Source organism: Homo sapiens, chromosome 5 (assembly GCF_000001405.40).
Source record: "Homo sapiens chromosome 5, GRCh38.p14 Primary Assembly".
Taxonomy (NCBI): Eukaryota; Metazoa; Chordata; class Mammalia; order Primates; family Hominidae; genus Homo; species Homo sapiens.
Window position 1 is genome coordinate 157,126,915 of NC_000005.10, and position 560,798 is coordinate 157,687,712.

At 43.3% G+C, this 560,798-nt stretch overlaps 9 protein-coding genes, 3 long non-coding RNA genes and 2 pseudogenes across 31 annotated transcripts, besides 54 other annotated features; 8 read left to right on the top strand and 6 right to left on the bottom strand.

Annotated features, from left to right (window-relative positions):
* Window positions 1-10,509: 10,509 nt before the first annotated feature.
* MED7 (mediator complex subunit 7) lies at window positions 10,510-15,951 on the bottom strand. 2 transcript variants are annotated; one of them, NM_004270.5, is made up of 2 exons: window positions 15,906-15,951; window positions 10,510-12,534 (listed from the first exon to the last, which is right to left on the bottom strand). In NM_004270.5, the coding sequence occupies exon 2, from the start codon at window positions 12,515-12,517 to the stop codon at window positions 11,816-11,818; it is 702 nt and encodes a 233-aa protein (NP_004261.1). In that variant the 5' UTR covers window positions 12,518-12,534; window positions 15,906-15,951; the 3' UTR covers window positions 10,510-11,815. The 2 variants fall into 2 exon arrangements, with proteins under 2 accessions (NP_004261.1, NP_001094286.1); NM_001100816.1 differs by lacking the exon at window positions 15,906-15,951 and adding an exon at window positions 15,487-15,861 and having other exon boundaries at window positions 11,526-12,534.
* Window positions 15,619-15,668: an enhancer, noted in NCBI's record as "active region_23498". NCBI's record gives its function as "activates an Ori minimal core promoter by ATAC-STARR-seq in GM12878 lymphoblastoid cells {active_cell/tissue: GM12878}" and the evidence as "EXISTENCE:reporter gene assay evidence [ECO:0000049][PMID:35858748]".
* Window positions 16,479-16,578: an enhancer, noted in NCBI's record as "active region_23499". NCBI's record gives its function as "activates an Ori minimal core promoter by ATAC-STARR-seq in GM12878 lymphoblastoid cells {active_cell/tissue: GM12878}" and the evidence as "EXISTENCE:reporter gene assay evidence [ECO:0000049][PMID:35858748]".
* Window positions 34,932-39,350, bottom strand: GARIN3 (golgi associated RAB2 interactor family member 3). Its single transcript, NM_130899.3, has 2 exons — window positions 38,649-39,350; window positions 34,932-36,744 (listed from the first exon to the last, which is right to left on the bottom strand). The coding sequence occupies exons 1-2, from the start codon at window positions 39,252-39,254 to the stop codon at window positions 35,533-35,535; spliced, it is 1,818 nt and encodes a 605-aa protein (NP_570969.2). The 5' UTR covers window positions 39,255-39,350; the 3' UTR covers window positions 34,932-35,532.
* Window positions 45,333-45,442: an enhancer, noted in NCBI's record as "active region_23500". NCBI's record gives its function as "activates an Ori minimal core promoter by ATAC-STARR-seq in GM12878 lymphoblastoid cells {active_cell/tissue: GM12878}" and the evidence as "EXISTENCE:reporter gene assay evidence [ECO:0000049][PMID:35858748]".
* Window positions 45,483-45,762: an enhancer, noted in NCBI's record as "active region_23501". NCBI's record gives its function as "activates an Ori minimal core promoter by ATAC-STARR-seq in GM12878 lymphoblastoid cells {active_cell/tissue: GM12878}" and the evidence as "EXISTENCE:reporter gene assay evidence [ECO:0000049][PMID:35858748]".
* ITK (IL2 inducible T cell kinase) lies at window positions 53,926-128,271 on the top strand. Its single transcript, NM_005546.4, has 17 exons — window positions 53,926-54,201; window positions 81,975-82,079; window positions 84,373-84,454; window positions 87,277-87,405; window positions 90,953-90,993; window positions 95,949-96,100; window positions 101,382-101,447; window positions 105,426-105,480; window positions 111,195-111,277; window positions 113,148-113,281; window positions 114,732-114,806; window positions 116,709-116,880; window positions 117,348-117,564; window positions 118,812-118,876; window positions 118,967-119,085; window positions 121,936-122,093; window positions 125,693-128,271. The coding sequence occupies exons 1-17, from the start codon at window positions 54,064-54,066 to the stop codon at window positions 125,762-125,764; spliced, it is 1,863 nt and encodes a 620-aa protein (NP_005537.3). The 5' UTR covers window positions 53,926-54,063; the 3' UTR covers window positions 125,765-128,271.
* Window positions 62,326-62,415: a silencer, noted in NCBI's record as "silent region_16556". NCBI's record gives its function as "represses an Ori minimal core promoter by ATAC-STARR-seq in GM12878 lymphoblastoid cells {active_cell/tissue: GM12878}" and the evidence as "EXISTENCE:reporter gene assay evidence [ECO:0000049][PMID:35858748]".
* Window positions 89,752-89,811: an enhancer, noted in NCBI's record as "active region_23502". NCBI's record gives its function as "activates an Ori minimal core promoter by ATAC-STARR-seq in GM12878 lymphoblastoid cells {active_cell/tissue: GM12878}" and the evidence as "EXISTENCE:reporter gene assay evidence [ECO:0000049][PMID:35858748]".
* Window positions 89,852-89,931: an enhancer, noted in NCBI's record as "active region_23503". NCBI's record gives its function as "activates an Ori minimal core promoter by ATAC-STARR-seq in GM12878 lymphoblastoid cells {active_cell/tissue: GM12878}" and the evidence as "EXISTENCE:reporter gene assay evidence [ECO:0000049][PMID:35858748]".
* Window positions 92,952-93,001: an enhancer, noted in NCBI's record as "active region_23504". NCBI's record gives its function as "activates an Ori minimal core promoter by ATAC-STARR-seq in GM12878 lymphoblastoid cells {active_cell/tissue: GM12878}" and the evidence as "EXISTENCE:reporter gene assay evidence [ECO:0000049][PMID:35858748]".
* Window positions 95,764-95,823: an enhancer, noted in NCBI's record as "active region_23505". NCBI's record gives its function as "activates an Ori minimal core promoter by ATAC-STARR-seq in GM12878 lymphoblastoid cells {active_cell/tissue: GM12878}" and the evidence as "EXISTENCE:reporter gene assay evidence [ECO:0000049][PMID:35858748]".
* Window positions 126,072-126,131: an enhancer, noted in NCBI's record as "active region_23506". NCBI's record gives its function as "activates an Ori minimal core promoter by ATAC-STARR-seq in GM12878 lymphoblastoid cells {active_cell/tissue: GM12878}" and the evidence as "EXISTENCE:reporter gene assay evidence [ECO:0000049][PMID:35858748]".
* Window positions 126,522-126,571: an enhancer, noted in NCBI's record as "active region_23507". NCBI's record gives its function as "activates an Ori minimal core promoter by ATAC-STARR-seq in GM12878 lymphoblastoid cells {active_cell/tissue: GM12878}" and the evidence as "EXISTENCE:reporter gene assay evidence [ECO:0000049][PMID:35858748]".
* Window positions 139,116-139,635: a silencer, noted in NCBI's record as "silent region_16557". NCBI's record gives its function as "represses an Ori minimal core promoter by ATAC-STARR-seq in GM12878 lymphoblastoid cells {active_cell/tissue: GM12878}" and the evidence as "EXISTENCE:reporter gene assay evidence [ECO:0000049][PMID:35858748]".
* On the top strand, window positions 139,209-268,680 carry CYFIP2 (cytoplasmic FMR1 interacting protein 2). 8 transcript variants are annotated; one of them, NM_001291722.2, is made up of 32 exons: window positions 139,209-139,281; window positions 158,425-158,564; window positions 160,105-160,194; window positions 167,869-167,946; window positions 169,759-169,860; window positions 173,801-173,982; window positions 175,880-175,976; window positions 177,324-177,452; window positions 180,847-180,951; window positions 182,829-182,920; window positions 184,750-184,867; window positions 187,430-187,549; window positions 188,055-188,180; window positions 192,848-193,014; window positions 193,741-193,888; window positions 196,028-196,102; window positions 197,007-197,160; window positions 198,568-198,724; window positions 199,257-199,353; window positions 201,059-201,135; window positions 203,828-203,936; window positions 206,413-206,532; window positions 212,143-212,342; window positions 214,156-214,243; window positions 232,091-232,234; window positions 233,368-233,458; window positions 234,554-234,684; window positions 255,676-255,748; window positions 256,351-256,445; window positions 262,275-262,513; window positions 263,607-263,754; window positions 265,919-268,680. In NM_001291722.2, exons 2-32 carry the CDS (start codon window positions 158,448-158,450, stop codon window positions 266,084-266,086), a joined length of 3,837 nt encoding a protein of 1,278 aa, NP_001278651.1. In that variant the 5' UTR covers window positions 139,209-139,281; window positions 158,425-158,447; the 3' UTR covers window positions 266,087-268,680. The 8 variants fall into 8 exon arrangements, with proteins under 8 accessions (NP_001278651.1, XP_011532818.1, NP_001032410.1 ...); XM_047417100.1 differs by lacking the exons at window positions 139,209-139,281; window positions 196,028-196,102 and adding exons at window positions 139,867-140,032; window positions 142,514-142,669; XM_011534516.4 differs by lacking the exon at window positions 196,028-196,102 and having other exon boundaries at window positions 139,209-139,670.
* Window positions 140,316-140,425: an enhancer, noted in NCBI's record as "active region_23508". NCBI's record gives its function as "activates an Ori minimal core promoter by ATAC-STARR-seq in GM12878 lymphoblastoid cells {active_cell/tissue: GM12878}" and the evidence as "EXISTENCE:reporter gene assay evidence [ECO:0000049][PMID:35858748]".
* Window positions 144,849-145,038: an enhancer, noted in NCBI's record as "active region_23509". NCBI's record gives its function as "activates an Ori minimal core promoter by ATAC-STARR-seq in GM12878 lymphoblastoid cells {active_cell/tissue: GM12878}" and the evidence as "EXISTENCE:reporter gene assay evidence [ECO:0000049][PMID:35858748]".
* Window positions 145,289-145,498: an enhancer, noted in NCBI's record as "active region_23510". NCBI's record gives its function as "activates an Ori minimal core promoter by ATAC-STARR-seq in GM12878 lymphoblastoid cells {active_cell/tissue: GM12878}" and the evidence as "EXISTENCE:reporter gene assay evidence [ECO:0000049][PMID:35858748]".
* Window positions 146,565-146,704: an enhancer, noted in NCBI's record as "active region_23511". NCBI's record gives its function as "activates an Ori minimal core promoter by ATAC-STARR-seq in GM12878 lymphoblastoid cells {active_cell/tissue: GM12878}" and the evidence as "EXISTENCE:reporter gene assay evidence [ECO:0000049][PMID:35858748]".
* Window positions 159,725-160,225: an enhancer, noted in NCBI's record as "H3K4me1 hESC enhancer chr5:156713648-156714148 (GRCh37/hg19 assembly coordinates)". NCBI's record gives its function as "activates a minimal SCP1, AML or CMV promoter by ChIP-STARR-seq in primed H9 embryonic stem cells {active_cell/tissue: H9 hESC(primed)}" and the evidence as "EXISTENCE:reporter gene assay evidence [ECO:0000049][PMID:30033119]".
* Window positions 160,226-160,726: an enhancer, noted in NCBI's record as "H3K4me1 hESC enhancer chr5:156714149-156714649 (GRCh37/hg19 assembly coordinates)". NCBI's record gives its function as "activates a minimal SCP1, AML or CMV promoter by ChIP-STARR-seq in primed H9 embryonic stem cells {active_cell/tissue: H9 hESC(primed)}" and the evidence as "EXISTENCE:reporter gene assay evidence [ECO:0000049][PMID:30033119]".
* Window positions 164,749-164,798: a silencer, noted in NCBI's record as "silent region_16558". NCBI's record gives its function as "represses an Ori minimal core promoter by ATAC-STARR-seq in GM12878 lymphoblastoid cells {active_cell/tissue: GM12878}" and the evidence as "EXISTENCE:reporter gene assay evidence [ECO:0000049][PMID:35858748]".
* FNDC9 (fibronectin type III domain containing 9) lies at window positions 214,684-218,763 on the bottom strand. Its single transcript, NM_001001343.4, has 2 exons — window positions 218,627-218,763; window positions 214,684-216,629 (listed from the first exon to the last, which is right to left on the bottom strand). The coding sequence occupies exon 2, from the start codon at window positions 216,620-216,622 to the stop codon at window positions 215,948-215,950; it is 675 nt and encodes a 224-aa protein (NP_001001343.2). The 5' UTR covers window positions 216,623-216,629; window positions 218,627-218,763; the 3' UTR covers window positions 214,684-215,947.
* Window positions 235,282-235,492: a silencer, noted in NCBI's record as "fragment chr5:156789204-156789414 (GRCh37/hg19 assembly coordinates)". NCBI's record gives its function as "represses an EF-1alpha promoter that drives an FKBP-Casp9 reporter gene in an ReSE screen in HepG2 liver carcinoma cells and phorbol 12-myristate 13-acetate-treated (for megakaryocytic differentiation) K562 erythroleukemia cells {active_cell/tissue: HepG2 | K562(+PMA)}" and the evidence as "EXISTENCE:reporter gene assay evidence [ECO:0000049][PMID:32094911]".
* NIPAL4-DT (NIPAL4 divergent transcript) lies at window positions 235,701-333,186 on the bottom strand. 2 transcript variants are annotated; one of them, NR_136204.1, is made up of 4 exons: window positions 333,094-333,186; window positions 249,468-249,592; window positions 237,612-237,691; window positions 235,701-236,290 (listed from the first exon to the last, which is right to left on the bottom strand). It is a non-coding gene; the product is annotated as an NIPAL4 divergent transcript (long non-coding RNA). The 2 variants fall into 2 exon arrangements; NR_136205.1 differs by lacking the exon at window positions 249,468-249,592.
* Window positions 263,133-264,332: an enhancer, noted in NCBI's record as "P300/CBP strongly-dependent group 1 enhancer chr5:156817055-156818254 (GRCh37/hg19 assembly coordinates)". NCBI's record gives its function as "activates an origin of replication core promoter dependent on BRD2, BRD4, P300/CBP, MED14 and CDK7 cofactors, with strong dependence on P300/CBP, by STARR-seq in HCT116 cells {active_cell/tissue: HCT116}" and the evidence as "EXISTENCE:reporter gene assay evidence [ECO:0000049][PMID:35650434]".
* RPL26P18 (ribosomal protein L26 pseudogene 18) lies at window positions 295,490-296,010 on the top strand (annotated as a pseudogene).
* Window positions 333,193-333,352: a silencer, noted in NCBI's record as "silent region_16559". NCBI's record gives its function as "represses an Ori minimal core promoter by ATAC-STARR-seq in GM12878 lymphoblastoid cells {active_cell/tissue: GM12878}" and the evidence as "EXISTENCE:reporter gene assay evidence [ECO:0000049][PMID:35858748]".
* On the top strand, window positions 333,299-347,808 carry NIPAL4 (NIPA like domain containing 4). Of its 3 annotated transcripts, none has more exons than NM_001099287.2 (6): window positions 333,299-333,443; window positions 336,180-336,419; window positions 340,135-340,191; window positions 341,808-341,898; window positions 344,743-344,903; window positions 345,418-347,808. In NM_001099287.2, exons 1-6 carry the CDS (start codon window positions 333,407-333,409, stop codon window positions 346,044-346,046), a joined length of 1,215 nt encoding a protein of 404 aa, NP_001092757.2. In that variant the 5' UTR covers window positions 333,299-333,406; the 3' UTR covers window positions 346,047-347,808. The 3 variants fall into 3 exon arrangements, with proteins under 3 accessions (NP_001092757.2, NP_001165763.2, XP_011532854.1); XM_011534552.2 differs by lacking the exon at window positions 333,299-333,443 and adding an exon at window positions 333,586-333,665; NM_001172292.2 differs by lacking the exon at window positions 340,135-340,191.
* Window positions 350,390-448,861, bottom strand: ADAM19 (ADAM metallopeptidase domain 19). Of its 3 annotated transcripts, NM_033274.5 has the most exons (23): window positions 448,689-448,861; window positions 443,981-444,066; window positions 437,459-437,529; window positions 410,999-411,077; window positions 403,893-403,969; window positions 392,925-393,117; window positions 391,909-391,974; window positions 386,520-386,591; window positions 382,387-382,553; window positions 380,142-380,226; window positions 378,755-378,894; window positions 375,889-376,066; window positions 372,659-372,748; window positions 369,980-370,175; window positions 367,773-367,881; window positions 366,059-366,263; window positions 364,921-364,998; window positions 364,701-364,809; window positions 363,396-363,540; window positions 362,188-362,272; window positions 361,351-361,575; window positions 354,877-355,029; window positions 350,390-354,088 (listed from the first exon to the last, which is right to left on the bottom strand). In NM_033274.5, exons 1-23 carry the CDS (start codon window positions 448,780-448,782, stop codon window positions 354,035-354,037), a joined length of 2,757 nt encoding a protein of 918 aa, NP_150377.1. In that variant the 5' UTR covers window positions 448,783-448,861; the 3' UTR covers window positions 350,390-354,034. The 3 variants fall into 3 exon arrangements, with proteins under 3 accessions (NP_150377.1, XP_047273815.1, XP_047273814.1); XM_047417858.1 differs by lacking the exon at window positions 350,390-354,088 and having other exon boundaries at window positions 354,112-355,029; XM_047417859.1 differs by lacking the exons at window positions 386,520-386,591; window positions 391,909-391,974; window positions 392,925-393,117; ... (3 more) ...; window positions 443,981-444,066; window positions 448,689-448,861 and adding an exon at window positions 384,883-386,503.
* Window positions 352,013-352,523: an enhancer, noted in NCBI's record as "H3K27ac-H3K4me1 hESC enhancer chr5:156905935-156906445 (GRCh37/hg19 assembly coordinates)". NCBI's record gives its function as "activates a minimal SCP1, AML or CMV promoter by ChIP-STARR-seq in primed H9 embryonic stem cells {active_cell/tissue: H9 hESC(primed)}" and the evidence as "EXISTENCE:reporter gene assay evidence [ECO:0000049][PMID:30033119]".
* Window positions 359,547-360,047: an enhancer, noted in NCBI's record as "H3K4me1 hESC enhancer chr5:156913469-156913969 (GRCh37/hg19 assembly coordinates)". NCBI's record gives its function as "activates a minimal SCP1, AML or CMV promoter by ChIP-STARR-seq in primed H9 embryonic stem cells {active_cell/tissue: H9 hESC(primed)}" and the evidence as "EXISTENCE:reporter gene assay evidence [ECO:0000049][PMID:30033119]".
* Window positions 359,715-359,804: a silencer, noted in NCBI's record as "silent region_16560". NCBI's record gives its function as "represses an Ori minimal core promoter by ATAC-STARR-seq in GM12878 lymphoblastoid cells {active_cell/tissue: GM12878}" and the evidence as "EXISTENCE:reporter gene assay evidence [ECO:0000049][PMID:35858748]".
* Window positions 369,581-370,082: an enhancer, noted in NCBI's record as "H3K27ac hESC enhancer chr5:156923503-156924004 (GRCh37/hg19 assembly coordinates)". NCBI's record gives its function as "activates a minimal SCP1, AML or CMV promoter by ChIP-STARR-seq in naive H9 embryonic stem cells {active_cell/tissue: H9 hESC(naive)}" and the evidence as "EXISTENCE:reporter gene assay evidence [ECO:0000049][PMID:30033119]".
* Window positions 373,087-373,136: an enhancer, noted in NCBI's record as "active region_23512". NCBI's record gives its function as "activates an Ori minimal core promoter by ATAC-STARR-seq in GM12878 lymphoblastoid cells {active_cell/tissue: GM12878}" and the evidence as "EXISTENCE:reporter gene assay evidence [ECO:0000049][PMID:35858748]".
* Window positions 373,197-373,256: an enhancer, noted in NCBI's record as "active region_23513". NCBI's record gives its function as "activates an Ori minimal core promoter by ATAC-STARR-seq in GM12878 lymphoblastoid cells {active_cell/tissue: GM12878}" and the evidence as "EXISTENCE:reporter gene assay evidence [ECO:0000049][PMID:35858748]".
* Window positions 375,449-375,558: an enhancer, noted in NCBI's record as "active region_23514". NCBI's record gives its function as "activates an Ori minimal core promoter by ATAC-STARR-seq in GM12878 lymphoblastoid cells {active_cell/tissue: GM12878}" and the evidence as "EXISTENCE:reporter gene assay evidence [ECO:0000049][PMID:35858748]".
* Window positions 375,739-375,798: an enhancer, noted in NCBI's record as "active region_23515". NCBI's record gives its function as "activates an Ori minimal core promoter by ATAC-STARR-seq in GM12878 lymphoblastoid cells {active_cell/tissue: GM12878}" and the evidence as "EXISTENCE:reporter gene assay evidence [ECO:0000049][PMID:35858748]".
* Window positions 376,249-376,308: an enhancer, noted in NCBI's record as "active region_23516". NCBI's record gives its function as "activates an Ori minimal core promoter by ATAC-STARR-seq in GM12878 lymphoblastoid cells {active_cell/tissue: GM12878}" and the evidence as "EXISTENCE:reporter gene assay evidence [ECO:0000049][PMID:35858748]".
* Window positions 397,179-397,678: an enhancer, noted in NCBI's record as "H3K27ac hESC enhancer chr5:156951101-156951600 (GRCh37/hg19 assembly coordinates)". NCBI's record gives its function as "activates a minimal SCP1, AML or CMV promoter by ChIP-STARR-seq in primed H9 embryonic stem cells {active_cell/tissue: H9 hESC(primed)}" and the evidence as "EXISTENCE:reporter gene assay evidence [ECO:0000049][PMID:30033119]".
* Window positions 413,863-413,982: an enhancer, noted in NCBI's record as "active region_23517". NCBI's record gives its function as "activates an Ori minimal core promoter by ATAC-STARR-seq in GM12878 lymphoblastoid cells {active_cell/tissue: GM12878}" and the evidence as "EXISTENCE:reporter gene assay evidence [ECO:0000049][PMID:35858748]".
* Window positions 414,123-414,222: an enhancer, noted in NCBI's record as "active region_23518". NCBI's record gives its function as "activates an Ori minimal core promoter by ATAC-STARR-seq in GM12878 lymphoblastoid cells {active_cell/tissue: GM12878}" and the evidence as "EXISTENCE:reporter gene assay evidence [ECO:0000049][PMID:35858748]".
* Window positions 414,633-414,692: an enhancer, noted in NCBI's record as "active region_23519". NCBI's record gives its function as "activates an Ori minimal core promoter by ATAC-STARR-seq in GM12878 lymphoblastoid cells {active_cell/tissue: GM12878}" and the evidence as "EXISTENCE:reporter gene assay evidence [ECO:0000049][PMID:35858748]".
* Window positions 414,853-414,962: an enhancer, noted in NCBI's record as "active region_23520". NCBI's record gives its function as "activates an Ori minimal core promoter by ATAC-STARR-seq in GM12878 lymphoblastoid cells {active_cell/tissue: GM12878}" and the evidence as "EXISTENCE:reporter gene assay evidence [ECO:0000049][PMID:35858748]".
* Window positions 430,016-430,075: an enhancer, noted in NCBI's record as "active region_23521". NCBI's record gives its function as "activates an Ori minimal core promoter by ATAC-STARR-seq in GM12878 lymphoblastoid cells {active_cell/tissue: GM12878}" and the evidence as "EXISTENCE:reporter gene assay evidence [ECO:0000049][PMID:35858748]".
* Window positions 444,336-444,385: an enhancer, noted in NCBI's record as "active region_23522". NCBI's record gives its function as "activates an Ori minimal core promoter by ATAC-STARR-seq in GM12878 lymphoblastoid cells {active_cell/tissue: GM12878}" and the evidence as "EXISTENCE:reporter gene assay evidence [ECO:0000049][PMID:35858748]".
* Window positions 444,566-444,685: an enhancer, noted in NCBI's record as "active region_23523". NCBI's record gives its function as "activates an Ori minimal core promoter by ATAC-STARR-seq in GM12878 lymphoblastoid cells {active_cell/tissue: GM12878}" and the evidence as "EXISTENCE:reporter gene assay evidence [ECO:0000049][PMID:35858748]".
* Window positions 444,566-444,941: a biological region, named in NCBI's record as "Sharpr-MPRA regulatory region 5046".
* Window positions 444,647-444,941: a silencer, noted in NCBI's record as "tiled region #5046; K562 Repressive DNase matched - State 8:EnhW". NCBI's record gives its function as "represses a minimal TATA promoter and a strong SV40 promoter by Sharpr-MPRA in K562 cells {active_cell/tissue: K562}" and the evidence as "EXISTENCE:reporter gene assay evidence [ECO:0000049][PMID:27701403]".
* Window positions 447,557-448,086: an enhancer, noted in NCBI's record as "H3K27ac-H3K4me1 hESC enhancer chr5:157001479-157002008 (GRCh37/hg19 assembly coordinates)". NCBI's record gives its function as "activates a minimal SCP1, AML or CMV promoter by ChIP-STARR-seq in primed H9 embryonic stem cells {active_cell/tissue: H9 hESC(primed)}" and the evidence as "EXISTENCE:reporter gene assay evidence [ECO:0000049][PMID:30033119]".
* Window positions 448,065-449,696, top strand: LOC124901121 (uncharacterized). Of its 3 annotated transcripts, none has more exons than XR_007059018.1 (2): window positions 448,065-448,456; window positions 449,366-449,696. It is a non-coding gene; the product is annotated as an uncharacterized LOC124901121 (long non-coding RNA). The 3 variants fall into 3 exon arrangements; XR_007059017.1 differs by having other exon boundaries at window positions 449,369-449,696; XR_007059019.1 differs by lacking the exon at window positions 448,065-448,456 and adding an exon at window positions 448,823-449,042 and having other exon boundaries at window positions 449,369-449,696.
* Window positions 448,323-448,402: an enhancer, noted in NCBI's record as "active region_23524". NCBI's record gives its function as "activates an Ori minimal core promoter by ATAC-STARR-seq in GM12878 lymphoblastoid cells {active_cell/tissue: GM12878}" and the evidence as "EXISTENCE:reporter gene assay evidence [ECO:0000049][PMID:35858748]".
* Window positions 448,573-449,012: a silencer, noted in NCBI's record as "silent region_16561". NCBI's record gives its function as "represses an Ori minimal core promoter by ATAC-STARR-seq in GM12878 lymphoblastoid cells {active_cell/tissue: GM12878}" and the evidence as "EXISTENCE:reporter gene assay evidence [ECO:0000049][PMID:35858748]".
* Window positions 450,260-450,875: an enhancer, noted in NCBI's record as "H3K27ac-H3K4me1 hESC enhancer chr5:157004182-157004797 (GRCh37/hg19 assembly coordinates)". NCBI's record gives its function as "activates a minimal SCP1, AML or CMV promoter by ChIP-STARR-seq in naive H9 embryonic stem cells {active_cell/tissue: H9 hESC(naive)}" and the evidence as "EXISTENCE:reporter gene assay evidence [ECO:0000049][PMID:30033119]".
* Window positions 450,876-451,492: an enhancer, noted in NCBI's record as "NANOG-H3K27ac-H3K4me1 hESC enhancer chr5:157004798-157005414 (GRCh37/hg19 assembly coordinates)". NCBI's record gives its function as "activates a minimal SCP1, AML or CMV promoter by ChIP-STARR-seq in naive H9 embryonic stem cells {active_cell/tissue: H9 hESC(naive)}" and the evidence as "EXISTENCE:reporter gene assay evidence [ECO:0000049][PMID:30033119]".
* Window positions 451,493-452,107: an enhancer, noted in NCBI's record as "NANOG-H3K27ac-H3K4me1 hESC enhancer chr5:157005415-157006029 (GRCh37/hg19 assembly coordinates)". NCBI's record gives its function as "activates a minimal SCP1, AML or CMV promoter by ChIP-STARR-seq in naive H9 embryonic stem cells {active_cell/tissue: H9 hESC(naive)}" and the evidence as "EXISTENCE:reporter gene assay evidence [ECO:0000049][PMID:30033119]".
* Window positions 452,583-452,685, top strand: RNU6-390P (RNA, U6 small nuclear 390, pseudogene; annotated as a pseudogene).
* Window positions 467,489-467,588: a silencer, noted in NCBI's record as "silent region_16562". NCBI's record gives its function as "represses an Ori minimal core promoter by ATAC-STARR-seq in GM12878 lymphoblastoid cells {active_cell/tissue: GM12878}" and the evidence as "EXISTENCE:reporter gene assay evidence [ECO:0000049][PMID:35858748]".
* Window positions 475,539-475,698: an enhancer, noted in NCBI's record as "active region_23525". NCBI's record gives its function as "activates an Ori minimal core promoter by ATAC-STARR-seq in GM12878 lymphoblastoid cells {active_cell/tissue: GM12878}" and the evidence as "EXISTENCE:reporter gene assay evidence [ECO:0000049][PMID:35858748]".
* Window positions 484,703-484,782: an enhancer, noted in NCBI's record as "active region_23526". NCBI's record gives its function as "activates an Ori minimal core promoter by ATAC-STARR-seq in GM12878 lymphoblastoid cells {active_cell/tissue: GM12878}" and the evidence as "EXISTENCE:reporter gene assay evidence [ECO:0000049][PMID:35858748]".
* Window positions 484,963-485,022: an enhancer, noted in NCBI's record as "active region_23527". NCBI's record gives its function as "activates an Ori minimal core promoter by ATAC-STARR-seq in GM12878 lymphoblastoid cells {active_cell/tissue: GM12878}" and the evidence as "EXISTENCE:reporter gene assay evidence [ECO:0000049][PMID:35858748]".
* On the bottom strand, window positions 498,765-544,566 carry SOX30 (SRY-box transcription factor 30). 3 transcript variants are annotated; one of them, NM_001308165.2, is made up of 6 exons: window positions 544,416-544,566; window positions 540,884-540,938; window positions 521,743-521,982; window positions 519,723-519,902; window positions 511,316-511,808; window positions 498,765-499,807 (listed from the first exon to the last, which is right to left on the bottom strand). In NM_001308165.2, exons 2-6 carry the CDS (start codon window positions 540,933-540,935, stop codon window positions 499,426-499,428), a joined length of 1,347 nt encoding a protein of 448 aa, NP_001295094.1. In that variant the 5' UTR covers window positions 540,936-540,938; window positions 544,416-544,566; the 3' UTR covers window positions 498,765-499,425. The 3 variants fall into 3 exon arrangements, with proteins under 3 accessions (NP_001295094.1, NP_848511.1, NP_008948.1); NM_178424.2 differs by lacking the exons at window positions 540,884-540,938; window positions 544,416-544,566 and adding an exon at window positions 524,198-525,524; NM_007017.3 differs by lacking the exons at window positions 511,316-511,808; window positions 540,884-540,938; window positions 544,416-544,566 and adding an exon at window positions 524,198-525,524.
* On the top strand, window positions 524,892-535,123 carry LOC105377675 (uncharacterized). Of its 2 annotated transcripts, none has more exons than XR_941127.3 (3): window positions 524,892-525,418; window positions 530,937-531,097; window positions 531,615-535,123. It is a non-coding gene; the product is annotated as an uncharacterized LOC105377675 (long non-coding RNA). The 2 variants fall into 2 exon arrangements; XR_941128.4 differs by lacking the exon at window positions 524,892-525,418 and adding an exon at window positions 527,983-529,078 and having other exon boundaries at window positions 531,615-532,224.
* Window positions 525,167-525,461: an enhancer, noted in NCBI's record as "tiled region #8057; HepG2 Activating non-DNase unmatched - State 23:Low, and K562 Activating non-DNase unmatched - State 24:Quies". NCBI's record gives its function as "activates a minimal TATA promoter and a strong SV40 promoter by Sharpr-MPRA in HepG2 and K562 cells {active_cell/tissue: HepG2 | K562}" and the evidence as "EXISTENCE:reporter gene assay evidence [ECO:0000049][PMID:27701403]".
* On the top strand, window positions 544,027-553,244 carry C5orf52 (chromosome 5 open reading frame 52). Of its 2 annotated transcripts, XM_011534416.3 has the most exons (4): window positions 544,027-544,400; window positions 544,691-544,912; window positions 548,178-548,286; window positions 552,927-553,244. In XM_011534416.3, exons 2-4 carry the CDS (start codon window positions 544,701-544,703, stop codon window positions 553,083-553,085), a joined length of 480 nt encoding a protein of 159 aa, XP_011532718.1. In that variant the 5' UTR covers window positions 544,027-544,400; window positions 544,691-544,700; the 3' UTR covers window positions 553,086-553,244. The 2 variants fall into 2 exon arrangements, with proteins under 2 accessions (XP_011532718.1, NP_001138604.1); NM_001145132.2 differs by lacking the exon at window positions 544,027-544,400 and having other exon boundaries at window positions 544,619-544,912.
* Window positions 544,284-544,841: an enhancer, noted in NCBI's record as "H3K4me1 hESC enhancer chr5:157098206-157098763 (GRCh37/hg19 assembly coordinates)". NCBI's record gives its function as "activates a minimal SCP1, AML or CMV promoter by ChIP-STARR-seq in naive H9 embryonic stem cells {active_cell/tissue: H9 hESC(naive)}" and the evidence as "EXISTENCE:reporter gene assay evidence [ECO:0000049][PMID:30033119]".
* Window positions 544,307-544,416: an enhancer, noted in NCBI's record as "active region_23528". NCBI's record gives its function as "activates an Ori minimal core promoter by ATAC-STARR-seq in GM12878 lymphoblastoid cells {active_cell/tissue: GM12878}" and the evidence as "EXISTENCE:reporter gene assay evidence [ECO:0000049][PMID:35858748]".
* Window positions 553,245-560,798: the final 7,554 nt, after the last annotated feature.

Consider the following 560,798-nt stretch of genomic DNA (forward strand, 5'->3'; position numbering starts at 1 on the left):
CTGGTAAAATTCAACACACCCTCATAACAAAAACTCTAAATAATTAGGTATAGTAGAAAAGTACCAGGCTGGGCATGGTGGCTCATGCCTGTAATCTCAGCACTTTGGGAGGGTGGATCGTGTGAGTCCAGGAGTTTGAGACCAGCCTGGACAACATGGTGAAACCCCGTCTGTACAAAAAGTGTTCTAAAAGTTAGGTGAGCACGATGGCCCATGCCTGTAGTCCCACTACTCAGGAGGCTGAGGTGGTAGGATTACCTGAGCGTAGGAGTAGGAGGTTGTAGTGAGCCAAGATTGTGCCCTTGCACTCCAGCCTGGCCAACAGAGCAAGACCTTGTCTCAAAAGAAAAATAAATAAAAGTACTTCAACACAATAAAGGCTATACATGACAAACCCACAGCTAAGATCATACTGAATGGGGAAAAGCTGAAAGTTTTTCCTCTAATAATTGGAAAAAAACAAGGATGCCCTTTTACTCAACATAGTGCTAAACACATTCAGTAAAGTTGCAGGACACAAATCAACATACAAAAATCGGTCACATTTTTATATAAAAACAACAAACTCATCAAAAAAAAATTTTAAAGTCAATCCCACTTACAGTAGTTACAAAAACATACCTAGGAATAAATTTAACCAAGGATATGAAAGACCTCTACAAGGAAAACTACAAAACATTGATGAAAAAAAGTGAAAAGGATAAAATAAATGTAAAGGCATCCCATGCTAATGGATCAGAAGAATTTATATTGTTAAAATGATCATACTACCCAAAGCAACCTACAGATTTAATGCAATGCCTACCAAAATACCAATGACATTCTTCAGAGAAATTGTTTTTTTTTTTTTTTTTTTTTTTCTTGAGACGGAGTCTCGCTCTGTCGCCCAGGCTGGAGTGCAGTGACACGATCTTGGCCCACTGCAACCTCTGCCTCCCAGGTTCAGGCCATTCTCCTGCCTCAGCCTCCCAAGCAGCTGGGACTACAGGTGCGCACCACCACACCCAGCTAATTTTTTTGCATTTTCAGTGGAGACGGGGTTTCACCATGTCAGCCAGGATGGTGTCAATCTCCTGACCTTGTGATCCACCTGCCTCGGCCTCCCAAAGTGCTGGGATTACCGGCATGAGCCACCACGCCTGGCTGAGAAATTGTTTAAAAATCTTAAAATTTGCATAGAACCACAAAAGACCCTCTGAACAAAAAGAACAAAGCTGGGGGTATCACACTACCAGACTTCAAAACATATTACAAAGCGGTTGTAACCAAAACAGCATGATACTGTGTGTCAAAAACAGACACATAGACCAGTGGAAGATAATGGAGAACCCAGAAATAAATCCATGTATCCACAGCCAACTGATTTTTGACAATACTCATTGGGGAAAGGATAGTCTCTTCAATAAATGGTGCTGGGAAAACTGGATATCCATATGTAGAAGAATGAAACTAGACCCTCACCTATAACCCTATACAAAAATAAACTCAAAATAGATCAAAGACCTAGATATAAGACCCCAAACTATAAAACTACTAGAAGAAAACATAAGGGAATTGCTTCAAGGCGTTGGTCTGAGAAAATATTTTATGAATAAAACCTCAACCACACAGGCAACAAAAGCAAAAATAAACAAATGGGATTATATCAAACTAAAAAACTGTACATCAGGGCCAGGCATGGTGGCTCATGCCTGTAATCCCAGCAATTTGGGAGGCCAGGGGGCGTGGATCACCTGAGGTCAGGAGTTCGAGACAAGCCTGGCCAATATGGCAAAACCCTGTCTCTACTAAAAACACAAAAATTAGCCAGACATCATGGCATGAGCCTGTAATCCCAGCTACTCAGGAGGCTGAGGTGGGAGAATCACTTGAACCTGGGAGGCGGAGGTTGCAGTGAACCAAGATCGTGCCACTGCACTCCAGCCTGGGTGACAGAGTGAGACTCTGTCTCAAAAAACAAACAAACAAACAAAAACTGCGCATCAAAGGAAACAATCAAAAGAATGAAAAGACAACCTACAGAATGGGAGAAAGTGTTTGCAAGCTATTCATTCATCTAGTGGAGGATAAATGTCCAGAATACACAAGGAACTCAAACATCTCAATAGCAAAAAATAAACAATCTGATTTTACAATGAACAAATGATCTGTACAAACATTTCTCAAAAGAAAATACATAAAGATGGCCAACAAGTATATGAAAAAAATGCTCAACAACACTAATTATCAGAGAAATGCAGTCCAGGCTCAGTGGCTCATGCCTATAATCCCAGCACTTTGGGAGGCCAGTGCAGGTGGATCACTTGAGGTCAGGAATTTGAGACCAGCCTGACCAATATGGTGAAATCCCATCTCTACTAAAAATACAAAATTAATCAGGTGTGGTGGCACACATCTATAATCCCAGAGGCAGAGGTTGCAGTTAGCTGAGGTCACACCATTGCACTCCAGCCTAGGCAACAAGAGGGAAACTCCATCTCAAAAAAAAAAAAAAGAAAAAGAAATGCAAAGCAAAACTATAATGAGATATCATCTCACCTCAAGACAGCAATTACGAAAAAAAGAAAACATAAATGCTGGTGAGGAAGTAGAGGAAAAAAACTTTTTTTTTTGAGACGGAGTTTCGCTCTTGTTGCCCAGGCTGGAGTGCAATGTTGCAATCTCGGCTCACCTCAACCTCCACCTTCCAGGTTCAAGCGATTCTCCTGCCTCAGCCTCCCAAAGTGCTGAGATTACAGATATAAGCCACCACTCCTGGCTGAGTATCTCATTTTTAAGTTATTGTTTGTTGCTGGTATACCAGAATAAAATTGATTTTTGAATATTTTTTCCTCAGCAATCAGTAAACTCATTAATAAGTTATCTGTGGGTTACACTGAATTTTCTATGTTAACAACCATTTTCTGCAAATAACGACAGTTTTGTTCCTTCCTTTTCAATACTACTTTTTTTTTTCCTTACCATGCTGGTTAGGAAATCTAGTACGTATTTAATAGACATTTTGATAGCAGGCATCCTTGTTTTACTCCAGCTCTCAAAGGAAATTTACAGGTTTTCATCTTGAGTATAATACATGCTATAGGTTTTATGGAGCTACTATTTATTATATTAAGGAAGTCTTCTTCTATTCCTAATGTTCTAAAGGTTTTTTCTTTTTCATGGATAGACGCTAATTTATTTATTTATTTATTTATTTTTTGAGACAGAGTGTCACTCTGTCACCCAGGCTGGAGTACAGTGGCACGATCTTGGCTCACTGCAACCTCCGCTACCTGGGTTCATCCAATTCTCCTGCCTCAGCCTCTCAAGTAGGTGGGATTGATTACAGGTGTGGGCTACCACGCCCAGCTAATTTTTTTTGTATTTTTAGTAGAGACACGGTTTTGCCATGTTGGCCAGGCTGGTCTTGGTCTCCTGACCTCAAGCGATCCACCTGCCTCAGCCTCTCAAAATGCTGGGATTACAGGCATGAGCCACCACGCCTGGCCAATGCTAAATTTTATAACTGCCTTTTGCATATCTTTTGAGATGACCAAGTGATTTTTCTTCAATTTATATTGTTGTGACATATTATCTATTCTATATTCCTGAGATAAACACAGATTAACCATAATACATTACCTTTTATTTTTACATATTATTGGGTCCAATTTGCTAGTATTTTGTGCTAGCCTCATAAAAACAGTTGGGACATACTTCCTGTTTTTCTATTCTCTGAAAGAGTCTGTATAAGACTGAAATCATTATTTATTTATTTATTCATTTATTTTTGTATTTTTTTCTGGCAATGTTTGGCAGACTTGCCAGCAAAGCTATTTTTTGTTTGTTTGGTTTTGTGTTTTTGTTTGCTTATTTGCTTTTGCTAATCAGCTGACTTTAAGATTCACCAGTATAGCTATTTGAACTTTTAAGTTTTCTTTGTGAGAAGATTTTGACTATTGATCCATTTATTTTAATTGTTAGAGAATTATCCTGGTTTCCTATTCCTCAATCTGTATTGGTAATTTTCTAAGAATGTGTCCATTTTGTCTAAATTTTCTAACTTATTAAAAAATCCATATTTTACTTTTTTACTATAATAATGTCCCCCCTTTCATTTCTGCTATTATTTGTGCCTTCCTCTTTTTTTTTTTTTTTTTTTCGTTATCAGTCTCCCCTGCAAGTAGCAGTGACTCAGAGCCCCAGAATCAAGCACCACTTAAGCCTCCAGGGCACTCCTGCTGCCCTTTCAGATCAGATGCTTCTGCACAGATGTTTAGCGGGCCCTGAGTATGTCGCTTCGAGGCAAATGAGTTTCAGAAAGAATTAGGATGGGTCTCCACGGCACGTGTTACCTATGCAACAAACCTGCACGTTCTGCACATATACCCCAGAACTTAATATAATAAGTATAATAAAAAAAAACTAAAAGAATTAGGATGGGTCTTCTCTTTCATTCTCAGCGTTAGATGGTACCTACGCTATGCGGAGATGTGTATTATGTTTACCATTGTTAAGGAAATTGAGTTTTATGGAAGTTTTTTCTTTTTTGAGACGTAGTTTTTCTCCTGTTGTCCAGGCTGGAGTACAATGGTGCAATCTCAGCTCGCTGCAACCTCTGCCTCACGGGTTCAAGCAATTCTCCTGCCTCAGCCTCCCGAGTAGCTGGAATTACAGGCATGCGCCACCATGCCCGGTTAATTTTTTTTTTTTTTTTTTTTAGACGGAGTCTCGCTCTGTCGCCCAGGCTGGAGTGCAGTGGCACAATCTCGGCTCACTGCAAGCTCCGCCTCCCGGGTTCACGCCATTCACCTGCCTCAGCCTCCCGAGTAGCTGGGACTACAGGCGCCTGCCATCACGCCCAGCTAATTTTTTGTATTTTTAGTAGAGACGGGGTTTCACCGTATTAGCCAGGATGGACCCGGCTAATTTTGTATTTTTAGTAGAGACATGATTTCACCATGTTGGTCAGGCTGGTCTATGAACTCCTGACCCCAGGTGATCCGCCTGCCTCGGCCTCCCAAAGTGCTGGGATTACAGGCATGAGCCACGCCGCCCAGCAGGAAGTTAATATACGAAACCGAGATATACAGCTGATTAAACAGTAGAGCCCTAGGATTCTGGGGTGTTTTCCAACACCAACCATTTCTCTAATTCAACAGACAAAGTACGTATCTAATGATTCAATTTAATTCTGACACTAACTACCCAGAGTTAAGTTAGGGTAAGCAGTACCTCTGAGTTTCTTCATTTTAGTCTACTCTGCAACCAGCTACAGCTCTTAAATCTGAGGTAAGAGTGCCACTTACTGGTAGCCTCATCACAACGCAACTTGAAACCCGCTCACAAATTTAATTCTAAGTGCCAGTGGCATGCAAAAGAAAAAAGGCTCAGTACGGTATGCATATATTAAAACATTACATTGTACCTCACAAATAAATAATTTGTCAATTAAAAATAAAATAAAACTTAAGTGCTTTGTAGCCATTCTCCTATTTAATCCTTGGATTAATCCTATGAAGAAGCTTCTGTAATTTATATTTCTGTGATTTTTTATTAGTAGCTTTGTGAAAACACTCCAAAGTTTAGAATCCAATTACCTACATCATAGCCCACCAGCCAAATCCAGCCTGCTGTCTGATTTTGTACTCTCACATCTAAGAATAATTGTACATGCTAAATAGTTGGAAAAAATCAGAATAATTCACATATGAAAATTATTGAAATTCAAAATTCAATGTCCATATAGAAAGCTGTATTGGAACCGAGCTCTCTTGTTTATGCATTGTCTATGGCTGCTTTCGACCCACAGCAGTTGAGTAGCTGCAATGGAAACTGTACAGTCCTCAATGCCTAAAATATTTACTAATTGAATCTTTACAAAAGAGTTTGCCAATTCCTGACCTAGATTCCAACCTGAGCAAACCTAAACTCTAATCCTCAATTTTCATTACTCATAAAATGGGGATAATACCTACTAAGAGTTTTTAGGAAGATTAGAATTATAAGCACAGAATCTCCTTAAGATACTCATAGAAGTCTAAGCTAAGACATAAGCACCTTAATATGTTCAAAGGGAACTCATAGTTTCCATCTATAAATCTGTTCAGCCCAGTATCAAGTAGTATTTGCAAGCATGGATTTTAGGGTCAAAATATTGGCTCCACTCTTGGTTTCGCTACTTACTTACCTACGTGACTTAGTAACAACATGAGGGAATGGAGAGGCAATGAAGTATGAAGGTTGAGTGTTCAGGCTTGGAAAACTAGAATGCCTAGTTTCCATCCTGGCTTTGCCACCCACTAGTCAGTTAACCTTGGGTAAATTACATAACTTCTCTGAGCCTCCACTTCCACATCTGAAATATGAGTGTAAAAAGAATACTGATTTCATTCAGTAGTTGTAAGGCTAAAATGACTTTATTTATACAAAGAGATTAAAACATTGCCAGCAACTTACAGCCATAAATACCATCAGATTTAGAAGGTTCTTCACAGGATTGTTCTAAGGATTAAATAAGAGAACAGCTACAAAGCACTTAGCACCATTTGCAGTACTTAGAAATCTATCAGAGTACAGCTAGTACCCTTCCTACTGATTCTCTGTATTTTAGTAAAATCTGATGAGAAATCAATTGCAAACATAATTTCTCATCAGATTTCAGATAAAAACCCAATTCCTTCCCTTGGTTCTCTAAATCATGCACATCTGTCCTCCACCTGCTTCTGAAGCTCCAACCTCCTCCCTCACCATATTGCAGCCATAGTAGCCTTTCTCATCCAAATTATGCCAACTTTCTATCTCCTCATGAGATATTTGCACCTGCCGTTCCCAGTAACCTCAGGGCTCAGTGCATGAGTTGAAGCTGCCTTTCTTTATGTTTTTGAGACATGGTCTCACTCTGTCACTCAAGCTGGAGTGCAGTGGCATGACTGTGGCTCACTGCAGCCTTGACCTCCTGGACTCCAGTGTCCCTTCTACTTCAGCCTCTGGAATGGCTGGAACCCGTCATGTGCCATCACATCCAGCGAATTTTTAAATATTTTTGTAGAGATGGGGTCTCCCTATGTTGCCCAGGCTGGTCTCGAACTCGTGGACTCAAGTGATACTCCTGCCTCAGTTTCTCAGTGATGGGATCACAAGTGTGAGTCACCGTGCCTAGCAAAGTTGCCTTCTAAATTCCTTAACAAATGTGAGGTTAGGCATGGTGGCTCACACCTGTAATCCCAGCACTTCGGGAGGCTGGAGGATTACTTGAGCTCAGGAGTTTGAAACCAACCTGGGCAACATAGTGAGACCTCATCTCTACTTAAAAAGAAAAAAAAAGTTTTAGGCCGGGCATGGTGGCTCACGCCTGTAATCCCAGCACTTTGGGAGGCCAAGGCAGGTGGATCACGAGGTCAGGAGATCGAGGCCATCCTGGTCAACATGGTGAAACCTCTTCTCTACTAAAAATACAAAACTTAGCTGGGCATGGTGGTGCACGCCTGTAGTCCCAGCTACTCGGGAGGCTGAGGCAGGAGAATCACTTGAACCAGGGAGTTGCAGGTTGCAGTGAGCCAAGATTGCGCCACTGCACTCCAGCCTGGTGACAGAGTGAGACTCCATCTCAAAAAAAAAAAAAAAGTTTTAAAAGACAAAAAAAAATGTACACATTCCTTGAAAAGGGAAGATAATGTGGACAAGGTGCTTTGAACAGGCAATAGGAACATAACTGGAAGCAAGATTCTTCTGAAGGTGCTGTAATGGCTGAGTGGTTAAGACACAAACTTATCACCTTCAAAAATTAACTCGTCTTATTATCTTTCTTACATTTTCCTTCGCCCTTCCCACACATCCAACAGTTAAACTAGTATCAGGCAGAGTGCAGACCACAGTAAGTATTCATCAAATGAATATCATGAATAAATGAATAGCTGGGGAAAAACTACTCTCATAAAGGGAATACAAATTTGTACAATCCGTTTATGTTTGTTATTTATATTAAGTTCACATGTGCCTGATTTGTAGTAGATCTCTCGTTATCGTTAGCTCAGCACCGCTTCCTTCCTCTGAGAGACAGACTGACTCTTCCATAAATAGACATAGCGGGGACTGTGAAATTCTTATGGGATCCAAGTCCCAGTTGATTTGCCCAGTTGCAATCAAGTATACAACCCCTAATTCCTCATGTCTAGCTCGTTAATTAACCTCCCCTCATTTTTTTTAAGTTTGCATTTGAGAGGGAACTCCCAGACAGTGGTAAACATAGAAATACTTAACCCTTAGGAACTGTCAGCTGCCATGTTCTCCACCTACATCATTAAAGAAGTTCATCTGTAAAGAGAATGAAGCTAACAGGAAAGATGGTCTCCAGGGCTACTAACTTAAAACTTCATCCACTTTCTGACCTTCTCATGGTTTATATATTCAACTTATCCTTCAATCAACATATCCCATATCCTTTCTTTTTTTAATTAAATTGTAAGAGAGAGAAGGTCTCACTATGTTGCCCCCATTGGTCTCAAATTCCTGAGCTCAAGTGATCCTCTCACATCAACCTCCCAAAGCACTAGGATTATAAGTGTGAGCCACCGTACCCAGCCCATACCCCATATCCTTTATATAAATTCATCTTTTTGCTTAAATTAGTTCAAGTAGGGTTTTTGTCAGCAGTAACAGAGCACTGATTAATGCAACATTCTGTAACCACTGCACAAGAGAATCATCTTCTGATTTCTTAAAACCAATGCTAGTACCCCAGTCCAAAAAATGAAATCAGAATCTCCGCAGTGTGGGACCTGGGCATTAGTCATTTCAAAAGCTGCTTAAAAAGGTGATCCTTCCAGATATTTCACTTCAATGAATCAATCTTTCAAGAATATTCATTATAAGTAGGTGTGCAGAGATATATTTTAACACAAGATTAAAAAGACCTTATATAAGGCCACTAGAGCTTTTTTTTCATTCCACTCTAATAGCAAGAGTTCATATCAGAACACTTTAGGAATTTATGTCAGGTCCTAGTCACAGACCTGCAAGATCAGATCCTCCCCAATGGCATTTTTTTTTCTAATTTGTTGTAGAGACACGGTCTCACTATGTTGCCTAGGCTAGTCTCAAACTCCTGACCTAAAACCATCCTCCTACCTCAGCCTCCCAAAGTGCTGGGATTACAGGCATAAGCCACTGTGCCTGGCCCCCCAGTGGCATTTTAATCCCTCAACGCCCCTCCCCCCAACACACACACGTTCATATATAAGTAGTGTTGTGGCTCTTATGTGATTCTGTTTTTTACATGCAAAGATTTTCAAAGTGGCCAAAAACTGGTTTTGCACCTCAACCCAACACCTTCCTCAAGGTTCTCAGAGTCAAAGAAAGAGAATTTTCTTTGGAGAGTTGTTCAAGTGCTAAGCAATTTCCACCTTTCTCCCTCACAAGGTGATGCTCCCTACTTCAATTTAAGCTTGAGAGCCTGAACTATGTCCTCTGGAGTCTCTGAGGCCCAAAGGTCTATACCAAACACATTACGTACCAGAAAAAAACAAAAGTTGAGACTAGCCAACCAACTGCCTATCTGATAAAGAAGTGTCTACCTAGGGATAACTTACAGTCCCTGGATCTGTGAAAGCACAGCATGCACATTTCATAGAGAACTGACCTATAGTCATACATATATACATACATACACATATATATATATATTTTAGACAGAGTTTTGCTGTCACCCAGGCTGGAGTGCAGTGGCACGATCTCGGCTCACTGCAACCTCCACCCCTTGGGTTCAAGGAATTCTCGTGCCTCAGCCTCCCGAGTAGCTGGGATTACAGGCGCCTGCCACTATGCCCGGCTAATTTTTGTATTTTTAGTACAGACGGGGTTTTGCCATGTTGGCCAGGCTGGTATCAAACTCCTGACCTCAAGCAATCCACCCACCTCAGCCTCCCAAAGTGCTAGGATTACAGGCATGAGCCACTGCGCCAGGCCCCTTATAATCATTTTAATGTGAACTTTGCTAGCTCTAGGACCAATGAAAGTTTAAGTGAGCAAATCCCTATGCTAGAAACCAGGGGCTAAGGAAGAAATAAAAAAGTAGACATCTGGGGAAAGGCATTGCCTCTCAATGGTTCTTTTTTGTTTTTGAGATGGAGTTTCGCTCTTGTTGCCTAGGCTGGAGTGCAATGGTGCAATCTCAGCTCACCACAACCTCTGCCTCCCAGATTCAAGTGATTCTCCCTGCCTCAGCCTCCCGAGTAGCTGGGATTACAGGCATGCGCCACCAAGCCCAGCTAATTTTGTATTTTAGTAGAGATGGGATTTCCCCATGTTGGTCAGGCTGGTCTCGAACTCCTGACTTCAGGTGATCCACCAGCCTCAGCCTCCCGAAGTGCTGGGATTACAGGAGTGGGCCACTGCACCCAGCCTCAATGTTTCTTAATCTTGAGCATGTATCATAATCACATAGGCTTCTTAAAATACAGCTTGCTGGGACCTACACCCAGAAGTTTCTGGTTCAAAAGGTCTGGGATGGAGCCAGAGAACCCTCATTTATTTTTTATTTTTCTGAACCTACGGATTATACTAAAACTTTTATTTCTAGTAAGTCCCCAAGTGATACCAATGCTGCTGGTCCAGGACCACACACTTTAAGAACCACGGGCCTACATTAAGAAAACGGCAGGCAGAGATCCTCAGACACAAGGTCAACTCTCCACTAACACCTTGGTGGAAGAGCAGATGGACAGTCGGGGGAAGAAGAGAAGAAAGTGCTCATATAAAGTCCAATTAGCTAGGGGCAGAGTGGAGTTACTGAAAGGAAGACTTAGTCCTCACGGTCATTCAAAGAACCAGACTGACAATCTTTGCCATCTTCGGTGGCTTCCAAACTTATCCTGGATACGACCGTCCAACCAGCAGCTGGGAGAAGAGAATGGAGGATCATGCAAGAAATGTTTATGGGGCAAGCCTGGATTCCTATGCCCACATTTCACCGCCTACGACTTAGTCATATGTTCTCACAGAGATGCTGGGAGTAGGGAAATGTCCCTGGCTGGATTGCCACATCTTGACAACATATCTTCAAAGAGCAAGAATCTTTGGTAGACACCTAGCAGTCTCTGCCATCAAACCCCTTTCCCATTGTGGACTTAAACAAGTCTGAGCTTAGCTTTAAAGAAAATGTATAGCTAATGACACAGACATCTTAATTACTAAAATTAATGTCTGTAACTTAAAGTGACCAAAGGACTTATTACCTGAGTGACTGGAAAAAAAAACAACAATTTATGGGACTTCCCTGCAAGAGTCCATTCAGGATAGGGAGAAAAGACTGAGCTAGTGGGTTTACAGAAGCAGTCATGAGGAAAAAATGAAGTTTCTATTTTATAACTCTACTGGGCTCCTCTCTATCAACATGTTATGCTACTTTTTGGAGCTTAAGCAAAATTTTTAATGGAATAAGTCTAAAGATTTCATAGTTTTACATGTAGAGAGCTTAATATCCATTTATCTATCATTCTTAAAGCAAATGCTAAATCCCCTTTTCAAAGACGAAAACTTTGCTATTATTGAGGTTATCATCAAAGTTTTACTGCAACTCTAAAACATAGGAATGTCCCATACAACAGCAGCTAACACTTTGCTTTTTAAAGTGATTCTTCTTAGTGCAGGGACACTCATTTGTCTATGCTTGTTATACAGCGAAATTACTGCCTATGACATCTCATAATTGAAAAATTTGGAGTCAAGATTAAAGCTGTTTACATTTTTAGTGAAACTTCTCTTAAGACTGTCCAAAAGAAAATGAACTAATATATGATGCTATTATCAAAAGGAAAAAAAGAAAAAGAAACATCTTTCATGGTCTTTCATTCATCTCATCAATTAGGACACACAAGGCAGCATCTTTCTCTATAATCTGATCTCTCCTATGACCTGAATTTTCTCTTTGATGTTCATTCTGTCCAGTACAATTGTTGCTATCATCAGCATCCATTGGTTCAGTTTTTACTCTCATTCCTGCTTCTGAATGAGGCAAATCATCAGGCAAAGAAGCCAAGCAATTCTGAATCATTTCAATTACTCGTTCCAGGTGCTTTTGAAATCTCTCAGCTGTTTCAAGCCGTTGACGTTTCTGGACCTCCATCATGACTCTCAAGGTCTCTCTTGCTTGGTGGGGTCGGTATTCATTTATAAGATGATGCACGTGTACAAAAAGCAGCTTAAGATCTTCTAGTTTCTCTTCTCGTTTTATACTCCCAGGGCTCCTTATTAAAATATCTAAAAGGTCCAAGAAATTAATAAGGATAGACATATTAAGTTTTCTCAGTTCTTTCTTGTGATCAAACTGCATAGGATGAAGCCGTTCGATGCCCTGACTTTCCAAAGGGCGGATGATAAGATCATCACATTGGAACTGATTGCCAAACATCATGTAACTGTCTTTTATTGGAGGGGGAGGCTTGGGAGCTAAGCCTTCTTGAATATTTTCATCCGTATATTCCTTGATATATTGCATTGGAGGTGGTGGAAGTGCACTCACTTGCTGTGGTTCACCCATTGTGGACTATCAAGAACCTATGGACACAGACCAAAGATTTATTAGAGCCACAAGACAAACCTGTTACATTTCATAACTACAGATGGAATATTTTCTTCCTTTTCTTCCAGCAGTTTGGGGCCGAAGACAAGATGATCTCCTTGGTTTCTAAAACTAACATTTATGATAGGGAAAGTCTGCCATCTTTTCTAAGTAGGCATTATATTCTCAACCATTCACATATTTTCCATTCTCTCTCTAATAATTTCATCAGCATTAAAAAATATGTAGCATCCTCTCATCTCTAAAGAAAATCTTCTGGACTCCATGCCCCTCACCACTTATGCCCCATTTCTTTACTCTTCCATAACCAAACTACACAGGCTGTCTCCCAATCTCATATCACAATCACTTTTGTTTTATGTTATAGATTTATTTCCAATAGCAAACACTTACTTGTATCTCTCATAAACACTCTGACAAAATTAACATTGCTAAATCCTAAACACATTATTATCCAAAGTTCCTGAATGAAATGATGATTCAGTTCCATACCCTTTTTGTCACAGTATACTATGCAATTTTATATGGACACATTAACTTTTGTTTGTTTTTTGAGATGGAGTCTTGCTCTGATGTCCAGGCTAGAGTGCAGTGGTGCAATCTCAGATCTCAGCTCACTGCAACCTCCGCCTCCTGGGCTCAAGCAATTCTCCTGCCTCAGCCTCCTAAGTAGATGGGATTACAGGCGTGCACCATGTCTGGCTAATTTTTGTATTTTTAGTAGAGACGGGATTTTGCCATGTTGGCCAGGTTGGTCTCTTTACTCCCCATCTCAGGTGATCCGCCCACCTTGGCCTCCCAAAGTGCTGGGATTACAGGCGTGAGCCACCACGCCTGGCCTGTATGGACACATTAACTTCTCTACAACTATCACAGAAATGTCAAACCCCAGGTTCAAACCCAGTATCTATGGCCATAATAACCTCTACTTATTCTACCTTAAGCCTAGGTATACCATCCAATGAGAAGATCCTTAAGTGCTCCTTTAGATTGGTGTTATCAGAGTTTCAAGATATAACACACTCTAACATCGGGTGGGGCAAGTATCCTACTAGAAGCAATATTATACTTAGAATTCGTGAGGTACTGAGGGCAGCTGTGGCGCAGCCCTGAGTTTCCACTATGCCACAGTGGTGCATAGGATGATGCAGCCTCGCCCTCCTAGGCTCAAGCGATCCTCCCACCTCAACCTCCCAAGCAGCTGGGACTACAGGCATGTCACCAAGCCCGGCTAATTTTTGTATATTTTGTAGAGACAGAGTTTTGCCATGTTACTCAGGCTTGTTTCAAACTCCTGAGCTCAAGCAATCCTCCTGCCTTGGCCTCCCAAAGTGCTGGGATTACAGGCGTGAGCCACCACACCCAGACATTTTAAAACTTTTAACATAAATTCAGATTACAGAAAAAGTGCATGAATACACAAAAAACACTTCATATTCTTCACTCAGATTCTCCAAATGTTAACATTTTCCTTCATTTGCTTTATTGGTTTTTCATTCCTTTACCCCTGAATACTTCAGTGTGTTTTCTCGTGACAAGAATGTTTTCTTCTACCCAAAGCACAATTACCAAAATCAAAGAATTAACAGTGATCTGGTACTTCAAAATACATTTTTTTTTTCCCTGAGACAGTGTCTCGCTCTGTCACCCAGGTTGGAGTGCAGTGGCACGATCTCGGCTCACTGCAAGCTCGGACTCCCGGGTTCACGCCATTCTCCTGCCTCAGCCGCCTGAGTAGCTAGGACTACAGGCGCCCGCCACGACGCCCGGCTAATGTTTTCTATTTTCAGTAGAGACGAGATTTCATCGTGTTAGCCAGGATGGTCTCGATCTCCTGACCTCGTGTTCCACCTGCCTCGACCTCCCAAAGTTCTGGGATTACAGGCGTGAGCCACCGTGCCCGGCAGAAAATACAATTTTTGACAGCTCACGTTTCATCCCACTCAAACCTTTTTAGGTGAGGAGTGCTGCTCTGTACTTTCCTACACGATGTGCATTCCTGTATTGCGGCTGCCATTTTCCTAAGGCCAACTACATGACAGGTACCATTTTTTATGGCCTCTGTAACATAATCTTCATTAACAATTCTATGAATTAAGGTTTTTGGGGTTTTTGTTGTTAGTTTTGTTTTTTGAGACAAGGGCTCAATCTGTCTCCCAGGCTGGAGTGCAGTGGTACCATCAGGGCTCACTGCAACCTCTGCCTCCCGGGTTCAAGGGATTCTCCTGCCTGAGCCTCCTGAGTAGCTGGGGACTACAGGTGCGCACCACCACGCCCAGCTAATTTTTGTATTTCTCGGTAAAGACAGGTTTTCACCATGTTGGCCAGGCTGGTCTGGAACTCCTGACCTCAAGTGATCCGCCCACCTCGGCCTCCCAAAGTGCTGGGATTACAGGCGTGAGCCACCACACGGTCCCACGAATTAAGTTCTATTATCAATTTCATTTTAGAAGTGAGGATCCGAAGTCTCAATGAGGGGAAGTGTTGCCCCAGATCAAAAGGTTAATAAATGGCACAACAGGAATTCTTATCCCAGGTCCCTTTAGCTCCAAAGGGCAAGCTCTCTTATATCCCTAAGCCGAGAAGCATCTAACTGTACAATAAGGACTGGCATATCACAAAAATTATATTTCTTTCTCTACTGTCTCTCTAGATGGAACTTTTCAAAGGTGATGGAGGTCTTATTTTTAATAAAAGCAGAGCCAAGCATCAGAGCTGGTTCTTAACTCAAGATCCAACATCTAGTGTTTGTTCTACTGGGGGAGAAGGAGCTTCACCAGAAGACGACAGACATTCCAGGGTCCCAGCCCCAGAGATTTGATTCATTCTGTCTACTGTGAATGGGCCCTAGAATGTCGCTTTTAAAACCTCTCCAGATGGACCTGACGATTAGGCTTGGGATCTACCGCCCTCGCCTGCCCCCATACCTCAGCTGTTTCATAACTGCTCCCAGAAGAAGGAAGGGCAGGGAGGGCTACTCTCATGTTACAAAGAGCCGGAGAGGGCAAATGACTCGCCCAAGGCCACACAGCTTAGAAAAACAGCGGCGCGGGGACTAGACGCCAGGTCTCCCAACCTCCACTCCGGCTCGGCGTCCCAACACGGAGGAAGCCCCGAGACTGCCACGCTTAGAGCCCCCTCCTCCAGGCTGTCCACCCCGAGGCCTCCGCGCTCTCGGAGAGACCGCACTCTCGGAGAGACTCGGGAGAGAAAGACGAAAGACCGCCTTTGGAGGCCGAACTCAGCCATGCCTCCCCAGTTCCCAGCCCAGCACAGAGGAAGCTGCGGGGTCCGGAAGAAAAAAACGCACACAGGCGGCGGCCCCAAACCGTTGCCGCCCACTTACCTCAGCTCTGGCTTTACACTGGTAGCCGCCTTCCCCTCTGCAGCCGAAACCAACTTCCGGTCTCCTCCGGGAAGAAGCCACCGACTCTGTCCTTGATTGGCTGTAAGAGCTGTCCTTTAACGAAATTCTAGCTCCGCCTCAGACCGATCCCTCGCTGTTGCGCCTACGTATGTTTGACTCCTCCCATCCACCCGTTACTGACTTTTAAAAGTCGTAGCTGAGGGTTCCGTTTCTTCGTTTCTTTTTGAATTAAGGCATAAAATTGAACAAGACACCTTATTGCTTTATTTTTTATAGACCCCTTATTGACCAGAAACAATCTTATGTTTTAATGTTTAACATGCTCTTGTAAGACTTAACGTGAATTTAGAAATTTATGACACGAAAATAACCTCCAAAAGAAACGCTTGCTATTGCGCCTGCGTATATTCCACCCCCTTCCCCATTACCACTCTTTTACTGACTTAGTCGCTGCTGGTAGTTCCATTCCTTTTGTCCTTTTTTAATTTAACGCATACAATTAAGACGTCTTACATACAAATTCGAAAATATAGACATGCAGGGTTTTTTTGTTGTTTTTTTCTTTGAGACGGAGTCTTTCTCTTTCGCCCAGGCTGGACTGCAGTGGCGCGATTTCGGCTCGCTGCAACTTCAGTCTCCGGGATTCAAGCGATTCTCGTGCCTCAGCCTCCCGAATAGTTGGGGTTTCACCTATTTTTTTTTCTTTTTTTTGTATTTTTGGTAGAGACAGGGTTTCACCGTGTTGGCGAGGCTCATCTCGAGCTCTTGATATGAAGTGATCCGCCCGCCTCGGCCACCCAAAGTGCTGGGATTGTAGGCGTGAACCACCACTTCCGGACTCCCCCATTTTAAATCCCTCGCACGTATCAATTTATTTCCTGAAGAAATCCATCTACGTTGAGCATAACCCAATCCAGCTTTTCTCCTCACCGCTGACCCCAATGTATCCTGCACCAGTGACTTCCAATGGTCGTTCCCAGTCCTCATTTTACTCCATCTGTCAGCAGCATTTGGCACATTTGATTAATGGATTGCCCCAGGACTCAGTTCTCCAACCACTTCTCAGTCAGATATCAGCTGGATGATTACATGCAGGCCCTGGAACACCGTTTCCTCTGCACTTCAGACCCTCATATCCAGTGGTGACAGACATCTTTCCCCAGTTGCACTTTACTCAATTGCAAATGTTCAATCGAAGGAATCACCTTTTTCTCCTTTCTCACATACCCCACCGAAACTACCATACCAGCCTTTTGCATTAGATCTATTTAAAAATAAGTAAATAAAGTTCCAAATATGACTGACCACCGTTCCCACTGCTATGGTCCTATGCCATGCCACCATTATCTCTCACCTGGACTTCTTTGATTTTTTGTCCTCCCTTAGTCTATTTACCACACCTTCTTAAAATATAAGACCGGTCTTATCACTCCTCTATTCAAAATCCTCCAAGGCTTTCTATGACTTTTAGAATAAAATCTGACATCCTTCCCCTGGCCTATATCACAGGCCCTACAAAATTGCCAAGTACATCCCGGCCTTGGGGCCAATGCATTTGCCTGGAACTCTTTGCACAGATATTGACACGTCTCATTTCCTTCTTTCCTTTTTTTTTTTTTTTTTTTTTTTTTTTTTTTTGAGACGAAGTCTTGCTCTGTCACCCAGGCTGGAGTGCAGTGGCCCAATCTCGGCTCACTGCAAGCTCCACCTCCCAGGTTCACGCCATTCTCCTGCCTCAGCCTCCCCAGCAGCTGGGACTAGAGGCACACGCCATCACGCCCAGCTAATTTTTTTGTATTTTTAGTAGAGACGGGGTTTCACCGTGTTAGCCAGGATGGTCTGAATCTCCTGACCTCGTGATCCGCCCGCCTCGGCCTCCCAAAGTGCTGGGATTATAGGCGTGAGCCACCGCGCCCGGCTTCATTTCCTCAATTCATTCAGGTTTCTGGTCAAATGTGACTTCAAAGAGTTCTTCTGGGGTTACACTACTCTATGCAAAATAGCGCATCCCTAATCTTTCTCTTGGGAGATGCCCCTGAAACCCTTACTATGTATTATCTTTTTTTCATAGAACCTCTCATCATCTGAAATCATCTTACATAGTATATTTATGTATTTTATTGCCTTTCTTATCCATCAAAAATATCAGGTTTATGAGCATGGGACCTTTGTTTCATTTACTGCTGTTGTGTTTGAACCTACATACAACGGTGCCTGAAATTGGCAAATACTCAATAAGTGTTTATTGAATAAGAAACAAAATGAATACAATCATCACTTTCAAATAAATTCATAGCGTGGCTTTGGTGGTTATACCACAGTCTCTTTAGCCAGATCCTCATTGTGTTAAATTATTTTTCTCCAAATTTGATCCAGTGTAACTACACAGGATGATGAGATCCCAGTACATATATGTTTGTGCATGTGTCCAATTTTGTTCTTTGAAATAAATTTCTAGAAATAGAATTACTGGGCCCAAAGGGGCAGTGTCTTAACAGTTAGTAGCAGAATCAAGGCTAGAATCTTGGACTCTTGACTATCAATCTAGTGTTCTTTCCAATAAACTTCAAATGAATAATGGATATGAAGTCCATATCATGAGAAGGGCTAGTGACAATATGATGTGTGTTAAACATTTAATTATATGACTATATTGGCAAAATCTCAATGGAAAGCTTATTACTTAAAGATGCCTACTACAGCTTAACAAGGAATATGCTCGTTGAATAAATCTGTATATTGTGTGTCTGTTGTGCCGGCACTGGTCTAGAAGGCTAAAAAGACAGACAAAAGCCAGTGGGGCCTTTGAAAAAAGTGTTCTTTCTAGAAGGTGTTCTAGAGAGACACAGACAAGAAGTATACAAACAAGTAAAAACTTCGAATAGTGGTAAGGGCTATGGGGGAAAGTATAATACAGATTAATGTGATAGTGACGTGGGTTGGGGAATAGCTACTTTACACAGGGTGGTCAGGGTAGCCTCTCACAGAAGGTTAACTTTGGAAACAAAATATGAAGGAGTGAATTCTGCAGAGATCTGGGAGACAGCAAATGCAAAGAGCGTGGGGCTGCCATGATCTTTCTGAATTAGAGAGAGGAAGGCAGCCTGTGTGCTCCATAGCTAGTGAGCAAAGAAAGAAAGAGCAGGGGAGATGAAATGGGCAAAGACACACGGTAACCGACTTCTTGCCTCCCTTAGGATCTTGGCACATTATAAAAAACATCGCTGTCATTTGAACCTAAATTACAAGCAGAAATTTTTAGTTTCCACCCTATTGATTTTTTAAAATGTAGATTTATTGAGGGATACTTTACATAGAATAAAATTAACTCTAGGTGAATAGTTATAAGAGTTTTGATAAATACATACTGACATAAAACCACTACCACCCGGATTAAGATGTAGAATATTTCATCACCCCAAACAACTTTTTTTTATTTCAATTCCTTCCCTTTATCCCCATCCTCTAGTAACCACTGATCTGATCCCTGTTCATATAGTTTTACCTTTTGCAGAATGTCATATAAATGAAATTAGAAAGTATGTAGTTTTTGGTGTCTGGTTCCTTTCACTTAGCATAATACTTTTGAAGTCCATCAATGTTGTTCAATGTATAATACTTTGTTCCTTTTTACAGATAAGGAATATTCCATTGTATGAATATACTGTAATTCATGTATCCATTCACTGGTTAATAGACATTTGGGTTATTTCAGTTTGAGGTGATTCTTAACAAAGATACTATAAACATTCCCATGCAAGTCAATTGTATGGACATATGTTTTCATTTCTTTTGGATAACAACATAGTGACAAAATTGCTGGACATTATAATAATTATATGTTTAACTATATGAGAAACTACCAAGCAGTTTTCTAAAGAGGCTGCTTATTTTTCATTTCTCAGCAATCTATCGGAGGTATAGTTGCCCTCAATCTGCAAATTGGTGTTATCCTTTTAATTTTTACTTTTTGCTATTCTAATATCTGTATAATGATTTTAATTTGCATTTCCTTAGTATTGGGTATCTTTCATGTGTTTACTGGCCATGTATATCTTTTCTTTGGCGAACTGTCTGTTCAAAATTTTTGCCCATTTTTTAAATTGGCATGTTTTCTTACTATTGAATTGTAAGGGTGCACACACACAAATACACACAAGATATAAGTCCTTGATAAGATATGTCTTTTACAAATATTTTCTCCTAGTCTGTGGTTAATCATTTCATTTTTTAAGTGTCTTTCAGCAAGCAGAGTTTTTTTATTTTGATGATGACAAGTTTATCAATTATTTTATTTTATGGCTCATACTTTTTGTGTCCTTTCCAAGAATCTTTGCCTAACTCAAAGTCAAAGATTTTTCCTCTGTTTTCTTCTACAAGTTTTCTAATTTTAAGTTTTACGTTTAGGTCTATGATCCTTTTGGGGTTAATTTTTGTATTTGATGCCCAGTAAGGGTCAAAACTCCTTTTATTTGTTTATTTATGCTTATAGAAGTCGAATTGTTACAGCAACTTGTTGATTTTGTTGGCCTTACTACCTCTGTCATTGGTAGGCAGGTTTATAGATAGTAATCCCTGAGCGTCTGTTAGTCAGTTACATTGTATCTTTGGCTTGCTGATCAGCCCGGCAGAATCATTGGAAGATAGCAAGTAAAAATTTTTATCTCCAAGCTGGGCATGGTGGCATGCACCTGGGGTCCCAGTTACTTGGGAGGCTGAGGTAGGAGGATTGCTTGAGCTGATATAGCGCCACTGTACTCCAACCTGAGCAACAGAGTGAAACTCTGCCAAAAAAAAAAACGGAAAAAAAAAGGCTGGGCATGGTGGCTCACGCCTGTAATCCCAACACTTTGGGAGGCCGAGGCAGGCACATCACCTGAGGTCAGGAATTCGACACCAGCCTGACCAACATGGAGAAACCTCTACTAAAAATACAAAATTAGCCAGGCATGGTGGCACACGCCTGTAATCCCAGCTACTCAGGAGACTGAGGCAGGAGAATCACTTGAACCCGGGAGGCAAAGTTTGCAGTGAGCCAAGATCGCACAATTGTCCTCCAGCCTGGGCAACAAGAGTGAAACTCCGTCTCAAAAAAAAAAAAAAAAGAAAAGAAAAGAAAAGAAAAATTTCATCTCCAGTCCCTGTTTCTTCCTGATTTTTATAAGCTCATATACTGTATATGGTTTTAACGATGCACTTTTTTTTTTTTTCTTTCTGGAGACAAGCTCTTACTGTGTCACCCAGGCTGCAGTGCAATGGTGTGATCTCGGCTCACTGCAGCCTCTGCCTCTCAGGTTCAAGTGATTCTCCTGCCTCAGCCTCCTGAGTAGCTGGGACTATAGATGCACACCATCACGCCCAGCTAATTTTTTTACTTTTATAGAAACGGGGTTTCACCATGTTGTCCAGGCTGGTCTTGAACTCCTCACTTCAGGTGATCCACCTGTAGCAGGAAGAGCCGCAGACAAAACTCCTCAGACACCGGATTAAAGAAGGAAGAGGTTATTTATTCAGCCAGGAGCGTCGGCAGACTTGTGTCTTAGGAGCCAAGCTCCCCGAAAAAGAAATTCTCGGCCTTTTTAAAGACTTACAACTTTAAGGGGTCCATGTGAAAGAGTCGTAATACATCAAGCAAGCGTGGGAAACGTGACTGGGGGCTACATGCATCAGCTAACAGAACAAAAAGTTTTACAATGCTTTTTTCATGCAGTGTCTGGAATTTACAGATAACACAAGTAGTTTAGGTCAGGGGTTGATGTTATTGTTACTTTTTTTAACTCCTAGGGCTGGGTGGTGTTGCCAAGGTTGTCTGGCTATTTATCTTACTTTTGTTTTTTTCCAACTTTTTGCTTTTTCTCTCTTTCCTCCTGTCTTGTGAACTAGGCAAGGTGAGGGGAGGAAGGCAGCAGGAGTAGTAGTGGTCTCCTGCCTTATACCCACCTTGACCTCCCGAAGTGTTGGGATTACAGGCATGAGCCACCGTCCCCGGCCTTAATGATGCACTTTGGATGAGAGTCATTGCTAATGTATTTTTTTTCTGCAGTCTGCAGTATAGTTTCAATTCCTAATCACTATTTTTTTGTTGTTGTTACTTCATGGCTGCTAATGACCTTATCACTAAAACGTCAACAATCCAGATCTGTGTGCAGCACATGGGTGGGGAGAGTGCTTGTGGTTTGCTTTGCCTACAGCATTTTTTCTTACCAGCAGGGGGAGCAGCAACCTTGGCATTTGGAAATAATCCCCAGCTTAAACTTTTCTATGGGAAAGATTTGTGTCTTGCATATTGGGTCCTCCTGAGTTGTTACTTGCAGGCTGAAGAACCTAAAATGAATTTGTAATCCTACAAAAAGGCAGGTAAGCCCTTTTGAATTTGTTGTAGCTGTTACTATTAAAATCTACATTTACCTTATGTGGAATTTCACCAGAGGAAAAAAATAGCCATGCCATCATCATACCTGTTCTTTGAATTATCACAAAATATACCCATTACGGCCGGGCACGGTGGCTCACGCTTGTAATCCCAGCAGTTTGGGAGGCTGAGGTAAGTGGATCACCTAAGATCAGGAGTTGGAGACCAGCCTGGCCAACATGGCGAAACCCTGTCTCTACTAAAAGTACAAAAATTAGCCAGGCGTGGCTGTGTGTGCCTGTAATCCCAGCTACTCGGGAGCCCGAGGCAGGAGAATCGCTTGAACCCAGGAGGCAGAAGTTGCAGTGAGCTGAGATTGCAGCATTGCACTCCAGCCTGGGCAACAGAGCAAGACTCCGTCTCAACAACAACAAAAAATAACTGTTTTATTGATTTATTGATTGATTGATTTTCTATACACTCCCTAAAGGATCTGGGCTCTGTCCGATCCATTTAAGTTCCCGCTTTAAGATCCATCTCAAAGATGGTCTTCTCCAAAAGGTTTCTCTCAGTTCACCCAAATAAAAATTACCTCTCACCAACTCAAAGCCTCTTTCCTTTACTTCTTACAGCACTCCTCTAGCTGAAGTTGTAATTATGCGCCTGTTTTATTTCTATGGCTGTAGCTAAGTTCCTGACTTATCTGGGCATCCCCTTAACAATCCCTGGAATTACCTCACACATGGCCAATGTTGAATATATTTTTGTTCAAAGACAGATTTGAGCAAAAGCAAAAGAAAGAAGAAAAAAAATCTCCTGAATGGTGTGTGTACAAATGTGAACTACCTGCTTTCAGTGTAGCTTCATATCAGGATCAAGACTAAGTGGAGGTGTGTAAGGAACACGCCTCATGCACAAAATTAAGGAGGAGCAAACTCAGTAATCAAGATAAATAATATCGGCTGGGCGCGGTGGCTTACGCCTGTAATCCCAGCCCTTTGGGAGGCTCACGCAGGAGAATTGCTTGAACCTGGGAGGCGGGGGTTGCGGTGAACTGAGATCGCACCATTGCACTCCAGCCTGGGCAACAAGAGCAAAACTCCGTCTCAAAAAAAAAAAAAAGATAAATAATATCTTAACACAATATTTTAAATTAAAAAATTAAGGGAAAAACTCATGATCTACAAAATATTACAATTTCTTTTCAGCTCTCGCAACTTCCACCTCCTTGGTTCAAGTGATTCTCCTGCTTCAGCCTCTCGAGTAGCTAGAATTACAGGCATGCGCCACCATTCCCGACTAATTTTGTATTTTTAGTAGAGACGGGGTTTCTCCATGTTGGTCAGGCTGGTCTCGAACTCCCAACCTCAGGTGATCCGCCTGCCTCGGCCTCCCAAAGTGCTGGGATTACAAGTATGAGCCACCACTCCCAGCCAAAATATTACAGTTTAAATAAAGACAGGATTAGTAGTTCACATACCACCATTTAGAGAAGAGAGGTTTTTCATGAAACTGTAAAAGGCCAGAATTATTTTCCCGAGGGTATGGGTGGTAGTGCCCTCTTAGACAGGATTTTAAAGTTTAATGATGCATTTATTCACCCCCAATATATATATTATATATCATATATATTTTAATATAGATTTGTAATGTATATTAAAATATACATTACAAAAATACAATATATTTATATATTATATAAATTATATATTATGTATTATATATTTTATATTATATATAATGTATTTATATAATTATATATTCTGTATTTTTATATATTATATATCTTTGGCGAATGGATGTATTTATTAGGAAATAAATATTTTGAGAAAGGGTCTCACTCTGTCGCCCAGGCTGTAGTGCAGTGGCAGGATCTCAGCTCACTGCAACCTCTGCCTCCCAGGCTCAAGTGATTCTCCTACCTCAGCCTCCCGAGTAGCTGTGACTACTGGCATGTGCCAACACGCCCAGCTATTTGGATATTTCTTGTAGAGACAGGGTTTTGCCATGTTCCCCAGGGTGGCATTCACCCAATATTTATTGCTCACTTACTACATGCCAGCTACTTTCCTAGGTGCTGCAGTCACAGTGGCCCAAACCATGGCAAGTCCAGGTGCTACTTCCCTACAGTTATCTGGGAAAGTCTTTACCCACTTGATTCCACCCTGCTTCAGGTCCAAGATGAACTTCTCTTAGAACCTGGGCTTCTGACAGAGACAGATTTTATGAATTCTGACCCCTGTGGGTTTCTTTACCCCATTCAGTCTCCAGTCTATGTATTGCACAGAATTTGACTATCTTCCTTCTAGTCTCCTTTCCTTTGTCTCCTTATCATCTTCCACCACCTCTGACACCTGAGTCCCAGTTTGTCTTCCAACATGTGTTAACCTGAGAATCCCCCCAAATCAATCAGGGTAAAGCAGAATGGAAAAGAGTCTGGCCTGAGATTCCATAGACCTGATTTCAACCAGTCAGATAGGTAACCTCAAGCAAGACACATTATTCTCAGTAAAGTGAGAATCTCAGGTCAAACCAGTGGCCTCCAAGTCACGGAAATGCATTCCAGGTGTCCCCTGAGGCAAAGGGGAGCCAAGCTGGTGGGGCTTCAGGCTGCCCACTCTACCCCTACTTTCAGCCAGAGGACCCTCACCTTCATCTCTTTTGTTTACTAAGTTCCATTTATGATTTTATATTTTTAATTTTTTAAAAAGAACAATATGTGCAAAAGTTTGACAAACACTGAATCATATAATCTCCAAATTTCTTTGAGATTTGATATTGATTAGTACTGTTATTATCTCCCTATGTATTTATTGTTGATTACATACAAATTAGAGAAAGCAATCTCACAGATTTCAAAGCGCATTTGAAGAGTCATGTCTGATGAGGGAACAAAACTTTTCTTCCAAGGGGTTAAAAAGATGCCCTGTAATTCCACAACCAGTCTACCTTCTTCCCTTTTCCTATAATTAAAAACTTTTTTTTTTTTTTTGAAATGGAGTCTCGCTCTGTCACCCAGGCTGGAGAGCAATGGCACGATCTCAGCTTCTGGATTCAAGCAATTCTTCTGCCTCAGCTTCCCAAGTAGCTGGGATTACAGGTGCCTGCCACCACACCCAGCTAATTTTTGTATTTTTAGTAGAGATGGGATTTCACCATGTTGGCCAGGCTGGTCTCGAACTCCTGACCTCACATGATCCTCCCACCTTGGCCTCCCAAAGTACTGGGTTTATATGCATGAGCCACCATGCCCAGCCAATAAAAACATACTTATAATAGAGACGGGGTTTTATCACGTTGCCCAGGCTAGCCTTGAACTCCTGGACTCAAGGGATCTGCCCACCTCAGCCTTCCAAAGTGCTGGGATTACAGGCGTGAGCCACCGTGCCCAGCCAACCACTCTACTTTACTTTTTAAATAGACTATTCTTTAGAGCAGTTTTAGGTTAACAGCAAAGCTGAGTGGAAAGTATAAAGAGTTCCTATATACCCGCTCCCCCCACACACTCACAGCCTCCACTGTCATCGACATCCTGCACCAGAGTGGTTCATTTGATTTTGATGAGCTGACATTGACGCATCATTAGTACCTGAAGTCCATAGTTCACACTGGTCTTCACTCTTGGTGTTATACACTATGGGTTTGACAATATATGATGACACGTATTCACCATTATGGTACCATAGACAAAGTTTCACTGCCATAAAAATCCCTTGTGCTCTGGCATGTCCTCCCTCTCACCAAACCCCTGGATATCATTATCTTTTGTTTGTTTGGGAGTTTTTTGTTTGTTTTGTTTTATTTCATGTTTTAGATTCATAGTCTCACTCTGTTGCCCAGGCAGTGGCACAATCATAGTTCACTGTAGCCTCAAACTCCTGGGCTCAAGCATTCTCCTACCTCCTTCTCCTGGGTAACTGAGACTACAGGTGTGCACCGTCATTCGTGGGTAACTTTAAAATATTTATTATTATTTTTTGAGACAGGGTCTTACTATTTCACCCAGGCTGAAGTGCGGTGGTGTGATCATGCCTCACTGCAGCCCCAACATCTCAGGCTCTGATGATCCTCCCACCTCAGCTTCCTGAGTAGCTGGAAGTCAGGAGTTTGAGACCCACCTGGCCAATATGGTGAAACCCCCTGTCTCTACTAAAATTTAAAAAATTAGCTGTGCATGGTGGCACATGCCTGTAATCCCAGCTACTCGGGAGGCTGAGGCAGGAGAATCACTTGAACCCAAGAGGCGGAGGTTGCAGTGAGCTGAGATCACGCCACTACACTCCAGCCTGGGGAACACATTGAGACTCTGTCTCAAAAAAAAAAAAAAAAAAAAAAAAACTACCAGACTGTTTTCCTCATTGGCTTTCTTTACATGCCCACTAGAAATGTGTGGGTGGTATAGTTTCTCTGGTTTTACATCATAATTTGGTGTTGTTCCTTATTTATTATTTTTGTTTTAATCATTCTAATATGGTTATAGTATTATCTATATGTGTATAGTATTAAACCATTGTGGTTTTAATGTGCATTTCCCTAATGACTAATGATGCTGAATATTTTCTCATGGGCTTATGTACTATCTGTATATCCTCTGATAAAAATTTGATATCTTTTCCCCATTTTCTAATTGGACTGTTTGTTTTTTTTAATGTTGAATTTTGAGAGTTCCTTATATATTCTACATACTAGTCCTTTGTGGAATATAAAGTTTGCAAATATTTGCTCCAGTTTTTAGCTTGTTTTTATTCTTTTCCCCGGGTCATTCATAGAGTGAAAGTTTTTAATTTTGAAGGAGTCTAGTTTATCAATATTTCCCTTTACTAGTTATACTTTTGGTGTTGAGTTTAATAACTCTTTTCCTAGTCCTAGTTCCCAAAGATTATCCCCCATGTTTCTTTCCTAAAAGTTTTATAGTTTTCTGTTTTTTAAAGTAAGTCAGTGATCTATTTTGAGTTCATTTTTTTAAATAAGGTGTGAGCCTAGGCCAGGTGCAGTGGCTGACGCCTGCAATCCCAGCACTTTGGGAGGCTGAGATGGGCAGATCACCTGAGGTCAGGAGTTCGAGACCAGCCTGGCCCACATGGCAAAACCCCATCTCTACTAAAAATACAAAAATTGGCCAGGTGTGGTGGCGCATGCTTGTAGTCTCAGCTACTCAGAAGGCTTAGGTGGGAGGATTGCTTGAGCCTGAGAGATTGACGTTTATGTGAGCCAAGATTGTGCCACTGCACTCCAGCCTGGGTGACAGAGCAAGACCCTGTCTCAAACAAAAAAAAAAAAAAAAGAAAGAAATAAAAAGAAAAAAACCCCTTTGTCTTTTCTAGAAAGTGTATGCATACAGTGCTAGTTCCTTTACTTACCTGTATCCCACACGTTTTGATATGATTTCTATTTCTATTTTATTTCTGGAGTCTCACTCTGTTGCCCAGCCTGGAGTACAGCGGCATAATCATAGCTCATTGCTACTTTGAAATCCTAGGCTCAAGCAAACCTCTTGTCTCAACCTCCCAAAGTGCTGGAATTATAGACATGAGCCACTGTGCCCTGCCAATTCAATGTAATTTTTATTTCCCTTAAGACTACCATTTTGACCCTCTTTGACCTCTTAGATTCTAACAACACAGTTCTAAGTGGAGATTTTCCTGTTACCTTTCTGTTATTGATTTCTAGTTTGATTCCACTGTGGTCAGAAAACACATTATATTATTTCAATTCTTTTAAAGTTGTTGAAGTTTCTTTTATGGCCCAGGATGTTGTCCTGATCTTGGTATACGTTCTGTGGTATCTTGATGAGAATGTGTATTCTGCTGTTGTTGAATGGAGTGTTCTATTAATTTTGATTAAATCTTGTTAGTTGATAGTGTTACTGATGTCTTCTGTATACTTACCAATTCTCTGTTTAATTGTTCTTTAAATTTTTGAGAGAGGGGTGTGGAGGTCTCAAACTACAAATTTGGTTTTGTTTATTACTTTCGGTTCTACCAGTTCTTACTATACATATTTTGCAGCTCTTATAATTGGTTGAAACACTTTTAGAATTGCTATGTCTTCTTGTTCCCTTTAATATCCTTTTTGTCATTATGCCACTCTGTGGTAATTTTCTCTGCTCTTCAGTCTATCTTATATTAATATAGCTATTTCTGGTTCACTTTGATTAATGTTTTTGTAATGTATCTTTCTTCATTGTTTTACTTTCAAAATGCCTATGTCGTTATATTTGTAGGGAGCTTTTGTTGACAGCATGTAGTTAGGTCATGCTTTTTTGTTCACTCTGCCAATGTCTTTTAATTGGTGTATTTAGACCATTTACATTTAACGTGATTATTAATATGTCAGGGCTTATGTATGCCATTTTATTTTTCGCTTTATGTTCTCTGTGTTTTTGTTTCTATTTTATTTTCCTGCTTTCCTGTGGTTTACTTGAGCAGTTTTTGAAATTCTGTTCTGGTTTATCTATAGTGTTTTTGAGTATATCTTCTTTTTAGCTTTTTTAGTGATTGCTGTAGGTATTCTATTATGTATACATAACTTTTTTACAATCTATCGCGTCATTTTACTAGTTTGAGTGAAATATGGAAAACTTACCTCCCTTTCTATCCCTTTACTCTCCCACATTTATAATATAGTGGCCTTAGATACTTCCTTTACAAAATTTTAATCCCATCAGACAGCTTAAACTGTCAAACATAACTTAGAAAATGCAAGAGAAGAAAAATCTACTGTGTTTTCCCATATTTTTGCTTACCATGTTCTTTCTTCTTTATCTTCCACAATCTCTCCCTACTTTTTATAAATCATTTCCTTACTGTTTACAGAACTTCCTTTAGCCATTCTTGTAGGATAGGCGTACTGATGACAAATTTTGTTTTCCTTCAACTGATGATGTCTTGATTTTCCCATTATTCTTGAAGTATTAATTTGCTGGGATGGGATTCTGGGTTTTCAACTCTTTTCTTTCAGCACATGAAAAACAATGTGCCACTTACTTCTGTTTTCCATGGTTTCTGATAAGAAATCCACTGTCATTTGAGTTGTTTTCCCCTGTAGATATTACACCATTTTTCTGTAGCTACTTAAACAAAAAAAATTTTTTTTTTTTTTTTTTTTTTGCGACAGGGTGTTTCTCTGTTTCACAGGCTGGTGTGCAGTGGTACGATCACAGTTCATTGCAGCCTCAGCCTCCCAGGCTCAAGCAGTCCTCCCAACTCAGCCTCCTGCGTAGCTGGGACTACAAGTGTGAACCACCATGCCTAGCTAATTTAAAAAAAAAAAATTTAGAAACGGGTTCTCCCTATGTTGCCCAGGCTGTTCTCAAACTCCTGGGCTCAAGTGATCTTCCCACCTTGGCAACATTTTTTGTTTGTTTGTTTTCAGAATTTAATTGTGCTTTGTCTTAGCATGGATTTCTCTGAGTTCACCCTATTTGGTGTTATTTCACCTTCTTCAATCTGTAGATTTATGTCTTTTGCCAAATTTGACGGCTTTCAATCACTATTTCTTCAAACTTACCCCTTCTTCTCTCTTTCTAGGACTCCAGTGACACAACGTTAGATCTTTTGTTATAGTCCCACAAGGCCTTGAGGCTTTATTTTTCTTCTAATCACTATTTTCTATGTTGTTTAGATTGGGTAGTTTCTATTATCCTCTTTCAGTTCACTGATTTTTTTCTCTTCTCCTCCATTCTGCAGTTCAGCCCAACCACTGAGCTTTTTTCTTCAGCTATTATAGTTTTAGTTCTAAAATTTTCATTTGGTTCTTCTTTTTCATCTTCTTTTTCTTTGTTGAAGTTTTTTTATTCTTTGCTGAGGATTTCTATTTCTTTCATTTGTTCCAAGCACATTCCTAACTCCGTTTTCATGGACGCCTTAAAATTTTTATGATATTAACTTAACATCTCTGTCTTTTTGATATTGTCACCTATAGTTTGTCTCTTTTCATTCCATTTTGAATTTTCCTATTTCTTGGTGTGACTCGTGATTTTTGGTTTAAGTCTGGACATTTATTCATTGGGAGACTCTGAATCTTATTTAAATTTACTTTCAACAGGCTTCTTATGACTCTACTCCAGCAGGAGATGGGGAGGGGGTGTGCCACCTCGTTACTTCTATAGCAGTTCAGGTTCCCTACTTGGCCCCCAGGGTGGACTTACCATGACTACTGGGCAAGGGTGGGAGTTCCAACTCCCCATATGGACACCACTAGCACAGGGAAGAGGAGGGAAGGGCTTCATTACCAGCTATCAGGAGTGAAAGTCAAAGTCCAAGCTCCTTCCTTGGCATTCTCTGATACTACACACTTGGGGTATAGGAGGCCTCGTTATAGCCTCATGAGGATGTTAATCTCAACTCCAACTCAGCCTTTGCTGTCATGAGTGAGGGTGGGGCCACAGCTTTTTTTTTTTTTTTCTTTTCTGTGATGTTTGGCTGAAGTTTGTGTTTGTGTAAAAGTTTTCTGCTTTTCTTGGCTGCCCCTGTCCTGGCCCTTTATTTATTTATTTTATTTATTTATTTATTTATTTTTTCCTGATCATATTTTTTGTTGGGATTTTTTTGGTATAGGTGGTTCCAGCTTCTTCACCTCCAGGTTGTGGAATATATGAGGCAAAAATTAACCAAACAAACATAAAACCCAGGGAAATAACCAGCATGTTGTTCCTCAGTTCCTGAAGTTCCTAGCTTTCTTTCCACCTTTCAAGTCTTCTGCTGTTTGTTTTATATGTAATGTTCAAAATCTTTAGTTGTACTGATCAGGAGGAACAGAGAAAAACACGTCTACTCCAACTTTCTGGAAGCAGTAAGAAGTGAATTATCGAAGCAATCAATTAAATATTTGTTTCCTTTTTTATCTCTACATGTTTTGAATTTTCTAAAATAGACCAATTAATTTGGCAGTAAGCAAATATACCTAGTTTTAAAATTATTTAAATTCAAAATTGTATATGCTACGTTATATCCTTCCTGGCTATCATCAACACTTTTCATAAGGTTAGTGAAGTCTCAAGGAGGTGACCCCAGCGCATTACACTGACATAGTGTTGTAAGTTGTGTTCTTTGTGAAGCGGATTTTGAGACAGAGTTTTGTGGGAAGGATGTTTGTTAAGGAGTGCTCTTAGGACCAGCACCTGTGGAAGGGAAAAGGGTGGAAGTAGGAGTACACAGGGAAGGAAGGTGAATTTTGATGCAGGCTCCTCAGGAAGCTCTGGAACTAGAATAGCCCTTCAGACTTGGTCTGTATTGGGCTGACAGCCAGACTTTCATACTCTGCATCACTCAGTTCTTGATGTGGGCTCTGGAAAGAGCATCACATTGGGTGAAAGAAATCTCTGCAACTGGCACAATTTCCAAACTCACTGCCAGCTGAAACTTGTCTGCCGGCAGCATTCTCAGCAACTGAGGACACAAGTCCTTCATTGAAGGAGGGTCTTGATAGTGCATCACCACGTATACCCCACATGGATATTTCTTTTTTTTTTTTTTTCTTTGAGACAGAGTACCGCTCTGCCACCCAGGCTGGAGTGCAATGGCCGATCTTGGTCACTGCAACCTCCACCTCCCAGGTTCAAGAGATTCTACTGCCTCAGCCTCCTGAGTAGCTGGGATTACAGGCATGCACCACCTGCCTGGCTAATTTTTGTATTTTTAGTAGAGACAGTGTTTCACCATGTTGGCCAGGCTGGTCTCGAACTCCTTACCTCAGGTGATCCGCCAGCCTCAGCCTCCGAAAGTGCTGGGATTACAGCCATGAGCCACAGCACCCAGCCATCACATGGACATTTCTAATGGGAACATGTCTTTCAAAACATCTCCTGTAATCTCATTTTATAGATCCTGCAGCAAAAGACAGGAATTACATAAGGACACATATTAACAACTACCTTCCCAAATATTTTTTTCTCACAGCAACTACAGTGACCTTTACAAAATACAAATCTGATCAAGTCACTCCTCAACTTAAAATGTTTCAGTGGCTTCTCATTACTAAGGACAGAAGTCAAAGTAGCATATGCGAACCTCAAAGCCTTGCACAGTCTGTCCCCTGCTGCTCCCTCTAGCATCTCGCCTTCCGTTCTTGCCCTGCCAGCCATGATGGCATTTGACATTTTGAGGCACCTTGCTTCTTCTCACCATAGACCAGTTTCCTCTGCTTCAAAGACTCCACCCTAACATGACAACTGCATGAGTGATCTTATACTGCTTTTGGCAAAATATCGCTTTGTCATCTTTGTTCTTATGTGTGTAATGCCAGACTTTAAGTTTGGAACATTGGTTAGTAATCGACCATCCACTGTCTCATTGCACTTGCAGCAGCAGAATTGTTACCATGGTGACAAATATTGCCGTTAAAAATATTGGCTTTTATCTGATAGGGGTATTGACTTGATGCCCCAATTGATAACTCCCTCTGAGGAAGAGGCCTGTTGCTTTGAAATACATAGGTATTTATGCATCTATCTCTTGATGAAGTATCAAGATAGAAAAGGAAATGCAGAGAAAGTGCATGGCACAGCACGCTGTGGTGGGCAAGTCCCCATCTCTACTTTACTTAAATTGCATTTGGGTGGATAAACTATATTCATGCTGAAGAAGCCCTCAGACAGGGGAGGGTGTATAAAACAAGACTAGAAGAAAGACAAAAGATAAAGCCATAGTCTACACAATTATGAGATTAAACCGTTTGTAGCTAGGATAATTCAGACTCTGGCATAGCTGTAAACCTGGAACTCCAGACCAAAGGCTTTGAAAGGAGTTTCCTTTTATCTCTCTCCTCTACCCCACCTGCCAACCTTTCACATTCCCGGGTGGCTTTCCCAAAGGCCCTCTCAGACTTTAGAGTATGTGCCTCTCTCTCTTTCTCTCTCCTTCTACCTGTACCCACTGTTTCAAGAGTCAACTCCCAGAACATCTTAATCTCAGCCTCTATGGTATTTATCAAAAATCACAAGATGAGATTTTCCAGCCACCCACTAGAGCAACTGAGAAGGGATTCCCCTGATACTGACAAGCCACCGCTCCTCCCAGAATACGTCGCTTCTCACCTCCTCCATCTTGGCTACACATATTTGGTGTTCAGAAAAGGTCCCTAAGTTTTGCCGGAAACCCAACTTCTGTCCTCCAAGGTACTGCTGCTGCAGAGAATGAGCAAAGACTTGCAAGGCTGGGCAGGTGCTCCCCTCCTGGACTTACATGGCTCCCAGAATCATTTTTCTCAAATCCAAATTTTATTATTTGGTGTTAATAATTTAATGTTTTCCATGGACTCATTTTACAGGTTTTTTAAAAACGGAAAGACAATTTTTTTTTACAGTAAAGGTTTTTAAAATTTATAATCCCATTTCTAATGTAGTGTGATTTTTTTATTCTGGGAATTAACTTGCACACGAACACATAATTTACATCATGTTAGTACACAGCATTTTGGACTATTTTACTTCTTAATATATTTAAACATTTTTCCGTGTTTCTGAATACTTTTTATGTCACTTAGAATTTTTATTTCATGCTTATTGAAAGATCTTTCAGACTTAGATATTCTGTCATAAATCTGTCATGTGTATGTGTAAAAAGGAAAACATTGGTGAAATAAATTGATTAGGGCATTTCTAAGGCAGTGATAGTGACATGCAATTGACACCTTGCTGACAGATTTAAAAACAATCCTGATTTCAGAGATATTAAAATAAAGATACAGTAACAACACCCCATGAATACAACCTCTTCTTTAAGAAATAGAATAATCACTATTCTGTTGAAACTCCTTGTGTGTGCCCCTCAGATCAGACATCTCTCCCTTTATCCTATAGATAGTCACTATCCTTAATTTTGTGATTATCATTTCCTTGTTTTTCTCTATACTTTTAGCAAATATATATCCCATTGTTGAATCTTATTTTTGAGCTGTTCTACAAATTGAACTATATCATATATATTTTTGTGACTTGCTTTTAGTATCCCACATTATGTAAGATTTATCCATGCCAGCCACACATGGTGGCTCATGCCTGTGATCCCAGCACTTTGGGAGGCCGAGGAGGACGGATTGCTTGAGGTCAAGAATTCGAGACCAGCCTGGCCAACATGGCAAAACCTTGTCTCTAGTAAAAATACAAAAATTTAGCTGGGCATGGTGGTGCATGCCTGTAATCCCAGCTACTCCGGAGGTTGAGGCATGAGAATTACTGGAGCCTGGGCAGCCAAGGTTGCAGTGAGCCAAGATTATCCCACTGCACTCCAGCCTGGGCAACAAACTGAGACTCTGTCTCAAAAAAATAAAAAATAAACATTTATCAATGCTAACATGTATAGCTGCTATTCATTTTCACTATTGTAGATTATGCACTGTAGTCCATTCCACAATTTATTAACTCTCCTGTTTGATGAACATTTGGGCAATTTCCAGGGTTTTGCTATTACAACTTGTTTTACTGTAAACATTCTCCTAGTTGTCTACTGGTAAGCATATGTGAGAATTTCTCCACTGTCTACACCTTGGAGGAAGACTTGTTAAGATTAGATCAAGAGTCAGCACACATTTTCTTAAAGGCCCAGATAATATTTTAGATTCTGTGGGCCATATGGTCTCCATTGCCACTACTCAGAGCTGTCATTTTTAGCGTGAAAGCAGCCATAGGCAATATGCAAAGGAAAGTCTGTGACTATGTTCCAATAAAACTTTATTTACAAATCCAGGCAGCTGGTAAGATTTGGACCTCAGAACATGATTTGCCAATTCCTGATCTAGAAGAATAGATTTCCTATTCTAATTGCCTACAAATACTGCTGTATTGCTCCTTCCTACCCTGAATATCCCCTGAGGGGATGTGAATCCTGTCTCTGCATAGGCTAAGAACTGGACTGAATGTCCATGTTCAGGGGCATTCAGGGAAAAGAGGAGAATGGGCGAGGGGACATGGTGGTGGCCATGCATCCCAGCTCTTAGTCTGTGGCTTTGACAGTCTCGGGGAAGCAAAAGGGATTGAGGCAAAGCTGAACACTCACGTTGGCTCTGCTGGCCGTGGGCGGGTGGTGGAGCTCTACTTGCCTGGAGGCTGGGGTCTCCAGCTGTAGCATAGCCACCATCACAGAAGCCACTGTGAGGTCACCACCAGGCTATGGGCAGAAAAATTCAAGCAGGAGATTGTATTTCTTTTGGAGTTGTACGATTTCCTTTATTATTTGAACTGCAGTAAAGAAAGCTGGGATGGGCTCCTCTAGGGATACTTCCAGATCCCTGGGCGGTTGTAGCCCTGGCTCCTCTTTAAATGGATTTGGTTTCAAAGACGATCATCTCCGTCTTCTCGGATGTCATAGTGCCACTGATCATCTCCAGCTCCTGGCCACCCTGGGCTTTCTCCACTTTGGCCTCTATGTTTTGCTTCTCCACCATCTTAGCCACGATATCTACCTCTCTGTCATGTGATGTGACCCTTGTTTTTGAACCAGGAGTGGCCCTGAGGCTCCTTAAAAAAGAGCTGATCTTACTGGCTTTCTTTTGTAAAGCTCCTGTGCTAGATGCAGATTGGTTCTTCCCCAGTTCCTGAGTTGTTCTCGACTCCTTTTTGGTGGAGCTGTGGGTGGAGCTCTTGCGAGAGGAGCCATGTCGCTTGCCCCTTACGTTGCTGTACCCTTTTTCTTTTTTGTCATCTCTCGTGTTTTTATGGCCAGATGCGGACCGGTGGGAAGACGCTTTCTGATTCTTGTCCCCCGCTCTCCTGCGGTGACTTTCACCTGCCTTGCGGTGATGAGAACTTTTCCTACTGGGATGTCTGTCCTTCTTTTCTCTTCTTTCCTTGTTTTCATTCCAGACTTCAGCACTGGGCTGGGAAACTTTCTGGCTTCCATCTCGTTCACTCATGTAGCCTTCGCTTTGCAAGGTGGAGATGAGGGGTCCCACTGCTGGTCCTTCAGTTCTTTCTGCTGCACACTTGCTGGTCGTAATACTGCCTGCAAACGCCGCACTCAAGCTGCTGTCTTGGGAGAGACTGGCGGCCCCCGCCATCGAGGTGGAAGTACCTTCCAAGGAGGTGCTTGCAGCACCCACCAAGGCCAAGCTAATACCCTCTGAGGATATGTTGGCAGCACCTGCCATGGACTTGCTGGATTCATTTTCTCCTGGATTTTTGATAGCTGCTCCCGCCAGCGCTGTGGTCACTTGACCTGGGCCTGCAGATTTGGTTGTTGCTATGCTCATAGCACCTGTTGCAGGACTCATTGCTGCCCCTGCTATTGCCACATCTGTTCTAGGTCCTGTTGCTGTTCCTGCCACTGCCATGCCACCTGCTGTCCTTGCTGCTCCTCCTTCAGCAGCCCCTGGAGTGCTCGTGGATGGAGAAGCCGCACTAGCCGTTCCGTGGGAGGCATGTTGGATTCCCTCTCCCCCAGCATAAGCAGAAGAGGTGGCTGCAGATACATCACAAGGCTTGTAGAGCCCAGTCTCACTCTGATCCCCTTCTCTGTGGAGCTCTGCAGCCTATACCAAGGGGAAGAGAAACAGATGAGATTGAGATGACTGAAAGGGAGATCAGAACTTTCTACTCCTCTCTTATCCTGGAGTTAATTCAAGGGCTTATAATTAGAAGAACCTGGGTCGGGTGTGGTGGCTCACGCCTGTAATCCCAACACTTTGGGAGGCCAAGGAGGGCAGATCGCTTGAGGCCAGGAGTTCAAGACCAGCCTTGCCAACATAGCAAAACCCCGACTCTACTAAAAATACAAAAAATTAGCTGGACAGGATGGCGCATGCCTGTAATCCCAGCTACTCAGTAGGCTGAGGTAGGAGTATCGCTTGAACTCAGAAGGCAGAGGCTGCAGTGAGCCAAGACTGCGCCACTCCACTGCACTCCAGCCTAGGCAACAGAGTGAGACACTGTTTAAAAAAAAGAAAGAAAGAAAGAAAGAAAAAAGAAAAAAGGAAGGAGAAGGAGAACCTCTAAAATCATTAAGTCTAAGTCTTTTGTCTTTTTTTTTTTTTTTTTTTTTGAGACAGAGTCTTGCTCTGTCGCCCAGGCTAGAGTGCAGTGGCACGATCTTGGCTCACTGCAATCTCCGCCTCCCAGGTTCAAGGGATTCTCCTGCCTTAGCCTCTTGAATAGCTGGGACTACAGGCGCCCACCACCATACCTGGCTAATTTTTTTGTATATTTAGTAGAGATGAGGTTTCACCATGTTGGCCAGGCTGGTGTCGATCTCCTGACCTCTGGTGAGCCGCCTTCCTTGGCCTCTCAAAGTGCTGGGTTAACAAGCATGAGCCACCGCACCCGGCCTAAGCCTAAGTCTTGCTCTCATTTCTTGCCAAGTTCCATCTACAGCACCCCTTCAATGGTCACTCAGTTTTGGTTGAGCAATTCCAGTACCAGAGAAAGTACTGATACAATTCCTCATCCTTGGACATTGTATTTTACACACTTATTTTTACGTGCTCTGCAGGACAGATTTCCAGAAGTGGGATTGCACAGTCAAGGGATACACTCACTTTACATTTTGGTGACTACTACGATTGTGCACGTGCATACACACACACAGGGTGTGCTGATTGACACAGAAATCAGTGCCTGGTAGTCACAGGGAGACAGACTGTGACTCAAATCGAAGAAAGACTTCTTCATTGTTAAAAATATGGCACAGCACTTTAGTGGATGATAGTGAAACCTCATCTCCACTAAAAAAAAAAAAATTATAAAAATTAGTTGGACGTGGTGGCAGGTGCCTGTAATCCCAGCTACTCAGAGGCTGAGGCAGGAGAATCTCTTGAACCCAGGAGGCAGAGGTTGCATTGAGCCGAGATCGTGCCATTGCACTCCAGCCTGGGAGATAAGAGCGAAACTCTGTCTCAAAAAAAAATTGCACAAAAATCTGTACAGTCTCCAGTTGCACATTGGAGACTCAGAAGGGTTGGAGGGGGTGAGGGATGGGAAATTACTTAGTGGGTACAATGTATATTATTCAGATGATGGTTACACTAAAAGCCCAGACTTCACCAGTATGCAATATAGTCACACACACAAAGCTACACCTACACCCCTTAAATTTATACAAATAAAAGTTCCACAACAAATCAGACCACCTGGGTTGGGGTATTAAGTGTTCAAGAAAAGACTGACGATCAGGATGGTGTAGAAAGGATTTCAACCCTGGGTGTGAGACCAGAGTAGCTGATACCTAAGGTCTCTGAAATTCAGCCTTATGGGACACACAAGCCCTCCCACCTCCCAGTGTGGTAAGTCCCCTAGTAGTGGCTCATTTGGTCCTGAGCCCTTGCACATGCAATACTTTTTCCAGGTGGGCCTCAGAAGGCACCAAAGGCTTTGTAGGACTGGCTTTGAACTGCTCCCCCAAAGAACCTGCCCCATGTTCTCGAGCCTTTGAGAGGCTTACCACTAGGCTTTTGTTGTCTTCGGGTGGTGCGTCCCCAGATAGAAGTGTTGGGGTACTGCAGTAACTCTCTACTGGTGGCCTCAGGAGATAGACAAGTTTTTCCCAATAGCAAAAGAGATCTTCCCGTGTGTCAGAAGAGGGACACAACTGCAGATAAAAAGTACGGCCAGTGGCGAGTTTCAGGCGCAGCTGCTGTTTCTCATGATCGTGGATGGAGATCTTCACAAATTTCAAGGGAAGCAGTCTCGTGAGCTCTAGAGTCTTGACGGGCCTGCGACCTCTCCCCTTGGCAAACCGGCCCCATCTGACATGCTGTTCACAGATTTTAGTTGGTTGGGCCAGAACCATGACGTCAGGCAGTGGGAGGATGGGGCTGGTGCAGACGATGCCCACTGTCACCATTCGGACACGGTTGTGTACATCAATCACCTCTCCCTTTTTGTTTATCTGAATAAAATTACTCTCGAACATTGGTGCATACTTGAAAATGTTGTACTCTCCTCTGTTGTACAATTGTCGTTGCAGGTCCCCCATGGAGGTTTTGAACGCACTCATTGAAGAGTAGCTGTGGGCTGTGTAATAAGGTAAACAAGATTCATTGCTCATGGTTCTCTTCGTTTAAGACAGCTCCACCAGCCACAAATAGAGTCCCCGAGAGAGAGACGGAGAGAAGGTAACTGCCCATCTCCCTACAGGACTTCTGCCTAAATCTCCTGGCACCACCACATTTATCCCCTGCAGTCCTTTGTGACCTGTGCGCATCTCACACCCCTTTGTCCTAGCCTCCATGTAGCTATCCCCTCTGGTCAGTGTCACCAGCCTCCCCCACAAAACAAATCAATGCCTCCACAGGGGAGAGGCTGACCCTGCCTGGGGTGTAGGTGTGGGTAGGCTGGGTGTTCTTTTCAATCAAAATGCTGGGACACATAATTTATGAACCATTCTGCTTTTATAAATATCTGGGTTGTTTCCAGTTTTGCTGTTGTTACAGTTACCCCTTCAAGGATCATCTTCTTGCAAAAATTTTTTTGCTTGGGCTGAATTACTTCCTGGGGGTAAAATCCTGGGTGTGTATGGTGTGCTTGCTAAGGGCAGGGGTGCTGTCTAGATGCTGATCTCTGTGTCTCCAGTGTGTAGGTAGCACAGTGCCAGCAGGCACTCAGGGATAGGTGTTGAATGAATGGTCTGAAGGGACTCCTGCTCCCCATCAGAACTACAGAACCAGGGTTCCATCTGTGTGCTGATTTTCAGGATATGGAGGATTTTCTCACCTAGTCTCTCATTTGAAGCAGTTAATTTTTTTTTTTTAATGGAGTTTCACTCTTGTCACCCAGGCTGGAGTGCAGTGGTGCAATCTCTGCTCACTGCAACCTCTGCCATCCAGGTTTAAGTGATCCTCCTGCCTCACCCTCCCAAGTAGCTGGGATTACAGGTGCCCACCACCACACCCAGCCAATTTTTGTATTTTTAGTAGAGTCAAGGGTTTTTCACCATGTTAGCCAGGCTAGTCTCGAACTCCCGACCTCAGGTGATCCACCCTCCTCAGCCTCTCAAAGTGCTGGGATTACAGGTGTGAGCTACCCCACCCGGCCGGAAGCAGGTTTATTTTTTAAAACATCATTTTAAAGTGAGAAAACCAAGGCTCAGGATTGTCTTACTTGAGGTCAGAGTCCAAAGCTGGATTCTAGGTCAGAGCTTTTTCTCTTCCTCAAGCTGCATGGCTCACTGATAATCTCATTCTGCATCAGAGCTAGTGTCATTGGTAGTTAGTGATGTGTGTGGGGATTTACTGGGAACCACAGGAATTCTTGGAGGTCTTGAATCACCGTAGGATTTCCCACACTGATATGTCTGCTGCTTCAGTCTTGATGCCTGCTTGATAAACCACTGACGTTCCGTTTCTTTTTAAAGCTCTTCTGAGAAATGGTGGCAAAGACATCTTTCTGGAGTTTTTGTTTTGTTTTGTTTTACTTTGCTCAAGGTGAAGAATCCAAATTCCCCCTCCCCCAGCTAGAGAAATACTTCTGAAATAAACATACATTCCGCCAAACTCAATCATTACCATGTGGAGGTCTTGAAATAAACTTCAACCACAAAATGTTATTTTTGTATCCCCCAGTGCCAACTGCAGTGCCTGGCACATTGCAGCTTCGCAGTAAATATAAACTTGCTTGTGCCCATTGAGATTCATTCTTCCATTTATTTATTCAAAAAAGTTTAATGAGCAAGTATTTTGTTTGGGACCAGCTAGAAAGTGGAAATGCAAAGATAAAGTTTCCTATCTCTGAAAAGCTGAAATATTTTTTCTAAAGATATTGAATGACTTTTTGGGGAAAAAAAAGAAAAAACAAAGTGGCATATATTCTGTTATAAGGGAATCATAACTAAAAGTCAACACAATTATGTTAAAAAGTAAGAAGTTGGAGCTATATATAGATGTAGCCATATATTCTTCTCATATGTTCATTTCTGATGAATAATTAATAATGACAGAACTATAATTGTATGATTGAGAACCTGCTATAAGCCAGGCATGCTGTTGCCACCATACATTCTTCTAAACATTTTAATTCTGGCTGGGTGCGTTGGCTCACATCTGTAATCTCAGCACTTTCAGAGGCCAAGGCAGGAGGATCACTTGAGACCACGAGGGAGAGATCAATCTGGGTAAAACATCACAAGACCTTCAGCTCTACAAAAAATAAAAAATATTAGCTATACATGGTGGCATGTACTCAAGAGGCTGAGACCTGTCTCTAAAAAAATAAATAAATAAAAATTTTGATCCTTACAACAAGCCTAAAATGTATAGGTCTCTCCGCATTGCGCCCCCAGCCCTCTTTTTTTTGAGAGTCTCGCTGTGTAGCCCAGGCTGGAGTGCAGTGGCAGCATCTCAGCTCACTGCAGCCTCCACCTCCCAGGCTCAAGCGATACTCCCACCTCAGCCTTCCCAGTAGCTGGGACCAGAAGCACAGCACCACCACATGCCTGGCTTTTTTGTAGAGATAGGGTCTCACCATGTTGGCCAGGCTGGTTTTTTAACTTCTGGCCTCAAGTGATCTGCCTACCTCAGCATTCCAGAATGCTGGGATTACATGCGTAAGCCACCACACCAGGTCAGGTTTCTATTTTATAGAGGGAAAATGAAGGCTCAAAAAAATTACAGGCAGATTGGACACAGTGGCTCACTCCTCTAATTGCAGCATTTTGGGAGGCCAAGGTGGGAGGATTGCTTGAGCTCAGGCGCTCAAGACCAGCCTGGCCAACATGGCAAAATCCCATCTCTACTAAAAATACAACAAAAAAAATTAGCTGGACATGATGGCACATGCCTGTAGTCCCAGCTACTTGGGGGAGCTGAGGCAGGAGGATCGCTTGAGCCCCAGAGGTGGAGGCTGCAGTGAGCCAAAACTGCACCACTGCACTCCAGCCTAGGTGACAAAGTGAGACCCTGTCTCAAAAACAACAACAAAAAAAGAAGTTACAAGAAATTTCAGCAAGGTCACATAAGACCAAAAGCACACCGACATCCCAAAATATGGCAATGGTTAAACTATACTAGACTGACTAGACTGGTGACACTAATAGGACAGATAGAATACAAACATACAAATGCAAAGCAGCATAAATTTATCCATTCACTCCATTAATATAATTAATTGTTTACTTTGTGCCAGACCCTGTTTTAGGTGCAGGAATATAGCAATGGACAAAATAGACAAATGTTCTTGGTCTCATGGAGCTGGTATACAGACAGTAAACAAGTAATTTTTTTCCTGGTACCTGTGTGCTCAATGATAAACCAATAAATTGAATGGCATCTCCAATGCTGGTAAGTGCTGCAGAAAAGTAGGCAAGCAGGATGAGAGTGTGTGTAGGGGAGGGGAAGGTGGTGGTTAAAGAATGCTCAATGAGAAAGGTGTTGCTGTTGTTGTTTTTGTTGTTTAAGAGATGGGGTCTTGCTCTGTCATGTTGCGGGAAGTCAGGGACCCCGAACGGAGGGACCGGCTGAAGCCATGGCAGAAGAACATAAATTGTGATGATTTCATGGACATTTATTAGTTCCCCAAATTAATACTTTTATAATTTCTTATGCCTGTCTTTACTGCAGTCGCTGAACATAAATTGTGAAGATTTCATGGACACTTATCACTTCCCCAATCAATACCCTTGTGATTTCCTGTGCCTGTCTTTACTTTAATCTCTGAATCCCGTCATCTTTGTAAGCTGAGGAGGAGGTATGTTGCCTCAGGACCCTGTGATGATTGTGTTAACTGCACAAATTGTTTGTAGAGCATGTGTGTTTGAACAATACGAAATCTGGGCACCTTGAAAAAAGAACAGGATAACGGCAATGTTCAGGGAACAAGAGAGATAACCTTAAACTCTGACTGCCGGTGAGCCAGGCGGAACAGAGCCATATTTCTCTTCTTTCAAAAGCAAATGGGAGAAATAGGGCTGAATTCTTTTTCTCAGCAAGGAACATCCCTGAGAAAGAGAATGTGTCCCTGAGGGTAGGCCTCTGAAAGAGCCGCTTTGGGGGTGGCTGTCTTTTACAGTCGCAGCTGTAGGGATGAAATAAGCCCCAGTCTCCCGTAGCACCCCCAGGCTTATTGGGACGAGGAAATTCCTGCCTAATAAATTTTGGTCAGACCGGTTGTCTGCTCTCAAACCCTGTCTCCTGATAAGATGTTATCAATGACAATGCGTGCCCGAAACTTCATTAGCAATTTTAATTTCGCCCTGGTCCTGTGGTCCTGTGATCTCACCCTGCCTCCATTTACCTTGTGATATCTTATTACCTTGTGAAGCATGTGATCTCTATGACCCACACCCTATTCATACACTCCCTCCCCTTTTGAAAATCACTAATAAAAACTTGCTGGTTTTATGGCTCAGGGATGTCACGGAACCTGCCAACATGTGATGTCTCCCCCGGACACCCAGCTTTAAAATTTCTCTCTTTTGTACTCTGTCCCTTTATTTCTCAGACTGGCCAACACTTAGGGAAAATAGAAAAGAACCTATGTGACTATCGGGGGCAGGTTCCCCCAACACTGTCACCCAGGCTAGAGTGCAGTGATGTGGTCACAGCTCATTGCAGACTCAAAACTCTTGGGCTCAAGTGATCCTCCTGCCTCATCCTCCCAAGTGGCTGGAACTACAGGTGCACCACACCATACCCTGTTAGTTTTTAAATTTTTCTGCAGAGGCAGGGTCTTGCTATGTTGCCTAGGCTAGTCTCAACCTCCTGGCCTCAAGCGATCCTCCCACCTCAAATCTTCCAAAGCATTGGAATTACAGGAGTGAGCCACTGTGATTGGCCCAGAAGTGACCTTTGAGCAAAGACATAAAGGAGATCAGAGAAGAAGCCATGAAGATGTCTGGGGAAAGAGCTTCTCAGTCAGAGGAAGCAGCAAGGGCCAAGACCCTGATATGAGAGCATGCCTGGTATGTTTAAGGAGCTCCAAGCAAGCTACAGTGATGAAAGTAGAGTGAATTAGGAGGAGGGTCGTTGGAGATGAGGCTGAGAGGCAACTGGGGTGGTGGTGGATGAGCAGATCATGTTGGATAGACCTTGTAGCGCTCTGAGAGGTCTTTGGCTTTGCTCTGAATGGTGGATGATCCAAACCATAAATATAGAAGATGATTCTGGTCACCATATTAAAAAGAGATTGTAGAAGTGCAGGGAAGACAGTAGTAGAGACGGGGCAACTCCTGCAAGAGATGATTTGGGGTAAGACGTGTGTGATAGCAGTGAGAGTAATGAGAAGTGCTCAGCCACCATGCATACTTTGAGGCAACTATTAGGTATGCTGATTTGAACAATTTCCAATAAATATTAGCAAGTAAAAAAGCAAGTTGCTTGGCCTGAGATACTGGGCACACAAAAAAGTATGTCGCAAAATAGCATATGTGGTACATCATATGTTATTTAATGAGAAATTTAAAGTGTGCGTATGTGTGCGTATGAGTGTGTGTGTGTGTGTGTGTGTGTGTTTGAAAGGAACTGGTAGTAGGAGCTACCTTGGGTCAACTTGCTCTCTCAGGGAAGTAGCAAGATGGAGACTTCATTTCTAGGACATTCCCTTCACAGAGTAAGACTTTCATCAGTCATGGATAGCCTTCTTAGGGTGTTGAAAATGTTCTAAAAATTAAATTGAGAGGGCTGTACAACTCTGTGAATATATACCAAACATTACCAAACTATACACTTTCAATGGATGAATTTTATGGTCAATGAAACATATCTCAATAAAGTTATTGAAGATAATAGCAACACGTCAGTCTTGACTTATAGATCCAATCCCATTGTCTTCCATCATTCTCTTAGATAATTAAATAATCCCTGGGCAGGCATGTTAAACAAGGCTTTAATATGACATCAGAAGTACATATTGCCTGCTTTACTTGATTTTTATTTACAAGTTTTGGGTAATGTTTCTTGATGAGGAATGTGGTAGAGCATGGATAAGCTAGAATCCAAATTTTAGAGAGCTTACAATCAGTAGAACACACACTGAAAAAACAGAAGAAAACAGGAGGGCAAGTAAATACACAGTAGAGTGATAACAAATTGGTTGAATGAACGGTGACTCTAATACCCTTTACCATTATATTCAAAACCAACAATAATTGTTTCTTAAGAAGAAAAACAATCAAAATCACAATTCTAAGGATAGTTTTGCATACATTTTAAGTGAGCCTAAGGTTGAAGAGCTGTGAAGAGTGATAACACAAAACAGTATATACAAGGCACAGTATATGCAGACATACAAGATTATAGAAGGCTGAAGTCTAAACGTGCATTGTGGGAAGTGGTTTCAAGTCAATAACTTTTATTCTTCATCTATGATTTTGAAAAGCAAGGGAAGTAGACAGCTATATATAGCCTTTTCAATGAGTGTGCAGCCCAGGGGAGCATTGTGAGCTAGGCAGGATGTGAGGGTGGGGAGATTTCCATACCATACACAGCATGTACAGGCTGGGTAAATCCCCTGGCCTAAAATACAATCCACAGTGCTTTTATGTCAATGTTGCTCAGCAGAGGTGGCGTGGGCTGAGCTGCGGTCAGCCTGGGGCACCTAGGACTTCAGGAAGCCAACCTGATTTCTGCCTTATCTTCTGGCTCTGAAAAGACTACAGTCACCTAACTCTTCCCCTGAGGACCATATGCAAATCAGCCTGCCTCTCTGCCTTGGGTTGAAAAGGAAAATGAACTGGTATACATACAAAAAAGAAGTCAGACAGGGGATCAAAATAATTTTATTTCTCAACATGATGATCCAACTAGCACCGCCTGTCTTCCCCCTCCTATCTCTCATCCTGTCTTGCTTCTTTCCTGCTCCCTGCTCAGCATATTTGGCCCCACTACCAAGCGGAATCCTTCCCTGCTCACACAGGCTTAGGACAACTTCACTGTCTCCACTCCCTGTTTTGCTCTGTTTACAAATCATGAGATGTCCTGCCTCCGTTTACATATTATTTATTTAATGTTACATTGAAGAAACTTGCAGCTAAATTCACACACACAGACACACTCGCACCATAATAAAACACTTAACATTAAAAATAAAGATCAGGCTGGGCGCGGTCACTGACACCTGTAATCCCAGCACTTTGGGAGGCGGAGCCGGGTGGATCACTTGAGGCCAGGAGTTCGAGACCAACGAGGGCAACATGGTGAAACTCCATCTCTAATAAAAATACAAAAATTAGCTGGGTGTGGTGGTGCGCACCTGTAATCCCAGCTATCTGGGGGCCAAGGCACGATAATCACTTGAACCTGGGAGGCGGAGGTTGCAGTGAGCCGAGATCACGCCACTGCACTCCAGCCTGGGTGACAGATCGAGACTCTGTCTCAAAAAAAAAAGATCAGAAACTGTCTACAGGTAGAAGGAGGTAACTGATCCAGTAGCTGGGATAAAATGATTATTCTAAGTAAATATTAAATTTAACTCTGAAAAAATACTGGAAGAATGTAAAATAAATATTAACATTGATTATTTCTGAAGGATGAGATTAGATGTAATTTTTATTTATTTGCTGGTCTGCTCTTTCCACCAAGAATATATTTTACTTTTGTTACCAGAAATATATATTTCAAAAAATTAGCTCTAAGTTTACTAGCCATTTCAGTCATTATTGTCTTCTACGAATCAAACCAATGATTTTTGACAAATGACATATTTTTCTTTTATTTTAAATTGGAAAGTAAAAAATCCTTCCATTTTAACATCTTTTAAATTATGTAAATTAAAAAGCAAAACATTTCTTTACCTTTCCAGTTTTATATGCTGGAATTTTGATATACAAACTTCCTGCTATCACCATGTACATTTAAACATACATTAATATAAACACAAAATATACCTGGAAAAGGTATAGAACAATATGTATGGCTTGTATGTAAAAACAAAACATAAAAACATACAAGCCAAACATATTGTTCTGCACCTTTTCCATGTTAACAATATATCCTGAAGTTTTTTAGGTTGATACATTATGAATATACATTATTGGTTTCCATAACCTTGTAGTGTTCCATTGTAAGGATGCACCATAGATTATTTTACTTGTCTCTCATTGATGCACAGAGAAGTAGTTTCCATTACAAAAAAATACTGCAATAGCCAGGCGCGGTGGCTCACCCCTGTAATCCCAGCACTTCGGGAGGCCGAGGCAGGCGGATCACGAGGTCATGAGATCAAAACCATCCTGGCTAAAGCGGTGAAACCCCGTCTCTACTAAAAATACAAAAAATTAGCTGGGCATGATGGCACATGCCTGTAATCCCAGCTACTCAGGAGGCTGAGGCAGGAGAATCACTTGAATCTGGGAGGCGGAGGTTGCAGTGAGCCACGATCACACCACTGCACTCCAGCCTGGCGACAGAGCAAGACTCCGTCTCAAAAAAAGAAAAAAAAAAAACACTGCAATAAATATCTTGTACAGATACCTCTCTGTGCTCACGCTATTTTTCCCCCTTAGAATTGATAGCTCTAGCAAACGTAAGGTGTTGTTGTTGTTGTTGTTTTCAGAAGAAAGAAGTTATGTAGGTGCCAAAATATTCTGGATATGATTCTTAAATGGATATTAATAAACCTAATTAAGTTTGGATGGGAACCACAAGGAAATTAAAGGGCTTCAAAGCCACATCCAAAGAGGACAATTGAAGGATGTCTTTGGCCTGGACACAAGAGGGCCCTGGAGTTATCCAAAGGGCAAGTCCTCGGACTAGAGAAGGTTGGAGTTGTAGGACTTCAAAAGATAAAGCAACAAAGATGGGTTTTAGGTAACAGTAAGAGAGCAATCATTTATCTGATCCAGCAGCCATTCCCCTACCTCTAGTGGCAACACTCTAGTGTTCCTCAGAGAACCATCCCTCCCCCATCTGTGGATGGGTAGGTCCATGTGGCTGGGTAGGGCTGACTCCACCCCACTCCCAGATCCAGGAGTGTGTCCAGGCCTGGAAAGGGTCAAATGAATATTCCATTGTCTTGGCTCTAATGATTGAGGTACCTGCGAGCATATCATGTGAGCTAGGCCAATGACTCAAAATTCTGGGACTTTTACTAGAACTATAAGGAAAGAGATCTAGCTCCACTGGTAAGATGTTAGCCCAGCAGCCATTTTGCTGCCATGGAGGACAGCTTGCCCATGCATGAAACCAGCTCAGAACTAAAGAATGAAAACCAAAACCTCTGATGTCGTCGTTAAATACCAGCGGACCCAGCAGTGCCAGGTTGAATTGATTTTTCCTTTGTTATAGAAATTGGGTTAAATTAGGTTTTTTCCAACCCAGTTTCAGTTGCGGCCCCAAAGCCCTATATTAATGTGATAAAGGGAATGAAGTACCTCCATCCACACTTGACGCATTAAGAGGCAAAACAGATTCTGCCAGTAATAGCGTTCGCCCACCTTCAGCCTTTAGAAAACAAGGCATGAAAATGCAAGAGAGAGAATGTTGGGGGCTCTGTGTTTCCTCTCACCACTAGCCCACAGGGGAAGGTGGGTGGGTGCTTATCTACCAGAAGCCAACCAAAAGGGACTTTAAGAGACTCTTCAGGGAGCTTGGTGTGAGTCCCAGAGTTTTGCAGCTATAAGGACTAGTGTCTAAATCCCACTGGAGAAACATAATGGTGGAAGTTTGTGGAAGAGCTACTTATTCGGTGTCAGAGGGAAAGGGGGCTCTACTTGGGGCAAATGGTATATCCATCATTGGCTGGGACAGGAGGCCCGAGTCTTCCAGTAGAACCATGGGAGGGAATAAGTGGTATGTGGTTCTGTTTCTTTTTTCTTCATTTGAGACGGGGTCTCATTCTGTCCCCCAGGCTGGATTGCAGTGGCATGATTTCAGCTTACTGCAACCTCCACCTCCCAGGTTCAAGCAATTCTCCTGCCTCAGCCTCCCAAGTATCTGGGACTACAGGCGAATGCTACCACACCCAACTAATTTTTGTATTTTTAGTAGAGACAGGATTTCACCATGTTGGCCAGGCTGGTCTTGAACTCCTGACCTCAAGTGATCAGCCCACCTCAGCCTGCTAAAGTGCTGGGATTACAGGCATGAGCCACCTTGCCTGGCTCTTTTTTCTCTTTATTTAATAGAAATGAGATTTCCCTGTGTTGCCCAAGCTGGTCTTGAACTCCTGGGTTTAAGGGATCCTCCCACCTCAGTCTCCCAAAGTGCTGAGATTACCAGCGTGAGCCCCCATGCCCAGCCTCTGTGGTTCATTTTCAAGGAAATTTTACCCAAGAGGACAACCTATGTCCTGACAGGACAAATGAATCCCGACAGGAGCTGGAACAGCTAAAGCCCAAGGGCTGAGGGTTGGGCTCCTTGGCCAAGGAGAGTGGCAACTCCTACATCAGGGAAACAGTTGTCAGAACCTTCAGCTGGAAAATCTCTGAAAACAGCAAAGCACATGAAACATGCAAGAAAAAGCAGCAATTGTTCATCCACCACATCCCAAGGACATCATCCCCAGATTACTGCTGCAGCTTCATGAACGTTGCACCCTTTACCCCTCTTCCTCTTTTCCCTCCAGCCTGAGCTTCCGACTCAGGTGTGTCAGAAACCAGGCTTGTGTGTGGGAAAAGAGAGGTTAGGACATGGTGGAAAAGCCAACATGCTTCAAATCCTGAAGCAAACCCATGCAAAGTTACGGAAAAGCATCAACTTGAATACATGTTTGGAGTTTTGATTATTACCTTGAACTGAACTGGGCTTTCTTTTTCTTTTCTTTGTATTGTTGTTGTTGTTGTTGTTTTGAGACAGAGTTTTGCTCTTGTCACCCAGGCTGGAATGCAGTGGTTCAATCAGCTCACTGCAACCTCCGCCTCCTGGGTTTAAAGCTATTCTCCTGCCTCAGTATCCCAAGTAGCTGGGACTACAGCCACCTGCCACCATGCCCAGCTAATTTTTGTATTTTCAGTAGAGACGGGGTTTCACCATGTTGGCCAGGCTGGTCTCAAACTCCTGACCTCAGGTGATCCACCCGCCTCGGCCTCCCAAAGTGCTGAGATTACAGACGTGAGCCACCGCGCCCAGCCCCTTTTTCTTTGCTTAACTTTTTATTATGGAAATTTTCAAACGTGCATCGGTGCAAGGAGAGTAGAATAATGATGTACCCATTAGCCAGCTTTAGCAATTATCAAGTCATGGTCAAACAGTTTTCATCCCTTCCCCTACCAATTTCTCCCCCTCCACTGGATTATGATGAAGCAAATCATAAACATTTTATTGTTTTATCAATAATTCAGTGTATGTTTCTATACAAAATAAGGACTATTTTAACATGATAATAGTGCCATTATTACATCTTTTTTTTTTTTTTTTTTGAGATGGTGTCTTGCTCTGTTGCTCAGGCTGGAGTGCAGTGGTACCATCTCAGCTCACTGCAACCTCCGCCCTCCAGGTTCAAGCGATTCTCCTGCCTCAGTCTCCCAAGTAGCTGGAATTACAGGCACACAGCACGACACTCCACTGACTTTTGTATTTTTAGTAGAGACAGGATTTCACCATGTTGGCCAGGCTGGTCTCGAACTCCTGACCTCACGTGATCCGCCCACCTTAGCCTCCCAAAGTGCTGGGATTATAGGTGTGAGCCACCACACCCAGCCCATTATTACATCTTAAAAAATAACAAGTTTCTCAGTATTATCAAACATCTCTTTAACATTCAAATTTGTCTAATTGTCTCATAACGTCTTTATACAGTTGATTTGCTTAACTCTTAATCCAAAGTCCAAACATGCTCATATGTCTCTTAAAGTCTCTTTTAATCTAAGGGTTCCCCCTTTGATTTATTTGTTGTTTTGTTTTGCTTTTGTTTTTTGAGACAGAGTCTGGCTCTGTTACCCAGGCTGGAGTACAGTGCTGCAATCCCAGCTCACTGCAACCTCCACCCACTGGGCTCAAGTGATCCTCCCACTTCAGCCTCCCGAGTAGGCGGGACTACAGGTGTGTGCCACCATGCCTGGCTAATTTTTTGTAGAAAAAGGGTTTCACCATGTTGTTCAGGCTGGTCTTAAGCTCCTGGGCTCAAGCAATCCACCCCCTTGACCTCCCAAAGTGCTGGGCTTACAGGCATGAGCCACCGTGCCCTGCCCTCTATGACTTATTTGTTACTGATACTGAGTCATTTGTCCTTAGCATGTTTTGTATTCTGGACTCATCCAATTGCATCTCCACAGTGTCATTTGTCAGGTTCGTTTATCTCTTGTATTTCCTGTAAACTCGAATTTATATCTCGAAGTTTGATTAGATTTGTGTTTGATTTTGTTTTCTCTTGGCAAGACTCCCGAGTTGCCAGTTTTGTGTACTTCCTCTTGCTTCACCTCAGGAGACATACAATGTCTGGTTGTCCTTCTTTTAAGATTAATCAGTGTGTTACAGTGTTGTCAGCTTCATATGACAGTTATACATTTTCCTATTGGCTTTTTGCGTAATAATTTTAACAGCCATTGATGATCATTGCCTACATTTATTATTTCATTGGCATTGCAAAACGATAGTATTCTGTCACTCCTTCATTGATTAGTTTCTTGGAAAAAAAGAACTTCCTCATTAAATACTTGATCACTGAATTGAAAGATAATTCTTCAAGAAAAGCAAGCAATATGTTTTATTTTTTTCCTTTGTTTCCAGTTTTCAGAAAAACAAGTTGGTTCTTCAGCATCCTCCAAAAGTGATCAAAAGGTTGGGATGCTTTTTTCAATTCTCTTTTGAACTCATTGTTTTAACATTTTTGCTGTTCTTCAATTCATGGCAATTATTATTCCTTTTGATACTCAAATTGTTCCATCTTTGGCAAGTGGGAACTCCTTGAATTTGGCTCCTATGAAGTGAACTTTTTAAAACCAAAACAAACAAAGGGACTATTTGTTTTTGTTTATGTTTTCCTTAAAGTGAGAAAAAAATATTGAGCCTCCTAAGTTTGCATTTAAAAGTTGGCAAAGATGAGTCTCAGTTAGTGGGTTTGATGGCTCTATGAGAAAGAGAATAAAATTACTTACGATGACACTCCATGTAGACTGAGCAAACGAAAGACTCCTAAGTATTGCAACAGCTACTGATGATATTTTGTTTTCCCGGATGAGAACACTTTGTGAAGTCTATAACTCTTTTCATCTGAACCAAGCAGGTGTAAAATGTACTTTCCTCAGAGGAGTTTGTAGTCTAGTTTGAGAAGATAGCACTGTATTATCTAGGTTTGCTGGTAGTGACAGAAACCTCAAAATAACTGAGACTTAGAAAATAGATATTAAAAAATGTAATCCAGGGCTGGCATGGAAGATCCATGGTCACCAGGGTCCCAGGCTCTTTCTATCTTATACTCCATTGTCCTCAACATTCAATTTCCACCTCATGATACTAGATAGCTGCTTCAGCTCCAACTGTTACCTCAATATTCTAGTCACAAGGCAGGAGGAAAAGGGAAAGAAAAGGGGATGACAGATCCCACTAAGGAAATTTCCTAGAAGTTGTGCACACGACTTCTGCTACATTCAGTTGACCAGAAGACAGTCATACAACTACACCTAGCTACAAGGGAGGCTAAAATTTGTAGTCTTTATTCTTGCTGGCCAGATGCCCAGATAACTGTCAGGGATTCTGTTACTCTAGTAAGAAGGAGAGAGTAGCTATTTGGGAATAGTAGCAATCCCTACCTCAAGCCCATACTCAGAAAAAAAAAATACTATCTTGTTTGGGCAGTGTATTTCCACACATATGTCTTAAGAATCTCAGAATGGGGGAGGTAATTTAAAATATACCAGTACCGTACCCTCCTGGGTGTCTTGATTATGCTGGGGCATCCAGTATATGAAATAAAATTAGGCTGTTGTCTGGTAATTTACATTTAAAAATAAACATTGGAGAATTTCACTCCTATACAGCAATAATTATTATTTCATTTATTATTTATCCCTACCCACTACATGCAATATCTGCTTACACTAAAATCTCTTGATTATTAACATAGTAGAGGTAACTGTCACACATTATACTTCAACTATGTACTAACTCTAAGGTGACATGTATGACTAGCACCTACCATTCATAAGATGTATGGGATTCAGTCCTCCAAAGGACCCTCACAAGGAAGCTAAGGATCAGAGAAGTCATGGCTTGCTCAAAGAGAAACAGCATAGTAAGTGACAGAGCTGGGAATCCAACACAAGTTTGTCTGTTTTCAAAGCCCACATATACTTTGTTTATTATGCCATTCTGAAGGATTCACTTATTTTTCACTCTTCCACAAAACGTCAGGACAGAAAGGCAGTCATCTATATGTAGCATTGAGAAATTTCTATGGGCTTTAATTTAAATCTTAAAAACTAATAAACTTCAGCAACATATTTCTTCACTTTAATGTGTGAGGGTTTTGTGCTCATTACCTCTTTTAATTGTCCAACCCAATTTGGTGATGATCCATTCAACAAATTTTTCTTGAACATCTGTTTTATGTGTCAGGTACTGTGATGGTTGCTGAGTATATCATGGTAAGCAAAACCACACATTGTCCTTACTCCTTGTGCTACATGATTTAACTGCTGGATGGATTAAACCAGGAACTATAAAGATTAAACTGTAATCCTTACCACAATTTTGAGTTTACAGTTTTTCAAATATCATTTCAAGCCATTAGCAAAGGCTGTATGTATTTTTTACATATGCCTCCTCGTTTTGTGAATTTTGAAAGGATGTGGTTTCGGCCTTTGACATCAGAGGAGAAGCTCAGCTATGTTGGCTGAACGTTGATAGAAAGATAACGTTGAAGGCAAGTTGCCCTTGAGCAGCTCTCTGAAGATCAACTGCCTCCACATTGCATTCTTTGCCCCAAAACTCTTTCCTTTGGTTGTGCTAAGAGGTGATGCCCAAGGTGCACCACCTTTCAAGAACTGGATCATGAACAACTTTATCCTCCTGGAAGAACAGCTCATCAAGAAATCCCAACAAAAGAGAAGAACTTCTCCCTCGAACTTTAAAGTCCGCTTCTTTGTGTTAACCAAAGCCAGCCTGGCATACTTTGAAGATCGTCATGGGGTATGTGAGCAGTTTCATTTGTCTTTTTTCGCATAGCATTTTATGTTTGGACTGGGCTAATGCAAAAATATATACATAGCATAAAATAGAGCACAGGAAACACAAACATGCTTATTGTAACAACATAAAAAGTACAGTAAAAGTAATCAGAGGAGAATGCAGAGAGCAGTCAAGAGGTGAAATGGTGGTGCTAGGTGATTTCAGTTCTAAAAACTGTAAATTTAACATTCATCAGCTTTTTCCCCCTGCAAGGTTATGTTTGGTTTTTAAATTATGAATAACATTTTAGGTAGCAAGTATTATGATTCGATAAAACTTGAACTTTCTATGAAACATACTAAATTTAATGAAACATACTAAATTTAATGAAACATAGATTAATACAACACTAGCATTCAATGGGATGATCTACCCCAGCTTTCTTATTTTTTAGTGGAAGAAACTGGTGTTTAGAATGGTTAAGTTTTGGGTTCAGTGTTAACGTTTTCATGAATAACTCTGTTTGTCTCAATACTCGTCGCTAGCCTGATCTTGAAATAAGATTTCCCAGGCATTTAATTATCTAAAAGTTGTAAGGCACAATGGCAAACCTCTTCATCTCTTGATAGACTTCTTAGGACACCAGGGTTATTAAGAACAAAGTTTCTGCAGTGCAGACCAGCGGTTCTTACCCAGAAGGAGTATGGCTGCTTTGCTAGGTCAGTCTATCTCTTTATCTAAAAATAGTCTTGTGCTTCTTAACATCACTAATAACAAAAGCAACAGGAATAATCCTAATAATGTAGTTTGGTAGAAAAAGCATTGGACAAAGGGTCAGGAGACCAAACTCTACTTCTCAGTAGGTGATCCAGTCTGGGCAAATGTCTACCTCCTGTTTCAGGTTCTTTCTTCATAAAATGAAAAAACTGGAAATAACAACCTTCAAGATCCCTTTCTTCTTCAAAACTTCTTTGCTTTATGCAGTGGCTCTTGTTTAGCCCTATGCTGCAATTTTTCAAAGCATGTTTGATTTCTTACTGTATGGTTATATTATTTTTACATCATTAGTGGGGTAGGACAAGGATTATCACTTATATTTTACTGAAGGGAAAATAATATTAGGTGCCTGATGGTCACTTAGAAACAAAAGTGCTCCAGTTCTTTGTTGGAGTCTGACTTAGTAGGTGGTGGCATGAGTTTGGGATTCTTTGGTGTGCCAGGGTTTAAAGCACTTCATGAGATGGAGCTCCAGAGGAGGTCAGGCTGGGTATAGAGCCTATGGATGCCTCACTTTTTAAAGTTGCAGGTGTTGCATGTCTTTTGTGAATTAAAAAAATACAGAAAACAAAAAAGTTGCAGGCGAAATAGCTCTGCCTCTTTAGAAGTGAAAAGAATTGCTTGTCTTATTATCAGACTCTTACTGATAACAATTTACCAGTCAATCAGAAAACACATGGAATTACGTGCAAGTCCTCTTTGCTAGGTGGCCAGGAGCCCAGTTTGTGAACTTGGGGGATTTATCATGTAGAGCTAATAAATCGCATGGCATTACTCAATGCTTTTTTGTGAATGGAACATTTAAAGTTTTTGTTTCATATTGAAAGAACAGTCATGTACCTTTAAATATTTTTTTCAAAGTCCATTTTGCAGTTTTCACCAGTTCGTTTTTCTGATTCAACATAGTATCATCTCATTTAGTTAGTATTAATAATTCCTTAGCCCAACTGCTATTTGTGAACTGATTGTGAATTCAGCTCAATATTATTTGTAAGTAATCACAAAACCAGATGGCCTTAATTCAGAATATTATTGGTCATAATTTGCATGTAGACAAGGTTGTAAAATCACCCTACTTCTTTATCTGAGCATTATGGAAAATTTCAAGACAATTACTTCATTCTGGGGAGCCCTAGGCTACAGTTTCTAATTCTTCCATGTGAGATATAGAGAATACATGTCCAAACATCAAATTTCTTGTTTTCTAATGCCTTTTTTACTCTTATAAATAACATTTTAAAAGTATTTCTTTAATTATTTAATTATTATAGAAGTTTATTAATTAGAAATTTATCCAAGTTCCCTGAAAAAGGTAATATATGTGAATTATTATTGTTCATGTCTTAGGTATACTACATGGTTTCAGGCCACCAATTTGCACACAAGGCTGCATTAATATTACTCATAAGTAAATAACATTACACTTATGGGAAGAACATTTTCATTTTTAAATTAAAGGCTTCATTTTCAATCTGTAAAATGGGTGTGATAATAGTACCCATTTCATAGGAAGATGGCAAAGACTCAGAGGTATAATGTCTTTAGGCTGAACTTTTTGAAATTATTTGGCAGATCGAATATCAGATATTAGAAGTTTCAAACAATTCAACTTAATATATTAGGTACTTAGCATAGGCCCTGTCATCTGGTAAGCATCTAGTAAAAATTAACCATTATTTGTATCCCTTTCATGTCTCTACAGAAGCTAGCAGGCTGTCATAACAATTCATTTTCAAATTATGGGAGATATTCAAGGATTCTTCAAAGTCAAGCTAAGATCAGGGTCCTGGATTCCTTCTATTCTGTGGCTAAATATAAGTTTTGTGGGGTAGATATACATGCATTATGAGCTGTTTGGCCAGTTATTGCCCCTCTTAGGGTGTCGGGTGTCAGAGCTTCTTTTTCTCTTTTCTCATGTGTAAAATTATGATTCTTGCAGTTCTCATATTCTATGAATTTATAACACCATATGAAAAATAACCCTTCTACATACTCAAGAACATATTCTGTAATTCTAGAAATCAAGTATGTTTATTCTAACCTAAAAAATCATGCCTATTGTCATTATAATACTAATTGATTGAGGTTTTACTTTAACATGGTTTTAGTTCTGGTGTTCGATGCCTGTTTTTCCTGTTGAGATGTGCAAGTGTTTTCAGAGGGGCCAAGAAGCGCCTTCATCTTGCTGGAGCAGTGGGCCAGAAAGAAGCATAGATTTGGCAGGTGGTAGCTTGCAGACAGACATGATTTCAGAGGCTCTCCTGTGCCTGTCAATTTTTTTCCAAGTTGTCCCTGATGCCTGAAATTCTATGACAGAGGACAATGAGAGATAAGGGCACATGGATGTCCTGGTAAATGCTTAGGAATCCGAGTACAGGGCTTGTTGGAGAGCCCTGATTCATAGTGTTTGCCAATTCCTTTGGTGTAAATATTCCCATCATGGCCCATTTTAAACTACCAATGTGATGTCTGCTGGCTCACAGATTCCTGAAAACTTAACAATTAGCTACCTCGGGCCAGTACAAGCCGAGTCCAGCACACCGTCGGCAAGCCTAAGTACAAATGATCCTTGGAGAGGTAGCCACCAACTAAACAGCATACTTAGTTGCATGTGACTGATATCGGATCCTTTTCAGCGGTAAAGGGAAAATGGAGAGCCTCAGGCACTTTGAGTAAGCACAGGATGGAAGAGGCAGCCTAAATGGGAATAAAGCATCATAGATTGGTGTGGCTCACGTGGCCACTTTCTAGATGTGGGATCTCAGACCAGACACTTGACCTCTTTCTGCCTGTGTCCTATTTGTAAAGTAAGGACCCCAACACTACCTACTTCAAGTGATGTTGAGTATTTCATGAGAAAAGTATGTTATAAGCTTTTTACCAATTGCTACATGGTAAGGTGATTATTACTCACAATTTTGCCCAAGCACCACCTTGGTCTTCTGAAAGCCCCTCTGGAGAACTGGAAAGGTTCTCCTATTTTGATGACTCTTTGCCCCTTAGGGATCAAGTGTGCTGTGCTCCTTATGATGTGGGAGGCATTATCATTTACATGGAACAAGAGAAACAGTCAAGATCACCATTCCAGTAAGCATCTGGGTGAGGGTCTCCACTCCTCATGGCCTTTTCCCTTTAGCCTACAGTCTTATCTAGCAACAGAACCATCTCCTGCTTGCAGCAAGCATCCTTTCTAAATTAAAGATGGTAGGTGGGGAGATGGTCCCCTTTCCTTGCTTTTGAAAGCATTACTGCTAGTGATCACAAACACTGCTTCTGGAATCAGACAGATCTGGGTCAAAAACTAGCTCACATTTGATCTGTGTGATTTTGTATAAATTATATAATGCTGTGCAATTCTCTAAAAAGCTATCTTTTTTTTTTTTTTTAGACAGAGTCTTGCTGTGTCACCCAGGCTGGAGCACAGTGGTGCCACCTTGGTTCACTGCAACCTCTGCCTCCCAGGTTCAAGTGATTCCTCTGCCTCAGCCTCTTGAGTAGCTGGAACTACGGGTGCGCGCCATCATGCTTGGCTAATTTTTGTATTTTTTTTTAGTAGAGACGGGGTTTCACCATATTGGCCAGCTGGTCTCGAACTCCTGACCTCATGGTCTGCCCACCTCGGCCTCCCAAAGTGCTGGGATTACAGATGTGAGCCATCGCGCCTGGCCTATGTTTTTAAAATAATTAAGCAAGGCCAGACACAGAGACTCACGCCTGCAATCCCAACATTTTGGGAGGCCTAGGTGGGCGGATCACTTGAGCCCAGGAATTTGAAACCAGCCTGGGCAACATGGTGAGACTCCGTCTCCACAAAAAAAAAAAAAAAGCCAGATGTGGTGCTGCATGCCTGTAGTCCCAGTTACACAGGAGGGTGAGGTGGGAGGATCCCTTGAGCCCAGGAGGTTGAGACTGCAGTGAGCTGTGATCATGCCACTGTAATCCAGCCTGGGCAACAGGCTGAGACCTGGTCTCAAAAATAAAATAAAATAATTAAACATTCCTTCATGATCTTATTTCCTTTTAATAAGATGGAGGTCACCTTTATTCTCATAAGATAGTAACTAACATTTACTGAGCACTTACTACATGTCCAACACTGTGCAAAAATGTGAATTATTTCACCTAACCATTATAACCACTCTGTAAGTTAGGAACTGTTATTACCCCAATTTGTAGGTCAAGAAATTGAGACAAAGAGGGTTTAAACAACTTGCCTGATGTCCCACGTCTCTAGAGTCTACATTACTCTCTGATAAATAGTACTTATTACCATAGTTGTTACTCATAGGTAATCAGGGATTCCATTGGGTTATTACACAGTATGCAATACATTCTTGCTCTGAAGTCCCCAGTGTAAAGGACAGTCCTGAAAATTGGTACCCCCTGCCAAATGGGTCTTCTGCAATGAAATATTTTAGGACCTCTACGTTTTCCACAAATGCCCCAGGACAAATCCTTGTCTTTATTCACTTCAAGAAGCCCCGCTATGTGTCTTAAAAAAAAAAAAAAAGAGAGAGAGAGAGGCGGGCACGATGGCCCATGCCTGTAATTCCAGCACTTTGGGAGGCTGGGGCAGGTGGATCACCTGAGGGCAGGAGTTCACGAGCAGCCTGGCTAATATGGTAAAACCCCATTTCTACTAAAAACACAAAAAGTTAGCCAGGCATGGTGGCAGATGCCTGTAATCCCAGCTACTCGGGAGGCTGAAGCAGGAGAATTGCTTGAACCCAGGAGGCAGAGGTTGCAGAGAGCCAAGATTGTGCGATTGCACTCCAGCCTGGGCAACAAGAGTGAAACTCCGTCTCAAAAAAAGAGAGAGAGAGAGAGAGAGAGAGAGAGCCTTGGCAAGCTTTGCCTCCTAAAGTTCTCCTAGAATCTCCCCAGATTCCCACAGGATATCTCTCACCTGGGACTGTCAGCATATCTATCACCTGGGACTGCTACCACCTCTCATGTTGTCCCTGCACCCGCTTCACCCCTGCCTGCCACTTCATCCTCCACATGGCAACCAGCACCAGCTTTTCACATGTGACTGTAGTCAAGTCCTGATGACCTTCATCAGACGTTGATGTGTCCCTACAGCGGCTCTCCCCATTGCCCTAACGATGGACACCAGCAGAATCTAACACATGGTCTCGTCTGTCTCAGCTCATGTCTCACTTTCCCTCATCTCTGGAATCCAACCACACCAGGTTTTCTTCAACGTTAAAGCCTCCGTTTTAAGTGTCACTTACTTGGGAAAGCCTTCCTTGATGTCCCTAGACTAAGTCATGTCCTCCTGTCCTGTTCTACCACAGCACCAGGTGTCCTTTCTTCACAGCACATGCTGAAGTTGTAACTACTCATTTGTTAATGTGATGATGTATTAATGTAATTTCCCCACCTCACCCTCCATTGAACTATCAGCTTTATGAGAGCAGGCACCCAAGTTGATAAAGATGGCCTTGCCAGTGTCTACAAGAGTGTCTGGCACACACTATTCACTCATGCATCATTTGTGGAGGGAATAAAAGGAGAAAGGGAGAAAAGAAAGGAGGGAGTAAGGACATAAGGTATAGATTCAGCTGGAGAGGTTAGAGACACAAACGAAGCTCAAATAGAGAAGGTTCAATACCCAAATAATAGAGACCAAGGCAAGTGACATAGGACTTCAAAAGGGAGATTACTGGGTGTAGAAACAAGTAACAAAGACTCCCTGGAGGTAGTAGTGTGTGGCCTATCGTTGAACAAGGAAGAGGAAGATTCAGATATTCAGGTGGTTGGAATTTTAAGTGCTGGGTCAGAAAGGCACATGTAGGAACTAGCAGGAGGGCCGGGTCCCAGCCCTCAACTCTTTTTAGGAGAATTAAGCAACTCTTTTCTCCTTTTTCCTCTGCCTGTCTTACCCCTCCTTCCTTGCCTTTTACAGCTAAAGCCTCCGTAGATAATATTCTTTTTTTTTTTCTTGACCCAGAACCTTGCTCTGTTGCCCAGGCTGGGGTACAGTGGTGGGATCACAGCTCACTGTAGCCTCAGCTTCCCAGGCTCAAGTGATCCTTCTGCCTCAACCTCCTGAGTTTCTGGGACTAGAGGCATGCACCATCATCCTTGGCTATTTAAAAAAAAAATTTATAGAGACAGGGTCTCACTATATTGCCCAGGCTGTTCTCAAATTCCTGGGCTCAAGCAATCCTCCTGCCTCAGCCTCCAAAAGTGCTGGGATTACAGGCATGAGCCACCATGCCTCGCCATGCAGATAATATTCTTAAAACTACCCAGGCATTTTTACTTGTGACATTGAGCAGTCATGGGCTCTCTTCTCTTCATTCCCATGTCATTCAGTTGCCTTCCAGCTGGGCTTCTGCTGGCATTTGAAGTTTTTTACAGTCTGTTATCCACACAACACCTAGAATGAACCTTAAAATTTTAAATCAGATACTACTTTCTACCTTAAAACCCTCCATGGCTATTTAGGGTATTTAAATAAATTCTCAACTATGCCCTTCAAGACCCTTCATCCTGTGGTCCCAGCCTGCCTTCTTTATTTCACTTCACACCACACTCCCTTTATGTGCTTCTGTCACATCTGCCTTCTTCCTGAACCATAAGCACTCCAAGCTCAAGGTCTCAGCAGGGCCTTTGTACAGGGCCAGGACTAGGGTGAGACAAGTGAGACACACACATAAAATGGCACTCATTCTCAGGATGCAGGATCTTTGCATTAGCTGTTTCCACTGTCTCAAACACCCCAGATTTTTGCAGGAGGGTTTGTTTGTTTGCTTGTTTGTCTGAAACATGGTCTTGCTCTGTTACCCAGGCTAGAATGCAGTGGCGGAATCTTGGGTCACTGCAACCTCTGCCTTTCAGACTCAAGCGATCCTCTCGACTAGCTGGGACTACAGAAGTGCATCACCACGCCTGGCTAATTCTGTTGTTGATTTATTTCCCATCTCTTCAAAGCACATAGATACCTTAGTATCTGCATTTATTTGTTAGGTTTATGGATCTGCTTCCCTGTTTAATTTCTGTCTGTCCATCTAATGGAAGGGCAGTTCCATGAGAGCAGAGATCTTGACTGTCTTCTTCATCACAGTATCACCATCATCTAAAACAGTTCTGGGCACTGGTTAGTTGTAGTAGGTGATCAGTAAATATCCGGGGAATGAATGAAGGTCACATAACTCATGTTGCATTCAGAAAAGCATCTGAAAGCTAAAAATGTGGGCCTTGTCTAGCCACACAGAGACAAGAAAGGGCCCAAGCAAAGTACTTTGCAATTGAGACATGCACAGTTTGCATCTGTTTTAATGGAGTGTCATCATGAATTGATCTTTGCCTGTGTAATGTGAGGTTAATGTTTTATGGAGATAACCGTTGTATTGATATTTTCTTTTCTCACAATAAAATTAGATTTGATTCCTACTGTTCAGGGACTGGTACACCCATTCATCAGTTTCTGCAGTAGAAATAGCCCACAGAGAAATACTATAAACACGAGAGTTTAGATTCTGACTCAGTCTGAAAGAAAGCAGAAGAGCTCAGTTTCAGCCTGGGCACAGTGGCTTATGCCTGTAATCCTCGCACTTTGGGAGGCCAAGGCGGGCGGATTACCTGAACTCAGGAGTTTGAGACAAGCCTAGCCAACATGGCGAAACCCTATCTCTACTAAAAATACAAAAAATTAGTCAGGCGTGGTGGCATATGCCTGTAATCTCAGCTACTTGAAAGGCTGAAGCAGGAGAATTGCTTGAACCCAGGAGGCAGAGGTTGCAGTAGGCTGAGATCGCACCACTGCACTCCAGCCTGGGCGACACAGCAAGGTGCTGTCACAAAACAGAAAAAAAGGAAAAGAAGAAGAGCTCAGTTTCTTGAACTACAAGCTCCATGTAAAACAAGACATGTAAATATCAAACGTGGAAATCGTGTCTACAAAAAACTATTTTAAAGCTCTTCGCAAATGTTCATGGACCAAATAGTAAATCCTCATTCCACCCTCATTTTCTTAACGAACTAATAATACATTCCTCCCATTCATCAGTGAATTATGAGGCCTACTGGAAAAAGTAGACCTTCCAGGACATAATTTTCATCCAGAGGTCAGTTTGGGTTTGGCTTCATGACACTCAGAGGCCTCACTAAAAGTGATCCTAAGGAGAAAACAGGTCTGTAATGCCTTCCCATGCATATAAAAGTCCCCTTTTGGATCAACAGTCTTCTCAGTTCCTTGAAATTCAGTAAAAGTTTTCTGTATTTTAATAAAATAAGAGCTAGATACAGGTTCTTATGTCTTATGTTGCCATATAATTCCTATTAACCTAAAGTTATTTGTAAGTAGGCTTCTCATTATATTTTTCCTTTTCTGATATTTAAAAAGTCACAGAAATTATAACTGTTTGTTATAAAAATTCAACTATAGGGATTTTTCCCCCCAAACTTCATATATTTTGCCATATCTTTATTATGATTATTATTGGTTTGTTTGTTTTTATTGACTCTGTATCAAGGAAACGTTTCTGTGTTGGTACATTTCAATTTATTCATTTGTTCCGCAAACATTTTGTAAATAGCTGCTCTGTGCCAGGCACCACGCTAGATGTGAGGAACGCAGTGGTAAGTAATGGAGGCAGGTGTCTTAGGTTGGTGCACAAGTAACTGAGGTTTTTAATTGAGGTCAATTACTTGTGCACCACCCTAATAGCTTGCATTCTAGGGGATGGGACAGACAGCAAGCAAGTGTATAACTGCATAGGGCAGATAGAGAATGTGGTAGGTTCTATGGCAAGACCAGGCAGCCACTCTGGCTGAACTGGGAGGTGGGGTGGTCAGAGAAGGAATTTATAGCTAAACTGAAGTTTGAGGAAATAACTAGTTAAATGAAGAAATGGGAAAGAGCATTCTGGGCAGAGGGAACGGCAAGTACAAAGACCCTGAGGAAGGAAAAAGCTTGGCTTGCGTGAGGAACAGAGATTTGAACATGCAGAGTTCAAGAGAGGGGCACAAGACGAGGGGCAGAAGCCAAACTCTGCAGGCCCTTGTGGATCATGGCAAGGAGTTTGGATTTGATTCCAACTCCCATGAAAAGTTTCCAAGGTTGAAGCAGTGGGTGTGAGTCCCTCCATCTAGAAGTGAACTGACAGCTATGGGGTCAGCAGATTATACAATGGCCAAGAATAGAAGCCAGGAAGCTGGGTACAGTCTCCTGCAGTGGTCTCCTGGGCCATTGTGTAGTGTCCCATCCTACGAGTTGTTCTTCAGTTGTCTTATGTTTTTTTATTTATTTATTTATTTATTTTATTTTTTTATTTTTGAGACGGAGTCTCACTCTGTCACCCAGGCTGGAGTGCAGTGGCACAGTCTCGGCTCACTGCAACCTCCGCAGTGGTCTTATGTTTTAACTTTTTTGTGGCATCCTTCTTCCTGGGGGTACTTTGTCCAGAATCATCTCACTCCATGTTTTGATGGGAAAGTGCCTGGTGTATAACCTGCGTCAGGATCAACACTGAGCTCAGATAGACAGTAGCAGCAAAGACTGAAACCAAATTAGAATTGAGTTAAATCAGCTTTGATTAATCTCAAGACAGAGCAAGGAATATTCTGATCCTCATATTGTCAAAAAAAATTAATGAACCAAGTACATTCAGAATGTTTTCTATAATTTGGTCTGAAGACATCAATTTACTATCTGTGTCAGCACTGGTCTTTTCCCTCATGCAGATGTATCTTTTGCAGAGTTATAATCATAATGCATGACAATTTTATATTCTACTTTTCTATCTATTCTTTCATATAAATGTATTTCCATATATCTACAATGCCTCCAAAGTAATCATTTTTCATATATATGATTTTTTAATGGTTGAGTCAGTTCATTGCAAGAACATGCTTATCTATTTTATATACGTGGAGGAATAGGTGAACTTATCTGTTAGCTATGGTTCAACATTCAGGTTGTTTCCAGGTATAATGAAAACACCAAAAAAAAGCAGTATACATAATATAGGGCTGTCTCATTTTTAAAATCAGCTTCTTAGGATAGAGTGCCCCAAATAGGATAATTGTGTCACAGGATAAGAACATTTTCTGGTCTTGATCATTTATTGCTACATCATCTTCCAAAGAGATTGAAGAAGCAGTGTGTGGGCCACCAAAAGCGGCACCATGTTTGTTTTCAGAACCATTAGAGAAGATTATGTTTCTAAAAAGGAACTAATAGAAACAAAAGAATCTCACTGTTGTGATTTTCAAGTACTCCATTTTGAATGTTTTAGTGAGAGAGAGGGGAAAATACGTGATCTTTTATACATAGGTGAGATGGTTTGGTTTAAAGTCAGTGTCACATGTATGTAGATGAACCCACCACCTGCATAGTTGGATTTAAGGGGTGCCAAAAGGTCTCCTACTCTGCAAAACCTGAATGCCCGAACTGACTGTCACAGAGTAGGGGTGGTCTGAAAGGTTCCCATGAATGAGCTCTTTGGGTTAGGTCATGAAACACCTTATCAAGGAGCAAATGAAATACAAGAAGGTGTCACAGGAGCCACTTTTGACTGTTCCGTAGAAGTTAGTTTTAATTTTAGACAGGGCCTATGACACTGAAATTCTCAGGCTGTAATTCCAGAAAAGCGGATGAGGTGAGCAAGGAACAACAGGGCAGCCTAATAGAAAAGAGATTTGGACCCGGGTCACCGGGCTAATTCTTTACTCTCTCTGGGATTTAGCTTTCTTGTCCATAAAATCAAAGGATTCAGCTGATCAATGCTTTTTCAAAATTTAAAAAACATTTTAATATAAAATTATACAAGCCATCACCATCCCCACATATAAAACAGAGAGAAGTGGAAGTTCTCTGCTTGAAGCAGGGCAGGGAAACTGCCCAGAACCCTATGCCCCTTGGCCTGTCCCTTACTTTCAGGGATCAACAAGTTATCTTCCAACTCTGTGACCCTTCCCCCTGGGATGTAAATTGAATAGTAGAAATGAAAAGACAAAGCCAGTTTAGAAAGTCACCTTGAAACCTCATTGTCCTCATCTCTAACATTATAAAGTTGGACTGAATGATTTCTAAAGACTCTTCCAGTTCAAAAACATGGAAACTTGGCTCACATTTGTAATACCAACACTTTGAGAGGTTGGCATTACAGGATCTCTTGACGGCACGAGTTTGAGACCAGCCTGGGTAACATAGTGAGATCCCATCTCCACAAAAACAAAAAATAAAAAAATTAGCTGGGCATGGTTGTGCACACCTATAGTCCAGCTATTTGGGAAGCTGAGGGAAGAGGATTGCTTAAGCCCAGGAGTTTAAGGTTGCAGTGAGCTATGATTGCACCACTGCACTCCAGCCTGGGCTACAGAGCGAGACCCTATCTCTCTTTGTTTTTAAGTGGAAATTGTGTATCTCTGCCAATTATATCAGGAATTCACAAAAAGTGATGGAGATTAGCCAAACATGGAAATCTTTCCAGGAAGTAATACCTTTAGGGTGATTAATAACTGTGTGGCTCATGAGAAAGCATGTTGTCAAAATACAAGCATGACCCCAAGAACGCACCCTAAAAATGAAGTCAGACATTTCATGTGTAACCAATACAAAATCTGAAATAATAACAGCCAATATTTAATGAGTTCTCGCTGTGTTTCATAGCATCAAGGTTAAGTGTTTTATATGTCTTATATCATAAATATTCACAATAACCACATTCATTATGTTATCCTATTGTTATCCCCATGTCATTTATGAGAAGGCTGAGGTTTATAGAAACTAAGTATCTCTATCTAGGTTACACATATAGGACGAATATTAAAAGTTGGATTAAATGTTCTTCAATGGACATTTTCAGATCTAAGCTTGTTTGGGTCTGATAAGTCTTTTAATAGAAGCTGAAAAGGCAGAGTTGGGGCAAGGATTTGTTGGTGAGTTTCTAACATAATCCAATAGAGGTGTTGAGTCGGGACCAGCAGGCTTGCTCCAGATTGCCCAGCAGACTTACCCGAAAGACAGCAGAAACATCATCAACAGCAACAATTTTTTTTAAAAAACCACAATAGTTAGCATCACTACAAGAAGAGGACTGAACACTTTGTTAAGTATTTTCTCATTTCCTCCTTACAATTCTTTGAACAAGATAAAAGTAAAATTTTGTTTTGGTGAGGAAGCAATGGAGCTACGAGGACGGTAAGTAATTTACCCAAGGAAGCAAAGTGAAAAGTGTAAAGGCAACAGCATGCCTTAGGACATAAGGATTCCCTATACTTTGCTCCTACATACATTAGTGTGACCTGTCCTGATATCTCTGTGGTTACCCAAGTAGAATTACATTTTGCAAGAAGGTAATTCTACTTACCTTCACGACTGCGAGCATCTCAGCCAGTTTCTCGCTGCGAGTTTGTGAATTCGCCAGTCTTTGGTGACTTTGCAGAGTGTGTTTCCATTCACCTGAACTCTATGGGCTGACAAACATGAGTTCCTGGACTTGTAAACCTGAGGATCTGTTCCTGGGGTGGCCTCTGACAAGGAAAGATGCTGTATCCGCCTCAGCACTATTTAATTTTCCAGATTAACAACTAATAGCAGCATTAGCCACTTATTGAGCCTTTTCTGGGAATAACATTCTGGGAAAGCTATATCCAAAGTGGTAATACAAGGAGTACCAGGAGGAAAGTATTAGCCTAGCGAAGTGACCCAGAAAGGGAGTTTGAGGGAGCTAATACCAAACCTCACCCTTTTCCACAATCCATGCTGAGGCCATTTCCATGACAATGATCCAATTTGGTGTTTCCCAAAGTGGGGTACTATCAGGAGCACACAAGATGGCACATGGACAAATCTGGTTTTAACATGTCTTTAATAGTTATGTATCTACTATAATTTATGTTAGAAATAAGTGTTTTAAAATTTATGGTGGTAATTTAAAGTTTCCTCCTAGAATAAATTTGTTTATGTGGAAAAAATAAGTCAATTGAAAGAATACTATTGAGCAGACAATACTATTTGAGGGAACTAGGGTATGGTAGAAATTGCCAAGCTAAGTTGGAAACTGAAGCCTGGGAGCACTGAATCCTTGGGATAACAACATGAATCATAATTCATTATAATTTGCTTTTAAGTAGTTCCAAGAGTGAAATGTAATAACCTCCACTGGACATTTGGAGACGCAGAGGTGATCCACAGAGTCCAGGGCACTTGAAGATATTGGGTTGCTGCAAAAGTAATTGTGGTTTTTGCCATTAATAGATATAAGCACAGAGGAGCAGGGAAGATGGTCAAAAGAGATCCCAGGCCCCCACGTTCTGCCAGAGCACAGTGAGCAAATGAGCCTCCTGCCACAAACTGAACCCACATTTCTCTCAATCCAAGAAAAGGCTGTTCTAATTCCAAACAAGCTCATTGTAAACCTCAATAACATGAAGTTAGTATTGTTCACGTTGCTTTCCAACTGTGTTTCAGATTTATATAACTGGTTCCTAACACATAATTAACTGCTGTTGGAATGAATCTTTGTCCCCTTGCCTCCGTGCCTGCTGGACTTCATATCTGTGTATTAATAGTCACTTTTGTTTGGCGATCTTGTGAAAAATGCAGACTAATTTTTAATCCTTAAAGAGATAATACATTCACATAATTTTATTTTTATTTTTTCAGATAATGGCCTTTCGCCATGTGGCACATTTCAATAATTTTAAAAAAACAGTTGCAAAATGTTATGCAGTAACAAATCTCCCATCTTTGTCCCAAGTCACATTGCTGTCCTACATCACAGCAACCACGATAGTTAATTTCTTATAAGTTCTTCCAATAATACTTTATACATATACTTGTAATACTAATAAACATTCTTCTTTTCTTCCTTTTTAAATAGTAGTAACATACTCTGCACACACTTCTTAACTTTTCTTTTAGTTGGTTAACAATGTATCCTGGAGATTGATCCACACTGATACACAAAGATATTCTTCATTCTGTTTATGGTTGCATAATACTTCATTGTATGCATGAAAAATTTCTTTTAATGAAGGTTGGTCTGTTTCCAGTTTTTGTTATTATGCACAATGAGAAATGAACAGCCTTGTAGATGTGTCATTTTCCATAAATACTTTTATAACAGTGGTTCTCAACCAAAGGTGATTTTGCCCACCAGGGGACATTTGACAAAACCTGGGGAAATTTTTGGTTGTTATAAGTGGGGAGGAGGGTGCCACCAACATCTAGTGGGTAGAAGCTGAGGGTGCTGCTAAATATCCTACAATTCACAGGACAGACTCACAACAAAAAATTATTCAGCCCAAAATGTCAATAATGCTGAGGCTGAGAAGCTCCAGTCTGTAGAAAACATTTCTAGAAGTGGAATTGCTGAGTCAAAGGATATTTGCATCTGTTATTTTGTTGACTATGAGCAAATTACTCTCTACAGAAGTTGTACCAGTGAACATTCCCCAGGGCCACATGTGAGAAGCATGTTTTCTCAAAACCTCACAAACACCATTATCTTATGTTTTGATCTTTGCTAATCTGATAGGGGTTTAAAAAATAGTACTTAAGTATAATTTATTTGCATTTCTGTTGTTATAGTGACATTAAGCATCTTTCCATATGCTTAAATATATTCCTTTTGTTCATTTTCCTATAAGTTTATTAGTATTTTATTTAATTTGTAGGAGCTCTTTAACTACCAGCTAAACACTTTGGGCAGACTAGTTTTAACCTACATTTTCATTGTCAAGAGATTTTTATCCACCTGCCAATTTTTCTGGAAATCTTATTCCAAATCATTTCCATTAAAAGTTTTGTCATAGGGTTCACAATAATCACTTTCTGCTGCATACTTGGTTTTACTTGCTGTTCCTTCAATCAATTAACAGATATTAATTGAACATCGCCTCAGTGCAAGCAGTTATTTCCTGAAATGCAATGAAGTTTTTATGCACTTATGTATTTTGGCTACTGGTCCTTCAGTGCTTAAAAAGAAGACACAAAAAATACGTTCTTTCAAACTCATTTAACATTTCATATTTCTTATTCTGGGAGGAAGGTCTTTGAAGGAATATTCACAGCTCAGAGATACTGACAGAAACAATACAGAGGATGCCTTGAGAATCTACTTTATGCTTGGAAAATATCACTTAGTTCTTGCTCCTAATTTCCACATAAGTCCTTTTCTCTCTGCTCCCTTTTGTAAGAAAATCTAAACACACATGTTTTCAACATGCTAGGATCATGTTACCTTGATCTAGTAAGAATGGGGCTTGGACATTATTCCTGAGTTATCATTTCACTTATAAGATAAATATACCCATATAAAAGCACACTGAATTACTTTATTAGAATCTATGAAGAAAAAGGCTATCCCTCAAGAAGAACATGAGAGAGACTGTCATGTACTTGAACCCCCATGGATACAGATGAGCAGGTGGCAGGTGCTCTCTAGCTGCTGCTCACTGCTAATGGGGTTATGCGGTTACAAGGGCGTGCATCATTTCGCACACCCAGCATTTGATGCATACCCCTTATTCCTCTCCCATAATCATCTAAGTTGACACTATGATGTTTTTGAAACTTCTAACTGTATTAAAATATTATTTTCATTTCTCTGCTTTTCCTCCTGCTTCACACTCTCTGTAAAAACTTCAAATATCATAAGAATATATAACTTTGTGAAATTCTGCCACAGTGGAACCTACAACAAAGAACCAGTGTTAGCAGCTTGGAATGTTTTTCTTCTTGTATTATTTCTTTGGATATTGCATATACTAATACATAATCTCTTCTTCCAAAAATGGGATGATGCTCCATCTGTTGCTTTAAATCTGCTCTTTAACACTTGGTATATACTTTTGTCCCTCTGTATAGATGAACTTTATTATCTGTTAATGGTTACAGAGTAGTCATTATGTATGATGACGAATTTAACCATACACAGATGGATGTTTAACCATAACTAATTTAACCATTTGTCTATTGATGGATATTTAAGTTTTTCCAGTTTATTTTAGTGTAATAAATAATGCTTCTGTGAAAATCCTTTTTATTACATCTTTATATATTTTGAACAAATGTTTCCATAGAATAAATCAGATCAGGGAAATGTATTTATTCATTTTAGTTAACTGTTTTTAATATTATAAAAGAAATACACATTCATGGCAAAATATTCAAAGAGTACAGAAGGATACAAGGTAAAAAGAAAAGCTCCTTGGGAGGCCAAGGCGGGTGGATTGCTTGAGACCAGGAGTTCAAGGCCAATCTGGACAACAGAGCAAGACTCTATCTCTTAAGAAAAAAAAAAAAAGGAAAGAAAGAAAGCTCTCTTCACACTCCCTACTCCCAGCCCCCAGGACCACCCACACAGGTATCTGCTCTTCATAGTTTCTTATGAGAAAACACATTTTAATAGATGATCCTAAATTGCCCTCTGAAAACTGTATGTAAGAATAATTCTTTTTCTTTTCTTTTCTTTCCTTCTTTGTTCCTTTCCTTCTTTCCTTTTGAAAAGTCTCACTTTTTTCATTTGGGTGGCCAGGGTGTTACTATTTTCAAATGGCAGGTTTTAAAGGAAGTGAAATTGTTTTCCTCATAGCACATCCAGCCACATGGTAACCCACAGTGCGAAATGCTGAGGTGGAGAAAGCCAGCCAACGGTGGGCCAGTGATGAGTAAGAGGTCTTATGGAAAAGAAGAGAGAAACGAAGACAGGTGTGGGATGGATCAGTTTCCTGGCTTTAAGGTGGTCCAGGGAGCCTTGAAATTAATGGTCTTAGCTCCAGACTTTCCCAGAGCTTTAGAATAGAGGGAGGTTAGGTCTAGCTGAAGATGGGCTGGGGAGGGAGGAACTAGGAACAGCTCATTGCAAATTGCTCTGGTGTTTTACAAGATGCTAATTTTTCCATAGAGACAGTAATGAGCATATCTTTTTTGTTTTGTTTTATCTTGTTTTGTTTGAGACAGTGTCTCACTCTATCACCCAGAGTGCAGGGACATGATAATGACTCACTGCAACCTCAACCCCCCAGGCTCAACTGATCCTCCTGCCTCAGCCTCCGGAGTGGCTGGTACTACGGGCATGTGCCACCACACCTGGCTAACTTTTAAAATTTTTTTGTAGAGACAGGGCCTCACTATGTTACCCAGACTGTTGTTGAACTCCTGGCCTCAGGCGACCCTCCTTCTTTGGCCTCCCAAAGTGTTGGGATTATAGGCATGAGCCATTGCTACTAGCATTTGCTAGTAGGTTTATGTAATTTTAAAAAATTCTCTTAATTAACTTAATGATTCAGAGACTATTCTTATGTCGCTTTTGAAAAATGAGGCAACTGAGAGGTTGAGACACTTGCCTCAGGTTGCACAGCTGATAAGGAATGAGGTTAGGATGCAAACCTGAGTCTGCCCTACTTGAAAGCTCCAGTTCTCCCCTACTCTGCCTTACCAGAGGAGAAAGCTGAAAACTGCTATTTTTTTAGAAACGTGGAGATGTCCTTTTCCCATGGGTAGCAGACACATAACTTCTCATCGACACATTTGCTGGGCTAGTCCAGCAGCAAAAGAGCCAATGTTGTTGGAGCAAAGAGGAGTGGCTATTCTGAGGAACCAGGGAGTGTGTTCCACCTTTGCAATCCAGCATAAGCATTGCTCAGTCAAATGGGACAGAAACAAAGCTCTGCGAGTCCATGGCTTGGTGAAATGGGTCACACAATTGATTTTCCAGCACTGAGTTCAGGGAATGATAGTCTTCTGTGGAAAGTCCCAGCAAGTGCTAAGCCAGGAAGCATAGTAGTTAGGTTATCAGGCTCTGGAGTCATAGAGTGGAGCTTGTACGCTGCTCTTCTACGTATTAAGAGGGTTGGCCTCTGTGAACTTCAATTTTCTCATCTATAAAATGGGGAGATAATATGTTGTAGGATCGTGATGAAACAGGATGGAATGTTGAATGCCTGGAATATAGAAAATGTTCAAAAATAGTATCATTTTCATGTTTTTTCCTGCTTCTCTCTTTGAAACTTATAATCCAAGCTCTATTTCATAAAAATATTAACATAAAAAGCCGCCCTGCCCCCTCATCTATCTATCAAGCAATGCACATTTATGGGAAACCTGATGCTGACCCATTTGTAAACAACCTGTTTCTGGGTTGGGGTTTTGTACATAGCAGAGCAGCTCCTTCTCTGTGAGATCTATTGAAAGTCAGCCCTTAATACAAGGGTTTGTTAAAAAAGAGAAAAAGAAAAAGAAGGAAAGAAAGAGAGAAAGGAAAGAAGAAAGGAAAGGGGAAAAGAGAGAGAGAAATAGTAACATAAAAAGAAAAAAGATATAAAAGCTGATTGCACAAGCTTACCCTTGTGAAGATTTGTAAGCATCAGCATCTTGAATTGTGTCTGACACGTGTCAGATGCTTGGGATGAAACATCAGACTATGAGGATGGCATATCTTTGAACGTGGCCAAGAAAAGAGACAAGGGTAAGCAAGGTCCTGTGACTTTCGCCCCAAGTAATGCAGACAGAATAACAAGTAAGAATGAGAGCAGGTTGTACTTGGCCTCTCCCTTTCTCTGGTGGCTTTTGTGTGGTTTCCTTGGAAAGTTTTACCCTGGCATTTTTCAGAAATAGCACAGTTGTTTGGGATGATTATAGGCAATCACCCTTTCCCAGAGACTGAACTGTGTCGGGCTCATTGACCAGCCACCCCCCGGGGACCAACTAGGGAGGACATAGCTGGTCCTGCTGTTTACCAAGTATTGGATCTTGTGAGATGCCAGAAGAACCAACCTCAGGGTCTTTGGAAAGACTGACCAACCAGTCAGGATGGATTGTGGTGGTGGATCCCAAGCACTCATTTGGGAATGAGAGTGACGTTGACGGTGGAACATGAAATCCATCCCAACAGAAGAGCAAGCCTGAGAGCAAGCTCATCTGACAGCCTGTTAAGGCACAGGCACAAAGGAGGCCATGTGAGTTGGTAGGAGAACTCCTCCTTGGAAATCTTGGAGTCTCGCTGTCCACTAAGGTAACCACTAGCACCTGAAGTCTACTGGCATAGGGGTCTACTGAGCACCTGAAGTATGGCAAGTGCAAATTGAGATATGCACAAAATATACAATTTCAAAGACTTAAGTACAAAAAAAACTCATTAATTTTTGTGTGGATAACAATTTTTTTAATATACTACAACCAAGTAAGATTTTATTTTCACAAATGCAATGTTGGCTCACTATCCTAAAGTCAATTAAGATAATATACAATATTACTTGAATAAATGTCAAAAAAGAACATTTCAATAAACAAAGAAAAATATTTGACAAATCCAACACTCTTTGTGATAAAACCCCCAGTACACTAATAGAAAAAAAATTTTGAGTCTTGCAAAAAGTCATCTATGAAAACCTACAACTAACATTATACTTAATGGTGAAAGACTGAGTGCTTTATCTGTAAGTTTGGGAACAAGACATAAATTTCCACTTTTTTTTTTTTTTTTTTATGGAGTCTTGCTCTGTCACCCAGGCTGGAGTACAGTGGCATGATCTTGGCTCACTGCAACCTCCACCTCCTGGGTTCAAGGGATTCTCCTGCCTCAGCCTCCCGAGCAGCTGGGATTACAGATGCGTACCACCATGCCTGGCTAATTTTTGTATTTTCTTAGAGACAAAATTTTACCATGTTGGCTAGGCTGGTCTCAAACTCCTGACCTCAAGTAATCCACCTGCCTCAACCTCCCAAAGTGCTGGGATTACAGGCATGAGCCACTGTGCCTGGCCAATTTCCACTTTTAACACTCTATTCGACACTGTTCTGCAAGTACTAGCCAGATAAATTACACTATAAAGTGAAATGAAATTCTCCAGATTGAGAAAAAAAAGTAGAACTCTTTTTCATTGCACACCACATAATTTTCCACAAAAAAAAAAAAAAAAAAATTGTAAGGAACTTCCTAAAAACCCACTAGGACTATTAAACAAATTCATCCATGTCAAAAGATACAAGATCAACATACAAATTAATTTTTTTAACTTTTATTTTAGGTTCAGAGGTACATGTGCAGGTTTTCATATAGGTAAATTGCATGTTGCAGGGGTTTGGTGTACAGATTATTTCATCACCCAGGTAATAAGCATAGTACCCAGTAGGTAGATTTTCAATTCCCACCCTCCACCCTCGAGTAGGTGCCGGTATCTGTGGTGCCCTTCTTTATACCCATATGTGCTCACTTTTTAGCCCCCACTTACGAGAACATGCAGCATTTGGTTTTTAGTTCCTGTGTTAGTTCACTTGGGCTAATGGCCTCCAACTCTACCCATGTCGCTGCAAAGGACACAATCTCATACTTTTCTATGGCTGCATAATTCTCCATGGTGTATGTTTACCACATTTTCTTTTCTTTTCTTTTCTTTTTGAGACAGAGTCTTACTCTGTCACCCAGGCTGGAATGCAGTGGCACGATCTCAGCTCACTGAAACCTCTGCCTCCCGAGTTCAAGCAATTCTTGTGCCTCAGCCACCCAAGTGCCTGAGATTACAGGTGTGCACCATCATGCCCAGCTAATTTTTATATTTTTAGTAGAGATGGGGTTTCACCATGTTGCCCAGGCTAGTCTCGAACTCCTGGCCTCAAGTGATCTGCTGCCTTGGACTCCCAAAATGCTGGGATTACAGATGTGAGCCACCACGCCTGGCCTCACATTTTCTTTATTCATTCTTTTGTTAATGGGCATTTAGGTTAATTCTATATCTTTGCTATTGTGATTAGTGCTGTGATGAACATATGTGTATATGCGTCTTTATGGTAGAATAGTGTATATTCCTCTGGGTATATACCCAAGAATGGGATTGCTGGGTCAAATGGTAATTCTGTTTTAAGTTCTGTCAGAAATCACCTAACAATTTGAAATGATAATATTTTAGATATTGGGTTAAACAAAATTTATTGTTAAAATTATTACTTGTTATGTTTTGCATTTTTGAATGTGCCTACTGGAAAAACTTTTAAGTTACATATATGGCTCATGTTACATTTCTATTGGACACTATCACTTTAGAACTTCACATAGAATTTTTATCCCTGTTCACAATTCCAGTTAATATTTGCCTCCACTGTCTGCCCTCATCACAATGCTGCTAGGCTGTTAACAAGCCAGACTTACCCAGTATTTTTCTACCCCAGGATTTTGCCCTGGCTGCTTGCTCTACCTGGGATGCTCACTCCCCTAGACCTTCTCCCAGATGGCTCCTGTTCGACTTTTTGGTCTCTTCTTAGATGCCCTTTCTCTCTCCAGAGAGGTCTGCCTTGGCCACAGTTTGGTCACATCAACTGTTCTATTCTCTTTCCAGCACTTCTTTGTTTTGTCTGCCTTCCCAAGTATACTACGGGCTCTGTGAGAGTCTATCATGTTCATCAGTTCATTTCCTGAACTCAGAATAGCACCTCACTCATAGCTGGCCCTCCATAAATATTTCCTGAATGGCTAAATGTACTAGCCTTAAATCTGTTTAAGATTGTTTAAACTGTGTTCCAACCTGACACCCTTTGTTTTGAGCTAATTAAGCTCCACTGAGGGCCAGCCACTGCTGGGCACTGGGTATATGGGAAGATGCCCTGGTCTCTGACCTTAGGGAGCTCAGGACCTAGTAGGTTCCAAAGACAAAAATGTCAGCAAATGGAGTTGTCATATCACATGCCATGAGCCTGTTGTTTTTATTTCACTATGCATGCCCTAAAGAAAGAACCCAACAGAGGTCAAAACACAGCAACCTCAAGCTCGTGCACCCTGTTTACCAGTAGCTGCAGACAGTTCTTGAAAAGGCAGCTCCGCTGTGCTCTACTATTTGTGAAAAAACAGGTTAACCATTCCAAAGAACTGTGATTATGGGCAGGACCAGAGCTTGCATTTCTAACAGTAAATGAGAAGATAGTTTGAGCCCAAAGGGCACGTTTGCAGAGGCTTTTGCGGGAAGACAAACCTCCTAATTTAGCATTAGACTACAAAAGCAAGTTCTAGACTGATATGTAGAGCAAGACACTCATTTTCCTTTATATATACCCTATAAAAGTGCAGGGAAAAGACAAATATACTCCAAATGATTAACTTTGGCTACCTCAGGGTTATGGGGAAGGGTGGGATAATAACACACTATAAATATTTTCTTCACATGCCTCTGTAGTATTTTGTTTTGTTTGTTTGCTTGTTTGAAACGGTGTCCTGCTCTGTCACCCAGGCTGGGGTCGACGGCACCATCACTATCACAGCTCACTGCAGCCTGAAACATATGGGCCCAAGTGATTCTCCCACTTCACCCTCCCAAGTAGCTGGGACTACAGGTGCACACCATGAGGCTTGGCTAATTTATGTAATTTTTTGCATTGTCTCACTATGTTGCCCAGGCTGCTCTCGAATTCTTGGGCTCAAATGACCTCCTACCTCAGCCTCTCAAAGATCTGGGATTGGCTGGGCATGTTGGCTCATGCCTGTAATCCCAGCACTTTGGGAGGCTGAGGCGGGCAGATTGCCTGAGCTCAGGAGTTCCAAGCCACCCTGGGCAACATGGTGAAACCCCATCTCTACTAAAATACAAAAAAAATTGGGGACCAGCGCAGTGACTCACGCCTATAATCCCAGCACTTTGGGAGGTTGAGGTGGGTGGACCACAGGGTCAGGAGATGGAGACCATCCTGGCTATCACGGTGAAACCCCCTCTTTACTAAAAATACAAAAAATTAGCTGGGCGTGGTGGCACATGCCTGTAGTCCCAGCTACTCAGGAGGCTGAGGCAGGAGAATCGCTTGAACCCAGGAGGTGGAGGTTGCGGTGAGCCGAGATCACACCACTGCACTCCAGCCTGGGCGACAGAGCAAGACTCCATCTCAAAAAAACAAAAAAGAGAAAAAAAAAAGATCTGGGATTACAGGCATTAGCCACCATACTGAGCCTCTACAGTGTTTTCATTTGTCACAAAAAACATAAATAGATTTTGTACTTTCAATAATGGATAAAGTTGTTTTTACTTAAAAAACTAAAAACCAGACACCACAAAGCTTTCCTGTATTTGATAGGGTCTGCTTCTCGCATCTTGAATTTTTTTTATCTCAGTTCTGTTCCTCAGCTACTAAATCAAAGATCAGCTTCCGGGCTGAGGACCCAAAAACAGGAAGTAAAGACTGAATTCACTTTGGGAGAATTTGATGATGTAATGGGTCCCTGGATATCAACCAAGCACGCTCATATATCACAAATCTCTTGCGATAGTTAAGGCTTCCTTAACTTCTTTAATTGGGAAGATACCCTTTATTGAGGGCATCTGTTATAAGCCAGTTAATTTGTTGACATCATCCTATTTTATTCCCCAATCAACTCTCAAAAGGTAGGTATTATCCCCACTTATCAGATGTAAAAACCAGGGTTCTGGGAAGTTTAATGAATTGCCCAAAGTCACAGAGCTCTTATAGTAAGAGGCAGAGACCTACTTTAAACATAGCTTTCCCAAACGTGTGCTCATTTCACCATCATTTGCTACCTCCTTAAAAAAATAAGGTAGAATGGGGTTTGGGCCACAATCCTGAACACCATAATCCCAAATATTGAAATACAAAATGTAAAAATACCCAAAAATATAATTCTGGAAAAAATAATTTTAAAAACTTTTTTAAAAGACATTTGTTTACATTTTAAAGTGGATTTATTTGAGAAACATATGAAGACATGACGAAATGCTTCATAGGCCACCTTGTGCAATAAAATAGGCAATAATAATATACATATTTTTGCAAACATAAACACCCAAGTATACTAAGGACAGTCACATGGGTATAACAGTTATGAGCAGACAAACTATATTCCTAAAGAAATAGCTGGTATTCAAGGGGAACGCCTTCAGCTTTCGCCCATTCAGTATGATGTTGGCTGTAGTTTGTCATAGATGGCTCTTATTATTTTGACGTACGTTCCTTTAATATCTAGTTTATTGATAGTTTTTAACATGAAGCAATGTTGAATTTTATTGAAAGCCTTTTCTGCATCTATTGAGATAATCGTGATTTCTGCCTTTAGTTCTATTTACGTGATGAATTACATTTATTGATTTGCATATGTTGAACCAACCTTGCATTCCTAAAGCCTACTTGATCATGTAAAAAAGGATTAGCCTTTTTTTTTTTTTTTTTTTTGAGTCAGTATTGCTCTGTCACCTATGCTGGAGTGCAGTGTCATGATCTTGGCTCACTGCAACTTCTGTCCACCTCAGCCTCCCGAGAAGCTGGGACTACAGGTGTGCACCACCATATCCAGTTAATTTTTGTAATTTTTTGTAGAAACAGAGTTTCACCACGTTTCCCAGGCTGGTCTCGAACCCCTGGGCTCAAGTGATCCACCCTCCTCAGCCTCCCAAAGTGCTAGGATTACAGGCATGAGCCACCACGCCTGGCTGGATTAGCTTTTCGATGTGCTGCTGGATTTGGTTTGCAAGTATTTTCTTGAGAATTTTTGCTTCGATGTTCATCAATATTGGCCTGAAGTTTTCTTTTTTGTTGTATCTCTGCCAGGTTTTGGTATCAGGATGATGCTGGCCTCATAGAATAAGTTGTGGGGGAGACGCTCCTCCTCAATTTCTTGGAATGGTTTCAGTAGGAATTACATTGGCTCTTCTTTGTACATCTGGTAGAATTCGGCTGTGAATCCATCTGGTCCCAGGCTTTTTTTGGGTGGTAGGCTATTTATTACTGATTCAATTTGGGAGTTTGTTATGGATTTGTTCAGGGAATTAATTTCCTCCTGGTTCAGTCTTGGGAGGGTGTATGTTGTCCAGGAATGGATTCATTTTTCTAGGTTTTCTAATATGTGTGCATAGAGGTGTTCATAGTAGTCTCTGATTATTTGTATTTCTGTGGGGTTAGTGGTAACATCCTCTTTGTCATTTCTAGTTGTGTTTAATTGGATCTTCCTTCTTTTCTTCTTTATGAGTATAGCTAGTGGCCTATCTATCCTATTAATTTTTTCAAAAAACCAACCCTTGGATTCATTGATCTTTTGAATAATTTTTTGTGTCTCAATCTCCTTTGGTTCAGCTCTGATTTTGGTTATTTCTTTTCCTGTATCTTAATTACAGAGATTATGACACAAATGTATACATTTGTCAAAACTCACTGAAATGTACATTGGTAAATTTTATTATATGTAAATTATACTTTAATAAAGCTGATTTTTAAAACAAAAAAACTAATATGCAATATATTTCACCTTTAAATTTTTTTAAAAAAGAAACAGCTTATATAACCATGGTCATCTGAAATGCTATGATAGACAACCTAAGTCTTTTAATGAGATTAATCAAAAACAGCAGAAGAAAATTCTGTCCCAACTCTCAGAGACAGACTAATTTGCCTTCAGTATTTGTTCTCTTAGGGTCCCTGGCTGATTCAATGGTGTCCACCAACACTGAGGGCAGATCTCCCCCACCTCGCCCATTCTGATACACATACTAGTCTACTCTGGAAACACCCTCACAGACACACCCCAAAATAATGCTTTATCACGTATCTAGATACGTCTCTTTTTTTTTTTTTTTTTTTTTTTTTTTGAGTCTTGCTCTGTCGCCCAGGCTGGAGTGCAATGGTGCGGTCTCCACTCACTGCAAGCTCCGCCTCCCGGATTCACGCCATTCTCCTGCCTCAGCCTCCAGAGTAGCTGGGATTATAGGCGCCCGCCACCACACCTGGCTAATTTTTGTATTTTTAGTAGAGGTGGGGTTTCACCATGTTGGGCAGGCTGTCTCGAACTCCTGATCTCAGGTGATCTTCCCGTGTCGGCCTCCCAAAGGGCTAGGATTACAGGCGTGAGCCACCATGTCCAGCCTTAGATACTCCTTAATCCAGTCAATTTGACACCTAAAATTAAGTCTACAAGTCCATCCCTTGTCTATTTGGCACCCATACATATCTTAAACCACACGTAATTTCCAAATGAAGACAATAACAAAGTAATAGTTCTGCCTAACAAGATGCAACTAACATAATGAGGCTATCCTGTGTACAACAGAAAATTCACTAATCGTGATTTTTGAGATTTTAGATGTTAAGGACTTAGACTTCAGGGATTTTTATCATTCAGGATTTCAGCATTCAGGACTATGACATTCAGAATCGTGTCTTTTGGGATTGATTGGTAGTGGGTATAATGACGTATTTTGCAACTGGTTCCATAGCTGAATTCCATAGCTGAATTCTCAATGGCAGCTCAATTCTAGGTACCTGTGAGAGGCTTCTTCCATCCAGAAGCACTTTCCTAACTATCTTTCCTTGGAGCCTGATAGACCACCAATGGAATTTGTTCCATTGGCTAAAGCATCAAATCCCCTGAGATCCATTCTCCAAGCACAAGGATCCTTAGAAATAGGTAACATGTAACATCATTATAAATCACAAATACCATCATGTGAATTAGTTATCAGGGAAATACAGCTAGCAAGTTTCCAAGGAAATGAGACACAGGCCCAGTAGTATTTGATGGGGAGGTTGGGGAGGACATGGAGAAGGGATAGTTATAGATCAGAGTCAGGAATGTCCTTTGGGAGTGTCATTGTGGGACTGCGGATAATTAAAGGACATGGAGAAGCCAGAGGCAGAAAAAAAAAGGTGCCACTAAGGGTATGCACCACAATCCAGGTCGGGTCCGAGCTCAATTACTATGCTAATATGGTCATGGATAGACACAGAGAAGAGAAAATTGTCATATGTGTGTCCATGGATTTCTCTACGCATCTCAGCTACAAGTTCTGCCAATGCTGCCATTTGTCACAAGGGCAGTGGGGTACATGACCCCGTGTCTCACTGAGTGGAAACCTGTCACCAAGAAGAAGACTCTAAAGGCATGTGTCCCCAGGAGTCTGCTCAGAGTGTTTATCCCACACTTAGGGCCAGGAGGCAGTTTTGGATATTTGGTTTGGAGGGTTGGAATAGGTTTAAAAAGCCAATGGATCTTATCTAGCAGTAGATTTCTGGAGCAATCTGGACAAAAATATTGTCTTCTTTCTTACATGAATGGGATGTTCTTCTCTCCCCACAGAAGAAGCGCACGCTGAAGGGGTCCATTGAGCTCTCCCGAATCAAATGTGTTGAGATTGTGAAAAGTGACATCAGCATCCCATGCCACTATAAATACCCGTTTCAGGTAAGTCCATCAGGTGGGTAGTTCCCCATTCCCTGGACTGTGGTTAAAATCTTCAGTCACAGCCGGGTGCAGTGGTTCAAGCCTGTAATCCTAGCACTTTGGGAGGTTGAGGCAGGCAGATCACGAGGTCAGGAGTTCAAGACCAGCCTGGCCAACATGAAACCCCATCTCTACTAAAAATACAAAAAATTAGCTGGGCGTACTGGCGGGCGCCTGTTATCCCAGCTACTCGGGAGGCTGAGACAGGAGAATTGTTTGAACCCAGGAGGCAGAGTTTTCAGTGAGCCAAGATCGTGCCATTCACTCCAGCCCAGGCAACAGAGTGAGACTCCGTCAAAAAAAAAAAAAAAAAATCCTCAGTCACTGTGAGAGAGGGTGGACACGGATGACTCTCTGCCTCTCTGCTCCAAGGTTAGGACTTAGACAAATCCCATTAGGAAACGTATGTGTTCCTTCCATCAGTGACATTTATTTGTTAATTCTTTCACTTATTGAACAAAAATTAAGCACAAAATCTTGAAAAGGTGGTTATTCCTTATACCCCTTTCCCTCATGTCTTCTCTTCCTCAAGGAAAGTCCTAATTAGTGAAGGAAGAAATAAAGCTGCTATCAGCGGCCTGAAACCTAATGTGCTTTAAGTGCAGTTTACTCATGATTTGAGGCAACATATTGCAATTGCTGGGTATGAATTGCTTGGAGATTCTGAGGCAAAAAGATTCAGATTTTATAATCTGAGGACTATCTGGAATCGCACTGTCTAGTACAGTAGCCACTAGCCACACATGGATGTTCACATTTAAATGTATTAAACGATATTAAAAATTCAGCTTCTTAGTCACATTGGGCACATTTCACATGTTCAATAGCAGGACATGGCTGGCAGCTACTGTACTGAAACAGCACTGGTTATAGAATGTTCCTATCACTGCAGAAATTTTTTTTTTTTTTTTGAGACAGAGTCTCACTCTGTCACCCAGGCTGGAGTGCAGTGGCGCAATCCCGGCTCACTGCAACCTCCACCTCCCTGGTTCAAGTGATTCTCCTGCCTCAGCCTACTGAATAGCTGGGACTACGGGCGTGTGCCAACACTCCCGGCTAATTTTTGTATTTTTAGTAGAGATGGGGTTTCACCATGTTGGTCAGACTAGTCTCAAACTCCTGACCTCGTGATCGACCCGCCTCGGCCTCCCAAAGTTCTACTGAACAGAGCTGGTGGAGGGTATCTTTAAAGTCCTTGTATATGAATCTTGGCACTTCTGGCTTCAAAGGCATGGATATCTCCTTGCACATCCCAGGGTACCATTCCTGCTTGCCAACCTGAGGGATGAACATATTTTTAACATGGCATAGAAAAGAACTTTTTTTCTACTAGAAAAGTGACCCTCATGAGTTGGAATTTTGAGGACTGAAAATAAAAGGAATAGCATGTATTTTTCAGTTGTTCAAAATCTCAATGATAATGAGTGCCTAAAAGAGAGGTGAAATATAAAGAAGACTGCAGTTTAGTTAACAGTATTGTACCAATGACAATCTCTTGGTTTTTTTTTTTTTTAATTTTTTTTTATTATACTTTAAGTTTTAGGGTACATGTGCACATTGTGCAGGTTAGTTACATATGTATACATGTGCCGTGCTGGTGCGCTGCACCCACTAACTCGTCATCTAGCATTGGGTATATCTCCCAATGCTATCCCTCCCCCCTCCCCCCACCCCACCACAGTCCCCAGAGTGTGATATTCCCCTTCCTGTGTCCATGTGATCTCATTGTTCAATTCCCACCTATGAGTGAGTTTTGAAAGATGTGTTGTGGTTACGTAAGATGTCATCAGTGGAGAAAAGTAGGTGAAAAGTACACAGGAACTCTGTACTATTTCTGGAACTTCTTGTGAGTCTTAAACTATTTCAAAATAAGAAGTTTTCAAAACTCTCATTGCACATTTGTCATATAATATCTTTCTCTTCCATGTGCCAGAAATATTTTTTTAATCACTAAAAACTTAAGATGAGAAATAAATGTGGTTTCTAGTCAAGAGGAGAACTTTCTCCTGCTGTCTTAGTTTAGTGATTGCTCTCTTGGGGCATGGAATCTGAGACGAGCAGCTGAAACTGCTTACCCTGTGTTTTTGTAGCACCCAAACACCTGGATAAAAAGGATACTGGCCCCCTAATTACCCAAATGTTTGCCTATATGACGATAAACACCCGAGACCCCACTCTCGGCTCAGTAGGTCTGCTGTCAGTCAACTATCTCCATGCACGCTGCTCACCTTGAACTCTGTGTGTGTGTCTCCAGGTGGTGCATGACAACTACCTCCTATATGTGTTTGCTCCAGATCGTGAGAGCCGGCAGCGCTGGGTGCTGGCCCTTAAAGAAGGTAATTAAACTCCTTTGCCATTGAATCACTGACACTCTTGATCCTATAGTAGGGTTGGGTTCCACAATAGAATAGAGTGTGGTGTGAGAGCAGCTGATGGCTGATTTCTCTTTTGGGGTTGGTGGAAGTTCCCAAGTTTTCATCCTGGGCCCAGGAAGCAATAACTGGTATCATTCAGGGATTGACCAAATCCAGCCTGCTGTCTGTTCTTGTCAGGCTCTGAGCAATATTTGTATATAACTCATTTCAAATAGTTTAATAAGTACCTACATAAGATGCTTGATTTTGTCTCATGGTCAGTAAAACCTAAAATATTTACTGTCTGGCCTTTTAAGAACAAATTTGCCAACTCCTCGTATAGTATGAAGAAGCAGAGCATAGGCCCTCATGTGAGATGACCTGGGTTTAAATCCCAGTCTGTCACTTGCTATGTACACTTGGGCGAGTTCCTTAATTGCCTGTGCTTCAGTTTCCCATCTGTTTAAAAGGAAGAAAAGGAAGGGATAACAGCACCTGCCTTTGGAGCTGATGTGAGCAAAGTCCTAGAAACTAGGTTGGCCCATAGACAGCATGCAATAAATATCAGCTAGCTTTCAAGCTTTTCAGACCATTGGTAAGGGTATTTCTTAAGCCTTACCTTCCTGATGGCACAGTTAGAGGCAGCAGTGTTTAAGCACATGGGATGTGGAGCCAGGCATGAAGGTGAAAATCCCAGCTCTGCCAATGATTAGCATGTGACCCTGGGTAAGTTCCTTGACCTTCGTGTGTCTCTATAAATTTTGACTAAAAACAGTCATGGAGCTGTTGTGAGAATTGAATGATTGAGGACTTAGAAAAATACCCATCCCAAAGAAAGCCCTGGATCAATGTTACCATTATTGTTCTTTAGCCTGAAGCACTGGATGTGTCAGAAGATCTGGGTTCAAATACTAATCTGCCTCTACGAAGCTGTGAGGACCAAGGATAAGCAAACTATTTGTTATCTCTGGAGCTGCAATTCCTCTATCTGAAAAAAATGAGAATAGAAATACAAGTTGTATCTTATCCCGAGGTTGTTGTGAGCCTTAAATCGGTTATGAGCAGACAAGTGCTGGGTGAATGGGGAAGTGCTCTCCGTTCTTACAGTCTTGGGACATACAGCAAACACAAAAGTAAGAAGTAATCAAAATGGGCTGGGCGCAGTGGCTGACACTTGTAATCCCAGCACTTTGGGCAGCCAAGGTGGGAGGATCACTTGAGCTCAGGAGTTCAAGGCTACAGTGAGCCATGCTCATGCCACTGCACTTCAGCCTGAGCAACATAGTGAGATCTCATCTCTACTAAAAATAAAAACATTAGGCAGGCATGGTGGCACATGCCTGTGCTCCCAGCTACCCGGGAGGCTGAGGTGGGAGAATCACCTGAGCCTGGGAGGTCAAGGCTGCAGTGAGCCAAGTGAGCCGAGCCTGGGTCACAGAGCAAGACCCTGTTCTTACCCCACCAAAAAAAAAAGAAGAAAAAAAAGGAATCAAAAGGGCCCCAGCTATGGTCATTGGCCATTTGCCCTCTGTGAAGGGATTTTATACACAGGGTGTTAAAACTGGAAGGAATATTAGAGATTAGATATCTAGTTCTGTGGTTGGTTCATTTATTTATTTATTCATTGAGACAGTGTATTAGTCCATTTTCACACTGCTATAAAGATATGCCCGAGAGTGGGTAATGTATAATGAAAAGAGGTTTAATTGACTCACAGTTCTGTATGGCTGGGAGGCCTCAGGAAACTTACAATCATGGTGGAAGGTGAAGGGGAGGCAATCACCTTATTCACAAGGTGGCAGGACAGAGAATGACAGAAGGAGGAACTTGCCAAATACTTATAAAACCATCAGGTCTCATGAGAACTCACGTATTATCACAAGAACAGCATGGGGGAAAATATCCCCGTGATCCAATTACCACCACCTGGTCTCTCCCTCAACACGCAGGAATCATGGAGATTACAATTCAAGATGAGATTTGGGTGGGGACACAGAGCCAAACGATATCAGACAGGGTCTCACTCTGTTACCCAGGCTGGAGTGCAGTAGCACAAGCATGGCTCACTGCAGCCTCGACCTATTGGGCTCAAGTGATCCTCCCACTTCAGCCTCCTGAGTAGCTGGGACTACAGGTGCATGACACCATGCCCAGCTAACTTTTTTCTTTTTTTTTGGTAGAAAAGGGGTCTCGCTATGTTGCCTAGGCTAATCTAGAACTCCTGGACTCAAGTGATCCTCTTGCCTCGGCCTACGAAAGTACTGGGATTACAAGCATGAGCCACTACACCCAACTCTGTTCTGTGCCTTATGTATGTATTTGTTTCAGTAGCAGACCCCCCTTTTTTTTCCAACCAAAATCTTACTTCAAAGCCACAAACCTAGAAGGGAGAAAACCAAAGTGGCTGTGGTTAAAGGTAGGAGAGGTGGGGGGTGGTAATTCCACCTTCTCAACCTTCTCATTACCCTTAAGGCACCTTTGTAGAGCCCAGTGTTTAACAATCTCATTGCATAGTGGGGGAAACTGAGGCTCAGATAAGGGTTTGCCCAACTTAAGAACACATAACTAATGCAAGGCAGAGCCAGACGCAAGCCTAGATGTGCTGATGCCTAAATGTAACATGAACTACCCCAGTAAATAGCACAGTGCATTTATGCGCTCAGATCAACCCATGCTTCTGAGTGGTCTGGGCAATACTCATTCAGGCTCACTCAGCCAGGTCTAATCTCGAGGTGTTATAAAATTGGTAGCCCTTGATAGACTGACCTGGAAATAACTCTTCTGTTGGTGCCAACCTGTTTCAGAAACGAGGAATAATAACAGTTTGGTGCCTAAATATCATCCTAATTTCTGGATGGATGGGAAGTGGAGGTGCTGTTCTCAGCTGGAGAAGCTTGCAACAGGCTGTGCCCAATATGATCCAACCAAGAATGGTAAGAGACTGGGAATTCCCTCTAGTTTTTGTGAAATGACCATAAAAAAGTAAAAGCTTTTGGCCTTTAATCATTGAGGGTGTCAGGAACAGAATGCAAAATTCTACATTTTCAGAATTTTCCAAGAGGAATCATCTGTCTTTCCTACCAGCCTGTTGGTGCTTCCATCTCAAAGCTGATGTCTACAGCTCCTAACCACTTGAAGTGTGCTCTTTGGACCAGCAGCATCAACATCTCCTAGGAGTTAGTTAGAAATGCAAATGATCTGGCCCCACTCATGACCTACTAGATCAGAATTTTCATTTTAACAAGATCCCAGGAGACTTATGTGCACAGTACAGTTTGAGGAGCCCTGCTATAACCTGCATTTGAATGGCATGGTCTATTTAAATCTTAATTAAAGAGGCAGCCTTAAGAGATATAAAATATTTATGTCTTACAGTGACATCATGTCACACATAAATTTAATTACACAAATTCAACTCTATACCCTTAAAGGTGAGAGGAATTTTTTTTCTTTTACATTTTACTCTGTGATTTCTCCTTGCCTCCTCTTCAAACTTGCCCTTGACCTCCACAGTCTCAGAGAGGAGAAGGCCGCAGTCTAAATGCAAAGTGAAAACAAAAAAAGCTGTTTTTTTGCCTTTGACAGTAAAGGCTCAGGTCCAGGGGATTGGGCTGCAACTGGATTTTATTGATGACTTTGGAACCTTAACCTCCAGTCGAGTACAACTCCACTCGAATGCATTTCACATTTATTATGCTCTTGTTCCTCTCAACCATCTGGGGTACATGGCGTGATGTTAAGGGAATGGGCTGCCTTGAGCAATTCAGTATGCTCCGGGTCACACCGCTGGAAGTGCTCTGCAAATCCATTGTCGAATAGGAATAATGGCCCATGTGGATTGTTTTCCTTCCATTTTCCTCTCTTCTCAACCTCTTTTGCCATAGTTTCCCTTTCTCATTTATTCTTTTGTGCGCTAAAACTTAATACTGAAAATTGGCAACCCAAGGCGGATGTAACACATGGCTAGGTTTTCTGTGGCTTCCTGATTCATAGGCCCTCTCATTGCCACTTTAAAAACCACCACTTTTCACCCTGCACCTTGGGGAAAAAAGCTCTTAGACATAATCGATCCCTGGGCCCAGAAGAACAATACTTAACAAGTTTTAGAAATTGGTAACTATTCAAGTGATCCTACACATTAGTCCTGTTTACCATATTCATGCGGGCCAATATTTAATAAAAATGAAATGGAAAGTTTTCTCTGGATAGGATCCACCATAATAACAGAACGGCATGGGCTTACCTCTGTGAGTGAAAGCCCTTTCCAAAGTCAGTGATCTGGTCTCCAAATTTCTGCCAATGCCTTGCTGTGGGCCCTCAGATGAGTCACGTGGCCATCAAGGGCCCCAATGTCCTCATCTCAAAAATGGCAGGGAGTTCTGAGGGGCTTAGGATGAAATAATACCTAAGCCCTTTTCCAATTCTGAAATTCTTTGACTTGGTATTTCCATTTTGTAATTTTCACCATGCATGCTGCAGCTATTCCTCTTCGGGGCGCAAGTATTTCCCTCCTCCAAGTGATACACATGTGACTGAGGTGCTAGGGACATCTGAATGACTCACCAGAATGCCAGTGGGGGAGGACTGGTCATGCTGAGCTGTTCCCCATGTGAAACCAGGGCCTGAGCACTCTTGGGGTCCTGCTGTGGTTGTCATGCAGTCACTGTGCTAATGGTTTTGCTTTTGCATTGCAACCCATTGCCATATCCTCCTCTGAGCATCTCCTCACTCTACCCTCTTCTGATTTGGTTAAATAACTTCATGGATCTGAGTTTTGCACAGTTGAGAGCAGAGTTTTCAAGAAGCACACTGCACTGTGAACGCAGCTTATGGTCATCACCCTGGATGAAGGCTCACAGGATTCCTGGTACCGAGCACATTGGCAGTGCGGGTCTATGAGCACTGGGCTTTGGATAATCCCTCTGAGCCTCTAAGAGCATTTTCTCACCTGCAATATGGGGATAATGATAATAGATAGCTATGTGTAAGGCTGGGAGATTCAATGGTGTTGTGGAAAGCAGTACAGCTGCCAACATTTACAGAGTTCTTGATAAATGGTAATTGTGTCTACTTGTCTTCCTTATTGGTGGATGAAAGAATCTGAGGCTGAGATATAGCCTCAGAACTTGTATGGGTCTGGGAAGCAGCAGAAGTGGATGAGTAAAAACAGACCCAGCCACACCCAACCCATAGTAACACCCATTTCTGCAACCAGAACTGGCCCTGATCTCCCCACTGTGGGGAGGGAAAGGAAGGAAGGGAAAAGCAAGGCCAGAGGACGAAGAAAGAGAGACCAGTCATAGAATGTCCAGGGCTGGAAGTGGCCAAGGCTCACAGCTAGTATTGGTGAAGCCAGAGTTAGAACACCAGTCTCCCAGCTCCAAGTTGAGTTCTAAATAGGAACCATACTTCCTATTACAGGGGTTTTCCTTCTTCTGTGGTCATTGTATACCCAGGTCACTATCCCAGCCTACTCTTTCTTGGCAAGTCTGCACGGGACTGGGCTCCAGTGTCAATGTGTGACTCTCCTCTACCACATCCCTGATGTGAGCTGTCCAACTTCAAGTCAACCTCATACAGAAATGAGGAACTCATCGTCTACCTATGCAGCCCATTCTCTTCCCATCTCTCGTTATTAAGGACGTCTTTGTATTAGCCTGAAGTCTGTGCAGTGCCTCCCGTACCACAGAGAGCCCCAGACACAGCCACACACCTTTGATTCATTGAGTCCAGGAATGGCCTTTGCAGAGCTACAAAGGAGAAATAGTGAGAGATGCATATGAAGAGATGAGAGGAAGGAGAGAGAGAAAGAGAAAGAGAGAGGAGAAGAGAAGAGAAAGGAGGAAAGAGGGAAGAGAGAGGAGAGCTAAACAGACGGAGACATGGAAACAGAGATAAGCAGAAAGACAAAGACAGAGAGATGCTGGGGTTGGTATAGTTTGAAAGAGGCAGAAAGAACACATATTCAGATGCCTTAAGGCAACTAAAAGTGGATCCCAGCCCACTCAAAAAGCAGCACAATGACCTCCCACCTCAGCCACCCCCTCCTCAAGCCCACAACCATATCAGGAAGCTAGTGAGTCACTGTCCCCCTGAGTCACCAATTCCCACTCCTGAGCTTAGCAGGTGGCAGAGACATTCCCGGAAGTCTCTATGCCTACAGGGAAGGGTGCAAGTCTAACCCCACTGGCAGGCTTTTCCTGGGAATACAGAAAGAGAGGGCCCCCGAATATGGACTTCTGGAAGCTTCTGGTGTGTACTAGAAAAGGGAATCAGAAACCAGCAGGCCCAAGGAGATAAAAGACAGCTTCTGACAAGGCCAAGTCAGGTTTCACTGTGTCTTATTGCTCCTTCTGGCCCCCTTTCTTCTGTTGTTTTCCCTGGGCCCTTTTTCTCAGAAAAACCCCCTGGCTGCTCACTTCCGGTTGGGTCCATTAGTTTTCATGCTCATTTTTTCTTTTCCTGTTTTTCTCTTTTCAGCTTCAAAGAAGCCTCTTCCTCCTACTCCTGAAGACAACAGGGTGAGTGAGAGCGCTAGCTCCGGGTGCAGGTGGGCCCACAGGCTACCTGATTGGCATGTTCCTATTTGCATGTCCCCCTCTCCCCATAGTTTTCAAACCCTGGCTGCATGCAGCAGGCTGTCATGATTCAGCAGAACTCAACACATTGGGTATTTTTGGGCTTGAACTCTCTTGGGGGGTCTGTCCACTTAAAGGACCATTCAGCTGCTAAATCTCCATCTCACTTTATTTATTCAACAAATACTGATATCAAATTGGGTGGCCATTCACCTGACCACTTTGGAGTATAGTAGCAGCTCACTCTACATAAAAGTGTGTCTGGCATGGTGGCTCACGTCTGTAATCCCAGCACTTTGGGAGGCCAAAGTGGGAGGATCGCTTGAGCCCAGGAGTTCGAGACCAGCCTGGACAACAAAGTGAGACCCCCATCTCTAGAAAAAATTTTTAAAAATTAGCTGGTGTGGTGGTGCACACCTGTAGTCACAGCTACTTAGCAAGCTGAGGTGGGAGGATCACTTACTCCCAGGAGGTCGAGACTGCAGTGAGCCATGACTGTGTGCCACTGCACTTCAACCCGGGTGACAGAGCAAGACCCCGTCTCCAGAAAAAAAAAAAAAAAAACAAGGTGCACATCTACTCTTCGCAAGCATTTTGGAGACATACATTTGTTGATATTTTATATATTTCAAAGCACTTCCACCCCTTTATTATCTATTTTAAAACTTACTATCCGTTCTATCCACTTCAGAGGGTTTTAGTTTTATTCTCATTGTAAAGCTTGGGAAATCAAATCCCAAGACAGGTCTTGAGGCTTTTCCAAGGCCATTCAGCAACTTAGTAGGATGCAAGGTTTCTGGCGTGGTGGTCTTTAACTCGAGTGGTGGTTCTCAAAGTATAGTCCATGGACCAGAAGCATCTGCATCACCTGGGAGCATGTTAGAAATACAAATTCTTAGGCCCCACCCCCAGACCTGCTGTGTCCAAAACGCTGGGGGAGGGGCCCAGGAATCTGCATTTTAATAAGCCTCCTCACTGATCTATAATATACTGACTTACAAGTCTTAGATGGCATAGTACCTACTCTAGGGCAGCTTATTTTGTTAAGGAGATGAAAAAAAAAAGATGGGGGAAAGGATCATGACCTTTAGGTAGGGAATATGACCCTGACCTTATGATAATATTAACACCAATATCCACTTTTCTTTCTTTTTTTTTTTTTTTTGAGATAGAGTCTTGCTCTTGTCACCCAGGCTGGAGTGCAATGGCGTGATCTCGGCTCACTGCAACCTCCGCCTCCCAGGTTCAAGCGATTCTCCTGCCTCAGCCTCCTGAGTAGCTGGGATTACAGGCGCTCACCATCATGCCCGGCTAATTTTTGTATTTTTAATAGAGACCGACTTTTACCATGTTGGCCAGGCAGGTCTTGAACTCCTGTCCTCAGGCGATCAACCCACTTCAACCTCCCAAAGTGCTGGAATTACAGGCGTGAGCCACTGTGCCTGACCAATACCCACATTTGAGTACTCGCTCTTCATTCCAGAGCAAGTTCTTTAACAAGAGCTTTCAGATTCCATTTCCTCATGCTTCTTCCTGAAGAATGAGCTCTGCCTTTTTTCCCTTCAGCCAAAATGGTGACATTTCAAAACTGGCAGCGTCCCCATAAAGGAAGCTCTAAATCCTCAAAGCCCCAGCCTGGTGTTTAGATCTGTCATCAGCCTACTCCCTCACAACATGAGAGAAATGTACTGAAACTGTAGCAGAGAATGAGCTCTCTCTCCTTTTCTTTCACTGACCTTCTGCAGACTATTTCACCATCCCCTTTGAAGGCCTGGTTCGGAACCCTACTGCCCTCCCTTGCAGACGGTTCCCTCAACAGTCCCGCCTAAACCCACACCTCCCATCTTAAGTGAGGCTGCTCTTGTGTCTTTATTTTTGGTATCAATGAAGGTGAAAGCCAGAAAACACTGCTGGTCCTTCTCTCCCTACACTCTGCCATTTGGCTTTTCAGCCTTCTTGGAGGAGCATCGTGGATACTGTTTTGAGTGTTCTGACCACAAAGGTTTTGGAATCATTGTTCTAGTTTCAACCGCATGTCTAAATCCAATGCAACGGTTCTCTTGTCTGAGCCACTTGAAATCATTTCTCTCCTCACCTTCTTGTTCTGCTGCCTGAGTGGTAATGACATCTCGGGTTGTCATACAGAGAAACTGTTTTTAATCCAGTCTGAGCCAACAGGTCTCATGCTCTATGTGAGAAACACTGTGAGCAGGGCCAGTCCTCCGGGGACTGGCCAGTCCTCTGGGGGTTGGGGGATGGCTATTTTGGTTCAAGATGTAAAATATCCATGGTCAGAGTGAAGGACAATCCTAGGCCTCTTTTGCCTATGGATACAAACAAGGTCGTATATCACATTGAAGTACAAATTCCGATTCCTCTTGGCCCCCTGCATCCATGGGAACTCAAGTCTTCCTCTTACAGTCCCTCCCAGTCAACCCAGGGCTTGCTGAGGGGCCACTAGAATGTGTCTGCATGTGTCCTTTCTTGCTGGCTGCCTACTAAGGCACCCTATCCCTGCCACTGCTACCTGGGCTCTCTGTGAGGGCCCCTCAGCCCCGTGGAGCTCTTCCCACCTGGGGCCAGCAGAGGTCCTGGGGGGTCAGGTTGTGCTGAGGCCTGCAGCAGAGTGGTCAGGAGGCAGGATCCTCATTCCTTTCATGCCTCACCACATCATGGAGGCTCCCAAACAACCCTTCCTGAGCCCACAGACTCAGTTTCTCCAAATGCCATCCCTTGATTTTCTCACTCAAATCTAATGGTTCCCAACCTTATCAAACTCAATCCTGCCTTTTAATGACAGATATTTTGTAAGGTTCCTTTTGTTATCCTGAAAAGAAATTTATAACTAATATAACATATATATACACAATTTTTTAAAATTAAAGTACTTAATTAAAATTTTTTGTTGCTTTGAGACAGGGTGTCACTCTGTTGCCCAGGCTGGAATGCAGTGGTGCAATCATAGCTCACTGCACCATCTGTCTCTTGGGCTCAAGCCATCCTCCCTCCTCAGCCTCCGCAGTTGCTGGGACTACAGGCACTTGCCACCACACCTGGCTAACTTTTGTATTAAACATACTTTTTAAAAAGAATCAACAAATGTTCTAACTGTAATATTTAAAAAGGAAAGAAAAATAATATATATAACAAAATATGTGTTTCTATATAAATATTGGGACATGACTGCACTGGAAGACAGAATGAAATAGTCGAATTCTTGCACTGGCAGGTAGGATCCATTGGATTTGGCATCTCGAATGCAACTGATACAAAATGTGGTATTGGGACTCAACTACAGCATTACCACCAGTGATATAATTTTCCAAAATGATGAACAACTCTTAGTAAACTTCTGAACCAAAGCATAGTCTTCCCTCAAAGTACAAGGTAGTTGCATTCTTGGGAAATCCAGTACTTTGGATAGGGTACAGCTAGGATCTAGGCTCAGGATGTTCTTATATAATTACTGTATAAGCTGGTTTCTCACCACATGAATGTTTACCAGGATATTCGAAAGTTGTGGGGAATGTGGGACTCTACAGAGCATTTTGCATTAAAGGCCTATAGCATACCTCAAACTGTGATGTTCAAAATAACCCCCATATTCCAAGCTTGCATGATTATTAGAAAAAAAAATACATGTCCAGTGTGCCCCTACAGAAAGGTACTATCATAATTTGAGGGCCCTGCTCTGACCTTTCTCTTCACAGCTATTAACCAATGAGTTGACCTGCAGTGGGATGAATGCCATAGCTCTGTTTCTTCTTCAAACATCCTTGAACACTATTCCTCCCTCCATAAGCTCTTAGAGCAAAAGCCTCAGGCCATCCACTCTTGTCCATAGCACCCCATTTACACATCCTCACAAGCTCCACAAATATCTAGATTTCAAATTCCAATCTGCAGCCGGGCACAGTGGCTCATTCCTGTACTCCCAGCACTTTGGGAGGCCGAGGCAGGAGGGTCACTTGAGCCCAGGAGTTTGAGACCAGTCTGGGCAACATAGTGAGACCCTGTCTCTCTTAAAAAAAAAAATCCGATCTGGGCTCAGCTGAGATGACATACTACATCAAAATGACGAGACTCTTTTTTCAGCTCCAGTATTTTTATGCCACTAAATGCTTCAATGTACTCAGAGAACTTGTGACTTCCTAACACTAAACCACATTCTAGTGAGGAACTTAATATTTCCCTACATTTACTCTCACAAAGTCTGCTAACCCATAGCAGGCGTGCCCATCCTGAACTCTGGCGACTATGCGCTTTGTGGTCTTTTCTTCATGTCCTCAATATGGACATGAAGAAAGGGACTGAGGAACAGAGACATCAGCAATAGAGCCTACAGGAGAAGGAAGGGAGACAGGTGCTAGAGTAGAGAGAGTCTTAGGGCTAATTCAAGTGGTAGATTGGCCAGGTCCATTTCTCCATCTGGGCCTCAGTTTCCTCATCCTAAATGAAAAAGTGTATTAAGTGATCTGTTAGAGGAATTCCAGCTCCAATAACCTATGATTCCGTAGATCTAGATAAACCCACAAATCATATTAGTAAAGCACAAACTGAAAGATTTCATGTTGACTGCATCTCCTTTGCCAAGGGCATGATGCATCCAGCAGAGAGGCTGCTGCATATAACATAGTGCAGATAGAGAAACCAGCAGACTTTTGTGAAAATCACGTGGCTGCTTGGAATTCACTGTGGTCAGAATTTACCTCATAGAATGAGCAATGTGATGAATTCCAAGCACTGATGTCTTTGTGTCATGTTCAGCGCTGTAACTCTAACTCATAAAGAAAGTCTACCAGAGGAAGGCAGACTGTCTCCCCAGACACCCCGATGAAAGGAGGCATTTTACCTCCTTTTTTATGTCTTTGCTTGGTTTTGTTGTCTCTCTTCCCCAGCGACCACTTTGGGAACCTGAAGAAACTGTGGTCATTGCCTTATATGACTACCAAACCAATGATCCTCAGGAACTCGCACTGCGGCGCAACGAAGAGTACTGCCTGCTGGACAGTTCTGAGATTCACTGGTGGAGAGTCCAGGACAGGAATGGGTAAGTCATCTTTGTGGCTGCTGTCCCCGTGTTTGAGGTGTGGTGCGAACAAATAAAATACCAGGATGATTTGTCCTATCTCCCACAGTGTAACCACAGCACTGAGGTGGGAGAAGAGAGCAGAGGCAGAAGGAAGAGGGAGGAAGAGGAAGTAGTTGAGGCTCATTTTTCCTCTTCTCAGAAGTGGCTCTGAGGCAGTCACTTGCTATGCTTGTTCCCTGCACCCCATCTCAGGCACTCCAGACCCAAACTCATCTAAAAAACCCCCTGGATTTTTCCACTGACATCTACAATTTGGGAGCTTGGCAATTTGTTCTGCAAAGTGCTATTGTTCCTGAGTGTTAAGTGAGGCTGAAGGTACATCCCATTAGGAAGTGCTTATTTTTGGTGAAAAGAAAATGTGTGTATAGAGATGGTACAGATTGATAGTTATGTTAGGACGCATCAGAAAGAAGACACTAAAGATTTAGTTACAATCGCAGTCATTGAACTAGCCATCCACATGACTCAGGGAGAAAATAAGGTTGTACAAATACTACTTTCCCACTATGCAACTTTTGAATGAAAAAAATACCAAGCATGAGATTCACACTGCCTTTTAAGGTTTTTTTTTCCTCTTAATATATCCGATGTATTAACCCATGCTCTGGAATATTTTCCAGAATCTGAGTTCAATAGTTGCATCAATCCAGCCATAAATGTACTCTAAATTGCAAATTCCCTTGTTGAACACTTAGGTTATCTCCAATATTTTGCAAATATTAACAACACTGCAACGAACATCTTTGTATATTAATATTAGGGGTTTAAATGTTTTCAAGGTATGAGGTTATTATTAATTTTAAAGTATAAAAAAGAAAACTGTCCTTGCAACATATAGATCATTTATGTCAACATTTTACTTAACTAACAGTAGAGAGAAATATACATAAAAAATAAGCCACCCTCCATTTGCCCCCACATCAAGTCCAAAAGTAATCACTATTTGGCCGGGTGCACTGGCTCACGCCTGTAATCCCAGCAGTTTGGGAGGCCAAGGTGAGTGCATCACTTGAGGCCAGGAGTTTGAGACCAGCCTGGCCAACATGGTGAAACCCTGTCTCTACTAAAAATACAAAAATTAGCATGGTGTGGTGGCTCAAGCCTGTAATCCCAGCTACTCCACTGGCTGAAGCATGAAAATCACTTGAACCCAGGAGGGAGAGGTTGCAGTGAGCCAAGATGGTGCCACTTCACTCTAGCCTGAGCGACAGAGCAAGACTCTGTCTCAAAAAAAAAAAAAAAGTGATCACTATTAATACCTTCTTGTGTATCATAAATAAAAGTTATACCTGTGCAAATGCATCCTTTTTTCACTTGTACCAAGTGGATCCATTCTGTTCTGCATCTTGCTTTTAATTTTTAATGATATTAATACACATTGAAGATCTTTTCATACCAGCACATGCAAATCTACCTCATTTTTAAAATAGTTGCATGGGCCGGCCGCAGTGGCTCAGGCCTGTAATCCCAGCACTTTGATTGGGAGGCCAAGGTGGGCTGATCACCTGAGGTCAGGAGTTCAAGACCAACCTGGCCAACATGGTGAAACCCCATCTCTACTAAAAATACAAGAAATTAGCTGGGTGTGGTGGCAGGCGCCTGTGATTCCAGCTACTCGGGAGGCTGGGGCAGGAGAATCGCTTGAACCTGGGAGGTGGAGGTTGCAGTGGGCCAAGCTCACACCACTGCACTCCAGCCTGGGAGACAGAATGAGAATCCATCTCAAAAATAATCATAATAATAATAATTGCACAATCTTAGAATGTATGATTGTATTATTAGTATTTAAATAATCCTTTATGGTGAGACATTTAGTTGCCAGTTTATTTGTTTCCTCTGCTGTTTCAAACAAGGCTTTAATGAAGATCTTGTATTCATGTATCTTGGCCATCTTTGGAATACAAACATATATATATGATATATATTTATCACATTAGTTTTCCTTTTCTTTTTTTTGAGACAGGGTCTTGCTCTGTCACCCAGGTTGGAGCACAGTGGCACTCTCACAGTTCACTGCAGCCTTGACCTCTCAGGCTCAAGTGATCCTCCCATCTCAGACCCCTACAGAGCTGAGACTATAGGCACGCACCACCATGCCCAGATAATTTTTGAATTTTTTGTAGAAATGGGGTCTCATTATGTTGCCCGGGCTTGTCTCAAACTACTGTACTCGAGAAATTCTCCCGCTTTAGCCTCCCAAAGTAGTTGGGATTACAGGCATAAGCCACCATACCTGGCCTATATGTCACATTTCTAACTGTGCAACAGTTAAGTCAGAGTATGTGATATCTTAATTTTGCCACATAATTTCCTCACAAAGCTTGCCAAATTTACCTTCCTGCTAACAGAGTTATGGAAGTGCCAAGACTGGGTATCATTGAACTTTTAAAAAAAGTCAATCTGATGGGTTAAAAAAAAAAAAGAGGGGCACAAATATCTTTAAGGATAAGACTTTACCTTTTACATACACCAGAATTTACATTTTCAAGGTGCCTTCTCTTTAAGTAGGCTTATCAACCCCATTACAGGGGGAGGAAAGACAGAAGTGAGACAGGGTAAAACGTGATGAGATTCAGAACCATGGTTTGAGAGGCAGTGTGGTTTGCTAGCTAAGAACAGACCCCAACTCCCCTCGTCTGGAACCTCCCTTTCTAGTTGATTCATGAAGACAATTGAGCTAGTCACATCACCTTCTCTCTGTCCATTATAGACAGGCCCATATCCGAAATAGGTTCAAGACTGTCTACAGGGTCTACAAACACCGAAGGGACCTAGAAATTCATTAGTTCAATCAACTGACTTTACTTAGCACACCTAATGTACCAGGAAATTTGTTCTCCTAGGCCTTACTTCCCCAAATGAGAGTTAAACCCTTCATTTGGTGACCTGTGGAAAGGCTTAACTATGCACTTCAAAGGGCATCAAAGAGGACACCCCAGCAGCCAGTCAGCATTATGGGAATTTCCCCAGTTTGCTTTGTGATAGTGTGGTATAGTGGAAAGCACACAAGATGGGGAGACAGAGGACTTGGACTTTATCAGCTACTCTTGTCATATGAAGCTGAGGATTCACAGATGACCATGTCATATGTGTGACCATGTCATTCACAGATGACCAAGTCACTTTTCCTCTGTGAATCCATTTCGTGAACTGTAAAATGCAGCTGATAATGTCAGCTTTGTCTACGTCACAGTGTTGAGAAAATCAATGAGATAATGGAAGTGAAAGAGCTTTGGAAATTCTACATATCCACATACAACTATGAGAGTTACCATTTGTGTAGATGACCCAGCTTTGGGTGGCATATGCTATTCAAAAGCAAAATATTATTTGATGCATTAATATAATTGTAAAAGTATAGTATGGCAAAAGTAGACATAATTAAGGGAATTCCAAGAGTGATACAGAAGGAATGGCAAATTTCAGAATAAGCTGACTTTCTTCCGTTGGAATGGCTGCCTTGAGCACTGTATGAAGGATGATTCTGAGGGCAGATGTCCAATTCTCCAAAGAAAGTATGCCATGATTGATTAGCAATGTCTGCCAGAGGAGTAAAATATAAGATGATCATCCTGTATTTGGCACCTACAGTCTTGATTTCTTCACTCTTCACAACTCTGAACTGATTACACATTTCCCATAAACATAATCACTAGATTGAAAATTGGCCTTATTATAAGAAAATTAAAACATGTTATGGAATAAAGAGCAATAAACTATCAGGCATCTTTTTTTGTTTTGTTTTGTTTTTTTGTTTTTTTGAGACAGAGTCTTGCTCTGTCACCCAGGCCAGAGTGCAGTGGCACGATCTCAGCTCATGGCAACCTCCACACCACTGCCCCCACCCGCCACCACCCAGGTTAGGTGAGTCTCATGCCTCAATCTCCCAAGTAGCTGAGACTACAGGTGCATGCCACCACACCTGGCTAATTTTTATATATTTTCTAGAGACAGGGTTTCACCATGTTGCCCAGGTTTGTCTCAAACTCCTGAGCTCAAGTGATCCACCCACCTCAGCCTCCCAAAGTACTAGGATTACAGGTGTGAGCCACCACACCCAGCCTATCAGTCATCTTTTTACAGATTGACAGAGTATGGAGTATCTACTTAAACTAGATTTTAAGTATAATATAGTTTAAGCCCTTCATTTGACGGGTATAAAGTCAGAGGTCCAGAGAGTAGAAGGGATGCCGCTTTCACCCTGTGGTATTAAATGAGATAATGAATGTGAAAGTGCTTTGAAAACTACAAAGTTATACACAAATGTAAAGAAGTTTGATATTCTTATTTTGTTTATTATGTTTTTTGTTTATGCACAATTATTAATTCTTGCTCAAAAGTGACTCCTGATCCCCAAATCTAGCCTGGCTTTATCCTTTTTTTCTCGTGTTTATACCGTTCATATCTGAAGAAGCTCAATTAGGGAGGCCTTAAATTAAAAAGCTTACAATGCCAACTGGTAGTGTCTTTTAGAATCTGTGGTTGGAAAGTCATCTTTTATATTTTAATTATTTTGGTTTCCTGACTATAAAATGATAGTACTAAAGTGGAAAAAATGTTGATTATCACACAAAAATGTTTCCTTATAGAAAATAGACACTGAATATTAATCTTTTTTTCCAGTAGAGGAAATTTCACAATGAGGAGAACAGCAAACAGAGCTTTTTAAGTAAAATCGCCACTTCTTTTTTTATTATGTTTCATATTTCAGTAGTGAAATCAACCTGCCTTTAACAGACAAGTTGCTATTATTTTTTACCAATTCCTTTTTTTTTTTTTTTTTTTTTTTTTTGAGACAGAGTCTCGCTCTGTTGCCCAGGCTGGAGAGCAGTGGCACGATCTCGGCTCACTGCACCCTCCACCTCCTGGGTTCAAGCGATTCTTGTGCCTCAGCCTCCCGAGTAGCTGGGACTACAGGCATGTACCACCACACCCGGCTAATTTTTTTGTGTGTGTGTAGTTTTAGTAGAGACAGGGTTTCAGCATATTGGCCAGGCTGGTCTCAAACTCTTGACCTCGTGATCCACCTGCCTCGGCCTCCAAAAGTGCTGGGATTACAGGCATGAGCCACCGCCCCCGGCCTACCAATTCTTGTATTCTAAACTTTAAAATGTCTTATCGCAAATGCCAAATAATGTGATATTCCCCAATCTTTAAATGACTTTTAATGGATTAAACCTATAAAATGATATAAAACTTAGTTCTATGTAAGTCTAAACATTAATTTTCCTTTTAACAGGCATGAAGGATATGTACCAAGCAGTTATCTGGTGGAAAAATCTCCAAATAATCTGGAAACCTATGAGTAAGATATTTTATTTGTTTTTGGAAAATACAGTCCTAAGGAATCCTCCTTAAGTTAGGAATAAATTATTGGTTGACTGTAAAAATACCAGATGATCCCTACTGCAACAGCAATGTTCACACATACCATCCAGCTCTTGATACCTAAATAAGGCTTTCCACTAAAAAAACCAGGACTTTCTGGAGAAAAGGCTTGGGGTAGGGATAGAACAAAAAGGAACTTGGAACATCTTTTTGTGCCAGAAAGTAAAGAAGTACTTAAAAAGAAATTTTTCTTCTTTAATTTTTTTTTTTGAGACAGGGTCTCACTGTCACCCAGGCTGGAGTGCAATAGTGTGATCTCGGCTCATCGCAACCTCAACCTACTGGGCTCAAGCAATCCTCAGCCTCCCAAGTAGCTGGAACTACAGGCACATGCCACCATGTCCAGCTAATTTGTAAATTTTTTGTAGAGACAGGATCTCACTAGGTTGCCCAGGCTGGTCTTTAACTTCCGGGCTCTAGTGATCCTCCCATTATGGCCTCCCAAACTGCTGGGATCACAGGTATGAACCGCTGTGCCCAGACAAAAAGATGTGGGCGTGTCAGATGAGCACAGAAGTTGGCTCTAACAGGCTCCATTTGATGAAATCTGGGACAATTTGAGTATCAAAATAAATAATGACTATTAAAATAAGTAATAGACTACAAACCATTGAATAATATAAGAATCTGTAATAAATAGATAGACTGATAGATAAATAAAGAAGTAAATAAATAAAAAGGAAAGGGTTTTTTCTTATAGTAGAATGCCAACTAATGAATGATAAAGTTTAAAAATCATCATTTTGTAACCCAGAGTATCAACTGATTCAGGCAAGAATCCTCAATGAATGTCACCACTAGCAAGTTAAAGTTTGATGAGCTGTGGCATATTTACATAGTCTCAAAGTATCTCCTCACAAATCACTTGTAATTACAAAGTGGAGGTAACTAGCAGGCCCGTCTGAAACAGTCAATCCAAATGCACATAAATAATGGAGCAAAAAGGTATCTTGTGTCTCCTTATGTGATGCACTGAGAAGGGCACACATCACTTCTGTGATATTCCTGCTCAAAAAATGCACAACATAAATTTACTTATAAGGATATATTCATAAGGATATATTAGACAAATCCAAATTAGGGAATATTCTCTAAAATTAATGTCCTGGGCTCTTCAAAAAAAAATGTTAATATCAGGAAAGACACAACAGGCTGAGAAATTGGTCCACATTAAAAAAGACTAAAGAGGTCGGGCGCAGTGGCCCACACCTGTAGTCTCAACACTTTGGGAGGCTGAGGCAGGTGGATCACCTGAGATCAGGAGTTTGAGACCAGGCTGACCAACATGGTGAAACCACCGTCTCTACTAAAAATACAGAATTATCCGGGTGTGATGGCACACGCCTGTAGTCCCAGATACTTGGGAGGCTGAGGCAGGAGAATTGCTTGAACCCAGGAGGCAGAGGTTGCTGTGAGCCAAGATTGCACCATTGAACTCCAGCCTGGGCAACAAGAGCGAAACTCCATCTCAAAAAAAATAATAGTAATAGATTAAAGACACATGGTAACTAAATACAGTGGTGATCCTGGGCTGGATCTTGACCCATACAAAAAAATATTTTTTGTTATAATATACATTATTGGGACAACCGATACAATTTGAATAAGATCTGCAGTTAAGTAATAGTGTTATGTAGATCTTAAATCTCATGACTTCGGTAATTGTACTGTGGTTAGATAAGTGTATACTCTGTGTCTTAGGAAATAGACACAGAAGTACTTAGGAATAAAAGTCAATTCTCAAATAGTTCAGAAGAAAAGTCAATCTATGTCTATCTAAAGAGAATAGTAAAGCAAATGTATAAAATATCAGCAATTGGCTCATCTGGGTTATGTGTATATGATGGTTCTTTTACACTATTTTACAGCTTTTCTGTAAGTTTGAAATTATTTAAAAATTTTAAAAAATTAATTACTCACTAAATATAAGATACCAGGCCTAAAGAATAAAGCTAATGAGGACACCTATTAACGCATTAGGGTTCTTAATTCAAATGTGGTCGTGTTATTTGTTGCTGAAATTCTAGTAGATTCTTTAGTGAAGAACCGTCATTTTCTGGAGTCTCTCAACCTTGTTTGTTTTGATAAAGTATGTGTGAGTAGCCCTTCCCTCAGTGAACAGAAGGGTCATCAGTTCTAAGAATTTTTGAGCTGAAATAAAACATATAGGGTATATGCTTAAATAAAATAAAAAATCTTTATAGGCAATACCTTTGAAGAAAAAACAATAAGCATTTATTTCAAATGACCACTAGGCTATGTAGTTTTGTTTGTTCAACTTTGCTTTTAATCAGAATCTCTTTGTTTATGATCAAAGGAGCAAACTCAAAATTCCAACAGGATAAGCAATAGGAAATGGTGAGGTCTGGAGCAAATAAAAAAAGTCATTCACCCACCTAAAGGTATTTTAAGCCATTTTAAAAATAAAACACTATACCATGCAAACAAAACAATCTAGTTATACTGTGCACTTTCAGTTTGCATTCTCCAGATTATGAATCTCAGCTGGAAAATAACATGACTTACAAGCAAACATTCAGATATTTAGTATATAACTGGATATATGAAAGATTCCAGTATGATAACTTTTTATTCGTGAACTTAGTGTTGTCTAGTTTCAGGTGAGATCTGCCTAAGTACTTAAAAATGTACCACCTGGTAACATAGTCATGGGTTGGTAAATTGAATGGATTCAGGTCTCCTGCCTTGGTTTGCAGCCATGACCTTGGGCAAGTTACCTCACCCTATTTGAGTTCTGATCCCTTCTCCATAAAATGAATGCTCAGACAAGATGAAGGAAGGCAAATCATGACTCTCTTGCTGGCATTCCCTTCCCATGCACTGAACTCAGGCAGACATCACCCTTTGATAGTGAAGCTATTTACCCACCATGCTGGTGACAACCTTTTCAATGCACAGCTCTAGGCAGCCACTACTATCGCTGATGGCCTGTGTGTGAGATGAAGCCTATATTTTCCCAATCCTCGATTAGATAATCTCTAAGAGCCCATGTTGGTGTCATGTACTGTTCTGTCTTATAATGTTCAAAACCTCTAACGAATCCATGAATTCCTTTAGTCATGGCTACTCTCAAGTAGCCAAACAAGTTTGTTAAGTGGTATTCCTTCCCTACCCAGAACTTCTCTCCTCCTGCATTTATTAATTTTCAAAACTGATTATTAACCGATGATCAGTCTGCCTCCTCTTACCTAAAAAGCAGCCAGAGAGGTTAGGATGTGGCTAAATATTGTTAACAACATAAAAAAAAAACTTCATCCCTAAAAATCATTTATATTCTTCTTTACCATTTTATAGTTGTTTTTCACCAGACAACAAAATTATAAAAATAATGCAATTACTTGGCAGAATGTCTGGAAGAGCAGTCTTAAAGAGGAAAATACTACAGTTGTTTTAAAAGGATATTTGCTAAACTTTCAAACTGGTATTACAATTTTATAGCTGCACTAGCACCCTCCTCCTTATAACGAACTGTCTACTGACTTATGAAACGAAGAGGAAAATTAATGTTTTCTAAAACTTTATTTTAGAAAATTTCCAATGTATACAAAAGTAAAGATAATAATATAATGAATATCCATGTTCCCCAAACCTAGCATCAACAATGATCAGTATTTTGCCAATTCTGTTTCATATGTTTCTTTCCAATTAAACATTTTAATACCTGGAAATGAATCATGCATTTGCTTTTGAGTTTAAACGCACTGGTAGAAACATACGTGTGCAGACTTGTTAAATAAATAAAATACACTTAAAATTTTTTTAAAGCACTGGTAGAAATAGAAAATGACCATATGATTTTCTAGCATTGTCTTTTATAAGTAAATAATGAAACTTTAAAATATGTCATTGACATATGACTTTTCCTTGCTTTCAGGTGGTACAATAAGAGTATCAGCCGAGACAAAGCTGAAAAACTTCTTTTGGACACAGTAAGTCTCCTTAACCTGTCTTTTGACATAAAATAAAATGAATTAAGTGCACTGTCTCATGTCTGGAATCCCAGCGATTTGGCAGGCCAAGGTGGGAGGATCACTTGAGCCCAGGAGTTCAAGGTTACAGTGAGCTATCATTGTACCACTGCACTTCAGCCTGGGCAAGATCAAGACCCTGTCAAAAGAAGAAAGAGAGGAAGGGAGGGAGGGAGGGAGGGAAGAAAGGTAAAAATGAAAGAAAGAAAGAATTGTACTGTTTTTTCAGCTTTGCTGCGTTTTATGCCAATGCAGTGGGTTGACATGTTGGATTAACGATAGTTTTCATGTCTGGTGAAAATATTCTGGGAATTTACAGGACTAGCAAACCACAGGATAAGAAACCTGGGCTTGGCATTGACGTGGAGACATCATCACCGCTGCAGCAGTCTTTGTGAGTGGTGATGGCTGGCCATGGGGTGCCATCAGGGCTGGTCAGTCATGCCTTCTTCTCAGTGTGGGTCAGAGATGTCTGTGACTCTGATTCGGCCTGACTCAGCTGTGAGTCCAGAGGAAACATAGCACTTGTTTTAACTTACATTTCATCAACAGTTATCCTCTAAAGCCATGCAGTGTGCATAGCAGGACCGATTTTACTCAGGGATGTCAAGATTAAGGGCGAAAGGGAAGAGAAAAGTAGAAAAGATGGTATGGTGGGGCAGGTACTGGGCTCTAGTTCCTGTTATGTCACCAACTCATTGGGTGACTTTGGGGACCTCTCTTCTTCCTTCTGGGCCTCGGTTTCTCAGTGAGTAGAAGGGCAGAATTGGATTAAGTCAGGGATCACAGTTACCCAGCCCTCATCCTGCCACTTTCTGCTCCTTGTCCTGTGACCAACACAGCTGATCTCAGTCCATGGCATTGGGACTTTATTGGGAAACAAGACAAATGCAGAAAAAAGAGCAAGGGAATAATCTAAAATAAACTAAGGTAAACTCCAGAGGAGTTGGGAAAGATTCCATGAAGAAAAAGAAGTTGAGCTGAGTCCTTACTGAACTCTGGTCTCTCCTTGGCTCTACATCAACTCAGCACTTAATTATTTCCTGTGGGTTCCCCAAAAAAACACACATTAGAATTGCTGGGAAATGTTCAAAAATACAGATTCCCAGGTCCCACCCCAGATCCACAGAATCAGAGTCTCTAGTGTTAGTTCCCGGGAATCTGTACTTTCTCAAGTTAAATTTACAATGCAAATGTAGCCAACTCAAACCTGGCGCTGCCAGGCTGTGTTATTGGATAACAAAGTAGAACTTGATTAATATGAACTAATTGAGTGGAGTGCAAAATTAGCTAAAACTCTGAATTACACTGTGTTTAAACAAGTATAGTTTTGTTATATTAATCACACATCAGTTAATGACGTCTATGGAGCACTTCAAACAGCCCACATTAATGACTTCTAAAAGATGATTCCTGTATTACAGCAGTTCTTGTGAGGTGCTAAGTGCTAAGTACATTTTGCTTGCTCTGGCAGTTGAAACATTCCTCCTTACTGATACATATATATATATATATATATATATATATATATTTTTTTTTTTTTTTTTTTTTTTTTTTTTTTTTTTGAGACAGAGTCTCCCTCTGTCACCCAGGCTAGCATGTAGTGGCATGATCTCGGCTTACTGCAACCTCCGCTGCCTGGGTTCGAGTGATTCTCCTGCCTCAGCCTCCTAAGTAGCTGGGATTACAGGCATGTGCCATCACACCTAACTCATTTTTGTATTTTTACTAGAGACGGGGTGTCGCCCTGTTGGCCAGACTGGTCTCAAAACTCCTGACCTCAGGTGATCCGCCTGCCTTGGCCTCCCAGAGTGCTGGGATTACAGGCATGAGCCACCACGCCCAGCCTCCTTACTAATATTTTGAGCTACTTTACCAAATTCTCTTCTCCTCCTTAGGTAAATATGAGGGCAAACATCAATGGGTCCCTGTCAGACTCAGCCCAGATTCTGGATAGAATTGAATGACATTTTCTTGCTATTTTTCACTTTTTTTGTGTGCTGTTTTTGAAACAATAGCTGTATTATTTCTAGGTGTATTTAGAGTCTTTTTATCTAATAAGTATAGGACCTTTAAGAGATGAATTCCTGCATAGTATTCCATGGCGTATATGTGCCACATTTTCTTTGTCCAGTCTATCATTGATGGGAATTTGGGTTGGTAAAAGGATGAGTTCATGTCCTTTGCAGGGACATGGATAAAGCTGGAAAACATCATTCTCAGCAAACTAACACAGGAATAGAAAACCAAACACTGCATGTTCTCACTCATAAGTGGGAGATGAACAACAAGAACACATGGACACATCACACACCAGGAACATGGATACATCACACACCAGGGTCTGTCAGTGGGTGGGGGGCTAGGGGAGAGATAGGATTAGGAGAAATACCTAATGTAGATGACAGGTTTATGGGTGCAGCAAACCACCATGGCACATGTATACCCATGTAACAAACCTTCATGTTCTGCACATGTACCCCAGAACTTCAAGTATAATAATAATAAAAAAAGAGATGAATTGATTCATTACACCTTTTTATGAACTAAAACTCCTGGTGTACTGCCCCATACATATTTCGCCACTAGACTATAAACAATTTATCTTGTTCCTGCTGTACTTAGGCACCCAAAAGTGTATCTAGCACCTTGTAGTTGTTCAATAAATATTTGTTGAATGAATGAATGAATACACTGAAGGCTTAATAAATGTTTTTAAACTAACAACTCCACTTAAGGGGGACCTGGGTGATCATAAGCATCACTGCAGGAGCTTTTTAAAAATACAAATTCCTGGACTCCAGGCCTATCCAGTCAGAACCTCAAGAGGTGGCACCCAAGTTATTCTGGGACTTACCTACATTTGGGAGCCACTAAAAAGCATCTCCTAATGTGCCATATCAGTTCTTCCAATGTTGCCTCCTCCCAGAAGTCTCTCATGCCTTCCCTCGCCCTAGCTATGGAACGTGGTTTTTCTTGTCTTTGAACCTTTATGGGTCAAATGTTATTATCAGTATTATTACTTCTCCAGTGGCTCTGTTCTCACTCTGCCTCCAATCTCAGCAGTTTCTCTTCTGTCTTTACCCATCTAGGTAGATGGTAAATTCCTTGCAAGTGGGTAACTCTCTTAGAACACCTTACAACATCTCACACATAGGGTGACCTGAAGTTCAGACATTCTAAAGTGTCATTGAAGACTCAATGTTGACTTAATAATTGGTTTGTTTCAAGAGAAGAAAAGCACCACCTCCAGAATGAAAGATGGCTGTATTTCAGAGACACTCTTAAAGTATAATGCAGCATAACAAGACTATGAATTATCAGTCCATCTGTTCACAATAACTTACCCTGTGTGTTGAGATTATCTTCTGAAAGGTCACCTTCAAATTATATGAACAGAAAGAAAGAAAAATACTCCTAACACAACCAACATGTCTCAGATGGAGACTGACAATGGAATAATTACTTCCAATAAGTAGCAAACTTAGCATGTGATAATAATGGCCAATAATACTCTAATAGTTCTTGTCCTAGTATTGTATTCCAGGAGCAATTCTAGGCACATTACCTCAGTTCTCCCATCAACCTTCCAAAGGTCATTTTACAGATGAGGAAACTGAAGCTCATACAGTTACTCATCTTTATAAGTTCCTTTTAAGGCCAGGCACGGTGGCTCATGCTTGTAATCCCAGCACTTTGGGAGGCCGAGGCAGGCGGATCACTGGAGGTCAGGAGTTCAAGACCAGCCTGGACATCATAGTGAAACCTCATCTCTACTAAAAATACAAAAAATTAGCCAGGCGTGGTGGCGGGCACCTGTAATTCCAGCTACTTGGAAAGTTGAAGGAAGACAGTCACTTGAACCCAGGAAGTGGAGGTTACAGTGAGCTGAGATTGTGCAACTGCACTCCAGCCTGGGTGACAGAATGAGACTCCATCTTAAAAAAAAAAAAAAATCCTTTTAAACCCAGAGATTCTGGAATTCAAACAAATAGCATGGGCCACTGTCTGTGTGTGTACACAGATATGTGCCCACAGGCAAACCATCATTTTAGTTGTGGGATAGAAGGATTTGTGTTGTTGTAGTTTCTATATACTTTGTTCCTTATACTCCAAGTGTATGCCCTCCGCACAAGGATCTTGTCTAACTCTGACCTTTACTTAGGGCCCTCATTGTGACTAAGTTAAGTGAATCATAATATTTGGCTTAACAAATGTTACCAGTGCAAGTTTACAGCGGGGTAGGAACAGAGTGTTAGATAGGAAGTACTTAAAATAGACTTCAGATTTTTTAATTTCCACCAAGAATGAATAAAATGGTATGTCCATTTATTAGTGCTTATTTCATCAGTGCTGGCAAAACTGTCAGGGTGGCGAAAGTTACATTCTCAGGGCACTCCCTTCTTCCCACCTCTCTCATGAAACCAGGAGCTTAATGTTCTTTTTCCTTCCGCCCTGCAGCCAAATTCTCATTCTGGAAAGGGCCTAAGAAATATATTATCATTAAGAGAATCCTTATACACTGTTGGTAGGAATGTTCATTAGTTCAGCCCCTGTGGAAAGCAGTTTGGTGATTTCTCAAAAAACTAAAAATAAAATTATTATTCAACCCAGCAATCCTATTACAGGGTATATACCCAAAGGATAATAAATTATTCTACCTAAAAGACACCTGCACTATTCATAATAGCAAAGACATGGAATCAACCTAGGTGCCTATCAACAGTGGACTGGATAAAGAAAATTTGGCACATGTACACCATGGGGTAACATGCGCCCTGAAAAAGAACAAAATTGTGCATTCTGCAGCAACATAGATGCACCTGGAGGAATTATCCTAAGTGAATTAACACAAAAATGGAAAACCAAACACCACATGTTCTCACTTATAAGTGAGAGCTAAACAGACATCAAGATAGTAACAATAGACAGTGGGGACTCCAAAAGTTGGAAGGAATGGAGAGTGGCAAGGATAGAAAAACTACCTATTGGGTAATATGTTCACTATCTAGCAAATGGGTTCAATAGAAACCCAAATCTCAGCAACACGCAATATGTCCATGTAACAAACCTGCACACATACTCCCTGAATCTAAAAAATTTTTAAAAGTTATATATTCCCATTAAGACACTGATGAAGTTTTCAGGACAGTTTTGTGCCTTTGTAGGGAAATGGAGAAGCAGCTTCTAACATTCTTTGAAAGGAGGCATCCTGGAGTAGTAGACCAAGGCTGGGCTTTGCTCACATACCAGAGTTCAAATCCGAATTCTGTCACTTTCTAGTTGTGGGTCGTGGGAATGCCACTTAAGCTCTCTGGCACTCAGTGTCATTGGCGGTTAAGGATACCAATATCCAGATGGCAATATTGTGGTAAGAGTTGGAAAATATCTGTAAAGAGTCTGATACATGGGGAGCTCTAAAAGGGCAGAGCTTATGTCTCTGTCTCCATTCATGGTTCATGTCAGCATGAGAACAGTCTGGGATCCATGTAGGAGACCAAGAAATATCTACGGAAGGACAGGAGTAAATGAAACGGTAGCCATTCTTACTGAAATCTGCTCTATGCCAAGTGGGCCTACAGTATTTCCTCCTTCTGTGGGCAAGAAAGTGGAGCTGGAGGCATAAGCCTGGTTTCCTGAGATCACTAACTTTCCATTCTTTCTAACCATTCCAGGGCAAAGAAGGAGCCTTCATGGTAAGGGATTCCAGGACTGCAGGAACATACACCGTGTCTGTTTTCACCAAGGCTGTTGTAAGGTATGGAGCTAACTCTGCTCAGCAAAGTGGAGAGAAACACTTCTGAAGTGTGTGAGCACTGGGGAAAAGACAACAAAGTTAGACAGTGCAAGAGGTAGAGGCTCACTAGAAATGGTCTGTTTTCCCTCTTTACTCCGAGAAAACCAAAGCCATGGAGATCAAGGATAGAACTTAAGAGACTTAGAAAGTGACAGAGCTGGGAGTGGATGCCAGGTCCTCTTTCAATTAGCATCTCCAATTTTAGAGTTCTAAAGACATAAAATACTTGGCACTGTATTGGATGAGTATATAATTTAATACATAGAATAACAGAAGAGATATTTCTATCTGGAAGCAAAAATATATGAACTCCAGTTCTGGCTCTGCTCATAAAACTACCTACCATTAACTGAGTCTTTATTATGTGCCAGAAAATATGCAGACCATTTCCAATCCTAAGAAGCCCTGAAGGCAGGTATTACTATGCTCATTTCACACAGAAGAAACCGAGGTTCAGGAGCTGATGGTGCCTCCCTATGGCCGTGGGTCTGAAGGGGCCAAGCCACATCCAGGCTCCAGCCAACTGGACTGCAAGATCCTTCCTGCTTTTCTGCCCCTCTGTACCTGTTTCTTCTCTGTAAAACAATGCCTAAGAACCTATCTAGGTCTCAAATTCCCTTCTAATTAGAACATTTGTTAGAACTAAGCTGTTTGACAATGACCAAAGTGCAGTCAGAATTAAGAGAAGAGACAAATAATTTTTAAGGTGTCTTCGGAAAATTTTTTTGGAAGACTGAGGATGTGAGCAGGACGTGGAGCAAGGGCAGGTGGCAAAGAGGAAGGGCCCGATCCAGGGATAGGAGGGAACACAGTGTACATCACAGAGGGGCCGTGCCTCTACCATGGCTGGGAGACAGTAAGGAGGTGACCTGCAACCCCACAGGTATGACGGAGAAGGGATGAAACAAAGTCTGTGTCGAGGCTCCCCACAACTACCCCCAGCTTCAGGGATTCACTAGGAGGCCTTCCAGGACAAAGACTTATTGAGATTTAATACAGCAAAGTGATACAAAGCAAAATCAGCAACGGGAAAAGACACATGGGACAAAATCTAGAGGAAACAAAACACAAGCTTCCAAGAGTCCTCTCCCACTGGAGCCAAACAGGACGTGCTTAATTCCGCCAGCAACAAGTTGTAACCACACGTTAGCAGTCTACCAGGGGAGCTCATTAGAGACTCAGTACCCAAGGCTTTTATTGGAGGCTGTTTCCACAGACAGCCCCTGCCTAGCACATGCCAAAGTTCCAGATACCCAAAAGGAAAACAAGCGTTCACCATAAAACACATGTTTCTAGCAGACGGTTTAGGTACAGCTCGCCACCCTTATCAGTTAGGGAAAGAGCCCTCCCGAAATCCAAGTTCCCAAACACCAGCCAAGGGTTAACCATGCAAGCAGGTCTTTCTAAGGAGGGTAGTCAGGCCTGTTATGTTCATCCTCTGCAGCTTATTTGACTTATGAAGTCAAATAAGGGTGAAGGGGTCAGAGAGGCTTTCTCAATGTATGCTGACAATCAGTTAAATTCATAGAATAGGCAAGGCAAACACATAGCAAATATTTCCATTCCCTCATTTTGTGGCAATGGAAGAACCATCACCAATCCATCACAGCATTGCTGTCCACTGGGTCCAGACACAACCTCAGAGTCCTTTTTAACACAGTACTGCAGCACCCAGGCCCAATCTGTCAAGACAGACTTATAAGTTGAACAATATCTGCCACCTTGTGAGAGGTTATAAGACAAAGATAATAAGAACTTAATACTCGTAGACTTTTTTGTGTCTCAACATTGCTTCTTAATAATCATTACATTTGTGTTTCATTTGTTTAAGTGAGAACAATCCCTGTATAAAGCATTATCACATCAAGGAAACAAATGACAATCCTAAGCGATACTATGTGGCTGAAAAGTATGTGTTCGATTCCATCCCTCTTCTCATCAACTATCACCAACATAATGGAGGAGGTAAGCTCTAGAGCAGGGGTGGACCCGGGCCGCCCAGCAGGAGGTGAGCAGCAGGTGAGCAAGCATTACTGCCTGAGCTCTGCCTTCTGTCAGATCAGCGTCATTAGATTCTCATAAGAGTGCAAGCCCTATTGTGAACAGCACTTGTGGGATCTAGGTTGTGTGCTCCTTATAAGAATCAAATGCCTGATGATCTGAGATGGAACAGTTTCATCCTGAAAGCAACCCCCTGCCACATCCCTCCATGGATAAACTGTCTTCCACAAAGCCGATCCCTGGTGCCAAAAAGGTTGGGGACTGCTGCTCTAGAGGACAAAGCCAGAGGGCACCTGGGTTAGACTTTTTTGAATTGCTATCAAGGAATACCTGAGGCTGGGTAATTTATAAAGAAAAGAGGTTTAATTGGTCCATGGTTGTATAGGAAGCATGGTGCCGGCATCTTCTTGGCTTTTAGGGAGCCCTCAGGAAGCTTTCAGTCATGGCAGAAGGCAAAAGGGGAGCAGGAGTATCACATGGCAGGAGCAGGAGCGAGGAGGGAGAAGATGCCACAGACATTTAAACAACCAGGTCTTGCATGAACTCAGAGTGATAACTCATTTATTATCACAAGGACAGTGACAGCACCAAGGCATTTGTGATGGATCCCACCTAATGACCCAAACACCACCTCCCATCCCACCAGGCCCCACCTCCAACATAGGGCTTTTCTTTTCTTTTCTTTCTTTTCCTTTCTTTTCTTTTCTTTCTTTTTTTTTTTTTTGAGACAGAGTTTCGCTCTGTTGCCCAGGCTGGAGTGCAGTGGCTCAATCTTGGCTCACTGCAACCTCCACCTCCCAGGTTCAAGCAATTCTCCTGCCTCAGCCTCCTGATTAGCTGGGATTACAGGCATGTGCCACCACATCCCGCTAATTTTGGTATTTTTTGTAGAGACAGGGTTTCACCGCATTGGCCAGGCTGGTCTTGAACTCCTGACCTCAGGTAATCTGCCCGCCTCAGCCTCCCATACTGCTGGGATTACAGGTGTAAGCCACAGTGCCCAGCCAGGGATTACATTTCAACATGAGATTTGGAGGGGACAAACATCCAAACTATATCAGCACCCACACAGGAGACTTAATGAAAACTGGCAAAAGCTCGCCCTGGCTTCTTTTTGACTATAAATAATAAATAAATATACAAATAGAAAAATATGACAAATATTTAATTATATTATATATCTTCTATTAGCAAGCTATCTTGTGGAAATAATGGAATTTTACCACTTGCCCATCTGTGCTTATGATGTTTTCAAGGAGGATATGATATCAATAATTAGGCTTTGGGATTTGTTTTCCAGAATAAAATTAGCTTTTGCGTCTGATGATGATTATTATTTTTTTTAGTGATTTAAGTTAGATGGTTGCTAGAGCAAAGCCCTAACCACTGCTTCTTGGCTTTTCAATCAACCCAGGCCTGGTGACTCGACTCCGGTATCCAGTTTGTTTTGGGAGGCAGAAAGCCCCAGTTACAGCAGGGCTGAGATACGGTGAGCAGTACAATCAGGAATGTAAACTCATGTCCCTAAAGGTCTGGGGCAAATTCTGAATAAACTGGCCATGAGCCTACCTGTTCCTCAGACTACAAATCACCATTAAAACAAGTGTATTATATATCTAGAGATGATGGCACTAATGAATATTTACATTGTGTGTAAGAGAAGTACATATACAAGCACATTTCTCTAGGTCAAACCAGTGGCCATTGGTTTTAGTGAAGAGTTCATTAATGAAGTGTTTATTAAGCACCTACTTTGTACAGAGCACCCTACTAAATGCTATTAGAAAAATATTAGAAAACCATGCCTTAGCACTGTGTTTCCACCTATCTTCTAGAACTTTTATATCATCTAGTTGGTTGAGTAGCAGACTATTGCCAGAACTGCAAGTTGAGAGCATCTAGAAGTGTTTCTCTGCATAAGAGAGTGTTAAAATTCTTTGGAATACCTTTAGGCGTGGCATGATCTCCAGTGCCGCAGCCCCTACTATGTTTTCTTGCCCTACGGAATTGCTTCACTCACTTGGGATTACCTGCCTGGACTCTGAAGGCATTTGGCTTTGCATCCCTTGGTCCCAACTGTGTGCTGCCTGTGGAGAAGGCTGGTCTAATTTTCATTTCTTATCTCCTAGCTTGGTGGTTCTCAAATTTCAGTGTGCATCAAAGTCTTCTAGAATGCTTATTAAAAATGTTGACTCCTGGCTCCTATCCAAACACTCACCAAAACACAATCCTTGATAGGGTCCTGGAGTCTACTTTTTTTTCTGGCATGATCTCCCTCTGTCACCCAGGCTGGAGATGCAGTGGCGTAATCATGGCTCACTGCTGCCTTGACCTCCTGGGCTCAAGCGATCCTCCCACCTCAGCCTCCCAAGTAGCTACTATGCCTGGCTAATTTTTAAAAATTTTTTGTAGAGACAGGGTCTCACTATGTTGCCCTGGCTGGTCTTAAACTCCTGGGCTCAGGCAATCCTCCTGCCTCAGCCTCCCAAAGTGTTGGGATTACAGGCATGAGCCACTGTGCCCAGCTGAGTCTACATTTTAAACAAGCATGCTAGGTGATTTTGATACAAGTGGTCAGAGGGCAATACTTTGAGAACCACTGCCACGCATGGGCTTCTTTATCCCTAACCAGCACCGTGTCCGGCACACAGTAGGTGCTCAATACTGCCTGCTGTTGAGTCTCTGCCTCAAAGCAGTGGAAATCTGGCTGTTTAGGTACCAGACCAAGCACTGGGGAAAGAGTGCCTCTTTAGCCTCCTTATGAAAATAAGGGTATTCTAATAAATGTAGAATCTTGATGTGTCCGTGCTGGATGGGATTTCAGATATTACCTGGTCAGCCTACTCATTTTGTTGGTGAGGAAATTGAGCCTCGGAATCTCGTATTTGTTTGTTAAACATTTCTTGAGAGCCTCCCATGTGCCAGACACTGTGCTAGCTTGTGCCTCTGCACAAATTCTCTTTAAATCTTTCTCTTTAACTGCCCCTCTGCCCCAGTAAGGCCTAATAGGGTTATGTGTATATAGCAGGTGCTCTTAATAGATGAATGAATGAAAGAATGATCAGCTCAATGAAATTTACTTAGTGTGAAAAATGACATAGAAAAATGGGACATTGCAAGAACCCTTTCTTTAATATTTTGATTAATATGGTTTCTTTAATATCTTCATTAATGCCACTCTCCTTCTTTCCATGTTACCTTCCCACACATATTTTCATAGTTTTCTAGCATATCCTATGTTATTATGTGGGAAAAAGATAATTTATTTGCCATCTTTGAATTATATTAACAATAGGCTAAAATTCTAGTTAGGGCTTTATAGTCCCCTGGTATCCCAATACCTTATATCTACTGCTTGCTGACCCCAGAGAACTCTCTCTCTCTCTTCCAGGGAAATGGGTGATCGACCCCTCAGAGCTCACTTTTGTGCAAGAGATTGGCAGTGGGCAATTTGGGTTGGTGCATCTGGGCTACTGGCTCAACAAGGACAAGGTGGCTATCAAAACCATTCGGGAAGGGGCTATGTCAGAAGAGGACTTCATAGAGGAGGCTGAAGTAATGATGTGAGTGCTCAGAACAAGGATATGCAGAAACTCTGGGGGGAACATCGGTTCAGTGTTCTTGAAATGCCATTCAAACGCCAGGGGGTACTATCTCCCTGCGCAAACTCCCAGCAGTGGCTTCCTATTGCACAGAGAATACAATCAAACTCTTCACAGTGGTCTCCAAGGCCCACCATAATCTGATCATGCCCACCTCCCCCTTCTCAGCTCCTACCCATCTCTCCTCCAGTCCATGACATGCCAGCCACACTGGCCTCTGCTCATCTTCACACACACAGCTGACTCCTTGCCATTTTTCAGGTCTCAGCTCCAATGACATGTTTTTGTTTTGGGGAGGGAATGAATATTATTTTCATCCAAACCATAAATTAGACAAAATGACCATTGGCTATTTTGGTACCATAATATTTTCGGCATTTTTGGGAGACTGAGTTTAGGCCATCTCACCCCTTGTCTTTTTCCTCCAGGAAACTCTCTCATCCCAAACTGGTGCAGCTGTATGGGGTGTGCCTGGAGCAGGCCCCCATCTGCCTGGTGTTTGAGTTCATGGAGCACGGCTGCCTGTCAGATTATCTACGCACCCAGCGGGGACTTTTTGCTGCAGAGACCCTGCTGGGCATGTGTCTGGATGTGTGTGAGGGCATGGCCTACCTGGAAGAGGCATGTGTCATCCACAGAGACTTGGTATGAGCATGCAGGGTGAACACCCACAGGTCCAGGGTAAAGGGACAGTTCTCACTGAAATGACTGGGAACGCATTAATAAATAATACATTACAGATAATCTCCTTTCCTTTCTCAACTTCTCCCTTCCTTCACCTACTTTGGGTGGTCCTAGTGGAAAGGGCTTCATGAGGACTTACTTCTGGGCTCTGATCCCAGCCCAAACTCTTTCACCTCCTGCATTTCAGTTTATATTCTTCCAAAATGGAGATAACTGCCACTCCTTCTTAACCTCTCTGTGACTCAATTTCCTCCTGGTAAATTGAGGAAACTGAGTTTGTCTGAAGGTATTATTCAAGGGTCTACCAGAATCACACTGGGGAAGCCCTTAAGCTACTCTCAGAATCTCTGGTGGCTGGGACTCAGGAATATTCATTTTAACACATTCCCCGTATGATTTGTATGCACATTAAAATTTGAGATATGCAGCTGGGTGCGGTGGCTCATGCCTGTACTCCCAGCACTTTGGGAGGCCGAGGTGGGCGAATCACGAGGTCAGGAGTTCGAGACCACCCTGGCCAACATGGTGAAACCCCATCTCTACTGAAAATTCAAAAAATTAGCTGAGCTTACTGGCGGGCACCTGTAACCCTAGCTACTTGGGAGGCTGAGGCAGGAGAATCACTTGAACCCAGGAGGCAGAGGTTGCAGTGAGCTGAGATCAAGCCACTACACTCCAGCCTGGGTGACACAGTAAGACTCCATCTAAAAAAAAAAAAAAAAAAAAAATTGAGACACACTGGAGTGTTATCTCCAATGGCTTTTTCAATGCAACAGTCTATAATACTAATTAGGGGTCAGGTACTCTCCCTATTGAAGAACAGTTTTAAGAGGATTAACAACATCAAAACATTCTTAATTTAGTCAACTGGGAGATGCTTTCTTCCTGTTATCCCTGATGTTAACATTTCCTATCACATCAGGTTGCATTAGAGCCTATCTTTGGTTAGACAACACCAAGGATTTCTAATTAGAACTCAAGAATGAAGATAAACTTACTCATCTTGATAGTGGATCTTACACATTCAACTTTCCAGTTAACTTCCAGCGGCATTTGTGAGGCTTAATTAACATTTGTAAAGCTCCATGATGCCCTTGTATGACAGCACTGCAGTAAAGCAAAGGACTGTGATTATAGGAGACTCCTTAACTACTGATGACTCATCAACAGTTTTCCTCTCCGCCTTTGTTTGCCTGTCTCCTCTCCAGGCTGCCAGAAATTGTTTGGTGGGAGAAAACCAAGTCATCAAGGTGTCTGACTTTGGGATGACAAGGTAAAAGAGGGATGTGGTGCCGGTGAAGTCTCAGGAATGGGACTGAGGCCCCCGGAACATTCTGACCTTCTCCCTCCACTCTCTTCCCAGGTTCGTTCTGGATGATCAGTACACCAGTTCCACAGGCACCAAATTCCCGGTGAAGTGGGCATCCCCAGAGGTTTTCTCTTTCAGTCGCTATAGCAGCAAGTCCGATGTGTGGTCATTTGGTGAGTGTCATGCTGGGCCCCACTGCCCCATGATCTGGGCTTCAGGCCAGCTGTTTCCTTTATCAAATGCAGACAACCCTACCCACACTGAACCCTGTATCATATCATGAGGGTGTCCCACTGGAGGGTTGTGTAAGAAAGGCCCCGAAAACTATGAAAGGGCCTTCATCATTTTGTTTGTTTTTAGAGATACTGGACATGGTGGTGGGAGTTAATTAAAAGTGGAAACAAGAGTTCTGGTGCCAGCTGCTGTGAAGTCAAAAGCTGGAGAAGTCAGGAGATTCAAATATGAGCCCCTTGAAGGCAGGGACCATGTTTTGTCCAACACTACATTTCCATACTTATCTCTCAATAAGTATTAATATTTATTCATTCATTCAACAACAATTAACTGATCATCTATTCTATGCCAAGGGCTAATCTAGGTGCTGAGGATGCAGTGGTTCATAGAACAGAAAAGACTTCTGTTCTTTTGGAACTAAATTTGAGATGGGAGGGGAGACAGAAAATCACAAAAGATCATAATAACAGTCATAAACAATAATAATAATAAACAAGCTAAGGGATAGAAGATAAAGCCAGGCAATCATAAGTAGGTGCTATGAATAAAATAAAACAGTAATGGGGCAGAGTGACTAGGATAGAGAGAGGGTCTGCTTTGAATAGTGTGGTGTGGGAAGGCCTTTCTCAGAAGGTAATTCTTCAGCAGAGACTTGAATGATAGGAGGGAGCTGTCACCATTTGAAGAGCCAGGGAACAGTGTCCCTGACAGAGGGACCAGCAAGTGCAAAAACTTGGTGCATCCAAAGAACAAGGGGTACTGACTTATTGGGAGAACAACAGGCAATGAAGCTGGTAGGCCATCATAAGGAATTAGAATTTCTAAAAAGTGCAAATGGCCATGAAGGGATGAATGATGTTGGTATTGCAGGATGTGCCAAATGTTCTTGCTGGATTTGCCATGTCACCTGAAGTCATAGTTTGTGCATACTAAAGTGTGCAAAAAAATATACCAGACAACCTCTTTGATTTGGATTACAAGAATTATACTGTGGACAGAAACTACTTGAAGATTGATTTTTGCCATTCGGTATGAAGGAAGGGTTTGACAAGGGCTTACTAGTAGTAGAAACCAGGGGGGAGTTTGGCTAGGTAAATCTTTTAGGAGAAGAATGAGTGTTAAAAATCTTCTGCAGCATTTTAGTCTATCCATCTCTAGGAGCCAAGTGGTTTGTTCATTATGAGTCCTACCTATTTCTTAAAACAGTACCCTATTAACCAACCCTTGCAGCTACTTTGTTAACCAGGTTTAAGTTACAGAATGGACTTGAAAGAAATTGTACTAACAGCATTTTTGGATGACTCCCCTCTCCCCAGTGTGTATAACTAGGAAGGTTGGGGCTGATGTGCAGTCATCTCACTATGGGTGATGAAACTGATCACACTGCACCAAGCAAGCAAGGGCCCCACAATGAGACATTTGGAGCAATGGCCACTTTAGCACATTCACCTTCTGACTCTGAATGGGGTTTATTCAGCCAAAGGGTGTCAGCCTGGGAATTTCCTGGGGCATATTACCATTACAGGGTTGGGCTGAAATTAGTCCCTGTCTAGGATATATTATCTGAAGAGAGTCCAGAAATGAGGTTGATGGATGGATGCAGAATTGAGAGATCAATGGAAAAAAGTGTGAAAAAACTGGGGGTACCAGCCTAAGCAACAGAAACCTGGATGAGCTGAAAACTCCATGCCTGCATCAGCCCATTGGACTTTGTCCTACGTTTTAAGTTTCTTTGCCCTAATTAGCAGTGTGCTATTCAGAACAAGTCAACCTCTTTGTACTTTGCTCAATTTTTTTATCTATACATTTCTCATCTGTGTATTAAAGCAATCATTCTGAAACCATGTTTCAGCATCGGCACATTTTCAAAAAAATTTTCACTAAAAATTATGGTGTCTTGGGGTGATAAGCATTCTTATTTAGGGTCAGGTTCTGAATTTCCAACTCCTGAGGCACCTCTGAGTAACATCTAGAGATTCTGATCCACTGGGTTTGGGCTAGGGCCCAGGAATCTGCCATTTGAACAAGACTCTGAGATGATTTTTATTCAGGTGTTTTGGGGATCATGCTTTGGGAATGTCTACTCTAAGATTCTCTGGAACAACCTTTGAAAAGCTCTGAATTAGCTGATTTGCAAGCAGCCTTCTTGCTCTGACAACCTGTGAATATATCAGCACATGATAAAGACAAAGCTAGGTGTCACATTTCTACCAAGGGCAGAAGAGGAAAAGAAAGGGATTAAATCAGAGGTCAAAAATAGACAAGCAAAAGATGTGTTTTGCTTGGTCTACATGGCATTTTTTAAATTCAAGAAGTTCAACTCTTAATTTTTGACGTCTTTTTTAAAAAAATCAGAAAATGTGCCAATTCTGATCCCTCATTTTCATGTGCCATACTTTGGTTGGAGTCAAATCATAGCTGTCTCCTTAAGACAGAACTGTTTATCTCATTTTCCACAATCCTCCCCAATCCCAATAGTGTCACACCTCCTGCACTCCATTCATTTACATCCTGCATCTTGGCATTTGAGTCTACAACTCTTAGTTGTAGCATTTGAGTTTGGTACAACAAAGGGTCCATCTTGAAAATCCTTCTCCACTACAAAGGTTGGGAAATTTCAGTTCTTTAAAAATAGGACAGGCCTAATAAGCCTCAGGTAGACTTGATGCACTTCTGGAGGTAGCACATGAATCCTAATGCAAGGAGTCTGTAATTTCTAGAGGCAGGTTGGTTTGTTTGCTGTCTGTGGGCTTTGTCATTCACTGTGCTGTGCTCACCATTTCTTGTAGGTGTGCTGATGTGGGAAGTTTTCAGTGAAGGCAAAATCCCGTATGAAAACCGAAGCAACTCAGAGGTGGTGGAAGACATCAGTACCGGATTTCGGTTGTACAAGCCCCGGCTGGCCTCCACACACGTCTACCAGATTATGAATCACTGCTGGAAAGAGGTCAGTGGAGGAAGTGCTTCCCCATGCATTGTCGTATACAATTTGAGGACCTCCCTCCTTCCCTAGAGAAAGGAACCCTCTCAGAAGGATGAGGCAGGAGGGATAACTAATATAGATTAGCAACAACATGACTTTGAGGATCTGTTAACGGGATAGATCCCCCATCCCTAAAGGAGCTGAAGGCGACCTTAAATATTATTTGGTTTGCTACATAATGTCACAAGCTATAAGCATAGCTTCAGAGAGGAGGATGGGGTGTGGCCTATGCCAGCTTCCTTCTCGATTTTCTGAGAAGAGAAAAAAAGTCTGTAACATCATAAAACCATTAAAAGCACAGGAAGTTAGTTCTATAACTTGGGGAACAAAGTTCACTTGCACTATGAAAATATTAAAATGGCTTAATTTGAGTTCATTTTATTCATTCTGCATTTAAAATGGGGAGCCAATTCCTCTGTACCCGCCCAGGTGGCTCATTTACCCCAACCTTGGATTGCAGGCCATGGCTTGAGCCCCATCACTATGAGTCTTAGTCTTTGCTGTCTTTGCTGAGTTAGAAAATCATACATTTCAGCCAAAGTGGAAAGTTGCTGAAACAGAGAATTAATAAAAATTCTGATCATTGTACGACAACAAGGTGGAATACAAAAAATTTGGAACACTAGGATTTTGTCTCAGCTTTACCATTTATTTGCCATTAATCTTTGACAATTCTCTGAACTTCCTTTTTCTTACTGTTAAGAGAATTAAATAATGCTTGGTCTGTGAGTTCATAGAGCTTTTATAATCAGAAACAAAGAAACAATAGAGACATAAAGGAGGGCATAAAACAAATCTTATCCACTTCATAAGGATTAGCTACAATAATAATAATGATGGCTGACATTCAGTTGGCACTTTTTCCCTCTTTTAACCATCATTTATTGATTTTTTTAAATTAATAGTCTTTATTTTTTAACAAAGAGTACAGAGTTCTCATATGCCCACCTCACCTGAACAGTTTCCCTGTTCACTAACATTTGGCATGAGTGTGATACATTTGTTACAATTAGTGAACCTCTATTCATACATTAACTAAAGTTCATAGTTTACATTAAGGTTCAGTCTTTGTGCTGTAGAGTTCTGTAGGTTTTCACAAATTCATGTATCCATCATTATAGTATCAGACAGAATAGTTTTACTGCACTAAAAATCTCCTGTGCTTCACCCATTTATCCCTCTCCTCATCCCCAAACCACTGGCAACTACTGATCTTTTCACTGTCTTCATAGTTTTGCCTTTCTCAGAATGCCATATATTGGCATCATACAGCATGTAGGCTTTTCGGACTGGTTTCTTTCATTTAGTAATATGCTTTAAGGTCCCTCCATGTCTTTTCGTGGCTTAATAGCTCATTTCTTTTTGTTGCCAAATAATATTCCATTGTATGGATATATCATAGTTTATTTATTTACCTACCAAAGGAAATCTTGGTTGTTTTCAGTTTTTGTGTTTGTTTGTTTGGGTTTGTGGGGTTTTGTTTTTTTTTTTGAGATGGGGTCTTACTCTGTTACCCAGGCTGGAGTGCAGTGGTGCAATCTCAGCTCACTGCAACCTCTGCCTCCCAGTCTCAAGCGATCCTCCTACCTCAGCCTCCCAAGTAGCTGGGACCACAGACATGTGCCACTAGGCCCAGCTAATTTTTTGTATTTTTGGTAGAAACAGGGTTTTGCCATGCTGCCCAGGTGAGTTCAGGCAATCAATCCACCTCAGGCCTCCCGTAGTGCTGGGATTATAAGTGTGAGTGCTCAGGCAGACTGGTTTCCTTCACTTAGTAATATGCCTTTAAGGTCCCTCCATGTCTTTTTGGCTTGATAGCTCATTTCTTTTTATTGCTAAATAATATTCCATTGTATGGATATGCCACAGTTTGTTTATCTATTTACCTGCCAAAGGAAATCTTGCTTGCTTTCAGTTTTAAACAATTATGAATACAGCTGCTATAAATGTTTATGTGCAGATTTTTGTATATAAATTTTCAACTCAATTGGGTAAATGCCTAAGAGTATGCTTGCTGAATCATATGGTAAGACTATGTTTAACTTTTTAAGAAACTGCCAGAATGTCTTCCAAAGTAGCTGTATTATTTTACATTCCCACCAGCAATGAGAGTTCCTTATTAGCATTCATTGTTTTGGATTTCAGTGGTTCTAATAGATGTGTAGTCATATTACATTGTTGTTTTAACTTGCATTTTCCTAATGACATATGATGTTAAGAACATTTTCATATGCTTATTTGCCACCTGTATATCTTCTTGGTAATATCTATTCAGATCTTTTGCCCATTTCTCAATCAGGTTGTTTGTTTACTTATTGTTGAGTTTTAAGAGTTCTTTGTATATTTTGGATACAAGTCCTTTATCAGATATGTGTTTTGCAAAATTTTCTCCTAGTCTGTGGCATGTCTTCTCATTCTCTTGACAGTGTCTTTCACAGAGAAGACTTTTCAAATATTTTAACAAAGCTCAACATCAACTTATTTATTCATGAATTGTGCTTTTGATTTACATCTAAAAACTCATTGCCAAGCCCAATGTCACCCAAATTTTCTCCTATGTTACTTTTTATTTTATGGAAGTTTTATAATTTTGCATTTTACATTTAGGTCTATGATCCACTTTGAGTTAATTTTCCTGAAAGGTGTCAGGTCTGTGACTAGAGTCATTGTTTTACATATGGATGTCCAATTATTACAGCCCTGTTTGTTGAAAAGACTATACCCTTTCTCCTCTGTTCCTTTGTTAAATGTTAGTTTACTATATTTATATGGATCTATATCTGGGCTGATCCATTAATCTGTTTGTTTATTCTTTCACTAGCACCATCCTCTCCCATTACTGTAGCTTTAGAGTAAGTCCTAAAGTCAGGTAGGGTCAGTCTTCTAGCTTTGTTGTTCTTCTTCATTATTGTATTGGCTCTCTGGGTCTTTTGCCTCTCCGTATAAATGTTACAGTCAGTTTGTCAATATCTAAAAAAAATAACTTGCTGAATTTTTATTAGGATTATATTGAATCTATAAGTCAAGTTGGGAAGAACTAATATTTTAACACTATAGTGTCTTCCTGTCCATGAACATGGAATATCTGTCCATTTATTTAGATCTTCTTTGCTTTCTTTTATTAGAATTTTTAATTTTTTCTCATTTAGATCATGTAGATATTTTCTGAGATTTATACCCAGATATTTCATTTTTTGGTGTTCTTTAGCATTAATTTCTTGATATATTTTTATATGTGATTTATTGAATTCTCAAAACAATTTCATGAGGTAGATACTATTATTATCTCCATTTTACAAATGACAAAACTGAGGTTCAAAGAGGTTAAATAACCTGCTGAATGTCACACAGCTAATTAGTGGTAAAACTGAGATTAAACACTAGTCCCTTGGATTCCAGAATACCTGCTGTTAACAACTAGGACAATGTATATGGAATACAGTCAACATGGAAGCACATACAAAAATCCACAGGGGATGCTGCTATTAAATTCTGGTTTGTTTTGGATTTACCTATGACGCATAAGTACAAGGAACTTACAGAGTTCTTTTTTCCCTCTCCAGAGACCAGAAGATCGGCCAGCCTTCTCCAGACTGCTGCGTCAACTGGCTGAAATTGCAGAATCAGGACTTTAGTAGAGACTGAGTACCAGGCCACGGGCTGCAGATCCTGAATGGAGGAAGGATATGTCCTCATTCCATAGAGCATTAGAAGCTGCCACCAGCCCAGGACCCTCCAGAGGCAGCCTGGCCTGTGGCATCAGTCCCTGAGTCACCATGGAAGCAGCATCCTGACCACAGCTGGCAGTCAAGCCACAGCTGGAGGGTCAGCCACCAAGCTGGGAGCTGAGCCAGAACAGGAGTGATGTCTCTGCCCTTCCTCTAGCCTCTTGTCACATGTGGTGCACAAACCTCAACCTGACAGCTTTCAGACAGCATTCTTGCACTTCTTAGCAACAGAGAGAGACATGAGTAAGACCCAGATTGCTATTTTTATTGTTATTTTTAACATGAATCTAAAGTTTATGGTTCCAGGGACTTTTTATTTGACCCAACAACACAGTATCCCAGGATATGGAGGCAAGGGGAACAAAGAGCATGAGTCTTTTTCCAAGAAAACTGGTGAGTTAAGTAAGATTAGAGTGAGTGTGCTCTGTTGCTGTGATGCTGTCAGCCACAGCTTCCTGCCGTAGAGAATGATAGAGCAGCTGCTCACACAGGAGGCCGGATATTCTGAGAAGCAGCTTTATGAGGTTTTACAGAGTATGCTGCTACCTCTCTCCTTGAAGGGAGCATGGCGAGACCCATTGGATGGATTGGGGTGAACAGTTCAGGTCCCATGCTTGGAGCATTGGGTATCTGATGTCTGCACCAGAACAAGAGAACCTCTGACGGTGGAGAACCATGTGGTGCAAGAAGAGATCTTAGGTCTCTTCTTTTATACCAAGCTCATCTTTTATACCAAGCTGTGCAGGTGACTATGCCTCCTCTTCTGCACAGAATGCTTCCACCAGCATCCTGAGAAGAAATGATTACTTCTGAAAAACATCCTTTTTTCCAGCCTCTGGGAATCAGCCCCCCCTCTCTGCACTATCCGATCCTCATCAACAGAGGGCAGCATTGTGTTGGTCAATGTTCCCTTGGCGAGCAATTGAAACTTGTTTAGGCCCTAGGGTTGAGCAATTTTAAGGTTGAGACTCCAAGTCTCCTAAAATTCTAGGAGAGAAATAAAGAGTCTGTTTTTGCTCAAACCATCAGGATGGAAACAGTCAGGCACTGACTGGGGTGCTTCCAAGAGGCATGAGAGTGCCTACTCTGGCTTGAGCACTTCTATATGCAAGGTGAATATGTACTGAGCTAGGAGACTTCCCTGCAAAATCTCTGTTCACCCTGGGTTCACATCCCCATGAGGTAATATTATTATTCCCATTTTACAAATAATGTAACTGAGGCTTTAAAAAGCCAAGACATCTGCCCAAAGTGATGGAACTAGAAAGTCTAGAGCTGGTATTCTAGCCCAAATCTGTCTGACCGCAATACACAGATTCTTTATTCCTATTCGACACTGGCTTCTACTGAAAATGAAACGGATTGCAGAGGGAATAAATACAAAGATGGAAAGCCAGTAAAGAAGTCAGTATAGAACCACTAGCGAATAGTGTTGCTCTGGCACAGACCACTGTGGTTGATGGCATGGCCCTCCAACTTGGAATAGGATTTTCCTTTTCCTATTCTGTATCCTTACCTTGGTCATGTTAATGACTTTGGAGTTATTCAGTTAATGACCCTTTAATTCTCACAACCAACCAGTCATGTTGCTTGAAGCCATTTATAGACGAGCTTCAAAGCAACTTTAAAAGATTCTTCTGTAGAAGTATGAGTTCTTCCTTTAATTATCATTCCAACTTTCAGCTGTAGTCTTCTTGAACACTTCATGAGGAGGGACATTCCCTGATATAAGAGAGGATGGTGTTGCAATTGGCTCTTTCTAAATCATGTGACGTTTTGACTGGCTTGAGATTCAGATGCATAATTTTTAATTATAATTATTGTGAAGTGGAGAGCCTCAAGATAAAACTCTGTCATTCAGAAGATGATTTTACTCAGCTTATCCAAAATTATCTCTGTTTACTTTTTAGAATTTTGTACATTATCTTTTGGGATCCTTAATTAGAGATGATTTCTGGAACATTCAGTCTAGAAAGAAAACATTGGAATTGACTGATCTCTGTGGTTTGGTTTAGAAAATTCCCCTGTGCATGGTATTACCTTTTTCAAGCTCAGATTCATCTAATCCTCAACTGTACATGTGTACATTCTTCACCTCCTGGTGCCCTATCCCGCAAAATGGGCTTCCTGCCTGGTTTTTCTCTTCTCACATTTTTTAAATGGTCCCCTGTGTTTGTAGAGAACTCCCTTATACAGAGTTTTGGTTCTAGTTTTATTTCGTAGATTTTGCATTTTGTACCTTTTGAGACTATGTATTTATATTTGGATCAGATGCATATTTATTAATGTACAGTCACTGCTAGTGTTCAAAATAAAAATGTTACAAATACCTGTTATCCTTTGTAGAGCACACAGAGTTAAAAGTTGAATATAGCAATATTAAAGCTGCATTTTAATAAATATGGTGCATAGGGCCTCGGTTCCATATTTATTTAAATCGCAAACTCTCAGAACTTTTCCTTAAGTAAAAATGGTTACATTGTTTCATTTTCCACAGACAATTAAAGATTACATATCATTGAACAACATTCATTCAACAAGTAAATATCAAACGTTCCTATGGTTCATGCACACAGTTCAGTGTATGCATCCTCATGAAAACAAAGATGGAAAAGTCATAGTCTTTACTTCTAAAAAATTCCTAGTCTGATTGAAAAGGAAAACATATGAAGAAATAAAATTATAATAGAACAATTAGGGCAACAACAAAAAACTGTGGTCAAAGAAGAGAAGAGCCCAGAATAAGTGATGGAATCTATCAGGGAAAGGATGACATCAAGGGAAACTTCTTAGAGCCCTGCTACTCAAAGTGTGGTCCCTGGACCAGCAGCAATAGCATCACCATGTTGTGAAAAATTCAGATTCTCAGGCTTCTTCCTCACCTACCGAGCAAGAATTGTCATTTTAACAAGATCTGCAGGTAATCGTATACACATTAAAGTTTAAGAAGCACTGTCGCGAGGATATACTGTCTAAGCCAGTTTTGAAGATAAATTTATGAGTTATAAGGTAAGTAAGTGGGCAGAAGTAAGAGACATACTTTCCAGGTAGAGAGAGAACAGGAAGTATTGGGAAGCTATTGTCAGTTCACTATTGCTGGAGCATGCGCGCATGCGCGTGCGCGCTGTGTGTGTGTGTGTGTGTGTGTGTGTGTGTGTGTGTGTGTGTGTGTGTCTATTTTCTCAGCAAGGGTAAGGATGATAGAAGAGGTGGGTAAATTGAAACTGAATCTATAAATCTATGAAAGAACTATACTTTAAAAGACCAAGAAGTTGGAATTTCACCCTATAGGTAGAAAAGATGTCATTGCACAGGAAGAGAAGGTCAAATTTGCGATGTGTTTAAGAATATATTCTGGCAGCAGCATAGTGAATGGATTTGAGAAAGGCAAAGCCAATGGAAAAGAAACTAATTTGGAGATTATCTTTGCCTTGTTCACAGTACCATATTATTTTTCCTAATCATTCACTGTCATCTGTTGTGTGGGTGACATATGGAAATTGTAATTTGGAGTACGTCATTCACTTTAGATAGCAATAAAATAGCTTTCCTTCTTAAAACCCCAGTAATATAAAGGCTGGGTGGTTATAGTTTTGGTGTGCTGAGCACTCTGTGCCTTTCAGTCCACCAAATGCCCAGCTCCATTGCAGGAGCCAGGTCATGCGCCAGTCAACCACTGAGCATGGAAGAGAAAGCCCAAGGCTTCCATGCAGTCCTTCCTAGAACTCACCTCTGTGCTTGAATCCCACTGCCAAATCATCCACATGAGAAAGTCAAAAGCAGATTGGAGGAACAGATCTGCTTCTCAGAGGATTTTTCCTGCAGACCCTGCTCTTCTCAGAATCTCCCAACACCTAAGGCCACCCTTTTGAGGAAAAGACAGAAATACCTCATTCAGCAAGACAGGGAGTATGTGCATCATCAGGTGCAGAAAGAGCTGCAGATTCCCAATTAGAGGGCTTGGGAAGGTGGCCTGGTCAGGAACAGAGGGCTAGGGGTGGAAGCTGCATTTGAACAGTAAGCACATGGTTTTACTTTAGAATAGATATTAATTTGCGTGGGCTTTAATGGGGAAGGTGCTGAAATTTTGGTGCACTGAGGCTCACTTCCCAGAGCCACCCCTTGGTACCAGCACTAGGGGTGTGTGTATGGTTGTGTAAGAGTGTGTCTGCAATGACTTTGAGATTCTCCCCAAGGTACAATGTATAGTTGGCTTGTAGTATAACAGAGTCATACAGACAATGAGTGGTAGACGGAGTTTTAGAGTTCATTTACTTATTTCATAAATGGTTACCATTCATCTACTATGACTCTTTGTTAGGTACATGATCTAAAAAGATGACTAAGATATCTCATCAGTTAGGGACCAAGCACGTCACAATCAAATTAGTATAATTCGAGGAGAGCTTTTTGACAAAAGGACTATTTAAAACTGTGTGGTTCAGTTTAGGAGAACCTTAGAAAGTGGTACAGAGGAAAACCACAGCGGGGCACTCATGCTATGGTTTGAATGTTTGTGTTCCTCCAAAATTCCTATTGAAACGATCTCCAGTGCAATAGTATTAAGTGGTGGGGCCTTTAGGAGATGATCAGGCCGTGAGGGCTCTGCCCTTATGAATGAGATTACTGCCCTTATGAAAAGGTTTGAGGAGGTAGTCCCTTTTTGCCCTTTACCCTTCTGCCATATGAGAACACAGCAACAAGGTGTCATCTATGGAGCGGAGAGCAAACCCTGACCAGATACTGAATCTGCTGGCGCCATGGTCTTGAGCTTCCCAGTCCCCAGAACTGTGAGAAATAAATTTCTGTGGTTTATAAATTACCCAGTCTAAGGTATTTTGTTATAGCAGCTTGAGTAGCTTGAAACAAGTAGTTATCACCCCCTAGGCCTGAAGGGATAACAAGGGAGAGTGGTCATTTAAATATGGAAGGAGAATATTGGAGAGTGCTGCCTTAAAGGAGAAGACCTTTAGTAAGGGACAGAGGAAACCCAAGGCAACATCACAGGGAGGAAGCCAGGGGCATCAATACTCTGCCTCACTCTCCTTCCTTTCTCCCATCAACTGGGTCTTCTATTGGTCAAATCCCACTGAACGCAGAGGACAAGGGAGCCCTAGTAGGGTAGTCCATAGAGGTCAGTCTCCAGGACCAGAGTGCAGGGTGAGAGAGTGGAGTGGATCTGGGGAGACAAAGAGAAGATACCTAGTACAGACACCAATCCTTCCTATAAGAGGGCTCAGCCTAGTGAAAAAGCTCAACACATAAACCAATGCAATCGATTCTCATTGCTTGTAGATTCTGTATTGGTAAATTTGTCTACTGGATAAAATTTGTTTATAACCCTAAAATCAATCCTGGAGGCTTTTCCTGCAGTCATTCATGACATGCCAAAGTGTGGAGCAGTAAAAATTTTGCGTTGCTCCATATACACATTCCCAACTGAGGTCAAACAGAGTGGCGTTCAGCTCTCATGCTGCAAACAAGTGGCTTTTCTCAGTCTATTTAGTGACACATTTTCTGCATTTCTGTACTTTTTTTCTGGTGATTTTGCTGTTTAAAATGGCCCCCAGCCAGGCACAGTGGCTCACAACTATAATCCCAGCACTTTGAGGGGCTAAGGTGGGTGGATCACCTGAGGTCAGGAATTTGAGACCAGCCTGGCCAACATATAGTGAAACCCTGTCTCTACTTAAAAAATACAAAAATTAGTTGGGTGTAGTGGTGCATGCCTGTAGTCGCAGCTATTTGGGAAGCTGAGGCAGGAGAATCGCTTGACCCTGGGAGGCGGATGTTGCAGTGAGACAAGATCCCGCCACTGTGCTCCAGCCTGGGCGACAGGGCAAGACTTCATATAAATAAATAAATAAATAAATAAATAAATAAATAAATAAATAAAACGGCCCCCAAATGTAGTGCTGACATGCTGTCTAGTGTTCCTAACTGCAAGAAAGCTGTTAGTTCAATAAGTTTAATGAGGGATGAGTTATAGTACTGTTGACTGTGAGTTCAATGTTAATAAATCAATAATATATATAAATAAGGGTTTTTTTTAACAGAAACATGCATAAAACAAGGTTATGTATTGATTAGTTGACAAAAGCGTGGTGAGCAGGGGCTTGTAGGAACCTAACCCTTTATTTCCCCTAGAAGCAATGGTTCAGTATTTGTTAACTTAGTGTTCACAGCAACTTTATAGAACATAATTACTGAATAATAAGAACCAACTATAATTGCAAAGAGCTGTTGTAGGTTATGCGATGTAGCTATAGTCACAGCACAGCAAGAGCACAGAGAATTAAGTAAACACATCTAAGGGATCAGGAAGGGCCTCACAGGGGAAGTGAAGTTTGAGATGTGCATTGAAGGGTAAATAAGAGTTCCCAAAAAGGAGAGGGTCTAGAAGGACATTTCAGGTGGAGAAATCAGCAGGCATAAAAATGCATCTTATTCCAACTTCTTCTCCTGCATTATTTTCATGTTACGTCTAGGACCCTTGAGGCCCAAACCAAGTGCTGGCCACAATCACGAGAGACAACTGAAGGAGTCAAGCACAGTTGACCTTGAACAACATGGAGGTTAGCGATCTCAACCCCTTGCACTGTCGAAAATCCACGTATAATTTTTTAATGCTCCAAAAACTTAACTGCTAATAGCCTACTGTTGACTGTATGCCTTACTGATAATGCAAACTGTTGATTAACACAATTTTGCATCTTATATTTATTATATACTGTATTCTTATAACAAACAAAATAGCTACAGAAAAGAAAATGTTATTTAGAATATCAAATGGAAGAGAAAATATATTTAGTATTCATTAAATGGAGGTGGATCATCATAAAGGTCTTCATCCTCATCGTCTTCACATTGAAAAGGTTGAGGAGAAGGAGGAAAAGGAGAGTTGGTCTTGCTATCTCAAGGCTAATAGAAGCAGAAGAGGTGGAAGCGGAGGCAGGAGAGGCAGGTACACTCAATGTAACTTTACAGAAATACATCGTAATTTCTGTCTGAATTTTTGCCTTCTCATTTCTCTAAAAATGTTTCTGTATAATACAAATCCTTCTTTCACTATTTGCCTTAGTTTCAGTGCCCACATCATAGAAGGGTCATGTCATAAAAGAAGTCGAAAGTCATCTTGAGTAACCAAAACCCTTTGCCAGATTGTCTAACATCAATTTGTGTTCTGATATTGCCTCTTCTACATCTTCCTCATTGTCTGGCACTGGTTCAGTAGCACTCATCTCCATCAAGTTGTCATCTTCTGTTAATCCCTCTGGAGTGGCATCTATTAGCTCTTGATTTCTCCAAGATCCATATGTTGAGACGCTTCACACACACCCCTCACCCACCTTTTTGCCATATGCTCAATCTCTTTCATGATTTTCTTGATTGACTCTGCTGTAAATCCTGTGAAGTTATGCACAACATCTGAACACAGTTTTCTCCAGCAGAAACTTGTTGTTTTGAGATTGATGACTTTAATAGCTTTTCCTGTAACAATGTGGCATCTTCAACAGTGTAATCCTTCCAGACTTTCTTGATGTTCTATCAGGGTTCTCTTTCATAGCATTGACAATCTTTTCCAAAGAGTACCATATATAATGGGCATTAAAGGTCCTTATGACCCCCTTATCTAGAGGCTGGATTAGAGATGTGTTTGGGGGCAAGTAGACCACTTTGATGCCTTCAGTGTTGAACTCATGGGGTTCTAGATAACCGAGGGGCATCCTTCAATATCAAAAGAACCTTGAAAGGCAGACCTTTAGTGGCAAGGTACTTCCCGACTTCAGGGACAAAACATCAATGGAACTGATCCAGAAAGAGTTCTCGTTGTCCAGGCCTTCTTGTTGTACAACCAAAAGACTGGCAGCTGGTGTTTAACATTTTCCTTCAAGGCTTGGGGGTTTTCAGCTTTATAGGTAAGGGCAGTCCTGATGATAAGCTTAACTGCATTGCACAAAACAGCAGAGTTAGCCTATCCTTTCCTGTCTTAAATCCTGGTGCTCGCTTCTTTTCCTTACTAAGCAATGTTCTTTGTGGCTTTTTTTTCCCCCCAGAATAGGGTACTTTCATCCAAATTAAAAACCTGTTCAGGCAATTAGTTATCCTTTCTCCTCCATGATTTTGTTAATGGCATCTGATAACTTGTCTGCTATCTCTTGGTCAGCAGAAGCTGCTTCTCCTGTTATCGTGACATTTTTTAAGCCAAACCTCTTTCTAAAATTATCAAACCATCTTTGCTGGCATTAAATTCTTCAGCTTTAGATCCTTCACCTTTCTTTTGCTTTAAATTGTCATATAATGACTTCACTTTTTCCTGACTTATATTAGAGTCTATGGGTACGTCTTTCTTATAGCAATCTTTATAGCAACGCACCCACCTAAAACCTGCATTTTCAATATGAGCTAAAATGGTATTTAACAAAAAGTGCAAGGTTTTCATACCTGCTGGGAGCCGCAGCTACGGCTTCATGAATTTTCTTTCCTTCTTTCTCTCTTTCTCTTTCTTTCTTTCTTTTTACAGTGGTCCTTATGCTAAATTCATTCATCTTAAAATGATGGACAACTGCAGCTGCAGACCTCAATCTATGGTACATATCAAGAAAATTCAGCTTTTTTCTTGTAATGTTATGACTTTTCTCTGCTTTTTGGGAACACTTTCAGCATCACTAGTGTCACTTCATGTGGGTTCCATGGTGTTATTCAAGGTTTGCTGTATTACACTAAACATGATGAAAAATGTTTCATCATGAGAGATGAATTGCTCACTCAGAGATGATTAGCATCACACAGCACTTGAAGTGGATACTGGCAACACTTGAGTTCACCACAATAGCAACAAGAGATGGCCACAGGCCAGGCGTGGTGGCACACACCTGTAATCCTGGCACTTTGGGAGGCCGAGACGGGAGGATCACCTGAGATCAGGAGTTCGAGACCAGCCTGGCTAACATGGTGAAACTACATCTTTACTAAAAATACAAAAATTAGCCAGGTGTAGGGGCACATGCCCATAATCCCAGCTACTCGGGAGGCTGAGGCAGGAGAATCACTTGAACCTGGGAGGCGGAGGTTGCAGTGAGCCAAGATCATGCCACTGCACTCCAGCCTGGGCGACAGAGTGAGACTCTGTCTCAAAAAGAAAATCATAATAATAATCCCATTTTTGAGCATTTATTATGTACCAGACTCTGCTTAGTGTGTTACATTATCATTTCATATAACCTTCACAAGAATCTAAGGGATATACTTTTTTGTTTTGTTTTGTTTTGCTTTGTTTTGATACAGTGTTTTGCTCTGTTGCCCAGGCTGGAATGCAGCCGCACCATCTTTGCTCACTGCAACCTCCACCTCCTGGGCTCAAGCAATTCTCTTGCCTATAAAATGAGGCAATTTTGAGCAAGTGGTCAGGTTCTATCTACAGAATGGCCAATGTAAATTCTGTAACTGACCATCAAGTTTATCTTTTCCTGCCACCCACATAAATACTTAGAACCAAATGTGTTAGCAAGCTCATAGCAGGTAGAGCTGTGATTGATTTTTGTTTTGTTTACATTTTGGTCTTATGTACATTCGATTCTCCATCTCATCTCTCTACTCTTTTCCTTCTTTTTAAAAAATTTCTTGCTGATTTTTAATTTTTTAACATAATGTATTCCTGTAACTTACATTTAATATGTTTTTAGAATAAGGTAGCATATTAGTAAACAAATGGACTTAGCTTGGAAGAGGGAAAGTGAGGCTGTATGAGATTGTGGTAAAAAGCATGGGTTTGACTTCACTACCTTGGGCAAATTATTAAACCTTAATTGCCTCAATTATAAAAATGGGAAAAATGATTGTATTTTCCTTATAGAAAAATTACGAAAAATTAAATGAGGTAATGTACTTGGTAAATGTTAGCCATTATTATTATTATCATTATTTATGTTTTCCCTTCATGCCCATTCCAGATACTTCATTACTGGTGTCTATAAAGCAGGGTCTCCTGATAGTTTTAAAATACATATATATATATATATTTTTTTTTTTTTTGAGACAGAGTTTTGCTCTTGTTGCCCAGGCTGGAGTGCAACAGTGTGATCTCGGCTCACTACAACTTCCACCTCCCGGGTTCAAGCAATTCTGCCTCACCCTCCTGAGTAGCTGGGATTACAGGCGCTCGCCACCATGCCCAGCTAATTTTTTGTATTTTTAGTAGAAACTGGGTTTCACTATGTTGGCCAGGCTGGTCTCGAACTCCTGACCTCAGGCAATCCACCTGCCTCGGCCTCCCAAAGTGCTGGGATTATAACTTGAAGCTTTTCTAAAACACAAGGTAATGTTGCCACATGGACAACATGTGGGCCACAGCTTTGCAAGTACCAAAGCAATTCTTATTGATATCCTCTACCATTTCATTGCTGATGCACAGCTTGGGGTTGGATGTGAAGGAAATCTGAAGGCAGTAGACAGACAGCTATACATTTCAGTGGCAAAGTTTAAAAATGTCACCTATGGGTGTTCATTCCATCCATTTTTACTGAACTCCTGTTAAGTACCAGGCTCCAAGGATGCAATGGGAAAGCAAGACAGACATATCCCTGCTCCCTTAGATTTTATGGTCTCATGGTGGAATACAGGGAAGTGTGTTGACAATTATAATGCAGACTAATACGTGGGGTGATAGAGGGAGCCCAGGCAGCTAAGGACACATAGACAACTAATCTCAAGCTAACCCAGACATGTAGGAATCTTGGAGGAAGCGACATCTAGAGGAATACCAGGAAGATGAACAGAACTTCATCAGGTAAACTGGGAAAAAGTGTGGAATGTGGAGGGAGGGAATGGGGGGACAGAAACTGCCATTGAAGAAGCCTTGCATGTACGAATGTCGAGCACAACAGAGAACACAGCAAGTTTGAGGAACTAAAAGCTGTTCCTTTTAGCTGAAGCACAGCAAGCTTGTTCACATGGAGAGATAGCTGCCAGCTCTTAAAGACCCTCTCCGGCCACTGGAGAGTTTGGGCTTCATCGGGGGGCAGTGGGGAGCTAGGGAAGTGCCTTAAGCCTGGGAGGGACGTGCCCTTTAACTCATGTAATTTTCCACATTCAGAGGGAAGTTGGAGAGCATCCAACTTACTTCACTTAACAGGTGAGGAAACAGGGGTGAGGCTCCTTGCCTAAGATCATTCTTCTGTTAGTTGCAAAACTAGAACCAAAAGGCAAGCCTCTGGATTTCCAACACAGTGGCTTCAAAAGACCATACTGCTCTCCTTTATACACAAATAGAACTCAGAGGTCGGAGTTATTTTTGCCTAAGATCTAACCAAATATATATGTAATAGTCTTTTCTGTTTTTAGGCAACTTGTTCCTGAAGGTGAAAAGACAGGGAAGGAACAACAGGGAGAAATACGTCTTCCAAAAAACTATACCATCTGCAATAATATGCCCCTTAGAATGAAAATCTGATTTATTGGGATTCTCATTGTTAAGTATTTGTAATCACTGAACTTGAAATCCCAAGGATCACGGTGGAAAATGAAACATTTTTTAAAAAGGAAACCTCAGTTCTGTTTTTAAACCCATCCTCCACAAACACCCCCACAGCTTTTCACACTGAACCAGGGAAGAAATGTATGTGTGTGTATATATATATATATATAAGTCATTTTTTTCCGAAATAGCAATTTGAATTGGAATTAGCGATTTAAGATCAAACCACAAGGAATTATGGATTCTGAGCACGTGGGAAATAAGGTGAGATCAGTAAAGGAAAGCAAAGGCTTCCACAAGTCCTTTGCTGGAGCTTGAATAACGGGGCTCCTCCACAAATTGCCCTTATTAGGAACAGCTGAGTGATTAAGTATAAATTTGTGGGCCTTAGGAAACCACTCCTTATATCTACATACACTCCACAATGTCTCAAATGTTTTCAAATTATTTACCCTGTAAGGTATAAAGGGCAACTGTTATTCCCTGTGTTGCAGATACGGTGACCTCTGTGGAGCAGAGTGGTGAAGTGACCTGCTCAGGTGTCTCAAGGTTAGAATTTGGTGCAGCCTGACTTCAGCCTGGTCTGAAGGCCTACCAGGCTGGATTTCAATGAGAATTGTTTCTTTCTCTTTTTCTTTTCTCTCTTTCTTTCTCTTCTTTCTTTCCTTCTCTTCTTTCTCTCTCTTTCTTTTTCTTTCTTCCTTTCTCTCTCTCTCTCTCCCCCCGTCTCTCTCTTTCATTCTTTTTTTTTTTTTTTTGAGACAGAGTCTCACTCTGTCACCCAGTCTGGAGTGCGGCGGCAGGATCATAGCTCACTGTAGCCTCAATCTCCCAGGCTCAAGCAATCCTCCCACCTCAGCCTCCTGAGTAGCTGGGACAAAAGGTGGATGCCACCACACCCATCTATTTTTTTTTTTTTTTAATTTTTAGTAGAGATGAAGTTTCGTTGAGTTGCCCAGGATGGTCTCCAATTCCTGAGCTCAAGCAATCCTCTCTCCTCGGCCTCCCAAAGTTTTGGTATTACAGGTGTGAGCCACCGCTGGGCAGATAATTGCTTCTTTAAAGAGCCCGACACGGCAGATAAGCCTTGAAGAGAAAGGTACCTGTCCTCTCAGTGCTTCCTGCCACCTATTTGTCCGTTAGGCAATTCTTCCAGAATGAAGTTGAGGCAGGCCCCTGTAAAAGAGGTGGCAGCTTCAGGGACTCTTCTCCAGGGAACTGGAAGGGAGCGGAAGAACTTATTCTTAAGCGAAGGAGCCCTATCAGCGACCAAGCTCAATTGGTGGAAGGCCCCTTCCCCTAGCCCCAGTTGCATCTTCTGTCACTTCACCCTGCTCCTTCTCCTCAGAGCACTTTGGGCTGTAACTGGACGTTTGCTAGGTTAATTTACACCTGTTTCTCCTGGCAGGTGATAAAACTCCAAGGGGGCAGGACCCTGTCTTTTGTACACCAGTGCACACCCAAGTCCTGGCACGGTACTTGGAACAGGATAGGTAATCAATAAAGACTGGGTTGATAAAAGAGCACTTGGAAATCATGTGGGGCCAATAAGATCCGAACGCGGCCGAAGCTCTCGTCCTCGGGTTGCTGCAGGTGTGGTTCCCGGTGATGGAGGCCGTGGAAGAAGCCTTCCCTCCCTTTCCCGCCCCCAGGGCAGGAAGCCTGGGGGCTGAGCGGTCCTCCGAAACCGAGAGGCAGGTCCTGGGTGCGCCGGCGGTACAGCGGAGAGCGTGGAGAGACCCTCGCCGCAGCCATTTCCTGCCCTTTGTGTGACAGCCGCTGCGGCGAAGGGGCGGGCGCTGGGTGGGGGCGGAGCCGCGGCGGGCGGAGCAGCGGGGCCGGGGCGGGGCCGAGCGCGGCGCAGCGGAGCGGGGCAGAGCATCCTGCGCCCCGGCGCGGGGCCCTGCGGTAGCCTCAGGCCCCTCCCCTGGACCCGCCGCAGAGCCAGGTAAGCGGCCCTCGCAGGCCTCGGGCCGGGCACGGGGACTAGGATGCCGCCGGGGACGGGGATGAGGCCGTGAGGATGCGCGAAGGGCCGCCCCCTCTCCCGGCCCGCGGGGGGCGCTCGGCGCTGTGCCCGGGCTAGCCCGAGGCCCGGCCTCAGGCCCCACGCGGCCCCTTTCCCCCTCGGACCCACCGTGCGTCCCGCGGCACGGACCCTCTGCCCGGGAGGCGCGGGCACATCGCGGAGCTCCGGCGCGGCGGCGGGGGAGCCGCAGCAGCAGGTGCGCGGCCTGGGCCGGAGCCGCCAGCCCGGGAGGAGGCGGTGCTAATCTCAGGGACCGGAGACACCTGCAGCGGCCGCGAGCCCGGCAGCGGCGACATCCTCGAGTCCAGGTACTGCAGAGCGCTGGCCCCTGCCTCTGCCGCCGTGACCACCGTCACCTCCCCCAGGGCCAGCGAGAGCCGCCTGGGCCCGCCTGGCAGCCGCCTCGGGCACACAGAACGTGTGATGGGTGGGGCGAGGGGCGCAGCGTCGATGTTTGGGGGCGGAGGGCTTTGATGAGAGAGGAGCAGGTCTGACCCGCTTGGAAGCTTTCTGGCCTACACTAGCATCGCTCACCAAGCTGGCTGCGGGCACGGTGGAAGTGGGGGAAGGGGATGAGTGGGCTGACTCCTGGGGGAAAAGGTGGTTTTTTTCTTGAGCTCTGAAGAACCAGGAAGATGCTTGCCTGTCTGTTGTGGCGTCTACTTTTCAGGTCAGCCCTACCCCTCACCCCAAAGAACAGCCCACCTATGTGCAAAAGAAGAGGAGGAGGTGCTCTCTGCTTGGGGATGGGGGCAGGTAGCATGTTCCACATAAGTATGGCCCTCTATATCCAGAACCCGGCTGGAAAGGACACTGACAGCCCAGGTGCCTCCCCAGCACAGGGAATCTGATTTTGACCTTTGCTTGCCTACTTTCCCCAGCACAGTGGAAACACTCACCAGGGCTGATGAGCCATCAGCTGTCCTTCCAGCTAGGCCAAGAATGGGACAAGGATCTTTTTCTGCTAGTTCCTGGGTGCCTGTGCCCTCAGCATGGGCAGGGAGACGGAGGCAGGCCTGCTGGCAGGAGGGGCAAATCAGGAGACTGTCGGTTCCTGTGTTCCCATTTCCTGCCTCCTGTCTGTGTCCCAGTTAGGGCAGTGGGTCTCACCTTACTCTTGGATACAGGCTGTGCCAGCAACCTGGGTCCCTGAGATCTTAGAGGGCAAAAATCAGGTCCATATCTTTGGGCAGGCCTGTGAAGGCCTTGATGGTTGCTTTCTCCACCATTAGACCCTCTCTCTGTGGCCCTCCTGGTGGCCTCCCACCTCCACTTCCATACAGTGCCCTGCCCTTCCCCCAGTCTCCAGTGTCAGAAATGGTTTTCAAGAAAGGAGCCAATGATTGTGTTTATCTTGAAGAGCTAAATACAAAAGAAGTTCCCATTTGATGCAGAGCAGGTGCTTTACAAGTCATTTGACCGGAAAAGAAACAGAGGATGGAGGCATTTTAATGGGAAACAAAGCTTTAATGGGAAACACTGTAGAAATATTTGCTATCACTAATGGTAGAATTTCAAACAGTGGGCTGGAAGTGGAGGTGGGGAGCTGGGTAGTTCTTTTGGGAACGGGTCCCTGAAATGACAATATCTAGCAGCTGTCAGCTCTGTATTTGGCAAGGGCAGCTTTGGCCCTGCAGGCAGGAATGCTGTAAGAGTGTGTATGCATGCATGTGCATGCGTGCATGTTTGTTTGACTGGTCAGGTGTTACTGTCACCAGAAGGCATTTTTTGAGCACCCAGTGTCCACTTTCGGGATGAGAAACTTGTGTACACAGGGTTCCTCGTTGGCATTGGCTGCCCTTTGCCAAGGCAATTATTAGACCTCAAGAAGATAGTGTTGTTGCTTACAAAGTCAGTGCCTCTAGCTAGTTGTGCGCACTGAGCCTCTGGCTGGGGGCATTAGCTCTCTGCTCACTAAGCTTCTTTATTATATTTCCTGGCCAGTTCTGACCGGTTCTGTAGGCACCCAAGGCTGCCTTGTTCAGTCCCTGCTGGAAAATGAAAAAGGAAAAACTTGCTTTAGGCATTAGGCCAAGAGTCGGATGTACAACCCAGTGGGGTTGGAGAGTTTTACTCAAATCAGATGCTGGCCCAGAGAAGGAAGTAGACATGAATTCAAAAACCGGTAAAAGGCCCTGGTAGAACACTACATGACCCCTCTGATAAATCATGCCCTCTCTGATGTTCAGTGGCCTCTGCTGCTGTCATCAACCAGAAAGCTGAATGAGATGATGAATCGGCTACAAGCTAATTAACGGGAAAAGCGCTCCTGGAAAACAGTACGGGTCCCAGTCCCTACGTTTAAAGATTGGACTACACTCTCAACGCAGCTTCTTTGGACCACTGTTGGCCCCAGGGGTCCACCAAAAGCGTCACAAAATGGCCTTTTGTAGCCTCCATGTGGCCACCGTAACAATGAGTCTATTTCTTTACTGGCAAGTATTAATTATTCACTTGTAATTGACAAAGCCAGACATCAGTCACCTCACTGGAGTCTTTATGAAAGGCTTTTGGTCCTGTCATTCTGAGGAGCAAAGCCATGCCTAGGGTCCAGGGGATGGCCCCTGCATCAGTAGTGAGATGGTGGGAGAAGGGGGGCAGGCTGCTGCCTTCTTGGCAGTGAATGGAGGCAGGGGAGGAACTAGAATATCTTTGGATGCTCTTACTACCCAAGGGGTGCATGAAAGTGCCGAGCAGAATGCTTAGCACATAGTAAGTACTAGCATATTTATGTATTTATTGTTATAATGTATTAATTACATAATCATTAAGAATTTGGCTTATGTATGTAATCAACCCTTGGCTATTACCAGCCCCTCTCCCTCCAGAGCTTTCCTGAATTTTGCTTTTTTGAGGGAAGTTGGTCTCTGTGACCAGTAAACCCAGCCCCAAGTTTACCGGCCGAAGGAAGGGAAAGTTAAGAGTGATAGGGCATGAAGTGAAAGGCTTCAGGTGGGAAGTGCTCTTAAGTAGCACAAGAGAGGTGGGTGGAACCTGAGTAGGTAGGGAGAAGTGGGAGGGAACAAGCCAAGCAGAAGCCCAGGGCCATTCTCACATTTCAACACGTAGAGTTAAGGAAGGGCCTCTTCCTCTGTGAGAATTCAGCATTTTGCAACCATCCAAAAATGTTGAGGGCATGCTTTGCTTCCAGGGCAGACAGAGCAGCACAGTGAGCATGGGACACAGGATCCCTGACTTGCTGTGTGCCCTTAAACCAGCCACTACCTCTCTGACGTTCAAAATTGAGCAATGGAAGGCAGCCTGCCCAACTGTTACCTGCCTGTCATCATGAAAGCCTGCGGATGAGGTAATGTCTGTAAATCCCAGTCTGAGAAAAAAAAGCCGTGGAAATAGAGAAGGAGCCTCCTGAATGTGTGACTCTTTTGGGTAAATGCCCTCCATTCCTTAAGAAACAATTTATTAATTATATATTGTGTGTCACTTTAAGAAGATGGATCTGTGGCCTCTCTGTACTGTTGAGCCAATGGGAAGCTTAAAGGCACTTTGTGATTCACAGATTCTGTCAAGGCCCCTGGATGGCCTTGTCTGTACAAAGACACTTCAGAATTCAGTCAGTGGGTATGGGACGCCTCCCAGGATGCAAAGAGCTTAGATATTGGCTTTCTAGCCATGGGCATTATGCTAAGGGCTGTGTGTGATGTACCTCAAAAAATAGCCATTTAAGCCATACTTGGGCCCTGGCAACAGAGGGTGCAAATTCTTGAAAGAAATTGTTTTGAGAAGGCAGAGCTTGAGTTCAGGCAGAATTTCTTGCAGGGATCATTCTGGTTGCGTGGCATTTTGATAGACTTTGGGCAACTCAGATACAGGCAGTGAGAGAGGGAAGTAAATAGGACCTTCTTGCGAGATGCCTGAGAAAGACCCAGTGATGACTTCATCAGTAGACCTTTTGATTCTGTTTGCGTCATTATTTGGTCATTGTAGAGCAATGGTTCTTAGGCTTTAATCTCTAGGTAAAACAGAGGTGTGTTTAGTCTGTCCATGTTCTCTGTTTTCTAAGTAAGGCAGGAGGTGAGGTCCTCTGCAGGAAATAAAGGTGATGGACTGGTTAGGAAACTTCAGGAGACTTCAGGGTTTGGAACAGTTGCCTATGTGGGTGGAATAAGAAATAAACTGGGGAAGAATGAGAGAATTGTCTAACTTCACTGAAGGCCTGGCTGAGATCAAAGAGAATTTGCAGGGCTGACCCTCAGAGAAGACATGCAGTAACTCTTAAGGAATATCCGAGAACTATTTTTGATTTGTGCTTTTAAAATATGATGCTTTAAGATTTGTTTTGGCAAGATATGAATGGCAAGATAAGAATTCAGAACTAGAGGTCAGCCCCCTATCTCCAAGTCTGTTATACTTCCATATGGGAAAGAGAAATGAGGACCTGCTTCTTAGGGTTTGAAGTGGAAACTATACGACAGAAGGATTTTCTAAAGAACTCTCCTCAGATTCTTATATTGACAAGGCAGCCTTGGATATGGGACCTTAGAGAAGCATGATATTTTAACTTTCTTGTTAATTTTTTTAAACCAGAAGTTAAGAATTTTGGTCATTGGCTCATGCAGTCAACAAATCATTCATGAAGTATTAATTAAGCAAGTAATTCCTGGTGTGTGCCTATCTCTGTGCTGGTTGCTATGGGTCAAACTCAGATAAGATGACTATCCTTGGCATTCTTAGCAATCCAAAGAATTAGTGAAATATAAAGCAGTTTGTCGTGCAGTTAAAAACTGTGGACTCTAGACTGTGAGTGCTAAGGGAGTGAGAGAAATAAAGGTCATTAAGGGGCTTGGCTGGTCAGACCTTTGTGGAAAAGGCATGTCTTCGTGTGGGCCATGATAGATCGGTAAGATTTGAGAAGGGAAGAAGACAGTCCATAAGGGAGTGGAGACAGTTTGAGCAAAGGCACAAAGGAAGAGTATCCTTGGACAGGTTTATTATGCCCTGTATACCTTGGCCACAGAGAATGGTCTGCATGATCCTTAACACATGTCTTTAAGGAAGCCCTTTGGATGGAATGTCTCAACTGTAGTCATGGTCATTTGCTTTAGTGTTGGGAGGGTCCTGAGAGAGGCCCAAATCCAGTGATTCTTAACTGGTTGCTGTTGTGGTTTTTTTAGTACACAAAATGGACAATGTTGACATGCTGAACACATCAGCCCCCACAGCCAACCCCCCAACTCTGCTCCATTCCTGCCACTCAAGGGAAGAGATGAACATGCAAGCAATAATATCACACAGAGATCTTGAACCCTCGCCTCACATACAATAAAATGTACCTTGTTTGCAAACCTCAGTGCTTAAGCTATTATTAGCACAAGTTACCCGCAATAACCTTCACAAGGCAGGTTTGGACATCATGGTTGAGAGAGAACCAAGGCTAACCTCCACATTTTACAGACAGAGAAATTTGCCCTTTTAGAGTGAGTGAAAATGTGATTTGGGGGCCTTTGTCTTCATACTGAGCCATGTTCGAGTTGTGGTTTCACATCGATGGAGCTGAGTTCCACGTGCTCCGATCTGGTGGCCAGACCTGAAGCCCTCCTCTTTGTTTCCGTAGCAGATGCATGGCTTCCCTTGTGAGTTTTAGCAGGTGCATCTGAGAGGCAGCTCCTCTCCCCACATACGCGTCATGTTGGTGTTCCTCATATGACAGCCCCAGGGCCCCAGCAGGAGCAAATCAGCAAGCCACCTTGGTGGCATGACTTCCCCTCCTGAGAGCATGAGGCCGTTCCCCTGAGCTGCTGGTAGCCTGGTTTGGTGTCACCACAAAGGCCACCTCAACCTTAACAACACAGGAAGCAGCTGGGCAAAATGGCAAACGAAGGGGAAAGTCCTTTAGCCCCCACCAAGATCTTTTTCTCTGTCTACTCAGTCTACTCATAAACAACGAGGAGGATAGGCCTTCTCCAGTGGCCCAAGTCGAGGCTGACTTGATTTCTCGGCTCTGACTGCAGGTCCCCTGTGTGGAGAGAAGCTGTAGGTGATAGGGCCTCTGGTCCCGGAGGACAGGAGCAGGGGACTGAAACAACAAAGACCACCTTGCCAGTCAGTGCTGGGTACCGGCCAGGTGTCTGAACTGCTAACAAGGAGACTTTGGGTGGTTGTCTTCTAAAGCAAATTATTAAATTTTGATCAAAACGATATATACAAATGTTTTAAAAAATCAAATAGTATTGAAAGCCTTATAATGAAAAACAACCATCCAGCACCCACCCTCCCCTAGAGGCTGCCACTTTTAACTCACTGTTTCTTCTAGTAGCTGCCTCCAGATCTCTAAATGATATGCTTACACTGCTGTTTCTCGATTTATCTATTCTGCACGTTGTCTATTTACTTCCTGCTGTGATGGATGGAGATTTCACTTTCTTACACCATCTCCCTCCCTCCCCTGCCCCCGTCTCTCAAGATAGGAAGAGCTCTATTTTAACCTAAATCAGGTTTAAAGTGTCTACATTATTAATATATATAAATGATGATCACAGACAGCCAAGTAAAGTCCTTTGATTATATTTCCTTTCTTAGAGGGCTTTTCATTTCGCTGCAGAATTTTTGTTGCAATACTTGTCTTTTTATTTATCTATTTATTTATTTTGAGATGGAGTTTCACTCTTGTTCCCCAAGCTGGAGTGCAGTGGCGTGATCTCAGCTCACTGCAACCTCTGCCTCCCAGGTTCAAGCGATTCTCCTGCCTCAGCCTCCCGAGTAGCTGGGATTACAGGCGTGTGCTATGACACCTGGGTAATTTTTTAATTTTAGTGGAAATGGGGTTTCACCATGTTGGTCAGGCTGGTCTTGAACTCCTGATCTCAGGTGATCCACCTGCCTCGGCCTCCCAAAGTGCTGGGATTACAGGCACGAGCCACTGTGCCTGGCCCTGTCCTTTTCTTTTAAAGCTCTGTGTCATATGAGTTATTCTATTGCAGTCCCTTGTCTTCTCAGGAAGTGCAGTGTTAACCCTAGCTCCACCCCTAACTAGCCCAGTGACCTTGCACAAGTCCCTTCTCTTTTCTGAGCCTTGGTTTCCTCATCAGTAGAAAGAGAGCTAGGCTCCCTTCTTGTTCTCATTCTAAACCTCAGAACCTATCACCCCACCCACCTCACAGGCAGTAATATTATTACTCCTCAGTTAATATTATCTGAGAAGTCTTTACTCCAGGGTGGGGCAGCCCCAGGACCTGACAGATGGCAGAGAAACCAAAACAGGCAGGGGCAGGGGGAGGGAACAAACAAGCTAGCTGGGCCTGCCCTGTATGGTCTAGTTCACCCCTGCAGTTTAGGGGGCTGCTCTGTGGGGTGGTATGGTTGTATCTATTACTCTTTTCCTCCCCTGCTATCCCCGTTGGTTTTTGCTCTCCACAGCCTCTGCTTGTAGGGGCATCATTTACAGTCCCCAAACTCCCCAAGCTCCTACTCTACCCCCAGCTCTCTTTGTACCCCTTCTGCTTATGTTACACTCAAAGTTTCCCAAAAAGTAGTTATAAAAATACTAACTTTTGGTAGCAGCTTTATTGAAATATAGTTTGCATACTGTACAATTCACTCATTTAAAAAATATAGTTCAGGGCAGGCATGGTGGCTCATGTCTGTAACCCCAGCACTTTGGGAGGTCAAGGTGGGTGGATCACCTGAGGTCAGGAGTTTGAGACCAGCCTGGCCAACATGGCAAAACCCTGTCTCTACTGAAAATACAAAAATTAGCCAGGCATGGTGGCAGGTGCCTGTAATTCCAGCTACTCGGGAGGCTGAGGCAGGAGAATCGTTTGAACCCGGCAGAGGTTGCAGTGAGTGAGATCATGCCATTGCACTCCAGCCTGGGGAACAAGAGTGAAACTCTGTGTAAAAAAAAAAAAAAAAAAAACCGTTCAGTGGTTTTTAATATATTCACAGAGTTGTACAACCCATAATCGTAGTCAGTTTTAGAGCATTTTAGCACCCCAAAAAGAAATCTCATGGCCTTTAGCACCACCACCTATTTCCCCCAACCCCACCCCTTGGCAACCATAGATTTGCCTATTCTGGGCATGTTTAATAAATGGAACAATACAATACGGGGTCTTTAATGATTCGCTTCTTTCACTTAGCATAATATTGTCAAAGTTTATTCATGTTGTATCAATATCAGTACTTAATTACTTTTTATGGCTGAAAAATACTCCATGTGGCTATACAATTTTTTATTTATCAGTTGATGCATATGTTAGTTCTGCTTTTTAGCTATTACAAATAATGGTGCCATGAACATCCATGTACAAGTTTTTGTGTGGACCTGTATTTTCATTTCTCTTGGGTGTATGCCTAGGAGTAGAATTGCTGGGTCAAATGGTAACTGTGTGTTTAAAAATTTGAGGAAATACCAATCGATTTTCCAAAGTTGCGGCACCATCTTACATTCCCATTAGCAACGGTATTCTCAGTTTCTCCACATCCTTGCCAACACTTGTTATTGTCTGTCCTTTTCATTATAGCCATCCTAGTGGGTGTGAAGTGGTATCGATTTGCATTTCCCTAATAACTAAGGTTATTAATCTTTCTGTGTGCTTATTGGCTATGTGTATATCTTTGGAGAAAAATCTGTTCCTTGCCTATTTTTAAAATCAGGTTCTCTTTATTAATGAGTTTTAAGAATTCATTTTTTAAATTTATTTTTATTTAAAAAAATTTTTTTGTAGAAACAGGGTATCACTCTGTTGCCCAGGCTGGTCTTGAACTCCTGGCTTAAGCGATTCTCCCATCAACCTCCCAAAGTACTAGGATTACAGGCATGAGCCACTGTGCCCAGCCAAGAATTATTTACATATTTTATATACTTAGCAAATACATGATTTGCAAATATTTTCTTCTATTCTGTGGACTTACTTTCTTGATGGCGTCCTTTGAAGCACAATTTTTTTTATTTTGATGTTTAGTTTATTTTTTATTTTGTTGCTTGTGTTTTTGTTGTTATTACATAATTCAAGGTCACAAAGATGTACTCTTATGAGTTTTATAGTTTTAGCTCTTACATAGATCTTTGATCCATTTTGAGTTAATTTATTATATATTACATTATTTATACCTCACACCATAAAACAAATTTTGCATGTGGGTATCCAGTTGTCCTAGAATCATTTGTTGAAAAGAATATTCTTTCTACATCTCTTGTCAATTGACCATAAATGTGAGGATTTATTTCTGGATTCTCAGTTCAATTCCATTAATTTAATCATTGTTCATTGTCTTCATGGTAACACCACACAATTTTGATTACTGTAGTTTTGAGTATGTTTTGAAATCAGGAAGTGTGAGTCTTCCATTTTTGTTCAGTTCCTCCCACCCCCAAGATTGTCTTGATTATCCTGAGTGAGTCCCTTGAATTTCCATATGAATTTTAGGATCAGCTTGTCAATTTCTGCAAAGAAACCAGATGAGATTTTCATAGAGATTATGTTGAATCTGTAGGTTAGTTTGGGCAGTATTGCCGTGTTAACAATATTAAGCCTTCCAACCTATGGACATGGGATATCTTTTTATTTATTTAGGTCTTTAATATTTTCAACAAGGTTTTATTGCTTTCAGAGTGTATGTTTTGTACTTATTTTGTTAAGTTTATTTCTAAGTATTGTATTATTTTTGATGCTACTATAAATAGAACTGTTTTCTCCATTTTATTTTCATATTGTGCATTGCTGGTATATAGAGATACTACTGATTTTTATATGCTGATATTGTATCCTACAAACTTGCTGAACTTGTTTATGACTTTCAATAGTTTTTAGTGGATTTTTCTTGGATTTTCTATAACAAGACTATGTTATCTGCAAATAGGAATAGTTTTACTTTTTCCTTTCTAATCTAGATGTCTTTTATTTAATTTTCTTGCATAATTACCTTGGCTAGAACTGCCAGTACAATGTTGAATAGAAATGCTAAGAGCAGACTTATTTGTCTTGTTCTTGATCTTGGTGAGAAAGCATTAAGTCTGATATTAGCTAAGAGTTTTTTGTGGCCACTTATTGTCAAGTTGAGGATATTCTCTAATCCTAGTTTTTTGAGTGTTTTTATCATGAAGGCGTTGAGATTTTGTCAAATGCTTTTTCTGTGTGTATTGAGATGATATGGTTTCTGACCTTTATTGCTATAGCTTATTACGTTAATTGATATTCTGATGTTAATGTTAATCCAATCTTAACATTCCTGGGATAAATCTCACTTGTTCATGATGCATAATCTTTTTTATATGTTTCTGGATTCAGTTTTGCTGAGGCACTAACTTTTATCGAGCACTTTCTACCAGCCAAGCCATTTACATGGACTAACTCATTGAGTTTTCAAAGCCTAAGAGATAGGAACTATCATTATCCCTTATACCAAAATGAAGAGAGTGAGGCTCAGAAAGGTTATGTCACCTACTCAAGGTCACACAACTAGGTATTGGCAGAGGTAAGATTCTAACTCAAGCTATCCAGTTCACCTCCACACTAAAATGCCTCTCATATGGATATCAGTGGTGGACATGGGATGATTTTCAGATAATACCCAGACCTGTGTTTATGTTCATTACTATGTTTTTTATGGCTCCTCTGTTTATGGCATATAATATTAGTTTTCTCTCTGTGATTGTGATATAAAGCTTCCTTCTAAAATGAAAAGTGGCAAAAAAGAGAATCCCTAGAAAAAAATATTAAGTAAGAATTATCCTGGCAGTTTATGGATATGACTATGTATTCTATGCTGATTTAAATTATCTGTATGGGTTTTTTCTCTTTTTCTTTTTTTTTTTTGTGACAGAGTCTCGCTTCGTCACCCAGGCTGGAGTACAGTGGCTCAATCTCAGCTCACTGCAACCTCCACCTCCCAGGTTCAAGCAATTCTGCCTCACCCTCCCGAGTAGCTGGGACTACAGGTGCGCACCACTATGCCCAGCTAATTTTTGTATTTTTATTAGGGATGAGGTTTCACCATGTTGGCCAGGCTGGTCTCGAACTCCTGACCTCAGGAGATCCGCCCATCTTGGCCTCCCAAAGTGTTGGGGTTACAGGCATGAGCCACTGAGTCTGGCCTTATCTGTGTAGCCACCAAGTCCGGTCTTATCTGTGTAGCCACCGAGTCTGGCCTTATCTGTGTTATTAATAGTGAAGGAGAAGGAATGGAAAAACTAGAAGTAAGGACATGGCCAACTTCAGGTCGTCTCCTCTCTCCTATGTTGTCAGGAGATTGAGGTGTGTTCATGAATTCTTTCATTCAGTACTTCCCCAGTGCCTAATCTGTTTGCAGCACTCTGCTAAGGTCTCTGCATTTTCAGTGATAGGTAAGAAAATGGTCCCTGACCTTGAGGAGCTTTCACATGCATGGTTCTACTCCAGAGAGGGCATGTTATGTTTTATTTCATGGGCAAACTCAGATTGATTGCTGGTGGCTTCCTGGAGCTCAGTATTTCATGAGGATTCTGAAGCTGTCTGTGGACTTAGTGGAAAATAGAGTCATTACCAATTAGCAATGTCTGTCCTGGCATGGGAGGAAGAAGTAGCAGTATTTGGGTTTTATTCTGGGGCCAAGAAAACATCATAGAGTGCATTTACACAAACCTGGATGGCATAGCCTACTACACACCTAGGCTATATGGTATATAGCCTATTGCTCCTGGGCTGCAAACCTGTACGGCATGTTCTTGTACTGAATACTGTAGGCAATTGCAACACAGTGGGAAGTATTTGTGTATCTAAACATAGAAAAGGTACAGTAAAAATATGATATTATAATCTTATGGGAACACCATCATATATATGATCCACTGTTGACTGAAGCATCATTATGAGGCAAATGACTGTAAATTTTTTTAATAGGAACAACCTAAATCTCCCTTTTATTTATTTTTATATTTATATATCTATATAATATTTTCTTTGTAGTAATATATGTATACATATGTGTATATATATGTATATGTGTGTGCAGTATGTTTGTGTGTGTGTACGTATACTTATATAGCCTCTGGCTGGAGCGCCATACGGACATGGAAAATATTTCCTGGCCTCTTGATGTTCATGAAACACAAAGGTGACAATTACCTAATCTTTCTAGCTTGCCAGAGTTGTGTTCTTCTTGAGGAAGGAAAAAGCAGCCAAACTGGGAAAAAAATATGTTTGGCACCTTTCAAAAAGGTACAAAACCAGGTGTGGTCTAGAAGAAAAGGCATAGAATTGGGAGTCAAGGTATCCTGTTTCTACCCTACCTCTGCCACTAGCTGACCATGTGACCTTGAATAAAAGTGTTTACTTCTCCATAACACAGTGTCCTCAGAAACACAGCAAAAATTATACCTGCTGAATTGAATTTGCAGGATAGTTGTGATTGAGAAAATCAATGTGAAAGATCTATAGAACTGAGATATTAGTGTAATAATAATAAACCTTCCTTTTTTTGGTAGGAGAATTGTTGGAGTATTTAATTCATCCTCTCTATTGAAAACAGGCCACAGACTAGCGAATGTTAAACGAAAGTATGGGAGGCCATTGTTTAAGACTAAGCTCCTGTACTAGGCCCCTAAAAACCAGACCAAATCAAAATGGAGTCACTCATGCTAAATGCCACTCTCTACCTGAGTCAGCATAATAAGCAAATCCTCTCTGCCTTAATCCTTACAAAAAAGTAACCTGAAGTAACTTGATGTTAACTAATCATTTATTTTTCTATTGTTGTGTTTTCTTATTCCCACCTTACAAAACCCACAGTTTTGCTATTGCCCAGTGGGAGCTTTCATTCTATTGTATAGAAAGGAGGTGCTTCAATTCATAAATCACAAATTAAGGACAATTAATTCTATAAATTTATTGTAATTTTGTCTTTTGACATGTCTTTGCTGGCTACTGTGTTAAGTATTCTACATGCTGTAGTTATATAATCAAAATAAACATTGAGGACAGGCACTATTGTAAATTGTCACCCTTACAAGGTAAGGAAACTGAGGCTCGGAGAGGTTAAGGAACATGCTATTGTTTATATAGCTCATAAGTGGCAGATGACAGATTGAAACCCAGAACTCAAGCTTACCCACTACACTAGCCTAATATTTCACTTCAGTAAAAAGTCTTAATATTTCATTTCTTTCCAGAAAAATCAAACAGATAATGACAATGCAAGTATTTTGCTTACAGAGAAACAGGGTTTAAGCTGTAAATGTCAGAACCTGCATTTCCAAAGCCATGTTCTCCTGGCAGTCGCCCTGCATTTATGGGACCCACCCCCCTCTTGCTTGGGGTCTGTCAGTCATGTCTGCCTGGGGGGGCACCTAAAGCCCCCCCTTCTCAGAAGCAAATTGCTTGTGTGCCCAATGTTATTATTACTTTTGGTGAAACCAGGCCACCGACTGAGTTTGTTATGAAGACACTGCATTTAAACCCATCATGAATGCCCGCCACTGAGAATTTGCAGCTGTGTTTGGTAAATGATGCTCCCAGAACACTGTTAACTTTTAAATATTTTATTAATTTCTTTTTCAAAATGATGAAATGGTCACATGTTCGTAGACCGAATATAAAGAATCATTCTCACTTGGAAGATTGCGTAACAGGCAGGACACTTGGGCAGGAAAGAAGTACGTTCTTATTTTCATTTATACCTCTGTTCAAATTTCCAGAATATTTTTCCTTTCTGATTGATGTGGATTTGGCAGTGCCTACCAGCACTTGAGCTAAAAATGTCGGATTTCCTTCTCCCTTAGGCACTGAATGATCTACCAATGCTCATAGAAATCCACTACAGAAGTTGTATTTGCCAGGGGAGAAGAAAGATAGCATTAACATAAACAGACTCCTAATTTATTTGCTTTGTAGGTTGTTCACTTACTTATTGATTCTCTTCAAGGGATGTTCAGGGGTACTATTATGCTACAGAGGAGAACTTAATGGTTATTCTGGTAAATGAGTATTTTTGTGTGTGTGTGTGTGATGAAGTTTTGCCCTTGTTGCCCAGGCTGGAGTGCAATGGCATGATCTTGGCTCACTGCAACCTCTGCCTCCTGGGTTCAAGTGATTTTCCTGCCTCAGTCTCCTGAGTAGCTGGGATTACAGGCACCCACCACCACGCCTGGCTAATTTTTTTTTTTTTTTTGTATTTTTAGTAGAAATGGGATTTCTACTAAAGAAAAATTGACCAGGCTGGTCAGGCTGGTCTCGAACTCCTGACCTCAGGTGATCCACCCGTCTCAGCCTCCCAAAGTGCTGGGATTACAGGCGTGAGCCACCACACCCGTCTGTAAATGAGTATTTTTTAAGTTTGAGTAGCCCAGAAGAAACCTAGTTACAGGAGAAAAAAAGGGAAGTTGGATAAGAGCTGGGAGCTTATAAACTGATCTAGGGGATTTTATGAAAAATTTGAAACATATATAAAATTGGATGGAAAAATACAGTAATTTCTATGTATGTGTCACACACAATCTATAGTTACTAACTCACTGCGAATTTGTTTCATTTCTATTCACTCTTCCCCCATCTAGTATTATTTAGAAGCAAAACCCTGTGTCCTTTTATCTATATTTTAGTAGATCTTTCTGGAAGATATAGGTTCTTTTAAAACATAACCTTGATATTATCAAACCTAAATACAATATTTCCTTCATATTATCAAATATCCAGTCAGTACTAATTTTCTAATTTTCTCATAAAGTTATAATTTTATTTGTATGGTGGTTTGTTTGAAATAGGATCCAAATAAGGTCCACACATGATAGTGTGTTCAGTCTCTTCAAAATCTATAGACTTTCCTCCCATCTCTCTTTTCTATCTTTGCAATTTATTTGTTAGAGGTCCTGAGTCATTTGTCCAGCAGAATTTGTCATAGATTGCATTTTGCTGATTACATCACTGGGGTGTAGCATGTTTTTCTGCCCTCTTATATTTCCTGTGAGTTGGCGTCAAAGGCTTAATTAGATTCAGGTGTTTTGTTTTGGATCCAGCATTCTTGGTGCGTTTTTCCATCATTAAGCACATAATATCTGATTGTCTTTCATTTAGGGATGTTAACAGCTGATGATGATCCGTGCCTAGATCCATTTGTTTGTAGAGGTTGGAAAACAAGGATATTATCATTTTTCTGTTAAAAAGGAAAAAAATACTTTTATGGAAAGAAACATCCATCTCTTCTATAGTTCGGTTATCTAGTGGTATAGTTTAAGAAAGACAGGTTAAATGTTTGCTTTTATTTACCAATTCTCAACATAAAGGTTGGTTCACAGGCTCATCTAACAGTAACAAAGTAATAAAAACCAAGCTTTTATTAGATGTCTTTGTGATCCATCAGGGCTCTTCCAGCACATCACTCGATTTTAAAATCACTTGGAATAATAGTCCCTTTCTGTGGAGTTACTCCAATAGTACAACATATATATACATTCATTTGTTTCATTTTACTTTTCGATTTGGGGGCCACTTTTTATAAATTTAAATTTTATTTTATAAGTATGTAAAATGTTTTGACGTTTTCAAAGTCAAATCTACAAAATAAGGCATATTCAAAGGATTCTAGCCCCTATCTCTTAACTGTTTTCCCTTCTTTTCCTGTTTTCCATAGGTAACTAATTTTTAAAAGCATATGGCTTGCCTTTCCATTGTTTGTTTTTTAAGTAGAAGATGTGTGTGTAGACATCTGCAGCCCCCTCTCCTGGGTAAATGAGTGCATGCTCTCCATACCATGTCCTGGAGATCACCCGTAGTTGCATGTAGAGAGGGTCCTCACTCCATTTTCCTGCTGCTTCATATTTCCCTGTACAGTGGCACCATAGTTTATCCAGACAGTCCTCTGTTAATGGATGTATTAGGCCATTCTTGCACTGCTATAAAGAAATATCTGAGACTGGGTAATTTATAAAGAAAAGAGGTTTAATTGACCTCAAGGTTCCACAGGCTGTACAGGAAGCATGGTGCCAGCATCTGCTCAGCTTCTGGGGAGGCCACAGAAAGCTTTCAATCATGGCAGAAGGCAGAGGGGTAACAGTTATACCATATGGTGGAAGCAGGAGCAAGAGAGTGGGCAGTGTGGGGGAGGGAGGTGCCACACACTTTTAAAATGACCAGATCTCCTGTGAACTCAGAACTCACTCATCACCAAGGGGATGGCCCAAGCCATTCATGAGGGACCTGCCCACATGATCCAAACACCTCCCACCAGGCCCCACCTCCAACACTGGGGATTAGAATTCAACATGAGATTTGGGTGAGGGCAAGTATCCTAACTATGTCAATGGATGTTTGCTGTTTTCAGTTTTTGCTATCACAAGTAGTCCTGCTGTGAATGGCCTTGTGCATATATCTTTGTGTATTTTTGTCAATGCATCTTTGGGACAGATTCCTAGAAGTGGGATTGCTGGTCAAATGGTAAAATGCTTATGGAAGTTTGTTAGATATTGCCAGATTTCCTCCTACGGGAGTTGTGTCATTTTGCCATCCCTACTAACAATGTTTGGTAGATCCTGTTTCTCCATAGTCTTGCCAACAGCATGTGTAGTCAAACTTTTGGATTTGAGTCGATCTAATCAGTGAGAAATGGTGTATCTCCTTGTAAGTTTCATCTGGATTTTCCTTATTGAAAATGAGATAGGACACCTTTCAAATGCAGTCTTCCTGGTCCCCTGGTTGGAACCCAGGCATTGTGTTATTAAGAAGCTGTGCACATGATTTTTTGGCACAAGCAGGGCCAAGAACCATTAACACAGAGTGTTTGAAAACACCTAGCGTAGAGGTTGGTATGAAATAAACCTCCACTTATCGAGTGTAATCTCAAAATGTGAGCATGAGCCCTTGGAAGGAAGTATGTAGTAAGGAAGCTGACTTCAGACTATGGAGCTGGACAAACCTGGGTCAGACCTCCCTCCACCACTTGCCAGCACTTGATCCTATGAAATTAAATGCCGAGGTTCTGTTTGTTCATCTATAGACTGGGAATAATCATAGTACCTACCTTTATAGGGTGGATGCAAGATTGAAATAGTCAAGTACTTCGCATAGTGTCTGACACAGAGTAAGGGCTAAAGAAATGTTTCACTATTATTATAATTGGAATTAATGAAGAGAATTACTAGGGCTTTGGAGGTTGAAGATCATTATGCCCAGTAAAATCATTACTCCCTCCTGTAAAATGGACCTAGTAGTAGTGTAAGAAGGAAGACAGTCTTTTTTTTTTCTTTTCTTTCAATGGATCAGTGAAGTGGTTTTGCTGTAGAACTGAATGCCACACTTAGAATTGTGGGGGAGAGAAGAGGAAGAAGCTTAGGTGTGGAGAGGACCTGAAACCACCATAGGAGACCAGCCTTCTGCAGAGGGCAGATGAGGAAGTTACCTCTGGGCTCAGTGAGCCCTCACTGGATGCAGCATTTGCTGTTGTCATGGTACGTGATGGGAAGGTGTGTTTGAGAACTCAGTGAAATGTGAATCTAGTTAGCTGCACAGCAGCCAGTGAAGGCTCAGCCCCAGTCTGCCCTCCCAGCCTTGGGCCTAAGGCAGGTATTAGTCTCGGGGCAGCAGGACCTTAGGTATATTCTGCAGTTGTTTTAGTCCTTGGCAGCCCGTGGACCAAATTCTTGTGTTGATGGTCCTTTTCCCCCCTAATGTTAGACACTGTATTTCCTAACAAGCAAAGCAAACTCACTGACATTCACAGCAGAAATCCCAGCCCCAGGATCTCACAACTCCCTGGGATCGAAGGTGGTTAGGAAGGGATTCTCAGACAAGCACAGTGGCCCTTCTCTTTGTGTCCCTCTTAATCGTGTGTTTAGGGTTGGCTTTATTATTATTAATAATATTTTTCTGAAACTCAGCTTTTAGTGTTTTTGTTCACCTCTACTGTTAACGTTTTATTTTGCTTTGCTTTTTGCTTTATGTCTGCCTTTGTAACTCTCAATCCCTCTGTTCTCATTTCTCTGGGCTGATTTTTGTTCTCTTAAGGTTTTTGAGTGTAACATTAACTTCATTTAGTTCCACTTTTCTTTCAGCTAAATGTGTTGAAGACATGTATTAGTGCTTTCCATCTTTCATTTCTAAAGATCTTATCATTTCTATTTGAATTCCTCTTTAGTTATGAATGACCTTGAAGTATGTTTTATAAATTTTCAAAGGTATGGGATTTTATTGCTACAATTTGCATTATTGATTTCTAATTTCCTTGAATTATATTTAATAATAAGTGAATGTGACTTGTAGGCCATCATTTTTGAAGAAACTTGGGGGAACCTGATTTATAGCCTAAATCATGATTAGTTTTTAAGCAGTGTTTCACATATGTTTGGGGGGAAAAATGAGTATTCTGTTTGCTGGGTGCTGAGTTCTTAAAATAGGAATTAGCTCTAGTTGGGTAACTGTGCTGTTCAGATTCTCTTCAGCTTCTAATCCTGCCAAACATACTATCAAAGCAGCTGCGCTGTGCCAGGGTCTAAGACACAGAAATATCCATTTAGGGCTGATTTGTTTGATGTGGCTCACAAAACATACCCAGGTCAAGGAAGACAGTGGCTCCTCCATCTTTGCAAAGAAGGTTGATTTGCAGGAATTGAGTTATTTTAATCCCAGTTTAATTAGCCTAAAAACCCGGGCTCTGGTTTTCAGTTGATTATCTTGGCTGTCACGATCCTGGATAATTGTATTGCATGGTAATTTAAGAGTGGAACTCATAAATATCCTTATGAAGAACAAAAGGTGGAGAAACTAACCATGACCTATGTTCTCACATCCCACTTGAGGTCCCTCGCTTGTGGTCACGTGACTGTGTGGGCATCACATAATTTCTCTGAGCCTTGATTTTTCATCAGTTATATGGATAGGGTACCACCTTCCATGTTGATCACAGAGGGTGGTGGTGAGGCTCAACCAAGTGCACACAAAATACCTTGTTAGCCATAAAGAGATCCTGAGATGTAAAAGATACACATCGAGAGCACCTTGGGAAGAAGTGGTGAGTGGAAGTGGCCTCAATGCATTTTAACTCTCTTTATTCTCCCAAAGGATGCTGGTCATGGTGCGGTTAAGAGGAATTTTAGAGGCCCCTGAAATTCTCCACTGACCTTCTCTTCCTTCCCTTCAGTGCAGAATACAGAAACTGCAGCCATGACCACGCACGTCACCCTGGAAGATGCCCTGTCCAACGTGGACCTGCTTGAAGAGCTTCCCCTCCCCGACCAGCAGCCATGCATCGAGCCTCCACCTTCCTCCATCATGTACCAGGTAATGGAAATGGTAGATAGCACCAGGGGGCCCAGGAATTCTGGGGATCCCCTAAGAGAGTTTGCCCTAAGGCAGAGGGAAGGGGAGGTCTGCATCTAGAAGGTGAAAGGTTGTGAGCTGATGGAGTCCCTTGTGCGCTGGTAGAGCCGAGTATAAGGAACAGATTAGCTACTAAATGTGCCGCAGGACTGTTTCCCTCCCTCCCCCAGGGAAGTCTTGTTGATCTGCTTTGACCCCAAATACCTTCCAGGCTATTCTTGCTGCTGTACCAACCAAGGTTTTGGCAGCTCTGGCCTCATGAATTAAATATTGCAATTTAGAAACCCCAGAGCCTGCCTGGGTAATTACTTTTCCTTCATGCATGTGAGGAGGGCACTACAACACCTCATAGCAGCTCATGGCTCAGGGAAGCTGGTCACAGTTGTTTGCTTTTGCCTAAGAGAGCAAAGCTTGTGATAAACCACCATCAGATTGTTCCAAACTATGACCTATCAGGGCCGGGAGTCGGTATAGCCCCTTGTCTGGGTGTGCCAGGCCAGATGCCATGTTAAGAAAGGATATGCTAATTTGAAAGTCTTAGCTGTGTTTGACCTTTTGATAGTTCTCAGATTGCTACAGGAGACTAAATATAAATACATAATAAATTCTTAAATTTCATTCAGTAGATGTATGAAGTACATGCTTGAAGGTTCGGCCCATAAACTTCATTGATTCACATCTTCTAACCCAGATTAAAATTTTAATTATACAAATATCTTTTTTATTATAAGCAATACAGAAAAGTATACAAAAAAGTATACAAAAACATATAAATTTTTTCTATAACTATGCGGATATATACCTTTTTTACCAAATATACATATATATGTGTGTGTGTATATATATGCATATATATATACATATATTTTTTTTTTAACCAATAGAGAACCATACTATATTTATTGCTTTGTGAGTTGGCTTTTTAACTTAAAATTTATTATGGATATTTTTCCATGACAATACCACAATACTACCACATTAGGCTTAGCCACCTCATGGTACTTAAAAGTCCATTTATGGATATGCTATTTTATGTATATATATATATATATATATATATATTTAGCCTTTCACTGTTGATGGATATGTAGGTTGTTTACAGTTTGTTTTAATCACAAAAAACAGCCACAGTAATTATTCTTGTACCTATATATCCACACCCTTGGGTGAGTATTTCTGGAACTGCCGAATCAAAGCAATGCACATCTTAACTTTTAGCAGCTATTTGGGCTTGTGGAGTTTAAGCATCTGCTTCTGAAGCTCAGATGAGTGAACCTGATTACTGATGGGAAGCAGACGGCAGACCCTGTCATCACCAGCTCCTGCCCAGTGTGATTGAGAGTGGGACTTTGTGGGGAAGGGGCAAGATGAAAGGTGACGCAGCAGGAGGTTTCCACAGAGAGCTTGCGTTGTTTGTTGGCAGCAGTTTGCCCTCTGGACACCCAGCCAACTTGGAACTGTTTTCTAACAACCAAAATGTTCCTGTCCTCTAATTCCACAGGCTAACTTTGACACAAACTTTGAGGACAGGAATGCATTTGTCACGGGCATTGCAAGGTACATTGAGCAGGCTACAGTCCACTCCAGCATGGTAAGTCTCTGTGACCCACGTGTGCAGACATGCTCCCTGCTGGGCTGGCAGGGGCCGCGGGCAGCTTCTCACACCAGAGGCATGTGCTCAGCTACTCTAAGAACCCCCTGCCTCAGTCAGAATCATCTGCTTAAGCCCACTCTTACATTCTGCGCCATCCCCTGTCGGTGCCTAGAAACATACAGTTCCCCTTTATTGTCCAGCTTTGGGAATCCTACTCAACTGTTAGGGCCCAACTTAGTCTCCACTACTCACTTTCTTGAGCTCCTATAGCTTTTTGGGTTAACATGTGATTGGATCTTGCCTTGTTTATAGGTTAATGAATGTGTGGAATTTTGTCTCTTGAGCAGAGCAAAAGGTTCCTTGAAAAAGGGACATTGGCTTTGGTTTTGGAATAACAGTTACTCAAAAAAGCTGATGGCCTAAATCATTTGCAAATAGGGCCAGTTATTATTTTCTCTCTTAGAGTCTGATTCATCTGTGGAGGGCTCCTCCCCTTCTCTGTTGGGCTTCCATTGATTTTATTCTCATGCAGCACTGCAATTTAAAGAATTCCAAATTCCATGTTCATAGACCCTGCCTGTGGTTCCATAAACCCTGCCTGTGGCTCCATAGACCTTTGACACTATATGTCTTAGCTCGTTTTGTGATGCTATAACAAGGAAACTGCAGACTGGATAATTTATAATAAATAGAAGTTTAGGCTGAGTATGGTAGCTCATGCCCATAACCCCAGCACTTTGGGAGGCTGAGGTAGGAAGATCCCTTGAGCCCAGGAGTTCAAGACCAGCCTGGGCAACATGGCAAGACCCTGTCTCTACAAAAATTTTAAAAATTAGCCGGGTGAGGTGGCACACACCTATAGTCGCAGCTACGTGGGAGGCTCAGGTGGGAGGATTGCTTGAGCCCAGGAGGTTGAGGCTGCAGTGAGCCATGATCGTATCACTGCATTCCAGCCTGGGCAACAGAGCAAGACCCTATCTCAAAAAAATAAGAGTAGTGGCTTATTGGCTTATGATTATGGAGGCTGGAAAGTCCAAGATTGAGGGGGCAGTATCTGGTGAGAGCCTTCTTACTGTATCATATCATGGCAGAAGCCATGACATGGGTGGCAGAGAAAGGGAAGGGGTCCAAACTCATCCTTTATGAGGAACCCACCCCCATAATAACAGCATTAATTCTTTCATGGGGGTAGAGCCCTCATGACCTGATCACCTGTTAAAGATCCCACCTCTCAACACTGTTGCACTGGAGATTTAAGTTTCTAACACATGAACTTTGGGGAACACACTCCAACCACAGCACTGTATTGGTTATCTCCCGTAACCTTGTGTTGACAAACCCTGCTCATTCATTCAATAAGTATTGTGTGGCTGGTGCCCTCAGAGGACTGTGTAAATGCTGGAGAGGTATGCAAGGGCAGATAGGGGCCAGTCCTGATCCTCAGTGAGTCAAGTGGGAAATAGATAAGCTTACCATTTATCGAATGCTTTTTCTATACAGATATTTTAGATGCATTGTCTCATTTGCTCCTGACATCAACCCTGTGAGGTAGGTTCTATTATCATATCCATTTTGCCGATGGGGAAAACTGGAGCCCAAAAAAATTGCATAACTTACTCAGGGTCCTGCAGCTGACAAGTGACAGCTCTAGATCAAGGTCTGCCTGACTACAAAACCTTTGCTCCAGACTATGCCTTGCAGACAAACAAAAATACACGAAGTTAAGGGTAAATGTCATGGTAAAAGTTCAAAGTTCTGTGTTTTTGAAGGAACCTTGAGAGAGTCAGAGAAAGCTTGATGTAGGAAGTGGCTTTTGTGTGAGGCCTTGTAGGAGGATAATGATACCTTGTAGATACAGTATACTTTAAAATATATGTAAGGCATTTTCATATATTATATTATTGGAGCTTTATAACAGCCCTGTGACTTGCAAAGGGATCATTATATCCATTTTAGGGATGAGAAAACTGAGGCCTAGAAAAGTTAATAAGCAGGTTGCTCATGATCCCACAACCAGTAAATCACAGGACTGGACCTGAAATCCAGGACTGATTGCCAGTCCTGATCTCTTTCTCCTGTTCCGTGCTGTCTCACACAGTTAGAATTTTACCAGTCAGAGATGAGACGGGGAGAGCACACCATGTGGAAGAGCTGGTGTGAGCAAAGGCACAGGGCAAGGATTTTCGAGGAGTGACTGGTATGGACTGTAAAGTGCATATAGGGATATTGTTTACAGATTCCCTACAAATAAAGGGTCGGGGCATAGAGGGTGTATTCGTTGGCTTGGATACCTTAACAAAGTGCCACAGACTAAATGGCTTAAACAGCAAAAATGTATTTCCTCCCCGTTCCGGAGATTAGAAGTCCAAGATCAAGGTGTCTGTAGGTTCGGTTTTTCCTCAGACTTTTTTCCTTGGCTCCCAGATGGCTGTTTCTCTCTGCATCCTCACATGGTCTCTTCTCTGTGTGCACACATCTCTGGCACCTTCTTTCTGTGTGTCCAGATTTCCTCTTTTTATAAGGACACCAGTCAGATTAGATCAGGGCCCTCTCTAATGGCCTCATTTTAACTTAATTACCTCTTTAAAGGCCCCGTCTCCAAATACAGTCACATTCTGAGGTCCTGTGGGGTTAGGGCTTCAACCTATAAATTTGGGGGGCACACAATTCAGCCCATAACAGAAGGCTTTAGTTTATTTAATAAAAAATTAAAAACAATGGAAAAATCTTTATCCTTAAAAGAGATATGAACAGAACGCAGCTTGGGGGACAGATTCCATGTGTTAGTCATATGTAGAATGAGTTGCAAGTAGGAATGAGGCAAATAAATTAGTCAAGATAATTAAAGTTATCTACACTGCAGGCATTCAAGGCTGAATGAGGGTGATGGCACTGGGGTACAGCTAAGAGGATATGGATGTGAGGGACACTGGCTTAGCAGTCACCTGGGACTGCACTGACTGAGTTCCCAGGAAGACCAGGTCAAGACACCAACAGAGCAGTCGGAAGGAGGGGTTAGGTTGGAGAGTGATAGTGTTCATTTTCTGTTACTGCCCTAATAGAGTGTCACAAACTTAGTGGCTTAGAAGAACACTGATTTATTTGCTTATAGTTTTGTAGGTCAGAAGTCTGACGTGGGTCTTACTGAGTTAAAATCAGGGTGCCAGCAGGGCCGCATTCCTTCTGCAGGCTCCAGGAGAAAGTCTGTTCCCTTGCCTTTTCCAGCTTCTAGAGGTGTCTACATTCCTTGACTCGTGGCCCCCAGCCAGCAGTGACATCACTCTGATCTCTGCCTGCATCTTCAAATCTCCTTCTCTGACTCTTCTGCCTCCCTCTTTTGCTTATGAGTACCTTGTGTTTACACTGGGCTCCCCAGGATAATCCAGAACAACCACCACCACCCGCCTACCCCCATTGCAAGGCTCTTAATTGGTCACATCAGCAAATTGCCTCTTTCCATGTGAAGGAACATATTCACAGGCACCAGGGATTAGGATACAGACATCTTGGGGGGACCATTATTCTGCCTACACAGGGAGAGTGTTGATGTGGCTTAGGCATGAGTCATGAGTGGCATGCAATGCTGACATTCCTGGATAACACCAAAATCTCCCTTCAGTCAACAGTGTCTTCCTCGTGCCTTCCCCAGTCTTTCTAAGGTAGCTTATTAGCAGCAATGTGGGTGTATGAGATGCTCATCTTCTTGTATGTCTCCTGTCCCCACTTGGGCAAGGTGAATCTCTCAAAGGACAGGATAGCCAGAGAAAAGAGGAGGAGGGGAAGTACGTAAACCACATAACTGACCAACTATATGGAAGAGTTGAGGGTTCTTTGCTGGGGTGAGATGGGGGCTGAGTGATCACTGGATCTGTCACTACATAAAATTTGAGCTACACTCACATTGGGTTTAAGTCATGGACTTTCAGAATATTAGAAATGTAAAGGACCTTAGAGATCCTTAGTCCTGAAGCTGTCAATGTGGGCTGCACAAGAGAATCAACCTGGGGATTGTTTAAAAACACCAGTGCCCCACCCCATCCCCAGGGATAAATATTTAGTTAATCTGGGGCATGGCTTAGGCATCAAATTCCCCAGGTGACTCTAATATACAACAAGGGTTGAACACGAATGATTCAGGCCAACTCTTTACCTCCAAGTAAGGAAACTAAGACATTACAAGTTAAAAGGTGGGCCCAAGAAGAGTGAGGACCAGAACTCAAGTTTCCCAAGACCCCACCCAGGGCTCTTTCCACTGCACCATCCTAACCTCTACATTCTAGCATAATTGCATGACAGATCTGGCTGATGGCCAAACTGTCCGTAGGGCAGAGTTCACATTCTTCTTGTTCACTGCGCTGTTTGCAGCACAAAGCACAGAGCCTGGGACCCATGAGTGCCCAGTTAAACATTCACTGAATGCATGAGTCGGAATTAACACCCGTCGGCAGGCAGGTTGGTGCTACAAGTAGACACGTGTTCCTTACGTGACTGTCACTTCCCCTTTTGGACATGTGTTCTGAGGCAGATGACTGCGGGACCCACGGGCTTGATTGGTTCTCCCTGTTCTCAAGGACAACATGTTACTGATTTTTAAAGTTCTCTAAATTAATCATTGAAGTGTGACTTGTCAATGACATTTGCTGCTGAAAACAGAACTGTCATAAGTAAATTGATCTGCTGTTATACTAATAAGATATTATGAAATGGTGGTATGTGGATTTAAAAATAAAGTTCATTTTTTAATATAGATATAAACATTTATAAAAAGAGATGGCCTAGTAAAATTCTTTCTTTGGTGATTTTTTTTTCAAAGTGTATTTCCATTTGAAGTGTACAATTCAGTAGTTTTCAGCATATTCACAATGTTATACAGCCATGGCTACTACCTAACTTTCATCACCCCTAAAAGATGCCCTGGACCTGTTAGTAGTCAATCCCAATTCCTCTCACCCCACCACCTCCTGGAAGTCACTAGTATACTTTCTGTTTCTATGGATTTGCCTATTTTCATCTAAATAAATAATCCAATATGGACCTTTTGTGTCTGGCTTCTTTTACTTAACATAATGTTTTCTTTCTTTCTTTTTCTTTTTTCTTTTTTTATTTTTATTTTTTTATTTTTTTTGAGATGGAGTTTTGCTCTTATTGCCCAGGCTGGAGTGCAATGGCACAATCTTGGCTCACCGCAACTTCCACCTCCCGGGTTCAAGTGATTCTTCTGCCTCAGCCTCCTGAGTAGCTGGGATTATAGGCATGCACCACCATGCCCGGCTAACTTTGTATTTTTAGTAGAAACAGGGTTTCTCCATGTTCATCAGGCTGGCCTCGAACTCCCGACCTCAGGTGATCCACCTGCCTCGGCCTCCCAAAGTGCTGGGATTACAGACGTGAGCCACCGCGCCTGGCCAGCATAATGTTTTCAAAGTTCATCCATGTGGTAGCGTGTATTGGTAGTTCGTTACTTTGTATTGCCAAATAATTAATTGTATGGACATGCCACATATTATTTATCCATCCATCCATTGATGGACATTCGAGTTATTGGGCTATTTTGAATAATGCTGCTATGAACATTTGTGTTACATGCAAATCTTGAATCTACACATTTTTCTGTGTGGACATATGTTTTCAGTTCTCTTGGGTATACACATACCCAAGAATTACTGGGTCGAATGGTAACTCTGTGGTTAACGTGTTGTGACACTGCCAGATTATTTTTCTGACTCACTTCACAGATTACCAAGAGTATGTGTATGTGTTCCATTTAATTCTCATAAAATTCTATGAGATTATTATTATTATCATGATTTAACAGATGACTAAGTGGAGAATTTTAGGATAAGTGATTTACAATAGACTAAAGGGCTAATAAGTGATGAAGCTGGGATTTGAGCCCAGATATGTATGTATGTATGTATGTATGTATGTATGTATGTATGTATGTATGTATGTATGTGTGTTTGAGATGGAGTCTTGCTCTGTCGCCCAGGCTGGAATGCAATGGCGCAATCTAAGCTCATTGCAGCCTCTGCCCCCCGAGTTCATGCAATTCTCCTGCCTCAGCCTCCAGAGTAGCTGAGATTGCAGGCACCCGCCACCACACCTGGCTAATTTTTGTATTTTTAGTAGAGACGGGGTTTTGCCATTTTGGCCAGGCTCATCTTGAACTCCTGACCTCAGATGATCCACCGGCTTCAGCCTTTCAAAGTGCTAGGATTACAGGTGTGAACCACTGCGCCCAGCCTTGAGCCCAGGTATTCGGACCTTGAGTTTAGGTCTCTTTCCACAGCAGCAGTTCCTCAGTGAGATGAGTCATCACTGTATTTTTTCACGCTCGTTTTTCATGCTGTTGTTGGTTTTCCCATCTGCTCTGCTTATTATTAAAAATTGATATTAATCATTTTCCTGCTTATGAGATAGTACATGGGCTGTTATAAAAGTGTGAAAATTATAGTGCTATATGACTTTTTAAAAAGTGATGCAAAACAATCCAGCCTCACAGAGAGCTTGCTATCCATAGCTTGGTACATGTTGCACTGAAATTTTTTTTTCAATACGTAATAATGTAATCACCTGATGGGTTTTTCCTGTCCACTGCACAGACAAAACCAATTCACTGAGACAGTGGTATTGCAGTAAAGAAAGAGTTTAATCAATATGAGGCTGGCCACAAAGGAGACAGTTATTATGCAAATCAGTCTCCCCAAAGGCTTGGAGGTTAGACTTTTTCCAGGATAGTTTGGTGGGCATGGGGCTAGGGAATGGGTGCTGATTGATTGGGGATCCAGTCATGGAGTGTGGAAAACAGGCCTCATGTGCTGAGGCTGCATCTGGGTGGGGGCCATTGGACCAGTCGAGTCCCAAAAGTCCAGGTGGAGTCAGTCTGAAGAACTTCTCAAAAGACCAATCTTACATTCTACAATAGTGTTGGTATTTGTAAGAGCAATTGGGGAAGGCACCAATCTTGTGACCTCTGGCCACAAGACTCCTGAATAGTAAGGGATTATGGAAAGTATGCCTACATCTTCAGCAGAATTCACACACCTCTCATAATCCTAACCTTGTGGCCTTTCATTAGTTTTACAAAGGCAGTTTAGTTTTGGAAAGGGCTATTATCATCCTTGCTTTAAGGTTAAACTGTCAACGAAATTCCTCCCAAAGTTAGCCTACATCCAGGAATGACCAAGGACAGCTTGGAGGTTAGAAGCAAGATGGAGTCAACTATGTCAGATTTCTCTGTCGTAATCTTTGCAAAGGCAGTTTTGATAATATACTTTCATAACTATTTCTGTTTTGTTTTTTAACCTATCTGCTGTACATACTGTTTTGCTACTTGCTTATTTTCTTGCTAACATTATATCTGGGGGGCACATAGCTCTGCCCCATTCTTTCTAAGGTAGCCATCCATCTGTTTGGGAAAATGTGGCCTGAGGATGAGTTCTTCTCAAACTCATTGTGTATGTGAGTCATCTGGGAATTTTGTTGAAATGCACATTCTTATTGCATAGGCCCAGGGAGGGACCTGAGATTCTCCATTTCCAGTAAGGTCCCCAAGTGATGTCCATGCTGTGGGTCCATGGACCATACCATAACTAGTGAGGATCTGGGGGCTTTTGCAGCCTGGTGGCACCCGTCTTGTTCCTCCCTGCTGAGGCTGTTTTACCATTTCAGAATGAGATGCTGGAGGAAGGACATGAGTATGCGGTCATGCTGTACACCTGGCGCAGCTGTTCCCGGGCCATTCCCCAGGTGAGACTGTCCTTGTTGTGTGTCTCTTTCCCCTCCAGAGGGCATTACTAACCCCTACTTCATCCCCAAACCAGAGAGCTGAGCTTTTCTTTCCACGTGGTAGGGAGTAAAGCAGGTCCTCTTATCCAAGGAAGAACCTGGAAGACATTCAGAGAGCTTCCCATAAAAGTGATGACAGGGACGCATGTCGAGGGACTTAAAACACATTTGTTCAATATATTTTATTTCCAAAGCAGTATATGGTAACTACATGACACCAAAACCACTGCAGAGGGTATGAAGTAAAAAGAAAGATGTTCCCACTGCCTCACCCCAACCACCCAAACCCACATCCCGCCATGGGATGGCCATGTACACTTTGTGACATATTTGTCTGGATCTTTTTCCTGGCATGAATATTATTTTGTAAATTATTATTTACAAAAATGTATTATTTTGTGTTTATATTGTTCTGCCACTTGCTTTTTTCCCCACTTAATTCTTAATTACTGACTTTTGTCATGTTGACACACATACAGATATTTTTATTACCATCAGTGCCATCATCATGTAATTAACGGGTCCCATGGCAACAAAATCAGCAAGCCACAGGTGTGTAAACAGAAACTATTCCTCCCCCTTCCTTCTAATTCTAGGCCCCAGCAATAACTACTATTAACAATTTGGTTTGCATCCTTTCAGATTTTCTATGCCTGTCTTATATATGAGCACACATGCTGTTTTGTTTCACTTAATAAAAATGGGACCTGATTATTCTGTCACTTTTTTCACCTGTTTGTGGTGACTTTGTTTCCTGGTTACATAAAACTGTCTCATTCCTTCTAACAGCTCACAGTGATATTATGTGATTGTAGCATATTTTATCCACTTAATTGTTGACTGGTGGATATTTAGCATGATGCTGCCACTTTAAGACTTTCTAAGCAATAGTATGAAGAATGTCCCTGTGCTTACCTTGGCTCGCTCTTCAGATCCCATGTATCCATTAGCAGCCTTGGCGTGTGCGTTGTGAGGATGTCTGCCATCGGATTCTGATGTGCACACTGGTGAAAACTGCAGAGCAGGGGAAATGGGCCTGGGTAGGTCTAGGGGAGCTTTGTCCCAGGTGTATCCAGAACAATGGAAAGAATATTTCTCTCTGCTTAGAATCCAGCTGGACCCCGCTAGAGTGCGGACAGGGGAAAGACTGAAGGAGGGAGAGCTTGCAGATAAATGTGAACATGTCAGTAACTCATGGACAGGGCACAGAACTGAGAAAAAGGAAGGAGGGTTCTGTTCTTGGGACCAACTGGTTCCTTTCCTGCAGCCAATGTCTGCGGAGCACTTCTGCCCCCTGCCAGATTGGTGAAGCAGGGGCTACCCAAGTCTCCTCACTAGGATGAGCATATCAGTTATCATCCAAAATCAGGTGTATTTGAGAGTGAAAAAGGGCCCTATTAATAAGACAGCAGGGCCGTGCATGGTGGCTCATGCCTGTAATCCCAGCAATTTGGGAGGCTGAGGTGGGAGGATTGCTTGAGCCCAGGAGTTCAAGACTAGCCTGGGCAACATAGTGAGACACCATCCCTACACCAACTACAAAAATTAGCTGGATATAGTGTTGCATGCCTGAAGTCCCACCTACTTGGCAGGCTGAGTTGGGAGGATCACTTGAGCCTGGGAGGTTGAGGTTTCAGTGAGCCATGATCATGCCACTGCACTCTAGCCTGGACAACAGAGCAAGACCCTGTCTCAAAAACAAAACAAAACAAAAAACAGTAATAAGACAACAGGTGTAAACCAGGATGTGTGTGTCCCCATTATCCCCCACAGGTGAAATGCAACGAGCAGCCCAACCGAGTAGAGATCTATGAGAAGACAGTAGAGGTGCTGGAGCCGGAGGTCACCAAGCTCATGAAGTTCATGTATTTTCAGGTGAGTGGGGAGGGGCAGGTCTGCATCTGGAGAACTGAAAAGGCCCCTAGTTTTCTAACCACTGGGGTCTGCAGTTTTGTGCCATGTTATTTATTCACTAAGCAAATATTTTTTGACTGTGCCCTACACATCCCTGGGTGAGCAAGACGGATGAGTCTCCCCACCCTCGTGGAATTTTCATCCTAGTGAGTATGTGAGTGTGTTTTGTGTAGGAGGAGAGAAAGACAATAAGCAATACACATTAATATTCAGGGAATAATAAGTGCTGTGAGTAAAATAACATTTTGAAAAATTCTGGGTTATAGAGTGCCTGTGATGTGAGTGCTGCTTTAGGGACAGCCTCTCAGGAGGCGGCATTTGAGCTGAGACTCAGAGAGAGAGGCTGACGTGTGATGACCAGGAGGAAAGGTTTCAGGCAGAAGTTGCCACAGAGGCAAAAGCCTTGAGGCTGAGGCCGGAAGGAGCTTGCTGTGTTTAAGAAATAAAACGAAGTGCCTGGGTGTGAGGGAAATGGGAAGGTGGGGTGTGGATATGCAGCCTAGGTGGGGAGCATGGCCTTTGGAGGCAGAGAAGCCCAAGTCACATCCCTGGCCCTTTCACTCTCTAACTGTGTGTTTGTGAGTTATTTAATGTCTCTGACACCTTGGGATTTTTCACCTTGAAAATGACCGGCTTCACAGGTTTATGGTGAGAATAAATGAGGTCTGTTTGTAAAGAGCCAAGTAGGACCCTGGTCAGAGTAGGTTTCACAAATTGCAGCTACTGTTAGCATCATGGACCTGCCTTCGGGAGCCCAAAATCTTTTTGGGAAGGCAGGGCCAAGAGAGAAGAACTATCCAGAAACTGATTAACTGAGAAACTGAGAGTCTCCTGACAAGAGGTATTTACAGAAGGGAGGATCTGGAATAATTTAGAACTGTGCTGTCCAGTGCCATAGCCATTAGCCACATGTGGGTACTTACATTAATTAAAAAGTGACAACATGAAAAACATAAAGATTAAAAATAAAAATAAGTAAAAATAAAATTTTAAAATCAAAGCATGAGGTAGGTTGAAAAAAAATAAAACGAGACAACATGAAAAATTCAGTTCCTCAGTAATCCTAGGCACACTGCAAGTGCAGAGTGGCCACGTGTGATGGTGGCTGTCATATTGGACAGTGCAGATATGGACCATTTTCATCTCCCAGAGTTTAGTTGGACTTAGACTCTGGCAGGAGAAAGTGTGACTTAGTCTGGTCTTTGAAGGAAAGGACTGACTGGCTGGTTGGGCCTCTCAGGCCCGTGGAAGCAGAGTGGAGCTCAATCGGGGCCATCATTTCTCCTCCCCCTTCCTTCCCTGCTTTCCTTTTCTTCCTTCTCTTTCTTTCTTGCTCTTTCTGGGTTACTTCAGTAGCCTCTTTTTGTTGTTGCTGTTCCACTGCCTTTTAAAATTTTTGGTACCAGTTTTATAGAGATATACTTAACATATACCATATAATTTGCCCATTTAAAGTGGATAATTTAGCAGTTGTTAATATATTCACAGAGTTGTACATTCATCACGACAATCAGTTTTATTTATTTATTTATTTTTGAGACAGAGTCTCTCTCTGTCGCTCAGGCTGGAGTGCGGTGACACTATCTCGGCTCACTGCAACTTCAGCCTCCTAGGTTCAAGTGATTCTCCTGCCTCAGCCTCCCTCCCAAGTAGCCAGGACCACAGGTGTGTGCCACCACGACCAGCTACTTTTGTATTTTTTTTTTTTTTTTAGTAGATATGGGGTTTCTTCATGTTGGCCAGGCTGGTCTCGAACTCCTGGCCTCAAGTGATCCACCTGCCTTGGTCTCCCAAAGTTCTGGGATTACAGACATGAGCCACCACACCCGGCCCACAATCAATTTTAGAACATCTTCATTACCCCAAAAAGAAACCCCACGCCCTTTGGCCATCACCCCATAATACCTTCATCTCCCCAGTCTCAGCCCGAGGCAACCACTAAGCTACTTTATGCTGCCATGGATTTGCCTGTTCTGGACATTTCATATAAACTGAATCATATAACGTGGTCTTTTGTGTCCATCTGGCTCTCTTCAGTTAGCATTATGTTTTTAAAGCTCATCCATGTTACAGCGTGTATCAGAATTTCATTCCTTTTTAGGACTGAATACCATTCCATTGTATGGATATACCGTATTTTATTTATCCATTCATCAGTTGATGGACATTGGTTTATTTCCACTTTGGGGCTATTATGAACAAACATTGATCGTTCACGTACAAGTATTTGTGTGGACGTATGTTTTCATGTCTCTCAAGTAGAGACCTAGGAGTGGAATTGTTGGGTCAGATGGTAACCCCACCTTTAAGCTTTTAAATACCCTCTTAACTATTCTCTCACGTCTATCTTTGCACCCTAGAGCCAATGTGACTCTTTTAAAATATAATTCAGGCCATGTTATCTGGCCTCAGAACCTCCCATGTCTCCCCAGCTCAAGCATTGTCCAAGTCTGAGCCCTCACAAAGGCCTGCAAGAGACAGTGCCCTGACCCCATCTCTCTGCCTCCTTCCTGTACTCGCTCCGCTTCAGCCACCCTGGCTTCCTTCTCATCCCTGGAACACACCTCAGGGCCTTCACACTGACCATTGAGTTACCCCATAAGCCTCTTTTCCCTCCTCTTTCAGCTTCTTTTCCTGCAAGTCACTTCTTGAGGATTCCATCTCTGATCTTCCTCCTTAGAAGGACAACCCCTCTGAGCGCTTCTCCTCAAGCCTTCCTTCTTTATTTTTTTCCATAGCACATACCACATTCTAATAGATCTATGTATTGTTTTCTGTCTTCTCTCACTAGAATGTAAACTCCTAGGCCAGGCGTGGTGGTTCATGCCTGTAATCCCAGCACTTTGGGAGGCCAAGGCAGGCAGATCACTTGAGGTCAGGAGTTCGAGACCAGCCTGGCCAACATGGTGAAACCCAGTCTCTACTAAAAATACAAAAAATTAGCTGGGCATGGTGGTGCATGCCTGTAATCTCAGCTACCCAGGAGGCTTAGGCAGGAGAATCACTGGAACCTGAGAGGCGGAGGTTGCAGTGAGCCGACATTGTGCCACTGCATTCCAGCCTGGGTAACAGTGAAACTCCATCTCAAAACAAAACAAAACAAAACAAAAAACTAGAATGTAAATTCCTGAAGGCAGAATTTGCTTGCTTGTCTGTTTTTCTCTTTTGTTTCCTGCTCTACCCCGGGACCTAGAATGGTGCCTGGCACATAGTAGATGGCTATTAAATAGCTACTGGATGAATGAGCCTCTTTTCCTCTCTGCATGTCTCTCACTCTTGGTCTCTACCTTCTTATCGACTGGTACCTGACACTGTCCTAGGTGCTGGGAATGCCAAAATGAATAAGACGTAATGCTCAGCCAATGTATGTTGAATGAATGCATTGGTTTGAGTCACATAGAGGCAGGTTCCAGGCTCCCCTCAAGAAATCAGCTTCGGGCCAGGTATGGTGGCTCATGCCTGTAATCAGTCCCAGCACTTTGGGAGGCCGAGGCAGGTGGGTCACAAGGTCACGAGATTGAGACCAGCCTGACCAACATGGTGAAACCCCGTCTCTACTAAAAATAGAAAAATTAGCTGGGCATGGTGGCACACACCTGTAATCCCAGCTACTCGGGAGGCTGAGGCAGGAGAATTGCTTGAACCTGGGAAGTGGAGGTTGCAGTGAGCCGAGATCGCACCGCTGCACTCCAGCCTGGTGACGAAGCAAGACTCCGTCTCAAAAAAAAAAAAAAAAGAAAAAAAGAAATTAGCTTCGGATTTAAGGACTCCTCTGAGAAAAATTGCCTGGCAGATTTGCCTTTCTCGAGAGGGCTGGCTCTGAGGAGGGCCCTAGAGGAGCCTGGACCCTGCCCCCATAAGGGAGCACAGTGGACCTTACTCACTGCCCCTCTGCCCCCAGCGCAAGGCCATCGAGCGGTTCTGCAGCGAGGTGAAGCGGCTGTGCCATGCCGAGCGCAGGAAGGACTTTGTCTCTGAGGCCTACCTCCTGACCCTTGGCAAGTTCATCAACATGTTTGCTGTCCTGGATGAGCTAAAGAACATGAAGTGCAGCGTCAAGAATGACCACTCTGCCTACAAGAGGTCAGGGCAACCTCCCCCTCTCCCCTTTCCCCATCCAGGCCCCTCCTCCAGGGCTGCCTGTCAAGTGGAGGAAGAGAATGGAGCCCCTCTCACCTGCTTTTTCTTTGATACCAAACTAGCCATCCCCCAAACATAGTGAGGCTTGGCCTGTTTCAGTGTGGTTTGAGGAACAGGGCATAGAGCTGGGCCTTGGAAGAACTTGATCTTTGTAGAGTTTTATATCTCAAGATGGAATCAAACCCTCAGTTCCCCCATCTCTGGAGCAGCAGCATTTTATGTTGCCCCATGTAATATGGGACCAGTAAGATCATCACAAAATGGTTACATTAGTCATTTTCTGCAAGAATCATAAAGCCAATTCAAACAGTGTATGTAAAAGAAGGAAATGAATTGGCTCACAGAAAGTCCAGGTACACCTGCACACAGGCATTCAGATGACAATGTTAGCCTGAGTGCCTCCAGCTCTCAGGTCAACCTCCTCCTCTACATTGGCTTCATTCTCAGGTCTGTGGTGGCTTCCAGCAGCTTTCCTCAGGCCAGTGCAGCAATCCCAGCTTCTAAGGAAGGACAGGATGCTTCTCCTTCCAAATACTTTCATGGAAGTCCCAGGGAGGATTGCCTTTGATCAGCTTGAGTCATATGCTAAACCTTCTATCAGTCACTGGAGGTGTAGAGGTGGAGACACCCTGATGGGATGGTTGCTTGCCTTTGGAGTGCAGGGTCTCTGCCAGCTCTTAAGAAGAAGAAGGTTAGCCAGGAGAGGGTCTCACACCTATAATCCTAGCACTTTGGGAGGCCACAGCAGGCAGATGACTTAAGCCCAGGAGTTCAAGACCAGCCTGGAAACCATAATGAGACCCCGTCTCTTTTTTTAAATTAAAACAAAAAAGAGGACTGAAAGTGGGGGAGGAGTCATTCCAGAAACCAGTATACAGCCACCCAGAAGTCTCTTGAGAAGGATTTGCTGTGTCTCTGATAAAGAGAGACCCTCCTTGAATGACATCTTCCTGGGCTGCAAGGTAACTAGAGAAAACAGACTGATTCTCACAAGTTTACCCTCCTAAGTCAACTGTGAAATCTGGTGGTGTCCAGCAGGCTGGGCCCCATCTCAAGGCTGACTTAGAAGTGACAACTTTACAAAGTTTTTATGGGTAGCTTATTGCATAATATCTTCTATCAAATTTTCCCCACCTGTAGCCAGCCTGCTTCTGTCATGGCCACAAATGAGATCCTCTGCCGCCCAGCTAGGTCATGAGCAAGGTGGGGTGTCTTGTCTGTTTTCACAGTTCATGATGACACAGGTGGCACCATCCCCATGTTAGGCTGGGAAGTCAGGCAGCCACAGCTTTCTCCCATCAAGTCCTGCTTGTGTTCCCTGTGCCCGTCATCCCATCACCTGCGATTCTGTGAGGTTCCATAGCCTTCTGTTTTCCATACAATGCTTTGCTTTGGAAACGTTGAAGTTTTCCTGTAAATAACAGAATACACAACAGGTGCATTCTAGCATCCTACCTGCACTGCTTCTCCATAACTTACTATGCAGCCTCACTGGAGGTCACAGGAGGGTACAAGGATGATCATTTCACTCCTGTTTTACCACTCCCAGCTGGTTGATGGGATGCTAGTTCCCCTTAAACTTTCTGAGATTTCAGAGATTCTTAGTACATTCCTGCCTTTTAATTTAAGGGGCCCTTATTACAAGGGTGTAGACAGCCCCAAAGCAAATGACTTCAGAACACACTCTGTTTCGACATTAGTGTTGCCTGGGATATTCAGAGCTCATTAACTTCCAGGATGATGTCACTCTGTGTTAGGTGGGCATGCGAGCCCGTGAGGCATGGTTTAGGCCGTTGCACTTGGACAGTCCTCTCTGCAGCACCCACTATCTGCGTTTCAGGGCAGCACAGTTCCTGCGGAAGATGGCAGATCCCCAGTCTATCCAGGAGTCGCAGAACCTTTCCATGTTCCTGGCCAACCACAACAGGATCACCCAGGTGAGGGCAGACTCCTTGTTAGGCCTGGCCTGATGTCTCGGGGTTATAGGCAGGCGTGTAGAGGTTGGGTGGACCACGAGCCCAAGCAGACAAGCTCAGTCTGCAGCTTCCATCTCCACTGCCCTACTTGAGAGTGAAATGTAGCTGAGGACTTAAGTCTGTCCTCCCAACCCCAGGTGGCCGATTCACCCTCTCCAGTTGTCATGCTCGTGAAGCCCTCTCAGCCAGTGCTCTGACCCTGCATCAGGGTTGAGAACGTGGGGTCTGGAGTTAGGCAGCCTTGTTTTGTAATCCTAGACCACCACTGACCCACTCTGTCAGACTTGGGGCCAATCTAAGCCTCAGTTTCCTCATCCGTAAAATGGGTCTGTTATTTTGAGAATATTATGAGAACCCATCTCATAGGACTGTTGTGAGAAATAAATGATACCAGTATATGAAAAGTCCTTAGCATGCAGATCCTGACAGATGTTCAGGGCCTAGGAAGACATAGCTGTTATTGCTGCCGCTGCTTTGCCAGGGTACACCCCTCAGCTGCCATTTTCCCATTTTGCCCAACATAAGCAAGACAAGCATAACTGTCACTTCAGCCTAAACAGTCTCTAGCAAGAATATCTGCAGGACTCAGGCCAAAACTGAGGGGATCCTCCATCTTCCAAGGGTGTTCACATTCAAATCCATATCACGGAGGCCCTTGGGTTGACAGGGCCCTTGCCACTCTTTGTTAACTGCAGAAAGCTGTTCAGTAACTGAGGCCTCAGGTTTTCTTTCTCTTGCCTGTGGGAAGTACCAGCAGTGCCCTCCTCTGCATACCCTGCAGGGGCCTGGTTGGTCCCTTTGGAGAGAAAGGGCCTAGGGTGGGGACCTCAGACCCTTCTCTAATAGATGTTTTTCTACTGCTGTGTCCTGCCAAGAGGGAGACACCTGCCCCCCTCCCCACCGCCAGCTCTCCTCCCCTGGGTGGGGTTTTGCTGCCGTTGTCTGAGAAGACATCCTAGATAAGCCCACATCCTCCAAGCTGAGCTGAAATGACAAGAAGCCTATTGCTGTAAAACTGAGCTGCTTTTTAGCTCAGGCCAGGATAGCACTTTCTAACCATCAGAACTGCCTGGGAATAAAATAGGGGGTGAGTTCCTTGCCATGGGAGGTGTGCAGGAGTACTGTGGGGACATCAAGGAGAGGATTCAGGCATCAGGTGCCAGCTGGCATGCAGCCTCGCCTCCCTGGAGCTGTGATTCCTGGCCATCAGCGGGGACCACACCGGCCAGCTGTAGGGCTTCTGCAGGGGTGCAGGTGAGGGCACAGGATACATGCGCTGCCTAACCTGAGGGTGGCGCTGCTGTTCAGTGTCTCCACCAGCAACTTGAAGTGATCCCAGGCTATGAGGAGCTGCTGGCTGACATTGTCAACATCTGTGTGGATTACTACGAGAACAAGATGTACCTGACTCCCAGTGAGAAACATATGCTCCTCAAGGTAAAACTCCCCTGAGGCCGCACCCATGGAGCCTGGGCTTACCCTCTCACCTTCTTCTTATTAAAAATCCGTTTTAAAAAACAATGTTTCTTTTTTCTTAAACATTGATACAGATCTTACGGCACATAATGGTTTGTAACCTGTTCCTTTCCTGTAATATAATATACCGTAGTCACCTTTCCAGATGTCATTAAGGCTATTTCTACAATGTTATGTGTAATGACTGCCAAGTATTCTGTTGTATTGGAACATTGTCATGTAACATATCCCCTGTGGTTGGATATTTGTTTGCTAAACTTCATTGAACACCCTTGTAGCAGTTTTTGTGCACATCTTTTTGTCAAGGCAAACTTCCTAGAAGAGAAATTGCTGGCTCAAAGGGAAAAACAGAATAAATCTTTTTTTTTATTTCAATAGTTTTTGGGGAAGCAGGTGGCTTTTTGTTGCATGGAAAAGTTCTTTGCTGGTAATTTCTGAGATTTTGGTGCACCCGTTACCCAAGCAGTGTATGCTGTACTCAAAGTGTAGTCTCTCACCCACCTCCCTGCCTTTTCCCCAATTCTCCAAAGTCTATTATATCATTCTTATGCCTGGGCACCCTCGTAGCTTAGCTCCCACTTATAAATGAGAACATACAATATTTTGTTTTTCATTCCTGCTGTTACTTAGAATAATGGCCTCCAACTCCATCCAGGTTGCTGTGAATGCCATTATTTTGTTCCTTTTTATGGCTTAGTAGTATTTCATGATGTATATATATAACACATTTTCTTTATCTGCTTGTTGGTTGACGGGCATTTAGGTTGATTCCATATTTTTGCAATTGTGAATTGTGCTGCTATAAACATGTGTGCAAGTGTCTTTTTCATACAATAACTTCTCTTCCTCTGGGTAGACACCCGGTAGTAGGATTGCTGGATCAAATGGTAATTCTACTTTTAGTTCTTTAAAGAACCTCCATACTAGAAAACAAAATAAATCTTCAAGCTTTTGCTACATTTTGCCAAAGTGATCACAATTGTTTCATCAGTTCACACGTTTCATTCCAGAATTGTCATATGTATTGTTTTGGAAAATCTGGAATATACAGCAAAGCATAAAAAAATTTAAATCTCTCACAATCTCTTCACCAAGAGTTAACACTTTTAGCATTTTCTTTTCCAAGGTGGAGTCTCATTCTGTCTCCCAGGCTGGAGTGCAGTGGCACAATCATGGTTCACTGCAGCCTCTAACTCCCAGGCTCAAGCGATCCTCCCACCTCAGCTTCCTGAGTAGCTGGGACTACAGGCACATGCCACCACACTCAGCTATTTTTTTAAAAAATTTTTTGTAGAGTCAAGGTCTTCCTATGTTGACCAGGCTGGTCTTGAACTCCTGGGCTCAAGCAATCTGCCCGCCTCGGCCTCCAAAAGTGCTGGGATTACGTGCATGAGGCACTGCGCCTGGCCTACTTTCAGCATTTTTATGTACGTCCTTCTAAGTTTTTTTTCTATGCTTATATATTTTCAAAATTTGCAATCTGCATGACCATGTATCCATTTTATCTCATGTGACTAAATTTATTTGGCTATGTTATGCTGCTGTGAAATAATGTGATTTCCATAAGCCTTCCTTAGCCATTATTCCATTGTTAGCTTAGGTTGTCTCTAACTTATGCCCCACAGCTGTAGCACTGACATGAACAGCCTTCTCCCATTCTTTATACACGCTGCAGAGCCCCTTTTGATTCTGTCCCAGATCCTCACCTCTCAATGTTCTGGTGGTTTTTCCTTTCTTCTCCTTCAGTGTCTCTCCTGCTATTCTGAGAATCCCAGCCCTGTGTTGGTGCTCCTGTTTTACATGTCTTAGCACCTCAGTTAAGTTTGCAGGGCTGAGTGGCTTTGAGACTTGTTCACTCTGGCTTCGTCCCAACATCAGAAATCCGGAGAAGCCACTCACAGTTCACATATCCCTCTCACCACTGGTGCTTTGCCTGGGTGATTGCTGTAACTTTCCACAAGCTAAGTCACTACCTACCAGCCCACCAAGTAGTCTTAATGCGGCCTTCAAATTCTCCAGCCCCCCATACCCGGACTTCCCTGCCTTCTTCCCTCTCTGTTCCCCACCCTCTTCAATCTGGCCTTCACATGGTTTTGCCACATGGTTAGTTTGTGTTAGTGAACTCAGATGCCACCGTGGAGCACTGTCTGCTCTTATGCAGAAAACGATGAAGTTCATTCTGCAGAACAAAATATACCCACAGAGTGGCTCACACCTGTAATCCTAGCGCTTTGGGAGGCCAAGGCAGGGGGATCACTTGAGCCCAAGAGTTTGAGACCAGCCTGGGCAACACAGTGGAACACCATCTTGACAGACAAATACAAAAATTAGCCGGGGGTGGTGGCGTGCACCTGTAGTCACAGCTTCTTGGGAGGCTGAGGTGAGAGAATCGCTTGAGCCCAGGAGGTTGAGGCTGCAGTGAGCTGTGATCATACCACTGCACTCCAGCCCGGGTGGGGTGGGGTAGGGAACAGAGTGAGGCCATCTTAAAAAAAAAAAAAAAACCGGAAATGCACCCACAGAGGAAGCAACCTTAGCAGTACCCTGCTCCACCCTGTTCGTGTCAGATGAGAAATAGAGGAATGGAGAGAAGTGACTTTCTCATGGTCACACAGCTGCTCAGGCCCCCTTCTGCATACATGTTAAAAGGAGCAAAACAAGCCAGCATTCAGGAGACTATTAGAAGGGTTGGAATCAAGAATGTCAACCTACTCAGAGGGCAAATTCAGGAAGAGATTTTTTTTAAAAAATTAAAGTCACCAGCGGCTCCTTGGAAACATTTACATTGTCCTTTCTGTGGAGAAAGAGGTGGATACTTTCACATTCACTAACTGTTCAAGTATTCATCAGATGCCTGTATTGTGCCCCACCCTGGGATACAGCAAGGAGCTAGGAGTAGCCCTTTCTCTCAGAAAGATCTAAATGCGGAAATATTGTCAACAGATCCTGTTCAGCTCCTGTCTCTGCTGCTTCGCTGTGTGGCCTTGGCGAGCTGTCTAACCTCCCTGTGTCTCTGATTCCTCATCTATAGAATAAGGTTATTGCAGAGAACTTGACTCAAGAGAAAATCATGCTTATTAAAGCTCTGAGCACAGACTCTGGCCCATAGTAAGGGCTGAAGAAGTAGCTGCTGTAGTAATACACTAAATTTCTGGTTGAAATTAGACTTACATTTCCTGCCTTTATTTGAAGATGCATAGATTTTCATAATATAATGTGTGTCTCTACAGGGTGTGTGTGTGTGTGTGTGTATGTGTGTGTGTGTGTGTGACACATATACAGACCTACCTTTTTGTTTTTAAACTTTTCCAGCAGATGTGATTAGTTTCTATGCTCTGCCCTCTTCTCATTCTAGGTGATGGGCTTTGGCCTCTACCTAATGGATGGAAATGTCAGTAACATTTACAAACTGGATGCCAAGAAGAGAATTAATCTTAGCAAAATTGATAAATTCTTTAAGGTCAGCAACTGGGGCTGGGGCTGGGCAGAGGGCTGAGGTTACCAGCGCCAAGATGTCTTTGGGGGAAAGGGATGAAATGAGCCAGAAAACTGTCAGGTTTTTTTAATTGAGCTGTAGCTCCAAAGATCCCAAGAGTAGGAAGAGGAGGAGAATAGAATGGCAGGGCCTCCAGCTGCCATTGATGGAGGCATTTATGCCCTAGAAGGCTGCTGCATGAAAGCCACACATCGTTCCAAGTTGCAGGATTCAGCTGGGATTTGGCTAGGAGGAGGCCCTGTGATTCTTTTCTGAATGCTGCTTTTTTTTTTTTTTCCTGAAGTCCCTTGTCACTTAAAGAGGTACATCCCAGAAGACAGCACCTGCTCTAATTTCCAGTATAAATCAGAGCTCGCAGAAGTAGAATGATTAAAGACTGGATTTTAAATTGGTTCACATTTGCAAAATCACAGCCTCTCACCTGGTACACCAGGGACCACCTCAGCTTGCCCTTACCTCTGGATAGAATGCCTCAGCAACGTTCATCATATACTCACTGTGTTTCAGTGCCTCTGAGAGTTGATCTTTTGGCCACAGATCTTTAAAAATTTGCAGTTAAACTAAGCCTCTTAGAATTTTGCAAAGGAATCTTACACTTTGGAATTAACTTCCCATGTTCTCAGTTTATTCTAGCATTGGGCACTGCCGACATGGAGCAAGCCTGAGAGGTCAGTCATGGGAAAGCCCAGATTAATATTCACAGCAGAACTCAGTGGTGTGACATGGAGGGCATTAGATCGAGCCTGAGTCCCACTGACTCTTCAAGGTTAAGGAAAAGGAACATAAGTCACTAAGAGGAATCCTGTGCCTTGGCTTTGCTTGTTTTCAAGGGTGGAACTTTTACTTTTCTCTAGAGTTGCCCCAGATGAAAATAGGGCTCATTTTGGGAGACCCTTGCAAAATCTTCCCTAAGTCAGCATGAATGAGATGAGGGTAGAAGAGAAATACAACCTCTCCCTTGGCAGGCCTGGGTGTAAGTCTGGCTCTGCCACTTAATAGCTGGATGACGTTGGGAAAGTCACTAAATCACTGAAACTGAGTTCCAAGTCTGAAAAATATGAATACCAAGGGTATCGGCTCTGTAGCGTTCCCTGGAGGATTCAGTGGGGTTACATAGATGACTCAGAGCCCTGGGTTGTATAATCCTGGCTTCTTGACTTCTAGCTGGTCTGACTTTATGAAAAATCACTTAAGCTGTTTAAGCTTCAGTTCTTCTTCTCTGAAATGGGAATGATAATAGTGCAGACTTCACAGGGCTATTGTGTGGCTTGAGATACTGTTTTTAAAGTGCTTGGCATAGTACCTAGTGCATGAGAAGCACATAATAAATACCAGCCTCCCCGCCATTTGCCCTGGTTTTTGGTCGGGAGTTGTTTGCCCTCTGGTGTTAGGTATTATTACGGTTTTAATTGCTTTGAAAGTACAGACTTTCTCAGGAAGACCAACAGCGCTCAGACACCTGCTTCTAGCCTAGAAATCATAACAGCAAGGATGCTTTAAGCCAGGGAAGATTCGAGTGGAAAGGACCCTGCACTGGGCAGCCATCCATCCAGTCCTTGGCCTTCACACATGCTGTTGGCTAAGTGACCTTGGACAAGTCACTTTGCCTCTCTGGGCTCCGTTGCCTAGAACATAGAGTTGGTTGGAGGCAGGGGAGGACCTATACGCTGGCTAGGGCTCCGTTTGGCTTCAGAGTCACATGGTAGCGTCATCGGAAGCAGAAACTAGGGGTCGGCCCCCAGGCACACACAGAGGCCTGCCTCCCACAGTGGGGTGGCAGCGAAGGCAGCCACCCCAACCCCTCCTCAGCATCTCACGAGCTGTGTTTGCTTCCTTTGCAGCAGCTGCAGGTGGTGCCCCTTTTCGGCGACATGCAGATAGAGCTGGCCAGATACATTAAGACCAGTGCTCACTATGAAGAGAACAAGTCCAAGTGAGTGCCTGCCGTAATGTCTCTCGGCTCCCGCAAGGATGCCCAGCCCGGGCAGAGAGCCGAGGGGCCACTTCAGCCCCTCCTCCCTCCCCAGATCCCTGGGCAGGTGGATTCCATCAGAACACAGGTGCCGGCCGGAGGGGAGCCGCGAGGGTGCTCTGAGCCCTTTTGTATCCGCCCTCTGCTGCCAGCTTCAAAAGGGCTCAGAGCACAGCCACGCCCCTTGTCCAGCCCAGCAGTGACTCGCATGTCCTCTCAGCAGGACAGCAGGAGTCCACCTCGTTCCCTGAAGAGTGGCCAGCCCTCAGTGGTCCAGTGAGGAGAGGTGGCGTTGTTCCTCCTCACACTGATCCTCTCAGGTTAGGTGACCGTGCGCTAAGTCCATCGTGCAGTCGACGTGAATTGGGTGGGCAGCCTCACCTTCGGCCGCTTTATAAACCACAATTCTGGGTCATCTATGCAAAGGCCTGGGGTGTCAGTGCTTCACTGAAGTTGGGGGGCTCCAACCTCTGCTGCTCTTTTGGTCTCTGAGGCTGTTAGGGAGGTTCCTTCTGTGTGCTTCTCGCCCGAAGTTATGGCCTCTCCACACAGAGGGGAACCAGCCGTCCTTTAGTCAAGGGCGAGTGTGTTGGCATCTTAAGAAGATATGAATGGAGTGTCCTTGAACTGCATCCGCCTGGAGCCTCTGCGAACAAGTGTCCAAAGGAAAGCTCATGTAGTCGCTTCATCACCCTCTGGCTGCTAGCGCGTGACGGGGTTTTGCAGGAAAAGCAGGGAATGGAGAATGCTGAACTCATTCCTCACTTTTCCCTGCCTGACTTCTCGACCAGCTGAAGCTGGCTGGGAGCGGAGGCTAGGGAAGTGACTGGGGTTGGGTGTGAGGGGCCGTGTGCTCCCCTCTCCACAGGTAACTCTTTGAGTGATATTGAAGGGAGGCCTGAGGAAGGCTGTCACTGTTCTACCATTCTTGTGAGAACCATATCAGGGCTTCTTTTGAAATAGTAAATTCTCCCCAGAATCTTTCTTCTGCCTTGTCTGGTGCTCATGCTTCATCTGTCTGCTGGGTCACCAGCACCTGAGGGTAGAAGAGGGTGAAGGGAGTGGTCCTTTTTCTCTTGGGGATGGAGAGTGAAGATGTTCATTCATTCATTTCCTCTCTGACTTAGGATGGTTTTCCTAATGACATCTTTTCACAAGGCGTGGAAAAAAGGCGGAGGGAAGGAGGAAAGAGGGTGGAAAGAGAAGGAGAGAAGGGGGCGAGAGGTAGAGGGGGTGGGTGGAGGGAGGGGCCACCCCCACGTCTCAGAGTGGCCCTGGCTTCTCCCACCACAGTGTGCTTCCATGTTGCCAGGGCACTGTTGGAAAAGAGGCACAGTCACATTCATATTTCCGCAATCCCAGCCCAAAGGCCCCCCAAAGCCAGCTTCAACCGCAGAGTGTCTGTGCTGTCAGAGTGGGTAGGCTGGTTTTGGAGGTTGCCCACCTTGCTTTTTCTGTGCTCAGATTCCATCCCTTTGTAGTCCTAGAGAGGCTGTGTTCCCGCCCCTCTCATATTACTGGTAAGTATTATGGACCAGGTATCTGGAAAGGCCTACAGTTGGATCCTAGATGAGGCTGGCACCAAAGAGGAGGAGGAAGGACTGTTCCATTAGGCCTGAAGCTCCCACAGTGTTGGACTTAGCAGGCTTTCTTGCTGAGGCGGCTGGGATACCATTTGGTGTCACCCAGGGGAGTTGGCCACGTGGGCTGAGCACCAGGAGCAGCTAATGCCTGTTCCACCCAGGCGCCTGAGGCTGGGACCCTCTCCGACCCCATAATTTTCTACCCAGGTGGACGTGCACCCAGAGCAGCATCAGCCCCCAGTACAATATCTGCGAGCAGATGGTTCAGATCCGGGATGACCACATCCGCTTCATCTCCGAGCTCGCTCGCTACAGCAACAGTGAGGTGAGCATGCAGGCTGCTGGGGCACAGGCCCGTGGGCCCAGGGCCAGAAGGGGTAAGGAGCAGCCAGGAAAGAACATGGACCCACGGAACACTGGAGAGTAGAAGGGAGGGAGGCAGGAGGGTAAAGTGGCCAACAGCAGGGGTTTTGGAGCCAGGCAGACTGGGGTGAATTCTGGTGGTGCTGCTGCCCTTTGTAAGTTATTCAACATCTCTTTGCTTCAATTTCCTCATCTGTGAAATGAGGGTGATAACAGTATCTATCCTGAAAGGTTCATTGAGAGGATTAAAAGATATGGCAGATAATAAGGGCCTGGTGATGGTTAGTTCTGCCTGTACATGATAAGTGATGCAAACCATCTCCAACCTGGATGGCAAGAAAACAGAACACTCGTACTCATAACGCTACCTAAATGTTTTAAAACTAAACAGTAATAAATGATCATTGTAAAAAAAAATCAGTAATATACTTAAGGGCAGATAAAGGCCATAAAAATCTCCACTAATCCCAATAATTACATTTCATTTAATTTTTCCTTTTTTAAAAACTTTTTTTTTTTAATGGAGACATGATCAGCGCACAAACCTCAGGAAAAAAACCCAAATAAGCGAAAGGAGAGAAAATCACATAAAATCCTACCATCCCAGAACCAACTAAGACTGGTATTTGGATATATATATATCCTTCTGATACTCATCCCATACGTACCCTCCTAATAAATGAATATGCTGTTTGATAAACACTAATCCCCTGACTCAGATTCCTTTATTACATAGCACTCGTGGGTGACTGCGCACTGACCCACGTATGCTCACTGCTTCCACCATGTGGCTAACAGCCATGGTGACTGTACTTTCCAAACCCCAACTCAGGAGATGCCTTTGATCACAGAGCAACGTACCTGAAATGGGGACTGTCTGACAAATGCAAGGCCTCGTGGCCATTAGACCATGACTTGTGGTCATTAGACTTGTGGCCCACAGGGACCAAGGTCAAGCCCAGAACTTTAGCTTTCTAAATATATGTACCAATCCGTTGAACTGAAGTTACAGGAATAACTTATTTTGAGTGCTAGAGCTCTTTTAAAAATTTTTTTTAATATTTTATTTCTTTTTTAAAAATAGATCTCATTATGTTGCCCAGGCTGGTCTTGTACTCCTGGACTCAAGCAATTCTCCTGCCTCAGCCTCCCCAAGTGCTGGGATTACAGGCATCAGCCGCTGCACCCAGCCAGAACTCTTAATTCCTACTCTCATTTTGGTGTGGTCTAAGAATGAGTCTGGCCAAAGATATTTTTTAAAATTATATGCTCTATACATGTTGAGTCTCATTATTCACAGTAGTTCTGTAAAGTGGCCATGAACTCTGAAGTAGCAAATACTGAATCATTGCTCCAAGGAGAAATCAGAGTTACAGCCCTGTGAGCCTCTGGTCACAACATTTTCATCAACTGATCCATATATAACCTTGTTTTATATGTGCTTCTGTTTAAAGACACTTGATGTGATCTCTGTTGTTGATTCATTAACGCATGACCAACAGAACTATAACTCACACCTGAACAAAGCTTATCTAGAACACGTATTTTTTTTCCATAAGGCATGTTACAGCTTTCTTGCACAGAGGAACGCTATATAGCGCATTAGCCCTAAGCTTGGGGGCCATTTTAAATTGAACAATTAGAGTAAAAAGCACAAAAATATAGAAAACATGGCACTAAGTAGACTTCAAAAAAGACACTTGTTTACTGTATGAGAGCTGAAACAAGAAGGCAGAGTCACTTTGTCCGACTTCAGCTGGGAGTGGGTGTATGTCTGCAGATGACTGAGAAATCACCATGAGTGTTGATTTTGGGGTTACAAATAAATTTTAGCCAGTAAGGGAATTCACAAATACAGAATCCGCCAATAATGAGGACTGGCTGTATATGTATATATGTGTATGTACATATATACACACAGTATGTTTGTGCATACACACATATTCTGTATCATTGTGGAATATTATATAGATGTTTATCCACTGCCTTTCAATCAGTGATTCATGTCTAATGAGTTGTGAAATCAACTTAGTGTTTGTGATTAGCATTTTTATATAAATATAGACTAGAAAATCAGAAGGAATCCCATATATTAAGAGTAAGATTGCTTTGTAAAAAATATTGTTGAGGCTGGGTGTGGTGGCTCACGTCTGTAATCCCAGCACTTTGGGAGGTTGAGCCAGGAGGATTGCTTGAGCCCAGGAGACCAGCCTGGACAACACAGTGAGACCCTGTCTCTAAAAGAAGAATAAAAGAAAAACATATTGGTGCATACATAAATTTAATATCTCTATGTAGGTATATGTTCCTGAGTTACTATATCGTGTGCACTTCAGTAATTTATAAACCTTCAGTGATTTATAAACCATGTGGCCTTCAGCAAGGCACTTGTCTGAGCCTCAGTTTATCTGTCAAGGGGATGTAATAATAGCACTTCCCTGCAGTGTTCTTGGGGGAATCAATGAGATAACATATAAAAGTGTCAGGCACATAGACCATGAGTATGACACCTGATGCTCCCCAGGTGGTGACGGGCTCAGGGCTGGACAGCCAGAAGTCAGACGAGGAGTATCGCGAGCTCTTCGACCTAGCCCTGCGGGGTCTGCAGCTTCTATCCAAGTGGAGCGCCCACGTCATGGAGGTGGTAGGTGTCTCTGGGTAGAGGGCCTCACACTGACCTCTCTTTCCTTGGAATCTGCCTCCATCTCCCCCTAGCACTCTCTTTTTAACAGATTTACGGAGTTACAATTCACGTACCATACGATTTACCCATTTAAAGTATAAGTTCATTGGTTTTTAGTATATCCGCAGAGTTGTATAGCCACAGTCAAATTTAGAACATTTTCTTGACTTCAAAAAGAAACCCTGTGTTATCTCCCCTCCCATCTCCCTAGCCCTGAGCAATCTGCTTTCTACCTCTATAGGTTTCCCTATTCCGGATGTTTCACATAAATAGAATCATATGATATGTGGTCTTTTGTATCAGGCTTCTTTTCTTTTGCATACTTACAAGGTTTTTCATGTTGTAGCATGAATCAGTACTTTATTCCTTTTTTCCAGCTGAATAATATTCCATTGCATGGATCCACCACATTCTGTTTGTCCGTTCATCAGTTGATGGACGTTTGGTTTGTTCCCACTCTCCCCAGTACTCTTGGAAGCTGGTTCATCCCACAGACAAGTTCTGCAACAAGGACTGTCCTGGCACCGCGGAGGAATATGAGAGAGCCACACGCTACAATTACACCAGTGAGGAAAAATTTGCCTTCGTTGAGGTAGGTGCAGACTCCCTGCATCTCCCTCCCTCCCCAAGGCTGCAGCTCATGGTGGTTCCTGAGTAGTTCTGAGCAAGAAAACAGCATCGGTTGCCCTAATTTTCGTGCTCTTCCCTGTCCTACCATCTAAATTAATCCGTCAGAAGTTATTCTGCTACTCAGAATTGATTAGAAACTCATTCTGTTCTTAAAAATCCAAAGAAAAACATCCATTCCACTGGAAAAAAAAACGGGCACAAAGAAACCAACAGAAGAAACAAAAGAAAAACAAATGGCTACAAGAGGTATGAAAAATGCCCAAACTGGTCAGTGGTCAGAGAGCTACAGATTGGAATAAGATGGGATACAGTGTTTACCATCAGGATAGCAGAGATTTGACAGCTGGATGATGCCTGTTGCAGGTTAAAGTGCAGGAAATAGACATTCTCATGTCTTTAGTGGTCAGTCTACATTTTGTAGGCTTTCTATGAGAGCAATCTGATTATATGTACTCATGTTTTTAATGTGCATACCCTTTGGTGAAGTTCTTCTTCTGGGACTATATCCCAAGGAAATAAGCCAACTGTGCAGAGATATTTGTACATGGATATTTATCACAGTGTTGTTTATAATACCAAAATATATGAAACAACTTAAATGTTCTTCAATATGGAACCAGGTCAATAAGTTAAGATTCAGCTATATCATTGCATGCTATGCAGTCTCTAAAAAAGGTATACCATGGCTCACACCTGTAATCCTAGCACTTTGGGAGGCTGAAGGGGGTGGATCAGTTGAGGTCAGGAGTTCAAGACCAGCATGACCAACATGGTGAAACCCCATCTCTACTAAAAATACAAAAACAATTTAGCCAGGCATAGTGGTGTACACCTATAATCCCAGCTACTCAGGAGGCTGAGGCAGGAGAATCATTTGAACCCGGGAGGTGGAAATTGCATTGAGCCAAGATTGTGCCACTGCACTCCAGCCTGGGCGACAGAGTGAGACTCTGTCTTAAAAAAAATAAATAAATAAAAAGTAAAAAAATATACCTACATGGAAGGCTATGCTCAGCATATTGTTAAGTTAAAAAAGAAACAATTAAAGAACAGCATATCTGTAGTTTTCATGCAGACAGGGAAGATGCAAAAATATATCTAGAAATAAATATGCATATACACATAAATGTGGATATTTTTAAATATGTAAAGAAATATGTAATATGTCTAAATACGTATATCAACATATAAAAAATAAAAATCCAAATATAGACATTTAGACCAAAAACAGAACAGCATATAAAATGATTCCACTTATACCAAAATATAATATACTTTTATATATTTGTGCAAAACTGAAGGACATAAATATTTATGATGTATACCAAACCATGAACAGTAGTAATTTCTGGAAACAGGTCTGTCTGATTTATAACCTTTTGTATTGTGTTTTGTTTGATTACAAAATGATGTTTCTATTTGGGAGGAAAACTCCTTTACACTAGGTTGTGAGTGACAGCTATTTCTTTGAGGACCATTTGACACCTACAAGAGACGAATCTAGAAATCAGAGACCTGGATCCCAGCCCCGGGCCCTCTGGTCACTTCAGCTCTCAGAGCCTCAGATTCCTTATCTGTAAAATGGAGCTAATCAACCTTCCCCTGCCCCATCCCAGGGTTATTGTGGAGAATCAAACAATAATTGTCAAGTAAGATAATGGATGTAGATGAGCTCTGAAAACTTAAAGGGCCATACAAATGTAAGAGATTAGAGTCGTCATCTCTCCAAGCTTCACTTTAAAGGACTGAGGCTCGGTGGCATAATTTCATAATCACACTTGACATTGTCCTGAGTGGCTCCAGACCCCTTGGCACTTCTATTACTAATGGGCAACCTGGAAGAAAGTTTTGCAGTCATCACCAGAGGACAAAGTCATCCTCAAGCCTATTTAAAGTGAGACAGTCAGAGGGTAAATGCAACTTTATAAAACTATTTATGCACTTATTTCCTTAATAAAAGGGATGCGTATGCACTGTAAGTGATTCAGAAGATGCTCCCGCAACCCACTTCTACCTTCACCTTCCCACAACCTTATATCGTCATCCAAGCACAACCACCAAGAACATGTCACTCTATTTCCATCTAGTCATTACTTTGCTATACATTGGGAGGTTTTATCATTTTTATCTCATTAATAAAACATGTTTAAAAAAATTAAAAAGAAAAGTAGTTCAATGTGGCCTTTAATAATAAAACAAAGCAAAAGTAGTAACCTGCCTGTACCATGTTATTCCATTCTGAATCCCCAAATAGGAAACACCATTCAACTTGTTAAGCGATTCCTTGTGGTATTTATCTCCCTAGTTCTAACAGGCTTATGAGACTATTTCTTGGTTTTTCAGTTTATGACATTTTCTATTGATTTTCTACTTTGGGAAATGAGGATATAGCTCTCTCCTTCCTACCTCCCATCCCTGCAACACACCTGGTTTCCTTCCCCCATCTTCCCATCGTGGTAATTTTACACTTTTTGGTAAAAATCAATGGTTACCTTATTATTATTATAACCAAGTAACTGTTGTCCATCACTGAGCCACACGCTCTAATGTGAATCCATTTATTTTCTTGCACAACTTTTTGTTCTTCATAGAATTAGCAATACTGTATTTTTTATTTTGTTTTCTATGAGTCTATCAAAAAGGCAACCCCAAACCTACCAACAAAATGTAAAACTCCTTACAAAATAGTCCATCACAGTCATCATTTGATGAGTTTTGGTATTATTCTTTTTTTCTTGGAGGCATTCCTCCACAAGCTCTCTTCTTTCCAATCTGCATGGGTTTGTCTCTAGACCAGCCCCGCCACTGATCCAAGATTCTCCTCATTATTTATTATCTTGGGAATTCCCTTTACCTCTGTCCTGTCCTGTATCCCATTCATATATCTTCCTCTGTGAAGTATTGAGATCTTTTGCCCATTTTTAAAAAATCGGGTTTCTGTCTTCCTATTATGGAATTGTGAGAATTCATTCCATATTTTAGATCACAAGTCTTCAGTCAAATATATGTCGCAAATATTTTTTCTCATCAGTGACTTTGCCTTTTCATTTTTTAAGGGTGCCTTTTGAAGAGCAGCTGTTTTTAATTTTGATGAAGTCCAATTTGTCAGTTATTTGGTGGTTAGTGATTTGGGGGTTTCAGCTAAGAAATCTTTGCCTTGTCTAGAGTTGTAAAGATTTTTCCTTTAGATCCAACAGGCCTGCCCACTCCTCTGTATTTGGAGCCATTCTGAGACATCTTCATTATTTACTCCTTCCTTTTTCCTAATGTCTCCTAGTTATATCTGTAGCCAGGGGCCCAGATTCTGTTATGATCTAACAGTCCTCTAATGCTTCTCTCCCATTATTTCTCTGCACTAAAGCTCATCACCAACAAAATTGTTGTACTGTTGGTGCCAATGAAAACCATCACCTCCTGAGTTGTTTTCATACCAGTTCTATCTAAAAATGTTCTTTTTCTTCCTTTAAGTTTTAGAGAAAAAAACAGCCTTAGGGTCTGAGCTCATTCATTCATTTATTTGTTCCTTTTCAACAGAAAATGTGTCTGCCCACCATGGACCCAGACACTGGCAGTTGGGCGTGCACAGCATAGCTGGGCCCTGTCCTGTGTATTTCCAGTCTGGTGTAGAAGGTGGAACATGCCATTATGGGTGTGATCTGTGTGGCAGTTGTGAGGTGGACGATCTGCCACATGCCTTTCCCTCTGAATTCTGAATCAATTGAGAAATTAATATTAGAGGCCAATGGAGTCAAAGGCTCAGACTTACTGCTGGTAAAGCTAGACTAGAGAATGTGGTTTTCACCCAAGGCCACACCAGTGTTCCTATGCCTCCTACATCTCATTAAACTTGCCACTAGGTAATAGGCAAAGCAGCTGCATAGATACACGCCTCCCTTCCTCGGGATGGGCAGGGGATGGTTACTGCAAGAAGCAGCCAGAAACCTAGAAGGGAGGCCACATACTTGCAGGCAGGCAGGTCCCAAAAGAGCGAGCCAAGGTCAGGCCAGGCTCCTCTCATCACACGTGCCTGAATCCCCATCTCTCCAAACAGATAAGTGAGTTAGGGTAAGGAGAAGGGAAATAGGGGAGTAGAGGCATTCTCCCCCATGACTTCTGCAGGAGAAGTTTTGATTTTATAAACTCAAGCAGCAACTGGCCAAACGGTTTCAAAAACAAAGGTTGTAAAAATTCTTTAGAAAATTTTATGTTAAAAAAGTTCTATTTGATGTTGTCTGTGAGTGCCTGGTCTATGGAGAGGCCTTCAAAAGCCAAGGCACTTCTCAAAATGCTCAAATTGTGGCCCATGGGCCAGCTGCTATTTGTCAGCAGTGAACAACAAAATTGGGAGCTCATGCGAGGATGAAAATCAGTTGCATTGCGAAGAATGCTGTTAGTTGAGCTGACATTTGTGTTTTGTAGCAAGACTTTCTCAATGAATGAAGCCAAGTGCTGATATACGTACATTCTGGCACACATCTCTTACCTAGCCATGCGCTGGCACTTTGAGTAGCACTGGCCTCATGCCTCTGGACATCTCACTCCCCGCCTCCCCTGGCAGGGCGGTGATGGGTAGTAGACAGCTGGTGTGCTGGACATGGTGAACATGACCCTTGGCCTCTTCCTGCCCAGGTGATCGCCATGATCAAAGGCCTGCAGGTGCTCATGGGCAGGATGGAGAGCGTCTTCAACCAGGCCATCAGGAACACCATCTACGCGGCATTGCAGGACTTCGCCCAGGTGACGCTGCGTGAGCCCCTGCGGCAGGCGGTACGGAAGAAGAAGAATGTCCTCATCAGGTGGGTTTTCAGATGCCTTCAGGAGCATATCAGACATAAGCATGCCAGGTACCCATCAGAGAGGATGTCCTGGCTCAGCCACTGAACACACATGGGTCCTTCCAGCAAGCTCCAGAGGGCTCTTTAGGAGATTGGGCATTTGGGATGAATTAAGCCTTCATCTCTAGAAGTCCATATCCACTGCTATCTAGCTGTGTGAACTTGGTCAGGTTGCTGACCTTCTCCAAACCTCAGTTTTCCTCATTTGTAAAATGGGGATTATAATGCTACCTGCTGCCTGTTGGGATGATGAAATGAGATGGTCCATATATAGACCTAAGCACATGCAGCATGGAGTAAGTATGCAGCACATCTAAGCTATTATGAAAACTAAGCACACACAGATTTCATAAGACCGGTGAGACTCCCCTATAACCAGAAAGGAAATACAGACCTCTTGCCTCACACAAGTTCTGTCTCACTCGATGGGCTCAGAGCTGAGTTCTCAGACATCCCTTGGACATCAGAACCATGTAGGACACTTGTTTAAACACAGATTCCTGGACTGTACCTTAAATCTGTTAAACCAGAGTTTTGGAATTGGGGCAGAAATGAGCATGCTTTACAAGCACCCCAAGAATTCAAATGTGGGTGTTCCTGGGACACCACGGGCCCTAGAAACACAAGCTTGTAGTGACGTTTTCCCATGGTGAAACCTGGTCTAAGTCTTAGTTCTTCCTTCCCCAGCGTCCTACAGGCAATTCGAAAGACCATCTGTGACTGGGAGGGAGGGCGAGAGCCCCCTAATGACCCATGCTTGAGAGGGGAGAAGGACCCCAAAGGTGGATTTGATATCAAGGTGCCCCGGCGTGCTGTGGGGCCATCCAGCACACAGGTAAGCGGCTCCAGGCACAGGCCAGCTGCGTTGACTCAGAGGCCAGCCGGGCTATGGTAGATCATCATGGCTGGCCATGGGCAGTGGGACTGGGAGCCGTCGGTCAGGAGGGGCAGGGTTGAGTGGCTGCTCCGGTCTTATTCTGCCATCTTGTTTTGATATAGGAAGGAGGACCACTGGCTTAAGATTCAGGAGACCTGGATTCTAGTCCTAGATACCTGTGTGACCTCGGGCACTTTACAGATCTCTCTGTGCCTCAGTTGTTTAAACTGGCTAATGGGGATAATACCACCACATCCACCTTGCCTGGCTATCTTCTAGTCCTATGAAGTATAGATTCCAAAGTGGAGGAGGAGGTTAAAGTGGAATCTATCTGCATGCATCTATGCTGCCCCTCTTTAATAAGTCCTGGCCCTTTCCCCTAAAAGTTCTGCCTCTGACTTGCTGTGTGATCTTGGGCAAGCACCTTGAGCTTTCTGAGCTCTGATTATCTTCTCTGTAAAATGAAAACTTTGGATGAGATTGTGTTACTAACAAAATATTCCTTAGTTCCACATCCTTCCAAAAGTGCAAGTATTGAAAGCCCTTGTCCCCTTAGAGGAAGTCTAGTATTTGGAAACACTCAGAGTTGCCAGCCAGAGCTTCTGCACAAGAGGTCGCCCGTGGCTTATCCAGAGCAGTCATAACGTTACAGAAAAAAAAGTCAATAATCTGGGCATCTTCGTTAAATCCCTGCTACCTACTTAAGGATAGGTAGTTTCTGGTAATATTTTTGATGTACTGGAAAAAGCAGATGGTTCTCATTGCAAGTTTAAGGGTCTCACAGGCCTCACTTCCCATGACCTTTAAGCCTCTCTCTGTTCTCAGTCACCCAAGATGGACCATCTGAGGCCCACCCCCGACCCTTCTCCCTGTGTGTGCGTCTGTGTCTGTGCTGGGGGCTGGGGCAGGGGAGAGGTGGGTTCTCGGCAGGGTCATCTTAACTCCCCTTGGCTTCACAGCCCTCTGCTAGTTTGCACCAATCTCACCGGCTGGTTGTAGAACGCCCCAAGGAAGCGTCTGCAAACAGTTCTGTGTAATATCAAGGGTTGAGGTCCGGGAGACACTGAGCAGGGCTTTCAAGTGTTTCTGTAAATTTTAAGACATGAGTGAGCAAGAGACAGACAAGGCACAAAAGACACTGGAAAGGAGGAGGAGGGGACTTAACAGGCAGAGAGAAAAGGAGAGGAGAGGAAGGAGTATTTGTGTAGATAATGTGAGAGGGGTGGGTCACCAGCAGTAAATCCCGCCTCACCCCCAACCTCTACCAGGTCATGCTAGGTGGCACAGACATGTTGAATAGACTCGTAGACAACCAGAGCTGGGAGCGCTATTAGAGAAACCTAGGCCCTCCCCCTCTCTTGCGGATGGGGAAACTGAGGTCTAGAGAGGGGAAGTGACTTGTCCAAGTCACAAGGTGAGTCCCAGGTGGAGGTGGGACAAGAACCCAGGTCTCCTGACACCCACCCAGGGCTCTGGTACGGTCTTCAGGACACAGTAGACATGGGCATCTTGCATAGTTGGGATAGAGACTGTTTTGGTGAATTAAATGCTCTGTTAAGTAAAAGTACGTGGGAAAAAAGTTCACCTTCTTATGGGTGAAACCAGTTTTCAGAGAATTAGAGTTGGATATCAACTGGACAGCACCCACAACAGATTAGACTTGGATTCTTCCTTTGAGGACTTGAGAGGCCGTCATGAGAAGAGTGCTTCTCGGCTCCTAGGGATGGTGAGACAGGCCCTCCAACAGGGCTGCAGATGGGGGACTGTCTGAGGCACTGACGGCCACTGTGGCTGCTTTCCCACAAAGGAAGCCCTGTGGCAGGGATGGTGGGTCACACGTTTCTGTGGCTGCTCTACCCGCATCAGTGCCAGGCATGTGATGGGGGAGATCCCAGGGAAGCTCCAGAGGCAGCGAAGACGAACGCGGTTGCTGGGAGGTTGGAGTGTCTCAGAGGTGGCCCCCGGCAGTCGCGGCGGCTTTCCCACCGTATACAATACCTCTTGCTTTTCTCTCTCTCTCTCTCTTTCTCTCTCTCCCTCTTCCCTGTCTCTCCTGCCCTCCCATTCCCTCTTCCTTCTCTCCTATCTATGTCTTAGGCCTGCCAGTGGTCCCCGAGGGCTTTGTTTCACCCCACTGGTGGCACACAGGGCCGAAGAGGCTGCCGATCCCTGGTATCACACCGCCTGGCTGGGTTGGTTTGGGTACCCTTCTCGAGGAGGCAGCAGGAATGGACTAGCCTGGCTCCTCAAGGCCCCTTCCAGCCCTAAGATTCACAGACAAATGATGTGGAGAGATCTAGATTAGCAAAGAGAACCACCCCACCGCACTTGCATCCTTTGCACTTAAGGCACCCTGTAAGCGGGAGTTAATTGTCTAGTAGCCTCCTGTGTAAGTACCAATGTTAACCCGCCTTCCACCCTGAACTTCAGCAGGCTGTGCAGTGCAGCTGATGCCACCAAGGGGGCGCCATCGCTCAGCCATGGGGTCAAAACGCTGAGGGTCAGGAACAGGTGTGGGAGGGGGTTCGTTCTGATCTTATCCCATTTCTCAGTTCCTCAGAATGTTAGTGCTGAAAGGGACTGGTGTGAGAAGGCATCTGGTCCAACCCCCTCATGTTACATGAGACAACTGAGGCCCAGAGTGGGGGCTTTGTTGCCTAAGGTCACACAGCAAATCAGCAGCAGTGCCTGGCCTTGAACCCCGGTCTTTTGACTCCCAGTCCAGTGCTCCACCCATGGCATCTGTGGCCCTCTGGGAAAGCAGGGAGTGACTCCAGGGTGACACGTAATGAGGTTCTCCTCTGATATACACGCCCTTGGCCAAGCAGAGCAGGGAGCTACCTGGTGTGGCCAGGTCCACTGGCCCAGGGATGCCACGGGGCCCGGGTTGGCCATGAAGGTTTTCACAGTTCCACATTTATTTCTCAAACCTTAAACTGGTGCTTCCTTAGGACAGTGCTTTTTAAGAGCAGACATCTGCAGAAAAAAAAAAATACATAAATACAACATGAAGCAACCTTTTTCCCCGGGGTAGAGGGCCAGCTTCTGACCTTCTCATCTTGCTTTCTTTTTCAAGCTGTACATGGTGCGGACCATGCTTGAATCACTCATTGCAGACAAAAGCGGCTCCAAGAAGACCCTGAGGAGCAGCCTGGATGGACCCATTGTCCTCGCCATAGAGGACTTTCACAAACAGTCCTTCTTCTTCACACATCTGCTCAACATCAGTGGTGAGCTGCATCCCATCCCTGCTAAGGCATGGGAGGAGGGGATGAGGGCTCTCAGAGCCGCTAAGACCACCAAGCCAGGCATTGCAAAGGGACGTGACCGTTGACCCTAAGGGGCACATATCACCACCAAGGAAAAAACACATACACTTTCCAGTGGGCTTTTGGAGCTAGGAAAGGCCAGGTTCAACTCAGCTGTTCTGACTTAGCTAAATTTGTCCAGGAGATACTTGTGGCTAATTTGTCATAAAGTCCTTAGTAGAGCGGGATCAAAAACAAGAATACGTACATACAGACACACGGATGCTAGACTTTTGCTACTCAGCCGCAACCAAGCGCTAATTAGTACTTGCTGCTGCCAGCAGGGGAGGCTCTCGAGCTGCATCCCAGTCCTGTGTTCTTCACACTTCCTCTCCTTTTAGTAAGATGTATGTCCAGAGCAGAGGAAGAGTAGTATCTCAGGAACATGAGTCTTCATATGTCTGCTGGCATTGACAAGAGTGATTGTAACAAACAGTACAAACTTCTCCATTAGAGAGTAGCCCGGGAAGGGCCTTCAAGGTCTCTAAACTGTATGGGATCTGGCAATTATCACACGCGAGGAGTCAAGGAGCCACAATCCAGTTGAAAGTGGGCACTCGGGGGCCTGTCTTGACACTGTGTTTGTATAATGAACACACTTTTTTTTTTTTTTTTGAGACGGAGTCTTGCTCTGTTGCCCAGGTTGGAGTGCAGTGGCACTATCTCAGCTCACCGCAACCTCCGCTTCCCAGGTTCAGGCTGGAGTGCAGTCGTGTGATCTCAGCTCACCGCAACCTCTGCCACCCAGGTTCAAAGAATCCTTCTGCTTCAGCCTCCCGAGTAGCTGGGATTACAGACATGCACCACTGTGCCCGGCTAATTATTTATTTTTTTAATTTATTATTATTATTATTTTTTGGTATTTTTAGTAGAGACGGGGTTTCGCCATGTTGGCCAGGCTGGGCTCAAACTCCTGACCTCAAGTGATCTGCCTGCCTCAGCCTCCCAAAGTGCTGGTATTATAGGCATGAGCCTCTGCGCCCGGCCACGAGCGTACTTTTCATGCTTAGGTTGCAGGTTTTGTAGGAGAGTGATGGCTTTGTAGGAGAGGGATGGGAACTATAGGGGCATCTAAAGCTCTAAAACATCACTGCCTCCTCTTCTCCCCCACCAGCCCACAACCACTGCCTCTCAAGCTTAACAAATGCTTGAGAGGCAGTAGATGTTAGGCTTGCCTTTAAGTAAAAGAGAGCAGGATCTACTAATCAATATTAGTACCTGCTACATACCTAACACAGTGACAATAACAATGAAAATTAATAAAAACAATGAGAACTAAGGTCTTTTAGTTCTAAAAGTAACCAAAGGCTCGTTCCCTTATGCTTTCAGAAGCCCTGCAGCAGTGTTGTGACCTCTCCCAGCTCTGGTTCCGAGAATTCTTCCTGGAGTTAACCATGGGCCGACGAATCCAGTTCCCCATCGAGATGTCCATGCCCTGGATTCTAACGGACCATATCCTGGAAACCAAAGAACCTTCCATGATGGAGTAAGAGGCAGGATTGGGCCAGCAAGTGGCTCCTGGGGTACAAGTAGAGGGCAGTTTGCCAGGGAGATCCGTTCTTTCCAGAAGGAAGCACTGAGTTGACAAGAAATGAGGCCATATGTCCCACCACAGGGAGAGCTCAGCCAGACAGAATCATTTAATTCAGCCTTGCAGATAAATTCTGAAGTTTCCCAGCCCAACTGCCCTTCCTATGCCTTGTCAGCCTCATAACAGCTATGCTCAGAAAAGAATCATCTCAGGAGCAGGTAGCTTGTATTCTTAACTGCTACCTGATGTGTTTTAGTCCCAAATGAATTTTTACAAGTCTTGGTTTTATTTGCACCCTGGACTTTTTCTTTGGACTGACTGTAAAGTAAGTTGCTTCTAAGCGGTGGAGGCTCAAGGAACGTAAGAGAGGGATGAAAGATGGTCTTTTCCTGACTGTGAACTTGTTTCTATTTCCCAAGCAAGTATAAAGCTGTCTTCCTTAAGGGGGGTTATTAGCAAGCGGCTGGCTGTGTTTTTCCCTCTTCAGGTATGTCCTCTACCCTCTGGATCTGTACAACGACAGCGCCTACTATGCTCTGACCAAGTTTAAAAAGCAGTTCCTGTACGATGAGATAGAAGCTGAGGCAAGTGATGTGCTTCTCTTTTTGCTCCTTTAATCTTGTTCCAAATTCCGGACTTTTCCAGTCTTTTGCTATTAGCATGAAGTAGGAGTATCAGTGACTTGTTCTGGAGAGGAATCTCTGTAACCATGGCCATCAGAAGGCCTGTGTAACCTCTGAGGGCAGAAGTACAAACTGAGACACCCAGCTCAGGGCCTGCTGCCTTTCTCTTCCCACCCACAAACTCTGTGCTGCACCATGAAGGGCTTCATGTGCATGTGTATAAATACCCAAGCTCTGCCTGCCAACTCTGCTCAAAAACAGTGGCCCTTGGCTAGACCTAAACCCTAGGGTCACACACACCCATAGTGGAGTCCACCCTCAGAGGGGAAGCCAGGGAAGAGAGCACGTGGCCCTGGAAGAGGCTTGAGCCGCCTGTAGAAGGCTTCTCAGAACTGGTTCTAGAAGGGGAGAATGGGGCCTGAGTGCACACGCCCACCTTGACCTTATGGATTCTTTGCCTGGAGGGAGGTCCGCTGATGACCCTTGAAGCTCAAAGTGCAGGTCAGAGGCCTCGGTGACCTGGGTCTGAGGAAAGCACTAAACACAGCGCTGGGGTTTTGTGTTCTGCATACCACGTAGGGTGTGAGATGAAAGATCTGAAAGCTTTTTGAATCATTAACCTTATGGAGCCAAGAGTCTGGTGAAAAAAGGACCAAAGGTTAATCACATAAATATTAAACATGAAAGACTTAAAATATTAAATCTGACAGTAAATAGGATCTGTTTCCTTTGACTCTTACCTAGCTACTGCCTTTGCCCCATCTCATGGTCATGTCCTGCTCTTGCCATTTCTGAAATATTTGGTTTGATTCTTCATGTCTGTGTGAATTATCTTCCCACCTGAGCATCACAGTCTATCACTGATGATGAGACCCTGAAATGGCAAGACTTTATTCATTAAAAACCAAAGTTATGTAAGCAAAGTTTGAAGGAAGGCGCTTTTAAATGTGACTATCAACTTCATAAACAAATTTGTGGCCACATGTGGTGGCTCATGCCTGTAATCCTAGCACTTTGGGAGGCCAAGGTGGGTGGATCACCTGAGGTCAGAAGTTCGAGACCAACCTGGCCAACATGGTGAAACCCCGTCTCTACTAAAAATACAAAAATTAGCCAGGCATGGTGGTGGGTGCCTGTAATCCCAGCTACTTGGGAGGCTGAAGGATGAGAATCACTTGAACCCGGGAGGCGGAGGTTGCAGTGAGCCGAGATCACACCACTGCACTCCAGCCTAGGTGACAGAGCAAGACTCTGTCTCAAAAAAAAAAAAAATTGCAAATCAAAGAAAAATACAATGAAAATAACATCCATCTGAAGAGATGGATGGGGAGGCTGCCGAGTTAGCGGACGAATTTGAGCACTGATGGGTTCTGACAGTCTGTCTGTTGCATCCCTCCAGGCAGGCGGCCTCGAAACAGCTGAGGAGAGGGGCCGTGGGGAGATTGGGTCCTTTTTGAACTTTGACTTGTCTGTTCACTGACTGAGGACCCTGAGAGCAAGGGACCAAATCTCCCAAACTTAGCCACAGAATATTTTTCCCCTTCAAAGCGTCTTTCCCCAGAATGCACTCTGGGCAATCCTGCCTGACTGCTGTCTTTCAGTTGGCTCAGTTTCTGTCATAAAGCTGAACGGGCACCAGTGATGTTTCCTGCTTCCTCTCCACCAGGTGAACCTGTGTTTTGATCAGTTTGTCTACAAGCTGGCAGACCAGATCTTTGCTTACTACAAAGCCATGGCTGGCAGGTAGGAAAGCCCCAGAGCTGTGAGTAGCAATCTCTTAAGACTGCCACCTAGAAGACATGATTTTCTGTTGTGAAACCTCCCTTCTTCTTTAGCACCTTAGGAAAACAGAGCCATTCCACGGACCCGGACTGGGTGCTGAGATAGAGTGGAAAGGAAACTAGGCAGATAAAGGGCTAACCTCACACAGCCTGCAGTCCAGCAGGAAAGACAGACATCGACTAAAAGCCGATGAATGCACAGTGACAAGGAGGTTACATGCTGTCTGTGAGGGAAAAGCTCATGGGAATGTACGATGGTTAAACCTTTGGGGGCGGGGAACTAGAAAGGCCATCTTGCGGAAGTGGCATCTGAGTTCTTATCTGAAGTTGGTAGGAGTGAAGGAAGTAAAACGAGGTGAAGGATGGGGCAGGACGTTGCAGGCAAAAGGAACTGCTTGTGCAAGGACCCTGCGGTGGGAGTATGATGATAACAGCATGCCAACTTCACAGGGCTGTGGGAGGATTCCTGTGGATTAATACATGTCAGTGTCTCTTCACCACCACTAGAGGGGGCAAGCTGCATGCTAAGGCTGGGGAGTGGGCAGGGCCAGAGCACACCAGCTTTGTAGCTGTTTCTCCCGGGAGTGGAATGCCTCCGAATGGTTTCAAAAGTACAACCGTGACCCGATTCGATTTTTATTTACTTTTGAAAGTTTACTCTCTTAAAAATATAAATGTATGGAGAATGAATTGGAGAGGAATGGGTGTGTGCAAACCAGACAGGAGGCCAGTGAAGAAGTCTGGATCAGAGATGTATCAAGCTTTAGAGGCTCCTTGGTATTGCCAGTATATGTTGATTCAGACCCTCGTGAGTTCTTGGGTTTCAAGGACCTGTAACAGCATTGATCGAGGAAAACCTCAAATTTTATATATAGGTATTTCCTTTCTTATTGGAAATCCAAACATACCAACCAGTAATTTCAAGGATAGTTCCTTACTTTAATAATTTTTCTATGAAAAGGATTTGCTTCATTTTGCTTTTAACAGCCAAAGTAGCCCTGATATATTTCAAAGAGGAGTTGATGTGCAGCACACACAAGTGTCTGTTAACACAGGATGTGCATTAAATAACGCGACTCTTAAATGCTGTAAAGTATTGAAAGCATGCACGTAGGATTTCAAGGAAAGCAGAGAACACAGCCTTTCACAAAGTAGTCAATAGGCATCTGTGGATTGAATGGGATGTGGTTCTAACAGTGAGTTGAGTTTCTGGCTTCTGTAAGACAATTCTGATTCCAAATACACTGTTCCATCATCTATATAAACAGACTCAGGCGTGTCGAACCCTGGGTCTTCCTTCTTCAGACATATGGGCTTTTATCTACACCCTTCCCTGTAAGATCAGTGATTTTTTAAAGTGTGGGAAGTTGAGGAGGTTGAGAGATTCAGGGAAAGCCCAGGAAGAAAACCATGAGCTAGGTCAGTCCTGTTCATTCAAAATGCCATGTGGCCACAAATATGAGCCAGAGATGTTATTTTAAATTTTTTAGCAGACATATTTTAAAAAGGAAAAAGAAGCAGATGAAATTAATTTTAATAATATATTTTATTTAACCCCACATATCCAAAACATTATAATTTTGACATACACTCAATATAGACATTATTAGAGATTTTTCATTCTTTTCTTCTAAGTCCTCAAAATCCTGTTTACAGCCCATCTCAATTTGGACCAGCCACATCTCAAGTGTTCAGTAGGCACATGTGGCTGGTGGCTACTACTTTGGACAGTGTAAATATAGATGGTGTCTCTTTCTTGCGTAAAACCTTTTGGTGCCTTTTAGTTATGTCTAGAATACACCTAGCCACTTTACTATGGCCTGTGTGGCCCTACCTGGTTTGGCCCTGGTCTCATGTTATAAATTCATTTTGCACCATGCTCTCCAACCTGCACTATACTTTATCCACACTGGCCATCTTTCCTTTTCTTAAATGTAACCAAGCTTGTTGTGTAAATGATAGTGTTCCCTTAGATCTTTCCAATTTTATCATTCAGGTCTCTGTTTAGCAAAACTTCTTTAGAGAGACTTTGGACTTCCTAACTCCAAATGATCCCATTTTCTTATTTTCAAAGCACTTCTCCTCTGCAATCCATGCCTCAGTGTGAAAGATAGTAACACTCTCAGCTCATAGGGTTGTGGTGAGATTTAAAATGTGTGTGTGTGTGTGTGTGTGTGTGTGTGTGTGTGTGTGTGTGTTTGTGTTTAAAGTGCCTGGGAAATAATAAACACTATGCAACTGTTACCTATTATCTGAAATTATTCCATTCCTCTGTTTGTGTTTATATTATCAGTCTTTCCTCACTCGAATATAAACTCCATGAGGACAGGAACTTTGTATTCCCAGTACCCAGAATGTTTCCTGGGATACACCAAGCAGGCACTCAATTGCTTTTGCAGTAAATGAATAAAAGAGGAAAGTGGCTCAACTTCTGTGTTGCCCATCTTTAACTTAGAAACTCTGTTTCACATATTGAGCTTCTGTGACTGAAAAGAAATTTGACGTAACTTGTCTAGAGCAGAAAACAATTTTACTTAAGTTATATAAGATAGTGCTCTGTGGGTAGATCCTATGATCTGAAATAGATGTATCTGGGCAGTTGAGAGTCATTCACAATCTGTTTACTGGCCTTGTTTCACTTTTATTCCTTGCAGTGTCCTGTTGGATAAACGTTTTCGAGCTGAGTGTAAGAATTATGGCGTCATCATTCCGTATCCACCGTCCAATCGCTATGAAACACTGCTGAAGCAGAGACACGTCCAGGTATGGGGAGCAGAAGCCACCTTGGAGATGGAAGGGGCAGGAGAGAGCAGCTGCGAAGTTAGCATAGAGATCAGAAATCAGGCCTGGGTATTGTCTGCCCGGCATGTTGCCAGTGTGGATTTCCGAGCCTGGGTGTAGCACAGCCTCAGGATCTCATAAACAATAAAGAGGCATTGGGCTTCCTTTGGCTCAAGTTCTGGGCTTCTCCACCCATCTATAGCCAACCTCTGACAAGTTATGGCAACCAAAGCCTTTGTCTTCTCATCATAACCTGCAGCCCACTTTTTTCAGCTGGGACTGCCACTTAGAGATGGGTAAATCTGTCCCTGAACAGGGCCCAAGTGCCGGTCTAAGTGAGGAAGACTGTGGCGCCTTTGAAATGAAAGCATGTCAGGGCAAATCCACGGTAGAAATTGGGTTTTTTGTGTGCAGAGTTGGTTTCTATTAACATTTGACCCTATATGTAGAGGAGATGTTGCTGGGAACTGAGAAACATCCCCATTTAATAATATTAATGTGAGGCAGACAGACAGCATAAGAGATGCCCCAGCAGATGTCGAGCCCTCCTCCTACAGCCCTGCTGTTGGCCAAGCGGGTGGCAAAATGGCCTTTATGCTGTGACGTCTGTGTGCTTATTATGTGGTCCTGGTCTTTGTGAAAGGGCCAGGCTGAGGCTAAGATCATGCCAGAGGTGAAAAGGAAAGAATTCATCTCAGAAACCCTGGACATTCCCATTACTATGAGAAATCCAAGGGAGATGGAGAATCATTAAGAGGGGGGAAAAATAGAATTTGTACTTCTGTCAACAACAGGGGCTCAATGAGAGCTTTTCTTTCACCCTTTCAGAAGATTACTGCTATCGGTTACAATGCAGCCAGAATTAGCCACAGGATATTAAATACTGAGGGCTTTATGTGTGCATAAGATGGCTATAAGGGGCCCTGGTCAGTTGGTAGAAAATTGATGCCAAAAGAGAAGTTGAAAAATAAAATAGTTAAGAATAATCATTTGACACCTAGCAAAGTGCTGTGGACACAGCAGGTACTCAACAAATGTTCATTGCTATCTACATAGCAGCTGCAGTAATGCCCGCGTGTACCCCAGTGGAAAGTACCTTAAGTTATATTTTCCATTCTGTAATCAGACCTTCATCCTCTTGCTTTTAAATTTTCCCTCATGAAGGCACAATGTGGGCCCTTGCTGAGGCAGCTGCTGTGCCCTGGTGACTGAATTGAGTGCAAGAAAGATGGCAGAAAGAACCCCAGGGCTAAATTTGGGATGTCAGCAGAAACACTTATGGGAAGCCAGAGCCTACCCTGAACCTCTTCCCACAGCCTGAGTGAATCGTATTTTTCCTAAACTTCCTGTGTTTCAAGCCTACAGGGAAGTTGAAAGAATAATACGATAAACACTTATTTATCCCCTAGCCAGATTTGCAATTATTAATGTTTTACCATATTTAGTTCACATTCTTTCTCTCATGTATGTATTTTCTCTCTAGCACTTATACAGTGCGTATGTTTGTGTGTGGGGGATGAATATACATACTTTTGTTCTTAACTATTTGAGAGTTTAAGTTGCCAAATCATGACATTTCACCCCTGAATGCTTCAGCCTATATCTCCTAAGAACAAGGACGTTGTCTTATAAAAACAGAATAGAATGATGATACTCAGGAAATTTGACAATACTACTTTCTAAATACAGTTCCCATTCGTCCCAGTTATGTCCTTTGTAATTTTAATCCAGTTTCTTATCGGTGCATGCACGTAGTTGTCAGGTGTCAGCGCGAATCTTTATTTATTTTTTAAGAGACAGGGTCTCTTTCTGTCGCTCAGGCTGGAGTGCAGTGGCACAGTCATAGCTCACTGCAGCCACAAACTCTTGGGCTCAAGCTATCTTCCCACCTCCAGCCTCCCAAGTAGCTAGGACTACAGGCGTACACCACCACACCTGGCTAATTTTTTTTATTTTTTGTAGAGACAGATTCTTACTGTGTTGCCCATGCTGGTGTCAAACTCCTGGGTTCAAGCTATCCTCCTGTTGCAGGACTTTTTCTCAGTTCAGCTAAAGATGGGGTTCTTGTCTGTCCCATGACCATGAAAAATTAGGCTTGCAGACTGTTTAAAGGGTAGGTAAAGCAGGGTTTAATTGGGTGAAAAGGGAAAAAAAGGAGGGAAACAGGGACTCTCACAAGGCCAGAGTCCCTCAGCTAGAGAGCTTCCCGCCAGGCCGTTGGAATCCCAGGTTCCACACAAGAAGAGGAGGGGCCAGGCTCCTCCCTGCTGCAAACATCATAAACTTCCCGAGGCTCCACCTCAATGGACAGGCTGGTTGGAGTTTCTCCAGGAAACCCCTCCCACCTGGCAGTCTCACTCCCACCTTGGTCCCCCAAAGTGCTGGGATTACAGGCATGAGCCACTGCACCTGGCCAGTGTGAATTTTAAGTAACTTTTCTCTCTCTCTCTTCATCCAGCTGTTGGGTAGATCAATTGACTTGAACAGACTCATTACCCAGCGCATCTCTGCCGCCATGTATAAATCCTTGGACCAAGCTATCAGCCGCTTTGAGAGTGAGGACCTGACCTCCATTGTGGTAAGAGTCTGGGAGCGTGTGGGATTTCTGCTCTGTGATTTCTCAGACTAGAAGCCTAGATGGGGACTGTAGTTAGTCTAGTGCTGGGCCAGTTAAAGAGGGGCAGTGAGTCTCTTTCCCATCTGAATGGAGCTGGGAAAGAAAAACTTACACAGAATAAGAGTAATCTTACGTTCCTGATTGCCTTGGGAACGATAGCATGGAGGGGGTCTCCTTGAGATTTCTAGAGATGGCCAACCCTCAGACACAGCTGCATGTCCTTAGGATCCTGCAGGCTGAGCAAGTAGGTGAGGGGTCCTAAGAAGCTAGGGAAAATTGCACAAGAGGGTTGGCTTCACAGGTGTGCAGTAGTATAAGGCCCAGAAGGGCTTTGCAGCTGGTTTACCATTCTGCTTCACTATCTTGAAATTCTTAAACAAGGGGGCCCCACATTTTCATTAAACATTGCACCCTGCAGATTATGTAACTGGTTCTGATGCACAAGCCTGGAATAGGCCTACTCCTTTCTCCCAGAAAACAGCAATTAAAACGACTCTCTGCTAATTCTCTCTCTTCAAGAATTAGAGTAAACTTGACTGGTTGTTCTTTCAGTGAATCAAAGGAAGATTTCAGTGCCTTCAAAAGCGAATGAACAGAAGGAGTGGGAAATGGAAAATCACCGTTAGAACATAATAAAAATTGTAGGCAAGATCTGTCAATGGTTGCTAAAATAAGTGGGCAGAACTTTGAGAAAAATACTGCATGATTTCTCTTATATGAGGTTCCTACAGTAGGCAAATTCATGGAGACATAGGGTAGGTTGCCAGGGAAGAGGAAGATGGTGTTTGATGGATACAGAGTTTCAGTTGGAGAAGGTGAGTTTCACTTCTAGAAAAGGATGGTGCTGATAGTTGCACAACCATGTGAATGTACGTAATGCCGCAGTACACCTACAAATGGTTAAAATGTTCAATTTTATGTACATCTTACCACAATAACAAAATTTTTTTAACCAAAAAATCTTTGAGAAGAAATAGGATACTTGCATAGTCTCAAAGTATCTCCCCCAAGATGTTTATTAATTACAAAGGGAAGAATGACTCTACAATGGAGAAAATTAGCAGACACCATCTTAACCAAGTATCAAAGTTAATATTACCAGTAAGACATATTATTGTTATCAACATATATTCTTGCCAAAATGCACAATCTCAATCTAATTATGAGAAAATATCAGATGAACCCAAATCGAGTTCCATTTAAAAAAAAAAAAGTGAATGATACTTTTCAAAAGTGCGCAGGTCTTGAGAGACAGGAAAGACTGAAAACTGTTACAAATTAGGAAAGAATAAGGGAACCTGACAACTAAATGCAACATGGAATCCTAGATTGAATCTTAGAACAGAAAAAGGACTTTAGTGGGAAAACTGGTGAAACCTGAATAAAGCCTGTCATTCAGCTAATAGTGTTGTACCAAAGTTAATTTCCTTCATTTGATGATTGCACTATGGTTCCGCCAGATGTTAACAGTGGGGAAGCTGGGTAAAGGATATGCAGGGTATGCTGTTTTTACAACTTTTCTGTAAGTCTAACATTATTTTTAAATAAAGTTGGTTTTTATTTTAAGTGGACAAAGTATAAAAATAAAGTGACAGTGAACTGGGACTCTAACATCATACCTAGGGTCCCAGTCCTCTCCCTGCTACTTACTAGCTGTGTGATCTTGTGCAAGTTACTCAGCTTCTCCAAGCCTGTTTCCTTATCTATAGAAATGGAGGGAATATCAGAATCCACCTCTTAGGGTTACTATAAGGATAAAATGAGATACTACCTGTTTTTTTGTTTGTTTGTTTTTGTTTTGTTTTCTTTTGAGACGGAGTCTTGCTCTGTTGCCTAGGCTGTAGTGCAGTGGCGTGATCTCAGCTCACTGCAACCTCTGCCTCCAGGGTTCAAGCAATTCTCCTGCCTCAGCCTCCTGAGTAGCTGGGACTACAGGCATGTGCCACCAGGCCCACCTAATTTTTGTATTTTTAGTAGAGATGGGGTTTCACTATGTTGGCCAGGCTGGTCTCAAGCTCCTGACCTCGTGATCTGCCTGCCTTGGCCTCCCAAGAGTCTTTTGTATACATAGTTAGCACTTAATAAATAATAGCTTATGGAAAAAAGATGAGAGAAAAATAAATTTGGGGCTGCAATGCAGTGATTTTGGGTGATTTCTTAGGGCTTGACCTACCCACCCACCTAAGTCCTGGGTCACTTACTCCAGGAGACTGTAGTACAGCACACATTTTTCTGAGAAATCATTTGGTCACCTCTATTTTGAGAAACAGAGTTATTCTTTATGCCAAATGGTTAGCAGTGATTAGCTCCAAGTGGCGGGATTTTTTTTTCTTTTTTGTTTATCTGTATCTTCTAGTTTTCCAATAATGAGCATATCTTATGGGAAAAAAAAGATTTGGGATATGTGTGTCTCCATGGCCTCTTCCCACCTGTCCAAAAGCACTAAATGTTCTTTTAGCTGGGAACAAAATCAAAACAAGCAGTGAAAGCCCTTGCTTATCAGGCGAGGGCAGTGGCTCCCCAGAGAACACCAGTTCCTGGGAAGCCCATGAAGAGACCTCAGGGAAGCGCTCTCCGATGGGTCTGGATGGCCCCTGCTCGCCCTGGCTGAGAAGCTTCTACCTCCTCCAAGAAACAAAATGAGGAATGAGCTCCCCTCAGCCTTTCCCTCCACCTGAAAAACTCCATTCTGAGATGGGGAGGCAACTTGATTCTGAGTTGGGAGAGGTTGCAAAGATTTGGGGAGTTAGTCACCCTCATTTTACACAGCTGAGCAAACAGAGTCTCAGCAAGACCCGATGCTGAAGTTGAGAACGGGCAGCCCGCAGGCTGTGTTTTGTTTAGGCAGCATAGTACATTTGTAATTTTGAGCCAATGTTTAACATTTGGAAGAAATCAAATAAAACTGCAGAAGCTCTGGCAATGCCAGACCAGCATTCCCAGATGGTAACGATTGCCCATAAATGACTAGAAGTTCCTGTGAGATGGGCTACACTTTCTTCAGCTTGCCACAGCCTCAGTGGCAGGCTTCATTTATGTGTGTGACCTACGAGGCCTCACTGTACTGAGTTTGAGACCTTTGCTCTCTCACTTGCCTGAGGCCACAGAGCTGGTTGACAGTTGAATGTGGTTAACAATCAGGTCTTCTTTCGTTGATGAGCTCTTTCTCCCACTACTCTGAAGTTGCCCACTGGGGTGTTTTACTGCCCCAGTTCTGTTTCTCTGTGTTGCCCTTTAGTAAACCAGCCTTGCTGTGGAAAAGTGTCATCCTCTTAGGAGACCCCTAAACTGCCCACATGGCTTTTTAAGCCTTTTCCATGCTTTGGTGCGTTGAGCCCTGCATCCAGCTGGCACATGCCCTCTTCTGGTTTCAAGGCCAGAAGAACAAATCCGAAATGTGTTGCAGAAATATCGTCTGGGTTACATACTGTGCAGGGAGAAGTGGACCTGTGGTTGCAGCAGCCTCTGCCTCTCCTTCAGTTTCCCTTGTGAACACGGATGTATGTTGTGAGACTGCTGAAGTCACAGAACGATAACACAGAAATTGTTCCCCAGCTTCTCAGTTGTCTTCCCAGTAACAAGGCACCACAGTGTGCCAGGGGACTCAGTGATCTTAGAAATAAACTCAGCGCCACTTACTCCATGTATTTTTTATTTATTTAGTACCCATCCTAAGTGAATCAGAATAAAGACATATTCCAGCTAGCCAGGCCCCCAAGAGACAGAATCAGAAAGCTGATTCTGTATTTCCGCCCTTCATTTACTTCATGGTACACAATGACTGGAAACTTATTCCTCCGATGCTGTTCCAGAATTGAAATTCTGACCTTCTTTTGAAAAATTGCAGGATTTGCCATCACTAATCCCCCACTCCAACATGGCAGCGGTCAGACGGGGTATCAGAAGTAGCAGCTCCACCTTTACCTGGGCAGGGACATCCAATTTGCCATAGATGGACCCACTCCCCAAACTTTCTCTTCACCCCAGTTGATCTCACTTACCTGACCTGTCTGGTCTCTTTAGCCATGTGTGTTTGCAAGCCTTCAACCATTTCTGCACACTTCAACTTAGAGCCACAGAATCTGAGTTTCAGAGAGGCAGAGCTCCAAAAATTGGAAGCATAGCCTGGGATCTCCACCTGACCATGCTCTGGTCTCCATCTAGGGGTCTTTGTGGCTAATGAGAATGAAATTGAATCCTTGGCATGAGGCTGCCTCCTGTGGACATATTCCAGCCATTACAGCCGACCCTATGGTCATCCCACCCGGCCATGCTCTGATGAATTGGCCTTGCCGATGTTCTTTTAGCCTTTATGCTGTAAAGCCATCTTTGCCTTTCAAAGGACTTTCACAGCTCTTGCATCCTTGTTCCAGGGAACTGTGTCACAGGGACCAAGAACACATGATTTGGAATAAGGAGACTTGGATTCACATCCTAAGGCCTCTTATGGTGACCTTGGGCAAGTTACTTAACCTTCAGGGCCTCAATTTCCCCTCTCTGAATGAGGGACCATTGTACCGATCCTAAAAGATGGCTTAACCAAAACAGCACAGGAGTGGCCTAAGGTGCTTTCTGTCTCTACATAAGACTGTACTTTGATTCCTTTTGATAGCAGTGGCGGGGAAGTTGCAGGACAATGAGAGTCCAAAGCGTGTTGAAAGAGTTACACTCTTCTTTCATTTCCCAACAAATGCCATGTCCTGCTGTGTGCAGATACTCTGTCCCACTTTGCCTGAAGATGGGTTTCCTTCGTTCAGGGCCCACAGTGCACATAGATCCCGGTCATCATGAGCTGACTGCAGACTGCAGACTGCTTGCCCATGGCTTGTAGCCACGCCTTTGCCAACCCCATGTGATACCTCAAGGGGCCTACACTCCAAAGGATGAGGCATTCTGCTCCCACCTCTTTTTAAAACTTCTATAGCAGTTAGAGCATATAGTGGTTAAGAATGTGCACTTGGGAGCCCAGTTTCCTGGATTTGAAGTCAAGTTACTTAACTTCTCAAAGCCTCGGTTTCCATATGTATAAAATAAGAATGGCAGCAATACTGACCTCATAGGGTTTGATAAGCATTAAACAAGTTGACACATATAAAACTGGCACATACTAATTTGGTTGAACCAGGCAAAATTGCCAATATTTGGCCCTAAAAAACAAGTAACGTCATAGGGTTCAACCTAATAGTAAACCCTTAATTAGTGGTAGCTCTTAGTATTGCTTTTTTCTCACCAACATAGAAACTGGAAAGCAAGTAAGCTTGTTCTCTACCCAAAAGGGATTTGCACATGGTCTATGGTCTCCTTCCAGGGGGTAGGCGTGCAACCTCCCCTTCCCCTACCTTGCCCTTAACCTTCTGGGCCTCCATTTCTGTCAGCGTAGTCTGACAATCCTTCCACTTCTCAGAAGGGAACCTTGTCACCTGCTACTGTAAGGGTCCTAGTTCCCATGTAGATGGCCAGGAGGTTGTCTGAGCAGCTGTCACTTGCGTGAACAGAAGCAGTAAGATAAAACACACACATGTAATGCTTACAAGCAAGTCCTCAGCAGTTGTGGGCTCTCTCTCTGTACAGGAGCTGGAGTGGCTGCTGGAGATTAACCGGCTCACGCATCGGCTGCTCTGTAAGCATATGACGCTGGACAGCTTCGATGCCATGTTCCGAGAGGCCAATCACAATGTGTCCGCCCCCTATGGCCGTATCACCCTGCATGTCTTCTGGGAACTGAACTTTGACTTTCTCCCCAACTACTGCTACAATGGGTCCACTAACCGGTAAGGGAGTCCCTGTGCAGAGGGGGCCGGGTGGGGGTTGGGGGAGTGGCCAGCTGCCTCCTCCAAACTAGGCCCAGTACATGTGTGAGTGGTTCCTGCAACAGGTGTCTCTCAGAGCCCCTCCTGGGCACAGGCTTTGTGCTGTCTCACTTGCCTAAGGTCATAGAGCTGGTTGACAGTTGAATGTGGTTAACAATTAGGTCTTCTTTCATTGAAGAGCTCTTTCTACTGCTACTCTGAAGTTGCCCATTGGGGTGTTTTCCTGCTCCAGTAAAACATGGGGCATGCCATGGTGAGCAGATACCTTCCTGCCTCTTGAGTCTTCAGACTAGAGGAGGATGTGGGTGATCAATCACATGACAAATGTACCATTACAAACAGTGAATAAGGAGATGAAGGAAAGCCCACAGGGCCATGACAGTGGTAACAGTACCACCTATTCCAGTCCAAAAAGTCATGCAAACCTCAACGGAGGCTTCCTCTTTGAGGAAGTAATGCTGGAGTTAAGATGCAAAGGATGACTAGGAATAAATAAGGCAAAAAGGCAGGAGAAGAATATTCCAGACAAGTTTCTAAGGGTTTCTCCAAGAAGTTGATGAGGGTAAAACTAGTCGGGTGGGAAATGGTGCTGTGAAAGATAACACAGGAACAGATTGTGCAGTACTCTACAGGCCAGGGCAGGATCGTGCATTTTTATTAACCCTGAAAGAGTTTGAGGAAAGGAGATGACATGATCAGATTGTATGTTTGTAAGGATATCCACGTATCTGAAAGCATGCCTGCAAAACAGCATACATTTGCAGAGCACACATACGCATGACAAAGTGGAACTTGCCTCCTGCAAGGTGCACACGGCCCGGGGCCAGGCACTGAGGTAGAGACAAGACCTAATTTCTTTATCCCCACAAAGTTTCATAACCCAGTGGAAGAGTAAGGCATATATATTCACATACAAAATAAGTATGTAAGGATGCAAAAAAAATGTATTCATCTGCAGATCTTCTAGGTATCTCCAAGCCTTGGCTCAAGGCCAGTATTGAATGAGTGTGTGTTGAATGAATGAAAGGGTATGGGAGATATCCACAAATGCACCTGGATCCACACACTAAGTGAGATAGATTTCCAGTTCTATAAAGATTTAGGAGCTTTAACACTCTTGAGCAGGGAGCAGCAAACTGTGGCTCACAGGCCACATCTAGTTGCTGACTGTTTTTGTAAAGCCCATGAGCTGAGAATAGTATTCACACTTTTGGGTGGTTGAGGGGAAAAAATCCAAAGAAGAATAATATTTGGTGACAAGTGAAAATGATTTGTATTTGATAAAGTTTTATTGGAACTCGATCATGCTCATTTGTTTATTATTGTCTGTGGGTGCTTCCATGCTGCAACAGCAGAGTTGAGTACTTGCAACAGAGACCGTCTGGCTTCCAAAGCTAAAAATATTTGCTGCCTGGCTCTTTTGAGAAAGAGTTTGCTGAACTCTGCTCTTGAGAAACCAAACTGGAGGTAGAGGAGTGGAGCCCTAGAGAAAGTCCACTCTTAGTTTCTTGCCTAGTGTCATTCGGAGCAGCCACAAGCCCCTGGTTGAGCCCAGGAATCTAGACTGAATTTTTCCCATCTATAGAAAGGAGACGGCAGTTGAATGGGAAGATGTCAGAAGAGTTTAGTACCTTTATAGTCAACCACCTAACAAACAGTGCACTTGTACCAGTGCAAACCTTCACCTGGCCAGGAAGCACTCCTGTTATCTGTGTCCCATGGAGAATAATATTAGGACCATATTAACTCTTTCCCATCCCTATGCTTCTACTAGTTTTGTGCGGACTGCCATTCCTTTCACCCAAGAACCACAACGAGACAAACCTGCCAACGTCCAGCCTTATTACCTCTATGGATCCAAGGTAAGTAGTCCTGCCCTACCCTGCCTAGAAGAGGGTTGGTGAGAAAAAGCAAATAGAAAAGTGTCTCTTAATTAGAAGAGTAAGAAGGTGCAGAGATAAAGGCAGCAATGAGGTCAGGCACAGTGGCTCATACCTTTAATCCCAGCACTTCAGGAGACCGAGACCAGTGGATACTTCAGGCCAGGAATTTGAGAACAGCCTGGACAACATAGCGAGACCCTGTCTCTACCAAAAAAATAAAAAATAAAAAATTAGCTAGACATGGCGGCATGCACCAGTAGCTACTTGGAAGGCTAAGGCAGGGGGATCCTTTGAGCCCAGGAGTGTTATGCTGCAGTGAGCATGATTGTACCACTTCGCTCCAGCCTGGCTGACAGGGCGAGACTCTTATCTCTAAAGAGAAAGGAAAAAGGCAGCAATAAGATCCAGGCAGAAACAGCTGTGAGTATATGAATCTTTATTTGTTCACAAGTAGCAGGAATGGGGGCAAAAGTCTGGGTGCCGAGCAGGGAATGCATGAGGTAGGCAAGGGAATAGGGATGTGGGGCTTCTCGTCTTGGCTTCTCAGCTCCTGCTGTTTCTTAGTTGATTCACTGCAGTGTCGTCCTGTGATTCTGGGATTTTGTGCTCTATAGATATAAGAGGGTACTGGGAAGGTCTTGGATGATGCTTGGAGAGTACAGGCGTCTTCTCCAGAACAGCCTGCCTAGTCTGGTCAAGACAATTTTCTCAAATCAAGGGAAGCTGACTGACAGCATTTGAGGTGGTTCACAGACATGGCATTTAACTAACACTGACTCGCAAAGTAAAAACAGCACTTCCCTTTTCGATTCTCTTTCAAACCTTATGCTATATCAAGGAGAAAGACAAATATTGGTGCTAATATGTCTTTATTACCTCTCCAACACTGGATCTCCCTTTTTATCAAAGACAAGCAAGCAGGCATTAAGCTCAGAATCACTGGCAGGCAATAGAAGCTAAGTCAGATTATTTAATATTATCTTGTTTTCATGATGTTTATTCTTATGTCTCTTCCCTTCTGTTTGCAGCAGGAGGGTGCTGGTTTTTCACTTATGGAGTAATATAAGGCTGTCTTTGAAAATAAGTTTACGCTTAAAAAATGAGTCAATTTAAAGGAAAGTATTATTAATAATAGTGAAGATAATCCATGGTTTTAAAAAATAGAGAGCGGTGGTATGTGATTGCCTAAAAGTTGGAAAACACTCCAGAGCAAGGGTTCTCACAAATTATTTCCAAATAATCCCAAATTATTTCCAAATAATCCCCTCAAGGGCAGAGGAAACTGGACATCTACCTTTGCCCAAAAGTGTACCTCTGAGAGCCTACTTGTAACTCAAGTGTTTCCTTCAAGTGCTGTGTTTTATTTGTCATGCAAATTTTTGCTTTCTACTTTATAACATATCCATGTTTGTTTTAATGTTAAAACAATGCTTTCAATTCTTAACTGTGTCCTCCGAGTGGACGCTGCTGCTGAGATGCCTCGTTTGTGCCTTGGCATACCCTGGGGGATACATTTTCCAGCTTGAGAAGCTTTGTCATGGGGCATTCATCCAACCCAGGTGACCTACAATAGCAGTGACGTTTGATGGGAGAGAAATGGGTAGTCTATAGACACATTTGTACAAACGACCTACTGTGTGGAAAGCTTTAGGCTACATGATGCGGGCGCTCTCCTCCCCACTCTCATTCCCCACAATGAGGCAGTATAGCGGGTGGGTCACCACCCCCCCTCTGTAAGGCACCCGCATCAGGGGCATCCTGGTTGGCTTCGGGATCCAGTTCAGCTCCATCTCTGGAGTTCTTGCGTGGCATTTCCACCAGGGGGAGCCCCTGCAGGTCTTCCTCCCTCTGACCAAGATCCGGGGCCTCCTCTGGCCATCTCACCAACCCATTGGCCTCCTCCATGTGGCCAGCCCTGTAAGACCATCGCGGCTCATGGCAACGGACACACCAGAACTGGAGGCAGATGAAGGCCAAGACGGCTGTGAAGCAGGCCAGCAGAATGGCCATCAGCACCCAAAGGGAGATCTGGGGGTCTACCAGGGAGCTTCCAGGAGCCAGCGGACTCTTATCCAGGGTGTGGAACATGGTGCAGTAGTGCCTGTAAGGGAAGGCAGCCTTCTTACAGCTGATGCACAGGAAGTAGAGAGTGGAAGGGGCAAGATGTTCCAGCACCACGGAGCTGATCGTTCGAGGCACCTTCTCCTCGTGGTGGAAGCTGTAGCGAAGATAGCCAGAGAAGATGCTGTTCCAGTTGGGCCTGTACATAATATGGTAATAGTCCTCCAGGCAGGGCTCCGAGGACGACCAGGAGATGATGGCTCCTGTATAAGAAATGTTCCCCACCTCGATGTTCATCCCGATTCTGGAACCAGAATCAAAGTGAAGAGTGACATCCCCTGATTTAAGTATGTATTTATCATAATCATAGCCACCATTTATTGCACATTTGAGACGGGCACTCATGTTGCCCTCATCTTACAGACAAAGAAATGGAGGCCGAGAGGTTCTGTTATTTAGGCATAGCGAAAAAGTGGCAGGACAAAAGTTAAAACTGGGGCTGTCCCATGCCAAAGTTCAGGCCTAAGAACAGATGCACCCATGCAATCCCAGCCACATCCCACCCTAGCTGAGATCCTTCAGATAACAAAGGGGATTTTCTTAAGGGGATTGTTCTCATCCCCTTAAGAAAAAAGAAGAAAAGGTAAGGAGAAATCAGTAGAACCTCAGAGGCTCCACCTTTATTCTCAGGTCTGTGACCTCCCCTCAGGCAATTGATTCACCTCAATTTTCCTTCTTGACCTCCTGTTTCTGCTCCAAGTACTGTGAGCTCAGTGATCTAGAACATTCTGCCCACTGCTTTTTTTAGCCTCCTGGTTCTGTTGCCCATGGTGAGTGGAAATTCGCTTCGTCACTCTTTGGCAGCTGATCTCACCCCAAAGCTTCTGCTCTTGTTTTGTTTGTTTGTTTTTTCAAAGCCAGCGGTACCAGGAAATTTATTTTATGGGTGAAGATAATCAGCCCCTAATATCAGCATAACTACCACTATTTAATTCTGCTGTTATTATGAATGTTAATCATGGTAATAACCACTCACAGTAAGTGGTTGCTATGTCACTTGTCATGCTAGATGATTCACAGGCAGTAATTAATTTCCTTTATTCTTCATCACATCCTCTGAGCTAGATTCCCATTTTACGGATGAGCAACCTGATGTCACACCGCTAATACGTAGAAAAAGGACTTAGTGCCGCCTAACCACTACATTTCCTAATGCAAGGCTGCCGGGTTTAGTTACAGACGTTATCGCAAAATGAGGTGCCAGGACTGAGACCCAGTTGCTGTTTTTCCAGACAAATCAAATGAGCCCTCTTTAGATTGCCAGGCCCCGCTTTGATAAGAGAGAGCCATCTTCAAGTATTTTAGTTTCTCTCATGCAGTTCCCTCTACTGATTGCCCCTGATCAGAAATACAGAGACAGTCATAGTCAGCCTACGCATATTCACATAACAGTCTCACCCTGCTTTGTCTTCCGCCTCTCCTCCCTCACATGAAACCCCGTAGGTTTCATTTTGGGTTGCAGTGACATAGTAAACAGCTGTCAACTGGATTTTCGCCTGCATTGGATATTAAGCCAAACCAATGGCTATTATGACCTGCCTTTCTCTCACCTCTGCTTTCCCCCATCCTCTTGTGTTTGTGCCCATTTTCCTCCAGGAGTGGAGCTGCAGAAAGGTGCACAGCATTGAGTAGTTTCTTAATCCTTGTTTTTCTTCTGTAAGGGTAACAGTGAACTAAGATACTCAGGAAGGTGAATAGTGTCTTTCTATGTGGCTGAATATTTCTTCCCAGTAAATAGGGAACGAAAGGGATGAGACGGATGTGCTCAGACCCTTCCAGGGAAGGTCATCATGAAGGAGACCGAATGTTTATGTTTCCTAGCTTGGTGTCCTCTACACACTCATCCTCCCCACACCACACATCACTATAAATACACTTTCGACCACGATGAAAAGAGCTTAATTCATTATAGGCAGCCACCTGTGTAAAACCTTTCCATCAGGAGTAATCAGGAATCCTGTTTCTTGTCACGCACAAATGTTCTCTTGGCTTCCTATCTGCCACTAGCTGTCTGTACAGATGGAATTACCTCAGCAGACATTTTTAAGAGCTTTCTGTCAAGACGCAAATAGCATCCTCACCTTTTAGGACCAGGTCCGTCTCCCTTATTGATTTTTCTTCCTCTGTTTCCGTTTCTAAATTCTCCCCTATTTTTAACTATTCATTTGCCCGGCCCTTCTCCAAGCAGAGTGTGAAAAGAAGCCATTTCCATTTCCAAGAAGAGCCATCTATATGTCTTACCTGATGCTTGCAGCGTGTCTGGTTAGAGCTCTGCCCTCCGAGGTGCAGTAGATTAAAGCTGAGAGAATGGGGCCTTCTCCCTCCTCTGCTCTGGGCTTTCCGTGTTGTTTCTCTCAACACTGAGTAATCCCACTGCCGCCCCTAATGCTCACATTATTCATTTCTTCAGATCAGCATCATTCACCATGGCAACCAGCAGGCATCTGTACGCACGATGCTTTCAGGGACCAGCCTGGAAAGGCTTTTGCCCAGTGAGAGGAGCTCTCATTCCTTTGGCTGAAAAAGGGCAGATGATCCCCTGAAAACTGGTCCCCAGTGCAGTACTAATTCTTCTAACACTCCTACATTTTCTCCCCAGTTGGCTGATTATTATTTTCTTGTCCCATCTAGATCCTCTTTGGCCAATGGTTTTAAATGCAAAGATGCTTTTCTCAGTTATTCCACAACCAAAGCAGTAATATTCATCTTCATCCCCTCCCACCCCTACACTTCCCCATCCCAACTGCCTACCCCACCTCTTTATCTTCATCTTTCTTTATTCTTGACTCATGTGCCATTACATAGTTATATGGTACTGGTCAAGACCCTTTTATTTTTATTGTCTGAGTCTCAGTTCCACCATCATCTGTAAAGCTGTGGGCTTGGGCTACATCAGGATGGCAGATCAGAAGGCAGAAGACCTGAGCCCTATCCCTGCACAGCCCTGAACCCCTGTCAAGCTTGCTAAACCATCATGGCACTCTCACTGGGTTGAATAATGCCCCCCCAAAATACATATCCATCCAGAACCTTAGGATGTGACCTGATTTAGAAATAGAGCCTTCGTAGATATAACTAGTTAAGGATCTCAAGATGAAATCTTCCTGGATTTAAGGGTGAGCCCTAAATCCAATGACTAATGTCTTTGTAAGAGAAAAGACAGAGAGACTCAAGGGGAAGAAGCCAAGGGAAAACAGAGGCAGAGAGTGGAAGGATGCTGCCATCAGCCAAGGAACACCGGGAGCCATCAGCAGCTGGGAAGGCAAGGAAACATTCTCCCCTAGAGCCTTGGAGAGGGCATGGTTCTGCGAGAGCCTTGATTTCAGGCTTCTGGTCTCCAGAACTGTGAGAGAATAAATTTCTGTCATGTTAAGCTGCCACATTTATGGTAATTTGTGATAGCAACCCTAGGAATCTAATGCAGCACTGCTTCCAGCTGGGTGCAGAAACAGCCCCAGAGTTCCTCTGAACACAAGCGTCCCAAGAAACTGCTTCCCAATCAATCAGTTGGAGTTGACGCCAGAAATGGAAACTGTTTGCTACTCCTGGATTGAATCATCCCCAGCGTTCCTTTCCTTTCAAGAATCCAGACTGCTTGCCTCCCCTTTTCTCATAAAGGGCCGTCTGGCTTTGAGGTTCCATCCCTTCCTGTTCCTTTCAACCTTGTAAGAACCCATTGCCACCATTCTATTGAGATCACAGGGTGTGTCTGGAATAGAGGGTGGAAAGTAGCTCAGATAGATGTAGACCTGAATAAATTTATACACATTATATGTTTTTAAAAGTCAGCTTTTCTCTTCTTGGTTCTTGGCCAAAGTATCCAAGTTAACCCATGAAGGTCTCTTTCTGATTCACATTAATGATAAAAGGTTAGGAAGAAAGCCAGGCACAGCTGCAGTGGTGTGCACCTGTAGTCCCAGCCACTTGGGAGGCTGAGGTGGGAGGATCACTTGAGCTTAAGAGTTCCAGACCAGCCTGGGTATTATAGAAAGACTTTTTCCCTTGGAAAAAAAAAAAAAAAAGAGCCGCCTTGGTGAGTTGTGACCCTACCCTTGGCCAAAGGTCTCCGGGAGGCTTGGAGTCTTGGGAACTCGGGAACAAGCCAGTGTTCCTTGATCAGAAAGTTGCTCTGCAGCTTGCCCATGGCATTCAGTCTTCCCAGGCGCCTGTCTTAAATCTGCAGCAATGCATGCAGCATGTCTCTTCCCATGCGAGCACAGCCAGGTCAAGTGCTAATGGTGAGTCCCCACGGAGCATAAAAGCATCCTCCCCACAGAAAGGCCACGCAGCTGTTTGCAGATGCCCTTTGAAAAGGTTATTTTGCGGGGAGTAAAAATACCAGAGTTAAGGGGTCTGAGGAGGAACAAGGTAGAACTCAAGCCTTTTTCCACAGAAAATTGGAATTTATTTTTAATATTCTTGGATGACATTTTTAACCAAGAGAAATTTTCCACTGTGGAATTAAGATACTCAGAGAATGTGAGGCCTCCAAGCCCTCTTGTTTCACAGTCCTGGGAGAAGACATGGCATTCCTCAGACCGCTTGACTGATGAGTGGCAGAGCTGCCAGTGAAATGGGGTGGGGCCCCAGACTCGGAGGCGGAGGCCAGGGTTCATCCCGCTCCTCTGAGCTGTCGCCGCTCACCAGCAGCACCCAGAGGAGCCAGTGCAGCCGTTTGTGAAGGAGATAAAGTATCTGGGACACCTGCCCCAGGACATTACACCCCAGCCAGGCTCACACTTTCTCCATCATCAGGGACAATTCCTCCAGAGTCTGTGCAAGTTGTAGCCTCTTCGCTCTCAGGCCAGGTGAGCCCCAGCTAGTTGACATCAGTAGTAAATTACTGCTAGAGGAAATCAGCTAGGAGCAAGGTTCTTCCACCCTTCCTGAAGGTGGCAGTGAAGGGATAATATGGGGCAAGCCCCAGTCCCAAAGCTGGATTGGCACATGGGGAAAGTGAGTGGCTCACAGAGCACGCCCTGGAATTCCCAGGCTGGAGTGCAGTGGCACAGTCATGGCTCACTGCAGCCTTGACCTCCCAAGGCTCAGGAGATCCTCCTGCCTCAGCCCCCTCAAGTAGCTAGGACTACAGGTGTGCACTACCACCCCTGGCTAATTATTATTATTTTTGAGCTGGAGTCTCACTCTGTTGCCCAGGCTGGAATGCAGTGGCAAAATTGCGGCTCACTGCAACCTCTGCCTCCCGGGTTCCAGTGATTCTCCTGCCTCAGCCTCCCGAGTACCTGGGACTACAGGTGTGCACCACCATGCCCAGCTAATTTTTGTATTTTTAGTAGAGACGGAGTTTCACCATGTTGGCCAGGCTGGTCTTGAACTTCTGACCTCAGGTGATCCACCCACCTCAGCCTCCCAAAGTACTGGGATTACAGGCGTGAGCCACTGCCCCCCGCCTCACCTGGCTAATTTTTGTATTTTTAGTAGATATGAGATCAGATAGTTGCTCTGCGGCTTTCCCATGGCATTCAGTCTTCCCAGGGGCCTGTCTTAAATCTGCAGCAATGCATACAGCATGCCTCTTCCCAAGAGCTAGTGGTGAGTCCCCACAGAGCATAAAAGCACCCTGCCATTGCAGTGAACCAAGATCGCACCACTGCACTCCAGCCTGGGCGACAGTGGAAGACTTCATCTCAAAAAAAAAAAAAAAGCATCCTCCCCACACCGTGTTGCCCAGACTGGTCTCGAACTCCTGGGCTCAAGCAATCCACCCACCTTGGCCTCCCAAAGTACTGGGACTACAGGCATTAGCCACCGCACCTGGCCAAATTCCCTCACTTTATGTATTTATTTATTTATTTACTTATTTCAGTTTTTTTTATTTCAATAAATTTTGGGGGAACAGGTGGTTTTTGGTTACGTAGATTAATTCTTTAGTGGTGATTTCTGAGATTTTGGTGCACCCATCATACGAGCAGTATACGCTATGCCCAATGTGTAGTCTTTTATCCCTCTCCCTCCTCCCACCCTTCTGAGTCTCCAAAATTCATTGTATCATTCTTAATGCCTTTCTGTCCTCATAGCTTAGCTCCCACTCAAGTGAGAACATAATCATGTTTGGTTTTCCATTCCCGAGTTACTTGACTTAGAATAATGGTCTCCAACTCCATCCAGGTTGCTGCAAATGCCGTTATTTCATTGCTTTTTATGGCTGAGTAGTATTCCATGATGTATACATGCCACATTTTCTTTATCCACTCATTGATTAGTGGGCATTGGGCTGGTTCCATATTTTTGCAATTGCGAATTGTGCTGCTATAAACATGCGTGTGCAATATCCTTTTCGAATGATTTCCTTTCCTCTGGGTAGATACCCAGTAGTGGGATTGCTGGATCAAATGGTAGTTCTCACTTTTAGTTCTTAAAGGAATTTCCACACTCTTTTCCATTATATTTGTACTGGTTTACATTCCCACCAGCAGCGTAAAAGTGTTCCCTTTTCACCACATCCACGCCAACATCTATTATTTTTTGATTTTCGATTATGGTCATTCTTGCAGGAGTAAGGTGATATCACATTGTGGTTTTGATTTGCATTTCCCTGATCATTAGCGATGCTGAGCTTTTTCTTTTATGTTTGTTGGCCATTTGTATATCTTCTTTTGAGAATTGTCTGTTCATGTCCTTAGCCCACTTTTTGATGGGATTGTTTGTTTGTTTGTTTGTTTTTCTTACTGATTTGTTTGAATTCCTTGTAGATTTTGGGTATTAGTCCTTTGTCAGATGTATAGTTTGCAAAGATTTTCTCCCACTCTGTGGGTTGTCTGTTTACTCTGCTGATTATTTCTTTTGCTATGCAGAAGTTTTTTAGTTTAAGTCCCATTTATTTATCTTTGTTTTTGTTGCATTTGCTTTTGGGCTCTTGGTCATGAAGTCTTTGCCTAAGCCAATGTCTAGAAGGGTTTTTCAGATGTTATCTTATAAAATTTTTATGGTTTCAGGTCTTAGATTTAAGTCTTTGATCCATCTTGAGTTGAATTTTGTATAAGGTGAGAGATGAGGATCCAGTTTCATTCTTCTACATGTGGCTTGCCAATTATCCCAGCACCATTTGTTGAAAAGGGTGTCTGTCCTTTCCCCGCTTTATATTTTTGTTTGCTTTGTCAAAGATCAGTTGGATGTAAGTATTTGGCTTTATTTCTGGGTTCTCTATTCTGTTCCATTGGTCTATATGCCATTTTAATGACATTACCATGCTGTTTCGTGACTATAGCCTGATAGTATAGTTTGAAGTCGGGTAATGTGATGCCTCCAGATTTGCTCCTTTTGCTTAGCCTTGCTTTGGCTGTGTGGGCTCTTTTTCAGTTTCATATTCATTTTAGCATTGTCTATTCTAGTTCTGTGAAGAATGATGATGGTACTTTGATGGTGGGAATTGCATTGAATTTGTGGATTGCTTTTGGCAGTGTTGTCATTTCCACAATATTGATTCTACCCATCCATGAGCATGGGATGTGTTTCCATTTGTTTGTGTCATCTATGATTTCTTTCAACAGTATTTTGTAGTTTTCCTTGTAGAGGTCTTTCACCTCCTTGGTTAGATATATTCCTAACTATTTTAATTTTTTTGCAGCTATTGTGAAAGGGGTTGAGTTCTTGATTTGATTCTCAGCTTGGTCGGTGTTGGTGTATAGCATGAGCCTTTAGGGTTTTCTAGGTATACAGTCATATCATCAGCAAACAGTGACAGTTTGATTTCCACTTTACTCACTTGGATGCCCTTTATTTCTTTCTCTTGTCTTACTGCTCTGGCTAGGACTTCCAGTACTATGTTGAATAGAAGTGGTTAAAGTGGGCACCCTTGTCTTGTTCCAGTTCTCGGGGGAAATTCCCCCACTTTAAAAATGAGAATATTATAATGCCTGTCTTGTAGTGTTATTTGTAACAGATGAACCCATGTCTGTAAAGTCCTGGGCTTACGAATAGTAGCTGTTATTATTAAGAAGAAAAGGTCAGTGGTTCAGAGCCATTTCCTGAGTTGGTCATAGCTTCATCCAGAGGCTATAATGAGCAAAGTTTACACCCTGAATTGCATAGCACTTCCTTGCTTTTCCTCTCTTAAATCACTTTTATTGGTTTTATTTTTTAATGTATATGCTCATTGTACATAAATAATATTGAAAAGTTCAAAGATGACAGTAAAACTCATACAACTCAGAAACTTGGGAACTTTTTCTGCATTTAACATGTGTGTTCTCGTTTTACAAACCACATGACAACTCCTTGAGATCGGCCTTCTTATCACCATTGTACAACGGGAGAGACTGAAGCTCAGCGGGGCCGGCTTGGCTGCTCTCACAAAGCAAGGTCCTGGCAAACAATGGTGTAAGCCTGGGCCTGTTGGCCACTAGAGCTGGAGATCCTGGCTGGCCTCTTTGATGCTCTGCTGCTCTGCTTGTACCATCCTGTAACCTGTGATTCTTCAGTCCATAGTAGCCCTTTGCTTTGTGATTAGCTTCCCTTGAGAGGTAGGGCCAGGACTTCATAGTATGGTGGACTCCAGAATGCTGGAGCAGGTGAAGAACTAAAAGCTCTTACAGAGAACATCTAACCACCTGATGTGGTAGCGTCAGGGAAGACATCAACTCATTTGGAGAAATATGACCAGCAAGTGTTTCCTCTTCTGAACAGGCCCTACTCTGGAGTCTAAGTTCTTCTGTGCAAGAGCTCTGTCACTTAGAGATGATGCTCAATAAAACAAAACTTTAACAACTGGTCAAGTAATCAAAATTAATATATGAATCAAAACTTTAAGAATATATTCTCTAAATAAAGTAAATTATATAGAGTCTATCCTAAAACTGCCTTCCAAGTGACATAGATTGCGGCATAAAGCATTCATTCAATTATTCCAATAACTTCCTGGTAATTTTTTGGCCCTTAGAAATTGTTGGTGTGATCTGTTTGGCCTGGTTGTCACAAGCCCCCATCTGAGGCACAGTTTGACCTCAGGCAAATGCATCATACCGTCATACTACCACAGTGCCTCCCTTGTTAAATCATATCCTTAGGACCCAGAACCCAGTGCTTTGCTGCAGCAAGCTGGGCACAGCTCAGCTGGGTACACACCTGGATGCCAACACTGCCCGCCTGGGCTGACCAGGGGAATCTTGGTCCCTGTGACACCACCACCAACAGCACCTCCCACTTCCCTGCCACCACCCCACCCTTCTGTCTGCATGGTACCACTTCTACAAGGTAGTTTACCCACCAGTCCAGAAGGCTTTTGTGATTTTGGCAACCAATACATATGGAATTTCCTATGCAGAATTTCATCTTGTATCTCACCCCAGACAAGTCACTTCATTACACTTGGGATTCAGATTCCACTTCTGCTAAATGGGGATACTTGCACTGCCTTACCTGGTTTAGAAGGCTGAGAATGTTTCCCAAAGACATCAGGTCCTAATCCTGGAACCTGTCAATGTAACTTTCTTTGGAAAGAGGTCTTTGGAGATGTGATTAACTGGAGGACCTTGAGATGGGAAGATAATCCTGGATTATCTTGGGTTATGCTGGGTCCTACATGCTATCGTAAGTGTCATAAGGGAGAAGCAGAGGGAGCTTACACATGTAAGAGGAGAAGGCCATACGAAGACCCAGCAGAGAGATGGGAAGATTGGAGTGGTGCAGCTGCAAGCCCGGGATTGCCGCCAGCCTCCAGTAGCTGAAGAGACGGGAAACAGATCGTCCCCTGCAGTTTCTGGAGGGAATGTGGCCCTGCCGACACCTTGATTTTGGCCTAGTGATACCAGTTTGGATTTCTGGCTTCCAGAAGCCTGAGAGAATACATTGCTGTTGTTCGAAGCCACCAAATTTGTGGTAATTGTTAGAGCAGCCACAGAAAACAATGTGGGCGGCTGTGACGGAATTCGTATGTGAAAAATTCACAGAGAAGCTTGATATACTTGTGTGTCATCACATGAGTACTGATTATCAAGAAAAGTGATGACATTGGTTCCCTTCAAAAGTTTTAGCATCTCTGAGTGTGACAGTGTTGATGTGATCTCTCAGCTGGAAGGCTCGGCTCCTGTTCCCCTGCTTGCCTTTTCCAACGCACCTTATTCATAGCCCAGGAGAGAAAGGAGCGTCATTTCTTGAGATCTGCATAGCAGCTCTTTGGATCTTTCAGCCTCTGAGCTGAGAAGGCCAAGAAGGAACCCAGATGTTGGAGACCCAGCCCTATGGCCCCCCAAATGTCAAGAACAGACAGACAGACACATAGACACATTAGTAGTTTTACCCAAGCGTTTACAATGGATTTGATCCTGGAACTGAGAATTGATCAGTCCTTGGCACTGTCTTGCTCTGTGATCTTCCCGACAAGGACGATGCTGCTGTTTTATTTTTGCCGTCGCCTTTATTTACCTGCAGTGATTTTAGGGAATTGAGCTGCAGCCATTCCACCTAAATTAGAGAGCTGTGTTTGTGTTTGCGGGCTGATGATATCCATTAGAGAAATTGTAACAAAAATAGGAAATTAGGAACAGTTTAATTCCTCTTGGGATCTCTGAAAACAGCAATTGTGATTCCAGAGAGCAGAGATGCAAATTGCTTACAAATTCAGTTTACCAAGTAAATAGGCCTTACTGTTTGAAGTGGCTGGCCGTGTTTACCATCTGATGAGATAGAGGCCTATCTCAACGGATAGATGAAAAGTCTGTATACAACATTTAAACATGGCTAAAATGGTGAATTTTATTTGTATATTTTGCCACAACATTTTAAAGTTCATCTACAGATAATATTACAGTGCCCAGGATCTGCCAGATTAAACTCACCATATTTTTTTCTCTCCTTAAAAATGCTTTTTTGCTTTTTTTAAGAAAATGCAGGTCTGCGTCACACAGTAATAACATGGCTCTAATTCCTGAATCAGGGTTGTTTATTTCTTGAGATCTCATAAAGCTATCTATTTTGTGTAGTGTGGATTTAAATAAGCTTAATTTTAAGTGAGCCATCCTAACCAGGCAGGATACATAATTAGTTTCCTATGAGGCCCATTGATTGGAACCTATCAGTTAGCAGAATTGGTTCAATGGCAAGTTTCCAATGGCTCATGTCATGTTGCATTCTTGTTTTTCTTTGCCAACCCTCAGAAAATGCCCAGGCTCCCCTATTCCCACATTTTCTCAATAGGGCCCAGCCTCCTATTGAGCCAGCAGGTCAGATGGGTGCCCTTCGGGGATGAGTGTGTGTGTACTTTTCAGCATGCGTGTGCATTTCTTCTTGCATGCGTGGGGTATATTTGGGGGAATGAGGGGTCGGGGGGGATTTTTTTTAATCTTAGGAGGAGGATTTGAATTCTCCTCATTTCATGCTGGTCCTTCTCACATGAAATGCATCTTGGACCATCAACTGAAGCCTAAACTCCCAGTCTAGACCAGAATCCAAGACTGACATAGGAATGTCAATCAGGGGCCTCCAAAGTGAACCGAGTGGGTGTGTAGGGGGCATTTTAAAAATCCTTACGTGGTAAAACAGTTCCAATACTATTCTCCGCCTCTGCCTAGATCTGGGAATTCCTGCTGAACAGTTTCCATATATGTAAATGTGTATTTATTTGTGCTTGCCAGGAAGTGTTCAGGGAAGCTTGGTACTAGAAGCTCCTTGGGTGGCGGTGAGGGTTTAGGACACCACTCAGAAGGATGAGCGTCCAGGAAGAATGCGTTTCAGCTTGATCCTCTAGAGGGAGCACGTCTATCCCCACTTCCAGCCCTTGATGGGACCCCTTATAACAACCCTGTTGTTATAAGATACCTGCAGTGAGGAGGAACTCCACCCAGTACAATCTGTTACTGAACATCTCCCATTTTTATGATGTTCTTAATGTTGAATAAAATGCATTTTTTGGTGCATTCTATCAACTAGTCCTGGCTCTCACCTCTGTCCTATCACTTTGTGGGGTACATGCTGTGTTGCATAAAATTACCCCCCACATATGCACTCCCCTGTTTACAATCAGAGAATCGTAGCTGTCGCCAAAGCTGCTGGGGGAAATTCGACCAGAAAGCTGTGTTTTTGTCTTTATTTACCAAGTCATCAAACAAAATAATATTAATGGCTATTTTTTCAGTGAGCGTTTCCAGTGTGCCAGGCACCATGCTGACTGCTTTATATATGTGATCACATTTAAACCTCAAACAACCCTATTGGATTTGGTATTATCATCTCTACTTAGGGGAAATTAAGGCTTAGAGGGTTTAGGTAATTTGCCCAAGAGCATCTAACTAGTGCATTTACAGACCTAGAATTTGAACTGAGGTGTGCCCACCCCAAAGCCCATCCTATGGACTCAGACAAGCTAGAAAAGAAGTCAGAGAATCAGACAGAAAATATAAGTAGATGATTGCTTTTTGTCCCCTCCAGTGATATCCATTAGAAAGCTGCTTGCTACTCAGAAATTCCTTTCTGAAATATTTGAAAAGGGGACAAACGAGAATGTGCTGAGAGCTTTGCTGGGTTTACAGGAGAAGCCTAGAGTCCCTGGTGTGGGTGGAGAATGAGAAGGCTGTCAGGGCAGTCCATGAGCACTATGTTCCCATGGCTGTGAGCACAGCCAGGTCTTTGTCACCTGGTGCCTGTGCTGGCTGAAGCTGCAGCCCTCTTCAGGAGAAAATTTAAAGCATGTTTCTGCTTTTTAACCTTTGAAAATCATGTTGGGAAGGTGAATTAAGCTATGACATAGCTCAGTGGGATTTTTAAATTTACTTTTTTATTGAAGTATAGTCATATTCAGTAAGATGCACTGTCTTTGTCAGTTCAGCCTGCTATAACAAGAATACCATAAGCTGAGTGACTTGAATAACAAACATTTATTTCTCACAGTTCTAGAGGTTGAGAAGTCTAAGATTAAGGTGCCAACAGATCCAGTGTTTGGTGAGGGCCCACTTCCTGGTGTGCAGATGGCCCCTCTCCTCACTGTAGGCTCCCATGGCATAGAGGAGAGAGAGACAGCAAGCACTCTTGTCTTTTCTGATGAGGGCACTGATCCCACTCATGAGGGCTCCACCCTCATGGCCTGATCACCTCTCAAAGGCCCACCTCCTAATACTATCATATTGGCGGTTAGGATTTCAACACAAAAATCCTAATTTGTTCGTGATTAAGATTCCAAATCCTAATTTGGAAGGGACGCATTCAGTGCACATGGCACAGATCATAATTGTATGTACAGTTCTGTGAGTTTTGACAAACACTTCTATGTAGTCAACAGCCCAGTCAGGATGTAGAGCTTTTCCATCACCCTAGGAAGTCCTCTCATGCCCCTTTCCAGTTAGTCTCCTCCTCCCACCAGAGGTAAGCCATGGCTTGTTTGGTGATTGCTATGTATTCATCACCTCCAGAGAGGGAAACAGGAGAATACAGAGTGGGGCTTTGCTAACAGGGCAAAAACTAAGCTGCACTCGCTTAGAAGAGTACACGCCTCCTAGCATTTTGCATATCCTACATGCCTCAGTCACCTCAACCTAGTAGTCCTGGCCCCATTTGACAGGGTGGCCTGTGACAGAGGCACTCAAATAGATTTGTTCCACACCTAGAAAATGACATGGCCTGGCCCCACGGTTAGCTAAATCAACTCAGCAAGTCATACACTCCCAGGATTTGCTGAACATCAGCTTCAGTGAACATCATACTCTTAAGTCAGTTCCATTTTATCCCTATGTAAGCTATTACTGGCCCATACATTTCGAAGCTAAATACAATAAGTACCTCCCCTAGGTTCAGGCAGAGCTTGCTGTGACAGCTTCTCAGTGTCATGTACAAAATTTTGCTCCTTCTCACGTTCCAGGCCTCCCAATATCTAGGCATGAGCTCACCAAGAGAACTATTACTGAACCTGGTGAATGAGTGGGTGTTCTGATTCTTCACAAGTCCTTGCTATTAGTGGGCACTCTAATTGTGTTCGTCACGGATCCTTGTTATTAGTGCATACTTGTGATGCTTGTTTTGTAAAGTTTAGAATAATTCATACATACGTACCTAATTCAAAACTTAGACTGAACTCAATTAAATATTTTCTTGATGGCTCCAAAGGGAGTTGAAAATCTTGCAGTACTCCAAAAGCATCATTAGAATTTCCATTTAACTGATGTATAATTTCTAACTAGCTAGCTAATAGAGAATTTCAGTGAATGGAATATCTTATGTGGTCATCCCATAAATTGCATGTTCCATGTACAAGATTTTTGCAATTCCAGTTGGGAGAACTACACTCAGAACTAAGTTTTGGGCTGGGTGCAGTGGCTCATGCCTATAATCCTAGCACTTCGGGAGGCTGAGGTGGGAAGATCACTTGAGGTCAGGAGTTTGAAACCAGCCTGGCCAACATGGTGAAACCCCACCTCTACTAAAAATACAAAAAAATTAGCTGTGCATAGTGGAGGGCACCTGTAATCCCAACTACTTGGGAGGCTGAAGCAGGAGAATTGCTTGAACCCGAGGCAGAGATTGCAGTGAACCGAGATCGCACCCCTGCACTCTAGCCTGGGCGACAGAGCAAGAATCTGTCTCAAAAAAAAAACAAAGAAAAAAACCTAAGTTTTGAACTGAAACCTTATGTAAAAAACTGAGTATCATTTATATAAGAATTCAACTTCCAAAATACACCATGATAGGTGGAGCATGGGCTTTGGAATCAGCCGTACCCACTTCAGGGTGAGTGCAGGCTTTTTCCCACCTGAGCCTCAGTTCCCTCATCTGTGAAATGGGGCTAATAATGATATAGATCACATAGATTTGTCGGGTGGATTAAACAATAGTGCACCTGGAGGGTTTCACAAAGCCTGGCATTAGGTGCTCCGTAAGCGGCAGCATTTCCAGAACAGAGCGTTAGAGTCGATGATAACTTTTCATTCTCACCAACCAAGTGAGACCAGTTTAGGGCCCTATAGCATGGTTGTATATACTCAGACAAAGATCTTAAAGAGATCCTTCAAATTCAGTTATGGTGTCTCATGGGGTTCAGCGGACAATGGTGGTGGCCAGGTCTGTGGGTCCCCAGCCAGCATCAAGCCAGAGCAGCTCCATTTTGCCTGCTTCACATATGAAGTTCTGTGGCATCTTTCTTTTGGATTGCTGCTCTTAAAGTTGGGAAACCACTGACTTAATCCAACCCCTCATTTCATAGATGTGGAAACTAAGGCTCGAAAACTGTAGGTGGTTGTCCCATGCACTCAGCAGAGATCTCCTGACTCCCAGGCCTGTGTGTTCCCAGGACCCTGCCTGTCATAGATGGAAACAACTAACAGTAGAGGAAAGATGACAATGTTGAACCAGCTGTTGAGTTTTCACATGGTTCTTCCAGCCAATGTCTAGTACTAGTAATGTCTCTTAAGAAAGGATATCGGCTGTTTATCTTTTCCCCCATGGCTCAATTTGTAAAACTCCTGGTTTGGGTGTGGAACGTCATGGGTGGCAGGAATCCCTGTAAAAGGGGTATTTGCTTGGAAGCCCTTTATCCTCTTCTGCTAGGGAGTGGCTGCTCCATCTGGTGACTGTGCGCCATCCTGTAGTCACTGACCACACCTCTCTCTATGACCACCATTTTGCAAACATATTCATGGGGCTCCAGTGAGCACGCTCGTAACACTGGGTTCCTAATGCTTCTGTCAGCAGAACATCTGCCAGGACTCCACCAGTGTCCATTCAGTACTCAGGCACTTATTTGCCACTACCTCTGTTTTCCAGCCTCTCAACATTGCCTACAGCCACATCTACAGCTCCTACAGGAATTTCGTGGGGCCACCTCATTTCAAGACTATCTGCAGACTCCTGGGTTATCAGGGCATCGCTGTGGTCATGGAGGAACTGCTAAAGATTGTGAAGAGCTTGGTAAGGAAAGGCCTCAGTGTGGCTTGAGATATGCCCATGTGGGTTTGACATAAACAAAGTTTGCTTTTACTTTTTACCTGGCCTGTAAAAACAAATCCCAGGCACTGCAGCTCTACCTGTAGAAACCACTCAAGGAGTTCCCTTGCCCATATCCCTGGATTGGTCTTACCTATCATTCTGTTACATTTCTGTGCACATTTTGACCTATAGCTGTGCTCCTCATTTTCTGACCCCCAGACTCCTTGTATTTGATGACTGAACTCAGAAATCCTGATATTGTCCTTCAGCGCTTGCCACTGACTGCTCATCCTCCCCAGCTGTGCTCCATTATCTAATTTGAGCAGGGCAAATTCATGACACATGTGCTGCCATTTTCCACGCCCTTACCCATGGCAGACATCTCTAATCAGGCATCATGCTTCTTTCCCTTGGGATTTCTTGCTGAACACTGCTCCCCATACTGCACTGGCTTCAAGAGAGTTCTGTATCCCTTTACCACTATTCTGAATCTGCCCCAAATATGGTCATCTGAATTTCATTTAATTTCCTGCAACACTGCTGAAGGCCAAAACATTTAAGATGTTTATGAAAATTTCAAATGATGAAAGAGAAAGTAATATATAACCAGGTCAGGAATAGCAAATAGGATTAATCTGCTAACTCCAATTCTTTGGCAGTAGCTTTGTGGAACCATGGGTTGTTACAGATTGTGGAGCTAAATCCAGAGTAAAACAAGAAAATGTGGTAATTGATTAAAGATGTCTGCCTTGGGCACAGGAGGGATGAATGTGCCATGAATTTTCCAGGCTGAAATTAAATAGCATGTTTCAATCTGCACAATTTCCTGGCTCCATTTCATTTTAGCTCTTTGTCTGAATCTGCTATAAGCATCCTCAGCCCCAGGAAAGACCCTACACCTAGAAATGTGCCCTCCTTGAAGTCTGTAAGCCCAAGACAACGAGAGAGCTCCTTTTTCAGTCTTATAAAGGCTTATTTTCCCTTATAAAGGTCAAAGGGACTGTTCCCCGCCTTTAGGCAAGAGCCTGCCCCATCCTCTCAGAGGTCTCAGCATAACCTCCATACCCCGCATAGCCCAGAATTCAGCCCACTCATCTGTACTCTTCTTTTGTCAGCTCCAAGGAACCATTCTCCAGTATGTGAAAACACTGATAGAGGTGATGCCCAAGATATGCCGCTTGCCCCGACATGAGTATGGCTCCCCAGGTTGGTGATAGCAAAACAATCCAGACCCCTCCCATGGTGGGGAGGGAGGCTCTGACCATCCACCTTAGAGCGTTTGCTTCTCTAACATGCCAGTGAGCTGGCAGAGTACTGGCTATCCATCCTACCCCGCCACTAGCTAGATAGCCTTTTAATCCCTCTGAGCAATGTTATCATCTTGTCAGTGTAGGGAGATGATGCTTGCGGGACCTGCCTCATGGGACTGCTGGGAAGTTGGAAGAGGACAGCAAATGTAAGCATGTTTAAATAATGCAGAGCCAGGTTATTAGAAAAGGTATTTATGAGCTCAGCACCTCCAGGAGCTCTTCCTCCATCTGCATATTTGGGGAGACTGAGGCTCCAGGCAGTGGTGCCAAGTTGACACATCTAAGATAAGTCAGGAAATGGACATCTTTGCTGTTTGACCGCTGGGCAGAGAAATAATCATTTCCTTCCTTAATAGTGAACTGAAAACAGGGCCTGGAGAAGAGGGAAAAATGGGGACTGTGAATTGGCATCTGATGTTTCTTTCCAAAACCAAGATGTCTAGTGCTGGATCTGTGTGATTCACAATAGGAAAAAGATAAGGCTAAAATTTCTGGTGTTCAGTCCCAGCTGCCCTACTTACTACCTGTGTGACTATGGGCATGCCCCTTACCCTCTCTGAGCCTCATCTGAAACCAGGGTAATAGTGCCTAGTTAGTGATATTGTATTAAATGAGATATTACAGATAAAGTGCTCAGCACAATATCTGACACCTACTAATAAATATTAATTCCTGTCATGATTAGGAAGTCAGGCAACTTTGGAGGGACTGGGAAGGGTCCAATGGTGCCTCATTTGTGTGCCTGTGTTTGTGTGTGTGTGCATGTGTGTGCGTGTGTGTGTTCTGAAAAAGACATGAGCCAGCTACTCGAACTTTGTCCAGTACTGAGCCCTGAAAGAAATCTCACTCTGGGCCTGCAGGTAAGAGGGATGCGTGGTTTGGCTTTTTGCTATCCCAGAGTCAGGTCTGGGGCTGCCACTCAGTCATTGTTTCCCATAGACCCTACTGAGCAGTGTCAACTTCCCACTGACCACCCCGATTCACCTCCCAGGGATCCTGGAGTTCTTCCACCACCAGCTGAAGGACATCATTGAGTACGCAGAGCTCAAAACAGACGTGTTCCAGAGCCTGAGGGAAGTGGGCAATGCCATCCTCTTCTGCCTCCTCATAGAGCAAGCTCTGGTAAGTCCAGAGCCCAAAGGAAGTGGGGTGTCTCCAGGTTGGAGGGGATGCCAACCCCAAGCAGATATTGAGGCTCCTGCAGCATTGATTTGTGCTTTGAGTACAAGCTCACATGCTCTTTTCAGTTCATTTCCAGACAGACATGGATTCTAGTCCTGGCTCCCCCATTCACGATTAGTGCAGTTGTCTAGGTCTCAGTTTGCCATTCCCTCATGTTATGGAACCAAACTGGGGTCCACCTGCCTGGCACAGTAAAAACAAACATCCACGCTGAGGTTTACTGCAGGAGAAAGGAGGGTGTTTATTTTCAGAGTACCAAGCAAGGAGAACTGAGCAGTTCTCTCTTAACACCCCACCTCTCCAATGGCTTGCAAACAAGGGTTTTTAAAGGCAGGGGTAAATTTCAGGAAAGCAGAAGTTTCAGGCAAAGTTATAAGTCATTGTATGGAGGTTACACATTGGTTTAGCCCAAAGGGGCAGGCTATCGTCTTGAAGTGGGTGGGGGCTTATAGTCATAGGTAGATTTCAGAGAGTTTCTGCTTTGCAATTGGGTAAGGAAGAGAAGCTTTGTTTTAAAATTTAGGGTCAGCAGAAAAGAATGTTAGCTCCAGCTTGTGGGTATGGCTTCTTCCAGGCCTCCTAAGAATAAGTTTAGAACAAAGAACTGGAACTGCGGTCAGAGTTCGGCCTGCAGTTCCCTCTTATCTGAGGTCTGCATGCATGCCAGCACATCTGTTTGGTGTGGGTCCAGGTTTCTGAAAAAGAACTCTGGTTCATATGTGAAGATGTTATCTTTAATTTCTGTAGGGAATCAAACATCCCATGATTCTAGCTTCCTTGGCTGTTGTTTTAAGTTAGTTACTATTACCTTCTTGCTTATCAGCTTGCTTATTTACTTCTCAGGGCTAGCTAGGTGCCTGGAATTTCCCTTGAAGAAACTCAAGATTTTATTTCCATGCTTGGCGGGGGCGGTGCTGCAGGGCCCCTAAGAGGGTTCCCTGCTCCATCTCACTCATTAGATAATTATTCCTTGGATATCATAGGACAGGCACTGTTCTGGGGCATGTAGCAGTGTCCAGCCCTGCCTCCTGTCCTGTCCATATTTACACCGAAATCATGTGTCTACTGTTACAGCAAGAGCTAGGAGGGGTGACTGCAGGGTCCTGTGGGAACAGAAGACAGAGAACTCGATGTGTTCTTGAGGTTGAGGAAGGACTTCTCTGGGGAGATGGCCTGGAGAATGAGCAGGAATTTGCCTGGTGAAGCTGTCCCAGGCTGAGGGGAGAACATGCACTGTTACCTTCATTTCTTATGATGGGGGACAGTTGTTTTACCCTGCAGGATAGTTTCAAGGCCAGAAAGATACACCACATGTAAAGCTCATGCAGTAAGAACTAAACCATTGGTAGTGTTGTCATATTGAACAAAGCACACCCCCCGTACATCTCCCTCTTAGGACCCCGCAGAACCAGCACTCTTCTTCCTGCATGACCACTTGTATTTGCTCTGCCTCATGGCTGACTCAGAGACTGTGCTCTCCTCCTTCCTCCCCAAGGCACTCCAGTTTGTCTCTGTTCTCCACATGGTGCTCCCAGTCGGCCCAGTCCTACAGGTGTCGAGGTAACGGAGAAGGAAACAGGATGTTACTCTGGGATGCCTCATTCTCAGAACCTAGTGGGAATCTCTTTTAGCATCCAGCCATCCATCCACTCATTCAGCAAGAGGCGTGGCGAGCCTCTTCATTGCCAGGAGCAGTTCTAGGTTGTGGATAAATGGTCATGAATAAGAGACAGAGTTTTACCATTTTTATTCCAGAGAGGGGAACGAGCAAAGTCGTAACAATCAGAGTGTGGTTGCAGATGGGGAGGGGAGCTGTGAAGGAATACACAGGATAAAGGGAGAGTGGCTGTGTCAGAGAGAGATGTGCTGTTTTTGAAGAGGCTGGAGCTTGGTCTTAAGGAATAGGGAGGACCTCATAGTGAGCTGGTGCCAAGGGGACAGAGGTTAGAGCCGTGGAGGGAGGCAGCCAGGCAGCAGGTCACTGGGGCTTCGTGGGCCACCACAGGATGCCATGTGAGCAGCAGGTGAGGGGGTCTGCCTGGCTGTTTTCAAAGGCCTGGGGGCTACTGGGAGAGTGAAGGACAAGGCTCTTACAGTCTAGAGCCCATCTTGGAGGCAATAGGTGCTTGGAGAATAGACGGGAGGGGAAAGGAGAAGCCTGGAACAAAGGTAGAGAGATAATGGAGCTTCTGAATCAGAGCCAGAAAGGATGCCTTGCCTCTAATTGTCTTTGTGACTTGGGATGAACCAGTTCATTTCATCCCTCAGTGCCCCCGTCCCTAAAATGAGTGACTTGGACCTGCCATTCTCAGACTCTCCCTGAGAGGCTCTGAAATGGGGACTGTTTGCGCTTCCTCTATAAGGAGTAATTGCTTCTCTGTTACCCCTTAAATGGACTCTCCAGACAGCTAATTGATAAGTTTTTTACACAGATCAGCAGACCCAGGTTGCTATAGCAACGTAGCCCTCAGAAGTCGTAGGGATAAATAGGAACAACTTCTGAAGGCCTCAGGGGCACCAGAACAGTGGAGGTGGGGCGGGGTGGCGGGGGGGGGTGGGTCCCTGAAGCCTCAGTCCCCGAGTGTCTCCTGTTAAGCACCTCTTTTCATGAGGAACTGTGACTCAGAGACCATCAATTCAGCTTCCCCTGTTCAGAATCCAGAGGCAGACTATTGATGGGGGCCGCAAGGAAAGGACCACTTCCTCAGGCACCGTCTGGGTGGTCACTCACATGTATCACTGAGGACAACAGGACACTCAATGACCTTCAGAGCTGAGACCTGAGACAGACCCGCTACAGCATGAATCTTTCAACCCCTTCTATTCATAAGTGAGAAAACTGAGAACCAGAGAGAGGAGGAACTCACCTGAGGTCACACAGCATAGCAGCAGCAGAGGTGGAAGAACTAAAGCACAGGTTTCCAATATTGATCCCAGTCCTTGGGGGCTAGGGGTCGGGGAAGGATGGGGAACACAGAGCAGGGATTAGGCTCACTGAAGTCCTCATTCTGCTTTCTACTTAGACAGCTGGGGAGATCTCCAAGCCTAGACAGTGCTTTCTGAGATTAGAATGAGGCATGAGCTTTCTGGAGTTTTTTTAGTTTAGGAAGCTAGAATTAAATTTTTAAATGACATACCAATTCTTCTCAATGAAAGAAGACTACTAATTGCCAAAAAAAAAAAGGAAAGATGCCTAATGGCCATCATAGAGGAAAGGCTGTATAAACTGTGGAATGTCCATTCTCATGGAAAACTCTGAAGCAGGTAAAAAGAATAAGCTGATAAAGTAGTTTTGCACATACCAAGATAAAAAATAGTGAAAGATACAATATTGAGCTTTAAAAAGTTTTAGGACAAGACACACATGATGCCATAGATATAAACCACAAATAACTCTGCATTGAAAAAGATCTAGAAAAAAAAAAGCATACCAATATTTAACAGACATTTTCTCTAGGTATGAGGGAGGAATCCAGGATTAGAGGTCAACAGGGACTTTTTAGCCTTATCTGGAATGTCTTAATTTCTTACAAGGAAAGCACATTCATGTATTATTATTGACCTATAATTTTAAAATAGTATATGCTAGTTTTAGAAAAACTGGGAAATACCAGAAAGTGCGAAGGAAAAAGTAAGAAATCTCTTGCCCATTTTACTTTTCCATTTTTTGTCTTTTTCTGCCTTTTTTTAAAAAACAGATTAATATATCATTGATAGGTAGAGGGATATAAATTTAACAGTTGATCACTTGGACAAAGGTATTTTCCTCATGAAGTTAGTAGGTGCTTATAAATATTTCTCAAAATTCAGGGTGCAATATTAGTACAGAAACCCAGGTACCTGTGCATCATTTTTCTGGTTTTTGGTTTTTATAGGGTGTTCTGGTGGTTTCAATTAATGTATTACAGTCAAATGCATAAATCTTAAGTGTACAGCTTGATGAAGGCACATGTCCATGTAGCCCAGGTCTAGACGCAGAACATTTATAGTACCATAGATGGTTCTTTCATGCCCTCTTCAGTGTTCCGCAAGGAATCGTAGTTCCGAGTTCTATTTCCAGAGATAGTGTTGCTTGTCCTTGAACTTCATGTAGAGTTATCTAGTATGTTTTCCCTTTCCTTTCTGACCTCTGTCATTCAACATTACATTTGAGATTCATCCATGTTGTAGATGATCCATTTTTTATTACCGAATCAGTTACTCTAGTATTCTCATTGCATGAACAGACTAACTGAATCATCCGTTTTACTGTGGGTGGACATTTGGGTTGTTTATAGTTTGGTACTATTATGAATAATGATGTCATGAATATTCTTGTACATGTGTTTTGGTGTATAGATGCTCCTGTTTTTATTAGGGAAATACCTATTAGGTTAGCTTCAAAGCAGTTTTCAAATTGTACCAATTTATACTCCCATTCAGCAGTGTATGAGAGTTATCATTTCTTTGCAGCCTCATAAACAATTTGTCCCTCTTTAATCATAGCCATTCTGGGGGGGCTGTCATGTTTCATTATGATTTTGATTTCCCTAATGATGCTGATTCTCCTTCCACATGCTACTAGCCATTTGGACACCATCTTTTGTGAAGTGCTGGTCAACATTCTTGCCTTTTTAAGTCATCTTTCTTATGGATTTGTGGCCATTATATACTATGGATACATGTATTGCAGATCTATTACTCTGGCTTGTCTTTTGGTGAATAGAAGTTCTTGAGGCTTAGTGTAGTTATTTTTTTCCCTTACGGTTTTGTGATTTGTTTAGAAAACCTTTCCTACTCTAACGCGTGAAGATGGGCTATCCTCTGAAAGTTTTAGAGGTTAGTCTTTCAACGCTAAACAGACCTTTAAGTCCATATTATTCACCTAGAATTGATGTTTGTGTTTAATGGGAAGTATAAATCTTTTATTTCCAGATTGTTCTGGCACCACTTCTTGAAAAGACCTTCTTCCTGCAATCTGTAGTGGTAGTGCTATGTCTGTCATTTATCTTGTATCCATAAATGGTCTGGTCATCGCAGCCTCTTAATATATTTGTTGGATCTTATCTGAAACAAATCAGCATTTGTTAAGTATTTTTATATGTATCAGGTTTTTAAAGGAAATTCTATTAATGTCTAGTGTTTCCTCTAGTATTTCCTTCCCTGGGAAATCAGAAAGTGGTCATTAGGGAAAATAGCAGTCACTAAGTTTTTGTTTAAATTTTGCTTGGTTTTCTAGACTTTCGGCCATTGTTTGTTATGCCAGCATACACCAGGAGAGGGACCTATTTGTACGTGTGAGGGAAGGCAGGCCTGAGTCCCCCGGGAAGGACAGAGCCCTTTAGTCTGCCTTTTACTGCAAGGCCTCTTGCCTGGAGTGTTCTTTGCCTTCATCTCTGTTACTTCTTCTCTCCTTATTAGAGTGGACCACAGAAACACTCCGGTCAGTCATTTGAGAGCATTACTGCCCTCACCAGAGGTGAGGAGAGTCTAGACCCAAACTCACAGATCCGAATGCCAGTCAGATCTGGAAAGGCCCCCAGAGACCATCCAGGGTTGGTTTCTCAACCTCAGCACCACTGACATTTGGAGCCAGATAATCTTTTAGGGGGTTGCCCTGGACTTTATAGGATGTTGAACAGCATTTCTGGACTATATTCCAGTAGTACCCTTCATTGTGGCAACCAATAATGTCTCTAGATATTGTCTGATATTCCTTAGGAGGGTAAAACCTCCCCCTGTTGGAAACTGCTCATCTAGTGCAACCTCAAATTTTGTAGATAGGAAAACTGAGGCCCAAGAGGGAGCTGATTTTCCCAGCATTACAGCTAGTGCAGGAGTCTGGATGAAAACCAGATGTGCCTTGGAGTCCAAAGATCCTTAAGGTTAGCGTATTACAGTACAGACAGATGCCCAGCTGAGCTTTGCCGATTGTTTTTGTTCTTTTCAACAGTTCCATCTCCACATCTGACCTTCTGTCTCCTACTTCTACCTTTTAATGTCTTTCCTCTAATTGTTTTATTACATAATTGAAATAAATTCATTGATTGAAAACTCAGAGAAGCAGAAAGAAAACAAAAACCACTTTGTCACACTAAGATGACCTCTGTTCACTTTTTTTTTTTTTTTTTTTTTAAGACAGAGTCTCACTCTGTTGCCCAGGCTGGAGTGCAGTGGCATGATCTCGGCTCACTGTAACCTCCGCCTCCCAGGTTCAAGCAATTCTCCTGCCTCAGCCTCCTAAGTAGCTGGGATTACAGGCATGCACCACCACACCCAGCTAATTTTTGTATTTTTAGTAGAAGAGATGAGGTTTCACCATGTTGGTCAGGCTGGTCTTGAACTCCTGACCTCAAGTGATCTGCCCACCTCGGCCTCCCGAAGTGCTGGGATTACAGGCATGAGCCACCATGCCCAGCCGACCTCTGTTCACATTCTAAAGGATATTCTTCCAGATGTTTTTATGTTCTAGCAGATTTTCTCATATAAAATTAGTAGTTATAAAAGCAGTACTCACCAAAGTGAGAAGAGTGACTGCCTCTATGGGATGTGATGGGTGACAGGGGCACGGGAGAAGTGTCTCTCACTTTTTAGACTTTAAATTATTGTTTAGATTTATTGCACTAAATATTTATTACTTTTTTCCTTAAAAGGAAAGACTCATACATAGCAAATGTACACAATTCAAATGCATGGAAAGTCAAAAAGTAAAAGCCCCATCTCAGCCACCCCTCTCAGACCGTCACTCCATACACCCACCTGTGCTTGATCCAGGATGATTTTGCCCATCACTCTGAGGGAAAAAAAACTCCTCCAGCTGCCCAAGAAGCGTGTCCTGTCCCTTTGCCCAGGCACCCACAAGTAATGCCTCTGGCCTTTCTGTATGAGTGTTTCTCTTAGCCCAGACACAGATTATGTTTTTGGTTGAAAACGATCCATGCTTTGTGGAATGGAGGCACTTTGACTCCCAATAATACCCTTCCTTTGTGTGACTTTATTTACATCTTTTCAGAAATGGCCTTATCTGAAAAACAACCTGCTAGTGTGAACATATCAGGACTTGGGAAAAAATGGTCTGACAGTTAAGAGTCACTGGTTCCACAGACAAGACCAAGAGCCCCATGAGCCAGAGTGAGAGACTCCAGGGCATATCCCATCCATGATGGCACTGTTCACCACCCACCTGCCGGTTGTCAGCACAGAGGGTTACCCTCCAAGCCCTCCAGTGGTGGGCAAGATGATCCCAGAGGTTTTTTGTTTTTTTGTTTTTTTTTTTTTTGAGACAGAGTCTCACTCTCTTGCCCAAACTGGAGTGCAGTGGCACAATCTTGGCTCACTGCAGCCTCCACCTCCTGGGTTCAAGCGATTCTCATCCCTCAGCCTCCCAAGTAGCTGGGATCACAAGCATGTGCCGCTATGCTTGGCTAGTTTTTGTATTTTTAGTAGAGATAGGGTTTCACCATATCGGCCAGGCTGGTTCTAACTTCTGACCTCAAGTGATCCACCTGCCTTGGCCTCCCAAAGTGCTAGGATTATAGGCATGAGCCACCGCGCCCGGCCATTCCCAAAGCTTTTAACTATTAACACACCATTTAACAATAGCAACAATATAGATTTGACTGATAAACATTTATCAGTTAAAGTTTTGTTCAGAATTTTACTGATGAAAATTTGTAGTCAGAGACCCTCAGCTTAGATACAAAATAGAGTGAAAAATGGCATAAAACAAGAACTGATCCATAGAAACAGGAGACAGAAGTAATAGGAAAGATTTCCCAGGTAAAGGTCATTAGCGTATCCTCAACACCTAACACAAGGCTCATTAACCATAAATCAGGGGAGGGACATTTCAGCTTCCTCCTGGTGTAATGTTTATCCTCTAAAATCCTCAAGATACCACCATTTGAGACAGAGGCAATCCATCACCTTCATCCAAAGCCAGCTCAATTTTTGCTTATTTTGTGAGCCTTACCAGTAACTGCCAAGAAACCAGAGCCTTGGTTATGTAGTTCTGTATCAATGACTTTTCTGTGAGGACACCCCCAGTGGGCAGGGTCATATTACAGTCTGCGCTACTGAGTATTATTCTACAATGGACATCGCCAAGCACCAGGGAGGCAGTGCAGGTTAGTGCAATGGTCTCAACTATGGCTGCTCATTTAAATCACTTGGAAATCTGCTTAAAAATTCTGATCTCTGAGGCCTGTCACAAGGAAAACAAAATCCTTGAGAATGGACCTAGTTTTTTTTTTTTTTTTTTTAAAGACAGAGTCTTGCTCTGTAACCCAGGCTGGAGTGCAGTGGCGTGATCTCGGCTCACTGCAACCTCCACTTCCTGGGTTCAAGCAGTTCTCTGCCTCAGCCTCCCGAGTAGCTGGGATAACAGGCACCTGCCACCATGCCTGGATAATTTTTGTATTTTTAGTAGAGACCAGGTTTCACCCTGTTGGCCAGGCTGGTCTTGAACTCCTGACCTCGTGATCCATGCGCCTCAGCCTCCCAAAGTGCTGGGATTACAGGCATGAGCTACCACACCTGGCCAGACCCAGATGTTTTAAAAGCTCCACACTTGACTCTGATGTGCAGTCAGAGTGGAGGATCTCTGATCTAGAAGCATTTTCTTGGACTAGAGCTGCCAGAGTCTTGACATTGATGCTTAGTTGTCACAGTTCTTGCCACATCTGCAGATCACTGATTCTGTTATTTACATAATCTTTTTACTGAAACTTAATTTTAAAAGGAAACTATCACTTCCATTTAAAAAAATCATCCCTTGCCATCATTAGAAAGCAACCAGAATAATACATTCAATCAATCAAAATACAGCAAAGTCATATAATTCCAGCTGCTGCCTGCCCAGATCTCTGAACACAAGCCCTACTCCCTCTTTGATAAAAACAAGATTAGTAAATATTAGGTGCTAACATGTGCTGGTTTCAAATGGAGACTTTCTCATTAAGGTTGTCAGAAAGATTGATAGGAAACTGAAAAAGGAAAGAACTTGCTCACTGTGTGGCTCACTATGATTAAATCACATTTCCTTGTATGCCCAATTTCCACTTTAGGAAATGCTAACCTTGGAAGACATTGGCATATACTTGAGGGAAGAGAAAGCCCACTTTCTAGGCCACAGTTTCCTGGCTATAGATCTTTTCCAGTTGACCAGACATGATTCTGATCCAGAATAATAATTCTATTATCCCCTTGACAATTCAGGGGACGGAGGAAGGGGTTGGAAGTGAAACATAGTAATATACAGCACTATTCAAGCAAGGCATAGATTGACAGGAAAAGATCACACACAGAATCAGGTAAGATTAAATTACTGATAGATTTAGCAAGGGCTATGAAGAGCTGCTGGAAGTGAGGGACCAGTGGAACAGGAGCAGAGACAGCGTCTCTCGGTTGGGCTTTCCACTGCACCTGGAGTCCCAAATGAGGGCTGGAAGCTGTGGCTTGTACATTCTGTGCAAGGGGAGAGGGTCATGGTGCAAGTGGGAAGCCTAATTTCTTGCCTGCTTCACAGGCTCTGTATCCTCGGGGCTTAACATCAGTATGCGGGAAACACATTATGTGCCTCCATATAAGGGAATGTTTAGAACACTAAGCTCTCTGGTTAGGGCCCAGCTCCCCGTCCCCCTCCTGCCAGAAAATCCAAGCAGCGATCCCTGTGGGGTGCCTGGACCTCCCATTTCCAGCTCCTTTCTCCATACAAAAACATAATGCATTAGTGTTATTTGTCTTTTTGTTGCCTCAAAAATCAGAGTTAAAGGTTAAGAAAATACTGGTTTGATGATGCTCTTTAGGAAATCAGCTAAAAATGGTAGTTTTTCACTCAGCTGTGAACAGAACCCTAAAGGTAGAGTCTAATGCCATTCTGCATAAATCTGGCATTCTTAGGATCATATTGAATCTTTTTAAAATATGTACGCGGAATCTTTATGGTAGCCTGTAGCCAAGAGAAATCAAGTCTCCAGTTAGCCTCATAGACTAAGTGAGTTGGGAACACTTAAGGTTTTTGATATTTGATGGAATCCCTCAGTTTTAAAACTAGTGGTCCATCAGTTTTAAATTAACTATAATATGAAAAGAAAATTAAATTAAGACAGAAAGTAATGCAAAAATAAAACATGAATCCCTTAAATTCTGATGTGAGTTCCTTACAGTAAAATATTTTTGCATCCTGACCCTAAAAACCTTTTTTGCTTTTACTGTCAACACAGCAATTTTACAGTAGACAGACTGTGGTTCTTAATCACCTAATGATTATTTCTCTTGTAGTTATCATATAGTGGGAATAATAAACATTAGCGTGACACTTGGTACATGCAAAACTACTGAATCATAACTTTTACTCATTAACTCCTCCCAGAGAGAAACTTCTGCAGAAGCACAAGCTCCTGGGAGTTCTCCAAGGAGGGATCGTTGAAGTTCGTTGTTTTTGTATAACAATTGCATATTATTCACACTTTGGAAAACTCATCATGGTTAGATCCTGGTTCCACAAAAAAGCTATAAAAGAAACATTTTAAGAACAATTGAGGAAATTTTAGTCTAGACTACATCGTGTATCATATTAAGAAAATTTTAAATATAGGGGAATCACAATTCTGAGGTTGCACAGGAGGATGTCCTTGTTTTTAGGAGTTGCATGCTTAGGTATTTAAGGCTGAAGTGACTCAATGTCTTCCATTTACTCTCAAATGACTCAGTAAAGTTAAAGCAAATATGACAAAATGTTCATTTTGACTGTACATCAAGGTTATAAGGATATTCATTATTCCTTCAAATATTTTATGTGTTTAGAATTTTTCCTAATATGAAGTTGAAGCGGGGGACATAAAACTTCAACAGGGGATCAAAAAGTTAAGAAGGAAAGGGGTTAAACCAGACAAGGTTGTGACATATGAGGAGGAGGAAAGTCATGAGGGTTTTTGTCTTTTCCAGCTACCCTGCTAGTTGGTAAGATCTATTCTTGGTAACATATATCCCGGAGCTACATCTGGCCTCATTAAAAAAATTTATAGACGCATTTGCTAGCATCGAACTTGGCTGTGACTTACAGGCTGACCACCTATTTGATTTACCATGAGGAAATACCAGTTTAAGATCCAAGAAAGACAAATGAAGCCAGGGAAGCTGGCCGGTCCAAATTAGAGGCCAGTGAGAGACCCTTAGAGAACACCTCTGGCAGCCACCCTCCTCCCATTGGCCGTGGTGGGAAGGCTTACCTTCTGCTTCAGGAATACTAACAGAGAAACACACACACACACAAATACACACACAAAGAATGCCTTCTCCCTATGCTCTGTTTAAGAGAAATGTCTCAAACCCAGCTCCACTGAGGGTCACTGCCTTTCCACGCTTGAGCCGAGAGAGGGTCATGCCTTAACATTAACAGCAAAGGGGTCTTCATACATTATAAATTTTATACTCTCCAGCTTAAAACTAACAGGTGGATTCTTGTTATACTTAAAATTCAAACTCCCAACTTTGACCCACAAGGCTCAGAAGATTTCAGCCATGCCTATTCCACCAACTTATCTATTATTACCACTCTCTGCCTGGCTGCACAACCCAACCACATGGCATACTTTGGGGGTCAAGTTACAGAGAAAGAAACTGAGGTTCACTGCAGGTCTGCATCAGGGCAAGACTGAATCCCACTGTCCTTGGCTTCTACCTTAAGGCTTGTTGACATTTACGACCTTGGCCTTGTAATTCAAGGGCACCAAGAACACCCCTTCAGCCCCCCAGAAAGAGCACTGCCACTTTCTATCACAGTGTCTGAAATTCTATTAGAGACTCGCTCCATGGGTTTGGAATGTTATCTGATCTTTAGAAGGCCCCACTAAAATGGGGTTGCCGAGATGTGTTGGGAGAAAGAGCATGCTCTGAGAGCTGGTACTTGAGTGAATATTCATTTATCAAATAATTTTGAGGAGTAGGATGATCATTTTAAAAAGGATGTAGGATAACTAAATATAGGCCCAAAAAAATCCAGATAGAAGCTTTGTACTGCACATGGGAAGATGCTGATAGTATATACTAAATGATAAAAATAGATTACAGAAGAGTAGGTATAATCTGTTCTTATTTTAAAATATATGCTGAAATGGTATGTGCAGAGAAGAACTGGGCAGTTCAAACTCTGGAAAAGGCTATAGCAGTGATGACTCCTGGGTGGTGGAGTTATACATTTTTTCCTCCTTTAAAAAATTTATCTGCATTTTCTAATTTTTTGAAAGCGAACATAAAGCTAGCCAATAAAAAGAAAAGAGGCTAGAGTGGCAATCATTAAAACATATCTAAGCTAGTAATTTTCCAGAGGACAGTCTTTGCCTAGGGGTTGAATTAAGTATTTGGTGCATTCCCAGAAGAAAATGACAAATTTCAAGTCAAATACCACATGTACAGTAACTAGATTATTAATGATGATGGTCATTGGAAATCAAGAACAGCAGATTTGTAGTTTGAATGCCACTGCCCTTTTCTAGTTCACCATGGCTGTCGATCGATCCTGCTGCACCTGAATTGGTGTCAGAATCCTCTCCAAAAGCCACTGCTGCCTCTCAATAGTGGTTGATGTATGAGGTGACCCCAGGGCCATCACTAGCACACATGTTGCCTTCAGGAAATCATAAAATGGTATCCTTCCTCAGGACATTTCACCTCTTTTTAAATATATTAATTTTTAAAGAATAACGTCTGCTAGAAAGTGATTATAAACAATCTCTGATTCTGCAGTGTGCTTGGCATTCCCTAGGATGTGATGCCCTTGGGTACTACACTTGCTACATAAACTATACCCAGCAGCCTTGGGTAATAAACTCCCCCCATACCCCCAAAATAAGCACAAACCCTGACAAGATGGTATCATTGTCTCCCAGCAAAAGCAGCAATGATCTGAGACCCCTGGAAACTGCCCGTTGTTCCAGCATTGCAGGTGCTGGCATTTGTCTTGCTTTGGTATCTGGGCAGCAGCTTTCCTCCTGAAATGCCCACTTCCACCTGGTCAGATGCACAGTCCTGTACGGCAAGGCAATGTAGCAAAGCCCAGGACACTAACTGGATAGGGCTCACCAGTCAGCTGTTCCTTTTTCAAGGCAGCATGGGGAAAGGAGGACTGTGGGTCTCTATTCCAATTAAATTGCGAACTTAATTCATCTTTATTTCCTGTCTGTAAATTTGCTGATTGCACATTCCAGTCACTTGTAATAAACATAGTTAGTTCCTGGGGTCTTTGCTGATGCATCAACTGCGTTGCAAGACCAGCCTCTCCATCCCAGCACCATTATGGTTCTGAAGGAGACTCATTCTAGGGGGCAGAGTCTGCTGCCTAATGACGAGTAAGGGAAACTCATGCTGGGGACATTTACTACCCAGAAGATTCTAAGTGGCCACTTGGAGTTTTAAAATCAGCATTCCCAACTTGAGACTTGTTAAAGGCACCCAGGAATCCTCATGCCTTTGTCCTATCTAGTGCTATAAGACTTATGAAGTAGAACACAGTGAGGTTGATATTAAAGAAGATGATTGCCTGGTAGGCCCAATGGCCACTCAGAGATGAGACCAGGCCTTTGGCAGCAAGGCAATCCTGAGAGGCCATAGCTCTGGTTTATCACCCATTTCTTCATTTAATAAGAAGTATTGCTCTATTATACTCTGCCTGTGTCCAAAGGAAGACACCATGCCTATCAAAGAACTGGTGTCATTAAGTCTGGAGACTCTTACACAGAATGAGGCCAAGGGGAAGGGCAGGGTGAGTTGCATGAGGCTCTCTCAGCCTGATTTCAGGTTGATTTCCATGGTCTCCACTGGAAACCATGTATCTTTGGATTCAGAAATCTTGGGTTCAAGTCTTGCCTCTATACTGGATAGCTATGAGACTCTGTTATATTCTCTAAGCCTAGCTTATCCAACCCATGGCCCAGGACGGCTTTGAATGCAGCCCGACCCAAATTCATAAATTTTCTTAAAACGTTGATTTTTTTTTGCGATTTTTTTTTTTTTTAGCTCATCAGCTGTTGTTAGTGTATTTTATTTTTATCTGTGGCCCACGACAATTTTTCTTCCAGTATGGCCCAGGGAAGCCAAAAGATGGTACACTCCTTCTCTAAGCCTTAGTTTCCACGCCTGAAAAGTGCTGGGACTGAGGAGCTACCTCACAGAGTTCTTAGTGTTAAGTGAGGTAATGAATGCGAAGTCTCCAGCGCTTAAGAAGCAGGTCCTCGGTTACCAAGAGCCCCCTTTCCTCCTCTTGCCATCAGCAAAGAGACTTGAATCGGCCTTTTCTCTAAGCCCCGTTAGAACTGAAAGCCTGGCTCCTGACTGCCCATAGCACTGTGGCCCACACTCCTCACAAGCCCAAGCCAAGGATGCCCCACTCCTTTCATATCAGCCACCTCATTTTATCCCTGATTTCATCCTCCTCCTGAATGGGATGGCACCTTTCCTCCCAGTTCAAAACCCTGCCCCTCCTCTCAGGCCCATCTCACAGCCATCATTTCCTCATCCTCCACAAACCGCTGGTCCTTTTATTCAACACACATTTTATCAAATGCCTTTCTCTGCAAGGAACTTGGTGGTGTTTCTCTCTCTTCTCAGTCTCCAAAGCCCTTTGTCAGCAACTTCTCCTATTGCACCCAATTGATTCTGTTTTATTTCTCAGTCACGGGTGTCCTTGGATCTCTTCTCCACTAGATGGTAAACTTCATTGAAATCTCATTTTTACAGAGCTCTACCTGTTGTAGTGTTTCCCACAGCATCCAGGCCCTTCCCTGGCTCCATGGTGTGTTTCATCTTCATCTCTGTGCCTTTGAGTTGTCTGCCAGATCACAGAGCAAGCACTCAATAGATATTTGGTGACCTAAAGAAAGGAATAAAGAGGTAGCAGCAAATGCAGAGAAGTGGCATCTTCCCTATTTCTGACTTGAAAGGTGTCTTTTTATCCCTGTTTAGGTTGTATGCTAGTAGACATGGAAATGTTCAGAATTTATGTATTCCCTTGAACTCAAGGAGCACTTTGTGCTGTTTTTCTCTTGGGTCTCATATAGTCAGAGGAACTGAAGTCTCCGGAAGGGTCTTGGTCACCCTGAGAAGCACCCACTTATGCAAACCTTGCACTTGCACAGTTCCTTTCCCCTGGGGTCAGCCTCCATCCCATGCTGACTTCCAAGCTCAGATCTACTCTGCAGACTCTGCAGGGCCTAGGCCTCACATCTAGTTGCCTTTTAGACATCTTCTCTTCCGTGTCCACACACATCAGAAATTTACCTTGCCTGAATCTGACCTTGGCTTCCTCCTGCCTGCAGCCTTGCTGTTCTCTGACTCCATAAACGGTACCAACGTCATACAGGTGCCCTGGGCAGGGGTCCTTTTACTCCCGCCCTCAGGTCCAGTCATCAGGTCTCTGGCCTCTGCTCACTTCCTTCTATCTCCTTTGCCGCTACTCCTGGCCCTGCTTTCTCCTGCTTGGACTCTTCCAACACCCCCTTTGCTCTCCCCAATCCTTTCTCCCTTGCAACCAGAAGGTGAAACTGCAGCTTGGCCATTTCCCTGATGAAAACCATCAGGATAATGTCTAGAAATCTAAGAGAGGCTTAGAAGATTCTTCCCAAACCACTCCTGCCCACCCCTCCTTCCTGTCTCACATCACTTTCCTCTAGCACTGAAAGCTTCAGTCTACCTTGGCTCTCAGCCCTGCCCTACTGTGGCCTCTTGCTTTGGGGCCTTTGCAGGTACTGTTCCCCCTTAGCTGTCCAACACTCACCCCTGGTTCAACTTAGCGTCCTTCTTCAGAAAGTCTTCCCTATCATCCTCCCCAAAAGTCTGAATTGGTTGCTCCTCTTTGCATCCCCATAGACCCCAGGCATACCCCAATTGTAGCACTTACTAGAATTGCCCATTCTAGTTTTGACTTATTTTGTCATCATCTTGGTAAGGGTTGTGCATCTGGTCTCCCTCACCTACTCCAGCACCTTGCAGAAAGCCTTGTGCCTATTATTTGCTATATAAATGAAAGAATGACAATCTCTGGCTCAGGCTCTATTCAAGTCAGAATGAAAGTCTTCAGAATTTGGTACAACCTTGTTGGGTATCTAGATCCTATTATACACATGTTCTCTGTATTCTTGCTGGCCTCTCATATCATGCCAATGAGAAAAATATAGAGAACGTGCAGGTCCTGCACATGGGTTGTCCCTCAAGAAGATTCTCAATCAATGTTTACATGAGATGTGGGTCACTGCCCTGGTCCTCCATCAGCAGCTCAGATTTCAGGACCCTGGGCTAGATAAGACAGCCCAATGTGCAGATGGCTTAGTGGAAGCCCTGAATGAATAAAAGCTCTGGTAAGTTTTTAAAAAGCAAAGGCACTGTGGGCTGGAGGGGCTTGGAAGACTCCTAGAAGGTAAAACTTAAATGGGGCTTTATGGGATGGATAAGACTGGGTAGAAAACTTTGGGTGGGGGTAAGAGGGTCAGGGAAGAAGGAATTTTTGGGTACAAACTGACGTGAGTGGTCTAATTATAGACTTGGAATAACATCAACAGATTTATAAAAATTAGTCCATCTGCAAAGAAATTATTTAAACCAATTCAGGATTGAGGCTACCTCTGGAAGTTGGGAATAAAGGTATCAGTAATTTCCTATTTCTTTGTACAGAAGAAGGTAGCTCAGACTCTTGTTCTTCTTCAAACTGCATATATACCACAGTTTCAAGAATGTTAGTTGCTATAACCAAAAACCCAATAAGTCAACAAATGATATGATCCTGTCAGATGTGAGTGAGGCTGAAGTTTCTTAGGTGTTAAGATTTTAAGTGATTTTCTGTTTCTATTCTTGGTAACTTTGCAATTTAATGACATGTATATATAATGAAGGGGGAAAGTCAGGCTTCCCAAGGCTTTGGCTGCATTGGCTGCCATGGAAAAACAACGGGTGTCGAAGTGGAGTGGCTCCTGGATCGAAATGTCAGCCTTACTGCTTATTTAAGCATCTGTGTGCGGACCTAGTTAGGAAAGTTCACCTTACTACCAGCCTTGATGTCCTTGTCCACAGGATGGGGACAGTGAGCCCTATCTCACAGGGCTGTCCAGAAGCATAAAGCAGGCGACTGACAGAAAGCAAATAGCTCATTCGTTAGTGCTCAGTAATGTTCATTGCCTCTCCTTCTCTGAAGAGAAAAGTGGTTGTATTTTACAGACTCTTGGTTCTAGAGACTTGGAGACCATTTAATCCAGCCTCTTCATTTTGTTTAAGTTGCTAATTGCACATTATAACTTAATTCCATTAAGTTCTTAATTGCACATTATAACAAATCAAATACTACAGATGAGCTTTTGATGAAAAACATCCTACTTGGCTCCACTGCACCTCTGCCCACCTGCATTCCCAATTCCCAGGGCAGCCTATCCTGTTTCCAGTTCTTCCAGTTACCTCCATAACACTCATGAGGGTAACCTATTTCTTAATTAGCAACTTTAGACAATACTTACTGACTCCCTACTTGGAAAGATGAGATTTTATCTCATTTATCTCTCTCCCTCTCTTCCTTTCAAAATTTGATTATATTACTGCTTCTGTTGTTTTCTCTTGTCATATCTATATGATTATAGATAATATACTTACATCTCTACTGCTGCTTTTGGTAACAGGATTTAGTATCTTGACTCCTTTCCATGAAAGGACAAAAGACTGAGGAAATTACCCCATAAATTAAACTTAAATGAAAGGAGCCAATTCCTTAAGAGACACAAACCGCCAAAACTCACTTAAAAATTGATAAGCTGAATAGTGCTGTATCTATTAAAGAAATATCATTCCTACTTATAAAAAAAAACTTCCAACAAAAAAAAACTCCCAACTCTGTCTCTACAAAAAAATTAGCCAGCTTGGTGGCACTTACCTGTAGTCCCAGCTATTCAGGAGGCTGAGATGGGAGGATCACCTAAACCCAGAAGGTCAAGACTAGTGAGCCATGATTACACTACTGCATTCCAGCCCAGGCAAGGGAGCAAGACCCTGTCTCAAAAAAAAAAAAAAAAAAAAAAAAACCCACACCAGACGCAGATGGTTTCACTTGTGAATTCCATCAAATATTTAAGGAGGAAATAGTACCAATTCTACATGGTCTCCTCTGTAACCGCCCAGCAGGTTCGCCTTGCCCACTGCCCAGACAGAGCCTATTTATCCAGACAGGGGAATTGCAAGGGACAAAGAGTAATGCATGCAAAGCTGGCCATGCAGGAGACTGGAGTTTCATTATTACTCAAATCAGTCTCCTTGAGCATTCGGGAATCAGATAATTTAAATAATTTAATTATTTAAAGATAATTTGACAGGTAGGAGCTTAGGAAGCGTGGAGTGCTGATTGATCAGGTTGGAGATGGAATCATGGAGGGTCGAAGTGAGTTTCTCTTGCTGTTTTCTGTTCCTGGGTGAGATGGCAGAACTCCTTGAGCCAGATACCAGTCTGGATGGTGTCAGCTGATCCACTGGAGTGCAGGGTCTGCAAAATATCTCAAGCACTGATCTTGGGTTTTACAATAATGATGTTATCACCAGGGGCAATTGGGGAGGTTCAGACTCTTGGAGCCAGAGGCTCCGTGACCCCTAAACTGTAATTTCTAATCTTGTAGCTAATTTGTTAGTCCTGCAAAGGCAGACTGGTCCTCAGGCAAGAAAGGGGTCTTTTCAGGAAAGGGCTATGATCAATTTTGTTTCAGAGACAAACCATGAACTGAATTCATTCCCCAAGTTAGTCCGGCCTCTGCCCAGGAGTGAACAAGAACAGCTTCCAGGTTAGAAGCAAAATGAGGTTCATTAGGTCTGATTTCTTTCACTGTCATAATGTCCCCTGTTATAATTTTGGAAAGGTGGTTTTGTCTCCAAAAAATACAAACAAGGGGAACTCTCCCCATCTTTTGAGGTCAACATTACCCTAATACCAAAACCTAAGGCATTTGAAAATAAAACTACAAATCAGTATCCTTCATGAATACAGAGCAAAAATCCTCAACAAAATGTTAGCAAATAAAATCGAGCAATACATCAAAAGTATAATATAATCAAGTGGGTTTATTTCAGGTATGCAAGGCTGACTCATCATTCAAAAATCATCCAATGTAATTCACCATGTGAATATGAAAGATTAGCCTGAATGATCAGTAAGCAAAGTTTTCAGGTTATATGATGAATCAAAGGATCTAAGCTTAGACATAGCAATGAAGGCCAGGTTATGGGATTTACTAGAAAGGAAAGAAACAAACACCTCACTTAAGAAAGGAGGAAAGGGCCGTGCGCAGTGGCTCACACCTGTAATCCCAGCACTTGGGTAGGCCAAGGCAGGCAGATCACCTGAGGTCAGGAGTTTGAGACCAGCCTGGCCAACATGGCAAAACCCCATCTCTACTAAAAATACAAAAATTAGCCAGGTTCAAACATAGAAAATGATAAACAGAGTGAAATAATACGGACCTATATATCCGACCACCAGCTTAAGAAAGAAAACATTGTAAATAGAATAAAAATTGTGTTTTTCCACCACATACTACCTTGCCTTCCCTTTCCACTGAGACATAACCACTACTCTGGATTTGGTAGTTCTTACTCCCACGAATTTCTTTATTACTTTACTTTGTACATATGTATCACTGAACAATACATATCATTATTGTACATGTTTTTAGATGTAAATAAATGCTATCACATTGTAGGTATGATAAAAAAAAAAAAAAATTAGCCAGGCATGATGGCGAGCGCCTGTAGTCTCAGCTACTCAGGAGGCTGAGGCAGGAGTAATTGCTTGAATACAAGAGGCAGAGGCTGCAGTGAGCCGAGATCATACCACTGCACTCCAGCCTGGGCAACAGAATGGGACTCCGTTTCACAAAAAAAAAAAAAAAAAAGGGGTGAGGGGGAAGTTTCCCCTCTGGATAAGAAACTGAGAATGACAGTCAGATCAGGCTCCTGTGAGGGGACTGCAGAGTGTTCTTCCTCTGGTAGCCTCATTTCTAGGACTGATCTGCAGTTAAACAGGAGTTGGGGCTCCCCTCTTGAACAGCTGGCCTTTCAGAGTCCTGGATTGGCAGTGTTCCATCCATGCCCGGGGTAGAAGAAGGCAAGGACACCTGCAATCTTGATTTTCTCAGATGCTTAGAATCCCAAAGTGTCAGAGTTTGAAATGGAGCCTGGATCCTACCTAATCCAAATGCCCATAGTTGAAGAGAAAGCAAACCCCGGCAGAGGATGGCTTCTCCAGACTCCTTCCCTCCCCTTTGTTCTGAAATCCAGGGATTGTGAGCATGTCCCAGGACAGTAAGCCCATGAGACCCTATCTCCCGTCTTGCCCTAACCAAGCTTCCCCTCCAACCACTGTATGTTTGCTTTTAAGTTTATCTTTGCACATAACAAATAACCATTGAAACCAATCTGGCCTGGGTTCTCGTCCCTCTTTTCTTGCTAGTTGATGTCTGGTGTGGAGAAAACCAATCAGACATAGGCCTTTACACAGAGTCCTAGATTTGTAGACTGGAAGACTGACCTAGCCACCTGCCTTGAGCCTACAGACCTCACAACCAAAAAGACACAGACTGAGGCCCATCATATGTTTGATTCTGTGTAATCCATCCTAATTCAACAAATTCCTGATAAGATTATAGTAAAAATGTATTGAGCTCTCATTATGTACCTGTGACTATTCCACAAGGTTATGCATTTTCTCGTTTGATCCTCACAACCCATTAAAATAGGTACTGTTCTCATCCTTATTTTGCAGATAGATAAAAAGACTCAGAGAAGCTAAGTAACTTGCCCAAGGTCACAGTGAGTAGAAGAGCCAGGATTTGAACCCAGGTCTAGCTAACTCCAGTGCTCAGGTTTTTAGGAATGAAAAATCTTCCTGGTTTAAAATGAAAATTGTTTTCTCTTTCTTTACCCCCATCTCTGCAGTCTCAGGAGGAGGTCTGCGATTTGCTCCATGCCGCACCCTTCCAAAACATCTTGCCTAGAGTCTACATCAAAGGTAAGAAACCACTACAGCAGCTGAATAGCCAACTGGCGTTTGAACCTTATTCTCACTTCCTAATTGCAGTCAACTCAGATCTAGTCAGCAAGGGGGAAGGTTAAAGCTTTGGACACCTATTGAATAGCCACAGAATCACAAATTGGAAGATGGACCTAGCCACCTGCATTGAGCCTGCTGACCTCATGACCAACCAGACAGACTCTGAGGCCTATTATCTTTGATTCTGTCATTCATTCAAATTCTTCAACAAATTCCTTATAAGATTATAGAAATGACACTCCAGGCCCTGTCCCTTGTTCCTTCTAACATATCTCTAGTATAGTGATATCTAGACTTGGAATTTAAATATATATATTAATATATTAAACCACTATACTAGAGATATTCTAGAAGGCAGACGATTCCATTCTTGGACAAATCATAGAACATTTTTCCTTGTAAAAACTACTCACACTTTCCAGAACGAAGGAGAGCAGTTCCACACACTCCATCCCATTTTTGGAATGCAGATACATCATCAGGTCCTTTGGGAGTTTTTCCTTCCCCAGTTGCCCTGTGTTCCCTGAGTCTCATTTTCTGCTCTGCGACTCCTTTTGCAGAGGGGGAGCGCCTGGAGGTCCGGATGAAACGTCTGGAAGCCAAGTATGCCCCGCTCCACCTGGTCCCTCTGATCGAGCGGCTGGGGACCCCTCAGGTACCAATCTTATATAATAAATGGGCTCTGATCACTGACAGGAACTTGAGAGCATTTGACCAAACCCCCTCATTGTACAGGTCAGGAAACTGAGGCTCAGAGAAGGGAAGACAATGTCCAATACCCAAAAACTGGTTAATATTAATAGCAACAGCAGGTCTGGAATGAGATTTGCTGACTCTCAGGCCTGAGTGTTTCTTCTGTAGCCTGTATCATGTATCCTGCCAACAAGTCGTCTGCTTATTTAAACAAGTATCTACTGTGTCCCTGGTAGATATCAAGAATCTGTTACTTTGCCTCTGAAAATTAAAACTCCACATACTCTGTGAGCCAGCAGTTCACTTCTGGATACTTTTGCTAAAGAAACACTTAACGGAACACTAGATGCTTATGTAACATTGTTTGTTAAAGCAAAAACTAGAAACAACCCAAACATCTAATAGTAAAGCATTGATTAAATAAAATGCCAGGTTATTGCATATCACGTATGTACTTAATACATAATGAAAAGGCAAAATTAGATCTTGTTGCATCAGTGTGGATAGATCATAGGCACAGTCAATTGGATGAAGCAAGCTGCACTACAGTTCATGCAGGATGATGGCTTTTTTTAAATGCACACAACAAAACCATATAAAACTCTTCTGAAAATGTCTGGAATGATGTCTACCTAGTTTATCATGGTGGCAACCTCTGAAGAGAGATGAGATAGAATAGAGTGGGAGAGAAAGAAGACTTCAGCCTTTTCTGTAGTGTTCTAACAAGGGTGAATGAGCTTATATGTTATTCTGTAATTGTTAAAAACCAGTACGAGTCACGATGAACATCAAGATGAGTAAGACAGGACCCCTGCCTTCAGAGAATTCAGATTATGCAGGGAGCAGGAAGGAAGAGAAATAGGGGGAGAGCGGAGAAACAAAAGGCATGTGCTATCTCCTTTCAAGTTGATTTCAGCAAGCTTCACATTTTGGGGGCAGGCAGGGGAAGAATTCTAGAAGAGAAACAGGGTATTCTAGTGAGACAAGCCAATGCTGACTGTTTAAGAGATTTAGGATTGAAATCTGCTTTTGAACTCGCATTCCGGCGGTCCTCTTTGGTGTTCTCACCAAGGGCAAAAGGACTCAAATCCTCAGCGGAGGACAGAAGGTGGCCTCTCTTCTGGCAAAACATGGTAAGTATTTTTGGAGCACGATGCAAAGCCTCATCTGCACAGACGTCATGCTGAGGAAGCCACCCCAGCCCGGCCCCCGCATGCCACCAACCTCCTTCTGAAAATGGTGATTAAAAGCTAATCATGGGGCCGGGCGCGGTGGCTCACACCTGTAATCCCAGCACTTTGGAAGGCCGAGGCAGGCGGATCACCTCAGGTCAGGAGGTCGAGACCAGCCTGGCCAACATGGTGAAACCCCAACTCTACCAAAAACACAAAAATTAGCCAGGCGTGGTGGCGGGCACTTGTAATCCCAGCTACTTGGGAGGCTGAGGCAGGAGAATTGCTTGAACCCAAGAGGTGGAGGCTGCAGTGAGCTGAGATCATGCCACTGCACTCCAGCCTGGGCAACAGAGCAAGACTCCATCTCAAAAAAAAAAAAAAAAAAAAAAAAGCAGCTAATGGTGGTTGGGTTCTTTGACTCACCAGAGAGAGAACTCAGATACTGTAGAGCACACACATTTTCTTTTTTGGCCTGCAGAGGCTAAACAGAGGAGATCCTCTCCAGTGATTTCCTTTTAGGGAGAAAACCCAGTGAGTGACATGTGAATGTGTCTGCTCCACTGCTGCTGTCATCCTGCAGGCATCCCGCCTCTCACTCCGAAGTCTGGCATGTGTTTCCACTTAGAGGACTGTGAATTCCTTCCCTGTTCTGGTGAACACCATTTCCTTGGGACTGATAGAAATCTCAGTCTGTCAAATGCCTAGTGTTTAACAAATAAAAGCCTAGACATTCTGTGAGACAGGAAATGCTAGTTTTATAAGTCTCCCATTCCTCAAGAAATAGTCCAAAACTTAGTCATTCCATGAACCAAAGAAAAGTTAACAAAATATTAACTTCTGAGAAGGTTTGGGCACAGGGTACTCGTAAGATATCTAGGAGGTGACAGAGGAAGTCTGCAACATATTTAAAGCCGGGAAGCTTGAGCAGTATTGCATTCTTTGCATTTGTTTGAGACAAATTGAAGTGACCTGGTTTGTTGCCCCACACTATCACCAAGAAGAAAAACTTGGGGCTGGGGGAGGTTAAAAGACAGGGATCCTTGTCCCTTCTCCACCCCTGAATTATCTAGTGCAAGCCATTTTTCTCAATCTTTATTTTACCATCTATGTAATGGGATCATAGCTGCTTTACCTGCCTTTCTTGTTATCACGAGCAAATAATAGAAGCATAAGAATTCAAAAAACATTGAGGTTTTTGAGAAGGAATATTGTTACATATTCCTTCTCAAAGTTATAGAGAAGGAATATTGATGATTCCGGCACAGCTTCACAAATGTTTTCTCTATCCCCTTGTTAAACTCACATAAGAAGGGCAGAAAGAGAAATACTCCCCACCGAGGGGAATAGAAAAGAAATGGATAAAAGCTATGTTAAACACTCCCCTCCCTACATAACACCAAACTGCAAATTGAGGGTATTTGCAGGAAGCGAGCTATAAAGCACATTTTCAAAGCAAAGAGAAAATGATAGACATACCAAAAGACAAGATGTGAAAGAAAACTCACAACATAAAAAAATACAATGTTAACACACACGGAAAAGTATCTGGCCTTACCAGTAATCAGTGAAATGCACATTCAAAGAATGAGGTAAAATTTTTAAAATTTTTCATCTCAAGTTGATGAAGACTATTTCTGAATGGAATAATTTTATTATTATTATTGAGACAGGGTCTTTGCCTGTCACCCAAGCTGGAGTGCAGTGGTGTGATCACAGCTCACTGCAGCCTCAGCCTCCCAGGCTCAAGCAATCTTCCTGCCTCAGCCTCCCGAGAAGCTGGGATGACAGGCGCACAACACCATACCTGGATAATTTTTTTTTTATTTTTATAGAGATGAGGTGTCACTATGTTGCCCAGTCTGGGATACAGGAGTATTCATGAGGGTACAAGGAACAGGCTTCACACAGGTAGATGCACACGGATCAACTTTCCTTGAGAATAGTTTGCCACTGTATAGCAGATGCCTTTTACAATATTTATACTCATTGACCCTTCAGTTACTAAGTATTCATCCTAACAAAATGCTCAGCGGTAGCTCACACGATGTTATGTATAAGGATGGTGGGCTGGGCATGGTGGCTCACACCTGGAATCCCAGCACTTTGGGAGGCCAAGGTGGGTGGATCATGTGAGGTCAGGAGTTCAAGACCAGCCTGGCCAACGTGGTGAAACCCCATCTCTACTAAAAATGCAAAAATTAGTCGGGCGTGGTGGCCCACGCCTGTGATCCCAGATACTCAGGAGGCTGAGGCAGGAGAATGGCTCGAACCCGGGAGGTGGAGGTTGCAGTAAGCCGAGATTGCGCCACTGCACTCTGGCCTGGACAGCAGAGTGAGACTCTGTCTCGAAGATTTAAAAAAAAAAAAAAAAAAAAGGATGGTGTCTTTAGAATTGTTCATAATTGTGAGTTTGTAAACAATTTAAGATAACCAAGTATATACGACTAAATGAATTATATCAATGACCATTAAATGTAGTCATTCCTTCACAATATTGAAAGAAATAAGTTGAAGTTACTGATATATTAAGAAAAAAGCAACATAGTAATATGACTCAAATTGTTAAATATACATGTATACATTCACATACCTAAACAAATCATACATATTTTAAGAATGCTCATCTCTGGGTAATGAGGTTTATGAAATATTTTTATTTTCTTAGAACTTTTTTTTTCTTTTTTCCTAACCACTAGGCCACCAGGAAAGGACAAACACTTTTCAAAGGAAAGGGAGAAAGCTCCTGTGTCATTCAAGGCCCTTTTCATTGGCTGTAGTGGGTGGGGGGCACCAGAGTTCAAAGTCTGTCTGCAGATTGATAACCTCAGTTGCCAGTTTTTCTATTCCCCCTTCCAGGACTGTCTGACCCTGAGGACTGATTCAAATTAACCAAATGCACAGTAGATTAATTAGTAAACCAGAACTTTGCATTAATTTGCAAAATATTCATGGCTTGAGAACAAATTGGGGTCTTTTATTTACTGAGCGTCTCCCCTGTACCAGACATTCTCTTTCTGAAATGGGGAGCCCTTTCTGGGGCCAAATAGAACAGAGTAAGAACAAATAAAGAGAATACAAACAGACTCAAACACAGGCTCAGGATTTTTTTTTTTTTTTTAACACAAGAGATATTTTTAGCTAACTATGGCAATCTGAGCAGTTCCCTCTCTGCTCCCAAGCTGTTCCTGCCAATGAAATCAGGATGAGTCACCGGGAATCAGGGTTCCCTCTCCTTCGTGTTTAAAACACACATTGGCAAGCTACTTCTCCAATTCATCTTTTTCCTAGATTTCTTTCAGTTGGTAGTTGTCATGACAACTACACTCATGGTCCACATTTATAAGAGACTCCTGCATTGGTGTCTCCTGATTTCCTTCCCTTCATGGATTCACTTAAAAGTCACCCTCTCTTCCTGGGGGCCTCCAGGGAGTGAGCTTCCGGGGTAGGTCAGGCAGGTGCCTCCCAGCCACCCTGTAAAATGGCTCCTTGGTGAAACCTCCCACTGGGGAGCTGATCCCATAAGTCCCCTTCTGTGGATCTCTCAGTGTGAGAAGCCTGCCTTTTTTAGCTTTGTTCACAGATTTGGAGACCTTACTTTAACCTCAGATTTTAACATTTACCTTACTTTGCAGATAGCTTTCAGGACCTCTACCCCTACATGTTTTGACTCATAACATGTGTAGTAATGTGTTTTGACATCTAGTCTGTCTAGCCAGCTGCTTATTAGATATGCAGTAGCCAGAACCCAGATGAAAAGCCAGTTTACATTATTAATAGAGGTCATTTGTAACTGTCAAAGAAGCACTTCTAGAGGAAATAATTATCTGAAATCATGGGCAAGTTTTAAAAGTAACATATGCTCATTGTAGCACATTCAACTGTACAGAAGTATTTAAAGTCAAGAGTGACAATCCCACTCACTACTCCAAGCCCATCTGTTCCCACAACTGATGTTAGTCCTTCTAAAATATGCTTTACACACACACATCACACATACTTTCATCTGTGTGATTGTACATTGTCAATGTTTTTAAGTAGAATTGTAGTATACATTCATTTCTGCAATTTGTTCTATTTACTTTACAACTTAACCAATAGATCTAGACTACTGGGTCAAGTGTGAGCTTTAACACTCACTGGCTGCCTCTCTGAACCTTAGTTTCTTCGTCTGTAAAATGGGGAGAGTAATGGCATCTACCTCATGGGATGGAATGGACTCAATACCTATCAAGTGCTTAGAACAGGGCCTGCTTTATTACCCACACTCAGAAAGCATAAGCTAGTAGTAATTATAGTAGAAGCAGTAGTACTACTAGTAGTATCATGTCAGTCTTTTCAATGGCTATCCAGAATTCATTATGTGGGTAAATCATAATTTTAAAAATTAATCCGCTACTGATGGTGCCTGGATTTTACTTAACACCAGTAAGACTTACCATGAAACTTCCCTGCTGTTGCATTCAGGATCATCAATTTTGTGCCCTGCTCTGAACAAGACCAGTTCTGGTGAACCAATTTCAGGTGCAGCCAGCTCCAGAGTTCGGGAATCTGTGGTGGGAGGTGGCAGATGGGCTCTAAGATGTGGATAGAAGGTGTATGTGCCCTTCTGTTTCCAGCAAATCGCCATTGCTCGCGAGGGTGACCTCCTGACCAAGGAGCGGCTGTGCTGTGGCCTGTCCATGTTCGAGGTCATCCTGACCCGCATTCGGAGCTACCTGCAGGACCCCATCTGGCGGGGCCCACCGCCCACCAATGGCGTCATGCACGTCGATGAGTGTGTGGAGTTCCACCGGCTGTGGAGCGCCATGCAGTTCGTGTACTGCATCCCTGTGGGAACCAACGAGTTCACAGCTGAGTGAGTACCCCCCAGAGAAGGCAGGGTTACCCCCAACCTGCCTGTGCTCCTGCAAGTCATGGGGCTGCCAGAGTTCAGCCAGAAACGTGGGCAGGGGGTGGGGGTGGTTGGCCAACAACTACTTTGTTGAGTGTGTTGAGCTGACTGCATTGGCAAGAAAGAGCCCAGTAAGGGTTTGATAGTAAGACCCTCACTGCCTGCCTCACCCCCACTACACTGTACTACTGGAAAATGAGGAGCCTTTAGGAGTCCTTAGAGCAGACAGCAGAGCTAGTTCTTCCTGCCCTCACCCAGCTACATGTCTAGGACAGAGTGGAAAGGCAGACAAGGCCTCCCCTCCAGCAGCCAAGAGCTCTAGGAAAAAGGCGTGGTGGGGAGAGGAGGCTTCCTGGAGAAAGTGGTGTTGATGAAGCTGTTTCAGAGCAGCGCTAGCCTGTAGGCTTCCAGTACAGTGATGGGGAACTGGGGACACCTGCCCGGGTTGGGGCTGCTGCTTGAGGACAAAAGAGACAGCCAAAGGATGACTCTACTGCCATCCAAATTGCCTAGGTCTCTTGAGAGTTGGGGGCCAGGCCTCTTGAGAGTTGGAGCTTTGTCAGAACCAAAAGGACTCAGCCTCAACCCCAGCAGCATCTGCCCACCATGGCCTGTCCCTTCCCTTTCAGCCTGCTTCTGGCCAGTTGGCCTCCTGGTTTGAAATGGCCCCTCACCTGCTAGGTGTTCTTTTAGCTCCTTTAGAGAGTCAAGACAGATTCTCCTTTGACCTGCACGGAGTAATCAGCCACATACATCTCAACAGCTGGGTGGGTTTTTCCTTGCAAATTCAGAGCGTCTTTAGAGCTGATTTTTTTTTTTTTTACATTAGTGATGCAAATGTAATTTGTGGCCGGAAGGACTTATGACATAACTACCATCCCTGCAACTAATGAACCCACCCTCACAGCTTCCTTTGTACCCATTTTATAGGTTAAGAGACTTGGCCCAAAGACAGGCCTGCTTAGTAGCTGTACTCCTGGCCCAAGATGAGGCTCCCTCCCTCCCTGCCCTCCTCCCCCGACCTCTCACTCCAGCTGCTTCCTCCCCCTGCTCCCAGGCAGTGTTTCGGCGATGGCTTGAACTGGGCTGGTTGCTCCATCATTGTCCTGCTGGGCCAGCAGCGTCGCTTTGACCTGTTCGACTTCTGTTACCACCTGCTAAAAGTGCAGAGGCAGGACGGGAAGGATGAAATCATTAAGAATGTGGTGAGCAGGCTGGTGGCTAAGGCCTGGGAGGTGGGGCTGGGCTGACAACCAGGCTTTTACCAGAAAAGCAAACAAGGAGGAGCTGCTTGTGAAGGCCAGCTCCCCACACGGCAAGTACAAAGATACTATAGGCTGGGGACCTGCTTAGAGGAAGTCGTGAGGTCGTGAGTCACCCACTCATCACCTACTGCCATGAATCAGTTCACCCCGAAGGGCAGGGCTGGGCTCCAGACCGGGAGCACATCTTCCCTGTCCCAATCAGACTCTGCTGATGCCAGTTTCTCACCTGTACAAATATTCACCAAATACCAGAGTTGTACGGGGCACCTGGATGGGATAGGTACTGGCGTGGGGTGAGCCAGGCTGCTATGGGAAGGGAGAGAAGGACCCTTAAACCAGGCTGAGGGCAGAGAAAGCTTCCCAGGAGAGGGAGGCTGTGTCTGGGCTGACTCCAGAATGGCCCGCAGCAAAGAACCAAGCAGCAAAGGTGGTATGGGGCGGGTAGGATGCTCCAGACAGCAACAGTGACAGCAGAGGCACTGAGGCAGGAAGGCGGATCGAAGGGTGGGTCTCAGGGACCCAGTGAGAGGAGAGAGAGGTAAGAGCCACCTCACAAAGGGCTTTTTTAAAAAATACACATAAAATAGTTTCAATGGTAATTTTCAGTATATGATTCAGTGGCATGAAGTACACAAGTATTGTACAATCATTCCCAACATCCACCTCCAGAGATTTTTCATCTTCCCCAACTGAAACTCCGGGCCCATTAAAAAATAATTCCATTTTCTCCCCAGCCCCTGGTAACCATCATTCTACTTTCTCTATGCATTTGACTACTCTAGGTACCTCATATAAATAGAATCACACAGTATTTGTCTTTTCGTGACTGGCTTATTTTAGTTAGGATGTCTTCAAGGTTCATCCATGTTGTAGTGTCCAAACTTCCATCCTTTTTATGGCTGTATAATATTGCATTGTGTATATAGACCACGTTGTGTTTGTCCACTCAGGTTGCTGTCACCTTTTGGGTATTTTTGAAAATGGTTAATTTTGGCTACCATGAAACATGGGTGTACAAATAACTCTACAAATTTCTGCTTTCCATTCTTTTGAGTATATACCTGGACGTGGAATTGCTGGATCGTATGGTAATTCTATGTTTAACTTTTTAGAAACTGCCATTCTGTTTTCCATAGTGGCTGCACAATTTTACATTCCCACCAGCAGTACACAAGAGTTCCAATTTCTCCACATCCTCATCAGCACTTATTCTTTAATAATAGTCATCCTGAGGGGTGAAAAAGTTATCTTGTTGTGATTTTGATTTGAATTTCCCTAATGACTGTCACTGCTGAGTGCTATATTCATGTGTTATTGGCCATTTGTATATCTTCTTTAGAAAAATGTCTATTCAAGTCCTTTGTCCATTTTTTTAATTGAGTCATTTTTGTTGAGTTGAAGTTCTTTACATATTCTAGATATTACTTATCAGATATAATTTGTGATTATTTTCTATTTTTCGGTTGCCTTTTCATTCTCATGGTGTCCCTTTGATGCATGAAAGTTTTCAATTTTGATGTAGTGCAACTTTTTGCCTTTGCTTTTGATGTCATACCCCAAGATATTATTGCCAAATCCAACATCATGAAAATTTTTCCCCTATATTCTCTTTTAAGAATTTCAGTTTAATCTCATGGTTACGTCTCTAATCCATTCTGAGTTAATTTTTTGTATATGGTATAAGGTAAGCGTCCATTGTTATTTTTTGTGTGGGTATCCATATTTCCCAGCACCTTTTGTTGAAAAGGCTGTTTCCCCCATTGAACAGTCTTGGCACCCTTGTTGAAAATCATTTGATCATATGTGTAATAGTGTATTTCTGGGCTCTCTATTCTGTTTTATTCATCTGTACATCTACCTTTTTACCAGTGCCACAGTGTTGTTGATTATTGTAGCTCTGTAGATCGTTTTAAAACTTGGAGAGGGTTTTTACGGTCCAGTTAACACTTGATTGCCAGATCCAGGGGATTCCATAAAAGGACTTTAAGAAAGTGACATGATCACTGATGCAGGGGACCCTGGACCTCAGTGACTTCTCCTGTTACTCCCTCTTTCCACCCCCACTTTGTCCTGCCCTAACTTGAACATCCCCTTCCTTCTGTAGCCCCTGAAGAAGATGGCCGACCGGATCAGGAAGTATCAGATCTTGAACAATGAGGTTTTTGCCATCCTGAACAAATACATGAAGTCCGTGGAGACAGACAGTTCCACTGTGGAGCATGTGCGCTGCTTCCAGCCACCCATCCACCAGTCCTTGGCCACCACTTGCTAAGCAGAAGATCCTGCAGACCCTTATCTGGAGGAGGAAGAGAAGCAGGAGAGAGAAAGCCACAGCCAGCCTGCCATAGGATCCAACTGGACAACGTGTGGGATGGACCTGGAAACAAGCACCTCCCCAAACACATCACCACTCCCTAGGGCGGGGCCTGTGCATGCTCTCCCATGACATCTCCATGCTGGTTTCTCCATAGCATAAATGAAAAAAAAAAAAAAAAAGTAAACAGGGCAGTGTGTGCTTTTTCTTTTCTCCCCCCTCAACTATATTAAGAACTCCTAGTTTCACCCTTTCTCCATCCCATCATCCCACCTATCTGTGGTTGCTTCCCAAGACCTCCTCCCAAGATAGACATCTCCTACCCAGTGCCCTTGTGTGACCCCAGGACTCAAGTCTCAGACTGTGAACAGATGTGGCCATGCCCAGAGACGCCAGCCTGGCCAGAAGGGCATGCCTCAGCTTACTACTTCATCTCTCCTGGTTCCCTCCCTGCAGTGCCCCGGGTGTCATCTTCTCCCACTCTGGGTACCAGGGATTCTACCACATAGGCTTCCCAAAGCCCCATTCTAACTCCCCTCTCTCAGGGAAGCCCTAGAGAGAGGTCCAAAAAGCATTCACAGCTGTATCACACTCTATGCAGGTGGGGTAGGAGACTGATCAGGCCTGCTGTGGGGAAGCAGTATGTATGAACACAGCCAGAAATGTCATAGTCCAAACAGGATGCTTTCAGGCCATCTCAGCTGCTTGATGGTGAGATGGTTCCCTTATTCCTTCAGGAAAGGCTTAGCATTGGGCCACATAGGGGAAGCAGCTTTGAACAAATCAGTCATAGCACTGCCTATAGCATTAGCCAGTGACCAAATTAGGGACAACGTCTTGGCACAGAATTGCTTATCAAGGAACATTTCCACAAGAAAGAAAATATTAAGGGGTTATTTCCACAGAAGCCCAAAACGTCTTGGAAACACAGAGGTGAGGAGGAGGAATAGTAATTGTCAATGAGCTTTTAATACCAAGATACACCCCCTGCCCCCAAAGAAGAGTCCTCTTTTAGGGAATCAGAACCTTCATTGTCCTAGAAGCTGAAAGATTCTTGGAACATTTTAGCTTTTACTCTCAACTTGCTGTTCTCTTTACATTCCTTAAGTTAGACTTTCGGGTGTGGCTTCTCTCCCAGGGGTAACATTTACTTCCATTTTCTAGACTGAACCAAAAGTCTTCTGCAGAATCTCCCACCGAGTGTGGTAAGAAGGAAGGACAAAAGGCTTTAGGATATAAATTTCATGTTACAGAGCATGTCATTGTCAAAGGAAATCTGTGGCCCTGAGATTTTAAGAACATAAAATGTGACATTTGATATTTCTCCAGCCCAGGGAAGTAAGATGGTTAGCAATGGTTGCCTTAATCAAATGGTCCCATTTTTAACCCCAAAGGAAGTGCCCACAGCAAGAGGTTTGTGTGATGCACTTATGTCCTCCGGTGAGGAAAGGGGGCCACATATGAAAGGCCCCTTAGGTCAGATCCTGAGAGTAGCACATTTGAGTGCAGATTCCTGGGCCCCACCTCAAACCTACTAATTCTGAATCTCTGGGAATAGGGCCAGGAAATCTGCCCTTTCTACAAACTACCCAAGTTGTTCTGTTGCACATCAATGTTTGGGAACCACTGCTGTAAGGGAATCATTCTGGTCACCTTGAGCTTTGAGCTACCACTAAGCCATGAAAGAAAATACATCATACAGGGAAGAGAGAAGGGAGGAGGTTCCAAGTAGTAACTGGCAGATCCTCCTGTCTGGAGGTACCACCTTCTATTCTGGTTTCTGACTTTTCCTTCTTGATGACCATAGATGTGTTCCAGAGGCAAAAGAGACACATTATCCCAGATGGCAGAACATGCTTTCAAAACATATAAAATGTCAAAGTTCCAGATCCTTCTACATCTTTAGTCCTGTCTGAGGATGGTAGCTGGCTCTCTGTAGCTGATAGATGGCTAGAGTTCCATCCAAATCCTTGACCACGACTTCATGGAGATTTGAATAATCTATTTGATGAGATTTCTATTTCAATAACCCACCTCTCTCACCCCACATTCATATCCCTAAATTTGACCCTCTGGGCCGAGTCACATTACCTTCAGGAGACTTGATCCCAGTAGACTGAGGTCTTCCCTTTCAGCAGAAAGATTTCATTTCCCTGGCTTGCCAGTGGCACTGATTTCCGAACACCCAATGAGTTTAATATTCTTTCCTCCTTGGCATTACTGCCCCAGCCTCTTTTTATTTTTTTTGTGTGTGTCTAATAACCAGGAAAAAAATAAAGCTTAGGTTTTAAAAAGTTTTAAAAATAATCTGTTTCAGAAACTGTCAAATGTACCATATTTGTATTAAGAGTTGTTGGGAATTTTTGTACAATGAATTTACATTTATTTATGGTGACATATTTACGCTTGTGATCAAATAATGATGTTAAATTCTTAAATCATATTTGCTATGCAGCTGAAGATGATATTTTGATTTGTATTTTGGGGGTACCTGTGTTGAGTTGATAAACATTTCCATCTTCATTAAAACTGCTTCCAAACTAGTAAAACCAGCAACTTGGTCTTGATTCCTGGTTCTATTCTAATCCTCATTGACCTGTAGAAGGCCATATTAAAACTAATTACTAAGCAAACAACCTAAAACAGAATCAAAGAAAAATATAGGTTAATGCACAATAAACTAATGGCTTTGCTTGCTTTCCCACGTGGGGGATTACATCTTTAACAAATTGAGCCTCACATTTCACATAGCACAAGCTTTCCTAAAGGTCATCCACTAAGATGAGTCCTAGGGCTGTTTCCTCTTCTGTCAAGTTGGACAAGTTGATCTCTTCTAGCTCTGATATCCTGATTCTAGGTAATTTCCCACTGGTGCACTTTGAGGGGTCTACTTCACACACTCAAAGTCTTTCTCAACGTATGTCATCACCTCATAAAATTGCCATCACAAGGAGTCATATTTGAGCTAGTGTAGTGGGAGGGCTATTAGCTATTAGATGCTCAGTGAAAAAAGGGTTCCAAAGAAGATAAATTTGGGGAACACTTCATGATCTTTCCCTTCGAAGATCCATAAGACTCTGAGGAGTGCTGCAGAACCTTATCAGTCTAGATCAACACCCTATCTCCTAGATGGTTTTATTAGTCTGTTTTCACACGGGGATAAAGACATACCCAAGACTGGGAAGAAAGAGGTTTAATTGGACTTACAGTTGGACATGGCCAGGGAGGCCTCAGAATCATGGCAGGAGGGGAAAGGCACTTCTTACATGGCAGTAGCAAGAGAAAAACGAGGAAAAGGCTAAAGCGGAAACCCCTAATAAACCCATCAGATCTCATGAGACTTATTCACTATCATGAGAACAACATGGGAAAGACGGGTCCCCATGATTCAATTACCTCCCCCTGGGTCCCTCCCACAACACGTGGGAATTCTGGGAGATACAAGTTGAGATTCGGGTGGGGACACAGACAAGCCATATCCTTCTGCCCCTGGCCCCTCCAAATCTCATGTCCTCACCTTTCAAAACAAATCATGCCTTCCCAACAGTCCCCCAAAGTCTTAACTAATTTCAGCATTAACCCAAAAGTCCATTGTCCAAAGTCACATCTGAAACAAGACAAGTCCCTTCTGCCTACGAGTCTGTAAAATGAAAAGCAAGCTAGTTACTTCCTAAATACAATGGGGGTACAGGTATTGGGTAGATACAGCCATTCCAAATGGGAGAAATTGGCCAAAACACAGGGGTTACAGGCCCCATGCAAGTCAAAATCCAGCAGAGTGGTCAAATTTTAAAAATCCAAATTGAGCTCCTTTGACTCCAGGTCTCACATCCAGGTCACACTGATGCAAGAGGTGGGATCCCTGGTCTTGGGCAACTCCACCCCTGTAGCTTTGCAGGGTACAGCCTCCCTCCTGGCTGCTTTCATGGGCTGATATTGAGTGTCTACAGCTTTTCCATGTGCACAGTACAAGCTGTTGGTGGATCTACCATTCTGGGGTCTGGAGGATGGTAGCTCTCTTCTCACAACTCCACTAGGCAGTGCCCCAGTAGGGACTCGGTGTGGCAGCTCCAACCCATTTCCCTTCCGCATTGCCCTAGCAGAAGCTCCTTGAGGGTCCCACTCCTGCAGCAAACTTTTGCCTAGGCATCCAAGAGTTTCCCATATGTCTTCTGAAATCTAGGTGGAAGTCACCAAACCTCAGTTCTTGACTTCTGTGCTCCCTCAGGCTCAACACTATGTGGAAGCTGCCAAGGCTTAGGGCTTCCACCCTCTGAAGCCACAGCCGAGCTCTACATTGGCCCCTTTCAGCCATGGCTGGAGTGGCTGGGACACAGGGCATCAAGTCCCTAGGCTGCACACAGCACAGGGACCCTGTGTTCCAGCCCATGAAACCACTTTTTCCTTCTGGGCCTCTGAGCCTGTGATGGGAGGGGCTGCCGTGAAGGTCTCTGACATGGCCTGGAGACATTTTCCTCATGGTCTTGGGGATTAACATTAGGCTCCTTGCTACTTATGCAAATTGCTGCAGCTGGCTTCAATTTCTCCTCAAAAAATGGGTTTTTCTTTTCTACTGCTTTGTGAGGCTGCAAATTTTCTGAACTTTTATGCTTTTACCCTTTTAAAATGGAATGCTTTTAACCCCACCCAAGGTACCTTTTGAATGCTTTGCTGCTTAGAAATTTCTTCCACCAGATACCCTAAATCGTCTCTCTCAAGTTGAAAGTTCCACAAATCTCTAGGGCAGGGGCAAAATGCCACCAGTCTCTTTGCTGAAACATAACAAGAGTCACCTTTGCTCCCAAGAAGTTTGTCATCTCCTTCTCAGACCACCTCAGCCTGGACCTTATTGCTCATATCACTATCAACATTTTTGTCCAAGCTATTCAAGTATCTAGGAGGTTCCAAACTTTCCCACATTATCCTGTCTTCTGAGTCCTCCAAACTGTTCCAACGTCTGCCTGTTACCCAGTTCCAAAGTCATTTCCACATTTTTGGGTATCTTTTCAGCAATGCCCCACTCCCACTACTAATTTACTGTATTAGTCAGTTTTCACACTGCTTGCTGATAAAGACATATCCGAGACTGAAAAGAAAAAGAGGTTTAATTGGACTTACAGTTCCACTTGGCTGGGGAGCCCTCAGAATCATGGCAGGAGGCAAAAGGCACTTCTTACATGGTGGCAGCAAGGGAAAAATGAGGAAGAAGCAAAAGCAGAAACCCCTGATAAATGCATCAGATCTTCTGAGACTTATTCACTATCAAGAGAACAGCAGGGGAAAGACTGGCCCCCATAATTCAATTACTTCCCACTGGGTCCCTCCCACAACATGGGGGAATTCTAGGAGATACAATTCAAGTTGAGATTTGGGTGGGGACACAGCCAAACCATATCAATGGCCATTACCTTGGAAACCCCTTTCTCTGCAAGGTTAATCATCCTCTCTTGGAACACACTTTGAAAAACATTTGCCTAAGGGTATGCAAATTCATGGTAAGATTTTTTTTTAATTCCCACAGGAGGAGGACCACTGACATGCAGGAAATTATGATATGAGGGCACAATTAGAGAAGCAAGGGCCTGACAAATTATTGAAAGATTTCAAATGGGAAGAGGAAGCATTTTGACAGTGGGATAGAATACCATAACTGGGGGTACAAGTGTGCCAGGGCTGTCATAACAAATACTACAAACCAAGTGGTTTAAGCAACAGAAATTCTTTCTCTCACAGTTCTAGGAGCTGGACATCGATGATCAAGGTGTCAGCAGAGTTGGTTTCTTTCCCCAGGGTCTCTCTTCTTGGTTTGTGGGTGACTTATCTTTCTCCCTGTGTTTTCACATGGTCTTCAACTCATGTGTCTTAACCTTTTTTTGTGTTGTGTGTGTGTTTTTTGAGACAGAGTCTCACTCTGTCGCCCAGGCTGGAGTGCAGCGGTGGGATCTTGGCTCACTACAACCTCCACCTTCTGCCTCCACCAGGCAGAGAAGCAATTCTCTGCCTCAGCCTCCCAAGTAGCTGGGATTACAGGTGCCCACCACCACACCCAGCTAATTTTTGTGTTTTTAGTAGAGACAGGGTTTCACCATCTTGGCTGGGCTAGTCTTGAACTCCTGACCTCGTGATCCACCCACCTTGGCCTCCCAAAGTGCTGGGATTACATGCATAAGCCACTGTGCCTGGCCACTTATTTTTTTATAAGGAGACCAGTCATGTTGGATTACAGCCCACGCTAGTGACCTCATTTTAACTTAATGACTTCTTTAGAGACACTATTTGCAAATACAGCCACATTCTGAGCTACTGAGGGCTAGAACTTGGGCATGGGTTGGGGACATGGCACAATTTAGCCCAGAACACTGGGGATGAATCTGGAGAAAGTGTGTCTCTGGGATCCTTGGACAGTTTGAAGGCTGGGATGCTATTCTTTGTGGAACACCCCTTGCACACTCACTATTTACAAGATTAGGGAAAAAAAGAGAAGTACAGGAATATGGTGGAGTAGAAAGGCCAAGGAATCCATCTCCACACCTATAAGACAATCACACTGGCAGAATGTGATGTAACTATTTTGGAACTCTGGATTTTATTCAAGGCTTGCAACTTCCAGGGGAAGGCTTGGACAGTAAACAACAGTTCATTTTGCTCAACTTCAGCTCTTGGTTCACCAGCCGCTACCCATTTGCCAACCTACCTCCCATACCCCACCCCTGCCCCATGGCAGGAAGCTGTACATGTGTTCCTGCACAAGCCAGGGTGGGCAATAAGGACCCTGTCCTCCAAATATCAGGGATCTATGTTCTGATGGCTGATGGCTGATTGCTGCTTCTGATCATGGAGGTGTAAGCATCAAGCAGGCAGCCATTGTCACAAGCCACTCTCCACCCCAACTGAAGCAACTTCCAAGGGATGTAAAAGGCCAGTGTCCTTTTTCTTCCCTGTATACGCCCACTTCATTTTTCTCTTTTTCCCTTTTTGGGAGCCAGACATTAAAGATGAGGACATTCAAAAACAACTACATAAAAGGAGGAAATTAGAAAGTTACCCTGTATGCACAGGAAAAGGCACAAGCTCAAAAAAGATCTGAGAAGACCTTAAGCTTACACCTCAGGCTGATCTTTAGCATGGAGGCAGCCTACAATGATTTAAAAAAATAAATAAAGACAAAAACAAACAGCAAGGCTTGGAGGAAAAGAAAGAACCCAATTTCCAGAAATACCATACTTTTAGCTTCCCATGTCCAGTTTTTAACAAAATCACAAGGCATACAAAGAAGCAGGGAAGTATAGCTGATTTAAAGGAAGAAAAAAATAGAAACTATCCATGAGAAACATTAGATGGTAGAACTACCAAAGACTTTAAAACATCTGTCTTAGATGCTGAAAGAACTAGAGAAAGACATGGAGAAAGTCAAGAAATAACATATGAATAAGATGAAAATATCAATAAAAAGAGAAAACAAAAATTCTAGAGTTGAAACGTACAACAGAAATGAAAAAATATTCTAGAAGACTTCAAAGTCAGATTTGAGCAGGCAGAAGAAAGAATTCTTGAACTTGAAGATAGGACAATTGAAATTAACAAGTTTGATGAACAGAAAAAAGATTGCAGGGACATTAACAGAGCCTAAGGGACCCATGGGACATCATTAAGTGAACCAATATACCCATTGTGGGAGTCTCAGAAGAGAGACAAAGGGCAGAGATATTTTTTGAAGATGTAATAGCCAAAAAATTCCCAACTTTGATGAAAGATATGGTTATAAATACCCAAGAAGCTCACTACAAGTAGGATGAATTTGAGGAGACCTATAAAGAAAGACATTCTAATCAAATCATTGAAAGACAAAGATGAAGAGAATCTTGAAAGCAGCAAGGGAGAAGTGACTCATCAAATACAAAGGATTCTCAGTAAGATTATGAGATTCTCAAACTACGGAGGCCAGAAGGGAGGAGGCTTGTATTTCAAAGTGGTAAAAAGAAAAAAAAAACAGCAAGATTTTTTCATTCTTTTTTTTAAAAGAAAAAAACAAGAAGGGCTTCAAGATTGCTGACTAGAGGCATCTAGTACTCTCCTCTTCCACAAAGAAGAACCAAACCAGCAGGTAGTTAATCACAATTGAATAGACTGTCTAAGAGAGAAGGCTAAAATTCAACACAGAAGTGATAAGAAACAAGGCAGAAGAAGGAAGCAAAGCAGCCTGCTGGGCTGGAATCAATTAGGAGCCTAGAGGTTCCCCAATGTCGTAAAAGGGGAAGTAAGGGTAAGTAAGAGACCCTGGGTGGTCCACATTCCCACTACAGACTCCTGTAATCCTAGCCAAGGGAGAGCCTCACAACCCACGCACACCCTGAGACTAACATAGGGAGCTGCCTGGAGACCATGAAACGCCATTGCTCCAGAGACAGAGCTCACACTAGGCCCCCACACACACCTTGAGACATAAGCCACGATAACAAAGCATTATTTTGAGAGCCTAGCCCTCATTGGACTGCATTCTTGCCTGGAGCCCAATAGCTCCTATACCTCCATATCCCTGGAGCCCCATTGACATCCTTCTACAGGCAGCCAGGTACTACTATTGGCTGCTGCTGCCAGGGTCAAAATGCCAGCCATGGCTAGCAACCCTGCCACCCCCAGTAGCAGGGCCACCAGCCATTTAAAAGCAGACTGAATCAGGGTGTGCTAACTTATACCTGCAATCCCAGTGCTTGAGCAGGGGGACCGAGGTGGGAGGATTACTTGAGGCCACAAGTTCAAGACTACCCTGGGCAACATAGCAAGATTCTGTCTTTAAAAAAATAAAGTTAGCTACTCATGGTGGTGTGTACCTGCTGTCCTAACTACTCAGGAGGCTGAGGCAGGAGAATCACTTGAGCCAGGAGCTCAAAGTTATAATGAGCTATGATCACACCACTGCACTATAGTCTGAGCAACAAAGCTAGGCCCTGTCTCTGAAAAACTAAAATAAAATAAGAACATCCTGAGGAAAGGCTACCCTGTAAATAGCCACCACCTAAGGCCAAAGCATGAGCTCCTCAGGCACCGATTTATGGCTGCTGCCACTTAAACCAACCCCACACTCCCCAGGAGCAAGGCCACAGTGCAGCTGCCACCTCCACCCAAGCATTCTTCTGGGGGCCTAGGGATCACCCTGCTCCTGCCTATCATAGCCAGCACCTGCACATACCACTGGGGGGCCTAAAGACATGCCTACCCAGCCTGGCTACATTCCCCCCTCAGTGCCCAAGCACACCATCCAGGGGCCTGGAAATCACCCTGCCCCATTCACCACCACTGGCATGTGAGTATTCCTTCCAGGGGGCTGAAAACAGGCTCACCCAACCTGCCACTACCACCACAACTAGCACCCACCCACATGCACCACCTACAAGTGTATCATAGCCACCACCAACACTAGCATGGACCACTTGATAGCCAGAAAATTGTCCAACCACTGCTACTGCCAATTGCTCATGCTATGCCCACTGCCTAAGGGACTTGAGAATCTACTCACGTGCCCTGCCCTCTGCTGCCACGGCTGACACCTGAGCCAGGCCAAAAGGAGACCTAAGAGTTGGCCCACTTGACCCACTAACACTAGTGCCAGTGTACACCACCTTGGGGCCCAAGGACAAGTACATTTGGCCTACAGATGCCACTACTGGGGCCTGAGGACTGGTCCATGTGACATCCTGTCCCCAGCAAAACTTCACCATAGCTACTACTAATAACCATACCCTAAGCCACAGAGAAAATCAAAGATGCAACTGACACTGTTTACACCCAAAGAAATCATATGGAGATTACATGGTAGCATGCACCCAGAATCAAAGCCAAAGTTTTCTACTCAACCAACACTGTAGATACATTTTCAGGAAAAAGTCCTCCCCTATGAAAGTAAATCCAAAAAAGTGGAAGAAGCAACTATTACACCAGTTGTGCTGATAATATAAGGACACAAGAAATATGAGAAAGAAAGGAAATAAGATACCTCCAAAGGAATACAATAACTTTCCAGCAACAGATTCCAATGAAAAAGAAACATAAGAAATACTAAAGAATTCAAAACGATGATATTAAAGTAGCTCAGTGAGATACAAGATAACTTAAATACAATACCAAGAAATCAGAAAAAAAATCAAATTAGGATTTGAGTTTACCAAAGAGATGGATATTTAAAAAAATCCAAAACAAAAATTCTGTAACACAAGAATTCATTGAATGAAATACAAAATATATTCTAAAGCTTCAACAGACTAGATAAAGCAGATGAAAGAATTTCAGAACTTGAAGACAGGTCTTTTGAAATAACCCAGTCAGATAAAAATAAAGAAAAAATTAGCAAAGCCTATGTGATATATGGGACAACATAAAGCAATCAAATATTCTAATATTCAGTGTACCAGAAGCCAAAGAGAAAACCAAAGCGATGAAAAACCTATTTTACAAAGTAATAGCTGAAAAACTTCAAGTCTAGCAAGAAATTTCGACATCCAGATATTAGGAATCTCAGAAATCTCCAGTCAGATACAATTTAAAATAGTCTTCTCCACAGCACATTATAGTCAAACTGTCAAAAGTCAAAGAAGAGAATTATAAAAACAGCAAAAGAAAATGATCTAGTTATTTATTAGGGAGCCCTCATCAGACTAACAGTGGATTTCTCAGCAGAATCCTCACAGGCCAAGAGAATGAAATGATACATTCAAAGTGCTGAAAGAAAAAAACCTGCCAGTCAAGCATACTATATCCAGTAAATGTGTCTTTAAAAAATGAAGGAGAAAAGTCTTCCCAGACAAGCTGAAGTTGAAAAAATTCATCACCACTAGATCAGTCCTATAAGAATTGCTTAAGTCAGTCCTACACCTGGAAGTGAAAGGACAATGCCTTCTACAATTCTGAAGACACATGGAAGTATAAAGCCTACTGGTAGAGCAAACATACAAATAAGGAAAAGAAAAAACTCAAATGTTACCACTACAAAAAAAAAATCAAACCACAATGACAAAAAGAGAGAAAGAAAGGAAGAATATATAGAACAACCAGAAATCAATTAATAAAATGACAGGAATAAACCCTCACATAATAGCCTTGAATGTAAACAGATTGAACTTTTCACTTAAAAGACAGACTGTCTGAATGGATTATTTATTTAAATGACCCACTTGTATGCTGCCTACAAGAAACTCATCTCACTTGTAAAAGACACAGACTGAAAGTAAAGAGATGAAAAAAGACAAAACAATCAGGAGTAGCTATACTTAGATAAAACACATATTAGGTCAAAAACAGTGAAGAAGAGACAAAGAAGGTCATTATCTAATGATACAGTAATGATACAGGGATCAAGTAAGGACCAGGATCAAATAATTCTAAACATATATGCAACCCAACATGAGAGTACTCAAGATATACTATTAGATCTTAAGGAAGAAATAGACACCAACACAATAATAGTTGGGGACTTCAACACCCCACTCTCAGCTTTAGACAGATTATTTAGAAAGAAAATTAAATAAATACTGGATTTAAACTGTACTTCAGACCAAATGGACCTAAGAGCCATTTAAGAACATTGCAACCAAGAACTACAGAATCCATATTCTTCTGATTAGCACATAGAACGTTCTCCAGGATAGACCATTTGTTAGGATACAAAACAAGTCTCAACAATTTTTCTAAATCAAAATCTATTAATTATCTTCTCAGATCACAGTGGAATAAAACTAGAAGTTGATCACAAGAGAAACTTTGGAAAACTATACAAATACATAGAAAGTAAACAATATGCTCCTGAATAACCACCTAGGTCCAATAAGCAATTAAGGAGGAAATAAAAATACTGCTTAAAAGAAATGAATTGATATACAACATACCGAAACCTATGGGACACAGCAAAAGCAGTGCTAAGAAGGAAGTTTATAGCAATAAATGCTTATATCAGAAAAGCAGAAGGAATTAAAACAATCTAACAATGCACCTTGAGGAACTAGCAAAGCAAGAACCAAGCCCAAAATTAGTAGAAGGAAAGAAATAATAAAGATCAAAGTGGAACTAAGCAAAATATAAACTAAAGCTACAAAGGGTCAATGAAAAGATAGTTTTTTTTAAGAAAATAAAAACTGATAAACCATTAACTAGACTAACCGAAAAAAAAAAAAAAAGAAGAAGAAGACTCAAAGTCACAAACAAAAAAAAAGTGGGGAGTGGCCAAGATGGCCAACTAGAAGCAGCTAATATGTGTGGCTTTCACAGAGAGGAATGGAAGGGGCAAGTAAATACAACACCTTCAACTGAAACAACCAAGTACTTGCATTGGGACTAATCAAGGAAACAACCTGACCCATGGAGAATAAAGACAAGCAAGACAGGGCCAGGTGCGGTGGCTCATGCCTGTAATCCCAGGACTTTAGAAGGCCAAGGTGGGCAGATCATGAGGTCAGGAGATGGAGACCATGCTGGCTAACACAGTGAAACCCCATCTCTACTAAAAATACAAAAAAATTAGCCAGGCGTGGTGGCAGGTGCCTGTAGTCCCAGCTACTCGGGAAGCTGAGGTGGAGCTTGCAGTGAGCTGAGATTGTGCCACTGCCCTGCAGCCTGGGAGACAGAGCAAGACTCTGTCTCAAAAAAAAAAAAAAAAAAAAAAAAAAGACAGGACAACAGTCCAACAGGGAGCAACATGGAACTAGGGGAACCTCCCCAACCCAAGAAATCAGTGAGTGAATGAGTGACCCTGGGAAACCACGCTTCTCCCAAGGATCTTTGCAACCCTCAGGTCAGGAGATGTCCTTGTGAACCCACTCCACCAAGGCCTTCAGTCTGACAGACAGAGCTATGTGGAGCCTCAGCATTGCAGCCACTCAGGCATGTGTGGAAACTGAGGCTTCAGATACTCAGGCTTTCCGGCAAAAGTAGCTGCAGCTCCAGCAAAGTGGGAGGTTAGACCCCCATACATAATCCTAGGAAAGAGGCAGAATCCAGGGGGCTGAGCAGCAATAGCCTGCAGGCCCACTTCCACAGCACCTCACAAGGTAAGACCCACTGGCTTGGAATTCCAGCCAGCCACCAGTAGTGGCATTGTACCTCCCTAAGAAGTAGCTCCTGGTGGGAGGGGCAGGCTGCCAAATTTGCAGTTTGGTTGCCTTAGCCATTCCAGCCTTCAGGCTTTGGAGTGTCCAAGCTGACCAGGGATGAAAGGGATCCCCCAGCACAGCACAGCTGCTCTACCAAAACATGGCCTGACTGCTGCTTTAAGCAGGTAACTGATGCCAGACCTCCTCACTGGGCAGGATCTCCTAGGTTGGGCCCTCCAACCAATGCCACCAGTGGTCTCCAGCTGACAGAGATTTGAATTTTGCTGGAGATGGTGCTGTCAGAGCAGGGGACAGTTCACCATCTTTGCTGTTTGAGTGACATAGCTGTTCCAGCCTTCAGACTTCAGAGAACCCAAGCCGACTGGGGATAGAAGGGCTCTCTCAGCACTGCACAGCTCTACCAAAACATGGCCAGACTGCTTTTTTAAGTGGATCCCTGATCCTGCTCCTCCTCATTGGGCAGGACCTCCCAACTGGGTCCTCCAGCCACCCCTCTTGGTGTTTCTCCAGTGAACAAAGATTTTTAATCTCTCTGGGATAGAGCTCCAGAGGGAGGGGTGAACCATTATCTTTGCTGTTTGAGCGACTTAGCCATTCCAGCCTTTGGACTTCAGAGGGTCTGAGGTGACTGGGGAGGGCACTGAAGCAGACCCCCAGCACAGCACAGCTGCTCTACCAAAATGTTGCCAGACTGCTTTTTTAAGTGGGTTCCTGATCATCCCCATTCCCCCTCATTGGGCAGGACTTCCCAACCTGTGTATCCAGCTACTTCCTGCAGGTGTCTTTGGGCCAGCAACAGGCCCATACCTCCCTGAAACAAAGCTCCCAGGGGGAGAAACAGGCTGCCATCTTTGCTGTTTTTCAGCCTTACTGGTGATACCTCTCAGTACTAGAAAATCCAAGGTGACTAGGGACTGGAGTGGACCCAAGCATACTGCAGCAGCCCTATGGAAAAGTGGTCAGACTCTTCCAGGGGCAATTGAAAGCCTCTCTGTCACTGCCTCTGCAGTGGAACTGCCCTTGCCACCATCAGACTAATGAAGGAGCAAAGACCTTAAGTGCCTCATCCACACCTCCAACAAGCTGCAGTCAATCCAAGGAGGGGAGTCCATCCATATCCCATTGATCCAATCCCACCCCCTCTACCCCTCACTGCTTGTCACCAGACAGGGAACCCATGGCTTAGGCCTGTAGCACAAACTCTCCATCCTGGGCTGATTGCACTGAGCCATTGCTGACCTTCATTTCTCTGGGGTAGAGCCCTCAGGAGACAAGCAAATGACCCTTGACCACAACCACTACTAAAATCCCTTCCTCTGCTGCCTCCAAGTTGGGGAAGAGAAACAAACACTGAGATCACCCCAGAGCTGCAGTGGGCAGCCCAGGAGTGCCAAGTTGTCCTTTACAGTCAGTGCTCAAGGGGGAAAGGAACCCACACTTTCAGAACATTGAGAGGGAACACAGCTGCAACTGTGAGGAAATACAACTGAGCAAGAGTCTACCAACTGAGCAATAAGCCTAAGTGCCGCCTGCTGGATTACACCTCAAAGCTTCAACACCAAAGATACCTCACTAACATACCCCCTCTGAAACCAGAGACAAGAAGTCAGTTTCAAATAAAGACCCTGCACAAAGCTTTGGCCTGGTGAAAACATCCAGAAAAGAAGCCTATTTACTGCAGTCAGTCTACACTGCAGTTAAAAGAACACCCACACAAAGAGCTGAGAAAGAACCAACAGAAGAACCCCGGTTACTCAAATGGCCAGAGTGTCATATGTCCTCCAAATGACTGCATCCATTCTCCAACAAGAGTTTTTAACCAGGCCAAACTGGTTGGAATGACAGAAATAGAGTTCAGAAATAGATAGGAACAAAAATCATGAAGATTCAGGTGGACAGAAAAACCCAATTCAAGGAAAATAAGAATCACAATAAAGCAATACAGAAGTTGAAGGATGAAATAGCTAGTATAAAAAAGAACCTAATGGGTCTGACAGAGCTGCATAACATAATACAAGAATTTCACGGCCGGGCGCGGTGGCTCACGCCTGTAATCCCAGCACTTTGGGAGGCCGAGGCGGGCGGATCACGAGGTCAGGAGATCGAGACCATCCCGGCTAAAACGGTGAAACCCCGTCTCTACTAAAAATACAAAAAATTAGCCGGGCGTAGTGGCGGGCGCCTGTAGTCCCAGCTACTTGGGAGGCTGAGGCAGGAGAATGGCGTGAACCCGGGAGGCGGAGCTTGCAGTGAGCCGAGATCCCGCCACTGCACTCCAGCCTGGGCGACAGAGCGAGACTCCGTCTCAAAAAAAAAAAAAAAAAAAAGAATTTCACAATGTGATCACAAGTATTAACAGTAGAATAAACCAAGCTGAGGAAAGAATCTCAGAACTTGAGGACTAAGTCTCTAAAATTTTCAGACAAAAAATTTTTTAAAAATTATAAAATGAAAAAAACCTCTGAGAAGTATGGGATTATGTAAAGAGACCAAATCTATGAATCATTGGCATCCATGAAAGGGAGGGAGAGAAAGCAAACAATTTGGAAAACACATTTGAGATATCATCTATGAAAACATCCCCAACCTTGCTAGAGAGGCCAACAGTCAAATTCAGAAAATACTTCTGAAAGATTCTATACATGATGATCATCCCCAAGACACATAATCAGATTTTCCAAGGTCGCAATGAAAGAAAGAATATTAAACACAGCTAGAGAGAAAGGGCAGGTCACCTACAAAAGGAACCCTGTTAGGCTAACAGCAGACCTCTCAGCTAAAGCCCTACATGCCAGAAGAGATTGGGGGGCTTATATTCAACATTCTTAAAGAAAAACATCTTCAACCAAGAATTTTATATCCAGCCCAACTAAGTTTCCTAAGTGAAGGAGAAATAAAATCCTTTTCAGATAACAAAATGTTGGGGGAATTCATTACCACCAGACCTGCCACATGAGAGATCTTGAAAGCAGCACTAAATATAGAAAGGAAAGACTGCTATCAGCTAATACAAAAACTAGAAGCAAACACACAAAAGCCAACATCTTAAGCAACTAACAGCACAATGACAGAATCAAATCCATACATATCAATACTAACCTTGGATATAAGTGGGCTAAATGCCCTCTTAAAAGGCACAGAGTGGCAAGCTGGATAAAAAAGCAAGACCCTATGGTATGCTGCCTTTAAGAGACATCTCACATGTAATGACACTCACAGACTCAAAATGAAGGAATGGAGGAAAATCTACCAAGCAAATGGAAAACAAAAAAGTAAAGGTTGCAATCTTAACTACAGACAAAACAGATTTCAAACCAGTGAAGATCAAAAAACACAAAGAAGGGCATTACATAATGGTAAACGGTTCAATTTAATAAGAACTAACAATCCTAAATATATATGCAACCAACACAGGAGCATCCAGATTCATAAAGCAAGTTCTTAGATATCTACAAAGAGACAGACTCCTACACAATAATAGTAGGATACTTCAACACTCCATTGACAGTATTAGACAGATCATTGAGGCAGAAAATTAACAAGATATTCGGGACCTAACCTCAACACTGGTCCAAATGAATCTGTTAGACCTTTACAGAACTCTCCACCCCAAAACAACAGAATATACATTATTCTCATTATCAAATGGCACATACTCTAAAATCAACCACATAATTGGATATAAAACAATCCTCAACAAGTGTAAAAGAGTCAAAATCATATGAAACACACTCTCAAACCACAGCACAATAAAAATAGAAGACAATGAAAATCGCTCAAAACCATGCAATTACATGGAAATTAAACAGCATGCTCCTGAATGACTTTTGGATAAATAATGAAATTAAGGCAGAAATCAAGAAGTTCTTTGAAAATAAGAACAAAGATAAAACATACCAGAATATCTGGGACCCAGCTAAGGCAGTGTTAAGAGGGGAATTCATAGCACTAAATGCCCTCATCAAAAAGTTAGAAAGATCTCAAATTAACCTAACTTCACAACTGAAAGAATTAGAGAAGGAAGAACAAATCAGCTCCAAAGCTAGCAGAAGATAATAAAAATCAGAACTGAACTACAAATTGAGACATGAAAAACCACTCAAAAGATCAATTAATCCAGGAGTTGGTTTTTTGAAAAAATTAACAGATAGGTCACTAGCTAGAAGAATAAGGAAGAAAAGAAAAGATCCAAATAAACACAATTGGAAATTACAAAGGGAATGTTACTACTGACCCCAAAGAAATAAAAACAACAATCAGAAACAAGCCAGGCACAGTGGTTCATGCCTGTAATCCCAGCACTTTGGGAGGCTGAGGCAGGTGGATCATTTGAAGTCAGGAGTTTGAGGCCAGCCTGGCCAACATGGTGAAACCCCGTCTCTACTAAAAAACACAAAAATTAGCCAGGGATGGTGGTGCATGTCTGTAATCCCAGCTACTCAAGAGGCTGAGACAGGATAATTGTGTGAACCTGGGAGGCAGAGGTTGCAGTGAGCCGAGACTGCACCACTGCACTCCAGCCTGGGCAAAAGAGCAAGACTCCATCTCCAAAAAAGGGAAAACAACAACAACAACAAAACACCACCCTCAGAAATTACTACAAACACCTCTATGCACACAAACTACAAAACCTAGATGAGATGGATAAATTTCTGGAAACATACAGCCTACATCCTCCCACTTCCGAGCTAGGAAGAAATTGATTCCCTGATCAGACTAATAACAGGCTCTAAAATTGAATCAGTAATAAATAGCCTATCAACCAACCAGTAATAAAAAGCCTACCAACCAGTCCTGGGCTTTCAAAGAAGCATGTGACTGGATGGATTCACAGACGAATTCTACCAGATGTACAAAAAAAGAGATGGTACCATTCCTACAGAAACTATTCCAAAAAATTTGACAAGGAATGACTCCTCCCCAACTCATTCTATGAGGCCAGCATCATCTTGATACCTGACAGAGACACAACAACAAAAAAAGAAAACTTCAGGCCAATATCCTTGATGAACATTGATGCAAAAATCCTCAATACAATACTTGCAAACCGAATACAGCAGCATATCAAAAAGCTAATCCACCATGATTAAGTAGGCTTCATCCCTGGGATGCAAGGTTGGTTCAACATAGGCAAAATCAAAAAATGTGATTTATCACATAAACAGGACTAAAGACAAAAACCACATGATTATCTCAATAGACACAGAAAAGACTTTTGATAAAATTCAACACTCCTTCATGTTAAAACTTCTCAAACTAGGTATTGAAGGAACATACCTCAAAATAATAAGAGCCATCTATGACCAACTTAGAGCCAAAATTACATTGAGTGGGCAAAAGCTGGAAGCATTCCCCTTGAAAACTGGCACAAGAATGCTCTCTCTCACCACTTCTATTTAACATAGTATTGGAAGTCCTAGCCAGAGCAATTAGGCAAGAGAAAGAAAGGACATTGAAATAGGAAGAGAGAAAGTCAAACATCTGTTTGCAGATGACATGATTAGTGTCAGCCCAAAAGCTCCTTAAGCTGATAAATAACTTCAAAGTTGCAGGATACAAAAATCCATGTACAAAAATCATTAGTATTTCTATACATCAACAATGGCCAAACTGAGAGGCAAATCAAAAATGTAATCTCATTCACAAATGCCACAAAAATAAAATACTTAGGAATACAGCTAACAAGGAAGATGAAAAAGCTTTACAATGAGAATTATAAAACACTGCTCAAAGAACTCAGAGAAGACAAAAACAAATGGGAAAACATCCCATGTTCATGAATACGAAAAATCAATACCATTAAAATGACTACACTGCCCAAAGCAATTTACAGATTCAATGCTATTCCTATCACACTACCAATGACATTTCACAGAACTGGAAAAAACTATCTTAAAATTCATATGGAACCAAAAAAAGAGCCTGAACAGCTAAGGCATCCCTAAGCAAAAAGAACAAAACTGGAGGCATCACGTTACCTGACTTCAAATTATACTACAATGCTACAGTAACCAAAACAGCATGGTACTGGTGCAAAAAACAGACACATAGACCAAGGGAGCAGAATAGACAGCCCAGAAATAGGACCACACATCTACAACCATCTGATCTTCAACAAAGCTGACAAAAAACAAGCAATGGGGAAAAGACTCCCTTGTCAATAAACAGTACTGGGATAACTGGCTAGCCGTATGCAGAAGACTGAAGCTGGACCCCCTTGCTCACACCATACACAAAAATTAACTCGAGATGGATTAAAGACTTAAATGTAAAACCCAAAACTATAAAAACCCCAGAAGACAACATAGGCAATACCATCCTGGACATAGGAACAGGCAGGTTTCATGACAAAGACACTAAAAGCAATCGCAACGAAAACAAAATTTGACAAGTGGGTCTGATTAAACTTAAGAGATACTGCACAGCAAAAGAAACTATCAACAGAGTAAACAGGCAGTCTAAAATGGGAGAAAATTTTTGCAAACTATGCATCTGACAAAGGTCTAATATCCAGCATCTATGAGGGACTTAAATTTATAAGAAAAAACAACCCCATTAAAAAGTGGGCAAAGGACATGAACAGATATTTCTCAAAAGAAGACATACATGCAGCCAACAAACATATTTAAAAAGACTTAAAGAATAAAAAACTTTAAAAAAAAGAAAAAAGCTCAATATTACTGATTAGAGAAATGCAAATAAAACCATAATGAGATACTAGTTCACACCAGTCAGAATAGCTATTATTAAAAACTCAAAAAATAACAGATACTGGTGAGGTTTTGGAGAAAAGTGCACACTTATACACTGTTGATGGGAGTGTAAATTAGTTCAACCATTGTGGAAAGCAGTATGTTGATTCCTCAAAGAGCTAAAAGCAGAACTACCATTAGACCCAGCAATCCCATTACTGGGTATATACCCAGCGGAATATTAAGTCATTCTACCATAAAGACACATGTATGCAAATGTTCATTGCAGCACTATTCACAATAGCAAATACATGGAATCAACTTAAATGCTCATAAATGACAGACTGGATAAAGAAAATGAGGTACATATGCACTATGGAATACTACACAGCCATAAAAAAACAATGAGATCATGTCTTTTGTGGGAACATGGATGGAGCTGGAGGCCATTATCCTTAGCAAACCGACACAGAAACAGAAAACCAAATGCTGCATGTTCTCACTTATAAGTGGGAGCTAAATAATAAAAACTTACTAACACAAAGAAGAAAACAATAGACACTGGAGTCTACTTGAGCGGGGAGGTTGGGAGGAGGGATAAGAGCAGAAAAGGTAACTATTGGGTACTGGCTTAATTCTTAGGTAATGTAATACATGTATGACAAACCCCCATGACATATGTTCATCTATGTACCAAACCTTCACATATACCCCCAAATCTAAAAGAAACAAAAAAGGAAACATTACAATAGGAGACATACCACAGAAATATAAAAGATCAGAAATTATAAATAACTAATAGAAAATTGATAAATTCCTGGACACACTAAACCTACCCAGATTGAGTCAGGAAGAAATAGAAAACCCGGACAGACCAACAATGAGAAATGAAATTGAACCAGTAATAAAAGGTCTGTCAACAAAAAAAAAGTGCAGGACTGCATGGCTTCACTGTTGAATTCTGCCAAACTTACAAAGAAGATTTAATACCAATTTTCCTCAAACTGTTGCAAAAAATTGAAAAGGAGGAAAATTTCCCTAATTCATTCAAAGTTTTCCCTAATTAAAAAAAAAGAGAAAACCACAAGCCAATATCCCTGATTAACAGAGACAAAAATCCTCAAAATACTAAGCAAACTAAATCCAATATCAAAAACATAATACACCATGATCTAGTGGAATTTATCCCAAGGATGCAAGGATGGTTCAACATATACAAGTTAAACATAATATATCACACCAACAGAAAGGAAGACAAAAATCATATCTCAGTAAATGGAGAAAAAGCATTTGATAAAATTCAACATCCCTTAATGATAAAAACTTCCAACATAGTAGGCATAGAAGGAACATACCTCAACATAATAAAGGCCATATACAACAAGTCCACATCTAACACCACACTGAATGGGAAAAACCTGAAAACCTTTTCTCTGAAAACTGAAACAAGTCAAGAATGTTCACTTTCACCACTCTTAATAAACATAGCACTGGAAGTCCTAGCCAGAGCAATCAGGTAAGAAAAATAAATAAAAGACATAGGCCAGGTGCAGTGGCTCATGCCTGTAATCCCAGCATTTTGGGAGGCCAAAGTGGGAGGATAACCTGAGGTTAGGAGTTCGAGACCAGCCTGGCCAACATGGTGAAACCGTCTCTACTAAAAAAATACAAAAATTTGACAGGTGTAGTGGCGGGTGCCTGTAATCCCAGCTATCCCAGGGGGCTGAGGCAGGAGAATTGCTTGAACCTGGGAGGTAGAGGTTGCAGTGAGCCGAGATTGTACCACTGCACTCCAGCCTGGGTGACAGGGTAAGACCCTGTCTAAAAAAATAAAAATAAAAATGTGGAAAGAGGAAGTCAAATTGTTCCTCTGCAGATAACATGATCTTTTATCTAGAAAAAATCTTAAAACTTTATGAAAAAACTTATATTCATAAGTAAATTTAGCAAAATAGGATATAAAATCAACTTACAAAAATCAACAGCATTTCTAAACACCAATAATAAACTGAGAAATAAATCAAAAAAGCAATCCCATTTACAATGGCTCCAAAAAAAATAATACCTAGGAATAAATTTAACCAAGGAAGCAAAAGACCTTTACAAGGAAAACTTCAAGACTCTGTTGAAAGAAATTAAAGAGGACACAAATAGAAAGACATCCCATGCTCACGAATCAGAAGAGTTAACATAGTTAAAATGACCATACTACCCAAAGCAATCTACAGATTCAACACAATCTCTATCAAAATACCAATGTCATTTTTCACAGAAATGGAAAAAAAATCCTAGAATTCAAATGAAACCAAAAAAGAGCCAGAATAGTCAAAGTCCTCCTGAATAAAAAGAACAAAGCTGGAGGCATCATATTACCTGGTTCAAAATATATTTCAAGGCTATAGTAACCAAAACAGCAAGTATTGGTATAAAAACAGACACACAGACCAATGGAGCAAAACAGAGAACACAGAAAAAGTCACATACTTACAGCCAACTGATTTTTGACAAAGACACCAAGAACATACACTGGGCAAAGGACATGTTTTTCAATAAGTAATGCTGGGAAAATTGAATGTCTATATGCAGAAAAATGAAACTGGACCCCTATTTCTCACTGCACATAAATGTCAACTCAAGCTAGATGAAAGGCTTAAATGTAACATCTGAAAATATAAAACTACTAGAAGAAAACAGGGAAAACACTTCAGGACATTTATCTAGACAAAGATTTTATGGCTAAGACCTCAAAAGCACAGACAATAAAAACACAAATAGACAAGGAGACTATCATAAACTAAAAAGCTTCTGCACAGTAAACAAAGCAATCAATGAAATGAAGAGACAATCTGTTGAATGTTTGAGAAAATATTAGCCAACTATTCATCCCTCAAGGGGCTATTATCTAGAATATACAAGCAACTCAAACAACTCAGTAATAATAATCACATGAAAAAGTGGAGAAATTACATAAATAGACATTTCTCAAAAGACGATCTACAAGTGGCCAACAGGTAAAAGAAATTTTTAAAAAGTTCATCACTACTCATCAGGGAAATGTACATTGAAACCAAAATGAGATATAGTTAGAGTAGCTATTATAAAATTTTTTTTTAAAAAAAACAGATGCTGGCAAGGATACAGAGAAAAGGCAACTCTTGTACACTGTTGGTGGGAATGTAGATTAGCATTGCCACTATGCAAAACAATATGGAGTTCTCTGAAAACTAAAAATAGAGCTACCATATGACCCAGCAATTCCACTGCTGGGAATTTAGTCAAAGGAAAAGAAATCAGTATATCAAATAGATACCTGCCCTCTCATATTTATTGCAGTACCATTCACAATAGCAAAGATAGGGAATCAACCCAAGTGGCCATCACTGTATGAATGAATGAATGAATAAATGAATGAATGAAATGTGATATATACAAAATGGGACACTATTTGGCCATAAAATAAAGAATGAAACCATGCCATTTTCAGCAACATGGATAGAACTGAAGGTCATTATGTTAAATGAAATAATCCAGGCACAGAAAGACAAATATTGCATGTTCTCACTCATATATAAAGGCTAAGGAAGTTGATCTCATAAAGGCTGAGAGTAGAATGATACATACCAGAGACTGGGAAAGGTATGTCGGTAGAGGGGGGATGAAGAGAGGTTGGTTAATGGATACAAACATACAGTTGCATAGAAGGAATAAGTTCTAATGTTTGATAGCAGAGTAGGGTGACTATAATTAACAATGTGTTATATATGTCAAAATAGCTAAAAGAGAGGCCTTGAGACATTCCCAACCTGAAGAAACAATATTCAAGGTGATGGATACCCTATATACCTAAACTTTATTATTACATATTCTATGCATGTAACAAAATAACATGCACCACATTAATATGTACAAATATTATGTATCAATTCTAGAAATATGACAACCAACAATTTTATATCAAGCAAAACTGTCCTGCAGAAGTGAGGGAAATATTTTATCCCTCACACCCTTCCCACACTTTCTTCAAGCCCCCAAAGTCCATTGTGTCATTCTTATGCCTTTGCACCCTGACAGCTTAGCTCCTACTTATGAGTGAGAACATACAATATTTGGTTTTCCATTCCTGAGTTTCTTCACTTAGAATAATAGTCTCCAATCTCATCCAGGTTGCTGTGAATGCCATTAATTCATTCCTTTTTATGGCTGAGTAGTATTCCATCTCATATATGTGTGTGTATATATATATAAAACATATATTATTCATATATATAAACTGATATATATACATATATGTATATATGTGGTTGATATATAGATATGTGATATATATCATATATATGTATATATATGTATCACATATATGATATATAGATATAGATGTATGATACATATATATGTATACATATGATATATATGTATACATATATGATATATATACACATGTTATTTATACACATATATGTGATATATACATATATATACATGTGATATATACATATACACACATGTATATACATATGTGATATATATATAAATCACAGTTTCTGTATCCACTCATTGATTGGTGGCCATTTACTAAAATCTCATAGATCACCACCAAAGAACTTACTCATGTAACCAAACACTACCCAATAACCTATGGAAATAAAAAATTTTAAAAAATAAACTCGAGGGGCAGTTCCAAGATGGCTGAATAGGAACAGCTCTAGTCTACAGCTCCCGGCATGAGTAATGCAGAAGACAGGTGATTTCTGCATTTCCAACTGAGGTACTGGGTTCATCTCACTGGGGATCCTTGGACAGTGGGGGCAGGACAGTGGGTGCAGCCCACCTAGCATAAGCCAAAGCAGGGTGAGGCATTGCCTCACCTGGGAAGCCCAAGGGGTCAGGGAATTCCCTTTCCTAGCCAAGGGAAGGGTTGACATATGGCACCTGGAAAATCAGGTCACTCCTACCCTAATACTGCACTTTTCCAACTGTCTTAGCAAACGGCACCACCAGGAGATTATAGCCCAAACATGGCTCAGAGGGTCCCATGCCCAAGGAGCCTCGCTCATTTTTAGCACAGCAGGCTGAGATCAAACTGCAAGGTGGCAGCGAGGCTGGGGGAGGGGCGCCCGCCATTGCTGAGGCTTGAGTAGGTAAACAAAGCGGCCAGGAAGATGGAACTGGGTGGAGACCACCTCAGCTCAAGGCGGCCTGCCTGCCTCTGTAGACTCCACATCTGGAGGCAAGGCATAGCCAAACAAAAAGCAGCAGAAACCTCTGCAGACTTAAATGTCCCTGTCTGACAGCTTTGAAGAGAGTAGTGGTTCTCCCAGCATGGAGTTTGAGATCTGAGAACAGACAGACTGCCTCCTCAAGTGGGTCCCTGACCCCCGAGTAGCCTAAATGGGAGACACCCAGACTGACACCTCACACGGCCTGGTACCCCTCTGAAATGAAGCTTCCAGAGGAAAGAACAGGCAGCAACATTTGCTGTTCAGCAATATTCACTGTTCTGCAGCCTCCGCTGCTGATACCCAGGCAAACAGGGTCTGGAGTGGACCTCCAGCAAACTCCAACTGACCTGCAGCTGAGGGTCCCGACTGTTAGAAGGAAAACTAACATACAGAATGGACATCCACACCAAAACCCCATCTGTACATCACCATCATCAAAGACCAAAGGTAGATAAAACCACAAAGATGGGGAAAAAACAGAGCAGAAAAGCTGAAAATTCTAAAAATCAGAGCGACTCTCCCCCTCCAAAGGAATGCAGCTCTTTGCCAGCAATGGAACAAAGCTGGACAGATAATGAATTTGACAAGTTGAGAGAAGAAGGCTTCAGACGATCAAACTTCTCCGCGCAAAAGGAAGAAGTTCGAACCCATCACAAAGAAGCTAAAAACCTTGAAAAAAGAGTAGACAAATGGCTAACTAGAATAACCAGTGTAGAAAATTCCTTAAATGACCTGATTGAGCTGAAAACCATGGCACGAGAACTACATGACAAATGCACAAGCTTCAGTAGCCGATTCGATCAACTGGAAGAAAGGGTATCAGTGATTGAAGATCAAATGAATGAAATGAAGTGAGAAGAGAAGTTTAAAGAAAAAAGAGTAGTGCTCTCCCTCTCCCCACGGTCTCCCTCTCCCTCTCTTTCCACGGTCTCCCTCTGATGCCAAGCCAAAGCTGGACTGTACTGCTGCCATCTCGGCTCACTGCAACCTCCCTGCCTGATTCTCCTGCCTCAGCCTGCTGAGTGCCCGGGATTGCAGGCGGGCGCCGCCACGCCTGACTGGTTTTCGTATTTTTTTGGTGGAGACGGGGTTTCGCTGTGTTGGCCAGGCTGGTCTCCAGCTCCTAACTGCGAGTGATCCGCCAGCCTCGGCCTCCCGAGGTGCCAGGATTGCAGACGGAGTCTCGTTCACTCAGTGCTCAATGGTGCCCAGGCTGGAGTGCAGTGGCCTGATCTCGGCTGGCTACAACCTCCACCTCCCAGCCGCCTGCCTTGGCCTCCCAGAGTGCCGAGATTGCAGCCTCTGCCCGGCCGCCACCCCGTCTGGGAAGTGAGGGGCGTCTCTGCCAGGCCGCCCATCGTCTGGGATATGAGGAGCCCCTCTGCCTGGCTGCCCAGTCTGGAAAGTGAGGAGCATCTCTGCCCGGCCGCCATCCCATCTAGGAAGTGAGGAGCGCCTCTTCCCAGCCGCCATCCCATCTAGGAAGTGAGGAGCGTCTCTGCCCGGCTACCCATCGTCTGGGATGTGAGGAGCACCTCTGCCCCGCCGCCCCATCTTGGATGTGAGGAGCGCCTCTGCCCGGCCGCGACCCCATCTGGGAGGTGAGGGGCGTCTCTGCCCGGCCGCCCAGTCTGAGAAATGAGGAGCCCCTCCGCCTGGCAGCCACCCCGTCTGAGAGGTGGGGAGCCTCTCCGCCCGGCAGCCGCCCTGTCTGGGAGGTGAGGAGCGTCTCCGCCCGGCGGCCACCCCATCCGGGAGGGAGGTGGGGTTCAGCCCCCCGCCCGGCAAGCCGCCCCGTCTGGGAGGGAGGTGGGGGGTCAGCCCCCCACCCGGCCAGCCTCCCCGTCCGGGAGGGAGGTGGGGTTCAGCCCCCCGCCCGGCAAGCCGCCCCGTCTGGGAGGGAGGTGGGGGGTCAGCCCCCCACCCGGCCAGCCGCCCCATCCGGGAGGGAGGTGGGGGGTCAGCCCCCCGCCCGGCCAGCCGCCCCGTCTGGGAGGTGGGGGGCGCCTCTGCCCGGCCGCCCCTACTGGGAAGTGAGGAGCCCCTCTGCCCGGCCACCACCCCGTCTGGGAGGTGTACCCAACAGCTCACTGAGAATGGGCCATGATGACAATGGCGGTTTTGTGGAATAGAAAAGGGGGAAAGGTGGGGAAAAGATTGAGAAATCGGATAGTTGCTGTGTCTGTGTAGAAAGAAGTAGACATGGGAGACTTTTCATTTTGTTCTGTACTAAGAAAAATTCTTCTGCCTTGGGATCCTGTTGATCTATGACCTTACTTACCCCCAACCCTGTGCTCTCTGAAATATGTGCTGTGTCCACTCAGGGTTAAATGGATTAAGGGCGGTGCAAGATGTGCTTTGTTAAACAGATGCTTGAAGGCAGCATGCTCGTTAAGAGTCATCACCACTCCCTAATCTCAAGTACCCAGGGACACAAACACTGCGGAAGGCCACAGGGTCCTCTGCCTAGGAAAACCAGAGACCTTTGTTCACTTGCTTATCTGCTGACCTTCCCTCCACTATTGTCCTATGACCCTGCCAAATCCCCCTCTGCGAGAAACACCCAAGAATGATCAATTTAAAAAAAAAAAAAAAAAAAAGAGGATCAACAAATGGTGGGACTGTAACCTACAAGAGAAATGAGACTCTTTGAGTACCAGAGTGCAGTCTGTATTAAGCTTTTAAAATGTGTCCCACATAAAGATGGGAACAACAGACCCTGAGGACTACAAGAGTGGGAAGGGCAGGAGGGGGGGAGGGTTGAAAAACAACCTATTCAGGACTCTGCTTACTACCAGGGTGACAGATTCAATTGCACCCCAACCTCAGCACCCCAACCTCATACCCCAATATACCCACGTAACAAACCTATATGTGTACCCCCGAATCTAAAAGTTGAAATTTAAATAAAATCTGACCGAAAAAAAAATAATAATAAATAAATAAACAAATTTAAAAGCAAAAAAGAAAAAAAAAGAAAAAAGAGTAAAAAGAAACAAAGCCTCCAAGAAATATGGGACTACGTGAAAAGACCAAATCTATGTCTGATTGGTGTACCTGAAAGTGATGGGGAGAATGGAACCAAGTTGGAAAACACTCTACAGGATATTATCCAGGAGAACTTCCCCAACCTAGCAAGGCAGGCCAACATTCAAATTCAGGAAATACAGAGAACACCACAAATATACTCCTTGAGAAGAGCAACTCCAAAACACATAATCATTAGATTCACCAAGGTTGAAATGAAGGAAAAAATGTTAAGGGCAGCCAGAGAGAAAGGTCAGGTTACCAACAAATGGAAGCCCATCAGACGAACAGCAGATCTCTTGGCAGAAACTCTACAAGCCAGAAGAGAGTGGGGGCCAATATTCAACATTCTTAAAGAAAAGAATTTTCAACCCAGAATTTCATATCCAACCAAACTAAGCTTCATAAGTGAAGGAGAAATAAAATCCTTTACAGACAAGCAAATGCTGAGAGATTTTGTCACCACCAGGCCTGCCTTACAAGAGCTCCTGAAGGTAGCACTAAACATGGAAAGGAACAGCTGGTACCAGCCACTGCAAAAACATGACAAGTTGTAAAGACCATCGAGGCTAGGAAGAAACTGCATCAACTAACGAGCAAAATAACCAGCTAACAACATAATGACAGGATCAAATTCACACATAACAATATTAACCTTAAATGTAAATGGGCTAAATGCTCCAATTAAAACACACAGACTGGCAAATTGCATAAAGAGTCAAGACCCATCAGTGTGCTGTATTCAGGAGACCCATCTCACGTGCAGAGACACACAAAGGCTCAAAATAAAGGGATGGAGGAAGATCTACCAAGCAAATGGAAAACAAAAAAAGGCTGGGGTTGCAATCCTAGTCTCTGATAAAACAATGAGAACACCTGGACACAGGAAGGGGAACATCACACACCGGGGCCTGTTGTGGGGTGGGGGGAGGGGGAAGGGATAGCATTAGGAGATATACCTAATGTAAATGACGAGTTAATTGGTGCAGCACACCAACATGGCACATGTATACATATGTAACAAACCTGCACGCTGTGCACATGTACCCTAGAACTTAAAGTATAATTTTAAAAAAATTAAAAATGAAAAATAAACTCATGAGTCAACAAACTGCAGCCCTTGAGCCAAATTCAGCTTGCTACTCATTTTTCTACAGCTAATGAGCTAAGAATAATTTGTACAGTTTAAAATAGTTGAAAAATTAACAGGAATAATATTTCATGATATGTGAAAATGTTATGTAATTTACATTTTAGGGTAATAAATTAAGTTTCACTGGGGGAAAAAAAGTGAGGGAGATATTAAAAGATTCCCAGATAACGCTTTTGCAGCCATCACCAAAGTGGGAGCAACCAAAACAAAGTTCAATCCCTTTGTGACTTCCAACCGAAGGAAGAATTGCAAAAGGCATTTCAAAGCACCTTCCCACATTCCCAGAAAGATGTCTTCCCCTCTTTCCAAACAGCTGAGACAGAAGTACAACGTGTGGTCCCTGCCCATCCGAAAGGATGATGAAGTTCAGGTTGTATGAGGACACTATAAAAGGTCAGCAAATTGGCAAAGTAGTCCAGGTTTATAAAAGAAATATGTTATCTACACTGTATGGGTGCAGCAGGAAAAGGCTAATGGTGCCACTGTCCACATATGCATTCACCCCAGCAAGGTGGTTATCACTAGGCTAAAAACAGACAAAGACCACAAAAAGATCCTTGAATGGAAAGCCAAATCTCACCAAATGGGAAAGGAAAAGGTCAAACACAAGGAAGAAACAATTGAGAAGATGCAGGAATAAAGTAATCTTATACACAAGCTTTGATTAAAATTTAACAACTGAAAAAAAGAGATTCCCAGATAAATAGAAGTTGAGGGAGTTTGTGACCACTAGACCTGTCCTGCAAAAAAAAAAACTAGAGGGAGTCCTACAGGTTGAAATGAAAGGACACTAGACAATAACATGAAGCTATATGAAGAAATAAAGATCTCAGCAAAGGTAAAACATGGGCAATTTTTAAAGCTAATATTCTTGTAAGAATTATCTGTAACCACATTCTTTGTTTCCTGCATGATTTAAGAGACTAAAAATTATTACTAGTCCAAAAGCTAGTACAGTTAACCCTTGAACAACATGGGTCCACTTATATGTGGATTTTTACTTTTTTTTTTTTTTTTTGAGACAGGGTCTCACTGTGTCACCCAGACTGGATTGCAGTGGCACAATCATAGCTCACTGCAGCCTCAACCTCCCAGGCCCAGGTGATCCTCTTACCTCAGCCTCCCAAGTAGCTGGGACCACAGGCATGTGCCATCATGTCTGGCTAATTTTTTTGTATTTTCTGTAGAGACAGGGTTTTGCCACGTTGCCTAGGATGGTTTATGAACTCGTGGACTCAAGGGATCCACCCTCCTTAGCTTCCCAAGTGCTGGGATTACAGGCATGAGCCACCATGCCCAGCCACATATGGATTTAAAAAAAAAAAATTATTGGAAAACTTTTTTGAGATTTGCAACAATTGGAAAATAATCACGGATGCATTGCATAGTCTAGAAATATAAAAAAGTAAATGTTATGAATGTATAAACTATAAATAGGTGCTATTTTATCTCTTCTACCATAAAATATATAGAAATTAGAAAAAGGTAAAATTTATGAAAACTTACACACTTACATGCCATACATTGTGCCATTTGCAGTCAAGAGAAACATAAATAAAGATGTGGTATGAAATCATAACTGCATAAAATTAACTGGAGTACATACTGTACTGTTGTAATAATTTCATAGACACTTTCTGTTGCTGTTGCAGTAAGACCAAGTATGGTGAGTATCTGCTTAAAATGTTGTGTGATGCTTTGCATCTCCATGTGAACAGTTTGTCCCTCTAGTAAATTGCATATAGCAGTAAAAAGATCTCCAGCAGTTCTCATGTATTTTTCCTTATGTTTAGTGAAATACTGTAAACCTTCAGTAACAACCTGAGGCCCATACAAAATGCCACTAGTGATGCTGGAAGTGTTCAAGAAGCTGAGAAAAATCTTGACATTACAAGAAAAAGTTGAATTACTTGATACGCATAGATTGAGGTCTGCAGCTGGGGTTGTCTACCACTTCAAGATAAATGAATCCTACATTAGGACTACTGTTTAAAAAAAGAAGCTAAAGCTGCAGCTATGCCAGGAGTCATGAAAACCTTCCTCTCTGTACAAAATATTTTATCTCATGTTGAAAATGCAGCTTTTATGTGAGTACAGAGTTGCCAGAAGAAAGACATACATGGATATGGTTCCAAGATGGCCGAATAGGAACAGCTCCAGCCTACAGCTCCCAGCATGAGCAGAAGATGGGTGATTTCTGCATTTTCAACTGAGGTACTGGGTTCATCTCACTGGGACTGGTTGGACAGTGGGTGCAGCCCACAGAGTGTGAGCCAAAGCAGGGCGGGCATCGCCTCACCTGGGAAGCGCAAAGGGTTAGGGAATTCCCTTTCCTAGCCAAGGGAAGCCGTGACAGATGGTACCTGGAAAAATCGGGACATTCCCTCCCTAATACTGCACTTTTCCAAAGGTCTTAGTAAACAGCACACCAGGAGATTATATCCTGCACCTGGCTCAGCGGGTCCCATGCCCACGGAGCCTTGCTCACTGCTAGCACAGCAGTCCAAGATCAAACTGCGAGGTGGCAGCAAGGCTGGGGGAGGGGCGTCTGCCATTGCTGAGGCTTGACTAAGTAAACAAAGTCATTGGGAAGCTGGAACTGGGTGGAGACCACATCAGCTCAAGGAGGCCTGCCTGCCTCTGTAGACCCCACCCCTCTGGGGGCAAGGTATAGCTAAACAAAAGGCAGCAGAAACTTCTACAGACTTTTAAACATCCCTGTCTGACAGCTTTGAAGAGAGCAGTGGTTCTCCCAGCATGGAGTTTGAGATCTGAGAATGGACAGACCACCTCCTCAAATGGGTCCCTGATCCCCCAGGAGCCTAACTGGGAGACATCTCCCAGTAGTGGCTGACTGACACCTCATACAGCCGGGTGTCCATCTGAGATGAAGCTTCCAGAGGAAGGATCAGGCAGCAACGTTTGCTCTTCTGCAATATTTGCTGTTCTGCAGCCTCTGCTGGTAATACCCAGGAAAATGGTCTGGAGTGGACCTTCAGCAAATTCCAACTGACCTGCAGCTGAGGGTCCTGACTGTTAGAAGGAAAACTAACAGAAAGGACATCCACACCAAAACCCCATCTGTACATCACCATCATGAAAGACCAAAGGTAGATAAAACTACAAAGATGGTGAGAAACCAGAGCAGAAAAGCTGAAAAATCTAACAACCAGAGCACCTCTTCTCATCCAAAGGATTGCAGCTCCTCACCAGCAACAGAACAAAGCTGGACGGATAATGACTTTGACGAGTTGACAGAAGTAGGCTTCAGAAGATCAGTAATAACAAACTTCTCCGAGATAAAGGAGGATGTTTGAACCCATCACAAGGAAGCTAAAACCTTGAAAAAAGATTAGACAAATGGCTAACTCTTCAGCACAGAGAAGACCTTAAATGACCTGATGGAGCTGAAAACTGTGGCATGAGAACTACGTGATGCATGCATAAGATTTAGTATCAAGTGGAAGAAATGATATCAGTGATTGAAGATCAAATGAATGAAATGAAGTGAGAAGAGAAGTTTAGAGAAAAAAGAGTAAAAAAAAAAAAATGAACAAAGCCTCCAAGAAATATGGGACTATGTGAAAAGACCAAATCCACATTTGACTGCTGTACCTGAAAGTGATGGGGAGAATGGAACCAAGTTGGAAAACACTCTTCAGGATACTATCAGGAGAACTTCCCCAACCTAGCAGGGCAGGCCAACATTGAAATTCAGGAAATACAGAGAACAGCACAAAGATACTCCTCAAGAAGAACAACCCCAAGACACATAATCATCAGATTCACCAAGGTTGAAATAAAGGAAAAAATCTTAAGGGCAGCCAGAGAGAAAGGTCAGGTTACCCACAAAGGGAAGCCCATCAGATTAACAGCAGATCTCTTGGCAGAAACTCTACAAGCCAGAAGAGAGTGGGGGCCAATATTCAACATTCTTAAAAGAATTTTCAACCCAGAATTTCATATCCAGCCAAACTAAGCTTCATAAGTGAAGGAGAAATAAAATACTTTACAGACAAGCAAATGCTGAGAGATTTCATCACCACCAGGCCTGCCTTACAAGAGCTCCTGAAGGAAACACTAAACATGAAAAGGAATAACCGGTACCAGCCACTGCAAAAACATGCCAAATTGTAAAGACCATCGATGCTAGGAAGAAACTGCATCAACTAATGAGCAAAATAACCAGCTAACATAATAATGACAGGATCAAATTCACACATAACAATATTAACCTTAAATGTAAATGGGCTAAATGCCCCAAATAAAAGACACAGACTGGCAAATTGCATAAAGAGTCAAGACCCATCAGTGTGCTGTATTCAGGAGACCCACCTCACGTGCACAGACACACATAGGCTCAAAATAAAGGGATGGAGGAAGATCTACCAATCAAATGGAAAACAAAAGAAAGCAGGGGTTGCAATCCTAGTCTCTGATAAAACAGACTTTAAACCAACAAAGATCAAAAGAGACAAAGAAGACCATTACATAATGGTAAAGGGATCAATTCAACAAGAAGAGCTAACTATCCTAAATATATATGCACCAAATACAGGAGCACCCAGATTCATAAAGCAAGTCCTTAAAGACCTACAAAGAGACAGACTCCCACACAATAATAATGGGAGACTTTAACACCCCACTGTCAATATTAGATCAACAAGACAAAGTTGACACGGATATCCAGGACTTGAACTCAACTCTGCACCAAGCAGCTCTAATAGGCATCTACAGAACTCTCCACCAAAAATCAGCAGAATATACATTCTTCTCAGCACCACATCGCACTTATTCCAAAATTGACCACATAGTTTGAAGTAAAGCACTCCTCAGCAAATGTAAAAGAACAGAAATCATAACAAACTGTCTCTCAGACCACAGTGCAATCAGATTAGAACTCAGGATTAAGAAGCTCACTCAAAACTACACAACTACATGGAAAATGAACAACCTGCTCCTGAATGACTACTGGGTACATAACGAAACGAAGGCAGAAATAAAGATGTTCTTTGAAACTAATAAGAACAAAGACACAACATACCACAATCTCTGGGAGACATTTAAAGCAGTGTGTAGAGGTAAATTTATAACACTAAATGCCCACAAGAGAAAGCAGGACAGATCTAAAATTGACACCCTAACATCACAATTAAAAGAACTAGAGAAGCAAGAGCAAACACATTCAAAAGCTAGCAGAAGGCAAGCAATAACTAAGACCAGAGCAGAACTGAAGGATATAGAGACACAAAAAACCCTTCAAAAAAAAAAATCAATGAATCCAGGAGCTGGTTTTTTGAAAAGATCAACAAAATTGACAGACCGCTAGCAAGATTAGTAAAGTAGAAAAGAGAAGAATCAAATAAACACAATAAAAAAATGATAAAGGTGATATCACCACCAATCCCACAGAAATACAAACTACCATCGGAGAATACTACAAACACCTCTACACAAATAAACTAGAAAATTTAGAAGAAATGGATAAATTCCTGGACACATATACCCTCCAACCAGAAAGAAGTTAAATCCCTGAATAGACCAATAACAGGCTCTGAAATTGAGGCAATAATTAATAGCCTACCAATCAAAACAAAGTCCAGGACCAGATGGATTCACAGCTGAAGTCTACCAGAGGTACAAAGAGGAGCTGCTACTATTCCTTCTGAAACTATTCCAATCAATATAAAAAGAGAGAAGCCTCCCTAACTCATTTTACAAGGCCAGCATCATCCTGATACCAAAGCCTGGCAGAGACACAACAAAAAAACAGAATTTTAGACCAATATCCCTGACAAACATTGATGCAAAAATCCTCAATAAAATACTGGCAAACTGAATCCAGCAGCACATCAAAAAGCTTATCCACCATGATCAACTGGGCTTCATCCCTGGGATGCAAGGCTGGTTCAACATATGCAAATCAATAAACGTAATCCATCACATAAACAGAACCAAAGACAAAAACCATATGATTATCTCAATAGATGCAGAAAAGGCCTTTGACAAAATTCAACAGCCCTTCATACTAAAAATTCTCAATAAACTAGGTATTGATGGCACATATCTCAAAATAATAAGAGCTATTTATGACAAACCCACAGCCAATATCATACTGAATGGGCAAAAACTGGAAGCATTCCCTTTGAAAACTGGCACAAGACAGGGATGCCCTCTCTCACCACTCCTATTCAACATAGTGTTGGAAGTTCTGGCCAGGGCAATCAGGCAGGAGAAGGAAATAAAGGGTATTCAATTAGGAAAAAAGGAAGTCAAATTGTCCCTGTTTACAGATGACATGATTGTGTATTTAGAAAACCCCACAGTCTCAGCCCAAAATCTCCTTAAGCTGATAAGCAACTTCAGCAGTCTCAGGATACAAAATCAACGTGCAAAAATCACAAGCATTCTTATACACCAATAACAGACAAACAGAGAGCCAAATCATGAGTGAACTCCCATTCACAATTGCTTCAAAGAGAATAAAATACCTAGGAATCCAACTTACAAGGGATGTGAAGGACCTCTTCAAGGAGAGGTACAAACCACCACTCAACAAAATAAAAGAGGACACAAACAAATGGAAGAACGTTCCATGCTCATGGGTAGGAATAATCAATATTGTGAAAATGGCCATACTGCCCAAGGTAATTTATAGATTCAATGCCTTCCCCATCAAGCTACCAATGATTTTCTTCACAGAATTGGAAAAAACTACTTTAAAGTTCATATGGAACCAAAGAAGAGACTGCATTGCCAAGACAATCCTAAGCCAAAAGAACAAAGCTGGAGGCATCATGCTACCTGACTTCAAACTACACTACAAGGCTACAGTAACCAAAACAGCATGCTACTGGTATCAAAACAGACATATAGACCAATGGAACAGTACAGAGCCCTCAGAAATAATACCACACATCTACAACCATCTGATCTTTGACAAACCTGACAAAAACAAGAAATGAGGAAAGGATTCCCTATTTAATAAATGGTGCTGGGAAAACTGTCTAGCCATATGCAGAAAGCTGAAACTGGATCCCTTCCTTACACCTTATACAAAAATTAACTCAAGATGGATTAAAGACTTAAACTAAGACCTTAAACCATAAAAACCCTAGAAGAAAACCTAGGCAATACCATTCAGGACATAGGCATGGGCAAGCACTTCATGACTAAAACACCAAAAGCAATGGCAACAAAAGCCAAAATTGACAAATGGGGTCTGATTAAACTAAAGAGCTTCTGCACAGCAAAGAATTACCAGAGTGAACAGACAACTTACAGAATGGGAGAAAATTTTTGCAATCTGCTCATCTGACAAAGGGCTAATATCCAGAATCTACAAAGAACTTAAACAAATTTACAAGAAAAAATCAAAGAACCCCATCACAAAGTGGGCAAAGGATATGAACAGACACTTCTCAAAAGAAGACATTTATGCAGCCAACAGACACATGAAAAAATGCTCATCATCACTGGCCATCAGAGAAATGCAAATCAAAGCCACAATGAGATACCATCTCACACCAGTTAGAATGGTGATCATTAAAAAGTCAGGAAATAACAGGTGCTGGAGAGGATGTGAAGAAATAGGAACACTTTTACACTGTTGGTGGGTTGAACGAACACTTTTACACTGTTAGTTCAACCACTGTGGAAGACAGTGTGGCGATTCCTCAAGGATCTAGAACTAGAAATACTATCTGACCCAGCCATCCTATTACTGGGTATATACCCAAAGGATTATAAATCATGCCACTATGAAGACACATGCACACGTATGTTTATTGTGGCACTATTCACAACAGCAATGACTTGGAACCAACCCAAATGTCCATCAATGATAGACTGGATTAAGAAAATGTGGCCCATATACACCATGGAATACTATGCAGCCATGAAAAAGGATGAGATCATGTCCTTTGTAGGGACATGGATGAAGCTGGAAACCATCATTCTGAGCAAACTATCGCAAGGGCAGAAAACCAAATACCGCATGTTCTCACTCATAGGTGAGAATTATACAATGAGAACACTTGGACACAGGGTGGGGAACATCACGCACCAGGGCCTGTCGTGTTGGTGGGGGTAGGGGGAGGGATAGCATTAGGAGAAATACCTAATGTAAATGATGAGTGAATGGGTGCAGCACACCAACATGGCACATGTATACATATGTAACAAACCTGCACATTGTACACATGTACAGTAGAACTTAAAGTATAATAAAAAAAAGAAAGGCATACATATAGACTCTAATATGATTTGAGAAAAAAATGAAGTCATTACATGACAACTTAAAGCAAAAGGAAGGCAAAGGATCTAATGCTAGAGTGTTTAACACCAGCAAAGGATGGTTTGATAATTTTAGGAAGAGGTTTGGCTTAATTGTCAAGGTAACAGAAGCAGCAGCTTCTGCCAACCAAGAGGCAGCAGACAGGTTCCCAGGTGCCATTAAGAAAATCCCTGGGGAGGATGGGTGTGGTGATTTAAGCCTGTAATCCCAGCACTTTGGGAGGTCAAGGCAGGTGGATCACCTGAGGTCAGGAGCTTGAGACCAGCCTGGCCAACATGGTGAAATGCTGTCTCTACTAAAAATACAAAAATTAGCTGGGCTTGGTGGTGGGCACCAGGAATGCCAGCTACTCGGAAGTCTGAGGCAGGAGAATCGCTTGAACCCAGGGGGCAGAGGTTGCAGTGGGCCGAGATCACACTACTTCACTCCAGCCTGGGCAAAAGAGCGAGCCTCCGTCGAAAAGAAAAGAAAAAAGCAGGAACAAAACCAACCTGGGAAGAAGTGATAGTGTCTGAACAGGTTTTTAAAGCATACAAAAGTGCTCTATTCCGGAAAAAAAAAAAAAAAAAGCCACAGAGGACATTTATTAGTAATGAAGAGAAGCAGGATTTAAGGCAGGAAATGATAAGCCAACTCTACTGTTTTGTGCAAACACAGTCAGGTTTATGATCAGGAATTCCCTTTTCTATAAAGCTGCTAATCCCTGAGGCTTAACAGGAGCAACAACAACAACAACAAAACAAAAAACAAAACAAAAAAAAGAAAACACCAGCTGCCATTCTTTTAGTTGTATAACAAGAAGGCCTAGACAATACAAATACTTTTTCTAGACTGGTTCCATCAATGCTTTGTCCCTGAATTTAGGAAGTACCTTGCCAGTAAAGGACTGCCTTTTAAACTACTTTTTAAAAATCTTTTTTCCCCTTTTTGTGGAGTACAGGGTCTTGCTATGTTGCCCAGGCAGGTATCAAGCTCCTCGGCTCAAGCTATCCTCCCACCTCAGCCTCCCTAAGTGCTGGGATTACAGGCATGAGCCACCATGCCCAGCCCCTTTCAAACTCTTTTGATATTGGACAATGCCCCCGGCACCCAAAACCCCTAAGTTCAACACTGAAAAGTTGGTCTACTTCTCCCCAGACACAACATCTCTAATCCAGTCTCTCTAGATCAGAGGGTCATAAGGACCTTTAATGCTCATTACACATGGTACTCTATGGAAAAGATTGTTGAACTACCAGAGAGAACCCTGCTAGAGAGAACATCAAGAAAGTCGAAGGATTACACCATTCATGATGCCACTGGTGTTACAGAAAAATCTGTTAAAGCCATCAAGCCCCAAATAATAAATTCCTACTGGAGAAAACCATGTCCAAATGTTGTGCATGACTTCACAGGATTTACAACAGAGCCAATCAAGGAAATCATGAAAGAGATTGTGAATATTACACAAAATTTAAGCACCAGTAGATGTCACCCCAGAGCAATTAACAGAAGATGACTGGGAGATGAGTGCTTCAGAACCAGGGCCAGGCAATGAGGAAGAAGACACAACAGTAGCTGCGTCAGAAAAGAAATTGACATTAGACCATCTGGAAGAAGGGTTTTGATTATTCAAGACTGCTTTTTGACTTCTTTTATGACACGGGACCCTTCTATGATACAGTCACTGAAACTAAAGCAAATGGTGGAAGGAGGATTGGTACCATATAGAAACATTTTTAGAGAAATGCAAAAGCAAAAAAAAAAAAGTCAGAAACTACAATGTATTTTTGTAAAGTTACACCAAGTGTGCATGTGTCTCCTACCTCCCCTTCCACCTCCTCCACCTTTCTGCCTCTGCCATCCCTGAGACAGCAAGACTAATCTGTCCTCTTCTTCTTTCTCCTCAACCTACTCAAAATAAAGTTGACAAGAATGAAGACCATTATGATGATCCATTTCCACTTAACAAACAGTAAATGTATTTTCTCTTCTGTATTTTTTAGCTTACTTTAAGAATATAGTATATAATACATATACAAAGTATGTGTTAACAGTTTATGGTACCAGTAATGTTTCTGATCAACAGTAAGGTACTAATAGCTAAGTTTTTTGGGAAGTCAAACTTATATGGAGATTTTTGACTCCACAGATGTCAGCACCTCTAACCCCCACATTTTCAATAGTCAACTGTGTTATTGCAATGTAAGTTTGTAATGCTACATTTTGTTTTCTACATAATTTAAGAGACTAATGCATTTTTAAAACAATTATTAGTTTACATTTTTGGACACAATGTACAAAGATGCATTTTTTTTTAACTTCAATAGCTGAAAGCAGTGGGGATGCAGCTGTAAATGAACAGAACTTGTATGTTATTGAAGTTATTAAAGCTGACATAAATTCAAATTATAGTGTTAAACTTTAGAATGTTCAGTGTAATATTCACAGTAACTGCAGAGAAAATAGTTATGGAATTTACACAAAAGGAGGTAAGGAAATTGAAATATCTCACTATTTAAAAAATTAAATATAAGAGTCAATGCAGAAAAAGACAAAAGAAGTTATAAGGCATATAAAAAACAAACAGCAAATGACAAAAATCCCTCATCAGTAATTACTTTAAATTTAAATGGATTAAACATTTCACTCAAAAGACAGTTTGGCAGAATAGATTTTTAAAAATGATCTAACCATATGCTGTCTATAAGAAACTCACTTTAGAATCCAAAGACATAAATAGGTTGAAAGTGAAAAGATATTTCATGCACATAGCAACCAAGAAGGGCAGGGATGGTAATACCATCAGATAAAACAAACTTTAAATTGGAAGAATCATAAGAGACAAAGAAAGAAAGGTGTTATATATTAATAAAAGATTCAATACAGTAAGAAGACATAACATAATAAACATTTACATACCTAATAACAGCTAATCAAAACATATGAAGCAAAAGGTGGCTGAACTGTATGGAGAAATACATATTTCCACAATGATAGAAACTTCAATATCTCATTCTCAATAATGGACAGAACGACCAGACAGAAGGAAATAGAGGACTTGAACAACACAATAAATCAGCTAGACCTAATAGACATATAGGACACTCTACCAACAAGAGAATATATATTTTTCTCAAGTACACATGGAACATTCTCCTGGATAGACTATAGCTTAGGCCATAAAGTCTCAACTGATTTTTAAAAGTATCATACAAATAATCTTCTCCAATCACAATAGGGTGAAGTTAGAGCTCAAAAACAGAAGGGAAATTGCAAAATTCAAATTCTCTAGAAACACAAAACTTACCAAGACTGAATCACCAAAAAAAAAAAAAAAAAAAAAAAAAAAATCTGAATAGACCTTATAACTTGTAAGGAGATTAAATCACCAACTGAAAACCTCCCAGTTAAGAAAAGCTCTGGACCTGATGGTTTCACAGGTAAATTCCAAACATTTAAAGAATAATTAACACCAATTCTTCTCAAACTTTTATCAGACATTTGAAGAGAAGGGAACATTTCCTAACTCATTCTATGAAGCCAGTATTGGCCTGATATCAGCAGGACAGTTCTCTGGGTGGCCTTGGACTGACAGAGTTCTTCTTTCTTAATTGTAGTTCAAGAATAACTACAGAATGTGCTGGGAGTGTAATATTCTGAGACAGGGAGGAACCGGCCAGAAAAGCCCAGGTCCTGATCCAGTCCCTACCTCCAGAGACAAGATGTCCTTCAACAGTTTTGCTCAGCATGTCACGTCACCCCAGTATGTCACGTCACCCCAAGGAAATCAAACCCAGGGTGGGCTACATGCCAGGTTGCCTCAGCTGCAGTGCAAAAGGAGCACACAAAGATGAGACTCCATGCACCCTGAGCAGCTTTTCTGAACTTTGGAAGACCGGCTCATAATGAATGTTAGTCTTTTGTTGTCCCTTGCTGCTTTTCTGTAAGTAATAAGCCCACTTCATGTAACTTGTATGTGTGTGTTCTGTCTTATCAGACTCAGACAAGCTGGTAACTAGTGCAGTGAACCTGCTTCACAATGCCAAAGCCAGAGAAAGACACCACAAGTAACGTGCAGACCAATCCTCCTTAATAACTTTGATGCAAAAATTCAACAAAATACTATTAGCAGACAGAATTAAGAAGCATTTTTAAACGAGTATGTGCCATGTCTGTATTAATTCATTCTCACATTGCTATAAAGAACTACCTGAGACTGGGTAATTTATGAGGAAAAGAGGTTTAATCAGCTCATGATTCCACAGGCTGTACCGGAAGCATGGCTGGGGAGGCCTCAGGAAACTTTTAGTCATGGTGGAAGAAGAGGAGAAAGGAGGCTCATCTTACATGACCAGAGTGGGAGGAAGAGAGAGAGAGGGAAGGGGGAAGTGTTACACACTTCTTTTTTTTTTTTGAGACAGAGTCTCACTCTGTCACCAGGCTGGAGTGCAATGGTGCGACCTTAGCTCAACTGCAACCTCCACCTCCCGGCTTCAAGTGATTCTCCTGCCTCAGCCTCCCAAGTTGCTGGGACTACAGGCGCACACCACCACGCCCAGCTAATTTTTGTATTTTTAGTAGAGACGGGGTTTCACCATGTTGGCCAGGATGGTCTCGATCTCTTGACCTCATGATCTGCCTGCTTTGGCCTCCCTAAGTGCTGAGATTACAGGCGTGACCCAACGTGCCTGGCTGCCACACACTTTTAAACAACCAGATCTCATGAGAACTCACTATCATGAGAACAGAAAGGGGGAAGTCCACTCCCATGATCCAATCACCTCCCACCAGGCCCCTCCTCCAACACTGGGGGTTACAATTCAACATGAGATTTGAGTGGGAACACAAATTCAAACGATATCAATGACCAAGTGGGACTTATTCCTAGAATTCAATGAAGACTCAATATACAAAAAGAAAAATCAATGTGATATACTGCATTAACAGAATGAAGGGGAGAGAAAACAAATGGTCATCTCTATTGGTGGAGAAAAATTATCTTACAAAATTCAACACCCTTTCATGGTAAAAACAGACCAGAAATATAAAGTATCTCAAAATAATAAATGCCATATATGAAAAATCCACAGCAAACATAATACTTAGTGGTAAAAGACCAAAAGCTTTCTGTTTAGGATGAGGAACAAGGCAAGGATGCTTGCTTTCACTTCTATTCAACATAATACTAGAAATGCTAGACAGAGCAATTAGTCAAAAAAAAAAATTACGTAAAGGCATCCAAATTGGGAAGGAAGAAAAATGATCTCTATTCACAGATGATGCAGTCTTCTATGTAAAAAACCCTAAAGATTTAACACAAAAAATGTTAGAACAAATTCCAATTAGCAGAATACAAAGTCAATATACACAAAAAGTGACATCCCTGCACACTAACGAGGAACAATCTAATCTGAAGAGGAAGTTAAGAAAACTACATTTCCAGTAGCATCAAAAAGAATAAAATACTCAGGAATTAACAAAGGAGGTGAAAGACAAGCACAATGAAAACTACAAAACACTGCTAAAAGAAATTAAATAGCACACAAATAAATGGAAAGGCATACCATGTGATATGGTTTAGCTCTGTGTTCCCACCCAAATCTCATCTTGTAGCTCCCATAATTCCCATGTGTTGTAGGAGGGACCTGGTGGGAGATGATTGAATCATGGGGTCAGGTCTTTCCCATGCTGTTCCTGTGACAGTGAATGGGTCTCACGAGATTTGATGGTTTTAATAAAATGTTTATCTGCACAAGCTCTCTCTCTGCCTGCTGCAATCCACATAAGATGTAACTTGCTCCTCCTTGCTTTCCGCCATGATTGTGAGGCCTCTCCAGGCATATGGAACTGTAAGTCAATTAAACCTCTTTCTTTTGCAAATTCCCCCATCTTGTGTATGTCTTTATCAGCAGCATGAAAATAGACTAATACACCATGTTAATGAATTGGAAGACTTGATATTGTTAAGGTGTCTATACTACCCAAGTCGTCTACAAATTCAATGCAATCTCTGTAAAAATCCCAACGATGTTTTTTGAAAATAGAAAAATCTATTCTAATATTCATGTGGAATTTCAAGGGACTCAATAACCAAAACAATCTTGAAAAAGAACAAAATTGGGAGACTCACACTTCCTGATATTAAAACTTTTTATAAAGCTGCAGTATTAAAAACAGTGTGGTTCTGGCATAAAGACAGACATATAGACCAATGGAATAGAATACAGACCCTAGAAAAATATCTTTGTACTTATGGTCAAATGATTTTCAACACGGTGCCAAGACCATTCAATAGGGAAATGACTGTCTTTTCAACAAATGGTGCTCAGAAATTGGATATCCACAAACACCTCTACGCAAATAAACTAGAAAATCTAGAAGAAATGGATACATTCCTCGACACATACACTCTCCCAAGACTAAACCAGGAAGAAGTTGAATCTCTGAATAGACCAATAACAGGAGCTGAAATTGTGGCAACAATCAATAGTTTACCAACCAAAAAGAGTCCAGGACCAGATGGATTCACAGCCGAATTCTACCAGAGGTACAAGGAGGAACTGGTACCATTCCTTCTGAAACTATTCCAATCAATAGAAAAAGAGGGAATCCTCCCTAACTCATTTTATGAGGCCAGCATCATTCTGATACCAAAGCCGGGCAGAGACACAACCAAAAAAGAGAATTTTAGACCAATATCCTTGATGAACATTGATGCAAAAATCCTCAATAAAATACTGGCAAACTGAATCCAGCAGCACATCAAAAAGCTTATCCACCATGATCAAGTGGGCTTCATCCCTGGGATGCAAGGCTGGTTCAATATACACAAATCAATAAATGTAATCCAGCATATAAACAGAGCCAAAGACAAAAACCACATGATTATCTCAATACATGCAGAAAAAGCCTTTGAAAAAATTCAACAACCCTTCATGCTAAAAACTCTCAATAAATTAGGTATTGATGGGACGTATTTCAAAATAATAAGAGCTATCTATGACAAACCCACAGCCAATATCATACTGAATGGGCAAAAACTGGAAGCATTCCCTTTGAAAACTGGCACAAGACAGGGATGCCCTCTCTCACCACTCCTATTCAACATAGTGTTGGAAGTTCTGGCCAGGGCAATCAGGCAGGAGAAGGAAATAAAGGGTATTCAATTAGGAAAAGAGGAAGTCAAATTGTCCCTGTTTGCAGACGACATGATTGTTTATCTAGAAAACCCCACAGTCTCAGCCCAAAATCTCCTTAAGCTGATAAGCAACTTCAGCAAAGTCTCAGGATACAAAATCAATGTACAAAAATCACAAGCATTCCTATACACCAACAACAGACAAACAGAGAGCCAAATCATGAGTGAACTCCCATTCACAATTGCTTCAAAGAGAATAAAATACCTAGGAATCCAACTTACAAGGGATGTGAAGGACCTCTTCAAGGAGAACTACAAACCACTGCTCAAGGAAATAAAAGAGGATACAAAGAAATGGAAGAACATTCCATGCTCATGGGTAGGAAGAATCAATATCGTGAAAATGGCCATACTGCCTAAGGTAATTTACAGATTCAATGCCATCCCCATCAAGCTACCAATGACTTTCTTCACAGAATTGGAAAAAACTACTTTAAAGTTCATATGGAACCAAAAAAGAGCCTGCATCGCCAAGTCAATCCTAAGCCAAAAGAACAAAGCTGGAGGCATCACACTACCTGACTTCAAACTATACTACAAGGCTACAGTAACCAAAACAGCATGGTACTGGTACCAAAACAGAGATATAGATCAATGGAACAGAACAGAGCCCTCAGAAATAACGCCGCATACCTACAACTATCTGATCTTTGACAAACCTGAGAAAAACAAGCAATGGGGAAAGGATTCCCTATTTAATAAATGGTGCTGGGAAAACTGGCTAGCCATATGTAGAAAGCTGAAACTGGATCCCTTCCTTACACCTTATACAAAAATCAATTCAAGATGGATTAAAGATTTAAACGTTAGACCTAAAACCATAAAAACCCTAGAAGAAAACCTAGGCATTACCATTCAGGACATAGGCATGGGCAAGGACTTCATGTCCAAAACACCAAAAGCAATGGCAACAAAAGCCAAAATTGACAAATGGGATCTAATTAAACTAAAGAGCTTCTGCACAGCAAAAGAAACTACCATCAGAGTGAACAGGCAACCTACAACATGGGAGAAAATTTTCGCAACCTACTCATCTGACAAAGGGCTAATATCCAGAATCTACAATGAACTCAAACAAATTTACAAGAAAAAAACAAACAACCCCATCAAAAAGTGGGCAAAGGACATGAACAGACACTTCTCAAAAGAAGACATTCATGCAAAAGAATTCAACTGGACCCTTATCTAATACCATATACTAAAATTAACACAAAATTGATTGAAGACTTAAATATAAGAACTAAAACAATAAAACTCTTAGAAAAAAACGGGAAAAGTTTCATGAGATTAGATTTGGCAATGATTTCTTGGATGTGGCACCAAAGGCTTGGGCAACAAAAAAGACCAGTTGGACTTCACAAAAAGTAGGTTTCTGTGCCTCAAAGGACACCATTAAGAGAGTGAAAAGGCAACCTATGGAATAAGAGAAAATATTTACAAATTATATGTCTGACAAGTGAGTGATATCCAGAATACATAGAGAACCACTGAAACTCAACAATCCAATTCAAAAATGGACAAAGATCTTAAACAGATATTTCTTTAAAGAAGATATACAAATGGCCAATAACCACATAAAGACATGTTCAACTAATAGGGAACTGCAAAGCAAAACCACAATAAGATATCATCTCACATCCACTAGGATGACTGTTACCAAAAAAAAAAAAAAGAGAAAATAAATGTTGGTGAGGATGTGGAGAATCGTAACCCTTGTGAACCATTGGTGTAATATAAAATAGTACCACTGCTATGGAAAACAGCATGGCAGTTCCTCAGAAAACTAAGCAGATTTATCATATGACCCAGCAATTCCACTTCTGGGTACACGCTCAGAAGGATTGAAAGCAGGGACTCGGACAGATATTTGAATACTCACATTCATGGCGGCATTATATATAACAGCCAAAAGGCAGAAGCAACCCAAGAGTTCACTGATGGATGAATAGATAACAAAATGTGGTATATTCATATATACAATCGAGTATTACTGAGCCACAAAAAGGAAAGAAATTCTGACATACACTACAACATGGATGAAACTTGAGGACATAAAGTCTAATAAGTGAGTCACAAAAGGACAAATACTATATGATTTACTTGTATGAGATATCTAGAGTAGTCAATTTCACAGAGACAAAGAATGGTGGTTGCCAGGGGCTAAGGAGAGGGGAGTAAGTTATTATTTAATGAGTACAGAGTTTCAGTTTTGCAAGATAAAAAGAGTTCTGGAGATGGATGTTGATGAGGGCTGAATAATAACATGAATTTAGTATCACTGAACTGTACAGTTAAAAATTTGAGAAGGCCGGGCGCGGTGGCTCACACCTGTAATCCCAGCACTTTGGGAGGCCGAGATGGGCGGATCATGAGGTCAGGAGATCGAGACCATTCTGGCTAACATGGTGAAACCCCGTCTCTACTAAAAATAGAAAAAAATTAGCCAGGCGTGGTGGCGGGCGCCTGTAGTCCCAGCTACTCGGGAGGCTGAGGCAGGAGAATGGTGTGAACCCGGAAGGCAGAGCTTGCAGTGAGCGGAGATCGTGCCACTGAGCTCTAGCCTGGGTGACAGTGCGAGACTCCATCTCAAAAAAAAAAAAAAAAAACAAACCAAAAAAAAAAAAAATTGAGATGGTAGATTTTGTGTATTTTACCACAATAAGAACAATGGAAAAAATCCATCATGACCACAGACCTGAGGGAACTTAGGGAATTATAGGAGGGATAAAACATGCACACATTGTACTAGAATGTGAAGGAGAATATGGTGAAATCTAATAATCACTAGCATTTATTATGCTTTCTCCATTCCACCTATCAGAAAATGAGCTTTAAACACTTTAAACATCACAAAAACTTGTAGAAGATAAGTACTATTATTTACTCCCATTTTACAGATGGAGATACTGAGGCACAAGTCTCACAGCTGGTAAAGAATGAAGCTAGGATCCAAAGTCTAGTGAATTTGGATCCAGGTCCAAGCTCTTAACCACTAAAGTATGTAACAACACGTACAGTAACTCTATCCTATGGGATCCTAACAGGGCCAAATCAAATATTTTGGAAGACCAAAGAAAAGAGAAAGATATTCCAGCTGGGCTAAGATTGACAGGGTGAGGCCTGTATCAAGGAGGCCTTCATGGAAGAGGTTTCATTCGAAAATAAACCTTAAAAAATGAGAATTTGAACTTATGGACACAGAGGGAGAAGCATGAGAGCACCAAGAAAAGTGAGCTACCAACAACACATGGTGGCCCTGATCAACACCAGTCTAGATTAGGTTAAACACGTTTCTGCCAAGCCCCACCCTTCACCAGGCCCTAAAGGTAACAACAAGTTTATCAAAGAATAGTGGGCATCATTGTCACTCAGCATCTAATGCTCAATGCTGGCTTAGTACAATCTGTAATCCTAAACATCTGCTCTGCGACACACCATTCAGGCCCCCGTGGAATCTTTTTAATCTCTTGTGTGCATCCTTGAGACAAAATGCTACTGCATCTAAGAACAGGAAAGGTTTGTGGATTGTGCCACCACTAATATCAGGTATGAGCGCTCCCTGGAACTGTGGAGCAGTTTGAGCTGTGGAGGCACTTGGGTAAGAGAAAAGACAAAGACAATCATATAAAGGAGAACTGGAAAAAAAAAAATCAACTTTCAACTTGAGGAATTTATTTAAAAGACTGTCAGGGCAAGCCCGTGGAAATGGCATTAACTTTTAGCTGAAAATCCAGGGGTATTTTTTCTACCACATATGGCACATAGTTTAAATTTGTTACTAGGAGACATAGTTATAACTGTGCCTAGAATTATGTCAATTTTTAGAATAAAAAAGATTAACATTATTTTATGGATCTGCTAAAAGAGAACATTTGAGGAAACATCAGATTTCGCACTGAAACCACTTTCACATACTCAAAGGACTGTTGACAAAATGCCGTTAAAGTATTTAGATTTAGTTTGGAAAAAGTAAAAGATGCATTACATAAGTAAAACAGGATCCTCAAAGAGTAAAATTGTGGGAAAAAAATTTAAAAAAACATAAAAAGAATGAAATTGTGATCTTGGGAGAAAATAAAAATAATTTTGAATAAGCACCATCTATAATTATTTAGTATGAACTATTTTTTACTATTATTACAAAAAAGGAATCTACGTTTGTCTAATTTACTTTAGCAATTAAAGTATTACAAGTTTTAGAAACTGCTTTTCCCAAATAAAAATGCATGTGAAATATACAACAAAAATGGCATTCCAATGAAATATAAAGAAACCAAAACAATAAAACAAAAATGTTTTACATGACTATGTAAGAGAAGATTCACATGCAAGTACTCCCAAACTAACTTGTTTATAAACCATTTTTTGACCATAACAGGTTAGGGTATAATCTTGATTGAAGGAGGTCAGAACAAATTGAGGAAAATACTGCTTTTAAGGAGGTTTCCTTATAATATCTGAGAATTGAAAAATTTGAAAGAACAGTTCAAGAAATACTGTATGATCTAGATAGTAAGAGACAGGGAAAATTGTAATATAATATTTATATAATAAGGTGAAGATATAATTTTCTGTGATAATGTTTTCAGTAAGTCTCACTAATCATCAGTAGGTTCTTGGAAACTGCAAGTTTAAGCAAAACTACAAAAACCAATTTTTTTTTGTCCTCATCAACATTATAACAAAATGATGTTGAACCAATGAGGACATTTGAGGACCTGTATATTTTACCTAAAGCTGCAGTTTCCAAGAACCTCTCCACAATGTTAATTGAGGGCTTTCTGTACATGTAGCCTCATTACAGTAGGTGAACGTAGTATGTAAAATGAATACTTGAATGTGAATATTTAGCCTACCTACCACAGGCCTTTTAGATTCAGAAATGAATCTACATGTTGCTTGACAATTCCAGGTGCAACTTATCAGAGCAGTTTCTCCAAATCAAAGTTGATTTAGAAAATAAATGGATAGAATCATGTAAATTACAAGTGTCTTTATTCAAACATCACTGACACATAAACAGAACACCCAGAAATATACAATGATAATTAAATTCAGTGATCTTTGATATTTTTGCCAACTTCCAGTCATATAAAAACCATGACTTTAAATATATCTTATGTTGTGTTATAATGGTCTATTTTGTCAAGTTAGGAAGATAGAGCATCTTTTAAACAGTTTATTGGTGCGATATGGAACTTTCATTTGGAGACATATGGTATGTGGTACTTCTGCCCCAGACACTAGAAACTTTGGGAGGGGGCTGGCTCTCAATCTGCATTCAGCACCCCTGAAGAGAATAAAGCCCACGGTGGGAAAGGGATAAAGACATATTTCCCCTCTACGCAAGCAGAAAAGTAAGCAGCCCCCAAGCCAGTTCACTTCCCATATGGTTTGATTTACTCTGATTTTCTCCGCCTGGGCTCCATTCTGGGCTGAGTCCGGTGGGATCACAGATACATCACTGTCTGGCTAGCCCACAGCTTCCGGCAGAACAGGGATAGGGGAGGGTTTTCCTGGGAAAATACGCTGTGAGATGCTATCCAAGTGAAAAATATGCAGCCCCCAAACTCCACCTTCATTAGCCAGAATAAAACCCAGGGATTTCTGCCTACTGGAGTTTCAGACTGACAGGAAAAGAGGAAATTAAAGAGTCCCTGGTTGGAACTTTTCTAATAGGCTTTCTGGCAAACAGCCAAACCCAGGAATGAGCTGGAGAAAGCAAACTGGGTTAAACTGTAATGGGGATGGGGCTGACCCTAGGCAGGGCAGCCTGGGTTCAGCCCGTCTACTAGCTACCACATAGTCTCATGTCATGTCACTCCGCCCATCCCTGAGGTGAAAATATCATCCCCATTTCATACACAAGGACTCAAAATTAGAACACAATAGAGGTTAAGCAACCACACCGCCTGCTCCCCTCCTCCTAACATCTCTCCCCTTCCCTCTCCCCACCTCCCCCTCCTCACATACCAAGGCCTTCCATCATCTTTATAATGCCTTTTCCTCCTGGAAGCCTGGGTTCCAGTTTATCTGTGAAATATTCTCTAAGCATCTGTCTTTGACCTTCTTACCTCTTATCAAAATTATAATTCAATGTTAATTGTGTGATCATTTAATGAATACAGTCTAGTAGTATAGGGACTGCCTGTCTTGCTCACCATAATAGTGCCAGTGCCATTCACAGCAGGTGACACGTAAGTGCTCCATTTATGTCATCTAAATGAATCCATTTCTGTCTCCTTCCCCTAAAATACAAACAACAAAAAAAACCCTGCCTTAAAACAGCAGCTGGCATAAAAGAAGTGAGTAAAGGGCTAATCGGCACTGACTGTAATTATTATGGATATACTATATTGGGCTGCAGAAAACAGGACTATGGAGGTAGGGCTGAGGCAGGAGGGACACAGAAAGGGACAGAGTCAGGGCTGAGCATGAGGTTTGGTGGTGTTAATTTTCTCTTTTGGAACCCTCCTCAACCAAGAATGCAGGCAGAAGAGAGTAACTGGTTAAGAGCTGGGTTGTTGAAAACCCAGCTCTGCCAGGAACTAGCAAGTTCTTAATCTTTGAGCATCTTTTTCCTTATCTTCAAAATAATAGTAACAGTGATAATACCTGCTTCTTGGGTTGTTACAAGTCATGAATGGTAATATGTATGAATTGCCTTGGCACGGTGCCCGGCACACTGTCAGTGATCAATAACTGGTGCTGATAGAGAGAAAAGGGTTCAGTCAGCTCATTGCACTTGTTTTTACCCTCTGCAGCCAGGTGTCAGTGCCCCGTTTCCTGTTTCCTCCTCTCCAACTCGGGTTTCCATTCAGGATTCCCCAGGGAAGGTGGAAGTATATCTTGGAAGATCTTCATCACCCCTAATCCCCATTCAGTCCAAAGCTATTTCCAACAGATTCAGGAATCAAAAAGCCTAGATGAGGAAGCAACAACCAGTTGGAGGGGACTATGGCAGAGCCCAGGAAGCCCAGAAGTGGGAAAGGGTCGTACCTGAGACCAGTGGGGAGAAGATCAATTTCTCCATCTCAGCCCCTCCTTGGCAAACTCTTTAGCTCTTAAGAACCCAGAGTTCATTCTCAGGACCTGAAGCCTGAGGCCAGGAGTCTCTGGATAGGTCTTCTATGTGTGCATCTCCCTCCCCAGAAGAGGGGAAGATGAGCCCGTGGGAGGCCTTTATTGCCTGGGGTTGACTGGTTACTAAAACTGGACTCACCTGTGACATGAGAGCTCGCCCAAACCTCAGCCCAGACCCGGATGCTTCTGTCCTTCCTCCTCCCTTGCAGAGGAGGATGTATAGGCAAAAATAAAAATAAAAAATAAAAATACACAGCACTGGGAGTCATGAAACTCACATCTCGTTCCAGTTTTTCTACTTTTTCTCCGTCTTTAAAATGGGCATAGTACCCCAGATGATCTCTAAGGACTCTTCCTGCCCTGGCAGTTTGAGATCTTCTGCACTGGAACCATGGATGGGAACCACAGCCTGCCTTGGGGGAGATGGCAAGGGAAAGGGAACCCAAAGCCCTAAAAGGAAATTTCTAACCTTAGGGGATCCGTGAGCACGCGCAAATTACAGGCACATATATATGTATTTTGCTTTACTTCTTCAGAAAACAGTGAGTAGTAGACAGCCTCAGATTCTCAAACTTCTGCTCTAAACTGGCAACATTTAAAGAGTCTATTTGGGAACTTTGGGGAACCCAGTACTCTCCTATTGGTGAAAATGAGAGAGGATGCAGCCCTGTTTCCTGACGCTGATGTAACGAATTACCACCAAATTAACAGCAACACAAACGTATTATCTTACAATTATGGACACCAAAAGACATAAGTCTCTTAACTTAGTCACCAGACGAGAATCAATGTGTCGGCAAAGCTGGTTCTTTCTGGAGCACCAGGGAACAATTCGCTTCTCACTGTTTCTTGCTTCTAGAGGCTGTTGGCTCTTGACTGCATCACTTCCATCCCCGCTTCCGTCCTCACATGACCTTCCCTGCTGACTCCGACCCATCTGCCTTCCACTTATAAGGACCCTTGTGATTACATTGGGTCCACCTGGAAAACCCAGGGCCCTCTCCCTGTCTCAGGATTTTTAACTTAATCACGTCTACAGAATCTCTTTTACAACGTAAGGTAACAAATTTGCAGGTTTAAGGGTCAAGACATGGGTGGGGAATGTGAATATTCAGCCTACCAGAAGCGCTTTGAATAGTCATATCCTTTAACCCAGCAATTCCACTTGCAGAGTTTATCCTACAGGCTAAACTGTATAAAGAGGTAATGTCCACACAGCAGAGTTTATAATATTTAAACCTGGAAACAACCTGTTCTACTGATAATCAGTAGAAACGTAATTAAATAAGCTAGCAATATTTGTACATTAGCATATTCTAAAAAGATGCAGTATTCTAAAAATAAGTATATTCATATGTACTAATATGAAAAAGTCTCTAAGTCAGTTGCTAGGATAAAAGCAACCTGAAATAAAAGCTGTATAATGTGACTCCGTGTTGTGGTATGCATATATAATTTCTGGATGTATATCACAGAATCTGTTAATGGTGGTGACTACCTCTTGTGTGTAGGATAGCCAGGGTACTTTTATGCTTCATTTTACACCCTTCTGAACTGCAGTTTATTTTTTAACCAATTATAACATACAATTTTAAAATTTTATGATTTGGCTGGGTGCAGTGGCTCACGCCGGTAATCCCAGCACTTTGGGAGACTGAGGTGGGCATATTACTTGAGGCTAGGAGTTTGAGAACAGCCTGGCCAACATGACAAAACGCGTCTCTACTAAAAATGCAAAAATTATCTGGGCATGGTGGCACACGCCTATAAACCCAGCTCCTAGGGAGGCTGAAGCAGGAGAATCACTTGAAGCCAGGAGGCAGAGGTTGCGGTGAACCAAGATTGCGCCACTGCACTCCAGCCTGGGCCACAGAGGGAAACTGTGTCTCAAAAAAAAAAAAAAAAAAAAGTCTTGCCAAATTTCTTTTGGTCATTCTGAGGGCTGGAAATGTTCCATATCTTATCTGAATGGTAGTTACGAGGGTGTATGCATATATGAAAACCCACTGATCTCCACACTTAACATTTCTGCACTATTCTCTGTGAAGTTCTGGTTCAATAAAAAATGCGCATTCAAAAATATAGGATGTTCTCCCCCCTTTGGCCAAAAACCAAGGGTTATTGACCTGTATCCTTCTGAAATTCAGTGCAAAAGTGATGTGTGCCTCTTTCTGGGCAAGTGTTGACCCTTTTTGTCAGATTCTTAAAGGGATTTGGAGCTCCTAAAAAGTTAAAAATTACCAGTGAGGGCCTTCCCTAAAATAAAGACCACTTACTTCTGGTTTTGTTGGGGTTTGACTAAAGGTCAGACCGCTCTGTCAGAACAGGCTTTCTGGAAATGCAGACCTTGAGATAGGTAAGCACCAACGTATTTAATGGGCTGGCTACAGAATAAACAGCTACATTTTTCTTTGGGGAGCAAAATGCAGATAATTATCACCACTTAAGCTTTAGTGCAACTGTGTAAAAAGGCGCGGCTTTTTATTGGCCCAGCGCCTTTGTGTGCAACCAATCCTGAGGTGGGCGGCTGTGTCCCCGCCCTGGTGGGCGGAGCTCTTCCCAGCCCAGGGGCCTTTGCCCATCAGGCGGTTCCGCCTGGCACTGGCTGGGCGGAGGTCCTTGGTAGCAGAGGGGCAAATTAACCCTCTGCCTCACTTGACAAGCCTGAAGAAAGCTTAACCCACGCTCTGGATTCCTCTGGGGTCCCTTATCCAGGCCAGGCCCGCAAACCAGAATTTCCAGTGTGACCGTGTTGGCAGAGAGTTAATGAGCAGCCAAGGAAGCTGTGGCTGTTGCTGTTGTAGACTTGCCCCAGAGGGAAGGACAGAAGAACGCCAGGTCCTTCCTTAGCCTCTCTGCTTGGAACGAGGCAGGTGGGAAGGGTGCATCTCAGTAAGTGGAGGCTAGACATGAGATTGGAAGCCTCAAGGGAAGGGAATCGGGAAAGTGAAACCCTAACCGCATATATTGAGTTTATTTGGATGGATACCAGTCCCTGTGCCACATAAATGTTTTACATAAAAGAATGGGCTCTGAAGCCAGGCTCAGCCAATTCGTAGCTGTGTCGACTCCGGCAAGTTGCTTATCTTCTGTATTAGGATCCCCCTCCATAATATGGCATAACAGTAGTGCCACCCCCAATCTCCAGTTTAACTTCTAAGCTGGCCCCTGCCTCACCCTCTGATTTTTTTTTAAGATTGAGATATAATCCACTTACCATGAAGTTTATCCTTTTAAAGTGTACAATTCAGTGGTTTTTAGTATCTTCACAAAGTTGTGCAACGATTTCCACTAATTCCAGAACTTTTTTTTTTTTTTTTTTTGAGACAGAGTCTCACTCTGTCACCCAGGCTGGAGTGCAGTGGCGCAATCTCAGCTCACTGCAACATCCGCCTCCTGGGTTCAAGCAATTCTCCTGCCTCGGCCTCCTGAGTAGCTGGGATTACAGGCACCCGCCACCACGCCTGGCTAATTTTTTGTATTTTTAGTAGAGACGGGATTTCACTGTGTTGGCCAGGCTGGTCTTGAACTCCTACCTCGTGATCTGCCCGCCTCGGCCTCCCAAAGTGCTGGGATTACAGGTGTGAGCCACCGCATCTGGCCCAGAACACTTTTATCATTCCAAAACCAAGGGTCCCCCCCAGCAGTCACTCTCCATTCTCCACTCCCCTCATCCCCTGGGGCCATTCATTTACTTTTTGCCTTTGTTGATTTTCCTCTTCTGGAGATTTCATAGAAATGAAATCATATATGTGGCCTTCTGTGTCTGGTGTCTTCCACTTAGCATAGTGTTTTCAAGGTTCATACATGTTGTCTCCCATGTGCGTCTCAATACTTCATTGCTTTCTGTGGCTGCCATGGCACGGATGTGCCACATTTTGTTTCTTCATTCATCAGTTAATAGATATTTGGGATGTTCCCATTTTTTGGCTTTTATGAATAATGCTGCTATGAACCAACATTCATGTACAAGTTTTTGTGTGGACATAGGTTTTCATTCATTTAAGTGTATAGTAGGGTTGGATAATTTTATCTTATACTATTCTCCCCTTCTGCATCATAAGGACCTTCTTTCTGTCCCTCAAGCAAACCACGCTCACTCCCACCTCAGGGCCTTTGGCCTAGCTGTCCCCTCTGTCTGGAAGTCTATTCCCCCAGATTGCTGCATACAGTTCACTCCTTATCAGTCAGATCTCAGTTTAAATATCACCGCCTCAGTGAGGCTTTCCCAGACCATTTTATTCATTCTCTGACCCTTACCCTATTTTATTTTCTCTATATCCATTATTACACTCTGATCTTTTTTTTATTTCTTTACTTGTGTCATATCTGCCCCTTCTATTAATAGAAATGAGCTCCATGAGAGCAGGTAACTTGTCTATTATGACATTAGCTATCCCTGGCTGCTAGAACAGTGCATGGCATGTAGTAAGCATTTATTAAACATTAGCTGTTATTCATACTTCACAGCACACTTAGAAAGTAGGTACCATTATTATGCACGTGTTACAAATGAAGAAACTGAGACTCAAAGGAATTAAGTGACTTGGCCAAAATTATGCAACTGGGAAGTGTCATAGCCTGGGTTTGGTGCCAGTACTATCTGGCTCAAAAGCTGGTGCTCCTTGTACGATGCTATACTGCTTATTTCAGCTCCTTCTTCCAGACTGATCTAGCCTCAAATTGTCAGTTCCAACAAGGATTCCTCTGGGCGTCGGAGACAGGGAGAAGAAACAGAAATGTGGATATTGTCTGATCTGGCCACACCCAAGAGGCCTGGCCCTGGAACTGGTAGGGGAGGGAGGACAGGAGCTGTCACCTCCTGGGAGCTTTGGCTGGAAAACAGCCCTCTCCAGAGCTGCAAGCCAAGGCCTGGCCTCCCTCCAGCAAGGCCCTGTGAGCCCCGGCAGGCAGCAGGCGCTCTCAAACAGCAGGCCTCCGGTACCATGTATACTCAGGTGGACTTCCTTTTATGCAAAATTCCAACAGGCATACTGATAACTAACTTCATGTGTGGTGCTGTTCTAAATACTTTTCATGTATTAACTCACTGGTTCCCCAAATTAGCATCATGAGGTATGTATCATATTACCTCATGTAACTGATGAGGAGATTGAGGCCCAGGATGGTTAAGCAAACTGCTCAAGGTCACAAGGCTCAAGAATGGTGGAGGCAGGATATAAACTCACGTTATTTGACTTGAGTTTCCTTCTTTTACTTGCCACTCTACCCTGCATCTCAGCAATGGATTTGAGAATAAGTCTTCATTTACAAAAGTATTTACTACTGGATAGCTGTGCGACCTAAGCTCTAAACTCAAAGCTTTCTGGCCCTTAATTGCCTTATGTGCATAAATGGACAAGAATCAGCTTCTCTTCTATGTGTGTTCTTTAGAAAAACATGCTAATATGTATTATGGCGGGGGGCAGGGTTAAGCTAAATTAGGTGGAACTCTTTGCAGCAGGATTTATCAGTGCCTTTAATATGCTAATGTACAATGGGCCTCTTCAAGAGAGGAGCTGAGGATATAGCATTTCTCAAACTTTATTGAACACAGAACGATGTGGAATAGTATTCCATGGAACACAGATTGGTAAACACTCATTTTAGAAGTTTATTTGGGCTAGGCACAGTGGTTAATCCCTGTAATCTCAGCACTTTGGGAGGCTGAGACAGGAGGATCACTTGTGCCCAGGAGTTCAACACTAGCCTGGGCAACATAGCAAGACCCTGTCTCTTCAAAGAATTAATTTAAATAAAAAATAGCCAGGTGTAGGGGCACTCGCCTATAGTCCCAGCTACTCGGGAGGCTGAGGCAGAAGGGTCACTTGAGCCCAGGAGTTAGAGGCTGTAGTGAGCTATGATTGCCCCACTGTACTCCAGCCTGGGCAATATAGCAAGACCCAGTCTAAATATTAAAATAAAAAGAGTTGTTTGCAGGAAAAAAGTCATATTTCCTGAAATCGGAGAGAATTCTCTTCTTTCTCCCTATTTTCACCTGCTAGAAAAAAAGGAACTTATAAACAATCATCAACTCCTTCAAGCCTGCAGGAGACTTTTGGTTAATATGGAGATGAGGAAAGGGAACTCATTTGCTGAGCATTTACTATATGCCAGCTCTGTGACTAAGACTTAGATTTTTTTTCATGATTCTCAAAACAGCCCTTTGAAGGAGGTTTTATTTGAAGAAGGTAGGATAATGTTGCAGATGAAAATGTAGGCTTTGGAGTCTGATAAACATGAGTTTGCATCTTAGCTATGTTACTTGATAGCTATAGCTGTGTGAACTTGGGCAAGTTGCTTAACTGTTCTATGCTTCAGTTTTCTCCTTGGCAAAATGGATAACACAACATCTACCTAATATGGTTATCATGTGGCTTTGCTGATATAATGCATGAGAGGCACTTACATAGAATCTGCACATAGTAAGCATACAGTAAGAAGTCACTGCATTGCCGGGCGCTGTGGCTCACGCCTGTAATCCCAGCACTTTGGGAGGCCAAGGCGGGTGGATCACCTGAGGTTGGGAGTTCGAGACCAGCCTGACCAACATGGAGAAACCCCATCTCTACTAAAAACACAAAATTAGCCGGGCGTGGTGGCACAAGCCTGTACTCCCAGCTTCTCGGGAGGCTGAGGCAGGAGAATCGCTTGAACCCAGGAGGCGGAGGTCGTGGTGAGCCAAGATCATGCCATTTCACTCCAGCCTGGGCAACAACAGCAAAACTCCATCTCAACAACAACAACAACAACAACAAAAGAAGTCACTTTATTATATCATTATCCTCATCATTATTCGTGTTTTACAGATCATAGAGCAGAGACCCAGAAAGGGTAAGTAACTTACCTAACGCCACACAGCTATTGTGTGTGGCTAAATTGAGACCCCTACACAACCCCAAACCTGCTCTTTCTCTCCAGGATCCCTGAAGGAGGCTAAGCCAATTTTATCTGAACTTGCAAATAAAACCTCTCTTCCTCTCCATGCCTCACATCACATGCCACTCAGGAGTGAGTGGGAATTTCCCCTTGGAACTCAGACCCTACCACCCATGCATAAGCATTCAGACCCACTTGGCAACAGCATGCCCATGGCCTAAGGCCCTGACAAATGGGTCTGGAGAACTGAGAAAGTCCTGAACCTATAGGCAACCCTTTATGAGCCTCTCTATACAGGGAGCATTCCATAAATGCCATGGCCAGTGCACATGCTGTATGCATAAGAAGCCACATGGCCCCTGCTGTCAACCTGGGATCTTCCAAGTCCTAGCATAGGTGGGGGATGCCTCCGCGGCTGTCACAGGGGAGGGGCAGCAAAGAGACAACATGGAGGCCGAGGGGGCAAGGTTCTAGGCTCTGGGCCTGAATCAATGAAAGCAGTTGCTCTTGAAATAAGTTCATATGTTGCCCTTCCATGTAACTTTCTATTTGAAAAAAAGGCTTGCTGTCTACCCCCATATCACCAAAAAAAAAAAAAAAAAAAAAAAAGTTTTAAGCACCACTGATCTAGTTCTTCATTTCCATTGGGTATATTGGGAAGATAGGCCCAAATGGAAAGGAACTGCCACAGGTCCCAGTGTGTTAGTGACAGAACAGGGACCGGAACTGATATCTCCTGTCTGTTTTTATACCAGCCTGTCAAACAGCAGAGTCTGAGATGGTTGTTTGTTTGTTTGTTTGTTTGTTTGTTTGTTTTTAACTGAAAGGGAAAACAGAGCCTAAGTTTGTTGTTCATGTTCAAGTTAACTTTAGAATCAGTCTTCCCTCTGGCCACATTCAAAGCTCACTGTGTTCCCACCCTCCCTGTTCCCGTATACCAAATGCTGTAGGTCCACACAGGCCCAGGGGACGATCGTTAACTACAGTCCTCCTCAATCCTCCACCGGGAGATTTCTGCCCTTACGGTTGCCAGTGAGAAGCAAACGTCAGGAAACAAGGAAGACAGAGTGGCAGGTGCTTTGGGAACCTGCTTGAATCCCAGCTTAGCTACTTATTCTCTGTGTGAACCTGAGCAAGTCACTTCACCTCACAAAGTCTCACTGCCATCGGCTGTAAAATTTGGGTAACTTTATGAAGTTACCATGAAGGTATCCTAACATGGGGTTGCTGTAAGGCTCAGAGGCAATACACATAAAGAACCTGCAACATGGAAGTTGGGCAACAAGTAATAGTTCATATCAATATTATTGTTTTAACTATAGCTGGTTTTCGACAAGATCTGAAGTTCTTATACATACTTTAAGTGCATTAGGCTCTGTGCACACCCACATCAAGGCCAAGCAATGCTGCACTTCCACATACATGCGTTGACGTGAGCCCTGCCTTCTACAGTAATTTGACAGTCTTCCACCTGCAGGCAGATGTTCTGATGGGAGAATCCCATAGATGCAGTTGGATCAGCCTGAGAAGAAACTGGCTCTAGAATTAGTCTGCTGGGTTTTGTTATGGCTCCACTATTTAATAGAAGACAAGTTTCTCAACCTCCCTGAGCCTCAGTTTTCTTATCTCTAAAATGGGAATAATAGCAGTCCCTAATTCTTAGGCTTGTTTTGAGGATTAAATGGGATAATACCCGTGAAAACCTTAGTGCATTGGCTTATCTTTTAAAAGTGGCCAAAAACTATTAACTCATGACTTGTCCTAAAGTCTGTCCTTTCTTAGAAAGAAAGCAAAGAAACAGGCCAGGTGCGGTGGCTCATGCCTGTAATCCTAGCACTTTGGGAGGCCGAGGCAGGTGGATCACTTGAGGTCAGGAATTTGAGACCAGCCTGGCCAACATAGTGAAACCCTGTCTCTACTAAAAGTATAAAAATTAGCTGGGCATGGTGGCACACACCTGTAATCCCAGCTACTCTGGAGGCTGAGGTGAGAGAATTGCTTGAGCCTGGGTGTTGGAGGTTGCAGTGAGCTGAGATCACGCCACTGCACTCTAGCCTGGGTGATAGAGTGAGACCCTGTCTCCAAAAAAAGAAAAAAGAAAGAAAGCAAAGAGAGAGATAAAAGTGCTGGGTTGGGATTCCAGTGACTTTGAGTCAAGTACTGATTCTGCCACAAATTAGCTGAGTGGTGTTGGACATAACCTTGCCCCTCTCTGTATCTCAGTTTCCCCACAACTTCAAACAAAGGGGGTTGGATTAGGTGAGCCTCTTCAACTCTGACTCTGGCTAAGGGCCGACGAGAAGGTTATATAGTTGCCCCATGTTGTGTCTGGCTGGCCCCAGTCTTCCCATACAGAGGAGGGTCAGGAAGGGGACTAATCTTCAAACCAGTGGCCTCATCAAACCAGTGCCTTAGTTAAAGGAACTGCTGTGGGAATGCACAATCCCAGTTTGAAATTCTCTGTCACTGTGTGTGACCTTATGAAAGTCACTTCACGTCTCTGAGCCTCAGTTTCTTCATCTGTAGGATGGGATTTAAAGTGGTACCAGAGTAAGGAATTGTAAGAGCACATGAGGTAATATCTGCTAAGTGCTTAGCACACAGAACTCGGTAGAGTGGTGGGTTAGTAATCATTATCGATGCCAGTGGATCCCATCGTTAGGCATGGTGCTCTTCTTAGAACCAGAGCAAAAATACACTTGTCCATTCCAAGCCTTATTTCTGACGTCAGCAAAGCTATTTATGAGGACAGCAGCCATCCCAGGGACACACCTGAAAAGGGGTGGGCCAGCCTCTGCATGCTGACCATCCAGATTCCATGACTCCCTGTCAGCCTGAAGGAGGTGACAACCATCTGTCTTTCCCCACCCTACCCAGAAGACCAGCTCAGCAGGGCTGGGAAGGACTTCAGACTATATCTTGCGCGGTCCTCTTATCCAGGTTGGATGTAAGGAGAAGAGGTGAGACCTATCCAGGTCTCACTAGACCTAGGACTGCACGACAGTATGTGTAGTATTAAAAGAAGTATTTGGGTTTGATTCTTAGTTTCTCAACTTGCAGGCTAAGAGTCCTCACAGGACTTCAGTTTCCTCATCTGGAAAACAGGCTTAACAACAAAGTCTCTTACTAGGGTTGTTGCAAAGATTAAATGAAGATTAAACATAATGTGAGCCGCAGACGTAATGTCTCTCCTCTCTATTCCTGCTGTAGTGCTCTTTGACCATAGCACACTGGAAAGACGCAATGCACTGATTTCTGGATTTCCTTTCCATTGTGAAGCTGTATGGAGCAGCAGAGTTGTTCTGGAGTGCTATTGTGCCGAACTCCTATTCACCTCAATAGGGAAGGCACCAGGTTCAAGGGGCTGAAGAAGAGACCCAGAGCCAGCAAATGAGAGGTGGGGTTTGATTGGCAGCTTACATACAGGGAAGAAAGTCCAGTGGTGGTGAGCTGGACAGGAAAACCCGCCCACTGACAACAGGCTAGGACAGGTAAGGACACCACATCATCTTTACCTACAGAAAAGGTCCACTGGTGACAGGCTAGACACGATGTCCTCTTTACCTACAGTCCGGCCGCGGTGGGCTGGACAAGATAACCCAGTGGCGAAGGGCTGGGCAGGAAAACCACAACCACTTGCAAACCACATGCAGTTTATATTCCATCTTCACTTAACACCCTCCCCTTAACGACCTCCACCTGGCAACCTTCATCCAACTCAAACCTCAGGGCTTGGATCTTCTGTACAGCCCATATTCCATGGGATAGGCAAGGGGCTCAGATGTTCCTCATAGACAAGAAACGAGTCTCCAGGTTGGCTACTCCCAGATTCCCGAGCTTAGAACAGACATTCAGGTGTGTCTTCTGTACAGGCTCATTGTAAGCGTATGCTTAAGTTATTGCTACCAGGTGCATTTATCCTACAGGTGCCAGTCTGAAAACCTGACTGGGGCCCGGACTGCCTCTCTGTTGCTCTGTGACCTTCTGTTGGTCACTTTCCCTCTCTGGCACTCAGTTTCTTCCATTAACAGCACTGCCCAAAAGAAACATAACATGAGCTACATATGTAATTTTAAACAGTTTAGTAGCCACTTTATAAAGAGTGAAAAGAATAGGAAAAATAATTTAATAATGTTTTTACTTAGCCCAATGCATCCAAAATATTATCATTTTAACATGTAATCAATATTTAAAAATCATTAATGAGATTTTCCTTTTTTTTCCTTACTAAGTTTTTGAAATCTGAGTGGTTCTCAACCCAGAGTGATTTTGGCAATTGTCTGGGGGTGTTTTTGATTGTCAAAACTGGGGTGGGTGTCGGGGTGCAGGGGTGTGTGTGCCGCTGGCATCCAGAGGGTAGAGGCCAGGGGTGCTGCTAAACATTCTACGAGCACAGGACAGCCTCCAGCAACAAAGAACGATCTAGTCCAAAATGCTAACTGAGCCTGTTTTCTACTTATAGCACATCACGATTCAGATTAGCGGCTCATCAAGTTCTCAAAAGCCACATGCAGCTGGTAGCTGCCATATTGGACGGCACAGCTCTGTAACCTAAAACATCTGGACATGCACTTGGAAAAGTCAAGTTTTTAAAAACTTGGGTTTTGGTGAATTTGTTTTCCTACTCATCCCAGAATAACTGACCGAAAGAGCTGCGGCTGGGTCACCAGTCGCTGGCTGGCTAAGGGCAGAACCCATCTGTCCCTGGCTTGTTAGACCCTTCGTAAGCCACCCACCCTCCTCAGGGAGACTGAGCCTGGAACAGACAGTGAACCCTGTTGTTCTTTTCTGGGGAGACAAAGCTGCAGGCCCTGCTACCTGCCTGACAGGGCCATTGTGGCTAGAGGAGAAAAGGGCTTTGTCAGGAAGCAGCCGAGAAGACTGCAGTTCAATGGGGCCCTTTATGTCTACACTGGCAAGATGCTCTGATGCCAGCCCTGTTGAGGCCCAGCCCCCTTTTAGAACAGATGGGGAGCCTGAGGCCCAGTGAGGTTGTGAAAGTCCCTGCAGTGGATCCTAGCCTCCTTCCCCTCATGCCACTGCCCTAAAACATGAGATTCTCCTGACTCTGAAAAGGCCGGTCTTGAAGCATAGGATAAACTCAATATTGCCCTTAACCCCTGACAAGGAGGCCCCTTCCCTGACCCTAAAATTTAGAGGTTCCACAAATCACAAACACATACAAAAATAAATGCATTAAAGAACATATATGTGCATCTGTCTCTCAGGATCTGGGCTTAGCTCTGGCAACTACAATCTGAAACATCCTCTCTTGTGATTCAAAAAGGCCACTAAGAGAAGCCACTATTTAAAGTGTTCTCAACATACACGCATGTATGCACACACACGCACAATATAACTAAGTGAGGTGATAGATGTATTAATTAGCTTAATCGTCGTTATCATTCACGATGTACACCTATATCAAATCATTATGTTGTACATTTTAAATATATATAACTTTCATTTGTCAGTCATACTTCAATAAAGCGAGGAAGAAAAAAGGTCAGACCAGAGGGAAATACTCCGAATCTCTCACCCTATGTTCTTGGAATAAAAGCAGTCAAGTTTGAATGCAGTGAGGGTTTGAGGACTGTACCACTCCAGGTTCAGTGCTGACTCCGTTTTATAGCACAAGGAGGAGCTGAACAGCAGAAATGCTTAGAGAAGAGAAAGATAAGTTGAATTCTCTTGTCAAATTCTCCCTTGCAGGTAGCATGGATGCATATATTTTTTCATCATGAAGTCTCACTTCCGAATAGGGCCAATCATCTAGTGTCTTGCTGCTCTGTGTTCAAATTCATATAGTCTTGGAGGTGTTCCCCTCTACCTGAACGGTGGTACCACACACCTCCAAAGTTAGAGGCGGGCCTGGGCACACTCACCTGCAGACTTGGATATATTCTGTTGGCAATGGCTATGACTTCTGTCAACTAAAAGAAAATCAAGCTTTTAAGGAATTAAAGTTAGTTTTATTCAGAAGTCTTACTGAGGTTCTGTAATCCCAGCATTTTGGGAGGCCGGGGCAGGTGGAACACCTGAAGTCAGGAGTTTGAGATCAGCCTGGCTAACATGGTGAAACACTGTCTCTACTAAAAATACAAAAATTAGCTGGGCGTGGTGGTGGGCGCCTGTAATCCCAGCTACTCCGGAAGCTGAGGTGGGAGAATCGCTTGAACATGGGAGGCGGAGCTTGCAGTGAGCCGAGGTCGAGCCACTGCACTCCAGCCTGGGCAACAGAGTGAGACTCTGTCTCAAAAAAAAAAAAAAAAAAAAAAGCAGAAGTCTTACTGAGGACTAGAGACTGAAGACAAAGTCTGGGAGGAGTCTTTCAGAGAGGTCCTGTCCCACTGCTCTGAAACAGTGTTTTAGCTCATAGCTGATATACACGTAGCAGAAGTGCAGTATGTGCTCAAACATTACATCAAACTTGCTCAGAAGTTACAGTAAAGCAGAATCACATGAAAGTCTGGGTGCAAGAGTATATCTGGTTATAGATGATAGAGGCATAGTCACTAACCTTGTCAAACATTATCCTATGTGTAGGAATAGGCAAGGTCTAGGGTCATTTATCTTTTAAGAAATATAGTGTCTCAGGCAAAAGTTGTGGGGGCCTTGTGCTGTATCCTGCTTTGTTTTCAAAGCATTTTTCCAGAGAGGTGCACATCATTACAGAATCAAGGGCTTGTGAAATTATGCAGCAAGTAAAATGAGCAAACGTGGCTTGTTACATTTGCTGTGTCTCACATTTCCCTTTCTCTTTTAACCTCTCCCTTCCCCAACCCGATCCCGACCCCTTGGAGAAGGGGCTGTTGCATTTGACAAAGAAATTGATCCTTATGTAGAGTAAGCAACTTGTTTAAAGTCATCCAGCAAATTAGAGGAAGCCCCATGCTGGGAGAACCCATCCTTAGAGGCCCAGCTAGAGGTCCGCAAGTAGACAGTGGAGGGTCGTAGGTAGGAGGACAGGCTTGGGGTCAGAGCAGCTCGGTTTACACCTGGCACCCTCGTTCACTAGCTGTGCAACCTTGGGAGCAAGTGTCTCAGAGTATTTAAAGGACAGTTTTTTCTATTCCTATACAAGATGTTAACATTAAGGGAAGCTGGTGACAGGTATATGGGAACTCTCTATACTATTTTCGTAACTCTTCTATAAGTCTAAAATTATCTCATGATAAAATTTTTAAAAATAACAGTTTCCTCTTATCTGTAGCATGGAAAGAGTAAGGATATCTGTCTCCTAGGAGGCTTCGATGAGACAGTGCCTGGAAAGGGGTTAGCACAGTGTCTGGCCCATGCTGACGACTCCATACATAACAATTCTTAAAAGCTGCCTCCTCCAGGAAGCCGGTGAGCACCACTGGCAGAACCAATCACTGCTTTCTCAGTAGCCCCACACCCTCACTGCCCAGGAGCAGTTTATTTCAGTGTAAAATGCCAGGCGGCTTAATGTGACCACTGACAGCACGAGTTTGATCCTGGCTTTTCTGCTTCTCAGCTGAGATCCCCAGCAAGTTACTTGAGCACTTTGTGCCTCAGTTTCCTTTTGGTAAATAATAAAAGTCTGTACATTATAAGGCGGTCATGAAGATTAAATGAACTGGAATTTTTCAGCACTTAGAACTCTGCCTGGCCTATAGCAAACTCTACATACCTATTTTTATGCTCCAGGTCAGTGGTTTTCTAACTTGCTTTTTACTGTTACCCATAGTAACAAATATGCTTTCCATCACAACGTGTGTATGTGTGTGTGTGTATAAATAATTTTAAAGTGGTAATTTCAAAAACATTGGTCTCTAAGAGATGATCACATTTTGTTTCCCCCATTAAAATATAAGGTACTTGGGGGACAGGGAATAGTCTGACTCATTTTGGTCTCCAATCACTTCATTTCCTTCTTTCATTTAATTTACCAAGCTCCTATTATCTATTCATTAGACATAAATATATATTGAGCATTAACTCACTATGTACCTGTTACCTACCAGCACAGATCAGACCTGGGTTGAATCAATGAACGGGTAAGGCAAGGAAAGGAGGTCGCAGGGCAGAAGGCAGGGAGGAAGGGCAGGAGGGTGAAATGGAAGGAAGGGAGGAAAGGTGGAGGGGAGGAAGGAGAGGGGGAGGGTAGGAGGGCGAGAAGGAAGGAAAAGAAGGAACCCAGGTTCCCAATTGGCAGCAGTACCCACTTCCAACCCCTATGTTGCCACTTCCACCTCGGCAGGAAAGTTGCCCCTTCTCCAGCCATCTAGGTCCCCTGTACTCTTTCCCTGGGGATGGAGCTGGGTGCCGGTGCAGGCATCGGAGGAGCGGTGCCGGGGAACCCGCCTCCTCACCTCTTGCCCCTAGCACGGGGCGGTGACTCCAGAGCTGGGAGCCTGGCAGCGTCCTCACCCCAGGAAGGCATGCGCCCCTCTGCGGGCGGCCCCAGCCCTGGGCCCCCTGCCCCCGGAATTGCCCAAGATGCCGGGTGACTCCTCCCCGGGGACTCTCCCACTCTGGGACGCGTCACTCTCCCCACCCCTGGGTCCGGACCCCGGCGGCTTCTCGCGCGCGAGCCACGCGGGGGACAAGTCGCGGCCACCTGCTCCGGAGCTGGGGAGCCCGGGCGCCGTCCGCCCGCGCGTCGGTTCGTGTGCCCCGGGCCCCATGGAGCTGCGGGTCAGCAACACCAGCTGCGAGAACGGTGCGTACGGCAGGGCTGGGGACCAGGCGGGCTCCGCGCTTCGCGCCCTCCCCTCCTTGCCACCGCTCTCCCTCGCATCCTCTCCTCCCAGGGGGGCCAAAGCTGGGGAGGGGCAGGGCCAGCACGAGGTGGCTCCCACCCAGCTTTGAAGATCTGGGTTCTGGCTGAGACTTCACTTTCATCTTCGCAGCTGGGATGGCTGAGAGGAGTCAGGGAAGGAAAGTATGTCCCCTGGGTTGAGATGGGGGGTTAGTGGGGGGCAGGCATTTTGACGACAGCAGACACCCTGAGAGGTGGTGGGGGCGGGGGGAGGATTCTGTGTTTTTAATGTGTAGTTGCTTCAGGTTTTAGTACCTGCGCAGTTTGGGCTTTCTCTCTGGGTCAATGGGAGGACCATCACAGGACGGTCTTGTCTTTGGAAAAGAAAAAGAACCACAGGAAGGGGTAAAGAAAGACCCCTGACTTCCTATTGCGTTCTGACCATAAAGCAGGTAGTGGACTAGGCCCTTTACCCGCATTATCTCACTGAATCCTTAAAACAACTCTAGAAGGTAGGTAGGTATTATTATTTTACTATCTTGCTATCCCCACTCTAAAGATCCAGAAACTGAGGCTCTGAGCAGCTAATAATTTGCTCAAGGTAATACAGTGAGGAAATGGAATATAGATCCAAGGCTGGTGGACAGTAAAACCTCAACTCCTTCCTTGGTGTGGCTCCACTTTCCTACCTTGTCTTGGAACTGCAGGCTGTGGCATGTCCCTGTTTCTCTAACCTCTTCCCTTCTACAGTGAAGCTTTCAAAGCCAGCCTGTTAGGTGTCTGACTTTGGTTTCCTGAACAAGGCAGGCATTTTCAGCCTCACCTTTTCTCTAGGCCAGAATGTGTTCCCCAGTCCTAGCATATTCTGGAAGAGATAACAGGAATCATCTGGCCCATGCTCAGAATTGGATTACTTTGGCCATCAGCCCTCTGTCTTTTACTTTTCACTGCAGTGGGAGAACTTGACTCAATGGAGGATGCTCAGCCCTTGGGTGTTGCGGGCTTTACTGTGACAGCCAAGTCCATCCACAGAGGGTTCGTTGGCTCCATCTGCTAGAGGTGCACCTTCAGGGAGCAGGGGAAGGGCGTGGGGATGAGTTTGGTCTTCCTCTCAGGAGTCACCTCCCCTAGCCCATGTTCTCCCAGGTTCTGGCTCATTTCCTGGGCTCAGGGAACTCCCCAGATTCAGCTCTTGGGCAAGGAAGCCTGAGCTGGAGAAACAGGAATGAGCAGTGCAGAACAAGTCTGATTAGGGACTGAGATGCCTCTTGTCTCATCTTCCCTTGATTGTGACACGAGTTTTGGAAAGAGAGATATCACACTGCAAAAGACACATGGATGTGCCCCAGTGGGTGCTGGATCCAGATCTTTCACCAGATGTTGGGGTGACTTAAGCAAGCTCTTCCCTTTCTCAGGGCCTCAGTTTCCCCAGAAAAAATAAGAATTTAGACTGCTTTCTAAGGGCTCTTCAAGCTCTGTTATTCATGGGTCTGTGTCGTGGAAGAAAGGTCAACATTGCCTTTAGTCTGTTCCACCAAGATGCCACTCTGCCCTGCAGATGTGCCAGAGCCAGAGTTGCTTGACCATGGACTTTGGGGCCCTTCCAGGCACTGCCTGGGAGTTCTAGGTTGGTGGGAGAAATACTTGGTTGAGGCTTACATCCTTGGCATAGGGACCTGGGCCTTGGTGACACACAGCTTGAAAAAGGCTACCTCCAGAGGTAACAAACTCAGATGCCTACAAAGGCCAAGCACGTGCTAGAAATTACTGAAAGGAGCCAGATAAGACTCTTGGGGAACTGCAGAGAGTATGTCCTATTTTAGGGGGCAACACTGCCCAGCTGCAGCCAGTTGTTGCCTTAGAAGAGGGCCCAATATGGTAAGCAGATCTGATTTTTCACCGTAGCCTCCCATCTGAATTTTCATGGAAAATCTCCCAATTTTTAAATGTTTTCTATTTTAAAATACCTCTTAGGGCCAGGCACGGTGGCTCACGTCTGTAATCTTAGTGCTTTGGGAGGCTGAGGCAGGAGGATAGCTTGAGGCTAGGAGTTCAGACCACCCTCTGCAACATAGCAAGACCCCCATCTCTACACAAAAAAACAAAAACAAAAACAAACAAAAAGCCTCTTAGGAGGCCAGATGCTACCTGCTTTATTGAGGTGTGTGTGATGGTTAAGAGCCTGGGCTTTGGCATCAGATAAGCTTAGAATCTGACACTGGCTTCACTATTCAGTACCCATGTTTTGGCTTTGGGCAGGTTACTAAACTTATCAGAGCTTTGGTTTCTTCAACTAAAAGCCTATAAAAGATTGTTGTGCCTGCTTCCAAGTGGTCATTAGAAACCCTCCTGGAAAACCCCAGAGCAGAGGACCATGTGAGTAGTAGCACTGAAGAATTATTGGCTATTCTTTGCAGTTTCATTGAACTTATGTACTTCTTCTGACTGAGGGTCTGCCCTTGTGCCCAGGTTTGTTATCTGGCACGTGGTGGTACAAATTTGTTGTGGTCATGCAAAGAAAGCCCCTAACTAGCGTAAGCACTCACTGAACATAATTATTTTTAGGTGGAGGCACGGTATATGGGTATAGCCCTGCAGTAGCGGAAGCACAGGGTTTGAAACAGTGGCCAATTCCAATATTTTAAAAGTGTGCAATTGTCCCCAGTGTGACTCTCTCACTGTGGTCTTCCCATCCAGGTTCCCTGCTCCACCTCTACTGCTCCTCCCAAGAAGTCCTGTGCCAGATTGTCAATGACCTCAGCCCTGAGGTGCCCAGCAATGCCACCTTTCACAGCTGGCAGGAAAGAATCAGGCAGAACTATGGCTTCTACATCGGCCTGGGCCTGGCATTCCTGTCTAGCTTCCTCATCGGCAGCAGCGTCATCCTCAAGAAGAAAGGCCTCTTGCGACTCGTGGCCACGGGAGCCACTCGAGCTGGTAGGTTCCTGGGCCAGGAGAGGATAGGGCCCAGGGCAGCTGAGCTCTCACAAGGTCCGGGGCTGTAGTCTAAGAGGATGGCCTCAGCAAGGTACAAAAGGCTCATTGTCAACCCTATCTGGAATCCCACCTGCCAACAGGGTTAGGGTTTAGGGTTATAAAGGAAGGCCTCCAATAGGAGGTCTCAGTTTAGAGAGCAAACAGGATGCCTTCCTTTAGAATCCAATCTTTCCTGAGACCTTCATGATGTGTTTATTAGAGGAGGGAAGGGACAAGTCTCAGGACCAAGAATCAGATATGCATGTCTGGTCTTGGTCTTACTTCCCACCAACGTCATCACAGGCAAGTCACAGCTTCTCTGCAAAATGGGAATAGATACTTCTGCTCAGAACAATGTCAGACGCTGGTGTGCCCTCACTTAGCATCCAATTGAGCTCCCTTCTGGGCTGCCAAAAAATGGTGAACTGTCTGACCCCAAGGGATTTGCTTGTTTGGAAAATAAGATGTTTTTCCGTGAAACAGTGCTTGAGAAAAGGAATCCTGTGCAAAATGACTCATTCATTTAATCACCATTTATCACATGCCTGCTGTATGCCAGGGACAATGCTAGACATGGGGATTCAGTGTCCTCGTGGAACCTTCAGTCAAGTGGAAGAGACAGATGAGTCAATAGGCAGTTGTTTTATCATGTGTTAAGTGCCATCATGGGGAAAACACAGCCTGCTATGGGGGAATATTTTGGAGGGGTGTGTAAAGCCCAGACTTGGGGGATTAGGGGAGGTTTCTCTAGAAGAGATGATCTCTAAACTGAGACCTAGATTATGAGGAGACAGCAAGGTAAAAGGGGAAATAGGGAGACAGTGTTCCAGGCAGAAGGAATAACACGTGCAAAGGCTCAGAGGTGAGAGAACTTGAGTGATACTAGAAATCGAAAGTCATTCAGAATGGCAGGAGCAGGAGGGGTGCATGGTGAGTGAAGGGCCAGCTCATGAAGGGTCTTGTAAATGGAAGTACAGAGGCTGAGTGCAATTGTTAAGTGACTGAAAGGTTTTAGGAAGGCGAGTGACACAGTCTAATTTGCAATTTGAAAAGATCCCTGGTTGCTGGGTGAAGAACGGATTAGGGGACAAGCCTGGAGCCTGGGAAACCAAGTAGGTGAGTGAAAGGACAGAACTTGAGCCCGGGAGACGGAAATGGGAATGGAGACAACTGGTGGATTCCAAAGCTAGTTTTTGAAGGTAGAATTTACCAGCTTTGATACAGACCGGCTTCAAGCAAGGGAGGAGGGGCGGGGGAAGGAGTCAAGGATGACTCATGCTTTTGACTTGAGCAACTGGGGTGATGAAAGTGCTATTTCTTGAGATGAAGAGTGTAGAAGGAGGGACAGGTTTATGGGAAGATGATGCATTCAAGTTTGGACACGTTCAATTTAATGTTTTTGTGGGATATTGCACTTAGGAAGCAGACTATTAGGGTTCTAATTCTGGCTCCTCAATTCCTGGTGATTCAATTCTGGGCAAGAAAAGTATCTATTTCTATGCCTCAGTCTTCTCATCTATAAAATGGAGATAAGAATAGTACCAGCCTAAAGGGTTATAAGAAAATGCAACATAGTTAGAATCATACCTAGCACAGAGTAGCACTAGTATTGGTATTACTGTTATCTCAGTGAAAGGTTCCCACAGTTAGAGGTACTAGTGCACAGACTAGCACTAGTATTGGTATTACTGTTATCTCAGTGGGAGGTTCCCACAGTTAGAGGTACAGGTCTAGAGCCCATGTGTGCTGCAAAATGAATAGCTGTGAGGTGCAGAGATGAAGTCAGGAACAATGGTCATTGCCATTCCACCCTTCACTTCTAGACAAGTGTTGGAAAGGCCAGAGACCTTCCAGAGTGCCAGGGAAATTTCTGCTTGTGTTCAGAGAAGGTATCATTGACCATTCAGAAAGACAACTTCCCTGGAATCCATTTTTTTCTCCAATCTACTATTTCAGTATCTTCTGTGATTTCAACCCTTAGAGTAAAATGTTCTCAGAGTTCTTAACATTTATGGGAAATTCTGACCTTTTTAGGAACCTAATGAAAATAGGACACCTCTTCCTTAGAAAAGTGGGCATTCCCAAAAGCAACATAAATTTTTGGATTTTTATGAAACTGTCTCAAACCCATCTATCATCATCCATTATTATCATCATCGTTGTTGCTAATGTTACTGAGTATTGACTACGTGCCAGGTCCTGAACAAAGCAGACACAATTCCTGGCTTTGTGGAGCTTCCATTTTACTGGGGGAAATGTCATAAAATAAGAAGATCAACTAAAATTAAGAACAACAATGCCATGAAAGAGAAGAGCTGGGTGTTATGAGAGAACCCCAGCTGGGCACAGTCACTCACACCTGTAATCCCAGCACTTTGGGAGGCTGAGGTGTCAGGATCACTTGAGTCCGGGAGTTTGAGACCAGCCTGGGAAACATAGCAAGACCCCCATCTGTACAGAAAATTTTTTTCAATTAGCCAGGCATGGTGGCATATGACTAGTCCCAGCTACTCAGGAGGCTGAGGTGGGAGGATCCCTTGAGCCCAGGAGTTTGAGGCTTCATTGAGCTATGATCATGCCACTGCACATTCCAGCCTGGGTGACCGAGGGAGACCCTGCAGTGGAGGAGGGAGGGAAGGAAAAAGGTAAGGAAGAAAGGAGGGAGGAGGGAGGGAAGGAAGAGAGAGAGAAAGGAAGGAAGGAAAGGATGGTGGGAGGGAGGGAGAGAAGGAACTCCAACAGGAAATAATAGAAATCAGGGAGTCAGGGATGGCATCGTAGGGGAAGCAACATTCACACAGCAACCTGTAGAGTGAGTGTAAGTTTAGGCAAATAATAGAGTATTCTGGACACAGGGAAAGCATGTGCAAAGGCCTCGAGGCAGAAAAGAGCTCATCGTTTTTGGAGAGCTAAGAGAGAGGAGAAGAGTGGCAGGAGATGCACTTGGACAGGTGAGCAGGGCCAAAAGTATGCATGCTCTTGTTAAGGATTCTGGTCTTTATCCTGAGAGCACTCAGAAGCCATTGCCAGCCATAAGTTGCGGAGTGACATAATCTGATTTGCATTCTTAAAAGACGACTGGCTGCCATGAAAAGAAAAATAGGTTATTAAAGGGCCAAGAGTGGAACCAGAGTAACTATGAAGGAGGCTGTTGCCTCAACCTGAAGCAGGGATAACAGTGCCTTCGTGTAGCAGGTGGCAGCGGAGTGGACACATGCGAGATCTTTTTGGAGACAGAGTTATCAGGATGGACTGGATGCAGAAGGAGGGAGAGAAGAGTCAAAGAGCAATTCCCTGGTTTCTGGCTTAAGCAACTGGATAAATGAGAGTGCCACTTACTATGTTTCATTTGGCAGGTGGGTGGGGAACATTTAAAACCAAGAGCTCCATTTAGGACAGAAATTGAGATGCCTGTGAGGAATCCAAGAGGAGATGTGAAGTAAGCAGTTGGATATACACCTGGACTCAGAAGGAAGGTCCAGGCTACAGATATAGAGGCATCAGATATAGATGGTATTTAAAACTTTAGGAACAAATGAACCCACCCAGGAGAAGGCCCAGAACCAAGCCTCAAGGAGCAGCCCTTAGAGGCCGGGGAGTGAGCAGAGAGTTAGGAAAGGTACCTGAGAAAGTGTGGCCAAGTTCCATCCTAACTTTGTGTCCATTCCCTCCACAGTGGATGGAGGCTTCGGCTACCTGAAAGATGCAATGTGGTGGGCTGGATTTCTCACCAGTAAGTGGGTTGTTTGTTACTAATAACAGTGGCCTATTGATAGCAGGGCTGGAGACAAAGGGAGGGGTGGGTAGGGCATTTTTGTCTCTAGTATGGCAAGTGTGAATCTGAGGCCCAGATTCCCAGGGGAAAACCTTGACAACCTTTACAGGGAGAACATCTTACCATCAAAGTCAGTCTTCATCCATGAAGCGTCTACTCCCAGAGAGGTTTGCACAGAGCTGGCAACCATGAAGGTGTATTTTCTCAACTTGCCTTTAAACATAGCTCGATAATATCACTGCCTGTTGGTAGTGGACTCTTGACTTCTACATGGTAGAAGCTGGAACTCCTAGGCCAACTTCCCCCAGTCCGCAGGCAGTTAATGTGTTGGCCCACTTAGAACATAGCTGGTCCGTTACTTAAAGTTTGCCCAAATTTGCATACTCACACATTTCCCCCACTTTCCACCCACCCTCTCCTGCTATCAAACCCTGACTCTTTTAGGTGGAAAATTAACCAGGTTTCCATTCATAATCCCCTATGTCAAGTTTTGATCCTCGTCTCAGCCAGAGCTATCCCAGTGACCATCTGCTTTTAAAGGGGAGACCCAGGTGGTTCTCTATCAGCAGAGAGATGGAAAAAGACACTTTTCTGATAACCACACACAGCTATCACATATTGAGGGTTTACTGTCTGCTAAACTTTCTAAGTGTTATCCTGTGTATTAACTCAGGAGTTTACAAACTGGAAACTCAGATAGAGAGAAAGAACTTAGGCCCCTTGGGAATGTCAGATTTTTCTTTTCCTGCTAATTAATTAATTAATTTATTTATTGAGACGGAGTTTCACTCTTGTTGCCCAGGCTGGAGTGCAATGGTGCAATCTCAGCTCACAGCAACCTCTGCTTCCCGGGTTCAAGTGATTCTCCTACCTCGGCCTCCCGAGTAGCTGGGATTACAGGCATGCACCACCACGCCTGGCTAATTTTTTTTTTTTTTTGTATTTTTAGTAGAGACGGGGTTTCTCCGTGTTGGTCAGGCTGGTCTCGAACTCCCGACCTCAGGTGATACACCTGCCTCGGCCTCCCAAAGTGCTGGGATTACAGGTGTGAGGCAACGCGCCCAGCCAGAAATGTCAGATTTTTCTAACCACCTGCCTCTTAGTCCAGACTGTTGAAAATTCCCCTGGAAAAGAGGGGAAAAGTGGGGTCCATGGACCAATTGGTACCTGGAGAACCAATAATTGTAACTGTTTCTTCCTTTGATAATTAACACTTCCTAGAATTTAAATTAAAAATCTAGTCCAAAATACTGGCAGTCCCTGAGACAAATTTAACTGTGCCTGTCAGACTAGAAGCCAAGAGGCCTAAAGAACAAGAGGGCTTCTACACCATAAGCATGTCACGTGACCTTGGGCTTGGGGCCTTAGCTTCACCATCTTTAAAGTGGAAGGATCTGATCTGGACAGACTGGGACTGACCTTCGATCAGACTCTCCAGGGAGAGAGCGTATGGATCAAGATTTTAAGGAATGCTGGTCTGGGATTCTCCAGCTTGTTGCACACGGAATTATTCGTCTGGAATGGAGATGGTGCTTCTGCGCCATGCTAGCCTCTTTTCTCCCTTCGTTTCCTAGTGGCTGCTGGAGAAGTTGCCAACTTTGGAGCCTACGCATTTGCACCTGCAACAGTCGTCACGCCTCTGGGAGCGCTGAGTGTCCTCATAAGGTTATTGTCCCCTCTCTAGCTCTCTCTTTTTCTATTCCGTTTTCAGTTTGTTGAGGCCTGGAATTGCCAAGTGGGATCGACTGCCACTTGGCAATCAGGGACCTGGGTTGGTCTCAGCCTCCAGAAAGAGGCAGTGTGCTGTCCAGAGCTATAGACCCTGGGAATGTTTGCTGCCTCTTGCCCTAGCATCCCCTTGACTGGGTAATAGAGAGGCAGGCCAAGCCCAAAGCAGTTGGAAGGGCTTCCACCGTCACCAGGGTGAACGGCGCATGTCACTATTTTGGTGCCGTGATAGATGCAGCATACAAGTTAAGAGCATGTGCTCCGGATTAATGCTGCCTGAGTTCTAATCCTCGCTCTGCCACTTAGTAGTCACGTTACCATAGGCAAGTCATTTAAGCCACTTAGTCACTCGAAGCCTCATTTTTCCCATCTGCAAAATGGGGATGCCAATAATACCCACTGGGGGGCATTGTTCTGAGGATTTAATGAGATAATGCACAGAAAATGCACAGTACAGAGCTGGGACCAAACAATAACCACAGCTATCACATAGTAGGGGCTTAGTATGTGCTGAACATTCTGAATGTATCATGCATATTAACTCATTTAATTTTCACAGCATCCCTAGCTGAGCCCAACAGAGGTTAAGCAACTTGGCCAAAGTTACCAGCTTCTAAGAGGCCAGGCCAGGATTCTAACCCAGGCAGTCTTAATTCCAGAGTCAGTGGGCTTAATTGCTATGCCACATTGCCTCTCAAGTAAACACTCAACAAATGTTTGATAGTTTTAAAAATAATTGATACTAAATGTCTGTGCTTCCCACTGCCCCTAGTCCCCCTGAGCTACAAACACAGAGCCAGCTCCTCTGTGGGGGTCCTGGAGCCCTATTTGAAGGAGACTCTGATTGTTGGCGTAACCTTGGAACGCCGGTAAATTGTAGCAGACCACACCCAGTACCCATCATTTGTTTTACCATCTTGATGAAAATTTTGCAACATTTACACACTCAAAAAACAAATAGAACTCATGCTGTACAACTCGCCTGATTCATGCTGTATAACTGGCCTAACACAGCTGATGTAGCTGTGGTACCATAATTGCATATCTGATTAGTTTGCAAATTCCTACCCGGGGGAAGTTGGGAGAGCCATAAAATCCTCCAGTGTGTGGCCCCTGCCTGCATGAATAATCTCTTGAATGGGACATTGCGGCCAAAATATTTTTGGTAGTTTCAGAGGAAAGACGGAAGACAGACAAGAGAGCTTAGATATCAATCTCCTCTCTCCTGACAACTTGAACCAGGATTTTTAAGGCTAAAAATAGCCAATGTCCTGAGATAGCCAATAGGTTTTTACCCTAAACTAAGCCACCTTCATGAAGAGACAGAAGCATGCCCCCGTGATTATACGAGGCTTGCCTGTGATTTTTTTTCCCTTCCTCTCTTGCTTCTGCTGGCTCGCCTCGAGGATATGAGGGGAATAGAAATCATGTCACCACGGTGCAGCAAGGAACTGGAGATAATTTGCCCAGAAATTGAAGACTCAGGGAAGTCACAAGGATCCTCTTCAACGAGGCATAGAAGAAAACCCATGAGCTTTATAATTAGAAAGGACTCGAGCTCAATTCCTGGTTCCACTACTTGCTAGTCATTTGACCTTGCCAAGTCATTTTAACTTCTTTGAGATTCAGTCTTCTCATTTATCAACTGGAGATAGTATATTTCACTTTGCAAAGAGTTATGAGATGCTAGTGTGATAGACGGGAAGTTCCTAGCACCATACATAGTAGGTAATAAATGCCTAAGACATGGTACCTGTGATTGTCACTGAGGTTGTTTACACTGGCTTATACAAATGAAATAATAGGTGTGTTATGAATGACCCGAGGAGCAGAGATAGAGCAAAAAATAGAAATTACCAGAAGGCATATTTTTGGTAAATGATTAGAGCAAACCTACAATGGCCTCATTTGGCTTGTGAAGGGGTGGGCTCCCTGCCACCAGAGGTATCTATAAGCCAAAGCTGAGAGCCATCTGTTGGCAGTGCTAAGAGAGGATGTGTCCATTGGGAAGGCAGTTAGACAAGAGCATTTTGAAGTGTTCTTCCAACTCTTCTGTTTGGGAATACTTTCAGTCTCTAAAATGGAAGAAATTCACCTGCATTTCTATTCCTCCAGCAAATATTGTAACACTCCCAGAAATGAGTTTCTATATCAAACATTTTTTGGCCCCAGCTCAGGAGGACTGGGGGCAGTGGGAAGCACAGATATTTCGTATGAACTGTTTTTAAAACTATCAGACATTTGATGAGGGTTTATTTCAGTGGCAATGTGGCATAGCAGTTAAGCCCCCTGACTCTGGAATTAGACTGCCTGGGTTAGAATTCCAGCCTGGCCTCTTAGAACCTGGTGACCCTGGCCAAGTTGCTTAACCTCTCTTGGCCTCAGCTAGGGATGCTGTGAGGATTAAATGAGTTAATATGCGGGATACATTCAGAATGTTCAGCACATACTAAGCCCTCCATATGTGACAGCTGTGTTTATTCTTCAGTACCAGCTCTGTACTGTGCATTTTCTGTGCATTATCTCATTTAGTTCCTGAGAACAATGTCTCCCGTGGATATTATTAGCATCCCCATTTTGCAGATGGGGACAATGAGGCTTAGGGAGGTCACATGATTTGCCCATGGTAACGTAAGTTTTTTTGGAAGAAAACCTTCCACGTGAGAAACTAGTGAGTTCTGATCTGTTGTTCTCTGTGAGTGCTTGCTCAGGCCCCATTTTCTTTGGGACTCTGGGACAGGCATGGCTGCTCTAATCCCCTTCTCCCATTTCCACGTGCAGTGCCATCCTCTCCTCATATTTCCTGAGGGAGAGTCTGAACCTGCTGGGGAAGCTGGGCTGTGTGATCTGTGTGGCCGGAAGCACAGTGATGGTGATACATGCTCCTGAGGAAGAGAAGGTCACTACCATCATGGAGATGGCTTCCAAGATGAAAGACACAGGTAGACTCCAAGCCCCTGAAGAGCAGGAAAATACTGGAGGTTGAACACCCCCTACTACCCCACAAAAGGTCAGGTTGGGTTCTGACCACCTCAGGTGCTGCCACCTAGAGGAGAAGGCAAGCTAAAGAAGAAATGTTAATGGGCTGGTACTTGTTAGCAAGGCTAGCTTAAAGGCTTCCTGGCCTGATATGTATGGGTACCATTAATAAGTGTTTATTATGTGCCAGGCACTGTTATGAATGCTTTATATACATTATCTCACTGAATCCCACAGAACAGCTTTATGAGGATGATCCTATTGTTGGTCCTCTTTTACAAATGGGGAAACTGAGTTTTTGGGGGTTTAAAAACCTAACCAAGTTATTAGGAAGTCATGAAGCTGGGACTGGAACCCGGGTTTGTCTGACTCTAGAGCCCACGATCTTAATGCTACCTCCCACTGCCATGAGTCTGGGCCCTAGACATTGCCTGCACCCTCCACAGCCAAGTGATCCTTCTCTCTCTCCTCCCAAAGGGTTCATCGTGTTTGCTGTGCTTCTGCTGGTGTCATGCCTCATCCTCATCTTTGTCATTGCCCCACGTTACGGGCAAAGGAATATCCTCATCTACATCATCATCTGCTCTGTGATCGGGGCCTTCTCTGTGGCTGCTGTCAAGGGGCTGGGCATCACCATCAAGAACTTCTTCCAGGGGCTGCCAGTTGTCCGGCACCCGCTCCCCTACATCCTGTCCCTCATCCTGGCACTGTCCCTCAGCACTCAGGTCAACTTCCTCAACAGAGCACTGGACATTTTCAACACTTCCCTGGTGTTCCCCATCTACTACGTGTTCTTCACCACGGTGGTCGTTACCTCGTCCATCATCCTCTTCAAGGAGTGGTACAGCATGTCTGCTGTGGACATTGCAGGCACCCTCTCGGGCTTTGTCACCATCATCTTGGGCGTGTTCATGCTGCATGCTTTCAAAGACCTGGACATCAGCTGCGCCAGCTTGCCCCACATGCACAAAAACCCACCCCCTTCTCCCGCCCCGGAACCCACTGTTATTAGACTGGAAGACAAGAACGTCCTTGTGGACAATATAGAACTTGCCAGCACCTCATCACCAGAAGAGAAACCCAAAGTATTTATAATCCATTCCTGAAGCTTGGAATATGTGAGTGAGAGGATGAGTCCGATGGTACAGCCTGCCCTCCCAATTTCAAAACCACCTGGTTATTTTCCAGTGCAACTGTTACCAATGGGCTCTCTTTTCTTGAGAAGTTCATTTATACCTCATCACTGTTTCCAGGAGAAAAATCTTTACCCAAATAGCAATGGTGGCAGAACTTCCTGGAAACAGATTCAGTGACCAAATACCCAAGTTTACATCAGTGCCTGCAGGTTCCCTGGACCTTCCTTCTCATTCATTCTTTCGGTGCCATCTCTATGCCGTTGGGAAGAAGATGGAGTCTGACCCACTGAATGTAGCACAGTCCAAGGACTTCTCTAAGATATTGGTCATTGGAAGTTCCTTCACACCAATTCTCCTCCTGAGACGGAATCTCCGTTGTTGTTGTTGTTGTTGTTTTCTAGCCCAAGGATGACATAGAGCTGGCTCCCAGAGGCCCACAGAGCAATTGGCCATGCCTCCCTATCCAGAGCTGACAGGGACACAACCAGTGTAAAATATCCTGTTGCCTTTGTCACTTCCTCTTTGGAGGCAGAAGCAAGACCTCAGCTGACCTTCTTACTGTGAAAGCCACTTGATGTCTCAGGGAAAAATTTCAACCAGCTCATTCCCCGAGCACTCCAGCCTGGCAGTCAGCACCTCGGCATCCACCCAGTCCATCCCACCATCACCCCTTCCCCCTCTACTTACATCCTAAGGAGTCGGTCACTGAGACATAAAGGCAGTAATCGCAGAACTGGAAACAAAACAATAATAGAGCCACAGCCAAACTCTGGTGGCCAAACCCAGTGTTGCATTTTGTCTTACTCTGAAAGAAGAACAGCAAATTCACTGCTTCAAAGTGGCCTGGCTGCCAAGCTAGAATTTGGCAGAACGCACTTTACTATTCCTCAAGGAGTCAACCAACCTATGATCTGGGGAGGTGGGAAGAGGATGAGGAGCAAAGTTGGGATTTGGCAGAAGGCAGTCCCAGGCTCTCTGGATACTAGGGGCTAACTTTTGTGTTGACTCTGGTGCTCATCTGGGAACTTAGGAGAAACGAGCTCAGGGGTAATTTCTGGGTTGCAGCCTTAAAGGCTTGGACAGCTGTGAATCTCAATGGCCAACTGGAGGTGCAGACTTGGCATGGGGTGCATTCTAGCTGTTGACCAGATTGCTACCGAGTCCCCTCCTCCACTGATGAGCTGCCCACACTGGGAAGCAGCATGCCCTGACTGTTCCAACACCACCTGCTATGGGGAGTACCTTTGGTCCCCTCACATTTGGCCAGAGGCATACAAAAAACCAGAGCAGCTGGAGAGGGAGATAATTACTATTCCTTCCCTTCCTATCTCCTTTCTAGCCACAAGAGTGTGGGGGTTGGAGAAGAACCATTAGAAAGGGAAATTAGTGGGCTGGTGTATCTGGAAAGAGGGAAGACTTGATCCTCAGCCCCGAGGTTGGTGCAGGGCCTCCCCTGTGTGACTCTACCTGCACTCTGTGTTTATATCCTGTGCCCTAAGTGGGCCAAGCCCAGGTAAATTCCTGCTGGCCTTGGAACTCCAAGGTTTGGCTGACCAGCAGACTGGCTCCCTGACTCTTCAGCCTCAAATCCCCAGTTTTTGATGAATGTGGATTTCTGTCTGTAATTAAAAGCAATGCAACAAGTTGGCTCTTGAGAATGGCAGTAAACTGAGGGCCCTAAGAGTGTGGTCTGCAGGGTCAAGAATAAAGATTACAGATTATATTTACTTGATACTTGTGTCTTGACCTTCCTTGAGCATGGAGTGATTAAACTGGTTTTTCTAGGGCTGGAAGGACAGTCTCCAATCTCTGAATGAATGCGACTGCCAATAAAGCCCCTACCGTGTCTGTGGTAGTTAACACCCTTGGTAGAGTGGGAAAGATAGTTTCAGAAATAGAGTCAGTTGAAGACAACTCATCCCTAGTTAACACCTGAGCCCTTACCAGGCACCAGGCATAGTAGGTGCTTCCTGTGAATTCTCTTTAACTCCTCACAAATCCTCAAGTTAGATACGTTTTTATTCCCATTTATATAATTGCCCAAGGTCACCCAGCCAGGAAGAGCAAAGCTGATATCTGGTTTAACCACCAGGCGTAATGTGTCTCTCCAAGACTAACCTTGCCCCCAGTTGCATAATCTGTTTTGGTTTTTTGTGTTTTGAGACAGGGTCTGGCTCTGTCCCCCAGGCTGGAGGGCAGTGGTGTGATCCTAGCTCACTACAGCTTCAAACTCCCAGGCTCAGATTTGGTAAAAATGAGGCCTTGCTATGTTACCCAGGCTGGTCTCAAAACTCCTTTCCTAAAGTGATCTTCCCACCTTGGCCTCCCAAAATGCTGAGATTTTAGGCCTGAGCCACTGTGCCTTGTGCATAATCTGCTACTACTTTATTCATTTATTTTCTTGTGATCTGTGCTCTTTCCCCATCTGGATATAAGCTTCATGAGAGTTGGCTTTGATTTACTGCTTATCCTCAGTGCCTAGCACATCATACGCACTAAAAGAATAAAAGAAAAAGAAAAGATTGAAGGAACAATATCACAGTCCTTCCTTGCCCAAACTCTCCTGGGGACCAGCACTCAATGCAAGGCAGATCCTAATAGAACTCTGCATGTTAAGCAAAGCAACTGTAAACTGATGTAGTCAGCAGTTTCTCAGCACATAGCCTGCGACAGGCCCTGTTGGGGACTTGCACATACAGAATTTCATTGATGATCACGACACTTTTGAGGCAGGTATATTATTTGTATAGTGAAGAGACTCAGAAATCTGGAACTTATCCAGGCCCACTTATCTATTGAGTAGCAAGCAGAGTGAGGACTTCAACCAGGGTCTGCCCAACCAGGCTTTCTCCATTATGCTAGTGACCAACACGTGAGCATCACCCCAGAGACTGGCTGACAGCAGGGGAAGAGTGGCCTCTTAACCAGGTAGGGATGTGTGAGTGGGAAGCAATTTCATGAGCAGGCATGTTAGTAGTGAAAGCATTTGTGTTTAGATGTCTTTAGGGTCCATAGGCAACCTCATAACCATGAGAGGTTAGAAAAATATAATCAGGCTGGGTGCGGTGGCTCACGCCTGTAATCCCAACACTTCAGGAGGCTGAGGCGAATGGATCACTTGAGGTCATCTCTACTAAAAATACAAAAATTAGGCGTGGTGGTGGGCACCTGTAATCCCAGCTACTCAGGAGGCTGAGGCATGAGAATTGCTTGAGCCCGGGAGGCGGAGGTTGCAGTGAGCTGAGATTGCACCACTGCACCCCAGCCTGGGTGACAGAGAGAGACTCCGTCTTAAAAAAAAAAAAAAAAAGTAAAATCAGAGAGCAAGAAGCCTCTCTCAGGGTTTTTGTGAAGATTAAACGAGATAATCCTTATTTGTAAACAGCATGCAGTGAGTGGCTCACGTATGTTAAATACAGCTGTTCCTTGGTATCTGCAGGGGATTGGTTCCAGGACCCCCATGGATAACAAAATCTAAGGATGGCCAAGTCCCTTATATAAAATGGTATAGTATTTGCATATAACCTACATATATCCTCCCATATACTTTAAATCATCTCCAGATTTCTATAATACCTAATACAATGTAAACGCTGTGTAAATCGTTGTTATACCGTATTTTTAAATTGTATTACTTTTTATGGTTGTACTTTTTTTTTTTTCAAATATTTCAACCTGCTGTTGGTTGAATCCATGAATTTGAAACCCACGGATATGGGGGGCCGACTGTACTGAGTAACTGTTACCTTCGATCATGGTTATTAATCCTCCATCTCTCTGAGAGAACCTCAAAATTGAGGTAGGGATCAATGAGAGAATAAGGGTGGGATCCTTTTATGGACTGGGAAGCACTAATGAATACGAGCTGTGATATCACGCAGGGTTCTGGAATCAGAAAGCACACCCAACCTTATCCCTGGCTGTGCCTGCCTACCCAGCCCAAGAGACCTGGGGCAAGTGTCTCCCCTCTTTAAAGTATGATCCCTTGCCTTAATAAGATGAGGAGGTGAGCAGAGGCTCTCAGCTGTCTTCTATATGCAGTAGTGTAGGATGAGAAAAAACATATCGAAGAATCTCAGGATCATTCAGGCCTTTAATAAGCAGCCTGCGTCCAGGTGTAAAGACAAACAGCCCCCTCTACTGGTCATAGGAAAACATAGGCTTTGCTGTGGCTCAGGGTCCACCATGAAGGCTTTATAGGCTGAACTGACCATCCTTGTGGGAACTCTTTCTGAAGTCCACGTCATGAATCCTATCTAATCTGAGCAGTAGGACATTACAACAAACACACAATAAAGAGCTGCCAAACCAGATAACATTGCAAATGACAAACAATTCATTTTTAATTAAATACTAACAAGGAAAAAAGGCACCATGGCCCATTCAAGTATTTTGCATAGATGTACAAATATTGTAAACAATTAATAGGTGGACAAGAGAGAAGAAGATCTGTTTTCCGTGAACAATCTCCCAAATAAAAAGAAAATTCACATTGCCCTGGATCCCAGACACATACAAACGCACAGTGGACGGTGTGAGAGGACGCGTTGGGGGTGACTTTGGAAATGTGGGCTTGGATTCTACAGAACCTCTCCTTCGCAGGCTCCCCTGGGGAAGGGGACCTTTCCAGTTGGCGTTCCCATGGCTTTCTTGGGTGTCCAGCAGAGCTGTTATACACGTGGTTAACACAATTACTGACTTTGGAACTGGTCCCCAGTTTTCAAATTGCAAGTCTTCCATACCCTCTGTCAAATAAGAATAAATTAGGAAGTAGGCAGGGAGAGACTTCCAATAAAGATTGGAAAGGCGTATTGCAGGAGGTGGGGAGGGGCTATTGCTTCAGGGGGAAGGGACTATGGCAATACAAAAAAACACTCCAACCAGAAAATCAGCAAGTCTCAGACCTTAAGATCTGCAAGTGTCTCAGAGCTGGGGCAGAAAAAGGCTTTACTTTTATAGGGAGAAGTCAGCAAGGCTGAAAGGAATCTATGGCTAGCAGGCAGTTACAAGATTGAGCCAGGTGCCCAGGCTAAGGCTTCTAGAGACAGGGAGACAGGGCACTAAATCCCTTGAGGTTTGTTTTAGAGATGGCTCCAAGGCCCTTAAAAAAAAATTCTTGGGTTGTAAAATTGGCAGGAGGTTAATTTCACTTTTAAAAAGATTTACCTACATCCCCATCTGCACAAAGAGCTTGCTAACTCACTAACCCAAACTTGAGTTAAGCTTCCCTCCTCCCCACCAGACCCTGGACTTTGGGCCATCCTCAGCCTGAGCCAGCAAACAGCCCCTCCCCTGGAGACAAAAAAAAAAAAAAAAAAAAAAAGGCTGGGCACAACGTCATTCCCTGAACGTGGTTCTTTCTAGCCATGTTTACTTCTTCCAATAAAAGAAAAGTCCTTTTCTGCCTGGGCTTTGAGACGCTTGCAGATCTTGCCATCGGTCGGTCTGAGCCTTTTCACTATTCCCATAAGGCCCCTTCCTCTCCCTTTTGCAATATTCCCTTTCCCCTTCTGCAATCGTGCTTTGGAATAAGGTCTCTCCTTCCCTAAGCCCAGATTTATTTGTATTTGACACCTCAAAACAGCATACTGGGCACTGGAAAGAAAAGGGGATGCATAATGGCCAGTCTTCCTCCTGGGCAGCCTCCCTGAACAGAGCCAGGAGTGAAGCATTAGTAGAACTGGTTGCCGAAAGTCTATCAAATTCCAAAACATTCCACCATCTTCCAGTTCACAGTACAACTTTATGGGATGGAGGTGATATGAAAATAATAAAACAAAACAAAACAAAAAGCAAGAAAACGACAACCCAGGTCTCTTTCTGGTGTGGTTCCAGGGAGGGTGGACTGCAGGTTCAGATGGCTCATGCAGTCACTATGGCTGTGGCGCTGTCATTTCAGAGCTATCTACCTCCTGATGTGAGGGAGAAAGGCTGGAGAAGCCACAGGAAGCTCTGTGAGGCATGGGGTTGGGTTTTGAGGATGTTGCTTGTTTGTTTTGCAGAGGGGTGAAAGGGGATGTTTTCACCTTTACTTTCCAGGAACCAAGCCTTGAGGCAGAGGGTAGCACATTTAAATAAAAGGTTGGGCCACAGGAAAGGTGGGGAATGGATCTCCACAGCAAGGATGACCCACAGCAAGGATGACCCACGGCAAGGACATGGGGAACCTGTATCACAGCCACCCTGAGGGAAGAGAAACTCATTTTCCTGAGATCTTTCTAAACCCAACCCAGGCTTTTCCCCCAGGGGTACATCCCGTATTTTCCACTTATTTCCAAACCCAAGAACATCCAAGAAGCACCTATTGTGTGCAGAGAACTATAAGGAGGCCCTGGGGTGGTGAATCAGAAGCTCAGCCTCAGCCTTGCAGTGAGGTTTTCAAGAGCAAACAATTGCTCATGGCAGGATGGGAGGAGGCCCCAGGAAAGCCTCAGAGGAGTGAGAGTCAGGCCAGCTCCTGTCCGGAGAGCCACCCAGCACCTTTGTGGAGTGGGAGTCTATCTCCCAGCAAACATCTCCAGGTGCTTTGCAAAAACCGTCCTATCTAGCAAAGCACCACACGGCCCTCCTTCCCTGCTGCAGGGAAGACAGGAGCCACCGCAGACCCCCTCACCTGCTCAGAGCTCTCTTTCTGTGAGGGTCAGGTAAGGGCAGTGACCAGAGAGAGAACAAAAGGAAGTGAATGACAAAAAGCTGGGTTGAGGAAGAGGCTCCCTGCTCTGACTGTTCCAGTGCAGCTGCTGCTGGCTGCCTTCTCCAGTGATCTCGGGCAGCTCCCAGAAATGGGTCTGTTCTCTGCTCAGAGGGCAACGGTCCAGCCCGAAGTCAATGACCAGCCTGCTCCCTCGTGTGTACTTTGTAAATAGCTGGGCTCCCTAAGGGGAAACCTCACCTAGATTTAGCTTAGAGTAAGGAGGAAGACCCCCACCCTGCTGAGGTCACAAAACACAATGAAAAATAAACATATGACCCCAATGGCCATGCCCCAAGTCTACTCTGGTCACACTCCTGAGAGCCAGTGAGGGAAATCCAGTGGCCGACTGTGAGAGAGGACTCTGACTTGTAGGTCACAAGCACCTGGTCACCCGAAGGTCAGGACTGCTGAGGGTTTGCTCACCAAAGCACCACACATTAGAGGGAGAATGAGAGGGGAAGGAAGAGAGAAAAGCGTGGGGCACCAGGAAAGTGCGGCAGAGAAAACAAAGAGCAACTAAAAATTATCCAGAGTCAGGAGTCGCAACCTTTGGCATCACGGCTCAGAGGAAGCCCAAGCCCGGTGCTCCTCCTGCTGTCTACACTGCCTACGAATAGTACCTGTCTGAGTCAGAGTGACCCGTGTGAATACAGGGATGCAGGGGTTTGGGGAGAGGTGGGAGGGGACGTGGCTTGTCACATGCAGCCATACAGCCAGAAGCCGTTCCCTCAACCAAGCCCTGGGCAGGGCCACAGCAGTGGCTGGCTTGACCCTTCCTTAATCCCTAAAAGCTAAAAGGGGTGGGTAAGTACCAGCCTCCATCCAGCCCGGGACCTCTGAGGAGAGCAGAAGCAATGGGAAGCTCTCTTGCGTGCCCTGCACCCCAGGAGTGAATGGATGGCTTCTGCAAGCGAAGTGCTGGCCTGAGGGGCTTGCTGGCCTTGAGCATCTCCATCAGCACCTCGGGGCTAGGAGTCTGGAGGAGAAGCTGCCAGTCACCCTCCTCATACTCTCCCCTCCCTACCTGGGGCTGTATATTGCACAAAACAACACCTAGAGGCCATCAGATCATAGTCCCTCTGGGCTTCCAAGGAAGCCGAGGAGGCACTGAGTCAACAGGGAGATTTTTGGAGATGTGGAGGTTCCTGGAGGAGGGTGGGAGGAGCTCAGAGGCGGCCAGACATGCTTCTTCAGGGTTCCATGGCCATGGGTCCTCTGCAGTGTCCAGAGAGCTCAAGGAAAGGGAGAAGCCCCTTGGACAGGTCTAGATTTTCGAGCTAATCATCCCTCCAGCCCTCTGTGATCTGTATTCTGGAAACTGGGAAGAAAAAGAAGGGAGGGAGAGAGACATCAGCTTGATGCTGATCAATGGGATCAAGGGGGCAGCCATCCTCCCGATTTTAGAAGGAAGGATGGACCACCCACTGAGAACAAAGGCTTCTTGTGAAGTCCATCCATGTGTCCACTCACCCAGACCATCAGCCCTGCAGGAAGGGGTGTGGTAGGTGCCCCTATCTCAAGCTGACCAGCCACCCCTCCCTCTTCCCTTCCCTGCTAAGGCAGCAGCACAGTCCATAGTTTTCTCAATGCCTCGTGGGAATACAGCATGGTCAGCCAGCTTCTTCACCTCATCCCTTTCTGACCTGACTGCCAAGACTGGCAAACTGAGACTGTCAGCCACACAGAAGAAGTACGAGGAGGGGCCAAGTGTACACAGCCTCCCGCAGGCCAGGTGGCTTCTACTAATGCACTTCCTTGCTCTTCACAACAACCTGATGGGGCTGGTACTACTGCTCATCATAGCCTCTGTACAAATGAGGAAACAGACTCAAGAGGGACTTGCTCAGGGTCCCTCCCCAGGTCAGGTGCAGGGGCAGGACTGAAGCCACCACAGCTCAGGATTCTAAGAATCACCTTTCACATGAAGCCAAAACTCCACAGTCAAGCGGGCACCAAGAAACATGAATGTTTTGCCCTTGGCTTTTGTTCTGGAAGTTCAGTCCAGACCACAAGAAGCATGAATTGCTTTGTTTTCTCAACTCTACACCTGCCCCCCTGGAGCCCTCTGGTACCAGCTTTCACCTTGAGGGCTTCCCGTGGACTCACCTTTGGGGCAAGTGCTGCCAGAGGCCGGGACTGCTGAGGGCCAGCACCAGGGGGCCGCAGTGGGGATGCACCTCCTGGCCTGGGGAGGCTCCTGCGGCCTGGCACTGGGTTTGCCGGGAGTGCCTTCTGGGGCGGCCGAGGCCTGGAGAAGTCCTGGAGAGAAAGCAATAAGCCTCACTTGAAGGCCAGAGGCCTGTTTGAAAGAAAATATCCCTGATATCTTACAGGTTAAAATCAGATAGATAAAAGTTATATACTGTATGGTCCCATTTAGAAAGAAACTGTATGTATAATGTGTTTATATTCTCAAGAGGAAGTCAGGAGAGCAAGCTGGCAGTATCTATTAAAATTACAAATAACCAGTGAAGATGATCTTTTTTTCATATGTTTGTTGGCTGCATAAATGTCTTCTTTTGAGAAGTGTCTGTTCATATCTTTCACCCACTTTTTGATAGGGTTGTTTGATTTTTTCTTGTAAATCTGTTTAAGTTCTTTGTAGATTGGGGATATTAGCCCTCTGTCAGATGGATAGATTGCAAAAATCTTCTCCCATTCTGTAGGTTGCCTGTTCACTCTGATGATAGTTTCTTTTGCTGTGCAGAAGCTCTTTAGTTCAATCAGATCCCATTTGTCAATTTTGGCTTTTGTTGCCATTGCTTTTGGTGTTTTAGTCATGAAGTCTTTGCCCATGCCTATGTCCTGAATGGTATTGCCTAGGTTTTCTTCTAGGGTTTTTATGGTTTTAGGTCTTAGTTTAAGTCTTTAATCCATCTTGAGTTAATTTTTGTATAAGGTGTAAGGAAGGGATCCAGTTTCAGCTTTCTGCATATGGCTAGACAGTTTTCCCAGCACCATTATTAAATAGGGAGGATCTAGAACTAGAAATACCATTTGACCCAGCAATCCCACTACTGGATATATACCCAAAGGATTATAAATCATTCTACTATAAAGACACATGTACACGTATGTTTATTGTGGCACTATTCACAACAGCAAAGACTTGGAACCAACCCAAATGCCCATCAATGATAGACTGAATCAAGAAAATGTGGCACATATACACCATGGAATACTATGCAGCCATAAAAAAGGATGAGTTCATGTCCTTTGCAGGGACATGGATGACGCTGGAAACTATCATTCTCAGCAAAATAACACAAGAACAGAAAACCAAACACCACATGTTCTCACTCATAAGTGGGAGATGAACATGAAATGAGAACACATGGACACAGGGAGGGGAACATTACATACTGGGGCCTGTTGGGTGGTGGGGGGCTAGGGGAGGGATAGCATTAGGAGAAATGCCTAATGTAGATGACGGGTTGATGGGTGCAGTAAACCACCATGGCATGTGTATACCTATGTAACAAATCTGCACATTCTGCACATGTACCCCAGAACTTAAAGTATAATAAAAAAAATTACAAATAACTGTTCTCTGATCTAGTAATTCTACTTCTTCTGACCTATGTTAGAGAACTATTTGCACACGTGCACAAAAATGAAACTGCAAGGTTGTTCCTTGCAGCACTGTTTGTAACAGCAAAGAAACTATAAATAAGCAAAATTTCATCAGCAGAAAAATAACTAAAATTATAAAGTGACAGATGATATAGCACTTAAAAAGAATGAAGTAGGTTGATAGGGGCTGGCGTGGGGAGATGTTCAAGAGTTGTTAGGTGGAACAAACAAGCTGTAGAGGATAGTTGACATAAAATAAGTCAGCACGCTCACCGCCTAATAGAAATGTCTGTAACAGAAAAAAGGAAGGATACAGACCAAAGAGATTACACTGGGATGGGGTGCAAAAGGGGAGGGGTGTGTTCCAGGTGAACATTCCATTTTTTTTTTTTTTGAGATGGAGTCTTGCTCTGTCCCCCAGGCTGGAGTGTAATGGCATGATCTCGGCTTACTGCAACCTCTGCCTCCGGAGTTCAAACGATTCTCTTGCCTCAGCCTCCTGAGTAGTTGGGATTACAGGCACCCACCACCATGCCCAGCTAATTTTTGTATTTTTAGTAGAGACGGGGTTTCGCCATGTTGGTCAGGCCAATCTCGAACTCTGACCTCAGGTGATCTGCCTGCCTTGGCCTCCCAAAGTGCTGGGATTACACGTGTGAGCCACCACGCCCAGCCCTTGAACATTCCTTTTTTTTTTTTTTTAACAAGAGCATGTACGTGTATTGCCTGTTAAGATTAAAACAAAATTTAAACAAAGCAGCAGCTATATTTTGTTCATGTTGGTTGTCCATGTGTGTGGCACATTTCATGGATTCTGTCCTTCCTGTGTTACTATTACCTTCATGTTCTCACCATCTCCACAAGGCTTTGCCCTGACTACCTTATTTAAAATTACAACAGCCCCCACCCTGACATTCCCTGACCTTTTTATCCTAATATACCTCTTCTTTTCTTTTCATATCACTTACTGCCTTACAACATATATAATTTATTTACTTATCCAGTTGATTTTTACTTTGTGTCTCTCCATTCCCCTCTAGAGTGGAAGCAGTGTGGGGTCCGTATCTGTTTGGTTCACTGATACATCTTTGGCTTCCAGAACAGTGCCTAGTATACAGTAGGTGCTCAACACGTATTAGTTGATCCATTGTTTTTTAAGGGGCAAAGAATGACTGTCCCACCCGCAGGCCCCCAAGCTGTTGGGGTTTAAGGGGAAGCCAACTGCATAGAAGGGAGTTCCAGTGCCTGCTCCCCTTGACTTCCTTCCCTTCTCGAGAGGGTCACTACCACGTATTAAAGTGGACAAAAGGCAAGCACATAGAGAGGGCAGGAATAACACAAAGAGCCGAGATTTTCCCCAAGAAGCTTCATGGAATCAGAAACTAAAGCAAATTCTTAAGGCCAAAAAGCCATGTTCTTCAGCTCTATCTAGAAGGACAATACAACCCGCCCCCTTCACCACCACCTTCCCCAGCTCAGAATAGCTGCCAAGTTGCAATGGTTGCTGGAAGCCAGGATAGAGACCTTCTGGGGCAGGTGACAGCTGGGTGCAGATGTCAGGTTGCAACTGGGAAAGGCTGTGCTCCCAAGGGAGCTGTGCAAATGAGCCACTGAGGGGCTGGAGTTTGGGCAGGAGCCTCATCAGCATGTCAGCACTGGGCCTCCCAGGGCAACCAGCCACAGGCCACATCTGCGATGATCCAACTCAGCCCTACCAGGGCCCTCGCCCAGCACTGTTTTCCTTTTTCTAGAGCAGAAACAGTCCCTCAGCTACTCTGGCCCATGCTCCCTTCCACAAGGGATGGCATCTTACTCAATCAGATTGCACAAGCCTGACACGGGGCGTCATCCCCTGCCAAGCAATGGATCTTCAACTCGTTATCTATTTTCTCTTCTGCACATTTCTCATCAGCTTCACTTCATCAGCCCTGCCTACTCCCTGCTCCAAGCTTTTACCATCTTTCTTCAGGACAACCTTTAAATCTTCTAACTAGGACACCCATTTGCTTCTAGAGTGACTTTCATTTTTTAAAACTATTTTAAAAATTCAAATATAATACACACAGAAAAAGGCGAACAAATCATAAATATACAACTAGATGAATTATCACAACGTGAATACACTAAGTAATCCCCATGCAGGTCAAACAGTAGATTAACAGCTTCAGAAGCATCTATGGGCCCCTTGCAGGAACTACACCTCTCTCCTGCCTAAAGATATCCCAAAGAGTGATCAATCCTTGTCAACAGAAAATTGCATCATGTCACCACTGTCCTCTTCCTATGGAATACAGACCAAAGTCCTGACCAAGGCTATGTGGCCTGGGCATAGACGGGCTCCTCCTGGCTTTCCAGCCTCATCTCATAGCTCCTTGGGACCCAAGCACACAAACCTTTAAGTTCCTTCAATCCACAGGGCCCTCTCCCATGACAGAGCCTCCCTACTAGTGGGTCCTGGGACCAGGAAAGCTCCTTCATCACTTGCCCTCACAGCCTGGTTAAGTCCTGTTCCTCCTTCATGTCTCAGCTCAAATGTCACCACCTCAGGGAAACCTTCCTGGATTTCCCAGATTAGGTCAAATCCTCGTTACTCTCTTCTGAGCACCCTGAGCCTCTCCTTCACAGCACATATCACTGTTGCAGTGACACATATCCCAGAGTCACTGCCCCAGCAGAATGTGAGCTCCTGGAGGCAAAGCTGCCATCTGCCTTCCTCGTCATTGCCTGGCCCAGAGTGCAGGTGCATAAGCCGGTTTAGAATAGCAGAACTGAAGAAGTGATGAGGTTTCATCTATCACTTCTCCAGGGGGTCCATGTCCCCCAGCTAGGAGGTGGGGAATCTTTGATGGCAGACTGGAGACTGTGAGTGGCCCCAGGGCAGGAGGCTGTCTCACTCAGCTGGATGAGACCTGGGTTCAAGTCCTAGCTCCTCCACTCACAACTGTGCAATGTCGGGCAAGTCCCTTCAATCCTATGAGGCCTGGCAACCTCCAAGAGAAATGAGGGCTGCAGCAACTCCCTTCTTGGAATGGCTGTGAGGAGGCAGGTGGCAGCCCAATGTCATCACAGCAGCCCCCACTCAGAGCAGCTGCCTCCCACTGTTCGCTTGTAGAGAGACACCCACCTGGGACCCGGGGCCCAGGAGAAGCTGTGCTTGGGGGCTGTGTTTTGGGGTGCCTGCCACTGGCTGGGCAGCTTCCTGCACCCGGGACTCCTGCCAGCAGTCCCAGGGGTGCAGGTGCAGGGTATGCACAGCCTCCACCACTTAACAGACAGCTGGGTCCCCGCTGTCCCTGACACTTCCTGACCTACGGCTCAGCACCTAGGGGTGACAGGGGTGAGGCTGGCCCCGTGTTCTCTGAACATGCCTCTAGTGTGGGTTTTTCAGAACAACAGTCTGAGTGGACTGCTCGCCCGACCCACTCCCTCCTCCCTCTGCTGGCACTCCTGTTCTCCTGTAACCCCAAGTCTCTACACGCCTGCTTTCTCCCTTTCTTTCATCTCTCTGTTAGGGACTGAACTGTGCACTCATCATTTAAAAAAAAAAAATCATATGCTGAAGCCCTAACCCTGAGTACCTCAGAATGTGACCATATTTAGAGATAAGGTCTTTAAAGAGGTGATTAGGATAGAATGAGGCCACCTAATCCAATCTGGTGTCCTCATAAGAAGAGGAGAGTTGGACAGGCAGACACCAGGGAGGCAGAAGTGCATAGGAAAGGCCTCGTGAGAACACAGCAAGAGGGCGGCCACCTGCAAGCCACAGAGAGAGGCTTCAGAAATCAACCCTTCCAGCACCTTGACCTTGGACTCTTAGCCTCTAGAACTGTGAGAAAATAAGTGTCTGTTTTGAAGCCACCCAGTGTGCAGTACTCTGCTATAGCACCCTCAGCACACGAGTACACTCTCCACCTCTCTCTCTCCACTCCTCCCCTCTCTTGCTTTTTTCCTTTCCTCTTTCCTTCTCTCTCCCTGTCAATCTTTCCTCTCTTTCTGCATGGATTTTTCCATCCTACCTCTGCCCCACATAAAAGGAAGGGGAGAGCAGCAGTTTCACAGCAGAGAAACAGAATGGATGCCCTCAGCCTTCCCAAACTGTACCACTGCCACACATCCCAAGGACCCTCCAAAGCCTGCAGCCAACCCCAGAGTCCTTAGGGTCAGAGACAGCTTGGGTTCCATGGAGCCCTCTGGATTACACCCAGAGAAAGCAGTCTCAGTTGAGGGGTCACACCCAAAACACACAGGCCAGTTCCAGAAGGCACCCCACCCGGCCGCCACCCAGGAAACACCTGTGTCTGCACTGGGGGATCTCCTGCAGAAGGTGTGGTCAGAGCCATCAGAGCACACACACGCAGTGGGAACAGGCTGCTGGGCAGGCTATGCCTCCAAGAGCACCAGGGCTGGTGGGGGAGAGTCTAGACCCCACTCTCACCTCCCAGAGGCACCTGCCCCTTGGGATGGGCAAGGCATCAGGATACATCCCTAAGACTTTCCAATCAGTAGAAGGTACCAATAGGTACAATTTGGTAGGAAGAGTACTATGATGAGAGAAGTACAGTCCCATCAACCTCAGAATTGAGGAATCAGGATAGACTTCCTGGGAGAAGCGGCATCTAGGAGCAGATCTGAGGATGAGCAGGAGGTGGCCCCACCAAGGAGAGAAGGAGCGTATCAGGCAGAACAAGCAGCATTTACAAAGACCTAGCAGGCAGACGAGCATGGGGGAACTGACAGAAGTTAATATGGGGTGGAAGGTGGGTAGTGGCTTGTCATAAAATAGGCCAACCCGGGAGAAAATGCCACATGGTTTAGGAGCTTCTTAGAGAGTCTATTTCCCCACGTTCGTTGCTCTAACCTGCTGTGCGCCCCCGTATTGACTGAATTGCAGAAAAGGCAGTCAGCTCATGACCCCACAAGTTTCACCTTCCCCACCTTTGCCATTACCCATTGAAAGTGGCCTTAAAAGCAATGTTCCCAGCCCAAGGTTGCTGATTATCCACTTACCTGGGAAACGATGCAATTTGGTGCGGGGGGAATTGGCCGGCTTGGAGGAGGCCTCCTGGACGACTCCGTCCTCTCTATTTGAGACCCGGGCCCTGGGGAGTTCCTAGCAGCCCTGCTCAGGTGAGCTGGCAGTGGTGCAGGTGGGGACCCACCACGCAGATAATCTGGAGGGGGCCGGGGAGGAGGCTGGGAGGGCTTCCGCAGGATTTCCGGAGTGTTGATCACCTGTACGCACAAGTCAAGGAACACCTGAGACAAGAAATCACTCAGGGCTGGCCTTGTGTGTCTCTTTGAGATAAACCAGAGCCCAAAGGGAGAACAGACACACCAATCTATTAAACCCCTGAGGATCCCAGAAGTCAGATGCAACCTTTAAAGTCATTAGGGGATGTCAGAACCAAATAACATGTCTCTCCAGCCAATAAAAGGGCTTTTATTACCAATCCCATGGGCCCACAGAGGCTCTTAGAAAAACACAGCATGGCGGCCGGGCATGGTGGCTCATGCCTGTAATCCCAGCATTTTGGGAGGCCGAGGCGGGTGGATCACGAGGTCAGGAGATGGAGACCATCCTGGCTAACACGGTGAAACCCCGTCTCTATTAAAAATACAAAAATTAGCCAGGCATGGTGGTGGGCACCTGTAGTCCCAGCTAATTGGGAGGCTGAGGCAGGAGAATGGCGTGAACCCTGGAGGCGGAGCTTGCAGTGAGCTGAGATGGCGCCACTGTACTCCAGCCTGGGCGACAGGGCAAGACTCCATCTCAAAAAGAAAAATACAGCATGGCCCTGAGGGATAAAGGAAAAGTAGCAAAGTTCAGTGGTGCAAAGCTCTTACCTTTCGCTTGCCCTGGGGCGTCTGCAGCTTGAAAGTTGGGTTGGCATGACCAGTCCCGCTGTTCTGAGAAACCCTGAAGGGACAACTAGAAACAAGAAATGGGGGAGGAAAAGAAAGGGGACGATGTTCAGCAGGGGACAGTGCCTGAGTTCCCTTTGACCCAAGCACGGCCAGCAAGCAGCTAAATCTTTCCCAAGTCTGCTCTGGAGGGAGTGGGATTGGTCTTCTCGAACCACATCTTCCTAAGTAGAAAAACGTGTGGCCAATGGAGAACTCTCAAGGAAACAGAGTTGGCCTTATACAAAGCAGAGCTCTCTCAGCACCTTCTCTTCACCCTTTTAAGACCCTTCCCCTGTGAGGAGACACAAGGGTGTCACGAGCCATCAACCAATCCCCATCAGGCATAGATCCAGAAAGACCTGGGACTTAAAATCCCCTCCAGAACAAGTGTTATTTAATAGGTGACTCAGAGACTGTACATCTTCCATATCCAAAATAATACATCACTTTTCAAATGGGACACCAAAAGCGAGCAGGAGTAGCTATTCTTATACCAGATGAAACAAACTTTAAAGCAACAGTGGTTAAAAAGACAAAGAGGGGGCTGGGCATGGTGGCTCATGCTTGTAATCCCAGCATTTTGGGAGGCCAAAGCGGGCAGATCACCTGAGGTCAAGAGTTCGAGACCAGCCTGGTCAACATGGTGAAACCCCGTCTCTACTAAAAATACAAAAAATTAGCTGGGTATGGTGGCATGCACCTGTAGCCCCAGCTACTCAGGACGCTGAGGCAGGAGAATCGCTTGAACTCAGGAGGCGGAGGCTGCAGTGAGCCAAGATTGCACCACTGCATTCCAGCCTGGGCAACAAGAGTGAAACTCCATCTCAAAAATAAATAAAATAAAATGGGGAATAAATCAACTAGACAAAGGATGGCAAATAGATTTTATTTTATATTTCAACTTGATTTGGTTGGGGATATTCTGCTGAGAAGAACTCAGGAGTGATGACCAGAATCAGTAGAGTACTTACAATAAGATCAACTAGTAATGCCTGTCACAGTCATAGCAGGGGAGAGGGCAGCATGTATCTTGCACTTGTCTTCCCTGAATTAGACCCACTATCACCAACACTTTTGCTAAGTACCATTTATGGAGACCTTTGTGACCCATAAATTGACCCTGAGTCCTCCATTGAACCCTGTCATACCTGAACTGTTGCCTCAGCTTGGAAGGGAGAGCTGAGGGCTTGAGTTGGCCTAGTTTGTTGTTCTGTCTGCAGCAGTAGTACATCAGCATGAGGACCGCCAGCACCAAGATGGCCACCAACACTCCAGCTACCACAGGACCCACACCTTCCAGAAACAGAACCCAAGTGGGAGATTTAGAAGCTGTCTCGGCTACAGCAGATTTCAAAATAGGTATTCGTGCTTCTTCTTCAGGCATTTGATTTGCATTTAATTTGTATTACTTATTTTAACTTACAAATTATAATTAAAAACACACATTATGGGCCGGGCACAGTGGCTCATGCCTGTAATCCCAGCACTTTGGGAGGCCGCGGTCAGCAGATCACAAGGTAAAGAGATCAAGACCATCCTGACCAACATGGTGAAACCTCGTCTCTACTAAAAACACAAAAATTAGCTAGGTGTGGTGGCACATGCCTGTAGTCTCAGCTACTCAGGAGGCTGAGGCAGGAGAATCACTTGAACCCGGGAGGCGGAGGTTGCAGTAAGTCGAGATCACACCACTGCACTCCAGCCTGGGTGACAGAGCAAGACTCCGTCTCAAAAAAAAAAAAAAAACAAAGAAACGAAAAGACTCAGACAGATTTAAGACTAGACATCTCACCCATAATCCATAACTTAACATTTGGTTTCATCAAAACTACCCCAATATTCTCTCAAGTGGTTAATGTAAATATAGAGAACGTATTTGTACTAACAAAACACTACTTTTTATCAGTTTTACATATTGGGGTTTCTTCCTTGAAAGATTTTGGTGCTTTTTTTTTAAAGTTATTTGCTATTTTTTTTAAAAAAAAAACTTTAGAAATCATAGTGCTAGAATCCTTGAGAGATCCACTAAAATACTATAAAATTTTCTGAGTGTCTGGTTCTCCATTTTAACTTGTGTCCATCAGAGGAAATCTAAACCACCATAATGTGTCCCAGGTTCATGATTATTTTTAAGTGCCCAAAGAGAAATAGTCACCGTGTCCCCTAAAAAGAATGGGAACATTCAATGACCTACAGTCTCTCTTACTCTCACTCTACTAAGCGGGCTCCCCCTCCTCAGTAGAAAGGATGGGAGAAGAGAGACTGAACCGTGTCCCCACACCACACTATGAGCAGTCGCTCCTCTCTCTTGGTCTGTCTTTATCCTGATTTCCTCTCTACAAAATCAGGACAATGAAGCTGATTCAATGTGGATGCTCTGCAACATGCCACCTGCCCCTGATGCCCGCTCTTCTCACAAAAGCGGGCAGTGGCCCCAGCAGGCTGGCACTCACTCTCAGGGGGCATAGGCCCACTGTCGATACTGCCCCCGTGGCCCGGTGTGTTGCAGAAGGGCGGGGCCCAGCCCGGCAGGCAGTGGCAGTTCTGGTTGTTGTTACAGACCTGGAGCAAAGAAAGGGCAGAGGCATCAGCACCCCAGAGAGCATCAGCCACCCACAGGGCCTGCCCTCATGACGTCCCCATGACACAGAGAAGCCAGAACCCAGCACGCACCCCATGGCCATTGCACTTCTTCCCACAGCCTTCAGTTTCAAAGAAGGAGGTGTTCCTGCACTGCCCCTCAAAGCAAATCTGCACGGAGAGAAAACAGAACGATCAGTGCAATGGGAGGGATGCTGGTTGGGAGTTAGGAGGCAAGATTTTGCACTTGGAACATATGAGGACCCATGGCCCGGCCTGGTGGCTCACGCCTGTAATCCCAGCACTTTGGGAGGCTGAGGTGGGCGGATCACCAGAGGTCAGGAGTTCAAGACCAGCCTGGCCAACATGGTGAAACTCCATCTCTACGAAAAATACAAAAATTAGCTGGGCCTGGTGGCCTGTGTCTGTAATCCCAGCTACTCGGGAAGCTGAGGCAGGAGAATTGCTTGAGCCTGGGAGACAGAGGTTGCAGTGAGCCGAGATTGTACCACTGCATTCCAGCCTGGGTGACAGAGCAAGACTCCATCTTAAAAGAAAAAAAGTATGAGGGCCCAAATAGGCAGCACACTTCAGGTTACTATCAAAGTGAAAAATGGAAAACAGCCCACAACGCTAAGGACAGGACAACAGCCAACTAAATTCTGCTATTACTTTTGTGATTAGGGAGAAAACGACAAATATATTGTTAAAGTATCATATTTAACAATACAATATTATTTATGTGTTATCACATTAAAGGACTATTATGTTGATTATGTTAATTACTTGTCATTAATATGTATCAATTTTAACATTATATTTAAAAATAATGATGGTGACAGTACTCTGTGCCAGGTGCTATGCTAAATGCTTCATGTTTTCCATAGTTTCATTATCAGAATCGACTCTGGAGGATAGAGTCTGTGCTATTATTTTGCTCAGGCTTCCCTAACTCCTAGTCCATTTTTAATTCCTATGATAATTAGCGATGAGGATGAAAGTGGCACTAGCTAGGCCACCTAAGTGCTTTACTGGGATGATTTTCTTTAATCCTTCCGACAGTTCTCTGGGGTGGGTGCCTGCTGTCACTATACACGCTTCATGAAGGGAGCCACCAAGGCTCAGAGGTTGGCGAGGTGGCATCTGAGCCCAGGCATCCTTCCCTCAGACCTCACTTCTCAATCACTCTGCTCTGCAGCTGGCTCCTAGGTGAGCAGGGGAGGGGACTCACATGGTTGTAGCCACACTTGGTTCCAGTCATCACCAGCCCTGGGTCCAGCATGTCACCCTCCTCCTCAGGACCTCGGTAGACGTGGGTGCCCCGGCACTGGATCTGCCTCCCATTCATGATGATAGTGGTGTCAATGGGCACCGCGTTGGACTCCAGGGGCCGGGCCTCAGAGCTCTGACACTGGATCTTCCCACACTTCGCATCTCTGGGCACAAGAGACAGAGAGGGAAGGAAGCGGAATCAGAGGCAGAGGAAGAGCTGGGGCACCAGAGAGCTTCAGTCTTTCTTGATCAAGACAGCAGGCTTGCGTGGGGTGGGGCAAAGGTTTAGGGCAGTCATGTGCTTTGGAACCCACCAGGAGAGATTCCATGTGGACTGACACCAAGGGAAGAGAACAGGCTCCTTGACCCTGAGCAAATCTAGACCAGAGAACTGGCCTCGAAAAGTCCTTAACTCCAAGAATAGCCACCTGAGCTGAGCAATCTTTCCCTTTTTGCCCCTTATACCGCTGTCCACCCAGGAGTTCCAGCTAGAAATCTGGGGTCATCTCCAACTCCCCATTCTCCCTCACTCCTGGGCTCAAGCCATTTTCAAACCCTATCAATCTTCCCTCCTTAATTATCTATCTTATTATCTATCTACCTTAATTCACACTGCCCCACCCCCCTTACCTGGTCTGCAGAAGATTGATTTCCCTGCCTCCAGTCTGCCTCATAGGAGTCTAATTTTCACACTGCTCTCAAGCTAAAATCTAAACTCCCCTAGCCATGCATTTGAGGCTTTTCATGATCTGGTCCATGCTAAACTATCCAGGCTAATTTCTCAGCAGACCTTCTCCTTTGCACCCCAACATTATACTTTAACTGTATCAAACTGTTCTCAGTTCTTTCAACCACCAGTTTTTCTCTATTCATCTCTCTTCCTGGATTACTCTCCTATGCACCAGCACCACCTTCCACCCTGTTCACCGAGGTAACTGCTCCAGATCTCAGTGTAGGTATAACTTCCTTTGGGAAACCACTCTGACACACTAAGATGGGTTGGATGGCTCTCTCCACATTGCCATTGTCATACTATATTGTTAATTAGAAGTTCCATGCACTCAGCACAATATCTTGCACATGGTAAATCTTCAATAGATAGTAGATAGACAGTAAATCTTCAATAGATAGTAGATGGATAGATGGACGGACAGATGGATGGATGGATGGATGGATGAGTGGGTGAGTGGGTGGTGGAGGATGGATAGATGGATGGATCAGTGGGTGAGTGGGTGGTAGATGGATGGATAGATGGATGGATGGATGGATGGATGGATGGGTAGACAGATGAGTGGATGGTTGGTTGGAATGAATGATGAATAAATGAATGAATGAGTGAATTAATGAATGAGGAGCTATTCAAATTAGGGCATGATTAGAATTTGGCAGAAATGACCCAAAAGGGCTGATTCCCTGCCCTACTGTAAGATGGTCCCCAAAGGAAGCCCGATCAGCTTTCTAGGAAGCACTGCCACCCACACCCTCCTCTGACTTCCTCAGAGCTGAAAAGTGCATTGTCAAACAGGGGGCCGAGAATAGATGACTGACTTCAACTGATTGACGTAAAGGTGCAGCTCTGGGGCCAGTCACACTGCTGAGTTGGGCAACAGTGAGGACAGAGCAGAAACTGCTTGTTCATCCTCATTTCATGAGGCCTGCCCTTTGGTCATCACCTCATGTTGCACTTCCTGTGTTCACCATTCATGTCCTTTCCACAGTTTCCAAAGGTGTCTCCTGCCACATTCACCTTCTCGAAGCAGAGGTCAGGGGCAGGTCGGGCTCCTGGGTGGGCAAGCAACATCTATCAGTATACTCATCTGTCAGAAGCCCCCAAGGGCAAAGGTATCTTTGGTAAAGTCATGAAGGTAAGAATATTTTCTGGGAGGGAATACTCAGCCTCTTCTTCCTGTTCCCTCCAGGTTACTCCATCCCCATATTCTCAACAAGATCTACTCAGAGAATAATGTTTTATATAAATCCTTTTTTTTTTCTTTCAGATGGATTCTCGCTCTGTCACCCAAGCTGTAATACAGTGGCACAATCACGGCTCATTGCATCCTCCGCCTCTTGGGTTCAAGCAATTCTCTACCTCAGCCTCCCGAGTAGCTGGGATGACAAGCACCCACCACCATGACTGGCTAATTTTTGTATTTATTTATTTATTTTTTTTGTAGAAATGGGGTTTCACCATCTTGGCCAGGCTGGTCTTGAAGTCCTGACCTCATGATCCCCCCGCCTCGGCCTCCCAAAGTGCTGGGATTACAGGCGTGAGCCACCACACCTGGCCTGTTTTATGTAAATTCTTCCTACCTTATTGAGGATTTATATTTGTGTGTGGGGAGGGTTGCATGCTAAGCCTGCTCTCTAATGAAGAAGCCATGTTCCGATTCAAGATTTTAAAAAATAGGTCATACATGCATAATATTTTAAAGATATAAGTATGTCTTGGAAAATTTTTCTTGTAGTCATCCAGTTCCTACTTCTCTACATCCTGGAGGAATAGCACTTATTAACAGTATATTTTCTAAAGATACTTAAATCTCTAATTTCTGTATCTCCTAGGTATAATTCTGTGTGTATCTTCTAGAGATAATCTATCTAATAAAGAATGGAAGCATATTCTTTTTTTATTTTTTTTGAGACAGAGTCTTGCTCTGTCACCCAGGCTGGAATGCAGTGGCACAATCTCAGCTCACTGCAACCTCTGCCTCCCAGTTTCAAGAGATTCTCCTGTCTTAGCCTCTCGAGTAGCTGGAATTACAGGCGTCCACCACCACGCCTGGCTAATTTTTGTATTTTTAGCAGTTACAGGGTTTCACCATGTTGGCCAGGCTGGTCTTGAACTCCTGACCTCAGGTGATCCACCTGCCTTGGCCTCCCAAAGTACTGGGATTACAGGCGTGAGCCACTGTGCCCAGTCTTTTTTTTTTTTTTTTTTTTTTTTTTTGAGATGGTACATCCCTCTGTCGCTTGGGCTGGAGTCCTAGAGTGGAGTGGCTCACTGCAGCCTCAAACTCCTGGGCTCAAGCCATCCCCCCACCTCAGCCTCCTGAGTAGCTAGGATTACAGGTGCAAGCCACCATATCAGCCACCTGAGTAGCTAGGATTACAGGTGCAAGCCACCAAATCTGGCTTGAAAGCATATTTTATTTGCTGTTCTACACCTTGCATTTTTCACTTAATTTTTTGTGGAAGATGATTTTATTCAGTAAATATAGGGCTGCCTCCTTATTTAGCCATAAAGCATTGCATTATATGAATGTACCAGAATTAATTTAATTGGTCCCTACTGAAGGACACATAGGTTGTTGTTGCTATGGCTAACAATGGTGCAGTAAACATCATAGTAAATATATCCTCACATACATGTGCAAGTGTTAGCTGCATTTCTAAGTATATCTCCAAATTGCTTTCCATAGTGGTTATATCTACCTGTTTCTTCACACCCTCCACAACACTATATCATTATTATTGTTGTTATATTATTATTATCTTAACTTTCAGTCTTTGCAATCTGATATATGAAAAATCTCACCTCATCATAATTATACTTTGCTTTCCCTTAATATGACTGAGATTAAACGTCTTTTCATAGCTTAAGGGCCATTTGCATTTGCTTCTCTGTCTCCATCCTCTGCTCATTTTTCTTTTGGATTACTCTTATTCAATTGTCCACTCTGAGAAATAAAAGCATCAAGGGACTGGGAAGGAACACTGTCCTCTGGTTCTCCCTGAACATCTACCCTGAGTCAAGGGGATGAAAGAGGTAGTATCTAGAGGTGCCATTTGAAGCCAAGATTCCAAACTACCCTGAGGGCCAGGGGAGGCTGGCTGGGAAGTGGTGGGCTGGGGAGAGCCGTGCTCCCCAGGAGAGCCTTACCGGGTCCCCACAGCTGCTGGCACTGCTCCTGGTAGGTGAGGCACATGCCGTTGTAGCAGTAGGCCTGGCCGCCCTCACAGGGGGTACCATCCATCTGGTAGAAGTTGGTAGGGCAGTGGGGAGACTTGCCCGTACAGAACTCCGGGAGGTCACACTGCCTGGCCTGCTCGCGGCACAGGGTCCCAGGAGCCAACAGCTGAGCCAAGGAATGAGAGGAAAACACAGTCAATCTCCTCCCCACCCTCAACCCTGTTGCCCAAGGGCTCATAAGGATCACTCTCATAGAACAGAATTTTCCATTACCATGATTTCACAGCACTTTTTACATGACCTCATTAGCCCAAACCACCTTCAGCCTTCTCATGTGAATACTGACAGAATTTCAAGCTGTTTTCACAAATGCTAACTCACTTTCTCTTCATAGAAGTCTTAAGAAAGAGGCAAGAAATAATACCTATACAACAATTTACAGTTTCCTACATGCTTTAGTAATAGCAGCTACTTTTATGCAGCTCCCACTTAAGTGTCCAGTACAAATATGACTTCACTTAGTTTTCATGACAGTCCTGTGTGATATAATTATCCCTTCTGCAGATGATAAAATCTGTAGGCTTAAAGAGGTTAGACGATGCATCCAAAGACTCATAGTAAGTGGCAGAGGAGCCAGGCCCACTAATACACACACACACACACACACACACACACAAAACTAGCATTCACATAACATCTGTGAGTTTACAAAGCACCTCAGCAATAATATATCCCCACTATGGGGCCAGGCACTGGGCTGAGTGTGTGACATACACGTATCTCGTGGGATCCTCACAGCTTCCATGGGATAGATACTGCTATTTGTCCCACTTTGCAGATCAATAAGTTGATCAACAGCACACCTGGGGCAAAGGGCGAAGAGTCTTACAGCCTCCCTGGGTAGTCGGTGTTACTAATACTCTTTCCATTTTACAGATAAAGAACCTAGGCTCAGAGAGTTAATAGGTTGCCCCAAATCACACAACCAGGGTTTGAAGTCAGTCTTGGACACCAGGGAATCCTTTCTGAGGCTCAAACGGAAATTCTTGTGTGGAGTGAAGGGGTCCACTCCATGCTTATGCTTAGGCCTTGGGCCAAGACTGGAAGAACTTGACCCAGCACAGCCTCCCAGGGGGACGCACAGCCAAACCAGATGCCGTGCACATTCCGAGAGCCAGGCAAGGAAACCAGTGACTGAGAACAGACCCCCTCCCCTGCTCCTGGGCCACTCCTCCCACCCACAGGGTCCTTCCAGGAGAAGGCAGACAGGCTTCTCCACCGGCCACTCTCAGGCCAAGACTGGGCCAGCTGAGCAGCTTGCTGAGAGTGGATGCCCAGTCGCAAGTGTGGGCATGGGTGGTGTATGCAGGAGGAGGCTGCAGGACACACCTCTGCCATCCAGAGGCAGGTGGAGGCAAAGAGGACCTGCCCCACAGCCAGCCTGCCTGGGCACACATCCCAGCTCCTTAACCGGCAGCGGGGCCTTGGGCACCTGCTGTGTAACCTGTGTGTGCTCACTCACCCACAACTCAGGATAATAACCCACTAATGGGTGATTAAACGTGAGTTAGAACTAAGTATGTGAATGGTATCTGGCCCCTAACGAGCACTCAGCAAGTGCTAGGCAGAAGCCCAGGCCCACAGTTCCTGCCTAAAATGATGGGGCCAGATGGGGTTCAGGCTTTTCAGATTTAGAAAGCAGATATTGTAATACATAGGTCCATATGTACATGTGTGTACATATATAATTACACATGTGTGTATGTATATATATATATATATATATATGGATATGGATAATTACATATGTCCGCATATATAACTACATATGTATATTACATAACCCCCCAGCAAGGCTGGGGATAACACCTTCTGATCAAACATATTAATATTTCTGTAATGCAATATAAATATTCACTTTAGGAGTGATTTTTTTTTAAAAAGACTATAATTCATCTCATGTCAATTCAGGTCAAGTTTTGCCACCAAATGTGTTTACATTTTTTTTCAGCTTTTAGAACTCCCTTAATTTCAGAATTGTGGAAGAGAGATTGTGGTTCTACGGTAACACTAGCAGCAACAGACAATTTATCTCTCACATCAATATTAGGAATGTGGGCACCAGAGTCAGGGAAAGCTGGATTCAGTCCCTTCCTGACTGCCTGATTCCAGATAAACCTCTTATCCCCTATAAGCTCTAGTTTCCACATCTTAAAATAAGGATAGTCACATATATTTTATGGGGTTTTTGTGAGGAGAGAATGAGATAACGTACATAAAATTCCCAGCACAGTGCCTGGCATCTACTAAGAGGTCCATTAATGTCAATACAAATGATGATAATTATTATTGTTTATGAGCTCAATAAAATCAAGCCCACTCTCTCTGGATACTTCTTTAAAAAAGAAAAAAAAAAGTACCATTTCCAAAGAAGCGCCACCCTCCTCTGGGATGATCTGAATTCAGTGAGGCCCAGTATAGGAATAGTAAATTTTATTCAAGGCACCTTTTCCGCTCTGTGTTTCTGAAACTCTGTTGCCATCACAGCCCCAGGATGGAGGCAAATCCCCAGCCATCCACCCCAGCAGAGCAGTCCTGTGGTCCCACTGTCAGGCCAGGGCCCAAGGCGTGGAGAAAAGGGCCACTTACCTTACACTGGTGGCAGCAGGAGCCGTGAGCACACTCCGCCCCCGGCCTCAGGGTACAATTAGAGGCATTGCAGCAGGGGTTGTTACATTCCTGGGGAGGCAGTGGGGTGGGTGTGAGTGGGGGAGGGCCTTCACCACCCCCAACATTTTCCCCACCCTTGCCCACACACCCCTGGAACCCCAGCTCTCTAGCAACTATCTCTTTTTTTTTTTTTTTTTTTTTGAGAGGGAGTCTCGATCTGTCACCCAGGCTGGAGTGCAGTGATGCAATATCTCGGGTCACTGCAACCTCTGCTTCCTGGTTTCAAGCGATTCTCCCGCCTCAGCCTCCGAAGTAACTCAGACCACAGGCACACCCCACCACACCTGGCTAATTTTTGTATTTTTAATAGCGATTGGGTTTCGTCATGTTGGCCAGGCTGGTTTCAAACTTCTGACCTCAAGTGATCCACCTGCCTCGGCCTCCCAAAGTGCTGGGATTATAGGCATGAACCACCGCACCTGGCCTGGAAACTTTTGACCTCAAAAATCATGTGACAGCTTCGTCACTAAGCTAATGTGTACTTGTCACAAGAACCATATATATGCACAATCATTAGTAACATGACTTGGACACAGCTACATCTTTTTTTGAGACAGTCTGCAACCTTCTCCTCCTAGGTTCAAGCAATTCTCATGCCACAGCCTCCCAAGTAGCTGGGACCACAGGCACACACCACCATGCCCCGCTAGGACACAGCTACATTTTGAGTATGAATATTTTTCAAGGCATTTTCTACACACATACATATATATTTATACTTACTTTACAAAATCATAGTATCCACAGTGTTTTTTTACTTAATATAACATGCGTATTTCTCCCTGTAACCATGTAGTCTTCTAAAATGGACTTTTTAGCAGAGTATATGGAAATTTTATGTTTTGTTTTTCTAATCCCCAGTAGAACATCCAGACACCCTGTCTTTCATGGGTGCCCTCCTGCCCCCAACCCTCCTAGGCTTTCTTATCTCATGAAAAGGGGCTGCCGGTGCAAGAGTCTGCTGGAACAACCTCTCCAAACAGTTTATGTCAACTCCTGGGTCTGTTTCCTTAGATTTTTTTCTCCATCTGCTTCTCTTCCTAAGCCCTTCCTGGCCTGGACCTTTCTGGAACAGAAGATCTCCATGGGTTCCTTGCTCTCCCCCAGCCTGAGATTTTTAAAAGATTATGAGGCGTTCCAGTGACCCTGAGCGTCCTCATCACACTCTTACAGTATTAACAGGCCAATCCATCAGCCATTGATGAAAAGTGTACGGGGCTCCACAGATCTCTCCACCACAGCCTTATGAGGCAGCCTTGACCCCATTCCACAGACAGGGATGCTGTGGCTCAGGCAAGTCCAGTAGCTGGCCGAGGGACACACCTGCTGAATTCAAGTCAGGTCTGCCTGAGGCCTACCTCATGTTTATCAACCTTATACCCCTAACTGTCCAGGGCTCTAGCATATTGGAGAGCCACATCCCATCCCCTGACCACAGACACCTGTCCACCTGTCTCCCCTAAGAGAAGGAATAGAACACTTTCCTCCCATTATTCTCCCACCATGTTGGGCTCCAGGAAGACCTGTATTCCTGCCTTCCTAATGTACCATATTTCTTCCCACGAAGGCACAGGCTCCCCTTCCACCTGAAATGTGCCTTCCCTCCTGCGTGCCTCACTAACTCCTAATGCAGCCTTCAGATATGGGCTCCAGGTCACCTCCCACACAAGCAAGGAGGTTCCCCCTCACATTATATATGTTCAGAGCACTGTGTCATTTGTCTTCCTAGCACTTGCCATGGACTGTACATATATTCTTTTGCAATTATTTCAATATGTGTTTCTCCCACTAGACTATCAGCTCCCCAAGGACAGGAACTATGTCATTTTTGCCACTCATCCTAACCCTAGGACCAGACACAGTAGCCCACACTCAGTGTGCCTGTTGAATGAGCAACTGCTCAGAACCTAAGCCAACTGGCCATGCCCACTCTCAGGCCATTCCTCAACCCCAGTGGCCCTCCATGTTCATACCACTCCCTCCTTTCTGATGGGTCTGTGTTGATCTCTCTGGGCTCATGGTGGTGGGGGTGGCATCCTTGACTAGTTCTTGTTTTATTCTGAAAGTGACATACTGGCATTAAAAAAAGAAAAATCACATCACAGAGGTCACAGGCAGGGTGCGGTGGCTCACGCCTGCAATCCTAGTGCTTTGGGAGGCCGAGGTGGGTGGATCATCTGAGGTCAGGAGTTTGAGAACAGCCTGGTCAATGTAGCAAAACTCTGTCTCTGCTAAAAGTACAAAAAAAAAAAAATTAACCAGGTGTGGTGGCACACACCTGTATTCCCAGCTACTCAGGAGGCTGAGGCAGGAGAATCGCTTGAACCCTGGAGGTGGAGGTTGCAGTGAGTGGAGATCTTGTCACTGCACTCCAGCCTGGGCAACAGAGTGAGAGAGAGAAGGCCATAAAATCAGATTTTTTTTTCCATTTATACAGAACCTCAGTCTCACCCCCATAATTTACTGTTACTTGTTATCTACCCCAAATTGTTATGCATGTATAAACATACATATTTTCAGCCTTCAAAAAATAGAGACGAAACAATCCAGTTCTGCTTTCTGCAGAAACCACATGCATTTGTTAAAAATGACCGGGCTCTGCCGTGTACCCTCCACACTCACTGTGAAGATCAGAAGGAAGGAGAGAGTTTACACATAAACAGTTCCTCCTAGCAGCCCTTTTGGGACTTGACAGCACTTCCTACATCCCCTTTCCATCATCTCTCCTCCAGCCTAAACAGCATGAGCTTGTTATTTTAAGCATCCTCATAAGGCCCCTGTTCAAGCCCATATATCTGGCTGTGTGGCCTCCAGAATAAATTCCGTGCAGCTGGAGGGCAAGCAGGCATGTGCAGCTCCACTGAGGAAGACAGAGTCAACATGCCACGTGATCGTGGTTTCTGGTTAGACCAGACACTCATAAGAAGAACTGATCCTGGACACTAGCGATGCTGGCCACAAACTAGCAGAGGCGGCACAAACACTCCAACTGGAAGGCTTCTTCATATCTGATTTTTCATGGGGTATTGGACAGTTATATGTAGGAAACACCTGTGACTAAGAAATTTTCAATTGTGTTCTCTTTGACCTTGAGTTTTGAAACCAATGCAAATTCTTCCCCTCCCACTAGCACCATTGTGACCCCTCACCTCTTCTTCTCCACAGTCACACTCTTCCCCATCTTCCAGATACCCGTTCCCACACCTCCGGCCTCCATACAACATCCTGGTGTCTGGCATGTTGGAGAGACACATTCCACCACCTGACTGCAGATACCTGTCCAGCTCCCTCCTGTTGCATCCATTGAACACTTTGGGAAAGGGGTGCCTGGCAGAGGACAAGGCTGGAATTAGTGGGGAGTTTGAGCATCTAGCAGTCAGGCAGGTGTCACTCGTGCTGTCACTCCTGCTACCCGTGGGGCTGACTCCACCTGGGTTCAGACCCCCATTGTCTCACACACATACATTCTGGCCCCTTAGAACATTTACCAATACATTAATTTAGAATTTTTTCATCCCTTGAGTTCGTGTCCTTAGTAGGGACATGGATGAAGCTGGAAACCATCATTCTCAGCAAACTATTGCAAGGACAGAAAACCAAACACCGGATGTTCTCACTCATAGGTGGGAACTGAACAATGAGAACACTTGGACACAGGAAGGGGAACATAACACACCGGGGCCTGTTGTAGGGTAGCAAGAGGCGGGGAGGGATAGCATTAGGAGATATACCTAATGTAAATGACGAGTTAATGGGTGCAGCACACCAACATGGCACATGTATACATATGTAACAAACCTGCACGTTGTGCACATGTATCCTAGAACTTAAAGTATAAAAAAAAAAAAAAGAATTCTTTCATCCTTAGTGATGAGATATTAACCACCCCATAACATTCTATTTTTCTTAGTCGGCATGCAGAAAGCATTTGAGAATCAGGAGTAGCAATTTCTGCCCATTGCATGAGGGGGCTGCGATAAGTAAAGGGTTGTGAGTGTGTTACAAGAGGTCTCCTGAGACTTAGCACTGAAGAAAACACCAGCCAACCTAAACTTTTCCTGAAGCTGATATCAGGTGAATATTCTCTTGTGACAGAGGACCAGGCCAAAAAAAGGCCAAGATCATAAGTTTTATTTCATTTTGGGCCAGTGATCTCATTGCTGTTCTAAGGATGCAGAGGGCATTCCAAACTCAACCAGCCAACTCATAAACGCATGCTCTTTATCACAGGAGTATGGAAGGTCCTGGGTCCCACCATTGGTGAAAAGGACAAATAGTACAGCCATCTGGGTCTACAAAAGGAGAGTTATCCTGCTCCCAATTCTCTAAACCAATTAAAGGTTAAACCCTCCAAGAAACTGGAGCTTTTCCTTCAGTGGGAAGGTATGCTCCAAGGAATTTGTTACTAATAATTGTTAAACTATCCATATTTGTGAATAATTTAAAAATGAAAGAGAGTAGTAATCAATATAACTCTCAATCATTTGTCTTCAGATACGCTTTTTAGATTGAGAGAGAAAGGGGTGAGCTTAACCATGAGCTTATAGGGATCCAGGCATGACTGTGAAGCTGTATCCTGCCTCATTCTTTTTTTGTTGTTGTGGTTTTGAGACGGAGTCTTGCTCCGTTGCCCAGGCTGAAGGCTGGAGTGCAGTGGCACAATCTTGGCTCACTGCAACCTTTGCCTCTCGAGTTCAAGTGATTTTCCCGCCTCAGCCTCCCTAGTAGCTGGGACCACAGGCGTGCACCACCACGCCCAGCTAATTTTTGTATTTTTAGCAGAGACGGGGTTTCACCATGTTGGCCAGGCTGGTCTCGAACTCCTGACCTCAGGTGAACTGCCCACCTCAGCCTCACAAAGTGCTGGAATTACAGTCGTGAGCCACCGCACCCAGCCAACATCATCCTTTCCATGTCACAGCTGAGAAATAATTTTAAAAAATTGACACCAGAGCTCTAAGAAAGCTGCACTGTTTCTTGGAGACATTGAAACACCATTCTCTAAGAATCATAAACAGGCCCTAATGGTGTGGGGTGAAGGAACACAAGGTCCCAACGTGATGCCTTCCAAAGAGCCTGGAAGAACCCAATGCTTTGTGCTGCCTGAGTTCAGATGCTAGAAGACAAGTCCTTTGAAGAAACTCCCTAATTCTCTTCAGAGACTCTGGTTTTAAAAATCCCTCATGTCCAGCGCGGTGGCTCACACCTGTAATCCCAGCACTTTGGGAGGCCGAGGCGGGTGGATCACGAGGTCAGGAGATCGAGACCATCCTGGCTAACATGGTGAAACCCTGTCTCTACTAAAAATACAAAAAATTAGCCGGGCATGGTGGCAGGCGCCTGTATTCCCAGCTACTCGGGAGGCTAAGGCAGAAGAATGGTGTGAACCTGGGAGGCAGAGCTTGCAGTGAGCGGAGATCACACCACTGCACTCCAGCCTGGGCGACAGAGCAAGACTCTGTCTCAAAAAAAAAAAAAAAAAAAAATTTCCTCATGACCACAGGGAGATGCAGCTGCCTCACCCTGTTCCTCATGGGTAATGTGGCCTGCAAACTCCCTGAGAAGTCACTGTGGGGTGTGTGGATGGCCCTCTTCTTCAACTTGTTCTGTTACATCGGAGCTTTCAGTGAAGCCTGGAATTGAAACAGCACTGATCCAACTCTCTTGGGATAGAAGAATTAAGGGCTGTGGCTATGATCAAAATGTGTCCTCATAAAAAATTCATGAAATAAAAAAGACACATATGGCCAAGCCAATTTTATAACTCAACACCTTAAAACAGAAATTAAATAAATCTAGGGTTACACCAGCACCAAACCTCCTGCTGGAAAGTTAAGTTCTTGCTGCACATTTGCCTTGGTCTTCTCTCAATTTCTTTGTTGTAAAAACTACATTTTTTGGCCCCATCAGAAGTTTAAGGGAGTCTCAGTGGGGCCAGCTGGGAGGAACCCCTGGGTCACACTGTCCAGGTGTGCCCGCCCTCCTCCCCATCCTCCCTCTTGCTGTTTGACTCACCCAGTGGCAGCTGCCATGATGCACCCACCATCAGCCGCACTGGCCGAGCAGCAATCTGCAGAATCATGGGTCATGCCAAAGTTGTGGCCCATCTCGTGGGCCATGGTGGCAGCCACGCCAATGGCATTCTCGGAGTGGTCCTGCTCAGAAGACAGAGTTGAGGTCAAGGTCAAGGGGACAGATCTGCCTCTGCCCCCCATCCCTGCCTTATCCTTAGCCAAGTCTTGCAGGTCTCCACCAATTCCACTGTCACTGAGCATACAGACTCTCCATATGTGCCTCTGACAGCAAGGCTGAATCTGCTGTCACTAGGAGGAAATCAAATGTTTAAAAGTCCATGTTTCCTGAGTTCTCAAAGGTTGCAGACCACAACTGACCTATGGATGAACTTCCAGACCAATAAATGCTTTCAGAATAAATAAAAGAGGAAGATTTTTCCCCATTCTTCTTCTGAACATATATATTTCTCCAGACATAAGGAAATCAACATAGAAAACACGACCTTGATTCAAACATAGGGTGTACTTGGCTTAGTGTTTCCTGAGAAAACCACACAAGACAGATACACTCCAGGCACAGCACTTGGTGTACTGTCTGATGATGCAAAAGCTAAAGAAATCAAGAGGAAAAAAACCCAGCAGGAAAGAAGCAGCAGAAAGAGATTTACTAAACATGGAAGTGTGTTTCCTGCATTATTTCATTTAATTCCCATTCCTATCCTATGATTATCAACTGTAAAACTATGCGTTTTTTACAGCTGAGAACACTCATTAACTCACCCAAAATCACACAGCTGTTCTTTGAACCCAACAGGCTCAGACCCTAGAGCCTGTGGTTTTGGCCATTATGCTACTTTGTCGATAAATACAGAATGGATAGAGGGACAGACAAATAGATGAAGACAAGTCTTCCTTGATATGCACTTCACAGGTTAGAAATGAAGAGTCAAAACAAATAGTCTCATGAAGTCAGAGTGAATTTCAAAAGAAGGCAGTAATTTCCTAACCATGACTTTGAGACAGGTTCTTGTTTCTTAATGACATATATAACAGCACACGACCTGAAATAAAAATACTTTTAACCTCTACTCTCTTACTATTTTCCAGCCCCTGGTTTGGAACATATGAGATCTAGTGATGTATGCATGTAATCTCTTCAGGGTTCCTGAGCTTGAAGATACGGAATGAACTATAATAAATGAAAATTCACCCTTCAGTACCTCCATCTCTTAGAACTTAATGACTTCATTTTAAACAATTGCCCTTCCTGATGTCAAAGCTTTTTCTGCTACAATAATAAATATCAACTTATTATTCAAAAGATGACCTCTGGTCTTGAAAGGCAGCTCAGCGCCTTCTGCAGCGCACACACACGGGCTGAGACTCACCATGTTGACTCCTCCAGACTGGTACACAGAGCACATGGCCATGAGGGGGGCCAGGCCGATGGTGGTGCCGTGGAAGGACATGCCCCTGCAGGAGGCAAGGAGAGACGGTGACCGGGGACGAGACTAAGAGGGCTGTTCCAATGTGCCTGGGAGTAAGTGGCCATCACGGGGTTCCCTGGACCCGCTGACTTTCCCAGGTCATTCCCAAGGGGAGAGGCCCTTGTAACCAGGCCAACTGGACAACTTCCAGCTCACCACACCTCTCACTTCCTCTCACCTACTCCCTCATGACTCCAGAGGAACACAAAGAGAGAGAGAAAGGTCGTTTATCTCCCACAATATACCCATAGCTGATTCCTTGGAAGGAAATGGGCAGGGTTTGCAAAGCTGCATTGCATTCCTGCTGCACAGGAAAAGGTCAGAAGGAGAGGTTGATGGAAGGGTGGCACAGATTCTGATGCTGAAGTGAATCATGCCCACTTCCACCAGCTGCCGGGATCCAATACCTTACCCCTGGCTCTGTGGTGTGAGTCCCACAGGGTAGGGGTGGGGGCATCGGGGCAGCAGCTGTGGGGCCGATGATGCTTCATTCCCACATACTCAGGGGCCAAGGAAACAGCTGTGCCCCATCAGGAGCCTCACAAAGTGCAGTTGGATGCAAGAATGAGCTGTTTCTGCCTTTGTTTTGCAATGGGATCCTAATCTGCCAGCAGCAAGCTTCATTTTCCCCAGTTGAATACATCCCTCTTTCAGTTATATACATCCAGGGTAGAGGAGAAGAAAAAAAAAACTACCAGTGTTTCTGTGCATGCCACAAACATGTAATGTATTTAAAGAACCTATATGGAAATTCATTATGTGGTACTTATCTCCACGTTTGTCTTCTCATCTAGACCATGATATCTTTGACAGCAAGACTATCTTAACTATTTTGGGATCGTAGAACCTAGCACAGAATCTCACACATAGTGGGTATACAATAAATGTTTGCTGAATTACAGGCAGACTTATCTTCAGAGAAACAATCTGCAAAGAAATATGCAAAATCTATGCAAATTGATATGAAGTCCTACTAGTTATTTTCTACATGTTCCAAAGTTCAGGCCAAAAGTTCTAATAGCCAAAGACTCTTCCTAGGCAAATGTAGTAACTATTTACAGCCCAGGTTTTGGGGACAGTTATTTTTCCCAGTTTCTTTAAAAGGATAAGCCAAAGTTTAAATGATTATTAACTCAGCTATATTTAGGGAACAGAAGAAAAATGGTTTGAAGGCCAGGCATGTGTGGCTCACGCCTATAATCCCAGCATTTTGGGAGGCCGAGGCGGGCGGATCACTTGAGGCCAGGAGTTCAAGACCAGCTTGGCCAACATGGCAAAATCCTGTCTCTATTAAAAATACAAAAATTGGCCGGGCATGGTGGTGCATGCCTGCTACTTGGGAGGCTGAGGCACTAGAATTGCTTGAGCCCAGGAGGCAGAGGTTGCAGTGAGCCGAGATCACGCTACTGCACTCCAGCCTAGGTGACAGACGGAAACTGTCTCAAAAAAGAAAAAAAAAAAAGAAAAGAAGACAAATGGTTTTATTATCTATATGCCTTTTGTTGTAACTGCCTCAAAATACCTTCAGAAGTCAACACTAATAAATACCAAATAATCACCCTGGGGCACTGTCACATGTGACCCCCATCACTGTCTCTCCCAGGCTGATGAAAATCTAGCACAATCCCTCCTCAATGTCTCCCTCCAACCAAACCCTCAGTTCCTGCACTGTCTAACACTTGGACTCTCTCAAGCACTCAGCCTTGTGCCCCTTGGGAACCAAGTGAAGGACAACACAAGGAGCCCGCTCTCCTGTGCCTGTGTTGGGAGATCAGCTCATGTATTAGAACAAAGCGCCAGGAAGATTGAGATGAGTCTCTTAGAAAGTCTAAGACCTGACCAACAGTCAGTCCCTTCCCAAATACATACACAATTATTTCAGATGCTCAATGGAATATGTGTAAGTCTAATTTTCCCATTAGACTGTAAACATTTCTTAGGAATAATGTGACTCAGGCTTTTAAACATTTTCTGGGGTATGCTGGGTACAGAGCGCATGTTTAGGAAATGCCTGATTCTCTGGACCAGGGAGTCAGAATGGCCTTGTACAACCAACACTCGCCATGGGGCAAACTCTGAGCATGTGCTGGGTGGGCAGAGGCTTTGCAGCCAAGGACAACACAACATATGGAAAAAGGCTATTTACGTGATTAATTGGGCGTTGTCATGGTACTTCTGGGCAAGCAGCTTGCGCCTCCAACTGAGAAAGGACCAGAGGGTAGAATATGGATTCTCTGAAACTTCACACATGTTCCCGTGGGTCCACACTTCCAAGCCCACGAGAGCAATCCGGATGTTCAAGGATCGGTAAAACTGAAAGGACACAGAAAAACCACAGTATCTGTCAATACCACCTGGGATTTAAAAGCCCCTTCCTTTCATTCTGGTGGAGCTTGAGATTAAAAAGAAAAAAACTAAAACTAAAAAATAAAAATAAATTTAAAAAAAAAGCTCCTTCCTAGCCTAAGAACTCAGAGCACAGATACCAGATTTCTCTTCTGCCCATGGCTCCAACAGAAGGAGGCAACTGGTGTTACTGACATTTTTTAGAAAGGGAAAATGAGATCCTGAGAGAGAGCAGGACATTCTGGTGGCAGAACTGCAGTGACTTTGTTTAGAGATGACTGAGATAGGACATAAAATTGCTTTCAGATATGAATAGGTCTATCATGTGGAAAAAGTTGTTCTGCATGATGTTCAAGTAGGGCTTAGGTCAATAGGTAAAACAGACAGGAACATAAATTTCATTTTAAAATAGGAAGAAGGCTTTCAAACAAAGCTGGTCATGAGATAGCTCAGAGCTGAGCTTTGCTGTCTTCTGTAATCAGTGCCCTTGGCCAGGCTGTCTGGTACAATTTTTTTCTCCCAATTCCTTATGTGAGCCTTATCTTTCTTATGGGTATCTAAAAAGTTCTCTTGTATATAGATTTTTTAAAGCCACTTCATTGAGGTATAATTTGCATACCATAATACCCATCTATTTTAAGTGTACAGCTCAATGCTTTTTGGTAAATTTACCAAGTTTTAAAGCCATCACCAGCCAAGCGTGGTGGCTCACACCTGTAATCCCAGCACTCTGGGAGGCTAAGGTGGATGGATCACATGAGGTCGGGAGTTCGAGACCAGCCTGACCAACATGGAGAAACCCCATCTCTACTAAAAATACAAAATTAGCTGGGCGTGGTGGCGCATGCCTGTAATCCCAGCTACTCAGGAGGCTGAGGCAGGAGAATCACTTGAACCCGGGAGGCAGGGGTTGCGGTGAGCCAAGATTGTGCCATTGCACTCCAGCCTGGGCCACGGGCGAAACTCCGTCTCAAAAAAAAATAAAAATAAAATAAAGCCATCGCCATCATCCAGTGTTAGAATATTTTCATCACATCGGTGAGATCCCTCATGTCTATTGATAGTCATTTCCCATTCTCACCCTCAGCCCAGGCAACCGTGCATCTACTTTGTTTCTATTCTGCCTTTTCTGGACATTTGTTTTACAATATGTGGTTTTGTGTGTCTGGCTTCTCTCACTTACCATAATGTTTTTGAGATGTATCCATGTGTTAGAGTGTATTCGTTTATGATTTCTCTTTATTGCTGAATAATATTCTTTCGTATGGATATACCAAATTATATTAATACATGGATATTTTATTATAAAATGTCTCCCACTCATTTTGGAAGTAAATGAGTATAAATGACATAAAAGTGCACAGATATGCTTACTCTTCAAATTTTCTTCCCCATCCCTGGATAGTCTCAGGTTTTGTCAAGGATGGAATAAGCAGGTTGCAAGCAATAGACTACAGACGTTCTTGGTAATCTTCAGGGTTTTGTCCAAACCAGAGATCCTGAAATTCTATACCCAAGATCTGACTCGACCTCCTCGAGGCTAGAGCTACATCTAATCTTTATGATCTGGCATTTTTCACCTCATACAAATATAAGCAGGAGGAGGGTTTTCTTTAAAGCTAAACCACTGGAAGGTGTGGATACAACGGGTTCTTTGATGGGTCCACCCTACAAATACTGAGCCAGTGACTTAATAAAAAGCCCCATGTATGGAGAGGACATAATGAGCAGGAGATACCATCTTTATCCAAAATTGGTAGGTACTGCCCCAGCTGAAAAGAATAATCATAGCACCAACATTTTTCCACCACTTTTTACGTACTAGGCACTGAGGCTTAGAGAAGTTAAGGAACTTGCCCAAAGTCTCAGCAAGAAGATGGTGGAGCCAGGATGAAGGCCCAAATTACAACCTCAGAGCCTATTTGTGACCCTTTACTACTTCAGTGCTGCAGTACCTACACATCCAGATAATCCACTCGCTCCAAGAAACGCTGGTCAAGATGGGCTCCAGATTCAGTGAAATATCAGTTTATTTCAACAGAAATTTTGATTTTTCTGTTTTGTGCCAGTTCAATCGTTACAGAAAATAAAAGGTTCAGATTCCAATTTGAATTTGCTTTACTAGGGAGCTTTTGAAGGAAGTAAACTTGGCTTTTTTTCACAGTTACAGAAAAACATTTTGGATTGGGTTCATGACTCAGCACGAGTCCAATTCATTCCAGTTTTAGTTCAACAATAGTTCAGTTCAAGTAGCTAGGTCAGCAAGCTCCAGAGAAGTGGGCGTGGCTTCCCTTACCCGCCAGGAGTGACTAACACCAGCCGCGAGGAGAGAGCCAAGACGGCTGCACAGGATGCATGGGCCACCCAGGCTTAGGGCTTTCAGTAAGGACTGGGGCTTGCTGGTGCCTCTCTTCTCCCTTCACTTGTCACCAGCGCCCTTGGTTCCATCACATACCCCACAGAGGGGATACCCAGCCAAGTCCGAACCTGCCAGGTCTCCAAACAATAGATGTCACATGGGGGAAAGCAGAGTCAGCCTCCCATATTCTCCCCAGGGAAACAAGCTTCCCTTGTTTTCCCAGATGTCAAATGTTTGGGTTGTAGGATTATTTAAATGTTATTCTTGAGTGAGTCAGGAGCTAGAGGGAGGACTGGACTGTGTCCCTAGAGTCTGTCCTTCCAGGAAATGCCAGTGTTTGACTTTCACCTGTCACTGACCACTGACCTTTGTTTCCAGAGCCATCTAGGGCAGAAAAAAACCATGGGCATGGAAACTGCCATCTGATGACTTCAGAACTAATACATTTGCCTATTAATCCCTAAAACATATTTTAAGTGATCTCCTATATTCTCTAGTGTTTAGGAAAAAATGATTTTCCCTTTAGACCTGGAATTCATGAATCCCTAGCAGGCCCAAAGTTAAGCTTCATCAATGTTATGAGTATTCTAAAATTGTGCAATAAACGTTACCAGATTCTCAAAGAGACTTTTGATCCCAAACACATGAAAAACTACTTTTAAAAACTATATACTACTAGCCTACCAAGAGGCTACTGTCATTCTAGGTTACCTATTCTGCATTTTGTACTATAACAAATATCTTCTTTCATATACACAATGTACTTCCAAGTCCCAGACCAGCCCGTTCTAGTAAAATTCAAAAATGTAGGTATTTCCGAAGAGCATCTTGTAAAAGGTCCTGACCTAGGAAAGTTAACCACTGCACATCCTTCCTAAGAGACAAGACATAATTTTAGGATAACTTTACAGATGGAGACTTTATAGATTAGCCCCAAGCAACCCACTTCTCAGACAATCCGCTTCTCAAGCAACCCACTTCTCAAACAGCCCACTTCTCAACTTTTAAGGCTGTGTGTCTTTCCCACCCTGACCTACCTCAATTCCCTCCTAAGTCAGAGAATCCCTGGGCTTTGTATCTGGAAGGAACCTTAAAGAACCTTAAAGGATTCTTAAACTGGGCTCTTCCATGCCCCAAGCTGCTCGGGAGCCACTGCAGGGGTAAGAGGAAGGGGTCAGAAGGACAGTGTTCTGGGTCCTCACCCCAGCTCCCACTTAGAGCAGTCTGTTTTCATCTAACTTTTATAGTAGATATTGGCATAAGATTTCATTTTTTAAAATTCCACCAGGAAAATAAAAATAACAAAAAAAAACCACACATTGATTTACGACAGCCTTTCTATTTATAAGCTGAAAACAGAACAAAAGAAAAAAAAATGCAACACAAAGAAAATGAGTTACTTGCCTAAGGGTACGTAGTTCAGGGCTCTGTCATGACCGCCCTGGGCCTCTATGGCACTGCTCATTCCCTTTCAGAAGATGGCTGGGGCAGCCAATCCAGCAGAAGGCAGCTCCAGTGCCCTTGGAAGTGCTGGCACCTGGCACCTTTCCCACAAAGTACACACCTGGTCTCACCTTATCAACATAGTTGGCGATCTCTATGAGCTTGTGTTTGGTGGCGTCCTGGTCTCGTCGATTCTTCTGAAACTAAATGGGACAAGCAGAACCATGTGAGATCCCAGAACCTCTCACAGGATGCTTCCTGCGCCCCATTACTTGTCTTTGAATTTGCTCTTATTTTCTTCTGTCTTCTATGAGCCATCATTTTTATGCAATTGTCTTCCCCACCACAGTAAGAGCTTTGGAGGGTAGGACCTGTCAACATCCATCTTCATATCCACAGCTACTAGCTCAGCGCAGCACACACAGTAGGCATGCAATAATTATGCACGGAGTAGAATTGCCTTCCTCTAACCCTTGAAGCACATCTTATTCTCCTGTCCTTCGAATTACATGGCCTCTGGCAAACTCCCACTGGGGCTTAGGAGGACTGATCCAATCCTCACCGTGGTCATCACCCCAACATGAAGCCACCATTACACAGATCTCACGAGGCTTCCCTACATGTGGTCAATCAACAATCATCGAATTGCTGCTGAATGCCTGCTATGGGCAAGGCATTGTGCTTAGCACTATGTAGGACACAAAGAAGTGTGAGATCTTGGTTCTAGCCTAGAGGAGCTTCAATTAAAACAGAGAGGGCCAGAAATAACTGTGGCAGATGCTGAGTGACAGACCCTGTACTTAAGGAGTATAGAACTGAAATGGTTGAGAAAACCTGCCGGGAAAACGTGCACAGAAATAACCACAGTGGGAGGTCATGTGAATGACATGAGTGCCAACGAGGAGGACCATAAGACACTGGCAAATAGGCTTCATCTTGCACACCACTCAGATCCACTGGCAGTGCCTTCTACAGTGAGAAGAATGAGAAGAATTATGAGACTGCATCGATTCAATCACATTTCTTTCTTTTTTTTTTTTTTTTGAGACAGAGTCTCGCTCTTGTTGCCCAGGCTGGAGTGCAGTGGCGTGATCTCGGCTTACAACCTCCGCCTCCCGGGTTCAAGCGATTCTCCTGCCTCAGCCTCCTGAGTAGCTGGGATTACAGGTGCTCGCCACCATGGCCAGCTAATTTTTGTATTTTTAGTAATGATGGGGTTTCACCATGTTGGTCAGGCTTGTCTCAAACTCCTGACCTCAAGTGATCCATCTGCCTTGGCCTCCCAAAGTGCTGGGATTACAGGCGTGAGCCACTGCGCCTGGCCGTAATCAGACATTTCTAACCAAGCACAGGAAAGAAAGCTGTGTTCCATTAGAAATATCTGCCATGGGTACCAGAAAGAGGACATTTTAGTATGAATACCTCCTATTTACCATTCCTGCCTCAAAAAGATAGATCTCTCTGAGCTGCAATGATGAAGGAAAGCTTCACAGTGTAAAGAGAAAACCTGCTACAACTGCAAATTACATTTAAAAATGATGGGCATGTCCTGTACACTGCCATTGTTACACAGAATCTGGGTCCTCTCTAATTTATCTTAGGTACCCACTATACATGTTATTTTGATTCAAAATCTTCACGTCCTTCCTCCACCCCATCCCATGAGAATATCTAAGCAAGAAAGAACAAGAACAGCCAAGTAAAACAACCTGGGGTATTTGTTTGGCCAGAGGTGTGTACCAGCCCTGATACAGGGAAGAAATCCACCATTTCCCTTTCACCACAGCTTGTGGACATTCTTAGGCTTCCTTAAAACTGCCACTCACCAGAAGAGAATCTGTTACCACTGCTTTCTAGAGTTAGATTCAGTGTGACACTGTAACTTAGACCTTTCCAAGGTGTTAATCCAGGAGTTTCTCATTATAGAGGCCTCCTGTTTCTAAATTGGTCTCTCGGCACAGACAGCGTTGCAGCATTTCCATTCATTTAGTAATATTTATTAGAACATCAGGGCCAGATTTCATTGTCTTTCAAAAAAATATTAATCTTCTCTTCAAAGAACTGCCCAATGAGACCACCATAATTTAAGGAGCGAATTCTGTTGTCCAGAGTATTCTGAAGCAGGAGTCAGCAAATCTTTTCTGCAAAGGCCGGATTAGGCTTTGCGGCCCCATAGTCTCTGCTACAACTCTTCAACTGTGCAGTGGTGGCTCAGAATAATACAGACACCTGTATATATAATACAGAAGCCTGGATAATACAGAAACCAATGGGCCTGGCTGTGTTCCAGTAAAATTTTGTTTGCAAAAACACAGGATAGGCTGGATGTGACCATGGGGTATAGTTTGCAGACCCCTGATGTAAAGAAAGGACTGTCTCAAACTTACATTTTCTAGGGTGACACAGTGAGTACCACATGCAGCACCATCCTTTCCCAGCCACTCTGCACTGTGCCAGCATCATGGAAGTCCTTTACAGGCCTGTGTTTACAGTTATCCTGTCTACTCCTACAACAGCCCACCTTACTCTTTATCCCCACCTGGATTCCGTTCCACCTGGGGAATGAATAAACTGAGAACCACCCTAGAAGCTCCCACCTAGGCCCAGGGAGCGAGGAGCTGCCTGCTCATTTTTACTGCTGACAACTCTCTCTCTAGGCAGCAGCAGGGTCTTGCTCTCCCTATCTGTGTCTCCACTTTCTGCTCTGCATTCAGAGCCCCAAGGCTCTGTCTCTGCAGCAGGTTATAAATCATGGTAAAGCAGCCCTCCCCTTTCCTGCCTTCCCATCCTCTCAGATTAATTAATTAATTGTCAAGAATATATTTCTGTCTGCAGAGGATGGAGACAGGTGGAGAGGGGATGATTCGTGAGCCTGTGAACCCAGCCTGGCCTGTTACACACCCCCACCCCAGTCCCTCAAATGAATCATTCAAAGCCTTCAGCGGAGGGGTGTCCAGGACTGAGAAATGAGCACGTTCCCTTATCCACCACAGCTGCATGAATCACAGCCCTGTTGGGAACCCAGGGCTGTTGCTGAGACACTCTCCTTTGTAAGAGAAAGATGGCTCTAGCTGACACCAGAGTCCTGGAGGCACCTTGAGTGGACACTTTTTCTCTGGAGGTGTGCTGTGACTCTGGAGGTCAGGAGATAGAAGATGCCTAATCCCTGCCTCCCACCATGCTTCCCACTTCTCCAGCTGCTGGAGATTCACACCCAGTGGGTTTGAAAGCCTGCACAGAGATTCCTCTGAGAACAATGCAAGGCCAAAGGGGAGAAACACCCCACCTTTAAACAGAGCAGCTGGGCTCTATATGCTTAACTACTGGGGTTCCCAGGAACTTCCATGTAACCAAAGGATTCTGTAGCTGAAAAAAATGACTCAAGACCATTGTATCAGATGATCACAGATGCAGAACTTAAGTGGAAAAATGTCCCAGAGTCAGAGGAGCTCAGTTTTCTTCCACCAGTCCTCCCACTACGGGCAGTCAGGCAGGGCAGGCCAGAGTCAGTTATCTCCTCCCACGACTATGGAGCCTCAGCTGGCTTTTAAACCAGCTTTGGATTTTGCTCCCCACACTATTCCCCCATCCTATAGACACACTAGTCTTTGGAGAGGAAACAGAAAACATAGAACACACACACACACACACACACACACAAACAGCTGTTGGAAAAACCAATATCAACATCAGTTAAAATAAATCTAAACGCTTTTCAAAGCAGAGCACAATGTTCCCTCGGCCCGGAATGCCCTTCACCTCCACTCCTCTGCCCAGTTAACTCCTCCTTGTCTTTTAAGACAGCTTCAAGGGCCACCTCCTTCTGCTGCTAACATCCAGTGACTAACACTCAAAGACCTTCTGGCCTGCAGCCTAGTGCTCTCCCCACCACCAGGCCCTGCTGCCAGGACACATGCTTTGGAAATGTGACTAGGTACAGCTGCCTTAGAATGAGCTCTTTGGGAAGATGGTAGCTAAACTATGTGGATGGGATACAGACAGACTGGAGTTGTGATGGGCTCTATCCTCAGGAGAGACCAAGGCCAGTGTCTGCCCTGCTCGAACACAGCGAGCGCTCAGCTCATAATGACATCCAATGCACAGAAGATGCACTTAGTACTTATATGATGGAGTCACTAAACAAAGTGAGAATTGGAGGTAACAGCTGGCTAATTTAGGCAAATATGGGCTCTGGGGCCTAAACTCACTCTTTAGGTGTCTGCTTCAATGTCAGGGAAGCTTTCCCTAATTCCCAAAACCATGTTGAATCCCCCATTATCTGCACTTTCATCCCTCCTAATGGTCCATCTTAGTGCTTATCACACTTTGGACCTACAGGTTTGTGTGCTGTTACTGCAAACTCTGCGATGCCTGGGGAGGGTCTGTCTTCTTGAGATCTATATATCCAGGTGCTTGGCACATAATAGAAAATCAAGAGATCACTGATGAATAAATGAAATACATGATGAGCCAGGTGAGGGTTCCTCAAATTCTTAGAACCTGTCTGATTTGAGGAACATGGAGTTAAAGGCTGAACTGCTATGCCTTTAGGTCAGTGGTTCTCAAACTTGACTGTGCAACCCAATCGCCCAGAGGTCTTGTTAAAACATGGATTTCTGGACCCCACCCTGACAGTCTGGGATTCAGGAGGTCGGGGGCAGGGCCCGAGAATTTGCATCTTACACAAGGGTGCTGCTGATGCTGGTGCTCTGGGGACCACATTTTGGGGACCATGGCTTTAGGTCATCATTTGGCATCAACATGATTATAAAAATGGACCCACACATGGGCAAGAATACAGTTTTCAGTCGGATGACTGGGAATATATTTATCATCTTTGCAAAAAAAAAAGTTTTAGAATTTCCATAGACAATTCCGGGTTCCTCAGAATAAACACCAGAATCTAAAGGTCTTCAGACCCAGTACAAGAAATGTTAATCAGACAACTGTCTTGATTTTCTATGTGACTGATGTAACAAGCCAGGAGAGGCTTAGCTGTGTGTGGAGGTGGGGGAGGAAGGGGCGGGGGGAGTTGGGGGAGTTCCCCCCAACTATGTTTAAAATGGCAAAATGAGCCTTTGGTCAGATTTTTTTTCTTTGAGACGGAGTTTCGCTCTTGTTGCTCAGGCTGGAGTGCAGTGGCATGATCTCAGCTCACTGCAACCTCCGCCTCCCAGGTTCAGGAAATGCTACTGCCACAGCCTCCCAAGTAGCTGGGATTACAGGCATGTGCCACCATGCCCAGCTAATTTTGTATTTTTAGTAGAGATGGGGTTTCACCATGTTGGCCAGGCTGGTCTCAAACTCCTGACCTCAGGTGATCCACCCGCCTTGCCCACCCAAAGTGCTGGGATTACAGGCGTGAGCCGCCGCGCCCAGCCTTTGGTGAGATTTAAGGTCAAAATCATAGATGAACTGGAGAAAGATGAATGGGCAACATTTCCCCAAAGCAGTCTGGAGCCTGGAATGGAAGCTATCAAGAGAGCAGTTTTTCTGCAAGACCCATTGCCTCCCCCTTACCTCTAAATAATCAGCCACGAGGTAAAGCTCCACATACTTCATGGAGTTTAAATCTTCCCTTTTCATCTAAGAAAGAGAAACAGATCAGCGCTGTAGAAATAGTGGACTTGGCCTCATTTTTAAAAAACTGCTAAGAAACAGAGCTGCTGGATAAGCAGCAGCTACCTCCGTAATGATTTTGTCATTCGGCACTAGAGATGTTCTTGGCTGTGGTGGCCATCACTCATATAACACCTTCCACTGCCATTTGGTTATTGCTGGAGGCTGCTCTGGGACCCTGGATTCAGTCCTTTATTCTCAGAAAATACTGAGATGAGCTGATGAGCACAGGCAGGACAGAGGCCAGCATATGAGAGGGAGTGTGCTAACCACCACGTTCCCACAGAACCTCGAAACCTCGAAACACCATGCCATTTTCAGTATGAATCAATATGAGGACTGTGTGCATATGGTGTAGTGTCTACTCCAATAGGGAAAGCATACTTTTTTTCCCCACTTTTTAATTTTTATTTATTTTTCTGAGGCAGGGTCTCGCTCTGTCACCCAGGCTTCCGGGTTCAAGTGATTCCCGTGCCCCAGCCTCCCAAAGTAGTTGGGACTACAGGCACCCAGCCATCATGCCCAGCTAATTTTTGTACTTTTAGTAGAGATGGGGTTTCGCCATGTTGCCCAGGCTGGACTCAAACTCCTGGCCTCAAGCAATCTGCCTGCTTTAGCCTCCCAAAGTGCTGGGATTATAGGCATGAGCCATGGCGCCCAGCCTTCTTTTCACTTTTTAAGCTTTCTGAAGTCAGCATCTGAGTGTTTTAAAGGTAGTAGTGTTTTCCCCCAAAAGCAGTTATTCTATGATGAGGGTATTTCACACTCAACAATGACAGAATAAAAGAAAAACACTATTTCCTTTTTCTTAGGCATCACCTTCAATTTAGAAATACTCCTGGATTCAAAGTAAGCAACCTCAGAGGGGACAAGCCTGTCCCCAGGTTGATTTCTGCACTGAGAGCCTCAAAACTCACCCTGCGAGGTCGCTTCTTGGTCTGTTGTGTAAACTGAAGAGCCCAGTCCCTGGTGGTGGGCTTGGAGTGCTCGAACCCACAGTTTCCCGGGGGCGGCTTGAGATGTTCAGATCTGTAAATAAGGTGTTGGCCCTTGCTGTCAGGGAGGGGCTCGATGACGTAGCTGAGGTTGCTGCTCACCGTAATCAGTCCTCTGTTGAGAGGAGAAATAGAATCTCTGGTCAAAGATTATGGTTCTGAAAAAGTCCCTTGTGTAGGTCTTAGTTTCTCCATATGCAAAATGACATAGTGGGTTTTGATCATTGGTTCTTAACCTAATTATGGGGCCATGTACCCCTTCGTGAGACTCTGATGCAAGCTCACACTTCCTCTCTAGAGGAATGCACTTATACATAAAAAGTGGTGCATGAGCTCAGGGCACTTGGACCTCCACCCCAACCCCCACCCCACCCAACCACCACCACCAAGCTCATCGTGAGACTCCAGGTTAAAAGTCTCTGGACTGGGAAATCTCAAAAAGTTCTAAGAAGGCTGTACCTGTGACACTTAAAACTTATGAAGGATGGTAGGTCCAGGATTCCAAAAAGCCTCCCAAACCAAAACATGGCATATGACAAATCATGGGTCAAAACTTTAGAGACTCAGGAAAAGCAGTACAGTGGCCAGAGAAAGAACAGTGGCCTGCAAGTGAGGTGACCGAGGTTCTGGATTTAGCTCCAACATTCAATTGTCACATGCTCTTCAACAAGCATCTTAAATCTCTCCAAGCGTCAGTTTCCTCATCCCTAACACGGCAATGATAACTTATCAAGACTACTGGATGATTAAGTGGAAAGACAAGGGTCTTTGTGCTTGGAAACCAGAGCTAGATGCATCAGTGATGACACGCCTACTTGTCCCACCTGCCCCACGTCAGCACGGTAGTTATTTGGTGAAGTGACATCCACCACCAAGCATGAGGGACTACTTTTTTTCCTCCCTTGATTATAGATACTAGCACTGAACTCAGAATAAACTCATGTGTCCTAGACATAATCTAGACATAATCCTTGTCCTTGAGAAACTCACAGTCCTCTGGAAGACAGTCACAAACATTTACTGGGCTCCTGCTACGGGCCAGGTATCATGCCAGTTGCTGAGGACGGAATAGCGAACAAGACACACCAAGTGCCTACCCTTGTGAAGCGTTGAGTGTAAACATTGGAATAAGTCACTCTAATGTATAACAGAGAGAGCAAAAAGTTTCATCACCCCTTGGACTGGAGGCAGCTGCTTCAACTGTTACATCACCAAGGCTTCTGAGGGCTTTTCTAGCCTCAGCAAGAAAGAGGACCATGACTTATTATCAATTGCTATTGCTAATGATCAGTGAAGGCCCAGGCAGCAGATATCTGCCAACCTTGATACAATGAGATAAACATGATTGTAAAGGTATGTAATCAAGGCTTAGTGGGAGGAGGAAGCCCAGGAGTAAGCCCCATGGACTCTAGCAGCATTTTGTATGCTCTAAAACCTCAGGCAGGCTCTCATCCATGCAGAGAGCTCAGAACCTACAGCATCTCCAACCCAGTCTTTGCCACTGTAAATTGGCAGGACCTCTCTCTTAGCTTATCTCAGCTTCCACCTCCACCACAACCGCCACTTGGGATTCCTGCCCAGATTTTGCCCTTTGGGAAGAGCCTGTGATGCTCTCTGGAAAATCAGCGCCAGGCTCTGATGGGCAGCAGCCTTTCCCGGATCCCATCCCTGGCTGACCTCATTCCAGATCCAGGAAGCCTGATGACTTCCTGGTTGCCTCACCCAGTCTGACGCAGCAGTACCCAATCACCCCCTCTGACGGACATCTAAGGTACTCCCTGAACATCTGGGGGTGGGAGCGTGGCAAGGAGCAAGGGTCGCATCCACTCCCTAATCCAGCCAGGAAAGGGCAGAGGAGAGAGCTGCTGCACGCATCCTGTTCCCAAGTTATCTTTTCATCTCAGCCAACCAAGGCCTCTCCCATCACCTCAGTTTCCCCTAACGGCTACACACTTTGGGAACACAGAGGGCTTGACCACCAACCAGCTGATGGTTCTGTGTGCACCAGGTTGTGGTTGCCAAGATTACACCCAGTGAGTGGAAAGTTCCATAGAGGAATCAGGGAAAGTTCCAATGGAGGTTCACAAGGCGCAACTGATCTGGCATCACTTGAACAAGCCTGTGAGCTAAACAGGACAGAGACCAAGCCATAGTGTGGTGCACAATAAATAAGAATCCTCATAGTGGCTGCAGATTATAGAGCCTTTGCTATGGACTTGGCACTGTGCTAAGTGAGCATTTTATTCTTCCCACCACCTTCCTAGGATCCTTACAAATATTGTCCCCAACGTACAAATGGGAAAACAAAGGCTCAGCAAGGTTAATTAACCCAAAGTCACACAAACAGTAAGAGTAAGAGTAGGGATTTGTTTTTTGTTTTTGTTTCATCAACTTTTAAGTTCCAGGGTACATGTGCAGGATGGGCAGGTTTGTTACACAGGTAAACATGTGCCATGGTGATTTGCTGCACAGATCAGCCTATCACCTAGGTATTAAAGGAGTCGGGATTTGAATGGAAGCATTCTAGTTCCAAGTCCCACAACCTTACCCTGACCTTCCACTGCCTCAATCATGATAGTCCTGTAGAGGCTGGGCGCTGTGGCTCACACCTGTAATCCCAGCACTTTGGGAGGCCAAGGCGGGTGGATTTCCTGAGCTTAGGAGTTGGAGACCAGCCTGGGCAATATGGTAAAATCCTGTCTCTACTAAAAATACAAAAATTAGCCAGGCGTACTGGCGGGTGCCTGTAATCCCAGCTACTCAGGAGGCTGAGGCAGGAGAATTGCTTGAACCTGGGAGGCGGAGGTTGCAGTGAGCTGAGATCGCACCACTGCACTCCAGCCTGGGCGACAGAGCAAGACTCCATCTCCAAAAGAAAAAAAAATACCCTGTAGAGTGAATTAGAAAGATACCACCAGTCTACAGATGGCTCCAGTGATGGTGCCAGCAGCTCTCTTCTTAGGGGTGATTGGCCTCACCTCAGTTTCCTAAGAGAAAAGATGAAGGAGGTATGCAGCCTACTTTTCACCTTCAGATGCCATTGATTGAGCTAACTGGATGCCAGGCACTGTGTTTACAAATGTTATTCTTATTTCATTCCCACATCATCATTATAAGGAGGCACCCTCATGAGTCCCACTTTATAGATGAAGAAACTGTGGCTCAGAGACATTAAATAACAAGCTCTCATGGTTAAGGGCAGTGTGGGCTCCAGGCATGGGGACTAGGTAATCTGAAGTCAAAGATTTAAGGTCCACAGACTCTGGACCCCATCCCCTTAGCCTCTGTGCTTTCTGCCTCCATCAGTGAGTTCCAAGCCTAAGTGTCAGAGATCTCTAGGAGCAGAGGTCTCAGGGATATCTATTAGAATATTCTACAGTGTATTGAAAACATAGGTATCCAGGTCTGCTGTGGATATGGTTTATTTGTCCCCACCAAGTCTCACGGTAGAATGTGGTCCCATTGTTGGAGGTGGGCCTGGTAGGAGGTGTTAGGGTCATGGGGTGGATCCCTCATGAATGGCTTGGTGCATCCTGGTGGTAATGAGAGAGTTTTTACTCAGCAAATTCCCATGAGAGTTTCCTCAAGAGCTGGTTATTAAAAAGAGCCTGGCACCTCCTCCCTTTCTCTCTCACTTTCTCTCTCACCACTTGATCTCTGCACACACAGGCTCCCCTTCACCTTCTGCCATGAGTGGAAGCAGCCTGAGGCCCTCACCAGAAGCAGATGCTGGTGTCATGCTTCTTGTATGGCTCGCAGAACTGTAAGCCAAAATAAACCTCTTTTCTTTATAAATTACCCAGCCTTACGTATTCCTTTATAGCAACACAAATGGACTAATACAGGGCCCAACCTAAAAAACGCAGAGCTGCAGGCCTGAGTAATTCCCTGCCTAGCCACACTCAGGAACTTTGGCCTACAGACCACCCTCTGTAGCAGGCACCTGCTTTTCACCAGGCCCATAGTAATTCTGATTCAGGGAGTGGGCAGATTACAATTTGAGAGAAACAGAGGCTCAGAAGGACCCTGAAGGTCGTTCCAGCAATAGGATTCTGTGGCCACTTCCCTCCCTTCCTCCAACTGCTGTTCCTGGTTATTTGCCCATGTCACGACTGCAATCCTCTCAGACGGCCTGGGGATGGAGGAGAGGCTGGCACAAGCCCCAGCACTGTCAGTGGACTGCAGCTTTGTTGCTGGGGGAATGTCTGAGAATGTGGTTCCAGGGGCTGTCCCCGCCCTCAACCCTAATTCCTTTAGCTGCCCTCTTCCAAGCACCACCAGTTGTTTATCCTTCTAGGAGCCTTGGTTGATCTAATTTGCTGAATGTTAGCCCTGGCAAAGGCAGAACTCAGCCAGAAGGCATGAGCTGGGGCCCAGGAGGCTGGGTGGCCAGCCTCACATGCCATTCTCCATTCTGTTCTCCATCCTATTGCTCATCGTTAAGAGATGGATACAAATGAAATTGTATAGGAAAACCCGGGCAGGCCAGGCCAGGCAGGCACCAAGCAATTCATGCCTAACCCCTGCATAACTGAAGGATTCACCAAATGCATTCTTCAAGGAACTAGGCCAACAACTGCTTCCTGGGGACTTGTCCATTCAGAGCTAAACCAAAGGGGACACATTCTACATCCCTATACCCAGAGGTGCCCTAAAAAGTAACTACCCTGCTACCCTTCTTTCCTCTCCCCTTCTCTGCAAATTATATCCATCCAAAAGGAGTTACAGGGAACTCCAAAGCCTGCAAAAAAGAGAAGAGAAGGCTTGTAGGTCATGTACTTTCTCAAGGACAGGGTGCCCCCATATAGCACCTGGATTCAAACTCTGGCTGTGCTGTCTCCTAGCTGTGTGGTAAGTGATGTAATAACACTGCCCATCTCACAGAGTTGCTGTGATAATGGACTGAATAGGCAATATTTACTAATAACCAAAGCAGCATTTTAAAAGAACAGCTAACGGTCATTGATTGTGTATTATACATCAAGCAAAGCGCAAAGTGTTTTATTCGATAGCCATTCTACACATCTGTACTGAGAACCCAGTGTGTGACAGGAACTGTTCTCAGCTCGGGAAATAGCATGATCAAAGCAAAGTCCCTGCTGTCAAGGAGTTTGCACTCCTCACCTATTGTAAATCCACCAGTGATGTCAATATTGTTATTCCCATTTTATGGATGAGACAACTGAGACTTGAGAACTTAAGTAGCTTGGCAGGGTTTAAACCAGGAAGTGTCTGGCTCCAGAATCTAAATTCATCACAACTTAATAACACTGTCCTCTGAGGGCTTAATCTGTGCAATGCCTGACACGGAGGTAGCATTTATGATCCATTCTGCAGAAGGAAGGCAAGGAATTCAAAGGTGGAAAGGACTTGCCACTTCTTCTCCAGGGCTGGCTGTGTGTATATGAGCCACCTCCTTCTGCCCCAGGCTCCCACCTCCCTGAGACTCTGCCCAACCTCTCTGCATCCCAGGACTTCCAACACAGAAGGAAGCTTTTAATGGTCTGGTCTACTCTTGTTTTACAGAAAAGAGGAAAGCCCACCCAAAAAAGAACTTGCCCAAGCTCACCTAGCCAGTTAATGTGAGAGCCGGGGCTAATCCCAGCTCTCCTAATGTTCAGGTTCATGACTCTGGGGTATGCCCCTGACCTCACCCCCACTGACCACCCACCCCACTCCCAGGACTTAGCCACCTTTTGGATAGAGTAGGGGCCTGTGGAGGGACCAGCCTGGCCACAGCAAAGACAAGGAAAAAATTTAATGGGGAGAGGAAAACACAGAGATCCACACAGCCAGGAAGTATGTAGCTAGATCTTAAACGTGGATCCCTTGACTTTACATTTTGAGCTTATTCCAGGCCATCATGCACACTTTCCTACACATTCTCCTGCATTCATTTTCAATCTCATGTTCTCCCTCTCTCCCTCTCTCACAGAATCTGAGTCCAGGGACCACGGTTAAGGTGTAATTACAGTGAGAGTGAGCCCTATGTTTTCGAAGGCAGGGCTGCTGTAATATAAGGGTGATCCATCAAATAGACCACTATGGATGATTTATTGCATACCTCTGAAAGACTTTCTATATAATGAAACGTGCCAGACATTAGTACAAACGATATTATGCAACCATTAAAAGAATGAGATAGATCTATGTATACCTAAAACATAATGCTTAAGTTGGAAAAAAAATACAAAACTGTATGCATAGGGTGATCTCATTTGGATTAAATATGTTCATATATACATATATATATATATACACACACACACACACACACACACACACAATTATGTATTTCAATAAAGGATACCTCCAACAGTAATTAAGGATACCTCCAACAGTAATAACAGATGGAGAATGGGATTGGTTGGAAGGGTAGGACAAGATAAACAACTTTCACTTTTTAAAGCTTACACATTCCTGCATGATTTGAACATTTAACACTAAACCTGTATAGTTATATAATGATAATTTTTAACAAAAAAAAATTTTTAAAAAAGTAAACAACTTACCAACCAGATACACTTCCTGCTGATAGACAGTGAGCTACAGACTCACACACAGAGTTTCCCAGAACACACAGGCTCAGTCAGAGACACCTTAACCCAGTATAGATATTTAGAGAATGTCTTAATCTGAGACAGGCTTGGGAGAATGAAACTTGACATCCCCAGTGAGATGGGATGCCACATCTTTTTATTGGTGTCATTTTTTTTTTTTTTGAGATGGGGTCTTGCTTTGTCGCCCAAGCTGGAGTGCAGTGGTGGGATCTCAGCTCACTGCAACCTCTGCCTCCCGGGTTCAAACGGTTCTCCTGCCTCAGCCTCCCAAATAGCTGGGACTACAGGCATGCAACACCACACATGGCTAATTTTTAAATTTTTAGTGGAAATGGAGTTTTGCCATGTCGGCCAGGTTGGTCTCGAACTCCTGACCTCAAGTGATCTGCCTGCCTCGGCCTCCCAAAGTGCTGGAATTACAGGCGTGAGCCACCGCGCCTGGCCTATTGGTGTCATTTATAAGTACCCATAGCTTCCAATCAATTCTCAAAGGGTCCAGGGGCCCAAATAAGATTACAGACATTATATTCCTATATTAGTCCGTTTTCACACTGCTATAAAGAACTACTTGAGACTGGGTAATTTATAAAGGAAAGAGGTTTAATTGACTCACAGTTCTGCATGGCTGGGAGGCCTCAGGAAACTTACAGTCATGGTGGATGGCAAAGGGAAAGCAAGCACCTTCTTCACAAGATGGCAGGAGAGAGGGAGCACAAGGGAAACTGACACTTTTTTTTGTTTGTTTGTTTTTTGAGACAGACTCTCACTCTGTCACCCAGGCTGGAGTGCAGTGATGCGATTTCAGCTCACTGCAAGCTCCGCCTCCCGGGTTCACGCCATTCTCCTGCCTCAGCCTCCCGAATAGCTGGGACTACAGGTGCCCACCACCACGCCTGACTAATTTTTTGTATTTCTAGTAGAGATGGGGTTTCACCGTGTTAGCCAGGATGGTCTCGATCTCCTGATCTTGTGATCTGCCTGCCTCGGCCTCCCAAAGTGCTGGGATTACAGGCGTAAGCCACCGCACCCGGCCAGAAACTGACACTTTTAAACCATCAGATCTTGTAAGAACTCCCTCACTATCACCAGAACAGCATGGGGAGACTGCTCCCATGATTCAATCACCTCCCACCAGGACCCTCCCTCAAAACATGGGGATTGCAATTCGAGATCAGATTTGGGTGGGGACACAGAGCCAAACCATATCAATTACATATCTACGTTCTTTTTTCACAAGGAATATTCCTAAAAGGATATACAAGAAACTAGTAACAACGGCTGTCTCTAGGAAGGGGGAAAATCTGGAAATCTGGGGTGAGAAAGAGATGTTATCTTTCATTGTACACTCTTTTGTACTTTTTGAATTTATTTTTACTAAGATAATACATGACTTCTTCAATTAAAGTAACCTAAAGAACTGCTTTGAAGAGAAGAGGGGGCCTAGCAACCACCTAGAAGCTCAGCTGAATTCCTCTTGGTATCATCAGCTTGAAGATCTCACTTGATAGAAATCCTACCTATTTCTCCAATCATGGGAGCATGTTTCCAGGAAAGAAGAACAATCACTATGGAGATTTTTCACTGCAGCAGTGCTTTATGAGCTTTGGGAGGCGCCTAGTGTTTTGACGACATGGGTTTGAATGTTGCTGCTGTTGCAGCTGCTCCTTCTCCAGGGTTCAAATGGAACCATCTGGCATGAGTCTCCAGCTCTTAAATCAGTCCACCCACAGCCTTGGTTTCTTAAGGCGTGTGTAGTGAGAAGGCTGGGAAAGTAAGGCAGGTGGACCTCACCAGACGGAAGCATGCAAAACAGAAACACACGGACAGCTCACCCGGTATCCCCCTCCCTTTCAGCACTGCTGCTGGAATGATTTACAAGACGCCAAGCCAAGTTCCCACTGCTCCAGACTGAGGGGATGGAGGAAGAGGCAGACAGAAGCAGGTCACACCTGCATGTTCTTTTTCCTCCTTCTTGGGACAAACTTTGTTTACTTGCAGACTGCAGGTGGCGGTGGCTGGGCTTGTAAATACCACTGCGAGGCCAGTTAGCTTGGCTCAATCAGGTCACTTAAGCAGAGGGGATTTGGGGCCACTCTGTTATTGCTTCCCATCCAAAGCCCATTTCCTGCCTGATTTCCTCCAGCCAACTCACCATGCAGCATTCAAACAAAGTCATGGCCCAATTTATAAACAGACACTTGGGACCTGCAGTGTGAGAAACCTTCCATTTGTATAGGAGCCTGCATAAGTCTTAGCATGGTTTCACCGACGTAAGAGGAGGAAAAACCCTTATGTTTAAAAGTACTATAATTACAGCAATAATCTCTACCATGCTTAATACTGATGTTCACTTTATTGACAAGGAAACTGAGGGCTCCAAAATTACAGTGCTGGTTTTCCCTCCACCTGTGTAGGGTATGGGCATTAGGAAGACACCCAATTTCTATTTGTGAATGAAAAATGCAATCATTGAATGAATGAAGCAATCAGTCAAGAGAGGAAGAACACACAATGGAGCCACCTCCTATCAGCTCACCAGAGCCAATCAAAGGCATATCTTCCCAATTCTGCCTTCAATAACATCACATCGGTAGCCTGAAATTGATCATGGTGGGATTATCTTTGTCAGCATATTGGCAGATGCTACAAATCAGGGCTTTTTCCTTTTTGTCATAGAGCCAGTTTACACTGGGCTGAAGTGTCTCACACTGAGCCTGTGTATTCTGGGAAACTGTAGCTCACTGTCTATCACTGCACAGAGGCACCACATAGTACAGACAATCAAAACCCAGGCAATTAGTATATGCAATGAGATACCAGGTTTTTTAGATCATCATCCTTCTTCAAAAAAAAAAAAAGAGGAGGGAGATTGAAAGTGGTCTACATAAATAAGACTTATTATGTCAACATACATGTGTAGATCCTACTGCAAGCAAGGCATTAAGGCAGGCTGGTGGAGAGAAATAGATATTTGAGATATACTTCATATTCTCAAGGAACACACATTCTCAGGTACAGACTGTAATGGGCACACAAATCACTTGGGAGTCTTGGTAAAATGCAGATTAAAATCCAGTAGGTCTGCGTGGAACCTGAGATGCTGCATTTCGAACAAGCTCCCAGGTAAAGTTGATGCTGCCCATCCATGGAACACACCTAGAGAAGCAAAGTCCTAGGAGTTCACTGCATGCTGACAGTGTGCCACTGCAAGTTCCTAGGTAAGATAGCTATTCACAAGCTGAATCCTCACAACTGCAGGCATATATTCTTTTTATCCACATTTTACAAATGAGACCACTGGGACCCAAGGTCACCCAGCTGGTAAACTGCTACCAGCTCAAAGCCAGGTAGTCTCACTCAGAGAAGGAAGGGTCACTCTCAAAAGCACATTCTGGTCAGAACTTTTCAGTTGATTTTCTGTCTTGAAAATTATCCTTGCCTTTCCTTTCACTTCCTACTCTCTGTTCATTAACCGTCCATTTCCTATTTCACCACCTCCAAGTACATCTCCCAGAGAAGAACTGAGGAGGTGTGGAACCAAATGCCCAAACTCATCCATCCCGAGCATATTAACCATGTGTCTTCTTTTTTATCTTCTGTTTCTTTGACATCTGGGTCTTACTGACCATAGAGGGACTGCCCCTTCCAGGATTAGCCAATTCCTAGAGATGGTCAACAATTTCCCAGCTACCTTGCCTTTCAAATGCAAGCCAACCAATCCAGAGTCCATACCCTAGCCATTTATTTTATGGGCACTCTCACCCTCTGGGCCACTATCCCCCTTCCCTAATCACCCCAGAACCAGGTATAGGACAACTAAGGACAGAGAGCCCATAAACCCCAGAGCCTGCTGAAATGATGCAAACTAGCCAATCCTAAACCTGCTTTCTCTGCCTCGCCCATTCCTTCCCGCAGAAACCACAAGAAGGGCGTCTGCTGACATTTCTCCAGACTCCCTCTGCCCGCTGACCAACCCCAGTGCCTCCCCGTGCCGCCCCCCATGGCACAGCCGGGCCCCTCCCTTTTCTGTGAGTATGACCATCTTTTCAATGGCAGTCATCTCCTGATTTTTTGGCCTTACCATACCTAAATAATAACAAAACCTATATTTTAAAACATCAAGTTCATCAGGAAAGTTAAATCCCAATGGATTTCTGGATTACCTAGGCTTTCCCTTGCCCATCCTCCCAGGCTCAGCCCCTCTCTGGGCTGGCTTGCACACATTCTCAATGGACTCCTTCCCAAGGTCCTTGCCTCAGCCTTGTCTATCTTGAAACTTCCATTCCTGGGGAGAGTGCCCGGTGCCACCTGCAGCCTCAGGGTCTCTTACCTAATTCCTCGGCAAGTGCTGAGCGTGACGCTGGACAGTTCTGTCTCCCTCACCGTGCCGTGGTAAAAGCAGTGATCCTAGCAAGGAGAAAGGAGGTGGTCAGGCTAAAGAACACTGATAAGCATGGCAATGTTAATATCTCAGGATGGTCATGGATGACTCATGGCTTATTATATACCTACCCAACCTTATAGCACCTTACAACCTGCAAAGAGCTTTCCAAGCCACCATTTCATCTGATTCCCATAATAATCCTAGGAGACGGGGCAGGGAAGATGTCATTATCTCCATGAAGCAGATGAAAAGCTGAGGCTCAAAGGAGCAAAGAGATTTGCCCAAGGTCTCCCTGCTGATTGGAAAATCCAGAATTTTCCTAGTTCAGGGCTCTTTCAGGAATCAGTGTTTTCTGTGGCCAAAAGCATGCCATGGAAAGAACTTGCCTCCCCACCAATGTTATCTTTGCAACCCCCTGCAATGAGTTGAATAGAATCCCCCTAAAATTCATGTCCACCTCAGAATGTGATTTATTTGGAAATAGGGTCTTGCAGATGTAGTTAAATTAAGGTGATGTCATGCTGGGCCAGGCGTGGTGGCTCACACCTGTAATCCCAGCACTTTGGGAGGCTGAGGCAGATGGATCACTTGAGGTCAGGAGTTCCAGACCGCCCTGGCCAACATGGTGAAACCCTGTCTCTACTAAAAATACAAAAATCAGCCGGATGTGGTGGTGCACACCTATAATCCCAGCTACTCGGGAGGCCGAGGCAGGAGAATTGCTTGAGTCCAGGAGATGGAGGCTGCGGTGAGCCAAGATCGCACCATTGCACTCCAGCCTGGGCGACAGAGTGAGATTCTGTCTCAAGGAAAAGGAAAAAAAAAAAAAAGATGGTGTCATGCTGAATTAGAGAAGGTCCTAAATCCAATGATTTGTGTCCTTCTAACAAGAGGGAAGGACACACAGACACACACACAGAAAGAGAAGAAGGCCATTTGAAGATGGGGGCAGAGACTGGAGTGATGAAGTTGCAAGCCAAGGAACACCAAGGATGGCCAGAAGCCACCAGAAGCTAGAAGAGCCTGGAAGGATTCTCTCCAGAGGCTTGGAGGGAGTATGGCCCCGACAACATCTTGAGTTTGGACTTCTAGACTCCAGGACTGTGAGAAAGTAAAATTCTACTGTTTTAAACCTTTAAGTTTATGGTGCTTTGTTACAGTAGCCCTAGGAAACAAACACTCCCTACTCTTCCACAGCTCAAGATGCTCTTTCACACAAATCCCTCCACATCTGGATTGTACTTGATTTGGTACCTGTGCCCGTGAGGTCTGCTGCTGCTCTCCAGCCACTGTGTCTCATGGCTGTCAGAATTTCTCCATCACTACAAACAGCTGTGACCACCGCTCTGTGCCAGGCCAGGGGCCAGCCCCTGGAGACACCATAGCCAGCAAACGGAGTCACAGCTTCAGCCTTCGTGGGGCTTATGGTCTTGTGAGAGGCAGTCATTAATGAGAAATCCAAACAGATATAATTACAAACCAAAAGAAGGGGCTTGAAATAACCATTTCAAGTGCTGGCCGAGCATTTTATAAGTCAGGTAACCATAGAATTTAGGAAGCAAATACGCACTGTTGGGCATGCTAAAGTGCTAAACCAGACAGAAGGGGGTGAAATCAGGACGGTGTCCAACGAATCAGGGGTAACAACAAGAGACACATTCCTAGAGGCTTCCTCCCAAATAAGTCAAGAGAGATGCACTGGTCAGAACAGAGAGAAGATAAAACCCACAGGGTAGAGCCAAGTTCTGGAAAGATCTCAAAAGGGATGGATGCAAACCACACAGTTGCAGACATGGAAGCTTTCTCTTTTCCCCCATCTCTAGGACCATGCTGCTTGCAGTTGCTTCTTTGTCCCCACCAGACAGGGATGTGACCCAATAATCAGCTACCCCGTGTGTCTGTATTCTCTGGCTCCACCTCCCTCCCAGCTCTAATCCTGAGTATAGACAAATAATTAAATTCAAACATTTTGGCATAGCCAGGCATATTTAAATCCAAGCATACGCAGTTCCACAACTCTCTCTGACCTTCAGTGTCTTTAGCCTCTGTACCCCAGAGTGGTGGTGAGAATATCGTACATAAAGGAGCTAGTAGAGTACTTGGCCGAGAGTGGCAGGCGATAAACATCGGCAACCAAATAATCATGAAATTCTCCTTTATCAAAGAATATGGCCTCAAGGCGCCTGGAAGCCCACCAAGAGGCTGAATCCAAAGCCCTAGCTGTGCCAATGCTCCAGCATATCCAGCCAGCCATGCAGCCAGATCAAAGGATACAGGCCAAGCTGACACTCAACACGGCCTCGTTCTCCAGACCACAGGTGCCCTTTCATCTGCATATGATCCATCGGCCAGCGATGTGGCTCCTCTGCCCATTCAAGCTCATAGTCAGGAGGAGGGACAGAGCCAACCCCTGTCTTTGCATCAAACTCTTCTGGACTTTAAACAAGTCAGATGCCACCCTTGAGAGGAGCACAAAGGAAAGCCAGTGTGCTGTGATTATGAAAGAAGGCGTGGCAGGCAAAACCCTCCTCCTGGCCAGGATTCCAACTGCTTTCAAATGCCAGCCTGTCATGTGGCTTCTCAACCTACCCGTGGGATCTGGGATTTGGAGGCCCCTCATGAAGCACTCAAGTCCTGAACCTGGTCCTTAGAACTCAACAGGGGAGCCACAAACCCCGTAGCACAGGATTACTCATGGGGAGAAGAGGGGCCGGGCCTGTGTGGAGTAAATGGGGCTCAGAGAAGTTGGAATGACAGAGAATCAAGGAGTTCAGAAACGTGTATCAGCTACAGTTTCAAAACGCTGGTTAACAGAAAGAACTGAGGCCAGGCGCGGTGGCTCATGCCCGTAATCCCAGCACTTTGGGAGGTCAAGGTGGGCGAATCATGAGGTCAAGAGATCTAGACCATCCTGGCCAACAACACGGTGAAACCCTGTCTTTACTAAATATACAAAAAATTAGCTGGGCATGGTGGTGCACTCCTGTCGTCCCAGCTACTCGGAGACTGAGGGAGGAGAATTGCTTGAACCCAGGAGGCGGAGGTTGCAGTGAGCCGAGATGGCACCACTGCACTCCAGCCTGGTGACCGAGCGAGACTCTGTCTCCAAAAAAAGAAAAAAGAAAGAACTGAAACCCAGGGATGGCTGTGAAGAATCCCTGCACCTCTTCCTATCTTTGAATGGATGCTAAGAGTGTTCACAGCCCTAGTTCTCTCGAAAATAGAGCACCTGGCTTCTGTAGCATGCTTTATAATTTACAGAGCTTTCACATACACTATCTCTTGTGATGATGACACCTACAACTTACTATTATTAACAGTAAGAGGTCGGGTGGGGTGGCTCACACCTGTAACCCCAGCACTTTGGGAGGCCGAGGCAGGCAAATCACTTGAGGCCAGGAGTTTGAGACCACCTTAGCCAACATGGTGAAACTCCATTTCTACTAAAAATACAAAAATTAGCCAGGCGTGATGGCGGGCACTTGTAATCCCAGATACTCGGAAGGCTGAGGCATGAGAACTGCTTGAATCCGGGAGGCAGAGGTTGCATTGAGTCAAGATTACGCTACTGCACTCCAGTGTGGGCAACAGAGTGAGACTGTGTCTCAAAACAAACAAACAAACAAACAAAACAATAAGAGCTAACATCTAACCAGGCATGGCGGCTCATGCCTATAATACCAATGCTTTGGGAGGCCAAGGCAAGAGGATCACTTGAAGCTAGGAGTTTGAGGCTGCAGTGAGCTATGATCATGTCACTGCACTCCAGCCTGGGGGACAGAGCGAGGCCCTATGTCTAAAATAAAAGAGCTAACATCTACCCAGCTCTTACTGCTTGCTGAACAACTTAGCAGATTTTTCCTTGTGATTCTGACCACAATCTTATGAGGCAGATATTATTATTGCCATGTTTTAAAGGGGGAAATTGAAAGAGAGGTTTTAAGTCATTCACAAGGTGACACAGCAAAGTGGATACTGGAACCCCAGCAGCCTGGCCCCAAGCTCCATCCTCTGCCTCTCCCAGCAGTAGCAAAGGAGGAACTTGGCTTGTCAGAGCTCTTTTATCCCCACCTTCTCTAGCAACAAAGGAGACAAGTTCTAGCCTAAGCCTTGCCACTTACTGGTTAACTGAACTTGGGCAAGTTACTTTTCCCCTTCTCCTCTCAGTTTCCTCATCTGTAAAATGTGGGGTTGGAAGAGTTGCTTATGAATTCCCATAAAAATTAGTGATTCATCTTACCCTTCCACAGCCCTGCGAGTCAGATATCAGCATATGCAATTTGCAAATGAGAAAACTCAACACTAGTGTGGTCAAGGGGGTTGTTTAAGGTCATATAACTAGTTAAAGCCAAGATAACAACCCTGGCTGCAGATTGCAAACCCTGTCATCCTTTCTGTTGGAACACATTCACAGACCCATTCCCCCAACCGCCTGACCTAGATGCAGGCTGTCGCCTAAAGGCCTGACTGATGAGTCTTGATAAGGTTCCCAGAACTCCAGCTACCCCAGGCCAAGTTTGGTAGTAGAGTGCAGTCTCCAACATTCGGGTCAAGGGCAGCTGAGTAGTTTATTCCATTCCCATTTTTCATTGAGCTCTCAGCTCCCAAATGGGAAGTCTGACTGAGAACCCCATGGGCCTGGGTGGGAGCTTTGCAAGAGTCTAGTAGCAGGGGATGTAAGCAAACAATGAGTTGTCCATCCCAAGGTTCAGCTAGGATGTGCTTCAGTCAACAAGACCTTCTGGAAGGAGGGGATTCTGGGAGAGGGGGAGTTCTTTTCCAATCCTCTCTTTCTGAAAGGCCCTTACAACATCTCTGCCTAATGCACAAGCAGAGAGCACAAAGAACAAGTCAAGGATCAGTCATGAAGTCATTGCATTCCTCAGCTTCTCAGCCTGATGGGGCCACCCCAAGGGGGCTTTCATAGCAGGAAGCGTGAGCTCATGGCAAATTCGTGGACTGAGACCCATTCTTGAGCTGTGGGTACAGAAGTGGCAGGATCCAAACTCAGAGGAGAGTGTTTGAAGGAGGCTGTCATGGCTAACAGCTTTCTAGGCATGCCTGTTCCCCCATCCCACCCCTGCCCCTGGAGGCAGAGAACAGAGGTCTCAAGAAGAGAGGAAAAGTTTTGACCAAGGGGCATTGAAGAATATGAAGTCACAACTGGACAGCCTCCCTGGGGATGAGAAGACACAGTCCAACTTTGCTGCAGGCACCGGCCACACTACCAACTCCTTCCCCATCCAAGAAAGTCTTGGTTAAGAAGGCAGCACTGGTCTTCACATTCAGCCACAAAACACAGCCCCTGAGCTACCCAGTTACTATGCGCCACGTCTCTTGGATCTATCAAAAACTGTGGCCGGGCACAGTGGCCTGTAATCTCAGCGCTTTGGGAGGCTGAGGTGGGTGGATCACCTTAGGTCAGAAGTTCGAGACCAGCTTGGCCAACATGGTGAAACCCCATCTCTACTAAAAATACAAAATTAGCCGGGCGCAGTGGATCATGCCTATAATCCCAGCACTTTGGGAGGCCAAGGTGGGCAGATCACCTGAGGTCAGGAGTTCGAGAATAGCTTGGCCAACATGGTGAAACCCTGTCTCTACTAAAAATACAAAAATTAGCCAAGTGTGGTGATGCATGCCTGTAATCCCACCTACTGGGGAGGCTGAGACAGGAGAATTGCCTGAACCCAAGAGGCGGAGGTTGCAGTGAGCCAAGATCGCACCACTGCACTCCAGCCTAGGTTACAGAGTGAAACTCTGTCACACACACACACACACACAAAATTACCTGTCCTGTGTCCCTTTCCCCATCCAGGGGTAATCTGGCGAACTAATCTGAGCTGTTAATGACTGATAGTGGCCAGTGTTATCTTGCTGGACACTTGCACTCCAGCAGGGATATTTTAAAGAATGGGCCTGGTAGAACACTCAGGTTCCATGAGAAGCTGCTGAAGGAGTCCTGATGCAGAGGGACCTCTCCTGCTGTTCTCCACACCACAACTCCCAGTCTGTGTGCCTCAGTAGTCCATTATGTCCTGCCCCAAAGGCAAAGGCCACTGCTGCTCCTGCCAGTGTGCGTCTTCCCTTCTTCACCCCCATCTCACCAGCCCAGACTTTGAGAATGGTCATTCGAATCCAGGGTTTCTCAACTTGGGCACTATGGATATTTGGAGCTGGATAATTCTGTTGTGGGGGAGTGGTGGGTCTGTCCTATGCATTATAGAATGTAGATGCCAGTAGATCCTCCCTGCCAGTCACGGCAATAAAAATTGCCTGCAAACATTGCCAGGTGTCCCTCGGGGTCGGGGCAACGCCATTGGTTCTCCTGGTTGAGAATCAACGTTCTGAGCCTACAAATTCCAATAGGCATCCCTGTAAGAAGAGCTAGCCACCATGAAATGTGTATCATTCACTACTTTAAATGTCTACCAGTGGAGTGTGGCAAAGCAAACTGACATGTAACCATCTGAAAGACCATTTTCTAAATGAAAGATCTTTGACATTGCGTAAACATCCCTACTCAAAAACAACTTTGAGGGAAAAAATGTCCAATATGAATATAGAAGCAAAATAAAATATTCATAACTTAAAAATCACATTAAAATAGCAGACTACAAAATGTATATGCACAGTGATTACAACTCTGTAAATGTTATACATCCATTTAAAAAGGACTAATCAAACATCTAATTGGATGAGACGACAGGATTATGAGTAAGTCACTCCTTTTACTAAAACTTTTGTTAACATGTGGGTAATTAACATAAAGCAAAGAACATGTATATTTCACAGTAATTTGCATCAATTGTAATTAGATGCAATTACCCTAAAATAGTCTATGTTTCTTTAGCCATTGTAGTCAGCAAAGGAGGAGGAGCACCTATGAACATCAAATACATGTTTTGCTTCTCGTTTGCTCCCTTGGTCTTCGCTTGGGGGAAACACTCCCTTCAGAGGAGAGACCAACTCCATCAGGCATCTCCTGAGGTCCTAGGAGTAGGGCTGGGAGAGGACAGCTGCTGGATAGACATTTGTTGACCTGAACTCACCTCCAATTTCCGTGTGGTGGTTTGAGGGTTACCACTTGAAGTATAATGGGTTTCTGTGTAGGAAGGAGCAAAAAGTTGCCTGCAAAAAATAAAAAGAGACATTTATATCATAAGTGGATGAACTCCACCCTCCTAGCAACAACGAGTGATTTTAACTGAACCAGGCAGGACTATCCCAAGCATCTCCATACAAAAGAAACTAGGCAGCCACAAGGGGCTAAGGAACAAAAAGGAAAACCATAAGTTTGTTATTAATTTTATATTTAATGTAAATTAAATATAATTTATCATCACTATGGGAACATCACTCCAACTAGATGGAATTGACAGAACTAAAGCAATGATCTTAATATTTGTCTGGGTCCTGGGAAAACAGACATGCAAACACATGCAAAATTTCCCGGGGCCTATGAACCCTGTTGTGTACCGTGGTTGATTTTTCCAGCACTGGATCTACCAATTTTTAGTATCAGCAGACCAATTTTTCTTTAAGGGAATAACTCTTCCCTGATGCATATTTTGGTGAGATTGTCAATCAAGGTGTCCTACTTGGCCCTGGCCAAGGGGTGACCTGTATTTCAAGCGAAGCCAGTGGAGAGATACTGCCAGGTCTGAACAGATGGAAGCAATGCATCTGTTCTTCTGTTCCTGCTACAAGGGTTCCCTAAGCTTCCGTTGCCTGCCCTTTCGGACACTTAGTGGTTCCGATTTCCTGAGACCTGGTAATTCTATGTTACTCTTCCAATAAATTCCTTTTTTTCTTTTCTAAACTTGGACATTGGTTTCTCTCACCACAGACCCCTTGAAGTACAGGTTAAGAATCCCCTCACCAAAGGCCAGGCAACTTCAAGAAATGTTCTTAGAATTTTCTCTAAAAATTAAAAGAAAAATATAAGAGTCAAATGGATGTTTCAACTATTAATAGTTCAGCCACATTAAAGGCAGAATTGATCTACAGAAAGTCAAGGTCAGCCAGGTGTGGTGGCTCACACCTGTAATCCCAGCACTTTGGGAGACTGAGGTGGGCAGATCACCTGAGGTCAGGAGTTCAAGACCAGCCTGGTTAACATGGTGAAACCCCATCTCTACTAAAATTACAAAAATTAGCCAGGTGTGGTAGCAGGTGCCTAGCTGGGAGGCTGAGGCAGGAGAACTGCTTGAACCTGGGGGGTGGAGGTTGCAGCGAGCCGAGATCACGTCATTGCACTCCAGCCTAGGTGACAAGAGCGAGACTCTGTCTCAAAAAAAAAAAAAAAAAGAGAGAGAGAAACAAATGCCCTTTGTTGATGGTGATTATCTCAGGGGTTGCAGAAGATGTTTACAATATAAGTTGCATATTTCTGAAGTTGGTTGACTTTTAAATTAACTGTCAGAGAGGTGTTTTGAAAACTGAAATTTTAATTTAAAACTGCTCTTAAAAAGAAGAAAATGTAGGCTGAGGCCAGCACAGAAAGCCAAAGGAATCTGCAGGGATAACCCAGGTTTTGAAAGAGGTGACATTTCCCAGCAAGAGAGGGTCATCGCAGAGGGTCTCTAGAATTCCTCTAGAGTCACTTCCAGCTCTAAGTTCTGGGATCGCTCAGATTTCCCTCCATCCCCAGTGTGTGGTCAGAAGGCAAATGCCACAAGAATTGTCTCCTGTACTATGTCAAGGCCTTCAACTTCTCGCCTTGGACAAGAAGAAAAGAAGCCCAACAGGAAAATGTAAAAATAAAGCAAAGCACAAACCCCAGCTTTGTGAAGAGAAATTCTCATTCACATGGAAACTTTGGGTCAGTGGCTAACCTGCCAGAATCTGTCTCCCAGTCCTTTCTCTTTCTCCTTAGCATCTAACTAGTCCAAGATTTGAGGGAGGAGTCACCCATTTGCCTGAGGGAGAAAAGCTGTAAGCCTCATGAGGGCAGAGGCCAAGCAGTTTTGCTCACTGGTTTATGTCAGTGCTTAACATTTGTTCAATGAGAAAACCACTTAACTAGTTACCGAATGAATGGATGGATGAGTAGTTCAGTGTACTAGCAGCTTAGAGCATGGTCTGGAGACTGGAAAACTGAAGTTTTGATTCCAGCTCTGACATTCACTGCCTCTACGGCCGTGAACAAGTACATGTATGTCTCTGAACCTTTGTTTCCTCTTACACAAAAAAGAGGATGATATACTCATTTGATAGGGCTGTGATGAGGATCAAACAACATAATAAATGTAGCAGACTTAATGCCATGCCTGGCACAAAGTGGAGCTGGGTAAAAGTTAGTGATAATCATTATTGCTTTCAACAGGGATTATGACAGAAGAACCCAGAAAGTTTCTCTCTCTAACTTTCCCCAGCCATGAACTCTCCAGTACATCACTTAAGAGAGGTGGTAAAACGCAATGTGCTCATTCCTGCAGCCCATTTCCTGGGTTTGCTTTCACAGACTGCGCCATGTACAGCTGGTCAGGAGTTCAGAGTTTAATAGTTCATTCCAGGTGCCAGTGGGGAAGTGTGAATTTTCCCACAGAAAATGCACTCCTGGTAAAAATATTCTCAGCCTCTTCTGAGACTTAGCAAGGGGGGAGAAATCATTCACCCAGTGACATTACCCCATCATCACAGGCCTCTCTGACCCTCAGCACTGAAAGGAACCCTAGAAATCATGTAGTCAAACCCCAATTACACTGTGAGCTCCCCAAAAACAGGGACCTTGTGTCTTTGAAGTCTTCTCCCCGGCCCCCAGCACCTAGCAAGCAGGCAGTACATGTGCATTCTGTGAATGAGTGAATAAACTCGCAAACGAATGAATGAACCTTTTATCTCGTGTAGGAATCTGCCAAATGGCTATTCACCACTGGACACCTCCAGGGAGAGGCTACTCCTGAGACTACCCACTCCATTTCTGACCACATACAGTAGTTTAATGTTTTACTCCGGATTAAAAACTACACCTCTGTCACTGGCACCCACAGGCCTTCATTCTGGCCTCTGAATCTACATAAAACAATCCGCTTTCATTTTCCACCTAATCACCCTTTCTGAAGCAGCAATATCAGCATCATCTAGAAACTAGTTAAAAATGCAAATTGCCAGGCTCCACCCAGACTCATGAATCAGACAGAAACTCTAGGGTTAGGGCCAGCCATCTGTTTGAACAACTCTGCAGCTCCCCCAAGCTAGGTCCACATACGCCCATGTGTCCAGGTGCTGCTCTCAGAACCAAAGGACGCTGCTGTCCCACAGAGAGGAGGGCACATGGTCACTGAGCAGCCCGGCCCAGCCCAGCTGCCCCATTCTCTGACCACATCTTGTTCTCATCTCCTCCCTGACGAGGGGCTGGCTCAGCAGACCGGCAGGAAGCCGTCTCTCACCATTGGATTGCATTAGGATTTTCAGGAAACGACTTGTGAGTGATGTGCATCCAGGAAGAGAAAGGACTGTGCAAGATTTCCCATTCCGCCCACTCCTTTTTTCTAGCTTTAAAAGAAAAGCAATTTCTGTTCTACCCTGCTGCCCCCTGCTCTGTCTGCTCTGTGCTCAGGAGCCCACGGACAGGCAGAAATCAGTAGGACACTCTGCCATGTCTCGGCACCATCATAATAATAGCCAGCACTAGAGTTGAGCAAAATCTGGGTCATTTAGATTCCAAAGTCCCTGAGCAAAACCTGCATCTTCAGACTCCCACCTAGGAAAATAAGCTACCCCCAAATACCGGACATAAAACATTAGGTCACTCTCTAGGGAAGAAGAACTGGAACCTGTACAAGCAGCCAGGCCCTGAAAGTACACTGCAGCCTGAAAACAGCTCAGACCCGTCTTTCCTAAGGCTCAGAAGCTTCAAACTCAGGACAATTCCTTTAAGTTCTATTTATCGTCAGACAAATTTCAAATGCCTCTCTAGGCTAAACCACCCTCTAGAGAGGAAGGAGCAGTGACACTAAAATGAATTTGCAAAACATCTTCTGGGAGCTCAAACCTTCTTCCTCCTGCTTCAGATAAGCAAACCAGTGAAGATAAAGTGATAACAATTTCCCATTTACCTTGAAAAACACCCTCTGCAGACGAGCTCAGCATAGGCGAGCATCACTCTGCTCATCTCAGTAGCAAGTTTTGCTGACACCTCCTTTCTCTGGGCCTTTCTCTATCTAATTCTTCCAAGAGTCTCCAGGCATTTATACCCTGATGATGCCTTGGGAGGTCCACTTTTCTGGTCTCTCTTATTTCACCTGGAGGGTCTTCATCCTGCCTATGTTAGTAATAATGTTCTCACCATGCGACTTAGCCCAACAACTGCACAACACCTGGAAAGACTGTTCAAAAATACACAATCCCCTCCCTTTTCTAGGGAAGGATTAAGAAATCTGTATTTTTAATAGTTTTTTTTTTTTCAGGTGATTTATGTTTTCGGGTTCTGGGAATTATTCTACTCCATTTGAGCAATTTTAACATTTTTAATTCTTTTTTTTATTTCTAGCCTCCTAATCACCTTCCAAAAGTCTAAAGATGGTGCTAACCCAGCATAGAGGGAAAGTCGGAATGCTTTGGTTTAAGCAGCAGCTGCACTAGGCAACTGCCCTTCCAAAGCCTGGAAATGAAGCAAAAGATGACTATGGTTCCTCTCAATGTCACACAAGCGTACAGCCAGGGCTGGGTGCAATGGCTCACGCCTCTAATCCCAGGACTTTGGGAGGCCGAGGCAGGTGGATCACACGAGGCCAGGAGTTCCAGACCAGCCTGGACAACAGGGCGAAAGCCCGTCTCTACAAAAAAAAATAGCCAGGTGTGGTGGCGCGCACCTGTAATCCCAGCTACTCAGGAGGCTGAGGCAGGAGAATCGCTTGAACTCGGGAGGCGGAAGCTGCAGTAAGCTGACATTGCACCACTGCACTCCAGCCTGAGTGACAGAGCCAGATTCTGTCTCAAAACATTAAATTAAAAAACACTAAGGGAGCACAGCCAAGCCTTAGACTCTCAGAGGCCTGTCTACGGTTCTCTGGACTTTATGGGAAGAGTGTGGCTTTGAAAGATGTACTATTTACAATTAATTAGGACAGCCCTTGTTCCACTCTGTAAAATCAGATGTTAACTTGTAAAAACTTAATAAGATACAACAGAAATGCAAATATTTCCATCTAGTAGAAAAGATAACCCCAAAGGTTATGATTTTACAGCCCCTAGGATATTAACTAGTTTTGTGTCTAATTTAGCAATCTTATCTCAGCATTCCTTTTTTCACTATTAAATACACACACACCGCCACACAAATACGTCTTAGTTTCCCTTATCCAATTTTAAACCAGTTTTATCATCTTGCTGGTTAGCCCATTAATTAGATAAATAAAACTTCGAGAAGTGCTCACTATGTATTTGTATAAAAATTGTTTTCACGTGAGCCACATAAACCCCCTCCATTTTCTAGACTGCAAAATGAACAGACTAATAATCACCATCAGTATCACAGCGATGCTGAGGATCAAATGAGAAAATACATTCAAATCCTAGCTCTTATAAGTCGTGTGAATTCAGACTGGTCAGTAACTTCTCCGTGCCTATGGTTTCTCATCATAAAATGAGGAGAATGACAAAATCTACTTCACAGTGCCCCTGTAAGATGTTAGAATAGTGCCTGGCATATAGGAAGATCATATGAACAAATGTGAAAGAATTATTTGTAAAGTAGAAAGTATTTGTGCTTTACAAATATTGCTATCATTTTCTCCAGCACTAGCTATATATACACGTGGCAAAATCTTGATCATTGTTAAATCTAGGTAATGGGCATCTGAGGTTTATAATACTAGTCTCTCTCCTTCTGGGTTTGTAAATTTTGACAATATTTTTTAACTGGCTAGGTGATACGGTGCAAGTCACAAACTACTCAGCCTCAGTTTCCCTTTCTATCAAGCAGAAATGGCAATGCCCAGGACAGACAGGTACTGGAAAGTGTCTCTGAAAAGCAGAGTGCTATTCTAATGTCATGGCCTGCACTAGTCTAGATTTGGGACAAAATAAATTCAGTGAGTATTGTTTTGTTTTCTAAGATGCTGAAAGAAAAGCAGGGAAGAGACAGCCAGAGCTGCTTCAGAACCAAGATTTCTACATCAGTACTCATTCCACCTCTGACTCCAAAGGAATGGAAACAAACCAACGTGCCAAAGGCATGGCCCTAAAGCCAAATAAGGGACTGATGAGTCCAGGGGGCTGCAAGCAGACACATTCCTTTATGAGGGAACAGAAAGGCGAAGGAAGGGGGAACTTTGGAGGTTGCTCCTAGAGTAAAAAATTGGGACCTCCTCCTATCCCAGGGACTCCCTTGAATAAGCACCATCGTTGCCAGAGGACCAGCTTTGGAAGCAACACTCCGAAGGCAAAAATGGCGCCATCCAGAAGCCTGGCAAAAGGCCAATGCTACTCAGTATGTTTTCTTTAACTTCCTATTAAGGAAGTTTCCAAACAATGCGTTAAGTCAACACTCCCTTTCACCAACCACTTCCCACGACATCTTCTCCCAGTCCGCACAAGACCTGGCACCCTTCCGACCAGTTTCTGGTCCTGTGTTTTGCTTTTACATTATATACCAAAGGATGTTTGGATGAGCACCACTGACTCCTTTGGCCAGCAGGGTCTTTACTTAATCCTCTTCAGGCCTCCCTCGTGGCTGCCTCTGTGAAGATGGGTAACCTCTCTGCACAAATAGAGCTGACTTCTTGAGATCAGACAACTTAACTGGCAGGGACCTGCGGGGCCCTCAAAATGGCTCACCCAAGAAGAGTTCACAAATTTGTTTTCCAGTGTCCCGAATAGCCCATTATGTGTATTTGTTGGAATTAGATAAGAACAGTTCGGGGAAATGAGGTGCTACCTTTAGAATTTCTGAGAAAAATCTAAAAGCGAAAATGGTGAGTAGGAACAACTTCTCTAGCAACCAGTTTTTGGTAAATAACCACAGTGTTGATCAGATTAGCCGATACCACAGAAAACCTGAAGGGAAAGACGAATGTAAGAGGGTATGAGGAAACTGCCATATCATAAAGAAAAACGGTGTGGATAAGACACAGGGGAAATGAAGAGAAGGACCCTCTGAGATCACTGGAGCTGTGAGAATATGCTTAGAAAAAAGGGAATAAGCGGACCACTCCCTGAAACTAACAAACAAACATAAAACAGGTAGGTGAGGACCACAAACCAGCCTGCTAAATGTAGGTGCTTAGCCCTTTTTAAGCTCTGATTAAATATCCCAGTAACTTTCATAAACTTGCCCAATGTTTCTTAGCATACTAAGACACAGACCGCACCCAAAGCATAAGTCAAGGATGTCAGAACTTGGAAAGCCCTCATAGATCATAGTGGATACCTATTGTCAGAGCCTGCCCAGCATCCATGCCACCTTCTTGAGATAAACAGTGGCCCAACTTGCATTTAAAGAAATACTCCCCTCTCGTTGCATTGCTGACTAGGGCACCTGGAGTTGGTCAAGATCCCTGCCCTTGCCTGGCCAAATGAATGCTTCATGATATGCCTGGACAGTCAGATCTCATCTCAGAATTTCAAGATGATAGTACATGAAGGGACCGTCTATTCATTCTAGGATCTCAACCTTTCCAAACCTTAGTTTTTCAACTTTTCCCTCATTCTATGCGTTGCCCCATATCCTTTCCAAAAAGATTGTTTAGGAGAAGCGAGGGTTAGTGTGTAAGTTACAGAGTCTACCGCAATGAAACATTATTTATATACCACCCTCTCTGCCCAACCCTGACCTCCACTTTTACAGATGAAGAATCTGAAAAAAAGCAAAAGCAACTTGCCCAGCATCACACAGTTTTTGTTTCTAAACCCATCATTTCAATAAACTAGAGTAAGCTAAATGTCAGTGGTAGACAAGCCAAGAGTTGGGCCATCCAGACACACCCAGTAGGCAGAGAGAAAGGCTCTTCATGCAATCTCATGAATAACTGCATATTAAGCAGTGTAATGTGGTACAAACTGCAGGCCACCTGGCATCAGGAGGCCAGAGTTTCTCACAGCTTGATTTCGTCACTATTTGCTGGGGGTCCTTGATCAAGACGCAGCACCTTTCTGAGCATCAGGCCTTGCAGGCCCTGCACCTGCAAGTCCACTTGCACCCTCCACAAACATGTATGGAGGTCCGTGATGTGCAGGCACTATGCTAGGGGATGGGGCTTCAGCAGCCAGTGAGGCAGGCCTAGGTTTCCTGCCCCTCTCCTGGCTTGGCACCTGCAGCTCCCAAGTGCTTGGCAAATGCTGACACCATGCAGAGGGCAGGTGTCACTGTCTGGTCCCCAGAAGGCACTGTTTCACAGCTCATCTTCCTTCCTGGAACAGCTGCAAACCAGTGTGGTAACCAATTTCTAGTTTCTCCTAAAAAGCTGTCTACACAGTTATGGAGAAGGGATGTATATGTGCACGCACACGTGTGTGCATGCATGTGTGCGTGTTGAGAGCAGAGAGCAAGGCCAGTCTAGGGATCAGGAATTAAGGATACTCACTCAACATGGCTGCCCTCCTTCTCCAAACCCATATTCCTATCACCATATCCCTGAGAGGCCAGTTTGACCTTTGCATTCTTACCCAAGCCCCAAATCTAGCATCAGTGAGTCAAGAGATAAAGAGCTTCTAGAATACAAAGAGCCTGACATTCCTTCCAACACTTAGATCACTCTTTTCCCCAGCACTCCAGTCTCCCTCCAAAGGAGTCCCTTTCCATGACTTGCCCTTCCCTTCTCCAGAAGGGGGGCCTTGGAAAAAGAAACCATGCTTGATATAATGCAGCCATTATAGCTCCTTGGCCCTTCTGGCCCTCTCCCCGGGGAGACTGATGCAAGAGGAGAAAACGTGGAGACTGCCAGTTTTCTGCAAGGAGGAAAGGGGGGAAGTGAGACACATGGGAGCCATGGAAGAGGCTGGAAAAGAGCCACAAGTACAGAAGTCATAAAGACCCCATTTCTCCTTCAACCGGCTGAGGAAAGTCCGGCCCAGCTCCACCTACTCAATGATATCATTGTTTTCAACAAAAGCCGGTTTCAGAATCCCTAGAGAGGTCCCCAATGAAGCCTCAGCTGCTGGAATGGGCAGAGGTCTCACCAGTTCCTAAGAGACCAAGTGCTTAGAATTTTAGATAAGGAGGAGAAAACAGAGAAAACCAGGGGAGGCACAGATTTTGCTTCTGCTGGGCCTGTCAGCGTTATGGAAAGAGTACAGGACACTGCTTTTCACACAGGTTTTATTATTGCATCCCCATGATGATCCTGCCAAGGTGGTGACTAGGAATTATTACCTAGTCTAATTAGTCCATTGAGTCTAATTACCTATCTAATGAGAAACCTAAAGATCCAAGGAAAGAGGTGGCTTGTCCAAGGTCCCACCACAAGCTAAGGAAAACTCCAGGGACAGACACCACCATTGCTGTGGTTTGAATGTATCCCCGCAAAAGCCTGTGTTGGAAACTTAATCCCCAATGCAACAGTGTTGGAAGGTAGGCCTCATGAGGAGTGATTAGGCCATGAGGGCTCCACCATAATGAGTGGATTAATGCTGTTATAAAAGGGCTTGAGGCTGCAAGTTTGCTCTCTTGCTCTTTTTTTCATGTGCTATCTTGCCCTTCTCCCTTTCACCATGGGGTAGCATAGCAAGAAGGCCCTCATGAGACGCTGATACCTTGATGTTGGACTTGCCAGCCAGCAGAACTGTGAGAAACAGATTTCTTTTCTTTATAAGTGACCCAGTCTCTAGGATTCTGTTTTGCCAATGCAAAATGAATTAAGACAACTATCCTGCTACTTATTCAAGCTAGAAACTTTGGACTGTCCCTTGAAACCACCCTCTCCCTCAGCCCACATGCAACCCATTTCCCAGTTTCCATGATTCCACCCTATAAATATCTCTGGAATCTATCCTCTTCTCTTTATATCAGCTACCTCTTCCCTAAATTAGTCCTTCTCAAATGCGTTTTGGATGCTGTCACTATGTGACTTTTAAAATATTCTTCATCCGCTTCCCATTGCCCTAGAGATAAAAGCCCAAACTCTTTAAGGTGCCTACAAGGCCCTTTAAGGACTCACCTCTGCCTGCCTCACCAATTTCTTCTCTCATCATTTCCTTCCTCCTGCTCTCTGTTCTAACTATAGAGAACTTTTCATTTTCAATGTCATTCTTGCCTTTGGGCCTTTGATCCTGTGATCTGTGCTGCCTGGCACATACTCCCTATTGTATGAGCCAACTCTGCCACACTCTCCACCACCATCACACTCCCCCTTTTCTTTACTTCCTCCTATCAGACTTCCCGTGCCCCCAATCCAGAGGAAGTTCCCCTTCCCCATGTTCCTACAGTACCCTCTACTTCCTCCCTCCTAGCAGGTCCCACATTGTTCTGTAACTGTTTAATTATCTGTCCCCTCTACTACGTTCTAAGCCCCATGATGGCAGAGACTATTCTGATCACCATTGATTCTCCCGGGAATAACCAGGACCTATCCCAGTGCCTGCCACATAGTTGGCACTCACAATATTTGTTTAATGAAGGAAGAGAAGAAAGGAATAACATAAATTAGGAATTCTCAATGAGTAGTCCAGAACTCAAGCCCAGTACACTGGGAAGAGACTTGCCAGAAAAGCCAGGGATTCTCTGACTCAATACCTGCCCCAGTTGAGTTTGTGCAAGACCTAGCAACTTGCCCCATAGTACCCAGAAGACTATTCACTTAGTTTATTCAAGGGGTCAGCCAAAGGTCTGTGTATGTCACTGAGTTCTAAATAAAGAAAAAGCAAATCTTAATTGCTCAAAATCAAAAACATCTCCTGGGTGAAATGTAAATGTAGTTTCATTTTCAGGACAGAATCTGTCCAGGGGCCACATTGTCAGCCTCCTCTCATTTTTCTCCAGGATAGTCATGCTCCATTGCCCAACCACAAAGGGTAAAGAGTAGGAAACACCCTCCAATTTCCAGAGAGCCTAGATGAAGAGTTTAATCACATCCTCGGAGCTGGGAGAAAAGAGAAGGCCGAAAGAGCCTCTCCCAAATCCAAATGTATATCCATAAATCCGTCTGCATCCCGCCCACCAGCCTTGCATCTCAGGAGGCTTCCCCATCTACAGAAGTTGTGAAGAAGCCATCAATGCCTTGTGCTCAGCCCCTTCCAATCCATGGGCTCCATCCACCAAGTACACCTCCATCCTCTTGGCTCAGCCCAAATTGTTCTTCAGTGGGGAGGGGTGGGAGGAAAGCTACTTCTCTTCCAAGGTGTAGAAATACAGCCTAGCTTTTAAGTGCACTTCAAGTATGTTTCCTAGAAGTAGCTCACCTACTTCCCTGACCACATGGGTCTGCCTGAGGCAAGAGAATGCAACTCAAAGTCAAAAATGGGAGAATTAAAATATTGAGCTCTATGCCACTCAAATCCTCTGGTAGCCCACCAGTGGAAGAAAAAGCAACCCGTTCCCCAACCTCAACATATCACTCTTCTGAATTCAAATATTTGGCTAGTTAGGGATACTAAATTCCTAAAAGATTAGTAGCACTACAGTTTTAGGTTCCCTTTGATCCAGACCAAACATTTACACATTGTTTTCTCAGTCTGAATTCCTTTCTCATTCTCCATTCATCTCATCTCCCTCCCTCATCAAAAGCCTCCCATCATTCTGCAAGACAATATTTCAAGTAACCCTCATTAGGGAAGGCTCCCCTCTTCCCCAGTCACAAATTCCCGTTCCTCTTGCCTTCGCAGTTCTTTACTTTCAATTCTACCATGTAAATTTGTAATCTGTTTTGGATTATGCTGTTTGCATGCTGTTTTCTCTCCCACAGAGTCTAAACTGCCAGAAGGTAAGAATATCCTGTTTTCATGCCTAGTCTCTACAGCACCTAGCACAGGATTCTACATAGAGGTGCTCAATCAGTATCCCCTGAAATCAAACTTGTAGAATGGAGAAAAATTAGCTCGAGCTTAAAAGGCAGATCTATCAACTAATGAATGGGTTAACAAAATGTGGTATATCTATATAATGTAATACCATATAGCAATAAGAATACTGATACATACTACAACACGAATAAACCTCAAAAACTTTACCCGAAGTGAAAGTAGCCAGTCAAAAAGACCACATATTGTATAATCCCATTTACATGAAACATCCAGAATAAGTAAATCTGGAGACATCAGATTGCCAGCTTCATAGGACTGACGTGGGGTGGGGGAGAATGAAGAATGACTGTGCTCCTTTTCTAGGACTACCGTAACAAAGTATCACAAACCAAGTGGCTTAAAAATCGGAAGTTTATGTCACACAGTTCTTGAGGCTAAAAGTCCAAGATCAAGCTATCATCCTCTCTCTGCAGGTGCAAGGAAAGGGCTTATCCCAGGCTCTCTCCTGGCTTCTGAGTTCCTTCGCCTGTGGTGGCATAACTCTAATCTTCACATGGCATTCTCCCAGAGTGTGTGTCTGTTTCCAAACCTCCCCCTTCTAAAAGGACACCACTCATGCTGGATTAGAGACCTGCCATACTCCAGTATGATCTCATCTTAACTAAATACATCCACAACTCAATTTCCAAATAAGGTCACTTTGAGGTACTGGGGATAAGGACTTCAACATATGAGTTTGGGGGGACACCATTCAACTCATAACACTGCTGATGTTTTTTCCTTTTGGAGTGGTGAAAATGTTCTAAAATCAGATTATGGCGATGGCTGCATGACTTTGTAAATATACTAAAACAGATGAAATTGTATACTTTAAATGAGTGAACTATATGGTATGTGAGTTGTATCTCAGTAAAGCTGTTTGGAAAAAAAAAAAAAAAGACAAGAGAGCTTGGGTTTAAAGAGTCTGCCCAAGCTCAATAATCAACTCAATGGTGTGTTTGGGAAAACAGGATCTCTCAACAAGGGCAGTGAGATATAAACTTGCAGAGGAGCCAAGGGCAACTTGCCTTTATATATCCACGTTACATGTAAATTCGCTTTGACTCAGTTGGGTATACAGTGATTCATACCATCATTCTCTCTACTCTGCACGTTTGATAATTTTTCACTATAAGAAGCTGTAAGAGTTAATCATGCATACACATAGACTATAATATCACACAGCCACGAAAATGATATGATAGTCTCTTCAATAAATGGTGGGAAAACCATATGCAGAAGAATAAAACTAGGCCCCTATCTCTCATTGTATACAAAAATCAAATCAAAACGGATTAAAGACTTAAATCTAAGACCTCAGGCCAGGCACAGTGGTTCATGCCTGTAATCCCAGCACTTTGGGAAGCCGAGGCAGGCGAATCACCTGAGGTCAGGAGTTGCAGACCAGCCTGGCCAACATGGTGAAATCCTGTCTCTACTAAAAAGAAAATAATTAGCTGGCGTGGTGGTGCACGCCTGTAATCTCAGCTACTCGGGAGGCTGAAACAGGAGAATCAATTGAACCAAGAAGGCAGTGGCTGCAATGAGCTGAGATTGCGCCATTGCACTCCAGCCTAAGCAACAGAGCATGATTCTGTCCCCCCAACCCCAAAAAAAAAAAAAAAAAAAGACCAAAAAAACTAAGACCTCAAACCATTTAACTGCAACAAGAAAACATTGGGGAAAATCTCCAGGACATTGGTCTGGGCAAAATTTCTTGAGCAATACCCCACAAGCACAGGCAACCAAAGAAAAAATGGACAAATGGGATCACAACAAGTTAAAAAGCTTCTGAACAGCAAAGGATACAATCAACAAAGTGAAGAGACAACCCAAACAATGGGAGAAAATATTTGTAAACTACCCATCTGACAAGGGCTTAATAACAAGACTATATAAGGAGCTCAAACAACTCTATAAGAAAAAAAAAAACTAATAATCCAATCAAAAGTTGGGCAAAAGCTTTGAATAGACATTTCTCAAAAGAAGGCATAAAAATGGCAAACAAGCATATGAAAAGGTGCTCAACATCACTGATCTTCAGAGAAATGCAAATCAATACCACAACAAGCTGGGTGCCTTGACTCATGCCTGTAATCCCAGCACTTTGGGATGGATCACTTGAGACCAGGAGTTTGAGACTAGCCTGGTCAACATGGCAAAACTTCATCTCTACTAAAAATACAAAATGCAAAAAAATTAACCAGGTGTGGTGGCGTGCACCTGTAGTCCCAGATACTCAAGAGACTGAGGCTCAAGAATCGCTTGAACCCAGAAGGCGGAGGTTGCAGTGAGCCAAGATCGCACCACTGCACTCCAGCCTGGGGGACAGATCAAGACTCTGTCTCAAAAAACAAAACAAAGCAAAACAAAAAAAACCGCAATGAGATATCATCTCACCCAGTTGAAAGATAGGCAATAATAAATGCTGGTGAGGATGTGGGGAAAAGGGAACCCTTGTGTACGTTGCTGGTGGGAACATAAATTAGTACAACCACTATGTCATGCTACCATATGATCCAGCAATCCCACTGCTGAGTATAGACCCAAAAGAAAGGAAATCAGTGGGCCAGGCACGGTGGCTCATGCCTGTAATCCTAGCACTTTGGGAGGCTGAGGTGGGTGGATTGCCTGAGCTTAGGAGTTCAAGCCCAGCCTGGGCAACAGGAGTTTGAGACCAGCCAGGGCAACAAGGTGAAACCCCGTCTCTACTAAAAATACAAAAAGTTAGCCGGGCATGGTGGTGTGTGCCTGTAGTCCCAGCTACTCGGGAGGCTGAGACAGGAGAATTGCTTGAACCTGGGAGGTGGAGGTTGCAGTGAGCCGAGATTGTGCCATTGCATTCCAGCCTGGGTGACAGAGCGGGACTCTACTCAAAAAAAAAAAAAAAAAAAAAAAAGGAAATCAGTATACTGAAGACATACCTGTGCTCCTGTGTTTGTTGCAGCAGAGTTTACAATAGCCAAGATTTGGAAGCAACCTAAGTCTCTATCTGGGATGAATGGATAAAGAAAATGTGGTACATATACACAATGGAGTACTATTCTGCCATAAAAAAGAATGAGCTCCAGTCATTTGCAACAACATGGATGGAACTGGAGATCATTATGTTAAGTGAAATAAACCAGGTACAGACAGAAAGATCAACATCCCATGTTCTCACTTATTTGTAGGATCTAAAAATCAAAATAATTGAACTCCTGGGCAGAAAGAGTAGAAGGATGGTTACCAGAGGCTGGGAAGGGTGTAGTGGGGAGATGCAGATAGTTAATGGGTACAAAAAAGAATAGAAAAAATGAATAAGACCTATTATTTGATAGCACAACAAGGTGACTACAGTCTATAATAATTTAACTATACATTTTAAAATAAAGAGTATAATTGGACTGTTTGCAATGCAACGGATAAATGCCTGATGGAATGGATACCCTTTTCTTCATGATGTGCTTATTTCACATTGCATGTTTGTATCAAAATATCTCTTGTACCCCGTAAATATATACACTTACTATGTATGTACTCACAAAAATTAAAAATTAAAAAAGGAAAAGATAAAATTACTGAGATTTGTTTCATGGGCTAAAAAGTAAGTAAAAATAGAACTTCTAATTAATTTTTTTAAATATGATAAAGGTACATGGAGACATATTTATAATATGCTCATAATGTGAAATGGTACATTCAACCTTTGGGGAGGTATCTGTTGTTGTATAAATGCAAAATGGTACATTCAGCCTTTGGGGAGGTATTTGTGGAGTGAGAGGTACAACTTGTCAAAATTTAAAAGCGTTTTAATTGTGTACTCCATAGGATCCTGTAACTCTACATCTAGGTATCAGTGCTACAGAAATACTTGCAAATGTGCTTAAAGATTATGTACAATCCTATTGCTAGGATTATTTGTAATAACAAGAAATCAGAAACCTAACTGTCAGTTAATAAGGAAATTAATAAATTTTGATTCATCCATTCAGTGGAATCCTATGTCACCATTAAAAAGAATGAAACAGGTCTATAAATGTGCTCATGTGGAAAGACACTGAAGACAAAAAATAAAAAAGCCAATTATAAAATAGTATATAAAGTACGATACCATGCATTTAAAAACTCTATAACTTGTTTAATTTTTCTCTGAAGTTTTATTATGAAAAATGTCAAACATTCCAAAAAGTTCCATGTAAAATCTTTTAAATGTTTTTAAATGCCCATGCTATATTTCCAAGTGAAAAAAAATAGGTTACAAAACCAAGAATACACTATGACCTCATTTGTATATAAATATACATAGGGATTTTTAAAATCTACATAAAATATTAAGTTCATGGTAAATGCTCACTCCCTCAATGCCAGCTATTGTTGTTATCTGAAGGTAAGCAGCCTGATGATAAAGGGGTCCCCAAACCCAAGCATCCTGACTTCTTCCAAGTCCACAGCTTCCCTTAGTTCGGATAAGGGTCCATCTAAGGCCAACAGGGCAGTTGACAGCTTCCTCCCATTCATTTTACCCCGTGCTCCTGCTGAAGAGCAGCCAGGAGAAATAAGCTTGAGACAAAAGAAAACCGTGGACATCCTTCCTGGCTGCACAGGCAGCCCTGGCTGCGGATCCCTGGAAGGAGAGCCGGAACCAGTGAACAAATCCCAACCTCATATTGGACAGTTCAGGGCCTCATCTGATTCTGCAGGCACAGAAAAGAGGTACAGTTTGGCCCACTGGAGAACACTGCAAAGCAGTGTTTTCGAGATACAATTAGGTCAAACTGGGCATCGCTGGAGAGCAGAAGTAATTTCCTCCCAGGGGCAATGGGTTTTAAGGTCAACTCTTCTTAATTACATTTGGAAACCAACTCAGGGGAATTCCCTCTGACTTCATTCTTAAATGCTTTTCTGACCCTGCAAAACACAAATAACAGTGTCTATTTATTGTGCTCTCATAGTGCACCAGGCACCCTGTAAATCCTTTAAGAGCATTACGTTATTGAATTCCACACACATCCTATGAGGTTATTATCCCCATCACGTAGATGAGAAAACTGAGACTCTCAAAGGTTGAGCGACTTGCCAAAGCTTACACCTCCAGGTAGTGCAAGGAGCCAAGCTTGGGATGCACACCTGCCTGGATTACACTATCACATTACACTGACATGCAAATTCTAACCAGGGCCTGGGAAAGGTAGGAGGAAAGGGAAGGGGGAGAGTAGAACAATGAAGAAGAAATGCCAGTGCTAACCAAAAAAGAGCCCAAAGCATAATGAGCCAGGACTATGCATCTGAGAGGCAATATACTGCCCCAGTTAAAAGCCTGGACTTGGGAGTCAAACAGATCTAGTTTCACATCCTGGCCCTGCTCTTCCCACCCACATGACTTTTAGCAAGTCACACTGCTCCACACCTCAGGGTCCCCATCTGCCAAATAGGGCTAATATAGGAATCTACTCTTCATTGGTTGGTTGTGACAAGTGAAGTAGATGACCCATATAAATACCACAGTACGATGCCTGTTATACAGGCATCTCCTACTTTTTAGCTATCACCATTTGTTAATATGTGACAATCATTCCTAGTTATCCTCAGCCAGAAGTTCCCTAAGGGCAGACAGAGCATCAGAGAACATGACCCGGAACTTGGGTAATGTAGATAAGCAATAACCACACAGATTATTGCTCAATATGTTTTTTTCTCTTGTCATTTTCATGCTTGAAGAAAGCTGCAAGGGCCACATGTCACAGCTTGCATCCCCAAAACACCTGAAAACATTTGTTCTGGACGTTGCATTAGTACAAATTAGCATGTATTGAAAACCTGCTTGCTATGTGCCAGACGTTGTACTAAGTGCATTGTCATACATTATCTCCTAACCTCACAAACCCTGTGTGTGTGTTTCCTGGGGCTAGTGTGTAATAAATTGTCACAAAATTGGTGGCTTCAAACAACAGAAAGTTGTTTTCACACAGCTTGAGAGGTCAGAAGAATGAAATCGGTATTATTGGGCCAAAATCAAGGGGTCAGCAGGGCTGCGTGCCCTCTGGGAGAATCTGTTCCTTGCCTCTTCCAGCTTCTCCTTGGCTCATGGCTGCACCACTCTAATCTCTGCCTCTGTGATCACATCACTGTCTCCTGTTCTGTCTATAGTCAAATCTCCTTCTGCCTCCCTCTTATAAATATATTTGCCATTGTATTTAGGGCCCATCCAGGTAATCCAAGATAATCTTCTCATCTCAAGATCTTTGATTTTGTTGTTGTTGTTGTTGCTGTTGTTTGAGACGGAGTCTCGCTCTGTCGCTGAGGCTGGAGTGCAGTGGTGTGACCTCAGCTCACTGCAACCTCTGCCTCCCAGGCTCAAGTGACTCTTCTTTACTGCAACCTGTTTTATCAGCAAGGTTTTTATAACCTGTTTTTTTTTCTTTTTCTTTTTTTTTTTTTTTTTTTTTTTTTTTGAGATGGGGTCTCACTCTATTGCCCAGGCTGGAGTGCAGTGGCACAATCTCGGCTCACTGCAACCTCTGCCTCCCGGGTTCAAGCAATTCTTCTGCCTCAACCTCCCGAGTAGCTGGGACTACAGGGGCGCACCACCATGCCCAGCTAATTTTTGTATTTTTAGTAGAGACCAGGTTTCACCATGTTAGTCAGGCTGGTCTCGAACTCCTGACCTCAGGTGATTCACCTGCCTTGGCCTCCCAAAGTGCTGGGATTACAGGCGTGAGCCACCATGCCCGGCCTCAAGATCTTTAACTTAATCACATCTGCAAAGATTCTGCCACATGTTCCAGGGATTCGAATGTGGTTATCATTGGAGGGGAGAGGGTGCATTTTTCAGCCTTCCACACCCTGCAATGAAGGTATCAATGTCTCTATTTTCTATGCAAGTGCTATAATGTAGTAAGAGGCAGGCAGGCCAGAGTTTGACTCCTGGCTATGCCCAATACTGGGTAAATTATTTAAACTCCTCATGCTTGAGTTTCATTATAAAATGCAGACAACAATATCTCATTCAAAGGGTTGCCATGAGGATTCAATAAGACATTGTGTGAAGTGCCTTTTCCGAAGTATCCATTCTCAGCAAATGCTCACAAAGCAGTGAGTATTATTACTATTATTTGAGACAGCATCTGGCTCTGTCAACCAGGCTAGAGTGCGGTGGTATGATCTCAGCTCATTGCAACCTTCACCTCCTGGGCTCAAAAGATCCTCCCACTAAAGCTTCCTGAGTAGCTGGGACTACAGGCATGTGCCACCATGCCTGGCTAATTTTTGTGGGGGTTTTTTGTTTGTTTGGTTGGTTGGTTTTGGTAGAGACAGGGTTTTGCCACATTGCCCAGGCTGGTCTCGAACTCCTGGGCTCGCGTGATCCACCCGGCTCAGCCTCCCAAAGTGCTAGGATTACAGGCATGCGCCACTGCACCTGGCCAAGTAGTATTACTATGAATACAGATGAAGAAGTAAAACTTAGAAGGCAAGTGACTTACCAAAGACCACCCAACCGGAAGTGTCAGTATCTGGAATTGAATCAGGGTCTCTGGGACCAAAGTCCAAATCTGTTCTACTCTATGGATTAGGATGTTTAAGGCTTGTGTGCACAAGGCTTTCAGAATCAACACATCTAGGCTATTTCAATTTTGGATGCTCTCTGATACCTTAGACAAGCGTATCATGAAGCTGCATCCCTTCAGATCACCAGGCTTATTACTGAGTCTGAGCTTAAGCAATGGACCCTAAGAAAGTGATATCATGTGTCCAATATTTTAGAAATAATGGCATCTTAGTCCATTCTGGCTGCTATAACAAAACAGCATAACCTGGGTAGCAAATAAGCAACAAATTTACTTCTCACGGTTCTAGAGTCTGAGAAGTCCAAGATCAAGGGATCAGCAGATTTCGTGTCTAGTGAGGGCCCTCTCTCCGGTTCATAGATGGTAGCTGCTAGCTGTGTCTTCACCTGGTGGAAAAGGTGAGCTAATTCTCTCGGGTCTCTTCTATCAGGGCACTAATCCTATTCATGAGAGCAGAGCCCTCATAAACGAATCATATCCAAAAGGCCCCACCTCCTAATACCATCACCTTGGGGACTAGGACTTCAACATAAGAATTTGAAGGGAGACATAAACATTCAGTACATTGCAAATGGAGACCCTGCTTATGCTGGGGTGGGGTTGAGAGTTTGGCTTATAAAAAATCACATCAGACTGGCTGGCAATCCATTTGTTCTGCAACTCCAGGCATTTGGGACAACATGGGAAATGCAAATGAAATCATTCTCAGTCTACAAAGCTACAATTAGAAACTACATCTCAAACAGGACTACCAGGTCTCTCTGGAATGACGTGCCTAGCAAAGCACTTGGAATTTAAATCCACTCATGCATTCACTGCCTTCAGCGTCAACACAGCAGGGTTAAACCAGTTCTTCATACTTCCAAAGAACATGTGAAGAAAATTTCAGACACCACAGGCAGCTCTCATCAAATTCTGGTGTCCCCACCCATTCATCCAACTGTTTCCTCAGCACCTGTCTCCCCGGGTTATACAACCTTAGCCATGGGGAATGGGGAGCCCAGCTGCGAGTAGAGTTTGGAAAAACATTTTGAATACTTTAGATCTGCCAAATACTTGGTTAAAGAATGATATCCTTTAATTTCTTGAGCCATGTGTATTTTAAGTGCAATGTAATCCATATGTCTATGACTCATTTAAATGCAACTCAGTGAAGCATGGTTTACTAAGAGCATTGGGATACCATCTAAGCCTTTCTAAGCTGCTCTTTGATCCAGGAAATTGAATTTTGCCAACAACAAATGAAGCTCCTGACAAGAGAGGGTCAAAGAGAGCTGTCCTTTATCCTAGGTAAGATGTTAAAGTCTACTCTTGACCTGGGAGGAAGCTGGGAGGGTGGAGGTGGGGAGAGCTCCACTGCCTAAGTGGTATTCATAGTTTTGCTTTGGGTCTGCTACTATTTCTACCAGGTATCCTTGAAAAAGAAGTGCAGGAATAAGAGATGGCAACTAATCTGCCCCGTGTGTTGCTGAAAAATTCCTTTCCTGCCTGCTAATTCTGCCCTTCCTCAATTCCACCAGTATTATGCAATCCAAATTGTATAATGGACTTGAGGAAAAACGAGAATGTTAGGGAGCTAGATTACTCCATTAGCACTGAATGTTAATTTTCCAGATTGTAGCTTGATTTCCAGGACAATGAAAGCCTTCTCCTTCCCTATGATATCACTGAAGGACTGATAAGAAGTTAGGGATAGGAAGAAAGATTAAAGTTGGAAGTAATGATAGGTATTAAAATCAGTAAACCTCTAAATGCCCAAATTCTGCCTTGACAATTGCTGTTCCCCAGGTGGTTTGGAGGTAGACATACTCACAAAAGAAAACAAACGCCCGTTCTTATTAACTAAACTTGAGCAAATAAGATCTCTCTTTAGCTAACTGGGCTGGAGCACAAATGGATGGGGTTAGACCAAAGGACGTCTCTCCCTTTCTCAAGCCATCATCATTTGGACTTGAGGAAGGACAGTGTATTGAAGAAATGAGAGTCCTAGAATGTGTTTAAGATACTAGAAGACAGAAGCATATGGCCAAAGAGCCTCTGGGCAAAGTGCCTACTAGTTGAGCCATTCATTTGCTTTTGAAGGTGATCTTGTAATAGAGTGATCCTGCTCACTAGTAATGCGGCCCAGTGAGCATCCAGGAATCTGGTTGAGCAATTCAGTGTGCCCTCCTTTTGGGAAAAAGCCAAGAAAGGACAGGATATGGCGCTGGGGCTCACATAACCCTGTTCATCTCCCTGGATGCCTGCAGCTAACTAAGGAGGATTCCATTTGATTTCAGCAAACAAGTTTTTGTCAAATATGGGTTCCTGGGTTGGTGAGGTAGTCTCAGGACATGGGGAAAAGAACATAGAGAAAAAATATGGATTAATGCTCAAATCTGTGGGTTGTGCAAACAGCAGTCTATAATTTCTGCTCTGTAGTTTCCCTTCTTGTATTTTCTGTTGCCTGAACCTGCGGGTTCTGACCTAGAAGTTCGTCCCCAACTTCAAGGTCCCGTGATTTGGGGCACCTTTTTCCTTTATCCCACTGCCCACTATTTCCCAGGATGTCTCCACAGGTAGAGCAAATTTCCTGAGGCAGAGACTTCTTTTGCATTTTTCTACTCACAGAGCATCCTTTAAAGAGGTAGTGCAGGCCGGGCGCGGTGGCTCACGCCTGTAATCCCAGCACTTTGGGAGGCCGAGGCGGGCGGATCACGAGGTCAGGAGATCGAGACCATCCCGGCTAAAACGGTGAAACCCCGTCTCTACTAAAAATACAAAAAATTAGCCGGGCGTAGTGGCGGGCGCCTGTAGTCCCAGCTACTTGGGAGGCTGAGGCAGGAGAATGGCGTGAACCCGGAAGGCGGAGCTTGCAGTGAGCCGAGATCCCGCCACTGCACTCCAGCCTGGGCGACAGAGCGAGACTCCGTCTCAAAAAAAAAAAAAAAAAAAAAAAAAAAAGAGGTAGTGCAGAAAGAGCCTTCAGAGCCTATCCGGGGCCAAAATCTGCATTTTACAGATGAGAAAGCAGAGGCTCAGGGGAGCTGGCTGGCTTTTTGACCAATTTCATATCATCTGTCTCTGAGGTCAATGCTATGTCCACTGTACCACACTGCCTCAATCACAAGTTTCTCCAACAGCAGCTATGCACCAATCTTTGCAAATTATGTGATTACATGTGTGTATAAATATTAAACAATGTAATATATACTTTATTAGAGCAGAAGACTGTCTTCATGACATCCAGTTGAGTTCAAAAAAGGAAATGCTGGAGCAATATGTCTGACATAATCTCATTTCTGCTCCTCCCTCCCCAACAAAAATAGCAGCTTCTGTGTGACTGTGTCTGTATGTGATTGTGTCTGTGAGGATTCATGTGCATGTTCTTGTATGCATAGAAAAGGTCCAGGGTTTGCTCACCAAACAGCAGTGGATTTTCCTCGTGGGAGGGAAACTTTCATTCTTTTGTTTATTTGGAATTGCTACATGTTTTACAATGAGCATGCTTTGCTTTTGCAATTTAAAAACAATGAGCAAGAAATAATCATAGCTACCTTGAGCTTGGAATACAAACAAGGCACTCTGCTAAGTCCTTCACCTGTACCATCTCATTTCATCCTCCCTGTGGCTCTGGCTCTATGACATGGGACTATAATTACACCCCAGATGCACAAACTGAGGCTTAAAGAGGCTACAAGGTAGTAAGTGGCAGAGCCAGGATCTGAACACAGGAATAACCGACACAAAAGCAATGCTCAGATTATCCCTAAAGGGTCACTGTTTTTCACCTGCACTCAATAGAGAAAAGAATGTGTGCTTCTCACGGATGTCATCCGTGAGTTGCTGAGTTGCTTCAAAGCAGAGACAGGCTGCCGGCTGCCGCGCTATTGTAGGACACCTCAGTGTGTCTGCTGCCTGAGCTGAAGCTCACTTTGCTGTGTTCCCCCTCCTCTCCTGGCCCATGCCCCATGCCTTTCCATCCTCACCATTCTTGGCGATCTCTCCATGTGTGAATTCCATTAAAGGCTTGCTCACTGCTATTTTGGGCCATGCATTAATACGTGGGCTTTGATTTGATGGGAGAAGGCCAGACACGGCAGGATGATGAAAAAGAAATTTAAAATGTCCTCTCCCTCCCCCCAGAGTCCCAGAAGCCCTTGCTCACCGCTCCTGGGAGACCTGAGAATCCAGTGTATGGGGAAATGTACAGAGGGAGAGTGGAAACCTTCATCATCTATTAGGGCCTTGGAACGTGGCTGTTCCCTCTCCTTGGAATTGTCATCTCTCAGCTACCCATATGGCTCACTCCATCACCTCCTTCAGGTCTTGACTCAAGTATCAGTTCACCTGAAAGGCCTTCCCTGACTGCCATTCAGAAACAGCAGCTCCCATTCTACCTCCACACTCCCCTGGCCCCACTCCCTATGCTCCTCTGTCTCCTGCACAGCACCCATCACCTGACGGACGGTGCACTCACTTGTCTGCTTACTGTTTCCCACTAGAATAGAAGCTCCATAAAGGCTGTACTGTTTTATTCACAGCTTTATCCCCAGTACCTGCACTGGTGCCTGAAATGTCACAGAGGCACGTAGATTAAAAAAAAAAAAAAATGAATACGTTGATCGAGGAGGTTAAGAACCAGAGGCTGAGAAATGGCTTGGCCCAGGGCCTAGTTTCCCCCAAATGTCATGAGATTATAGAAACTTCAACACAGTGATTTGAAAAATTAGAAAATCATCTCCCCCGCTCCAAAGCTGTTTTGAATCCGGACTCGCACGCACCATGAATGAGAAGGCTTTGGGAAATAAACACACTAGGAAGTCGTGTGCAGTTGGAGTTCCGCTCACTAACACATGTTCAAAACAAAAAGCCCAATTTGGATGAAAATAGCAGGAAGCCGTCCCCCAGGGACACCTGGTGAGGTCATATTGCTTGGCTCTGCTGCTTCCATTTTTACCAACTCTGCTGCCTTCTGCCAATTCAAGGAGGCCAGGAACCACATCCAGCCCCATGCGGCTCAATGGGAAACGAGAGCTGCTCTCGGAAAAGCAGATGCTAGAACCACAGCCCCGGGCTCTCCTCTGGAGCCTCAGTGTGGGACAATAAAAATCCCAACAGTGGCTGGCCACTCACCATGCGCTGTGCAAGCACTTCCTGCACTTCACCTCATTTATCCTCACAACCATCCCACGAGGCTGGCCTTATTACCCTCATTTTATAAACAAGGACACCGAAGTTCCAAAAGATTCAGCCATTTGCCCTGGGTCACATTCTGTAACTCCAGACTCACACCAAGAATACACATGATCCTAGTTTCAGCTCTTTCATTTACTTGCTGGGTGGCCTCAGACAAATGCCTATCCCTCTCTGAATCAAAACTTCTGCATCCATAATTTCAGAGTTTTCTAAGATCATTCCATTCAGTGTTTTCTAAGGCATCTTCCTGCTTTAGCTTCCTATGGTCTGTAGCAAATGTTTCAAAATAGGAGGGAAGGATAGAGACTTGAGTCCTGGGACTCCTGCTTGGCCAGTCCAACTCCTAAGCATTTTCCCACAACACCAACACTATCACTTGGGCTGACCAGAGGGAGCTGAAGGGCCACAGGCTCTACTGGGGGCAGAACAGGAGAGATTAGACACAGGCAACAACAGGGAACACTTAGACTAGAGTTAATGGGAACAAAGCTGCCGTGAGCAACAAAGGCAGGCCCCCGAGAGACACGGTCAAGAACAAACCCTCTAAGGGCCTTTTCTTGTAGGACCAAAGGAAGACAATGCAAGGAAAAATCCAGGGCCAATAGACGCTGCACTGTCTAGGGACGCAGCTGGCCAGGTCTATTCCAGGGACACAGGAGAGAAGAAACACAGCCTAAACTGGCTTTACTCTCAAGAGGAGAGGAACAAAAATGACTGTGATCCCCATCTTTCTGGCTTCCCGAGGCCACCATGTCCTGGAGGCAGAGGAAGGATGTGGATGAAGCCCCACCACTGCACAAGCTGTGAGTTGTATTTTAACCACACTCGGGACAGCACTCATCCTCCTTTGCAAGTGCCCAAAAAGCCCAAATTTGGAATAAATTATATTCTCCCTTTCCACCCAAGCCTAAAAGCTATTCCCATCCTTTTGTATACAGGAAGGTCCTTCTTCATCCTTTTCTTGGCAGTGATGCATTTGATTACTCATTGGCTTCCAGGGGGTTCTGGAGGCTGCCAAGAGGAGACAGGCAGCTCTCCAAGCCACGCAGCCTTATCTGCGACGTCTGTGTGGCAGAACGAAAAGTGGGACGGTCAGTGGGGAAACACCAAATGTTTTCAGAGTCCCCCGGCCAAGTAAGGAGAGCTCTTCATGGCTAAGTAGATGGGGAATGGCCAAAGAATGAGCCACAGACATAGCCATGCATCGTGCCCATTCACCTCCTCCATTACATGAATCCAGATATGACTGCATCTGATGGCAAATCAATGTGCAAGTGCCTCTGAGCCAGGCTACCACCCAAGATGAATGAGGTTAAGAAGATGGAAGAGCCGGGCCCGATGTAGCCAGGAGACTGTTGACGATGCCCTGTTGACAAAATCTCAGATGCGGCTGAACCAGAACACATGGAACAATCTGAGTCTGAGGCTCCAAGCCCCAGCACACCCTGCTTTGCTCGCTCCTCTCTGCTGTTTTCCTCTAATCTCCTTCATTTCCTGCCACACACTAGGCTGGCGCTAGTAAGGCAGCTGCCAAAGACCTCTGGTCCATCCACTCCCTTAATCTCACACATACACAGACCTCTGTGTGCCCGCAGTGAACTCCAGGGGCCCCTGAAATACTGCCTAAGGAAATTTTAGCAACACATTTAGCAGTCCAGCAATCTCACATCGAGTCAAGAGGCTGTGGAAAGGCTCTGGCTTTGCAAGATGCTGCCTGAAAGAAACCAAGGACTGAGAGCTTGGGGTCACTCCATTGACTGCTTCCTTCCAGAACAGCGACACCTGCGTCCGGCGTTGACACAGAAGTTATTTGTTTCATTTTAGACAAAGGAGGAGTCCACTTACTCATTCTTCTCCAGGTCCAGGATCAGTTCTCGCCCCTCAGCCATTACCCTGAGCTCAGCTTTGAGTGGATGCTAAAAGCAACAACAAAACAATGTCAGTTCCTAAAAGCCGGCACCAGGCTCCCTGGGTCGGGCACAGGATCTAGCACAGCGCTCCAACATTGATCCACAGGAAGTGAATGAGCAAAGGTCAATTGCATTTCCAGCCCACATGTAAAATGACCTCAATCCCAGAATGACCCAAATCCTTCCCCCATCTGCTTTCTCCTGAAAGGCATAGAGAAGAAACTCCAGGCTGCAATGTGGTGTAAGTGTATGTATGTGGTGCGGTGAAGGGAAACACTGGAAAACACAATCTCCAGCAGTAAATGTCCTGCAGAGTCAGATCTGGATTCAAGCACCGGCTCTGACACCTGCAGCTGTGTGAAGTCGGACATGTTGCTGAGCCTCCCCACATCTCAGTTTCTTCATGTATGATACAGAGATAGTAATAGTCAATTTGATGGGGATCTTGTAAGGATTGAGTGAGATAATGAGCATAAATAATGTATCACAGTGCCTGGCACACGGCAAGCCATGATACATATTGCCTATTATCTTGTAAAATACTAGGGGATCCTCTTCGTAGTGGGTTCTTATTTCATTTTGGCTCTCCGTTTGGAAAACCCCAATCATCTCAGAGGAAGCAACTAAGAGATCCTCAAATTAAGGTTTTATAGGCCAAAAAGTAGATACATTTTACACATAAGCAGTTTGGTAGTGGCCACAGGTGCTACATATCCAGAACGGATCACTTAACATATACCAGTGGTTGATAAGCACAAAAACTATGTTCGACATCGCTAATAAACCACCTCCCCACGTCCAGAAAAACAAATTAAAAATAATAAGATACCTTGAAAAAAATCAAAGTGCCAGAGGTTATCTAAAACTCTAAATCACAATGCACAATGCCCACTGTAAACTGGGCACTCGCAATCCCTACCACTGAGAATTTAAACTGACGGCAACTCTCTGAAAGATAACATGACAGTATGCACTGAGAGTTTAAAAATGTTTAGACTCGGCCGGGCACAGTGGCTCACGCCTGTAATCCCAGCACTTTGGGAGGCCGAGGCAGGCAGATCAGGAGTTTGAGACCAGCCTGGCCAACACGGTGAAACCCCGTCTCTACCAAAAATACAAAAATTAGCCAGGCATGGTGGTGGGCACCTGTGATCCTAGCTACTCGGGAGGCTGAGGCAGGAGAATTGCTTGAACCTGGGAGGCGAAGGTTGCAGTGAGCTGAGATTGCGCCACTGCACTCCAGCCTGGGTGACAGAGCGAGACACTCTCTCTCAAAAAAAAAAAAAAATGTTTAGACTCAGGAATGTGAGGCTGTTTGAAAGGAATAAATGGAGGCACAGGCAAAGGTTTGCACATAAGGACATTTATTACTTATAATAATGAATAATGGGCCAGGCGCAGTGGCTCATGCCTGTAATCCCAGCACTTTGGGAGGCCGAGACGGGTGGACCACTTGAGGTCAGGAGTTCAAAACCAGCCTGACCAACATGGTGAAACCCCGTCTCTACTAAAAATATAAAAATTAGCTGGGCGTGGTGGTGCACACCTATAGTTCTAGCTATTCAGGAGGCTGAGGCAGGAGAATCGCTTGAACCTGGGAGGCGGAGGTTGCAGTGAGCCGAGAGCATGCCACTGCACTCCAGCCTGAGCGACAGAGCGAGACTCTGTCTCAAAAAAAAAAAAAAAAAGTAATGAATAATGAAATGTAACCTAACTGTCCTAAATATAACCTGTTAGAGAATGGTTAAATAAATGATGATCCATTCATATGACAGAACACTGAATGATCATTAAAAGCAGCAACTTTAAGTAGTTGTTAAATTACTGACAAAATGTACACAATAATCATTAGTCATAAAGCTCAAAATACAATACTGAATATTTTATTTAAATACACTTCGCAAAGGGAAAAATGTAGAGAGAAATAAGCCTAACCATTACCATAGTTAATGGGATCATGAGTTAATTTTGTTTTCTTTTGCACATCTTTCCACATGTTTACAATTGCTTTCACAGTTTAAGAAAAGAACTTTTTATTAATCTCTTTTTACTTTATTATTGTGGAGAATTTCAAAGAAATTTAAAAACCAAGTCATAATAAATCTCCACGCTTCAACAATTCAACTTAAGGCTACTGAACTTTTTTCGAAGAAATAAATTATTTTTTTAAAAAAGGATATTTACATATTTAAAACAGAACAGATTCTTTGGAGTGTTTTAAACATAAGCTCTCTATTTTGGGACTAAGGAACTGACAACTTTTTTTGAGACGGGGTCTTGCTTTGTTGTGCAGGCTGGAGTGCAGTGGCACAATCACGGCTCACTGCAGCCTCAACCTCCCAGGCTCAAGCATACTGAGTAGCTGGGACCACAGGTGCATGCCACCACACTGGGCTAGTATTTTTAAATTTTTTGTAGATACTGGGGTATTACCATGTTTCCAAAGCTGATCTTGAACTCCTGGGCTCATGTGATCCTCCCAACTCAGCCTCCCAAAGTGTTGGTATTACAAATGTGAGCCACCTCATCCAGCAGATAAATTCTTGAAGTCCCTTTCAATCCACAAAATCATTGCTAGAGTAGAGCTTCTAGCCCTTCTAAGGTTGACCTCAAAGCTTACTTCTTGCATGTCTGAGAAAGTAGGTCACCTGTTCTGCCACCTCTGGTTAGAAGCCTACCTCGTCTAAGCACATTCCCCTTCCTCGCTGCAAACCCCACTCTGCATTAGGATTTGGGCATTTCTGAGACTTTGAGGTCACCAAGGGCTCTGATGAGATCTCAACATTCCGATCAAAGGCTCTTGGGCAACGCTGGCCATTGCCTAATTAATCGTATTACTTCATCTCAAGAAGGAACATTTCAAACCCACCGAAGTAGGAAGCTGGGGAGATGTTTGACCAATAACTTTCACTAAGAGATTCACTTCTCTGTTTGTCATGCCCTGATTCAGCTCTGCCAACACCTATTCTGGTTGCAGATCCTTTGCCACTTTATGGAGTTTTTGAGGCAGTGCCCTGCCCAATCACACTGAGCATCAGGGACCCCAGCTCCAAGTGGGCATTTAAGAAAGACCACACAGACCGGGCACGGTGGCTCACGCCTGTAATCCCAACACTTTGGGAGGCCAAGGTGGGCGGATCCCTGGAGATCAGGAGTTCCAGACCAGCCTGACCAACATGGAGAAACCCCATCTCTACTAAAAATACAAAATTAGCCAGGCATGGTGGCGCATGCCTGTAATCCCAGCTACTTGGGAGGCTGAGGCAGAAGAATCGCTTGAACCCAGGAGGCAGAGGTTGCGGTAAGCTGAGATCACGCCATTGCACTCCAGCCTAGGCAACAAGAGCGAAACTCCGTCTAAACAAAAAAAAAAAATAAAAAAGAAAGAAAGAAAGACGACACAGCAACAGAGCTACAGCAATTCCCTCATCCAAGAGGTAGGTAACCATGTGACTGCCCCCACAGAAAATGAATACTGCCCCAAATCAAAGCACTATCTTCCCCTCCCCCAAAGAGACACAAGCTGCAGCAGGAATAGTAATCTTTTTTTTTTTTTTAAACAGAGTCTCGCTCTGTCACCCAGGCTGCAGTGCAGTGACCCAATCTTGGCTCACTGCAAACTCCATCTCCAGGGTTCAAGCCATTCTCATGCTCAGCCTCCCAAGTAGCTGGGATTACAGGTGTGCACCACTGCGCCTGGCTAATCTTTGTAATTTTAGTAGACAGGGTTTCTCCATGTTGGCCAGGCTGGTCTTGAACTCCTGACCTCAGGTGATCCACCCATCTCGGCCTCTCAAGGTGCTGGGATTACAGGGCGTGAGCCACCATGCCCCGCCAGGAGTAGTAATCTTTATTTTTATGTGGGTGATCCAAAAATAATTCTCTCTATTCTGGAAGGTGCTCAGGCACTGATATTTAAAAAAGGATGTTCCCTTTTTCTATGGGGCATTTCAAGCAAAACAATGAAACTGCATTTTAAGGATCTATGAAGCTTTTCTGTCCGGCTCTACTGATGAGCTTTTCTGATGAAACTCCACTCTGTATTAAGAAGAGGCACCATCAGCTCTCCTCTCCTATGAAGTACAGTAAGCTGACCCACTATTTATACCTCTCCTAGGGATGGGTTAAAAATTCTTTCCCCTTCAGTCTAGATTAAATAGATCTTTAGCTCCATAGGGTATTGGAAATCTGTCCTATATTTGCATTCCCCCTAAGATCTAGTATAATATTTAGTATACAGTATAAGTATTCAGTTAATGTTTAATGAATGTGAGCTTTAAGTCAGTGATGAGAAAAAGAGAAGAAAAAAATGTTTAATGAGTGAATTAATTATATAAATGAGAATGAGAGGCCCAAGTGAAATCCAGCCTCTAGTCTCTCTCTCTTCAACATTCATTCATTTGTTCATTGAACAAATAGTTACGGTGCCAGGCACTATGCTGACTATTCCTACAGAATACAATGACCCATATGCTGGGCAGACAATGGTTGGGAACAAAGACAGGATCTGGTCCTCTGCTTTGTTCTCAGGCCCTTCCTGAGGATGCCCGGCATCCACATCTGGAGAGAACAAAGAAGCCTCTATAAAAAGTAGCAGGTCCATTCCTCAGGGGGTATGAATAGGTTGCAATACCCAAGATCTTAATTGTTAAAAGTAATCTGCTCTAGGATGACCATCCATTAATTTGTCGAGACTTTTCCTGAAGCTATTTTCAGCCTCTCCTACTTTTTGATGAAATGAATTCCATGCGTTTACTGCCTTTAGGACAAAATGTTACTTGCTTTTATTTGTCCTGATTTTTTTTTTTTTTTTTTTTTTGAGACAAGGTCTTGCATTGTCACTCAGACTGGAGGACAGTGATGCTGATGCGACTATATCTTACTATAACCTCAAACTCCTGGGCTCAGGCGATCGTCCCACCTCAGCCTTCAGAGTAGCTGGGACTACAGACACACACCCCTAGGTCTAGCTAATTTTCTTTTTTTTTTTTTTTTTTTTTTGTAGAGATAGGATCTCAGTATGGTGCCCCAGGCTGGTCTTAAATTCCTGGCCTCAAATGATCCTCCTGCCTCAGCCTCCCAAAGTGCTGGGATTACAGGCTTGAGCCATCGCACTTGGTCTGTCCTAAAATTTACACTGTTAGGTTCCCTTGGTAAATCCAAGTTGGAGCCTTTTTGGACATGTCTGTATTATCCTGGCCAGAGTTTCAAGGATCCTGGACATTGCTCCTTTCCATTTATCTTTCCAGATTCAACAGCCACAATGTCTGAAGTCTTTCCTGACACATCTCTTTCCTGCTATAATCTTGCTCCTATATGTTGCCCAATAAATCACAAATCATTTTAACCCAAAGAGATCTTAGAAAAAACCCCTCTCCCCAGCTTTCTTTTCTCCTTATTCTCTCTAAGCACTATTTTATAAATGAAGAAAATCTACCACTTCGCAAGTGGCAGGTCACATAGCTGGTTACTGGCACACAACAACCGCATCTTCCTTTCTTGCTCTTTCACGTCTCACTTGCTGGAAAAACCAAAACCACAGTGGGCCACAGTGGCTGACGCCTGTAATCCCAACACTTTGAGAGGACTACGTGGGCGGATCACTTGAGGTCAGGAGTTCGAGACCACCCTGGACAACATGGTGAAAACCCATCTCTACTAAAAATACAAAAATTAGCCTGGCTTCGCAGCACACACATGTAATCTCAGCTACTCCGGAAGCTAAGGCATGAGAATCGCTTGAACCTGCCAGGCGGAGCTCACAGTGAGCCGAGATCATGTCACTGCACTCCAGCCTGTGCGACAGAGTGAGACTCTGTCAAAACAAACAAACAAACAAAAAAACAAAAACAAAAAAACAAAAAACAAAAACCAGAACCACAAAGAATATCCTAAATGCTCAGGTCCTCTCTGCAAGAACAGGACAGTGTTTTTTGTTTTCTTCCCAATCTCTTTGATAAAGCCTATGTGTTTTCCTGGTGTTCTGGCCAGGGGAGCCTACTGGATTTTAAGATACATTCCCCAGTACTAGGTCTCTACGCTGCGTCTTATTAAAATAGTTTATAGTTTATATTATTATCTTTTTTCTCTCCAAGTACATTATTCCTTCAAGAAAATGAAGTATGTATTATGCAGAGCAAAAATAACAATGACAATATTTAATGAATTCCAATCAAGACTAAGTGATTTCTGTGACACCAACACATCTGCACTTAGCTTGTGTCAGCATTAATGTGAATTTTCATTTCCTCAACTAATAGCATTGGGAAGTGTTCTAGAAGTTTGTCATACAAGGAAGGAAAGTCCCATCTGTGATCTCCAAAATGGGCACCCAGAGGACAGAGTGGGCCAGAAACAGAACTAATGGTGATGACTGGGATTCTAAGAAAGTTGAGTAGGTAGCCCAAACCTCAGTTGTCAACTCCTGCCAGTGTAAATGAGGTCTTTTGAGTCTTACCTTTTCTCTCACGGGGCTTTCTGAAGTCTTCCACTGAGGTATGATAAGTTCATGCTGCAGCTTGGGGCTGCCTTCCTCACTTCCTCCTGCCAATACAAGATGCAAAACCATTGGAATCCCAGACCTCTATACCCCAGCTAAGCCACACATGCACTTTCTGTGAGCTGCCCCTGCACTGGGTCATTAGAAGACTTGCTGGATTTCAGGCTCTTGGCACTTCCTAGGAACTAGGCACTCTAGGTGTCGGTGATATTGTGGTAAATAGGACATATAAGGTCTCTGTACTTGTAAAGGTGGGAGACAGACAATGAACAAATGTTCTCACATGGTGCTAAGTACCCTGAATAAAATAAGTTGGGGTCATGGAGTAAAGAGACATCTATCAGGAGGTGCCTATTTGAAACAGGATGATCAGCATAGATGGCATTTGAGTCCTGAGGAGCCAGAAGGCAGCCATGCAAAAACGTGGGGGAAGAGTGCCCCAGGTAGAGGAAACAGCAAGTGCAATGGCCCTGCCTGAGCAGAAGTGAACTTGGCCTGTTGAAGGAACAAGCATAAGGTAGGGGTAGCTAGTAAATGAAAGAGGAAGTTGGTATGAGATGTGGTCAGCAAGACAGCCATGGGTCTGATAATGCAGAGACCACGGAGAGTGTCTGGATTTTCTTATAAATAGACTTGGAAGGCACTGGGTGTTTTAAATACAGAGCAATATGATCTGTGTTAAGTTTAAAAAAGATCACTCTGCCTGCGTGGTGGAGAATGGGGGTGGGGTGAGGCAGAGCGGCGAGAGTGAGAGCAGAAGCAGGAAGGCCAGGCTAGAGATATGCTGGAGCCCTGGTGAGAGATGATGGTGGCTCAGATTAGAATGACATCAGTGGAGAGGAATGAAGCGGTGGGATTCTGGGCATATTCTGGAGGTCAAGCCCATGAATACTGCTCCCATGGAGCTTTAGTTTTCTTGCCTGTAAAATGAAGACAAAGATGCTACCTGCCCATCTCACAGCTTTATTGTGAAGAGTCAATATGAAATTGCCTCCTACTCCGCAGAGCATCACTGCATCAAGTTACATTAATTGGAGCTTCCTAATGGCAAGTTTACATTTGTATTCCACTTTCTACTTCCCAAATCACTCTCCCAAACCAGTTCTCCTTCATGCTCAAGGCAACCCTGGGAAGTAGGAAGTAGGAGTCCTGTTTTTTTTTTCTTTTGAGACGGAGTCTCGCTTTGTCGCCCAGGCTGGAGTGCAGTGGTGTGATCTCGGCTCACTGCAAGCTCCGCCTTCCGGGTTCATGCCATTCTCCTGCCTCAGCCTCCCGAGTAGCTGGGACTACAGGCACCCGCCACCACACCCGGCTAATTTTTTTGTATTTTTACTAGAGACTGGGAGGAGTCCTGTTTTGCAAGAAAGAGAATTTAAACTATAGGAGAGATTTGTTCAGGGCGCTGCAGAACTCAAATACTGGCGGCAGACTATCTTAACAAAATGGTAATTTCCCGACACCTAAACAGACTGGTCTCCGTAGTGTTCCTGGGAATGGGGCTGAGGACTCCAAAATCTATTCTGTCTAAACTAACTACATCAATCATACAGAATATGAATGATAAAAAGATGGCCATAGTTGTTCTGTTAGAGTGGTGATTATGAGTAATTATTAACATTCTCTTCAGAATACCGATATAATGCACTTGCAGTCAACATAGATTTTAAAAATAATCTTATTGGACCAACACCAATTCATCAGACAGGCAAATATTAGAAACAATGCATTCATATATTTATCAAATATTTTCTGAGTACTTAACTATGTGCCAAGTACTATGCTATGAATAGGTGCTTAATATTCATGGAGGAACAAGACAAGCATACTGCAGGACAGGAACGGTGGCTCACAACCTGTAATCTCAGCACTTTGGAGGTCCGAGGTGGGCGGATCACCTGAAGTCAGGAGTTTGAGACTAGCCTGGCCAACAAGGTGAAACCCTGTCTCTACTAAAAATATGAAAATTAGCTGGGTGTGGTGGCGCATGCCTGTAATCCCAGCTACTCAGGAGGCTGAGGCACGAGAATCCCTTGAATCTGGGAGGCCAAGATTGCGCCAGTGCACTCCAGCCTGAGTGACAGAGCAAGACTCCATCTCAGAAATAAAAAAAAGACAAGCATCGCTCTTGCCCTGGTGGCTCTGATAAGTCTATATTATTTTAAACAAAAAGGAATTCTATAATATTTAATGGAGCATTTAATGGAATTAAATGATATCTACGATTGTAAAAAAATAGTGAAAGCAATCTAAAATCTCACCAAAAGAGGAACATAGTACATGTTAAGAAAAGGTCTCCAAAACTTGGAAATAAGGCAAGAGCAAGCAAGATGTCTTCTCAATGTTGTATCAGAGCATTGTTTAACAGACTCACCCATGGATTACTGCATTATCTAGGGGAATGTACCATTGACTTTTTATTTACCATTGATTAAAAGCTACACTCTGTGAAGTTATATAATCTATATATATCTATAGAATTCTGTCTGACAGAGATGTAAGTGATTTCAGCATAGTAAAAAGATAACCTGGCCAGGCACAATGGCTCACGCCTGTAATCCTAGCACTTTAGGAGGCCGAGGCGGGCGGATCACCTGAGGTCAGGAATTTGAGACTAGCCTGGCCAACATGGTGAAACCCCGTCTCTACTAAAAATACAAAAACTAGCCGGGTGTGGTGGCACATGCCAATAAGCCCAGCTACTCAGGAGGCTGAGGCAGGAGAATAGCTTGAACCCAGGAAGCAGAGACTGCAGTGAGCCCAGATCGTGCCACTGCATGCCAGCCTGGGCAACAGATAGAGACTCTGAAAAAAAAAAAAAGAAAGAAAAGAAGGAATGAAGGAAGGAAATTAAAAAAGAAAGATAACCAAGAATTATGGTTTGCTTCATGGGGCATCCACCATTTCTGCATCTGCCCTGGGCCACATGATTTCAACATTCTTTCTCCAATGCTTGTATCACCCCTTTCTAATGCTCCCTGAATCAGCTTTACTCTCCTGTTTGCTACCTCATTAATGAGTTGAATAAATCTTGGCCACATTTGTATGAGTCGTGTTTTTAACTTTTGAAAACTTTGTATAGAGTCATTAAAATCATGTTTTACAGAGAATTTGATGATGTGGAAAACGCTCATGGTGTGAAGTGAAAAACGCAAGACACGAAACTGTACTTATGGGTATGGTTCCAATTTTATCAATATATATCCATAGGAACACACAAAGAATGTGGAGGGGAAAAAAAACAAAATATCAACAGCAACTGTGGATTTGGGGGTTGCAGATCATTTTCTTTTACACTTTTCGTTATTTCCCAGATATTCTACAGCAAGTGTTCTCCAAGGACTCAAAACTCAGAGAAGGCGCCTGTGCTAGGAGCAGTAACTAGCTTTCCTTGTCTTTCTTCATGCTTTTCTCCTGCACTAAGCACTGACACAGGCCTGGTGCTACCCTAGAACCTCCTCTGTGCCTCAGTTTCCCCTTCGGAACAACAGCTCAAAGGGCGGTTCCTTTGAGCCCTTTGGGAGGACCGCCCGACCTCGGCCCCTGGAAGTTCCGAACTGTCGGAAGAGCTCTCAGCCTCTGGGTTTGAGGCGGCCCGGGGGTCCAGCCAGCCCACCCTCGCTCCGCCGGTGCTCGCTCTATTTGAAAACGCTGACTGTTGGTCCCCCAAGCAGCAGTCTGGAGTCAGCCCAGCCCGTCTGCAGCGGTGGAGCCAGGGCTAAGCCTTCTCCGGTCATAATGAGAGAACCCGGGCACCGCCCCCCGGGACCAAGCCTTCCGCGAAATCTGCTTATAGCCCCCGAGGGATGGAGCCGGGGAGGGGATTGGTGTCTGGGAAACTAGTCCTGAGAAACACGGACATCACCCGGCATCTTAGCTGGAAACATCGAGTCAGACCCCTTCGCTTCACAGAAGGGGAAACTGAGGACCAAAGAAGGCGGCCGTCGGGTTGGCGTGGAAAGAGAGCCCTGGTTTCCAGTGCCACCGCGGACCTCAACCCGTGGCGTGGCCTTGGGCAAGTCCTTTCCCTTTTGTGGGCCTCGGTTTCCCCATCTGTGAAATGGGTGCGTTTGACTTGGCCTTCAGTAGGGCTCCTGCCAGCTCGGGGATCCGAAGTGTGTGGCTGCAGATACCCAGCGAGCCATCCCCTAGCCAAGGCTACCACAGTCTGCCGCGGGCATTTTATGTCCTACCCCACCAGTGTGGCAGGCACCGAGCCTGGTCCCAGGAAGCCGCTCCCAGGCCACACGGGCAGGGCGCTCGGGATGCTCGGCGTTGGCGAGTGCAGCGGGCGGTAGAGAGAAAGACAGAGAGAGAGGCGGAGCGGACACGAGGGACCGTGAGAAAACGGAGGAGGATAAGCCCCGAGAACGGCGGAAAGAGAAGCCAAAAGCAGAAAAACAGAGGAAGGAGAAGGCGAGAAGGGAAGGCTAGCCAGTGAGCGGACCGGCTGTTTTCTGGCTGCGCCGGGTTTCCCCGACCTCTGCCACCTCCCAGGGCGCAGAACGTGGGAACAAAGCCCGGGCTCCCAGGCTGGGGACGGCGGGGGCGCAGGCCCCGCGGAGTTGCGGGAGGCGCAGGGGTCGCGGTCCCAGCGCTCCGGACCCGCAAGGCTACTCCCAGGTCTCCGGGCCACCCAGCCTCCATCCCCCCGCGCCTGGCCACTTACTTGTCCATCCAGGCTCCCGCGCCGCCCGCGGCCGGAGGGGCTGCAGGGCAAACGCCAGCAAGCAGAGCCGGGCGGCGCCTGCGCCCCCTGGCATGGTGGCGGCGGCCCTTAGCGCTCGGCGCTCACACGCCCTCAGCCATACCTGCCCACTGCCCGGCGGTGGAGGCGCGTCTGGAACCCCCCGGCTCGCCCCGCGCCTCCCCACCCGGCTCCCAGCCCTCTGCCGAGACGCTCCGCCTCCAGCCCCGCGGGCCTCCGCCAGGGGATGGAGGAGGGGAGGCTCCAGCCCGGAGGGGGCTGGAGGGAGGGGCCGGGGAGGAGCTGGCGAGACTCGGGGGAGCGGGGCTGGCTCAGGTGAGGGAGACCGCGGGGAAGGGAGAATCCGAGCCCCCCAGGAGGAGGGATTTGTGGTGGACGCGGCCTGTAGAGGGTCGGGGACTCGGGCTTCTAGGAGTTAAACTGGACCCCTCTCCGCACAGCGGCCCGTTTACTGTCCCGCACTGTGCCAGACGCCTTGGGTGACACTCAGAGGTGATTCACCCAGCGCCGTCCCCCGGGGGCCGCCACTCTCGGAGACAGGCTCAGAAAGAGTTAACCCAACCGCCAGGCACAAAGAACTAAGTGCTATATGGACTTCTTTTTTTTTTTTTTTTTTTTTTTTTTTTTTTTTTTTTAAGCAGGACACAAATCCAGGAGCCATTCCTTCTGCCTGGGAGGAGGGAGTGATGAAGACCAGAGGAATCCCAGAGGAGAAGCCATCTGAGATCGGGAGGAGGAGAAATGGAACATCAGGCGGAGGAAACAGCCCAGACAATCGCACTGGGACGTGAAAACCCTTGGGCTGCATGCGGGGAGAAAACCAGAATTGGGGATGGTTAGGGTTTTGGAGGGAAACACAGGGACATGTGACCAAAAATAATAATAACTACTGTTACTTATTGAGGACTTTCTATGTACTAGAATAAGAAAATCATGATAGCTAAGACTGATAAAACGCTAAGTGTCAAACGCTGTCTTCAGCACTTTACACATATTCACTTATTTAATTAATCGGAGAAAATAACTTTTATGAGCCAGGGACTCTGCATACATTATCTCTTTTCATTAGCCCAGTAATCCCATGGGGTAGGTACTAGTACTATCCCTGTTTTAGAAATGAGGAAATCAAACCTGAGAGGCTAAACCACTTGCCCAAGATTACACAGCTAATGTCAGTGCCTAGATTCAAACCCACATCCGTATAACTCCAGAGCCTGATGCAACACACCTTATTTTCCAGGTGGAGAAACTGATAATGAGAGAGAAATGACTTGCCTAAGATCCCTCAGCAAGTTTTAGCAAAGCCTCGTTGTAGAATCCCAGCCTCAAACCTCGTCCATCTGTTCCTTTTTCTGAGCCTCTTTAGTCAAACCCAGGTTGACTAGAGAAGTGCTAAGTGTTGGAGAGGGCGAGGCACTCCTGAAGATGATGGGTAGGTAGGTCTATCAAACCCTACTCATGGGCACCCATGAGGGAAATCAAATAAGTGGTTCTGGCCATTAATGTCGTTTGGGACTCCGTTAGTCTCCAGCTGCTGTAAAATTCGTATCTTTCTGTGAACCCGAAATATCTGAGATAGGTCTCAGTCAATTTAGAAGGTTAATTTTGCCAAGCTTAAGAACGTGCTCATGACACAGCCTCAGGAGGTCCCAACATGTGCCCAGGGTGGTGGGGGTGTAGCCTCCTTTTATATATTTTGGGGAGACATGAGACATCAATCAATATGTGTAGGATGTACATTGCTTCCGGTCCGGTAAGGCAAGACAACTCCAAGCTGCAGAAAGGGTGGTGCTTCCAGGTTATAAGTAGATAAGAAACAGAAGAGGTTACATTCTTTTGAGTCCTTGATCAACCTTCCACTGAATACACAATTTAGTCTAGCTCAGTGAATCTACATTTTTACATAAACAATAGGGCAGAAGAAGCAATCAGATATGCATTTGTTTCCGGTGAGCCTCAGAGGGATGGCTTTAAATTCTGTCTGTCCTTTGTCCACAAGGAATTTCCTTGTGTGAAAATTGTGAGGAAGGTATGTAGCTGTTTCTCTTTGTAGCTATCTTATTTAAGAATAGGATGGTGGCCTGGCATTGTGGCTTAGGCCTGTAATCCCAGCACTTTGGGAGGCCAAGGCGGGCAGATCACCTGAGGTCAGGAATTCGAGACCAGTCTGACCAATGTGGCGAAACCCTGTCTCTACTAAAAATACAAAAAAAATTAGCCAGGCGTGGTGGCACACCTGTAATCCCAGCTACTCAGGAGGCTGAGGCAGGAGATCGCTTAAACCTCGGAAGGGGAGGTTGCAGTGAGCCAAGATCACGCCACTGCACTCCAGCCTGGGCGACAGAGTGAGACTCTATTTCAAAAAAAAAAAAAAAAAGAAGAAAAGAATAAAATGGGGGACAGGTTTGCCTGACATTGTTCCCAGCTTGACTTTTTCCTTGGCTTAGTGATTTGGGAGTCCTAAGATTTATTTTCCTTTCACACTTCTCGCGTGCAGAATATATCCACCCCATCCCAGCAGCCCAAATGTCTTCACTCATTCCAGCATTAATTCCAAGTCTGAAGTGTCATCTAAATTTCATCTGTATTAGATATGGGTGAGACTTGAAGTTTGTTTCATCCTGAGGCAAAATTCCTCTCAGCTTCCAAATACAATGTGGTGGGAAAGGCATAGGATAGACGTGCTGATTCCAAAAGAGAGATACTGAAAAGAACAAGGTGACAGTCCCCAAAAGTGCAAAACCTAGCAAGGCAAATTCCATCAGATCTTAATGCTCTACAACAATCTTCTTTGGCTGGATATTCTGCCCTGTAGGCCCACTGGGTCAGCAGTGTCACCCCCACAGCACCAGGCAGTGGCCAGCACCATAGCTCTTTGTCACAGTCCCCCACCCCAAGGCACTGGGCAGGGGCAGCCTGGCCTGCTCAAGAGAAGGAGACTCCACCCTTTCACTCCCTGCCTCCCCAACAGCCCGCTGTGGTGGGAGTGGCAACCCTGATGATCTGTGAATCATTTTTCTTAAAGAATGAAGCGAGCTGTATTGTCCTGTCCCGTAGAACAAAATTCTAAAAGCCTTCCTTTGTTTCATCCTGTCTTTATTCCTTTTGGTCTAAATTGGCAATGTCTTTGCTGGTAAAACCCATCTCTATTTCTGACTTCTAATGAGATGGCTGACTAGCTCCATGGGTTATTGTCCAGCCACACCCTTAGTGTCCTCTCCAGAAAATCCTTTTTTATTTTTTGCAATATGAATAGGCCAATAATTTTCCAAATCTTCAAGTTCTGTTTCCTTTTTGCTTAGCAATTCCTTCCATTTATCTCCATCCACTCACATTTTACATAAGTACCGAGGAGAAGCCAGGCCTCATCTTCAACACTTTGGAAATCTCTGCAGCTAAATATTTAAGTTCATCACTTGCAATTTCTACTTTCCACAAAACACTAGAACACAATTGGTGGTGGAGAAAACACAAACTCAAAGTGCTTTTTCCTCTTCTCTCACTCAACACAACAACAATCAACAGAGAAGACTTCTGTGATCAAAGATGTGGGGGCTTTCCCCACACACCAAGCAGCAGTGAATTTAGACACTATAGATAGCATCAGATCCCACAGGTTGAGGTCTCAGTTTCCAAGACTGGGCCCCCTTCAGACACCAGACGTGTGTTCTTCCAGAACTTCTGACCAACTGGCTTCCAGTTGGGGTTCCCAGGACACCTCTTTGGGTTCAATTAGTTTACCAGAGCAGCTCACAGAACTCGGAGAAGCACTTGTTAACATGAACCCAGCAAGGCCTGTGTCTTCAGATTCTTCTTGACCTCTCTGTGCAACATTCCTTCCTCAACAGTATGTGGCAGCTTGCTTCAGCACTACGTCTATTAAATTGGAAAGATACAGAGATTACCCTGGCTCCTGTGCAAGGATGACATGAAAATTCATGATGCATTCTATACTTTAAAAGTAAAAAATAAAGAGTATAGGCCAGGATCATCTCTGCAATGAGGGTCTATGACTCACAATTAGATTATAGTCCTGCTGTAGGCAGGTGAAAGAAGGGCAGAAGAAGGTCAGATTCTGTTTCCTGACACCTGTTTCTGAGGCCTAAAGTGCCCCAACATCATAACAAAAGACTATAACAAGGGCTATGGGAGATATGAGCCAGGAACCGTGGATTAAAACCAATATACATATGTATCATAATATCACAGCAATTCAGCTGAACCCTTTGCCACGTTGTAAGTAGTATTGGGGTTCAGAAACCAATATCCCAAGATATGGCACTTTGACACATTAAACTAAAGAAGTCTTAAGGTCTCTTTGACCTTCCCCCACACTCTCCTGTCTCTCAATCCTTTGTCTCTCCCAAAGCACAGCATGAAGTTGTTCTCTGAAGTTCCCTTATGTGCCTAAAGTCTGGACCTGCCAAAGAAGACAACAGTCTCGGGTGCCTTCCCTGTGTTTTCATTAACTGCATTCATATCGCAGGAAGACTGAAGTCTGTCAATACACCTGAACAGACTTTTGTCACAAACCATTGTCAGGTCTGTGGGCCAAAAGACTCTGTCCTAGGCCATTGTATGTTCTTCAAGCCCACTGAATTCCCCTAAAAATCAAGTACTATCCCCCAAAAATCATCCGCACTCCCCTATCTCCCTTTCCCCTAAGAAGTAGGGTATATAAACGTCCATACCCCAATGGGATATTGGACAATCACTCTGTGATTCTCTCCCATGCATGCTAATAAATTTGTATGCATTGTCTCCAGTTAATCTGCCTTTTGTGAGTTGATTTTTTGCTGAAACTTCAGAGGGCAAAGGGGAAGTTTTCCCTTAGCCCCTGCACAAGAATCACCTTTCCTCCAGTTTCCAATAACATGTTCCTCATTTCCATCGTAGACCTCACCAGAATAGCTCTTAATATTCATATTTCTACTAATATTCTGTTCCTGGTGATATATGCATTCCCTAAGATGACAGAAGCTTTCTCTATAGCTCTCCTCCTGTCTTCCTGAGCCCTGGCCAGAATCGCCTTTAACATCTACACTTCCATCAACAGTCCTTCAAAGCAATCTTGGCTTTTTCTAGCATGCACCTCAAAGCTCATCCAGCCTCTACCGATTACCCGGTTCCAAACTCACTTCTGCATTTTTAGGTATTTTGTTATAGCATAGCCCACTTCTCAGGATCAAAACCTGTATTAGTCTGCTAAGGCTGCCAAAACAAAATAGCACAGACTGGTGGCTTAAACAACAGATTTTTTTTTTTTTTTTTTTTTTTTTTTTGAGACAGAGTCTCTCTCTGTTGCTCAGGCTGGAGTGCAGTGGTGCGATCTTGGCTCACTGCAACCTCTACCTCCCAGGCTCAAACGATCCTTCCACTTCCCGAGTAGCTAGGACTACAGGCGCACACCACCACACCTGGCTAATTTTCGTATATTTTTGTTGAGATGGGGTTTTGCCATGTAGATGAAGCTGGTCTCAAACTCCCGGGCTCAAGCAGTCCTCCCTCCTCAGCCTCCCAAAGTGCTGGGATTACGGGCGAGAGCAACCACACCCGGCCAGAAATTTATTTTCTCACAGTTCTGGAGGCTAGAAGTCCAAGCTCAAGCTTCCATCAGGCTTGCTTTCTGGCAAGGCCTCTCTTCCTGGCCTGTAGAATGGCCACCTCCTCACTGTGCTCTCACACGGCCTCTTCTCTGCACATGCAGTGAGACAGAGAGAGAGTGGAGGGGATGCGCTGGTGGGTCTCTTCCTCTTATTATTTTATCTTATTTTATTTTATTTTTGAGATGAAGTCTTGCTCTGTCACCCAGGCTGGAGTACAGTGGCACAATCTCAGCTCACTGCAACCTCCACCTCCCGGGTTAAACAATTCTCGTGTCTCAGCCCCCCGAGTAGCTGGGATAACAGGTGTGTACCACCACGCCCAGCTAATTTTTTGTACTTTTAGTAGAGATGGGATTTCACCATGTTGGCCAGGCTGGTCTCGAACTCCTGACCTCAACTGATTCACCCGCCTCGGCCTCCCAAAGTGCTGGGATTACAGTTGCGAACCACCGCGCCCAGCCTCTCTTATTATAAAGACATCAGTTCTATCGGAGTAGGGCCCCTCCCTCGTGACCTCATTTAACCTTCATTACCTCTGTAGAAGCCCTATCTCCAAATCCAGTCACATTGGGGGTTAAGGTTCCAACGTATGAATTTGGGGGGTGGGAGAGACAAATGTAGTCTATAATTATGGCTATAACCCTAGAGCCATGAGACTAAAATTCTAGTCCCAGTTTTCTCTCTAACCACCTCCGTGACCTTGGGTAGGTGACTTCTCCTTTCTGGGACTGAGTTTCTGCTGAATAACTTGGGAACGGGAAAGGCTGCCGCCAGTGCATCTCACCCAGGAGCTGTGATGAGCAATTGAGATGATGGAAGTGAAAGTTCCGTGACAAGTGGAAAATGCTGAAGTGCCATGCCTAACTGACTTTGTAGACAGGTCTCCTTGCAAAAGACATAGAAACTCCATTCTCAAAGTTCCCTTCCCTTTACTGGCACTCAACTGATCAATATTTAAGTAGCATGTAGGCCTGAAAATTGGGAGGTAGCTCACAAGACAAAAAGTCCAGTGATTCATGCATGACCAAGAAGTCACAGAGTTCCCAGTGTCGTCTCATCCTACTCGTCCTCCCTACTTATCCACAGGAACGAGTATATATACAGCTTTGACCTCATAGAAGCCTTCCCATGTATTTGTAAAGAACATATATGTTATTTATAAAGAATATTAAGTCGCTACATAATCTTTGAGATATTCGTGACATTTAACCTAGTAATTACATTTCTGGGAAACGATCCTAAAAAAATAATCTGCAGTGCACACACAGATTTATGGACTAGAATGCTCATAATTGTGTTATTTATAATAGTGAAAATATTGGAAACAACCTAAATATTCAACTGTGAAAGAACAGTTCATAAATTATAGAATATCCATAAGATGGATTATTATGCGGCCACTTAAAATGATGGGAGTTTCTGCTCTGATGGTAGGTGAAAAAAAGCAGGGTCCAAAATTACATTTAAGTCTGATCTCAGCTATGTAAATAAAAGACATTTTTAAAAAGACTAGAAGGAACTGTGCCAAAATGTTAACAGTGGTTACCTCTGCATGGTAAAACTATGGATGACAGGGGTTTTTTTGGTTTGGTTTTGTTTTCCTGTTTGTTCTTTCTCTCTCTTTCATTTTCTACAATAGTGAAGTACAGTCATGCATTGCTTAATGACAGGGATACATTCTGAGACCCATCATTAGGGGATTTTGTCATGGGAACATCATAGCGTGCACTTACACAAACCTAGATGGCATAGCCTGCTATACAACCAGGCCATATGGTATAGCCTATTGCTCCTGGGCGACAAACCTGTACAGCATCCTACTGTACTGAATACTGTAGGCAACTGTAACACAATTGTAAGTACTTGTGTATCTAAACATAGAAAGTACAACGCAGTGTGCTACGACGGTACTTGTGTATCTAAACATAGAAAGTACAACGCAGTGTGCTACGATGGGCTATGATGCCACTAGGGGACAGGAATGTTTCAGTCTTATGGGATCAGGCATCTGTCTGGTCCCTCGTTGACTGAAATGTCATTATATGACACATAACTATATTACTTTAGTCATGGGAAGGTGGGCAAGTGTTAAAAACAGAAAGGAACACAAAAGGAAAAAGAGTTTTTCCTGGTATGTTAAACAGAGAGTTTTGCAAACTTGACCTCTGTATATATGGCTGACTTTCTCCTCTGACGATGGGAAAACTGGGCTGAAGTTACAGCAACCAGTTCCAGAATGTGGAAGTTGAGGTGACACAGGTCACTGTTGATCTCTAGCTAGAGTATACTATTAATATTATGCTTAGGAAGTGGCCATCCTGCCAGGGGTTAAATCCCTTTTCTGTCCCTTCGTAGCTGTGTGAACTTGGGCCACTAAATTTTTCTGCGATGTTGTTGTCTCATCTATAAAGGACAATGATAATGACAGTTTTTGTGAGCCTTAAATGGGTATTTAGAATGGCACCCATCACAGAGTAGGCAGTCAATGCATGCTAGCCAGAATTACCCTCCTTCTACTGCTAGTGAGTACTAAGAGGTGTGGTGTTATTTATAATGCCTAGCTTGTGCTTTTAGTTGTATAATGTGTGAAGAGTCTAATTATACTCGTTCTCTAATTATTATCAATGATAATAGTCATGTTATACTATTATTGTCTTTTTCCTATCCCCTCTCCCTAGATCGTGAGCCCCTTGTGAATAAGAGCTGGACCTTGTTCTTCACTCAGCCCTCCAGCATTTGGGAGACACAATCAATGTTTAATTAAACAAATTAGAATTAAACAATTAATAATAATTATCTCATCCTGGCTCAGCGCAAACTTTCAAGCCCCTCATTGAAGAATCATCTTTGTTGAGTCCCTGTTATGGGAATAATGTTGGACCAGTGATAACTTTGCTTTGTGAACTATTTTCTCAGCAACTTGCTCTTTTCTTTAAAGTTCCGTTTACTTAGGTATAATTTACATATATTAACATTCTCCATTTTTTAAATCTATGGTTCCATGATTTTTGACAAGCACACACAGTGGAATAACCACTTGCACAGTCAAGACCACACCAAAAACTTTCCTCCTATCTCTTTGCATTCAGCCACTCCCCTCACTCCTGGAATCACTGGTCTATTTTACGTCCGTCTCAAGTTGCCTTTTCCAGAATGTCATATAAATAGAACTACACAGGATATAGACTCTGGATATGGTTTCTTTCACTTAGCTTAGTGCATTTAAGATTCATCCAGGTCTCTGCATTATCAATATTTCCTTCCTTTTTATTGTTCAGTAGTACTCCATTGTATAGATGTATCATTGTGGGTTTATTCAGTCACCCGTGAAGGATATTTGGGTGTTTCAGTTTTTGATGATTATGAATAAAGTCACTATATATATATATTCAGGTTTTATGTTAACACAATCTTTCGTTTCTATAGGGTGAAAGCAATTCCAATGGGTATTGTGGTTAAGTGTATGTTTCACTTTACAAGAAACTGCAAAAAATATTTTCCAAAGTGGTTGTAAAATTTTGCCTTCCCACAAGCAGGGTATGAAAGTTCTGGTTGCTCTGCATCCTTGTCAGCACTTGGTATTGCCAGTTCTTTTGATTTTAGCCATTGTAATGGATGTGTAGCTTCTTAGCAATTATCTTGCTCTTCAAATACTCCATGATGTAGCCAGGTAGGATGATTATATCCATTTTGATGAAAGGAATTAAAGTCTAAATAGAGTCTTTTACTCAAGTTTTATGGATATATTAAAGACTTTAGTCTTTATTTCTGTTTTTTTTAAATAATTCACAAGAGAAGCAAATCTCCCTAAACCCTGGATAACTCACAAAGCTCTTGAAATCATTCATTCAGCAAGCATTCAATGAGTACCTATTATGTGCCCAGCATATGCTAAAATCTACAGAGATTCTGAGATAAGGTTTCCACTATAACAATTATGGTAGAGGGAGGCGCATAAAAGAAAGGAGCTGATAGGAACTGACAAGTAAATTAAGTGACCGATTACAGAGGAGGATCAAGTTTATTGACATATGACTTTTGTCCTTTGATTTGTCAGCATTGGGTACTGTCACCAACGTGGTGCATAATAACTACTATCATATCTGGAGCACCCTGATTGGTTCCAAGCACAGTGCCTACATCATCTCATTTAATGCCCATAATAGTCCCATGAAGAGATCTTAGGTTAAACTATGAGGAAGTGTTGATTTTGTAGGTCAGAAACAGTTAAGCATTGGTAATGTCATATGGTTCAACTGAATAATAATAGTTACTATTGATTGGACAAAGCTTACAATGTGCCCAGTGCATTATCTCATTTTATCCTCTCTGGTAGGTACTACTGATACTCCTACTTTACAGATGAGGCAACTGTGCCTGGAGGTAGTGGTACAATGGGAACTAGAAAATATTCATATGGTAGCCAGGTTGGAGCTGAAGCCTGGATTCAAACCACAATGTGAGTAACATTAAAGTCACTGTCTATAACAACAGTGCTACTCTGATATTACCATAGATGAGCAAACTGAGGCCTGAAGAGGTGATATTGCCTGAGGGGGCCATGGACTGTCATACCAAGGTTCATGGGTCATCCCAGCTTCAAACTCCTGGCCAAATAAGTTTTTCTCATTGCCTCGTCACTCTGGAAATTGGGCTGAATTCAGGAGGCCTGTCCTTGGAAACACTTAACATCTGAATGATGCCCCCTTAGCTCAAAGAACAGCCAGTAAAGAGGCACCAATGCCTATTTTCTCCCATTTGACCCTAATAGAAACATTTTTTTAATTAATAAACTTTATTTTTAGAGAAGTTTTAGGTTCATAGCAAAATTGAGAATCTAGTACAGAGAGTTCCCATGTATCTTCTGGCACACATAAACAAAACCTCTCCCCCAACTATCTATATCTCGCACTGTAGATTTGTTACAATTGATGAACTTATATTGACACATCATCACCCCAAATTCATAGTTTACCTTAGGCTTCACTCTTGACACATTCTATGGGTTTTAATAAATGTATGCCATGTATCCACCATTACAGTGACATATGGAATAGTTTCACTGCCCTAAAAATCCTCTGTGTTCTGCCTATTCATCCCTTCCTCCCCACTAATTCTTGACCATCGCTAATCTTTTTTACTGTCTTCACACTTTTGCCTTTTCCAGAATGCATGCAGTTGGAATTGCACAGCATGAAGCCTTTTCAGACTGGCTTCTTTCAGTTAGTATTGGCATCTAAGTTTCCTCTATGTCTTTTCATGGCTTGATAGCTTACTTCTTTATTCCATTGTCTATATATACTGCAGTATATATATTAATTCCCCTATTAAAGGATATTTTGGTTGCTTCCAAGTTTTTGGCAATTATGAATAAAGCTAGATTATGAATAAACATTAGTGTGCAGGTTCTTGTGTGGACATAAGTTTTCAATTCATTTGAGTAAATACCAAGGAGCCTGATTGCTGGATGGTAAAATAAGAGTATGTTTAGTTGTGTAATAAACTGCCAGACTTTGGTGGGATGCAGTGGCTCATGTCTGTAATCTCAGTACTTTGGGAGGCCTAGGTAGGTGGATCACCTGAGGTTGGGAGTTTGAGACCAGCCTGGCCAACATGGTGAAACCCCGTCTGTACTAAAAACACAAAAATTAGCCAGGGGTGGTGGCACATGCCTGTAATCCCAGCTACTTGGGAGGCTGAGGCAGGAGAATCACTTGAACCTGGGAGGTGGAGCTTGCAGTGAGCTGAGATCAAGCCACTGCACTCCAGCCTGGGTGACAGAGTCAGACTCCATCTCAAAAAAAATAAAAATAAAAAATAAAATAAACTGCCAGGCTGTCTTTCAAGGTGGCTGTGCCATTTTGCATTTCCACCAGCAATGAATGAGGATTCCTATTGCTCCACATCCTCATCGGCATTTGATCTTGTCAGTGTTTTGGATTTGGGCCATTGTAATAGCTATGTAGCGGTATCTTGCTGTTTTAATCAACAATCCTCTAATAACATATGATATTGAACATCTTTTTATATGCTTCCTTTCCATCTGTGTATCTTCTTTGGTAAGGTGTCTGTTCAGGTCCTTTGCCTATTTTTCATTTGGGTTGCTAATTTTCTTATTGTTGAGTTTTAACAGCTCTTGATATTTTTGGATAAATGTTGTTTATCAGATATGTTTTCTGCAAATATTTTCTCCCAATTCATGGCTTATGTTCTCATTCTCTTGATATTGTCATCACACAGCAGAAGTTTGTATTTATTTTTATTATTATTATTATTTGAGACAAGATCTGGCTCTATCACCCAGGCTGGAGTGCAATGGTGCACTCTTGGCTCAATGCAACCTCTGCCTCTGGGCTCAGGCCATCCTCTCACCTCAGCCTCCTGAGTAGCTGGGACTACAAGCACGTGCCACCATGACCAGCTAATTTTTTTTTTTTTTTTTTTTTTTTTGGAGAAACCAGGTTTCACCTTGTTGCCCAGGTTGGTCTCAAACTTGGGAGCTATAGCCATCCACCCACCTTGGTCTCCCAAAGTGATGGGATTACAGATAGAAGCCACCACACCTAGCCAGAAATTTTTAATTTAATGAAGTCCAGCTTATCGATTGTTTCTTGCAAGAATCATGCCTTTGATGTTGTGTCTAAAAAGTCATCACCATACCCAAGATCATCAAGTTTTCTCCTATGTTGTATTCAAAGAGTTTCACAGTTTTGCATTTTATATTTAGGTCTATGATCCATTGTGAGTTAATTTCTTAAAGAGGGTAAGATCTGTGTCTAGATTCTTTTTTTTTTACATATGGGTGTCTAGTTTTTTTGTTGTTGTTGTTGAAATGACTAGCTTTACTCCATTGTATTTGCCTTTGCTTCATTGTCAAAGATCTGTATTTTATGAGTTTTATTTTTGGGTTCTACTACTCCTCATTGATCTATTTCTCTATTCTTTCTCCAACACCACAGTCTTGACCGCTATAGCTTTATAGTAAGGCTTGACAGGTCCTCCAACTTCGTTCTCCTTCAATATGGAGTCGGCTATGCTGGGTCTTTACCTCTCCATATAAACTTTAGAATCAGTTTATTGATATCCAAAAAATAACTTGTTTTTTTTTTTAATACAGTTTCACTCTGTCGCCCAGGCTGGAGTGCAGTGGCATGATCTCAGCTCACTGCAACCTCTGCCTCCAGGGTTCAAGCAATTCTCATGCTTCAGCTTCCTAAGTAACTGGGACTACAGGTGCTCACCACCATGCCCAGCTAATTTATTTTTTCTTTTGTATTTTTAGTAGAGATGGGGTTTCACCATGTTAGCCAGGCTGATCTCAAACTCCTGGCCTCAAGTGATCCACCCACCTTGGCCTCCCGAAGTTCTGGGATTATAGGCATGAACCACCACACCCCGCTATTTTTTTTTTAATGGAATTGTGTTAATTCTACAGATCAAGTTAGGAAGAATTGGCATCTGGACAATAATAAGTCTTCACATTCAGAACATAGAATAGTTCTCTATTTATTTAGTTTTTTTAGTTTTTGTAGTTTTTCTCATCTAGATCTTGTACATATTTTGTTAGATGTATACCTAAGTGTTTCATTTTGGGGAAGGTGCTAATATAAATGGCGTCGTAGTCTGCTTTCTGTTGCCTGCAACAAAATACCTGAAAACTGGGTAATTGATAATAAAGAAACGCATTTGTTAGAATTGTGGAGGCTAAGAAGTCCAAAGTTGATGAGCAGCATATGGTGCAGGTTATCTTGCTGGTGGGGACTGTCTGCAGAGTCCCAAGGTGACACAGGGTAGCACATGATGAGAGGACTCAGCATGCTAGTCCAGTTCCCTTCTCCTCTTATAAGCCACCAGTCCCTTCCCATGATAACCCATTAATCCATTAATCCATGAATAGATTAACCCATTCATGAGGGCAAAGCCTCTTAAAGGCCCCTCCTCTCACTACTGCCGCATTGTGGATTAAGTTTCAACATGAATTTTTGAGGGGACAAACATTCAAACCAAAGTCATATGTTTTTAATGCAAATTCCAATTGTTCATTGATGGTATATAGAAAAGTGACTAACTTTTGTATATCAACCTTGTATCTTGTAACCTTGCTATAATTACATATTAATTCCAAGAGTGGTTTTGGTTATTTTGTTTGTTCTGGTTAATTCTTTGAAATTTTCTTTTTTTTTTTTTTCTTTTGAGAAGAGTCTTGCTCTGTTGCCCAGGCTGGAGTACAGGAACTCCATCTTGGCTCACTGCAACCTCTGCCTCCCAGGTTCAAGTGATTCTCTTGCCTCAGCCTCCGGGGTAGCTGGGACTACAGGCATGTGCCACAACGCCCAGCTAATTTTTTGTATTTTTAGCAGAGACAGAGTTTCACCATGTTGGCCAGGCTGGTCTTGAACTCCTGGCCTCAAACGATACATCTGCCTTAGCCTCCCAAATTGCTGGGATTATACAGGCATGAGCCACCATGCCTGGTGAAAGTATTTTTTTAAATCTCCAAGTATCTGGGGATTTTCCACCTATTTTTCTGTTATTGATTTCTAATTTCATTCAGTTGAAATCTGACTGCAGCCTTTGTATACCTTCTATTATTTTAAATTTGTTAAGGTGTGTTTTATGGCTCAGAATGGGGTTTATCTTGGTGAATGTTCCATGACATCTTGAGAATGTATAAATCTGCTGTTGTTGAATGAAGTACTATTGGGTTCAACTATGCCCTTACTGATACTCTGCCTGCTTTATCTATCTGTTACCAACAGAGGAATATTGAGGTCCCCAACTATAATGGTGCCTTCATCTATTTCTCCTTGTTGTTCTATCAGCTTTTGCCTCACATAGTTTGATGCTCTCTGTTAGGTGCATACACTTTAGGACTGTTAGGTCTTCTTGGAATATTGACACCTTCATCATTATATAATGTCTCCCTTTATTCCTGATAACATTCCTTGCTCTGAAGTCTGCTCTGTTACACTACAATCGCTTTTGATTAGTATTAGCAGAGTGTATTTTTCTCTATCCCTTTCCTTTTAATCTATATGTGTCTTTATATTTAAAGTTGAGTTTATCGCGGACAACATGTGGTTGAGTCTTCTTTTTTGATCTACTCTGATCTGTCTTCTAATTGATATATTTAGATCTTTGACATCTAAAGTGATTGTTGATATAGATGAACTATTACCTATCATATTTGTTACTGTTTTCTATTTGTTGCCCTTATTCTGTTTTCCTATTTTTGTCTTTCATATTTTCTCTGGCTTTTGTGGCTTTGAGCATTTTTATGATTCTATTTTCTCTCCTTTTTTAGCATATCAAGTTGTCCTAGGGTTTGGAAAATACATTTACAACTAATCCAAGTCCACTTTCAAATAACACTCTACCACTTCCTGGGTAGTGTGAATACCTTATAATAACAAAATAGTCCTAATTCCTCCCATTCCTTGTATTATTGCTGTGATTCATTTCTCTGACAGATAATCATGTACATGTATATATAAACATTTATAATTGAATACATATGTTGCTATTATTATTTTGAACACAATGTTATCTCTTAGAAGAATTAAGAATAGGAAAAATAAAAGTTTCCATTTTATTGTCATTTATTTATTCTCTGTTGCTCATTTTTTCTTTATGTAAACCTAAGTTTCTGACCCTTTATCAATTTCATTCTCCCTGAAGAACTTTTAAAAAATATTTATTGGCTGGGCGTGGTAGCTCACGCCTGTAATCCCAGCACTTTGAGAGTCCCAGGCGGGTGGATCATGAGGTCAAGAGATCAAGACCATCCTGGCCAACATGGTGAAACCCCATCTCTACTAAAAATACAAAAATTAGCTGGGCGTGTAGTCCCAGCTACTCAGGAGGCAGGAGAATCACTTGAACCTGGGAGGTGGATGTTGCAGTGAGCCGAGATCACGCCACTGCACTCCAGCCTAGGCAGCTGAGCGAGACTCCATCTAAAAAAAAAAAAAAAAAAAAAAAATGCTTGCAAGCAGACTATTGGCAACAAATTCCTTCCATTTTTGTTTGAGAAAGTCTTTATTTCTCCCTAGCTTTTTTTTTTTTTTTTTTTTTTTTTGAGACAGAATCTCACTCTGTTGCCCAGGCTGAAGTGCAATGGTGCAATCTCAGCTCACTGCAACCTCTTCACCCCAGGTTCAAGAGATTCTCCCACCTTAGCCTCCCAGGTAGCTGGGATTACAGGTGTGCACCACCACTCCTGGGTAATTTTTTTTTTTTTTTTTAGTAGAGATGCTGTTTCACCACTTTGGCAAGGCTGATCTTGAACTCATGACCTCAGGTAATCCACCCACCTCGGCCTCCCAAAGTGCTGGGATTACAGGCGTGAGCCACTGTGCTCGGCCTCTCCTTTGTTTTTGAAGAATTCTGTACCATGGTGTACAGAATTCTGGATTGGTGGGATTTTCTCTTAACACTTTAAATATTACACTCAATTCTCTTCTTGCTTGTATGGTTTCTGAAAAGCTAGCTCCAATTTTTTGCTCTTCCTTAAATAAGGTGTTTTTTTCCCCCTGGTTTCTTTCAAGATTTTGCCTTTGTGTTTGATTTTCAGAAGTTTTATTATGATATGACTAGGTGTAGTTTTTCGTTTGTTTGTTCATTTTAACATATTCCTCGTGTGTGACTAGGTGTCCCTGTTTTTTGTTTGTTTGTTTGTTTACTTGGCATATATCCTGCCTGGTGTTCTCTGAGCTTTTTGGATCTGTGGTTTGGTGTCTGGCATTAATCTAGGGAAATTCACTATTGCTTCTGCTCCTTTCTCTTTTTCTTCTCCTTCTGGTATTTTCATTGTGTGTATCTGTACCTTTTGTACTTGTCTCACAATTACTGGGTATTCTGTTTTATTTTTTCAGTCTTTTCTTCTCTTTGTTATTCAGTTTTGCAAATTTCTATTCTCACATCCTCAGGCTCAGAGGTTTTTTTCTTAGCCATGTTCAGTCTACTCATGAGCCCATCATAGATTCTTCATTTCTGTAACAGTGATTTTAATCTCTAACATTTCTTTTTAATTCTTAGAATTCCCTCCTCTCTGTTTACATTATCTATCTGTTCTTGCATGTTGTCTCTTTTTCCATTAAAGCCCTCAGCATATTAATCATATTTAAAATGTTTTTCAGTTGGTTGGGCATGGTGGCTCATGCCTGTAATCCCAGCACTTTGGGAGGCCAAGGCAGATGGATCATCTAAGGTCAGGAGTTAAGACCAGCCTGGCCAACATGGTAAAGCCCTGTCTCTGCTAAAAATAACAAAAATTAGCGGAGTCTTTAGCAGTTTGTCAATTACAGTTCCAGTTTTCTTCCCCCAGCACCTCCCAGGAGGTTCCTGCTGGTGGGTTTCTGCTCTGATGTTATGATACTCTGTATCTATCTGTTTCTCCAATTTTGTGGGCAGCAGCTTGCCATATAACCTCACTTCTCCACTGGACATGAGAAGAGCTGATTTTTCAGTTCATCAAGCTTTTTACTTGTTGTTACGACCGAGTGGTGACTTCTAAGCTCCTTTCATGCAGGACTAGAAACCGGAAGTCAAATATTTTTAATAGATAATGATGCAAAATGTATCATAGGAGCCAGCTTCCTGCAGCTGTTTCCCCTCCTCAGCTAGCAGCCACCCTTCCCTAGGTGCTTTTTCCCCTTTCTAGATAAAGCCCTGGTGGGATTTAGAGGTTACACCAACCTTTTGCAGACATTTCACTCCATTATCTTCTTTGATCCATTCAAAAAGCCATGTGAACTGGGTGTTAGGATCCCATTTCACAGAAGAGAAAATTGGCATTTTAGGGGTAAACAACTTCCCCAAGGTCACACAGCCAGGACACAATTCCAAGAGGGAAAAGGAGGAAAAAAAGATAGAACCCTAGCATGGGAGTTTTCTCCCACGGAGATGACGTGGGGATACAGATTTCAGAGCAACAACCTTTTGCATTTATAGCCACACCCAAAGGACATCTGGGTCCATGAATTTTTCATTCAGCTCTATGCAAAGCGCTATGACTTGCCCTGGAAACAGAGGTTCCTGGGTAAGAGCCCCTGCCTTCTAGAGCCTCACTAGCCCAAGTGTGGTCCACAGACCAGCAGCATCAGCAGAACCTGGAGCCTATTAGAAATGCAGACTGTCAGTTCCCACCCAGACCTCTTGAATCAGAAGCTGCATTTTAATAAGATCCAAAAAAAAAAAAAAAAAAAAAACCCAAGGTGATTTGGCTGCTACTTAAAGTCTGAAAAGCATTGCTAGGAGACAGTCCAAACTTGATTTTACATATGGTAAGAGAAAACAAGTGTTTTCCTGGAACGGAAGCTAAGGATTGGAAAAGCCCAGAAAAAGAGAGATTGGATATAAACAAGGATCGTAGGAGGCTTCATGAAGGAGGGGTTTTGAAGTTGAGCCTTGAAGCAGAAAAGTGCATATGAACAAAAGTACAGAGATGGGAAGTGTTTAGTGTTTGGGGAAAGGCAAATGGCCTCATGTGACAAGAGGGAGAGAGCGGGAGGTGAAATTAAGAATAATAGGAGCAAATGGTCAAGGATGTTTTCTGTATGGATAATAAGGCAGCTGGAATCCTCTTTGTGAGAGGTCATGAGCTGGTGACCTGTGGGCCAACACAGTGTTGTAAAAATAATTTGGATTGTAGTTGTGTCCAAAATATTTTCAAAATGTTAAAAATTTAATTATCATAAAAATACATAGTGAGCATTTTCCAGGTTTTAATTAACTAATCAGAGAACCAGCAAGATCACCAAGGTGGTTCAAAAAAGGACAGGAAAAACTAGACAAAAGGAACTCTAAAATAAGATTGAGATCCAAACTGGTTAATAACCTACAGGGCAATAAAACTACATTCTTTGGGGTTATCTTCTCTACCAGACGATAATCGTTTACAGCTTTACTGGACAAAAAAAAAAAAAAATCATTGACAATTTATTCGTTTTCTGTAATTTAACATCCAACTTTACAGAGTTATAAAATGTCAGACCCCTAATTAATCACAAACAGTAAACAGCAGGTGAAACAATCTTGTGTTTCCCTGGAGTTAGACAATGCCCTGAACAGAAAAGACAGTGAGTGGTTAAGGGCAGTGATTCTCAAACCTAAGCTTAAAGCAAAATTCCCTGAAGGGCTCATTACAACACAGAATGCTGATCTCCAACCTCAGAGTTTCTGATTTAGTACATCTGGGGCAGACTGATGATTTGTTCTCAGTTGATGCAGATGCTATTTACCAGGGAAAACCCTTTGAGAACCACTGATCTTAGATGCCACTGAATGAAAGAAACTGCAGTCATTCTTTTGCCTCATTTCCAAATTTTGGATATTTTTTCTGAACAGTTGCCAAATGTTCAAAAATCAGAGAAAAAAAATTCCTGATTGTGGCTCTTATGAAAAATTAGAAAGTCAGACAATAGTAAGTCTAAATTCTCCCGTGGTGACAATTGCTTAAAGCTCAATATCAGTTGCTCCTTTTTTTTTTCACTAACCCTAACCTACATCACTCATTTATTTTGCTGGCATTTGATTTTGATATCCCTGCAAAACATGGTGGAAACACAATGCAGAATTTGGAGGAGGAACATGAGTGCAGCTGGTTAACACCTATCTCTGTATCACATCTGATCAGCTCAGGCACCCAGGGCTGGCTTCCCAGAAGTACAACCCAGGCAGTTGCACAGGGCATCATTCTCAGGAGAGCCTCACACTTGATTTAATGCTCTGGTATTGCCATTTTGCAATTCTTAATAATTTTTGGAGAAGAGGGTCTCACATTTTCGTTTTGCATTGGGACCCACATATCATGTAACTGTTTTGCAGCCACCTCAAAGTTTGGAATCCACACTTAAAGGTGACCCTCTCATCACCAGATTGCTAAGGAGAGGAGGAGGTAATTCCAGAATCAGAAACCTAGGGGATACTTTAGAAACCATCTTGCCCTGCAGATAGGGTCACCATTTCATTTTATAGCTAGGGCTACTAAGGTCCAGAAAGAGGAAATTGACTTCCTCAAGGTCATGGACAAATCCTGAAAAGGGAACCAGATTAAAAGTCTGAAGTGGTGAGTCTGCAAGGCTGTGAATACTAAGGCTGCCAGCAAGTTTATGTATCTGATATACCCCTGCATACCAATATGAAAATTCCTGTTTTTCACTTAGCTCAGTCAACTTTGGGTTGATCTGGTTGAAGCAGGAGAAGGATGTGGATAAAACGGGAAGAGTGGGGGTGTGATCTTTAAACAGATCAAGAAACTTGTATAAACAGACCCATTTAGAATAAGGATTGTGAAAGGAAAAAATCTTATATATGAACTCCACCCCTATGTTTGTTACAAAGGACAGATCTCCACCTAAACCCCTAAATAAACTGCAGAGGCAAAAGCATTCAGGAAAAACCCAGCAATATACTACCCAATTGAAAATGGCAATCAGCTCAACATCCCTAATCATCAGAGAAATGCAAATCAAAACTACGATGAGATACCACACTCTAGTCAGAATGGCTATTATTAAAAAGTCAGAAAACAACAGATGCTGGCAAGGCTGTGGAGAAAACGGAATGCTTATACATTGCTGGTGGGAATGTAAATTAGCTCAGCCACCGTGGAAAGCAGTTTGGAGATTTCTCAAAGGACTTAAATAGAACTACCATCAACCCAGCAATTCCATTACTGGGTATATATCCAAAAGAAAATAAATCATTCTACCAAAAAGACACATACACTCACATGTTCATTGCGGTGCTATTCACAATAGCAAAGACATGGAATCAACTAACCTAGGTGCCCACCAGTGGTAAATTGGATAAAGATAATGTGGTCCATATACACCATGAAATACTATGCAGCTATAAAAAAGAATGAAATAATGTTCTTTGCAGCAACATGGATGCAGCTGGAGGCCATTATCCTAAGCAAATTAACACAGGAACAGAAAACCAAATACTGCATGTTCTCATAAATAAGTGGGAGCTAAACATTGAGTGCATATGGACATAAATATGGAAACAATAGACAACGGGGACTACTAGAGGGGGAAGCGGTGGGGCAAGGGTTGAAAAAAAAGCTATTGGATACCATGCTTACTACCCGGGTAATGGGATCATTCACATCCCAAACCTCAGCATCATGCAATATACCCATGTAACAAACCTGCACATGTACCCCTGAATCTAAAATGAAAGTTGAAATTATTGTTTAAAATGGCAATCAATAAAGCACTTAATTTCAGCTGGCTCCACTTAGCCAGAGAACAGCTCGAAGACCTGTAGGTCTCGACTGCCTAGTTTTAGGTTAATGGCTGCACACACTCAGAAAGTCGAGTTCCTGCAGCTGGTTGAGTGGTAAGTTGAAGTGAGAATTAGGCAAATAAGTCAGCCCTTGCTCACATCTGCTCTTGTGGTCTGAGTGGGTGGATCTTCCTCTCCTCCCCAACCACTGCTCAGGAATAGTCAAGAACACAACGCCTGGGTGTAGAACTGCATCATTAAACCCACTGTGCTTGGCTCAGTGATGGGTATATGGCCCTAAGCTGGACCAATGGGCATCTTCCCCAAGACTCTTGACAGCTCTATCAAAAATTTGCTTTCTTCTCGTCTGAGATGGTAAGCAATATAAGTTTGGAGCTATGAGTTGTCTTCTTGCTGCCATGTCAGGAAAGAACCTGTCTAAAAAATGAAGTCAAACAGTGGTAAGAGGTATGGAGAAAGAGAGAGACAAGGTCCTAGTATTATTATTTGAACCTGTGGATTTAGCCATGCCTGAAGTCAGCCGCCTCAACTTTTCAACTACATGAGCCAATAATTTTCTTTTTTGCTCAAGCTAGTCTGAGTTAGAGGTCTGTCACTTGTGACTGAAAATATCTCAATCATGCAAAGGCCTCCTCCATTCTAGGCACTGTGCTAGCTGCTGGGATTATAAGAGTGGACAAAGACACATGTCATTCCTATCTTCACGGTACTTAGCATCTAGTGGGAAAGATGACAGTAAGCAAGTGAGCAAATACACATATACATAAAATATAATAATTACACATTGATATTTGTAAACAATTGATGCTAAAAGAGAGAATGAGAAAGGAGGACTACTTTAGACAGCATGGTGGGGTAAGGCTCTCTTGAGTTGTTTTTTGAGCTGAGAGTTTGTGGTTGGTATGAAGAACAGAGGGAAGAAAGTTTCAGGTGGCAGAGACAGCCACCATTCTCAGGCTTGAAAGGCCTCTATTCATTCCAGGACCTGAAAGAAGGCCTTCATTCATTCACCCATTCAACAAACATCTGTTAGACGGTGTCAAGTGCTAAGTACAAGGAGATAAAAGCAGCCCCTGGAGAGTTGATAAGAGACATTGAAAGCTATACAAATGTTTGAACCATGTTATTCAGCAATTCCACTTCTAGAAATTCAGTCAAAAGAAAATAACAGGAATTTCTGCAAAAACATAGCTATCAGGATGTTCATTGAAGCGTTATTTATTTTTTTAACTCTAATTGAAGTGCCACAAACATACTAAAAGAGTGCACATAGACCGGGTACGGTGGCTCACGCCTGTAATCCCAGCATTTTGGGAGGCCGAGGCAGGCGGATCACCTGAGGTCAGGAGTTAGAGACCAGCCTGGCCAACATGCCGAAACCCCATCTGTACTAAAAATACAAAAATTAGCCGGATGTGGTGGTGCATACCTGTAATCCCAGCTACTCAGGAGGCTGAGACAGGAAAATTACTTGAACCCAGGAGGCGGAGGTTGCAGTGAGCCGAGATCGTGTCACTGCCCTCCGGCCTGGGTGACAGAGCAAGACTCCGTCTCAAAAAAAAAAAAAAGGATGTACATATCACAGTAAACAGTTCAACTATTTTCACGGCCTGAACACACCCACATTATCGAAAAAGAAAAGAGAACATGCCCTGCACTCCAGAAGTCCCCTTTTGCCACCTTCTAGTCACAAATCCCCCTTTAAGCAAGGGTAACTACTAGCCTGACTTCTAATAATATAGATTAATTTTGCCTCTTTTTACTTTATATAAATAGAATCATCCAGTATGTAACTTGGGGGAAAGGGATATGGGAAGGTCTTGGCTTCTTTTGCTTAAGTTTTGTGTTTGTGAGATTTCACTATATCGTTTATGTAGTTATAGATTGTCTGTTCTGCATAGTATTCCATTATCAGAATGAACCACAGTTTAGTCATCCGTTCTACCATTTATAGATATTTGGGTTGTCTCTAGACTGAGACTATTACAAACAGTGCTGTTGTGAGCATTCTTTTGGTTAATATATATTTGCATTTCTTTTAGGTATATACCTAGGACTGACATTGCTGAGTCATAGTATATGATCAGCTTTAAAAGATATTGTTAAACAGTCCAAGAAAATGGTTGTATCCATTCATACCTCAATCAACTTTGTAAGAGAGTTCTGGTTTCTTCACATGGTTGATAACACTTGACATTTTCCATTTTTAAAAAAAATTTAGCCATCTGGTGGGTTTGTGTTGGTACTGACTTTTGGTTTCAACTTTCATTTTCCTGATAGTGAATAAGATGATTAGTGAAAATCTTGTCATCTCTTTGTTGGCCATTAGATATCCCCTTTCCCAAGGAGCCTGTTCAAGTCTGTTTTCCATTTTTCAAGTGGGCAAGCTGTTTTTTTCTGTTGGTTTGCAGGAGTTCTTTAAATATCCTGGCTACAAGCCTTTGGTCAGTCATATATATGAAAATATATTCTTCCACTTTACAGGGTACGTCCTTACTCTCCTTTGATACAAAGCAATTCTTAACATTAATATCTTAGAATTCATCATTTTTATGAGCACTACTTTTTGTATCCTATTTAAGAAATTGTTGGCCAGGTGCTGTGGCTCATGCCTGTAATACCAGCACTTTAGAGGCCAAAGCAGACAGACCTCTTGAGCCCGGGAGCTTGAGACCAGCCTGGGCAACATGGCAAAACTCCGTCTCTACAAAAAAATACAAAAATTAGTTGGTCATGGTGGCCCAGGAGGATCACTTGAGCCCGAGAGGCAGAGGTTGTAGTGAGCCAAGATCACGCCACTGCACTCCAGCCTAGATGACAGAGCGAGACCTTGTCTCAAAAGAAAAGAAAAGAAAAGAAAAGAAATTGTTTCCCACCCCAGGAGCAGAAAAATATTCTCCTATGTTTTTCTCAAAAAACTTTACTACATTCATTTTACATTTAGATCTATAACCTATCTGAAATTTATCTTTATGACGTGAGGTAGAGATCAAGATAATTTTTTCCATATGGCCGTGTTTCCCAAATGGTGCACCAAGTCACCCTTGGGCACTGCAGTAAACTCACAGAGGGGCCATGGGACATTTTACCTTTTTGAGGGAAGCACAGTGACAACTGTTGGATACCATATAAACTGTTAGCTGGAAATCGTTCACAGTTTCAATGTTAAATCATACTCCATTCCCTTCAATGACATGATATTTTTGCAAAGCAGGGTTTTTTGAGGTTGCTATGATAAAAAGTAAATGCCATGTGAAATCAGGAAATGAAAATGATGATGTTGTCTGATTCCAAGACCTGAGAAACTGTGTAGTCCTCAACAGGAGCACAGTCTACAGTCTATTGGTCAATATTGTGGTTACTTAAAAACAAAATATTTTTTCTTTCAATTTACAAGTATTTTTTTCCAAACGATTACTACGTTGTTAAGATATAATTATTCATTAAGTTGTTTGGATCTAACTACTTAATAAATAGAACTGTTAAGTATTTCTTTTTCTTTCGTTCATTCTTTTTTTTTTTTTGACAGTCTTGTTCTGTCGCCCAGGCTGAAATGCAGTGGCATGATCTCAGCTCACTGCAACCTCTGCCTCCTGGGTTCAAGTGATCCTCCTGCCTCAGCCACCCAATTAGCTGGGATTACAGGCATGTGCCACCATGTCCAGCTAATTTTTGTACTTTTAGTAGAGATGGGGTTTCACCATGTTGGCCAGGCTGGTCTCGAACTCCTGACCTCAGGTGGTCCACCTGCCTTGGCCTCCCAAAGTGCTGGGATTAAGAACTGTTAGGTATTTCTTTTGACTGAGGGTTGCCATGAAAAAAATTACTGAGACACTAAAGTTACCATATATGGAGAAAGTGTGGGAACCTTCCTGAGACAGACAGACTCCAGGGCAGTCCCCACAGTTTCCACCCTAGTGTTTGTGTTCTTCTGTGATCCCTGCTCTTGAGTGTGGATGGAATCCCTGACTTGCTTCTAAGCCACAGAATACAGCAAAGGTGACTGATGTATGTGATTGTATGTACAGTACATGACTGTGTTACATTAGACTGTAACACCCAATTTGGGAGGAGACTGCCTCCCTTGTTGGCTTTTAAGAAGCAGGCTGCCTTGTTGCGAGTTACTCTGGGGAGAGGGCCATGTGTCAAGGAGGTGAGGGCAGCCTTAAGCCAACAGCCAGCAACTAACTCAGGCCCTCAGTTTCCATCCTGTAAGGAACTGAATTCTGCCAATAACCACACAAGTTTGAAGCAAGTCTTCCCTGGTCCAGCGTCAGAAAAGACTGCAATGCTGGCCACCACCTTTTTATTTTTTAAGATGAGGTCTTGCTCTTTGCCCAGGCTGGAGTGCAGGGGCACAGTCACAGCTCATTGCAGCCTCCAATTCCTGGATGCAAGTAATCCTCCTGCCTCAGCCTCCTGAGTAACTGGGACTACAGATGCACACGACCACTCCCAGCTATTTTTTTTTTTTTTCCAGAGACAGGGGCTTGCTATCTTGTCCAGGCCGGTCTTGAATTCCTAGCCTCAAGTGATCCTCCCACCTTGGCCTCCCAAAGTGCTGGGATTACAAGCATGAACCGCTGCACCTGGCTGCTGGCCAACACTTTGACTGCAGCTTTGTGAGACCCTGAAGCAGAGGGCCTGGGTAAGCCATGCCCAAACTCTTGTCTACAGAAACTGTAAGATAATAAGTGTGTGTTGTGTTAAGGAGCAAGTTTGTGGTAATATTGTTACCCAGCAATAGATAACAAATGCACTCACCATATAGATAACTGACTGATCCAGCATCATCTAATGAAGAGACCATTCTTTGTAGTGTCTAGTCTTTTTCATAATAGAAGTAGAAACCCCCAAAATTTCTTTCTTAAAAAGTGTGTTTTATTAGGCCGGGCATGGTGGCTCACGTCTATAATCCCAGCACTTTGGGAGGCCGAGGCAGGTGGATCACTTGAGGTTGGGAATTCGAGACCAGCCTGACCAACATGGAGAAACCCCATCTCTACTGAAAATACAAAATTAGCCGGGCATGGTGGCGCATGCATGTAATCCCAGCTGGTCAGGAGGCTGAGGCAGGAGAATCGCTTGAACCCAGGAGGCAGAGGTTGTAGTGACCTGAAATCGTGCCACTGCACTCCAGCCTGGGCAACAAGAGTAAAACTCCATCTCAAAAAAAAAAAAAAGTGTTTTTTTCCTTCTTTTTTTGTTTTCCTAGGCTCTTAAAAACCACCAAAATTTCTAATAAAAGTTTGATTAATAGACCATGATATATTTCGTCCACATGACAGAGTAATAGACAACCCATAAAAATTATGTGGAAAATATCTAGTAACATGAAAACGTTTTCACAGTAGATTACTAAGTGAAAAATATGAGTTTAAAATTGTACATTCAATTATATTCTACTTGTGTAAAATGTGAGTATTATGTGTATCTGCATTGTTAAAAGACTGTTTAAAAATGCCTTTGGGAGAGAGAGGATTACAGGTGTTCAACAACTTTTTTGTGTGTTTTTAAAATTTTCTACAGAGAAATTGCCAACAAATTTCCTATAGAGAGATCATATTAGTTTATACACATACATATTCATACACATTTTTTTCCTTAAAATAGAGATGAGGTCTTGCTATGTTGTCCAGGCAGGCCTCAAACTCCTGGCTTCAAGTGATCCTTCCTCCTCAGCCTCCTAAACTTCTAGGATTACAAGTATGAGCCTCCATACCTGGTCCACATACTTTTTAAATTAAAAAAAAAAAAACAGTCCCTGTGTTGAAGGAATTTATAGGAGACAGGGTGTAGACAAATAAGAATGCTGTAACATTAGAGACTATATATTCAGGACCCTTTAGAGACCCAATGGAAACCATCTTAACACAGAAGGGAAGATATTGGCTCATGGACTTTGATTGGCCTTGCTTGGGTTATATGCCATCCTTGGATCAATTACAAAAGACAGAATATGGCATTCTAGGCCAAAATCAGGAGCCTATGCTACAAGCCCTGCCTGTTGTCAGCACCCTGTGGCAAGGGGTGGGAGACGGCAAGATCTTCCCCCTTTTCCCAAAAAAGGGTGCCAGAAGAAGGGGGATGAGGAAGGTAATTGTGGGAGACCAAGCATGAAGCAGTTAGTTTTGCCTGGAGGAGAGGGGCAAAGGCACAGAGGAAGTGATACTCATGCTGAGTGTTCAAAGACGGAGAGGTGTTTCCAGGCAGCTAGCGTCAGGAGGGCATCTGTAGAGGAAGAGGGGGAGTGTTATGAGCAATGGGGAAGGGAGCCAGAGAGATAGTCAGAGGCGAGATCTGGATGTGGCTTCTGGGTCAGGTGAAGGTGTTGAGCCTTCATTCTGAGGGTCATGGGGAGCCCCCAAAATAAAGATGAGGACATGTGTGTTTGGTTGCCTTTGCTTCTGCAGCAAAATACAGTGCCTGGCAAACACTTTTACAAGCAATGATAGTAATAATATGGCTGCCTCCTGCACTAGACTCTATGACTCTCTGATGGCCATGAGGAGGACGGATTTGGGGGCTTTTGACAATAGCCTCCACTAAACCAGTGTGTTTCCAATGTTTTTGACTGTGATCCTCAGTAGGAAATACATTTTACATTACAATTCAACTAAATTTCACTGAATTATGTTAAAAAAAATCCCCGCCCTAGACTACCAACTCCATCTTGGCAGTGACCATGACTTATAACTCTTGATAATTACCATAGGTTTGATGTCTGGTGAACTGTCTCATGGTGGGCCCATAATATTACTGTTACTACTAAATTCATATTTACTGAATGAACAGGTGCAGATGTCGATAAATGATTCAAAATATTTGCAAACTACAGAGAGTTATACAGGTGCGAACAATTGATGTTGGCAACTAACTCAGACACATATTGATGAGCCTGTATGTTAGACCAATTGCCGGAGCAGGCAGCGGGAGGTGATGCTGAGGGCAGAGGAAGGGGGTAGAGGGAATTTACTGCCCATGGAGGGTGGTTCTCCATGCACCACATTTCAATGATTCATGCTACTTCCTGGGCCACAGTTCTCCTCCATAACCGCACATCCTTTTTCACAGACTGTGAGTGATTTCAATAGTATATGAAAACTATGACTCAGAGGCTGGAAATCAAAGGGTTTTCTTTGAAGGCCGGAAAAATTTCATCTCAAAGAAAGTGCAACAAACGCACAAGGTAGTCTTTTTCTCTGAATAGAGACATGGGTTTAAAACTAGGAATAGTAAATGACACAGGCACAGAGACGGGAAAAAAGCCACTGTTGTAGATATCTTGAAAGTGCATTTGGCTCACGGAGGGTCTCCAGGGACCACTTAAGCCCATCATTTCCATCCCACCTATTGAAGCTTATTGATTAGTACAGTCGCAAAACCCTTCCCATGTGTTCTCTGTAACCAAAGTTCTCTAAGTAAAAAGCAAAGCCCAGGAAACAGCTTTAAAAGGAGAAGTTTACCTAAAGATGAGAAATACTAACTGGGGCTGAGCACTGGCTTCCTCCCAATGTCAATATTCCTGCAAGGTTTAAGGATTGGGATCCCATTTGAAGAAGCACTTGTCGGAAGAAATAATGATGTTCTGTCTTTTTCAAAGAGTCGGAAACCTTTGTGATGAACAAAGTCATAATTAAAGACCTTTAGTTCAGGATTGCACTAACAGTTTGATAGTTACGGATGACTGAGGAGAAATTTCCAATACCAATTATATGGAGCCTCTTTCTTTCTTTCTTTCTTTCTTTCTTTCTTTCTTTCTTTCTTTCTTTCTTTCTTCTTTTTTTTTTTTGAGACGGAATTTCACTTTTGTTGCCCAGGCTGGAGTGCAGTGGGGCGATCTCGGCTCACTGCAACCTCTGTCTCCTGGGTTCAAGCGATTCTCCTGCCTCAGCCTCCCGGGTAGCTGGAATTATAGGCATCTGCCACCAGGCCTGGCTAATTTTTTGTATTTTTAGTAGGGACGGGGTTTCACCATGTTGGCCAGGCTGGTCAAGAGCTCCTGACCTGAGGTGATCCACCTGCCTCGGCCTCCCAAAAGTGCTGAGATTACAGGCGTGAGGCCTACATGGATCCCTTTTCATTCAACAGACAAGCAGACAATTAAGATAATATTCTAAAAAGGCCTTAGAGTTCCAGATTAAGGAACCTTGGGACCAGGCTGACTTAGGCTAAATTCCACTCTCTCCCCCATGTCACAGGTAAGATCCATGCCTTGGAAGTTAGGTAGTTTTTGCCTTGAACATCTTCAGTAATCAGCTTGAATTTTCTAAATGCAACTTCATCATTCTGCAAATCAGCAAGACTCACTTCAAACACACGACCCTTCAGACTACCAGGTGCAATTTTGGTTCCCTGGGTCCTGGTGACCAGTGTCTTTCCAGTATTTCTTCTACTGAACATAGCATGCTTTCACATCGTACCAATCTTTCTTAGAAAATGGATCAACCAGCCAGGGGTGGTGGCTCACACCTGTAATCCTAGCACTTTGGGAGGCCGAGGCAGGTGGATCACCTGAGGTCAGGAGTTCAAGACCAGCCTGGCCAAGATGGTGAAACCCCGTCTCTACTAAAAATAGAAAAATTAGACTGGGCGCAGTGACTTAAGCCTGTAATCCCAGCATTTTGGGAGGCCATGGCGGGTGAATCACCTGAGGTCAGGAATTTGAGACCAGGCTGGCCAACATGGTGAAACCCCCGTCTCTACTAAAGATACAAAAACTTAGCCGTGTGTGGTGGCACACGCCTGTAATCCCAGCTACTTGGGAGGCAGAGGCAGGATAATTGCTTGAACCTGGGAGGCAGAGGTTGCAGTGAGCCGAGATCGTGCCATTGCACTCTAGCCTGAGCAACAGAGTGAGACGCTATCTCAAAAAAAAAAAAAAAAAAAATTAGCCAGGCATGGTAGCAGGCACCTGTAATCCCAGCTACTCAGGAGGCTGAGGCATGAGAATTGCTTGAACTCGGGAGGCGGAGGTTGCAGTGAGCTGAGATCACACCATTGTATTCCAGCCAGGGGGATAGAGCAAGACTGTCTCAAAAAAAAGAAAAAAGAAAAAAAGAAAATGGATCAGCCACTTCTTGGCTCCCTTTTTGCTGTCTTTCGTAAGGTACTTGTTCTTGCCAACCACCATGTTGCTGCTCAGAATGATCTTTTCAATAAACGGTACTGAAAGAACTGGACAGCCATATGAAAAAAATGAACTTCGACCTTTAGCTCACATCATACACAAAAATTAATTTGAAATAAATAATAGAGACAAAAGTTGTGAACATAAATACATTCAAAAGCTGTTGGAACCCCCAAAGCACTTTTTTTTTCTGGCAAAGTCCCACCTCAGCCTCCGAGTAGCTGGGACTATAGGTGCGCACCACCACACCTGGCTAATTTTTGTATTTTTTTGTAGAGACAGGGTTTCGCCATGTTGCCCAGGCTGGTCTTGAGTTCCTGAGCACAAGCAATCAGCCCACCTTGGCTTTCCAGCATGCTGGGATTATAGGTATGTGCCACCACACCTGGCTTCCAAAAAGACTTTAAACCTTGAGAGAGAACTGGTGATCTGAGTCACTTAGCATGTAGTTGCAACTTCTGCTTCTTAGATTATAGATCAACTCTCTTTTCTCATTGTTCTTGTGCTATAAATGACTGGGAGAGACCAGAGACCAGATGTCCTCCCCTTCTAATCACTGACCTTTGTTATAGATTGTCTCCTGCATTATTCTGTACCTAACTCAAACCAGATGGCGCAAAAGACCTCATGACTGTTTCATCTTCAGTATGGAATGTTCAGTATATCTTTCCTGAAAGAAAAAGATGACCTTCACCAATCAGACCATTGTAATTATGCATTAAGCCTTACATAAGGCCGGGCATGGTGGCTCACAGCAGGAATCCTAGCACTTTGGGAAACCAAGGTGGGATAATCACTGGAGCCCAGGAGTTTAAGGCCAGCCTGGGCAACACGGCGAAGCCCTGTGTCTATAAAAAATTGACTGGGTATGATGGCACACACCTGCAGTCCCAGCTACTCAGCAGACTGAGGTGGGAGGATCACCTGATCTCAGGAGGTCGAGCCTGTAGTGAACGCTGATGGTGCCACTGCATTCCAGCCTAGGTTGCAGAATGAAAGTCTGTCTCAGGAAAAAAAAAAAAAAAAAGCCTTGTATAAAAAAAGTTAAAATTCTGATTTTTTCTCCTAAACTTTGTCTATGTAAACCACCCCAAACTTCTGCACTTCAGAGCACAACAGTACAATTCCATCTTTCAAATTTGTGCTTCCTGGGTGGCTGTCCTCAAGCTTTGTGCTCAAAAAAACTCTACATTTAATCATATTTTCTAAATTTTATTATTTTAGGTTGACAAAGTAAAGGCTAAAACTATAAAACTTCTAGAAAAAAAATAGGAGAAAATGTTCACAAACTACAGTCTTATGGTAGACAAAGATTTCCTGGACAGGACACAAAAGTATAAACCATAAGAGAGAGAAAAAAAAGATAAATTAGACTTCATTAAAATTTAAAAATTGCCTGTACTTTGAAAGGTACTATTAAGAAACTGAAAAGGCAGGCCACAGTCTGGAAGAAAATATTTGCAATGCAAATATTAGATAAAGGACTTGTACCCAACATACATAAAGAACTCTTAAAATTCAATGAAAGAAGGCAACTCACAAAAAAAAAAAAAAAAAAAGAAGAAGAAGATTTGAACAAACCCTTCAAAAAAGATGATATATAAATGGCCAGCAAATACATGAAAAATGTTCAACATTATTAGTTATCACGGAATTGTAAAGTAAGGCCACTGTGAGATATCACTTAGAAGAATATTCAGCTTTAGAAAACAGTTTGGCAGTTTATTTATCCCTTACCCTATGACCCAGCAATTCAACTCCTAGGTATTTACTAGCCTGAGAGAAATGAATCACCTAAGCCCTTTATTTAGCTTCTCACAAGTTCACTGATTCACTCTGTGACACTGGCCAGGTTCTTCCCATCTCTGGCCCTGTTTTCCATCTGTGGAAAGCAGATGTATGGGTTGGGCTAGGTCAGGGATGGCAAACGACGTTTGTCTTCAGTACAAACTCCTTATCACTGCCAGGGACTGCCCAGACTACCTCTGTGATGAGAAGGAATGTCTGATAGAAATTGAGAGCTCTGTGACCCACTAACAATGTCTGCTAGAGACATGAGAATGACCCAGAAAGGCCACATACTTCCTATATGCTATATGCCCACAAAAAGATTTGTGCATGAATGTGCATAGCAACTGTATTCATAGCAATCGAAAACTGGCAATAACTCAAATTCCAGATAGATTGTGGTACATCCACACAATAGTTTATTACCCAGTAATATGAAAACTATTAATATATGCAACAACATTGATGATTCCTTTCTTTATATTGAGTGAAGGAAACCAGAAACAACTCTATGAGTCAACGTATGTGAAACTGCCGGAAAAGGCAAAACTAAGCTATACTGACAGGAAGATCTGTGGTTGCCTGGGGCTGGGGTGAGAGAGGGGACTGGCTGGAGGTGGCAGGAGACTTCTGAGGGAATGGAAATGTTCTAAATTTTGATTGGGGCAGGTGCAGACGTTTGTCAACATTCACCAAGTTGTGGCGGGGGGCAGTGGTTCATGCCTGTAATCCCAGCACTTTGGGAGGCTGAGATGGGCAGATCACTTCAGATCAGTAGTTCGAGACCAGCCTGGCCAACATGGCGAGACCCCGTTTCCACTAAAAATACAAAAATTAGCTGGGTCGGTGGTGGGCACTTGTAGTCCCAGCTACTTGGGAGGCTGGGGCAGGAGAATCTCTTGAACCCTAGAGACGGAGGTTGCAGTGAGCCGAGATTGAGCCACTGCACTCCAGCCTGGGTGACCGAGTGAGACTGTCTCAAAAAAAAAAAAAAAAAAATTATCAAGTTGTATGTGCACTTAAAATGGAGATATATTAATATATGTCGATTGTACCTCAAAAAATGATTTTTACAGAAGTAGCTTTGAAACGTAATGAACTGTTCCACAAGCACGTGGCAGGAAGAGGGCCTGCTACCAGGTATGCTGTGGGAGAAACATGGAAGTGAGAAAGGACAGGGCACCTTCAGAAACACATTAGTTTGTAAAATCGCTCTCAGCTTTGCGAAGACCTTTCAGGCGCGCTCGGAGAGGCTGGCCAATTGCTTCTCAGATCCCCTATTAGAAATTTGACCACGGGCCTAACGGGAACAGGGCTGCCACGGAGCATGGAGAGAGGGCCTGGAGCCCAGGACAGATCATTGCTGACTTGGTTCTGAGTTCTCCATAAAAAACCTCATGGCCTTTCTCCTCCTCCAGACTCACGTGCCCCACCTCACTTCCTTAAGAATCTAGGCTCACAGCACGCAGGCAGGCAGCCATCAACCCCGAGCCCCCTTCCCCTTCTCCTTCGGGGAGAAAGCACTAGATGGAATAAGTCCCGTCAGTCCCAGCGTTCAGACATTCTCCTAAGTACTGTTCTTTTAAAAAGCTGGAAAGTTGGGTTAAGGAGTTTGGGGCTATTATTAGTGCCAAACACTATAAAAAGGAAATGCCACTGATAATCTTAGATGGCTGTATTTTCATACGGGGATAATTCAAGCTTCCTTCTTAGAGTTCTCAGTCATAAGAAACCCTTCATTAAAATACTCCCTCGGGCCATAGCCTCAAACCTAGCATTGCTCAAATCCTTTGGGACTATTCAAGTCAGGACTGACCGGGAGAACTCAGCTGGCATTTTTTAGCCCATTTTTATGGCTGCCTCCTTCTGAGTTTCTCGTGTTGTTCTACCAGAGGAAAATAACGAATGATTCAACCTATGCACAAATATTTATTTGCACTGCTTACATGGAGGCGGCATAGCAAAGGGCCTTAGGGGGCAGGCTCTTGTCAGGCTTAGCTGAGCTCTGTCCCTGTGTGGCATCAGGTAAGTTGCTCTTCCTTTCTGAGCTTCCCCTACAAAATGAGCTGTCAACCCTAGGAGCTGATGCCTGGTGCCTACCACTTAGTAAACTCTACACGAATATTAATTTGTTATTACTATCACTGTTATGCATTCAGTTACATCCACCATGGATACAGCAAAAATGCCGTTTCACCCTTGAGAATCCTACATTCCACCTTGCTACACAAAGCATACAGACAGGAGAATAAGAGAACAGCAGAAGTGATGATACCCTACCCCGTGATGAAGAAGCTGCTAAAAGGCATCTCCTTTCATCTTTCATACACTGCAGGTCCTGTGCTTTGAGTGTTATTGAGAAGCAATGTGTCAATATGTGTCAAAAGTCCTTAAAATGTGTTTGCCCTTTGACCCAGATTCCCTCTAGAAATTTTCATAAGAAAACAATTACATTTGTGAGCAGAGATTTCTCCTGGATATTACTGAGAGTAACAAAAATTTGGTAACAGTCTGTCTGAATGACTAACAACGGAAGTTAAATACATATTTAGACATTATGATTGATGAACATTTATGCAAAGCAGGTCACAAAACAATATGTGCAGTGTAGGTCCATTTCGAGGGTATGACCTGAAGTACAATTTTTAAATCGATACATAATAATTGTGCATATTTATGGGGTACATATAATTTGATACAGGCTTATAACGTGTGATGATCAAATCTGGGTAATTGGCATATCCATCACCTCAAACATTTATCATTTCTTTGTGTTGGGAACATTTCAAATTTTCTCTTCTAGCTATTTTGAAATATACAATAAATTATTGTTAACTGTAGTCACTCTACTTTACTATTGAACACTAGAACTTATTCCCTTCTATCTAACTGTATGTTCAGACCCATTAGACAACCTCTGTTCATCCCCCCCTTCCCCACAAATAGTGGTTTGTTTTTTTATTTTGTTCGCCTTCAGAAACACGTTAGTTTTATGAGAAGGAATCTTGCTCTGTCACCCAGGCTGAAGTACAGTGGCGCAATCTCGGCTCACTGCAACCTCCACATTCTGGATTTAAGAAATTCTCCTGCCTCAGCCTCCTGAGTAGCTGGGATTACAGACATACCATGCCCAGCTAATTTTTGTTTTTTTTTTTTTTTTTTTTTTCAGTAGAGATGGGGTTTCACCATGTTGGCCAGGCTGGTCTCGAACTCCTGACCTCCAGTGATTCCGCCCACCTCAGCCTCCCAAAGTGCTGGGATTACAATCATGAGCCACTGTGCCTGGCCTGAAATCGTGTTTTTGTTAAGGATTTATTGTAACCAGAAATTCTAAGAAGGAAGCTTCAATTATTTCCATATTACAGATAATATCTATATACATATATATATATATAGAAAAGGTATATAGACCTTACTCACCAATGGTTTTATTATGTGTGAGTATTTGAGTGGGTTTTTTTTTTCATTTCATTTATTTGTACTTCTATAGAGTGAGTATTGCTTTTAGATAAGGAAAAAAAACAGAAAATTAGGAAAAGCCAATTCAAATAATCTAGAAAACCGAAAGAGAGAACAAATACAGCACAATAGGCAAAGTAAGCAGTAATATGGTTTTTCCTTGACATTTGTAAGAATTCTAGGCCTTTTATTTAGCTTCCCACAAATTCACTGATTCATTCTGTGGCATTGGCCGGGTTCTTCCCATCTCTGGCCCTGTTTTCTATCTGTGGAAAGCAGATGCATGAGTTGGGCTAGGTCAGGGACGGCAAACGACTTTTATCTTGAGTACGAACCCCTTATCACTGCCCGGGACTGCCCAGACCACCTCTGTGATGAGAAGGAATGTCTGATAGAAGGTGAGAGCTCTGTGACCCACTAACAATGTCTGCTAGAGACATGAGAATGAGGAATGACCTAGAAAGGCTATCCACTTCCTGTATACTCCATAATGTAAAGGGCTCTTACAACTCTATGAATCTGGCACATCTTTAAGCAAAAATATTAATCTGAATTTGGAAAGTCATAGGGGTTGGGGGTACCTAACTACATGTATTCATTTTTGGTTAGGTTGCACTGAATGACTAATTTTCCATCTTACTTCACAGACCCCAAGACATAACTTAGGATTTACTAAAGCAGAAAATGGCCATGGTGGTGGTGTCTCAATTGTATTTGCACCCATTATGTCCAAGCCCAAGGACAAAGAATAGATCTGCAGCTGTTGTTTCAGCCTCTTCAACCTGAAACAATCTGAAAGCCACAGCTGTTGCAGGCATAAACCTGATCCTGGCTTTGTCCTTGGTTTATGTCTCATGTTTTGGGGAACTCCGAAAGCCACTCTACTGGGGTTGATTCAGAGAAGGCCACATTTATTCATTACCCTCCTGGAAAGCAGAAGTGCTAAATGCACATTTGTTAGTGGACTTTCCAGCATGGAGTGGGATCCATTCCTGTCTTGACTCAAGGCCCACAGAGGAGAGATGACATGCCTAAAGTCACGCATGAAGTTCAATCTACACCCAGCTTTGCCTGCAGGCAAGCAAACATGGATTCTTTGGTAAAAATCCACATCAGGTTGTCAGCAGCTTGTTATTTGGAGGAAGGGGCAGTCTGAAGGGCTTGACTGTATCTCAGCTGAACCACACTAATCTACCATAGCTTCCACAGAGAACAGCAGGCTGTTTTCAGGGATCTCAGCAACAGCTGTGCCTTCAAACCAAGACACTTCAGAAAAATGATCCGAAAGTGGGCCGGGTGTTTCAGCAGGATTTGGTGGGACTTTCCTACTCAAATGGCCCTTTGTGTGCTTTTAAAAGACAGGGCATTAACCTCGTGCGTGGCTAAAGCATGATGGATGACTTGGAATTCTCCATTTACATTTGGCTGGTGGCCACAGAGGAACCGTCAAAACGCCTGGGTATCGGATGGACAGTACCTGGCTTGTTCAGACTTGTTTCTGATGGAGTGAGTGGATCCCGAGGCTTTTGCTCTGCCCAGGTTTGATAAACTAAACATGGCCAGGCTGTTAGAAAGCTGACTCCAGGGTTCCTCTCACTGCAGCAAAATTCAGTGTCCTGAATCCATAGCCTCTTTAATCATCTTTGTTTATATTCAGCATCTTTATCTACTTCAGGGTTACTCTGATCTCTGCCCATTTGTTGCAAGATGTGTGTGGTCCTACCCAAGACTTGGGCAGCAGGAGCACAGGGCCTGTGCTCATGTAGCTTCTACCCAGCTCCATGAAATCACCTGCTTGATCCTTTTACCTTCTCAGTAAGATGCTTGGCAAGTGAGAGTGAATCTGGATCCGTCAGTTCTCCGGACAATCTTGTCAGGCCAGAGGGAGTCAGAAGTTGACCTTCTGCACCATGCTGGCACCATTATGTGAGAGTATGCAGCACTCTCAGGCAGGAGCTAGCTAGCGTAAATTATTAGGTTCTTTTCTGGCAGACCTGGGTCCTGCTCTTCCGTTTAAGAGGAGCTGTTTACGTCAATTGCTCCTCACTGGGCCTCAGTTTGTTCACCTTTCACTTGTGTTTTTCATGAAGCTCAAAGGAGAAAGCAAAGTGTTCTGAATGACTTTATACAAACATGAGGAGGTGGTAGTGGCCAGTACCCTCCTAACAATTGTCTCATCACATCTTGAGGAGAGAGAGAAGCTAAACACTAGTGCAAGTGGATACTTAAGTAAGATAAACTTATTTCCCTTCTAATCATTTTTTCAAGCTTGGCCTTGTTCTAGCAGCTTGGAGGATTTCAGCTGGGTGTCCCAGAGACATATAAAATAGAGCAGAGAGGGGAGGCATTGATCTATTGCTAATAACACAAGAGGGAAATACTGGAACATAACTACTGCTAATAATAATGACAAACACATTAGTATTTATTATCACCCAATACTGTGTATAATCATTAACCTTCCACAGCAATCCTGTGAGGTATGTACAATTATTATTCTTATTGTACGGAGAACTGAAGTTTGGAGAGGCGAAGTTACTTACACAGTGTCACACAGCCCTAAAAGTGATGGAGCCAGGAGTCTTTCCTAGATATGCCTGATCCCAAAGCTGATAGGTGAAAAATGTGCAGTATGAAAAGCATTCCCTGGGCTTCAAGATGATGACTGGCTTCTTTTTCTTCTTCTTCTTCTTTTTTTTTTTAATCATTATCAGGCAGCCTCCCAGCCAGAGTAGGCTCAGGGACTTCCTTGACTGGCTTCTTGCGTCACACGAGGGGCCTGTTTATATGTCCCTGAGTTTGTCCAGACTAATTCGCAATAAATAAAAACCCACTACCACCACAACCAAAAACAAAAACAAAAACCTTGAACTAGAGAACTGTTCAAGAACCAGTGAGGATGAGCCCTGCAGGAAATGGAACCAAAGACTCAAACACAGTCGGGCTCTATGTCTTCCTGTCTCTGCTTCTGTGTTGCGATGATTTGCTCCTCCCAAAGATGGGTTTTACCCAAACCCCAGAGAACACGGCCACAAGTAGATCCAGACTCACATTCTTAGAGAATCATTTTCCATGAGGAAAGCAAAATTGCCTGCCCTGGAAAGTCCACTTAGAAAAATCCTTGTGAAGGCTCTGACTGGCCTGCTGGGTAGGACACTGAGCCCTGGGCCAGTCACTGTGACCGGGTGCACTATTGTGATCAGCCGCACCAGAACCGGAGGATCTCTCAAAAGAACAGGCAGGAATGGGGGTGGTTATCACAAGCAGACAGGCAAGGTAGCAGGGATCCACTGTGCTCTGGCAGGTGGCAATGGAATTAGGGATGCCTTGGTGGCCCCTTTAATCTTGCAGCTAGCTACCTTTCATGTTTTCTTCCAATCCTAAGCTAGCTCAGGATCTGGACAGGGCGTTTGTATCTATGGAAGAAAGGACTTAACCTGAGAGTTCTACTTGACGTGGATCTTACCCCAGGATTGTTTGTCAGCAAAGTTAACGTGGTAGAGCAGAAAGAGTGCTGAGTTTGGAGGCAGACAGACTTGAGTTCAGGTCTTAATTCTTCATCACTTGCGGGGTGGTGTTGGATATGTTGTTTCACCTCTGTAAGTCTTCGATTTTTTTATTGGCTAAATAAAGATGATAACACTTATTTACAAGCTTGTTGTAAGGACTAAGTGAGATAATCACATAAACCATCAAATACACTGGCATATACTAGGTGCTTAATAAAGTGTACCTTCTACTAATTAATTCAACAAATATTTACTGAGTGTGCAATACATTGCAGGCACAGTGGTAGGTGTTAGGGATAATGCATCAAGCAAGAGATACAATGTTCCCATTCTTTTGGAGCTTCTAGTAGTGGGGGTTGGTGGGGAAAAGATAAGTGAGGAAATAAGACAATTACAGGTAATAATGAGTGCTTTGAAAAAAATAAAATTCTTTTTTTTTTTTTTTTTGAGACAAGCTCTCACTCTTTTGCCCAGGCTGGAGTGCAGTGGCACAATCTCGGCTCGCTGCAGCCTCTGCCTCCCACGCTCAAGCAGTCCTCCCACCTTAGCCCCCTGAGTAGCTGGGACTACAGGCATGTGCCACCATGCCTGCTAATTTTTGTGTTTTTTGTAGAGATGGGGTTTCACCACATTGCCCAGGCTGGTCTCAAACTCCTGGACTCAAGTGATCCACCTGCCTCAGCCTTCCAAATTACTAGGATTACAGGCATGAGCCAACACTTCTGGCCAGAAAAAATGAAATTATTTTTATGCTTATATGTATTATTAGTGTGAAAACCCTCCTGCAATGATGTTTGAACCTCCCTGTTCAGTCTCTCACCACTCATTTATCTATGTGTTGGGAACCGTTCTCAGAGTGCAACAATTGCTTCAAGCTTGACTTTGGAAAGGGACTGGACGATTAGCTCTTAAAGTGACATGAAAGAAAGGAAAGGAAAATGGGATGTTGATAGGAGGAAAATCCCGATGTTATCCCTTAGCTCCCAAATTCCTTTTTTTTTTTTTTTTCGAGATGGAGTCTTGCCCTGTCACCCAGGCTGGAGTGCAGTGGCATGATCTCCACTCACTGCAACCTCCACCTCCCAGGTTCAAGCAATTCTCCTGCCTCAGCCTCCCGAATGGCTGGGATTACAGATGTGTGCCACCATATCTGGCTAATTTTTGTATTTTTAGTAGAGATGGAGTTTCACCATGTTGGCCAGGCTGGTCTCAAACTCCTGACCTTGTGATCTGCCCACCTCGGCCTCCCAAAGTGCTGGGATTACAGGTGTGAGCCACCGTGCCCGGCCCCAAATTCCATTTTGTAAATCATTACCTGGTGGGTTTCAAAATCACCTCGGAAGACTTTAAAAGATACAGATTCTCAGGTTGCATTCCAAATATTCAAATGCCAGTGGTTCAGGGAATTTCTTTTTTTCCTCTTTCTTTTTTTTTTAAGTTTTGTGGTAATTTATATGGGCAATCAGACATAAGAAGCACTGCTTGCCAGCCAGCCTATGAATTCCATTAGTCAGGTTGAGAATACAGGGCTGCATCTGTTACTCTGCTAGTCAATGTATACTTCTTTTTCTAGTTCCTAGGAGAAGACATGGATCATGGTTGGCCCCCAGGGAGCTTAGATTCTAGGGGGAGATATAAACAAAATTGCTATGGGAACACAAAGCAGGAACAATTAGCCTTTGAAAATTAGAGAATACTTTCTGGAAGGAAGAATTCTGAATGAGTTAGAATTTGGTTCAGTTGCATGTGACACAGAATACAAGATTATAGTGGATTAAACTAGGTAGAAATATATTTTTCTCTCATATAAAAGTCCCGAGGAAAGTAATCCAGTGCTGGTGTGATGCTCCCATCTTGTTTTTTGACCCTCCTAGGCATGAGTCCTCTGTGGTCCAAAAAAGTTGCTCACATTCCAACCATCACTTCCATATTCCTGACAGTAGGAAGGACAAAAGGGCAGAGAAGGGCATAATCTCTCCCTTTAAAAATATTTTCTGGAAGGTGCACATGAAACTTCCTTTGTAATGTTATAGTCCAGAACTTAGGTACTTGGTCACACCTTGCTTCAGGAGATGAAACAAAGTCTTTATTCAGAATGGCTATGTACATAACTAAAAACTCAGGTTCTATTATTAAAAAAGAAAAGGAAAGCAGCCATTGGGAAACAACTGGTAGACCTCTACACTGAGATATGAAGAATGAGTAGCAATTAGGCAGGGGAAGTCACATAGTAAAGACTGTCCAAGGAGAACTAATGCGTATCATGTCCCCCTTGGCAGGAGGGACACCAAGAAGCACCCTTCTTTCCACATCTTCGTTCTCATCCTTCATGTTTTGATCTAAAGCCCTCCTGGATAGTGAAACCCCATCTATACTAAAAATATAAAAATTAGCTAAACATAGTGTTGGGGACCTGTAATCCCAGCTACTTGGGAGGTTGAGGCAGAATAATTACTTGAACCTGGGAGGCAGAGGTTGCAGAGAGCTGAGATCACTCAACTGCACTCCAGCCTGGGCAACAGAGGGAGACTCTGTCTCAAAAATAAATAAATAAATGAAAAATAACGTCCTCCTGGGATGAGTCTGCCGGCCCTAGCTATTCAGTGCTTGGATTTACAGTGACCTCAGCACAATACTGGCCTCAAAGCCCTTCATGTCACTGGAATGATGGCTGCTTCGAGAAAACCCCGCCTTTTCATCTGTCAGTAAGAGAACTCACTCTAAGATCTCATCATTGACATTTATCAGGACAAATTTCTGAAATCTCTTTAGAAGAAATGACAATCCCAACTCTTTGATATGATTAGTTATGGCATATCTGCCTGAAGCAATATTATACAAACATGGAAGGTGATCATTTATGAAAGCACGGAGTATGAGAAACAGCTCATGACAAAATATTGAGAAAATGCAAGACTGTGCATGTGTTGTGATTATAATCATGTGAAAAATGTGTGTGTATGTAAACAAATATTAGAAAGAGCATCATAAAATACAAATGATTACTGGATGGTTAAAAGCTTTTTCCTCCTTGGAAAATTCCCTTTAGTGTTGTTATGTTGTTTTCATAAATAAAATTTGAAAATAAGTCTTGCAAGCATTACGTGTTGTCAAAAAAAATTTTATGGTGTCAATGGTAAATATACATAAGAATCACCTGAAAAGCTTACTAAAAATGCATATTCACAGGCTCCAGCCCAAGAAATTCTGATTCTATAGGTCTGAGGAATGGCTGCATTTTTAACAAGCATCCAGAGTCATTTGTTAGAAGTGGTGCGTTGACCACATTTGAAAAACACTGCCATAGATGGTGTCTCAGAGTCACCTAAAAATAGAGTTGGGACATTATCTGTGCCAAAACAGCCTAGCTTTGTGTTGCACCAAAAACTCTAGGCCAGGCCGGGAGCAGTGGCTCATGCCTATAATCTAAGCACTTTGGGAGGCCAAGGTGGGTGGATCACCTGAGGTCAGGAGTTTGATACCGGCCTGGTCAACATGGTGAAACCCCATCTCTACTAAAAATACAAAAATTAGCTGGGCATGGTGGCGGGAGCCTATAATCCCAGCTACTCGGGAGACTGAGGCAGGAGAATTACTTGAACCCACGTGTGGGGGGACGGAGGTTGCAGTGAGCTGAGATTGCGCCACTTCACTCTAGCCTGGGCAAAAGAATGAAACTGCGTCTCAAAAAAAAAAAAAAAAACTCTAGGCCAATATTGGTCTATCATTGTTGGGGAAACAGTAAGAAAATTTAAAACAAACACTCCATCTTAAGAAAAATGCACTCTCCCTGGTTTGTAAAGTGAAATATCACTAAAAGGTACAGTTTTGATGATTTTTCTTTGAGTCTTCCAAGTAAACTTAAAGCTGTCTGATAAAAGCAACCCAATTTTGAACAGTTACATTTCTCCATTTCCCTTAGAGTCCCACACTTCCTTGTATCTTATTTCATGCTTTCCTAACAGGTGCCACACAAGTTCAGCTGTAATCTGCCTTCAAGTGTAAGGCATGGTAATTTCAAGCCCTACAGCTGGATAACATACTCTGCATAAGCCAGCCTTCTGAATAATTCAATATTCATTTTCTTTATTAGTGATGTAGGATTTTTCTTCTTGGTCACTTTGTAGGCTGGGGACCCCTGGCTGGTGACGCCCCGCTCAGACCTCGCTCAGCCACGCTGGCCTGCCCCAGCTCACCTGTGTGATAGTTTGTACCCGCATCGGGCGGTTCTTGAGCTCTTGTACCACACCCAAGAAGAATGAAGATAGGCAAGACATTGAAGGGTGAGGAGGGCAGATAATTTTATTGAGTGATGACACAGCTTTTAGCAGAGAGGGGACATGGGGGTGGTCCCCCTACCCGAAGACAGGAAAGTTCTTCGTGTGGCTGGTTCTGCCTTTTATGGACTCAGAGTAAGGATTATGTGCTGATTGGTTTGTGAGTATGCAAAAAAGGTTAAACAAAGACACCACTCAAAGGTGGGCATGATAGTGAAGAAAACCAATTAGGAAAGGGTAGATATATATAAAATAGGTGAAGGGTAAGCACCAATCAGAGGAAAGCAAACCAAACGGGAAGACAAGTTCTCAATCCAGTCCGAAGATTTAACTTGTAGCTTGGCTTTCAGGCTTTAAACTGTCTCCAGCTTGGAGTGGGGTTTTACCACAGGCCCACCCCTATCTGCCTAGGCATTTGGCAGCTGCCTGCCACTCTCATTAGGGTGACCAACTCATCACAGTTTGTCCAGGAGTTTCCTGATGTTAGCACTGAAAGTCTTATGTTTGGGAACCCCCTGCTCCTCAGTCCTGTGCAAACCAAGACCGGGACAGTTGGTCACCCTAACCTTCCATACAGCTTAAAAGAAAAGACATTCTCCAGGAGGAGGAGTCAGCCTCCACAGTGTCCCCAGGGAGCACAGGCAAAAACTTAGCTTTCTAAAGAAAAAACAAAAATACAGGTAAGGTGCTGTTCTATAGATAGATAGATAGATAGATAGATAGACAGATAGATAGATATTTTTTGAGACAGAGTCTCGCTCTGTCACCGGGCTGGAGTGCAGTGGCGGGATCTTGGCTTACTGCAACCTCCAACTCACTGGTTCAAGCGATTCTCCTGCCTCAGCCTCCTGAGTAGCTGGGATTACAGGCGCGCATCACCATGCCTGGCTAATTTTTGTATCTTTAGTACGGATGGGGTTTCACCATGTTGGCCAGAATGGACTCGATCTCCTGACCTCGTGGTCCTCCTGCCTTGGCCTCCCAAAGTGCTGGGATTACAGGCGTGAGCCACCGTGCCGGACCTGCTGTTCATTATTTTAAGAAATAGGACATTTCGGGCAGGGTGCAGTGGCTCATGCCTGTAATCCCAGCACTTTTGGAGGCCGAGACAGGCAGATCACTTGAGGTCAGGAGTTCAAGACCAGCCTGGCCAACATGGTGAAACCCCATCTCTACTAAAAAAAAAATAGAAAAATTAGCTGAGAGTGGTGGCACGTGCCTGTAATCCCAGCTACTCTGGACGCTGAGGCAGGAGAATCACTTGAACTGGGGAGGTGGAGGTTGCAGTGAGCTGAGATCACAGTACTGCACTCCAGCCGGGGTGACAGAGTGAAACTCCATCAAAAAAAAAAAAAAAAAAAAAGAAAAGAAAGAGAAGAAAAGAGAAGAGAAGGGGAGGGGAGGGGAGGGGACATTTCGGCCAGGCACAGTGGCTCACGCCTGTAATCCCAGCACTTTGTGAAGCCAAGGCAGGCAGATCACTTGAGGTCAGGAGTTTGAGACCAGCCTGGCCAACACAGTGAAACCCCATCTCTACTAAAAATACAAAAATTTAGCCGGGCGTGGTGGTGCACTCCTGTAATCCCTCCCAGCTACTCGGGAGGCTGAGGCAGGAGAATCGCTTGAACCCAGAAGGCAAAGGTTGCAGTGAGCTGAGACTGCACCATTGCACTCCAGCCTGGGCCACAAGAGCGAAACTCCGCCTCAAAGAATAAAAAATAAAAAAATATATATAGAAAAGAACATTACCCTTAAGTGGTTTCAGAGAAGGAGCCAGAGATGTAAAGGTGTTGTAAGCACTTTCCTATTTCTCCTCTCTTCTTACAAATGTTCATCACTTTGAGAAAATTTTACTAAGATTTGTGCATGTTAAACTCATCATCACAAAGGAGAGATTTGTAAAGCTGGATCGGGTGGTCTGAAAGCAGAATTCAGAGATAAAGGGTAAAACTGTAAAGAGGATGTGAAATTTTTCATCAAGTAGAATTTGATAAAAGGCAACTCCTACACTTGTTTTTAGATAAGTAGTTTTATTGTGATGCCTTTGAAAATTCTCTTAAATCCTAAAAAGTTATTAAGATGACCTAGAAAGCTAAAAAAAATGATGTGTCCCAGCAGAATCTGTTCCAACATGTAGGACAAAAAATTTTCAGAATTACTCTGCCCACATCAAAATTTTACTACTTTAAAATATTGCAAGCAGTTCATAGAATCTCCAGAAATTCATTTCAAAATCAGTTCCAAACTACAATTTTCAAAAGCAGTTCATATTTTTGGCTCAGGAGTAATCCTACCAACAGCTGGTTGACACAGTGAAAAACATACTTGTGTATCTATTTAGCACATTTGCCTACTTGAATTCTTGGGTGCAAATCAACTTTCCTTAAAAAGCCAGTTTAAATAGAAAAAGAGGGACTCCTCCCTAACTCATTTTATGAGGCCAGCATCATCCTGATAACAAAACCTGGCAGAGACACAACAAAAAAAGAAAATTTTAGGCCAATACCCCTGATGAACATCAATGCAAAAATCTTCAATAAAATACTGGCAAAACGAATCCAGCAGCACATCAAAAAGCCTATCCACCACAATCAAGTCGGCTTCATCCATGGGATGCAAGGCAGGTTCAACATATGCAAATCAATAAACACAATCCATCACATAAACAGAACCAATAACAAAAACCACCTGATTATCTCAATAGATGCAGGAAAGGCCTTCAACAAAATTCGACACTCCTTCATGCTAAAAACTCTCAATAAACTAGGTATTGATGGAATGTACCTCAATATAATAAGAGGTTTTTATGGCAAACCCACAGCCAATATCATACTGAATGGGCAAAAGCTGGAAGCATTCCCTTTGAAAACTGGCACAAGACAAGGATGCCCTCTCTCACCACTCCTATTCAACATAGTATTGGAAGTTCTGGCCAGGGTAATCAGGCAAGAGGAAGAAATAAAGGGTATTCAAATAGGAAGACAGGAAGTCAAATTGTCTCTCTTTGCGGATGACATGATTGTATGTTTAGAAAACCCCATCGTCTCAGCCCAAAAGCTCCTTAAGTTGTTAAGCAACTTCAGCAAAGTCTCAGGATACAAAATCAATGTGCAAAAATCACAAGCATTCCTATACGCCAATAATAGAGAAACAGAGAGCCAAATCATGAGTGAACTCCCATTCACAATTGCTTCAAAGAGAATAAAATACCTAGGAATACAACTTATAAGGGATGTGAAGGACCTCTTCAAGGAGAACTACAAACCACTGCTCAATGAAATAAAAGAGGACACAAACAAATGAAAAAACATTCCATGCTCATGGATAGGAAGAATCAATATTGTGAAAATGGCCATACTGCTCAAAGTAATTTATAGATTCAATGCTATCCCCATCAAGCTACCATTGAGTTTCTTCACAGAATTAGAAAAAAATACTTTAAATTTCATATGGAACCAAAGAAGAGCCCATATGGCCAAGACAATCCTAAGCAAAAAGAACAAAGCTGGAGGTATCACGCTACCTGACTTTAAACTATACTACAAGGCTACAGTAACCAAAACAGCATGGTACAGGTACCAAACCAGAGATATAGACCAATGGAACAGAACAGAGCCCTCAGAAATAATGCCACACATCTACAACCATCTGATCTCTGACAAAGCTGACAAAAACAAGCAATGGGGAAAAGATTCCCTATTTAATAAATGGTGTTGGGAAAACTGGCTACCCATAGGCAGAAAACTGAAACTGGACTCCCTCCTTACACCTTATCCAAAAATTAACTCAAGATGGATTAAACACTTAAACATAAGACCTAAAACCATAAAAACCCTAGAAGAAAACCTAGGCAATACCATTCAGGACATAGGCATGGGCAAAGACTTCATGACTAAAACACCAAAAGCAATGGCAACAAGAGCCAAAATTGACAAATGGGATCTGATTGAACTAAAGAGCTTCTGCACAGCAAAAGAAACTATCATCAGAGTGAACAGGAAACCTACAGAATGGGAGAAAATTTTTGCAATCTATCCATCTAACAAACAGCTAATATCCAGAATCTATAAGGAACTTAAACAAATTTACAAGAAAAAAAAAAAACCATCCAAAAGTGGGCAAAGGATATGAACAGACACTTCTCAAAAGAAGACATGCATGCAGCCAACAAACATATCAAAAAAATCTCATCATCACTGGTCATTAGAGAAATGCAAATCAAAAATACAGTGAGATACCATCTCATGCCAGTTAGAATGGCAATCATTAAAAAGTCAGAAAACAGATGCTGGAGAGGATGTGGAAAAATAGGAATGCTTTTACACTGTTGGTGGGAGTGTAAATTAGTTCAACCATTGTAGAAGACAGTGTGGTGATTCCTCAGGGATCTAGAGCCAGGAATACCATTTGACCCAGCAATCCCATTGCTGGGTATATACCCAAAGGATTATAAATCATTCTACTATAAAGACACATGCACACGTATGTTTATTGTGGCACTATTCACAATAGCAGAGACTTGGAACCAACCCAAATGCCCATCAGTGATTGACTGGATAAAGAAAATGTGGCACATATACACCATGGAATACTACGCAGTTATAAAAAAGGATGAGTTCACATTCTTTGCAAGGACATGGATGAAGCTGAAAACCATCATTCTCAGCAAACTAACAAAGGAACAGAAAACCAAACATCGCATGTTCTCACTCATAAGTGGGAGTTGAACAATGAGGACACACGGACACAGGGAAGGGAACATTACACACCAGGGCTTGTCGGGGGGTGGGGGTCTAGGGGAAGGATAGCATTAGGAGAAATACCTAATGTAGATGATAGGTTGATGGGTGCAGCAAACCACCATGGCACGTGTATACCTATGTAACAAACCTGCACGTTCTGCACATGTATCCAGAACTTAAAGTATAATTTTAAAAGCCAGTTTAATAGCCAGTAAATTAACAACAATTATAAGTTTCAGTTTTTCAATCTTTTAAGACCATTAAGATACAATGAAGAAAAGTTTATTCAGCCAGTGCTTTCACTAAGGAATTTGAACTGCCCAATGCAGAAAACCATGTGAGAAGTCAACAATTTTTAAACCAAAGCCACCAGCTATTATTTTTTTCTGAAGGGTGCTCTGTGAGATGTTAGTAGGTAATATGTTAACACAAAAAGTTGGGGGGAGTTCACGCTAGATAAGATTGGGAAACGCTGAAATAGAGTTTAACATGTTTCTTTACTGTAAGACTTTTGAGACATAACAATGATAATGGACACTGACACTCTTCAAGATGGGGTGTGACATGTTTTTTCCAAACTTATTTGACCAAATTTTGTCAGAATCTCTAAATTCTCACTGATGAATGTAGAGAAATACTGCTCTTGTCCTCCTAAATTTGGTAACTCGGCTCCTTGAAAGTTCAGACTAACTCTATTTTCAGTCACTTTGCAGTGAAACTAGTTTTTATTTGCAAATAGCCAGAGCAGCTTTGCCCAAAGCATAGAACAGTTTGAGTGACGTTCTATACATATTGAGATTTCAACATATTTTGAGACTATTCTTATAACAAATGTCATTACCTAACAAAAAAGGCAATGAGACCTACTAGAAAGTACTTGTGGCTTTGAACTTAGAGAATTTCACTTTGATGACTTAGAAAGGCAGATGAATTACTGCCAGTGGGGCAGGGCTTTGTTTGGACTGTAGATCTCTAGTTGGTGGTTTGAAAAGCTGTAAATGATCAGATATGGCCGTTTGTAGTTGGGAATGCTTATCTGCAATTGGGTACTTTCTAAATGAAATACTCATATTTCCCAGCCCAAATTGTACTGTGGATCTATAAACAATCCAAACTCCTGGCTTCTGATCCCAGCACTGAGAAAAAGGAGGAAGAGTAAAAGAATTGACCAGGGTTAGCCATTAAAAGAAAAGTTTAAAGAAAGAATCGGAGAGGGGCAGGGCTACCCTACAGACAGGCAGTTAGGATATACCGACCTGTGCTCTATCTTATTCACTGCTTTACACAGTGATTTCAACAACCAATTTGTCTACAAGAATAAGGTCTGTGGTAAAAATCCAGTTAGTCACAAAGTTGCTATTAAATGAGATGAGGTAAAATGGGTCAAATTGTTGCATACATTTCTCTTTAATGGTATAGATATCAAATGTGTAGACAATCAAATGTTACTTTAGTTCAGATGTGAGGTGACATATGTTTGCTTTCTATCACGAAGAAATTAAAGTTTTACTCTTTAAACACATCAAAATGGCACTGGGCATAGTAATAAAGAATATAAAACCATGAAAACAAAATTTGTATTGGGAAAGAAAGTGTCATGTACAATAAATGTAAGTCTGATGAAATGTATTACATTAACAAATTTTGTTTAAGAAACAAATACAGGTTTAGTAAAGGAAGAATGTGGAAGCTTAGAAGAGATTTCCATACACAATTTCCACACAGTTTTAAGTAACAAGATCTCAATTTGCATAAATTATATAGATCACTGAGGGAAAAGCGTATTGGTTGGTGACTATTTCCCATCATCAATTCACTTTGTACCTTAGAGATCTTTTACCATGATCTCAACTTTCATAGTCCTGATACTGTTCTAAAAAGGCCTTCTCAATCCCTAACTGGGTACTTACCAGGAGGTTATGTCACAGGTAGGGTTTTTTTGTTCATCGTGAATTAAATAAATTCCTTATGCTCTTAAATAAACTTCATGGTTTTCAAGACAGCTGCTTGAGCCAAATCTGGAAGAGCTCTTCCATTCTGGGATGTGCTTAAGTCATGTGTACGTATGTGTAAAGAGTTTGGAAATGGCATCAGAATGTGTGGGCAACTTTGTTGATACATGTTTAAGTCTCGTGTGAGCTAATAGAATCTATGCAATTCTGGAGACTATAGGTAAAAATGAATTATCTGTATATGGTATAGAAAACAATCTTCTATGAAAAATACTCTGTTTGCTTACTTCTATCCCGCAAACAGAAAACATCCAACAAGAACAATTTTATCTATGTTTATTTAATTACAACAAAGAACGATGTATGCCAAATGGAAAAAAAATATTTTAAAATGATAAAAATATTTAGAAACAGAAATGACTAAATTTAGCTGAAGAATCACCCAGGTGCCATTAAAACACATTTGGAACTTATAATTGGTTATTAGTGTAAGTTAAATTTAGCAACCAAGTCCAAGTTCACTAGGAGTTGTCAAAATACTTTCAAAATGTTACATCAAAAATTGACAACATCCATAAGTATTACATAAAAAGCAAACAAAAAATCATTTAAAAAATGTATCCTGAGATAAAATAAAAATCACACTATGCTAGATTTATTTCCCCTTTCCCCTCACATACAACTGTGAGGCTTCAGTATTTTGCATGTTCCAGGATAAAGTAATAATAATACATGTTGATGCAAATTTCAGCCATTAAAATTAAACTACTTAATAACTTAAATATTCCTACAATGAAACATCCAGACTCTAGTTTCACTAATCAAAATTTTATGAAGACATAAATTGCATTTGGTTTTAACTCCTCAAATCACGACTGAAAACTTTCAACAAAGAATTCTAGGCTTTTTTTTTTCTCATACCAACTGACCCAGAATATATTTTAAGAAATGTTTATTTTCTGTGCATATTTGTTTTAAAATTATAAATCCCTGAGCACTTTTTCTTCTTCCTCCTCATCACTGTCGGTGACATTGACTTGCTGGATGCTAGAAGGAGTTGATGTCGGGGCTGTGAAGACATTCTCCAAGGTTCCAATGTCCAGCTGAGGCACAGGGTTTAAGTTTTCTTCCCCACTGTGGCTATGACTGTTATAGTAAGAAGTTCCATTCATGTTCTCACAACTCCGAGAATTTTCACTGTGTGTGCATTCACTTGAGTAGTCTCTAAAAGAATAGTCTCTATTTAAAGTTGAAAAGATACCCTCATGTTTTGGGTACCTGTCTTCATAATAACTAAGGCATTCTGGCATTGAACTCGGAAAATTTCCATAGCCAAAGGGAGGCCGACTGTAAGGGCATGTACTGCAGCAGAAAAACACAAACAAGGAATTAGATCTTGCCCACATATTGCCTTGCATACAGACTAACAGAGCAAGTTAATGCCTCCTCTTTGGGGTTTGGAAAGTTCCTTTCTGCAAACACTTCATGTATTCCTCTGCTCTTTTCCCACTGCCCAGTCCCCACCCACAAGGAACAGGAAAGGGAGCTTGTGACTGGAATACTCACCAGCACTATTATCTATCGTTAGCCTCAGGCTTCTTACCTTTGACAACCATGATAACAAAATTGCTTATTCTGGTCTTTCTCTCATGATGCCTCATACCATATAAGGTTTTGGAAATGCAGATGTGTGTTGAGCTATGCTAAGAATTGACACTCAGTGGTTGGGCGCGGTGGCTCACGCCTGTAATCCCAACACTTTGGGAGGCTGAGGCGGGCGGAACATGAGGTCAAGAGATAGAGATCATCCTGGCCAACATAGTGAAACCCCATCTCTACTAAAAATACAAAAAATTAGCTGGGCATGGTGGTGCATGCCTGTAGTCCCAGCTACTCAGGAGGCTGAGGCAGGAGGATCGCTTGAACCCAGGAGGTAGAGGTTGCAGTGAGCCGAGACTGCGCCACTGCACTCCAGCCTGGTGACAGAGTGAGACTCCGCCTCCAAAAAAACAAAAACAAACAAAAAAACCCACAGAATTGACACTTAGTAAACAATGCAATAGTGCAATAGTTGTTTTTAGTGGTATTTGAAAGGAAGCTCATGTTGGGGGGGAAATGTATAACTAGATTGAAATCAAGAGATCCAGAATATTGAGGCACTGGAACAGAAGACAAGTTAAATTTTTTCATTGACATTCAATAATAAAGTAAATTTAAAACACTGTTACTACTAGAAAGATTTGAAACTGATAGTAAACTATGGTCTTAAAGGTCTTTTCCAAAACATTTTTTGGAGGGCAGGAATGTGAAGAATCAAAAAGACATTTTGCAGTTTTAAAAGTTATGGTTTTTTGGCCGGGCGCGGTGGCTCACGCCTGTAATCCCAGCACTCTGGGAGGCCGAGGTGGGCGGATCACAAGGTCAGGAGATCGAGACCATCCTGGCTAACACGGTGAAACCCCATCTCTACTAAAAATACAAAAAATTAGCCAGGCGTGGTGGCGGGCGCCTGTAGTCCCAGCTACTCAGGAGGCTGAGGCAGGAGAATGGCGTGAACCCAGAAGGCGGAGCTTGCAGTGAGCCGCGATCACGCCACCACACTCCAGCCTGGGTGACAGAGTGAGACTCCATCTCAAAAAAAAAAAAAAAGTCAAATCCAAAATTTCTGCCATTTGCTGGGCACAGTAGTGCATGCCTGTAGTCCCAGCTACTCAGGAGGCTGACGCAGGAGGATCGTTTGAGCCCAGGAGTTTGAAGCCAGCCTGGGCAATATAGTGAGACCCCCATCTCAAAAAAAAATTTTTTTAAAAAAGATTATACCTCAAAAATTCTGCTACTCAAACCCATTTGTCAATTGTTTTTAAGTATTATTCTCTCTTTCAAAGGCATAGAGCAGGAATTATAGGAAGAGGTAGAGTCCAACCATCTAGTGACAGATAACATAAACATAATGACCATACTCATCGGCAAAACCCATGGCAAGTTAAGTGTTTCATTTCTGGCCTTCACACACACACACACACACACACACACACACACACACACACAGAGTCAACTTTGTTACCTTACTTTTAAAAACCTAAGTATGACAGACATACTAGACTATTATCTCAAACTCTGAAACTATGCCCTACCCCCAAATCTTCAAGTGCTAGGTACCTTGCTCATGTTAATTATAACAAATGAGGTAAAGTTTCTAAAATTTTTCAGGTTTCCATGCCTACTGCCACTCTTAGTTCGGGCATTTTAAATTTAATACACATGTCCTGAATACACTGTGCTTCTTTTTTTTTTTTTTTTGAGACAGAGTCTCGCTCTGTCACCCAGGCTGGAGTGCAGTGGCATGAATTTGGCTCACTGCAACCTCCGCCTCCCAGGTTCAAGCAATTCTCCTGCCTCAGCCTACCGAGTAGCTAGGATTACAGGTGCCCGCCACCATGTCCGGCTAATTTTTGTATTTTAGTAGAGATGGGGTTTCACCATGTTGGCCAGTCTGGTCTCGAAATTCTGACCTCAGGTGATCCGCCCGCCTCAGCCTCCCAAAGTGCTGGGATTATGAGTGTGAGCCACCGTGCACGGCCAAATACACTGTGCTTCTGGCTAGCACAGCTTTGCTCATATAGCAGGTCTCTCTATCCATTGAATTCCACAGATAATTCAGGGATGAAAAGAGGCTGACTATGGGTACAAACATACAGTTAGATAGAAGATGTAAGTTCTAATGTTCAGTAGCACAGTAGGGTGCCTATAGTTAGCAACAATGTCTGGTGTATTTCAAAGTAGCTATAAGAGAGGACTAAAAATGTTCCCAATATACAGAAATGATAATCAAGGTGACAGATAACCCAAATACCCTGACTTGATCATTACACATTTTATACATATTTATGACAAGTACCCCATAAATACGTAAAATGTTATATATCAATAAAATAAAAATCTATCCCTTCCACAAAGCCTTCATTTCAGCTAGAAATAATTCACCCAACAACTGTCTTTTTCAGGACTCAATGTAGGCAAGACGCTATGTAAGGCTTGGTAGATAATTTTTTAAAAAACATAAAATCTAGGTATATATTAGACATGTGCTAAAGTCTATAACGCCAGCATTATAGTGACTATTTTGGTGTGGTAAAGACGAGTTCGTGTTATATTCAGAGAACAAAAAGATCAATTAAGACAAAGGCAATCCTAGAAGGTTACATGAGTGAAAGCAAAAAACTATAAAAGCATCATGGTGTAGGGGGAAAAACATTAATTAGAATAGTCCAAATAATAATATTATCCAATATGTAAGCATTTACTATTTTTTAGGCATTGGCCAAGGAGTGTATATGTTATTTCAATATAACACTGAACAACACTCAGAACGACCCTAAGACACAGACACTATAAATATCTCCACTGTACAGATGAGGAAATGGAGCTTTAAAAAGGTTAAGTAACTCGCTCAAAGTGATATAATTAGTAAGTGGTAGACAGAATCAGGCAATTTGACTCCAGAACTTGTTCTCCTAACTACCATGCCGCCCTACCCAGGCTCTAGTTCTAGCTATGCCACATAAGAATCTGGTAAACTTAAGTAAATCTTACTTTATCTGATCCTTGTATCCTTCTTATATAAAATAGGGATAACAATGTCTGTTCTGTCAACCTAAAAGGTCTGTCATAAGGAACAGGAGAATATAAGTGATGGAAACTAGAAACACTATTTCAATGTATGATTGGTAAGTCTTATAAGAAGTTACTGCAATTTTTAGCTTGAGGATTTGTATTTGGTTCTTTTTTAATTTCTATCTCCTTATTGATATGATCTATTTGGTGAAACACTGTTCTCCTGGTTTCCTTTAGTTCTTTGTCCATGGTTTCCTTTAGTTCCTTGAGCATATTTAAAACAGCTGATTTAAACTGTCTATTAAGTCCAATGTCTCAGCTTCCTTGGGGATAGTTACTATTAATATTATTTCCTTGTGAATGCCCTACTTTCTTGTTTCTTTGCATGTCTTGTAACTTTTTTGTTGAAAACTGGATGTTTTGAATATTATAATGTGATGCCACTAGAAATCAAATTCTTTCCCTTATCCAAGGTTTGTTGTTGTTGCTTGTTTGGGGTTGTAGTTGTTTATTTGGTTTTCTAGAGTATTTTTGTAAAGACCGTATTCTTTGTTATGCATGGTCATTGAAATCTCTGTTCAATTAGCTTAGCGGTCAGAAATTTGATAGAGATTTCCTTAAAAACCTAGAAACAAAAACAAAACAAAACATATTTTCCTGGTCTTTACAGATTGGCTTTGAACTGGGGCACTCCTTAAATACTTAGCCAGGCTATTTTCAGTTCTGCCTTAGTCTTTACTTCCTGCTTATACAGAGCCTACAGATCAGTTAGAGTTAAAAGCTTGGGGTCTTTTTGTGTATTTTCTGAACATGGGTCTAGCTCTGGATATGTGTGTGGCCTTCTGGATTTCCCATTTATATATATACATTATATATATATTATATATTTTTATATATATATATACAATATATATAATTTTATATATATAAAAAATATATAATATCTATATTATATATTATATATATATACTATATATATTGTATATATATACACTATATATTTTTATATATATACTATATATATTTTTTATATATATACTATATATTTTATATATATATACAATATATATATTTTATATATATATATATATATATACACACAATATATGTATTTTATATATGTAATTTAAGAGATGGGGTTTTGCTGTCACCCAGGCCAGAATGCAGTGGTATGATCATAGCTCACTACAGTCTCAAATTCCTGGGCTCAAGCAATCTTCCTGCCTCAGCCTCCCAAGTACCTGAGACTACAGGTACACCACCACACCCAGCAACTTCCAGAGACTTGAATGATTGGTTTTTAAAAATAGTTTTCACCACTTACACTTGTTTGCTAGAGACTGGGTCCACAGAGCTCCCTGTGCTGCCATCTCAAAAATGAACCGTACTCTCACTTACCTTTTTAATTATTTGATTCTATTTCTATTCTTGAGCTTTGCTCTTGGGTGCAGTTAAATTACTTAAAAACAAGTTGGTCCTTTCAGGTCTTGCTTTTAAGAATTTTGAGCTGGGCGCGGTGGCTCACGCCTGTAATCCCAGCACCTTGGGAGGCCGAGGCGTGTGGATCACCTGAGGTCAGGAGTTTGAGACCACCCTGGTCAACATGGTGAAACCCCGTCTCTACTAAAAATACAAAAATAAGCCGGGCATGGTGGTGCGGCCTGTAGTCCCAGCTACTCCAGAGGCTGAGGGCAGGAGAATTGCTTGCTCGAACCCGGGAGGCTGAGGTTGCAGTGAGCCAAGATCGTGCCACTGCACTCCAGCCTGGGTAACAGAGTGGGAACTCGTCTCAAAAAAAAAAAAAAAAAAATTAGAGCACAATGGCTCATGCCTGTTAATTCCAGCACTTTGGGAGGCCAGGAGTTTGAAAACAGCCTAGGCAACAAAGTGAGGCCCTGTCTCTACAAAAACATGAGAATATTAGCTGGGCATGGTGGTGCACACCTGTAGTCCCAGTTATTCAGGAGGCTGAGAAAGAAGGATCACTTAGGCCCAGGAGTTCGAGGCTGCAATGAGCTATGATCATGCCACTGCACTCCAGCCTGGGTGACACAGCAAGACCCACCCCGTAACTAAAAAAAAAAAAAAAAAAAAAAAAAAAAAGAATTTTTAGTTGTGACCATTGCAACATTTGGGCTAAGGCTATCTGAAGCAAGACCCTTCTGAGTACCCAATGTTCTGTGCCCCATAGAAGTTTTCCAATCTAGTTGGTGGGACTATTCACAGCACTGTGTTAGTGCATGATTGCCAGATATTGTTTTCTCTGATCCTTTCAGGTGGTTCTTTCACTGCCTTGGGTTGTTTCTTCACAAGGATGCACTAATTAGTACTTCACCGAATACTCAAGAGGGACCCTACACAGTCATCTGGAGTTCCCTCTGTGCGTAGCTCTCTTTTCTCTGGTACTCTATCCTGAAAAGTCTAGCTAATTAGGTCTCATTGGATTTCCAGTAGAGACGGGTGAAACCCCATCTGTACTAAAAATATAAAATTAGCTGGACGTGGTGGTGGGCACCTGTAATCCCAGCTACTCGGGAGGCTGAGGCAGGAGAATCACTTGAACCCTGGAGGCAGTGCAGTGAGCCGAGATCGTGGCATTACACTCCAGCCTGGGCAAAAAGAGCGAAACTCCATCTCAAAAAGAAAAAGAAATGTCTGCATCCAGTGGACAGGGTGATTTTAGACTCTGAACCAATGTGTGAAACACCTTGGGAATTTTATTTCTAATGAAAATCACATAGAGCCCTGAGTAAAAACAAGATTCTTTCTGTGCTTTACCTGGATCAACGACAAAAATTTTATATTCCTTTTATCAAGGTTAAGAAGTCCTTCCAGCCAGGTGTGGTGGCTCACGCCTGTAATCCCAACACTCTGGGAGGCTAAGGCAGGCAGATCACTTAAGGCCAGGAGTTCAAGACCAGCCTGACTAACATGGCAAAACTCAGTCTCCACTAAAAATACAAAAATTAGCCAGGCATGGTAGCATGTACCTGTAATCCTAGCTACTCAGGAGGCTGAGGCACGAGAATCGCTTGAACCCCAGAGGCAGAGGCTGCAGAACCCCAGTCTGGCAGACAGAGCAAGACTCTCAAAAAAACAAAAAAAAGAAAAATTCCTTCCAGGGTCTTGGCTTTATAAAGAGGTTTTAGTTTCAGTACCTATCCCCACCTTGAACAGGGGAGCAGAGCAGGGTCAAGACCTCATCTTTTTTCCCTTCACAGACATTAAAACTCAAGTTTAGGGTTTTTTCTGTTTTTGTTTTTGTTTTAGAGACAGGATCACAATTTGTTGCCAAGACTGGCCTCGAACTCCACCTCAGCCTCCCAAGTAGCTGGGACTACAGGTGCATGACAGCACATCGAGCTTAAAACCCAAGTTTATAACCAATGAAACTATTTCTGAATCTGAAAATCATCTCCAGGACCACTACAACTAGTTTTTAACTTGTTGATCATTTTGGCACATGGTGAGTTCCTTGCTGGGGAGTTCAGGTAGGTATTAAATTGTTCATATTTAAATTTAACATTTCTAGGTAGTTACAGCAGAAGGTATTCTATGTTAACTAAGTCTATCATGTTTTGGGACTGTTAGTTTCCCTCCTCCATAAGTTTAGGCAAAAGTTTGTATATGTATGCAGATATGCATTATTATGGAAGAAGTCCATAACTTCAATCAAATTCTCAAATGGGTCTCTGACCCAAACAAAGGTTAAAGAGAATTGCTTTTAACCTTTGATTCATTTGCCTAAAATTTTACAATTTAGATGCTATTTCTACAAATCCAGGAATTCTTTGAACTTACTTTCCCTACAATATATCTGAGTGTATTTTCCATATATTTCAAGATAGTAAATCCCCATTTGTCTTCATATCTTTTCTTTATCCCTACTTACATAGATTTTAAACACATTTTTTACCCAATGGCCAACAGAATGAAGATACTATGTATCTCCCTTGAATGTGAAAGCCCAATATACTGCAAGAAGAAGGAAGAGGAAGGGGTAGGGAGAAAAGAACTAGTCTGAAGAATTAATGTAGTACACAGAAAGAGAGCATTTTGACAAACACAATATGATGATGGTTAAGATCTGAAGGCAGGAATAAGATGTTAGCCCCAGAGAGGGGGAGCAGCACTTCTGAGTGTCCATCTGTTTTGTAAAATGACTCCTTGATTAAACCACCTAGCCTACTTGATTTTTACTCTACATACACAGGGCAAAGTGAACTGCGTAGCGAAAAGAAACACTTTTTGGTTTTTTGAGACATGGTCTCACTCTGGTGCCCAGGTTGGAGTGCAGTGGCATGATCTTGGCTCACTGCAGCCTTCACCTCCCAGGCTCAAGTGATCCTCCCACCTTAGCTTCCTGAGTAGCTGGGACTACAGGCACATGCCACCACGACCAGCTAATTAAAAAAATTTTGGGGGTAGAGACAAGGTCTCACTAAATTGCCCAGGCTGGTCTCAAACTCCTGGGCCCAACAGATTCTCTCTCCTTGGCCTCCCAAAGTGTGTTGGGATTACAGGCGTGAGCCACCACGCCCAGCCAAAATTTTTAATAGTGAATAATCATAAATATATACATATATACACAAAATATGTATATATAAGTATATCTCAAATGTCCATTACAATTCTAACATTGAAATAGTTGGAAAATTCCACATATAAATAACTAGAGTAGGAAGGAAATATATATATAGTTTCACTCTTGTTGCCCAGGCTGGAGTGCAGGGGTGTGATCTTGGTTCACTGCAACCTCTGCCTCCCAAGTTCAAGCGATTCTCCTGCCTCAAGCTCCCGAATAGCTGGGATTACAGGTGCCCACCACCACACTTGGCTAATTTTTGTATTTTTAGTAGAGACAGGGTTTCATCATGTTCACCAGGCTGGTCTCAAACACCTGACCTCAGGTGATCTGCCCGCCTCGGCCTCCCAAAGTGCTGGGATTACAGGCGTGAGCCACTGCATCTGCCCAGAAATATTCCTTACAGAAAATTCCATTATCAGTTGGGAGAAGAGAAAAATTGAGAGAGAATCAATTAATTTTGGCATTTAGGGTTTACTGAAATATACTATCTAGACAGTCATAAATAGATTATTTCCTTGGGGAAATTATCATCAGACACATACAGGTAGAGTCAGAAAAACAACTGAAAAATATTATAATTGATAAGGCTAGTCTTCTTTTCTAAAAAACTATGCATAGCTTAATGTTTATAGTTGACATACTGCTCTGACATTCTTAAATGAAATAAAATTCAGTATAATAGCTAGTCACTTCATTTGGTTCTTCCAATAGCATTATTATTAATTAGCAGTAATAGTATTAACAAAAAAGGTAGTTTCTGTCTTCCAAGAACTTACTTTTGGGTGGGAGCAGTGGCTCATGCCTATAATCCCAGTAGTTTGGGAGGCTGAGGCAGGTGGATCACCTGAGGTCAGGAGTTCGAGACCAGCCTGACCAATATGGTGAAACCCCATCTCTACTAAAAATACAAAAATTAGCCGGGTGTGGTGATAGGCACCTGTGGTCCCAGCTACTCGGGAGGCTGAGATAGGAGAATTGCTTGAACCTGGAAGGCAGAGGTTGCAGTGAGCCAAGATTGCGCCACTGCACTCCAGCCTGGGTGACAGAGCAAGACTCTGTCTCAAAAAAAAAACAAAAACAAAAACAAAGAACTTACTTTCAAGAGCTTCCTTTTAAAATGTTCCTTAAAGTGTCAGATAATTTATACATTAACAGTCAAATCTTACAAGCCTTGTCCCAAATAAATAAGATAGACTTCTATGATTTAATCTATGTAATATGTAAGGAAAATTACCTGCCCCAATGTCCACTTGACTATGTGAGGTTTTTATTCAAAATATATTTTTTCCATATGATTCTCTGCTAGCAACTAACAGCTGCCAATCAAGAGGAGCTGTCATAAAAGAAGTCTTACTGATATAGTAAAAAAGACAAATATGAAATTCAAAATCAATCAAACCTGAATTTGACTATTGGCTCTGCCACTGTACAACCTTGATGAGGCTATTTACTAATCCATTTATTTAACTGAAAAAGTAGGGGAATATTATACCCAAGTCACAGGATTGTTATAAAAACTACGTGTAAAAATTCTTAGCTCTCAAAACACTAAAAAGAAGAAAAATGCAACAAACAAAAAAGTAGTAACAGCTAGAGTGAGACTGTGGTACACAGCCCATTGTAATTGACTCTTCTTCACCTATCCTGTGAGTAAATAGGGTCCAAGCATTTCCCATATTACAAAATTAATTATGTAGCAGATACAATTTTCCACAATTTTTGTTATAGGCCTCAAGATTCTAACTAAGGCCAAGTGTTCTCAAATTTACTCATTCATTAAATTCAATCTACACCCTTCATATTCTTCTTATATGTAGGAAACATTTTATAAAATTCTCCAAAATTCCTGTAAAATCCTAGATCCTAGCAGATAGCAATGAAAAGAGATTATCAACCTCCCCGGCCTTAAATTAAAAGTCTCTTGAGGTTTGATCCCTTGAACTAAAATACTTATTAAGGCTGCAAAAGATAAAAAGATTCTACATAAAACAAAACAAACCCTAGATGACAAAAATCTTCCTTTCTCCTGATCTAATCCTCTGGTCCCACTTTCTTCCAGTCCTGAGCTAAGGGCCCAAAAGCAAGCAATTGATTATAAATTGAAGCAACATAATATATACCTCAAAAGTTGTTTCTATTGAGGTGTAGGTATACCCTAATGGGAAGTAGATTTACTTGCTAAGTAAGAAACAATAAAAGATTGGTGTTAGACAGTTTAATACTCCCGTCTCAACAGAAACCATCTTTGTCTACACATTTAACAGTAATTGAAAAGTAAAGGCTAGGCCGGGAATGGTGGTTCACGCATGTAATCCCAGCACCTTGGGAGGCCGAGATGGGCAGATTATCTGAGGTCGGGAGTTCAAGACCAGCCTGACCAACATGGAGAAACCCCATCTCTATTAAAAACACACAAAAAAAATTAGCCAGGCGTGGTGACGCATGCCTGTAATCCCAACTACTCAGGAGGCTGAGGCAGGAGAATCGCTTGAACCCGGGAGGCGGAGGCTGTGGTGAGCCAAGATCGCGCCATTGCACTCCAGCCTGGGCAACAAGAGCAAAACTCCGCCTCAAAAAAAAAAAAAAAAAAAAAAATGGAAAGCAGAGGCTAATACCACTCTATCAAAATACTTCCAAGGGAGTTAAATTTCTATCATTCCAAAATGAAGTTACACATTTGTTTTCCCTAGATACTTCCCTATGAAAATGAATTCCTTTATTGGTAATTTATGTGGGAAATTTTCTAATTTGGTAAAAAGGGCACAAAGAGGTAGTATAACTTTGGTCTAGTCATTTAACCTAGGTAAATAAACAATTTTTCACGTAGACCAAGTGCCCTCCTCTATACCCTTGCTATTCAAAGTGTGGTCCGTAAACCAGCAGAATTGGCAATCACTTGGGAGCTTGCTAGAAATGCCAAATATCAGGCGTACTATACTCCCATATAGGATACTACTAAACCCCAGACCCAATGAATCAGAATCTGCATTTTTAACAAAATACCACGATTTATATACACAATAAAGTTTGAGATGCACCCCCTCTATACAATAAGTACACCTCAATACATTTGACTAAATGATCTTAAGGTCCCTTATAGTTATTTTGCATGAAAAATTATATCCAACATTAAAGCCTATATTCTTGTTCTTTTTTTTTTTGAGATGGTCACCCAGGCTGCAGTGAAGTTGGTGTGATCTCAGCTCACTGCAACCTCCGCCTCCCAGGTTCAAGTGATTCCCCTGCTTCAGCCTCCTGAGTAGCTGGGATCACAGGCACGTGCCACCACGCCTGGCTAATTTTTGTATTTTTAGTAGAGACAGAGTTTTACCATGTTGACCAGGCTGGTCTCAAACTCCTGACCTCGAGTTACCCACCCACCTTGGCCTCCCAAAGTGCTGGAATTACAGGCATGAGCCACTGCCTGAAGCCTATATTCTTATGTAACAAGAGTCAGCTGGAGCTGAGTTAGAGCTGCACTCTCCCTAGCTACCCCAGTCCTCACCTGGCCCTCTCCATCTATTTATGTTAACTGCTTGGCTCCTAGTCAGCAGAATTGAAGAAGTCTGCTTTTCAGTATTTAAAAACAAATAAACAAAAAAATGTTGTCACAGGTAAAAACTCATTAGCTGAATGTTTAGGTAAAAGGAAAAAAAATGTTAATTTACCTTGATGGGAAGTAGTGAGGTCCGGGTAGGAAGTAAGGGTGATGAAAAGAGAATCTTGGTGGTGTCCCGAACAGTGTGGCTGGATGGCCAAGGGGAGGGGGCTGGTAGACATGTGGGTGTGGAATGGGAGAAGCCTGGGGGATTGGAGCACTTCTGGGACAAGGGGAAACGCTGGAATACTCCCTAGGAGGTTGGATGGTCGAAGTTGCAAATCTGGCATGGGCAGTACTTGCACTACTTGAAATCCTGTTGGCGCTCTCTAGAGAGACAGGAGTGGGTTGCTTCACAGTGTGAGTGGCTTCAGAATGCAGCTGATGAGTGTCTGTTTGGGAAGGCCCAGTAAAGCGTTGGGGTGGGAGTGCTGGATAGACAGGTAGACTTGGATCCTGGACAGCCACCTGAGCAGCACTGGAGACGCTGGGCTGGAAAAGTGTGACAGGGCTTGGGCTCTGGACTGCAGGTGTGGGCAGCTGGATAGCAGGTGAGGTTTCACCTTTAGAAATAAAAATAGCATAAATCAAGAATTAACTGAGTCATTCCATGTTTTTCTTCTTTCAGTAAAGTTTAATAAATTGTATAAGCAGAGGCCTTCATCAATCACCTTACCTAACTGCATCATCATATCAAACCACTCTATTTCATTTGCAGCATTTTGAACAAACTGAAGTTATCTTGTTTTCTTGTTCATTTACATTTTTTGTCTCTCTCTCTCAACTAGACTCTAAGTGCCATGAGAAGAGCAACGTTTTCTGTTTCGTTTGCTGCTGTATCCCCAGGGTGAAACATTCTGTCTGGGGCAGAAGAGGCCCTCAACAAATATTTTTTAGATGAATAAACAAATGAATAAAATTATTGATAGATATATTAAAAGACTGAAAACACATAAATGCTGGTATGCATATATACATTTAAAAATAATAATAATATGAAGCTATTGACACTAGTTACCTTTAAGGAGCCATGATCTAAGAGAGGGGACAGGGCAGTGGGGCAGGAGGAAAAGCCAGACTTTCGTTTTATACCTACTGGTACTATCTGAATGTTCTGTTTACCTAAATATATTAATCTTATTTTTAATATTACTAGGGGTTTCAGAGTAGCAGTATGGGTCATTTTTCTTTTCTTTTATAAACTTCTCTATATTAAACTAAATTATAAATGACATTTAATTTTTTTCGTTGAAAAAAACTTAAACAACAAAATTACTTCACTCTATTGTATTCAATATGAATACGAAAGGAAATTTCCAAGTGAGAACAGGACTTGCCACATGTCAACCACTGGTGACAGATACAAAAGGAATACTATTGCAGCAGAGCATGAAAGATATGGCAAAATTTTTAAAGGTAGGTGAAACAATTAATGTGTTTTAGCTTTCTGTTCTGAAGAAGACAGGACTACTGATTGAGCTGCTAAGTGACCCAAATGACACACCTGGTCTAAATTTAATTCAACTTTCCTGAAGAAATACAGATGGATGCCACAGCAAGAGAGTCATGATCTAACGTATTGCAATACAGTTTCGAATCCATTAATAAAGAAGATGCAGTCCAAGAAATTCTGCGGTTGGACATGTCTCTGTCATAGACTGAAAGAAATGTGGATCTTTTCCCAGCCTCATTCAGGTGACTTCCCTCTCCTTTCTTTTCTCCAGATAAAGCAGATAATGCCCCTCTTAAAGCAGGAAGTAGGGAATTAAGGGACATAGCCACCTGTCTGAAGATGGGCTCTGACCCAGTGAAGTAGAGAAACAGGATGTAATGATGCTGCCCTGATTTTCACCTGATGAGGTTATCTGGACTAGCCCCACTATCTGTGAGGCACAGGCCCTACTCAGGCCCTTCCTGATTTATCAAGCATAGGTTAATTTCCCTTGTCCACGTTCCCTCCAAACCTTGTAAACCTATCACCTATCATGAAATAGTGTAAATCTTTGTGATTATTTGCATGTCTGCCACCCCAACCATGATCACCAAACTGGGAGATTGAGAGCAGGAACTCTCAATTTCTATTCGTATCCCAGTATCTAGCCAGAACCTGGTTAATAAAAAATAGTTAAGAAAAGTATGAATGGATACAGCTTTATAAAAGTTCCAAAGCCTTTAAATGAATAGGAATACTCATATAAAAGGAGGATGCTGGCATAACTGGCATCAAAGACATGTAATCAAAGATCTGAAGAGAATTCCACACTACCATGCTATAAGCGAGACAGGGTAGTGGGGTGGCGGGGATCATCTCACCTTCACTCACGTATTTTTCCATACATGCGCACTGACCACCAGACCTTGCAGCACCACCCCCACTGACACCATACCCATTGACCAGACCTTGCAAGCTGTCTGAAAAAACTAAGATAAGCAGCATTCCACCACAAATCTTACTCAAGGGAATTAACTCTATCGCCTGCATGTGCACAAGGGCTGCATGTGAGAATGGCCTCCTGGCAAATTCTAGAATGACGATCTAGAATTAGAATGACGATCCTAACCCCTAGGATTGTAATATTAAAATCTCTAGGATTGAAATACTAAAATCTCCGCCCAGGGAGATTTTCTGATCATGATCAACATATGAGTTAGCATGATTCCTTACTTGTCTGCACACCCTGCACTCCACCTCGCATATGTAATGACACTCAGCTACCTCATGCATTATGCATATCACCCTCCTGAAGACACCATAATGCACTCCCTTGGAGAGCCAGCCAGAGAACCCTTTCTCCTGTGCTGTCTCTCTTAATACCCAATCTTTCCAGGCATAAGCCCTAACAACCCCTGTCTAGGAAAAGTTTGCCTGGCCTCTTGTTAATTTCTATTACACTGAGAGCCAAGAACTTTACGCCAGTAACATAAGCACTTTCAGAAACTAGAAACAGGGTGGGTGCCATGGCTCACATTTGTAATCCCAACACTTTGGAAGGCCAAGATGGGAGAATCACTTGAGTCCAGGAGTTTGAGACTAGACTGGGCAACCTAGCAAGATCCCATCTCTACAGAAAAAAAAAAAGAACTAGTAAGAGAAGAGGAGCTTGGGAGATAGTACTAAATGTGAGTGACAGAGTAAATAATGCACCAGACATAAAAATAATACCAGACAAGTGCTGGGCGTGGTGGCTTATGCCTGTAATCCCAGCACTTTGGGAGGCCGAGGCAGGTAGATCGACTGAGGTCAGAGGTTCAAAACCAGCCTGGCCAACATGGTAAAACCCCATCTCTACTAAAAATACAAAAATTAGCCGGGCTTGGTGGCATGCACCTGTAATCCCAGCTACTCTGGAGGCTGAGGCAGGAGAATTGCTTAAACCTGGTAGGTGGAGGTTGCAGTGAGCTGAGATCATGCCACTGCACTCCAACCTGGGTGACAGAGCAAGACTCTATCTCAAAAAATAATAATAATACCAGACAAGAAAGTAGATTCTATCAAAGAAATAGTAAAAGTAGTTATATTTATATCTATACTTGCTACGACTACCTAACGAACTCTTTGACAGCAGAGACTACAAAAAAACTTTATATGTTGTTCCTAGCAGAGTTTGCCCCATAATAGGATTTAAGAAACCTTAGTAGTGAAGGCGGCAGGTAAGCAGGCAAACAAATGTGCCACTGGAATTTACTCAGAAGATATCTGAGATAAAACTCACTGTTACAGGGGAGAATACCAGATTAAACTGCCAGATTTCGAATATATTTACTGAATATCTTAATGTGATAAAAGTGTACTGGGAAGATCTAGTACAGGACAAGTGATCGATTAGAACAAAAAGGTTTGGTAGAATACACAGTAAAATGAAATCAGCTTGAGGGCCGGGTGCAGTGGCTCATGCCTGTAATCCCTGCACTTCGGGAGGCTGAGACGGGCAGATTACTTGAGTCCAGGAGTTCAAGACCAGCCTGGCCAATGTTGCGAAACCCCGTCTCTACTAAAAATACAAAAATTAGCCAGGCGTGGTGGCGCTTGCCTGTAGTCCCAGCTATTCAGGAGGCTGAGGCAGGAGAATCGCTTGAACCTGGGAGGTGGAGGTTGCAGGGAACCAAGATCACGCCACTGCACTCCAGCCTGGGAGACAGAGTAAGATTCCCTCTCAAAAAAAAAAAAAAAGAAGAAGCTTGATTGAGAGCCAAATAATGGAGAAATATTACTAGAAAATCCATGAATTCAGTGTGTGAAATATTATGCGGTAGTAATCACAACATATTTAAATTTATGATCCTGGCTAAAGAGAAAGTCAAAAAAATCTACGCTGGGGTTATTCAATTTTTGGAATATTGATATTGGCTAGGGAAAAAGGCTGATAGAGATTAAAATAAAAAGTTCATAGAAAAATGGAGATTATTTTACATGACAATGCTAAAAACACAAAAGAAAGAAATGTGCCTCAAAGTCACAGTTACTATGGCTAACTGGCAAAAAAATAAATAAATAAAAAATAACAAAAATAACAACAACAACAACAACAAAACCTTCAAAAGCTTGTCCAAATGTACAAATGAGCCCAACTGCGGTGAGGCAAATGCAAAAAAACTAGGCAGTCCAAAGGAAAATTGAAGGAGCCACACCTGAGAGACCTCAAAGTCAATACTAATTGACTCCAAATATTTTTACAAAAAGGAGAGAATCGGTGGAATTATTTAGTCATTACGGTATAAACAGCAACTGACAGAGAACAGAGAGACTCAATAAATTCCTTTCTCCTAAAGAAGACCTTAAGATTTCTGAACCCTAATTTTCAAAGTAAATAGGTTAAAAATATTAGATCAACTACAGTATAATGACAAGTTCAAAGAATGTTCTAATCCAATTGACAAAAGGAATATAAATAGATCTTAGATGGCATTCACCCAAGAATTTTTTTTTTAAAGAAGAAAACGGACAACAACAACAACAACAACAACAACAACAACAAACCTCTGTCCAGGCATGATGGCTCACACCTGCAATCTCAGCACTTTGGGAGGCAGAGGTGGGCAGATCACCTGAGGTCAGGAGTTTGAAAAACCAGCCTGGCTATCATGGTGAAACCCTACTAAAACTACAAAAATTAGCCAGACATGGTGGTGCATGCCTATAATCCCAGCTACTCGGGAGGCTCAGGCAGGAAAATCACTTGAACCCCGGAGGTGGAGGTTGCAGTGAGCTGAGGTCGCGCCACTGCACTCCAGCGTGGGCAACAGAATGAGACTTTGTCTCAAAAATATATATAAATATAAATATTAAAAAATTTTTTTAAAAAACCTCAAGGGTGGAACTGAGAAAATTTTAGACAAAGTAGGTACAAATGGCTTCTGCCAGAGATTTTTAGAAAATTAACATGACTTCCAGCTATTGAAACTGATGACCTTGACAACTCTAGCTTGGTGAGTCTATTATCTACACCTGAAATGGTGGTGAAATGTATACAGTACGATATTAATGCACAAAGCTTGCTACAGAAAAAGAGCAAATTGTTTTTATATGAGAAAAATCATATACCTCACTATCTTGATATCTTTCTTCCATGGAAATACAGCAAACATGCTTGAAAAACAAAATTACCGTAACTTCATATTTAGAATATGAAATTACTTGAAACAACAAAAAAGTATATACATTAACAACTGTATATGACAAGATATTAAAATTATGATTCCCCAAGATTATAGCACACGAGATGTGTGCTATAATCTGTTCTAACTTAAGCTTCACAAATGATTTAGAATATTAAATATACAGTGAAATTTCCAAATTTGCAAGTGATACTGACCTCTCTAAATAATATAAAGCCAAGTTGATGAGAACAATCTATAAGAATATATTTCAAAGCCATATGATTGGGGAACAAAATAGCAGATAAATTTCATGATTTACTGTTAAGGTGTATATCTTAATAATTCCCAAATTATGCTTATAAGATAATGTTCTCTGTTTATCTTTTGAGATGCAAGAAACAAATTTGTTTGTTTGTTTTTAGAGACAGCGTCTTGCTATGTTGCCCAGGCTAGTCTCGAACTCCTAGGCTCCCAAAGCACCAGGATTACAGGCATGAGTCACCACAGCTGGCCCAAGAAATAAATCTTTACTGACACTACATGTCACCAGAAATAAGAGATATTGTAAAAAACAAAACAAAAAACTAAGCACAAACAAAAAAATCATTCTTGTCTTAGATTTGATTACTGTTGTGCATAGCTCTGAAGTGCTTCCTATAATTCTGCCTACCATACTTAAATACAACATCATGGAGAAAGAACCCTACCAACATTAGAAGAAATCTTCCAGTTTCTACTAAACCCTTATCTTTGCTCAGAATGGCATAAAATTAATGTATCAAATGTCAACTGTTTCAAATAAGAACGTTGTTAATTCTGTTTCTGGGAAGAGAAAATATACAGCATTTAACAGTGGGTAGAAGCAGATGTAAGTGAGGTCTTGGAAAAAGGGATAAAAAGAAGAAAATTATATTATGAAAACAGAAATCATAACATAACACAGGCTGGGCATGGTGGCTCACCCTGTAATCCCAGCACTTTGGGAAGCCAAGATGGGTGGATCACTTGAGGCCAGGAGTTCGAGACAAGCCTGGCTAACATGGTGAAACCCCATCTCTACTAAAAATACAAAAATTAGATGGGCATGGTGGTGTGCACCTGTAGTCTCAGCTACTCGGGAGGCTGAGGTGGGAGAACTGCTTGAACCCAGGCGTCAGAGGCTGCAGTGAGCCGAGATCGCGCCACTACACTCCATCTTGGGTAACGGAGCAAGACTCTGTCTTAAAAAATAAATAAATAACATAACAGAAAAACAAGGTAAGTGAACAAAGTCATAATTAAGCCTGGGTTGAAATACAAGATTAAAGAAGTCACTACCAAACAGTGAAGACTGAGAGTGCCTGCCTGTGCTAGGACAGAACAGGGCTATAGGATCAGCTTTCTGCATCTCTCTCTTGAGTCTAGACATCTGGAATGTAGCTTGTTGCTATCAATTGCTAAAATGATACATTAAAAAACAACAACAACAACAACACTGAAAATGCCTAAGATTCTAAGAAGTCAGTTTCCAAGGTATCTAAAACTCTCAGCTCATATGGGTGGCTTTATTACCAGAAGGATTTAAAGAGGTTAAAAAAAAATAGAAAAAGCAGGTTTACGCAGTCTTAGTAGGTTTAAGAAAGTGGGCCAGATATGGTGGTTCACACTTATAATCCTGGCACTTTGAGAGGTCAAGGTGGGTGGATCATTTGAGCCCAGGATTCGACACCAGCCTGGGCAACATGGCAAAACCCCATCTCTAAAAAAATACAAAAATTAGCCAGGCATGGTGGTGTGCACCTATAGTCCCAGCTACTAGGGAGCCTGAGGTGGGAGAATCACTTGAGCCCAGGAGGGCAAGGCTGCAGTGACCTGTGATGCTGCCACTGCACTCCAGCCTGGGCAACAGAGTGAGACCCTGTCTGGAAAAAAAAAAAAAAAGTGACAGCAAGTAGTGAATGTATAAAGCTCTCCCTTAAAGATGGTTAAAACATGTTCTGGGGGCCAGGCGTGGTGGCTCACACCTGTAATCCCAGCAGTTTGGGAGGCCGGGGCGGGCAGATCATCTGAGGTCGGGAGTTCCAGACCAGCCTGACCAACATGGAGAAACCCCATCTCTACTAAAAATACAAAATTAGCCGGGTGTGATGGTGCATCCCTGTAATCCCAGCTAGTCGGGAGGCTGAGGCAGCAGAATTGCTTGAACCCAGGAAGCGGAGGTTGTGGTGAGCTGAGATTGCACCATTGCTCCAGCCTGGTCAACAAGAGCGAAAACTCCATCTCAAAAAAAAAAAAACTGTTCTGGAAAAACAAACCAATGATGGATAGCCCTATAACAAGTTATTAAGATATTAGGTTGTCAATTTTTGGTTCTTAAAATCAGTAACAGGAATGTAAAGAACTCAGAGGAGACATTTAGAGAGATTAATATAATGAACCAAACAAATATTTGGTAGAAAATAGATTACTTCCACTGCTTTTCTAGAGCAGTGAGAGAATGGTCTCAACAAATCAGTATCATTACTAAGTTCCAGGACAGGATGCCTCATACCCCATTAGCAAGGCAGTCTTTTATGCTGTTAGTAAAAAGACTCTCCTTTTTCCTATTGAATTACCTCAGTTATTTCCTGCATTATCTGCCTAATCTATGGGCTCATCCTGATTTGCTTAAAAGGTCTGAGGTTTTACACATGGATTATTTGCTACTCTGGCAAACCAAGTGTTTTGATCTCTACTGAAATTTTTCCTTCTCCTATTTAATGTTCTCACTTTCCCTCTTCTTTTTTTCTTAACATTGTTGTTCCAAATTCTTAAGACTAACAGAAAGAACACTTCAAACTTGAGGTAAAATTTTCTTGCAGCTATTTAAAAAATAGTAATCTACAATAAAACTAACTCACCAACTGGATGAGTGATGGGATTCTGTAGGCTGGGAATTACCACAGAGTACGTAGGTGAGCGGTAAGGATAAACTGTTGTAGGATTTGTAGAGATGATATTCTGTGTGGTACCAGAAAATACATTGGAAACACTTAGAGGGAATCGTTTTCGCTTCCCTGGACGAGGCTGATAAACCCAACCTATAGAAGACAAAATATGTTTAAATGTGTAGACTCCATTTAGCCTTTAAATAATTTTTTTCATACTAAAATGCAAAGCACTTTAAAGTGTTTTAAAAACAAATTATTGTCTAAAGTATCTTTTCCAGCTCCGGGATATTATTTCAGTGAATGACTTCTCCACTGTGTATTTTAACATACATATCCAAATAGCTCCTGACTAGTGGCCAATGTTATAACTCATCATTGAAAAGAAGAGGGTCAAATTTTTTTTTTTTTTTTTTGAGACGGAGTCTTGCACTGTTGCCCGGGCTGGAGTGCAATGGCACAATCTCGGCTCACTGCAACCTCCGCCTCCCAGGTTCATGTGATTCTCCTGCCTCAGCCTCCTGAGCAGCTGGGATTACAGGTGCATGCCACCACACCCGGCTAATTTTTTGTATTTTTAGTAGAGACGGGGTTTCTCCGTGTTGGCCAGACTGGTCTTGAACTCCTGACCTCGTGATCCGCCCGTCTCGGCCTCCCAAAGGCTGGGATTACAGGCGAGAGCCACTGCGCCTGGCCAAGGGTCAAATGTTTTATAACCAATGACACAGAATGAACCTGTAGTAGAGTCAACATCAAAACCGCTGTATTTGAATCCCAAAGCCTTTCCTCCACCTTATCAAATAATGCCTCACTATGACATTATTCATCTCATTTCCTCACTTTCTGTAAGTTACAATCATCTATATCTTACAATGCAATAGTCACTAATGATCAGTCACTATTTTTTTTGAGACAGAGTCTCACTCTGCCGCCCAGGCTGGAGTGCAGTGGCACGATCTCGGCTCACTGCAAGCTCCACCTCCTGGGTTCATGCCATTCTCCTGCCTGAGCCTCCCAAGTAGCTGGGACTACAGGTGCCCAACACCATGCCCAGCTAATTTTTTTATTTTTTTTTTTAGTAGAGATGGGGTTTCACTGTGTTAGCCAGGATGGTCTTGATCTCCTGACCTCGTGATCCACCCACCTTGGCCTCCCAAAGTGCTGGGATTACAGGTGTGAGCCACCGCGCCTGGCTGATCAGTCACTAATTTTGTGCCTAGTTCAAGAAGAGTCACTCTCCTAAACTCAGCAATCTCCAAGTCCACAAATAACTTAATTTCTTCCAAAGTCAGAACAGTGGAACTATGGCATTTGCAGCCACTGTGTAATCAGAACAATCACTGGTTCACTGTAGTTGCTGCCTCTGACCTTCATTACTAGAACCTCTCTGCCAATATTTCAGAAAATAATAAGTTTTGTCCCACCTTGCACAGACATGCTGGCCATGCACTGTGCATTTTCCAAGCTTAATCCCAATGTTCCCACTGCTAGGGAGAAATCGGACTCCTTTCACACTATATCATGACAGGGCTAAATCTATCAATCAGAAGGCAGGACTATGTTCTGACAATCATATGTTAAAATGGAATATGGTGACAATCCCTGCATTCTCATTAAGCGTAGACTGCATTTTTTTTCTGTTGCTATCATTTTAACACTTCTATAGTTTACTTGCAAAATTATAGCCTAAAGCTTTCAAGATGTACTTTCATTAAACTTACATCTATCTAAATCAAAACCACAATAAAACTGCGTGTCCTCTGATTTGTATGAGTTGGTGAATATGAAATCAGATATCCCTTTGCTTGGTTCTATTTAAGGAAACTCATGCCCAGTGTCATTTCAATCATTGTTATAATATTAGTCATTATTCTCTTTATTGTACATATCAGAAAAAAATTATATATTTTTGTCTTTCAATCTCAACCTACCCTAATCTTTAACTAAATAAATTCATTTAAAAGAAGTAAGAGGCATTATTTAATTTGATTACCAGGAAATTCCTCTCTGTGCTTTTCCTTAATCTTTTGTGCTTCATCGTAATAGGGTTTCTTTTGTTCTTCACTAAGTTTGTTCCACTCTAACCCAAGCTGGACACTGATTTCTGCATTGTTGGCTGCTGGGTTAGCTTTGGCTAGTGCTGGTCGGTGGATCCTTGCCCAAACCATAAATGCGTTCATGGGTCGCTTCACATGACCATTTCTGTCCTTACTGAAGGGAGTATCTGGTATGCCTACATGACAAAAATTAAAAGGCTAAATTAATGTGCCATACACACACACACACACAATTTTAAGGTAAAGTGCACCTCCGTCTATACTTATTTTTGAAATATCTGGAGGAAATATACACTTCAATATAACCAAAAAAACCTGCCAGTATTCCACAATTCCTTACATCCCCTGAACTCATCATTCTGAACTGTAGTTTAGAATGACTCCTTTTCCTCAAAGAGGATAATATTGTTGAAGATAACTGTGGCAATAATCATGTTGAAGAGAGTAAATTGTTGGCTTATTACTTCTTTGATCTGTATTATTAGTACCTCTAACAATAATTAACATTTATTTATTTACTACTAAAAATATTCTACCATTAAGGAACAGGAACCATGCATGACTTACTCGTGACTATAATCTTAGCTAGGTAGAGGTTCTCTAAACATTCACAGGAACTCATCTACATGCTGCTCTTGTGTCCTTTCAAGCAAAACTATTTATAATATTGTAATACTATATTAGTTGTATTTCACTACGAAGGTGAAGCTCTTACCAAGTGGAATCATCAACACTAGTCCTGTGTCCTGGGAGAAAAATGAAAGAAAACAATAAAAATAATTTTTTGGGCCAGGTACGGTGGCTCACGCCTGTAATCCCAGCACTTTGGGAGGCCAAGGCAGGTGGATCACGCGAGGTCAGGAGTTTGAGACCAGCCTGGCCAACATGATGAAACCCCATCTCTACTGAAAATACAAAAATTAGCCAGGCGTGGTTGCTCATGCCTGTAGTCCCAGCTACCTAGGAGGCTGAGGCAGGAGAATCGCTTGAACCCAGGAGGTGGAGGTTGCAGCGAGCTGAGATCACGCCACGGTACTCCAGACTGGGCAACAGAGTGAGACTCAGTCTCAAAAAAATAATTTTTTGAAAGTCACAGAAGGCAGGTAAAATGGCTCACACTTGCTTCTGACCTTCATTCCTAGAACCTCTCTGCCAATATTTCAGAAAAAAAATGACAGAAAATAATAAAAGTAATTTTTTTGAAAGTCAGAGAAGGCAGCCACAATGGCTCACACCTGTAACCTCAGTACTTTGGGAGGCCAAGGCGGAGGACTGCTTCATCCCAGGAGTTCGAGACCAGCATCTCTTTTTCATAAAATAAAATTTAAAAAAAGAAAGTCACAGAGCCAGTTGAAATTTCAACAAAGGAAGTTATCTAAATTCACATCTCTCATGTATTTTATCAAAAATAACTGTCCATAAATTTATTATATTATTTTAGGATTACTTCATATATTAAAAATTTCTTAAAAACACTAAAGATGAAATAAGTAGTATAAAGAAAGCTTTCCCTTTCTTTCCTTTAGAAAACAAAAATAAAATCTAAAAACTACTAAAGATAAAAGCAACAGGGTGGAGTGGAGAGGAAGAATCAACACAGAAAATTAAAAAAACAATAAAACATAAAGTTAATAAAAATATGAACCAAAGATTAATATGACTTTCCAAGATGTTCATTGGCAAAGTGTTCTGTGTGAACTAAATCTTAAAATAAGAATTTGCTAACTATATATCTGGAAATACTGAATAGAAATAAAAACATTATTTGTACTTGTTACTGCTGCAACTAGTCATTTCTTTAAAAATAATATTTATGGCTCATTCTACTGTATTCTTTTCAATATTTCTATAAGTCATTACCTTTCAGAGGAATAAACCCTAAAATATTACATTGAATCACGTATTGTTTTCTGCTAGAATATTTATTATTCATTTTTAAAGATAGCCTCTATAATCGGTATAAACTTTCCTGTTTAATTATAATCACTTTTTTCATTCAACACCATTATTTCTTCTATTTCTTGATACATATAAAAGTACTGAGCTGTTATACTACAATATTTTTAATCTTGATTATTTGTAGCATATAAACTGAGGGCTATGCGCTGTCTAGCAAGAATATTTCTATTTTTGTGTACAAAAATTAGTCCTATCTAAATACTGGGCCTTAAAATCGATTTTTTAAAAAATACTTGAGAATCTTGAAGGCATTCGTGTATTTTACTGCTATATGTACAAGTCGATCAGAAGTGATACCTGTGCAGACTCTGCCCTGAAAACAATCAGTTCCATTACTTTACTTTTGTAGTTTAGACTTGGGAACTGCTGACAAAACAGCTATGGGCAACACAGACGCAGTTTTGAAAACCCGACTCCCCTGCTGTCTAATACCTGCATCTGAGGGCAACACGGTGAGCGGGACATCTTTGGTTTCAATTTTTACAGAAGGCTCCAGTAGGGACTGCATTTTAGTAGGCACTGGTGTCAGGGGGACCTTGGTCAATCTTATCAGCTCTGAAGGCGGAGCTCCCTGAAACTGGATCCGGGCCCCAGGGGGGACCGTGTGGAGCGTCAAAGGGATCCTAAGGTCTTGCTGGTGCGGCCCAAAGGCACCGGACGTTGGGGCCAAGATGACCTCCGCGCTGCCATGAACCAGGCCATTGGACGCGGGCTCCGCGCCGAGCCTGCAGTCCTCGAGGAGTCTCTCGGGTTCCTCCGTTTTGATCACACCTTCTCGGATGGCTGCCGGGCTTTTGCCTGCCCCGCCTTGCATCGAGTCTCTCATGACCTCCTCCGCCTCCAGCTTGCCCTTCTCGTCCCCTCGGAAGTAGCCGAGGGCCGGCCCGGGGCCTTCCAACTTGACCACCCTGGAGGCTCTAGGACCGGTTTCGACGGCCCCTCGAGGCCCCACTGACTGATCCAGGCTGGGCCCCAGCTTCTGCTTCTTGGCCTTGACATGCAGCGCCAGGGGCTGCACCGGGTGCAACTCGGGCCTGGAGGTGGCGCCGTCTGACGCTGTCGGCGGCTGCAGGAGCCGCAGGTCGGGCCTGAACTGCAACAGCCGCGCCTGCGCGGACGAGGCAGCGGCTTCCTCGTTCTGGGCCTGAGGCTGTGGTAGCAGCAACACCTGCTCTGGCTTCACCTGCAGCAGCCGCCGCACCGCGGGCTGTAAGCCGGACGCCACTGCCTCCCCGCACGACGAGGCCAAGGTCGCACTGGCTGCCGCGCTCAGTGTGGGAGACGACGGAGGGGGCTCCATGGCTGCTGCCCAAAAGGAGGTGCCCTCGACCGGCAGCGGGGGCGGAGCGGGACGCAACGGGCGCGGCTGAGGCGGCGGCTCGGGTCTGGCTCTCTCCATGGGGGAGGGGGACGCCCCGGCCAGGATTGTGAGCTCAGCCGTTTGTTGGCGACCTTCCCCCTCCCCCTTTCGGTTAAGAGCCTTGCAAGGCCTTTGCTACCCAGAACCCTACGCGGTTCAAAACGCAGCTGTCTGTCTGGGCCTCACCCAATCACAACGACCGATACCCGTGGACGGCCAATCACAGGCGGGTTTTCCGGCTCTTCCTGGTCCCTACTCTCGCCTCGTGCTGAGTCCTCGAATCACCTGCCATGGTAGGAGCCGCCGCACTTGTTGCACATTTTCGTTCTGACTCTCTTGTGGAGTTCTCTTACAGCCGTTGTCTTTAGTCATCCCTCCCCCACCCGGAGCTGCGACAATGGCGTTGCCCAGGAAACGTTGCGCTTCCAGGCCGCTGACATCCAGGGAATGAAGTCTTGCGTCACAAGGGGAGCGACGGCCTTGTGCACGCGCTCTGTGCGGCCTGAGTAATCTGTCGGCCCTGAGTACCACCAGGGCTTTTGAATCTTTGCCAAGGGAGAATGGGGAAGATTTTGCAACTTATCAATAACCTATTAGCTAATGTTGCTGGGGAGGATCTTCGACTTTGTGTGATTATTGTGCTAAAGTTTCAATTAATCACCAGGCCCTGTGGCCCTACTTCCAAAATACTATACATCCCAAATTCATCCACTGTTTTGTGTCTCTACCTGCCATTATCCTGTTCCAGGCTCCCAGCATCTTTCACTGGGATACTGCCGTAACCCTGTAAATAGTCTCCCTGCTTGTCACCCTTGCCCCACTACACTCCAGCTGCCAGTGATCTTTCGAAAACGCAAATCTAAGGTTGTCACACTTTTCCTAAACTTTCCATGGCTCCCCACTGATAATGTAATGAAAGTCTAAAATTCTTAGCAAAGCCTTAAAAATCCCCCAGTGGCTTGGGATCTAACCTCCTACTACTGCTACTATTAGATTGGTGCAAAAGTAATTGTGGTTTTTGCCATTAAATAGTTATTGAGTCTTTGGGTTTCAGCCACATTGGCCCCATCATCATTCTCTTTCTACTGCAGGGTGTTTAAACATGCTCAGCATGCTACTCTTTCCTTTGTGTCTCCTTAATTCCTCCTGCACATTTTTCATATTGCAGCTCAACTGGGACTTCTTCAGAGAAGCTTTTACTGACTCTGAAAATCAGATAAAATCTTGGTCTACTTATACCTCTATCACTTGGTTTGCTTACCACAATTTGTAATTAGAATTTTCATGTGATGATTCCACTGCCTCTCCCACTTTAGACTATAAAGTCCTTGAAGGCAGAACAGTTTGTGTTTTGCCCATCACTGAATCCACAATGCAGACCATTGAGCCTGGCATATAGTACTCAATAAATACTTGTTGAATAAATAAATGAATAGCGACTGTGATAGGGTAATAATAAAATAGTAATAATCACTACCTGTGTTAAGGGCTTACTCTTATGCTAGACACTGTTCCAAATCCTTTCCATGTTTATGTTTCTCCTTTTAGTAGGATTGTGTTTATTTCCATTAAACATCACCAAGAAAAACAAAAAGAAATCCTGTATTAACATTTGCTGCATTTCTAAATGACATTCTGGCCAAAAACTATAGTTTATCTTGACGTAGATGATTTTTGCAATCAAGACAAGTTATCACTCAAAGACCACTCCAATTTATTGTCCAATCCTCTGGTAACAAATGTGGTCAGTAGGAGTTCTTATACCTGGCAGATAGACAAGGGCAATGGTTTTCAAACTTTTATCTCAAGAACTCATTATACCCATAAAAACTATTGAAGATCCTGGGCTGGGCGTGGTGGCTCACTCCTGTAATCCCAGCACTTTGGGAGGCTGAGGCAGGCGGATCACTTGAGGTCAGGAGTTCGAGACCAGCCTGGCCAACATGGTGGAACCTCGTCTCTACTAAAAATAAAAAATTAGTTGGGCATGGTGGCACATGCCTGTAATTCCAGCTACTCGGGAGGCTGAGGCAGGAGAATCGCTTGAACCTGGGAGGCAGAGGTTGCAGGAGCCGAGATCGTGCCACTGCACTCCAGCCTGGGCAACAGAGCAAGACCCTGTCTCAAAAAAAAAAAAAAAAACTATTGAAGATCCCAAAAAAGCTTTTGTTCATGTGGATTTCATCTATCAATATTTACCATGTTGTAAATAAAAACAAATTTTAAAGATAGCAACTCATTTAAAACGTCAACAATAAAACCATTCTGTGGTAACACATTTTCATAGGAAAAAATTATATTTTCCCCACCTTATGCTCACAAGAGAATGAAGTGAAAAGAGCAAATATTACATTAGGATTATTATGAAAATAGTTTTAACCTAGCTGACTCTGTAAGTGTCAGTCCCCATACCACACTTTGAGAACCACTGTACTAGGGTTTAAATGGGAGAGGCAACTGTATGCATGAGCAAAAGCTGATAAAAGAGGCAAATAAGTTGTCAGAGGTGTGTGAACCAGAGCACCTCCATCTTGAGTAGGTGCTGGGTAAAATGAGGCTGAAACATACTGGGTCGCATTCCCAGACAGTTAAGGCATTCTAAGTCACAGGATGAGATAGGAGGCTGGCACAAAGTACAGGTCATAAAAACCTTGCTGATAAAACGGGTTGCAATAAAGAAGCTGGCTAAAACCCACAAAAACCAAGATGGTGATGAGAATTACCTCTTGTCATCCTCACTACTACACTCACACTGGCAGCATGACAGCTTACAGATGCCACTGCAATGTCAGGAAGTTATCCTATATGGTCTAAAAAGGGGAGGCATGAAAAATCCACCCCTTGTTTAGCTTATCATCAAGAAATAACCATAAAAATGGGCAACCAGCAGCCCTTGGGGTTGCTCAGTCTATGGAGTAGCCATTATTTTATTCCTTTACTTTCTTAATAAACTCGCTTTCACTTTACTTTATGGACTCGCTCTGAATTCTTCCTTGTGCGAGATCCAAGAACCCTCTTTTGGGGTCTGGATCTGGACCCCTTTCCTGTAACTTCTTTCTGGTGACCCAGGTGGGATTATAGTGTGTAAGCCCCCAGTAAGTGGTGAGGTCCTGTAACATCTTTCTGGCAACTATGGAATGGACTGCAGTATGGAAACCCCGACCCAAAGGCTAACTTTGGGTAAGTGGTGGGGTCCGGTAACATCTTTCTGGTGAACCCTAAAGGGACGATACTTAGGAGACTCCTGACTCAAAGGAAATAGACTATAGCACTGATTGGACAATTTTGGATAAGTGGTGGGGTACCCAGATAAAGAATGGGATTGGGTTAGAAGCCCAACTTAGGAGGGTTAGAGTCCCTTCTAAGATTTAGGGGGCTAGAAGCCCCTCTCGGTAAAGTCCCCTTTGGCTAAGAACAGGTTTGGCACTACGGTATGTTAACTTCTATTCTCCTTGGAATAATCTGCCTTGTACTCTTTGCTGATGGATGCGGATGACAGGGTTAGGCAGGTACAGGATCATGGGACATGAGGAGCTTTTTCCTCCCGTAAAGGGGAAACTTGAGAGTCGATGGGACTGCTGGAAAACATCCCTTCACTACCGAGAAGTGGCCACCTGAACTCTTCACTGTCGCTGCAGTGGGTGGATCTTTCTGTGGCTTCCCTGAACGCCTGGCCTTCCCCACCTTGCCTCAGGCAATGCTGTCGTCTCTCTCTGTGCAAACTGGTTGTAGGAATGGTAAAAATCACTATTTCTTACAAAGTTTTGATTAATGGAAGAAAGGATTTGTGAGGCTAGTCTTAAGCTGTAGCCAATCTGGTGTGTTTCCTGTGTCATTCTGTATTGTTCTGTCATAAAGAGGGGTACCTTAGGATAGAACATGGGCTTAGGACACCTATAAGCCTGCTGTTCAAGATGGCCCAGCAAACTGGTCAGTTAAAAACTTTGCTGCAGGTCCGTGAAAAAAACTGGATGAGGTTTCCCTCTTGTCTTGTATGTCCTTGGGAGCTTGACCTTGTAACCATGTGGCTGTGCTTTCTCTTTCACAGTGGTGGCCCGGGTTCAGGGTTCAATTCCCATCTTAGGAGATGAGTCCTTTATCTTTTGTCTGTGTATTTATGTGTATCATGTGTGTGGTGCTTGTATATAACAGAGGTTTGATTAATCGGTTAAAAATAATAAGTGCTTCAGTCATATTTTTGTGAGAAAAATTAAACATATAATGCCTTTTATATAGTTCATGTGACTTAAGTAATCTTTGGGAAATGAAGACAGTTTTAAAGATTATTGGTAAAATAAAAATATCTTAAAATGTAAACATTTGGTCTAAATTATGCAGGTCAGATATTAGGTTTGCTAAATGCTTTAAGTTCATAAGCTGCTGCTTTCACTTTTGAAAATTGTTTAATTTACCTACTTTGACCATATTAGAGTCTAGATAAGGCCTGGGGACATGTGATGTTAGCCATACCCCAAGCAATGCTAGAAAAAGTCAGACCTTATCTGCACTTCTGTCTGTGTCCTAGGCTGCACACCTAGTACATAATTAAAATGCTTACCAACCAGGGTTTTCACCAAAAGTAAAAATCGCTGAAAGTTAACATTGTAACATGTAATTGAGACTACTGAAGAATAGTTCTACACATAAGGTGTGTAAGGAAAGTGAAATGTGTTTTTGGTAAAAGATCATTAGAAGTCATGAGAATGTAAATTTTCTTCCTTAGATTAAATGGTTAAATTATTGTTTTAAGTTAGATAGAATGAAGCTGAAGGTTTAAGAAAGTTTTGGAAAGTGTGAAAAATTAATTGTAGGACATTCTGTGTGTGAATATATTAGTTAAAGTTAAAGGGGTATTCAGTTTTTCTATAAATTAAACATTGGAATAAAAGCACAAGTTTTTTTAGAGCAAAAACCTGCTATGATTTGCTCTTTAACAAAAATATGTAAAGGGTTATAAAAGGTTTGTGAGAATCTTACCTTATAGTCAAACTGATTAAGATTGAATACATTTGTCTATAAGGTTTTATAAAGAATTGGGTTTGTCATCAATAATGCACTAATGCAAGAGTCACATTTGGCTTATTTGGTACAAAAACCACACAGGAAGCATTATCAAATGTAAAATGGTGTTTGGATTTTTGGGGGCTGTAATTGTATAAATGTATTATTGGTATATATTGAAAATTATTTTTAAAAGTCTTATAATTCTGATATGACTTGGTGTATATTGTGAATAATTATAATTGTTACATAAAATCATTGTATACCACAGAAGGAAGCAAATTTCCTTATCAATTGAGACTTTAATAGTGGCTGTCCTAAGACTTTTTGTCATCCACACACAATTGTTGTCTTTTAATCCTCTTCAAAAGTTGGTTTATAATCAACTGTAGAACTCTAACAGGTGTTCTTAAATGCAGATTTCTGATAACTTTGGAAATTGTGATATTAAAATAAAGGAAAACACTTTCAGAATACTCATGGAGAGCTGAAATGTTCAGGAATATCAAGCAGAACAGAAGTTAACTGCATTGACTGAACTAATAGAAGACTAAAGTAATCATTTTAACTTTGCTTAAAATGCTGCTGATCCTTTGTTTTGTTTTTCAGAGTCAAGGAAACTTATCTTTTGAGCTATTTGCAGCTTGTAGCAATTGAGTAAAGTATATTGCTGTGAATAACATTTGAAGCATATTTAGTTCTCTCTACCTAATTTCTCCAGAATGTGGAAACTATTTGTGAGTATTCTTACATTATGGCAATATAGTTATTTGCATAAGTGCAATAAGAACCTCTTTTCTTTTGCAACAGGACACAATTGGAAACAGTGGTTATTTTACCAACGCTTTGACTGGAATGGCACGTTTTCCTTTAAGGAATCAAACTTGACTTGTAAAGCCAATAAAAGCCCCTTGGGGAATTGGCCTCAGACCTTGTCTACAACAGCCCCTGTACAGGGTTTCTGACCTGTGGTAAGTAAAGAATGTCACTTTCTACAGGTCCAGGATCCCCAGGTTATCTTGGGACCCCAAGAGGAGGGGAATTTACTCATCTCATAGGTATTTGAGGGTACAAACCTATGGCAGGGCTCAGCTCTGAAAAAGTCTTATCTGAGATTCTTTCTATGGAATAAAGTTGCATCAAAACCAATTTAAAAAGTGGTTATGTAAAAAATAATTATTCTCATTGCACTTTATACAACTAATCAGGCCAATTATAGTAAAGCAAATCAGTCTTACCGTGATTTGTCTTTAGTAAAAATGGGAAACTGGAGAGAGAAATTATGTTTCAGAAACTGTGGTACACTTGTTATTAAATTCTAGTCTCATCAGTTGTTTTTAAGTTTGTTTCTGCAATTTAGGCTAACCCTGCTTATTCCTCTGAACCAACTAGTGACATCTGACTGCTGCTCAGAAGAAACAAGAGGGATGGGTAATGTAAAAATCTAAATCAGTATTCTAATTCTGAGCACACTTATGAATCTTCCAGATATCACCTTTTGTCAAAACTCGGAGTTATGAATTGCCCTCGCCATACTGATGCTTTCTGACTGAGCTCCTCTCTACCCTGAATACAAGAGACTCTCATAGTTAAGCAAGAATATCATTGCTCCTATTCAGCATGAAGAAGTTACAGAAGATGGATTTTCAACCCTCTGCAACCCTTAGGATTAAAATTATACAAACCTTTAGGATTATAAAAGGGAGGGGGTAATGTCAGGCGTGTGAACCAGAGCAACTCCATTTTGAGTAGAAGCTGTGTAAAACGAGGCTGAAACCTACTAGGCTGCATTCCCAGACAGTTAAGGCATTCTAAGTCACAGGATGAGATAGGAGGCTGGCATAAAATACAGGTCATAAACAGCTTGCAGATAAAACAGGTTGCAGTAAAGAAGCTGGCTAAAACCCACCAAAACCTAGATGGTGACAAGAGTCACTTCTTATCATCCTCACTGCTACACTCCCACCAGTGCCATGATAGTTTACAGATGCCATGGCAACATCAGGACATTACCCTATATGGTCTAAAAAGGGATGCATGAATAATTCACCCCTTGTTTAGCATATCATCAAGTACTAACCATAAAAATGGGCAACCAGCACTCTGTCTATGGAGTAGCCATTCTTTTATTGCTTTACTTTCTTAAACGTGCTTTCACTTTACTCTGTGGACTCATCCTGAATTCTTTCTTGTGTGAGATCCAAGAACCTTCTCTTGGGTTCTGGACCTGGACCCCTTTCCTGTAACATCTTTCTGGTGACCCAGATGAGCCTATAGTGCAGATATTCCCAGTAAGTGCTAGGATCCTGTAACGTCTTTCTGGTGACCATGGAATGGTCCCACTATACTGTGGAAACCCCCAACTCAAAGGCTAACTTTGGGTAAGTGGTGGGGTCCAATAAGAAAGTTAGTGTTAATTTTGTGCAAGGTTTCAGTTCATATTCTGATTTCAGTTATCAAAATGTAATTGACAATAGATGCATGGGTGTATTTCTGAACTCTCTGTTCTGTTCCTTCCATTCCTTCCATCTATGTACTATAAACCAAAAGTATCTGAGGCAAGCCTTAATCAATTTAGAAGTTTATTTTGCCAAGGTTAAGGACATCCCCGTGACACAGCCTCAAGAAGTCCTGACAACATGTCACCAAGGTGGTCAGGCTACAGCTTGCTTTTATACATTTTAGGGAGACATAGGACATCATTCAATACTGTAAGATGTACATAGCTTCAGTCCAGAGAGGTGTGACAACTCAAATCAGGGCTTCCAGATCACAGGTGGATTCAAAGATTTTCTGAATGGCAATTGGTTGAAAGACTTATCTAAAGACCTAGAATCAACAGAAGGGAGTGTCTGGGTTAAGATATGGGGTTGTGGATACCAAGGTTCTTATTATGCAGATAAAGCCTCCAGATAGTAGGCTTCAGAGAATATCAGACCTAAAAAGTCTATTCTGTCAGTCTGAAAGTCGCTGTTTCTATGTTAATGCTGGTCAGCTGTGCCTGAATTCCAACGGGAGGAATGTTTAATGAGGCATGTCTGACCACCCATTCCCATTGTAGCCTGAGCTAGTGTTTTAGGTTTACTTTAAAATGCCCTAGCCTGGTGCAGTTGTTCATGCCTGCATTCCCAGCACTTTGGAAGGCTGAGGCAAAAGTATTGCTTGAGTCCAAGAATTTTAGACCGACATGGGCAACGTGGCAAAATCTCGTCTCTACAAAACAATACAAAAATTAGCCAGGTGTGATGGCCTGTGCCTGTAGTCCTAGCTACTCGGGAGGCCGAGGCTGGAGAATTGCTTGAGTTCAGGAAGCAGAGGTTGCAGTGAGCTGAGACTGCACCAGTGCACTCCAGCCTGGGCAACAGAGTGAGACTCTGTCTCAAAAATATAAAATAAAATAAAATAAAATAAAGTAAAGTAAAATAAAATAAAATATAAAATAAAATAATAAAATATAAAAAATATACCCTTGGCCAAAAGGAGGGGTCCATTTCATTGGTTGGGGAATTTAGAATTTTATTTTTGGTTTACAGTATCTCTTTTTTTTTCTTTTGTTACAAATGGGGTTCTTACTCTGTTACCCAGGCTGGATTATAGGCATGAGTCACCGTGCCAAGCTATATACATATTTTTATGCCAGTACCACAGTCTTGATTACTCTAGCTTTATGGTAAATTTTGAAATTTTGAAATCATGTAAGTCCTTGAACTTTGTTCTTTCATTAAATCATATTGGCTTTTCTTGGTCCTTTGGATTTAAAAGATAAATTTTAGGTTCATCATATCAATTTCTTTTAAAGCAAACCCTAATGGTATTTAGATAGAAATTATATTGAATCTATGGATCAATTTTGGGAAAACTGACACCTTGATGATACTGTATTTTCCTATTTGCAAACATGGGACATATCTCCATTTATTTAGGTCTTAATTTCCTTTGACAATGTTTTATAATTTTCAGTGTACTGTCCTGTACTTCTTTCATTAACTTTATTTCTAAATCCTTTATTCTTTTTATGCTATTTGTGAATGTAATTTTTTAAAATTTCCTTTGCAGTTGGTTGTATGTTGATTTTTGTATTTTTATTTTCTTACCTTATTGCACTGGCTGGAACTTTTAGTCCAAGGTTAAATAGAAGTGGTGAGAGTGTACATCCTTTTGCCTTGCACCCAGTCTTAGGAAGAAAGCATCCAGTCATTCACCTTTAAGCATGTTGTTAGTCATAGGTTTATGTAGCTGCCTTTTATCAAAGTAAGAAAGTTTCCTTCTATTCCTAGTTTATTGAGAATTCTACCATGAATAGTAGTTCAATTTTATCAAATGCTTTGTCTGTGTCTATTGAGATGATTATATGGCTTTTTCCTTTAAGGGTCAGCAACATTTTCCAGAAAAGGCTATATAGTAAATATTTTTGGTTTTGTGAGCCATATGAGCTCTGTTGCAACCAATCAACTCTGCTTTGTAGCAGAAAGCAATCATAGACAATATGCAAATGAATGGGCTTGGCTTTGTTTCAGTAAACTTTATTTGCAAAAACAAATGTCATGCCAGATTTGGCCCAAGGGCTATAGTTTGCTTTTGGCTATAGTTTGCTGACCACTGATTTATTCTATTAATATATGTATTACATGAATTGATACTCAGATGTTAAGCTAAAGAACATTCCTGTAATAAATCGACCACACTTGGTAATAGTGTATAATCCTTTTTGTACATTACTGGATCTAATTTGTTGTTATTTAAACAATTTTAGCATTTACATTCATGACGAGTGTTGTTCTATAATTTTCTTGTGATATCTTTGTCTGTGGCTTTTAGTATCAGGGTAAAATGAGCTGTAAAGTGTCCCCTTCTATTCTTGAAAAGATTTCCATTGGATTGGTATTATTAATTATTTAAATGTTAATAGAGTTCCCAATAAAACCATGGAGGCCTGGACTTTGCTTTGAAGAAGATTCTAAAATAATTTAATTAAACGCTTTAATGTTTTTCACTGATATATATCTATGCAAATTGTATAATTTCTTTTTGAGTCTACTTTGATCATTTCTGTTAATGAATTTGCCCATTTCATCTAAGTTGACAAATTGTTGGCATAAGGTTGTTCAAAATATTCCTTTATAAGCCTTTTAATTTCCATAGGGTTCAGAATGCTTCCTCTTTTAATCCCAATTTTGGTAATTTCTGTCTTCTCTCTTTTTTTCTTGGTCATTTGACTAAAAAGTTAACAATTTTGTAGATCTTTTCAAGGAATTAACTGTAAGTTTCACTAATTTTCTCTATTGTTTTGCTGTTTTCTTTTTATTGATTTCTGCTGTGGTCTTTAGTCCTTCATTCTACTTTGGCTTTTCTTTTTGTAGTTTCTTAAGGTGAAAGCTTAATTAATTTTTCTAGGTTATTGAAGTCTTCCTTTCTAATTTTTAAAGCTATAAATTTCTCTCTAAATATTGCTTTACCTGCATTAATTTTGATATGCTCTGATTTTACAGTCATTCAGTAGAAAATATTTTATAATTTCCCTGGAGGTTTTTTCTTTGATGTGTAAACCACAAATAAAATTCAAAAGCCTCCCCCACAAAAATCTGATTGGACTTTCTCCTCAGCCAGGGAACTCTAAAACTTACCCTGAAAGACTGGTTCAGGCCATGAAAGGAAGTAGGGGTTGGACATGCCTCATTACACTCCTCCAGCATTAACCAACACAAACCTTATATCTGATAAGAAACATTGATGGTCTTCTCTCTAATGCCTGCTGGAGGCTTTGTCTGCATGATAAAACCTAGGTCTTCACAACCCTTTATCATAACCCAGACATTCCTTTCTACTGATAATAACTTTTTCAAGCAATTGCCTTCAGAATATGTTTAGGAAGAAGTTGAATCCCTGAATAGACCAATAACAGGCTCTGAAATTGAGGCAATAATTAATAGCCTACCAACCAAGTAGGACCAGATGGATTCACAGCCGAATTCTACCAGAGGTACAAGGAGGAGCTGGTACCATTCCTTCTGAAACTATTTCAATCAATGGAAAAAGAGGAAATCCTCCCTAACTCATTTTATGAGGCCAGCATCATCCTGATACCAAAGCCTGGCAGAGACACAACAAAAAAAGAGAATTTTAGACCAATATCCCTGATGAACATCAATGCAAAAATCCTCAATAAAATACTGGCAAAATGAATCCAGCAGCACGTCAAAAAGCTTATCCACCACGATCAAGTGGGCTTCATCCCTGCGATGCAAGACTGGTTCAACATATGCAAATCAATAAACGTAATCCAGCATATAAACAGAGCCAAAGACAAAAACCACATGATTATCTCAATAGATGCAGAAAAGGCCTCTGACAAAATTCAACAGCCCTTCATGCTAAAAACTCTCAATAAATTTGGTATTGATGGGATGTACCTCAAAATAGTAAGAGCTATTTATGACAAACCCACAGCCAATATCATACTGAATGGGCAAACACTGGAAGCATTCCCTTTGAAAACTGGCACAAGACAGGGATGCCCTCTCTCACCACTCCTATTCAACATAGTGTTGGAAGTTCTGGCCAGGGCAATCAGGCAGAAGAAAGAAATAAAGGGTATTCAATTAGGAAAAGAGGAAGTCAAATTGTCCCTGTTTGCAGATGACATGATTGTATATTTAGAAAACCCCATTGTCTCAGCCCAAAATCTCCTTAAGTTGATAAGCAACTTCAGCAAAGTCTCAGGATACAAAATCAATGTTGAGAAATCACGAGCATTCCTATACACCAATAACAGACAAACAGCCAAATCATGAGTGAACTCCCATTCACAATTGCTTCAAAGAGAATAAAATACCTAGGGATCCAATTTACAAGGGATGTGAAGGACCTCTTTAAGGAGAACTACAAACCACTGCTCAACAAAATAAAAGAGGACAAAAAAAATGAAAGAACATTCCATGCTCATGGATAGGAAGAATCAATATCATGAAAATGGCCATACTGCCCAAGGTAATTTATAGATTCAATGCCATCCCCATCAAGCTACCAATGACTTTCTTCACAGAATTGGAAAAAACTAAAGTTCATATGGAACCAAAAAAGAGCCCGCATTGCCAAGACAATCCTAAGCCAAAAGAACAAAGCTGGAGGGATCACGCTACCTGACTTCAAACTATACTACAAGGCTACAGTAACCAAAACAGCATGATACTGGTACCAAACCAGAGATATAGACCAATGGAACAGAACAGAGCCCTCAGAAATAATGCCACACATCTACAACCATCTGATCTTTGATAAACCTGACAAAAACTAGAAATGGGGAAAGGATTCCCTATTTAATAAATGGTGCTGGGAAAACTGGCTAGCCATAGATAGAAAGCTGAAACTGGATCCCTTCCTTACACCTTATACAAAAATTAATTCAAGATGGATTAAAGACTTAAATGTTACACCTAAAACCATAAAAACCCTAGAAGAAAACCTAGGCAGTACCATTCAGGACATAGGCGTGGGCAAGGACTTCATGTCTAAACACCAAAACACCAAAAGCAATGGCAACAAAAGCCAAAATTGACAAATGGGATCTAATTAAACTAAAGAGCTTCTGCACATCAAAAGAAACTACCATCAGAGTGAACAGGCAACCTACGGAATGGGAGAAAATGTTTGCAATCTACCCATCTGACAAAGGCCTAATATCCAGAATCTACAGAGAACTTAAACAAATTTACAAGAAAAAATCAACCCCATCAAAAAGTGGGTGAAGGATATGAACAGACCCTTCTCAAAAGAAGACAGTTATGCAGCCAACAGACACATGAAAAAATGCTCATCATCACTAGCCATCAGAGAAATGCAAATCAAAACTGCAATGAGATACCGTCTCACACCAGTTAGAATGGCGATCATTAAAAAGTCAGGAAACAACAGGTGCTGGAGAGGAGGTGGAAAAATAGGAACACTTTTACACTGTTGGTGGGACTGTAAACTAGTTCAACCATTGTGGAAGACAGTGTGACAATTCCTCAAGGATCTAGAACTAGAAATACCATTTGACCCAACCATCCCATTACTGGGTATATACCCAAAGGATTATAAATCATGCTGCTATAAAGACACATGCACACGTATGTTTATTGTGGCACTATTCACAATAGCAAAGACTTGGAACCAACCCAAATGTCCATCAATGATAGACTGGATTAAGAAAATGTGGCACATATATACCATGGAATACTATGCAGCCATAAAAAATGATGAGTTCATGTCCTTTGTAGGGACATGGATGAAGCTGGAAACCATCATTCGCAGCAAACTATGGCAAGGACAAAAAACCAAACATCGCATGTTTTCACTCATAGGTGGGAATTGAATAATGAGAACACATGGACACAGGAAGGGGAACATCACACACCGGGGCCTGTTGTGGGATTGGCAGAGCGGGGAGGGATAGCTTTAGGAGATATACCTAATGTTAAATGACGAGTTAATGGGTGCAGCACACCAACATGGCACATGTATACATATGTAACAAACCTGCACATTGTGCACATGTACCCTAAAACTTAAAGTATAATAAAAAATAAAATAAAATAAAATAAATATATATTTTAAATATACATTTATTTTAAATATATAAATATTTAAATAAATATAAATAATTATAATTTATAATTTATTTATAATAAATAAATAAAAATAAAACTATATGGAGCCCTTAAGTGTTTTAGGTACTTGACATCTATTGTGTATTATTACCCCCATTTAATAGTTCAGGAAACTCAGACCCAAAGAGATGGAGGAACTTCACTAAGATTACACAGTGAGTCACTGCAAAGTTGCAAAACCTGGTCTGACTGACCATCTTGCAGGATATTCCCTTTTTTTTTTTTTTTTTTTTCTTAGATGGAGTCTCACTCTGTCACACAGGCTGGAGTGCAGTGATTTGATCTCGGCTCAAATTTCAAAGCAATGAAATTCCTGAAAGCCACTTAGTTATTGGGAGAGAAGAAGATTAAAAGAAAGAAAAATTAGTGAGTGAAGAATGGAGAGGTATTGGATGGGAAGATATTGTGGGAGAAATGGAATCTTGAAACTAAGGAGATTGGCCAAAGGTTTTTGTTTTTTGTTTTTGTTTGTTTGTTTGTTTTTGAGACAGGGTCTCACTCTATCACTCAAGCTGGAGCACAGTGGAAAAATCATGGCTCGCTGTATTCTTGACTTCCTGGGCACAAGCGATCCTCCCACCTCCACCTCAGCCTCCAGAGTAGCTGGGACCACAGGAACATGCCACCATGCCTGGCTAATTTTTGTATTTTTGTAGAGATAGGGTCTGGCTATGTTGCCCAAGCTGGTCTCAAACTCCTGGGCTCAAGAGATCCTCCCCTCTCAGCCTCCCAAAGTGCTGGGATTGGTGTGAGCCACTATGCCCAGATGAAAGATTCTTTAGTCCAGTAGACACACACACACACACACACACACACACACACACACACACACACACACACCTCAGTTCAAATGAAATCTCAGCTGGGATCCCATTCAGGTCATCAAAATCGTTAGCATATTAACATTTATTGAGCACTCATGTGCCAGGTATAAGGCCCAGCTCTTTTCAAACATGATCTCATTGAATCCTCCCAACAGCAGAATAGGTAATTTTATTAGCCCCATTTTATGGATGAGGTTTTTTGTTTTGTTTTGAGATGAAGTCTGGCTCTGGCGCCCAGGCTGGAGTGCAGTGGCACAATCTCAGCTAACTGCAACCTCCACCTCCTGGGTTCAAGCGATTCTCCCGCCTCAGCCTCCTAAATAGTTGGGATTACAGGCATGCACCACTACACCTGGCTAATTTTTGTGTTTTCAGTAGGGACGGGGTTTCATCATGTTGGCCAGGCTGGTCTCCAACTTCTGACCTCAGGTAATCCACCTGCCTTGGCCTCCCAAAGTGCTGGGATTACAGGCATGAGCCACCATGCCTGGCCAAGGTCAACTCTTTAACATCAAAGCTGGACTCCAACCCAGGTGTCTCTTCCACTAGGTATCTGAAGAACTTGTCACCCACTCTGGGATGGATAGGCCATTAGGGAGAGTCAGGCTGGGTTAGGGAGATGTGGATGAGGGAGAGGCTCACCCAAGAAGTGGAGGGATGGGACGTAGGAGTCCTGACTGCTGCCCCAGACTCCTATGAAATAAAGAGATGAGCTCAGCTTGTCACTGGAAAATCTCTGTGGAGTATTCATTGTGCCTGAAGTTCTATGATGGTGGCAGTGGACAGATGAAAAGTACTATCTCTTAAAGAGATTAAGTATGTTTGAACACAACTTCATTTCTTGTTGAAAATACATTTCATTTCCCCTCCCTTCATTCCCCCACCAAATGCATTGTACTGCTTTGGAGTACTTGGAAAAACCAGTTTAAAAACCTTGAGGCTGGGTATGGTGGTTCATGCCTGTAATCCCAGCACTTTGGGAGGCCAAGGCGGACGGAATCACCTGCGGTCAGGAATTTGAGAACAGCCTGGCCAACATGGTGAAACCCTGTCTCTTCTAAAAATACAAAAATTAGCCGGATGTGGTGGCAGGCCCCTGTAATCCCAGCTACTTTACTCTGGAGGCTGAGGCAGGAGAACCACTTGAACCCAGGTCGCAGAGGCTGCAGTGACCTGATATCATGCCACTGCCCTCCAGCCTGGGCGACAGAGCGAGACTCCATCTCAGAATACATACATACATACATACATACACACACACACACACACACACACACATACAAACCTTGCTGGATGCACAGTAGACTTTGTTCCTTCCCTCTACAACATTTCTCCATGACCTGGAACAAAAAGAAGGGAACTTCTGTTTACTGAGCACCTATGACCTGCAAGGCATTTTATATCTTACCTCATTCATTCCCCACAACAACACTTGTCAGGCATCACGCCTATCTTACAGGCAAGAAAACCAAGGCACAGAGAGGTGGAGGAACTTAATGTCAGATGTGAACCAGGCCATACGATGCACAGGGCGTGCTCTTCCCATGCCAGGCTGCCGCCCCAGTGATTCTCAGCTTCATTATGAGCACAGAGTTTATTTCAGCCATTATTGGCCAAAGGAACTGCTCTGTGAGGGATGCCCATGTTTGGAGCCTTCGTTTATGGTCCCTGGCCACTGACTCTTCTCCTACGGCTGTAGCTGTTGAGGACAGTGGTTGATAACATGTCAAGAAGGAAGCCTGGGATGAAGACTTATTCCCCACACTGCAGGTCCTAGCTCCAGGCTGTCAGGCAGGGGCAGTGATTTCAGAATGTGAAGGATTCAGAATTTGGTGGGTCCAGAGGATCCTGCCAAAGGGTTAGCCAGCTGGAATCAGAGGGGTAACTTGTCAGGGAGCAGGGGGAGGTAGGTAGCTGCTGAAGTTGCTGCTAAGAGTGATCCCAAAGTTCTGACATATCTGTCTCATCCATCCATCCATTCATCCATTCACTCACCAATCCATCCATCCATCCACTCATCCATCCATCCACTCATCCATCCAACCACTCATCCATCCGTCCATCCATCCATCCATCCATCCACTCACCTATCTATGTGGCCCTTGAACACACAATCAGAACATAAAGGTGGAAGAATGGGTTTTCTTCTTTGCTGTGACACCTCTGGCTTTTCCTGATCAGTGATGGGGACCTGCAGACTGGGAGTGCTTCAGCTCTGGTTCACTCTGATCTTGGGCAAGTTACCTCTCCACTCTGAGAGGTTGGGGAGGTGGAAGAAACCATATAGCTGTCTTGTGCAGATCGCCCCTCCTATTTCATCGATGGGTGACTGAGCCTGGGAGTAGGAAGGTGACTTGCCAAGGTCAGGTAAGGAATTAGTGGTAGATTTGGTACTGGATCCCAGGATCCTGCTGCTCATTTGTAAAGTGAGAATGGGAATCCCGGCTTTCCTCACTTCCCAGGATTGTAGAGAGGACCCCATGAGATAAATGGTGGGAAAGCATTTTGACAGGTGAGGTCACAAGGCCAAAAGGTGCCAAATGTGCACCTGGGGCCCTGGCTGCTAGACTAGGGCAGATCCCACAGAGACCAAAAGGGGTCAGCAGAGGCTTGTGCTTAAATGCTCAGCTAGGATCTGCTGCAAGGCACAATGCCTGGGTGCTGGGATTGGGGAGGGAAGCAAAGTCATTTAATTTTTTGAGACAGAGTCTTACTCTGTAGTCCAGGCTAGAGTGCAGTGGCACTATCTCGGCTCACTGCAACCTCTGCCTCCTGGATTCAAGTGATTCTCCTGCCTCTGCCTCCTGAGTAGCTGGGATTGTAGGCAGGCACCACCACACTCGGCTAATTTTTGTAGAGATGGGGTTTCACCATTTTGGCCAGGCTGGTCTTAAACTCCTGACCTCTAGTGATCTGCTCTCCCCGATCTCCCAAAGAGTTGGGATTATAGGTGTGAGCCACCGCGCCCATCAATTTTATTTATTTATTTATTTATTTATTTATTTATTTATTTATTTATCTGAGACAAAGTATTTCTCTGTCGCCCAGGCTGGAAGTGCAGTGGCACAATCTTGGCTCACTGCAACCTCCGCCTCCCGGGTTCGACTGATTCTCGTGCCTCAGCCTCCCTAGTGGCTGGCATTACCGGTGGGCGCTACCACGCCTGACTAATTTTTTTATTTTTAGTATAAACGGGGTTTCATTATGCTGACCAGGTTGGTCTCGAAAACTCCTGACCTCAAGTGATCCGCCCGCCTTAGCCTCACAAAGTGCAGGGATTACAGGCATGAGCCACGGCACCCAGCCTGGCCATTTTTCTGTAGAATTCCAGGAACAGGCTGAGTGGGGATGGGGGTGGTTCTGAGGCTACTAAAGAGAAGAGCCAAAGATTGTATAGGTAAATTCTACCTGCCAACGCCCTAGACTCAAATGCATCAGGCTCACCCCAGGAAGGGCAGCTAGGGCTGCCTTGTTCTAGAGACTATATGAAGGGCAAGGAAAAAGCCTCCTGAACCCAGGTGGAAGCCTAAATGCTAAGGGATGTTCTGGATCCTCATCATCAGATAATCCAGAGAGAAGTGAACTGATGGCCCCTCAAACCAGTGAGTAATGGGAATAAAGGAATGTGCTGTTCATCACAGCAACTAAAAGTCTGCAGGAGAGACAATGCTCTTGAGGGTAAGGGTAGTGATAGGAGGAGGGTCAGTCATTTTCATGCTAGTTAAGAAATATTTATCAGGCACTGTATTAGGTGTTGGAGATACTGAAATGTACAAGACAGTCATGGCCCCTTTTTTCAGAGCTCAAAGTCTAGTGGGGGAAACAGACATTAAATAGGCAATTACAGGCAGACAGAGCTTAAAAAGAGGATAACAGTGGCTACCTTAAAAGGATGTTGTGAAATTTAATGAGATAATCCAGGTAAAGAGTTTTATCAGGGCTTGGCACAGAGTAAGCCCTCTAAAAATGATAACTATTTTTCTTGCTTTGGATAGGGAAGTTAAAATGAAGGGCTCTGTGGAAGTGAAGTGTGAAGAGAGATCTATTCCAGGTCGGAGGCTAGGGAGTCCCAAGACCGCCTGAAGAAATCACAAGAAATCTGAAGAACTTTTAGCTTGAGGGAGAGGGAGGGGAGAAAAAAATAGCAACTCGTTAGCAGTTCAGTTTCACCACTTTACAGCCTATGAAGTCTTTGGCTTCCCTCATCTGGTTCGATCTTCAAACCTAACCAGACCGGCATCTAGAGTTAATATTTCCATTTTACACAAGAGGGAAGTGAGACCCAGTGGGAAAAATGACTTGTTCAGAGTCATAAAGCAAAGTCCGGAAGCAAGTCTTTCTGGTCCATTATGTGTGGGAAAAGTAAACAAAAACCGCGGGGCGTTACCGAAATATTAGGTTATAAACGTGGAACAAAGTCTAAGAGTTAACGAGAGCGAGGCACCACTTATAGGGGTGGGCCAGGTAGGTTTCCCGGGGGAGCTGGCATTGGAATAGGCTTCTTCGCCTGCTCGGTGTCAAGACCCCGCAGGAGATGGCGGATTCATTCAGGAAGCAGCCGCTCCGGGAAGCCTTAGCCAAGGGTCTTCCGGAAAGACACCAGTCTTGATCCTGGAGCCTCAATCCCCGCTGACCCAGCACTTTGGTTTCCATAGCAATTGTCTCGTCGCAGAAAGGAATCGCCTGTGCTGGGTCTTCAGACCTCAGCTCCATGCCGCTGAGCAGCCCCACCCTGGCTCAACCCGTTACCCGCCCCGCCAGCAGGCCGGGGTCACTGCAGTCCCCACGTCGAAGCGGAAAAGGTCTGCTCAGCTCACCGCACCCCACTTCTTCCAGACCCGTCCGTCTTCACAGCAACGCGCCGGGTCTCACCACGGCGGATGCCGAGGGACAATATTACCGCGTCCGTGGCCGCCGGACTCTGCACGCATGTCCAACAGCCCCCGTCCCCTTCCCCGCAGCCAATATGTGTCTCCCAGGCAACGCGCCGCGCTCGGTTCAGGGCTCCGCCCAGGGACTCACTCCGCGTCAGCGCGCGCCCACCTAGGTGGGCTGGCAACCAGCCACCAGTTTCCAACTCTTTCTCCAACAGGGAAGCCGCAATGACACAGCCGACTAGGCCCTCGGTCACCTGTGACCAGGGATCCTCCACGATCGGCGGGACCGCCGCCCAGGCGACCACCAGTTCCAGCGCCACCTCGGGTTCGAACTACCAGCGCGATAGACTCGGCCGCCGCCCAGAAATCGGCGTAGGGGGTCAGCCGCAGATCTGCTTTCCGCGGCCGAGGTCCGCGCAGCAGCCGGTGCTGTTCAGGTGTGGCCCGCATGCCCAGAGCGTTCGTCAGACCCTCGGACCCGCGAGGGAACCCTAACTCTTTGGGACTCGCGCTCCCCTTAGCCGGACCCCGGCCCTTTTTCACACCCCAGGATAGTCGATTTCTCGTAGCCCCGGGCACCAGCACCTTCCCAGTCTAGCTCTTCGGATTCCCCGGAGCCCGAACTCCCTCGCCCCGGAATCGCGGGAGAACCTGGAATCCCCATCTCCACTGACATTTTCTCAGAATGACATCTCCACTGACATTTTCTCAGAATCGGTCCTGGCCCGTCAGTCCCCCAGGCATGACAACATGTGGCCGCAGTGCCCTAGGGGGATGAGCCCTGACTCTTAGAACCTGGCGAGGCCCAGGTCCTCCCAAGTTCGAATCCGTCTCATACGCCCCTTCTCAGCCTCTCTTTTCCCCGGTGGTCCTGGAAAAAACCCCAGTTCCCTCTGCCTGGCCCGGATCCTCACAAACCCCAATTACCCGCGCTCCTTTCCATTCCACAAACCCCCCTCACTGCATCCTTCAGGCCCCTGTCCATGGAGAACTTGAGGTGGAAAGCAATTTGGTTCAAAATGACCTTTATTACTTGAAAGGGAATATTTCCAGTCGTTGCCACCCTCTTCCCCTTCTAGTATTGGTAAATTTGGTGCACCCACTGAGTGGGTGAAGAGTTTTATGTGTCCTTAAATGTTTTAGGGATTTTTTTTAAACAACAACAACAAAAAAAAACCAGGATTTGGGGGACTTTTGTGTTTGAGCATCTTGATCTCTAAACCAGCCTTTTCCATCACCTCATACCTAGGCTGTGCATAGGTCAGAAAAATGTAAATGGGAGACTGGGAAATTGGATTGTTCATATTAGTTTGTAAATCTAAAAACATACACGACACTCCGGGTTCCAAATTGGCTGAAAATGAATTGCAATTCTCCTGCCTCAGCCTCCTGAGTAGCTGGGATTACAGGCGTGCACCACCATGCTCGGCTAATTTTTGTATTATTAGTAGAGGCGGGGTTTCACCATGTTGGCCAGTCTGGTCTGGAACTCCTGACCTCAGGTGATCTGCCTGCCTCTGCCTCCCAAAGTGCTGGGATTACAGGTGTGAGCCACTGCACCCGGCATCAGTTAGAAAAAAATTCTAGTCCTTCAAAATGTTTCACCCTTCCACAGTTGTCTTTTTTGTCCTAATTATAAAAGTAGCATACACTTATGGATAAATAAGGCCAGGTGCAGTGGCTCATGCCTGTAATCCCACCACTTTGGGAGGCTGAGGAGGGTGGATCGCCTGAGCTCAGGAGTTCGAGACCAGTCAGGTCAACATGGCGAAACCCTGTCTCTACCAAAAATGCAAAAAATTAGCCGGGCATGGTGGCTGGCCTGTGGTCCCAGTTACTCGGGAGCCTGAGGTGGGAGGATTGCTTGAGCCTGGGAGGCTGAGGTTGCATTGAGCGGAGATTGCGCCACTGCACTCCAACATGGGCGACAGAGTGAGATCCCATCTCAAAGAAATAAAAATAAAATAAAATAAGAAAAATAAGACTAGCAGCATGATTGGCTAGGGACAATCACCGTTAACATTTTGGTGCATTTTGTTCAGGCTTCATTCATATATAATATATATATGACAACATACTTATACTTAAAAAACAATACATCACAAAAAGTTCAGTTTCTAGTAACCTGCTTTCTTCTCCCATCTAATACACCACCCGTGTCTATGTTTCATACACAATTACATGTATTTTATTTTATGACATACCAAAATTTATTCAATATTGTACATTTTGTTTCCACATTTTAGAAAGAAAATATGAACAATTTTTTTTTTTTTGAGACGGAGTCTCACTCTGTCGCCCAGGCTGGAGTACAATGGTAAAGTAGTTCACTGCAACCTCCGCCTCCTGGGTTCATGTGATTCTCCTGCCCCAGCCTCCCGAGTAGCTGGGATTACAGGCGCTCACCACCACGCCCAGCTAATTTTTGTATTTTTAGCAGAGATGGGGTTTCACCATCTTTGCCAGGCTGTTCTGGAACTCCTGACTTCCAAGTGATTCGCCTGCTTCAGCCTCCCAAAGTGCTGGGACTACAGGCGTGAGCCAACTTGCCCGGTCCTGAACAATTATTTTTAAATGGACAAAACCATTTAAAGATATATGTTCATAAGACTACTTCGTGGTGTAACCAAATTATCAAAAAGTGAAAACTCAGTGCCTGTAAGTGTATCCACTTTTCACCATTTTCTCATTTTGACCAAATTGTTGTATTTTCACCTGGAGTACTTGGCTCCATTCTACCCCACCCCACCCCATCTTTCACCTCTCACCTTTCAGAGTCTCCTAAAACCCCTAGCCACCCCATACCTCCTTCACTTTTCTAAACTCCCCAAACTTTCTTCCAGAATTTCCCTGTTAACCAGCCTAACACCTGTCCAAGCTTTTCATTTGCATTTCTCCCTGCTCTGATTTATACTCCCCCAACCCCCCACCTCCCAGATCCCCTTGAAGCATATGCTCTAGAGCAAGTGCCCCCCAAGCTAAACACCTCCCAGATTCATCCTTCTGAATCCTACCCTACAACTTTACTCCTCTCCTCTAAGACTCCTCTCACCATTTCATCCTTAAGAAGGATCATCAAGATGACTGCTTTTGGCTGGGTGGGCGTGGTGGCACTTGCCTGTAATCCCAGCACTTTGGGAGGCTGAGGTGGGTGTATCTCTTGAGGTCAGGAGTTTGAACCCAGCCTGTCCAACATGGTGAAACCCCGTCTCTACTAAAAGTACAAAAATTAGCCAGGCATGGTGGCGAGTGCCTGTAGTGCCAGCTACTCAGGAGGCCGAGGCAGGAGAATTGCTTGAACTGGAGGTGGAGTTTGCAGTAAGCCAAGATTGCACCACCACACTCCAGCCTGGGAGACAGAGTGAAACTCCGCCTCAAAAAAACAAAAAACACAAAAAGGGTGACTGCTTCTGAGGATGGTTCTGAGTTCCTGATAACCCTTCTCTTAAGGACTGCACTAGGCCATTTTACATCCTCAGAATGGCTTTTCTTCTGGGTAACCATGAAATACCCCTTTAGCATACCTTTTCCACAACAAGAAACTGTGGTTACTCCCCTGTTCTTTTGAAAATTATGACAGAGCTGCACTTGTCCCAAGAAACCCGGGGAAGCCTCAGCCACTCCCTCAGGACCCCATCAAATGTGCTCTGGCCCAGGCCCCAACCGTCTGTAACCTGTGCCACCTTTCCCTCCCTGCTCCAGCTTAATGAATTCCAGTGAAGCAGCGATGAAAAAAACTTTACCCAAGAGCCATTTATCTCGGGTGATTATTCATGATAACCGCATCACACAACGAATCTATGAGATGGAGGTAAAGTAGCCACAAGCTTTTGCATTAGAGGGTGTTAGTGGCTTGACCCATATTCATTTCATTCTCCCTATATGCTGGGATATCATAGAGGTGATAGGGAGTCATCAAGGTGCTCTAAGGCAGGCCCCATTTTACAGAGGAGGCAATTGATACTCGGGGTTACTGACTTGCGCAAGGTGTCGCACCTGTTCCTGGGCTAAGGGAGCCAGAGAGAAAGACTCCATGTCTCTTGGGTCTTTTTTTCTGAAAGCACATTATCTCTCTATTTAGGGAATCCATGAATGGATTCTTATTTTCTCCCATACAAAGTCTTGGGTCCTAGGCCACACGCAGTGGCTCATACCTCTAATCCCAGCACTTTGGGAGGCTGAGGCAGGAGGATCACTTGAGGTCAGGAATTCGAGACCAGCCTGGCCAATATGGTGAAATCCTGTCTCTACTAAAAATACAAAAATTAGCCAGGTGTGGTGGCAGCCAGGTGTGTGGCAACAGAGCAAGACTCCATCTCAAAAAACAAACAAACAAAAAAACAGAAAACCAAAGTCTTGGGTCCTAGAGTTTGAATGGGCCTCAACACCATCTTGTCAATTTTTTCCTTTGGGGATTATCCCCATTTTCCAGATGAGAGCTGAGGCTCTTCTCCCACTTTTTGCTATGGACAGGTAGAGTTTCACCTGCTTACTCGAAATCCTGAGTGCTGTCACCCCACTGTTCCCATAGACCCTGATTGATGGATTCATTAAACCTGTCCTTAGGGCCTGCTTGGGACAGGTACTGTGTTGGGCGCTAGGAAGAGACAAGTGAACAAGATGGACTCCAGAAACACACTCATTCTTTCAAGCAGAGCAGGGTGCCCAGGGTTGAGCTGCTGCCACCTTCTTTTCTTTTTTGAGACAGAATTTCATTCCTGTTGTCCAGGCTGGAGTGCAGTGGCGCTATCTCAACTCACTGCAACCTCTACCTCCCGGGTTAAGCAATTCTCCTGCCTCACCCTCCCAAGTAGCTGGAATTACAGGCATGCACCACTACGCCCGTCTAATTTTTGTTTTATTAGTAGAGACGGGGTTTCACCATGTTGGCCAGGCTGGTCTCAAACTCCTGACCTCAGGTGATCCACCCACCTCAGACTCCCAAAGTGCTGGGATTACAGGAGTGAGCCACCACGCACAGCTGCTGCCTGCTTCTTGACTCTTTTGAGCTTCCTTCCATGTTCCAGGGTCAAGTCTGGATGGGCCCACAAAATTCTAACATTAAAAACAATTGGAGATCCTTAAGAGATGGTGCCAGATCCTCTTGAAGGTCACAAACACCAAAAGAAGAGTAGGGACCCGGGCATTTCTCTTTCTGCTACACTTCCATGGGTGTGGTGTAGTGGAAATAGATGGGCAAGCCAGCTTTGTGTGACCCTGTGTGAATTACACTTCCTCCAGACTCTGCTTTCTCATTTGTAAAATAGGATCTATTAAGATCCTCTCAGTTGCAGGTAACATAAACTGAACTTGAACTAGTTCGAGCAAGATAGAGAAGTTGGGTTTACATAATCAAGGATGGATAGGGCAGAGTCGCCAATGTTTTTGGGGAAAGTAGCCAGGGGCTGTACTACCACCAGGTATGTCTTCCATTCTCTCTCATCATCTTTGTATCCCCTTTTTTTAATTTCCTTTTTTTTTCTTTTTTTTTTTTTTTGAGACAGGGTCTCACTCTTTTGCTCAGGCTGGAGGGCAGTGGCATGATCACAGCTTGCTGTAGCCTCAACCTCCTGAGTTCAAGCAATCCTCCCACCTCAGCCTCCCAGGTTGCTAGGATTACAGGCACGTGCCATCATGCGCAGCTAATGTTTTGCACTTTTAATAGAAACGGGGTTTCACCATATTGCCCAGGCTGGCCTCAAACTCCTGGGCTCAAGTGATCTGCCCATCTCTGCTTCCCAAAGTGCTGGCATTATAGGCATGTTCCACCATGCCCAGCCCTTTGTGGCTTTCTGTATTTAGTAGGTAGAGGCCAGGGACACTGCTGAATATCCCGCAGTGTATGGGACAGCCCTCCACCACACACTGCCTAGCTCAAAATGTCAGTAGTGTCAAGGTTGAGAAACCCTGATTGGTAAGAGTCATGCTCAAGGTAAAATCACTAGTTGAGAGAGGCCAAAAAGCCTACTGTCATGGGGTGTACTAGAAAATGGTGGTAAGCCAGGGTGGTGGCTCACGCACTTTGGAAGGCCGAGGCGGGCGGATCACCTGAGGTTGGGAGTTCGAGACCAGCCTGACCAACACGGAGAAACCCCTCTCTACTAAAAATAGAAAACTAGCCAGGTGTGGTGGCACATGCCTGTAATCCCAGCTACTTGGGAGGCTGAGGCAGGAGAATTGCTTGAACCCTGGAGGCCGAGGTTGCGATGAGCCAATATCGCATAATTGCACTCCAGTCTGGGCAACAAGAGTGAAACTCCCTCTCAAAAAAAAAAAAAAAGAAAAGAAAAGAAAAGAAAATGGTGGTAATAAGGTTGGGCACAGTGGCTCACACCTGTAAGCCCAGCACTTTGGGAGGCTGAGGCAGGTGCCTCACTTGAGGTCGGGAGTTTGAGACCAGCCTGGCCAACATGGTGAAACCCTGTCTCTACTAAAAATACAAAAATTAACCTGGTGTGGTGGCTCAAGCCTGTAATCTCAGATACTTGGAAGGCTGAGGCACAAGAATCGCTTGAACCCAAGATGTGGAGGTTGCAGTTAACCAAGATTGTGCCACTGCACTCTCCCTAGCCTGGGCAATAGAGTGAGACCCTGTCTCAAAAAAAAAAGAAAAAAAGAAAATGGTGGTAATAGCAGCGACTTGGTAATGGGGCTGGATCAGAATAATCTCAGGTGCATGACAAAAGTGGAGATTGCTGGCCCCCATCCAAACCCTATTAAGCAAGAATCCTTGGGGCCTACGTTTCTATCAAGCAACTGAAATGCTTCTGATGCTCAGCCAGGTTTGGAGAACACGGACTTGAACTATGACATTTAGTGCCCACCCTCCCTCTTTAATTCCTCATGTCAAGTAATCATGTCAATATTGACTGGCCTTTATGAAGAAGTCCTTTGCTTAACCTTGTGCTAGGTCTTCAGATAATGTTAGTGCTTATCAGAATCCCCTGGAGGGCTTGTTAAAAAACGTACATTCCCAGGATCACCACCCACCACATTGTTTCTACATGCCCCAAACCCTCCCATCCTTCAAAACCTAGCCTCAGTTTATATGCTAACTTCTCTGGGTAGCTTTTCTTTTCTTTTCTGAGACAGAGTCTCGCTCTGTCACCCAGGCTGAAGTGCAGTGGCATAATCTCGGCTCAATGCAACCTCTGCCTCCTGGGTTCAAGCGATTCTTGTGCCTTAGCCTCCTGAGTAGCTGGGATTACAGGCACATGCCACCACACCCAGCTAGGTTTTTTTTGTATTTTGAGTAGAGATGGGGTTTCCCCATGTTGGCCAGGCTGATCTCAAACTCCTGGCCTCAAGTGAGCCACCTGCCTTGGCCCCCCAAAGTGCTGGGATTACAGATGTGAGCCACAGCGCCCAGCCAAGTGAAATTTGTCGTGATATCTCCCTTCCTTGAACTCTGTGCTTCTTTTGGAAGTGGATCACTTTCTCTCTTAGAAATATTTGGGCATGTGGGCCGGGCACGGTGGTTCATGCCTGTAATCTCAGCACTTTGGGAGGCCGAAGCGGGTGGATCACGAGGTCAGGAGATCGAGACCATCCTGGCTAACATGGTGAAACCCCGTCTCTACTAAAAATACAAAAAATTAGCCAGGTGTGGTGGCGGGCGCATGTAGTCCCAGCTACTCGGGAGGCTGAGGCAGGAGAATGGTGTGAACCCAGGAGGCAGAGCTTGCAGTGAGCTGAGATCGCGCCACTGCACTCCAGCCTGGGTGACAGTGCGAGACTCCATCTCAAAAAAGAAAAAAAAAAAGAAATATTTGGGCATGTGTCTTACATCCTGACTACATTGGAGTTACTGTGAAGACCTGTGGCAGTTTTTCTTAGTATCCTCTCCTGTAGCTAGCTCATTGGAGTAAATGCATAAGACATAGGATGTTGGCTTCCCACACCTTACCGCCTTTTGGGGGACAGGACAGAAGTTATACAATAGAAGAAATAAGTAGAATTCAGTGTGAGACAGAGTCTCACTCTGTTGTCCAGGCTATAGTGCTGTGGTGCGGTCTCGGCTTACTGCAGCCTCCACCTCCTGGGTTCAAGCAACTCTTCTGCCTCAGCCTCCCGAGTAGCTGGGATTACAGGTGCCTACCACCATGCTTGGCTAATCTTTGTATTTTCAGCGGAGACAGGGTTTCACCTTGTTGGCCAGGCTGCTCTCAAACTCCTGACTTCAAGTGATCCACCCTCCTTGGCCTCCCAGAGTGTTGGGATTACAGGTGTGAGCCACTGCGCCAGTCCTTGGAGTTATCTAGCTTAATGCATGCTTTTTACAAATAGAGAAATAGGCTCTCTGTGAGTCAAAGTATATGGAATGTACATAGGGTCCAGCTGACACTTTTCCCACTCCCCCATCAGTAGCACAGATGTCTGCCCTGCTGCGAAGTAATCCTAATCTCACCTCTTTAGGATCTTGATCCTAACCTCACCTCTGTTTTTTGTAAGGTGAGCGCTTTAGAGAAGACCAAGAAAAAGATCAGCCACTACTATGAACACCTGAAAAAAAAGTTCATGACAGAGCAGCTCAGAAAGCTCGGGCGATGGAGAGAGGAATCCGTGAACAGCAACCGGTACTTAACCTTCGGGATACCACCACCAGTTTAAACTCCAGTCTCCCAAGAAAGGCCAACCACCCTAGTTCTGGCAAAGGGATCTGCCCCAGGGTCACGATGACACCAGTGTGACCCGAGGAGAACTAGTAACTACAACCTACACAACTGTAGAACAATAAACAGAAACCAGCAGACAGCGGAGCATAATAAATCCTCAGCAATCCTCATATTCCTTGCCCATGCATCCCCTCTATTTGGTGAAGGAGGTCCTGATAGTCTCGTAGATGCTCAACTCAAAAAGGTGGGATCAAGCTAGCTTCCATGCTTAAGGCAAAGATTGACCTCTCGGTGCCCACATGTCTGAGGTGACATGCCGGGCCAAGTGTGCTGGGACAATGGTACCTTAGATGGAAGGCCTCAGTAATGCCACTGCCTGGCATTCCAGTGGTAAGGAGGTCAGGGGGAGGCATCAGAAGGACCTGGCTTAAGTGCTATTTCTACCACCAGTCAGTCTTGTGACCTTGTCACCTCCTTGGACCTCCATTTCCTTATCTGAAAGAATGTGGTAGTAGTAAGGGAACCTACCTCCAAGGTCTAGCATGAGGATGTAAAGTGCTGAGCCCAGGGCTCATCATTTCCAGTGGTTCTCACCATGATGGCTCCAGTAGCCTTCCAGTGGTCCCCACTCCCTGTTCTGCCTGCTCTCCAGACTACACCTGGATAGTCCCCACACTGTAGCTTTATTTGCGAAGATCCTTCATCTGGAATGTCCCTTTAGCTCTCTCTTCATCCTTCAAGGCTTATCTGTATGTCATTTCCTACATGGCATTTTTTTCTTTTTCTTTTTCTTTTTTTTTTTTTTTTGAGATGGAGTCTCACTCTATCGCCTAGGCTGGAGTGCAGTGGCGCAATCTCGGCTCACTGCAACCTCCGCCTTCCAGGTTCGAGTGATTTTCGTGCCTCAGCTTCCTGAGTAGCTAGGATTAAAGGCATGCGCCTCCACACCTGGCTAACTTTTGTATTTTTAGTAGAGAAGGGTTTTCGCCATGTTGGCCAGGCTGATCTCGAACTCCTGACCTCAGGTGATCCTCCCTTCTTGACCTTCCAAAGTGCTGGTATTACAGGCATGAGCCACCGTGCATGGCCACCAAAGTCATTTAATTCCTGGAGACCCCTAGCAGGAACACTTTCCAGCCCAGCGCTTTGTTAAGTCAGAAGTGTTACTCTGCCTATTAAAATTCTGGGCCTGGTCCAACTGCTGACTTTGAAAGTCTGCAGACCTATGAGGGCCGAGGGGACAGAGCCAGGGGCAGGCCTTGGACTGGGACCTCCTGCCTCCCTCAGTAACCTCTCTCTGGGTTTCAGCTCTCCCACTTGCTCTTCAGGAATGGTGGGGCTGGTGGGTGATTTCTGCACTTCCTTCCATTTCTCAGATCCTGAGATGTGGCACAGAGCTTTGCATACATAATGCTTCACGAATGTCTGCTGAGTGGAAGGAAACAAATCCTGCTCTGAGCAAAGCAAGAAAGTCCAGGCTTATCAAAATGATCACTCAGGGAGAGTTTAACTTGACTAATCACTTTACAAAGTGATTCCCAGTGGTATTCCTTATCCAGTCTGCTCATCCAGGAGCATTTTCAAAGCTTCTGTCACCAAGCCACTGTCATTCAAGTTGCGTCTTCCAGCTAATGGAAGTACCCCCATACAGGAGCTTTGTGCGATAGTCTTAAGTTTGGCCAGGCGCAGTGGTTCATGCCTGTAATCCAAGCACTTTGGGAGGTCCAGGTGGGAGGATCACTTGAGGCCAGGAGTTTGGGACCAACCTGGGCAACGTAGTGAGACCCTGTCTCTACAAAAAATAAAAAATAAAATGAAAAATCAGCCTGGTGTGGTGGCGCATGCCTGTACTCCCAGCTACTCGGGAAGCTGAAGTGGGAAGATTACTTGAGCCCAGAAGGTCAAAGCTGCAGTGAGCCAAGATCACACCACTGCACTTCAACCTGGGTTAGAGAGCGGAAACCCTATCTCAAAAAACAAACAAACAAAAACTCCCTATAGTTAAAAAACATTCACCTTCCACATCATCCAACACATGTTTATTTATTAATAGCTCCTTATACATACCAGGCACTCTTGTAGGTGCTGGAAATCATTAGTGAACAAAACAGACTCAAATCCTCTGCTTTCATGAAGGCACGATCCTCAGCTCACTGCAACCTCCGCCTCCTGGGTTCAAGCGATTCTCCTGCCTCAGCCTCCCAATAGCTGGGATTACAGGTACCCATCATCATGCCCAGCTTTTTTTTTTTTTTTTTTTTTTTTTTTGTATTTGTGTAGAGACAGGGTTTTACCATGTTGGCCAGGCTGGTCTTGAACTCCTGACCTCAGGTGACCTGCCCGCCTCAGCCTCCCAAAGTACTGGGATTACAGGTGTGAACAACTGCACCCAGCCAAAGCTTATATTTGAATAGTCTCGGGGTGGTGGAGAGGGGAGTAGGAAGAACAGGAATCAGATGAAACAGGAATCAGCTGCTGGAGTCTGGTGCCTCTGGCTGAAGGCAGGATGCCTCCTTTGGGCTTTATGGGGAGAATCTGGTTTGCACAGTATTTTCTCTGTACGATCCTTTGACATCTGGAAATGCTGTTCCCAAGCCTGGAAGGCTGTGTGTGTCCCTCCCTGCTTCAGTGAGGTTTCTTTTATCTGATGTGCACGATCTTTGCAGTCAAATGGCTCTGATTTGGAATCTCGGCTCTGCCTTGCAGAAAGAAGAACGTCATTTTGCCCCTTGGAGCTTCACCTTCCTCATCTGGAAACTGGGAATAATTGTAGTACCTATCTTATAGGCTTGTTCTGAGAACCCAGTTAGCTTGACAAGAACCTAGCCCAAGGCCTAGCATCTTGTAGGTGAATCGGAAGGGGGTTCTGTTGGGAATTGTAATTGTTGCGTTGTACCTGGAGTTGACACATACACTTCAAGAGGCAGCCTGGTGCTGGGGAGTGAGCCTTGGAATAAGAATCTAGAGGTGGGAGTTCAGCTTGTGTGATTCCTCAGTTTCCTCTGAGACCCTGAGCAACATACATTCCCTTTCTGAGCACTGATCTGCTCTCTTCCCTCATGTTCAGTTAATCCCCTAGGAGGAGGAAATTGGGTTGAGATAGATCCATATCCTCCAGGGGGCCTTGGAGCATCCCAAGCCAGCATGTGCCTGTTGGGAACCTGGTCAGGAGCAATGGTTGGTCACTGGGGTTCCAACCAAGCCTTCCACAGTTACTTCTGGGGGGCTGAGTGCACTCGTTCCACAAGAATGAAATGGTCACCAGGAAGAATTCTTCCTTAACTTTGTCACATTAGAGGGCTGGGAGGGCCTGATTCCCTGGAATCTGCCTTTTCAACCTGATTTCCCATACTTCTTCCCATGGGCCAGATCCCATGAATTCTCTCACTTCTCCAAACAGGCCCCTTGATTTTCCACCTTGGAACTCACTTTCTTCCTCCCTTCCTCCCTCCCTCCCTTCCTTCCTTTCTTCCTTTTGTTCTTCCTTTCTTCCATTTTTCTTCCCTCCTTTCTTTCCCCCCACCCCTCCCTCCTCCTCTCCCCTCCTCACTTCCCCCCACCCTTCCCTCCCCTCCCCTCCTCTTCCTCTCATTGCCCAGGCTGGAGTACAGTGGCATGATCATAGCTCACCACAGTCTTGAAGTCTTGGCCTCAAGTGATCCTCCCACCTCAGCCTCTTAACTAGGACTATAGGCATGTGCTACCATGCCCCACTAATTTTTTTCACTTCTTGTAGAGACAGGGGTCTCACTGTGTTGCCCAGGCTGGTCTTGAACTCCTGGCCTCAAGTGATCCTCCTGCCTGGGCCTCCCAAAGTGCTGGGAATACAGGTGTGAGCCACTATGCCTGGCCCACCTCAGAACTTTTGATTCTACTGTTCACCCTGAAAGGAATATAGATTTCCCCTCATTTCTACCTGAGGAAATTCAGCTCAGACCTTTCAGGGCCTGCCCTGACATGAGCTCTGCCTTCCAAGACTAGACTCTGTCCATCTCCCATCAGACTAGGAGTTTCCACCAGGCAGGGGTTGGACACATCAGGAAAACAGAGGCTTGGATGGATAACCCTTTCTTTGCAAATTGCATTATGCAGAACCAGCCATATTCTCTGGAGCTCTCAGGTAATTTCCATGGTGGTCCCCCCAACCCCTCATTGCTTTAGAGATTCTGCATACTTCACTAAGGAATCATTGACTCCTCTGAAAGATTTTCAGATAAAACTTGTCACTATCACTCTAAGCTGAGGTCACTAATTAATAGTCCTGGGACCAATAGCAGGGCATTGGTTTGATCAAACACTATGCTTCTCATGGTATTGAATTAAAGTACTTTGGGTGTGGTATGGAAGCTGCAGTTAGCTGCAGCTCCCACCACTGCCATCTCCCTAAACCCAAGTGCACTTAATCTCCCTGGCCCCTGAAGGTATGTGAGTTTGTGATCACTCCAAAGTGTTAGAACAGCAGTTCCTTTAAAATAACTAACAAGTTTAAAAACTTTAAAATTGTAATACAAGCACTATATATAAAATTCCATTTAAAGGGTATTCAATAAAGGAAAATTCCCCTCCTCCTCTCCAGGGCCACAGCAATAACCATTTCTGTGTGTCCTTCCAGAAATGTTCTAAGAGTATAGGCCCTTAAGATGCCCTTTATGGGCTTCATAAATTACGTGCAAAACTTTATTTTTATGTATTTATTTATTTGAGATAGAGTTTGGCTCTTGTCACTCAAAAAAAAAAAAAAATTAGCCAAGTTTGGTGGCACATGCTTGTAGTCCCGGCTACTTGGGAGGCTAAGGTGGCAGCCGTGACTGCACCACTGCACTCCAGTCTAGGTAACAGAGTGAGGTCCTATCTTTAAAAAAAAAAAAAAACAAGAAAAAAAATAGAAACAGAAAAAAAGAAGCCACCAGCCTGGCATTGCCCAGCTCAGTCAATAAAACATCCTTTTTTTTTTTTTTTTTTTTTTTTCAGGAAAAGTCATTACAAATGTTTGGCCAAGGGCAGGTCTAGCATGTCTCCCAGAAATGGGCCTGCCTTAGTATCCCTTATATACCCAGGAACTAGCTAGAAAAAGCTTGAAGGAAATCTGGTCTCAGTATAAACATGATGATGGATTTCACAGTGCAACAGTTGGGAGCCCGTAGTCAATTTTGCTTTCTGTAATTAGAGGTCTGTGGGGTGCATTCCTATGCACAGATGGCATTGTGATTCCCATTTTACAGAGTAGGCAGAATTTCAGAAAAATTCCAGGGTCTGCCTAAAGTCAAAGCCAAGTGGTGGAGCCGGGCGTGGTGGCTCATGCCTGTAATCCCAGCACTTTGGGAGGCCGAGGCGAGTGGATCACTTGAGGTCGGGAGTTCGAGACCAGCCTGACCAACATGGAGAAACCCCATCTCTATTAAAAAATGTAAAATTAGCCAGGAATGGTGGCGCATGCCTCTAATCCCAGCTACTCGGGAGGCTGAGGCAGGAGAATCACTTGAACCTGGGAGGCAGAGGTTGCAGTGAGCTGTGATCGCGACATTGCACTCCAGCCTGGGCAACAAGAGTGAAACTCCATCTAAAAAAAAAAAAAAAAGGCCAAGTGGTGGATGAGTCAGGATGAGAATCCACACCTCTCAATATTCATCCCAAGCTCCTTCCTAGGTGCTACTGGGCCACAATTCAGAGGTGGAGGGTAATGGATTCCTAGGACTTTTTTTTTTTCCTATTTTTATTTATTTATTGAGGCACCACTGCACTGTGTCTTTGGCAACAGAGTGAGAACCTGTTGCCAAGGATGCAGTGCAGTGGTGCCATCATAGCTTACTGCAGCTTCAACCTCCTTGGGCTCAAGTGATCTTCCCACCTCAGTCTCCCAAGTAGCTGGGACTACAGGTGTGCACCACCACTCTAGGCTATTTTTTTTTTTTTTAACTTTTTGTAGAGAAGGAGTCTCCCTATGTTGCCCAGGTGAAGGGGGCCAGCCCCTCCACACCTGTAGGTATTTCTCATGAGGTGGAACGAGAGACTGAGAAAAGAAATAAGACACAGAGACAAAGTACAGAGAAAGAGCAGTGGCCTAGGGGTCCGGCGCTCAGCAAACGGAGGACCCACGCCGGCACTGGTCTCTGAGTTTCCTCAGTATTTATTGATTACTATTTTCACTATCTTGGCAAGGGGAATGCGGCAGGAGGACAGGGTGATAGTGGGGAGAAGGTCAGCAGGAAAACATATGAGCAAAGGAATCTGTGTCACAAATAAGTTCAAGGGAAGGTACTATGCCTGGATGTGCACCTAGGCCAGATTTATGCTTCTCTCCACCCAAATATCTCAGTGTAGCAAAGAGTAACAGAGCAGAATTGCTGCCAGCATATCTCGCCTCCAGCCACAGGGCGGTTTTCTCCTATCTGAGAATAGAACGAATGTACGATTGGGTTTTACACCGAGACATTCCGTTCCCAGGGACATGCAGGAGACACAGGCCTTCCTCTTATACTAATCCTCCTCAGCACAGACTCTATGGGTGTTGGGCTGGGGGACGGTCAGGTCTTTCCCTTCCCATGAGGCCATATCTCAGGCTGTCTTAGCGGGGGAAAATCTTGGACAATACCCAGGCTTTCTGGGGCAGAGGTCCCTGCAGCTTTCCGCAGTGCATTGTGCCCCTGGTTAATCGAGAATAGAGAATGGTGATGACTTTTACCAAGCAACCTGCCTGTAAACATATTGTTAACAAGGCACATCCTGCACAGTCCTAGATCCCTTAAACCTTGATCCCATACAGCATATGTTTCTATGAGCACAGGGTTGGGGCTAAAGTTACAGATTAACAGCATCTCAAGGCAAAACAATGTTCTTAGTACAGATCAAAATGGAGTTTCTTACGTCTTCCCTTTCTACATAGACACAGTAACAGTCTGATCTCTCTTTCTTTTCCCTACACCCAGGCTGGTCTCAAATTCCTAGGCTCAAGTGATCCTCCCACCTCAGCCACCCAAAGTGCTGGGATTACAGAAATGAGCCACTGCGCTTGGCCTCTAAGGGCATTTGGATTTAACATTCCACGATAGGAAAGCAGGGCTGCATGCTTCAAGGTCAAGAGTTACCTGCCCCTGGGATTTGTAACGAGATCACCATTTCAACAGAGTTCATTCTGAGAAATCCTCAGGGCCAACATGTCCCTGTTTATCTGACAGTGTATTATAAACTTCACAGAAACTTCTCAAACCAAATTTAATTGACTTTGGAAAGAAAGTGATTCCTCACTTTTGGAGTGGAAAAGTTAAAGGTTCATGAAATCAAACAGAGGCCTAGAATCCCTGTTCCAAGCCAGGCTATTAGGCGATGGGGCCATTTCACTCTCCCCTACTATAGGACTGCATTCAAACCTCAACATGACCTTCTTCCTGGGTTGTCTGAGTAAAAGGCTGCTCTACTCTGAGTCCAAAAGAACAGAGTGAACTGTTTAGGAAAAGGATGTGGACCTCTCAAAAGCCCTCAACCTTAACTTCTCCCACTTAGGATATGAAATCCTGGTCACACCATGTCCAATTCTGAATATTTAAAAAGAGATTTAGGCCAGGCGCGGTGGCTCAAGCCTGTAATCCCAGCACTTTGAGAGGCTGAGGTTGGCGGATCACGAGGTCAGGAGATTGAGACCATCCTGGCTAACACGGTGAAACCCCGTCTCTACTAAAAATACAAAAAATGAGCTGGGCATGGTGGCGGG

Bases quoted from the DNA above. Each gene is read 5' to 3' on its own strand.
- MED7 (NM_004270.5), bottom strand. From the start codon at position 12,517: ATGGGTGAACCACAGCAAGTGAGTGCACTTCCACCACCTCCAATGCAA.
- GARIN3 (NM_130899.3), bottom strand. From the start codon at position 39,254: ATGAGCAATGAATCTTGTTTACCTTATTACACAGCCCACAGCTACTCT. The intron at 36,745-38,648 runs GTAAGCCTCTCA...CCCTTGGTATAG, and splicing joins AAGACAACAAAAGCCTAGTG to GCTGCAGAGCTCCACAGAGA.
- ITK (NM_005546.4), top strand. From the start codon at position 54,064: ATGAACAACTTTATCCTCCTGGAAGAACAGCTCATCAAGAAATCCCAA. The intron at 87,406-90,952 runs GTAAGAGACTGG...TTCTCTTTTCAG, and splicing joins ATATGATCCAACCAAGAATG to CTTCAAAGAAGCCTCTTCCT. The intron at 118,877-118,966 runs GTAAAAGAGGGA...CTCTCTTCCCAG, and splicing joins TCTGACTTTGGGATGACAAG to GTTCGTTCTGGATGATCAGT.
- CYFIP2 (NM_001291722.2), top strand. From the start codon at position 158,448: ATGACCACGCACGTCACCCTGGAAGATGCCCTGTCCAACGTGGACCTG. The intron at 160,195-167,868 runs GTAAGTCTCTGT...TTACCATTTCAG, and splicing joins CTACAGTCCACTCCAGCATG to AATGAGATGCTGGAGGAAGG. The intron at 262,514-263,606 runs GTGAGTACCCCC...CCCTGCTCCCAG, and splicing joins ACCAACGAGTTCACAGCTGA to GCAGTGTTTCGGCGATGGCT.
- FNDC9 (NM_001001343.4), bottom strand. From the start codon at position 216,622: ATGAACATCGAGGTGGGGAACATTTCTTATACAGGAGCCATCATCTCC.
- NIPAL4 (NM_001099287.2), top strand. From the start codon at position 333,407: ATGGAGCTGCGGGTCAGCAACACCAGCTGCGAGAACG. The intron at 336,420-340,134 runs GTAGGTTCCTGG...TTCCCTCCACAG, and splicing joins CACGGGAGCCACTCGAGCTG to TGGATGGAGGCTTCGGCTAC. The intron at 344,904-345,417 runs GTAGACTCCAAG...CTCCTCCCAAAG, and splicing joins TTCCAAGATGAAAGACACAG to GGTTCATCGTGTTTGCTGTG.
- ADAM19 (XM_047417858.1), bottom strand. From the start codon at position 448,782: ATGCCAGGGGGCGCAGGCGCCGCCCGGCTCTGCTTGCTGGCGTTTGCC. The intron at 367,882-369,979 runs GTAAGGCTCTCC...TTGCCCACCCAG, and splicing joins CCAGCAGCTGTGGGGACCCG to GAGCCCGACCTGCCCCTGAC. The intron at 364,999-366,058 runs GTGAGTCCCCTC...CTCTCCGTGCAG, and splicing joins CCAAGTGTGGCTACAACCAT to ATTTGCTTTGAGGGGCAGTG.
- SOX30 (NM_178424.2), bottom strand. From the start codon at position 525,164: ATGGAGAGAGCCAGACCCGAGCCGCCGCCTCAGCCGCGCCCGTTGCGT. The intron at 511,809-519,722 runs GTGAGTTAGTTT...TTATTTCTAAAG, and splicing joins TCCCATCACTCATCCAGTTG to GTGAAACCTCACCTGCTATC. The intron at 499,808-511,315 runs GTAAATTAACAT...TTTCTGCTGCAG, and splicing joins CCTCACTACTTCCCATCAAG to TACATGCCCTTACAGTCGGC.
- C5orf52 (XM_011534416.3), top strand. From the start codon at position 544,701: ATGACACAGCCGACTAGGCCCTCGGTCACCTGTGACCAGGGATCCTCC. The intron at 544,913-548,177 runs GTGTGGCCCGCA...TCCCTGCTCCAG, and splicing joins CAGCAGCCGGTGCTGTTCAG to CTTAATGAATTCCAGTGAAG. The intron at 548,287-552,926 runs GTAAAGTAGCCA...GTTTTTTGTAAG, and splicing joins AACGAATCTATGAGATGGAG to GTGAGCGCTTTAGAGAAGAC.